At 41.1% G+C, this 473,120-nt stretch overlaps 8 protein-coding genes across 13 annotated transcripts; 3 read left to right on the top strand and 5 right to left on the bottom strand.

Annotated features, from left to right (window-relative positions):
• The first annotated feature begins 72,724 nt into the window (after positions 1-72,724).
• Positions 72,725-77,033, top strand: osr2 (odd-skipped related transciption factor 2). 4 transcript variants are annotated; one of them, XM_026185932.2, is made up of 4 exons: positions 72,725-73,023; positions 75,078-75,761; positions 76,112-76,211; positions 76,593-77,033. In XM_026185932.2, exons 2-4 carry the CDS (start codon positions 75,115-75,117, stop codon positions 76,665-76,667), a joined length of 822 nt encoding a protein of 273 aa, XP_026041717.1. In that variant the 5' UTR covers positions 72,725-73,023; positions 75,078-75,114; the 3' UTR covers positions 76,668-77,033. The 4 variants fall into 4 exon arrangements, with proteins under 4 accessions (XP_026041717.1, XP_026041713.1, XP_080164353.1 ...); XM_026185928.2 differs by having other exon boundaries at positions 72,764-73,023; positions 76,511-77,033; XM_080308227.1 differs by lacking the exon at positions 72,725-73,023 and adding an exon at positions 73,299-73,489.
• Positions 77,034-80,801: 3,768 nt separating this feature from the next.
• On the top strand, positions 80,802-382,176 carry vps13b (vacuolar protein sorting 13 homolog B). 2 transcript variants are annotated; one of them, XM_026183458.2, is made up of 68 exons: positions 80,802-80,955; positions 81,904-82,062; positions 83,209-83,352; positions 101,542-101,659; positions 112,417-112,584; positions 113,456-113,637; positions 114,243-114,417; positions 119,037-119,296; positions 123,012-123,107; positions 124,489-124,611; positions 125,095-125,232; positions 132,503-132,590; positions 134,491-134,676; positions 136,590-136,759; positions 137,756-137,950; positions 141,119-141,240; positions 155,165-155,349; positions 167,848-167,982; positions 168,779-168,958; positions 206,792-206,901; positions 208,929-209,061; positions 220,994-221,127; positions 236,186-236,420; positions 238,805-239,022; positions 242,850-243,053; positions 247,911-248,082; positions 250,416-250,530; positions 254,409-254,550; positions 255,401-255,673; positions 255,972-256,128; positions 256,408-256,519; positions 275,257-275,460; positions 280,305-280,431; positions 281,759-281,902; positions 296,448-296,789; positions 297,431-297,851; positions 298,071-298,208; positions 304,357-304,752; positions 316,932-317,134; positions 318,354-318,570; positions 320,097-320,281; positions 329,715-329,908; positions 331,522-331,703; positions 332,060-332,280; positions 332,364-332,495; positions 337,919-338,080; positions 352,276-352,431; positions 355,337-355,603; positions 358,877-358,960; positions 359,158-359,333; positions 362,040-362,210; positions 365,175-365,382; positions 366,465-366,653; positions 367,651-367,797; positions 369,015-369,301; positions 370,151-370,278; positions 370,397-370,593; positions 371,436-371,554; positions 372,167-372,617; positions 372,866-373,024; positions 373,200-373,428; positions 375,135-375,311; positions 376,455-376,625; positions 377,911-378,087; positions 379,162-379,264; positions 380,647-380,815; positions 380,925-381,005; positions 381,232-382,176. In XM_026183458.2, exons 2-68 carry the CDS (start codon positions 81,916-81,918, stop codon positions 381,478-381,480), a joined length of 12,180 nt encoding a protein of 4,059 aa, XP_026039243.2. In that variant the 5' UTR covers positions 80,802-80,955; positions 81,904-81,915; the 3' UTR covers positions 381,481-382,176. The 2 variants fall into 2 exon arrangements, with proteins under 2 accessions (XP_026039243.2, XP_026039245.2); XM_026183460.2 differs by lacking the exon at positions 254,409-254,550 and adding an exon at positions 253,555-253,621.
• rgs22 (regulator of G protein signaling 22) lies at positions 381,860-396,108 on the bottom strand. Its single transcript, XM_026183462.2, has 24 exons — positions 396,010-396,108; positions 395,892-395,920; positions 395,732-395,794; positions 395,470-395,652; positions 395,281-395,366; positions 394,473-394,588; positions 393,626-394,352; positions 393,358-393,519; positions 392,966-393,143; positions 391,759-391,881; positions 391,228-391,329; positions 390,093-390,287; positions 389,509-389,601; positions 388,842-389,011; positions 388,581-388,743; positions 386,963-387,127; positions 385,278-385,349; positions 384,596-384,754; positions 383,988-384,167; positions 383,714-383,902; positions 383,469-383,633; positions 383,114-383,213; positions 382,459-382,566; positions 381,860-382,362 (listed from the first exon to the last, which is right to left on the bottom strand). The coding sequence occupies exons 1-24, from the start codon at positions 396,029-396,031 to the stop codon at positions 382,346-382,348; spliced, it is 3,567 nt and encodes a 1,188-aa protein (XP_026039247.2). The 5' UTR covers positions 396,032-396,108; the 3' UTR covers positions 381,860-382,345.
• Positions 396,109-396,484: 376 nt separating this feature from the next.
• fbxo43 (F-box protein 43) lies at positions 396,485-401,403 on the bottom strand. Of its 2 annotated transcripts, none has more exons than XM_026185731.2 (6): positions 401,246-401,403; positions 399,362-400,206; positions 398,528-399,283; positions 398,084-398,186; positions 397,220-397,414; positions 396,485-397,105 (listed from the first exon to the last, which is right to left on the bottom strand). In XM_026185731.2, exons 2-6 carry the CDS (start codon positions 400,147-400,149, stop codon positions 396,860-396,862), a joined length of 2,088 nt encoding a protein of 695 aa, XP_026041516.1. In that variant the 5' UTR covers positions 400,150-400,206; positions 401,246-401,403; the 3' UTR covers positions 396,485-396,859. The 2 variants fall into 2 exon arrangements, with proteins under 2 accessions (XP_026041516.1, XP_026041517.1); XM_026185732.2 differs by lacking the exon at positions 401,246-401,403 and adding an exon at positions 400,350-401,193.
• On the top strand, positions 401,354-414,251 carry spag1b (sperm associated antigen 1b). The gene is made up of 19 exons (XM_026185728.2): positions 401,354-401,492; positions 401,758-401,905; positions 402,296-402,455; positions 402,549-402,671; positions 402,761-402,831; positions 403,032-403,144; positions 403,260-403,365; positions 403,554-403,684; positions 403,838-403,944; positions 404,353-404,488; positions 405,407-405,850; positions 408,133-408,232; positions 408,699-408,851; positions 409,471-409,628; positions 410,350-410,491; positions 411,203-411,329; positions 411,470-411,628; positions 412,401-412,724; positions 412,828-414,251. Exons 2-19 carry the CDS (start codon positions 401,760-401,762, stop codon positions 412,954-412,956), a joined length of 2,829 nt encoding a protein of 942 aa, XP_026041513.2. The 5' UTR covers positions 401,354-401,492; positions 401,758-401,759; the 3' UTR covers positions 412,957-414,251.
• A 424-nt stretch (positions 414,252-414,675) lies between these two features.
• rnf19a (ring finger protein 19A, RBR E3 ubiquitin protein ligase) lies at positions 414,676-450,290 on the bottom strand. Its single transcript, XM_026185730.2, has 10 exons — positions 450,066-450,290; positions 430,728-431,735; positions 421,257-421,465; positions 420,966-421,110; positions 420,491-420,653; positions 419,264-419,378; positions 418,803-418,964; positions 418,028-418,241; positions 417,796-417,939; positions 414,676-417,420 (listed from the first exon to the last, which is right to left on the bottom strand). The coding sequence occupies exons 2-10, from the start codon at positions 431,438-431,440 to the stop codon at positions 416,613-416,615; spliced, it is 2,673 nt and encodes an 890-aa protein (XP_026041515.2). The 5' UTR covers positions 431,441-431,735; positions 450,066-450,290; the 3' UTR covers positions 414,676-416,612.
• Positions 450,291-452,609: 2,319 nt separating this feature from the next.
• LOC113031426 (polyadenylate-binding protein 1A) lies at positions 452,610-458,155 on the bottom strand. Its single transcript, XM_026183493.2, has 16 exons — positions 457,488-458,155; positions 456,947-457,173; positions 456,552-456,745; positions 456,273-456,388; positions 455,754-455,893; positions 455,561-455,655; positions 455,298-455,435; positions 455,004-455,099; positions 454,643-454,915; positions 454,429-454,519; positions 454,203-454,325; positions 453,949-454,091; positions 453,563-453,647; positions 453,338-453,468; positions 453,106-453,196; positions 452,610-452,993 (listed from the first exon to the last, which is right to left on the bottom strand). Exons 2-15 carry the CDS (start codon positions 457,137-457,139, stop codon positions 453,107-453,109), a joined length of 1,908 nt encoding a protein of 635 aa, XP_026039278.1. The 5' UTR covers positions 457,140-457,173; positions 457,488-458,155; the 3' UTR covers positions 452,610-452,993; position 453,106.
• A 574-nt stretch (positions 458,156-458,729) lies between these two features.
• LOC113031427 (14-3-3 protein zeta/delta-like) lies at positions 458,730-471,013 on the bottom strand. Its single transcript, XM_026183494.2, has 6 exons — positions 470,890-471,013; positions 468,631-468,942; positions 461,320-461,443; positions 460,361-460,524; positions 460,056-460,151; positions 458,730-459,808 (listed from the first exon to the last, which is right to left on the bottom strand). The coding sequence occupies exons 2-6, from the start codon at positions 468,931-468,933 to the stop codon at positions 459,755-459,757; spliced, it is 741 nt and encodes a 246-aa protein (XP_026039279.1). The 5' UTR covers positions 468,934-468,942; positions 470,890-471,013; the 3' UTR covers positions 458,730-459,754.
• Between the last annotated feature and the right edge of the window lie 2,107 nt (positions 471,014-473,120).

Here is a 473,120-nt window from a genome sequence, read left to right as displayed (position 1 = left end):
GCCAATCGAACACCCGGGGAGTGTTACCTTTTACCAAAGACTGTTATGAAAATCAATTCCCACATTTTTATTGGAGCCTCATGTCTTGTCTTGTTTAAAGAGCTTGAAAGGACTGTAAATGCAGTTTTGTTCTCCGCAGCCAAGAAGGGTAATGGTGTACCTTGGCAGGTTTGCCAGGATGGCACAGAGGCAGCACTGAGAGGAAAACACTTTAATTATAACATGCTGTTTATTTCAGGACTTTTCAAGAGCAAATCTGACATTTGAGAGATTTCACAGAGCCAAACGGAAAAATATGGCTTCTAGCGGTGCTGTAGTTTTTGTTTATTATTATATCCATTCCTGGATATTTCCAGAAACTTTTCATTTATATGACCATCTGCGCACATCCCTACTTTTCCAGCCAGGCCATGGATTCTTCTACTAGAGCTACAGCACACTGAACATCATTTTTCATATGCTGCAGATTCCCTGGAAGGCAGCTCTGTGTAATTACCCCAAAGGCCTTTGAGAACCACAGTAATAGACTGCACACACCTATGATATCATGCATGAAATTATCCAGGTCTAAAAAGAGGTCTTGGAAAAACAGACACACATATATGCATGTACACACAGGCACACAGACAATGCCTTAATTTCTGTTGACTCATAATTCACACATGTCACTACACTTCTCTCTGCCTGTAGTGCCACACTGCATTTCAGTAGCAGTGTGGCTAAATCAGTGGCCCTGGTAGTGAGAAACCCAATAAAGCGATGGCTAACACAAAAAAGCTCAGCGTGAGATGGCATCTCTGTATGCAGGCACCGTCTCCCAATGGCTATTGATGAGGGAAGACAATGAATATTCTCATTAACACATAGAAACGGAAAGTCTCCTAACATGCAGAAATGCAAGAACATTAATGTCAATACACATACACAGCTCAAGGTAAATTAAACTACAGCTGTTCCTCAGGCACAGCAACTCCCGTAGGTGACAGAGTTAGATTGAACCCATTATTACAGGTGGATCTGGGAGACAAGGGGTCCAGTCAAAAAGACAGACTCAATCGGACTTTTTCAAAGTTCAAAGTCAGAGGAGATACATATAGATTACTTTTCTGTCTGTGTCTCTTTATGTGCTTGTGTGGCCACGTATTTTTTCAAGTATGTGCAGAGTTAGTGTGTGTTTGTGTGCGTGCATGCGTGTGCCACTTCTTCCTTCCATAATCAATTTCCTCAGGGACGTGCCAAGGACATGGGTGTAGACAGTTTGATTTGTAAAGCTTGAACAGGAGGGTGTCTGAGAGCCTGGGTGCCAGTCCACCTGAGCCCAACAGGATGACGTCAGTAACACCTTGAGAAAACCTTGACATCTCATGTGTGCACTTTTAGAAAAAACAAAAACAAAACAATTATGTGGAAAATGTTGCATCAATAACATAGAAAATGTGAATGAATGTGCATGGCTACTGAGATTTCTTCAACCACAGGCTTTTGACAGCGTGGTGAAAACTATCTGTAAGATGCATAGAGGCACTAAAGCTATTCTTCACTTTAAATAAAGACAAAGAAATGGTGGAATGACTTACGTCAGTCAGGGCCACAGGCACAAGGAAATATGTGTTTTGACTCAACGAGAGGAGACGAAGAAAAAAAGACACGAATACAGATCACGGACAAAAAGAAAATTTCAGCTGTTGGTGGAATGTGTCATCAGAGCAGTTGTCAAGAGACAACACACACAACATGCGAGGAGTGCGACATGAAAACTGATTTCCTGAAAATAACAGGGGCTGTGATAGCATATTGTGAGACATGATGTGAATATAATAGCATAATGAGTCTATTTCTGTTCACAAGTATGGCAGCCCTTTTCTCTTTTTAAATCCGCTTTTGCTCCATCTATCTTACTGGATCATCAACTTGCTAAATACTAAGGGCTACATTCATCCCACCATCATGTTAGGGAATGGTGATAATTGCCAGATTTGTTATAAATGCAGTGATGTAACTTGTCTGGTGTGCTTAATTGCCTTTGAAATCCACCTGTGTTAGAATTATACTGTGCTGCAGCTGCTCTGTGGGGACCGCGCTGGCTAAATGAGACTGATTATAGAAACAAACTGAGCTTTGGCCTGCCTCTCTGCGTTTGGTGGAGTGGCTGTATACTTTTCATTTTAACTAATCTCAGGTTAGCTACTAGTGTAGGTGGTTTGTGTGCCAAGGTAAATGTAGAGGTGCCCTATGATTCTTTATGTCCAATAAATGTTAGTCACAGCTGGCAATTGTTGGTCAAAAGGTTTCTGTGTTGTTTATTTTTTTTAAAAGACAGCTTGTTGCCATTTTAAACCTTCATTTATCAAATAAACACTGTCCTCTTTATCCCAAGGCAATGAATGTGTTTAATTTAAGTTAATATGAACATTAGCGGATGCTAGCAGTTATTTGCTGTCCCAAAACTGAATGTCACTGACTTCAAATAGACAGCTGAAAAGTTATTTCCCAGTAAATTAGATGTAATGGAAAATGATAGTATTGGAATGACAGTGATATATCTGGAAATTAGAGTGTAATATGCAAGTATAGTCACTCTTACAAAGTTGTTATAATTTATTATTGCTGAATAATATAAATCATTTTCATAATTGGTGATTAAATTATTCTGCATATGGATTTAAATGATGTTTTTAGCTCTGAGGGGTAGTGCGACAAACATTTATATTGTAAATTACAACGGCAAATATGTCAACGTTTTTTTACACAACCATCTATCTATCTATCTATCTATCTATCTATCTATCTATCTATCTATCTATCTATCTATCTATCTATCTATCTATCTATCTATCTATCTATCTATCTATCTATCTATCTATCTATCTATCTATCTATCTATCTATCTAGTGACAAGTGGAGGACATACAGACTCAACAAACAAGGGATATAATGAGTGTGAGAAGGTTTTGTTACAGTGGATGTGGGTGATTCAGCAACCTATGATGAAAGAGGGACCAGCTGGGAGATGCTGCTTCGTGTTCGTTGCAATCCCACTGGAGGCAACAGGGGTGTGAATATGAGAAAACAGCTGAAGAATACAGATGGATAGCTTCCCATTATGGATCATTATAGCTTCCTATGAGCCAAATACTGTAACTGCTAATGTGAGTGTGGAATAGTATATGCATATATATATATTTTATTGTGCTTTTAGAATTTTTTTATGGAGGTTGTAACAGTATAAAAGTTGTTAAAGTGGTTTTACGAGCTGCTTCATAAACATTATCTTGACTTAAAATCAACATAAACCATATGCTACAAATCATAATGAACTGATGTGTCATAGAGAGTGTGCAGCCAAATAAAAGGGGCAAAAGTCCCTTTATTTAACTGCAAAATAATGTCCTTGGCACTGCAGACACAGTCACACAGTCAAGTTCAAAATCCAAACTTCCAAGCTCTGTCACATCAAATAGGCTCACTGGTGGGGAAGAAAAGGGAGCAATGGAGAGAAAGAGACAGAGAGATTTGCTCACCCAGGCCCTTCTAATCTATTAGTCTGGGCTGCATGTCAACTCCATTTGAGCAAACACACCTAAGTAAGCTCGATCCCACAGAGACCGCCGCTGTTCAGCTGGTGTGTCCACTGCAACATTTCTAAATATGCTGGTTCTGGTTCTGGATTAGCTTTCCTCCATAACACTGTTGTATTCTGTATTCCAGCCACATCTCTGTGTGCAGCGACGCACTGAGTACCCATAGCCCAGCCTGTGTCGAGGCTTAAGGAGAGTGCAGTGGAGTGAAGACACAACAACAGGACCTCTGCAGTCCTTTAAGCAACCCACCTTCTGGGAGACTGTCGTGATGCTCTCACCAGCGCTCTTGGGACCACAGGTGGGAGCAATGCTGTCTGTTTGAAACAGATGGTGGCGATTGCTTTCTGCTGAAATGTCACACCAATATTCCTTGCGTAAAAGATTGGATTACTCTGTATCTCAGAGCCACTGGGGACTGATGCATCATTTGGAGGAGCTCATTATTCTTTCATGGACACTTTTTAGTACTTAAAATGCACGCATGCACACACACACACACACACACACACACACACACACACACACACACACACACACACACACACGCATGCACACACACACACACACACGCACACACGCACACACGCACACACACCTTTTCCCAGTCAGACCCAGGAGAGGACTCTCATGCATTCACTCATAAGGTCACCATTAATTTAGCTTCTCAGACTTGTGGAGATGGTGATGGATGGCTGATATTTCCTCAGAAAGCACACTTTGTTGTGGATGCCAGGAAAAGGCTTTACTCCATCAGTCAGCTAGGAATCAGATTTTCTTTCATCCAGGGGCATGAATCTATTTGCTTCTGTCTGGTGGTGCCACTGGGCTCAAAACACAACAAAGAGAATGACATCTGAGTGGGTGTGGAGTTAATGACATTCTGTCACGGCTGATATGGTGTAGACTCCGCTAAGGACTCATCCCCTCCTTCAGACGTGATGGGAGGAAGCAAAGACAGAAAGGATCTAAAGTATATTCCCCCATCACTGCAATTGTGCTTTCTTCTTTTCAAAAACGCTGTTCTCACTCATTGTCACACACTTAGCCATAAAATCACTTGTATTGCTCTTAATTCCTCTTCTTTTTCATATTTTTCAGAACGTTTTGTTATTTTCCTTCCCATTTCACTATTTTTTTTTAACACTTAAGTTATAGGTTTCAAATCTTTAGTAGGTGTGTACTCATTTCAGGAAACCTCAGCCAATGCTTTCAAAAACCTTTTAAAAAGAGAACACATCATCTTGAACAGCTGCATCTTGAACTGTAAAGGTTTCTAGACACACCCTCACCATGAACCTAATTACCCATCCATTCAGTCTAATGTCATTTTTTTTCTGTCATCTTTTCCTTGTCGCACTGAAAAAGGAAAAACTTCAGGCAGGCAGGGAGTTCCTGTGGAGAAATATAGCAGTCTTTTCACAACAACTCACTATTTCTGCTGTAAGTCAAGTTGATGTGCGTCTTCTGATAAATGTAAGGTATGGCAGTTGGTAGTGGCAGGTTGTAACCACTATATGTGTGGATCAGGGGGTACAGACATAGAAGTAGAAGTACAAATAAGAGTGTTTAAAAATACTCCAGTGAACGCTGAAGTACTGATTCATGAAATGTACTCAAAGTAAGAAAGTAAAAAGTAGCTCTTCGGAGGACGTGCTTCTATTCAATTCAATTCATTTCAGTTCAATTACTTATATAGCACCAAATCACAACAACAGTTGTCTCAAGGTGCCAGCTATTTTTGTTATATTAATGTAATGATAAATAATATAATACATGGGAATACAAATTTTATTTTAGCCTAAATTTTAATTCTAAGTAGTGAAAAAAAAAAAATCTCTATTTTCTGTTTCCTGCATTGTCGCGGGTGACTTTGACTCTAAACAGGAAAATGAGTAGCCTAAAAAAATACCTCAAATCGGTTGAAATGGCTCATCGTGGAGAAAAGAATCACAACTCACAATAATTTTGATTGAGTGGTCCAACTGCAACTTATGGACACCTGCGGTTGTTGCGGTGTTGTGCCAAAAAAATAAATAAAACAAAATAAAAGCAGCCCACTATAACCCTTGACTATTGTACAAGGTTTTGCCTCTTTCATCTCTTTTTTTGTGACATCCTCTGGTGATTAATACACAAACAGGATTGCATTGCACGCGTTACTGCTAAGGTTCAAATCGGTTTGATGTTTGAAGGCTCGCAGTGGTGTGAAGTAATAACTCGCCTCAAATATGTCAAGCCAAAAGTAACTTGTTTTGAAAGTGTAACTCCAGGACAAACAATCTGGTCACCTTTCATCTGTGACGAGTGTAGGCTGTCAGTCAGCAGTTTACCTCAGCTATACATATATATCAGCAATACAGTATGTGACCATATTTTCAGCTGAAAGTATCGATACAAGGTGATTTAAGTCAGTGAAGGTCACTTCTGTTTGATGCCATCGATACGGAGACGGGTTGTTTAGGATGTCCTAAACGTCGATGTCAGTAAGCACTGCTGTTTTAGCCACTGTTAGCTACTGTTAGCCACTGTTAGCTACTGTTAGCCACTGTTAGCTACTGTTAGCTACTGTTAGCCAGCATTAATAAAACTTTGAACAAACAAACAAACTCTCATAGAATCACACTATTTATTAAAGGGAAAGTTTGATTTTTAGGAGACTTGAGCCTAACAAAACTTATAATCAGATGGTATTTTTGGTTAGCTGACTCCAAGAAAGCTGGTTCTTTTCATCTGGACTTTGCATTTTCCAGCTGAAAATGGGATTTCTGGAATTTCCTTACCTGGAAGATTGAGACGGACATGGGAGTGTTGCATATCTAAGCTGCTGCCAATAAAAAATTGCGACAATATCGGGGTTAAAATAACTTATTTATGCTTTTATATTATATTTATTTATGTTTTTGTGTGCTACAAGCATACTACAAATTTTCAATATTTAGCCACATACATAAAACCCAATTAGGCAGAACAGTGCCGTCCATCTCACCCATTGTATTCAAGATAGCGTCGCAACAGTGTCTTCCACAAACCAGCGCCCTCATCTGTGTATTTTTAATGGATAAATTCTAAGTTCATGAGAATGCATCAATTTGTCTGAAGAAGTAATTACACTCTAATCAATGTTTATGAGTAAAAATAATTTTTTTTTTCAATTTATTAAACTTTTAACTAGGCCATAACACAGTATCATGCAAATTCTGTAATAACCAGATGAAAAATGAGTGAAGTTGCTAAAGTAAATAAATGCATATCCCATGCCATAATACTTAATACTTACATAAAACTAAAACAATGTAAAAGCAGACTAAAAGTATATAGCCGTTAAATGCTCAACAACAGGCCTTTGTTTTTATGTCATCTGACTTTCTTCACTCTTTTCTATTCATTTACAAGGCAATATTGTTACTACTTAATTTATCAAGTTTTTATTCCAAGACTTCCCTTTCATTTCTACTGTCCAATAACAATCCTAGTAATAATTAAAATGCTTATAAAATATGAAGTCTTTTACAGTGTAGTCCATTTTGCTTCAGAAAAGTGTTTTCGAGTATGCAGCTGCAACCAAGCTTTAAAATCTTTTGGAGCTGATAATATTGTCTTTGAATGACAAGTTTTTCACAACAATGAGCTCAACTAGCAAAGCTAATTTAGCTCAGTGTAATTAAAATGTAAGAGTTGCAATTAGTAACAACAAATATGTTCTCATAAATAGAGCCGCAATTAAGCTGTAGAAGTTCTGGATGTTGTGCACAGCATTCCCAAACACCGTCGTATCACTGTCAAATTAAATGTGACACCTTTGTAGAATAATTACACAAACCAATGAGAGGATGACACTCATGTCCGTGGTACTGCTTTCAGTGGCATTTGCAGAAGACGCTGCTTCAGGGTTTATAGCAGCATGCTCTGGAGATTATCCTGACAGCTTTTCTCTTCAGCCACTACCTAAGCTTGCATTTTAAATTTTTTACATGTAATTGTAGGGTTGAAGGCATACATTCGAAGGCACACAATTTTGAGCTATAAAAGCCGTTGAGGTCAATTCCTTGCTACTTTATAATACTGTGCTATTAGCTTAATGTTTCATTGCCTGATCACAATAACATGAGATGTTTTCTGCATATTTTGAAGATTTCTTAAGTAGAACACTGGGAAGAATTGACACAAAGTAGCATTGGCTTTATCAGTTCATAAGGGTTGCAGTGATTCTCATTGTGAGGTTGTTTGAATATAATCTGGAAGTGTGTGACTAATTTGTGATAACCAGACACAAAGCCAACCTTAATGGTCAAAGAGTTGCTTTTAGAAAAAATCAAACAGCGTTAGAAATATGCTCAGCTGTGGGGTTACCCACAAGGTGTAATTCAGGGCGCTGCTACAAAATAGCACTAGTCAACTCATTCTGGATGAATAAATAGATGAATACGGCACACAACCTGTACACTCTTCCAAGACAGTGCAGTCATTACGAGTTGAAGTTACTGTAGTCACAGTGTCAGTGCTAATTTTCAGCTCAAGGCTGCTGGGAATAATTAGAATCCTATCATGCAAGACAGACACAACATGCTATAATCAATACAGACAATTACAAACTACACTATTCACTTTGCATGGAGGAATGGAAAGAGTAAAGAACAGATCCAAGTCAACCGGGCAAAAAGGTCAGAGGATTAAAGCATGCGGTGTATCAGAGGGTAAAATTCTATAATGAGTTTTTAAAAAGTCAATGTCTTGAGTTGGTGAAAAGTCATACATTTACAAATTTGATCAGGGTCTCTGAGGGGTTGTAGGGGTCGTACTCGTTGTACTGCAGAAGGTGAAGTCCACTGAATGGGGTCAACCATTCCATCACTTAATTCTTTGTGAATCATAAAATCCACATTTTATGATCAGTGACACACTTTTTGTAAGCGAATTGGTCTGGTGACTTTTTGAATTGCATGTCAAATCTAGAGTGTCAGATCATTTTTTTAATGTTATAGATAATTCACAGACAGTTATGTAGAGACAATTTGAGATGTTTGTTTTGGAAAACCTGGTTTAAAAGGAGAGACAGCCTGAATCCCACCTACGTGAGCTCTGACAACACGGAGGCAGACTTGCATTCTCTAAAGCTGCTTCCTTACACACTGTGTCTGCTCCCCATTCACCTAAGCTAGAGAGGTCATTCATATGAACATAATGAAAATGAATACCACTACTTAAAGTGAAGCTGTTAAATGGGACAATTAAATGAGAATAATTCATATTGGCTAACCTGTCAGTGTTAATGAAGAAATTGTAAATATACTGGGTGAACCTAAAGTGTTGCAGATGCTGACAGCATTTTATTACATAACAGTTAATGCCCACCTGAAAATGCACCAACCACATTTAAATTAATAGAATCTATTGGTATTAACTTTACAAAGGCCAATACAACGGAGGGCAGCTGTGTTGACTTAACTCCCACATAAGTTGATATTGTTTATTATGCTGCAGGCTAACTGCTGCCTCTCTGAAAAAGGTCATGATTCAGGGAGGCTCCTGTAGCTCTTTGCACCAATTCACAAAAAAAGTTTTCCATGAAAACAAAAGTCACTCAGAGCTTGTGACTTCCACCAAGTTCTGTACTAAGACCGGTGCTTTTTTAACCTTGTGCATGCTTCCATTACACAATACTTTTAAGAAGTATTGCAAATTTTAAATTATTATCAATACAGATAACTTTCTTAAACATAAAATGCACTGGACTATACTGTATAAAAATAAAGAAGATATACGGCTAGCACACTGAGCTCCTTGAACTTTTTTGCTCCACAACAAACTATGTAACATAGAATTTAGGCTTACAAGACAAATAATTAGACCGTGTGAAGAGTTATGATTATTTTATTTTCCAACACAGGTGGGACAGCCAGTCCACCTCTGCTCCCTCACCTTCCATAAACTCACTAAGCTAATACTCCCAGAATATCAAATAAACTGAGTAAAGAATCACCAAACAATAAATGTGTGTATACTTAGCTTCCAGTATCAGTCATTGATGAACTAGTAAAAATGTAGGTTAATGGAATCCCTATTCTCCATTACAAGCACTATTAGGCCATTAATGAAAGCAAACTGTAAACATGACTGAATATTAGTTAGTAATCTGTTTTCTGTTTTATGCCATATCCTGCTGATATGTTTTGAATCTCCAGTGAAAGGCCACATCAGGTGAACTCTGAACATTATGCTGCTGTAATAAACTCTGCTTCTTAGAAAGTTGTTGTGTTGTTTGAAGAACAGATTTCTGTGTGCAAATGCTGCATGAATAAATATCAAGCGCTATATTAAAATGATCAAAGTGAATTCAAGGTTTACCATAATTTAGTATGTATTAGTTATTTCCCCAGTTTGAGCTTTGCTGTATTGCCAGCCTTTAGGATTATCACTGATTAATTTGACTTCAATCACAAATGTTAAAAGCCATAGTCTTACACCGGATCATCACTCCAGCTAGAAGAGAAAGTGTGAGGGGCTAATCTCAGTGTGACAAGGATTTAATTTAACCTTACAGGCTGTATATTACTTTTTTATTTAACTTTAAGCCTAATGAAGTGGGTTTTTGCTTTCTTTTATGCTTTTATACGACCCGCATGGAACAACCCAATGCGAACACATGAGGTGAGGAAGCCTAAGATGCACTTTTTGTAGTCCATCTTCAAAAAATTGCATTGTTTCAATGCTGTAAAGTCATGTCATCAACAACATCAACTGATAAATTATTAAAGAGCCTATTGCAAGTGCAGTCTGATTTTCTGAGTACTACGTTTCTCTTTACTTGAGAACTCCTTCACATCTTTCCACATGATATTTTTGATTTAAGTCAAATCATTAGAAAAAGGTAATTTATTTTTATTTTGGTATTTAGAAACAACTTATGTGAACAGGAATTGATTAGAAGGGCTTTGAGCACCAATACAAGTCAGAATGCATATTACTAATATCACACACACACACACACACAATGACTGACTGACTCATTAGAGGAGAAATGTGGAGCATTTTATCACAGGGAGTTCATGCAGATCTAGAGCATTATCGACCTAAAAATGGCACAGCCTGTCACTGCTTTGTCACAGCTATCGACATGCTGTCTAGAGCTGGACGGATCTCTGTTCCATGGCTTTAATTGGCTGCTCTGATATCCACAGAGATTGATCAGTTGTTTCACAGCTTACAGATGAACCACACAGGAATCCACAGGATCAGCCAATGGTTGTTCAACAACCTCTCCATAAACCTGGACAAGAATTTCACTCTTCTCAGAGAGCACCACTATTCCATCCATTCATTCTCCCCCGCTTATCCTTTTCAGGGTCGTGGGGGAGGCCTGGAGCCTATCCCAGCTGTCTTAGGGCGAGAGGCAGGGTACACCCTGGACAGGTCGCCCGTCTGTCGCAGGGCTAACACACAGACAACCATTCGCACTCACATTCACACCTATGGGCAATTTAGTGTTATCAATTAACCTATCCCCACTAAATGCATGTCTTTGGACTCTGAGAGGAAGCCGGAGTACCCACAGAGAAGCCACACAAAAACGGGGAGAACATGCAAACTCCACACAGAAACACCTCAGCCAGCACCACTATTATTTTAACAAAAATCACTTATTATTCCTTAACCTCCTGAGACCCAAACTCTTCCACGGCATGCATTTTTTATTTCTCTTTGATATTGGGACCCGATGAATGTAAAAACAAGGAATTACCAGATTTTTTTTACCTGATTTTTGTTTCTTTTTTTTTTTTTTTCTTTCTGCCTGTCCTGTTTGGATCTTTAGCCATCAGAATTGTTGCCTGAAGGGCAAGAAAGATGCCAAGCAGATTTACTTTACCAAGTGGATTATCATGGCCTTGCCATATTGATCCATTTGATTGACCTTTATTATAATTATGTATTTATTTGATTTGATTTTCTGTTGTTACAGACGGGACAGACATGACTGGGGGATAGGACAGGGAGAAAGAATGAAAGAAAGAGAGGGAGAGAAAGAAAAATAGAGAACGGAGGAAGGGGGGAAGAAAAAAAGAAAAAAGAAAAACAAACAAAACACCTGGATCACCTGCATGGAGATAAGAAAAAACAGAAGAGAAAACAAACAAAAAAGAGCAACATAATAAATACAACACCATCTCAATAAACTAGCTAACAGTAGATAACAGTAGATACTAAATATTATATGTTATTGTGCAGTATGCAAGATCGACAGCGCACAAGGTGCTTTGAGGTAGCAGCCAAGAAAGGTGTAGTCCGCGTCTGTGAACACCCGTGTGCACACCTGTGTGCATCAGCACGCTTGTATTCAAAAGGTTTCTCCATGTAACGATCTGCTAGGGAGTGTGGGGAGCCATAGCCCCGTCCCCCAGGGCATGAAGCAGGTATGGAGGAGATTCAGGCCCCAGACATCCAGAGGCCCCAGAATACGAGGACCCAAGGAGGACCACCAGGGGGGCAATCGTGCCACCCTCCTGGGAAGAGCTGAGGAGAACCCCAAATGAGAGGTCACCCAGCAGCCACGGAGCAGAAGCCAGAGAGGGTTGCAGTGACGTGCAAGCGGGCTCTGCCGGCAGCCAGCTGTGCCAGAGAGGACCGGGCCCCAGGCCCAGAGGTCAGAGGCCTGAGGTCACCCTACCCCCCGGAAGGGGCCCAGCCGGGCCACAGGCGCCAGGCCCCACCAATCGGCCACCAGGAGTGAGTCGGTACATACATGAGCGCCCAGCCCCAGACACAAAGAACCATCAACGTCTGAGGGCATCAGTTGGGGCTGGGGGGCTGGGAGGAGGTGCTGGCCGTCGGATTGGGGTCTGGGATGCGGGTCCTCCCTGCTACTGCAGATAAGGAGGTGGTCTGCTTTCCTCCACCCCAGAGAGAAGGGTTACATCTCCTGGGTCCGAGTACAGTTTGCCGATCTGGGGGCAGGGGTACCCAGACCTGGGATATAGAGTATGTTTGGGGAGTGTGAATGTGTGCACAGTGTCTATTTGTGTCTGTCTCCGCGTCGAGTGAGTGCTGAGTATTTGTTTGTGTATATGGGGGTGGGAACGCACGTTTGTGTCTGCGTGCGCCTGTTCGTCTGTGTCTATATGTCAGCTTGGGTCTTAGACTCCACCTCTCTGGGTACATCTCAGGCTCTCCGAGGTATGGAGGCCTATCTCCCCTCACCACACTCCCTGCCAGTGGCTGATTTTTGTTTCTAAGAAAAATGAGAGCCACATATGAGAATATTCGTTTAAATTTCGATAGAACAGTAGCAGTATAATGTCCTCGTAAGTGGATATCAGGCCCTTGTAGAGCAAAATTGAGTATTTTGGTCTAAATAACCCAAAATGTGATGTCCACATATGTGGACGCCAGGTCCTAGGAGGTGAACAGGTGAAACAAGCTTGAAAATGACTTGAATGGCAATATCAGCCACCACTTTGTGTAACACATACTTCATTTTTTAACAGAATACAATGATGAAACTGATACATTGTATGTTTAAATGTCTAATCTAACATGTGAGCCAAAAATGCTGAATTCACGGTTATATATTCATATAAAAGAAGGTGTAAAATGACTGATACAAACTAGTGAACTAAATTACTGAAGAAATTAAATACATCTACAGAAGTATTTAAATATTTGTTACTAGCTCTAACTGGCCTCTCCCTCAGAGATATGGTGAGAAGTTCAGCCATTCGGGAAGGGTTCAGAGTAAAGCTGCTGCTCCTCCACATCGAAAGGAGTCAGTTGAGGTGGTTCAGGCATCTGACAAGGATGTCTCCTGGGCGCCTCCGGGGTGAGGTTTTCCAGGCATGTCCCACAGGGAGGAGGCAGGCACGGGACACACTGGAGAGATTATATCTCTCGGCTGGCCTGGGAACGCCTTGGTGTTCCTCTGGACAAGCTGGAGGAGGTGGCTGGGGAGAGGGAGGTCTGGGCTTCTCTGCTTGGGCTGCTGCCCCTGCGACCCGGCCCCAGATAAGCAGAAGAAAATGGATGGATGGATGAATATAATCATTTGTCATTTTGTTGCCATTAATATGTTGTATGGCATTGTTTAAATCTGCATGCAAGTATGAATGTCAGCAGAAGCATATGAGAAAGCAGGGTTGCCAAACTCATTTTAGTTTAATCTTAAGTGAGCCTGATCAGTCAAGCTCTGCTTTCTGTCAGTGAAAAGAAGTTTAGCTATACATTTAAATCTTAATAAGAGAAAGAGAAGTGCAACAGTCTGTCTCCGTTTTTCCTTATGATAATGAAATTCTGCTGTAGTACATGAAAGAAATCTTTCAGCATGACTCTTTGGGTTTAAACTGTAAGAAATAAATCTGTAAAATTACAGAAAAATAATCCTATATCATCAAGTTTTTGTTAATTTACAAGAAAGGTCCTTCTTTTTTGGACACATTATTAAAAGAACAACAACATGAATTTCTATAGTTTGCAGTGAAGAAAAGTGTTATTTAATTGTGTATCTGTTACTCAATTACTTTGGTGTAGAATGACTAGCCGTGGAGGTGGTCATAGAATCAAACCAGACGAGCATAGGCCAGCAGGTCTAAATATATGCATATATAAAGTATGCAGTGTGCACTTCAAGAATGCAGCACATGCAATTCGTACGTGTGCTTGGCAGCAGTTAGGGCAGAAAGACAGTTAATCAGCCACCTCTCTTTTTTCATAGTTTTTCCAAAGGGACGTGCCAAGAAGGCAACCGCTGAGAGTGAAAGACAGTATCTTGATTACATTTTTCATCAAAACAATAGGCCCTCTCCAAGACTAGCAACCGGCAGCAGCCCAACCATATAATTGAGAAGATTTAATATTGCTAGGTAGGGAAGCCTCTTTCCCTGTGGGTTAGAGAAGCATGCAGATACCAGGAATGAGAGCATGAAAGGACATTTTTGGCACAAAGGACATGGGCCTATAATATTGATTTTTACAAAAAAAGAATTTGTGGTGACATAATACTACTTTTTTTTTTTTTTAGCAAAAGGGCATTTGCAAGGAATCATAGCTGGATTGTTCGTGCCTGAGATACAGTTATTCTGATAAATATTGATCATGACAACATGAAATATGACATGCGGCTTGAGCTGTTAGCATGTTGTACAGTTTAACTAGACAGAGAACTGAAATGAATAGAAAATGATGATCAAGGATGAATTAAGGGGTGGTGGTTCTCTGCTCCCAGACAGAGAACGCTGTATGTTTTGATGAGTCACTTTCTGATCCCTCGTTTCCAAACAAATTAGGCAGAACACAAGCACCGGAGGAGAGCAGCTTGATGAGGTCTGCAAAATCAATATGCTATTAAAATCTATCTTTGCCCGCCTCTGCCCATCTGTGCCCTCTGGCTGGAATAACTTAGTGTGTCCTGACCAGTCCTGGCTGACTGAGGGGCTGGCAGAACCTGCTGTACTTGTACGGAGACACACGGATATTTTCTTCAGCTCTGTGATTAAACAGTCACAGTCAACTATTTCACAACATTGAAGACCATAAAGAACAATAACATTGGCTAAACACACTTCTTCAAAGGTGTATCCGAATCTGTAACCAGTACCAAAACCTGCAGGTGAGAGCAGAACGACGTACATCAGTTTTACCCAAGTAAGATTATCCTGAAACCAGCGCTAATTTGATTTCTTCCACCAAATTCTCATCCCACCATTTATACTGCACTCTTCTAAGATGCTAATCTAGCGGAAATGGAGGGACCACTAAACAGTTTTAAGCCAGTAAAAAGATACATTGCTATAGCCGGTGGCAATGCTAACTAGCAAACCATTTTTTCACTCACTGACGACATTTTTTGTGGTGCTATTTGGTGTTTATGCTGGTTAAATTGTTTCTTCATTGCAGTGAAGTCACTAATATGTGTCGTCAGAGGATCATTGTGTTGCATATAGAGATGGCACGATACCACTTTTTTATGTCCGGTACCGATATCATAAATTTGGATATCTGCAGATACCGATATGAATCCGATATAGTGTGTTTTTTAGTCAATAAAACTGTTTTTTTAATATCTTGCTGCATTTTGTATAAGTTCATACTCAAGTTTAAATAAACAACAACACTAAAGCTATTCTGTTATACCTGTATGTAAAAAAATACACTGCACCCAAAATATTTCATAGTTCAGCAATACTGATCAATCTAATAAACTTAAACCTACTCCATCCTTCCTATTCTGGTATTTTAAAGAGTACGCAACCTAACTAATAGGGTTGCAAACTCCCAGCAAAAAAAAAAAAAAAAAAAAGGGAACCACCCCCCACCCTCTGCCCCATGATGCTTAATCTACGTAATCAACTTTAATTTGATGCAGTGTGGAAAAAAAATGCACAGAAATAAATTATTTTTCAAGAATAATTAAATAGATTCAACATCTTTCTTCAACAGAATTGCAGACTGCAAAGATGGTACCTTCCCAAAGGAAAAAGTACTATAGCTTACTAGGGTATATTAGACTTAACAGTTACTATATACAGTAATGGACTTCTATATATTTTACATCAGATTAAAACTTTGGGTGTAAGATTCAGATAATTATTTATTAAAAGCTAGACATTTTAAATGAGAATAAGAAAGAAAAGTATGTCTTTGAGCCCCCTTTTCCCTGTTCATGCCCTATCGGCCCCCCTGGCTAAACTTTGCTAGATCCGCCCCTGCACATTTACCAGCCGTCAGCTACTAGAAAAAGATCCTGGAGTAGAAAGTAATATTAAATAAATTCTAACAACAGCTCATCAAGGTTAAACGTGCTGCTGTTGTTGAGCCGCTGGTTTCCTCGTTCTGGTGCAAAGTGGACCAAAAACAAACAAGAGAGATGGACTCGCGACAGAAAAGCCGATCAGCTGATCATTGATTGAAGTAGCAGCAGGAGAGGGAGGGAGACAGAGGCACTCGCTCCATATATCGGTTGTTAAGCTTAACGTGGGAATGCTTTACAAACATTCAGAGATAAACTTGCACACTTGCTTTACTTCTCTCTGGGATCACTTCCTCGGAGATGAAATGCTGGTTTGGTAGCGAGGCTACAAATACACACAGCCGCTCTATCACTGTGACAAGTACTGCTGCAACGTGCTACAGTTATGAGCCGAGTTACGCCCTGTCGCAAATTTTGTGAGGTGCTTTTTTTGATATTTAATGGATCGATTACATTTTTTTTTCTCTCTGATATCCGATCCAGTAATTTACGTCAGTATCAGACCGATACCGATACGTAATATCGGATCGGTCCATCTCTAGTTGCATATATTCCAAAAATGTGGTGGATAGCACGAATAGTAGCTTTCAAGCTTTGCAACAACATTTCTGGCAAGTTGAGGGCAACATTGCCCTGTCAAAAATATACTGCACACTTATGTGTACGTAGAGTTGTTCTTTGGGCTTTTGGGTCTTAGCCCCATCCTCCACTAACAACTACCCATCAGTAGATCTCCACAGGCATTCCAGTTCAGTGGTCATTCATTCATTTAAAAATAGGATGTCAGCACCTCTTTCAGTTCATGAGTCAGTCAGTTCATCACTGCAGCTGCATACATTCAACCATCCCACAATACACAGAAAGAAAAGTCTTGTAATCTGACGTGTTCCCTAGGAAACTGCTTCCCACTCCATCGCTAGCTGGAGTGACTTTTTTAAGCTCTTTGCTTGGATAAAACAAATATTGATCAGGTCTGTCATCACCTATTTCCTGTATATCTGATAACATAAAAACATGTCATATTACACTTAGCAGAGAACAGAAGAGAGCTGTGGAAAGACAAACAGACACTTGGAGTAAAAGATTCTCTTATGGTTCCTAAAGCACATAGATATTTCTCTTGAGTGTTCATCTCCAGTCTGTGACCTCTCGATTGGTTAACTTCCAATTTAGAATGATTCAGCACTCAAATGAAGTATAGAAAGCGTGGCTTTGGCTACACGCCACATGAAAGTAGACAGGTGGGACTGGATTCTGCACTGCATGCTCTGTTTAGCTCACTCTTTAGTTTTGTCTAGACTCACTGCTTACTATTTGTTGATCTTATCGTCTGGTTTGATTCTATAGCACCTAAGATGTTATGTGTGCCGAGCTCATCCAAATGGAATTGGGATTTTCTCTCAATAGCTATGAGACAGCGCATAAGACCTGATAAGGACTGGATACTTTTTTATTATGTCTTGATATGTGAAACTTTAAAACTGACAGAGGTATAATTTCTTTCTATCATGACTGTATAAATTTAAAATTAGAGTCAACATCAGTTTCTGTTTGTGTCATTCAGCATGAAATAACAAGGGAACAGGCGTCAGCTGCCCGTAAAACAGACTTACTATATATGTATAGTACTATACAGTGCTATATATGATTAAAAAAGTTAAAAGGTTAAACATCACACAAACTAATGAGAAAGCAACAATAACGTTACTAATGATTAGAAACATTATCTAAATTAAAAACTTTGCAGTTTTTATACATGGATTAATGGTGTTAATGGAAATGCACCTCGTAGCACTGATGTACTGATGATTAATGTGCACATGTTTTTCTGTTACTCAGCAGGATAAGGGGCCTAAAAAAGTATCTGAGCTCGGATGAAGTCTAAGATGACACGGTCAGCTGCTGTATTTCATATCTGCCAAAATCTTCACCGATATTTCATCACAGTTCCAGCTGACTAATGATCTGTGGCTATTATTCACTACAACTCACACAGGTCTTATTTTTGAACAATGAACAGTGAGCAGGATGTCCTCTATGTTATGAATCATACGGAGAATGCTGAGCATAGAAGCTTCAAATAGCCCCTGCAAATTCAGCAAACATTTGTGAGGGAAAAAAAAGCAGAGTATATATATATATTTATGTATATATATATACAGAGAGAGAGAGAGAGAGAGAGAGAGAATATATACAGATATATACAATATAAATGTAAATATAATATAAAATATATACAGAAATAAACTCACTTTAGTTGTGAAGATTAGGGGAATTTGTTACATGATTAGAGTTTATATGATTCTCAGGCGGTCTGTGCTGAGGAGCTGACAGAGAAGGGTGTAATGAACAAAATGAACACTGATCACAGCTGTTGTGGAGGCAGCAACACCTTTTTGCTGTGACCTCTGAATCCTGACTCTAACTTGAACCGTTTGATACTGTACATATACAATGAAATATAATATTTCTATGTCACTCACCCAGTTCTCTATATAAAGTGACTGCAGAAAAGTGAAATACTGCATGTTATCTTTTAAAACGAATCCCCCCAGTTTTACGACATCATTGTTATCCATATCAAATGATGGCACTTTTGATGGGATCAATTTTCTTCCTTTTGTATTTGTTTTATTTTTTCACGGTGTTTATTTTCCTCTTTTGTACTGAGGAACTCTTGCAAATTGTGGATTTTAACTATCTGTATTGACAATAGGTATAAATACCTGGATACATTTTATAGTAGCGATCATGATGTTACAGTAGTTCCATCACACCCTACCAACACAAGACCAATCTTTATCATTTTCTTCCCACAGTCACAGATGTTACATGCAACATTCATGCTGGCTGTTCCAATTAGCACAACGAGCTTCAAAAGGAAGGACGAGGCAGAGAATAACGTGAAACTGAATTATTCCCAGATCTAGTTAATTATACACCTGCTGTATAATGAAGTGTCTCAAACCAACAATGCATCCATAATGGTTTCATATTTAAAGAAAATTCTGCAATTTCCTTGTGTTTCATCAGATATTGAAGTCTTTAAAAATGCAAAAACACAATTCATGTCCTTAGAAGAGAGTGCAGACCAACATTAAACTGTCCTGTCAACCAAAGCCCAGGACGCCTTGCACGCCTGAGCTTGAAAGAAGAGGATATCTCCAAGTAAAATCCCCACAATACCATAAGACCACTCTTTGATAGTGCTCATGCAGCCTGGCCTTGCCTACCCACCCACAGAACTGTTGTATAACGGCTGAGAGTGAACTCTGGGTCACCCACATCTCAGTCTCACACTTCTCTAAAACATTTGGGAGTAGTAGTAATGTGCTCTGTGTGTTCAACAGTTCAACAAAGAGTTAAGATGCTCTTAGGTGAGTGCAGAGCGTGGCTGTACACAGAGTGGATGCAGTTAAGGGTCCTATGTGGTTATATAGGCCTAATGCAACAAAACAACTGTTATTAGAGGGATCCATTTGTTACACCTACACTTTACATTCTGCATGAGATCTCAGTCTAGATTTAGGTGTGTGCACTTTATGACGTATTAGTAGTTTGATAAACTGGCCCCCTACAACTAAGATTTGAAACATAAGATCTATAAGGAAGGACAGCTCGGTGGCACAGTGGTTAGCACTATTGACTCACAGCAAGAAGGCTCTGGTTTTGAACCCACCATCTAGCCAGGGTCTACCCTGCCTCTCGCTTTAAAATAGCTGGGATAATCTCCATCCCCCTGCAACCCCGAATTGGATAAGGGGAAGAAGATGGATGGATGGAGATCTCTAACTTTGGATTGAGGTTAAATACTGTATAAGGACATGACTTGCTTTTATCCTGCTACACCTGCTCATCTATACTGATTCAGTTACAAAATCACTCCTCCGCTGCATGCATCACTTAATTCATTCACTTCTAACGTCACAGGCAATAAAGCAGATAATGTTTGTAAACTGTTTAGGCTCTTCCATTCATCTGTCTTCATTCAGGTGCTCACAAATGGAAGTCTGTACTTGTGTGCCCCTCTCAGCATCTGTAATTATAACGAATGACCCCCTCAACAGCCTCGCTGTAGGCTTTTAGCTGCGATGGCTGCTGGGAATCCTTGTCCACTGATTGCGAAAGAGAATTCACTGCTTTGGACTATTAGTCTGACATGAAAAGATGTAAAGTTTCAGAGTGAATTAAACGTATAAGTGTGTAGAGCTGCATGTCTCTGTAGTGTAAATCAAAGCTGCAGCATCTTTTAACACCCAAGCAGATAGGAAAGTGGGTGGCACAGCAAATAAATGACAGCATCGATTGTCAGCTGTCTCACGAACTGTCCTTTGTGGCTCTTTTCTTTTGCAGCTCTTTTCACAGAATTTCTCTAGTTTAATTACTGCGTGGTTGAGCCCATTCCTTGTTTTCGCTCGCTCATTTGCTTTTTGACCATGCTCTCACTTTATTCGTACCACGTGGGCCTGCTCACTTTGTTGCAGGTTCCAGTCCTCCTCTTTTTCTCATATGTTGCTATTTACCTCTTTCTTAAAGATAAAATGATAGTCCTGGTAATTACCCTGTAAGAGGTGTAAAAAGCTGTGTGGGCAGAGGGAATAAGAGAGTATACAACAGGGTAAAAATAATAAGAGAGGAGAGGATTAGAGACATTGTTTAAAAGGAAACTAATTACTTGGAAGTACTTTACCACAGTGTGATATGTCCCAGCACACACACTGTTCTTCTTTATTTGGCAAGTAATCTAACAGCTTTTAAAAGTCCTGTTTAGGTCATTTGTTCCATTTGCCGCTTGTGACTGTTCAATCCTGATTTTGTGTCATCTCAGCTACTATGAATGAAAAGCATGTTGAAAAAACTAAAACTGGAAAAAAAAAAAAAGGGGGTTGCCTTCTGGCTCATAGTCTGTTTTCAGTTTCCAGACCACAGTTACCACTTAGTACATGAATCTTCATAGAAGGTTATTGTTCAAAATGCTTTAAAAAATGTGATATAGTGAGTTTAATCTTATAGAAGATTACGGAAAATAGCACAAGTCATATTTTCTTGTTTATACTTAATAAATGATAAGTCACTTATAAAAAATGTTGCCAGTTAATTTTCTGCAAATCAGTGATCAGTTTATCTCTTCATGCACTAATTTCATTTGTAGAGTATCACAGTGCCAACAGTCGATAGTCACTGTGCGCTGCATGTGCACTTCTCCTGTGTATTCATCTCCATCGGTGCAGGACTGGCCCAAGTGTTGAAGATGGAAACATTACCTCATGGCTTTGATATTCAATTAGGTTCTCAATCAGTGTCCACAAACAATTAGATCACTCTAATAAATTATAGATGCAGTATAATTCATGAAACTCATTCATTTCTTTCCCCTATAGTTACCAGGGAAACTCCGAGTGCATCAAAGGATTCACGGCTTATGAGGTTGATCTCAAAGAATACTTTCAGTAGCATCAGGTGGGTGTTTAGTGACTCACTGCTGCAGATGATGTCTCCATTCTGCTTAATGAACATATACTGCAAAGCAGAGGAAATTGGCATCACCGCATTTCTTATCTCCAGTTAAGTAAATTTCACTGAATGAAAAGTCCATCGATTTGTTTCTCGTCCCACCCTTACACGCAGACATACTATGAGATGCAGATCAGGTAGGCGCCCGATCTGTTTTTTAATGTTTGCACATTCTTATCAGTTTAATTTAAACATCAGACACTGAGGCTGTGGCCCCAAAAACCACTGAAGCTCTTTCAACTATTCCAGACACTCCGTATAGCACATCCTACATACACATGCACATACACACAGCAGAATGAAGGGCTTAGCTGAAGGCTATCACGGCAGAGATGGACTTTTTTCTCAGCGGGAAGCAGAAATACAAAGGCTAACAGGCAACAGATTTAAACCATACACCCCCCACCCTCTCTCACACGCGCGCGCACACACACACACACACACACACACACACACACACACACACACACACACACACACAGAGAGAGAGAGAGAGAGAGAGAGAGAGAGAGAGAGAGGAGGAGGCCACAGCAGTAAGAAGCTCCTCTAAAGGAACAAAAGCAACGAGGACCTCTAATGTTTCAAATTAGCAACAGTATCACTCCATGCACTGTAGCCTCCAAAGACTGATATCCGTCTTCACTCCGACTCCAGACTCCACTGCCTTCCTACAGAGCCCGGTCAGCAGTTTCCAGTCTTTGCCACATGCCACGTTCCATGCTGCACTGAATATTCCAGTTTTGAGTTGGAAAAGTTGTTGTTCAAAGCGCTGTGACGTGAAAGCTCCCATATTTCAAATGTTTTTGTTAATGCACTCTCAAAGCAACGCAATGACATTTTCAATACAGTATAACCATCTGAGATAAAATTCGCCTGAGAGGGCGTTATTATGAACAGATCATGATGAGAGGCAATCATGCTCAACACTAGCAGTGCTGAGGTTATTTTATTAAGCCTTCATTCTGCCTACATATACAGGAGCATTAGCAGAACTACTGCCCACCAAAACCCACACACATTTCCTGCTGCATACTGCCCACTCACTACAAAACAACAGGCTAGAGATGGTGAGTATTCAGGACACAAGAGCCAAAGACAAGAGAAATTCAGTATGGCATTTAAATATTAAATATTATTGTGCACAATGCCTTGGTAGTCCATGTAAAATATAATTTTTTTTATGTTTTGGAAACATGAAACTATCTGCATTTCACAGGACACTTTGTGAAAACACACTATTACGGGCACACTGTATGGACTGAACAACAGGCCTCCGAGTGTTCAGTCTAGTATTCTTATGCAGAGCAATCCACACAAGACTATTTTCTATGTTTTAATAATAATAATAATAATAATAATAATAATAATACATTTTATTTATGAGCGCCTTTCAAGTCACCCAAGGACACTTTACAATAGGATAAAACACTTAGTAAAACAATGGCAGAATAAGAACAATAAAATAAAAGCACAAGATAAAATTAACAAACAGTGGATTCACAGTGAATATGCAGATTTGAACAGATGAGTTTTGAGTTGGGATTTAAACTGTGGGAGAGAACCAGTGTTTCTTATTTCTGGGGGCAGAGAGTTCCACAGCCTGGGAGCAGAGCAGCTGAAAGCTCTGCTTCCCATGGTGGTGAGGCGGAAGGAAGGTACAGTAAGCTGGATAGAAGAAGAAGAACGAAGTGAACGGGCAGAACAGGTGGTGGTTAACAGGTCAGAAGATGTGAGAACACATTCACCTGAAATAACAGAAGTTGCGGACAAGCGTTGCAAATCAATCCCTGGCAGAGATCAATCTGGTCCTGAGTGTGAATAGGAACATTCACACTCAAATCTGAATCCAAATAATCCAATTAATCCAAATAAATCCAAATAATCGAAAAATGTACCGGTGAGTAGCGGCAGCCAGACGCGCCAGCGTTCACTCAAGCCGGAAATCTTGATGAACAGCATGAGCAGTCCATCGTCTTATAACATGTTTTATCGTCTTTAATTAATGTAATGGGGAAATGTCATGGTACTGTGTCTTTGACCCTGTGTTTTGTGTTTGTGGGTTAATTTATATCCTTTGATTATTGTTATTCATGGTTTTGGTTCTCTTCATTGTTTTCTTTTTGTGTTTATTCTCAGTTCCTAGGATTTAGCTTTCTGTTACTTTGCCTTCCCCTGTTCCTTGTCTAGTCACTCTAGTTCTGTCTCCCCAGTCAGTCATGTCTCTATGTCTCAGTGTCAAGTCTGTGTCTTTGCGATTGCCTCCTGTTTCCTGTTTTACTTTGATAGTCCTTTTCTTCCCCTTGTCTCATAATGTCTGATTAGTCCCAGCTTTGTTTCCCTCCTGTTTCCCATTCCCTCGTCGTTCCCTTGTGTAAGCCCTGTATTTTCGGTTGCATTTTCTCATTTAATGGTAAAAAAAGCTTCCAGTCTTTTAAGCAAATCTAAACAACTCACCATGGGCACATATCACCCACCTGCCTCAATCATTTCAACGTGGGTATTTTTTTCTGAAAAGAGGTCTGACAGTGAAAACTAGCTTTACAAGCTAACAGCCTCACACTCTTGCTCTTTACTGTCAGTTATAATATTATCCTAATAAACTCATTTAAATGGGTAGAGAAATTATCTGTGGGTTACGTGGGCCTGCTGCAGAAGCATACATTGACAGGAAAAGATTACACTTTGAGGGCACATTTAATGTAAATATCTAGAAAAAGTGTAAATTAATAGAGTTTATAGTGCATACAGGCAAGTTTAAGAGATTCCGTTTTACTGTAACTCTTCAAGAGGAATACACTTTCGTGATAACTGATTACGTGTGTTTATCTCATCTGATTTTCAAGCACAACACAAAGGAAAACTGTGAGATAAACAAAAGCAGTGCAACAGAGGTCTATATGAGGTCAGGAGAAAATTTTGAAAACAAACAATCTTGCTATTACTCACAGGTGGGCATCAAATTATGCAAACAACAACTCCAACACCAGAATTTATCAGGCCTTCACAGCATTGTCAGCAGGGAACAGCCGAGGATATGTGATCATAAAACATCAGTAATCTGTTTCGTGTGCCTTGTAGATCCTTGCCAAATAAAACCTTCTGTGTAAATATGATGCTAGAAGTAGTTCTTAAACAGAATTTCTTCCTCTGAGAAATTTGACATCGTGGATCGGTTGGTGTCAGTAAAATTATGCCTTCTTTCTCATGTCCAATTATAAAACGACTTCAAAGTGCCTCAGAGCACGCCTGGATAACATGCAAGCAGCAGGTTCAGATTTAGTCAAGGAAATAGAAAGTATGTAATGCAGTCTCCTACTCCACCTCCCACGTTATGCCTACTGTTTGACCCGATTTTGAAGTCTAGCTGTTTTTGTTATCATCCATCTTTGGTCTGCAGTGTGCTGGTTACTGTATATATGAGGCAGCTGTGTATTTTTTGCAACAGAGGAGGTTAGAAGAGGGATGTAATGACTCACCTGCTTCTACCTTAAACCCAGCACCACCCATGGCCTACTTTACGGTCTATTCTTCCCCACAAATGGCTCCTTTCAACATCTATTCTTCTACCACTCTCCCATGATCCCTCTCACTCATGTGCTCCCTCTGTTCTCATGTCTCCTCTCCCTATTTAAATCTCGCTTGCCCACCTACCTCCTCTCAGTCTCCACTACTCCCTCTTTATTTGACTTGATTTGTCTGGAGTCCCATTTCCTTCCAGTCAGAAACTTTTAGTCTCACTTGCCACAACACCTCCCAAAAGGCCTCAAGAAAAGAGAAACTGATGATTGAAGTGAAGAGTAAAGTCAGTGTTAATGTTTATGTATAAGGAAAAAATGAAATATGTCTTTTCTGCTCTGTCAGGTAAAAATTGTGTATCTCCTCTTCTTTGTTCTTGTATAGAAAATATAGAAAATGTTAAAACGCCCTGGGCCTGTGAACACCTTGCACACCTCATTATAGAAAGCTAGAAATGGATAGTTGTCAATATTAAAACAAAGAAACTTCTTTTCCTGGAAAAGTGACATTTAGGTAATACGTGCAGGATTTCCCCCCAGCTTCTCAGTGTGTCACAGAGTGAAAAATGGACTTGAATGTCACACTTTCTAAGACTCTTCCAGCACAGACGGAAACGTGACTCTGCAAAGGGCTAAGACCACAGCTATACCTGTAGATTCCCATCTGTGCCTATCTATATCGAGGTGAAACAAATTCGTTTCATCGAATTCAAATTCATCGGAAATCTCTGATGTCTTGATCTGAAGTTTTTCAGGCTCTAGGAACACATACTGATGGTTTTCAATGGAGCAGCTGGCAGGAATCGTGTGTCTAATCCTGTATCAGGGTGGTAAGAAGTCTATTTATTCATGCCCAGTTATTTGCAAATCAATGCATTACATAATGTTTGTGTAATCAAAGTAAACCTCCTTATCTGATTGCACTACAAACCTCTTAAAGTACATTTAAAAAGAAGAAGGAAAAGAAAGTGACAATAGAAGAGTCAAAAAATACAATACTATTACTTCCAAAGTAAGGTTTGTGCTCTCTAAGTGCTTCTTTTTTTCATCAGTTACAGCAAGTCCTCCAGGTCCTAAACAAACAAAGCAGCCCCAGACCGTCATACTACCACCACCACGTTTGACTCTTGGTATTTTATGCCAAATGTAACAGGACACAAATCTTCCAAAAAGGCTAACATTTTTCACAAATATGGCACGAGCCTTTGTGTTCTTTCTGTTCAGCACTGATGCCATTTTTTTCCAGTCTCTGTCTTAGTGTTGAATCATGAACTCTAACCTTAACTGAGGCAATGAGGCCTGCAGTTCTTTACATGTTGTTCTGGGTTCTCTTATGACCTCTTGGATGTGTCGTCAATGCACTCTTGGAGTCATTTTGATAGGAAGGTTCACAGCTGTTCCAGGTTTTCTCCATTTGTGGACAATGGCTCGCCCCATGGTTCACCTGAGTCCCAAAGCCTTAGTCTTCTTTGTATTCTTTTCCAGACTAATAGATGTCAATGACTTTGTTTCTCAGCTGGCATGATTTGTTGCTTTTTGAGCTCTTTTAGCCTACTCCACTTTGTCAGACATTTAAGTGATTCCTTTATTCGAGAAATCTGGTGTGGCAGTAATCGGGCCTGGCTGTGGATAGTGAAATTCAACCAATTATTGTAACAATAAAAATGGTTTTTAATCACAGTTAATTCATGATTTAATATATGATTTACGAATTCAGGAATGGGGCAAAAAAAATTTCATTGTACTTTAATTACACATAATGGAATAAGATTATGTGTAACATAATGGAATAAAATGTATTGGGGGTAATCGTGGCTCAAGAGTTGGGAGTTCGGAAGGTTGCCGGTTCGAGGCCCGGCTTGGACAGTCTCAGTCGTTGTGTTCTTGGGCAAGACACTTCACCTGTTGCCTACTGGTGGTGGTCAGAGGGCCCGGTGGCGCCAGTGTCCGGCAGCCTCGCTTCTGTCAGTGCCCCAGGGTGGCTGTGGCTATAATGTAGCTTGAATGGGTGGATGACAGGTTGTGTAAAGCGCTTTGGGGTCCTTAGGGACTAGAAAAGCGCTATACAAATACAGGCCATTTAGCTTTGAAGATAGGTTTGTTAAGCTAGACCTAAGTCCTCAAATAAATAACAATGAATAATAAATATTCTGTTTCTCTTTCTTGCCCAGCAGCTTTAAAGAACCATTCTTCATCCAGACTGCCCTTGACCTTGGCTTTTAAATCAGTGCTGGAGAGCAGCTCAAAAGGTGCTTTTCCTAAACCCATCTGGCACTTTTATTCAAATCATACACTTAGACAAGAGTTTGAAATGAATTCTTCCTTCTTTTTTTAACTTGTGACTTTGCGATAGCTTGGTTAAATCGTATAGACATACACACTCACTGGGCATTTTATTAGCTACACCTTGCTAGCACTGGGTTTCAGAGCCGTCTAAATTCTTCATGGAAAACATTCAACAAAGTGCTAGAAATGTTCCACAGAGTTTGGTCCATGTTGACATGATGCAGATTTGTCGGATGCACATCCATGATGCAAATCAATATATCTTTGCCCCGCTGGATTGAGATCTGGTGACTGTGGAGAAAATTTGAGTACAGGGAAATCTTTTTCATGTTCAAGAAACTAGTTTAATATGATATGAGCAGCCATCAGGTGATGGTTTCACCGAGGTGGTAAAGGGAAGGACAGCAAGAATACTCGGGTAGACTGTGCCATGTAAACAAATGTACACCAATTGTGCCAAGAAAATAGCCTAAAATTACACCATCTCCAGCAGTTTGAACTGTTGACACAAGGCAGCATGGATCCATGATTTCATGATGTTTAATCCAAATTCTGACACTGAATGTCACACCAGAAATCATCAGTCTTTCCTCCATCTCATACTGTACAATTTTGATGAAGCCATGTGAAATGTAGCCCCATTGTCCTTTTCTTATCTGACAGGACAGACACTCCGTGTGGTCCTTTTTTTTCTGCGGCCAATCTGCTTCAAGGTTTGAGCCTTATGCTTTAAAAGATGCTCTTCTGCATACCTTGGTTTTGACGAGTGGCTATTTGAGTTACTGTTGCCTTCTGATCAGCTTGAGCCAATGTTTCCTCTGACCTCTGCCATCAACAATGCATTTTTCACCCTGAGAACTGCCACTCACTGGATAATTTCTTTTTTTGCCCATCCTTCTTAAATTCTAGAGGTTGTTAAATTCTAAAGACTAAGAACAGCACCAACAACCAAATTTAAAGTCACCTAAACAACATTTCTTCCAAATTCACACTCGAGCCTTGAAGTTGAGGTGGTTGTCATGATCACGTCTGCTTCCCTAAATGATTTAAGTTGCTAACATGTGTCTGGCTGGATAGTTGCATTAATGAGCAGTTGGACACATGTGCCTAATGAAGCAGCCAGTGACGGTATCATTAATGTGATAGAGGTAACACTGGTATGTGGTAAAATTCTGCTGATAGCTGGGAAATGGATTGGGGGTATGTGACGTAATCGGGGCTGGATCAACTCCACAGTGAAGGTGTTAGCTGGCCTGGGCACCAAATCTCTCTAGAGGGAACATCAACATTATTTCCACAGCCGTTTGGCATGAGCACCTCAAATGATGACTCAGACTCACAAGGGCAGAGGCTCCGCAAATCTGATGATTCTTCAGCAAGAGCATAAATGAACACGCAGCTGTATTCACACACATAAAGCAAAGGAAAGAGAAACTGTGCACAACCACACTGACTTACACACACAGCGTGTGCATCCACAGATGCCATCTCATTCACACTAACGGATGCAGAATGAAAAACACTCTCACCAGCATCTCTCCAGGGAGTCTTGTAAATAAGATTTCAATAATCCAAAAAAAGGGAAAATTAAAAATGATCGTATGTATTTGCAGCACGGTCAGCAACACGAACACATTTCCACAGTAATTTTGCTCTCTCACTTGGGTACAGTCTAATTTTACCCTCAACACATAAACCTTCTCTTCCAGTAACTTGTAAACCGCACTCTCCAAATGCGCTTCACATTGCTGGAACATAAACAGCGATACTTGAAATAAAACAAAGGAATACAACACAAATTAAACAGCTCCACCATAACCCAAACTATCTGCCATAAAACTGGATCTTCTTTCTCTTCGCCATCTGTGTGTGAAAATCCCATAACCATAAACAGCCCAGCTGGTAATCCATTCAGGGGCCCCAGAGTTTTAGCATATGTCAGCGGAGCGCAGAGCTGAGTGGCTTTAACAGGTCCTAGGGCGATTATGAAGGTCTGAGATTCCCTCACCTGGATGTAATGGGCCCACAGTCCCAGAAACACCCTCCTCTCCCAAAGGATAGACTCAGAAAGGGGCTGGGCAGATACAGACTGACATGTGCTGGGCAGATGTACCTGACTAAAGGGACTGAGGATCACAGCAGGTACACTGGCCTAATGTGATGTTACTCATGAATGATTCATCCTCTTTCAAAGACTATTTTTACAAAAGTGATGATGAATTGCAGCTTTTTTTCTACCAATTGTGGTGTTTTCAGAGGGTGTGGGTCCAAGTCTATTGTTAAGTCTGCCAGTATAATCTATACTGAAATGTCTTAAAAATAATTAGATCAAATTGGATTACATGTCATGAAAACGTAGATAGAAAGAACAGATATGTCAATTTATGGATCTAGAAGATTCATCAGGATAACTTTGGTGATTCGCCTAATCCTTTCTCCAGTGAGTGAAATGTATGTCACTGAATTTGCTGTACTCTAATACAGCATCAAAGTTTCACTGAATTTGATGACTGCTGTCTGCAGCAGCTGCTGTCTCTGGTGCTTTTTGCTTAAACGATGAACAAGAATGGTGAACATGGTAAACACTTTATCTACTTGATGGCATGCTGCACATGGCTGTCCACTTATAAATTTGTTTTACTGCAATCAGTGGTTAAAGACACTTTTTTTTTGTTGCTGCAATCAAAATTACAGCATTTCACAAGCCAAAATAATCAGATAAGGGTAAGGCTGTGTGCACATTCCTCCGCATGATACATAGTCTGCATGAGGCATTTTCACAGGCTACCACTGAGCTCATCTTGCATGCCGCTACACAGTCTGGAAAATTATTTTCCCTGAAGCATAATTGCATGATTAATACTTGCATTAGGCTATCTCTACCAAGTAATCAGTCTCTCCGGACCTTGCCAAATCCAGGTGAATAGCTGTTGTCCAATTAATAAACACTGCCTGCACTTTTGGAATGCAGAAGAATGATCCTCCATCACATCGTCAACACTCCAGCAGTTTGTCAATGTCCATTTTTTCACAAACTGATAACGCTGCTGTCCAAGGGCCAGTTTCATATCAGGCAGGGTAGACTGACTGCTTGATGAATAAGTCATCCAGCTGTTTCTAACAACCTCAACACACCAAAATCTTTCAAATTCTTCTGTTCCTTGTCATGTTGTCTCTCATCATCTAGCATTAGTCCCCAATCAAACGGGACAATTAAGTCATTGTGTTGTGTGTGTTGCAAATCATACAGCTTCATTATGTGGGCTAGTAGAGTGGTTGTGGGTGGCATTTCTGAAACATGAGGTAACTTTTGTTTTCCTAAATGAGAGGTGGCGAGTGAAGTCGTGTTCTTGCAGCTATCCAATCCTTACGAGGATACACTGATTGCTTAAATGGGTCATTTACACCTGGCGCTAACAAACACGCTCTACTTCCTATTTAACATTTAATAGAGCCTCCTAACACATGTCAGGTCAGCACTGTCAGGAAACGCCTACAGCGCTAGCAGCTGTGGGCCAACAGACAAGAACAAAGGAAGAGTAACATGACGATGTGATGACAGATGAAATGTGTCCCAGCTTTGTTCTTACTCACTGTTTTCCTTCTTGTTCCATTTCCCTTATGATCCTCTACTAATTGTTATCCTCCTTCAATATAACCTTCATTTCTGTCTGTTTTCCTCCCTAAAATCCTCCTTACTCTGTTTTCCAGCTGTAAGGCTGCTTTAATCACAACACCCACAAACTGCTGTTTAACACTGATTCTGCATAACGTAGTCGGGAAGGGGCAATCACAGTCAAAATGTGAAACTCACTTCACCTCAAATTAGGCAGAAGAAACATTATTGGGTGGGGTGGGGGTAATAGAAACAGCTGGTGCAACACTTACATCTAGTGGCGTAAGGTGAAATTGCACCTGGATAATCCATGTATAGACCAACACCAGCTCCCATGCATATGCCGCTGAACCACGAGCAAGAAATGACTGAGCCTCCTAGTTTTCCATCCAGAATCTCAGCTGCTGTGAGCACCCATGTGTCCAGAACAAGATGATGACTTCAACAGGAATAAAGCAGCTATTTAGCATCACTTCATCATAAGCCCAATGGGCCGTGGAAAGGCAGCAGTGACTTTTCCATGACTCCTCATGTTAACTGTGCCTGCCTGTCCTGACTCCTGGCTCTCCTTTGGCAGGGTCTTCCAAAACAAGTTCATAACAAGGCTGTTTCCTTCATGTATCTATGCTGACTTGCAAAGTTCTTCAAGGTAAACTTTCCTTTAAGTCATCATCTTTAGCTGCTGTCACCAGACTCTGTCTCATCCAAGTAGCAACTGCTTGTCCACTCTGACTCAGTGCTGCTTCATCAACTTTTCCTCACTTGCTGGCTTTCTGGATTTGTTATCTTGCTATTACTATATGTGTTTTTGTGAGCTACAAATTCATATGGATGAGGATTTATTTCTCACATGACAAATGCAACAAGGAAGCATTGGTGACTTACAGGACTTTCCTTGCCTTTTCTATTCTCTCCGACAATTTAGTGCAACCAAGTCCATTCAGTCCATTCTGAATCAGTCATGCCACATGTCTTTTTCTTGTCCACTGCCTTGCTTTTCTCAACTTCCTTCCTATCAATCAAGCCCCAACCAAATCCCACACACACACATAAATACACACACAAATGTTTTGGCGATTTCAGCACAGATTTAAAGCCTGTCCTAATCCAGTAAACTGTGGTCAGACATGACCATCATTCTCTGTGCTTAGCAAAATTCACACTGGTCTTTGCTGTCTCCCGTATCTCATATGGCAGCCACAAGCCTCAATCACAATGTCCTCTCTGGATAGTAGGGGGATTTTTGCTCCCCTGACTAGATGCAACAACAAGGTTGTGCTGACAGCTGTTTGAAGTTGTTCTGAGGCACGGACTACTGCTGCTGTGTTTAGGAAAAAACATTTAAAGGACATTAGGCGGCTTGGATCCGACTTCAAATGGAAACTCAATCAGGGTGTGAAAACACTCTGACTGTGCAGCAGCTCGCACTATTCACTGAGTCTGTTGGAGAGTGACAGGCAGTAAAAGTAATTATAGATGTGAAGATCTGCCTTGTAAACATAATTTGTGGTTGAGGCAGGGATCGGGAGATAGTTTGCTGTTGGTTGAGTTTGTTTGTCCAAGATCAAGACAGTAAACCTGACCTGGAATTTGATATATGATCAGGATTTGAGGCTGAGCTTCATTTAAAAAAAATGCACAAAGAAAGATCCTGGGTTAATGAGTTGGTATTTTTTTTGACTGGGTGACAGAGGTAAAGTGATTTTGTTTGTTTTGGGCTGAGAAGACTTTAGCTGAATAATCTGGCCAGAGCTGCGCTGAGTCGACAGAAAAGGTTCTAACTGTAAATGGCTGAGTCGAAATAAAGTGGTGCAGAGTGAGCTACAGCCTTTCAGGTTTGGGATGGACTGGGGTAACGCTAGCTAGGTTGCACGCAGCTGGGTTGATGTGATTCACAAAAGAAGTTCATTTCACCTCTTAAGGGATGACAGAACAGGCCTGATGATGTCATCGTCATAGAAACAGCAGTCACTGTTTGAGGCTACATATTTGAGCCTTGCACTGGTTACAGGAAGCTGCAGAAATCCGTCAAAACTCTAAATTCCTTATTATAATACCTTTGAGAATGATAAAAATCCTACACCTCCCATGCATTCACCCCCCCCACCCACCCATTAAAACAGCTGTGGCTACTCCACGGGCCTCTGATGTGCCCATGTGTATGTACACACACAGGCTTGTGCTTCTGTTAGATCACACATGCATCAGTGTGCGTGTCATGACTGTGTGTGTAAGTGTAAGAGATCTGGAAGGGGGAGATTCGCCTCATTGCCTGCGCCACCAGCCGACTTCACCCGGTGCTGGGCTCAAAGCCGAGGAGCCGCTTTGGGCTCAGGGACCACAGCTCTGACTGGACGACGGTCTGAACAGATGCCTGCCACGTCGTTAGAATCAGGGACAGGATACGAAACCTCATTTCTCTTGCCACCTGAGTTTCCTCACATTCGCACACACACACACACACACACACACACACACACACACACACACACACACACACACACACACACACACACACACACACACACACATCTGTCTTAAAGCTCACACAAAGTTGTGCAAAGGCTGACATACTGAACAATTTGATATGTGCAAGGTGTGCAGACTGTTGAACCATGTATGTTCAACCGTGAACTATGAATGTTTTCAATAACGTGATTTTTCAGAAAAACTGACATTTTAAATATAAATATGCAACCCAATCCTGTATGCTTGCTGGTTTTCAGTTTTGGTTTTGCAGCATAAGAGATTTTTGGGTCTATTATTACTATTATTATGATTATTATTATACATCTTATTCTCTTAAAAACAAGTTTGGTCCCAAATTCAATATTGCGCATTTTGACCACAACTTTATTTGGACGACAGGTACCTCTCTGTACTTCCTAAAGGGAAGAAGGAATGTTTTTGAAAAGAAACTTTGGAACTGAAATCACATCCGAGGAAGATCAGTGCAGCCTCAACTGAATGTGTGGTCACTAAAGATTTGTTCAGGCACACAACCCATTGCCAATGGCCAAGGGGGAGCAGTAATCAATTAGGCTCACATGGTATTGCAGTAATTATGTACTCCAATTTACTCCTGGAGGGGGGAGAGGGGGGAGTTGGGGCTGCAGAGAGAGAAAGAGAGGAAAGCAGAGAAGCCCGGGGAACCATTTCATGCTACTCCAAACCACTTCCATTCATGTATCTCTCAGATCGTATCACATTATAGCACCAGCACACCGATTCAAACTGGCACGGAGGAAACCAGGTCCATATTACTCCCTAATTGGTCATTTCCAGGGGAAGCCTTGGTTTGCAAAACCTCCTTCCAGGATGGGGCTTTCTTAAACAAGCAGGGGTTTAAGGCAGAGGCTACATCTGGGCGGCAGGCAAGCCAACAGGCAGGCATTGATTGGGTCCGTCCCAGTAGTAAGGGAGCTGATTGCAGAGTAGGCAACACGTTACATCAGCTTTTGGTTTCCTATTTACCTTATGTCAGAGGAGAAAGGTATATACTGTAGGAACTTCAAAGTAAGCGGGCAGGGAGACGGACTGAAAGCATTTCAATTACAGTGTCCTTGACTGTGAAACTACACACAGTCACTGATGCTACTGATTATAGTCCTTGGGCCCCTTAATGTAAAGTCTGGACGGAATAGCTCCTCTGTATTGGGTATTTTGTAATGGGGGAACTTTGTATAACCGCAGTTTACTTGTGTGTATAACTATCTGTTGATTGCAGGCATATACAACAGGTATACAGAATCTTACACACACAAATGAAGTGGGGGAACCTGGAAATACTTTACCCGCACATTCAGCACCTCATGAGTGTGGATGTTTAACCTTAAACTTGATTCATTTCTTTGTTTTGCACTCGTGGAGGGCTTGATTAAAAATGCAGCTTTCTCTTTCACACCTTTTGCTCAGTCTCTTGACATTTCGTGCACGAGACCTTAAAAGTTTTAATACTTATCACAGATACATCCACTGCAGAACATGTGCAAAAGTATACACCCATACACATCTCTGTTGGGCAGCTTGGGACCAGGCTGCTAAGTGCTGCCAGATTTCAATCAAATGACTGGCTATTGGATTTCTAGCTGCAGGTTACTGGTGATGAGCCGATTCATATCTAATGGATGCAAATGGATGCGGTAATCCTGGTGTGACTCCCAGTGTGCATGTGTGTGTCTCTTCTGTGTGTGCACACACACCGCCATGTGGACGTTTCTAACAAGCCTACAGGTTCACATTTCTGAGCATTCGTATTTAACCGTCTGTGTGTTTGTGTTTGCTTTAGTGTATTTGTGTGTGTGTGGGTGACTACAGCGAGATTTGGTGATGATTATAATTAAATCAGTGAACAGGAGGTGCCCATGGATCTCATTTTCTGTCATATTTTACTGGCACAGGGGCATGTTGAGCACTGGGGGGCAGTGTATTGTAGGGCTGAATCAACCCACAAGGCCCATCAAGCTCTACATGGGTGAGCGGGTCCAACAATAGACTGACTGTTACAGTGTAAGAGCCAGAGCTCTCCTCACCTCCACCAGCGGAAATCACCAACGGAATTTCTACAACTGGCAAAGTGTTGAGTGAGGCAGCCTCAGCACGCCTTTAAAATAAAATCCATCCACTTCACACAGCTACAGTGGTGCATGAAAAATTAAAAGGTTAACCAAACATATGTGAGCCCGGACTGTCTGTCACACTCCACACAGGCCTTAATGAATATCATAAAATGGCTCTGTAATTTAATTACAGCATGAAGACACAATAAGCCAAGATTGGGCATAGGTTTTGGTGATTTATTACAAACATGAAGACAAGCACATAAACAACTCTCCAAAGCGGCCAAGAGTGTGTGCATGCATGCGCGTGTGTGTGTGTGTGTGTGTGTGTGTGCATGCATGCACCCGCTTGTTCGCCTGGGTGCCTCTCTACTGTAATAACATCGGCAGGTGGCCCAACCAGCCCCATCCTCTCTGCCTTCCCCCACTGTTCCACCGCAATGGAAAGCAGGTGTCCGACCCTGGTCTGGGGACAGAATTGAATTAATGTGCAAAAACAAATGACTCCATCAGCAGTGTCTACAAGGGCCACGGTGACAGGCCTGCAGCCTTGTACAGCCCAATGCTGAGCCCGCTGTCACCCGACACTGGCCAGCCAGACTAATATCCATACCTATTACACGAGGATTCATGGAAAAACAGCCTGGGCTAAAGGTGAAGATGGGAAGAGAGGGAAATGAGAAGAATGGACGTTAGGCAGGACAAAGCTGTATTCCTGAAATCACCTAGAGATCTCATTTAGCTGGTTAAGGTCTGTTTGTCTGTATTGAACATCCAAAAAATGAAGCGTGTTAGTCCTCTCGATCTGCAAGGCTTTGAGGAAATGTTTTGTCTAATTGGAAGCGACGGTAGTCAATACACAGGCGGGATCCCGCCATAGAATGACATGCCCAACTCTAATATTGTCTCCAATTTCAGGATTACCCTGATAATAACTGAGGCAGCCATTTCCAACATACACACATGCACATTCGACAGGCACACAATACACACAGGCAGGTCTGGCATTGACATTGTGTAGCAGGGCACACAGAGTAAATGTCTCAAATCATTAACTGCATTGCCTCCAATGAGGCTCTCTTGGCAGGGTGCTCATGAGAACCATCTAGAGGAGCTGTAAAAATGACAAAGTCAATATTGAAGATGACTGCAATTACAGGCTTTCAGGGGACCAAGGAGTCATTGGTCTTCCTGGGAAGTGTGGTCACATTTATGCCATGAACTCTTCTCTTTATTTTGAGTTATAGGGGCTTAACCAGTACTTTGTGCTTGCCTTAAAATTTATCTAAAGTATTTTAAATCACCCTAAATTACGTGCCTAGTGTCACCTTTGCAGTTCCTTATTGTCAACTGTCTTGTCATTCTACAGTCACACGGTTAAAGTTTGTGCTCCACACAGTGAATACCATTCACATAAATAGTCAGCTATCAGCGGTAAGATCTAGAATGCAGGATGGCTATATTTACATATGTTTCCCTTCTGTTTCCAGGCAACCAAGGGCTTTCCCCCATGACGAACGCAAGTTTCAAGTGCCCCAGCAGTCACCCATCCTTGCTCCTTTTCAGCCCCACCACTACCACAACTACCACTAACCCCTGGTAATCTTATCATGTCCCATCATTATACCCCTCTCCCCCGGAAAAAAGCAGCCAGCCAGGACTGACGTCCCTGAGACTGCCTTGCCCTTAACTCGCCCTCTCAAAACTCTTTTCAATCATTTGGTGATTTGTAACAACTCTAGGAAGTCCCCGTACACCCACCCCTCACGGCTGCCGGAGTTTAGACTCAACTTTCTGTCACTTCATACCAGCCAGAGGGAGCAGATGGGTTTGGATGGAGGCCACGGAATCCGACAATGCCCGAGCCAACAGCCAGACTTTGATATTAGGGATTAAGCTCCCGTCGGGATGGCACAACATGGCGAGTCAAAGTGAGGCGAGGCGGCCCCATAATTTCAGCCCCCTAATTTGTGAAAAAATTTGTGGAATGACATCAGCAGCTATCAAAACAAGAGTGTGTGGGGGGTGGGGTGGGGTGGGGTGGGGAGGGGGGGTGTATACTGGGGAATCTCGCTGGCTGATTGAGTTGGGGCGTGGTGGTGGTGAAGTGCTTTAATGTTGGGGTCTATCGATGCTGCAGTCTGGCCAGTGCAGACAGACATGGGAGCTAAAGGATAGATGGGGATCAAATGGGCTGGGGTGGGGTGGGGACACCTCTTTCTCCTTCACCCCAGTGAATACCAGTGGCCCACTACGTGGGGGATGCCAGAGTTTCAAAGTGAGGAGGGGCTCAGGGGCATTATCAGCTCTGATAACATTATCTGGGAGCAAAGAGGGAACACGCTGGGTTGTGATTTATAGAGGCTGGAAAGGGTGGACCGTGGTGTTGGCCACTGTGTTACGTACACAGACCCGTCTGCATTTCCAGACTCTCACACTGTCCAAATATATCAGCATTCTCAAATACACATCAGACAGGCAAATTGTTCATCATACACCCTCGGCCCAGTGAGTTCATCTGTTGAGTTCAGCCATAGATCCAGCGGGATCTGTTGACAGGACATCAGCAAGCCAGTTTTGAAGGTGCCATTTACTTTGAGCCACTAAGCAGTTAATCAGCACAAATTTTGTTAGCAGTAAAGTTTCATTTGTTTATAATAAAATATACTAATATATTGTAGTTTTTTGCAGTAAAATTTGAAGTTTTAATTATAAATATAAAACAGTTACAAGGGAAGAAATCCAATGTGGAAATTCTGAGCTTTTTCTTAAAATGAGTTTCTCACTGTGGAGTACTTTTAATAGTATTGGCAAAAAGAAATGTTTACAAAAGCGAGGGTTTGATGGATTACTGAGCTACCATGCTTTCATTTCTCTGAGTTACCCCTACTATCTCTCATCGCTAAATTTATGACCTCCCTAAGAGGTCGCACATTTGGCATTCCCAGCAATGAAGAAGTAGAAGGAATGAGAGACAGAGAGAAAAAAAGAGTGAATAGTAGGTAAGGGAGTGCGGAAGAATGAGGGAGAGGGAGAGATAACAAGTGGGGGAGAAGTGCTGATGGCTATAGGTCAAATGCCTGAAAGCAGCAGTCAATAAAATGATAAGAAATTGCCCTAAGTGTGCGCTATATATCACAGCACTAGTCCTTGTCTAAGTGCCATGTTTTGACCATTGATGGAGGTTGTCTACTTAGAGGGCAGGTGTTTTTCAGTGTGAGTGAATAAAGTTGCTTTCGTTCCACAAAATGCTGCGATTGTTCTGGTTCTGCTTTTCACCTAAACTAAGGATCTCATATCAATCTAACCAAAGAAGAATCAGCTCTGTCTGACTCACTTCTGCTGAAAGAGAAATGAGGGCTGCAGTGAAATCCAGTCGGAGTCTAATGTAAATAACAGAGCAATCTATTTAAAAAACAGAGAGATTTATTAGTGCATTTAAACTGCAGCGTAGAAAAAGAAAAAAAAAAACCTGCCGGGAAATGCTCTTTCCCTAAACCCCAACATCCATACATACCTACAGAAGGAGCAGGGGCACAACTGTTTGGCTTTCATTTCAAAACACTCTCAAAGCCCTCAAAGCCTTCTAATCACTGACTTACATCAAACATTCATCAGTCTGGCTTAATTACCCCAAATCAACTGGGGCTAAACTACATTTCTGCGCTGTGCACGGTGGAATTCACTTTCCAGATTGGGGCAAAGTACTTTAAATATCAACAAAACACCACACAAACTGTCAGACCAAATTAGCTTCTTAGCTCACTCTTTGTTTGGGCTTGTTCCAATATTTAATGTTCATCAAAAACACCACAATTAATTTCTTCAGTCTAATCATCCTCATCAGCAAATACTCAGAGCTGTATTCTGTTGGTGAAACCATTCCCACAGCACAAACAAAGGCATTTCAGCGGGAGTGTTTTGAGAGGAGGACTACACTACGCTTACCGCTACCGTGACTTACACAAACCCCATGGTTGCTGCCTTAAGCACACCAGATCTACATGTGATTTCATTAAAAAGCTTTTTTTCAATGACACAATATGGTTATTTTAAGCTCCCAGCACTGGACGGGGTTAGCTGTGCTGTGTGTCGGCCCTCAACTTGAAACTGCACAGTAATTTTAGATAAAGAGAGAGAGAGAGAGAGCACCCTGAGGGGTAATGGATATCTCAATGTGGTATCAGTTGTTTTTATGTGGCCAACTACATCACAGTTTAACAGATGTTCACCTCTTAGTTAGTTGATGTTCTGTAGGATGTGTCCAGGCTACAAAGGAAGAACTGGGACTCTGAGGTATGTCAGCTGCACACATCATTAATAAACATGATTGATGATCCAGTCACTAGGTCCTAAAGTGAATTAATTTATTACTGTCATCTCGACCAACCACTCAACCCTCAGCTGAGCCACCCACACGTAGCCAGACCTCACTTGAGCATACACCTCCTCCCACACACACACACACACATACACACTTGAGTTTGCAAAAGCCGAGCATCAATTTATTTTTCACCAGGACCTTTCTTCAACAACTTTACACCAAATTTGTCAGCCTGCAGCTCCAGCATCTTGAAGATCCACCAAGGGACTGTGAGAATCTTGAAGACGGGCAGCCAAAAAGAAAAATACAGATGACACTGGGGCTTGGGAGAAACACACACATGCCCTGCAAGAGACAAGGAGAAGACAGAAAAAAAGCCCAGGAAAAATATGAACCCTTGGTGCCTGAGGTCCCAGGCAAATAAACACTTTCCAGTTCGATCCCTCTGCCTCCATCGTACTGTAAATCTGGTGAAGAAATTTAAAAGGGTGGGGTATGTGTGAGTTTGACGGTGTGTGTGTGTGTGTGTGCTTGTGTGTCTAATATTTCTACCGTGACTGAGATCCAGGAAACTGCTCCATCTGCTCCCAATGTAACCACTTCCATTAAATTTCCTCCCACAAAAGGGCATCACAGAGAGCCCATCACTTCTGAGTCTTTATCTTTGGCCTGCTTAAAGGTTCTCTGGAGGCGGGCCCCCACCTCCACCTAGCTGCACTCGCCAACATGTACCTCCATCAATCAGATAAAAACCTATTTATGCTGTGCACAAACACTAGGTTCAGCAGAGCACCATGTGTCAGGGAACACACTTGTGAGCAAGCACTCAACACACACACACACACGCACACTGACTCAATGAACAAGAAAAACACTCCAGAGAGACCTGGGACATAGTAATAAGATAAGGTTCTCTGCTACTTGTAATGCTGAAAAATTAACCTCAGATTGCTACATACTGGATTCATCAATTTTAGGACTCTTGTCAGTGGATACTGGAAACCTTGAGGGTGCTAATACACATTGTACAAGGGCCAAAGAAGCATCTGTAGACCGCTACACCATTTTTAAAAACAGGGTCACAGCCTTGACTTCAGACCAAACCACCCTCACTGCAATTTTCTAATTTCAAAAAATAGATTTTCATCTTGAAGACCTGAGCTCTAATCCAAACCCACTTTGTTGCTGACACATCTGATTCTGCTGTGTTAAAGGGGAACACTGGGTGAGCGATGACAAATAAACACCACTCACGATCACAGACCCAGACTGAAGAGGCCATGACAGGCCCTCCTTCCTGCCCCTCTCAAATGTATTCGCCTCCCCATTGGAAAGAAAAACAGGCTGAGGGTGAGGTCCGGCTGGTGTCGGTGGCCTCAGGAGGTCTAGCTAGCGTTAGAGTTAGAAGGGAAAGTGAACTGGAAGGAAGTGGGAACACAATGTGAAACGGGAGAGAACAGACGAGATGAGATTTGATTAAGATCATATATTGAGGATTAATTTGTTAATGTAGAATAAATAGATACAATAAAACATAATAGCACAAACGGAACAAATAAACATTAGGCTTAAACTCCCTTTGGCCTTGTCATAGCCTCTGACTGTAGTGCAGACACCTCTGAAGAATGTCATCCATGTGCGAGGGTGGGTGAGCGAGGCAAGGCCAGGCCGGGATGGAGAGACGACTGAGCAGCGGAGACTGAAATAGAAGAGGCATTTAAACAAGTTAACTAATCAGCGCTCATTATAGATGATGTCTAGCCAGAACACAAACAGAGGCTCAACGAAGGCTCAGGGTGAACTGACTCCACGACAACTGAGCGACAGAGGTTGTTAGCTGAGCTGAGCTCAAGCTTCACCCTGTAAAAACGGTGAGGAAAAATGCTGTGTAATGCAGAATGATTTAAGTGCTTGCCCAATGCATGCAGGCCTCCTTAAAATATAATGGCAAAATAAAATATTTTTGTAAAATCCCGTCTCAAAGGTCAAATATGCAGCAATTTTCTTTAAAAAAAATGCTAGCAGAAAAGAAAACCAATCTGCATTATATGCCAGAAGCAGCGGTACATCTATCTTCAGAGGCCCCTGGGCTTCGGCACGTATTTTCATATTTTTCTTCTTATTTCGCTGTGTTCAGGATGTGGGCAGAGCTGTGGGCATGTTTCTGTTTTACAACACAACCGCTGCAAAACAATTCCAAAATAAATGAGAAATAAAAAAAGATTTTCTTTGTTCTTGCTAATATCCTTTCATGTCCTAATTCTATGCATAATTCACTCAAGCACCACTGCTGTTAATGAGCCAGAGACCAAGGTCCAATTTTGTGTTGGTAAGCATTAATCAACAATTGCTGCATATTTTGCCTTCAACTCGCTGTTGTATTTCATGCTCTTGAACGAGTGATGTTTTAGTCTGCCCTTCAGTTATTGACTTAGGATCGGAGGATAGAGGTAGTTGGTAGTGCTTTGGTCATTTTTGAATTCATGATTTGCTTCTACTAGTACAATCAGGTTGACATTTTGATTTTTAGTTAAGAAATATCTATATATGTAGCACTTAAGATTCCTGTATGATCCAGAATAGATCCTAATGGTTAGTCATGCCCTGACTTTTATTCTTCCTCCCCTGTAAGAGGAGTAAAACATTTCTAGTTTCAAGTGAAATGAACCAATAACTAATCCATAGATGGTTGTCACATTTCATTTAAAATTGTTTATCATTTCTTCCCTACATTTTATTTTACTTTAGTTTGTGTGGCAAACTGCTGTATCTGTCCTATATCTAAATAAATAACATCGAACTAGTAAAAAGGAAATTCTTTATGTTTATTCTTTACAGGCACTGATGTTGTTAGCTAGTTAGAAATTGTCACCAATATGGTGAGAATGCTAATTATTACCCGCTAAACACACACATGTTAGTGCTTCCAGAAAAAAAAACTAAGGTGCCTAAAGATGTTGTCTTAAAACTATCTGACTTATGTGTTCCACATTATATATTATTTCCTGTACAGGGTGGGCCATTTATATGGATACACCGTAATAACATGGGAATGGTTGGTGATATTAAAGTCCTGTTTGTGGCACATTAGTATATGTGAGGGGGCAAACTCCTCAAGATGGGTGGTGACCATGGTGGCCATTTAGAAGTCGGCCATCTTGGATACAACTTTTGTTTTTTCAAAAGGAAGAGGGTCATGTGACACATCAAATTGGTAATGTCACAAGAAAAACAATGGTGTGTGTACCCTGTATAACTTAAATTATTTTGCCAAGACTGTCTTAGGATCACAGAAAAAATGATCTCCTGATACAGTTAGCAAAACAGTGGGGATTGTTGCGAATAATAGTCAATGAGCTCTGCTGCTAATACCCTTTGACCCCCACAGTGCTTGCTTCCTTATCACCAAAGATAGTTACCGATTTCCTAACAGCATTGGTAGCCAGCTATCAGGACCCTCAGATAGATAAAAAAAAAAATCACCAGTAATCCCTTCTTTTTTTCAACTTCCAGAAGATGGAGAATGGCACCAATAAACAGTTCACCTTTGTACTGTCAGTCAATGTGATGGTGGTGATGGCGCAGCAAAGATGAGAGAAGCAGAACATGCAACAAAGATCGATAAGGTGAACAGGGCAGAACTAGGCCCGTTCTAAAAGCGCATTTCTTTAAAGATTGATGGCGGAATAATAAATGAAAAATGGATGTGAAAGTCCACAGCAAAAAGGGAGAACGCCTTTGGTCATTGACTTACAAGGATTAGGGAGCGACTGTTTATTGACACAACAAGCCATCCTTATCATATCTCGATCGATATTATATCACTCCAGCTACATCTCAGAGTAGTTAAACAGGTGCACTTTACATTTTGAACCCTTTTGTGATCCGCTCGCACTTCCTGCAGGCCTCATTGCTCTAATGTACCTGTTAGATAATCCGTCATCAGCATCAGACCATCGGCCACTGAGAACACATAGTAGATGGTGACCGATACTCTGTCATCTATTATTGCTTTGGAGGCTGATGTGAAGGCCAGATAGCAGCCTTATCACTATCTTATCACAGGCATCTGCTGCACAGACGATCTGCTGCTCAGGGTTGCTGACAATCAGCTCATTTTTATGCTCCCAAAGCCTTTATGTTCTGAAAGGTTATGATGACCGCCATCATAACCAAGAGCTGAAGAGGTCATTGACCAATCATCTGAGAGAAAATGCACAAATCCATCTCTCTTGCAAACACAACAGCACGCATTTACCCATAAGCTCTACAAACGTGGCGCAGACGCTGGTACGTAAACTGCATTTCTCTTGCACATATGTCTCTCGTACGAGCGGAGAAGCACAAGAGGGGGTCAGACAGTCAAGGTAAATCGATGGCTCCAGTCTGGAACAGAAGCTGCTCGGATGTTATAAACTCCATCAACAGAAAAGTATACACGTAGAGCTGTTCTGTAGCAGGAAGTACACATACATTATGTTTTTAGTGACCCAGTAAAACAGCTGAAAGATGTGGAGAAGTACAAACATTTGTGGATTTGAACAAGACACTGAATAATCAAACTTTTTACAGAGACAGAAGGATGGATTTTTACAGAGTAAACACTATTTCACATACTTTATAGTCATGTATTTCCCTTTCACAATTAAATGCCTCAAAACAGTAAGAAAAAAAATTATACCATACCTAATTTAAATTTAAACATTGCTCTAAAGACCAAATTATTACCTATATGTAAGTCCTTAGATAGTGTTATAATTGAACATTTCTTTATAATACTATCCAGTCAGGTTGGTAAATAATAAACTCCTGTTGAGCGCCAATGAACTGCTTTTTGTGTGTCCAGGAACCGTACGACTACTTTTCTTTTAGTGGCGCTAATCTTATGACACTTATAAAAGAAACAGGCTGCAGTGAAGCAGCCCTTATTTTGGAGATATGGATGGACTCAAAGCCCCCTAATCAGGAAGCCAGAGTGAAAAAGAGGTTCAAAGTCACTTCAAGAAATCAATGGACAGTAGCTCTGATAACACTTCACTACTTTGTGTCTATCTGGTTTGTGGCCTATCGACCATTAGATGGCACCACTGATGTTTTCCCCAATAAACCTTAAAGGCTGATATGCAGCAGAAAATGATAAAGACATGGGACAAAGTCTATCCAGTCCAACAACAAATGTTGTGTTGTTGGACAATAAAAAAAGCAATGTCTTTGTGTACATCCATGTGCCGTTTCACAAGGCAGTCAGCTGATAAGGCTGACAACACTGACACTCGTATATTGCCTAATATTGCTTCTGAACATGTAGATACATTGTTACTATCTACTTGAACTCTGCTTGAGGACAACGAGAGCAAGATGTTTGATAAAATGTGAGATATGATTAGTAACTACTATGCTGACGGTGCTGTATAGACTGAAAAGCATACAGGAATTTTTTTTTTATTGCATCTGCTCACAGCTGTAACACGTCTTGATAAAATGCCACTATCGTTTTCTCCTCAGTGCATCCGCCACAGTCTGTGCTTCCAAACGGTTTGTGCAGCCACAGAACTTACAGGGTTGCTTGAGGTTAATAAAACTTTTTTTAGAAGACTTTTTCACATATTGGAACAATTTGGACTGCAAAGCCCAGATGGCGTTTAATTTTATTAAGCAAGATTAATTTTCCACTCACGAGCTGACTGGCTAGAAGGCCGTTCTTGGTCCAACTATGACAGGTTGCAGTGTGTTCAGCTGGATTAGCCCTGGCATTTCATGCCACTCGTCTGTGTCTTACATAAAGAGACACTGACACGGATTCGCTCTGACAAGTGCACATGTATAAAACAGAAATTTGTCTAAACCCATAAAAGATTTCCCTTTTTTGTGAATAGACAAGGACAAACGTAAGCTTAATTATTTATGTTTATTAATAGTAAAGAAAAAGAATTACTAGAGGTGAATTCCTTTGAAAGCCCTTTCTAATTTTCTGGAAGCAAAGATTAAAGTAAAATATGTTCAATATGTGTTTCCTTTTGCTATTAAAATTTTACTTATGTACTTACAGGACATTACAGGATACGTTACTATCAGTCTGTGCTGAATGAAGTTTCTGACCACATCATAGGGATTATTCTTGACGATCAATAAATACTGTAAGCGTGCAGCTATCGTTTTTGCTGGGGGTTTTAAAAGTACGCAAAAACTGGTATATTCTATTATCCAAAAACGAATAAATCAAACTTTAGAACGAAAGGGGGAAAAATTCCAGCATTTTGAGATAAGAGTAGCTGATGATGTGCAGAGCCCAAGAAGTCATTGGTGTCTTGTTTTTCTGCACCTATAACTCGCCTATCATTAGAGGCCTCGGATGAGCTCCAAATAAAACAATCTTCCCACTGCCTGGAACGCATCTTAGGCTTTATTGTGAGCAAAGGTCTGCAGCAGCTGGCACTGAGAGGTCCAGTGCTGAAATAATCTTATCTGCCATCAGCTATAAATATTTGACAGAGAAGGGAGAGCGGGAGAGATGAGGACAGAGGAAAGGAGGAGGATGGCCGGGGGCGGTGAGGCGGCAGTGGGGTGTGAGAGGTGTCTGAAGGACCTTTAGCGAGTCTGGTGACAACTGTGCCTTGGAGATTTTTTTTTTAACAATTAATTAATTAAAGGCCATTCTAAGCTGAGGATTTGCTGGTCTCTTTAAAGCAGAAACAGATTGAGATGCACTTTATGGGCATGCTTTTTGCTCTTGGCTGGCCATCTGAACTTGCACATGGCAGAGACCGTACTTCCTTTATACTATGTTCCTCATCACCATCACAGCCTCATTCTTCTTCTGTATGGAAACACAGGTGGTACCACAAATAAACACTATAAAACCGTCTGGACAGCTTTTATGTTTGTACAGCACTCCCATAACACTCCTAATCAAAGGAAACAAGCGCCAAAACACATTTCAGGTGGTCCAAGGGAATGTGTGTATGTGTATGTGTGAGCAGATTTTTGGTGGGGGTGGGGGTCATTCTATTCTTACATTCAACCACGTCAGATTTTTTTAAAAATTCATTCCATATTACCTACCGTCTTGCTCTGTTTCCCTCTCCAGCTCATGGTCCAAACCCTAACACAAAAGGAGAAGATTATAGGAAGAGTGGAAAAACAAAACTAATTACTTGAGGTATTTCAACCAGCCAATGCTGCTTAAAATGTAATTACATGGGTTTAGAGCTCTGGCTGTGGCTGGGGTGGCTGCAAATCTCACACTGGCAGACCTGTTGCCAGTGTAAAATCTGACTGGTGAGAGGAAGACCTTTGTGCACTCGGCGTCATCCACTTCAGAGACAGAGTCTGACATTCTGGCGGCGACTTGAGAAAATGGACCGCTCTGACCTGACCTAATAGATTTCAGAACATAACTCAAAGCCAGTTAGCAAATTTTAGTTAGATGATTTCTTTTAAAGTGAAAGTGCTTGCTTGGCCTCATTCAAAACTAATAAAATTCACTTATAAAACTGGCTAAACAACAGGAAATATCTAGTTTGTTTAATTACAGAAAAGCTAAAGTGTTAAAACAACACTTTACCATTTTACAGGACGTTCCATGGAGGACTGTTTTTAGGCTGAGACCTGTAACAACCTGGGGTCACCACATTAAAAAGAACTAAAAAGCCTCCTCAAAATGGAAGATGTTACACTTTTCCTTTTAATTAGCTGGTTTTAAAGGAGCTAGCAGGCTGATTATGTTACCACTGAGTTAGCTGTTTTCCCTGTTCCCACTCTCTGTGCTAAGCTAAGCTAACCATCAACTGACTGCTGCCTTTTAACAGACAGAAATAAAAGTGATACCAATTTAATAAAGTTAATTAGCTGATTTAAATAATTCTCAATTTCACTTTAGGTTTAAGTGCGTAATAATCTTGTGTTTACTGCTTTTTGAGGTCTAATATACTGTGACATCTGTTTTCATGCTTTTGTACAACTCCGTCATGCAGGTCTATAAAACCCTTAAAATAACCCAAAATTAGCTTGAAAAGCCAATGAAATTTTTCAAATCTTTAACAACCTTTTAAAAAATATATTTCTAAAATGTATAATGTAGATTTTTTTTTTTTTAAAAAACACCACAACACAGGTAGCGACATTTTACAAGGAAATCTAGTCGTTTAATCACCAATTAACTACTGTAAACTGTTATCTTTGGGTGGATGCACCTTTGAACACTATTACAGGTGAAGAGACGCACACAAAGGGTGGTAAAGCCATAAAATTAGGGAAGCTATTTGAAAAAAGACAGATACCAGTGTGTATAAGGCAGAGGTGAAGGCCTTGCACAGAGGGAGCTGATAAGAGCAGCTCATCTTTCTTCAGATCACTGACAGTTGGAGGGGGCCTCTTTCTAGGTTGTTATCTGTGGCAGCTTTACTGTTTTTCAACCCTAATGATCAAAATGTAGCAAATAGATGCTGAAAATCATGACCTTAATTTGTGCGTGCAGTCATTTGTTTCTGACAACCATGAAACACATGAAACAAGAGAACAATTCTGGGAAGTGGACTGAACCAATCCTCGTTCTATTTAGTCACCCTTCCTCTGATGAAAATGAAAAATATGTGGCGGTAAAAAAAGCCAACGAGGGATCTTGGAGTGGACTAATCCTTGCTGATGAGTGCCTCCTGAGCACCTTTAACCTACATTTATTTAATTAATGTTTAGGAGTAAAAGATCCAGACATCCACCGCAGCCCAAGCATAACCTCTTTTCTAAAAAGAGGTTATGCTTTTGCAACATGCAAGTAAATCCACAACCATAAACTACTGTTTATGTCCAGGCTGTAAAAGAAAGGTGTGTTTCCTCTGCCAGGTTTACTGCGTGTCCTTTGCTTTGCTTCCATCATTTCACAGGCTTTTATAAGACTGTCCGTAAAACGAATCAAATGCAAATGTTTGGAAATAAACGCAAACATGAGCCACTGTTCTTTCCATGAATGCAAAGTTAATTATGCTCTTAACCCTCTCAGGCTCAAATTAAACGTTTTGTTGCTAATGCACAACCAAGTCCTGCAGTGGTACTTCTGAGTAAAAAAACTCATAAAATATGTATGTGGGGTAATCAGGTTGTTAGTTTTTAACTGTTGCAAATCTGCAACGCCTGCCTGAAGAGGGTTAAACTGAGCATTTCATGCTAAAGACGTCATCGTATGTGACATGAATTTGCTCAAAACATGGGTTTCTTATGTGTGTCGGATCTGGATCAGTACTTGTTTTTAACTCTTAACACTCCCCAAATTCTACACTAGAATCATAAATGGAATATAGTGTCCACATTTACATAGAGTATCTTTCAGTAAATCATCTGCATCTCTTTTCTATTATTTTCTACTTGGCAACATGTGCGCAGGCTTAAATTAAACACGAGAAAAGAAAGAGGAAGTATGTTACCAGTTATTGGAAGTGACAAAGAAGCAAACCGCTCTTTTTCAGTCAGCTCCTGTCTCCACCGTAATGATGTATGCAGAGGGAAAATGCTCCAAAAGCAACAAAAATCAGTATTTAAAGTGTCACGGTTCTATTAGAATTGCATTAAAAACCTGTGTAAATATGCCAAGTCCCTCGACAGCCTCAGAAGTGCAGAACAGGACTTCCTCCTGGAGATTGTAGATGGAGTTTTGCAGGAGATGAAGCACACAGGCCGGGGGACTGGGAGGTGATTTAATACAGCTAGCATTTAGAACAACAAAGCACAGACAAAAGCAGACACTTGGACTGTGCTTCAAAGACTAGTGTGTTAAACACTTGCAGAAAGACATTCTTTGGACTCGTGATCATTCGAAATAGCGGGAAAAAAGAATTAGGGAGGAAGTTGAGTAGGAGTAAGGCAGAAAAGAAAAAGAAGAAGAAGAAGCCAAACACACAAAACTGTCAACCTGACGATTCCACAGCAACATGAAAGGGAGGGAGAATTTCATTGAGTTTGGCTTTAATCTGCAGAGGCCATCTTCTCATTCCATCGGCCCACAGATACACGCTCAACTGTTGCTTTTTGAATTAACGATAATTCAACGCAGGTCAGCTGGTGTCCTGTGGCTGCAAATGACCTGGTACGCAGAGATGATCCGCTGACTCAGCAGCAAGAAAGAGCCCATCTTTAGCCAGAACTCCATTCTGTCTCTCATCAGGTGGCTCAACTCAGTTCCTGTACCAGATCTAAAACTCTGGCAGCCCATTTATAGGCCTGCTGGATTGGGGCTACTGGCACCAAGATCTAAGAGCCTGTACACAATATAATGTGAAATAATAAACTTCCTCAAAGTATCAGTTCTGTAAGTCAGAGCCAGTTTTGCATGGGGTTTAAGGAGGCTTTTGTTTAAGAAATTAATGGCAGATTGTTGGGGACACGTCATTATTAAAAGCAGATCAAACATATCTGCAGTTCTATGTGTTTGAACTGTACTCGATTACAGTCGTACCTTGGGCAACAGAGGGCACCAGCTGCATTCCTTCTGACTGTGTTACACAAAGATGGGGAAACACCAAAATGTGCTATACAAAGAAACAAATTAGTGGTTTGAAAAGGTTTTCCTCAGTAGGGAAAAAAGAAACATAGCAAATAAAAAGACAATGACATTTTTTTGTCTCCTACAACAAATGATGATGATTTCTTTTGAAAAAGAATGAAAGTTTGTAGACTGAGCTGCCCTACAGCTCTCTCTGTCCAGGAGCTACAGAGGTATTGTATTTCTTTTCACAAAAATGTGATTTATTTGAATACGGAGGAATAAAAGGCATCTTACACGTCCTTCAGTAAATCAGCCTTGGTTCTAAATGCTACTGCAGCGAGCATGCAGTGTTTTTCCTTCTAATTATTTTACCAGTCCCACTTGCTTGCTTTCTGAGTGATTAATCAAAGTTACGAAAAGCCAACCATCAACTGGGGCATGTTTCGCATTTCCTCCTGCTCATGGAGGATCTGTCCAGGGCTGGGCTGCTTGGCCTTATTACAAGTTAATTGAAACCTTGTTTAGAAATACCAAGGTCAACATTTCCAGCCATGTTATCCCAATTAGTCTGCAATGAATCCTTTTAAACGAGGGGTATTGAGTGGCTGACCCGATGTGCTACTTGAATTCCCGATGGGACACCCACATTCAGAGCCTGGGAATGAGAGAGGGTGGCTGGAGGGAGTGACACCAGCGAGAGTGATTCAAGGCAAGGAGGGTGCTGGGTCCTGCTGCTGCCTTGCTTCTCTAGTTCCAGTATGACTTTACATGTGTTCCCTTTGAGTGTAATAGTTTTTGTAGCGCACATCTAGACAGATCTACACAGGTACTTTGATTGTACAACATTTTCTTACAAATTACAATCCACTATATGAAGGGATTTGGCTGCTGGGGGAACCCCAAGATCAAGAATAGCAGTGCAGCATAGGAAAAGGAATGATGGTATGTGAGCTATATGGCTGATTTCCTAAGACATTTATAAAGCTAGTATAAAAGTAGAATTGAGCAAGTGAATCGAATGTAATCAGTCCAACATAGTGCATCACTATAAACTTTATCAGACTGACCCATTTAGCCTGCCTTATACCACCTGGTATTTCCATGTAATCTATGAAAAACACAAAATTAGTATACTTCCATTTGTTTAATGAAACATTTCATGACAAACTGTACAGAAGCAGGTTGTGTGTTTGCTGATATTTGTTCAGTTGCTTGGAAAGTCAAATTTGATTTTCCAGGCACTTAAAAAAGTTACTTCCTTTATGCTCAATCCTTTTCTTTAGCTAGCTAGACCCAGAAGTATCACAACCTCAACTTTACATCTGCACCGTGAACGCATTACAGGGATGAGGGGAAAAAAGGGTTGTTGTGACTGCAAGTTATTGCTGTGTCTTTATTTATAGCTGCAATTAATGCCAGACTGCTGGACATGACAAATAAACTCATTCTGATTAACCTATCTACTGATTAACCTATCTATCAGATTTACAATACAATACAATACAACTTTATTTGTATAGCACGTTTAAAAGACCAGCGGTACACCAAAGTGCTTTACAATAAAATTCCAGATTATGCAGCGGACTCATACATGCAAGGACTGAGCTGACATGGGTATGATTTGATCTCAGTGAGTGCCAGCCCCCCCCCCCCCCCCCCCCCCCCCCACTTATTGGGTAAGTGGAAGAGAATGGATTTAATCACTCATTACCTGAAGGTGCCATTCCAGATTGTTCAGGCCTACCTTAACCCCTGACTGTAGACGCTCCATCTACCCATGCATCCTTCCATTCTCTTCCACTTACCCAATATTCCGGATCACAGTGGGATGGGTGGGGGGCTGGCACTCACTGAGATCAAATCATACCCATGTCAGCTCAGTCCTTGCATGTATGAGTCAGCTGCATAATCTGGAAAATCAATGTACAAAATAACCACTAAAATAACTGAAACAGTATTTGTTTACATGACAAAAGAGAACATAAGGCAATCGTGTGCCATAAAGGTTTTCATGCGGAGTTTTCTTCCAAGCAAAGGCAATATCGGCTGATTTCACTGATTAGAGAAGAGGAAAGAAGACAAAGTAATCATTGAAATCAGCTGTTCACAATGAAAAACAGCACCCTCGCAGGCTGCAGTGGCACATGATTGCACAACATTGTTACAGAGTGTGAAACAGGTTTCTGACATGTTAACCATATTCTTGTAACTAGAAACTTATCACATGAACTACAGGTCATGTCATACTGAATTTGTAGTGATTATGAGTTTATAATGCTATTTCCTTTACTCCTGAAAGCTCTGATTTCTCCCACTTGGGGCTTAAAAAATGGTAATGCCTGAAGAATTAAAAACGACAGATGCTTCACAACAGCTAACATCTACATATCAGTGTTATTAAAACAATACTTCATGGATATAGTGTTTTATAGTTGGCAAACTGTGATTTCTTTTATCAGAAACAACTTTGTGATAATGCAGCCATTAAAGTTAATGTTCAAAGTCAATATGAGAATCCTTCCCATTTCTGCTATCCATCCAATATGATGAAAAAAATCAATATTATTACAGTAAAACATGTGTAGATGTTTTTAAAAGCATCTTAAAAGCCGGGGGAAACGTAGAACGTAAATTTGATGCTGTCTGTGTCGTCTAATCAGTTCTGTGGATTCATCCTGTTAGGCAGATGACAGAAGAATGGCCAATCCACATGACTGTGGGCCCTTGAAGATCTTTTGTTTATGCTTGCTAGTTAACAGATGCACATACAAGGAAAATTTAAAAAAAATGTCTGCAGTCATCAAAGCCATCCATCCAAGAAAATTTGTGAGATCTAATTTGGTTTTCTTTAGGGGTAAATTCAAACTGCAGCATGATAACATACACTTCATTTACATATTTACAAATTACGATCAAACACATAATGCAACTGAAGCTGATCTCAAGTGAATACGTGGTGAGAAACTATTATGCTGCCAGAGGAAAAATCATTAACCTTCATCCCCTTGACAACGAGTTCATGCCATAAAGGAAACTCGTCAGATGGTTTCCACTGCACCAGGCTGTCAAATGTAAATTTGCTGTTTGATCATTCAGCATTATTTCAATTCCTTTTATCCATCCAATGTTGATCCATATGAGGTTTGATGGGTAGGGGTTACCAGTTAACCTAACCCCACTAACTGAATGAGGGAGATTCCATGCAGACACAGGGAAGACATGCAAACTCCACGCAGAAAGGCTGGAGGGTGAACTGGAGGCCAAAGCCTTCTTCCTGTTAGGCACCAGTGTTAACCACTCATATAATAAGATATATATTCATATTATGCATTTAATCATTGAGAAAATCCATATATGAAAAGGCAACACGGGGCAGCTGGACATGGAATCATATTCAAATGCCATGATGACATTATTTGTATTTACAAGCCTGAAGTGTTGAAGTGAAAGCTGAAATGTGCATTTCTAAAAGCCCTGTGAAGTCACATTCCATCATTGATGAACCCCACCAGAGTTTGCTTGCATGCTGCAAACACACAGAGCGCAAACACTCTGATGCCTGATTACATTTCTCAGAACAAGTTTTTGCATCTGGAAAGGAGGAACCCAGCCATTTCTTAAAAATATCAGCCAGATTCTGTTAGGCATTTTCATTTGATTGCACTCCAAGCAAGAGAAGCTGTTTGATATCATGAAGTACATTACTCAATGCTGCTAGAGTATCATGTAAGGGAGCAAAAGCGATTCTTACAACACAAACATGTGGCTGATTACCGCTTAAAATGTTCAGTAAATTCTGTGCATTTGGAAGGGCACAGAAGGCAGAACTTACCAGTGCTCATTTGTTTAACCGCAGTGATGTTTTGCAGGGATTACTCCCTCTGAATATAAAATCTAAGCAAAAAAAACAACATTTACCGCTTTTTAGGTATGACTTCATAGCTCATGTTTTAAAAATGAATTCTAAACAGGAAGGTGTCAAGAAAAATGAGGGTAAATGGGTACGAGCTCAATGAGCTATACCACTTCAGTGTTATTGATGTTAACTTCTTAAAGCAAAATATTTTTGCTGTAATTCTTCTTCAGTCGAGCGAAGCCAGAATCTTCCAACGCAGCCTAGACGCTACGGTGTGAGCAGAAACACCGCATGGAGGGCATTCCAGCAGCAATCAATATCTAAAAGACTCCTATGTGACTAATAGTTAGGAGTTATAATTACGCAGTTATGGGGAGCTCCCTGCTGTGGTTTCACAGCTTCCAAAAACACAAGCAGGCAGTGTCATTACCTCTCCTTTAAGCCAGCTATGTCGAACACCCCTGTTTCGCCTTTCACTGCATTTCCACTCCAAATACACAGATCACTGCACAAGGTTAAGAAAGCAGGGCCTGTGTATTTTGGCAGGTGGAATATATTCTGAAAGAGCAACAAATCTGCTATATTTAGTTTTTGATGGCTGAGGGAGCGATAGGAGCCAAGACATGCGACGGTAAACGACAGGACCAAAGGAAGGGCAGTGTGGCATGACACAAGGGACACAAGAGATACACGCCACATTCTTGCAAAGCTTAAAGCTTCTCTGAAAATTGCCGATCTGTCATTTATGTTGCTATTGAAGGGCGTGCAGCACATCCTCGAGAGCTGCCAGGTAGTGACAAAATCAGGGTTGACACCTCTTTTTCCTGCACAAAGCTCCACATTGCACCGGCCCGCTACAGTCGAGTGTTGAAGCAGCAGCTGGCTGTCCTGCGCGAGAGGGAGGCTAATCTTGTTTACATTCAATCTGCTATTTCCTGCCCTCTGAAACCTTCAGAGAGCAAAGTCATGTAATACTTGTATTAAAAATAAGTGTAGCAGAAATGGGCCTACTGGCAGCATGCAGCAAGAGGCTTTTGTGGCCTGGCCAAGAGGGCTTGCGGCACAAAAAAAAGCAATCGATACACCCAATATTCCAGCACGTACTCTCAAGTAACAATAACCCACATTTAGACCTACACCACAAGTCCTCGATGTGCTCCAGAGAAAATAAGGAAGCCTACTTTCTGTGTCCATGTCAATTCGAGCAGGGCCGGTGAATATGATGAAATGTAACATTTGCTTGGATATGTGTGTGTGTGTGTGTGTGTGTGTGTGTGTGTGTGTGTGTGTGTGTGTGTGTGTGTGTGTGTGTCTGTGAATGTCAGCGTGTGTATCCTAATGCCAGGTAGAGAAAATATAATAACATGATTGTTTCACATTGCACAGCACAAGCGTTACATTCAGCAGATCCATCACAATGCCTCAGAGTGACAACTTGTGATTTTTGTATTATGATGATTAGGAGCACTTGATGGTTATATTAAGAAAGACAGCAACGGTTAAACTCAGCTTGAATTAGACATAACAGGTTATGTTTTTTGTAAATCAGCGGGATACTGGGTTTAGTGTCATTACAACTTCCATGTTCTTTATAGTGCTCTTATATCAGAGTAGCTCTGCCTGGGGCCTTGTAAATGTAGTTTTCTTCTTCTTCGTTTTTTTAAGCTATATTTTTGTTTGGCTGACTGCTGCTTGTATCCCCCCCCTCCCCCTTTGCAACAGATGCAGGCTGTATTAGAGGAAAAAGCTCTGCCAGAAATTAAGGCCTTCAGGAAACCACCAGCCAAAACTGCAGCCATCAAGGCCCTCTGGTGTGTTCCAGGATGAAACAACTGAAAATTTCCTAAAAAGGTGAGAAACAGTTCAGTGCATAAGAGAAACTAACATCTCACCGTAAGACCAAGCAAGCGTGCGTGAAGTGCCCACAGCCCAGAGGACATGAAAGACGCAGAGAAAGAACAGCAGTGCTGCGGTGGTGTCAAACTCAGTTCCTCACCAGCTAGAGCTAACCATAAATGAAAACTATGGCTGGGAATACACCTCCCTCAGGTGCCATATGCCTTTGATTTTTCCAGAACTGCTTACTTTTGCCCAGAATCCCAAAGCTCTCCTCCCTCTATTCATGGAAGTTTGCTGGATTTATGGAAGGTCTGGTACCTTAGCAGCACTTTCCTAATGAAGGCCCAGACCCACACACACAGTACATGCACATGTGGACCGATGCACAAAAAAGTAGATGTCTGAAACCAGCTGCAGCCGCTACAGTTGCCATTCTTGCAATAACAAATAAAAAGGTAAGTTAAGGAAGAGTTCACAACATGTCAGTGATGATTTTGTATAAGTACCTTGAAAAAACCCCCACAAAACTGATAATGTAACCGTCAAAGGAAAGGAAATGGGGATGAAATAAGGCAAAAGCACAACGGAAAAGCGTGTTCTTTTTACGGAAACTAACTTTCAAACTGAAACCATGCAATCACCACATTAAAGGGCTCCCATTCTTTAGGCAACCACTGGTATGCAGTGTGGATGCCAGGGCAGTGTTTTCCATTAGATTTCTCTGTTTTTTCAGTTGATCTGGCAAATTAACTTACAACAGGCTGAACACAAGATGCAGCCTGGAAAGGAGCATAGCAGCAAATTGCATTTATCAAAAACACTCACTGGGACTGTTTACTTTATGTGATCTAATAAAAAAAATGCTCATGCTGAGAGTGTTTCAGTGATTGCACATGGATGTAAGAACAGTAAGTCCCAAGTACGCCCACCGAGACCACATGAAGAGGGGCTACATTTAAAGTTCATCACCTTCATTTATTTGCCACTTCGCTTATTCATGGTATCTCTGTGAGACATTTTTTCCCAGACTGGCTTGCCTGATGAGAATGCGATTGCTCAAGCTCATTGTTGCATTCTTTAAGGATAACGAGGCTTATAAAAGCCATATGTCATCTCCTCGCTGGTCATTAAACATTGCTAAATTTACACATACTATACCACTATTGATTCCACAAATTACATATTCTTTTGAAGGCTAACCACCAGTTTTATAGAGCCCTGTGAGTTCAGGAAGAGAAAAGACAACGTTTCAGGCAAGCATTCCCCGCCACCATTTAACCCTCCTTAAATATCATCAGAACTGCTTTAGATTCTTTTTTAAACTGGCTGCTTTAGCACAGTTTTCCTTCCAACAATGAAGATTTCTGTGTAAAAACAGAAAACACACCTACTTGAGATGTTAGGAATTCCTCAGTTTCTCTACGGCTGCCTCCAGAAACATATATGTACCACTGCTCGGGCTTTTGGATGCCATTTCTCTTAAGGAGCCAATATGACATCTTACAAAGAACAGCTCAGATGGATATTTTTTTCCCTTGTACTTCATAAGATGCTGTGTCTATTTTTCTGTATGAGAAAAAGGCCTCCAAATAGACCAGTGGAGCCTGGACAAGGACAACGATGACCCTGTAAAAGGCATCATCATTACACACTTATTATCCAGTCCTTCTGTCCTCCCTCACAGCCTTGACAGAGACGTGCATGATGAATTTTGCAGATTCGTTGCCTATAAGTGAAAAAAAAAATCTCCCAATGCACTTTTATTTTTAAATTATTTCTGTGTTGTATATGTTAAACCTGCGGTTTTAAATGGTTTATTGTACTTATATACATATATATATATATTCCAGCCATGCTAAATTGAAACCTGAACACCTTCCCTATAGCTATACTTTGTTCCCAGTGTCTTGGTCCAGCTCAGCTCTAGCCAGTACAGATTCTTAAGGGTCACAGTCCTGCAGTTTTTATGGATCTCTTTAAATCATCAAGTGCTTAGCAAAAATTGCTAAGTGTCCAAAAAGTAAAACAATGCAGCCAGGTAAGTAATGGGGCGCTTATGCTCTATAGACTAGAGACCACCCAGCAAGCGGCAGCCGACCCAGCCTATTTGCAGCTGTAGGTTTCTAAACCAGGGGAAGGATCCCCGAGCACTGGTCATCAGCTCTGGTTAGAAACATCCCCAGAGTCTTCAGAAGATGAACTGCCTTTAATTCAGCAAAAAGAAAGCTGATGAAGATTAAGTGAGTTGTGCTTTCTCTCTGTGTCATCTTCCTCTCCCATTATTTTTGCATCTAAAAATAATAATTTGACATTTTTACAGGTCCCTTAGGGGAAATTCCCTTATCTACTGGCCTTCTCCACAAGGAGGTCAAAGTTCAGGATCAGTCAGAGCAGCACTCCTGGAACTGGTAACGACTCCACATCTTGCTCAAGGACACTTCAGTAAGGTGGAAGCATGCCAGGGTGGAGCTTGAAGGATTCTGCTGCTGACTTCTCTGACCTCAGCAGTACTTGGACTATTTCAGTGCTTTGCTTTGTTTGGGCTTTTGTATCATTTGCATATTTTGCTCTCCTTTCTCATTAAAGTTGTTAAACCACAGTACTGTATATCTCCTGGCCACAGCAGCCACAATTCATCGTCCACAAAGAGTTCTCTACTAACCCCCCCACGGGGAGCTAAGAGTTGCTCTCTGACCCCCCTCAGAGGAACACTGGCCAATCGCTATGGAGAGACAAAAAGAAAAAGATGTGCATTGAAGATACGCCAGTGTGGGAAAAGGAAAATGTCCTCTGTAAGCAGCAAGCGCCCAAACCACAAACTTCTGTTGGAAACATGACGATGGCTCATAATGGGAATTAACTGCACAGCCTGAAGAGTCTAGCTTCTCGTCTTCTATCCTGAGCATAGTGTCCCTCTGGCAGCTCTACAGTGCTTTCTTAAGGTAAACCTAGATTCTGACAAGATTAAAGCTCATGAGGGGATGTAAAAGGTTTGCGAAAGCTGCATTCTTTGGATGTGAAATGTAAGCAAAAGCTGTGTGGAAATAAACACTTCCAAATTCTATTGCTCCCAGCTTTTTGTTTTCCATCAGAAAGGTTAATTCAATAGCAGTGAAACCACTGTGGACAGAAATTATTATCATATGCCATATTCTCCAAGGGAGACCTGATTTTATTATGTTGACTTTCAGAGAGTGGAAGGCCCAGTGGAATCAAAGCTCACCGTCAAATGTCCAGCCAGGCCAGGATCAGCCAGTTTCGCATGACCTTCCCTGTCACAGAGTATATTCCCAGCTTTCATCTCCCGGTGGATTTTCCTCATAAAATGCAGATAGCACAGGCCCTTTAAGGTTGATTTGAGGATGTAGACTATCTCATCCTCGCTGAGCTGTGCAACGAAAACACACAAGGATTATTTTTCCAGTGATTAGGAGGCTCCGAAATTTCAGATGGTGTGCGGCTCCTCCAGTTGGTGCAAATTAAGTTGCTTTGCAGTTACACGGCAACAGGTGCTGCTGCTGTTGCTCTGACGTCTGTCTTCATTTTAGACATTATAAAACATGTGGAAGGATGCAATCATGTTTGAAATCGTTCATCCAGCAGACTCTGATTTACTGTCACACTTCAAAGATTCACAAGAAATATACTCCTTAATGTGTACTGATGTTTAAGTGAACTGAAAATGCACCTTTGTTCTGGGGGGGTTTTTTTTCTTCTCACAGTCCACTCCTCAGTGTCACTCACTGTCACAGCCTCTAAACCTTTATCCCATTTTGAGCCACCCAGTCGTGCAATAAGTCAGCCCTTTAACAACTCAGGCAGCCAGTTGCACAGACAGTAAGCCAACCAGTCCAACAGTGGCAAACAAGTGTGAGAAGGTTTATGAATCAAACATCCCCTGGCCGCACAGGACATGAGTCACACACACCAGAGTGGCAGGGGCAGAAAGCGAGACAGGCAGAGATGCATGGAAGAAGGGGAAATTCCCATTAAGGGATAGCCAAGGAACCAGGCTCAGCCAGGCGCGCCGGCAGAATGTGCACTTCATTAGTGGGAAAGTGCCGGAGAGAACCAAGCTAGGCCAAGTTCTTTGAGGCTCGGGAAAAGCTAATAAAAGTCCAAGCCAAGGAACCATACAAGTACACTTGAACCCACAGATGGAGCAAGGCAGCAAAGGCTTCATCAGAAAATCAGTGGTCAGGTTTGTTGGTGTATGTGACATCATCCATGGGAGTCAACAGAAAGATGGGCCTTCAGGACTTCAGAGGAGCATATCACAAACAGCAGTCTTAAATTTGCTTGCTTTAGCAAAAAGAAAAAAAGAAAGAAAGAAAGAAAGGAATCACAGACTCCATGGAAAATTTTGGAGAAGCTGATGAGTCCCTTCATTCTCTACACTATCTAAAATCCAGCTTTTGCTTGCTTCCTATCTTTACAGCTGCACTGGAATCGCCTTGCTTGACTTACATCACTACAGTGCAGACCAGGACCCGTGAGCTATAGGCTAACACAGCCCCAGCAGCCACCCAGCTGTCTGAACTGGGAGAGCTCACATAAAACACAAGCTGTTTCATTGCCTTTACGCATACGGCTACACTTACACCACACATTGGTGCTCTGACTTATGTTAAGAAACTTTCTGTTGCAATACCGCAAAGACCTGTAGCGAGAGTGAGAATCATAAAGAGGAAGAAAAGGGAGCAGGGATATGAGGTGGAAGTTGAATATTTATGGAATTCAAAAGGAGCTGGAATGAGAAAGGCTTTCAAAAGGTGATTTCCGAAGACAGATGCCGAATTTGAGCATGTGATTCACCGCATCTTCTATTTCAAGAAAGAAAGCACACGCTATGATTCACAGATTCATGCAGACACACACTGAAAGGCCCAGAGAGATCAATAACAGTTGATGTTTTTGTTGCTGTGTACAAGAAAAAGAGAGGATGGCTGAATATTTATAGGCAGGATCCCCCTGTCCACCAGCGAGGCCGGGCCCAGGCTTGCAGCACCTGGACAGTTACAGATCCCCACAGTCCACTTCAACTTCTTGGACGCACCTTACACCACGGGAGCCTGCGTTACCTCTTCTCTCCCGCCAGCAAGAGTCCTCTGCTTCCATCTCCCTGCATGCACTTATCTAGTGTTTATTCTCTCAAATAGTAACAAAAGGACCGGCCGCAGAGAACTGTATCTTTTTACAATGTGGTGACATCACTTGTAAAAGTAGTGGGGTAAACACACAGAGCTTGGGCTCCTGGTTTTCCAGGTTTACAGTTCCCCTCCTGTCCATCTAGCGGGGCCCAGTGTAACCCCTGGTGATCCCTGTACTGCTGTCTGACTCCTGATTGGGGTCAGGAACATTGCTCACATTGGTTTCACAGCCCAATTAAATCACTCTGGTGGACACTGTTGTACAGTGCTGTTGATTCAGTCAGTGAGGAGGAGCTGGGAAAAACTTTTCTTCATTTTGCACCATAACACAAAGCATATGAGCATATGAACCTTTAGCACTTACAGGGTGAGTGAAAAGATAATTGAGATAATGAAAAATAATATCATCCAATTTATCACAAAGAAAACAGGGACCAGCTGGAGTCATAAAGGGAAAGGAAACAAACAAAATCCTTATGAGGGCCACGGAGAATATATGAATGGATAGTATTTTATGTTATTACTGAATGTGCAATAAAAGCCTCAAAGCTCAAGCTATCCATTGAAATGTCAACTGTACCATCTAAGTCAATTGAGTGTAAGCCAGCAGTTAAGCTTGTCACTTCAATATGAGCTCAGACATCTGAGCGTAACACCGCTATAACAGCGAATTTCTGGTTACCCACACTTGGCCTGAAAATACCAATTATGCTGCTCATATGGTTGTGTTTAATCAAATCTGTTGATATTTTCCTCCATCGCCTTATGTTTTCTCAGATGAACAATGTGACTGGACAGTTTCCAGACTGACAAGGAAATCCGCCCACCTCGGATGTGGTCTCTAACTCACTGTAAGCAAAATCCAAAGCTGGAGTGTTGGTTGTTGGAATGGTTGGATCTGGGATGAAAGTGAATGACAGGATGGGATTAATTTAGGTGAGCTGCAGCTCAGTCACTACATCAGTAAGATTGAGTGCTGCGTTGTGCATTTTACATTTAAATTGAGCATCCCTGTTGTATTTGTACTGCAATGGCTGCCACAACGTATCCCTGTTTAGCTGGAGCGAAGAAAAAGAGAATGGGTCTTGACTTTAAGTAAAACCAGGGAGGATCAGCTGATCTTCAGCTGTACAGTCAGAGACATGGAGCTGGTTTCTGCTAGTTACTGGGCCACTGCGCTGCAGTCAGCGCTGTAATGAGGAGCATTTGTCTCTGCTTCCTCGCTGCGGTCACTTTGACAGCATCTGTTGACTGTTGCTGCGCCCCCCTTTTCCACCAACCCCAACCAAAAGTCCCAGATACACAACAGCTAAATAAAAACACACAAATTAGCCATGTGGACCATGGTAAACATTTCCAGCTTCACAGTCCAGACCAGCTGCAGCTCCACAATGTTACATGCGCTGCTATACAGCACAAAGCCTACCTCGCAAGCTCCTCCAAGGGAAGACCTTTAACCTGAGTAGCCTCCATAGATTACAGAAAAGAGTGGTACCATGCTTACCATACCATGTTTTTAACCAGCAATGGCTACATCCAGTAAAGCTCAACATCTGGATTTGGAGATTTGCCTCTAGGGACATGGGGGAGAGAAAGTCCAATATTAAGTCTTGTTTCGCTCTTTGGTTTTGTTCTTCTGTATAAGATTCAGAGAGCTTCTTTGTCTGCTGCAGTGTCTGTTGATAAGCAGGTAGTATACAGCAAAAAGAGGGAAAAAAGCTGCAGATGCCATAGACCCAAGGTGAACCGCACAGGTCAGTGCTATATACATAAAAATTGAATTGAACTTAAGGTGCAAATACATTATAAACTTGGACGGCTCAAAAGTGTTTTCATATCTCAGCTGCATGTATTGTTACAATAGAGTAAAATTTTGTGCAACCTCCCTTTCAGTTTGCTTCAAACTGACCTGCACAGGTTACCTTGTACTACCAAATCTACTGTGCCAAATTCTATAAAAAATCTGTTGCCTTTATGGAATAATTTAGAATTACCAAGTGCAATATTACCAGAGGGGCAGCAATCAATTCCCATGTTTAAACCAGTAATGCATCCACCATAAGCGTTAACAAAGATTTATAAATCTAAAAAGTCAGAGTAATTGTGGATATGGACCTTTTATGGTATTTTTAACAGCTCCCAGTGCTGTGGAACCAGGCTCTGGATCCCCTAGAGCCTCTAACAGCAAGCCCTCCGTGAACATCCCGGGGACTGCATTCCCTTTTCCTTTTTCTGCTGGTAGTGCTACACCACATGTGAAATCAATACCACATCATTTATAGCCATTTCTCACTTGTGCCATCAAATCTGAAACTTATTGCCAAAAGTATTACTATTTTTAATACTCTCTCTTCAAAGATAAAACTCACTTTATGAAAAGCAAGAGGGAAAAAAAGAAAAAGATAAGAAACCATAGCTCCAAGGAACAAAATGACAGAATATTTAAAGGGTGTCAAAAAGTGCACTTTCGAATGTATCAATGCCTATTAATGCCGTTCCTGTTTCATTCTTAGTAGTAAATGAATTCTTGAGAAGCGTTTCAATTTCATGCCTAAACGGCAAGGGCGTGTGATGAGAGCGTCCAGAGCGTTAAGCTGGATATTCAGGGTCCTCCACCAGCTCTAGGCCCTCTCGTAGGTGTTTAATAATAAAGCCTCGGTTCATCCAGCTGAGCAATTTGACTGAGATTATGTGCTTCACAGACCAACCCCAGGGCCCTTTGACTTTCATAAAACATAATCCTGGAACACACTTACACCATCCATCATACTGACACCCCGTGCGTATGCAAAGACACATTTTTTTGTTTTACAGTGACAGGTGAAATTCAAGGCTTTTAGCAAATATTAAATCTGTGAAAACATACAGACAGTTTTCTTCACCTGTCTCATTCAGGACGGTGCAGCAACAAGCATGGCACGGCTGAGCATTTGCTAAAGTCTGAATGCGAACCTCCACTTATGTGAGAAATCTGTGATTTTTGAGCCGTTTTAACGTGAGCTCACACCTCTCTCTGCAAGCCCCTCAACGTCCAATTACAACATTCAAACGCCGGCGACAAGAACCTGTTTCCATCCAAAAGAGTAAGAGGGGAATGTAGTTCTCTTTCCTCTGTGGTATTGGGAGTATTTTACCAGAACCTGGGCACCGCTCAAAAGTCTATGTAAGGACACAGTTGCTGGTTTTTCTGCGCATTTCCACTCCCATCAGACACAGCAGCACACAACACTCACTCGATCTTGCCACAGGAGGACTTTTTCCATCAACTTCAAACAAATACTCAAGTTGTGACTCGACTTCCCCCTGGTTTTACGACAAAGCACCAGTGTTGGTATAAAACAGGTCATTGGGACCTCCCCAGGACTAGTTTGGTGGAGTCGTGCAACCTGCCAATATCCACAGCCGCCCAGGAGCCCCCCTCCCAACCCCCCACACCCCCACCTGACCAATAACTCCACTCTCACCCATATGTCGTAAACAGCTTAAAACCCTATTAAAAGCACAAATACATTTCAGAAACTAAGTGGACATTTATAAAACAATATTTCCTGTCTGTGAGTTGACTGCATGACTGTGGTGACTGTGTGACTGTATGGATGCAGAAGCTTATAATGTATTCCTAGTGGTGGTCAAACTTTTCCCTGGCTACAAGTTGTGAACATGCATCCTATAAATGCATCAGTAAAAGACGGTGATTTACTGGGCTGGAAGGGAAGTGATTACGAGTGACTGATGAGAGAGCAAAAGCAACCTCCCTAAAGACTGCACCTGTGTATATTAACATTTACTTAGCGTGTGTGTACGTGTGCGAGTTCGTACGAGTGTGCGCCGACGTAATAATGCCTGAGAGCGTTTTTGTGTGCTTGTGCGTATGCGTGTGTGGGTCCTCACGCTAAATGCAACCATACAGGCATCCGAGCTATTAATGCAAACCACAGAGGAGCAGAAATCCATCAATAACACAAGAGTCCATTCAAAAAAAAAAAAAGATGTTATTTTAGTTCAAAGAGTAGGCGGGAAATCACAGGGGGAGAAGCAACAAGGCTGGACTCCAGCCAGAAAGGATATTTTTAGTCAAAGAAAAACAATTCCCCTTTTCTATCTTTTATGATAGTAATGTCTTGGTGAGTCCCTGGCAGAAAAATGATAACACACTGAAGAAATATTGCTCCTTGTGGGTACATTTAATTAGATAGTCTTATGCTCATATGAAAATCTGAGAGAAGTGCCTCTGTCCCAAAGGTACTTCACAGCCAAAGGTCCTTTTTGTAACAGTGTCAAGATCTGCTCTCATTCTTTTCTTTTTCTTTTTTTTTTTTAAGTGGAAAGCCATTTCCTGACTCTCTTTGTAATGCACATAAGTCTGGCACATCACAAAGGGAGAGAAAGGCAAGGGAATAAAGAAATTATATGAAATCACACAGGATGAATGTTATTGTTGTTGCTGTTGATGTGGGAAAATGACTTGGTCTATTGCATTATTCATTCCTCTTCCAACAACTTCACAGAGATTTTTTCGAGGAGGCTTGATTTCACCAAAATCACGACTAGTAGTCTTGATCAACAGTTTTTTAAATCCATTCCTCCGTTTCTCCATTCCTCAGTTCGGCCCTTTTCACTGGCCCATTTCTCCATCTGCTTCTTCAAACATTTGCAGCCCCTTCCATTCTGCAATTCCTCCATTCCTTCATCTTCCTATCCATCAAACCTCTCTTTTCTTTGTCCACCCAAGCTCTGTTAAATCTCCCCGTGCTTTAATCACTCAATCTTTGCTCCATTTCCATCTTTCCATCTCACCGCAGGTAAAGGACTGACTGAGCGGTCGCTGGGACCTTTTAAAAATGTCACTTCTGACAGACTGGATGAGACACTGCACCGCTGTGTTGATTTATCCTTCCAGCGTGCTGCAGTAACTTTGTTAACGTCTCTCATCAGCCTATTAACAACACTTGAGCACGGCCAGGAAACAGGTGCTGGGAGAGTTTTACTGTCCATCACCTCACCAGCAGGAGCTGATCAGCAGAAAAGGAGTGCAGGCATAGTTACATCAGAGGAGCCAGTGCTTTGAGCCCACAAAGACACAACTTCAATAAAAAGCAGTAGAATGTGCGTTGCTTGTTTTAGTGGAAATCAGCGTGTGAGAGAAACCGTGACAGAAAGGAGACTGAAAGCAAAGTTAGAAGTTGCATAAAGTTGTGTGAATGGCTGTGTTTGTGGGCTGTTTGCTGAGATTTTGCTCTTTTCAAAGAGAAGCGCACATTTCCTTTGTGTTTCATTAAGCTTTAACCGTCGTCGCCAATATGAACTTTTGTTCCATTAAATACATTTTTGATTTGTGGCAGATTTTGACCAAGAAAGGCCTGAAAGATGAGGTGCCAATCAGTCCCTGTTCAGTCAGAGAAGTGGTAAAGCAGCAATGATGCAATGGTTGAAGGGCAACAAGGCATAACAAGCTTTTCTTTTTTTCTTTTTTTTTAAAGCACCACAGCCCTTACACCAGCAGAGCAGCTGAATCCAGAAATCCCCACCCGGCAACAAAAAGGTCATGGCTTTCACAGCTCAGCCATGAAGAGCTTCAGAACGTTCTATGAGAAAATACCATTTTCATGACGAGAGTGTACAACAATGCAAAAATGCAGTGACCTTGCAGCGGGGAGAATATGCTCGAGACAGTTTGATATGACCCTCTCTGCCTATATTGTAGTGGTGGAGGAAGCGGAGCCCAGAGCCTGCAGGGTAATGTTCACCTAAACCAGCTCTCCTGCTGGCTTTTTACACACATATACCAACACAGCTGTGATGAGGTGGGGAGTGGTGTGGCTTGCACAAATCATCATTTTTGTCTTAGTTTCCTTAATTTCAGTCTCCAGTTTTTCCATGTTTCTGTGGAAATCTTTCCATTCCAGCATTTTGTAACACTCCTCCTGCCCTTCTATCATTTAATCCTTAGGCTGTCAGTTAGTGCTTCAATTTTTCTGCTTCTAGACAGGTACCAAAGAGATACAGGCATTATAATTTGCTCACAGTCAGTTAAAAGTCTCAGTTAAGTGTTAAATGGACCTTTAATGAATACTGACAAATATAAAGACTGACATAGTGCTGTTTTTTAAGCTTCCGGGCTATCAGTCAAACCTGTTGAGTTGACAAAGATCAGATGATCTATCAGACATTTTTGAGGCACATTTATGATCATATACAGATCCCTCTCCTCCTCACTTCCCTGCTTGCCATCACAGCAGACAACAAATAACTGAAAATGTCATCTTCATGGCAGAGAGCTCCACAGAAGCACCCGGCCAAGCGGAGGAGCAGACAAGCCGAGGAAGCTATTTGCTGACAAATGGGATTTGGTGTTGGGCTTGAGCAGCTTTAACTGGTGGGTTTTATTGGTTGATGGAGCACAATATCATGGCGGTTTTCTTCTCTATGCCTCTCTGGTAGCGTGGATAACATTGCAGGGAGTAAAGGCATTTGGTCACGCAAAGGTGCTGTTAAACAGATGGCAGGAGACCAGTGAAGAGAGTGGCACTGGACAGCAGATGGAGAAAACATCACGCGGAGACCAGAAGAATGCAACACATATATATCTGAGACTCTGCCAGCATATGATCCTCCTCTAGTTTTTAACAAGTATAATGTTTTCAGTGAGGTTTCAGACTGTGCCCTAAATGAAAAAAAAGGAAAGAAAAAAAAATACTTAGATACTTAGATAATTATTTTTTCATGGCCAGTGGTGATTTCATAAATGACATTTAAGCCCCCAGTTCTAAAAGTGACAGTCATGCACTCGTCACTGAATCATACGGCCTATGATGATAGATCATAAAATGTTTCAGTATTTTGAGGTTAATCCAACAGGGGGCAATCTTGTACAATAAAGCAGGAGCAAAAGCTTTCTGCTGTCACAGCTGCACTACAATATGCGTTGCAGTGTGCAGGATGTTTTTCTCCTCGGATTCTCCAACCAGTCTGGGACAGTATTTTCTTTTTTTTTTAGCTGCTACTTATTTTTTTATTTTCATTTGATAAACATGGGTTTTTAATCACCATTCTCTGTATATCCTGTCAGACTTAAACTAACTTTCTGAACTTGGTCTCACATAATAGCTTCCAGTGATATTAGTTAACTGGAAACTTCAAAAGACAGTTAAAATTAGTATCTTGTGTCTAAAAAGTCACAATAGCTCAGATGGATAGCTTGTTCTAACAAGTCCACACTAACTGTATTTACCTTTGTTGAGTGGATAATTTTCTTAAATGTCATGAAAAAGACCTGTTTTAAATTTCAGAAATTCAGAAGAAGGTTTATAAAGCATGGCAGCCACTACAGAGGGAAGTGTTAAAACAAAAGAAAAGAAAGAGAAAAGGCCAAGCCCATGCTGTAAAAGACAACACCAAACACTAATAACAGCATACCAATGTTATTGTAAAACAGATATGTCTTTGTACCTATGAATTATATACTTAATAGTTTGTGTATCTTTTAGTTTTATTTCTAGAAGAAAATATATTTACAATACACTGTACCAACTTCATTACACGCTGACATAAAACAGAAAGTCTTAGTAAAATTCCATTTCGTTCTCAAATAACAACAATCAAGAACCCATGAGGTAAGAGAAGCATAACCCCCCGTTTTTCTAGAAATGTACAATTTCAGGTAAAAGGGTGTGATGTGGAGGAAAATGTGACTTTGGGGGTCTTTGAATCAAAAACACCCCATACTCAGAGCTGCTGCTGGGACAGGATGAGTGCGAGTGTAGGTGGGGATGTGGGGGGTTTGAAACCACAGCAGGCAGGTAACAGTGACAGGTTTACCTCCCCCTGCTCTTATACTATGGACCTGACATCCTGTCTGCCAATATACACAGAGACACATCAACACGGAGAGACAAACAGGCCCAGTCAGCCTCCAGAACAGGCCAACAGCTCCACGTTTTCAGTCAAGGGCTCCACATGTGGGTACGGCAGAGGTAAGACGCAGCATGTGAATGTGAGGCGACGCTATTTGACAGGATATTAAAGGTCAAATACAGACATGTTGAAACTATTTTGTGTTATCTCAAGAGCTCGCTCACATCTCCAGAGCTGGGACAGTGAATCTCTAAAATAAGAGCTGTATGGCAGGAGTGGGCCATGACAGCATTTTAGTCACTCTGTTATAGAGGATAGGCATAAAAAGGTTTAACACCATTTCTATAAAATAAAGGGGAAAAAACTACATTTATCTTAAAAGTGATGTACATGACTGGCACGCCACAATTATTGTAAGCAAATAGTTTGGTTGGAAATATATTGCAAAACCCAAAAATGTCACACATGGCGTCAATAGCATTTGTATGTATTTATCTTCTACATTTCTAGATACATTCCTGTGCACACTTGTGTTTGACAAGTCCAAAACTCCTTTCTGTATCCAAACCTGTTCCTTTAAATTTGGGAGAGCTTCATGGTTCCTGTTAGTCCTCTCTGCTGTCACTCAGTGTTACTGGAAGAGGAGTGTCGGCCATTACAGGCTTGGCAGCTGCACTGAGCTGCAACACTGATACTCTGTGGGAGTCTATCACAGAGAATGATGGCGGCTGCAGGGGACTTAGGGCAGGGCCAAAGGGCAAGACACTAACTTTCTGGCTCTGACATTACCCGAACTATAAAGACTACAGTAATCCTATAGCATAGATTAGTGCAACTGTAAAATCCAAACTGTAAAATAGAGGCCAAAATGTCCTGTCATGCGAGATAAAATTCCGACGCAGTAAACTTAATATTTATACTTAGGACATATTAGTATAGCGGTGAAATCATAGGATAATCAAAAAGAATTGAAAACATTGAGCTACATTATGTTCACCTCCGGAACTGAATTAATATTCGTGTTAGTTTTGGATATTATTGATTTGAAGTAGTTATGTGTAGCATTTTTTTAATACCACAAAAAAACAAATCCGTCTCATACATGAAGCAGTAAATTTTGCCGATAATAAGACGACTGTCTCACTGAAGAGTTTAACTTTTAACCTCACAAAAAAACTCCCACAGGAAGTCGGTATTCTCCTAGCAGAATTTTTGTGTGTATATTTCACGAGATTTTAATGAATTCAGACTGTTTAAATTATACTGGCAAATTCCAATTTTATTAATAGTGAATGTATATCTCTTACACAAGCACAAGATATACTTGAAAAAAAAGTACTATTTATTTTAATCGGATTTTTTTTTCAAGAACCAAAAAAAAAAGCATAATTTTCATTTTTCCAATTTTCCAGGGTGAACTGGATACGTTGAGAAAATGCCATTATTTGTAATGTTAAAATGCATGGTTCTGTGTGTATTCTATTCTGTCTGTAGCTGTTGGGGTTTTTGACAGTGAAGATAGGAGGCTGGGGTGATATGAAACCGAACGAAAAACCACAAGCATGTTGTGTGCAGACGATGTTCTGCAGCTCTAAGAAAACGAAAATTAGGCTACATGAGCTCGTGGATAGACTTAACGTCTTAGACAAGCACTTTACTTGTTATCTCTACTATAACAGAATAAAATCTCTCGTTCTGTTTTTCTGTCTTATGTGGTTATTAAAGGCGCACATTAATAGATCTAAAAGAATGCACTGCACAAATGAAATTATTTTCCCTCTTGTGGGTTTAAAGTCTGCCTTTCTTTTGATATAAACATATATATACAGAAAAAGAGAATTTATTCCGATCTGTGCACTTCAAGAATATCAGTTCGTTTTAAATTACGAGCTCATCCTGTGCACACCGGGTCCATTCACAGTGAAGCGCTTCTCTGCGATGTGAACAGAAAATGTAAAGTTGTTCTGTGAGACAGTGTTCTGTCAGAGCCGCGAATGCTTGAGAAAAGAGGGGAGTTTGCTGTTGTAGCTATGCTACAATAGGCGGCGCTGCAGACCTGCATTCTGCAAAGTGTCTACAGCAAAGGAGGACCGCAACCAACTCCAAACCTCTGTCAGTCCTGCTGCACACCAACACCTCATATGTATCAGGCATATAGGAGAAAAATAACACTTCGAGAGATCGCAGAAATATATGTATATATAGAGATAGATAGATTGAGTACCTTTGATGGATTTGGGCATCTCATTAGAAAAAAAAAGTATGTCAGGATGACTTTATGATTTTATTTAAAAACAAACTCAATCACAGTTTTATTAAGACGCCTCTCGATTTAAAAAAATAAATTTTAAACTTTTTTTATTTTATATATGAACTTCTTCAAGTACAATCTGCTCATGTGCCTGAAGTCACGTCTCTTTCTATGCAGCACAAAAGGCGTACACTCTTTAGCTTCTGGTTGAGGCTGTCAAAAAAAGTCTTCATTACTTTGCATCATAATCTGCGGCCAGAAACCAACCTCAATGTAATTAAAGGCCAGTGTGATTAATCTCATATAGTCTGTCACTGCACATAAATTCAATTTTTAAAAAAACCCGTCTGAATAATAATAATGATGCAAGAATGAGACTAAATTAAAACAACCAGCTCTGCTTAATGCTTATCTGAACACACACATGCACAGTTTTCCCTTCATTTTATCGTATGCCATTTGTTAAGTATAGCTAGATGTTTATTTGTTGTGCTGGATGGGGGGACACCTGGGCTGATCAGCGTTGAAATGGGCATATAAAGGTTTTTAAAAAGGCAGGCAACAATTCCTGTGGTGTTTTTGCAACAGTGTAATAACCGTAATAAGCACCCTTGTACAGGTGTTTTAACGCAAGTTACCAAAAAATAAGAAAAACAAATCAGCTGTCTTGAGAATGCGAATTCTTTCTCTTTATTTTATCTCCTCTTTTTCTATCAAAAACCTTTCTCATTTTTTAACATTATTATTATTATTATTATTATTATTATTATTATTATTATTATTATTACCACAGTGAATTAAACCATTTAATGTTGTGGTTCTTGCATATGCCCTCCATTTCGCAAATGGGATCTATGGTTTCAAAAAGAAGGAGGAAAAAAAATCTTGTAAGCTCCTCAAGTATCCAAAAGCACGTTTTCAAAATCGTGGAACTGTGAGGTGGGGGGAAACGTTCAGGGTTTCCTCCCGTGCTTCCAAACATGCCTCCAAAAGAAGCTATCAGCCTTGGCTGGATGGTATATGAGAGGTGTCAGAGGAGGCAGGTCGAACTGAGCACGCTCCTCTACTATGGTCTGGAGCCTTAGTTGCTATCCAAACACAAATAAACAGAGGGGAACATTGGAGTTAATGATAGAGGAGGGGGTGGAGGCGTGTCGGGGGGCGGGCTGAGCGCTCGAGTCCTGGAGCACTAAAAAGTGAAGAACCGCACACTTCCAGCCCCAGCTCCGGACGGGACTCACACGCTGCTGCTGTCTCTCCTCCAAACTTTGCCTCTTTCCACATTTTTTCACAACTTGTCACATCTCTGCAAAAGTCCGAGACATCAGACTTGGCTGCATGGCTACATGAAAGTTTCATGGACTTGGATCTTGGAAAACTTTTAGCGACGCTTTATTGGAGCTCGTCGCCTCTATAGTTACTGTGGATTACTGACATACCGCAGGACCTTTGGCAGCTATTTATTGGGGTAAGATTCTGTTTGGCAGGGTAGGATTTATGTCTGAGGAAGGAGAACCAAACCAACATATTAGAAGTTGTTATCTTAAAAAAAAGAAAAGAAAAAGTTTAGTGTCTAGGCTTTAAAGCAAAGACTCAAAGACTCTTAGAAAGTGATCAGCTTTTAATGACCAAACATTTCTTCTTTTTTTTTTTTAAAGTGTTCTAGAGAGGAGTGTTGTTTCGTCATATTACTAACTAACTTGAGGTCACAGTTCACTCACGCTTTGACATTGCTTGGCCTCCGTCCACGGCGCGCAGCATTACTAAAACAAACAGTGATCTTCGCGTTTGTAAAGACTTGTCACGACTGATAGAAATGTAAAGCCTTCTGCCAAAAATAAACACATGAAAAGCTTTAAAAAATGAACCTTACAAGGACTCGAAGAACAAGACCGGACACTTGGCTGCTCCCGAAGTGTAAGCGCAGTCCAAAGGTGAGAACAAGAACAAGCTGAACGAACTCCCTGGGCAAAGAACAGCAAGTGCCTTCGCGGTGTTTCACGCTGCACCTGTGCGAAATTATATTTAACCCCTCACCATCGGTGAGAGGGAAAGCGAGGCAGAAAGAGCTGAAGGCAACGACCTGACCGAAACAAGCGACCGGTAGCTACCCTGACTACCGTGTGCGCAAGACTCACAGTCTGCAAGTGTGGATAATGGCTTAATCTCCGAGGCAGTTTCAGGACAGGCTGACTTCTGACATATTGTGTTAAAATATGATTTGGCTTGATCTGTCACAAAAGAAAAAGTGTAGATACCTAAATGATGTATTTTACTATCTAAACACAGCTCGCTTTTCTTCTTTTTCTTGATCATATCTAAAGGTCAGCACAACTGGCCTATTGCCAGTCCCGCGTTCACCATCTGGAGCCTTGAACTTCTACGGTGGATCTTCTTTTTTCTGTGTGGGAAAACATAACTTGTCATCCCCACAAACTCAGACACAAGCCAATTTTTATACTGTCAGCTCACCTCATTTGTCCTAAACAGCGGAGGGAGCTCGCTTCTGCTTTTGTTTAAGGGAAACATTATTCTTTTGAAATGTAGGTTAAATGCACAGGGGTCATTTGCTGCCATGTTGCCTTGCCCAGGGGAAGGGGGGGGGGGAACTTCATATGGAAAAAATAAATAAATAGATAAATATTACATTAAAAAACCTTAAAAGGAAAAAAGTGCCTATAAAATTAACTCTTCCAAAATAAAAATGAAAAGCACATGCATTTCCATCAGAGACAGACAGCGTGTATGTTTTGCTCCTTCAATTAATAGTATATTTCATCTCTTCTGTCTAAATTTCAGACTTGTACAAATCCGGGCTGCTTACGTTTGTTTTGTTTGGTTTTTTTATTGCGAAATACTAACTGCAACTTTAAAACACACACCAAGCTGTGCTTTCTAATTACCTCGTGTGAGATTTAGTGCTTCATTCAGAGTGATCTGAAATTGCAATTTGCAGTGTTAATCGATGCCACATGAGTTGTTTTACACCCACTTGATTTAATTATACTTTCGGTGACTGATTTGTTTCCTAAATTTTGATTTGAAGCGCATCTCCGTGTCGGGGGGGGGGGGGGGGGGGGCGACTGTGTTTTTACATTTCCTCAGTGGTTTCGCTTATGCAAAACAGAGGTTTAGATATTATAAGCAGGCCGGGACAGGCTAATATAGGGCAATCCTTCTGCGCGTTAACCTGAGCGTTTTATTCATCAGCTTCCTCGCGTTGAACCAGGTGCAAAAAATAAACTAAGCTAATTCATTATATATATGCCTAAATTAGGTTTAAAGGGGAGAGGGGGTGGCTGGGTATTTTCACCTTTGCGAAAAACATAGTTATATCAGTTTAATACAATAATGAAAAGTTACAATTTCAAAAAATAAAATCTTTTTAAACAGGTGGATTTAAGTAGTCTACCATAACCGGTAACTGAGACGTCACATTTTCTCTGTTCTTCTTTCCACACAATAACCAGTTCTTGGGATTAACACACAACGCTTATTGTTCGGTGTGTTCTGCATTCTCAGGGTTATCACCGCGTCTTCTGCAGAGGTCTGAGCCGAGATGGGGAGCAAAGCCCTGCACGCTCCGATCCCCCTGCACCCAGCCCTGCAGCTCACAAACTACTCCTTCCTGCAGGCCGTCAACACTTTCCCCGCTGACCAGCTGCAGGGACTGTACGGCCTCAGCGCCGTGCAAACCATGCACATGAACCACTGGACTCTTGGCTACCCACACATGCAGGGACTGAGGTCGACGATCACGGCAGCCGCCCAGGGTCTGGTCGACCCACGGATTCCCTTCCCAGCTTTGCCCTTCACCGCCGCGGCGCAGTTATTCCATCCAAAGCAAGCCACCGTCGCGCACGGCATCCCCTCGCTGCAAAAGGACAGGCCGAGATTTGACTTCGCGAACCTGGCCCTCGCTGCCACGCAGGAGGACCCACCGAAAGCTGCGGACCTGGCAAAGCTGGCATCGGGACTAGGGGGAACCATCTCCGAGCTGAGCAAGCTGTCCCCGGACAGAAAACCCACCAGGGGCAGGCTACCATCCAAGACTAAAAAGGAATTTATTTGTAAGTTCTGCGGCAGGCATTTTACCAAGTCCTACAACCTCTTAATCCACGAGAGGACCCACACAGATGAGAGGCCCTATACTTGTGACATTTGCCACAAGGCTTTCAGAAGACAAGACCATCTCAGAGACCACAGGTAAGACGGATTTATGGGATATTATGCGCACTGGGTTAGGACGAGGGGGTCAGCAATTTCCAGCAGCAATGGTGATTTGTGATTTTAAGTCTCAGATATCTCGATTTAAGTTAATAGCCTCTCCAGAACCGGCCATTAAAATTATATTCCTTAATTTGTGCTATAAAATGCAAGCAGGCCTGTTCCCTAAAACTTCTCCACGAGGGCGCTAAAGCACTTTTCAGCATTAAGTTGGACATTCATAACTTGCACAGTGGAGATTTTCGGCTCTGTGACTGTGGGCTCTGTAACATTTACAAGTAACTTCGTGCATGAGCGGACATTGATTAAGTGTCATTTCTGTTTTACAGATACATCCACTCCAAGGAAAAACCGTTCAAATGTCAAGAATGTGGGAAGGGATTCTGTCAGTCTCGAACTCTAGCCGTCCATAAAACCTTACACATGCAGGTAAGCTCAGAATCTTAACGCGACCTTTAACGTGTGATACTCTCTGATCATAATTCACCTGTCTACTGCATGCATGGGGGTGGAAAAAGAAAGCCTCACAAAACCTATCACTAAATTTAAAAAAAAAATGTGAGTCAGAGATCCACAGAAAATAATACAATAAAAATAAAAAATAATATGCAAACAAGTAAATTAGATCTGACACGACAGTGGATTTATCAGATTATTGAAAGATTGAACTGATAGACCTTCTATCCAATTAAAGGCAATAATCCTTTGCTTGCTTTAAATCTAAACAGGAATCTCCACACAAATGCCCCACATGCGGAAGAACCTTTAATCAAAGAAGTAACCTGAAAACTCACCTTCTCACCCATACAGACATCAAGCCCTACAGCTGTGGCCGCTGCGGAAAGGTGTTTCGGCGCAACTGTGACTTGCGACGGCACAGTTTGACGCACAGCCCACATCAGGACTACTAGCCTGGAGAAACAAAAATAACAATGGACAAAACGCAGAAAGACAAATCAGCGACATTTTTCTTTTGGATCAAGGACAATCTCCAAGTGAGGACATGTTTACTTCAGCACGTTTTAGAGTGGGATTTGGTTGCACCTCAAGCGGAACAACAGCGGAGCCAGTGCCATGTCCAACTTTCACACCACCTGTAAATATCAAATGTACATAATGTTGTTGCTCATGTTGTTGTTGTTGTGTTTTTAATGTTCTTTTTCTGACCTTGAAATGGTAAAGTTGTCAAAAAAACAGTCATAAATTTAAAGTATGTTAAATTGTATTTTAGAAATAAATATTTCCATGATACATTTGGATTTCCCCCCGTTTTTATTTCTCATTTTCACTGCCACGAAACAGAGGACACAGTGTTACAGCCCAAAAAGCAATATTTAGGTGAAATCTTTTACCATGGTCATCAAGTTAATAGTCTGTATGTTTACAGCCGGCGGGCAGTGAGAGCTTATGTGGCGGACGTGTTGGGCTTTTTAGCAGGGAGTTAGCAGGAAACACCACATGACAGAAAGCCCCGAGGACGTCTTTAGCTCCTGGAAAAGAGCATAACTTCATAAGCACAATCCTGTGTGCCATCGCGGGTGATAATTGATCATAAAGTTTACAATGATTTTTCTTCGAATAAAAGTTACGACCATGTAACGGTCAGTCATTACGCACTGTCTGCCAACCACCTCTCAGTGTCTGTACGTCTCAGAATTATTAGCCTCTATTATTATCTTAGGCTACATGTCCTCTACAGAGGCTGATCAGTATTATATTAGCCGCATTAGCGGCCATATCACATGTCTTTATCTAGATCACCTCTGACATCATAAGTGACCTGCAAAACGGCAGAAGGAACCATCAGCGCTAAGAAGGCATTTTCACGCAGCCGTGTGTCTGCGTCTGTCCTCAGATGGTGGTTCAGAAATGTTTTTAAGAACCTGCTGTGTTACCGAGCCATATTCGAAATGTAAAACACCTGTACCACTCAGCTGCTGACGTCTAATGGGCCTGACGTGAGTCTCCTAGTTTAATTTTTGGACCTATATGCGCCATAGACTAATTTTATGAATTAAAAAATATATATACAAAGATTATTTCTCAGGTCCTTATGATTCAATTCAATTTTATTTATATAGCGCCAAATCACAACAAAAGTCGGCTCAAGGCGCTTCATAGATACAGAGGCAAATAGCCACAAATAGCCTCAAGCAAAAATGGAGAGCGTTTTGTAAGAACTCATTTACACTGTGGTTTAAATTTTGCGTAGATACACAGAAAAACCCACCAAGATCTGGATTTCATCCAACTAAACTTTGACCGACCACTGATTAACCACCAAGCCTGCTGCCTGTGACCGGACGAGCTCGTCTATAATGTGTTGGGTGTTTTTTTTTGTTTTTTTTTTATCATTTGGTGAAGTCAAAGCGAGATTCTCTCCTCTGACTCTCTCCTCATCTCTGTGTCTCTCGGTGTTATCTGGCCTTCGGGCCCTTTGTGTCCCCGTTTCAAGAGCCAGCGGTGGCTACTGAAACTTGATTTTCACCTTACGGTGCAATTAATTGCACGAAAAAGTAGCATTTATTTCTAATGGGCTCGAAAATAGGGTCTGGAACAAGTGGTTACAATAACATCAGGAGATTTAAAAGTGCGTTCATTGCTGCTGAAAGGCCATTAACTAAGGCCCGTTTTATTGCGCACTGCGGGCTAGGATTTTCCTAATTATTTTCTAAAAGGAAAGACAACAAAGTGCGACGTCTCCAGCGAGCTCATAAAAAAAATTAAAAAAGAAGGAGGAAAGTATTTGAGCTGTTTGACAATCACATAAAAACATAATTCATTAGTAAAACATAAAAAAATTCAATCTGAAAACTATATAATATGAAAAAAACACACACAAAAAGGTCATGTAATAATAATAATAATAATGTTTGATATATATATATATATACATACATACATATACACATATATATATGTTTAGAATATATTTGAACATAATTTGTTTGAATTTGTAATAAACGTTTATGAAACAAATTGTTATCCATTTTAATAAACAAGAAAAAAACAAATGAAAAAAGAAACATTTTGACGCCTCGACAACAGATGTAACATAATGCAGGAACCGACTAATAAGAATAAATGCAAAATATCTGTTACAATATGCAGTTTAATTTGAAAGTAAATTTCTGCCATTCTTGTCCTCCTCAGTGGAAATATACATTTTTATATGTGCTTGAACAAAGCCGTTTAGCCTTTCTAAAGAAGTATTTATTTAATACTGTTTAATTAATTGTTTAGTTAATCCATGTATTGCTGTAAGTATTTAGCAAAAAACCCTTTATTTTTAACCCGAAATAAATCTTTGATAGCCTCAACTGAAATGCTGTAGTGGAAAACCACTAATTTAGGCAGTTTACGTGGAACATATCATTCGTGGAGAATAACAACAGAAGATTCCTAATTTATCTCTGGCTTTAAAGACTTGGATTGTGGCACAGTACGCTGGTTTCCTTTGGATTCCAGATTCAACCTGCTGGTCTAAGAAGTGAGATAACTTGATATCAGATATTTTTCTGTATTAATTTAAAGCATCCTGGCCAGAAAGGACTTCAGAATAGTAACATTAACTGTGGGTGACCACTTGACTCTGACACACTTACGCATAGTTGGCAAAGCGTGGCCGGTCACAGGGCGATCGTCATCCTTGACCGACTTATGTGGACTGTATCCTCATGAAGCTTTACAGCAGACGAGAGCCGGTCCGGACTACAGGCCACTACAGGCCAGACCTCATATCTGCAGTGCTTCTGACCCTATGTGCGGCCTGCGGAAGACACTTTTTTAAAGGTTTCATCACGAAAAAAAAGACAGATGATGGTCTGATCTCAAAGATAGGTGATTAAATAAATAAATCAAACAAACAAACATGCAAACATGAAGACGTGAAATATACTGACGGCAGGGTGAAGTTGGATTTTTGTTGTTTATTAAGCTATAAAACTGCTATAATTTGCATTTTTTCCTTGTATGTTATGACTGCTGTTCACTTTAAATATGACAAGATTGCTTACTTAACCACTGGAGCAACATAACTCAACATTACGACTAAAAAAATTATAAAAGAAATATTTTATCTGTCAACGAACTCCTTGGACGCACAAATTAGCAAGATCATTTCTCAGCAAAGGTGTTCAAGTGACAGTGCGATAAAGGTTGAGTCTAACCCGTTCTTTTATGCAATTCATACAGTTGTCCGTTGACATTATTACGTTTCATGTCTGAAAAATAACCAGTGACCCTAAAAAAAACCGAGATCCGTGAAAGACAGAAATGGTTTACATTTTAGAATATTTTCGTTGCCCTCAGTATATTCTTCTTCATTTTAAATTCCAGTATGTAAGATATTTATCATGTCACAGTGTGTCTGCGTTGGTAAATTTCACCTAACCTCCAGATATAGGCCTGTGTTACTCTGGCAGTTGAGATATATTTAGAGTTGAGATAAATGATGAGATGCTTAAAATCCGCACAGTTTCCCTGTGTGAAATGCAAACCTAATTTTCTTATCGTCTCCACTATTCACTTTCATTGACTTCTGCAATGACAGGTCCCAGAAGGTTGAAATTGAAACTCTTATGGACTAAGATGGTAAATAAGAACATTTTGTTACATTATAACAAAAAAAATAAAAATTATAGAAAATTATAATCAAGAATACACATTCACTATGCTGAGCACTGTGAGGTTCACGCGATCGCTCTTTCGGCAAAGGTGAGCTTCCGCTGCCATAAAAAGGGTAGGGGCGTGCTTAAGCGATGACGATTATTATGCGAAGAGATCCCTTCCTGTACTTGTTAGAGAGTCCGGATTTGTAGACACTCGTTCGTTTTAATAGGAACAAAGGTATTTGTTATATCAAAACCTGACGGTATGGAAACATCCGGAGTTGCTGTAACCGAAGAAGATAATGCCTGTTAACTGATCAAATCACAAATGAAATTTCTCTTGAGTTACTTATGTTTATACGTTGTGTATGTAAATCTACCTTCGAAACGCAAATTTCCTACTGAAAAACGCAACACCAAGCATACGGAAGCCGCGTTGGTGTTTACCGATGACGTTTCGACTCTTGCAGTTCGGCGTTATGGCTAACGTTAGATAACGGGATGAACATCTTTTATTAAACGTAGAATTAAACAAAAACCAACAGGATACAAGTGGGAGTCAGGTAAATAGAGTCTTTTCTCTATTTGACTTGTGGCTAGCCAGTTTAGCCAGCTGAAACGAAGTTATAGCGACTTCTTCTAATCACTTAGCCTAGCTTCTTTGCTTCGCTGCTGTTGTGTATCACTTAAATGACAGGAGGAAAGAGCTAGCCTCCCTGGCTAAGTGCTCCACAGTAAGTTAAATGTATTACTATAAGATACGACATAGCGTCGCTGTTGAAGTTATTTTTAGTTACATTGGAATTAATTTGCAAATGCAGTACATAATTGCTCCTGGGCTTCCCCGTTATGTGGAATGAAGGCACTTTAGCAAGGAAGCTAGACATTCCGGTGAATTTCATTTAAGGTTAAAATTTGCGTTGATGAGAAGTCAGCGTAATTAGAACTGTCTTTACATCTAATTAAGTTTATTAACCAAAACCTGTACAACCTTTCTATAAATTACACACAGTTGGATTAGTTATTGGATGCCAATATGGTATTTATGCCATTAGGAGTGCCAGTTCATTCTGACATCAGTTTGTTGAACTGTAACAAAAAACAGCTTGAGGTTTGTGTGAAACGGCCAGTACTTCCACAGTTTGCAAGTTGGATAAGAGGTTATAATGTTGTGTTTGGACCTGTCATAAAAAGAAATGTTCAAGCATAGCCAATATCTTAAATTATGGCTTTATACATATAATAAATATGATATTATTATATATATTTTTATGACATATTCCACTTAGCTAACATGCACACTACTTCTGCTTTAGCAATGACAATTATTAATTAGAGCTGTGCTTTTAGGCTATGACATCAAAATAACACTCTTAAGAAATACATATTCTTTGTAATTAGTTTAGAACGAGCACCATTAGTTTAGTGACCGAGATATATAATGGCAAAAGGATGTTAACACAGTCAAATGATATTACCATGTTTTTTTGTTTTGTTCATTGTGTACACAGAACAAGGACAAGATGTTGGAGTCTTATGTCACACCGCTCCTGATGAGCTATGTAAACAAGTACATCAAGAATCTGAAGCCATCTGACCTGCAGCTCTCTCTGTGGGGCGGTGATGTGGTGCTGAGCAAGCTGGACTTGAAGTTGGATGTACTGGAGCAGGTACTAAAAGTTAAATCTAGCTTTTGCTTTGAACCTTTCTTTATAAAACTGACGTGAGGTTAAAATGATGGGAATATTTAAAATATAAATGCCCACTTCCTACATATATATTCAGAATGTAGTTTTGTATTTTACTTACTATAAACAAATTGTAGAGTTTCGTTTATAAACCTTGGTTATGCAGGCACATACACCCTACAAAAAAGTTGCCATATTATGTCTGCAGCTATTCTCCATTGTATTGCCTTGACTAGAGTGAAAGAAAACGCTACAGTGCTGTTTAGTCAGGCACTAACAGCATCTTCTTGCTGTCATTTCAGAAGAATTTTACCAGATTTACTTTGATATTTTGCTCTGCAGTGTTATTTTGACAGTGTTCTCTTTTACTCATGTCATGTCTGGATTAGATCAATCTGCCACCAGTTAAAAGGATTTTCTTTTCTTTTGAGTGGGTTCTGACTGCTGCTGAAGAGCAGACCAAAACACTGCGTAACCCAAAGAGATTGTGATGAAAGTTCTTATTGGAAGCAGCTTCAAGCTATCCGACAGTGGGAATTGTGTTAGGATTGAGATTTGTCTGTAATGCTGTGTCAAAACTTTGGAAATTGTCCTACCTTTGCATTTATTTTATTCCATTTCATTTGGACAGTACCTCCTCTCAAATGTGCAATCTGAGATCATCTTAATATAATATTTGGTGAAACATTGTGGGGGTTATAAAGCAGACATACTGTAAATCCATGACAGCTTTTCCCTCAGAAAAATGTTTGGCTATTAATTTTTTGGCTCAGACTTGCACAGAAAGCATGTGAAGCCTGTGTGTAGGCAGTCTGGTTTCATGGGACTCATTCTCACACAGAGTAGTTCAAGATGCAGAACAGTGATTTGCCTGCCTCTGAAAATATCTGACTTATATTGTTAGAAGCGTGACCAGTATGTAATCTGTAGCTATTGTTTTTACTATCTACTCGTCTACAAATATTAGCTTCAAAGTGCTGTTTGAAAAATGGATGGATGAAGATTCAAAATGTTCTCGAAGCCTCTACCTCGTATTGGCACCTTTATCCATATTATTCTAGTGTTGTTTATTTCTAGCTGGCTGTTGTTTTTTTCCTTTCTTTCTTGTAACTCCTTTTATATCCACAGGAGTTGAAACTGCCTTTTACATTCATGAGTGGTCATATCCATGAGCTACGTATCCATGTACCTTGGACCAAGCTGGGCTCAGAGCCTGTAGTTATCACCATCAACACCATGGAGTGCATCCTGAAGCTAAGGGATGGTGCCCAGGTTAGTTTTTTTCTTTTCATTTTCTTTTTTTGGTATGAGAAAGATGTTATTCTTGATTCTATACACAGCCAAAACAGGGCTAGCCAGATCTTCCTGTTATTTATGTGAGAGTCCTCCTCATGCCAAAGTTAAGCTTTCCCATTCCCTTTCTCCATGTGTTTCCAAGAAATTTCGTAATGGCCTTTGTTTAAAAACATGCTGACATTTTTAGTGCAGCAGGCTTTACTCTGCTGTACAATTAAAGCCATCTTCTTTAATTCTGACTTTGTGTAAAATCGAATGTTAATTTGACACAGCTAAGCAGCAGTTGCGTTTTTCCTTTTCCTACTCATGTTTATTTACTCTAATGAAAAATGCATTGAAAAAAAAAAAGCAAACCAAGAAACCAGAAGCAAACAAACTGATGCCTCACTGACGCAAAATATGTTTGCTATTCAAAACAATGATGTAAAATGCTTTTGGGGAATAAATTGGCAACACTCTTTACTGTGTTGCCAGCTTGGGAGTGGTGCCATTGTGTGCCATTGCAATATAAACCAAGAAAATGATGAAATAATCCATGAATTTGGAGAAATAACCCATTGTTTGGTCGTGCTTGAGATTGTTAGGAAACAGCTTATTCATAGCAGGACAACTCAGCATATTCCTTTACTGAAAGTATGATAAGTATTACTAAAGATCCCAAAGCCCAGAGTGGGTCTCAAGCTCAATGTATGTGCAACCAGACTAAGCAGCCAGATCTTAATTTTGTTCACTGGTTAAATAAAGTAGAGGTGAGCTGGATTTCTGCTGGATTGTTAGCATCTTTGTGGAAACACATAAACATGTAACACAAAAGTGATTTAGTCATCGCTGTTTATATTGCTTCATAAAGTGAGTCAATAAGTAATGTAAGTTTTTTTTGTACGTCAATAAATTTTTATACATATATAAAACTTTTATTGGTTTTAGTTGAAACAACACACTTCACAATCTTGGGACTGCAGGTGTATTTTCATCCAAACTACCACAATTAGGGATGCACCGATGTGTGAGGCTTTGGGATAGTCGATGCCAGGAAAGCAAAGAAGTTATCGTTTTAAATAAGCGAATACATTTCTGCTGTTTATCACACTATTACACATTCAGTCATACAATTTAATAAAGTTTTGATGGGATACAACACATAGGAATCAGTAACTGCCATTGCTGAATATCAGCCTATCTGCTGGTATTTCAATGGCAGTAAGCAAGGCAAATATTGGCCAGTACAGTCCAGATCAGTGCATCCCTAATTCCATCATAAAGTATCGACTAGTAATTGCTTCGAGGAATTTTTTTTCATGATTTTTCCCTGACACAAGCACAGCTATCTCACTCAGTATGATTTTTCTTAAAAAAGAGAGAGATGGTTCATTGACCACTGACCTGAAGAATTCAAGGAACTCAAAATTAAGAGGCAACTTTCTTTAACTTGACCAGTGCTATTTACTACTTGGCTGCCTCCATTTTTAGCATGTCCTGTTTTTGTTTTCAAACAATTTCTCGTGACACTTAGAAGACTTGGAATCACATTCAGAAAAAGCTGATAGTCTTTTGCATCTCTGTCAGATTGATTGCACAATAATAGCCTTTGTAACTGTTTGGTTTTGTCCTTGTAGTCAATATAATATAAAATCTGTAAGAAAGGAAGTGTGACTTGAAGCTCTGTCCTACATCATTGTGGATATAAATCTAAGGAGAATTATCTTAAGGGGAATATTTTTCTATTGCTTTGTTTGGTTTAGTTACAAATATTTAAATTTTTTAAAGAATGTTTTATGAGAGGTATTTTTGAAATTTATTTTTACAGCAAAGTCTGGCTCTAAATTTGCCACCCATGCAGCTTTAAAAATCGAAAGTGTAGCTCAGTGCGGCCCTTTATGGGAAGGTTGAAGTTTCAAGGCCAGATGTCCCAGAAGAAACACATTTCAAGGGAAGTCAATTACAGCTAATTATATAGACTGCAGCAAAAAGATTTGTAACACATGAGCTTGAGCTGCCTAGAACTAATGGTAAATATCATAGTATGCAGGTGGCTACTGCTCATGCGATCAGGTTTCTAGTTCAGTGGAAATTTAAACTTTGTCTTTATGCTTCGTACACAGCTTAAGGTCATGTACCAGTACCGGTACTGGTGTAATGCTTATGGTCTCAAAACAAGTATTTGTTACAGATGTTTTCTAAAAGCTTCCAGTGAAGAAAAGATTTTTGGGGAATTGCAAATGACATTTGGACAAATTATTCAGTGGTATGTACACCCAAGAGACATAATTTGGAGTAAAGCCAGACTTACAGCAGAAATCCTTCTAGTATGTGGAATTTAAATGAGCCACTGCAGTTTTCTCCTATACTGGCGGGAGGCAGGAGGCTGACTACTGTGTTCTTAAGCCAAGAAAATGAAGCCAGCTTCCTTTTCATGTTTTACATTTATATTGCTTAAAAATAATAATAGTAGTAGTTGTTGTTGTTGTTGTTATTATTGTACTTTCCTTTGTTTTATCTTTATTACAACTTAAACATCAGTAGACTGACAGCAACACTGGTCTCACAGAAATACGTGTTTAATCCTTTAGCAAATACTCTAGATCTCATGTTAATTCACATCTTAGACCTTGGCTAGGTTGTAGCAGGCTTGCAGGGACTTTGACATAGGCCATAACCATTCTCACTGAAACTCTTATGTAATTTGGGTGATGGTCCACAGGATTTTTGAAAAGAAATGAATAAAGTAGATCTGTGTATGGAAATTATAATATTTTAACTGTAGTCCAGTAGAGACAGAAACATTATGGTGGGCCTCATGCGGCCAAAGTGTGGAAATGATAAATGATATCATTAATATGGTTTGTTTTCATAATTACTGTTAAAGCCTGAGTCCCGGCCTGTAAAAACATCCGCACATCTTTTGAAGTTCATTAAGGCCGGTGTAATTTGACCGGAATTATTTGGACCTTTTTAATGTTCGTGTTTCCCCTTGAGAGGAACTGGGTAATATTAGGGATGTTCAGATTGCTCAATAGGACCCATCTGCAAAGCACTAAGAGCAGCTCACAATTATAGTTTCCAGCAAATGTGGAAATTTTGGCGTTTAGCAGCAGTTGGAGATTACAGCTCCTGCTGACAGTGTAATTGCTTAAAATAAGCTGTAATGAGGACTTGTAGAGCAGAAAGTATGGTAATAGAAAAAATGTTGTCAACTTGTTTTTGACATTCATTTTACAAACTAGAGGTCGTTTACAAACACAATGCATTTAGTTCTATATATAAATGTTATTGTTCACTGCAATCACATCTTGAAGTTTGCATAGAAATCCACTTCCTTTCTTTAGTACGTGTCTTTATTTTTAGATTATTACCATCTTTGTTTAGTTTACATTAATTTTAGCGAGTTCTACTTATCTCAGTTTTTTTTTAAATTTCAGTTTAAGTGCAAAAGTTGAAATGGTTGTACTTGGTATGAGTTGAATTATTAGAGCGGACTTTTTCAAGTGAAATTACACTAAACCGTGGTTTATACCAAAAAGCTCAAAAGATGTGACAAGATATTGTTTTGGGTATAAAGGGGTATTTTTGAAAGTCAGTTTTACTTTCTTTGTTCTTGAACAAAGATCCACTTAGTGTGGCCTAATGAGTTAGTTTATATGAGTGAACTGATTGATGGTAGCCCATTCCAGATTAAAACTAATGTAAAAATGTCAAGAGGTGCAAAGTGGAATACAGTGATCATAGTATCTATCCCTCTATATACAGTGTGGATAGGGACAGATTAGTGTCTTATGTCATGTTTGTTTAAAAGAAATAGAGTAGAAGGAACTAATAGTGGATTACTGTTCCAGGGCATTTTCTCTGTGCTTGTCATTAGGTAGTGTTGTCAATCTAAGGACTTCAGCTCTTATATGGTGGATTGGAATGGGTTTTGTCTGATGGAGAGCATTTAGTTCATTTTACTTTTGATAAACCACAAGTTCAGTAGGAGGTATCATTTAATGTGCACTTTTTGTTTTTGTTTGTATATTTTTAAGTAATATTTTTAACATTGACTTAATGTTGGAAAATTATAAATAGAATTTTCTTCTTGACAATTTGGTAAACTGCTCCAGATGTTAAAGATGAGGTGTGATCAGCAAAGACAGAGAGGAACTGGCTGGACAGCAGTTACAGTGGATCATAATATTCTCAGACACTCTTTATTTTTTATGAGACAAAGATAAGGGCTTGGGTTTACTGAGGAGAGCCTTTCTGGTTTTGGCTGAGCTCACTGCTTGATCTGGGAGTTTTATGGCCGCTGAGTGCATTTGCCACTGATGTGGAGGTTCTGATTGATGCATTGCCTCAAGATGATTTGGGGAGGTGCCTCTGAGACTTGTTGGTTTGGCATACTAGGCCCTTTTTTCTGTTAAATTCCTTCCAAACTATTTTTAGGGTTTTCACAACCAAATCTCTTTTCTCCTAAATAATGGGTAATACATGTGAATAAGGAAACCCCTCTTTAAAGACTTCTTAAATCCCCAAGTTGGTATTTCATAATCTAAATCTGATATCTACTCAGCTAAGGCATGCTACTTTGAGTTTTGAATATTTAAGAGACAGGCATAGATGTGATACCTGATCTTTGAGTGTGAAAATATGTTTTAAAGTGGTGTGACCTGTAGAGGAGTTTTGCTTTCCGTGTGTGTGGTCTTGCCACCCAGGGGTTGAATGCAGAAAACTCTTAAGTAGAAAATTTGGGATGTATAGTCTACAAAACTTCTTTTTGTAGCCTTAATTCTGCTGTGGCACAGCCAGGACCAGCCCAATCCTGGGCTTCAGATCCATGGAGCATACTGAGTGCCAAACCATAGGCTCAGATGAGCTCCACTCCCTAGTGAATGGAGCCCTGGACCACGATTTGAAAGCAAACAAACTAAGAAGAAAATATCCTAATTCCATTCTACGGTCTCAGGACATCCAGCCAGCCAACAAATTTAGCATCTGATATGAACAGGACTTTCCTCTATTAAGGAGAAGCATCAAGTGGGGCGATCGTGGCTCAAGAGTTGGGAGTTCGCCTTGTAATCGGAAGGTTGCCGGTTCGAGCCCCGGCTTGGACAGTCTTGGTCGTTGTGTCCTTGGGCAAGACACTTCACCTATTGCCTACTGGTGGTGGTCTGAGGGCCCGGTGGCGCCAGTGTCCGGCAGCCTCGCCTCTGTCAGTGCGCCCCAGGGTGGCTGTGGCTACAATGTAGCTTGCCATCACCAGTGTGTGAATGGGTGGATGACTGGATATGTAAAGCGCTTTGGGGTCCTTAGAGACTAGTAAAGCGCTATATAAATACAGGCCATTTACCATTTATTTATTTTTAAGTCTCCATCAGAGAGCACTGGATCAGGTGCTTGAAGAAAACCTGCATCTTTATCTTGATTTGCCTTGGCTTCTCCACGGCTTCCAGCACCACCTTGCACTTCATCCACATCCATTGTTCCATGACATTGCAGCCAACCAGCAAGAAACATTTTAATTATGAAAATCATAAAGACAGAAAAATATAACTGTATCAAAGGAGCAAAACAATTAAATAGTTAGATGGTTAAATGGTTAGAGTAGAGTGAATACAATAGTGTCAATGAATCAACACCTTTAGGATTTTTATCTGATTTAATACTCAGTTCAGCATTAAAATAAATCTAATGGGTGATTTTAATATTCATCTGGATGTTGAAAATAACAGACCTTACACTGTATTTTATTTAATATTAGGCTAGGTAGCATTTATCAAAATGCAAATGGAGTATTTAATGAACTGTTTCCTTCTCGGTTTTCATGTAAATGCAAAGTACAAGTTTGTCATGGACAGTGTTGGGCAAGTTACTTTGAAAAAGTAATTAATTATAGTTACAGGTACTAATTCAAAAAGTAACTGAGTTAATAACTGAGTTACAATATTCTAAAAGTAATTAATTACTTGAAAAGTAACTATTGCGTTACTTTAAAAAAAAAAAGTTTAACCCTCTGGGGTCCAGGGTATAATTGACCATTTTTAACTACTTTTGATTTTCCCTCCACATTTTACCTTTAAAAACTATTTACTTAACTAGATGGGTGGTGACCATGGTGGCCATTTAGAAGTCGGCCATCATGGATACATCTTTTGTTTTTTCAATAGGAAGAGGGCCATGTGACACATCAAACTTATTGGTAATTTCACAAGAAAAACAATGGTGTGCTTGGTTTCAACGTAACTTTATTCTTTCATGAGTTATTTACAAGTTTCTGACCACTTATAAAATGTGTTCAATGTGCTGCCCATTGTGTTGGATTGTCAATGCAACCCTCTTCTCCCAAAAAAGTCTAAGGGGGTCAGATCGGGAGACCTTGGGGGCCATTCAACTGGCCCACGACGACCAATCCACTTTCCAGGAAACTGTTCATCTCTAGGAATGCTCGGACCTGGCACCCATAATGTGGTGGTGCACCATCTTGCTGGAAAAACTCAGGGAACATGCCAACTTCAGTGCATAAAGAGGGAAACACATCATCATGTAGCAATTTCAAATATCCAGTGGCATTGAGGTTTCCAACTATCGTTGTACCCCATATACCACACCAAACCATCACTTTTGTTGTTCCAACAGTCTTGGAGGGATCCATCCAATGTGGGTTAGTGTCAGACCAATAGCGGTGGTTTTGTTTGTTAACTTCACCATTCACATAAACGTTTGCCTCATCACTGAACAAAATCTTCTGCGTGAACCGAGGATCCTGTTCCAGTTTTTGTTTTGTCCATTCTGCAAATTCTGTGCGCCAATCTGGGTTATCCTCGTTGAGATGCTGCAGTAGCTGGAGTTTGTAAGGGTGCCATTTGTGAGTAGCTAATATCCGCCCAAGGGATGTTTGACTAATGCCACTCTCCAGTGACATGCGGCGAGTGCTACGCTGTGGGCTCTTGCTGAATGAAGCTAGGACAGCCACTGATGTTTCTTCATTGGTGACAGTTTTCTTGCGTCCACATTTTGGCAAATCCAACACTGAACCAGTTTCACGAAACTTAGCAAGCAGTTTGCTAACTGTGGCATGGGAGATGGGTGGTCTCGTAGGGTGTCTTGCATTGAAATCTGCTGCAATGACCCGGTTACTGCGTTCACCAGATATCAACACAATTTCGATCCGCTCCTCACATGTTAACCTCTTCGACATGTCGATGGCTGTGAACAAAGAGAAACTTGTAAATAACTCATGAAAGAATAAAGTTACGTTGAAACCAAGCACACCATTGTTTTCCTTGTGAAATTACCAATACGTTTGATGTGTCACATGGCCCTCTTCCTATTGAAAAGACAAAAGTTGTATCCAAGATGGCCAACTTCTAAATGGCCACCATGGTCACCACCCATCTTGAGGAGTTTGCCCCCTCACATATACTAATGTGCCACAAACAGGACTTTAATATCGCCAACCATTCCCATTTTATTACGGTGTATCCATATAAATGGTCCACCCCGTACTTTACTTTTTGGGTGGATAGACTGTGAACTTCCTATAAAGTGATTAATAAAAACATTATGACCACTCACAGAAGAAGAAAATACTGCTATCTTGTAACAAGGTGTGATAATGGTTGGTTGATTAGTACAGAGGAGCTTTATGTAGCCATTGTGTACGGTGCTGGAGAAATGGGAAGGGGTAAAAACAGATAAAAAATAAAATAAAAATTGATCAACTTTGAGCACAACCAAACTTGTGACTGACTCAGTGATGACTGTGTCAGATCATATCTGAAATGACAAGGCTTGTGAATTGCTTGCCATCAGCTGTGAACAAAGAATTTCCAAACTGCAACCTACTGACAGGGAATTGGGGGATGTGCTGGATCAAGTTTGATCCATACCCCCTTCACATCACAACTTACACCACTTAAAGGATCTACTGATTATATTGAATTCATAAATAAAACTTAAAACATTTGATCCAATGTAGTTTTTCCTTAAGTGTACATACTGCATGGTCTCTGACAGAATGAAACCTAGTGAGTATGTGGTCATTGAACTTAAATTTCACAAGTCAGAAGATGCAAAGGAAAAGTTGAAAGAAGTAAAAGGAAACAGCTTGTGGAAGTTTGCAATCAGATAGCACAAACTGAGTAATCTCTGTTCCAATGCCATCCGGAAATCTTGCCTTTGATTCTCTGCTAGCAGGAGCAAATGGCTTTCAGAGATTGCACCGTAAATCCATCTGATCATCAGCTCAGTGGGGCCTTGTCTTCAGGACTGAGGAGACAGAGGACAAAAACACAGAGCTTTGGAGAATCTATTTTCCTTGAATCTAACCCCCTATAGCAGTAACAAAACCCATCCATGACTGTAAATAATAAAAAGATGGAGTAATGTTGGCACACTGTTGACTCCTTAGGCAGGTTGGAAGCTGCAGCATGCATTCTGATGAGAGAAAAGGAGAACTACTGAAGGACAGAAGAATAGCCAAGTGCATGTGCTTGGGATTAGTTAAAAAGAATCTCTGTTTGTTTTGTCATTCAAAATGACAGTATATATGACAGTACAGTAATGGCAATCAAGACAAATCGTTAGGCTGTTATGTGAGCTCTGCCTGAAAACTTACATACAATAAATCCGCTTTCTGCAAACTTGTGTTTATTGATTTTTCTCTTGTAGTTGAAGATAGATTTAACAATGAAGTATTGATGATTTGTACTAAAAATTTGAAATACTGCAGGAGACACTGGGTCTGTTGACAATAAGTAGAACTACTTGTTCAGAGTTGAGTGGGGTTTTTTTTGTATTCTGCATGTTGGCAGGCCAACAGCTGTTGAACGGTTTGTTTCACGTGCAGCTTTAATGTTTACATATGCTGAAATTTTGTTGTCAGTAGGTCTGTATTTAATGGTGAGCTAAATATGTGTTAGTAATCATACACTGTCTCACTACTAGTCTGTCCCCTTTCTCTAGTCTCTAATGGAGAGTGACCCATTGCACTGATCTCTGTTCAGCATTCCAAAGTGATTCAAAGCATCTGTAGATGGCAGTGCAGAAGTGTGTCATTCCAGAAAAAGAGACCTTACCCTCTGCCACCATTGCTTGTGAGTCAGCCAAAGCTGAATTACCCATAGCTTTGTCTTTGAGGTCTGTGTTCCTGGTGGGATGAGGTTACTTCTGCTCCACAGACAAACCTCAGACACAGGAAAGCAGTTGGGGGGAAACATTAAAGCCAGTGGCTTTGTGATTCCAGTGAATCAAGTGGTGATCAATACACACTGGCCAGGATGCTGCTACTCTACAGTTTAATCCCTGCTCTCAGGCCATCCGGGCTAGAGCAATCCCTCAATGCAGCTTGTTATTTGCTGCGTGCTCCCACTGATATTGTAGTTTGGGAAATGATTACCATGCAATTAAGACTAATGTTCACTCCATTAGTCCTGTCCTCTTAGAAAAACTCTAGGATGATATTGTATTGCACTTTGGAACGGTGTTTGCTTTATAAGCCTTAAAATGTAGAAAGGACTGTAAGACGTGATTGCAATTTAGAGAAGAAATGTACCCTTTCATTTAGATCTTTAGATCATTATTTTTTTGTTGTGTGTCTTTTTGTCTTTATGCAATCTACTAAGATGGGTATTTTTTCACTTTCAGGGAGAAAAAGTTACTAAAAGCAGTAACCCTCGTGTTTGTGTGTACTTCTATATTGCACAAACTGTGCTCTGTTTCAGGATGAGTGCATGCTCAGTTTAGTAGACCCTTACTCAATATTCAAATGATGATCCCATTAATGACATGGCATTTTAACCACTAAAATCACATATGCAACCTATTTAGTAGAAAACCTTTTCTAATCATGTGTTCAGTTTTTTACTAAGTGAATTCTTTCTGTATAGCTAGCCTCTACCTTGGCAAGTTCAGCCCCCTATCATGTGTGGGCAAGAGAAGAGAAATGCAGCATGAATAATGACCCAGCATTACACTTTCCATGGTGTATGTTGCAGATATAGATAAAACTGTGATACTTGGTTATAATTTCCTGACAAAACATATCTTGCACCAATATTGTGATGTGAGGTGGTTAACATGTAACCTTACAGAGACAGTACGCAGTATGAAGTAAAGTAGTTTAAAGTTTAAAGCAAGGTTTGAAAATAAAAATCTACAATAAATTGATGAGCTGTGATAGTTGCTTACTTTTTCTTAATGTACAGAGTGCTTTGAGGTTTCAGCTTTATTTAACCTAACCCTTACAGAAAATAAAACTCTTTCAGAACTGTACAGTTTAAAACCAATCTCAGAATAATCTATTAAAAATGTAGATCCTCTATTATTCTTATTATAGAATTTTTCAATTTAGCTTTTTTTTTTTTATATATATCTCACAAAACAGGTGAACGTTTTTTGGCCAGGGCCAGGACCTGTACTTTACTTTGCTACGGAAAACAGTAGGAGACCTGAGATCTATGGATAAGGACTAGCTTAGGATTCCAACATGTTTCATTGATGCAATTGAAATGATTTGTTTTTTATGTAAGGCTGACAGTTTTCCATCTCTCAACCAATGTGATGAATGCTGACACCACCTCAGTTGCTTTTGGACCCCAGTGTATAAAAGCTATGCAAACATAATGCCGGCTGCATTCCGCTTGCGTGCCTAAACCTCCTGCAGTAAGGCTTTGGTATTTCTCAACATTGACGGAAAGTCCTCTCCCATTTTGCTCTGTTTGATTTATTCTATCTTTCTGGTTTCAGAACATTGATGCTCTCCAAGAACACTTAGGCCTCTATAGTTTGTGCCTTCCAGCTGCACCTCACATGTGCAATTAAGTTGTCAGAGTAGCCTGAGCCGCTGCTTGCGTTGTTCTTGGAGACTGGTGCTTACATTGTTTAAGGTGTGCTTATGTTTTGTATAATGAACTTTTATTTGTGTATGAAAAAATCGGAAGGTCCAGAGATTGCATGGTTATGATTTGACAGTTGGTGTTAAAATCAGGTCTTGACCACTAGTTAGCAGCAATTTTCCAAAATGCTGATATAAAGATAAATAAGATATATAAAGAAATGTATATCAGGATCTTATAGACTAATAATTGTGAAGTAAAAAAGATGTGATTGGCAGTAATTACATAATAAATAATTGGAAAATAACTGGGCACTGCTGATTATTCTGAGTTAGAGCTATTCCTGTGTTTGGGAATTCCCCGTGTGTGTCGTAATTGACTTGTCTAAGATGTGTTGGGTTTTTTTTGGTTTTTTTTGCACATGCCTGTGTGTGAGTGCGTATGTCAGGGATCTGTGTGGAGTGTTTTATTGTAGCTAACACATTGCAGTTATTAGCATTAGGGGGTAGCTGTGCCAGCGTAAGCAGAATGCCTCACATGCTCAGCCTGGGCTTGTGGTTAGCTGATGGAGACATCTGAAGGACCAGAGCCTCTCAGATCTAAATCAGGAACAATTTCTCCCTCTTTCCGATTCTCCCTCGATGTGTCTTTCTCTTTTGATATTCCTGCCTCCACTTTACTGTTGTCACAGTCCTGTTTTTCTTCTTTTTTTGACATGGCTTCTGGCTCTTTAATCTTTGATTCTCTCACTCTTTGCTTCGGTTGACTTTCTGTATTCTTCTATTTCCTTTCATGTTTTCTTCTTTTCCCTAACACTTGTTACTTGTGAACACTGAAGTTGAGGTCACTAGTAGGAGCATAAAGAATTTGAATGGGCTTCAATGGAAAGTGCAGTGGTTTGTTGTAATTATTTATCCAGGCTCCAAATTCCATCATGGCACCTATATTAGTTCAAGCCTGTTTGAATTCCTTGTTCCTGGATGTTAATCAAGTCTCAGAATTGGAGTTACTCAGACTCAGAGTCTTTTGTTTAAATAAAAAAAATGTGCTAAACATTGTTTGTGAGGATAAAAGAGGACTGACCTCAGCACCCCTATTACTTTTGCAGACCTGCTTACTATTGTGGAGAAATGACTGCAAAAAGCGATTTTGTAACAAAGAATCCAGTTTTCTGCATGAATACACAGGGCTTTGAGATTTATTAGATTAATGTAGAATTATGGACAGTTAAACTGGAACAACATCGGCTACTGTACCGTAAACACAAGATTGGTTTCTGCTGGTTTTACTTAAGACAAATAAAATGCACTGGGCTTTGAACTATTACCTGAAAGTGCAACAGAACAAGAGTAGAGCCAAAATCACCTAAATGTCAAATGTTTGAGGAGGGCACTTAACTTTTGGCCTTTGCCTTTTACATTTTAATTTTTACCATTTACACTTTAAGTTTATCTTGTTGTATGTTTACTGGAACTTGGTTAAAGAGCTATACTGAAACTGCAGCCAGAGGTGATCTGTCTGGTGAGAACAGCACAAGGACAATGCCTGAACAAATTAAATACTCAGAAGTCAGAAGACCTCTTGTAGCTCCCTATGGGTCTGCTCTGTAACTGGGATCCCCGTTTGTCTTTGTTATTGTAAGTATGTTGGAGGCAGATAATAAACATAGACAGTTTGACTTGGGTAGAGCAGAGGCACTCTTGGCAGAGACCTCCAACATGACATCACCGGTGTCGTTGTGATTCCTCCCCCTTCAGAGTCAAATTCTTTTGTAATTATGCATTCTTCTTTTGGCACATGCTTGGGAATCTTTTCTATGTCTTTGCTCCCCCTCCTTAATGAATACTTTATATTTTGGAGCTTCTGAAGGAAAGAAGGTGTTTGCTTTGTAGCAGTTTTGCTGGGATGGAATGTGCCTAGTAACACTTCAGGTATTACAGACCTATCACAGCTCCCCTCACACTTTAATAATCCAGAAATTCCCACGAGTATGTTTTTCTCTGTAGTGGTTATAGTAACAGCAAACTTGGTAAGTTGTGCATTTTCAGACTGCTGAAAAAGTTTAATTGTCAGATCTTATTCTGCCTTGTGCTTTATTGGTGCAGGAAATTTCATCTTATTGGCTACAGAACATTGTGTAGAGACTGTAATATTTAATTTGTGCAGTTAATCCACAGTAAATGGAGGTTTGTTTTTGTGTAGTGGATTCAGTTACTGAAACAGAGAGGGGGGGAATAGACCACATTTTTGTGATATGCTACTTTCATTGAGATAATTATTCAGAATGTCACACAATGTGATATTCATCTGGGTTACTTTCAGGCTCTAATCCCCCCAATCTTCTATGGATTCCAGCTGCATGGCTCTAGTCCTTAAGTATTGGTCTGTATAGTATTTTATATTGTGTGTGCGTGTACATTTGTGTTTTTTATGCACATATTTCTCTTTAAATATGCCTATGATGTCTGTGTATAAAATACGTAGCATAATTATAATATTAATACCCAACAGTTATTTGTGATGGAGACTGTGAAATTCTGTCCTCACTACTCCAGCTTCTGTAGTTCTCTTCTGTTTGAGGAGAAAATGAACCCTCTGTCTTTAATCATGGTAAAATAGCTTTCTTCATTTGTTACCGTTTCATTAAAAAGCCATTAGCAGCTAATTTTTAGCCGAGCTGATGGATGCGTTCGAAGCCAAGAGACGTTAAAGAAAAGGTAATCTGAGTCAACTGTGATGTTCTCTGTTCTTTTCAGCAAAAATTCCGGTGGGGTTGTCATCAATGGTTCAAACAGCTTAAGTGTAAAAGAAGTGGCTGCATACCATTTGACATTACTGGAACCATCCCAAACTGTGACATTATGTTTAAAACAGTGAGCCCCTTTTCATGTTTTTATTTCTCTCTGTGCCAGCTGGAAACCATTCTTATGAGAACCAGGGTCAACACTGTTAAAACAAGCTTCAGACTAGCTAATTATAGATGGGATGAGAAGCTCTAGAAGAAGTGGAAGGATGGAGACAATGTCAGATATAGGTAAAGAAGATGAAACATGAACAAAAGTGAAATGAATACTGTGATAGCAAAGAAGGCCTTTGATGAGGCAAGATGGTGAGAGAGGGGGGAGATGAGACCTAGGAGCACTAAAAAAACAGAAGCACATTTTTAGGACAAAAGAGTATGTGTATCTCTTTAGTAGTGTTTTTTTTTTCACTATTGTTCTGGAAAAACAGCCTGGAATGTCCCACATTCTCATTATATCCTTTGAGTATCATATGATTCACTGGTTACTTGGAGGTGTGAATGCTAGGCCTTAACATGTCGGGCAGAGGTTCTGTGTGTGTCTGTGTTTATATGAGTACGTGAGTGATTTACAGGAGAAGGGGTTCTGTGTGAGATAAGGAGCCTATTGGGTTTCCTTCATTTATTTTCTCACTCTGTAGGCGTTCGCCCTCCCCTGCCGTGCCTCCAGTATCCAGGCCTACTGCTTTGATGTCAGCATGAGTTCACCAGCAACCTGCAGAGGAAAAACAACAAAAACAGAGTGTGTTTATCTAGCAATGGTCTGCATGCTCCCATTAATGTGCTGAAACTGTGTGAAATTGACCAGTTTTAAAAATGTTTTGGTTTCAAAGATCAGGCGGTTGCAGAGAAGCGAGGTAGTCGGCTGCTGGTCCTTGCCAATTTTTTTTTTCCTTGTGTTAAACTGAAATTGGAAAATACTTAGCAATTTCTGAAAAGAAAAAATATAGTGCTTGTTTTTTTTGTCTAATATTTATTAAGAATGGGCAACAAAAACTCTGGTAATTTGCCTACTTTTCAGCCAGTCCAGGTCAGAGGAAGCCTCAAATCACAAGAAACTGTAGCAAGGGTGTTATTCTGCTCCCGCAAATACTTTATAAGTAGGTATTTGCGGGAGTATAATGAGTATTTTAAGACATATTTGTATTTTTTGAAGCTTTACTAGTTTACATATATGTCATTGTCACTAGCAGATATGATGTTACTGGTTTCTAGTGTCTGTGAGTTATAGCCAGATTATTTGTACAAGGAACTTGTGAGTTTCTTATCTACAGAGGTGCTGTTCCTAATAGCTGGAGGTGGTGGTGGTATTCAGCTAATGCGCTGAGCAGCTCATATGGGTTGACCCTCCAGACAGACTCAGCACACCGCCTTCTGCTCCCTGACTGAGTCAGACGATTACAGGAGGACAGGGGTCACGTCTGGCCTTCCTGTGCCCTAACCCTCTATGGGTGCCCACTTACCCTCTGAGTAGGGGGTCCCCCTCACCTGTCAGTCACACCACCAGCTTCATGTTTCTGTCCCTTTGTTCTGGTCTCATTATCATCAAGTCTCTTTCACTCTAGACGTCCCTCAGCTTTTCTTGGTTTTGCTGTCTCTCTTTTTTTTCCACTGTTTTTTCCCTCGCTTATCAATTGGTTTCATGTCTCTCTTTTCCTTTTTAACTACCATCATATTTGGTTAACAGCTGAGGTGACATGCCTGCAGGGGAAGCAGCCCTACTTTTTCCGGTCCTCGTGTCTATCTTTCCTTCTCCTTTTCTCCATCCTTCTTAGGCTCCCTGCCTGTGCTGTGCCCTGCTGTGGAATTGGAGAGATCGATTTACTTGGCAGCAGCTGAGGGCAGGCTTCATTTGTCCCAGGGCTTCCTTCTGAAAAGGCATTTTTCACCTCTGGAGAATTGCTCACTGCCCATGGTGACATTGAGCGCTTAATTGCGCTACTTCCAAATTTGGCAGTCTTGTTCTTCATAGTGGCAGTTCAAATTGTTGAACTCGATGTACTCTTGGCTTGCTGGGCTATGCATTCCTTTAGGTATAGATATGAGACTAAAGGGGGAAGGAGACTGTTTCTTACTCTAATGTGCTCAAGCAGGGTATTGTGATGTAAACTAAGAATTGGAGTGTGTATCTTAAACCTTCTTAATCAAATAACAATCCCTTTTCTATTGTAGCATGTTTAAATATTATAGGTGCAACTTTTCAAAGTGATGACAAATCTACAAAAGAAATGAGTAATGACCAGCAAATTTACACCTTATTATTCACAGATCTTTATTCGTTGTAACCTTGATGAAGTATTTATTATTTCTCCTTCTCTGTTTACCAATTCCCACCACTCTCTGATGAGGGAAAAACTGATTGCACAGTGGAGCTCTATTGGATAGGGCCTTAGTGAAGTAACATGTAAATATTTCTACCAGAGCCTCTCTCATCTCTTTTGAGCATTGAGTGTTTACTGCACTGGGGGATACTTCTGTCAGTGTGTCTGCAACTCAGATAATGCAAAGTATGTTTAAAACCAAATCATCATTACTCAACTACAACGAAAGGGTTCACTGTCATTAAATAGTGTTAGAACCAGGGATTGTCTGTTACATATGTAAGCTGCATGAATGTATTAAAATTTGCAACACACGACCTGCCTGCAAAGGCTGTCTGTCAGTTTAAACTGGATCGGTTCAGTATTTATAAATAAAGTGTGTGTGTGGAGTAGCCAAATATATTTGGTTTTGACACCTTCAGTGCTTACATGTGTCAGGATAAGGGGTGACTCCTGAGACGCTTTAATGCTAAACACATGTGATCTCCCTTTTCTTGTCCAAATTATCTGACTAACCTACCACCCAGGCTGATTGTGCAAAGGTTACAGTGCTGCAGTAACCTCTAATCAACGCCACACTGAGTTTTAACTCAGTGAAAAGGTGGAGAGATTACTAACTTCTCAGTTTTGCCTCTAATATATTGTTTCTTTGACACTGTATCTAATTTTTTTTTCCCATTTCTTCATCCCATCCACTGCTGCAGGCTTATGTCTACCATGAGTTTGAATATGAGGTATTTGCTATTATACATAGTAGCTGTTAGGAGTTCAACATTAGCTGCTGTAGTCATAGCATTTTTGTGCTCTGATAAGTTTTTCCCCCCTATTCTCCAAATTGATCATTTATGGTTAAATTCGTCTTTACAACAGGGCTCGATATATTCCAAGATGCACACACGTTTATCATGTGGATACAGTGACAGATCTGACAGATTTCCACCCATAGAATCTTATTATTATTTCCAATCTTAAACTGTGACTTAGCAAATCCCTCAATCCCTTAAAAAGTCACATTTATTAAATTTACAAACTCAACCTTATTGTTGCCCCTTCAGTAGCTTTAATAAAATGTGCTGTTTTTAAGCAAAAAAAGAAATAAAAATAAGCCAAGCAATATTAGTATTGCTAGTGGTGCATTATTTATGCACCACTAGCAACTAGCTTGCTATGGACCAAAACAAATCCTGTTTTCCTTGCTTTTTGACTTTGCTGTTGGAACACAAACAACAGTGACGTCACTCCCAGCTCTGACATCTGACTTCTGAGGCAGATGGAATGCAGCATAAGTCCTTGGCTGTCAGTAGTCTAAAACCACTATTTCTGACCCCTCCACTGTTGGTCCTCATGTCTCTGCTGTTTTATTTGTACAGAACACCCACAAGCCCGAGGCTCTCTATGAGCTACAACAATAAATAAGCTCCTTAGCTTGAATCTTGGGTCATTCTGTTTATCACCAAGCTCATCTCTAAATGGGGGGGTGATCATTTCATTTTCCTATATACACATTAATACATACATACACACATTTTGCACTTATGTTCCTGGGCTTGACAGGCCACCGGTGTCTCCAGTGTGGATGACATGTGCTGTCATGGACTAGAGACCTTCATCTTTCTCATTCAAGGACCAGAGTTTATTTGTAGAGGCCACAGGGATGGTTGTTAAATGGTGGGAGGAAGGTTATTCAGAAGGCTATTCAGAAGGTTTAGTGTAAGAAATAGTGGTGCATGGTAAACTTTCTTCTTATCACTGCCACCGGCAGTGATGCAGGAGAGCAGATTCTCAGTTTATATTCATTTCATTACTCTCAGTAACCAGATACACTGTAATATAAATTGTCCTTGGAAGTTAGCACAGTCAAAGGCCGCAAAGATCCTCTTTTCCACTGTCTGATAACAAAATTTATGTTGCTTGGACCTAAGTGGACCCTGGTGTAGTCGTGGACAAAGGCATTATAATTGTAACTTAAGCCATTATATATAAACAAATATATTCAATATTGTTACTCTAATTTCAATCTAAGAAACATGTTTTATGCATGAAAATTCACATATTCCATATCTAATTTAAACAAGAACTAGTTTGCACAATCTAGGATCACAACTACTATATGTTATATTATTACTTTACTTTAATGTGGTTATAACTGATAACTTATAACTACAGAGCTCTTGTAGAGGCCCTTTTGTCCAGCTTCTGTCATCACAGGCATTGTTGTTTGTTTTTGTTTTATCAGGATGACCACGAAAGTGGCTCTAGTTCTACCAGTCGCAGTGTCTCAGACAGCTCCAAGGCTGTGGCCAAGCCCCGTCGCCTACAGCAAGCTGCCCCGAGTGACCCAGACCTGCCTCCAGGTAAGTGATGTAAACTGGCTCAGTGAGGCTGTTCTGATTCCCTCACCTACCTACTTGACATCAACATGTTCCTTAAAAGTGGACTTTCTTAACTACATCAGTTCATATGATCTGATATGGGACTGTCAAAGTGACCACCTCTGGTTAGCTATGACTTCCCTGCTCAACATGCAAACAAACACACAACTTCAGTATACAAAGACCAGAACTCTGCATTGGTCCAATTTTGCAAACCTCCATTCAACTGCAGTTGCAGTTTCAGACTACCGGATTAACCTGTTACCTAAATAGGACCAACTACAAAGTGTGCTTAAAATAAATCTTTGGTGACACACTATGTATGTGCAATATTATAGTTATTATTGTTTTGGATTTGAGTTTTTATTTTTATTTCGTTTTTCGTTTTTGTTTTTGATTCTGTTTAGTTTCAGTTCATTTCCAGAGTGGGATTCTCCTGTGAGTTTATTATTATTATTTTCAGTCTTACATTTATTAATTATTATCTTAATAAATATTGTTATTGGAGGGCACATTCTGAGGCAAGAACTAGGAAAATTAATTCAGGTATTGCAATAAAAGCAGATAACTTTTTGAATGTGTTGTAGACTTCCAAAGCTTCAAAAACGTGTCCACTACTGCCCCATCAAGGAAGATGTTGTTGTTATTTTGTTGTTGTTTTTTACCAAAATAACCAACACTAAGACTGAGGATATATCTATATATTTAGTTGTTGTTTTTTTAATTAGTTTTTCAAGTTCACAAAATTGCTTCAGTTAGTTTTATTTTATCCAAGGACCAGAGGTTTTTTTTTCAAAAGTAGTTAACTAATATTTTTTTCATATTTTATAACTTTACATACTTTAGTATGTATGTATGTATCATCTCCCGTTTACCATATAAGAGTTTTTATTTTGGGATGAGCCACGTAGCGCTGTTTTTCACAAGTGTAAATCACCCAGAGTGAGCACGGGGAATGTGCCTGTTATAAATCATACGGTGATGGCTCTTATCAACAAAGTTCCTTGACCACATGCCTCCCACAGGGCCACGGATTCCATGCCTACCTTACTGCAGCACTCTAGTGCACCTCACAAAGAGCGGTTTTGTTTGAGAGTGGCTGAATAATAGAATTTAAAAAAAAAATTTATACAGACCTTTCACACCAGAACTTGTGAACACCAGGGCCCTAGTGTGACTGAATGCATTTTTTACCCTAATCTTTTATGTTGGCAGTTTTATTTTTAAAATGTATGGATGCAGTTATTTCAAATACCTCTGAACATATATACTTATGTAAGAAAATTTTCAAGTAGGTGTGCGACAACCTTTCAACCTTTAAGATCTATGAAAAATAATCTGTTTAGAGAGCACGAATGAAGGTAAAAACATAATCCAAGAGGCAGGGGTCATGAGCTGAGTTAGGTCAGCTTGAAAAAAAGCTTCACTTCCAAACCCTGGTGTGGTTGAATGTATGAACTTACACTCCTGGCTTGTTGTATCCTGGGAGGATCCATTTCCAGGCTTTACATTATGAGATAATATCTCTCCCCAGCTGTTAAAGCACGGTTCCTCACACCCAGGCATCTCCCTTTAGGGCTGCTTCCAACAGATCTCCCAGTAGAGTGTGTGTGTGTGTGTGTGTGTGTGTGCGCGCGCGCGCCATGATTTTAGTGTGTTCTTCTGTGTGCACACCCTTAACTTTTCTACTAGCGGACCTTATTTCAGCCCATTACAGACTGCAGAGACAACTTTGGGGTCAGAGGTTGCTGCACCTCGGTAATGGCAAGGAAGCAAATGAATGCCGTAATCCCAACCTACCTAATTAAAAGCTTGAGGTTAAAAGGTAGATGAGGTAAAACTAACCTGCTATGACTCAGACAGAGGATGTTTTCCCAAGAATAAGATACAAACCAAACCTGACAGGAGGCTTTAATGTAGTTGAAGTATGGTGGTTTTTTTTTCAGAGATGGGATGCTTAACATTAGTGCCTCCACAATCTGTTAAAGTGCTGAAATGTCTTTCAGAAAAAGATCATGTCCCTACTATATTACAGTTCCTTTGAGTTACAGAAATTCCTTCAAAAGCCATGGTATACATGTGCTTTTTTAATGTCATTTTATGTTTCTTTAAGTTATTGTAAGGGTAGTCGGCATTAATGATGCTAAAACATAGCTGGGAAGTGCAGCTTTGATGCAAAGACCATTCAGACTTTCAAATCTTGTGACAGAGATGACTCTGTCTCCATGTAAAAACCTAACATAAGTCATAAATAATACATTATCTTTGTAGAATGTGAACTGTTGTATGTACCGTATTGTAAGAAGATGTAATATATCAACAAGTAAAATGGATGCACAGTTGATACATCTCCATATGGATATGCTCTTCAGTGCTAGTACTGGCCAATATACTACCTCACGTGTCAAACTCAAGGCCCGTGGGCCAAATGTGGCCACATCATTTTATCTGTTTTTTGTTTTTTTTATATAACTACAAAACAAAAACATCCACAACAACAAAAAAAGGATAGCAGCTTTTTCTCTAACATGTAGAAAAACGGTTACATATGTAACTTCTTTACACTGACAGACAGGGGAGTTTCACTGGTCCGCAATATAAAATTAGTTTGACAACTCTGTACTGCATTAGGGCTGTTTGAAAAGCTGCACTGTGCTTTCTTTCCACACAACAGTGCATCTTAATCTTGCATTTGATGGTCTTTTAGTGTAAATGCATAACATATGTAATGTAAATACATTCTGTTCAGAATTGTGCACCATTTTTCACTGCATTTTAATTTTCTGTTATTTTTTATTTTAATTACTCAATGTTTTTTTTTTTTTAAATTTGGATTTTGCAGCAATTTGTGACTATATGTCTGTGTAAAGCACTTTATAAATAAACTGTACTTACTTACCTTTACCTATTATGATACATTATTACATACTTTCAGTCGCCATCATGCCATAAGCCAGTTTACAGCTTCCACACTGATACTTGTATTCTAATCCTACTACAGCTATTATGTCATACATCACTATTTTTTAGAATTTTAAAAGACTGGTGATTAACATCCTTTTTGTACTTTCTTGCTAAATATTTTAAGCTATGTCCTTTGTCAGTGTAAAGTTGGTTGTGCAAATAATTTTGTGTCAGAGGCAGTGATAGACAGGTATAATTTTAAGTAAATGGACGATACAAAAATGTGGCCATGGTTGTGTACTTGTTAGCCTTAAGGAAGATCTGTGTTAGATGTGAGACCCTCACAGCGCAAAGACCTGTTTAGATCTTTGTCAGTATCTGCGTTTAAAAACCACTTTGTTGCGTCTTATCCCTTTAACTCCCATCTCCTTCAAAACAACCAAAACTAAACATGGTGATACCAAAAGGCAGGCCCTTCACAATTATCCAGTTATTTAGCTCTGAGCTCTCACATGCTGAATGGATTTATCGTCCTCGTTCACTCTGTGGTGGAAAATAGTGATGTTAATTCATATGCCATGGGATTGGTAGCCACACAAAGACCAAAGACCAAGTGCTTCCACCTTGGGCGATTCTGTGAGTGATTATGTTTACTGCTGCTTGTGGGGGGACGAGTGGCCACCGTTTGTGAGAACCACATTTGCCTGTTCCAGGAGATTCCTGCTTTGGTTCTATTCACGCCGTTGAAAATGTGGTTTGTTTTATATGACTTCAAAGCGATTTAATAGTGGCAGTTCTCCCTTTGAATCTGTGCTAGCCATACTGAAACCTATGAATTTGGTGTATCAGAAGCTGCCCTCCAAATTTTCTGTTTCAAAGCGTGTAGTCCGCTTATAAGTCACAGCATGTTTTTGTGAGTGCAGTAGGATCTTCAGGATTTGGTTTTTTGTTTTTTGTTTTTTTACATTTTTTGATTGTGTGTCTAGTTGAAGGAAGCTAGTACACAACAAATATTCTTGACGTGCTTTCATGAGTACATAATTGAATTGTGTGCAGAGGGGATTATTGAGAATGAATAGTTATATCTATATATCTTCTGTTCCCTTAAGGAGAGGAACGAGGCTCAACACATAAGTATGGGAAATCACGCCCTCGCGTTTTTCTTTATTTTAATGACTATTTACATTGTAGATTTTTACTGAAGGAATCAAAACTATGAATGAACACATACAGAATTATGTGTAGTTATTGGTAGTATGTAGTTTCATGAGGTAGTCACCTGAAATGGTTTTCCAACAGTCTTGAAGGAGTTCCCAGAGATGCTGAGCACTTGTTGGCCCTTTTGCCTTCACTCTGCGGTCCAAGTCATCACAAACTATCTATTGATTATACTATTGATTGGGCTTAGGTCAGGTGGCTGTGGAGGCGCAGAACTCCATCACTCAATCACTGGAGAAGGTTTGGCAGCTTCGGCAAAGGTGTCTCTGATGCGCCTTTGCAAAGGCGCACCAGTGACAACCTGAACAGCAGCACCAGGTATTCGTAGACTATGCCCTCGAATGCATACCTGTGGTTCGGGTGTATAGCCACATGATTGTTGCAAACCAATCATCTGTATGCTCGAGTGGGATGGCCTTCGTTGTCCTCCAGGAGGTTTGATCACTGGTGCATCTTTATTTACAAGGCCCTGCTTGGACAAATGCCCACCTACATTTGCGATCTGCTCACACGGAGGAGTACTGTTTCTTATAGCCTGCGTTCAAGCGATCTTCTTCTGCTCAATGTTCCATTTGCCAGAACTGAACTGGGAAAGAGGGCTTTTACTTATGCTGCCCCTTTTACATGGAACATGATGCAAAAAGACTGGAAGATAGCAGATCTTATTTCATTAAATGCTTTTAAGTCCAAATTGAGAGAGCCAGAGAAAAATGTTTTTTAAAATGTAATTGTTACTTATAACATGTATGTAACTTTGTAATTTTAACATGTTGTCGCCTCTTGGCCAGGACTCCCTTGAAAAAGAGGTTTTTAATCTCATTGGGACTTTTCCTGGTAAAATAAAGGTTAATAATAATAAATAATCTGGGCCAGCTGCATTCAAAAGTTGTCTGAATGTTAGCGTCTTGAACTTGTTCATTCATAAATATTTGTTCATGACTCGGAGGTCAAGAATGGGATGAATAGTGTACTTATTTCCTCTCTGAGTATCACTGCTGGCTCCTTGCAAACAGTGGGTTTATAATTCTGAGGCGGTTGATCCGGAACTGCAACTGGTAACTGTGTGGTGAACAACCTGAAGTATGTGGAAGATGATATTGTGCTGTTAGTCAACATCACCTCAGTAGAGTGTACACCAGGGGTGGGCAATCTCAGTCCACGAGGGCCGGTATCCCTGCAGGTTTTAGATCTTTTAGATCTAGATCACCTTGGGTCAACACACCTGAATCACATGATTAGTTCGTTACCAGGCCTCTGGAGAACTTCAGGACATGTTGAGGAGCTAATTTAGCCATTTAAATCAGCTGTGTTGGTTCGAGGACACATCTAAAACCTGCAGGGACACCGGCCCACGTGGACTGAGATTGCCCACCTCTGGTGTACACAGTGGATGATAGCAACGGTTCGCACCACCCACGGATAGGGCGCTTAAGTGTGTCACTGAGGGAGGTGAGCAGCTTCCTGGGCATCGGGTCCTGCTGGGGGCCCAAAGGTGGACCTTTGCTCCAAGCCAACTGACTTAGAACTTGAACGGGAGGCTGCGCTCTCGCTGGAGGCTCACCCACCGCAACAGTGTGTTCTGCTTTCTTGTTGGTGCCTTGGCTTCCCAGGGTCCCACACACTGGGCTCTCCTGCTCATCCTCCAACAAACCATGAATGTCCAGGCCGATGTCCAGCACATCATTGTCTTCCTGCGGAGTGCTGGGCTGAAGCCGGTCAGTGCTCCTGCATAGTTCTGGCTTGTCTTCGGTTAACCCATCAATATATTCTATGGGGTCAGCCCAGATAATTGCGGGGACATCAACAGGATACTCCTCGTCTTTGCACTTGGAGAGGAGAGGGTCATGCCATGCGAGGACAGTTGTGAACAGAAGATTTCTGCTTTTCTTGTTTCAGTTTTGTGTCCGTTCCAAAATGCAAAGTAAAACACTACACAGGAAGACTCAAATTTAGCAGCGTGGGCAGTCTACACAACAACTGCATGGTGGAGGCTAACTCCAACAGGGGCAGTTAAGCTAACTTCAAGCTAGCAGACAATCGAGCTAACTAGCAGCAGCAAGTTAGTCCAGTTTAGCAAAGGTGTTCTTAGTTTTTATGCTCTTTACCTTTCTAAGGGATGACTGTGATAACAGGGGTAATGTGCGCAAGTAGGCCTGTGCATGTCATCACAGGTCATCCGCCTTAAAGGCTTGAATAGAGGTTTTAGCCAGGACACGTGGGGACGTGATATCCTGTACTTATGTGTTGTACCAAGTGAATTGACTGAAAGGAAACAATTTCTTCAGTTTTCACTGAGTGAAATTATATATCTAGCTGAATCACATTATATAGCGATCTTAGTGAGATCTTTTTTCATTTTCTTGTTGGAAACAACAATAAGAGACCTGATAAGAGTTTTCAGTCTACAGTTTTCAAACCAGTAAACAGCACTCATGTCATGAGCAAAACCAGAAGCAGAAAAAAAGGAAATGCACTAACTGTAGCTAAAAATAGCATTCTGTGATTTGATTTCATTAACAGTGATATAGAAACTAACCTGCATTTAATGCAAAGATTACAAATTGCAGCATCCTCTCATCATAAATATCAGCAAGAAAGAAAAAAAAATCCCATACTGGATTGCTGCGATACAGTTCACTAATTTACTAAGACCATCCCCTCACTCTTATTTTGAAAGTGTAGTTGCAGCTAACCAACTAGCCCAGCTGTCTCCACTGTCATTGACAGCAACTGGTGATAATAGTCCTTGTTCTGCTCCTGAGAGCCGCTGTGAGCTGGACAGCCAGTCTAACCAGAACCTGCAGTTTCAGACATAATTCATCTGACGTTCTATCTTGCACATCGAAGCAGCAACACAACAAGAACTAGCACTGCTAGCTGTTGAGAGTATTGGGACATTTACCCATAATGTAAATACAGAAGCTTTTGTAGTATTAGTGGAAACTGCTAACTAAGGAAACAAAATATCCCATACACACGAAGGCTGGTAATTTCTCCAGCTGAGCCGTTGTTCTGCGTTGGTGCCTTGCTGTACCATGCATGGTTGAGTTCCTTGAATCTCCCACTTTACTATAAGGGGCCCTAGAACTGAATAGTTAGCATAATTAGACAGCTTATATTGCTGCTTTAGTAAGAATCTAATCATATATTAATGTGTTTCCATAATACTGCTGGAAAGTTACCTCAGCGGAAGTGAGATCCTTTCACTGCTGTCTTTGCATTTTTTTACGTTACAAACTGAAAATCAATAGTGGCTTACTGTATTTTATTAAAGATGCTGCGTTCCACAACAGGAATTGTATTTATGCTTCTGGTTACATTGGCAATAGTGCTAATACCATTTTAAATAACACAGCAATACAACTTCACAGTATATTTAGTATCTTATGGACTTGTCTTTTTCTTTATGGCTAATAACTGTGGCAAAGCTGATAGTTGCTAATACTTTCCATATACAGGAAAATGGTGAGCATGTACAGTATAGTGTTTCTTTCCTGTATTGCACAGAAGAGACCACTTGGCCTGTTCTTAGATCACATAAAGGAGCTGGTTTTTCCAGCCATTTTATGGTTGAACAGTTTTAAGTGGGCTTCTTCCCTGTGGGCTGCAGCACAGGTGCTGCCTGTGTCAATTGTTTACAGAAGTTCAGAGCAGTGCAATGGCTCACAGGGAGATGGATTGGGGCCTTGGACTTGTTATAGGCAAGAAGAGGTATAACAAGTGTACAAGCATGCGAGAGAGAAAGAAAGGACACCCTGACATGTGTAAATTAGATCCAGAGAGGTAAATAGCAGGGGGTAAAGTGCTGGTTTTACTGCCCAGGCTGCAGGTGCAACATCGGCTTTCTGACTGACCCCAGAAACACACACACACACACACACACACACACACACACACACACACACACACACACACACACACACACACACACACACACACACACACACACACAGAGCCACATTCATGCATGTAAGGAAGTTGCCAGGCACACACTCAGCTCCACTCAAGACAAGCGCATGCATGCAAGGCCACGCACAAGTGTCATGAACACACATTAAGTATGAGTTGAGTTCATATTATGTCATCCTCTCTTCCTGCTGCTGTGTTTGGTCAGGCAGCAAACTCATGAGAATTTTGTCAATTGGATTATGCTAATACATAGTCGGGCCTGTGCACAAGTGGCAGAACAGTTAACCAATTCATATAAATATTTTCATCAACAGCACCATTTTGTTCTACTTAATTATTGGTTCTGTTATGCCCTGGGCCAGGCATGTAGATACAGGAAGAAAAACATTTGGTTTGGAAAATAAGGGAAAAGCATTAAAGCTTTATATATTTTAACTTGTAGTGACTGTGTTTAACAGTACTTGGGAGGAATGAATAATGCCATTGGTCCTGTGGTTAGGAGGATTTATTGCTGTATATTTTCATATTTTATGGTCGAAACTCCCCTGTCTGTAATATTTTAAGTTATTTCTTACTTTGTTGAGTAATGACCTTACCATGTATGTTTTTCCTGCAAAGCTTCTGTTTCTGGGCGTTACTGTGGCCATTAGGAGGTACTGGTAACACTGCAGGATGGCTCCCTCAGCTCTGTTGAAACCCAATCTGTCATGCTGCTTTTTCTCTTGTGCTTGCTCTAGGCTACTACATCCACCCACTTCCTCAACAGAAGGACTGTCACCCTCACCTCCCTCAGCCTTTAAAAAAGTTGAATTCTGTAATTTCTAGTTTTATGTATAATTGAGAATCCTTTCTCTTCATATCCTCAAAATGTGAAAGTCACACTCTCAAATGTTTTAAATTAATTAATGCATTACATTTCTAAAAGTTATGACCCAAGTTTTTCCAGTGTAAATTCACAGTGTACTAAATAGTTATTATGCAGGTCGCTCATTGGTTCTTTTTTTTGCTCTTTTTATTACTGGCAGATTTTGTCATGAGACATATTAATAAATACACTGCAACCCTGATCTTTTCTTGGTAATACCTACAGAACCTTTTTTTTTTTTTGAGAATTCTGCAAATGTCAGAATTAGTTGGACTGGACATTAAACAGTCATTATGCTACCAGCTCTCTGCTATAGAGTCTCTGTAATGTCTGATTGAACCCATGTGAGAAAACTGCAGGTAATTGTTTGGAGAATTCACATCAAGAAAGTGGGAATATGCAAGTCCTGCCCAGGTGCCACCCCTCACCAAGCAACCCATTTCCATTAGTGTCCTTTTACTTGTGAAAAGGGGAAAAGTTGGAAAAATGCCCAGCCCTGATTATCCTGACCTTTGAGGAGTTCATAAGTTCCTAAATAAATTGTTTTTTTTCCCTTCATATTATGGGATTCCTATGACAGGGATTTATTGTGCTTTTAATTGCACTATTCTGTGTATGTACAAAGACCCATATTTTTATGTATGAGTGTGTGTGAGTACTTATTCAGTGAAAGTTGCTTGTGTTTAAGTGGACACAAAGGTGCCTCAGTAGTTTAATGAGCTTGGAAGGGATATAGTTATTGCAATATGTGCATAATTTGGAGTTAAACAGGATTTTACATCTGAGAGAAAGTAGAGCCCTTCTTAATACACTGCGATTTAAAGAGCTGCAAATTTTGTTGAGGTTGATTTTTTTCTTCTTCTTTCCTTTTTTGGATAGAAGAATAACATGCCAGAATGATCTCTTATTTACAAGTCCATAAATAAACAAATAAATAAAATTTTATTTATATAGCACCTTTCAAGACAGAATCACAAAGTGCTGCACATAAGATCACAAGTCATAAAAAGATTTAAAAAGAGAAAATAAAACAGGCATAAAATTAACCAAAAGCAGTTTTAAAAAGGTAAGTTTTGAGTTGTTTTTTAAAAACAGCTACTGAGTCCACAGTTCTTAATGCTTGGGGGAGAGAGTTCCACAGTCTAGGGGCCACAGTGGCAAAAGCTCTATCACCCTTAGTCCTCCTCTTAGTGTTTTTTATAGCAAGTAAGCCCTGATCAGATGACCTCAAAGACCTGCTAGGGACATAGGGCTGTAGCAGATCAAAGTTGTAGGCAGGTACCAGTCCGTGCACAGCTCTGTAGGTCAAGACCAGGATCTTAAAATCAACTCTAAATTTAACAGGAAGCCAGTGTAACTGAGATAATAATGGTGTCACATGTGAGTACTTGGAGGATTTTGTCAAAAGCCTAGCTGCAGCGTTTTGCACAACCTGCAGACGATCCAGAGAACCTTTGCTTAGACACATAGACAGCGAATTACAATAATCCAAGCGTGACGAAATAAAAGCATGTATAGCAATCTCAAGTTCAGAGCGAGATAAAATCGGGCTTAGCTTAGCCACATTTCTTAAATGATAAAAACAAGACCGAACCAGAGATTTTACATGCCCGTCCAAGGATGGCAGGGGTCAGTGGTACTGAGTCTACACTACACACTATGGAATGTAGCTCTAGTTTTTACTCTTTATTGTGTCTCAACACAAATGTAATCTTTCATATATCTAATATGTCCTTGTCCATGCGTTTTTGGGTCCTGGTAATTAGGTTTATTGTCTTTGTGTCTTTGTGTCCATATTTTATGGGTTAATATGATTCTTATGTTTTAACCTGTGTGTTTGTAGGCTATGTCCAAAGTCTGATCAGACGTGTGGTGAACAACGTGAACATTGTGGTGAATAACCTGATCCTTAAGTATGTGGAAGATGATATTGTGCTGTCAGTCAACATCACCTCAGCAGAGTGCTACACAGTGGATGATTTATGGGAAAGAGCCTTCATGGACATTACTGGTGAGCAATAGCCTCTTAAATTCCTTGGTAATTAGATTAACTAGTAAACATACTGAGATAGTAGCCCCTATAGTAAACATTTTAATAATTAGTTTTAAAAAAGGACAAACAAATGTAAAGATGTCTCATTTTTAAAGCCAATACTTGAGAGAAGGATATAGTATGCAGATTGAGATATAGTATGCACATGTATGTACAATATATTTAAATGTAGCTTGTTTCCTTCAGGCCTTGTGCTCATATGCATTTACTCTATATGTTGTCTATTATATTATTATTATTATTGCAAATAGCACTGCCTTAAAAGACCGACAACAATGTTCAAATTTCTGGCACAGCAGCAGAGGGAGAGCTTTTCCCTTAAAGTACATCATTTGTTGTTTGGGTTTAGCACAGGTGATGTTAACAGGAATAAGCCCTATGTAAAGAGTGCTAGAATTGTGTCTAGAAAAATAATGGCTGCTAATGTGAATCGTCCAACATCAACTCAAGTGTCAATGAAGTTTCTGGAAGCTGCTGGGAAGAGGAAGTGTTCTTCACATACTTCTTGAAAGCAACTAGTGAGTACTGTAATGGTTACTGGCACTGTTTAGACAGTGAAATAATTCTGGGAATAGATCCTGTTATCATTCTGCCAAGGGTAAGTGAATCAGTGTCAAGTGAGAACCTGATGATGTGTGGCCAACCAAGACACACACACACAAACAAACTTTCTGAGCTAGCTCTCTATTTTAACTAAATCACTGATAATGAGAATTTGTTGTCAGGAGCTGCTCTCTGTTAGTGTGTGCATAATTTAACTTGTTTGTTTTTAATGATACCTAATTTTGTTTTAATCCTTTTTTCTTCTCTTGCTTTTTTCTTTGTGCAGCTCCAGAGTTGGTCCTAAGGAAACTGATCAACTTTGCTGACTGCACCGTGTGTTTGGACAAACGGAATGCTAGCGGCAAAATTGAGTTTTACCAGGACCCGCTCTTGTACAAATGCTCCTTCAGAACACGCCTCCATTTTACATATGACAACATCAACTCTAAGATCCCATCTGTCATAAAGGTGAGCCAGCCTGTGATTTTAGGAATAACTCTATAACTGCCATCATCTTAGCAAAGCTCAAGGAAATGTTAGGGGTTAATATAATTTCTTATATTTGCTGTTGTCTGAAGATTCCATATGATGGAAAAACTTACATTTCTATTAACAGTTTACAGATATCAAAGATTAATGTGGCTGACTTTTGTTTGGGCAGCTGTTCTCACATCAATAGCAGGATAATGACTAATATCAGTGAATTGTTGTCAACCAGTGACTTTAAATATATGTGGAAGACAGCTGCTTGTTTTGGGAAGATTTTACTTCCTTCATGAAAATCTAAGGTACCACTAGAAATGATCTGAGACACGACTGAAGTAAAATCGGTGTTAGAATTTTAAGTCAAGTGCTGTTAGTACATACTTTTTGGGGGTACTAATCCATTTTGTATAACTGCGAACACTTAGTTGGACAAAAGCTCTTCTACACTAAGATTTGTTTAGAACAAATATTTTAAAAGTACTGGAATTCTAAGAGAAGATGATAGATGCGTTCTGTATTTTTCATATAAATCTGTGCATTAATTGGATCAAATATCAAAATCTAATTTATAGCTAACTATTTTTCAGATCCATACCATGGTGGAGAGCCTGAAGTTGTCCATTACCGATCAGCAGCTACCCATGTTTATACGAATCTTGGAGCTAATCATTGCTCTTTACTATGGGGAAATCGGAGGACACAAAGAGGATGAGGGTGAAGAAGGCACTGGGCATGCAAGGGATTCTGGAGCAAGTTCACCTGGTGAGTGAGATTTCTTATGGAAAGCAACAGTAATTCTCTAACACTTTGATTGGTTTGTTAATGTTTTATGTTTAAAACAAGTTTTAAGACAGTCCACAAAAGTCCACAAAAATTCAGTATCATAATAGTAATTAATTATAATTCCGTATCATAATTGAATTTCAATTTTAGACTTAATCACTAACAACAGCTAAAGCATACGTATGTTTTGCTCTATGAACATTTCAGTGGCTAAGTATGCTTCTTATCACCATAGCATGTTTGAATCAAGTGACATACAAAGCAAAATAAATCAAATTTTGCATGGTCTTACTTCATGGTCATCCCATGACTCTGCATGTTGCCTTATTCCGATCAGGGGCTCTGTCTTTTTTATATGTTGCTGTTATTCCTAAATGGGACATTTAACATCGCTTTGACCATGGTGTGCACTCCTCCTGCTTTTTCCACAAACAAAATCTGGAGCGTATAACTCGATACAGACCATTGTCATCAGGCCTGATCACCTCCATGTGGTTGGAAGCAGGAGAAAGCAGGATAAGGAGAAGAAACTAGGTTGAATCAAACACAGGTCTACCTCTATCTTTCTAATTGGAGCACATGGTAAATCACACTGCTTATGTCCAGCTGTGAAGCAAAACGCATAGGTGCAGTTGTTTAAAGGCAGACACTGAGTTGTACAAAATTGAACACTCACAAAACTGCACTCATTGACATATATTTATACAGTATACTTTGAATAACTGTGGTTATTTAAAAAAAAAAAAAAGACATCCCTTTTCCCCTGAACACCCATCTCTTAAAATGCTCATGTATGAAGTATCATGTCCTTCTGGGCTAAATCAGCCTCTCTAGCACCAGGAGCAAATTATGGTGGAATAGAAGTAGTGGGCAAAGGGGAGCGTAGACAGCCCCACACACGGCCCTTTCCTCGCTCGCTCTAACTCCCTGCCTCTTGGCGTGGAACTTTCGTTGCCAGTTGGCGCAGCTTCCAGTTCAGTGTCCAATGCCAGATGTAAGAGTCGGTGTCATGCTACTGCTATGCGGAGCCTCTGAGAATGAATTAGTATCCCATCACAAAAATATACAAGAGGGGACCAGCTCTTGGAACCTGAGCACCCCCAGATCTTGTTATGCTGGAAGTAATCGTCAGAGTGAAGAAGCTGGAGGGGGCAGGGGGGCAATTGTGTGTATATGCACTGTAATAAGTAGGTGTGTGTGTGTTGAGAGGGCTCCAAACATATTCATAAACATGATTTTAAATGTGTGCATTTCAGATTTATGAAATAAAGCTGATTTTTTTCCCTCCTGGAAAAAAAATAAGAACAATAAAGCTAAAATGATTTATTCTTTTTAATGACAAAATATAATTTTCCAAACCAGGACAGACAGCCATACATTGAGTCGGAGCACTACACTTGTAGAGACTGAATTGGCTTTCATGCATATTTATTGTTCATGGGTTATAGTTTGTAGGAAACAGTCATTGTTACATGATTGCTGGAATATGATACCAACATTGTGCATAGTACTTCATAACATTCATTGATTTCCCATAGGCTACTTGAGTCTTGCTGCATATTCTGGTTCCACTGGCCTGTATGTGCGTTTCATTTATTTACTCTTGCTTTGAGTTGGCTTTTGTAACTGATACTGTTGCACTGATTGAATTTTCCTAGTGTTTCTTTGTTTGTTTGTTTTTTTTATAAAATGAGGTTTATTTGTGTGAGGGTGTATATATGTGGTCAAAAGATTGAGTTGAGAGTAAGGAATGAATTCTGTATCTACTGTGTAATGTATTAATAAGTCATGACTTAAGTGGTCTGTTTTTAAAAAAAATTTCAAAGGGAATATTAATTTTTCCCACATGTGAAGGTGTTTTTCTTTTTGCCAATTATTGAAGTGGAAAAAGCCTTGTAATGTGTTTATGTGCCCATGATTCACTGTGGCCGCATGTTGTTTGTTTGAATCGTTTCCTTTTAGGTAAGAGCCAATGTCTCATTAATGAATAGGCTTGTTAGGTGAAGATTGTGCGATATTTGTGTGTCACTAACCAAAACAACCCTTCGGTTAGGATTACATGGCTAGTTTTCTTACTGTCTGAAATTCAGTGAAGTCTGAGAAAAACACTAAAGAATTAAGTGGTTGGAAACATAGATGACTAACATGCTTGGATGGACCAGCTGGTCACAGCAGTGAAAGTTGTATGGTTTCAAGAAGTATGTGAAGAATTATGAACTGAGGACAGTGGCTGCTGAAGTGTGGCAGGGTGTGTGCATCTCTGTGTAACATACATGAGCCCTTATACTTGTTACTTTTCTCCAATATCATATGTGCATGTGGATGGGACTTGGTGTTTAGTGTTTGCTTTGTAGGAGGGCTTAGCCTCCATGTCCCTTGAAGTGTGCTGAATGGAAAGGACCTTCACACAGGAATCAACCAGAAACCACAGGCTGTGTCAGTGTTACTAACCTCAAGTAGCTCCCTAGTGATAATACATTGGTATGACAGGACATTGTTTCTTTTTTTGTAGTGTTACTGTGAACATGGGATGACCATTGAATTGAGTGGTTTAGTGGTTTCTGCTATTAGAGTTAAAATTGCTTTTACGGTAGTATGATGTTAATGTCATGCTGGTAGCAAAAATGCTGTAAGTAAGTTCAGTCATGAAAAAAAAACGTCGTTATGAATGCATTGCACTATGGTATGTGTTTTTTGCATCAGTGGTTATCTGTTAAGCTTAGATTGAGTCTTAACATGTATGCATGTCTACACAAACACCTGCACTATCAGTAGATAGGAGTAGCCTTCACTGAACGGTCAGGTAACAGTCCACCTCTCCCTCTATAAACATGGAGGGACATCTACTGGCCTGTGAGAGCACTGCCTCTTTTTACTACTTCCCACTCACTTTCTGTGTCACTGTCTCTTACACCGAATCCTTTCCTAGCTTAGGCCTACCCTGCTGCTTGAAGACTCTGGACTAAGAGAAACCGTACATGACGCTGACTGTCATGCAGTTCTTCTGAGCTCTACTTAAGGATATATGGACAGATGTTCATAGAGTGCTGCAATACATACATTGTTAGTTGGCAGACACTGATTGTACTCCCAGAGCAGGGATACTTCACACCTGTGTGGTCATAGTGCTCAACGCCAAGGCAGCATACATTCTGGCCAGACTACATCATCGTTTGGGAATTTTTCACTCACTTCTAAGGCTTAATACTTCAAAATGTCCTTAAGCTGCTCTGTTTTGATCACTTGATTGGTGATTGTGCTTTTATTTTGATTGCCTTGTAATTCAAATGTAGACTTCGTCAGGCTGTGATGTGAAATGAAAGAGCATAACTTGTTAAACTGACACCTCAAAGGCTTCCTTGAGTAAAAACAAAAAAAAAAGGAATGAGCGATGGAATCAGACAGGGAGATTGGGATGGAAAGACAGATAAAAAAGCCATAACATGGGATTTCCAGCTGCCAATTCACAAAGTGAAAGATTTAATTAAAATATGTCATAATTTTCACCGCCTTACCCTCTGGGATTCCTAAGTTGTGACCTCACGGACAATATTGTTTTCTCGTAGAGGACGTGAGGCCACAAGGAATGGAATTACACATTCTTATGTATTGACATCAGCTTCCTCTATCCCAATGTGTATGGAAACATACATGATGGGACCAGTTCAGGGGTCAGGATCAGGAATGGATGGGTGCATGGTGGTTTTTTGACTGCTCAAATGGTAATTGGAGAAAAAGTGAAGACTTTTGGTTGTTTTTGTAAACCTACCCCGACAACTTGCCACTCTGTGGATTTTCTACAAAGTAGCCAGTGCTTTAGTCAGCTCCACCCCATCTTCCCAAACTTATAGTTAACACTATTGCTAAGTTTTACCTACGCTCCTAGCCAAGCAGTGTTTATGTTAGTGGCTCATAGTTACCTGGACTCCTGCATGGCCTCCATTTTAGTAGTTGGCTTCTTACCAAACATGTGATTTGACCACACGCATAACTGAAATTGGCCTGTGCTGTTGGGTCCAGCACAGACTGCCTTGACCACTGGGTCCAGTCAAAGCCCTCCTCTGTCAGGATGCTGGCTGACAGCCTTTGCCCTCTGGCCTCTGCTGGAATGAACTTCCTCTTGCTCTGTGGAATTCATGCAGCAATGAGTTCATGTAACCCACAAATACTTCCACACCTGCCTGCTGGAGCATTGGCAGAAACTACTGTGAAACTTCCTTGTTCTCTGCTGTTTTTGTGTGTTCTGTTGACAGCTGAAACAACTTGCTAGAATTAAAATGCCCCGAAGGAAAGGGTAAATTAATTTAGTGTGCCGCCCTGCATACAGACACTTCCATTATCTGCAAGTTTCCCCTCTCTTTAACCAGGTTGTATTCAGAAACTGCCACTTTAAATGCATTTACCTGTTGGGGTAAAAGTGTGCTAGAAAGGAATTATGTCACTGTTTTGTTTTGTTTGTTTGTTTTTTGTGTGTGTGTGTGTAGGGGGGGGGGTTGCTGATATATAGATTTTTCTCTTTTACTGCAGCTAATTCAGCAGCAGTAAAATCCTAAGTTTATGTTTAAATGATATCTAATTAAGACTTTTATCTCCTTCAGGAATGGATGTAGATACGGAAAGGCGACCTAGCCAAGACCTCTACATACAGTCTGGTAATCCTGATGAAGCAAACCAAGGTTGGGTGTCCTGGGCTTGGTCCTTCGTTCCAGCCATTGTAAGCACAGAGGAAGAAGGAGAGGATGGTCTCTACCAGCAGCGAGAGACGGGAAGCATCCCCAACAGCTCCCAACTCCACACACCCAAAGACCCCATTGTTTCCATAGGCTTCTACTGCACCAAAGCTTCTGTTACCTTCAAGGTAAATAAGATGTTTGATAAAATAAAATAAAATAAACACATCACCATCTTAACTTAAATACAAAATTATGTTTCGATATAAAATAAATGTCCATTTCCACAGCAGTGGATTGAGCATTCATTGGACTTGTGTTAAGCCTGTGACGCTGCTGCTGTTTGTAATATAGCAAGAGTTCATTTATCATTTAGAACAAAGGATTTAACTAAATACTAGCAAATTCTGGAAGTAACCGTCAAGCTGAATGTTTTGGAATGGCCTTCAGTCCTCCCAACAAAATATCAATCAAAATAATACAGAACTGGAAGCATTTGAAACAAGAATAAGAGAAAATCCCATAAACAAGAAATGAAAGACTCCTCACAACTACAAAAAGTATTTACAAGCTAGGATATTTTCCTAGAGGAGGTTTTACTAAGTACTGACCATGAAGGGTCATGGACTATATGTAACCCATTGGCTTCTGTAGTCTCAATTTTAAAGCCTCAGTTTAAGCTGTTTTGGCTCTTTTGGAGCCAAAGTAACCATATTTCGATGTTGGATTCATAAATTGTATGGGTGCAATGCACAGACCCGGATACTGGCTAGTTAGCGCTGAGTATAGTCAAGTAAAATACTAGAATTTCACTTGGCAGAAATGAAACACAAACTCCTTTATGATCCGTGCCACACAGGAACCTATATATTTTTCCAGATAAATGCTCCAAACTGCACCAACATCGCGAGCAGGGTCGAGAGGTTTATTTTAGTCACTCGAAATATTGAAGGTGAGGCCTATCAGACAGCTGCCTGTGGCTACAGCTGCCTGTGGCACACCTGTCAATAAAGCAACCACAATCCTTACTTTCAGCCTTATCAGTATCTGCATCTCTGTTTTTTCCCCCCCTACATCACAGTTGTTACAAAGAGAGAAAATATGCACCGAGCTCAAAACCATACTCCTTACCCTTGAATAATCCTTTTACTTCTGTTAACTTATTTTAACATTGAAAGCTTTCACTGGGGGGGACTTGCTTTTCGTACATTTCGGATATGAGGTAATTTTTTTTTACCACTCTGCCAGTGTAAAAGAACCAATCTGTCAAGAATCTGTTATGATTTCTACATTTAGGATGCCTTTAAATTAGAATTTTTTTGTCTTCAGTGCATTATTGTCACTCTCACTGGCCACCACACAGTTGCATATTTTAATTTAATGGTCAGTTTCATCTCAAGTCTCAAAAACTGCTTGATCCTCAGGAAGCCCTAATCCTCTTTGTGTTTCTGTGTGCGGTATAGGGGAGGGCAGTATAACCGCTAACTAGCGTCTCGGGTCACATTAATGTTTTAAACATTATACATGGTATGATGACTATTCAGAAATGGACCCCAAGCTTTAATCCTGCCTGCTCACTCAGAATAGTTGGAATTCATCTGTGTTTCCTGTCAGATTCAGGCACTTTAGATCACATTACTGGTCGTGTGTGTGTGTGTGTGTGTGTGTGTGTGTGTGTGTGTGTGTGTGTGTGTGTGTGTGTGTGTGTGTGTGTGTGTGTGTGTGTGTGTGTGTGTGTGTGCGTGCATGCGTTTGTGTGCGAGAGCGTATATTACTTGACGGTGTGTGATCAGTAAAGGGGAGGTTTGTCTCAGGCCAAACAGACTTTGGTGTTTTTCTAATAATGTTTAAATTGTTCCTGTATTGTTTGAGTTCTTTTAATCAATTAATTGCCTCTCGTCTGCAATAATTGCACACAGCTGAAAGGATGGTTTTTAAAGCGTTCTTGTCTCTTTCCTACAAGGAAGTATTTAGTATGAAGGAATTTTCATGTCTTTGAACAGCCACTGCTTCAACCTGAGTTTGACATGAATGTGAAATCAGAGAGGTATTTTTAGATTGCTGACGCATTACTCCTCAGATCTCTTTGATTAGAAACATTGGCAGTGTAATTTAATGACTTTTACTCACATAATGCATAGTTTAGCACTGACCATTTGTTCCCCTCTTTTACTTTTGCATACTTGCCAAACTCTCATTACATGCCAGACCTCGTGCCATTTTTCATTTGAAGAAACATTGTTTCTTTAGATTGTTTCTCTTAATTATAGAGCCAATAGTCGAATTCAGTTGCTTCCACAGTTGGTTTTAAAACCAAACCAGTGATCGATCCATGTTACAAGGACAGTGTTTACTGTTTTTACATTTTAAAGATACCTCATAGAGAATAATTTGATTGCATTCTACTCTAAATTATAATAAATGGGACTTTATAGGAAAGATATTGGCAGCCGCAGCTTTGTGTATTTGTGCTACTAACCCGTCTTCTGTCAGCTGTGTCATTTCAGACTTGGGTACAGTCAGAAATGCCCCAACAGACTAGATTGAGAACTTCTATATTCTTATTGGATGTACATTCATAAGGTTTGTCTGCTAATTTGCAGTGATTTACTGTCAGTGCCACTGTACGCTGATCTGGGCAGACAGATCTTGCCATTACTCACTGGGACTCTCAGGTTGGAGTCAGGTGGCCCCTGCACGTGATTAAACCATCAAAATTGAAAAAAGGGGAAGGGAATGAGGGCGAGAGAGTCTGCTCCATCAGTATGGATAATAGGGCACAGCTGCTTTTCCCTCTACACCTGCTTCCTGTTGAATGGGTTAGGGTCTGCACATTCTGCACTACACCCACTGTTTTGAAAGTAGCCAACCTCAGAAGCATTGCGTTGAACCCTTCTCACCCTGGCCGACTAGTCTTGACCAGGTGCTCTCTCTGTCTGCTGGCTGTCATGCAATTCTTCTCAGCTCTACTTAAAGATATATGGAGATATGTTCATGAGCTTGTGTGGTGCAATACATATATTCTTAGCTGGCAGACATTGATTGTATTCACAGAGTGGGGATATTTCACACCTGTGTGATCATAGTGCTCAACTCCAAAACAGCATACATACTGGCCAGGCTACATCACTGTTTGAATTATTAAGCCAAAGAAGTGAGTGAGAAATTCCCCAGTGGCCCTTAAGCCTGGTCTGTTTTGACCAGGTGCTCAGTTTCTCTCTTCCTCTCTACTTCCACTATTACTCAACAACCAAAATTAATATTCTGCTGAACCATTCCCCTTTTATAGTCAGTTTACAAATACAATAAATTGCACATTTCATTTTCCCCTTGGTATGTGAATCGCTTTAGTCATAGTTTTATAGTCATCCCACTAAGGCCAGAGTCTCCTCCAAAAGCAAGGAGGGGATGTCCTGTGGGTTGATGAATGTTCTTGGAATCCAAACAGTACTACAGCTAGCATCTAGTCTCTAATCTAAGAAAATCTTGTTTGGATGCCGTTGTTGGTGGTTTTAACCATTATTTTTCTCTAGTTCTTCACATCGGACACTTCCAAAACCTTTGCTTATTTTTCAAATCATGCATTTGTTTTAACTGTCGGTGAAACCGTTAATGTCCTCGGCTAACATTTTGAATAAACTGGCCTTTCTCTCATCTAATTTTATTATTTCAAGTTTATTGCTGCAGTTCTTTTTTGATCCTGCCAAATCACGGCAGGTGAACTATTTAAGACATCAGTATTCATCATCCAATACTTTCATTTTTTGGGGACACCAAGTATATTACTGTTTAATTAAAAAAAAAAAAAGAAGATGGAAAAAAATTAATTATTATTCTTTTCTTGTACTTTTCATGTTTATGTATAAATTATATTTAGTCTTTTTATTTTTATTTTTCTCTTAGTTGACAGAGACCCAGTCAGAGAGTAGCTACTATAGTCCTCAAAAGGTCAAATCCAAGGAAGTCCTGTGTCTAGAGCAAGAGGGAATCACGATTGAGGTAAGTTTATAGTTTCCCCTATCATTTGTGATGTAGTGCATTGTTGTGGGGCTGAACGGAGATAGATATGAATTTTACTATACTCAGTTACACTAAACTGTTACAATTTTTAGCTAATCAGTTATCTCCATATTGTAATTTTTAATTGATGTTGTCATTGTAGAAATGAGAGAAAAGAAAGTAAATGCTATGCATTTATTCTTAAGGAAAATGTGACGTTTTTATCCTGATGTAGATTTCAGCCCCCACCATGAATTGTTCCACAACAGTGGCATTTACTATTATCCACTCTGAACTTTGTTATCTATCACGGCATGGGAAGATCAGTAAAGATACTATTTAGTTACTTACTCATTAGTCACAGTTTGGCTGAAGTTCCTGTTAAATCTCTCCATGAGTACATGAACGAAGCCTTGTCAACTCACTAATCTTTAGCTTCTTGTACACACACCGGAGTCTGAATCAAGCTCACATCTGATCATTTACCCATTTTCCTTCATAGAGAATAGTTTTAAACCCTTTTCTCTGATTACCTGGTTGGAGTAAGAAAGGGGTTTTGTGCCCCTGAGATTTCTACCAGGTGTGAAAAACAGAGTTTTCCAGTTCCAATTTTTATAATTTATGCCTAGTCTCAACGAGAGAAGTCGAGCAGCTTGAACTAGAACTAAATATGAGTGTTGAAAGGAAAGGGGGCGTCTGGCAAAAAAGGGGAAACTAGGCCTTATAATAATTGTATGGGGAAACATAAAATGTTTTATTAGATTCTCTGTTTAGCTATCTGCTGGGTAAAGCAAAGACACAGAGAGAAAAGAGGGAAAACCACACCTTTGTGGTTGTAGTAGCTGCTGGACTGCTACTGCACTGAAATATGCATCACTCTCAGTCGAAAAGAGAAGCTGCCTTGCTTTTTTTTTTTTTTTTTTTTTTAAATCATGACAAAATGAGCCCGCAACCTCAATATAACCACAAACCAGTATAGCATGACAAGTCTTGGTATCCACTATTTTGTCAACACTACATTATACATTTAAAATCTATAATAATTTAGTAGTTAAGTTGGTCAAAGAACATCTGTGAATTATTGAAGTCTTCTGTTGTTTATTCCCATTGGTGTCAGTGGATTGTTTTAAGGCCCATAGATGCCTGGTGTTCTCTTGGTAGAGACTTCTGCAGATTAACAAATAAATTCCCTCATCATTTAGTAAAGTTATTATTGTTGATTATAATCAATTATTCTATTAAAAGACAAAGACACACACACACACACACACACACACACACACACACACACACACACACACACACACACAATATGCACACTGTGTCCACTGTGTTCTTGGTGTTAAATCTGAGCTGAGTCTTTCTTTGGGTTTTATTTCAGGTGCTCATGATGGGGGAGCCCTTCTTTGATTGCCAAATCGGTTTTGTGGGATGTCGGGCACTTTGCCTGAAAAGCATCATGGGTGTACGAGATTTTGAGGAAAACATGAACCGCCGTGAAGAGGTGAACAAAGTATTTGTAAAAGATCACATTAATATTAACTGAGAGTTAAAATTCTAGGAACTTTGAGAAATATTAAAAGAATTTAAAAAGCCCCAAACACTCAAGCAATGTCCCAGCAGCCTCCAGTGTCAGGAAGAGGTTAAAATCTTGTGATGAACTTTACTAAAAAACAAATTCAAGGTCCCCTTTAAAAAAAATATAGAACGGAATATAATATAATATGTTATAATATATATATTAACAAAATTAGCATTTTTGCTATATTAAATCAATAATGGGGTCAACTGAGCTTTTTCCCTTTTTTATGAATATGAAATAAATTATCAGATTTTGCTTTTTAGGTGTTTGATGAGTATATAAACATTTTATTTTAAAAGATCTTTCTGAATTTTGTTTGTTGTATGGATTGTATTGTTTCTTCAGCCTGAAACGTGTCCTCTTTGCTATTCACATTTGTCTTTGAATTTGTCATTTTGTGTACAGGATGCAGTGTTCTTCAGCTGTGGGGACAGTCTCAGTAGTAAAGGAATGACGTATCTCACCAACTCTCTTTTTGACTATCGGAGCCCAGAGAACAATGGAGTCAGGGCTGAGTTTATCTTGGATGCTGCTAATCACAAGGTCACAATAACCAGAAGCCTGTGCTATTTTACCCAAAAATATTAGCCCCCCCCCCAACAGAAAAAAGACCAAAGTGGAAATTACTGCCTTTTTCTGGGATAGATGGACAAAATGCAGTAATTGATCTATTAAAAAATAGTAATACTAATTTAGTGTAGTAGAGGAATCTTTTGGTTGTCTAAGTAGTGCTGCTGAAGCCATCATTCTGATAGCTCTCAGCTCACTTCATCAGCCTTTGCAGCTCAAGTGTTGACTCTACTTTGAAATATTCATGACCCTCGATGATGCAATTGTTTGGAAATCCAGCCATCCATCTCTTCATGCATAAAGCCTACAACTCAGAGGTTTCAATGTTTATTCATTAGTGGTTTTGAAACCAGCATGGCTTTGATCCATAAGAATGCAAGAGCTATTAGGGACCTCCTAATAAATATTACTCATTAACCTGCCAGTCTGATAAGGCTAGTCTGAAATCTCTGTTTAGAGAAACTGTGGGCAAGTTTGGGGTGGGGTGTTAAATGTGTAAAGGGGGCCTGTGTAATTCTTTCTCTCAATTTCCTGCTTGCTCACTCATTCTGACTGTTTATCAGTGGTTTAGTGTGGTGTAGAAATATAAAAATACTGTGGAAGACAAGGTCAGTTGTTCTTGACCTGCAGACTAATGATGATGAGCCGTGACCGATACACTAACTCCCAGGTAGTTAAAATGAGATAAATTGGATGTTTTTATCCTATATCTCATTTTCATTTGTAAATAATGACCTAAAATAAATAGCATGGCTATGTAAGAATGCTTTAGTAGTTAGCTTTGTCACTCAGGTGATGCCTTGATGTGACCAGCTGGGATTTTTCTCAGTGGGGTGTATATGTCTTTATGTGTCCACTATGTTCTTCTTTGCATGGACTGTAGGCCCTGTGTGGTCAAAAAAACAAAACTGATGAGGTCTTCCTCTAATTTTTTTAATAGTTTTTTTTAAAACATTAAATCAATTGTTGTGTAACTTAGTTACAAACGGTTAGTTATGTCTATAACTTCTGTTCCCTTTCAGTCGATTCACTCGGTACAACACATAAGTATGGGATATCACGCCCTCGCGTGTCCTGGCTGAAGAAACCTTTATTCACGCCTTTACGGCAGATGACGTGTGATGACACGCGCAAGGCCCCGCCCGCACATATAGCCGCTGCCATCACCGTCATCCCTCAGTTCGATAGCCGCTCTTCACCGAGCCAACTGCTCAGTGGGGCCACCCTGTGTTGTACCTCGTTCCTCTCCTTCAGGGAACAGAAGTTATAGACATAACTAACCGTTCCCTTTCAGTCGATTCACTCGGTACAACACATAAGTATGGGACCTATATACACGCCCCGCAGAGCAGCCACCGAACCGGAACGGGACCACCACATCCTTAGTGAGTGGTAGACCCAGCAGAAAGGACAGCATGAGCCACCGAAGGGGCTGTAACGTCCAACCGATAAAACCGCACAAAAGTGTGCGGCGACGCCCAATTAGCCGCTGCACAAATATCAGCCACAGGCACCCCTCTAAAAAGAGCCCATGAGGTCGCCATCCCCCTGGTGGAATGAGCTCCCACCCCGTGGGGCAACGCAAAACCTCCGGTGCTGTATGCCAGCGAGATAGCTTCTACAATCCAGTGGGACAGCCTCTGTCTGGACAGAGCTCTACCTCTATTCGGATTAGCGAAGCAGACAAACAACTGGTCACACAAACGCACATCCCGAGTGCGCTCAATGTAGGTGCGTAGCGCACGCACCGGACAAAGAGAATGCACCCTCCTCTGCTCCTCAGATTCAAAAGGAGGGGAGCAAAAGCTCAGCAACTCAAACTCCATTGAACTATAAGATGCAGGCATGACCTTGGGAAGATAGGCGGCATTCGGACGCAATACGACCTTGCGGCCATCAGGAGAAAACTGTGTGCAGGCAGGATGCACAGACAGCGCATGAAGGTCCCCCACTCGCTTCGCCGAGGCCAAAGCGAGAAGTAATGCGGTCTTATACGAAAGAAGTTTCATATCTACCGACTCAACGGGTTCAAACGGAGGGCCACAAAGGGCCTCCAGCACCAAAGACAAGTCCCAAGCAGGGACACTGGACTTAAGCACGGGCCTCAGCCGGCGAACCCCTTTCAGAAAACGCACGGCGAGGGGATGCGCACCTGGTGTCACCCCGTCAAAACCGATATGACAAGCAGATATAGCCGCTAAATAAACCTTGATCGTCGAAAACGAAAGGCCTTTATCCAACAGCTCCTGCAGGAATGTCAAAACATCCACAATAGAGCACTGAAATGGGAGAGTGTGGCGGTCCCGGCACCACCGCTCGAAGGCTCGCCATTTGTAAGCGTACAAGCCTCTAGTAGACGAGGCCCTGGCGCTCTGAATCGTCGCTACCACACTAGGTGGCAGACCCTTAGCAACCAAGTTTAACCTCTCAGCAGGTAAGCATGAAGGTGCCACAGATCCGGGCGCGGATGAAACACTTCCCCCCCCCGCCTGAGAGAGGAGATCCCTGCGGAGAGGAAGCTGCCAAGGACTTGCTGCAAGCAGGCTGATTATTTCTGCATACCACGACTTCGCGGGCCACCAAGGGGCCACCAGGATCAGAGAGAGGGAATGCCGACGCACCCTCTCCAGAATTGGAGATATCATTTCCACTGGGGGAAATGCATACAGGAGCACGTCTGGCCATTGGTGCGCTAGCGCGTCCAAGCCCAAGGGTGCATCGTGGTCGATTATGGAGAAGTACAGGGGGCAGTGAGCATTCACCCTGGAAGCAAAAAGATCTATTTGCGCCTCGCCAAATAGATCCCAAATCTGAGCCACTATTGAAGGGTGTAACCTCCATTCTCTCACCAGAGGACCCCCCCTGGAGAGAAGGTCCGGCCCCAGGTTCAGGTGGCCCGGGACATGGGTGGCTCTTAGAGTCAGAAAATGAACACTGCACCATAACAGCAGAGAGCGAGACAGCTGCAACAGGGGAAGAGAGCGTGTTCCTCCCTGCCTGTTTATATAAGACACCACTGTTGAATTGTCCGTCCTGACTAAGACATGCTGGCCCTGCAGGACTGGACGGAAACGCTTTAGAGCTAAGAACACTGCTAACAGCTCTAAGTGGTTGATGTGCAGCTGGCGCTGAGCCGCGGACCAGATCCCTCTCACTGACGCACCCTCGCACAGCGCTCCCCACCCACTTAGGGAAGCATCTGTGGACACCACCTTGCGAAACAACACCCTCCCAATCCGAGAGCCCTGGTGCAGTAGCCCGGGCTCCCTCCAAGGACGGAGAGCTAGCATGCAAGACGCAGTTACCGGCAGCCTCCTCCGGAGGTGACGCGAAGCACACAAACGGTGAGAGAGAGTCCAGCGTTGAAACGCTCTCATTTTCAACAGCCCAAGCGGCACTACGGCGATCATAGATGCCATCATGCCCAACAAGCGCAATATCGTCTGGAAACGCAGTCTGCGTCCCAGCTGAAATTGAGCGAGGCAGCAATGAAACGCGGCCACTCTGTGCTCTGACAACCGTGCGCGGCTGGAAAGAGAGCATATTTCCAGACCGAGAAAAGCGATCTGTTGACCTGGGATTAGCGAGCTCTTCTGAAAGTTCACAGAGAACCCCAGTGTCTGAATGTGTGACAGAACCCGCGACAGCTGCGTCTCCGCCTGTTCTCTGGAGCAAGCCACGAGAGCCCAGTCGTCCAGGTAGGCCAAGATGCGGATGCCCCTCTTCCTGAGGGGCGCTAGCGCTGCCTCGGCACATTTCGTAAAGGTGCGGGGAGCGAGCGACAGCCCGAACGGCAGCACTAGGTATTCGTAGGCTACGCCCTCGAATGCAAACCTCAGAAACTGCCTGTGTTTCGGGTGTATAGCGACATGAAAATAAGCATCTGTTAGATCGATTGTCGCAAACCAATCTCCCGGGCCGACTGCACTCAGGAGCTGTCTGAGTGTTAGCATCTTGAACCTGTACGTTCGCAGGTACGTGTTCAAGACTCGCAGGTCGAGGATGGGACGAAGCCCTCCCCCTTTCTTCGGAATGACAAAATAACGGCTGTACCAACCTTTGTCCGTCTCCGAAGCGGGGACCACCCGTATTGCTTTCTTCTGTAATAGCGCCTGTATTTCCTCTCTGAGTACCAAGGCTGCCTCGGGGTTGACAATCGTGTTCACGACTCTTTGGAAACGAGGCGGCTTGACCCGGAACTGCAACCGGTAACCCATGGCAACGGTTTGCAGCACCCACGGAGAGGGGGCGCAAGCGCGCCACTGAGGGAAGTGAGTAGCCAGCCGGCTGGCCTGCAGCACTGACGGCGGGGCGCCGTCGCCCCCCAGTGTGTCTGCAGGGGACTGCATCCCCTGCCTGACCTGGCTCATTTCGCCTGCAGGTTGAGCATTTGAGATTGTTTGAGAGTAAACAACACTCTTTATTGATTGCAACATGGGAACATGTACATTTATACATTTTGTTGGGTGCACCTTTTCCGGGGCATAACAATGAAAAACAGCGGGAACACTCGATGTGGTCGCTTGAACATTCAACACATCTGAACCGTGTGCAGGGGTTATGTGCTTGGGAGACCGCGATAGGGAAGTGCAGCGCCTTCTGGGGCTGACAACCTGAACAGAACTTAAGCGGCACCTCTTGTGCGGCAACAGAGGGGTAAGAGCAGCGTCTCCCTGCTGCCGGATCCCTTCCCCACTCGCAATCACAGCTAGGAGGGCTGAGGCTTCTTCCTCCTGGGCGTCGGGTCCCGTCGGGGGCCCGGGGGAGGGCCTTTGCCCCAGGCCGACTGGCGTGGAGCTCGGGCCGGAGTACGTGCTCTCGCCGGCGGCCCTCCCACTCCAGCAGTGGGCGCCGGTCTCTTGCCAGCTGTCAGAGGAGCGGCGGGCCTGTGAGAGCTAGCAGTGGGCTGGGGCTGGCGTCTGGGGATGATGTCGCGCAGAGCTTCCGTCTGCTTCTTCCTCAGATCGAATCTAGCCTGAATGGCTTCAAGTGAATGTCCGAATAACCCAGCCGCAGACACTGGTGCGTCCAGATACACAGCTCTGTCTCTATCAGGGACGTCGGAGAGGGTCAGCCACAGGTGCCTCTGCGCCACCACTGTCGAAGCCATCCCTCTGCCCAGGGAGAGCGCTGCACAGCGAGACGCACGGAGGATGTAATCCGTGGTGACTCTAACCTCGTTAAGAAGAGGTGACAGCGGGCTGTCCTCCGGAACCAGCGATCCAAGCTCCGCCAGGCACATTGCTTGGTACGTCTGGAGCATGGTGACGGAGCTCATGGCTCGAGCGGTGCCGGCCTGAGCCCGATAAATCTTCTCCAGCTGCGAGGCCGAGAATCTGCAGTGCTTGGACGGCAGAGTTGCGGGGCCACCGACACCATGGTTATGGGACGGGGCCAGATAAGCAGCCAGAGACGGCTCCATAGGGGGTGGGTTAGCTAAACCAGCTCCCTCGGCGCCGTCCAATTCCATGTACTGTCCATAGCCGGGCACAGTGACGCGGGTAGACAGAGGTTTGTCCCATGACGCTGTTAGCTCGCAGAGAAAGTCTGGGAACATGGGGAGGCAGTTTTTGGCCGTTGCGGGCTCCGGTGGAAGGAAAAAACCCGCAAACCGCGACGGCTTCCGAGCTGGTGGAGGAGAGGGCCAGTCCACCTGCAGCTTCTCAGCGGCACGGCGAAACAGGGAGAAAAGAGAGGTGTCATCGTGGCCGACCGGCGCAGCAGCGGCGGCATATTGGGTCGACAATGAGCTCTCCTGCTCATCCTCCGACAAACCATGGATGTCCAGGCCGATGTCCAGGCCGATGTCCAGCACGTCATCGTCTTCCTGGGGAGCGCTGGCGGGCTTCAACCCAGGCTGAAGCCCGTCAGCGCTCCTGCATGGTTCCGGTCCGTCATCGGCTAACCCGTCAACGTATTCCATGTGGTCAGCCCAGCTAATCGCGGGGACATCGACCTGAAAATTTTCGTCTTCGGACTCGGACGAAGCCGGGGCTCCAGACTCGGAAAGAAGAGGGTCATGCCGTGCGACAGCCGAGCGTCCCAGCACTCTTTCCACAAACGTCACCCGTCTTTCCAGGGTCGAGCGTCGGAGCTGGCGACAAAACGCACAAGCTTCGGGCTCCGTCAACGCTCTCCTAGCGTGGACGATCCCCAGGCAGACAGGGCAGGCATCGTGCTGGTCGCTGTCGTGCAAAGAGAAACCACATCCCTGAGGACAGGGGCGAACAGAAGATTTCTGCTTTGCTCGCTTCGGTTTGGAGTCCATTCCCAAAACGCAAAGCGAAACGCTGCACAAGAAAAACTTGAAAATAGCGCTCCGCGGGCAGCCTACGCACCAGCTGGGCGGTGGAGGCTAACACCAACAGGGGCAGTTAAGCTAGGTTCAAGTTGGCAGACAACGGAGCTAACTAGCAGTAGCTAGCTAGCCCAACTCAGCAGAGGTGTTCTCAGCGAGGTGAAGAGCGTAAGAACTGAGGGATGACGGTGATGGCAGCGGCTATATGTGCGGGCGGGGCCTTGCGCGTGTCATCACACGTCATCTGCCGTAAAGGCGTGAATAAAGGTTTCTTCAGCCAGGACACGCGAGGGCGTGATATCCCATACTTATGTGTTGTACCGAGTGAATCGACTGAAAGGGAACTCATTGTTATTATGAATAACTCATTATGTTCTGCAGACTTTTTGCTTACGGGTTCATTGTGTGCTATTAATAGCTTGTACAATAAATTATGAATAACATTTCACAATTTTCATAATGACCACATCAACCGTAATCACAGTCATACAGCTTTGATTTGTTAGGAAAAAGTCTTATCATTAAGTAGATAAGATATATATTTCCTTTGGCATATATCCAGCTGAATGAGGAAACTTTCAATTTCTTTTATCAGTAGCCTTTTACTCAATAAATAATAGACTTGGTATCTGGTCAATTCCTTATTTAAGCGTCGTTATTATGACTGAACGTACTGCTTTTTGCACGAAAAAAATCAGTCAAAGAAACCAGACTAAGTTAGCACTTTTTAATACAGGTAATATTACGGACTTCCCTAAAACAAACAAATAAACAAAAGACCCTCTAAATATCCAGCTAAGTGGATCAGTGCTTAGTAACTCTTTATCTCTAATTTGACCCCCACCACCATATCTCCCTTGACCCCAGTCATTGCCACTCTTTAAGGCTATCTGCTTGTTTGCTCCCTTACTGCGATATTTACCCAGCTCTACTTTTGTTTGACAGGAGACCTATACAGAGATAGCGGGCATGCACCGTTTCGGTGCTTTCTACATGGATTATCTCTACACAATGGAGGACAGCAGTGGCAAAGGTATTGTTCTAGTTCATTCTCTCTTGCAGAGCTTGTTTGGTCACCTTGCCACCTCTTCTCTCTTTTTCTTTTTATCTGTCATGTTCCCATTTTCTCTGCCTGGTTCACCCTTTCTTTCTTTCGCTCTTTCGCTCTTTCCATCTCTTTTCGTCTCTCCTCCCTGTCAAACAAGCCCCATGGAGACTTGAAGAAAGAGCTTGTCTTGTTTCAGTCACAGCCACCTGGTCCTTGACCCTTTCTGTCCTCACTCTCACCCTAAACTTACCTGGAGGGCAACTGTCAGAAGTGTTTAGTCTGTGTTGACACATATTTGAGTTTCTCTCTCCCTGGTGCTTGTTGAAACACTGTTTTCCCTCTGTCTCTTTACCTGTAAGCTCTTGAGAAAGTGAATAGACCTCTCTTGCCTAATTAGATGTCACTCTTCCTGGCAGAAGCCTTAAGACAGACAGCGTTCCTCATTCTTTAGTTGCAACTTTAAGTGTTGTTTTTCCAAGTTAGGAATTTCTGACAATCACATTGAGAGATAAATAATGCTTCCTTCAGTCCAAAATGCTAACTTCTTAATTAAAATGTGGAAAAATATAATAGCTCAGTTTTATTGGCCGTGATTGATATGCAAATGCTATTAGGTTATCATGCTTTATAAAGTAGAAATGACTGGCTTTGGTTAAACAAACTCAATAACTCAAAAGGTATTTATTTATTCATATGGAGTATGTCACCTGTGTTGTTCTACGTACCTCCCTCTTTTTTGTGTTTCATTTTAGCTTTTCATGACTTGGCTATTGTTTCCTCAGCTGCTGTCATCTACAGATAATAATCTAAATTAAAAAAAACATTGATACTGTCATTCTGAGCTGTCAAAGTCATTTCTGACGGCAGGATAAGTGTCAGTCTCTTTGGGATGGCTGTGGTTACCCTTGCCAGTTGGAATGCTTCTTTTCTGTTAGTGTTTCTGTTCTTCACGGATACGGACCAGATCCAGTGTCAACTAAACAAATTAGTCTGCATTGCCACAGGTCTAACATAAACTCTGAGTCAACTGAAATAGTAACCGACCCAGGTCACTCTTACCATTGACTTCACATTAGAGTCACGCTGCAGATTAAAAACATTTTTTTATAATCTTTGGAAATTGAGACACTTTTAAATAGTCTAAATCCTCCTAATTTCAGCCTCCTCGTCATTCCAATGAGCGTTCTAACTGCAGCCATATGGTCGATATTAGGCTTAATCCATTGCAACCAAATCTCACAGAAGGGAAGGGGAAGTGGCATTGCCTGTTGCTCTTTTTAAATTTCCAAAATTTAGTGGAAGTTACACCCTCATTGCTTTGAAATAAAAATTAAAAAAAGAGTTACATTCGCATTGTTGACTCTGAGCTGTACTAATGTTCAGCACAGTGGTGGAATGTAAATGGAATAAAGCCAGTTGTGACCCTTTGTCCTTTTCCTCCCTCACTGCCATTCATCCACCCCCTTCCTTTATTTTTAATTTCTGCCTTTTTATTGCGAGAGAGTTGAGTCTTTTAAGTGGACCTCTGGAACAGGGGCCTGCGATGAATGAAGGGACAGCTGTTGGAGGGAAGTGGACATTTGGAATATTCATCATTTCTGTGGGTCACAGCTATGTGAGCTGCCTCCTGCTGCTGCATTACACTACATCTATCTTTTTTGGGTTTATGCCACATGACAATAGTCTATATTTATACTTCATTAAGAAATGAGATATGGGAAAATGTTTCTGGCTAAATATTAATGTAAAACAAACAGACCTTATATGTATGAAAGCTGAAAATATGTTTTAATTTTGTTGACTGAGACAAGAGTCCTTAAGTTTATAAGTACATACATTATATATTTTAATCAGGTTATGTATATATGTGTATTTCCACTTGTAGGCTCTCAGGATTTCTCTGGGATGAGCATGGAAGAGATAGTGCCTGCAGTTCAAGAGACCTCCATCAAGAGGCTGGTGGTAGGACCTTTAGACATCAGGTTGCATAGCAGCGCCATCCATCGCATTCTCAAGATGGTCACCTGTGCCATGGACCACGAGTATGAACCCTACTGCAAAGCGCAGCGAGGTCAGAGATCAAAATTATACAAATATATAATTAAAAAATATACCTTCTCTGGTCTGGTATTTTACTCACATCTCTTGTCATACTTTTCAGTGACCAGAAACTGTAACAGTTTTCACTTTATAATATTCTCATCGCATTGTTATTTCCTTGCACAACCCATTCTTCAACACACAGCTGTACATGAAAGTAGTGACCTTTTGAACCACATAAGGGAGGTTAAGCCAAACACCTTTTGTTAGTGATCATCCCTGCACAGCTATTGATGAGCTCATCCCTGGGATGTTGTGAAAGAACATGGAATGTGTGTCTGTATGTAATATCTGTAGCAATAACTCTTTTGCAAAAGATTTTTGTGAAATGATAACATCCGTAGGTTTCGGTTGTTTCAGCATCTGTGATAGATAATAGACGATGGTGTAATTACTGTAGCAGTTTTTGTCTGAAGCGGAGTAGGTCAGCGTGTTCCTTCCTGTTTCTATAAGTGTTTGTACTCTCAAGGGTCAGTATAGTTGGAGCCTCTGGGGGGGGGGGGGGGGGGGATTGAGAGTAGATAAGAGGAAGTCAAGGTTGCTATTACAGAAGGATTTATAGCAACCATTCATCATTTTGATACGATAAATTATAATTTAGCTATGCAGAACCTAACAGTTTAAACAGTTTGGTACCTTAAATAAAAGCTCTTTCTCTGTGTTTCTCTGTCAGAAACATTAGATCTAGTATGTATTATTGATTGGAGAAAGTTTGCATCTATAGCATCTTATCCTGTCCTTTTTCTCTGTTCTCCTTTTTATATTCATTGCCAAGAACTAAAAAAAAAAAGCTTTCCTTCCCAAACTAGCTATGGATGCTGAATTGGCTTCATGTTGCCCTGTTGAGAAGATAAACTACATTTAGTTTGCTCATTTGGATAAAAGTTCTTTACATGGTCTAAAAACAATAAATGAACAATAAAAGTAACAGGACTTTGAGAACTAGAGCTAGAACAGGATATTTCTAAACAACAATATACTTATGTTATGTTATGTTTTCTTTTCCCATTATTTTTAGCATCCATAGTCATGTTTCTGTGTATCATGGGAGTTCCATCTGTGTTGTAAATTAAATTTTCACTGTGGGTATTGACTTGAGCCCTGGCATATGAATTGATTGGACATAGCAGTACTAGATCAAGCTGAATGTTGTAGCTTTAGGACAAAGATCAAAGCAGCTTTGAGATCAAATTCCGAGCCCACCTTGTAGTTGGAAATGTAGCCCAACAGAACCTCCACAGAGCTGACACTGACCCATACGTGGGACCAGACCCAAGGCCATAGGGTTCAGGTTTGGTCTGCCTTTGACCCTGGTGTAGTGGATCACTGTGCTGGTCAGTCCTTACTGTGAGTATGGATCTTAGTAGCCTCTGGTTCACGTTGACTTATTTCGCTTTTTTTCTTGGCTCTTTGGGTATTTCTTTGGTTATTGACAGAATGAGTGGTTTTATGAAATAGTTCAAAAAGAATGCTACTGGGAAACAGCCATTGTAATGAATAGCACATGTAGATGCCAGCACTTTTATAGTCCACGTCTCTTTTATTTAGTGTTTGAGTTGGTGGTTTTTGTTGGAAAAGACCTTTTCGTTGTTTTAATGCTATGAGAGGAGCACAGTGGCTGGAGAGGAACGGCACCCACTCAAAGAAATTGGTGTGCTTTACAGCTAACCCTTTCCACTGTAAAACGGTTTTGGTCTCGAATCCAAATATCTTTGGCTTATCCCACTCCCTTACTATTATTTCATGTAATGCACTACAGGTTGCATTCTTATGGTTAGAAAAACAGCTGTTTTAGTATTAATATTTAGAATGTTATCTCTACATTATATTAAGTTTTTTTTTTAAGCTAACATGTTTCTTGTTATTGTGGCATTATTTCTCCAGAAATGACTGAAGAGAACAGTGGTCCAGCTACTCCAGAAGAGATCTCACATTTGGAGGAATTCATCCCAACTCGACTCACTTGTCTCACTCTGTTCCAAGTCTCAGTCACTGTTTCAATGGCAGAGTTCAACCTCCTACATACACTAATGCCTGTCATCATGGGACACAAGGTAGTGCTAACAGTGAATTCAATTCACACCACACCAGATCAAGTCAGAAGACCTACGATGGCATATGCACAGCCCCACCTGATCATGTACAATCCTCACAGTCATTCCTTAGTTCGATAGCCCTCAGTTCACCTTGTCCAGCTGCATGACAGGGCAACCTGCTGTCATACCTCGTTCCTCTCCTTGAGAGAACAGAAGTTATAGACACAACACTTCCCTTTCAGTCAGTTCACTTGGTCGAACACATATAGTGTTGGACATAGATGCACACCCTGAAATGATGAAAAGGGCCAGTGATGTTGCCATTCCCCTGGTAGAATGTGCTTTCACACAGGGAAGCAAAGGGTATGGTGCTGTATACCAGGGAGATAGCTTCCATAAGATAATGTGAGAGCATCTGTTTAGCTCGATATCAAAAACCTGGTCACATAAATGCACATGCAGAATGTGGTAAATATAGGTACGTAGGATTGACTAACCTAGCCTGCTCAGCATACTATAGCTGGGTACAGAGCCATAAGTAGACATTGCTTTGATCATGGCATGGCTAGCTTGGGGACAAAATCTAAGAATAAGGGCAGGTGGCTTTTGACTGTCGTTTTCTCCAAACTAAGGAAAAGCTCTGTGAACTCTGATTGCTTCTGAGCTGGTAGAGGACTGGGCCAGTCCACCTGCAGCTGCACCACTTTAAGACAAAACACACAGGGACAGCCGCTGCATCATTCTAGGCTAATGACAAGTCTCCTTACTGAGAATCCAAGTTTGAAATTAAGAAAAGGTGGAAGGAGATGAACAGGAGTTGTTAAGTGTAAAGCTGATGTTACTGTTCTGAAAAGAAAACTGTAGTATTGAAATTAATGCAAAGTAGAAGTATTTTTGCTCGGGTGTTGGTGTTGTTTGGTTGGTTTTGACTTGGACAACAGTATGTTCAATATGTGTCATGTTTGTTGTCACTGACAATAATTGTTAAACCTTTCTATATTTTCAACTGTCCAGGTGGCACCATGTCTGGTCTCTGTGGCAGAATTTCAGCCAGTGCGCCCACTACCTTCAGTACAGTTCCAAGTGGAAAAGGTGAATTTTGAACACTCTGTGCCAATGTATGCCCCAGAGCTGGTAACCACTGTCAGCAGTCTCAGCCAGCCTTCTGACAACCTGCTACATCACTGCTATGCACACCTCTACCTCAAGGCAAGTATGAGAATATTCTGCACTCTATAGTATTCTTTCTCCTCACTCCCAAACCAGTAGTGGCACATGGGTGCCCCTCCCTGAGCCTGGTTCTGGAATTTTCTTCCTGTTAAAAGGGTGTTTTTCTTTCCTACTGTCACCAAGTGTTTCAACACAGGAGGTCATCTGATTGTTGTGATTTGGTGCTATATAAGGGAAATTGAATTTGATTCAGATTAAGATCATTCTTGTTGCCATTAAGGACACAGTTGATGCTAAGTTAAAGGCAATCAGGCTCATTAACAATATATGAAAACTAAGCAAATGTCAGTTGCTATCAAAACCCCCCCAAAAACTATAGTTGAATAAAACAGTTTTAAATTGCACACTTGTTCTCTTGTTTGTCTCATGATTTTAAATATGGAAACCAGTACTGTGCCAGGACTCATTTGGTTTGATTCTGTTGGTATTTTCATTTTATTTTATTATACATTTGTCTTTCTGTTTATTATGTTTCAGTTTGAACAAAACGATGCATCTACTATTTATTAGAGTATGATTTTTGTGCACAATAGCATGCTAATTGGTCAGTCACAGTTGTGATCTTATCTTCCCTTTGAAATGATCGGGCCAACCTCTTTAATGACCTTGATGACCCTTTTCACCTGGTCATAAAAATCTCAGCACTCAGTTTCCTGATGAGCACCAGTACATTTCTGGTCTGCTTCATCTGCCAACTAATAGGGTGCAAGAGACTTGTATTAAGCAGCTGTGACATTCCCCTGTTACTATAAAGGTTTTACAATTTTAGCTGCTAGTTTGAAGATGAAAATATAACATTCACTGTCACTGAAATTTAAAGTTGGTAGTACTATAATTTGAAGTTGGGACCAAAAGACAAAAGCTTCATTTTCTTAATCGTTTTAAACCACGGGACAAGATTATTTGTCAGCCAAGCTTTTATCATGTTGCCTAGCATCATAAGATGAGCAATAAACAACTGCATATAACATTCCAGAAAATAGTAGTTTTCTACCTAAGTGTGACTTCTTAACCTGTATACTAGAATTATCCATGTCCAGTAATCTATGGCTAAAGTAAAATAAATTTAAACACTTTGTTTTAGGTTTGTTTTCAGGTTGTAACCTCTGATTTTTAGTTTACCTGAAGTCCTTAGTCTGTCATTGAGTACACATTTCCAAAAGAAAATAAAGAAAGGATTTTGCTAAAGAATCCAATCAACTTTTTAGGGAGTTTGGATAATAGATTGGGTGTAATTTGTCATCTTTTCATTCTGGCCTGGTATTGCTTCAGTGTGTTTTTAAGGCAGGATGTTTACTGTACGTCATGCTGGTAGTCCTTATCACAGGGTCACTGCAGGGTTAACAGTCATCTGGTCAGTGGCCAAGGATCATTGTGACCAATCAGCCAATCGTTGTCTGTAACCATTAAGGTTCTCAGTCTCCATCTGGGTTTTTGCACTGGGATCATGACAGGGTGGAGGTCATTCTAGCTACAATTCACCCAATTCAGGAAGTGATTTGAAAAGGGTATAAACTAAGGCTTATCTAAATCTGTGTTTTATTGACGCTGGCTGTCAGAGCTTAGGTATCTGTGTTGAGGGTAGTGTTAGCCATTGTCCTACTTTTACATGATTGCAGGCAAAAGCTTTAAGTCAGTCTGGTTGCTTAACAAGAGACCACAGAAGTTAATGGTCATGTTAAAGTTTGGTTTATTTGAATCGGGACTGAAACTGCTGAATAGCGATCAGAAATCTAGTTTCCAATAGAAAGCTGAGTGTTTTGTGTGGGCAATTGAATTTAAATGTGACTTTTTTATGTCTACATCTTTATCTAGTAATTGATATATTAGAGCCATAGGCCATTTGTCCTATTATAAATAAATTATTGTTTTCCAGCATGTTGTCTGCTGGCTTGTTGATCTACACAGAAAAATGATCTAGTACACCATTACAGCAGCTGGATGCTGGACAGCTAGGCCCAGCCATCATCTCTTACCTCCAATATTAAACAGGACTTTACCACCATGTGCTATCAACAGTATGTAAACACTGGGCTGGGAGTATATTATATGTGGCTTCCAGGAGCTTAGATAATGAGAATGAGATTGTGAGACCCACGCCTGCTATGACAAACAGCAGAGTTAGACAGTGGTTTATTTTTCTAAGTACTGTTGCTGTCTTTATCATTTTTTATCTTTTTTATAAAACATTACTTTGTACATTCATATATTTGTTACTGTAGCCAGATAAAAAGTGATAAAGACTCATTATTAACCCTATCCCCATTAACTGTGACAGGTCAAGTACAGGCTAAAAAGTTAAATTGGGTTTAATGCAAATTCAAGAGAGTAAACCTTTTTATAATTTTTATTTTGTAAAACCAGCTGTTGTTGTGAGAGGAGTACTGTGGCTGGTATACAGTTCCATATGGACAGATTATGTTCAGTGGGATAGTGCTGCAATGTCCAAGATTGTCTCAAAATTGTGTAGTAAGGGTCAAAGGAAATGAAAGTTGGGGTGTTAAATATGCTAAATACTGTATATTAAATGTGTTCTCATTAAAGAGTGTCTGGATTGTATTGGGGGCCATAAGTCCACCAAACTGGACATTTAAAAAAAAGAAATTCCAGCCAAGATAGTATATCTGGTGCTGGTAAAACTGTCATAACCTCCTCCTAGAGACACCCTCTGCCACCTACTTTAGAAGTACTTTTTCCATAATTTAATAATTATGAAATCATGCAGCATCTTATTTAAATCTTATAATTAGGGGAAAAAAGACAAACCAAAACTTTCTCCATGCTGGAAAAATGTGGGCTATTTGGCTGACTGAATATAGATTTAATCAGTGCAAATTTTGTGGAGAAGCCTACTGTAACAAGGACTACCACACATGTGCTTTTGAGTACCTTGACACATTTTTATAGGTCTGTCTATGGAGACTTGTCGATGAAATAATGTCACAAATATTTAAGGTCAAAATGAAGGCCAAGGTTGACTGTGGGTTTGGTCTGCATGTTATGGGTCTGGTGTGTGCTGGTGTGATGCTATCACATGATCATCTTCTTTTTTTCTCCCAATGTATTTGTGAATTCCTCAGTGTTTTTTCAGCGTGTTAGTTCCCCTCTGTCTTCTCCCTTCATTTCTTTGCCTTTATGTCTTTGCAGGTGTTTGGGTTCCAGGCAGGGTTGACATGCCAGGATAAAGGATCTTTTTTACCTCTCATCCCCATCATCCCTTCGTTTAGTACTGCACTCTATGGAAAACTGATTCAGTTGCCTGCATTGTGGTGAGTTTTTAGCAGTTATATAACTGATTAAGTCTGCAAATTGCTAAAAGCCCAGTGTACATGCAGGGCATATTTCAAGTTATAATGAAAATAGAAATGTTATTGTTTCACCGGCCAGTGCCTGTAACAATTGTGTGAGGCACAAAAAAATTAACATAATAATGATAGCATCATTTCTGTATTGTGTGATCATGGAGGCAAAACATATAGGAAATGTTTACACACACACACACATATATGGCTATATATATAAAGATGTGCAATCTCTTGTGGGCTGTGGATATGAGGGTATTTAAAGTGATGGATGAGGCAGTTTTTCAGCAGTCATGTGGGAAAACAGAACGACCGTCAGTGTGGAATAACTGCAACAGTTTCCTTACTTTGAAACACAAGAAGAAGAAAGACAGTGTTGTCTAGGGACATGAAAAAGTTGCTCCCCTTTTTTTTCTTTTTCTTTTTTTTTGGTTGTTTACCAGACAGATGACTCATTGGAGATGTCTCTTAGCGGGAGGAAGAGACTTCAGAAGTTAAAGAAAAGGGATGAAGGAAAAGGAGACAATGTTTAGAGTTTGAGGATGGAACAGTTGGACACATTTGGATTTGAGCGGTGAGAGTAGTAAAGATGGAAAGGAAGAGGAACTGTTGGTACAGCATTAAACACTCTATTTGGAGACTGTAGACAGAATTGGGGGAATAATTTACAGTTCTTAGTTTTTCTGTGTTTAAGGTAAATAAACAGTTTTTTAACTACAACTCTATTAACGCTATTAGTCATGAGGTTCAGTCATAAAGCTCCTCAGCTCTGCTGATAAAAAACAAAATCATTGCCTTGTTTAAAGGTAGTTACTATCTCCTAAATGGCTGAAAGGTATCCTTATGCAGTAGTACTTGACCTGTAGCACTCCTGCTGATGTTAGATGACTTCCTGGAAGTCCTGCTACTTCCTCATACATATTTAATTTTCATGAAGTTCAAACTTGCAAAAAGGACAATTATCAACTTGTGTCAAACTAACCCAAGCTTCAAGTTGAGCTGATGAGAGTTGAATCTCTGGCTGTAATCCAGAAACCAAACAGATTTTTTTTTTCTGTACACTGAAAATTTACAATTGTATAGCTGAAATAAAGATGAAGATGAGCACCAGAACAGTAGGCTTTTCCAGGTCATAAATGCAGCCAGGAGCATCCCTGTCACTTTTTCATCAATCATGTTGGACACCGTGAATTGATCCCCCAGGATTACTAACAGTGTTCTGAGGGCAAACCTTTGGTGCAGTTGACCTGAACTGTGGTACATGTCATCATATATGCTGTGGCAGTGCATTAAAAATCAGGGTTTTTTTTGCCTCACACAATTGTCAGTCACTATAAATATTTCCCGGTTTGGGCTTCCAGTGACATCGTGAATTTGAAGATACATAGTGCTTTGTATTTCATTTCTAATTTTGTTGCATATTGGTCATGCGTTTCAGATTATCAAATTTTAATTCTAGATTAAGATAACTTTAGTAAATACAAAATGCAGTTTTTAACTGATGATTTTCTTAATTAAAATTAAGAGTCCTATCCAATATCACCTGGCCCTTTCCTTAGATATTAATAAAATATTCTGATTATGATTCAGTTTCACTTCCCACACTGAAGCCTAATTACTGCTAGATTCGATGAATCAAGGAATCACTTAAATAGAACCTGTCTGGCAAAGTGAAGCAGGCGAAAGGCAGTACATCATGCTATGATCTAAAGAAACAAAGTCTTGACCTGATTCTAACCACAATTCTAAAACCAAGCCTTAACCCACACAAGCTCGCATGGGTTAGAGTAGAGTCAGGTTAAAGTCCCCACCAAGATATACTGTTCATGCAACACTTGTCTACGCAAATTAATTGTTTATAGTAGGAAATCTGTGCAAGAACACAAGCTTAGAAGCCGATTTACCCCAATTAGTTGAGATCTAAACCTGTCGGAGCTGCAGATGGTTTTGACTTTTACTAACCTCGTTTCCAGGCACTTCAGTATATCTGCTACCAAACAACTTTCACTTTTTTTTTCTCTCTTTTTTTTTAACAGTTGTCTATTTTACTGTCACTCACTGTATTTTAGATGGGCTGGATTTGCTGCTTAGTGTTGTTAGTTTTGTCATTTCAGAGGTAATGTGACTTCTATTTGACCCTGTTCGTCTAAGCAAGAGGCAAGAAAGCCTGCCTCTTGACCTGTGTATTGCAAGTCAGAAACTAATAAACACAATGTGATAGTTTGCTCCTAGAAGAATGATGAAGAACAGGTTTGACAGAGTGCAGACAGTAGTTAGAAGAGATATATGCGAGTGGTTGTTTAACTGCTCACAGTTGGAATGTTTGAATAGTCAAAAAATGAATTAATGTTTCCATTTCTTTCTTTTTTTTCTGTCGCTTTCATAATGTTAAATACTCGTTTATGGGTCAGAATGAAAAGATAGAAATGGTCACTGACTGAGAGTTGGTCTTAATTTCATTTGACCTCTGGCCTCAGAGTGTTTAAACTCTTGCCCCATCTCAAATTAAAACTCATACAACTTGTAACGGCAAAGTTGTGTTATAGATTGTATGCATTCATGGAAACCTGAAAAGCTTGAGGTTTCCCTTTACAACAGAAAAAGCTGAGCCCAAGAGTGATACACTGGGTCAGTATGGCACCCAGAAGATGCACTCCACCAGGTGGTAGTGTTTAAATTAACTTCGCTGGTATTTGTTTTGGGAGGGCTTGTCGTAGCTGATGCAACTTTAACAATATCCCTTTCCAAGATGTTCTCGTCTCTGACCAGACACTGAGCAGAGCTATACATGCTTCTGAAGTTTAAAATAACAGAAAGTGTGGAGCATTGTCTGTGAGTAGGAGACACACACACATACACACCCTCAGGTGCCAGTAGGCAGCCAGCTCTTGCTTAAGTATGTATGACTGCCAGGTAATCATGGGAGATTTGAGGGACACTGAGTGTCTATGAAGACCACGCACGTCTGCTGATGAGCTGGCCGATGAGTGCATAGCTCAGATTTCCTTCAGTCTCACCACAAAGGCTCCCACTTCTCACAGTTGGTAACAAGGGGCTTTTACTGGGGAAATTACACTGCCTTGACATGTTCTCCCCGTCTGCCTTGGATTTCGTTGGGCATGGGGTTATATGTATGCAAGACCTCTGGGACTTTGTCTCTGCAGTTTTTAAATACAATGAAATTTTAGGAAAGTATAATTGCTCTGCAGCAGACTCTGACCTTGTAGTTTTCCATGCTGAAATCACCTAACATGAAGGCAGCCAAATGTCTTCTTGTTTTGTTGGTTGAAACGTCCAAGAAGTATCCAGGTGGTTGGTACAACCTTTCTTGTCAGCATTACTTAGGATGGGCACTCACTTGTGTTGTTTTAGCCTTGTACACTTGGCTTAATGCTATGGAGGAATTTTTGTTGTGTTAGTGTAGAAATGTTGGATTGAACTGAATAGGTTGAAAACTGCACAAAAAAACTGGTCTGTTGGTTTTCCTAACATTGACAAAGTGTGTTTAGACACCATTAATGAGTAATATATAACTACTTGTGAATGCTGTCTTATTGGTAAACATTAAGCTTAGGTCTACTTGATCACTGTCACTTGATTTCAGGCTGAGGTGTAGAGCTAAATTCTTACAGTACGTGCTGGCTGAAACACTGAGATAATGTCTTTAAAGATGGCACCACAAACTTTACCCACCTGAAGAGAATACAAATAGAAAGCTTTTGCATATATAGCATGTGTCACTCATTAAGGTTGATCTCCTACCATATACATTGGTCCACTTCATATGATTAAATCAGCTGTTTCTTCCGGTCCACTTTAAGAAATTAAAATCTCTGCTGCATCGTCATAGTTAATACTAATACTTTGTAATACTTTGCCCTTGACAAATAATTATAATTATAGACACTACAACTAATATCAATAAAAGGTAAACTAACTCAAAATTAAGAAATAAGAGCTAATTAGAAAATGCAAACTGTAATAAGGGTTAGGTGTTGTGTTTTCAGCACAGCTGAACATAGCTGAGAAGAAGAGCATCCAAAGGTCAAGTCACATTAGTTTTTTCTAAACTTTTTTGTTAAACTTTGCAATCTATCAAACTCATGCAAAGAACTGTGGAACACGTCTCTCTTCTTAATATGGTAAATGGTAAATAGACTGGTATATAGCTCTTTTCTACTCAATCTGAGCACTCAAAGTGCTTTACACAACTTGTACTTTCACTCAATCACACCCATTCGCACAAGCACTTTTTTCTACACTGTTTCTAAGTGCTTTCTATCTAAAGTTCATGCTCATGAATATACACTAGCATGAACTAATCAAATTAAAATCATTAGATTTCCAAAAGCCAAAAACCCTCTAAAATGCACTTTTAGTCCTGGTAAATTAAGGAGCAGCCGAGAGGCGTCGGGTTGTTCAGTGAAAGCCAATATATTGGCCCCCAACTTCACAAGGACTCTGCAGCATGTCTCAATTGGTTTGGCTGTTAAAGCTGTTATTCAAGATAGAAAAAGAGTGGGAGGAGGAAGGGAATGTTAGAAGTGCCACCTGCATCGATCTCTCCAAAACCTAACCTAACTCAGACACATGAGCACACATACACACACACACTTGAGCTCACACCATATAATATTGCTTATGCAGGGCCACCTGACTGCAGCAACATATGGAGACAGGCCAAGGCCGGGGCCCACCAACCAACCAAGCAACAAACCAGCAGCAGCTTAGTGTGGTTCGTCGCATTGCAGGCCATAATTCAAGCCCATGCCAGCTTTTATGTGGCATTTTTAGCAGCCCCTGTTACTCGTTCAGCTATTTCTTAGGGGATAATTTCCTAAAGTATGTGACATTACAGGTGCATGTTATATAGCCACAGAAAGCTGAGTTACTTTGCAAACGGTTCAGAATAGAAAAGAATGTTGGTTTTCCCTTGATATCTAATTATTGGTCCAAGTCTATTACACTGTCAATAGTTAGTTCAGCTTTTAACACTACCAGTAGGGTTTTTATGTGAAGTTGAGAAGTACATACTACTATGTCTGGACCAGTAGTCTAGACTCTAGATTAGCTCATGTTGTGATTTATGAAGGCTGCTTGAGGCATCTGAGGCATGAGGCTTCTGGTGTGATTGTAATGCCTCATTACTCCTGTTCATAGTTAGTCATAGCAAGCTGCTCCTGGTCTGTGTCTCCAAGCACAGCCAAGAACAGGAGGACAAATGCTTTCTGTGTCCTTGAGTAGAGATCCAACTCAAATTTAGCAAATATACATGAACAGCATTTACTGCTGAGAACATTGACTGTGGCTGTTATATTTGTCCAACAGCCATTTTGGCAGACAATATCATTAAGAAGTTGAACTGGTTAATCATTTTGGCTAAAGAAGACTGATTTGGGAGTTGCTGCTGGTTGGGGAAAAACACATTTGCGTGCTCTGAGTATACATTTTAATTACAAATTATAATGATTTTTGTATGATGTCATACATGCAGCTACTGCATCAACCATTGTGTTGTTCCACTAACCTTTGAGAAGCGTTGATTTCCTAATCAAGGAATCACTAAAAGGGCCTCAGTTAAGACCTTGCTCATCAAGGTTTTTGTGTGGGCAGGGTTAATGTTATAGTGAGCTGTCACTGTATGGTGTAGGATAATTGAATGACCTCAAATCAGCATGTGGTTCCTGTGGTCATGCTCAGCTTTGAGTTGTAGTTCGGAGGCCACGGGAGCAGTGGGGAATTCATTTGGCTCAACAAGGCAACACATGCTCCCTGTTCTTGCAGAAACATGGAAATGTTTTCCGAACATTTTCACATGTTGAAGTCGAATGGACGTGGGCATAAACTGCAACAAAGTAGTCTTTATGTATTAACAGGTGTGCATTAAAAGCCTGGAATGACATATGATGTAATATTGTTCCACTTTTAACTCTGAAGCATCTGACTGTAAAGGATTGTGAGCTGCAGGGTCAAACATCATATTTCTTGTGGCACAGTCTATAAACTTCTTTGGCCAACTTTGTGGTAAGGATTTTTTCTCCTCTGCATCTGCTTTCAGATGCTTTTATTTGGTTTTCTAGCTGACGGAGATCAGTGGATGTATTCAAGAACGTTGTATTAAGGGTATGGTATTGGCAAATGCAAGACTTGTGCTCGTAGTCATTGATATCCCTATTCTTATGGAGACTTCTGTGCCGGTCTTGACAGTCAAACTGGTCCGTCGTAGTATAATCATATTCACTATATACTTACCCCTGTGATTGCAAGTGTCATTTGGTGGCTTAAATCAACATGGGTTTAGAACCAGCGCTAAAGGACATGTTATGCTTTCAAGAAACAATAATTTGCAGTCCAAGAATGTCTGTTGAATTTAAACTTAACCACAAACTTTATTTGTATATATAGATGAGGTCTAAGATGGTGGATTCAGGAGCAGCTGTAGATGTTTTCAGTTGACTGAGAGATTCTATTAATTCCTGAATTAGTCATCTGAGGAACTGAAGCTTGAGGGAGGGAAAACAGTGGGAAATGGGGAAGGATACATGGATTATCAGCTCTGAGTGGATTATCATCTACTGTGGTGTGCATTCCACTGTCCTTTCCTCCTCACCAGCCCATAATACTGATCCACTGCTTCCTAGAAAGAAGCTCGTTCACTTTTTACTGCACGAGAAGAAAACTACAAGTAGTAATAAGGCTTGGAGTAATGAATGGTGTCGCCATAATAAAGTCTAAGCTTTATTTAGCTAAGAAGCGTGGAGTTAAAAAAAATGCATAATAAAAACTGGTATTCCTTCTTGTCATGCGCATGAAGGTCAAAGACAATGGAGGAGAGGAGGTGGTCCATTCACTTGGGTTACAAAAGGATTGTGAGAGGAAAAGCAGTGCTTTATTGACTGCTGCAGATGTTACAATAAAAGGACAGTCCAAAGCAGAATCTGTATAGCATAAATATGCTATTAGGTTTGCAGTCTGTAGGTTGAGATTCTCTTATCTCTATCTATCTGTGTCCTTGACAAAAACCGCATGTCTACCACAGCTGGACAGAGGCAGGAAGCTATACACACACACACACACACACACACACACACACACACACACACACACACACACACACACACACACACACACACACACACACCCCATTATGCAAACACATACACAGGCCTCTTGATATGTTTTCCTTTAACGCCTGATGAACCACGTCATTGCCATTTTCTCGCCTTGCGGTCTGCAGCTGTCTGCACAACTTGATTAAAACATTTCTTTTAGTAATCCCTGTGTAATGAAGCCCTCTCCTGAGAATGGATCTCAGTGCATGTATTCATGTGTGTCCATGTGAGGTTGTGTGCATACGTGTGTGATTTGGGTCAGGGGTGCTCCAGATGGGAGGAACGGGAGGGCTGCGTCTGTGTCTATGTGTGAGAGACGAAAGAGAGTGTTGGGTTCTGTGAAGAGTTTCGACTGTTCAGGACCAGTGACTGAGAAATGCACACACTGAACACCTTTGACCCAAAGGAACTGCAAAACTTTGAGCCGTGGCTACACGTACAGTCCACGTCTACCGCTAACTCATTCGCTGACCCTCTGCATAGCTGTTAAAGACGCTGGCTATGTTACAGAATGCTGATTGTTACAAATCAACATAAGACAGACTTGAAAATACCTTGAATATGGTGCAAAGGAAGGTGAAGGCAATGCAACACCAGAACTTTAAAAGAAATTCCTCGTCACGCATAATGTGTAACCTCACTATATGATGGAGAGATTATTTAATTTAAAATATTTCCTTACACTAACTATATATCTGCACAACTGAGGAATCCAGAGCCCAGTTTAAATCAAAATTCAAGTCATAATCATACATGAATTTTAAGGGACATAAAATTTTTCCAATTATATCACCAAGTTGTAAGTTGGACCTCGTTTTGCTAAAAATATAATTTAGGTTTTCTTTCTACATGAGGCTTAGCTGCAGCTGCAGCTACATTTCTCATAAGAACAATGACATAGACCATGTACGGTCAATAAAATGAATTGCTGGAAAGAATTATGAGAGTTAACGGTACCTTTAAATGAGTTTCTTGTCTATCATTTTTCAAGAGGTTTATTTATTCACGTTTGACTGGATCACTTTTCTGTAGTAGTGTTTTTTCAGTCTCTTTAGATGCTAGCCATTTAACCCAATTGACCTCCGGGTGGCAAAATGATAAAAAGTTTCCCCCTCCTCCCCAGTTGGTCACTTAGGTGTTTTTGTTCAGTGTGAAGTGCTTACATGATTTATAATCTTCGTTTGGAGGCTTTGCAAGACACTGTAGTGTGTCTTTTGTAGTATGATAAAAGAGGGGACTTTAGAGCAGCCCATAAGTCACTCTGGTTATTTTCAAGAGGGGGTCAGTGACCTTGGCTCGGAGAGATTGGGAATTCTCCAGTACTTTAGATCAGTCTGAAAAAAGGACAAAAGGTACAAGCTGTCAGTCTTCCCTTCCCTCCACCTGGAGTCTAAATCCCTCCATAGAAGCTCTGGAAATAGTAGTAGAGGATTTTGTCAACTAGTTGAGTTGGGAAATGTTTGTATTGGTTAATTAAGGTGAGGTGTGGCAGTGAATGATTTGAAGAAACTTTAGATAACTGGTCTCAGGACAGTGGCTATCTGTTGTATCTATCAGACAAATATGTCAGCCCGTAATGGATTGCATTGGTGTTACTGTGGACTTTGAAAATAGGTTCAGATAAGTTAAAGTCAAGAGAAAGTCTCACATTGTCAGCCTTGTGGAAAGTTAATTGATGGTCCTATTTGCATTTTTTTTAAACTGCCTTTAATTTAACATTCATCATGTTGCACTTTTAACAGCTTATATTGGTGAAGGTTTTTATGAGTAATTTCCCATTTAGCCCCCTTGGAGAAAAAAAAATGCCTTTGTGCCAGGGATGGGTCTCTGTGCGAGTGTGCCTTTTTCTTTTTCTGTGGTCTATGGAGAGACCAGACACCTTGCTCCACATTTACTGCTGATGTCCCAGAACCCACAGCTGTCTATGTTGTTGTGTTTTGGAAAGAGTGAGGCAACTGATTTTTGGTACTGTACAGGATATGAGTAATAAGAAAATGTAGGTTCTGGAAACTGTGCGCAGGTTCCAAGCTTGTATTTTGGGACACTATGTAAACCATTAGGACCAGCTGCACCTGGTAATAGTCCTTCAATCTCACAAGATGCTGATCTTTAAAAAATGAATTTTCTTGTAACATGAGGACTTGCTTTTTTGTATTTCTCACTTATTGTCTTTTTCGAAACATCTTCACCAATGCCAACATATCAGGATTGGAACCAATTACTGAACATTTATGCAACACAAACCAGCTTTCTTTAATTATGCTACCTTCATTTATTTCTGTAAAAGTACAAAGCAACAACATATCAGTTACATAATCTATTCCTGCTTGAGTTTGTACTGGAGCTTTTCCACATACTTCCTTTAATGAGACTCCCATTTAATGTATTATTTTACCTGGAGAATAACATAGACTTGCAAGTCTGTATTCTTATGCTACATATGCTTGTTGTTTTCCCCTTGTTCTTTTTTGTGTTCTCTGCATGGCTTAATCGTGTTTTTCTTGTTCTTTTTCTCTTTTCCCCTTGTTTCGCTCTGGTTGAAGAACATGCTTCCTTTCAGTATTATAGATGCTTAGCATAGTGCATCTTTTCAGCCTTAAGTGTTGGCACCTAATTTTATAACTGCTCCAGTTGCAGGTTGTTAGAGCAGCAGCCCTTGTCAGCTGTAGCCTCATTACTCCTGCTCATTATGCTCTGGCCCACTAACCTGCTCGTACTGGTTTATAGTGTTACAGAGCTTGTGTTTCACCATGTGTTTGCATGCAGATGTATGTGCACTTTTGCCAACATTATTTATTTGTGTCTGGACAGGTATATGCATTTTTGTGGTTATGTGTGGCCTAAAGCAGCAGTTAAAGCTCGATAGCTATAACCCCAGCTGTACTTGTCTAAATATAGCTGTGACCACAGTCATATTGAACCAGGATGCTGATTAGCACCATTAAGACCACTGGCCTAAATGAATGCCAACTATGATTATGTGAAATATTTATTGTGAGTTTCCAAAAAAAAACCCAAAATAATTTAAGGATACTAACCAAAGTATTTGGTTATCATGTTATTTTCTTTCTAGCTTCTATGATGTTTCAATAATTCTTTTATTGGCTAAAATATACATTTTAATCTGTTCCTGCTTCGTGTCAAGATTTGGTCCTGTGCACAGAGGAAACAAGCTAGGCAAACAGTACCACAGCTGGTGTGGTACTTTTAGCTCTGACTCATGCTTCAGCCCAACTTCATGCCCTGTTTGCTTGATTTGGACTGAGACTCCAGCCAGTCAACTAGTTGTTCACCAGAAAGGTCAGGATGTGTTAGTCCTGGTCTAGTTCTGACTCCAACAGGGAACAGATGGGAAATATGGCCTAATGTTTCTCAAATACATTTGAGCTTTTTCTCTGAAATACATCAAAGGACAGCTGAAATTGAAATACCAAATTTTCTCCTTTTCCTGACTAATTTTAATTTTCTTTTAACACATTCCTGGTGGCCTCTGCATTTTAATGAAAAAGTTATTGACTTAAAGAACCACTGTGAGGTCAGAGACAGGCTATTCAATGAGGCACTGAAGTTAACGCCAAGAGCCTGAGTTAGGACCTAAAGTGGGTTGTGGGCACCCTTCTGGTAGGTCTCCACATTATAGTATAGATATTCTCTAATGAGTTTTGCTCCCCAAGCTACAGACTAATAGGCTTTCTGCACTATAACAGTAAAATACATGTTAGTTATTGTTAGTTCCATTGTGCATAGCTAATGTATGTTTCAAGGCAAATATTTTAATGTTGTTTGTTACTGCAGGTGATGCTGCAGGTGTTATTTTGAATCTTTTTGAGGTTTTTTTCCCACAAAGCTTGCGGCAACAGTGAAACACTGCCTGCCAGAAAGCTGTTTACCATGTTGCAGCAAGAAACACTGACCGTGCCAGCTACTTAATGAAATCCGATGAGTGCCTGGCTGTCTTCGCATACAGCATTCCCAAAACACCCTAATGAGAGTTTCTGTTTCTCATTTGAATCCAAGATCCAAGTTGCTGTTCGCAAAGAATTGGGCATAATATAATAAAAACAGGTGCATAATTAAAGTTTTAGGGGACCACATGCACATGACAGCTCCCCTTAAATGCTATAAACACTCAAATAAGGCAACAAACTTTCATCCCTTGCCAGTCCTCTCATTGAAGTGGCTTTGCAGGCACATTTGCTCTGCATGTGGGGACATTGTTGTTGCCGGCTTCCCTTCACTTTCTTTTGTTCAGCTGCAGTATCTTGCTATGTGCACACTGTGTGTGCACATATTTGAACGCACAAAAGCACACGAGAAACTCTTTGATTGATGTCTTGTTGTATAGCATACAACAGTAGTGACTTTTACTAGCAGAAAAGCATGACATGGCATGGTTTCCTATGTTGCCAAATCCACCACATGTAGGCACAGAATTTTAAACATATATGTGTGCCGTCAAGGTAAACTCATTGACCCAATCAGGTTTGAATTTTCTTTCTTCCTTTCTTCCTGTGTTTTTCCTGTAGCCTCTTTATCAAACGCGCTCTCACTTTCTGTCTCGTAGAAGACACAGCAGATGCTTCAGAAATCTGGGTCTGCCTGTGTGCAGCTAACTGCTCATGTCACCCTGCCGAACCACCCAGGAGCAGAAGAAAGGGAAAGATAAAGAGACTTGAAGAAAGACAGGGAGGGAAGCAGAGAAGTTAAATGATTGCAGAGCTGCTGAGCGCAGAGAAAGGCCTTGTGACATGTCCCACACTCAGAACTGGGACCAGACCAAAATGGGTGCGTGATTAAATGAACTGTGATGCTCGCTCCTGACACGCTGCAGCCATCGTTTGAATTAGTCACAGTTCTATTTTCAATGAAACCTCCACTCGTAGGGCAGATTCTATTACAATAAGTACTCAAGTGAACACACATGCAATACATAGATGGGTATCTGTGCTGGGGGCACTGCCAGTCCTCAAAATCCTAGACCAAGAAACTTTAGTTCCACTCCTATTTTCCTGCCTTGAGAACATGAGAGGAAAACAGGAGTGGAACTAAAGAGACTTGTTTGACTGTGCTTAGTTCAGCCTGCCTAGCCTCAGGCTTTGCTATAAGTAGTAAAAAGAAAAGCACAACGACAACATTTCTGATGTTTCTGATATTAAAATAATTTCTAAAAAGAAAAGTGCAAAACACCCGACAGAACATCACAACCAATTATTGCAAAGTTTAGGTTAGGCTGTGATTTGGTGTTTAAATAAAGCATCCCTAAAGGAATTTCCGATGTAAAGGTTTCTTCACCTTATCCAATGACATATTTATAAATGTAAAATCACAAATAATGAACATCTGTGCTACACGATATCATTAAAAGATTAAGATAATCTGGAAAAATGTCTGTACGCAAAGGACCAAGGCCGAACTCATTATTGAATGGCAATGATCTTTGATCAATGCAGACATTTTGTTCTGAGAAATTCATTGGCAATGGATTTCTAAGGGGTTAGACCAAATTTATTGCTTCATCTGCAAGTGGAAATTAAAGCTCTACCATGCAAAGAAAAAAAAAAAAAGTCAAAAGCCAGACCTAGAAACATCACCAACTACTTTGGGACACAGTTTGTTTGAGGTGGAGTGAAGCTGCTCTCTGATCTGTTTGGAAAGCATGGATGCTGTGGTTTTGGGGGGGGGGGGAGCTATCCAGCTTCTTATCAGCACAGAGTTTAAAGCCGGCAACTATAATGCTATAGTGGTAGATATGGCTATGGTTATCTTGCAATGGTTTTATTCATGCTGAAAGACACAAACAGAAACAACATACTTGCTGCCCCTGCTCATGATGTCAAAGGGTTGGCTTTAAGGTCCAAAGCAGCTGTTCTTAACTCCCTCACGCTTTTGTTAAATGAAGAGTTGATGCAACATCATTGTGACACATGCCTCTGTACCAAGTGCTTGCAACATAAAAAAACCCCACATTTCTCATTTAAATCATTGTTTTTCTTTTTAGTTCTGCTGCAAAAATAAACACTTGTAATTAACTCTGGATTAAAAACAAGTCATGAAACAAAATCTGTTTTGATTATTTTGTTTAGCTGGGTTTTTTTTGTTTTTTTTTACATTTTACACAGCATGCTAACTTTTTTGAAGACTGGGTTGTAAATGAAAAAAAATGAAAAAAGCAAGTGTGTGTGTGTGTGTGTGTGTGTGTGTGTGTGTGTGTGTGTGTGTGTGTGTGTGTGTGTGTGTGTGTGTGTGTGTGTGTGTGTGTGTCAGATGAGAAATGAGAGCATGCTCCGCTGAATTTCTGATGGACAGAGGCCTGGAGAACTCCATCGGACTGTGGTGTTACCTCATCCCCCTGAACGCTCAACTCATCAGCTCGTCATACGCGCAGACTCACACAAACTCGCTCCCCCCACACTCTTGGAGACAGATGAAATATTAAAGGCGTAGAGATTCTTTTCAGGGTCGGGTTTCTGGGCTGTACATCTTTTCACATAAATCATCATCACAGTTTTGACGGAGGGGAGGGAAGGGTCGACAAACTAAACCTACCTGCCAAGTAACTAAGGAAAGCTTGGCTCACACTTGGTACTTCTTCAATTTACTATTGGAATGTAGTTCTACTTATTTGGCCCTTGGTGCTATCAATGAGCTGTTTTATATTGTGATGTGATATTGATGGATTTGTGGAAGCTGTGAACCATTTGTTTCCACCAGTGTCTGTTTCATTTAGAGCGTATTGGCATTTATGTGTATCTGACTCTGTCTTGTCCCTTTTCTTGCAGGAGCAAAAGGTCTTCAGTCCCCACCACAGAGTTTATTTTTGAACTTCCCCACTTCACTATACAGGCCACAAGGGCCCAGACACTTTTGCTCCAAACAATCTGTCAGAGCTGGACCCACAGCATGGTCAACGGAGCGCCAGTGACACTTAATGAAAGTCTGCTTACTGAAGTGTACAAGGCTCCAGGTGAGTAACACGAGACAATACAAAGCTTGCCTTGCCTTTGCTAATAGCAAAACCACTTAACACAGAAATCCAGATTCATTCTTTTCTTGCCCCTGACCAAGCTCATAAGAATAGTAGTCTTTTTCTACTGCTCTTTGATCTGCTTACACTGTAGTGATTGTAGGTTGAGGCCTGTCTACAGAGAGGAGACAGAGTAGGACACTGAAAATCACCTCTAGTTGGATTTTTGTGTGTGATGAATTTGCTTCTATTTCTTATTTGTGCATGTGTATCTTACACTGACACTAGTTGTACAGTGACTTCTTCTTTCTGTGAAGAGTTATCAGAGTGGAAAAGACATGTTTATAATTGCTCACCAGGGGAACGCTCTGTTTTTTAGTTGTTATAATATGTTACTGTAAGGTAGCAATATTTCTGCAATGGCAGCTAAGTCGCTTGATTTATTATATCCTTTCAATGGCTCAGTAGTGATGGAACAAAGAACAAACATACTCATCTGGTCTCTTTTAGACCAGAGTATTAGATGTTAAGGCATTCATTGTTGTTCTTGATTTATTGAACATTTTTTGAGGATAACTCTCGTTTATCCTCGCAAACTTTATTTATCGTCCTTTGTTTACTTGTACCAGTAAATTGTCAGGAAAGATATATTGAACTGGCTAATATTAAAAGTGATTTGACTTTCTTATGAAAACCTTTCCAGTTATTTCTGAGGGCACAGTACATTTGTCAGACTGTCACTGATGGGAAAACAAGCCAACTCGATAGCATTGAACTCTGGGCAAATTGGCATGCACGTATCCAGAACTGAAGTTCTCCAAGTATACACGAGTTCACGCGAGACACTTGAAGATCAACTTGTCTTATTGGGGCCCAATATGGGCTGCTGGACCTGCAGCTGAGACCAAATTAACTCTGAAATGCTTCATGTCACCTAGGGTGTCTTAATGGTCAAATAATAAATTTTGTCCCTTGTTAAAGAAAGGTAGGGGAGTCTGAATTCAATAAAACAGTAGCGTTTCTCATGACGGTAGCATCTGGACAGTCCTCTGGAGGGCCTGGGATTTTCCAACTCATTAGGATCATGTTGTTTGGTATGCCGTCAACATTCTCCCCCAGCCAAGCCAGCCAAGCTACCTTTTTCACCGTTGTGTAGCCGCCAAAATTTATGAAGCTGGTCTCCCGTGGAGTGAAGTCAAATATTCCTCTCCCCTCATTTTGCCTTTCTCTTGGAACGGGGTTTGAATAGCGACATGGAGAAACATTTGCACATCTGGTCCATGTGCTGGCAGGCTAGAAAAGGAGCAGTGGGGGCTTAGAAGAAAAGAAAGTTTGAGCTTAAAAGGCATGAGACTTGAGGAGAATAGGTGGTGTGCTGGGTAAGTATATGTAGGGAAAATACTCAGCAATAATTCCTATGATATAACCAAAAATGTCTAGTACTGTATCTGCTTTTGCAATTTCGGGAACACTCATACCTTAAGGGAGATGTGTGCTGTGCGGTTGGTAAGAAAATAAAGTTTGCCACGGCGACACCAGCCGCTATTTTTCCGTAAGTGTGACTTACTGGCTCACTGGCTGCAGATATTTGTGGTAAAGGTGGCAGATCTAATGCAACACAAGATTTGGGTTTAAACCATGAGATTGTTCTCGTGTCCCCAACTGCTGTAGCACTCATCAAGGTATTGCCAGCACACAACTGATACACGCTGAAGCTAAAAACTGAAGACGGCAAACAAACGCTGTTCACTTTGAACATATGCTTTTTCATTCTTTTAGGAATTTGTCCTCCCTTCTCTCTTTTGATGTTGCAAAGTTTTTCAATAGGGGAAGGTGTTTCATATTGAAGTCTAGCTGATAACACAGATGGTCAGTGTCCTTCGCGGGAGGGAAACGTTTAGGTATGAGAATTAATTCACTGTCCAAAAGAAATTCCACATTTCAGCATTTCACGGGCAAACTCAACAGCTTCAGTTTTAATCTCAAGGCACTGACAGACTGTAAAATATTCAAAAATATTAAGAGCAACATTCAGAGACTAAAATTCATTGCAGCTGACTGGAACACAGCCGCTAGGACTTGTAATACTTTGAGTTACTGTGGTGCTCAGTGGCAACTACAGGAATAACACAGCGCACAGCACATCCAGTGTAATCTGTGTTTCACAAGACCAGATATGAGTAAAATAAGAAAACATACCGTAAAATTATATTTTCCTTGTCACTCGATTGCATGTCTGCATGGTTTATCACACAGCTGTGTGGGACTGTTGATTCTCCTTTGCATTCCAGTGAAGTCCACACTAGTGTTGTATTTTATTGGTGAGCTATGCAGCAAACAGTATGTCATTATTGGTATCTCTAGCTGAAAATGGACAGGTGTGTGCCCATATGTGCTTGCGTCAGTGCATGTACGCTTGGACTATGTGCCTTTGTGCTCAGAAGGTTAGCATCAGCTGTGTTGGTTTGGCTCTACTTTACTTCACTCCTCATTCATAACTTATATTTTGTTTTAGAACATAGTATTTTTCCCTTTTAAGCTTCATCTCAGTTTATATATGTCTTTTTCTTATGCTTTTAAGTCTTCTCTGTTGACAACTTTTATTTTGTTCCCAATTCTTTTTGGATTTGTTACTAGGTCCTCTTTTGTATTCTCCTCTTTTTTTGTAATTGTCAGAATTCCCGGTTCTATGTTATATGCGTGTTCTAATGTTTATACATTATGCATGTTATTGTGGTTTTTAGTAGCAGCAGCAGTAATAGTAGTAGCCAGTAATTCCTGTCTACCAATACTTTTACCCACTGCTAACCTCAGATTCGGCAACACACTGACCACAGTGACCTCCCACATCTTACTCAACTCTATGCAGTTCTGTGTGAGTGTAAAATACACCGTGCGTAAGAATTGTGTTTATGTGTCTAATTTTGGTAGTGAAAAAGTTTAATCCACCCAGATTCTTTTTGTCATTGCTAATTACTGACCACATTAGGCTCTCACATGTATTTCTACTGACATCTCAAGGATATATTATTGAAAGCAGTCTCATTAAATGTCTGAATGAATAACCAGTTTACACTCAGCACTGGTACAAAGCCTGATTAGAAAAAGATGATAATTATGAATAAACCTTGTGCCCTTTCCTGCTTTCATTCAAGTCTGTGTGTGTAGTTAAGTATTTCTGTCTTTGTCACATCTGTGACAGAGCAACAATTCCATATACCGCAAGTGCACACCCTTTGAGCAGCTCATTTACATTTTATACAATGGATGTTTTTGTTTTTTTTCTTTTTTGCCTGCACCTCTTTTAAACATGAGCGGTGTTTAAAACGCTCAAAAGTAATTTTTTTAACTTGTCTTATTTGAGTTATAAGTGAGCGGTATAAACTTTCTACTGTCCAGACTTTTGCCCTTGACTGTAACTTTGGTTCTCACTTCCTTATTTTACTCTACAAGGCTATATTTGAAAGATAAAAGATCAAAGCAATTTAAATTAGCATAAAATTGGCATTTCCACCATTGATGGATTGAACTTTAATGTAGCTACCACAGCTGGTTTTCCGGCCTTGGAGCTCTGTGGTGGTCTGGACTGCGACAAAAAGAGGGAGGTCTGGTAAAAGTTGGTTGGTGGTGGTCACCAGTCATGCTTTAGATGATTGCTGGGTGATATACGAGCTGTGACATAGCTTTAGCGTGACAGACATGAGGGGAAAAGAACAGAGGACGAGAGAGTGAATGATATAATGAGCAAGATGAAAAATGAAAGAAAAAGGAACATAAAGGTTGAAGGGAAAAGTGACAGAATGAAATAAAGAGGGTGAGAGTGTGGGGCCAACTGTGCCCAGAAATACAACTGGTCATTGGCTTGCTTTATTAATCCCAGGTCTGGCACCTAATTGCGTGTCAGTTTAGGCACACAGGCAGAGAATCGTGCATATTTGCAAATGCAATGTATTCCTACCTCCATCTTAAATGGATCATATATATATATATATATATAGCTAGCTTCTGAACATATGATCCCATTTAAGGCAAATAATCAAGACTATGTTCTCACTGCATAGCAACTACAGGCATGTTGTTAATGTTAGTAAGGGACGTATGCTCTCACTCATTTAACCGTATCATTATTAAAACAAGCCCTTTGTTTTTAGTTCTCCCTACACTTACCATGGTGAGGTGAGGAGGGGGGGGTTAAGAAAAAGCTGGAGAAACGATTGGGGGAAAAAAACCTGCCAAGTCCATTCAGGGTCACATTAGTGAGACTTACTTATGCTTTTCTTCACACTGATATCTCCCGTTGCTTGGAAACAAACATGATCTTTGAGACACATCAACAATAGTTTTACGCATTTTTGCACTGCATGAAAAAGGCTGCTCTTGTCATGGCCAGCAGTTTATATCCCTGTGATCTAACTGCCTGTGATGCTGTAGCACAATAAATATCGGTAATAGCTCATTGTTATAAGAGGGGGGAAAACTTTTCAAATCGTCCTGTCACCTGTGTAATCTGATGCCTCGTATGTTTTAGATTTTATGTTTTCTGGTCCCAGAATTTGCCCATCTGTCTTTGCTACCTCCTCCTTCCTCTGTTTTTTTTCTCTTGTGCGCCACTAATAATGCAGCTGTTGGTAGCATGCTTCTGGCTATAAGACTGAACACAGGAGGTTGCACTCTCTCAGTTTTTCATTGTTTTCCTGTGTAGATTTTGGCTGACACAGGCTTATTACTCACAACCTTAATGTTTCTCATCTATTAATCAAGACAAGTCAGAGGAACATGCAGCTTTGCCCCGTCATCTAATGAGCCCATACACTTAGCTCATGGAGATTGTTTTGATAGTTCTTTTGATTGTTCTCCTGTGAAGAAAGGAAGGACAACAGCCCTTTTTATGGTCTGCGGTTGTCACAAATGTCAGTAAAGGGTTGAGAAGCTTAATGAAAACCCTGAGATGTCTGTTTCAGCGTGGCCTGGCCTCTCACTCAAGTATCCATATTTCTTTGAAGAGGTAACTTATTGGTTTGAGAGAAATTTCTGCCTGTCGACTTGTCTTCTTCACGGATTGACATCAGGACAGGAAGAAAGCAGGAGGAAAAGAAAGAAAGAAGGATTTTTTTCATCCGTACGCAACCTTACATAAAAAACACGTCGTGTCAGCATCAGAGAATTGATAAATAAATCTTGGCTGGAACTTGAGACGGTTCTTGTCAATGAAAACTTCAATGAGCTACAGACGGGCTCGCTCCACTCCTGGCAGATTGTGATGATGTTTTAAGTCAGTCCAGACTTCCCTGCTTTTCTTGTGTCTTCATGAAGAATTCTGCTCTTTCTCTGTTGTTCACTTTAGTCCTGAGCTAATCAGAGAGGCCAGCGGAGTCGATGCAAAGCAGAAGTTTGCTGTGTAGTCCCACAATTAAACATTGGATTACGCGAAAATTTATACGTTTAATGGGATGAGAGCGCCAGGAAGTGCCTGAGGTCTGGTTGCAATAACATATCAAGCGTAACTTTCACTAAACTGCTTTTCACATGTATGCACAGATGCAAAATATCTATACGCATACGCATTTCCACATCAAAGTTGGTTTGGTGAGCTTAAGCATTCATAGGGGGACATCATGCTTGTCTTTTCTCACCATGGTTGTCCATTTATCATGCCTCTTTTCCTCATACCGTCCACAGAAGTTAGCTGAAATTCCGCCAAGTAGTTTCTTCCCCTTGTTTGTTTGATTGTAGCTCACTTTTTCTATCATGGGAAATGAGATGTGATTCCAGGCATGTTGAAGAACATGGACGGTCCCAGTGCAGAATGTGGAATTCTGAGTTTTGACTTATTTCTTCCTTCTCTGATATGAATGTTGGATGGTGTAATTTACTTGAACACTAAATCCAACTGAGCATTGACACGCACTATAGTACTTGAATTAGTGCTTAATTTAAAGAACTACTACACTTTTTAGAAGCCTGATTACTGCCAAGCATGCCACACATGGGATAAGAACATTTTCTACAGATTTAAGCTTTTGCCCATTAGAGTTGGGATAATGAGCTCATCTCTCCCTGAAGTGTTAAACTGAAATATGATATGAAAATCCCACATAGACTCCCTTTTGGCCTCTAAAATATGTCACCTACAGATGATGTAATAAACAGAGCCCAAAGTGTGAACAGTTTTTTGAAAGTATAGATTATTTAAAGACTGTTGTGTTGTGTGTGTATAATAATATGGATACTGTACTGATTGTAAACATTAAAGCTATTAGAGCCTTTGATGAAGAATAAAAATCAAAAGAGAGACATTGCACATATTTCAGCATAATGTTTCGATAACAGAGATAGGTAATTCTTAATAAAAACTAAATACAAGCGCACACACTAAAGGGAAGAACATCTCTGAGACTTTAAATGAAACACACTAAAAGACTAATAGACTTTAAAGCTCTTGCAGCAGACTCTCTGAATGTTACCAATCAATGACAGCCTCAAATAAATCTGTTTGTATTTATGTCATCTGGTAGTGTCTGCAGAGCTGGCTCCCTGCTGTGAGCCAACCGCCCCATCTGAGGGTAGTGACTAGTGCCGACTGAGCACATAGCTCCACGTCACAGAGCCATAAATTTCCACTGTAACTCCCATTGAAGTGTCTCAGCAGCACCAAAACCCCAGTCACGTCTTGGCTACCACCACACACAGACACAGTCAGCCTCTGCAAAGCTCAGACATAAATATTGATCTCGTTGGATTATTGATAAACAAGAATGCTCTGCTCGTTTTCTCTTTAATTCTCCCCTCATAAGGGAAGTGGAGTGAGGAGGGAAAAGCTTGTGAAAGAGGACAAGAATAAGCTATAGAGATGCAGAGATCTAGAGAGTGTGAGAGAGAACGGATAGTAATCCAGAGTTGGATTTCAGCAATAGAGGGGACTGGTTTAGCGTCATTAGCTGTGGTCTGTAGTTTCGAGCATCTCTCATGGTGAAACCACACTGGTATTCCATCCTGGCATCTGCTTCAAAGCTAGAATGCCCCTGTTTCTTATGCTAACCAAATTTGTCAGAGCAGCATTAGGCTGGGGATATGGGAGATTGAGAGGCAGACCTTCTCAACCAGAACTGTGTTTTAATGACCTATCTTACCACCGACTAATTATTTCCTTACAAGTGGCAATGGGGGAATCCTCTATGTCACGGCACATGTTTGTCTATCACATTTAGCACATCTGTCGCCCCCTTTTCTCTCACACTCTCTCTCTTTCCCTCATCTTACTTCTTTTATAACTCTCCCTTCAGTTTTGCTCTTGATCCCCTTCCTCCCAACCCCCCCACCACCCCAACCCCATCCAACCACTGTCTTCCAAACCTCACTGCCTAGGCACATTAGTATTGGCCAAATTGCTTCCGCATGAAGACTCCTTAATTGTGGTAATTCAGTGGCAGAGAGAACCACAGTTTGAATGTGTGGAGAACATGTGTCACTGCTTCAGTGGGCCGACAGAAAAGCCAGCAGCACCTGGAGGGGATGGAAATCAAGAAAATTAGACCCCCAGCTTCTGCTACCACCGGCACTTATACCCCATCATTGTCTTTATACCATGACGGTTATAGGGAGCGAGTACCGCTTGCACACACCAGTACCGCTGTAACCTTCATTCAGTGAGGTAGGAGCAGCTTGACTGGGATTTTGTCATATGTGTAAGGAAACCCATTATTTTTGTTCACAGACACTTGCTGGATTGCTTTTCTGTTTTCTGTCTCACCACCCAACTTTAAAAAAAAAAACAAAACAAAAAGCAATTCTTCCTAATATGCAAAGCCCCCCTCAAAAAACAACCCAAACTCTGGCAGCAATTACTGGTTATATAAACTGCCCAGCTCCTTCATCTATCTACAAACAGCTGTTGTTGTTGTTTACATCTGTTTGAAATCAAACATGCATATTCTTCCTGTGTGCAGATATTCTTACAGCTTTAACCTGTGCTAAATAGTAGTTGTGATATTTTTTTTTCTAACTGCAATCCCTTCAAATATCAATTATGATTTAGCTCAGCTCAGTTTATTTTTATTTATGTTGTGTTAAATCACAACACGTGTCATATCAACGCAATTTCATAAGAAAGATTCTCTGATGGAACCATAATGAACTTTTAATGCATCCCCCAAAAGTACCTCAATGTCATTTTTACTATCATAAAAATCAGTTCTTGTTATCGTAGTAACTCGATGTTTTTCTTTCTGTAATGCAGACCTTTGTTTGAGTAACAAAGCTGCTCTCCTTTTAGTTTTAACTGCATAACAAACCACTACTGGTTCACCTTGTCTGTTTTCCTGTCCCACTCTCTCAGCATGTGTCTGCATTTTTGCTGTGTGTCAGTTCTGGGCAAGATGCCAGCAGACCTGCTCCTACTTACTGCTTCTACTGCTTCCCTCCTGACTTAGGAGAGACAGTTATTGTTTCTGCATCAGCACTTAATGGCTCAGCTGGCTGCTTTCAGGCTACCCAACTTGTCTATGTCTACCTCTTTTTCTGTCAGCCCCCTAGCTGCTGTGGGCCCGTTGCCAACCTTGGAGGTTTTAATACTTTAGGTTCTTTCCCCTTCTTTGTCTGTCTTTGTCTTTTCACCTGCCCTTTATGGTTTTGAGATAATTTACATCCTTTTTTAAACTTGTTTCCATCACACATAAAGCTGGTCATTAATGCATGGAGTATGTAGCTGCAAAGAGGGAGGGTAATCAAAACACAGCTTTTAATAGTTGTTCTAGCACAAGTCCTATAGCTTGGTTTTTACTGTATTTTGTATCGTTATCTCTTTTTTTGTCTGTCTTGGGATTTTTTTCAGACTTGTTATATGGTGTAGTATTTGAAGAACAGGAAAAATAAACCTTTTTTTATATAGCATCATAAATGAAAGTAAAACTATTTCTGGGTTTTGTGAATATAGACTAAAAGAAATGGTTCGCATCTTGAGGTAGAATATTGCCTGGTCCACCATTGTAGGCAGACAACTTTCCCATAGCCTTCCCCAAAGCTGTGAGAGCAGGACATGTTGGAATGTGTAAAGCATGGCTTTCAAGCCTGCAGATGTGCTGCACATATATACTGAACCATGGACACGCCAACTATTGAGGTATGCAGAAAGTAAAGAAAGTACCCTCCACCTCCCATACGGTGCATGTGTTAGTGTGTGCATTCTGCTTTTTTGCATCAGCTCTTTCTACCCCTCTTTATTGACTTTCAGGCCCCCTTCCCTTCATCTTCTCCGCACTTTCTCATTGGTGTTTTCTATGGCAAATCCAGCTGCCCACAGTTGCGCCCTTAGTGTTTGATGGAGTGCCATACTCTCTGGCCCCTAGCTGTGTGTTTATGTACTTCTTGCACCTGCCTTTGCTTGACGAGTAACAGTACCACACACATTCACTCACTCAGTCAGTCACACTGACACACTCTATACACACTCTAACCCAACATACACACATGAATCACACGGGATACTGCTGTTTAAGCCAACAAACTACCTACCCTTGTGTTTTTACTCTTTCTGTGTACCCCACATTTTATAGTCCTAACAGCTGGACAAAACATTGCTTAGAGCTCCCCCATGCAACAACCACCAACCCAGCAGGTGCACAGTGCCCTTAGGACATCTATGTGGGCAAGGGGATATGTTATAGTGATACCTCTAGTGCCATTTATCAAAGAGAACACAGAGTAGAAGAAAAGGCCCCTGTCATATTACAGATTGGCTTGCACTTTTAACATCTTCGTCTTGTCCAAGCTCTGGGGAACAGTCGGGGCAACTCATCATTGTTGATGTCATTTTTCTTTTAGTGCTGTGTTGAAAAAGGCCAAATGGTCACTGAGTCTGGTTATTCATTCTCCATGAATAGGCTACTCTTTCAGGGTAGATGGGTCATGTGTTTTTAGGTTTACTCAGATACACTCAGTGATAAAGCCAAATGTCTTGGGCAATGTTTTTATGACAAATACATATTATACTATACTATATTGTTTCTAGTGGGAGAAGTGAACCTAACTTTATGTAGTACATATATCACTTTTAGTCATTCCCTCTGGTCCTTGGCCACATGAACTAATCTAGAAATCAGTGTTTCATGTATATACACGCGTATCCATATGAACATAAATCTATGGGAATTTTCACATACATTCTTTGAAGACCAAAGTTGCTTCCCTGGTTTAAAAAAACATATAGAAAGATAGAAGATAAGATTACTGAAATTGTGTACTTGGGACACCCCCTTGGTTGTGTGGAGCACAGACTCACTGATTAGTGTTTGGTTGATAATTAAGGTGCCGACTCTGCAGCTCTGCTGATTCTTAGGTTAAAATTAGGAGTGGGAAAGAAACCGTATAAAGAGCAAAATCACGCTCATCATTTGGATGCCATTAGTTTGCAATAGAGCATGCTGAAGATTTTGAGAGTGGTGTTGTTTTATTTTACAAGGTTTACATTGGGCATTACCATCTACTTAAAAGAACTATATACACTGTACTGCAGTGTAAATAGAAAGTGGCTCCAAGACAAAGATATATATTACTGGTTGCCAGTATTACAGCCTCAGCCTAAACAGAATAAGGCAGCTAAATGCACAGAGTGGTTGTACAGCACTGCTCTGTTTGACCTGCAGATATATTAAGTGGGAGACAGAGAGACAGAAGGAGGGTTATTAACATAACCATCTTCCATCTGGTCTCACGGAGGGCCTCTTAGACAGCAGGTGAAGAGGTTGATGGGCAATTTGTCTGAGAGAGAGAGAGGAGGGAAGTCAGTGGTTAGAGTTTTTTAGCAATTTTCAATAATTCCCCGGTTAAGTGTGCTATGTGTGTGACTACTCAAACATGCCCTACTTCACACTGCTGATTTACGGTGAAACTACATTTGAATTTTTAGTTGATCAGAAAAATACTGTGTGCTATGTTGGTGTAAAGCCCATCCAATTTAGCACTGGTTATACAGTGTTTAGATTTTTCAATCACCTGTGTAAGAAGGAAATTTGTTATATAATATCTGTGTGTATACAAAAGAGTTTGAGAGGATAAAACTAGTAGAGTGGCTCAGGAAGTAGAGCTCGTCCTACACTTATCTAAGGTTGTATTCATCCTGGGCTGAGTAAGTGACCAAATCTAGACATAAGTTTGCATATTTGCAAAGGGATGATTCAGTGGAGGCAAGTTACCAAACCTCGAGTTGCCCTTCAAGCATCCATTGGTGTGAGTGAACATTAAGTTAAAAGTGCTTTTGCATAGAATGAAGCACTTGTATGTACGTGTGTGTGTGTGTGTGTGTGAGATTTGCAGTAGAAAGTGTTTTGTATGCTAAACTTGAGTTTATTTATGTTGATATTGAACCTTTTTTGCCGTTTGCTCAGTGACTTTGCCGTCCCTTGGCCAACACACGACAGAAAAAGCCCCAGTAAGTTGTAAACTCGACTGAAAAAGTGCTGTGGACACTTGTAGGAAATAAAGCACAATCGCTGTATGAGAGGATTATTTGAGAAGGAAAGCCTTATTGGAACAGGTGATGCAAGAATTAAATGTGATTCCCTTGGACAGTTCCAGCTTACTGGAAGAATGTAGCATGTGATGAATGGATCCTCCTCTCCTCTCTCAACAGGCGGTTTGGCACATAACTTCCTTAACTCCACAGTATCTTTTAGTCATCCAGCTACGTCTCCCTGCTTCTCCTGTTATGTGTTTGAAATAGCCTCTCACCATAGAAATAACACTGACATATAATAGAGAATATGTAATTCCTTGTCACATTGCAAACAGTTTCATTTTGGAAAGATGGAAGACAGGAGGTTCTTCCACACTAGGCTGCCATTAAGAGAAGTAATCATAGAGTGAGGAACACTTGAGGCTCCTGTGATGTAATGCTGGTGTGAAGTGAGCTGTACTTGACACTAAGCTGAATACAAGCGTGACTACATGGAATATTGTTTTGGAAATAAACGATTACTCACAACAAGTTAATTAGATCTCTTTTTATCATGATTTTTAGGCGTAGCAGTGTGGGTGTGATTTCAGACTGTCTTGTATCCAAAATGATCTAAAAGTTTTCACAGGAAACAAAAATTGCAATAATAAACAAAGATAACCTCTATAAATTTTCAGACCCTGTCCGCTTGTACTCAGAAGAAGATATAACATTAAAGAAAATAATAACTTTAAGTATGGACTGGTGTAAACTTTAAAACTGAGAAGGTGCATCATGTATTTTAGAAAAATTGCCCAGTGTCGTTTGTCGTGGTTTATAGCTGACCTTAATATGCAAATGTATTTTAATTCAGATTATATGTCAAAGACATGCGCTATCAGTAATACTGTTGAAAACAGAGGACACCTTTTCTTGATTTCTTTGTTTAAGAGCAACTAGCTGGTCAAGAACAATTAAAGGCCAATCAGGTGTTTAACTAAGTCACAGAAGCGGTGCTTAAATCTGCCGGACTGCAGTTCATTTTCACTTTTTTTCACTTTTTTTATTAGGTGTGAAATATCCAGGCCCGTCACCGACTCTCGAAGGCTCGGTCCAAAACCTGGAGCTGAAGTTCTGCAGCCGTGCGACGGTGAAATGTGCCTCAGGAACCGTGGGAGCTGTAAAAGTGTGCGCCAGGACCCCAGGTGTGTGCAGCTGTGCCCTGTTAAAACTTTACTGCCTGTGTAGGAGGGAAAGAGTGAGACAGACTAGACTCTTCTTTTACTTTCTTTAACTTATGCTTTTACACACTCTACTCTGTCTTGCTCCCTCTCGTTTTCCTGCTCAGTCTTTATGTTGATTTCTATCCAGCTATGTGATTCAGTTGCTGTTTTCTCCTGGGGCGCTGTCATTGGGCTGTGGCCATGTCTTTGATGGCAAGGATGTTATTGGAGCTAGTGTCATAGCACAGAGTTCACAAGGTCAAGCTGCACATGATGTGGGTCAGATTAGTAGATCTATTGCAGCTGTCAATATAGAAATACAAGCAAACCATGTGCAGTTAATGCCCTTATTTTAAAATGACCATTTATTGTAGAGTCACACAAATATGTGCACATAAGGAGTGAAAATGACGATGGAGGGCAAAGTTGTTCTTTTGGACTATGAGCTCTTCAACTAAAGTGAAAAATTAACAAAACATGGCTTTACTGGTGCATAGGAGTGGTCATAATAATAATAATTCATAATTCGTTATTAGGCCTTTTGCCTTCTGTATAGCAACCAAATAGTGCTGTTGCAGTTACTTCAAGGTGAATCACAAGGAAGTTCAAATAAAGGGCTGTTTTTAATACATGAAACATTTACAAATGTTTTATTTTATGTGTACATTTGGTCATTCCTATTTCAGAAATGCTTTCCAATTTATGGGAGTCATTATAGCTTGATTTGGAGAAGTGGAGAGTTTGTAAAATATTACAAACTATTACTCTTGTCTTTCAGGTTCAGGAGAGGGAGTGAAGGAGAAGCTGGTTCCTCTGATTCAGGGTCCATCTGACACTAAAGAACTACATATGAGCCGCTGGCTTAATGAGATTCGCAAGCCTGAATCTTTGCTGGCCCCTGACCTGCTGGCATTTTCTATTCAGGTCCCTCAGCAAGGAGATGATTGCAGGAACTCAGGTATAAGTGTTTTAAATGTATGGATTACCCTCTTTTCTCCTCTCCGCTCCTCTCCACCCCACCCCACCCTTCATTTATAAATCAGGTTTTAGTTCATTTTCTGGTTGTGGTTTTGGTGTTTGGGTTTGTTACAGGCACTGATTATATCTGCACTATTGGTGATCTAATTCAGGAGTCTCCATTTGTTTAGGTTGTCATATTTTCCTTCCTCTCATAATGTCATGTAGTGCCCCCTTTCAGTTATTTGTTTAGTAAAGCCGATAAGTGTTTCCCACTCTGCTGTCCTTGAAGCAGGGTTGGCAGCCCTGCATCTCTTTTCAGGCAGTGTGATTTCTCTAAACAGCAGTTAGTCTCTGTCAGCACTGGGCTGAGCTGGCTAACAACAGCTAACCACTTGAGGATTGCTGTTGACGGCTGCTCTGATGTCAGGTTGCAGTTTTGATTGCATCCCTAGACCACAGATTATGTTTCCTGTGTCATTGTGAGGGTGTGTGGGTGCATGCATGTGCCTTTTGAGAGAGGGAGTGGGATTATTCAGTAGCCTTTCCAAAGAGCTAAAAATGCAAACCAATTCCAAAATTTAAAGTGCTGCAGTGCTTGATTTAGTAAGTAGGATATTAATCATCACATCTGTACATGTCGCCAAGGATGCCCTCATTTTTCTGTATGAGCTTCTAGAAATAGATATGACCACGGATATTAGTGTGTTATTAATATTCTTCATACCGTCAACTTAAAAAAAACGTTCTTCCCGAGAAAAACTGATACCTCTCGAAGTATGGGACAGTCTCTACTATGTCATGGCCTTTAGCCACTCCCAAGTTTCTAAAAGCCCACAGTAGGGGCCTTAAAGTACATTCTGGGCTGTTTTCCTGCAACCCTCTCCCAAGATCAGATCCCAAGATCAGATACAGGAGAAGCCTGGGGTGACAAGGTAAAACAATACAGCTCCATTTGTTTTCAGAGTTGTCTTCAGAGTCACAGTTGTACATTCCTTTTAATACCGGACTACAGAGATTCATTGTGTAGCCTTGATTTGTGCAAACCGCCAACTCCTGAATCATATCAGGGCTCAGGCCTTAAACATGTCAGCTCTGAGGTGTGTATAGAGCTCTCCTCAGGTAGTTTAAACTGTGAGAAGAAGATGCAGTTGTACCTAAGGGTGCAGGAAAGTAAGAAGAAAACTATTGTTTAGAGACAGTAGATTTTGGAGGTCATCCCTAACCAGGCACTGTATTGCTCTTTAAATTTCACTCTATCATTTACTGTCCCATTTCTAGTAAACCAAGTGCCAGGACACTGCTGTAAATTGCAAATAAAAGGCAGGCTGACATTTCTTAGAGAGGTAATGGTTTGATAAATGTGAGGACAGTCATTGAATACATTTCCTGAATGTTACAGTGACAGAAAGGCAGATTTTTAAAATCAGTGTTTCCGACGAGATGTTCTTCCATCGATTACGTACATGATCACTCAGACATGTAGTAGATAGATACTTTTAGGAGCTCTGGTAAACTCTGTTTAGTCCACGGCCTCAAACCATTACTGTGATTTAGAGACCATATTATTTCAGTAAAGCATGGCTCATAAAGGCAGTACATATTTTTGAATATTAAAACCTGATCTGAACACAAACCAGAAGACCAAAAGGAAGCAAAGAGAGTGGGAGAGCGAAAGGAGATGAAGGTAAAAGGAGGTGGGGGGGCTGACTCCCAGAAGAACTGAATATATCTCCAGCAGATGTGGAGCAGTGCAGGTCTGTGCTACTTCTCATCACTGCCTCTCTTCTTTTTCCCCCCCCCCCCCGTCTTTTGAGTTCAGATCGCTCTTTTTTTTTTTTTTTTTCTCTCACTGTCTGAACGTCTCTATTGTCTCTTTTCGGACATACGATATTTAACAGTGTGGGATTCATCAGTCAGTTAACTGGCTGCCATTCAGACTTGGGGCATGTTTACCTTCATATTACTTATATAAATATGTGTCACTCACATGTGTCTAAATGACGGAGAAAAGCCACAAATCAGCTGTGATATGTGCCATATTTGCAAATAGCTTTCACCCCTTTGATAATGAGAATCACAAACATTGTGTGTGTGTGTGTGCTACCAAAGATAGAGCTGTATTTCGCCCCTTGTGCATTTCAGTCTCAGATCAATCACTTTTGTTTTTGGAATATTGAAACGATTAATGCCCTAGACATCTAATTGATCTAATAATCAAATGTGTAGTGAAAGCTGGGGGTCAGCAGCGTGTGACTGTAAGGTAACAACTTTACCACACGTGGAACGTTTTTCTCATTCTCTGTATTTTTCCTAACATGCTGCTGAGGATAACACTTGTGTGTGTACACAGGGTTTTGGGGTGTCTCTTAAAGCTCTGTGTTTTGTATGGTGGTCAGGCTTACATCAAAGCCTTTGGTTAGCCCACATGTCCCATGTCCCTGCTGTCATCCAGAGGGTGACTAGGAGCCTGTTATAGCAATGTTAATAGAATGATGGATGCAACGCCTCATTCAGCAAGAGATGAAAGGTGGTGTGGCACTGCTCTAAATAGCCTGGACACTTTGCTCCCACAGGGCTAGCTCAGAGGTTCAACATTTTGTGATCATGACATTCCTCAGTTGTTGGAGCACTTGGTCTTGGCATCAAACACACTTTATTCTTCCCATGTGGTTCTGCTGAGTCCATTTACCAAATTCCTAAAGTGTGATCATTATACACTGAGTATACGACCGGGGTAGGGAGAAAAGCTGACTCCTGACAGTAGGATGCAGTGGAAAACACAGCAGAGTTATGAGCGATTTCTGCCCAGTTCTCAAAGCATAACGGGGGAGGGGGGGAATGGGGGTAATTGCCATTAAGCTACCAGTGTGTAGTCAGTGAAGTGTTTAAATATATATACATTCATATACCTTTATTTGATTGACTGCAGTTGATTATAAGTCAAGAGAAGTCTTGCTTTTTCGTATTTTGCCTCTGCCCCTTTATGTATGAGTGATCTCTGCATTGTCTCATTTCTTAGAGCTTTTGACAGGCTCTGAAAATCAACAGCACTTTCCTTATAGATCCTTTAATTCATCCCAGAAGCCATTTCCTCAATGCCATGCACCTTCTAATTTCTCAAGGCTCGGAAAGGCTCATATCTCCAGGGGGGATGTTGGGAAATGTTCATTTTCAGTGTTAAAGTAAAGATAAATTGGTTGTTTTGATATATTGTTTTATTTGAATTATTTGTAGTCCAGTATTTTAATGAAAGCTTTGACACGTTTAATTGTCTCATTCTTTCTCTCACTCCTTATAACTCTTTTATACAAAGTTAATCTAAGGAGATGAGTAGCTTTTAAATATGGCCAGTGACATCTGTTTTCTGTCTAATTGTTTACCAGTGAACTAAAACAAAATTCCAATTTACTTAGAAAATGAAGAGGGTGGGTTGGGTGGCTATGGTCGGCGGTTGGAGGGAGTCCCTGTACACTTGTAGAACTCCTGCAGATCGGGAATAATGTGTTTTTATTTAACAGAGCTGAGGTTGGAACATTCTAATAAATTAAACACAATTAAAGGCGTGGGTTTTTACGCAGAAGAACTAAGCAGCTCTGCTTTGAAGTGTCCTCTTTTATGGATCCAAAAGGGTCGAGTAATTTTATTTCTCGCCATTAACCCTTTAGATTACAACATGACGGTCCCACAGGCTTTCTCCAAGTTGATTAGTCGACCCAGATAGCCACAATATCCTTTTCATGCTCTTTTCTTCTGAAATAACAAAACTTTAAAAGCATTATGAGACATGAATAATAAAATATATCAGCGCCACTTTTTAATTAAATAAATAAAAGATAAACTATTGTAATAAATCAACAATGGAAACATGCAAGTCTGCAGGGCAAGTCTGCAAGTGAGGTAGCTGCTTTTAAGTCACAGCAGACAGCAATCCAGGTTCAGGATCAGAAGGGCATAGGTTTTTCTTCCACATGGGCCTAGTTGAGAGCCAGGGACATGTCATCATTCACCAGCATGCATTGGAATGGATGCCTCTGGTATTAGATCTATAAATTATTTTTGAATTTAATAAGAGTAGAGCAGTGCCTTTAGTGACTGGGACCAGAAATCCTTGGCCATGTCATTCACAGTGACCTCTAGTGCTACTTTGAGTGTAAATTATCACTGGTACTCAAGAGACAGTTTGATCATTTTGATCCCTGGACAGTGGCTGGCTGGCTGGCTGACTATGTGCTTTTGGCTCAGTCTTGGGTCTGTCATCACTGATGGATGGGAAGGACTAAGGGGCCTTGGATGGGGCTAGTGTGCAAGAGTAAAGGGCTAGAGGGCGTGTGAGGAGCTGGGGTTTATGCTCAACCGTGGGGCAAGCAGCAGCCTGCAGGTGTTCCCCACCCCAAACACACACTCACTTTACCATTGTGATTTCAGCAGAGGAGGGAGGGACCAATGGCTCGAGTGAGTTTTATGATTGTAGAAGAGAGAGGGAGAGTGTGAGTCTGTGAGGGATAGCATGTGTTTTCCCTAGGCACGGCAGCAGCTGCGAGACAATGATTTATGCTTTTCTCAGAACTCTGGGATCTCAAAATGTTACATTTAATCAAGCACACTGAGAGCAGAGCAAATGTTAAAGATGTTCCCTATAAAGCCCTTCAGTTTTGATCTCTTTACCATACCATGGGAGCAGGGAGAATAGAGGAACAAAGTGATCTTTAATCTCAATTTTAACATATTGAAGGGAATAATGAAAGCTACATGGAATTAATCCTGTGCAAATTCCCAAAGTGCTGTAATACTGAACACACTTAGTTCCCTAATAGTTATTAAAGCTGTTTTCTTCTCAATTACTGCTTTAAAATTAGACAAATGGGGGGAAGAAACTGCTTCAGAGTTTATTCTGAATTAAGTCTAAACATATTTATTATAGGAGAGCAGATACTACGTATATGTTGCATGCATTATAGTGACATTTCATGCAAACCTATATATAAGTGTTGGTGTGTATTTGTGCCCATTTATGTAAGTGTCCTGAGAGGCCTGTCCACAGCAGTCAGAAACAGGTGGGGTTCTACAGTACCTCGAGTCTGCAGACCCAAAGACTAATGAGAGCAGGTGGCACTGAAGCACCACCTGACTTTGATCTGACCGTTCGACTTGAGCACATGAATGCATTCCATTATACTCACTGGTCAGTGCATGCACGTGCAAATGCAGAGAAATTGCTACACATGCTATGTTTGCCTCTTTACTGAAATGATAGCCTTTGAATGGGTTGCACTGACACTGTAGATGGGGTGTGAACTGAAGTGGGATCTCCCTTGGTAGCCTCCTCCATTACAATCTTTCAAAGGACTGCCGTACTTTCATATGTCCATCTATCATGCTCTTTTCCCCTCCTTTGCATGTGTTCACTCACTCCATAGAGTGTTAAATCAACAGTCTGGCTTGGTTTCAGGCAGAAACTTGATGGCTTTAAGCTGCTGCCTGAACTTTTTCTGGCTGATAGATCTACAGTAGACAAAATGGTACTAAAAATACATTTATTGTACATGCTTGGGAGAAACCTCAGAAAGCAATTTACCAGGGAAATGTCATAAATGAAGTGACCAGCTCTTCAGCTGTTGGGACCTGATCAAAATTTCACAAGAGATGACTGTGAATAAATGAAGAGACAAGTAGCTACTTCAGATAATGTCTGGGAGTGTGCATTCATACAATTCTAAGGAGTATGAGAATTTAACAGGACTTACTCATTGGGCTTTGCCTCATGCAAATTAAAATGAGTCTTGCCATTCAATTTTAGAATCAAGGGCATGAAACTCGACCAAAACACGTTATCCCAAGTGTTTGTTTGTTTAAGCACCCAGTGACTTCCACAATAGTGTGTTTAATCACCAAGGCAGCTACTCTCATCATGTTTTGTGTATGTATGTAGCAAGGCAGGTAATCTGGAGATCAGACCCCAGAGAATCCTCTCAGAGATGGCTGTCGAGGTCAATCACAGCCCATTACTGGAGCTGTTCATCTGTGAAGTGTTCGGCTATTTAGGCCAGTCTCACAGTTCTTAAAGCCTGAGGCAGAGGGACGAACATACAGATTGGGCAAAAAGAGATGAGGGCTAAGGCTAGAGATGGGGTGGGGTTGGAGTGTGACTCAGGCTAAAGATAGTGATGCTAGTCCTCACTCTAATGATATCACAGCTCCAATGCGAGTATTTTATATCTTCCCTTCAGGATTCAATATGAACAGAAGATGGGATTGTGTTTACACCACGTAGTAAATGAGTGCAAATGACACACTCAGGAAACTTCTGTTATAATAACAGTGAAGTAACAGAATTGAAATAAAAGATTATAGAATAAAAGGAGAAATATAACATTTTGGAAAGATGAGATGTAGCACTGCTACCGTTACACAAATAACATTAATCAGTCATAATAATGGTTAGTTATTCTCTGCCTAGTTAAGGGGTTGAAGCTGTAGAAGATTTAGTCTCTAAGTGTGAAAAGAGGTCATTGTGGGTCACTGCTATTTTACCTCTGAAGGTTGTTGTCTAGGTAAGGTAGAGTCAAAGGGAAGGAGATAAGCAATTAGCCTTTCTCACCATGTGAAAGTGGAGAGAATATTACCTAATCAGTCTCATTAGCGTGATCTCTGGAAAGGCGTAATGACTGCTTGTAATGGCTGTGAAAGGATCTCGTATCACATTAGTGTGAATGTCACTTCCAGATGAAAAGTCTATAGCACTTAGAAATAACATGGGCACAAGGCAGAAGTCTAAAGTGTAGTAATGTTTCTGTACTAGTTTGAACTCAACTTTATGTTTGGTGTGTTTCCTTGTGACTACCTGTGTGTTTGGGGCTACATAATAAATGTGGATCCTCCTTGAAGTCACAAATCTTAAATGTCTAAAGGTTTTACAATATAGATGTGAGCGTTTTACGTTTTGTATGTCTTCATTCAGATTGTTAGGTGAACTTTGGCAATCCACACTGAAATAGCAAAAAAAAGGGAAGTAAATCTCCTCTGTAAAGCACATGAACAGCATTCCAGTGACACTGCATGGATTTTGATAATGCCTACTTTTAGAAGCATTTAGTGCTGAGCTTTATGTTCTATTAAGTTAAGTCAGTACATGAAGAAATTAAATTTCCCACATTTTTCTGATGATGCTTTCTGCTCCACAGCTGCAACATGGTGATTTAGCTTGTCAGCTACTGGGTGTAATGTAATTCCCGGGGCTCCCTGACTCATTTTACCACTAAGGTACATTTATTTTTAAGGTCTGTCAGTGACACACGCTTTCTTATTATTGAGTTATTACAACAAGTAATTCCAAGTTAAGCTCCTTAGAGGCAGATAGGGAGAGACTCTCCAGTGATCACTGCAGGAAAGGCGAAGGAGTTTTGTTTTGCTGTTTATAAAGGCAGAACAACACTACAACGCGTTAACAGGGCACACTCACTGTAAACTCTGGTTCATTGTGTTGCATACAAGCTGTTTACACTTTATCCAGCTCTGGATTGAGTAGCTGGGATGGAGGAGGTCAATTTACTTAACCTTATCTAATTGAATGTTGTCACTGGATCAAAGGTCGCCACATTCCACACAGTCAGATCAAACATCACACAGTACAGTCACAACAATTGGCTACCCTGGATCACTTAATCAGGGGCTTGAAGTTTTATTCTCACAAATTAGAGGGGATAATGTCCAGACGGACTGTGGAGGGCCTGAACACTGTCTTCAGTTATGCACATTTGGATTAGTTAGCTTTAATCATACTGGTACTAAGAGGGTTTCCTCAACTTTCAAGCAATTTACAATTTACTTTATACATTTCTGTGCATAAAATTTGTTGCATAATCCTTGCCAAAGCTGCCAAAGATATCTTTTAATTTATGTTAAAGCTTAAACCTTGTGATACTTCATGATAAAATATACACATGTGCTGATGTGAGAGGCTGTAGTTTAGTAGATGCCCCATAATGGAGAATTTCTTTCTCTTTGCTGACAGAGACAAACATCAATTTGCGGTGGCTCCCTGTTCATCACGCCACTCAGTTTATCAGTGTCACTGTCTGTCTGTGAGCCATACTTCTGTCTTTCATCTCTCATTATTGCTGTTCCAGCAAGTGAGATCAACCACTACCTCCTCACATTATTAGAGGCTGGTTACTGATTCATACTCTGCCAGTCCTAAAGTCATATACAGGCTAACCAGAGTTCAGACAGATGCTGAATAGGCAGAGCAGAGCAGTACTGAAGCGAGCTGGCTGGAGTTCTGTGTCAGTAGCCAAACCAATATGTGTCTCGCCGCTTGAGTGCCCATCAGAAAACACGTGGTGGTCGTGGGAAGGGGATGAGAGCCCATTAGCTTCTACACAGCTGAGCTGCCGCGGCGCGTCTCCTCCCTCGTACCAAGCCCTCTCCTCACCTCTTCTCTCATTCCCCCAACACGGCACTCCTCCGCCTCCACTCCCCTATTTTATGTGCTCCGCACAAACTTTCCCAGGCTATGCTGTTGCCCAAATGAGTCTGTGTGCGCACAGTGCGCAAAGCTTAACCACACAGAACCACAGCAGTATCAGCTCTTCCAAAGAATACAAGGGAAATTAAAAATTAGTGCAGAAGGTACATTCTCACATCAGGCAGCAGTGATGATAAAAAAGGAGTTGAAAGGAAAGTGGTGTATAGGGTTAAGAAGGGGTAGGAGCTGATGTTCTTTGAAATCTCTTTGATGCTGATGTGGACATTATTACTGGAGAAGTACGTTAGATGTAAGTAATTAAGCTAATAGTTGTTGTAGGGTTCTGGGTGGGACAGCGGTGGCGGTGAGAGGCATTTCTCACAGCTCTCTCAGAATAAAAAAGGCAAAGTAATTAATAGAATCAGTCGGTAGGAACCAGACCAGGGGGGTGGGTTGAGTGAGGCTCAGTCAGGAATGGAATGTGACACACACCAGCTTCACTAATGTTGAATTCTCCCATACAACTGGCTTATGCTCACACACACACACACACACACACACACACTCACACTTATTCACACAAACAGAACACTCTCAATAGTACCAATTACAAGGATGGGTTTTTTTAGGCTGGCTTTTGTTCATAAATGCTCCTGGCAAAGAGCACTTTTCAGCATCATCTGTTAGAGAGCAATAGAAGGAAGTTGAAAATTGGACTCTGCAAGGTTTTGTTTGCCACATATCCTGGTCTTCTGTTGTTCAAAGCATATTTCTTTCTGTCACTGAAAACCATTGTGATTTGTTCCAGTGACAGACAGACTGAAAAATGGATTCTCAGAGTCTTTATTGTATCGTCACGTATTTATCTCCTAAGAGTTCTGTAATTCTTCTTGTTTTGTATGTAGAGCTCTCATTTGTCTTCAAAGTCCCCCCACAGACCACACAGGAACATCACTGGCGTCATTTCCCATAAAAGAACCAACAGTCATGCTGCGATGACTAAGTATATGCAGGTTTGACCAGCAGAATGATTGGCAGCTGAAATTATTTAAAGATTTAAAGCTGCAGTCGGTAATGTTCTGCACCTTTCAACTGCATAAAAGATGACAAGAGCATGTTTTAGTGTTTGTACTAGTGATCCTCCACTGACCAGCTGTCTGTGGGTGTGTGTGTCACCAGAGTTTTCTTTGCCAGTAGCTTTTCCTAGAGACTAGTGGTGATTTTTAATACACCTCACTGGGCAGAACTAGTGTAGAGGCCATCAGTAAGTAACAAAAACAGAGTTTCTTTTTTTTTTTTATGGGGCATCTGTGCCAAAAGGTTCTTTGCTTTTTTTTTAAACCGAGGCAGGTGTACATTTTTAGTCCTTTTTGTAATGCAAGTGTCACATTTTTACAAGAAAGAAATGCCAGCAGCATTAAGAGATGCTGAGCAGCCTGCTGTGCACTGATGCTTTCTTTTTTTTTTCTTGTCACTATTACATTTATTTAGCCAGCTGGAGAAAGGGTAGGATATACACTACACCAGCCACATCCTAACATTAATGGATAGTTTAGTTTATCAAGTTCCCTGTTAGCTGCAGGAATGCAGCAGCTATTCTTGCTGCAGCAGAAGTTAATGCCTCAGCTCTGTGAGTATTTATAAGTGTGTCAAACTAGCACAATATTGATATGAAACTAATACTTGGAGGAACATTTTGCTCGCTGTGGGTCCACTAGTTAAGCAGAAGTAAGTTAGACTCTTGTACGTCCAGCACATCTCTTTTGTGTATATTTTGTGTCATAGCAACCACAGTGTCATAATAAATAGCTAATAAAAACCACTGCACTCCCAAAGAGTTCTCAAATGTTCTCAGGTGGCTCTTTTGAAGGGTGTCTGGTTTTTTCAGCTGGCAAAACATGATTTAATGCACACGCCCCTTTAATGATGGGCAAACGCCTTGTAACTGTTTCACAGTACACTATGCTATAATGGCTAGAGGCAGCATGCACAAAGTATGGTTTATATCAACTTGACCCATGCTGTCTACCTCTGACCTGGGACGGGAGGGTCAGCCACTGATTGATCTGTGCCTTTTCTTTTCTCATTTTTGTGCAGGTTTCTTCTATTTCATTTCATATTTCACTTATACATACAAGACATATGACCTTAAATGCTTAGGCCAATTCCTTGGAAACTGTTGTGAGAATGTATGCTTTAGGTTTGAACTCTTTTCAGTTGCTTTTATTCATTTGTTCATGAATGTCAGTCTGGAAAAAACAGTTTTAACTTTTATTTCCATGGTTAATCAACACCATATCAGAATCAGAATCAGAAAGGGTTTTATTGCCAAATGTTGAGCGGGTTTACAACATTAGGAAATTGCTGCGGTGCTTCAGTGCAAACATACATATCTTCCCTGCACTTTATGTTGTTAAGTTTAACACTTCAACTTTGAGTGTGGCTTTTGGGATCAGGTATAAACATTTCGAAATTGGTTGAACGGCATTATGTAGAAACTAGTTCTGACAGAGCCTAAATAAGCACCTATTCAGAACTTTACACACAAATACAAAGCAGTTCCAGATCCCTTCCCTGTTGTAGTTTTTTTTTTCCACTCTGTACCCTCCCCGTCTCCGTCACTATCTCTGATCTTTACCCTCCCTCACTTTGTGGCTTTTTCCTCTTTTTCTGTCCAAAGTCTATGCTCTGCTCTGTCCCACTTACCCTTTGTTCAATTGCCTGCCAGGCTGGGCAGGAATGTTAATGGAAGCTGTCAGTGGGACCTGATTTAAAAGGTTACTGGGAGCTCCAACCAGAGCAGCATCCAGTGACAGAGGCTCTGGCCCAGTGAGAGTTATGGTGTTGTGGGTGAAGAGAGCATCCTCCTCCCTTTGCCCCTCAGCCTCTCCTGGTAACTTGAGCCTTATTGTTTCTGAAGGCCAGGCAAGGCCTTGTGACTGGTCATCTCCAGCTCAACTAAACTTTTATTGCCAGTTGTCATTTTGACTCTGAGCACCTATTAATTTTATCTTCTGTGCCCGTTTTTACCATTGTTATTACATAATATAGTTTAGAGACAGGCCCAAACATGTCCAGTCACGACCTTAATTTAGTCACTTGTATGCTGATGACAGCTGATTTTTTTTCCATGAAATGGCTTTCCATTTTGTAGCCTCTTAACTATATTTCAAACACATGTGTCAGTCTTTGTCATTCATTCTCACCATCAGCATTTTTAATGGCCATTACAGCTCTCTTATTTCAGGGTGAAATAATAAAGGCTTAATTAGAGCCACCTAAAATCAAATGGTTATCATTTATTATGACCCATCGACACTGTTTTGCTTTCTAGACCTATGTGAGAGGAAAAATAAGAGTGAGAGACAGAGAGAAATGCAGACATACCATCCTGGTAACAGACTCTTTACCAAAATTAATAATGAAAACTATTTACCATGAAATATGATGCCGTGTTTTGAAAGCTGTGACTAATGTGAGTCTGTACCCACAGTGTGTAGTATCAGCATAAACTGTGTGGGCTGAGATTGAGGCCTGACACCCAACCTACAGGCTACATCTTTGCTTCTGTGTGGCTGAACTATACAGCCAAGGTGGAGACTTTGCTCCAGGGCTTTAGGCCTCTGTCAGTTCCATGGTTGACAGCACTATTAAGCCCTTACTTCTCTGGTATTTCTGGGGGAAAACAGACCAGACCTTTGACACTGGCGTCATACAATCTGAGTGTGAAACTGGTTTCATGTATATATGTATATGTTCACCTAAATATAAGCATGTCAGTGTCCTGTGTATTAGCTGTGTAACTTCCCAGTTACTAAAGGGCAGCAAATTTATCTAACTGGGGACATTTTGAATGCAGTGAGTTATATATAACCCACTCCTGTGGTCTGTTTTTGCCTGTGTATGCATGTAGTGTATAGATGTTTGTAAGTTTACTGGGTCTCCCTCATTATAGGTGTAGGCTTATTACCACGTGATATTTTTACATGATATTTTCTGCTTTGCTGTAGAGTTTTTCATGAAATTTAAGATATTTTTTAAGATAAACATACGTGTTGTCTGAGATTTTGAAGCTGATGGAAAATCTCATCTCATGAATCCACAGCCTCCTGAAATGTTGACGCAACGCTAGTGATATCAAAACAGTAGAGAGAGCTAGAATGATAACGGATGAGTGTATTTAAGCAGAGAAGGGGGAGAGGGGGTTGTGACAGATAACATGAGCAGAGGAAGTGAAGACTGCTGATTGACTGCTGAATGAGTCTGCTCTGTTTTAAAGTGTCACTGCGAGGCCTGGATTTTGGACAAGCAGAAGATCCCTGTCCAGGTGCAGACACTAAATTCAGCCGGCTTCTCCACACACGGAGAGATGGATGACTTGGCTGCATGTGTGGTGCGCTGCATGCAGTAGGCCGGAATTCATGGAGGCCTGTTACCTCGTACTGAAAATTGGATATGACTGTGTGCTTATTAAAGACAGGAAATAAAAGCAGGTGTTTTTTTCAGTAAGTAATATCTAAGAGATATCTTGGAAACTGTAAATCATTATTTCTGATAAACAAATCATTGGTTTGTTGAAAGTAATAGAATCTCTGCAAGCTTGCCGTTGTTCACACTGTATCGCATCGACTTTTAAGATAAGATAAGATAAGATAACCTTTATTAGTCCCACACGTGGGAAATTTGTTTTGTCACAGCAGGAAGTGGACAGTGCAAAAGTTATGAGGCAAAAATTAGAATACAATAAGAATAAATACAGTACACAACTGTACAGAATAGAATAAAATGAAATACTATATACAGTAGAATAAAATAAAATAAATATACAATAAGATAAAAATAGAATACAAATACAAATACTATATACAACTGAGTAAAAATACAACGATGACAGAAAGGATTATTGCACTTAGTGTTATTGCATATGTATGGATGTGTGTGCTTGATCAGTTAAAGTCTTTATTATGGAGTCTGACAGCAGTGGGGAGGAAAGACCTGCGAAATCTCTCCGTCCCACACCGTGGGTGCCGCAGTCTCCCACTGAAGGAGCTGCTCAGTGCTGTCACAGTCTGCTGCATGGGGTGGGAGATGTTGTCCATCAGGGATGACAGCTTAGCCGCCGTTCTCCTGTCACTCACCACCTCCACTGGGTCCAGAGGGCATCCTAGAACAGAGCTGGCCCTTCGGATCACCCTGTTCAGTCTCTTCCTGTCCCCAGCAGAGATGCTGCCGCCCCAGCAGACCACGCCATAAAAGATAGCAGAAGCCACAACAGAGTCATAGAAGGTCTTCAGGAGTGGGCCCTCCACTCCAAACGACCTGAGTCTCCGCAGCAGGTACAGCCTGCTCTGCCCTTTCCTGTAGAGGGCGTCTGAGTTATGAGTCCAGTCCAGTCTATTGTTCAGATGAACACCAAGGTACCTGTAGCTGTCCACAGCCTCAATGTCCATACCTTGGATGTTCAGTGGTTGCAGTGGAGAATGCTTGTGCCTGCGGAAGTCTACCACCAGTTCCTTGGTTTTACTGGCGTTGATCTGGAGGTAGTTCAGCTGGCACCAGTCCACAAAGTCTTGGGTCAGACCTCTGTACTCCTTGTCGTCCCCATCAGTGAGTCATCAGAGAACTTCTGCAGGAAGCACTGGGTGGAATTGTGGGAGAAGTCTGCAGTGTAGTTGGTGGAGAGGAACGGAGCCAGAACCGTTCCCTGTGGGGCCCCCGTACTGCAGACGACCCTGTCCGACACACAGCCCTGAGCCCTCACATACTGTGGTCGGTCGGTGAGGTAGTCCAAAATCCAGGTAGTGAGGTGATGGTCCACTCCAGAGTTCTCCAGCTTGTCCTTTAGAACCGAGGGAAGAATAGTGTTGAAGGCACTGGAGAAATCAAAGAACATGATTCTCACAGTGCTTCCAGCGGTCTCCAGGTGAGCGAGGGAACGATGTAGGAGGTGAATGACGGCATCATCCGCTCCAATGCCAGGCTGGTAGGCAAACTGAAGTGGGTCCAGTGATGAGCTTATTAGGCGCCGAAGCTGAGCCAGGACCAACCGCTCCAGGGTCTTCATCAGGTGGGATGTCAGAGCCACCGGCCTGTAGCTGTTGAGGTCCTTGGGGCGTGAAGTCTTTGGCACTGGTACAACACAGGAGGTTTTCCAGAGCTGTGGGACTCTTCCCAACCTCAGGCTCAGGTTGAAGAGGTGCTCCATCACCCCACACAGTTGGTCCGCGCAGGACCTGACGACCCTCGAGCTGATGCCATCTGGACCCGCTGCCTTCTTGCCATTAATCCTCCTCAGTTCCCTCCTAACCTGGGTGGTTGAGAGAGACAGGCTGGAGCCTTGTGTTGAGTGTGTATTGGATGCTGTTGTTGGGGGTGGGGGGGAGTGAGCAGGGTGAATAGAGGAGGTGTGAAGTGTCTGAGGTGGAACAGCAGCAGTGGGGGTGGGTGAGTCTGCAGCCGATGTTGCAGACTGCCTCATGGCTGAGTCAAATCTGTTGAAGAAATGATTCAGTTCATTTGCCCATCTCACATCCCTCCCAGGCAGAGAGTTCTGCTGTTTGTGGCCCGAGATGGTTCTGAGGCCTCTCCAGACTTCACCAACGTTGTTTTGTTGAAGCTGGTTCTCCATCTTCTGCCTGTAGCTCTCCTTCCCATTCCTTATCAGTCCCCTCAGCTCTCTCTGCACCCTTTTCAACTCCTCTTTGTCTCTGGATTTGAAGGCCCTCCTCTTCTGCTTGAGGACGGTTTTAATTTCTGGGGTAATCCAAGGTTTGTTGTTGGAGAAACACCGTACAGTCCTGGTAGGTACAGTGTTATCCACACAGAAGTTTATATAGTCAGTAATGCATGTAGTAAGGCTGTCGATGTCCTCACCGTGGTCATCACAAATCACCTCCCACACAGTCGACTCAAAACAATCCTTAAGAGCCTCCTCGCTCTCCTCTGACCATCTCTGTACTGTGCGGGTGGCTGGTGGCTCCCTGCGCACTAAGGGCTCATACACAGGGACAAGGTGCACCAGGTTGTGATCAGATCTGCCCAGGGGAGGGAGAGGTGATGAACTGTATGCCTCTTCTGCATTGGCATACAGTAAGTCCAGTGTTTTATTGACTCTGGTTGGGGAGGTCACATACTGGGTGAAGGTGGGCAGTGTGGAGTCCAGTGAGGCATGATTGAAGTCCCCTGATATTATGAGAAGGGCTCTCGGTGATTTATACAGTTTCAAGTTCTGGGCATTTCTTCAAATAGAGATTGGGTGACCTCCTCCTTTATGCAAAGCAGGCTTTTATAAGAGGAGAGCCTTTATTTCAAATGTTGCTTGATAAATAAACTAGTTCCTGAGCACGATCTCTCGACAGAGACCAGCTAGATTGTTTGAATCTGTGTTAGCTGGTCTTTGTTTAAAGGGGGAGAGCACCATTATAAATGCATCTATACATACTAACAGAGGGTCTGTGATCAGCGGAGCATTAATGTTGTCACAGCTTGTAATGTGGAGGTAAAAAACACATATTTAGCAACTGACTGTACATGACATAAAAACAACTCATAACATGCATTTCATTTTAGCTAATATTTTTAAGATTTGTTACTTCAAAGCCGAACCCTAACACACTACAGTACAAATTCAACACTTCATCCAGCAATTTGAAATCAAAAGCCCTCAAAGAAACAATGTATTTGTGAGGATGGCATTGTTTTATAGCAGAGATTTGACACAAAAGGTGGATGGGGGTGTTTTTTCCCTGGCCTGTATCTGGGGACAAAACTTATTTGCTATTTTTATTTTCAGAAAAGCAGCACCGTTTCAAGATTTTAAGAGAAAGGTAACTTCTTGTGGATTTGTTGTAAATCCCTTAGGTGGCCTAACCGTTAGTTGACCCGAGGCTTGGTCACTATTACGCTCTAACATGAATCAGAAATATTACCCTCTTTCAGAATAAGTTATAGACTTTTTCTCCTTTATTCTAGCTATATCAACACATTGATCTAATTCTCATTTTCCCTCTGATTAATTGCCATGCTTTGTGACTGCACCATTGTCCTCCTGGTGCACTTTGCATATTTTTCACATGCTGTCACTTTACCGCTTGTTACAAATCATTAAAATTCAAAAGGAAAAGTCTTTTATCTGCGTGGACATGTGCAAATACTGAGCGCTGTGGTGAAAATCTGCACAAAACCATTGTGCTTTGGTGAGTGTGTCTCTGTGTTTTTTCTTACGCAAGTGGGTGTACAGATTTGTGATGTTTTTTGTTATAGAGCTTTGGCGGCTTTGTTATGTTCTCCAACATTACAGGATCATTAAATCACTCTCACCCTTTCTCCTCCATCTGCGTCTGACTGACAGAGACCCTGCCTTTATTAGACAGGGCCTAAACGGACAAGGCAGGAAAGTGACGTGTGACAAACCTTAAAGGGTGGAAGATCCTTATAGTGAACTAATAAACCAGGCTAATCTGTAAACCCTGTAATGGCCAACACTCTCCCACCACCTCTGCAATCTCCAAAGTGTTGGCAACGATCTTTCAGAGCCGCTGCTTCTGGATCCCACTTAGCCTCTAAGCCAGCCAGCCAGTCGCCCTGTCAGTCCAATCTGTGCAGTGCGTCAGTTTTGTTTAAGAGTCTCTTTAATGCCCGTTGATTAAAGTGTCAGAGGTCATACCAGTCCACATTTTGTCTGTGTGTGTGCATGTGCGTGTGTCTGTGTGTGTGTGTGTTTGGGGGGGCAGTGTGATAAGTAGCAGATGGGGGGGGTTCAGCAAAGGGACCTTATCAAGTCACATGGTGGATTTTTGATTAAGTAGAATTGCATGAAGTGTTGCATCAGGCCCTAGACATGTTTTTCGATCGTAGTCTTTTAGTACTTTAGTGAATGTACTACACCTATCCCAGCCATAAAAAAGCTCTATCTAGTTATAAAACTGTATACCAAGTGTGCTGTTTGTGATTGGTGGATGTGCTTTTGTTGAATAATAAACTCCTTCATTCTATATTCAGTATATCCAGCTGTGACTGGCAACTTTATATGTGTAGAAATCATTGATGTGGGCTACCGTATTGTCTTTAAGTATGCTAATTTTTGCAATGCTCTTTTCGTAACAGTAACAGTTGATCCACTGCACATGCAATTCAGCTCATTTCTGGCACGGCACAGTTCTGTTATGTCCACTTCTCTTGTCTTGTAACCCTCTAACCTCTGACGGTCAATCATTCCAACCCCCTGCGATGGCTTGCTTACACTGCTGTTCACACCTCTCTTATCAGCCACCAGTGCTTTTCTGCTATCACAAACCTTCACTGGAGCTTCCTCTGCAGCCAAAGGGAAACCAAAACAGCCAGAAAGACTAAGCCAGTGTTCAAGAAAGACACTATTTCAAAATGAGATTCATATTTGGTCTCCGTACATTACATGGTGCCCATTAGTTCTTAGGTGGTCTCTCATTTCAGAATTTTAAGGCTTCCATAATCTGTCTTCTTACCTAAATCCAGTGTAATTTAATGTAATCTAATGTAATCTAGGGATTTGGGGTGAAATGACCTTGTTAAAAAGAAGATGCCTTATCCTGACAATCAACAGATCCACTGAGCTGGTGCCTTCACAATAGGTGGTAGGATGAACCTGTGGACACAAAGTAGTCTGACAGAGAGCTACTGGGGTGTCAGAGATGTAGAGGGGCATTTCAGAGGCATGGATGAGTCCCCCTGCACTTATCTTGGTGTGAACACGGGGTCATCCTTGCCAGGGGAGGGAAGGAGCAGTGGGGTGCTGGAGACGGTTGTCGGACAGACAGTGGTTAGATAGTCTCGCTCCATTACCACTGCTTCATTGCATACTACATATTTAAACCTTCTTCTAGGCTCATCTGTAGTAGGTCCATCTGTGTCAAAAGTCCAGCAGTGAGTTTCAGATTTACTTGGTGAATATGGACCAAATACCGTAACTGATCCTGAATCCTTTAAATAGATCCAGAGTGAATTATGACAAACCTGTTGTGTGATTTATTATGAATCATGCTAAACGTTACTCTGAGCTCTGTATACAAATGATAAACAGAGATCACAGAAAGATGACTAATGTGAAACCACTGCAGCAGACCGTCACAGAGTTAAAATTATACACTTTATGGACAGTGAACATTTGGTCCTGAAACATCAGCTTAATAAACACCACTTGGAACTTGAAAACAGTGCAGCATCACGGCCGTTTGTGGTCTCCAGTTTAATCCATGTGAGTAATTACTAGCAGCTTTTGAGGTGAACACACAAAAATGTCACAGAAAAACCAATTACTGTGTGAGGGTATAGACAAGCTCTAACGCGCTTTTTTTTTTCGTCCAAAGATTTTTACACTTTTGTGTGTTTGCGTGACTGTACTATACTGAACTGTTTATTGGCCATGCTTTGTCAGAATGACACAGCACTGGGTGGGGTGAGTGTGAGTTTAGTTCAAATTGGCTGCATTTTGGTTGCGAGTTCTTCAGAAATACTAGACTTTCATGTTTGTGTGTGTTTTTGCATTGCCACATGTGTTACATTGGTCATCAGGCTCTTCATCCTTGTGACTTGCCCTCTGCAAGCTCCCATAGCCAGTATGAGTATGAGGCAGAGACTGTGGAGTTCAGTATGGGCAGACAGGCGGGCCAGCGTGTGTACATATGTGCTGGAAGATTATTGTACACACATAAAATGGGAATATGATCCAAAATGTGTGATGTAAAAGTAAATGATATTGTTACTATGAAATGTGTAATTAGATTTCATGTGTCCTGTTAGCAAAGTATATGCTCTGACTCAGTCTTGTTATTTGTTGTCTTTTTATGTACAGTGGTAAATGAAGTGCTAAGGGGGCAACTAACCAAACAAATCTACACAACTGTGAGTTAACCACAGACGAAATGTTGTCGTCGGCAGGTCAAACCAACGATTGTGTGGAAAGCAATAGCCCAGAAGTCTTGTTCTGCAGTGATTTCCTGACAAATATCTTCTTTAGTAAAAATATCTCCAAGTAAGTTTAAAGAATGGGTCACTTAAAAGATACCGGAGCGCCTCCCTCTGGGATCTGTGGTTTTAGTGGGGCAGCTCTCTGGGAGGCCAATAGTTCTCATTTGAGTGTGTTTCACATCTGTGTTTATCTGCATCACTATTCAAAGAGTGGTGGCAGACAGATATATTTAGTAAACTGTCCAGATAAAGGTTTTTTTTTTCTAGTTTAGTTTCCTGAACTGAAGTGTTTGTTAAAAAGTGGAAAAGTCATGTGTGTAGTATTTAAACGAGTGTGTAAATGAATCCCAAGCATTTTTAGCTTACGTGTGATTGATATCAGGGACGTCTTTGACCGTTTTTCTCTTTTTTGAGCAGCTTGCTTTTGTTTGTCACTCCGTGGCCTTAATCTTATGTGTTATTTCCTCCTGTCTTAATATTTGTATATATGCCATAGAGGTCCTTTGTACTTTGTCCATTCTTCATATTTTTTTCTCCTTCATCTTTCTTTTCTTTTTTTTTTCTTATTTGATAACTTGACTTTGCTCTTGCCGTTTCTTTTTTTCCCTCATTCATCTCTCCGACCCAAACTTTATTCCTTTCCCTTCAGTTATCACCCCCCGTGTTCCCTGTTCTGCTCTCCCTGCTCTCACTGTTGTTCATGAGAAACTCTTTCTGACCTTTTCCACGTCCTTGTTACATCACTGCCCCCTTGTGGTGTTTTGTCTCGCTTGAGAGCTCCCCACTGTCAGTTTGATGATACGCTACAGTCAGCGAGTTGAATGTCTTGAGGCCGACTGTTCAGCCTGATTAAAATAAAGCTGAAGTGGTATTTAATGGGGCCAAGTGTGGATAACATAGGCAAGTCTGTGAAGCGTTAAGGGGTTTAATAAAGACTTACTTATGGGTAATTAAATAATTTCTTTAAAACCCGTAAAATTATTTTAAGGGTAATCAAATAGTCATTGCAATGAAATGTTTTTGATATAAAGAGAAAATGCTGACAAATAAGTAGGCAAGAAGACCAAATTACTGGTAATGTCAAAAAAAAAAAATTGATAATAATTTACATACAAAAAGCTGTGTTATTCAGGCATAACATGAAAATCACTGATGCATTAAGTGCACAAAACCAATCTCATCTCATTCCAATCCAGTGCAAGCTAGCAAACCTTTGGTCCTCATATTATTGTGGATATTACTTTGGCTCACACCTCTAACTTTGCAGTAGTTTAAACAAGAGGTAGTAGACACAATCATGCAGATAACCTTTGCATGATTATGTCTGACATTATGTGTGACTTTCACTGAAACCATACGGCACCTTATAAATGTGCTACGTGGAAACGCACTCAAACATATCTTGTGTTTGCTGTGTATATTTGTGTGTGTGTGGCTGGCTGCATGCTCATGCAAAAATGTGTAAATGCACAAAGCAGAAGGAATGTAGCCATTCAGAATTCTTCTCCTCTACAAATAAATATTTGGTGATGACAGTATTGGAGATTTGTTAAACACGAGTAGGGTAATTTTCTAGTCAAATAAACCTCAGCAGTAGTGGTGGTGGAGATGTGGGGTTGGGAGGGGGGGAGACCAGATGTCTGATGGCAAAAAAATAGAGAATGATAGAGTGGTATATGCTTATGAAGTGGAGAGAACAATAATAATTATGAGTGAATATTATTGAGTCTGAAATAATAATGACAATGTTTGTGGCGCTTTTAGTTGGCCTAATACCTTTTCTTACTCTGTCACCCGTTTGTAATATGATTTTAGCAAAAAGTACATTAGCCAATGTTGCAGGTGTTGTCAACAGTTCTCGCTAGGATCTTTGACTTTTGAATAAATATAACAGTTTTTGTTTCTTGTCAACTGAGGCGTTTGTACAACTTTTATTTCATAAAATTATTTTTGCTGTAAGGTTACTTGTTCACTTGTTCTTTCACAATAAATTTTGAAACAGTGTCCACATTAAGTTAATTTAATAGCTTCGAGCATCTCTTTCATAAGTTTGGTCTTGTTTTATTTACAAAGCCATGTTTTTTTTTTAATAATCATAAATATTCCTCAGTGAAATTATCACTACTTGAGATCACTGGCTAGAGTTCAAAGTGATATTACTGTAGTATTTTATGAAATCTGAACCAGACATGACTTGAAAGTCTGGTACAGAAATTGAACTTTTTGAACTCCAAACTGCTTCTCAGGCAAAACGTCATTTAAATGTTAGTTAACTTTTTAATGTAAATTAAAAAAAAAAAAACTTTCTTTTTTGCCCAACTGTAATTTATATTAGTCTTTTATATCATTAGAAACAAGATGTTAAATTCAGCTTTTGTCCTAAGGTTTTTGATTGAACTGAGTAAATGGACTTTTTTCTTAAGGAGTCCTCGCACTCATTGTCACATAATATTTTCAATATGTTGTTGTAGCAAGAAACGTGCAGCACAGCTTAGGAGTTTTCTTGTATAATGACATCCAAGTTCAAAAGTTATTGAGTGTATGAACTGTATAAATTCACTGAATCATAGAGCAAGTTTGAGTTTTTATCAGGCTCTTGCAATTAACCTGCTTCATTCACGTTGTTCAACTCGTTGTAGGTGAGCAATATAACTTTGCTTAAAATTGTCATATGTTTCTATGTCTCTATGAATCTTTTTAAAGCTTTGGAGTTTCTCTAAAATCTCACTAAAGGTTTTTAAGTTCTCTTTTTGCTTTAGACTTTGTGGTTTCCTTTGTGGCTTCCCTGTACGATATGCTAAACCAAGTGGCGACTGGGCCGCACACTGCACCCGGTGTGAAAGCAGTTTTACCCCAACACTTCCCAAAGAATCCTCAAGACTTGAAGGTTAGGCAAGACAAGAAATGAATCTAGAATGACTGAGACTGCCCTATTGGTGTCCAGGCTACATCATCTGGTTCAGCTCAGCACAAAGGTGTGGTGGCTGTAAGTGCAAGTTCTCAGTGGACTTTGTATTTTGTGGTGTAGAGGAGGAGAGCCACCCAGCAGAGAAGTGTTGTTTACTTTGCTTGTCTTTTGAATGAATGGCATGAAGTAAAGGTTGACTGGCAATTTGAGAATTGTTTGTTGTTCGGTACCCTTTTACCACAGTTGCACATTACCTTGCAAGATACATAATGTGTTATGTGCGTGCCCCTGTCACAGCTCCTTTGTGGTTGACAGCAATAGATGTAATCAGATGAACTAAAGTATTTGAAGCAGGTCATATTGGGGTGAGCCAGCAGTTTCACAGATTATGTCCACACTCCCTAACTTTATGATGGGTTGGAATGAGAAGAAACCTAAGAGGGCTGGACAGAGGTGAGGGCAGGCTTTGCATCTGAAAACCCTAAACATGAAAAGTTTATCTGGAGATGTGATCAAAGTTAGCTGCGTGTGTGATCTTTTCACATTTAAAAATGTACATCTGTACCAGCATTTATCTTTATTTATCAGCATTTATATAAGCTTTTGCGTTTTAATCTGTGGGCATCCATGGAACTTTAAGGCATACACAGTATATAAGTCTGTCTACCAAGAACACGCCATTGCCAGACCTCACATTATAACTGGGTGTATGCAGCTGTGTAATATAATGTAATGAAGCATTTTTGAAAATGTTTAGCTCATTATACCCAAAGGCACATAAGTAATCAGTTCTGTAATGCCGACTCTTAGCCTCATAATGCCCGTTGGTTATGACTCAGCAGCGAATGAGTAAACATTTAAATGTGTTTAAGAAAAGGTTTTTTATTCACAGTGAATGAGCACCACTCGTGTCCTGTCCAGATGTTCTGTACCCCAGCAGAAGACCAACAATGCGCTGGCCCTCACATACACTGGTATGGTCCGTAGTGTGAGGCAGAGAGATCTGTCACATGGCACGATAGCCTGCGTGCCTGAGGAGATGCCAGGGTTTATTTAAATAGCAATTCTAGTTAACGTTTTTGAAAGTGAGAGTAGCGATTTATTGTTTAGCTGTGAGTCTGTCAGTGAGATTCTTATTTCATGACTTGTCTGATAAGTCCAAGAAAAATAAACCTGCACCTGAGCTGGGTTTATAGGGCTGCCTGACGTCAGGTCCATTATCCACAGCATTGACTGCATATTTTTTATTCCACTACATTCTGGAGTGTGCGTGTCCATGTGTGGTGATACCTAATGTCTGGTGTAGTGTAAGTGATATTTTACCCCTCCAACAAGATACATAAAGTAGATGTGTTCAGTAACTGCCAAGCATGTTCCTGATAAAGGATACAGCATTTAAAACTACATGTAATACTACTGACTACATGTAGTTACTCGAGTAATCTGGAATGATATTTCGAAAAATGAGTTTAAAGCTGAGAAAGAAGCTCCACAAAATGAAACCATAAATCAAATCCACTATTTTAGGACGTACTAGGTAAATATGGCTTTTATATTAACTCTAAAGCCCTGTCTGAAAAAAATGTTATGCATTTTGCAATGCTTGTGTAAATTATGATTATAGTTTGTGTTCCTCATTGTTCCTGACTCGGAGCTTGAGCCAGGTATGTGACATCATGAGGGTAAGGTTCATGTCTCGCATGCTTTGCTTCAGCAAAGCTCCTATTTTGCAACAGTATCTTCTGTTTGATCTAACATTGTTTCAGCGTCCTGACCTCACAGCAACCAAAACACAAGTTGAACAGAATCTTTTAAAGTTAGGTAATGCACTGAGGACCCTTGTTGACCATCCCTTGGGCTTTGAAAGAGAGATCAGTTCATTTGAGCCTGTTGTCTGGTCTTTATTACTCCGCTCCTCTGGAGCTCAAAGAGTTGACTAGCTGCACCCAGCTCAGGGGTGGGATTCCCAAAAGCACATCATCACCAGATTCATATTAGCCCGTCTTCTTACAGTGAAAGTAAGACAGTCTTAACACTCAGATAATGTTTCCCCTCGCTTCTGGGGAGGGTTAGGTAGATAAGTTGCCAGCGAATGAGAACAGGATTGCAAAGACTGTTTAATGTAACATAATGCTCTTAATTTATAACACAGTTACTTGTTTTAAAGAAAACAAAATGAATCAAAGTCATTCCAAAATGACATACTGCAAAAAAAAGAAAGAAAGAAAAGTTATTCTGGCATTGAGACCACCTGCAAATACATGAAGTGGAAAGAGGGTTAGAGTACTTCCTGGAAATCAGCATGGTCTTTCATAATTATTATTTCACAATAACTCCTAAGCTACCTGAGGTTATAGAGCCTGCCTGCAGGTGAATGTATGATTACTGGCAGTCAAACATCACTGCAATTATTTTTTTCTGCTTTATATCACAATTAGCAAAAGTGAAGGCTGCATTTGGCATTGTTTTAGCACTATTGCAATATAAGCAAATTTTTGTGTTATTATATGTTCTTTACCTTACAATCTAAAGCACCTTGACTTGATTGTTGTTGTAATTTGGCACTATATAATTGAAGGTGAATCTAATTTAATTTAATTGAAAAGTAGCTGACCTGTGTCAGTTTTTTGAACCATCTCTTCTCTTGTGTGACATCAGCATCCACAACATTTCCATGATGCTGACGAGTAAAATCCTAGTACCCTCTTTCACACATTTTCCATACTAAAGTCTTTATGCAGCAAAAAACAAAAAGAAGCAAAGAAGTGGAAACATGAAACTAATGACTTGCTCCCACTGCTAGACCCTTTTAAAACTTTAGGTACTACACCCACAGATTATATTGTAATAGTAAATCTGACATTTATCTCAGAGTCATCATCATATTCATCAATTCATCTGCATCTTGACTTGTTTTTGGAAGAATTTTCTTTACACCAAAAACTGAATTTGAATCATTTGCAACCTAAGCTGATTTTAATTTTATCAAAATATGAAATCTCGAAATTGACATTAACTGCTGACTTCTCTCAGCGGTCAGCTGGAAACTCAATGTATGTTGTGTATTCCCCATGGCAAAAAGATTGGATGCTGTAATTTGTCTGTGGCCGTTGTACATCATCTAAGCCTCACCAAAACAATACTTCAAGTCATTAAAAGTATAGCATGAACTTGCCATTAATGCATAGATAGTATAAATAGGATGAGATTGTTGTGAGGCTCCTGCTATCTGTCTGTGTTTTCCTGTTTATAGTAAAAGTCTTTAAAGAAGTGCAGAACAAAGAGAAGTAGTCAGAAGAGTAAAGGAAGACATGAGTAATATCAGTTTGTGGTCAGCTTGTATTTAGCAAATCTCCCCTCACTTCCCATCCTATGTGAGTGATGCTTGGAGTTGAGGGAGGACTTGTACACTCAGGGGATAACGGTTGATAATCATGTTCAACCAGTGGAACTCCTTTGATGTGGATTGTGTTTTTATCCTCTGAGGCTCTCTGCCTGGACTCATCCCCTCCAGCAGCTGTGCACTGGGCAGCCAGCTGTCCAGGGTGAGACAAAAAGGGCGAGTGAGTGAGTGTCCTAAGGTGCACACACACTCTGCTGGCCGTGTGTGTGTGTAAACAATACTTGCTTATGACAATAAATGAATATGAATGAATGTTACATACTGTTGAGATACCAAAAATGTACACTTGCATGCCCACCATCCAACACTAATGTCCTATTTCACGTTCACATACAGAGTATGCACACAGACAAGGTTTAGCAGTACAAGGTGCAGGTGCCTTCTAGCACCATCGACCACTGTTATTGTAATGGGCAGCTCCCCACACAGCTTAGATAGAATGTGTAGACATAACAGTAAAGATGAAAGCAGGATGAAAGAGAGATGGTATGACCTTGCACAGCATGACAGTAGATTAAAAGGAAGGTATGCCGTTGCCAAACTTTATGGTTCGCCTTTTAGCCATACAATTCGTTAACCTCGACAGGTAACGGCACCCTGGACAGAGTACAGTCTGGGATGGATGGTCCTGTATCACAATACCAGGTCGATCATTTACAATTTATTGTTCTACAAGATGTTTTTGACCCTTTCTCTTTGTGAAATGAGAGCAAATTTAAACTTCTTCTTTAGCGTACTCTCAATCTTTTTTTTCTCTCGTAAACCTTCTCTTTTTCTCTCTCACTGCCCCCTCTCATTTCGTTCTACTGCCTCAGGCAGTTGTGTTCATTAACCTTGGATGTAATTATTTTTGTTTTAGTCTCATATTGCTGACATTTCAACTCAGGGGCTCCTCAATCAGGATTAACCCAAACCGCAAGAAATCACACTTCACAGCCTTTTCTTACAGCAGTGCTTGTTGCCTCCAATTTCAGTCAAATTAAAGGTTTATTTTATCTAGCCGTTTTTTTGTAATTTTTTTTCCACTCAGCCCCTGTACCGTGAGAAAACAAACCAGACTGCTTGCCTTTGATTTGCTGGTTGCTAGCGACTTTCTAACTATCCCCAACTCTCTTTTTCCCTTTGTAAGGACAAAGCAGTCCTCTGTACAAGTGCCGGTACTAAAGATTGAGATCACGCAGGTGGCAGTAGTATAACAAGCTGCTATGGAAGAAACTTCCCTCATATATTTACTTACAGTGCAGCATTAAACTTGTAGTCTGATGCTGGTGATTAAGGTTACTGCTTTCTGAATTTTACACAGTAAACACATTATTTTTTCCCCTGTGTGTTTGAATTTGTGGTTTTCATATGATTAAATAATGCATCTGGTCCTGCACAGCTGGTATGTGAATATGCGCTGTAAGTTATGCATGTGTTTCAGTGCACTATAATGTGTGTGTGATATAAAGCAAAAATATTGTATACATACTTGGCCCCCTCAGAGCAGTGCTTTCCTCACTTTGCCTTGGGGGCCTTTAGGTCCACAGGAACCCTCAACTCATCTTCCTGCCCCTGGGGCTCTTAGTCTCAACACAGTAGTAATAAACTATCATCACTCTGAGTCAAGTGTGCGTGTGTCAGCCAGACTGTTACTACAAATGTGTGTGTGCAGCAGTAGTCATAGACCAAGCAGTAGTTGTATAATCTCATCACTTTGAGTGGTCCTCTGGGGGTCCCAGGCTCCTCTCGCTGTGTGTGGTTTGACCTCTCATGGCCTTCCAGCCCCCCACATGCCCATTAGATAAACAGGCAGTAAACACAGCCAGCCCCGGCACTGCTCTCTTCCCTTCACAGCATATACAAGACCTGCAGATGAAAGGACTCGTTCCCGACACTAATAGCCACTAGACATTAGCTCCCATCAACCTCCTCTGGCTCATAATCAAAAGTTGAGCCACCATATTCATAGGGTTTCTAATAATAGTAGACATCTTGAACTCTGAACTTGAAATGTAAAATTGTTACTCCCTCAGGTATGACCCCCTCCCCCTGGATGTCTACTAAACTAACAGCACAGAAGTTTAAAAAAAGCTAAGTGAGTCCTGGTCAGTTTGCATAAATTATACAAGTGAAGGCTGTGTGAATAGGAACAATTTATATATAAATGATACGTTTTATTATAAATGCAGGCCCTGGGTACACTGGCATGTTGAAGTTGGGGGTAAAGTTGTTTTCGTTAGCTTATCAGGCTTGCAACTGTATCTGGAAAAGAGCAGGTTGATGTAAGGCCACAAGATTTATGAAGGTGTGAATTGCGCAATAACATGGTATCACAAGAAAATATATCACAACCTATTTTCTTGGCAATCTTGGTGTGAGCAGTAAATGTGTGGTGTGGATTCTATCCAAATAATCCAAATCTTGGTCTATATTAAGTTTGCTTTAGCTAATGCTATCATAGCATGTAATACTGAACAGCTATGGCTTAGAGGTAGTTTTCTTGTTGTATTATCACAGTTATTTTAACATTAATGTTATAATAAATGATCTGAGTATTTCAGAAACGTCTGAAACTGGAATTTTCTCATGCAGTTGTCTCTAGGGAGGGGTCTAAAAAAGAGAAACTATGCAGTGAACATCAGTTCTTTGGATGAAAATGGTTTGTGCTGATAAAAACTGAAATGGCCTTATGTTCTACTGCATGAGGTATGCAGAAGAGCATCGCTGAATGCACAACATATCAAACCTAGAGCAGCAGAAGATAACATTATAAACTATATTTTCCACATGCTCAACAAATTGAAAAATTTGAAGATTTGATAAAACAATATTGCCTGTATGAGGAGTCTGGATTTCTCCTGCAACATCCAGATGGTAGGATCAGAGTTTGGCATAACCAGCGTGAAAGCATGGAGTCATCCTGCCTTTTATCAACAGTTCAGGCTGCTGCTGCTGCTGGTGTGATGGGTTGAGGGATATTTTCTTTGGACACTTTGGGCCCTTTATTAGTACCAAGTGAGCATTGTTTAAGCGCCCCATTCCCACCTGAGTACTCTTGCTCACCATGTCCATGCCTTCCTGACCACAGTGTCCTCATCTTTTCATGGTTGCTTCCTGCAAGATAACAAATCATTTCACAATACTTAAATGATCCAAAAATCATCAGGTCGCAAGCCAGCACAGAATCTTTGGGTAGAACGGGGAGATTTGAATCACGGATGTGCAGGTGCCAAATCTGCAGCAACTGTGTGACGCTATCATATTAATATGGACCAAAGTCTCTGAGGGATATTTCCAGCACCTTGTTGAATCTATGCACACAGTGAAATAAGACAAAAGGAGGATAACTCATGGCCAGAGAGAGTATTTTATCCCTTCTGTTTTTATCAGCTGAAAAACAAATAGAACAAGGGAAATGAGTTGTCACCATAGCATGGTTATGTGTTCATAGACATAAACCAGGATCTTAGTCAAATTGAGTATGTGTCCTTTCAACTCAGAAGGTGTCTGTGTCCTTTGCAGCTTTGAGGCTGAAGGATAAAAGCAGCCTATTTTGCAATTGCTGCTGCTACTTTTTTACCTTTAAAGACTTGTCTCAGTTATCTCATCTGAGTTCCCTCCCTTTGTCATTTCACTCCCACCATCTCCTTTCTTTGTCCCCTTTTCTCACCCTCATCTTCTTCATTGCTACCCCCCCCCCCCCCCCTAATCTTTCTGCCCTCCCTATTTTCCCACTGGTCTGCAAGAAGCTGATCTGAAGAGCATTTCAAATGTGTTTAGAGTAGCTGATTCATCGCTGCTTTTGTGCCATGGTTTGTTAATGTAGGGCAGCTGATTGTAGTTTGGAAGTCCTGTGTCGCAGGTGGCTTAAGCATCCTTTATTTATGCATGTGTGCAAAAGTACATGCCTGTCTGCATGTGTGATGTCTGACTGTATTTAATAGGGCTCTGGTGGGTATAAACACTTCTTCTTTTTCATCAGTGTGTGTGTGTGTGCAGACAGGAGTGACATCCTCCAACAACAAAACACACACTTGGCCTTTACTTTCCTGTTGGTGCTGAGTGTTCAAATCATGGCTTCATTCAGCAGTGGCTAATAACAGGCCAAAGGTGATTTCTCTGATGCTCCAGGAAACACGCACTCAAAACTACATGTCTTTACTGTCATCTAGATGTCTTTTCATGCAAGGGTGAAGGTTTGGGGTTTACCTTATATGCCAGTGAGAGAATATTAGTCAGTATGTCTGTCATAATCAACCAAAAAGATTCCCAGTATACCACATTAGCCACAAGCTTACTGTTCGAAAACATCATCATGTGTCTAAAACAGCCGTATAGAATTTTTCTTCACTTTAATGTCGTGTCTTGGAATATTTTTCAACATCTGCTCGCTTCTAATTGTTCAGTTGCAATCATCGTATCTCTGCTTGAGCTCATCCCTCATAGCGTTGACACTGCAGTGACCCCCTCCTGGATAAGGAAATGCAGCCAATCAGAACTAGCATTTCAATATACTGTACACCCATTCATCCCCCTATCCATTCAACCCTGCATAGCAGCAAAAATAGCTCATCCTGAAACCATTAGACCAAATTGCTAAATGGTTCAAATGTGCAACCACTTAAGACTATGTCTTTAAGAGTAGTAATCTTCAATCTACTGTGGCAAGCAAGAAGAGGATGGGGTGGATAGTCAGATGGGGAACTAAGAGGAGCAGAAGATGAAACTAATGAAAGAGAGTGAAGAAGGGGTTAAGAGATATTAACTGTTCTGTATAAACAACTCTCCAATCCCCGTGTTTCTCTTTATATTCCTCTATCCAGCTTTTGTATTCATCATTCAGCTGTAGGTGTGGAGTGAAAGTATAAGATTGGACTAATGGGAAGCACTGGGGTTAAGAACAGAGCAAAACACACTTGAGTATACATCTTTTATGTCACTGATTCCAAGTAGATAAAAGTGAATGATGATAAGTTAAAAGCACATATTTTCATATAAAGACTGTATTCAGAATAAGTGATAAATTATCAATTTCATAATTTTAACACAAAGTGTTACACTGATTGCTTGGCAGCTGTGAAGAAGAACTGAGACTAACTTTAACTGCTTGTTGTAAAGCCCCGATCCACTGGCAAACATGCTGATTTGTTCTCTGTAAAAACACATGTTTAGTAAATTAATAGTCATATAATTGACTTGAGTGAACTTATTTGTCTCCACTAAAGAAAATCCCAGTTTTCTCTCTGTGTGCTAAAGGATTTTACGTTGTATTTTGTACAATTTACCAGGAAGAAATCCTCCAACCCCCCAACAATTTCTGGCAGCAGCTGTGCAGATTTCTTTGGAATACAGTAGCAACATGAGCAGTAACCAACTGAGCATCCATGGAAAACACTTTTTAATGCTTGCTGCGTTCTCTTATTATTCTCTAAGGAGTGTAATGTAAAAATGTCTCATCAGTGACTCTTATCACCTCAAGTGCTGCCAAAATGAAAGAGTATTTCAAAGGCACTAAATTTCATTCATGGAGTAAATAGACAAATTGCTTGACAGAAATATTCAGACTAGCTGAGTGGATGACAGCCATACCAACATACAGAAGATCGTCTACATATTACTGTGCTAATCTCAGTTTCTGAAAAGCAGCATTCCCAGCTTCCCAAGCGACGCAGATCTTAGGCAGAAGACTTTGATCTGTCACTGAGATCATTACTTAGTCTACTGAACTGACAAGAGGCCAAGCTGAGAGACTGGGGGAAACTAAGCTGCAGAGAGTTGGAAAGGCTTGAAAGTAGTAAAGGCAACATTTTGTCCCTTATTTTCATGCTCTTAAGAAGGCTGAGAGCTGTGAAGTGAGCTGAAGGGGAATAACTGGAGAAGATGGGGCTGAGTGTTTGTCATCTGGATGTTTGTTCCAAATCCAAAACATAGTTGGATTATAAAGCGGGTCAGTTTCTGTACAGAGAGACAAAAAGGCCATCCCACTGCCAGATAACTGATACATACACGCACACACCCACACCCATAGGATAGATGGTGGACTGAAGGTGACCTGCACATTCCTTGGGAAATGACTTTCTTGTTGTTGCTGTTTGTTGTACATATACAAGCTATTTAGTTCTTCTGCTCTGTGTTACATATTGCTTTCAGCTTCACGCTTACTTTGATTTGTGAGCATCATTAGGAGTTGCTGTGTTTTTGACATGGAGGCTGTTTCCAATTTTTTTCCCCCCGGGTTGTTACTATTTGTATGAAGACTGGCCTACATCATTACTTGGCAATATGCTTCCTTTTTATGGACATTATTAGCCTCGAGAGTATAACATAATTGCAATTTCACGTAAACTTAACATTTTGCCATTTGCAAATAGCCTTTTCAATTTGTTAGTGTAATTCATATAAAATAGTTGGAAGCAACCCCACCTAATGGCAGACATTAACATGCTTTACTCCCCCATTCCTCATGACAAACTGAAAGAACTCGGCTTGAACTGCAGAGAAAGCCCATGAGCCAACTAAATGATAGCAGTGATAAGGACTTTTCAAGGTAAGTATGCAAAACTCAGGCTTTCTGTGGGAAAGCAGCAGCAGAAGCAGAAGTCTGTTTATTTTAATGAGCTCAGAAGTGTCTCTCCTGTTCCCCTTACATTATACTGGGGCTCATTTAGAGTTCACACAGTGCACTGTATGTCCATGATGGATATGGTAATGATACATTAATGCAATCAGGACCAAGTCTGTTTTGTCTCTCATTAAGAAAGCTAGCTATCTTGCTGACAAGGGCCAGGTCACATTTGGTCGTGACTATAAGTATTTTCTATTGGTGAGAGAGACCAGGAAAAGAGACAACAGCTGGAATACTCCAAATCAGGGCTGGTTAGGTTTCACTAGTGATATAGGCACCAATTGTGCTGTGTCTGGTTGTCTTTTCAACACATTGAAGTGGATTTATGAAGGCTAGGAGTCGAGTAGAAGTGGGAAATGTATGACTATAGAGCTTCTTATCAACATCTGGAGCTTTACAGAGCTGCTGTTTTTCTCTTGCTTCAACCCCCTCATCTGACCTCTACACCATATCATGCTGATCTACAACATGCCCTATAGATGTGCAAATGTCAGCTGTTTACTGTGTGGTCTGTTTTATATTTAAGGCACCCAACAGAAGATCTTTCTAAATTGTAGATAAAAAAACAAGTGGTGGCCTTGATCACAGTTTACATGCACTTGCGTTCACTTGTTGAAATGCACCTTTATTTGCTTCAGATCCTCCTGACTCTGAAGAACAATTAGAAATTACTCTTTTGTGTCTAGATGCAAATAAAATGTATGCATGTTAACACTGAAGCATACACATGCATGCACAGGGACAGTGTGCTACTGTTGACTAAGGCACCACCCAGAAGTGTCCTGACAACAGAGCTACAGCATGCTCCGTTTTCTGGAACAAACCAGCTGGCCTGAGAAATGTTGGGTTTATAACTAAAAACAATGACTCACCAAAACACAGTGGATGGGATAGAAGGAGCCTCTGGTGGGAACGGGGATTGACCTCTCTCTCTGAATGAGCCCTGTACTCACTACATGACTGCATGATTATTCACGTACTTGTTGAGAGACACAGTGTCCTAATGTAGAGACACACATATGCATTTTATAAATGTCTGCATATTAGAGTTTTCAATTCTATAGCGAATCAGTAGTTTTGTACATAAACTTTTTACTTCTTATCCTGACTTATATGTATATCTTACATCCAGTTTACAGAACTTTGCTTGTATGGAGACGCACTTCAGTGATTCCATAAATCATACTGAATAACGAGTAGGCACACTGACCGACTCTCACTGAGACACTCACTTATCATAAAGATTAGGAAACTAGCTTCTTTACATTTTACTCTTTTATCACCTACACGTTTTCATTATTCTGCTGATGTTCTGCATCTCAGTATCTATTCAGTCTCCCTTTTTCTGTCTTTTGATTCCTTTGAATGTGCGTCTTTCTTTTAGTTCATTTTTAAGACTTATTTCTGCCTCTGTTCACCTTTTTCTTTCTGACTTCTCCTGATTTTCTTGCTGGCTTAGTCACTTTACAAGTTTCTTCCTCCCTATTACCGTTACTGTACCCACAGCTATAGTCAACCTTTACGAGGTGGGTCTAGCCTGTCAGCTACAAGCTACTGCAATTGGGCCACTTAGGGTTGTAGCCTTATATATTCTATTAAAAGCACGCACGCACACGCACATACTGTATATACCACCTTCCAGTCCCGGGCTGAATTGGCGCAGAGTGAGAGCAGGCTTTCCGTAGAGCAGGGTCTGTTTCCAGTCAAACTTGCCTGTGTCCTTCCTGAGCCCCTGGGCTCCTGTGGCGGCATTGCCCTGGGCTGCTGGGTCGGAGCTCAGCAGGGGAACTGCAGAAAAGTCCGTGTGTGTGAGAGAGCTAAATAGTGTGTGGTTACAGGGGATGTTCACTGTTGGACAGCTCGTTTGAAATGGATCCAAACAGAAACACTTGTGTTCATAAGGAGGCACACACAATCACATGTTGCAAACAGTGTTCCTTGCACCCACCCACACACAGCTGAGTCCCTTTTCATTGGTGTCAGCAGCTCCAACTCTCTTTTTCTCTCTCTCTGACACACACACCAGTAGAACACCTGTCGGACTGCACGGCTCACTCCAGGACACCTTCGAGTCATGAGCTCATCGGAAAAGCAATTAAAGGCAGTGTAGGCCCCGCACGCTGGCGTAATGTTTTGTTTTGCTACTTGGCTTCGAAATTAACCAAACCTGTCAGAAGTCATCTGGCTGATGCGGGCTGGGCTATATTTATTTATTTTCTGTTGGAGAAGCTGGACGCAGGGTCCCTGCACTGCCTCCCGTCCAACAATGAAGTGATTCTGAGGGGGCGATTAGCTGGCTGAGACATGAATCCTCCCCCCACTGTCTACCTGGGGGGGTGATTGGAGAGCACCTCCCACCTTGCCTGTCTGTTACTCTGATGTTGGGGGTCATTGCCCTGTAGTTGAGAGGCTGTGCCCTCTGCAACCCCCAATCAGGGCTTTGGTCTCCATTGTGGGACTTGGTTTTGAACTTGCACTGACCTAACCACTCCCTGTTGATTAAATTTCATGGTTGCAGTGACTGAACAAAAGCAGATTTTATATTCAGAGAAGTCAATGTATAAACTATGTGGACTGATTTAAAAAAAAAAACTATGAAGATGTAAAAATGCGTGGCTGAAGGTTTAGTGGGATTTTAGATCCATAAATACAGACTGACAAGAACATAGATGGGGCTTAAACATTAAAGGCCTTCTCTCAGTCAGGGCTACTTAAATGTAGCTTCAGGCTGTGTGAGGCCTGATGCTAGGCAGCAGTAAGACAACACCAACAACCTTATGCTGACTTTTAACTCAACTGGTCTTAAGCCACTGAAGAAAAAAAACACTTTTGACATTAATAGGCCCACTGTGGTTTAGTCAAGGTAAGTGTGTCTTCACAGACGTCTGCGTGTACATTTTGCGGTTGTATGTATTTTCAGAATCTAGGCCACTGAGGAGTTTTGAGGTGTTTTCTTGAAGATTCATTTGGGAAGTAAGAAAAACACTTTTGTAATCATTGTCATCACTTTTTGTAATTACCCTTATGCCACCCTGTTAGAGTGGAGAAAAACAACAGTTAGCCTGCTGCCGAGGTCACCCTCTAAGCACCCCGGGCCGTTTCATGGTCCTGCATGCTTCAAAGAAGGTGCCACTCTCTGGTAGTTATGTCAACACAATGATGAAACAAGAACACCGTGTGTATTGTAAAGCCTTGGTCTTCAAAGCCTCAGCAGCAAGGTCAACACATATTTTACTTCTGTGTCACCATCAAACTGGCAGGTGGGGGGGAAGTATTGTTTGCTCTGTTAGTCTTAAAAAGAGAGGTTTTTGAGTGGTGCTGTGATGTATGGACATGGTCATGGCTGTCCTGAACAGATGCCAAGCAGACATCACGCACAGCCACAGTAAGATTACAGCTGCTGACGTAACACTGAAAACGCTGTGGAATTCACAGCAGGTATTTAAGCAGCCAAACTGGAAAACTGGAGCTGACAACCGAGTTCATCTGATAAGTAATGAAAACTTATTTGTGTTTATTTCTGCTTTTTCTACTGAATCTGGCATTGGGTGAAATCCTGGTTCCTCTGGCTCACAGGCATTTTTATGAAAATTCAGTTGTGTCAAGTGATCGCTTTAAAATGAATCTATGGGTGCAGTCTTTTTTTAAATTTATCCTTTTAATGTTACAAACATAATTAATTTGCTGTGTTAGATGACGTATGCAGTCATGAATGATTTCAGCTAAATGTGCTAGTCCATCTTATAGACCATGATTTAGGGCCTTAAGTACATCTTCACTATTCATCTCGCTCCCAGCCTTCTGGGTCCTATACAGCTCATGCTGTTCTGAGCTGCAGCAAAACCACTTGAAGTTGGGCCCCAGAACTACAGCCACAGCCAGAGCCTATTAAGAAGCCACAGTGTGGTATAGAAGTTCAAGCCACAGGACTGAGGTTATGATTCCTCATCAGGAGGGGGAGAGAGGTCGGTGAGGAAACAGTGAAAACACTGGGATGGAGTTGATGGAAGATGGATGCATAGATGAAGCAATAGAGGAAGAACTCTGAGTCAGTTTGACTTTATCCAAGGAGAATGTTTCCCCTTTGCCCAGAAAGGATTGTATACTAGTAATAAATCATGGTTGAGGAATAAAATTGCACCCAGTGAATAATAATTATACGCACAAAGCCTAGTATTGACTTGTGCATACACTATAAAATACTATATTGTGGATGTACGTTTTAAAGCTTTCACACCTTGCATACACACACGGCCACATATTTGACAGTATGAACACAAAGACATTTCACATTGCTCTCATGCACTTTTACTTTGCACTGCAAACACACGCACACATACACAAGTTCACAGGCTATAAATCACTAAATGTTGTAAAAGTGCAGCAAATTAGAACAGTTTTATTTGTATTGTTCACAGGAATAATGGAAGAGGGAGTTGTTTCTGCCAAGCTGCAAAGTTAGTGTAACAAAAATGTGTCCGTGTGTGTGTGTGTGTGTGTGTGTGTGTGTGTGTGTGTGTGTGTGTGTGTGAGCACATAAATGCTGGGGAATGGGTGGTTCTAATTCAGCTTTGTTCATGCTTTGGAGACACTAAAATGTTAGGCAAAGCAGCAGGTAATCAAGCTTTGTTGGAGGTGAAATATAAACATACACACACACACACACACACACACACACACTCACAAACACGCAACCTTGCCTCAGGGCCTGAAACAGAAGACTCGGGTCTTGTCCAAAGCTCTCTTAAACTGCTGAAAGTCCTTCTAGAGCTGAAACATCCTCCCATCGTCATGCTGGGACGTTTGACGGCACGCCAGAGACCTTATGCTAATCCTGCCGGCATGGGAATCATTATTGATAGGATCCTAATGCATTACCTCAGGGTCCGCTTATTGTTGGTAAAGATTATTATTTAAGAGTAAACCAAAACCCAGAGAAAGTCTTGAGTTTCATAGAAATTTATCAAAAGAAAATGTTATTCTTGGCTTAGCTTGATACCACTTTGAACAGCGCAATTGAAACAAACTGTCCTCCTCGCTGCACTCCAGCAAGCGGGCTCGATACCCACCAGCAGTTCATTTGGACTGTATTATGTACATCAGTGGAGGAACCTGACACTCAATGTGAGAAGATTCACTTCAAGCCACTTTACCTTGCTGATTATATTTTCTTACACTGATTGCACATCAGTATTCCTTTTACTTTGCAGAAGTTTGCAGTATCAGAACTTTGTCCATGTTCGCATAGTCTCCACATTAGTCTGGATTCTGTTGACTAGGTCATATTGATTGCTGAAGTCAAACATCTTCAAAAAATGGCTTGAGTGCTGTCAAACAACTGGTCTCCAGCAGATTTCATTTTGTAAAAGCAAACAGATGTAGACGATATACTTTGCTGTCATTTATTTTATTTTTTTTGGAACATAGCAATTTATCATTGGTTTGATTTTCTTTGTCTTCTGTGTTATATTACTAAAACTCTGATTCTGTATGTGTTTTTTCCAGGTGCAGTCCTGCTGGTCAGTGTCCAGGGAATAGCTATCAATGTGGACCCAATCTTCTGCACATGGCTTTTGTATCAACCTCACAGAGCGAGCAGCAGACAACAGCAACAGGTACTTGATCTCTTCTCAGACAGGCTGTCAGTTTCTCTTCCAGGCCTAATGTCAGTTTAGCCATCTATTTTCTGCTGCTTATCTGAAGTCACAACAAGATCACAGCCTAGTAATGCTGGGAAACACAGGTCTCTGTTGTAAATGAGACATTGAATCTTAATTGGACTACCTGTATAAATAAAAGTTAAGTAAGATATAATAAAATAATTAGAGCAGCAATGTTTTGGAACTCCTTGAGTTGGATCCCGAGGTATTCTTGGGCAGGAGAGGATATAGAATCTGTCTGCCATAATCTGAGCATTATTGGGGTTGTTACTCAAAAATGTGAACAGCTACAAACACCACTTGTAGCTCTACTTTATCTTGAAATGTTATTTCTATGTCCATTTGGTGGACAAATACATAGTTGGTGCCATTGTAATCTGAGTTCTGCACAGATTACAGTCACTGTAACCAAAGTAAGTAAGTAAACTACCATCCTCATAAGGAGCTCCACCTTTATACAGGCATTTGTAATGTGCATTTGTAAACTGCTGGCACTCACACACTTAGTTTAGTTAATCGACTGAAGTGAACTGAAGTCTGTAGTTCTTCCTCCTTCAGACTTGCCTTCTCTTTCCCAGCTACCTTTTTCCATGTGTTCTGCTCCCTGTCTTCCATCCAGTCTCTCTCTGTTTATTTGACAGGGGTCGTAGTGATGGTTATGGACATTGAATGTTCTGTGCACACATTTCATGCACACTTATAGACATTCTTGGTGTGATTGCCTGGGATATAGCACAGCTTCACCCCATAAAGCCACATAAATATATATTGTCAATGAATATATTATGCTATTTTTCCCCCCATTGAGTTGCTCTGTTTTATGCCCCTTGCAGTTTTTGAAAGATGTAAGTCTGTATTCAACAAAGAGCAGGAGTTAACTGCACCGGCTCCCTGTGCTAGAGGTTGTTACTGTAAGGGGGTAAACACATGTTATGAGTTGAACTACAGCCAATGTGAAGGATACACAACATGGGCTGGTGTGTGTCTATGTAGACATGCTGCAGCCAGTGTGTGTGTGTTTCTGTGAATGTCTACCTCAGCTGCCTGTCAGGGCCACTTCTCAAGGCCTTGCTGGATTAGACAAGGCCTGTATCTGAAGGCCAGTCAACAGCATGTGAAGGGCAGTGGAAAGGACACTGACTGGTTTGGGTCGAGATGACAGGAAATGCTGGAAAATAAGGAAATCAGGACTAGCAGGGGGGCATTTTGAGTTATGGACAAAGAGAGAAGGAAGTTCATTTTGTGTGACAGGTGTGCGAGTAGAACTTTTGACTTCATAGAGAAAGCCAAAGTGGAAGTAAGGCTGATGAGAGGACAAATGAGAGTATTGAAGAAATGATTAGCATTAACAGTGGAGGAGGCGCATGGGGGGTGTCTTTGAGACACAGTGAAGAGATATGGAATGAAAAGCAGCTCTGTGTGTGTGTGTGTGTGTGTGTGTGTGTGTGTGTGTGTGTGTGTGTGTGTGTGTGTGTGTGTGTGTGTGTGTGTGTGTGTGCGTGCGTGCGTGCGTGCGTGCGTGCGTGCATGTTTACACAGGCTGCAGTACGTGTTTGGCCTGAGGCCTTGTGCAGCTGCATCATAGCCGACTGGTATTGCTGGCCGATGCTAATGGGGTTTCCTTATTTCAGAACAACCTTCCACTCCTCTGTCTTTCAGTCATCTCACTGACAGCAGTGTGTGAGCGTGTGTGTTTGGCCTGCATGGGAGACTGCTTAAAAAAAGCAGGGAGCTGTCACTAGTCCTTGTTGGTCTTGGAGTCCGGTTTTGTGTTCCACTGCATTTTTCTTTTTCTCTCTCTGCCTGTATCTCTGTCTTTAGTTGCATTATTTATTGTTTCTCCTGATTAACAGAGATCTTGAGATCTGACTAAATCTGAGTCTCAATTGTTCCCTTCAAGAAGTGAATAACTTTGTACTTTACATTCGCAGCATTTTCCTGTCCATGGCCGTATATGTGCTCATGCTTTGATGTCCTTGCAGAATCCTGGTGCAGTTCCTTTGGCCAAGAGGAGAGAGGACGAGGTGTCAGTAGGGAGCACACCACTGGTCAAACAATCTTCCAATCAGGCCTCAGACTATGCCAGCAGCCCAGTCAAAACTAAGACTGTGACAGGTAGGTTTACCAATTCTAGTATGTGCTTTTTTATATAATGAATGATTGCACTGGCAAATGCATATCATACATGATTTTAAGTCATGCACGTAACGGAAACAGGCTATGCCACATGTCACTAAATTCAGTGTTTTAATTTAGCTGTTTCTCATTGGTATATTAATAGTAGTAATGTTGTTTGTATGTACTGAATTTAAGCTGCGATGTTGTTACATAACATGCTACAATGTGCTGACACCTGAGTGAACCCGTTTCTCAGGACACCACATCTCCAGACATGTCATCCTCTGTTTTTCTCTTCTGGTAGTACTACTGTGGCTCTTCATGCCCAGAAGAGATGAGTGGCTTGGCTATGTGTAGCCTCCCTCTATGCCAGTTTTCCACTTTCCAGGACCCCCTTTTCAGAAAAAAACATATTTGCTGCACATACATAAGTCTGCAGAGTACATGGATTTGTCAGTACACACAAATGAATGCCTTAAGTCTACACACACACACACACACACACACACACACACACACACACACACACACACACACACACACACACACAAGGAGTGAGTGTGTGTGTGTGTGCATGATTCTTCCATTATCCATAAAGCTGTTGTCCTAAGCAGGTACCTCTGAAACTTTTGGTAAAAGATGCATAGATGGGACAGACAGAAAGGAATATGAATCTTTTCTTGAAAATGCCTACTGGGTTTATTATAGAACAAGTGGTGTTTTTATCATTTTTTAAATAATTTTATATTAACATGAGCACAAGACAGAGGAAGACACCCTACAATGAGTTGAAACATGAACTAAACATATTATTATTGATTTTAATATTTTATTTGGTTTTCATATGTACCTATTTTCAGTAATATCAACCTTAATAGCAGGAAATTAACTAGGGATATAATAATTTTCTTTTTCTTTTTTGTCATTTTTCAAGTAACACATATTTAACAACAGCATAATAAAACTGGAAATTCTGTTTTTAGTGTGCCACCCCAGTAACTAACTAACTAACTAACTAACTATCTATCTATCTATCTATCTATCTATCTATCTATCTATCTATCTATCTATCTATCTATCTATCTATCTATCTATCTATCTATCTATCTATCTATCTATCTATCTATCTATCTATCTATCTATCTATCTATCTATCTATCTATCTATCTATCTATCTATCTATCTATCTATCTATCTATCTATCTATCTATCTATCTATCTATCTATCTATCTATCTATCTATCTATCTATCTATCTATCTATCTATCTATCTATCTATCTATCTATCTATCTATCTATCTATCTATCTATCTATCTATCTATCTATCTATCTGGGGTGCAACGATACACAAAATTCACGGTTCGGTTCGATACTTTGGTGTCACGGTTCGATATTTTTTTCCATACAAAAAAATGTTCAGGCTTTTTTAATTCGTCATTTATTAAAATTCTAAATATATTTTTTAACTCAAAAGAACAGTTTTTAAATTTAATGTTGCTGAAACAACAAAATAATAAAAAATAAATAAATAAATCTGATCGAGAAATCCCTCATCTTTGGAAAAGAGAGTTTATTACAGAGAAATGTCTCTTTCCAAAATAAAAGCTATACTATACGCTTCTTCTGGGCTATATTCTCAGCAGCATATTAAACATATCAGGTCCCCATAAGGAGAATCATGTGCTAATGACTCGGGTAAAGTTTGTAGCATGCGTGCTTGTTGTTTTTGTCTGCTTCCACTTGTCTTTGCACTAGGATGATGTCAGAGTAAATGTGCAGTCATATTCATTGTGTTCCCACTAGTGCTGTCAGCGTTAATCTGAAATGACGTTAACGCCATAACGCGGCAAAGTTACCGCGGATTGTCCCGTGCGTGGTGCTGGACGGCGTCAACACGTTAACGAGCTAACTGCGCTAATGCAGTAGTTCCCACCAATTGAGCTTTGCGTGGCACATCCGACATACTGTTTTACTTTTGTCCATGACGCGCTTACCATCAGGGTCATACTTCACATGAAAACCAAGACAGTTCCAAAGACCAGATCTGAATGAGGGTGGGGGAGGTTCAATTTCGGGTAGCGTTGAGGCAGTTGCCATGTTGCAACGAGCTTAGCTTCTGTCTTGCTAGCTTGCGCTGCGTTCAGTGGATCTGCACTCGACAGTGCAGCCTAGGCGGATCAGTCGAACGCAGATCCACTGATCGCTCAACACAGACAGCATCGTCAGAAGAAAAGTTGATAAAAGAAATAAAAAAATTTGTATTGTTCGATACATATGCGTACCGAACCGAAAGCACTGTATCGAACGGTTCAATATCAATATGAGTATTGTTGCACCCCTAATATCTATCTGTCCGTCCGTCCGTCCTAATTAATATGAAAAACTCTTTATAGTCTGTACTTTGTTGACTCTCACTGTGTTTAGGCTCCTTTAAACACTGTAAGATTTTCTACTAAAGCATCACAGTGATGAGTCAGGGGAAATAAGCAGGTCGTTCAACGTTTTTCTTTCTTTCTTTCTTTCTTTTTTTAAGTCCCTGGGAAACGTTTTCCCAGCAGGAGTGATAAGTCTCTGTTTTGGGTGAAGTCATCTCTGTAGCTGCAAAAAGCTTTGGATGTGTATAACTTTCTCCCATGTCAAGTGTTTAGATAGAAAAAAATGCTCCTTTGACATTTCAGAGTTTAAACAAAGGCCATGAGGTTTGTCTCCTAGCTTGTTTAAAGAGCTCACAGCTGAAAGGTCATGCCGCCGTTTCCTCCTGATTTCCCCTCTAGTCCATGTTTTTTGCAAACTAGACTAATGGCTTTTCCATAAAGAAGCATCTTTGCTTACTCACATTCCAAAAGTATATTGTCTCATTAGAGGATTGTCAGTAAATAATCAGCTTGGCTCCAACACTCCATACTAAGTAACATCAGACTGTAGTTTGTCAGCAACACTCGCTGACTGGAGTAAACTGTCCGTCAGTGTGTTTTCTGTCTCTTTGACTGGTCCTCTCTCTTTCTATCTAAGTTTTTGTTTTTCTGTCTGTGAAGTTATTTTTCACCGGGTGACTTTATTTCTGTTTTTTTCTCTTTTTTGTAATTGTTTTTCCTTTGTTCATCTTTTCTGTCTTGTTTTTGACATCCCGTCCACCATCAGGTTTTTGAAAATAGTCGATAAAAGACCAGATTTTAGAACTGACAACACTCAAACGCTGATGCTTTCACACGTAGTATTTTGGTTGTTATGAAATGTTAAGTGGATTGGAAATCTGGCCACAAATTCTGCATGTGGGTGTGTTTACTGTTAGACACACAACATTTGTATATGGCATCTAATTGTTGGGCTCCATTAGTTATTCAAACATATACTTTTTAGACTCATGCTCTTTCCTATCCAAATATTTCTCTTGTGAAGTGAAAACAAGACATTAGTAACCAGGTGCTCATACTGCATTTTATTAAAATGTACCCCTCGGTGCCCCCGCTCCAGTTCTCCACGCTGGAGTGGAGCTTGTAAGCAAATGAATAGCATCTTTTCTGGAAATTGCTGTGGTGTTACAGGAGAAGATGTAATGAAAAGTTACAAATTGTTTCCGCAACCAATCAGAAGAAGAAAATGGCCGAGTCATTTCGCCCTTGTGGTTTCAATCATGGTGAAATAATACGCTTCCCTACGGTTATAAGATCTTGATAGACCACAGCTCAGCACTGGAGACTTACAGCACAGCAGGTACTCTGCTGATTTCATCCCACGACTCCACTTGTACCTAGTTACACAATAATGCCTTCTTTCCACATTTTACAGTTTTGTTTCTGTGTATGTAGAAAAAAAATGACTGGACGCCATGGCCGCGTAAAGACAGATGTGAACTCCTGACATCCTGTTGGATTGTGGTGAAACTTGATGCACATAGGTTCATAAACTAAGACTGTGTTCTGCCTCGTTTCTCTTGATTAGTTGTTCCTGGGATTCATTTGGGGGCTGATAAATGAGATGTTAATTTCTAATATTCCTTGGCTGATGATCATGGGGTAAATACCTGCTGCAGATACCTGATCTGTAAACAGATCTGCACTGATATTTAGTCCTGCTTAGACTAATGTTTTTTTAATGCTGAAATCTTGTGGAAAGTCCTGTTTGTTGGGACATTAGTTAAAATCCACCCCAAAATAGAACTGACGTGCGTTAACCCTGTAACTGTACACAGCTGAACTAAATGAACCGTAGTTTGTATTTTTCTGCGTAAAGCTTTCTTACCAGGGCTTCTTCCCCATCAGAGCTGTCGACATCTAGCATGTTGTGGTTGGAATTTGGTTCTCTAAAGATGATTTATGAATTGTTTTACCATGCATGGAGAGCACTAAGAAGGACCGGGATATTTAAGCAGCTCCCTCTGGTCTAGCTCTCACATTTGTTTGTTTTTTAGGCAAAGAAACAAACAAACAATCACTGTTCATGGTTAGTCCTTCAGTCCTATTAGTTTAGCATGTTTGCGTGCGGTGTTTATACCAAGTTGACTTTAAGCTGGACATAAAACTGTCTTCTTTTCCGTGTCAGCATGATGCATTTCATGTCTAAAGCCATTCAGCCTTATTGAATGTTGCGATGCATTTTTTTTTTCTTTCAGAATGTATTTGTAATTGCTGCGTGTTTACCCCACGACATCCAGTCCAGCTGTTTAGCTTGGATTGACTCAATAAGCCATAATGATTTGCTGAAGGATAGAGCTGATTCGAATATAGTTGTAGAGAAATGACTGTTGTTGATTGATATTGATTGAACTTAATTTCATCAGTTACGACAGAGCAAGGATTTCAGGCAAATTAATAAATGTGCTGAGAAATAGCGTTTAGAAGAAATGAATTGAAATGGTCCAAGTTATCCCCCCGCCCTTTTTTTAATTTTATTTTTTAAACAACAGACAGACATTTAATTCCATCTTTTTACTAAATTATCATTTGCCATTTTACTTGATTGTTCAAATGTCCTTGTTTCAACCTGATTCCAAGTAAATGTCTGACTATGTGACAAGGTCCAATTTAGTTGCTGGCATATATTTTCTCAGGGGACTCAGGGTCATTTGTTTAGGTAAACAGAGGAAAGATGGGTGAGGTTTTTTTCCGAGTGGGAGTGTTTGAATCTTATGTGTACTGCTAAATCCTGGGTACTTCTTTCAGGTTTCCCTCGAGTCTTGAGCTCCAGGTTCCTCGACGCTGCTGTTTTACACCTTATTGAAACACAGTGGGAAAAACAAGATGATTCGTTTCCAGAAAGCATCTGTAGAAGCTGCAAATGTAATGCAAAGAAGATTTTCTGTGAAATTGTGCTTCCCGACCCCTGCTGGGCTGCCTCTCTGAGACCTTAGAAAGCCCACAGTGTGTGTGCTAACCTTGCGTTCAAGTGGTCATTTTGAACATATAAGCTAATAGCTTGCATGTCAAAAGTGTGCTAGATTGAAATATTATCACAGGATTAAATGACCCAGAGTGCTGGATATATGGAATACTGAGATGGAGCCTTGTTTTGTTCCGCCTGATCATAAATTGGCAAGTGGAGTCTATGTCTGTGCCTATTGATTATCATAGTTTTCCACTGGAGCTATTGATTTTCCCACAAAATCACCTTAGGGAATTAAAAAGAATAAATCATAATCCACTAAAAGAAAATCATTTTTAGAGCTTTTAGCAGTTCAAAGCCTCCTCAGAACAATTGTACTAGCTAGATGTCCCTGCTTCCAATTGGTTATTTGAATGCATGCCTGGCACTTTTATGATTTAAAGAGAGTGTTATGTTGTTTTGTTACCACACTGAGCCTAGCTACAGTTTCATAGTAATCAAGGGGGACTTTCCTGCCGGCTTTTGGAAGGTGCCTGTTAATGTGTAGGCAAATGTACAGAGACACACAGAACCAGTTCTCTGCAGATCATTTCCCCCGAAGCACTGAGGGCAAGGTGATATCATACTGGGACCGGGGCTGCCCGGCTTGAAACTCATAACCCATAGGCACTCAGCTCTATCTGGCAACACAATATTTCAACCGTTCTCTCTTCCTCTCTGGTTTTGGTCATTACACATGTTAAATATACAGGGCACGTGTTATAAGACACCGCTGACTTTCACAACCAGTTCAGGCTCAGTTGGACTGAGGCCACTTTCTGGTGGATGACAGAGACTTGGATTTAAAGCCTGTGTCTCGGTGAAAGAAAATCACATCGTCTCAAAATCTCTTTATACGATGAAACTTTAAACTAGTTTAACTTTATGAATGGCTGTTTGTTTGTTGTTGTTGTTTTGTTTTTTACAGTTATATGGTTGGCTTTTCTGTCAGTCAGCACGTTTTTTGTTTTTTTGTTTCATTTTGTTACTGGTTACATTATATGGCCCAACAAAATATTCTGGTCAATTCACATCACAGGTTTGTTTGAATGTTGCTTAGTAACATCATCACAGAAGTGTTAACAGTTGTTTTTGTGCGATTAGCCGACAAGAAAGGCCGTGGAAAGACGATTTTGAAAACAAGTCATTTCTCCACAGTTTGAGGTCGATTTCTGTCTGCCCGCACAATTACACCACAAATTGGTTCACATAAAACTAGCCTCTAAGTATTTTCTTTATTTGTCCCTAATGAATGTTCTTGTTGGCAGCAGCACCGTGTTTCTGATCATGAGCCTCCCAAGTCCCGAGCTTCTTATTGTTCTCTAACATCTACCAGAGTAATGATCTCACTGGCTTTTTTTTTTTTTTTTTTTTTTTGCTTCAATCCTAAAATTAGCTGTTGGCACTCTGAGAACATACTTCATTTGCTGAGAAACCTTTCCTATCTGGCTGTGCTTCCTAAAGGTTGGAATGAGAACTGTTGTCTTTGTTCCTGTCTGCTTGTGGTCTGCATGATGGGATTAAATGTAATTTTCTTGTTTACTGGAAGGACAAAAAAAGAGACAAAATGGAAACATTTGCACTTGCTGTTAATCTGCAAGGTAGGACAAATATCAGGTTATGGTCAGGGTTGTGCTGCTCACAAAAACATTCTAGCACTGATGGCTTTTCTGTGATCTCAACCGTAGAGCATCGACAAAAAGGGAGGTTTGGACAAATGGCTTAGAAATATATATTATGGAAAGACGTATATGAATATATTTTAGAGAGAAACTAATATACACATGCATACACAAATCTATAAGAGCTAGAGGAAACTGATGCGAAGACTTCAGGCAGAACTACGCAGTCATACATTACTATAATCCAAGCCCAAGTAGCCTGATGGAAGTCAGGCGGGTTTTTATTGGCTGCTGTTTGCTTTTCAGAAGGGGATAATATTTTCATTGTGGAGTTATTTATATAGTTTAATTTTTCTCGTAAAGTCAATAATTTATCAAGGTAATGATGGTTGGAGTGGGGAAAGAAAACAAGGAGGAGGAGGAATAATGAGATAGAAACCCCCACCTCTCTTAGAAGAATGGTCGAAGTCTTGAGGGGACTGGAACGTCTTTTGCCTCCACACACTGATGAGCCCATACAAGCCTCTCCCCAGCTTCCATGACAGACAGAATGGTCTGTGGGGAATATATGTGTCCTTATGTATCCCTTTGCTGCTTTCATGAATGATAAGGGTATTATGCACTGTGGATGTTGGCCGTGGGACCTGAGGTTGAAGTGAGAGGAGCGAAGAGGGAAGTTGGGGTTGAGCTGTGTTTCATCAGATGTAGTGTGGATTAGTTGAGGGGCTAGAGGGGGTTTAGTGACAGAGGATGAGAGAGGAATGGGAGGAGGTTGGGCACTGAGCTGAGATGGGTTGTTTTGCTTTTTACATGAGATGTTTCAAGGGTTCCTGATGTCACCGAGAGAACATGTGCTGTTGCAATTCTTTATGTGCTTTTATCATGGTCGGTCTGGCACAAGTCTTCAGCTCTTTTTACCGAATAAAGTGAAAATTGGTTTGCATTACTGTGTCATTATCACTTATGTAGCGAAATTTGTTATTCTCTTCTTGCTTTACATGTTGCCAGAGGCATCAGAGTCTGACTGAGCTTTCCTCCTGTTAGAGGTCTTCTTAAAGCACATCTGGAAGAAAGCGCAACCATGCAGTTTGTAGCGTTAGAGGAGTATGTGTAGAAATAAAAGGGTGATTTTTTTGTGTCTTCTTGCCACCACTTACACATTCCTTACCCCTTCAAGTGAGCCTGGCCACAGCAGCGCTTTTTCAATAATGCTGTAACAAATGGAGTCACGTAAATATTTAAATAAACACTGACTTGCATCCAAAACAAATAGGCGGGCAGGTTTATTAAAGAGCCCTATTGCTGCCTCTGCACGCAGCTGTAGCAGAATATACAACACTTCAACTCACTGTAAACCATTTGTAATAGGGAACATACCAGAAAGATAGCAGGCGGCATGAGGAAATGCCGGGATCCCGCAATGAGGCTGTTTTTATGGTTGAGTTACTCAACCACCCGGGAAAGATATGGATGCTTTGCGCCTTTGTTGTTGTGAAGTCTGTTAAATGTGTAGTGGAAAGTTCACTGGCACTGATATGATGTTAGTGTTTCTGTGTGACTGTGGGTGTGCCAGTGCCTTTGTGTGCATTTAAACACGCGTTCAGTTGCGACTGCGAATCGCACGTTTGAATGATGTGCGATTTACACTCACCACACCACACACCCTCACACATTTTACAGCTACGTTACTGCGCCGTGGCAGTGTTGCGACCTGCATCGTGATGTGAGGCAACGCTGATTTGTTTCTCGCCCTGAAGTCAAAGTACTGTAACGGGGTTCTGGTCTTTTCTTTTTTTCTCCGAGCATTTGACACTGCAGCTGTGGGCTGCAAAGACAGTCGCCTTCCATTTGCTGTGAGATTTAACGGAGCTGTTAAAGAGGATGAATAACCACCATCAGAACACTAGAATGTTTATAAGGGACTGGACTGGCAGCTCCACAAACCAGTTGAGAGAGAGAGACAAGAGGGAGTGGTTGGAGAGAGAATGAAACAAAGGAGAGAAGGTAAGAGAGAGGGTGTATGGCCAGAGTATGGCCAATAACATATTAGCCTAATGGCCTAAGAGAGGGTGAAAATGAGGACATGGCTGAGATGGCACGAGGCAGGGGGAATAACCCCACTTTAAAGGGACTCCTAGGACTTGTTAGGCCTGGGCAGGTTTAAGAGGTTTGGGCTCTCCTGTCATGTTTCTCCTTCATTTGAATTTAGGCTTGCCGCTCTCTCTCTCTCTCTCTCTCTTTCTCTCGCTCCCTCTCAATCCCCTCCCTGCAGGAATGGCAGGCGCCAAGTCACTATAACAAGATATGGCAGTTTCATTCCAAATAATGACCCTAGGATTAACAAACAGAGACCTGGAATGGTATTTAAAACCAAGCACAAGGCTTCATCCATTGTTACTGCCTATGCTGCACTTCAGCACACTTTCTGATTGGGCTAACAGACTCACTCTGGGGAAGAACATTCACTGTCTGGCCTACCCCCAAAGTAAAAACGACAAAAAAAAAGGCTTTCAAAAATAGATGATCAGAAATCCACTCATTCATCGGGCTTTCTCACGGCAAAGTTAGCAAGGATTAGGACAGTCTCTTTGCCAAAAAAGGAATAATTTTAAGAAATGATGGGCTCGTTGAGAACAATGACTCAGAATAATATTTTTGAGTATTATCGATTTAGGTCAGAAGAGTCCAGATGATGCTCATGGCTGCCTTTATTCACAGATTTTTGGAATCTGTAGTGACATACAGTGTGTGTGTGTGCGCGTGCGTGTGTGCGTGCGTGCGTGCGTGCGTGCGTGCGCGTGCGTGCGTGCGTGCATTATGGAATTAATTATGCAGGGTTTATCTTGCATGCTGTGTTTCATTGTCTCATAAGCTCCTCTGCAGACATGCTTACAGTTAGCTAGTCCTCAGTTTCTTGTCATGCAAAGTCCGCTCCACCCTCAAGTAACTTTCTCTTATTTTTGTAAATTGGAAGGAGATGGTACAACTGTGTATGAGTTTCTGTTTTTGGAGCTCAGAAGGGTGGCCTGTATTTACTTTAACATTTCATGAGTGATGATTCGTGAGGGTGTGAGCTCTTTATGGGTTCTATTTCAGTGTACGGTTTTTATGTTTGTCAAGATTGTGTGTGTTTATATGTGCTTGTGTTTGTGGTATATGCTTTTATTGTATTTTCTAATGTGGTAAAATGTTGTTTAGATAGTATAGGATGTATACCGTGAGATAACCAGGGCACTAACCAAAATTGGAAGAAACTTGCACACATACATGTACATAGACAGGGAAAGCCCAGTTCTTAGGGTAATGTCTCCTTAGTCTAGACAGCTGCATGACTTACAGTGGTAGCTACACACCCCTGTCTTGTCTACATCGATCCCCTGCAAAGTATGAGATACTTTTCTAATGCCATGTAACAGGAAAACTCCAACGTATGCACAGCCCTTCACAATAAAACTCTATTGACAACTCAATGATATCACAGCAGTTTATGCAGCACTCTATTCATATTACTCAATGAAAAGTCAGCCCATGAAACACAATCTGACCTGTCAAAGTCAATTTTTGCCATCTTTCACTTTGTGGGCATCTAGTAGGACAACACTGGAAGCATTACAAGGATAGAAAAAAAACTGACGAATAAGAGTGAGGAAGGTAGACTGGAAATTGCCAAATGTAAAAATAATGTCAAGTGCAACACTGACTGGGGACCATTTCATAGTCCCCAAGTGCCAGAGGCAGCCTGAGTGTGAGAAAATACTGTTCAAGAGTCCAGACCCATTATCAGTTTTGTTCTCTTCCACTTGTGCACATGTGCTCGAGCACACACACACACACACACACACACACACACACACAGAGCTCAGCATCCATATACCTGTGGCCCAAGTCTCCCAGTGATATGCACACATACCTTGACCAACAAAAGTGGATCAAGGTATGTGGGTCAATGGTTAGTTAACCACCTTTTTTGTCATTTTCCCCACCAACATGCTGTTATTGCCATGCCAATGCATTTGGAGATATCTGGGAACATGATGTCTGAGGGCACACTGTACAGCTGTGACATCACTGCTGTTTCTTGAAAACTGTGGGATAGGGCTGCTGAGCAAGGCAGACCTTTAAATCATGGAATATGTCTTAATGTGTCTTTAGAGAGACCCCCCACCCCCCCTTCCCTAACCTCTGACGCCCTGATGGCTTTAACATCCACAGACCTCGGGTTAACCTGCTAGAATGCCCTCGTGCCTTTGTCTCGTTCACCGTATCTATGTATATTTCTCACACTCTGTCTCAAGCTTCCTGTCGTCTTCTTATCGATAACTGGTTCTCTTCCAGTGAAGGTGTGCTTTAGTTCATATAGTTAGTAGAATGGATAATTGAATATGCTTATTACTGTGTGATTTTTGTGCTTGACTGTTGCCATGAGTGTCAGCACAGACAATCAGCCCTCGTCTGGACCACAGCAGGCACACCAGAACATGTCATGTCTAGAAGTTTGTGTGCGTGTGTTCTCGTGTGTGTGTGGGTGTGTGTGTGTCCCCGTGTGTGTGTGCGTGCGTGCGTATTCTCTCGGTTTCATAGTTCCCTCTCCTGCTGTAGGAGACAAGAAACCTGAGTGCCAACATTACATCATCTCAATGAAGTGTCAGTTAAACATCATATAACATGATACTTTACAGTAAATGAAAATAACAGTGAATTATGAAGAGAGTGAAATAAAGGATAAATGCAGGGCAAATTTTTCTCATGTTAATAAATAAAACCCAGTTTTTATTTAAGACTTTACAAGGTGCCGCTTCACTTCTGTGGTAGCGGTTCCTTCAGGAGTCAGCTAAATGTTTCAGCAAGTCTATCAGCAGTACAAGTACACACTATGAGAAATGATGGCGCTGATTGTTTAAAAGCTTCATTACAATGTCATGCCTATCACTTTTTTCTTTCCCAGAATCACGTCCACTGTCCATCCCAATGAGGGTGATGCCTGACACCACAGCTGCGGAGTCATGGACGACCTCAGAGGAACAAATGAAGGAGCTCATCGCCCACGCCTGGGATGCTGTTAAACGGCTCACTCTGCAGGTACCAAACTGTCTTTATGTACTGGAACAGGTATATAAGACATTTCTACTACTCCACTGAGCTTGGATGAAAGTTCATTGATCTTGTCCATTAAGATTATTTACAGTTTTTTAGTCACTCAGTGTTACGTTTGGTCTTCACATTCCAAAGGATCAAGCGTACGAACGCATACCCGGATAAAAGTTTGTACGCCTTCTGGGACCAGCAATGCTTTTCCCTGACCACCTATTTCTCTCCTATTTCTATGGTATAATATATTAAAATTTAGCTCATCCCAGCCCAGCTTTGTGCTCTCTGTTGTGAAGCCATATGGCATCCAGGGACTTCTGTTAGTTGTTAACTGATTACCCTCTTTTACATACAGATGCATATACAGTGTCTCATGTCCCATTGTGGCAAGCCGAGTTTCCGTTTGGCCTGCTGGCTGTCTTGGATGTTCCTGTCTGTCTAAGTGTCTAACTGGGAAGTTAAATGCTCTCATCGATTGTCTGTTCGCTGCATCTTGACTGGACTAGTTAGTAGAGACCACATCACAACCAACCCCATCTGAAGCACATCAGGAAGTGCTGACAACTCTCTAGCAGGCCTCCTCTTGATGCAAGAGCTGGACATCATGGTGTGTGCACATATGGGCTTCCCTGCGCATAGTAATCATGCGGGGTACATTACTGCATGGTACATATGGATATCTTTCAGTTCAGTAATGTGTTAGGCTCAGTTTTGGCAGATTAACTACAGTGTGCGAGTATTACTCCGAAAATGCTGGCCACATGTGTCCAAAGTTTTAATCTTGTGTTTTCTTTTTGTTTGTTCATCAATTATTAGGGTATTAAGCCAACCACAGAAAACAACAATAACTAATTTCAAGTATTGCAGCTACAGTGGGGCAAAAAAGTATTTAGTCAGCCACCGATTGTGCAAGTTCCCCCACCTAACATGATGACAGAGGTCAGTAATTTGCACCAGAGGTACACTTCAACTGTGAGAGACAGAATGTGAAAAAAAAATCCATGAATCCACATGGTAGGATTTGTAAAGAATTTATTCGTAAATCAGGGTGGAAAATAAGTATTTGGTCAATAACAAAAATACAACTCAATACTTTGTAACATAACCTTTGTTGGCAATAACAGAGGTCAAACGTTTACTATAGGTCTTTACCAGGTTTGCACACACAGTAGCTGGTATTTTGGCCCATTCCTCCATGCAGATCTTCTCGAGAGCAGTGATGTTTTGGGGCTGTCGCCGAGCAACACGGACTTTCAACTCCCGCCACAGATTTTCTATGGGGTTGAGGTCTGGAGACTGGCTAGGCCACTCCAGGACTTTCAAATGCTTCTTACGGAGCCACTCCTTTGTTGCCCGGGCGGTGTGTTTTGGATCATTGTCATGTTGGAAGACCCAGCCTCGTTTCATCTTCAAAGTTCTCACTGATGGAAGGAGGTTTTGGCTCAAAATCTCACGATACATGGCCCCATTCATTCTGTCCTTAACACGGATCAGTCGTCCTGTCCCCTTGGCAGAAAAACAGCCCCATAGCATGATGTTTCCACCCCCATGCTTCACAGTAGGTATGGTGTTCTTGGGATGCATCTCAGTATTCTTCTTCCTCCAAACACGACGAGTTGAGTTTATACCAAAAAGTTCTACTTTGGTTTCATCTGACCACATGACATTCTCCCAATCCTCTGCTGTATCATCCATGTGCTCTCTGGCAAACTTCAGACGGGCCTGGACATGCACTGGCTTCAGCAGCGGAACACGTCTGGCACTGCGGGATTTGATTCCCTGCCGTTGTAGTGTGTTACTGATGGTGACCTTTGTTACTTTGGTCCCAGCTCTCTGCAGGTCATTCACCAGGTCCCCCCGTGTGGTTCTGGGATCTTTGCTCACCGTTCTCATGATCATTTTGACCCCACGGGATGAGATCTTGCGTGGAGCCCCAGATCGAGGGAGATTATCAGTGGTCTTGTATGTCTTCCATTTTCTGATGATTGCTCCCACAGTTGATTTTTTCACACCAAGCTGCTTGCCTATTGTAGATTCACTCTTCCCAGTCTGGTGCAGGTCTACAATACTTTTCCTGGTGTCCTTCGAAAGCTCTTTGGTCTTGGCCATGGCGGAGTTTGGAGTCTGACTGTTTGAGGCTGTGGACAGGTGTCTTTTATACAGATGATGAGTTCAAACAGGTGCCATTCATACAGGTAACGAGTGGGGGACAGAAAAGCTTCTTACAGAAGACGTTACAGGTCTGTGAGAGCCAGAGATTTTCCTTGTTTGAGGTGACCAAATACTTATTTTCCACCCTAATTTACGAATAAATTCTTTACAAATCCTACCATGTGGATTCATGGATTTTTTTTTCACATTCTGTCTCTCACAGTTGAAGTGTACCTCTGGTGCAAATTACTGACCTCTGTCATCATTTTAGGTGGGGGAACTTGCACAATCGGTGGCTGACTAAATACTTTTTTGCCCCACTGTACATTACTGTTAAAAGATTAGTGTTTCCTCTTACTAGCTCTCAAAGTTATGGTTACATTTAACTGTCAGCAAGCATATGTCACAACGGGCATCATAAATGAACAAGATTCAATTTTTGCATGTAGTAATAGTTATACTGTTGTGAGTGCATGTAAGTCATCACAGGTGCAGCAGGGTTTTCTGTCAGTGGGCTTATTCATTGTGGGCAATGTGGCTATTTAGTTTCAGGGTTTAGTCACAGCTGAATCATTCCTTAAATTGAGTAGGGCTTTAAGGTGAGTTTCTATGAGCATGTAAACAATAACTATTGAGGCATAAATGAAACAACCCTTCTCAAATTATTTTAATTCCTATTGCTTGGACCACACAATCTGATGTCATTCAGACAGAAAGAGAGCATGTGAATTGAAATAATTCTCCAGAACCGGCGTCCCATGTCAGTACATTGAGCTGTTTACAGTACTTTCACAAGAGTTAACTCAACCCACTAATAGTTTGCTGAGCCCGTCATTGCCTCCACTTTCCTCTGTCCCCTTCGGCTGTGTGACTGGGACCACACCACATACTGCAGCAGTAATTAGGAAACACTCTGTCCTGTTGACATGGGAGTGGAAGTGAACCAAACCGAAAACCCCAACAGCTGGTACCCCAGGTCTTGGATATCCCCAAACTTGAACCACTCCATTTATTTTAGTGTGGTGTAAACAGAATACCTAATGGCTCACACTTCTGCTGCACATGTGCCCAATTTAACATGCAGGGCTTTCTTTCTGACTTTTACAGAAGAGAGAGGAGCAGGAAGGACAGAAAAAAGGTTGGGTTAATGAGACTGGGGGATACAAAGTTACCAAAGTATTTATTATTCCTTAGCTTCTGAGACCACTTAAGACTGTTTAAACAGAACATAAAGATGTGATAGCTAGTGATAGTGTAAACCACTCTTTTTTTTTTTTTATCCATAGCACTTGTCTGAAATGTGGTGATGATGCTTTGTTGCTGTGGCATTATTTTTCATCTTACAAATGCACAGCGACTGACTGGAAGTGTTTTCATTTTAATAGGAATGAGATTCAAAAATATTGATGCATAAAGTGAAAATGTCTGGAGATGCCATCAGTACAGTAATTAATCATTATTAATCAATCATTATGCTCTAAAGTCACTCTTTTCACCATATTTGCCTTTTTTAACAGGACCAACAAACTATGTTAACATACATTCCTAAACACAGCTTATCTGAATCCGAGCCCTCATATTGCCACACTCTAACCTGTGATATCTCTTCGATTTAAATTATGTGCAGTCCTAGCTATCTCAGTTTGTAAGAGTCTTACCTGTTTAGGAATAATAGATGACACATACAATGAAAATATCCAAGTCATTATTCATAAATAATTAAAGCACCATCAAAAAAGTAAAGAGACTGTCCGTGACAAAGTCAGGCAGCTGATATTGAAAACAGAAAAGCTTGCTGGCTCGTAGACAAATGGAGTTTACACATTACCTATGCTAATTACCTCTTGGATGAACAGAGGTCTCAGTCTTTCACTCGCTTAGAGCAACAGAGCCAGTGTCCACTGCAACATGCATGATGGACTCAGAGTGTTCTGTCCAGCGCACATCATCCTAATTGTGCATGCTTTGTTTTTTGGTAATGTAATATGTTTTTCTATTATTTTTTTAAATAGTCATTTGACATTGGGCGCTGTTGTAAATGTTACGTAGGCTGGAGCAATGTGAAATGTCTACGAGTGGCTCCTGCACTCATCCTTGGAGCTTTCACCCACAGCTTTTCTTTCTTCTTGTGCTTCTGGTCATTGCTATTTACCACATCTCCCGAGCTCTGTTTACTCTCCCTCTTGTTTTCTACTCTTCTCCCCCACTGCTCAGCCGTAGCACTTTTCATCCAGCCATCTCCCCTTCTCCACCCTATTCTCCTGAGGACACCCGTGTTCTTTTTTGGCTCTGATAATAATTGCAAGTGATCAGGATGGTGATTCTATTTCAGGAATTTTAAAATGATTCCTTCTATTTAACACATGAATGTGTTCAGCACTGGCAACAGAGCACGTTGTTACCAAAACTGAAATGGGATCTGCTGAAACAGAGAGACCGTTGCCATGGAAAAATGAAGTAACACTGCTCCCTGCAGCTGCCATGCATTAATGAGTAGGATACTTTTTGAGAAAGAAAAAGAGGGAAAAAAGCAGTGGGGTAAAAAAGGTAAAGCCGTGGAAAGGAGAGGGAGGTGTAGGAAGCTGGGAAGAATACTGGATAAAAATGGGAAGAAGCTGAGGTTGAAGGCAGGAGGAAAGTGAGAGATATACAGAAAGGAGAATCATGTGCACTGGATTTGGTGTGGCTCAGATTAAGCTGGCCAGATGGTTTCCATGAACAGGATCTGACCCCCGGATTGAGTGCTTTGTGCAGGCACATTACTTCATCCTCTGCCCCCTCCCTTCATCCTATCATCCTTCCATTCAACACCTCATCCTCCCTGTCTGTCAGAACCCACAATTTCCAAGTGATTTGTAATTACAGCTTTAATTTTGGGCCACTTTAAACACCATGTTTCTTTCAGTATTGGGGAGATAAATTGTTAGCTTTTAAACTTGACAGTCATCTTACAAATCCTGAGAGATGCTGGCTCATCTTAATCATAAGCAATTTGGTAGATATGGCATACTAAAAAATAATTCAGGCTTCTATTATACAGTAAGTCTAAATCCATATACTAACATTTAGCATGATAAATCTGAGTGCAAAAAATAAATGTTATAGTTTTGCAATGAGATTGTTTAAAACGGATGTGCTTAAAAAAACAAAGCAAAAAAGAAACAATTTAACTAACCTGTTATCACCTCACACACGAAACCTACCCACACACTCCTTAGAGTATTTGGTGTCAAACAATATGATAATATGTCAAATAATATATTTCACATTTATTAGCATTTAAATAATACGTGCACACATTATGAATGAGGTACACATATTTTACATATGAGAGTCCGCGATGTAATAGAAAATGAATTGGTGTGTTTCAGCATATGAACAGCATATGAAAATGAATAGCCTGCTATAATTGCTTGCAGTTCCTGATTGTTTAAGTGCTGATTGGCTGAGTGCAAACAGAGAGGGAGGTTAATGCTAAGGACAGAAGGGGTCTCTTCTAACATTAAGTCTCCGCAAGACTGTTCAGCGATTTGAGGATGACAGCAAAAGAATAAAGAACGAGAGAAGGACGGAAAGCGGCACAGGGTGAGGTAGTTAGTGAATATGTAAGAAATACAAAAAGAAAGTATCGCCTGATCTAAATCAAGAGCCCACAATGCAAAAGTAGATGTCATTGGCTGTTTACCCAGTGAGAACACTGTGCGTGGGTGTATGTATGCACACGTTCACATCTTGACGAGTGTGTGTTAATGTGCATGTGTGGCCAGAATCCCATTCCATCATCTGCCGCTGTGTCAATACACTAATGACCTCAGAGCCATTATAGACGCACTCACATATTTGACCCTCTCACCGGACTGTACTGGAAAAGCGCTTACTGAGATTCTCCTGTGTTTTTAGCCTCTTGAATCTCAGCAGTTTAGAGACTTGGAACTGATTTTGATTGAAAAAACCCTCCTGATACACTACAGCGAGTACAGATTTGCCACAGGAGCTGCAATTGCTGACAGAATTGGGATGTTTTAAAATTGTCATAGAAAAATGATGTGCAGTTTATGCCCTGATCTTCTGAATGTGTCTTGGAAAGCTAGTTTGGACGGGAATCGGGTTAAATTGATGGAGCACACATCCACCCTTTGTCTTGGGACAATGAAGGAAGCCGTGCCAAACACAGGTCGAATCAGATCAGTTGGGGTTTAGAACAGCCCGGTTTGGCCTGCTTCACTGGGTCACACTGTATAAATCAGTAGTGGTGAAAATCTGCCAGAGTTAGCCGTTGAATCCTCTTTTCATCTGCAGTCCATCACCATTTGATCCAACTTGGCCTGTATTACATACTGCATAACATTATCACAGCCACCTTGACTCTCTTCAGTTAGCCAAAGGCAAAATTGTCTGGCTACACCATCACCACTATAGATAAACCAAGCCAAGCTTGCTTTTGGCCAAACTTTAGTCAACCCGTGTTTATATCTGAGGACTTTGCTCTAAGCTGTCAGTTATTCCATGAATCTTGCATCACTTATACTTTAACCTTTAGGCAGTCTCTCTCACCTAGAACAATCTAGCCCATCCTTGGTGCTGCTCAGCCAAACATCAGCGATGTATTCAGACTTAATTTGACAGGGTCCCACTTATGCTTTTTTGGAGGTGCCACAGTTGTCCTTTTGTGTCGGTATTTCACTGCAGAAAATGGTTTTTAACCTACTGGGTCCATGCAGTACATGCGGGCCGGTTCTACCACATACTTTGGACACTGCCTCCATCTGGCAACAGATGCTTTCTGCAGGTAGATGGACTGTTTGTAGCTCCATGCAAACTGCTAGCATTCTGCCAATGGAGAACCATGTTCAGCCCCATCTGTACTGGCTCACCATGCTGAGGTGGTGGAGGGGTGATTGTTTGAGATTATGGGTGGGAGTAGGTGAGGCGAGCCAGGCCAGCCGCGCTCCTAAGGCCACTGTTGGATCAATAAACGCAGCGATCAAAGTCGCAATTAACCCACCGCGCTAACACAAACAGCTGAGCTAGCAGAAACAAACAAAGCCTTCATGTCACCTAAAGCGTTTATTTTTGCAGATTTCCACCTCGGCCAGGGAGACCTCCAGAGCTTGTCAGCTTCTGTAAGCAGTGTTGGAAGAGAGGAATGCAGGGCCACATAGATGGCTGGCTGCCTAGCCCGTTGTGCGGTGCCAGCCCACGATCTTATTGCTTGTGGTGGCATGTGGGTGAGACACAGCCTATCTGGTGTCAAAAGGAATCATGCTTAAATGTTTTTCTCAAGAAGATCAGGAAATAAATCTGCTCTCTGAGGTTTCCAACCAAAACTTCTATCTCTATCCATGTACCGCAAGATACATCTGCATAGTGGAATCTTCAGGTACACACATTAATCATGTTAAAATGTTAACGATACAGTTTGTATTATAACACCCACTTTTTGACTATTGTTTTGGGGTTTTGATTTGTTTGTTTGTTTTGGTTTATAGCAAACAGAAAATGCAGGAAGATGTGAAGAAGGAAGGGGAGCAGAAGGTTAAGAGTGGGTGGGTGGGGTAGTGGGCTCTGTGCTCTGAGGACCTTCTGTTCATCTGACCGGCCACTTAGGAAACACAGTGTCCCGTCTGGTGCAGGCACAGGAAGATTACATTTGGAGAGGTATCAGGTTTTTAAAACAAAGGGATGTGTTTTCCGTTTGCTGCCGATCCTTCCACTGAGATTTTTCTGCTCCAGAGTTGCAAATGTTTTCATTGGGGATGCTGAGAGGGTGTTTCTAATTTCCTCTCCTCTATCTCTGGGTGATTTCCTGTGTGTCGTGGCTTTATTATTGTGTGTAGAAAAATAGAGGGAAAAATCTGTCGGTACGTACGTGTTTAAATGTGCAAGTGTGTGCGCGTGCGGCCTTCACATGTTGTGGGTCTCTCTACAGAGGGGTGATCTTGACCTCCAAAGTCTGTGCTCTGCTAAGGTCTGTACAGAGTTAGGGCATCCAAGTTTCTCTTCCCTACAGTGATATGAAAACAATAAGCCTAAGAGCGGATTTGTACAGCGCCGCAGGACTGATATCACACGTATTTCATTGCCTGGGTCGAGTTAGGTGAGGGTGACAGTAATTGCTTGTAGTTCTTGCAAGTACTCTGTTGCATGACTGCTGTGCTGCATATGTGTAAAGATTCAGATTCAGATGTGATTCAGACAGCTAACCCATTCATACAATGGAGCAGTTCAGTTTTCTAACATCTTATCTCCATTTTTAAATACTGAGGGTAAACAGTAGCAATGTATTTTTGCTTTGTTTTGTCATGAGTGCTAAAATTTTGAATCCCTCTTTTGGACAAGGCCGATCTCTCGTTCCTATAATCTGTCAGTTCATGATTGAAACATAAAGCTGTGTCTATGAATGATTATTGGTGAGTAATATACTGTCTGCTGCACTTCTAAGTTGGTCTTAAGAGTAGACGGGCTGTCCTCAATCTAACTCACTGTTCTGTCATTTACTGGCGAGGCCCGGCAGATCCTAAGAGCCTCCTGTGGTTATATAGGCCATTTCCACATGGCCTCAGCCTTTTAAAGCTTGAGTGTGTTTGGCCCTCAGCTTCCTCTCTATTAGAACCTGCTCTGCTGGAACCAGATAAACCATCCTCACAAAGACTCAAGGGAGAAGTACGACACAAGACAGATCATGCACTCCCACTGCTGCTCAGAAGAGCATGAAGTCAGGGATGCTTTTCAGGGGTATTAAGACCCAAAGATTTGAAACAGGGTCGGCACATGTGGCTGTATTCTGAACCCTATCTGATGGTGCGGAGAAGTGATCGGGAATAAAACTGAGCAGAGCTTGACACACACAAACACACAACCCACGAAGAAGACCCCATTTTTAGAACTCTGTGATCTGGTGCCAGAGAAAAGAAACAAAGGGAAAAATGTATTTGGGCATCTTAAAATTTAATCAAAATAACCTCAAAATGGATATACTTCCCCTTTTTTAATGTTTTTAGCTTTTTGTCTTTTTTCTAGTAGTATTTACTCTTGACTGCATGTGGCCTCCCAGCCCAGAACCTACATTTAATTATGGTTGTGTATTGTAGATCAAAGTGTAAGCAGATCCTTGCTCATTTAGAGGGCTGAGAGGAAGGGCTCAGTACCTAAATCTATGGATAAGCGCTGGTCACCTAATAAATAACCAGGCTGTCACTCAAAGATTCAAACTCTCTGGGGCTTTTTTACTGAATCTTGTTTGTTGGCATCCATACTGAGACTTGAACAACCTTTAACTGCTAGTTTCATGAAGATCATTCAAGATGACACGTCCCCACATTATTTTCAGCTAGCTTTGTTCCCTGTCAACCCACTCAGTCTCATTACTGAATGGCAGAGAGCGAATTTTGTTGCATATCAGAGATGTGCTGAGACATGAGACAAATTCATCTGTGTGAGCACAAGTAACAAATGCAGTCTTTTTCTCTGTGTCAGATTCACAAAGCAGTGTCTGCGCTGGTGTACGTATGTAAAAAGAGGCAATCTTATGCACTATTTTTTGTGGAGAATTTACCATCAGGGCAAGCTTGCAAGGAGCAGCAGCCATTCTGGTGAACTGAACAGAAATATCATCTTTTCATTGGCTCCCTATTGAGCCCAGAGCTCAACTGATGACCGGGTCCATCCTGACAACTTCAGAGTATAATCTTATCCCAGTAGAGCACTTCCCTCTCATAAGCAGGCTTGCTTGGAGATTCCAGAAGTAGAATGGGAGGCATTCGCTGTAGCTAACAGGGCCCTCTCCTCTCGAACCAGCTCCCAGTTTGGGTCATGTCCTGTTTGTGGTCTCTCTATGCTCTCATTTTCTCTATTATTTTCCTGCTTGTGCCAGCAGTCTTTTCGTGTTCATTGCACCCCACCAAGTTTTTCCTTGTAGGTTTGATTGTTGGGGGTTTCACTTTAATATTGCAAGGTCTGAACCTTACAAAAATCAAACACCTTGAGCTGACTGCTGTTGTGAATTATCTTTTATTTTTGGCATTTTTTTTCTCTTAAACCGCTTTTCATTATGAATCTTTTCTTTAAGTAACTGCTGTCTGCAGCTAGCAGGGGGGATGTGATCTATGATTGTGTACGTGTTCAGTTTTGCAAGAGAACATGCAAGCACACAGTGTATGCTTCTGCAAATGTTTAAGTGTGTCATTTGAGCATGTTTTCACAGTAAAATCCCTGCACGTGCAGCCTCATAAGGAGTTGATTGGCTTCAGTCTCGTTTCTTGTTTAACTGAGATTTCCTGGTCGAAATTGAAAAGTGTTTTTTTCACATTAATAAAAAAAAGTTTATGAATGTGTTGCAAGTGATCCACGTGATCCGTGGCCCCTGAACACGCACACACAGATACTCAAATTGTCCGTCAGTGTTATTCTCCTGACTGAATCTGTTATTGGAGGCAGTAGGTAACTAAAGTATGGTCCCAGGTTGCTGAGCGTTAACTCCATTTGTTATGTTGAAAGATTTTGTTTCACTTTGACAGGACATGATGTCATTGGACAAAAGGAACGGATAATTATGCATCTTTGATTTCGCTTTTCCCCACTGAATCTTCTGTAATAATACAGATATTGTATGAAACCATCTGCCATTCTGAACTTTGGCCCAACTTGAATATGAATATGAATTTTAATCCCTTTCAAACACTGTCAGCCCTATTTATCCATGTAATAATGAGAAATAAATGTATAAACTACATGGCTGTTGAAGCATAGGTCATACACTTTATTATTTGTTGTGCCCGAGTCATTTCCAGGGGCTATCTGTCTTGTTTTTGCTGCAGTTTTATTCCACATTACCCTTAAACCCAGTAGGGTAAAGTTGTGTAACAGATATTCCACACTGCAATTATGCCTCTGGCTTTCACATATTATTTGTGCCCATTTCTATTTTTAAATTCATTTCAGAATTTTCCTTTAGCTGCATTTGGAAACACCGCCTTTCCACGGGTCTACACTAACAGAAAATAAATTTCCACTATCCTATTTAGGATAAAAATATAATTTAGTTTGCCGAGCCTTGTGACTGGCTGGTGAGTAGTGAAAATGTGGCCCGCTGCCACCCAAGCATGTGACGGAACATAATGAGTTTTAGGTCAGCCTGGTATTCCTGTCAGTTTCCTCCTGTCACAGGACATTGTGCAAGTCTCTCTCTCACACACACAAACATACATGAACTTGGCCTGGCCCTCAGCTCGTGGGAGGGGGACATTGTCGCACACACTAACTGCTTCCAGTGCTGTGTTTATTGGCCTGTTACAGAGCTGTTAAACACAATTGTGTGGAATACCAAACACGACCCTGCACAACCTCAACTGCACTTTTACACCTGAGGTTGAGACATAAAACACATACATGCTCTCACTTTCCACTTTGACCTGTGATTACGGGCAACATTTTTTGTGTGTCTGTTGCCGTGTCAACCATAACCATGAACACCACGATTCTCCTCTCACATCTCAACGCAGATTTTCCACCTTGAATCAATGCATGCTCAGCAGTGAGAGGGACAAAAGGACAGAGGCATGGGAGGTTGGGGTGATGGAGGGATAGAGGGCTGTAGAGTTGGTCAGAGGGAAGAGATGCTGTCAGTGGTTTTGGCAGTCATAAAAGCAATGATGCATATGGGACATTCTGACCTCAGACTATTTCTCTCTTGGATCTGTCAGCACTGCTCAGCAGTTCCAGTGCTCCCTTTTCTTGCCCTTTGTTGCCCCTGTCGTCTTTGTTTGGATACTGTATGTCTGTCTCCCTGTGTGTGTGTGTATGAGTCACAGCTCAAGCATTAGACCACAGATGGGGGGCTTTGGAAAGGTCTGCGAGGTGACCAGGGTGACCTGCTATTAACAGTAGCACAGAGAACTGGGTGGAGGATTGCCGTTCAGTTCTGAGTTCACGTTCCTAATAACGTGACACTGTCGTAACAGGATGGTGACAAGGACGGGCATTTACGATTCTTTTCCAATATGTTCGCTGACATTTTAAGGCCATTTCAGCAAAAATTGTTTGGCATCAAAGTTTGATATGCTAAAACAGTACCAAGTATTTTATATTATTAAAAAGAACAGATTTAGAGCAGCTTTAGCAGTTCTTGTTATATTTTGATCTTACTGGAGATGTTTGCCCAATTTGTCTTGGATGCAGATTGAACACCTGACAGCGCTGTGACCCAGAATAAGTGTGGATTATTAAAAGATTGTACTTGAACTCACAAGACATCTACCAACCAGTACAACTGTTTTCTTTTGGCATAGTAATATTTGCTCTTTTGTGCTGTCATCCACTTTCGGGCAACTGGGATTCCTCAACAAGTCCTCACTGGTCACCAGAGCATCAAATGCTCTTTAGATCCAAACCTCCTCCACTCATGAAAAAAAGCTATTTTGCTTTAATCACTGTCCCCCTATGGACTTGTACTGTTGTGTACTGTTGCCATTGGTAAATACAACATGTTTGTTTCTCTGTGTTTGTGGCTTTTAATAACTGTCATCAAAAGGGAATGAAAGGAGAAAAGAGCCAACCAAAGATTCGTTTTGTATCGCCCAGATTTAGGATTGTTGTGCCATTTTCTTTTCCATTACATACTCTGCTCCTTGAAACATTGTGTGCCTTTATGTATAAACATCTAGAAAGTCAATTGTCTGACTGCCCTCTGTCGTCATCTGTGAGATATTATCTGTTTATTGTTAGTATATTTCTGTGTAATGTGGCAAGACTATGACTGTCGTACACCTGACATCATCGTTGTGTTCCATCATAAGCACTTTAAAATCATGAGCAAACACCATTATAAGGTGCTGTGTTATTTGTTCACATTCACTGTAACAGATAGGTGCCTGTGTTTTCTACCCTGTAATAGTCACAACTACCCTTTTTAAATGAACAAAAATCACCTGCTTAATCATTTTTATTACATAAAATTCCCACAATTCTATACTAAAGAGGTTGATACAGATGTTTCCTCTCAAAAACACAAACAGATTTCCATTGGTTTTTAATTTCACTGAACCTATAATGATTTATGTTCATAATATTTTTCTCTGATTATGTGTAAAACTTTAATTCCTAGAAGGTGATATATGGTGACAGATTCGGTCACTCATCAGGCACAGCGTGGTTCTGTAATAGTTATTTACAGTCTGTGTCTAGATGGCAGTTTTAAAAAAGTAAATAATAAGTAAAATGTTTATATCGATAATTACTATGATATTGTACTATTGTGTACTTACTCAGAAATATGATATACAAAATCCCTTTGAATTATAATTGAGCTTCGTTTTACATTAAATTAGCCCTGAGATCATCCAGGTGCTTAATCAAACTGTCACATGATGTGAACTCAGTGATTTCATTTTTTCTATCACACGGTGATTAAAACAAACTCATTCTCTGGATTCTAGTTATTATAATAAACTTTGCTGTAATGCTTTTTTGTTTACATTACAGTATAGGTAACTGAAGCCATTGCTCTTATTTTTTCTGTTTCCTCGTGTTCCTTATACCAACACACCCATCAGCCAGTACCGTTGTTCTGACGATATTTGATGGTTGAGGACTTTGGCACATATCTGTTTATATATATATATATATATATATATTCAAGATGTCCAGCAGGATAGCATTAGCCTCAGGCACCGTCGTCAAAGTGCAGGCCCGAGTCATGGTATTAAAGCCGGCACTTTCCGTATGTCAGCCTGCTTTACAGCTTAACCCTGCTTAGATCTGCAACAGCCCAGGCAGTGTCGGTGATTTTTTTTTTCTCTGCGTGCCAGCTCTTAAAAAGGCCAAAGCTTATGTGTCACTGTGCAAAAGCGTTCCCATTTCAAACCACCCTTTAAAGAATAATCAAAAGAGGAAGCAGAGTATGATGAAAGTGTAACCATATCTGTACTTCTCGCTCTTTCTCAGTGTCTCACTCTCCTCCTCTTGATCCTGCTTTCAAAGTCTTTTTCTCTGTCTCGCCTTCTCTTTCACTTCCCATGAAAACTTGGAGATGGTTTCCAGGCCCGTGCAGTTATAGCCAAAGATCATACAAGTGCATATGCAAATTTTGATGGTGTGTGTCTTAATGTGTGCGTAACGTGTTAAGATATGCCAAACATATCTTACAGTATAACTTGCTCATGAAACCAGAGGGCTCATAGAGTATCCACCTCTCTAATAAGTGAGACTAAAAATAAGTAGAAGTAGTCTCTCTGACAGAAGTGAGCACACATCCACACACAAGTATCTGGCAACACCTGCTGTCTGCCCCCTGGACCCTGCACCCCTTTGCTTTTCATTAACTAGGCTAGTAAATGGAAAAACACAAAGCAATATTGTTGCTCAAAGTTGTTGCTTGCACTCTTGCCGGCTACTGCTTACTCATCTAAAGGCTTTTGATTTTTATTTGATTTGTTTATTTATTTATTTATGTATTATTTGGGACATTGTACAGCTGGGACTGATCTCCAGTGCTTTTTAAAAAGACTTTAGTATTTAACTGACGAAACCTCAAAGTTTTTTGTTTTTCTGTTTCAGAAAATCACAGTGGTTTTAAATGGATGCTCAGAAATATGTAATGTAATGTATGTAATGTGCATTTTGTAAGACGGTTTAGTGTGTGTGACCAAATGTAGGGTTTTTTTCTTTTTTAAACCAAGGAAAGTATTGTTCACCATGTTCAGGCTTTTCCAGCAACACCCGGAATGTTGCACAATTTTTTTTCTTCTATTCTTTCCATCACAGTCCAAGTTCTGTAATACTGGCAAAAAAACTGAACTTTTGTGCACTTGGATGGCATAAGACAGGTGCTTGTTTACTGATGGGTGAGGCTGAATTGGCTAACATGATTAATGTTCCCCTCTTTTTTCTGCCTTTTTTCAAGTTGGAGCTGCAGCCCTGCTGTGTATTCCTCCCCAATGACAGCCTCCCTTCTCCGAGCACTATCATCTGTGGCGACATTCCCGGCACTGTGCGTAGCTGGTACCACAACCAGACCAACATGCCTGGGACTCTGGTAGTTTGCCTGCCTCAGATTAGTATCCTCAGTGCTGGGCATAAGTACATGGAACCACTACAGGAGCTCCCCTTTGTGGTCTCAAAGCCCATCTTGGAAGAAGGTAGGTTTTCATACCACATCTAATGAAATCTAAACTTTCATTAGAATTATTGAAATACTCTGGGACATACACCCAGATACACAGTGATGTCAAAAAGAGTGATTTCAAAGCTGAAATTAGAAACACTGGTGGTGATAGATGCATAAGCTAAAATTGGAAATCTTGGGAATTTAATCCCACTTAGTGAGAAAGAAAATATGACTTAATAACTCATTTAATTTTTATTAATAATTAAAATGTATGATTTCACAATAGTAATAGCATATATAATGTCAATTCATCATCATTAGAGTCTTTTCAACACTGAGCAAACCTTTGACCCACTGCTACTCATTTACCATGACAAAAGACAAACAAACTTAAGTAGCGCGACTTTGAGAGATAGATCGTGCACATGTGGTGTGCACACCTGGTGGAGTTGACACAAGCAACACTTAGATGGTTGAGCAATGTTTTCTCTTCAGGAGGAGAAAAAAGGGGGGCACACTTCTTTTCTCCAAACTTTTTAATGACATCAGCATTGGGCATGCAGTTGTAAAAAAACAGAGGAGAAAGAAAAACGACAGCAAAAACAGTGACATCAGCTGCCTTGTCAATGTTGCAGTGAAAATTAACAACCCATGCTTTTAGTAATTCATTCCTACTCTTTGAAATGGTCTTCATCCCTCATATTCAATGCTCGGGATCAAAGCAGCCTGCCAAGGGCGTATTGGTAAAAGTGCTCTTTGTGGCCCTGTGATAATGAACCTGTTCCTCATCCCTGTAAGATGGTACTTCCAGGGTCAGCAAGTTCATTGGTTCAAGCACTCCCAGTGCTGCATGCTGTTTCAGACTCACAGATTTAATATTAGGCCTCAATTTACGCTGTGTTTGTGTATCTGGTTAATGGATGTGGCGTAATCAATTATAGATGAAATAACTATTCAGTATTCCTTTTCTCAGGTTTTCCATTTCACAATAGTAAAAGGTTATGTAATGTCCAAGTTTTTTTTCATGTGCTGGAAAAATGTTTTTACTCAAGCCACACCACTGTCTATTTTGTGGATCCCATATATGGTGGACAATTTAAATAATTGGGTTCCTAAAGGTATCTTAGAATCAGACTCTGTCAAGATCTGGCAAAGCTGCCCTCGCTGGATTTTAACAAAAAGGAAGAAAAATGAGAAGAAGGCCCCCACGTTCCAGGTACTTCAGAACTTGGGAATGACATCACTCCTGAGTAAGCTTGTTCCAAGAAAAGCGAGGAAAAACAGGATTTGTTTTGGTTCTTTGCAAGGTAGAGCGATTCATACATCACTAGCTATACAATATAATACTCGATTATGGGTCCTTAAAAACAGTGCTGCATTCAAAGATAAAGCCCGGTCAGTGCTCTGCTTATTTAGTTGAGTCACAAATACAGTTTACAGTTTTACCTCTTTTTACTTTTACTGCCACCATCTTGGATTGTTAACTCGGGATGGGTGTGGGTGCTCCGACTTTCTGAGTGTGAAATCCAAGTTTAGGGGTTCTGGATTCAAATTCTGACTGAGAATTTGGAAATACCATTCGTTATACCGTGGCGTAAACTGCAAATAATAAAATAATACAAGCTTCTCATTTTTGTTATATATATTTATGCTGTTACCAATCCACAGCATTCCACATGCAAAGTTTAAGTGGCACGATATACCAGGTGATGACCTCGTGGTGAAGTGGTTTACACATTTATTTGGCAAAGTTGCTGGTTCAATTCCAGCTGGAGCCATAAATCATTTTTAGGGTTGTGTCAGGAAGAGCGTACAGCAAAAAATCACTCTGCCAAATGAAACATACGGAGCTACCCGCTGTGGTGAGCCCTCGTGACCAGGGAACAGCAAAAAGTAGCTGCTTCTTCCTGTAAGAAGTCCAAGCTAGACCTTAGCTCATAGCTTATGATTCATACTAGTTTTAAACTATACAAATATTGAAAATAGACGTGGTTAGACTGAAGAAACATTAGCAAATTTATATTCAGCGAATAAATCTAAGTGACAGATTCTCTCAAAAAGGGAACACAGCACAATCCTTCTTACCTCTAGAGACCAAAATATGCCGAATTCTGTGCTATGGTGTGACACGTGTATATTGGATAAAACTGTTGCCTTTCATATGGCATAAACAATATGGCAGATTTGTAGAAAGATGGTCTATTCGTGTCTTATGGAGAACAATATGTACAAATCAGAAACACCTAGGTTAAATGGGATAACACAGAATCACATATTTTTCCTGAGACCATAGTGAGTGTTTATCTCTTTGCCCTCACGTCACATAATGTCTGTCATCCTTGCATCTCTTTGCCATTTGCAATATACGTACTTGTTTTCATATATCATTTGCTTTTTCTTTATGTCTAACTCCAGGTGATGCCTTCCCATGGACGATCAGCCTGAGTCAGTTCAGCATATACACATTGTTGGGGCAGCAGCAAAGCCTGAGCCTGTTGGAGCCGATGGGCTGCACTTCCACACTAGCTGTCACATCCCATAAGCTGCAGAGCTCTGCTGAAGCAAGGCACTCCTTTGTAGTGTGCCTCCATGTTGATCTACAGCCCGTCCACGTCAAGTGCTCCAACCCTCAGGTCAGTCAGACAGTCTTTGCAGTCACAAAGTAGTCATTAGAATTACATGTATATTTATACAAATCATCCCCTTGTAAACTTTCCTGAAATATGAACGCACGAACCCTGGCAAGAAGATCCTGCCTCCGCATGATTTTCTGATATAGATTGAGTCCAGTAAACAAACTGCCTCATCTTCTGAACTCGTATAATTTTCATGAAAATGGAAGTGTAAACATGAGAGTGTTGCCTTGTTTGTTTTGGTAAAACATTTTGAGGTCTCAGTCAAGAAGAGTAAGGGATTGCAGTACTCACCATCATTGTTTTACAGCATGTTATTATGTTTTAGTGAGACTGTGATGAATACGGACGTACTGCAAACGGAACATGTTTGTCTCCCAGTTAGGTCCCTGTGTTGTTTTTCATTTCTCTCGTAGAATCACATCTACATGTACCATTACACATGTTTTGTTTTTTCACAATTGAATTAGCTGTATTGAATTAAGTTCCTCTGTAAACACTTAATTGGGTCAACCTTTAGAGCGGTCACACTGTTAAATGTCTTCGACCACAGTGATGAGCCATGGTGATATTGAGGGGAATTGGTACCAGAAACGAATTAAAGGCCTTAATCTGCTTGCGGTGAAAAGTTTCCCAGAGATGAGAAGAACTTTACTGAGGGAAAGTTTCTTTTCTTGCTTCTCTGGTCTCCCCGTCAAGTATGCTGCTGGTGTCTGGCAAAGCCGGGGAGGCTTATTGTGATTATATGATGAGTCATTATTAGTTTTTGGATGCCATTATAATAAAAAAAAAATCGTAATTCCTTTGCTCTGTTGTCCCATCTGCTCACCTCCCTCTTCTGTGCAAAATTTCTGACTTGAGGGGGGTAATAAGCTAATGCAGTTTCAAGTCTCACTGCAGCTTTTTAAGAACTGCTGCCAGAGCAACCCCACCCTCGCTAGAACAAAAGAGACCTCACACTACTTGATCGTCTTTCTAATTAGCGTTGCCATCTGGGGGAATATATATGGAGTTGTCAGAATGCTGCACAGTTACTGTACAATAAGTACAATGATTGTTGGATTTTGGGGGTAAAATTACATCTGCCGTTTCAAAACAAATAAATTATCACAGCGCTGATTTTGAGATATTAATACATTTAAAGTAAACAAATAGAAGCAACAAATTTGGCCCCTTAAATTTCCCCACGGCTACTCGGCTGCATGTTTGTCACATTAAGTCAGATTTTCCATTTCCATTACATGATGGATTACTTCATAGCACTAACAAAAGTATTTTTAGACAGTGTGGTGAAACAGTCGAGCCTTCAAGCAAACACCGTGGTGCGTTTTCACAGGTAGCAACTAGTATCGTAGTCGTATTTTGTATTTTTATCTGTGACTGTGACAGTACACGTGAAGATGCAAATTTCCTAATGAATTTTGGATTGTGCAGGTATATAGATTCAACCACGTCCGCAAAAGTGTGAGCAATGAGAAACCAATGCAGTCCATATGACACTTGTATGCCTTTTAGTCTGGACAGGAGGAGTTAAACGTCTCCATATTACTTCAACAAACTGACTGACTGGCTGTCTGAAAGTTGGGGTTACTAGTTGTGCTTTAACATTATCAGGACCACCTTGGAACGAGCGTACACACAGCAACTGTTTGCTTTAACCTTTGGCACATAACTGTACAGCATTTCAATGAACAGATATGCACACATACACACACCTGTTCCCGTGTACACAAGAGTTACCACACATACTCAACAATATGTCATTTTTGTGAAGTTTCTCTGTAAACTGCTCCTAGATAAAAGGATACAAACACTCGCCATCTGCATGCTGTCCTGTCCCTCTCCATCTGTGTGTTTTTATGAATGACTGTTGGAAGCCTCTGTTCAGTCTCCAGTTTGTAGTACTGCACCCTAACAGGCCTCCTGATCTGCAGATGACAGGCCTTTGGAGAATCCAGGCCTCCAAATGTTCCCCAACTCATGAAATGTTGCATCTGTATTATAAGCTCATGTAAGCGTGTGTGTGTGTGCATGTTTTTCATGGCCCAACCTACCCTAATAGCAGTAGCTGAGCTAAACTGTCTAACCCTGCTAAGCAGAAGTATCAGCAGCAGCAAATTGACATAGGACAGGGTAAATAACAGAGGGAAGGTAGGAGATGAAGAATGAAGATCAATGATGAAAGGGTGGATGGAAAGGAGTTCAAGCTCTGCTTAGGTTTCATCGTAAAATTAAGGACAAGTCTTTATCCCAGATGCTAATACAGAGGTCACGTAACAACCCTGTCATTCATTTTCGTGTTGATCTCACTGTGCACACATTTTCCCTTTTTTTTCCCCCTTTGCTCAGCAGTCTTCAGTCTTTTCTTCCACATCTGCTACTGAGTGCAGTAGGCCTTGTTGTGCTTGATTGGAGTTCCAGGCCCCAACTCTCAGAGAAGGGAGCACGGTGCCGTACCTCCCCTGCCGGCAGTGCAGTTTGGTTGGGTATGGCAAACAGCTGTTGGCCCTGTCCCTGGACAGCGGCTGAATCGGCGTAGCAGCTCTTCCTGGACATGTTTGAAATGGTGCAGCTGTAATGTATTGTGGTGCTTCTAATTTGATTTATGATTATTTGTGGAAGACCTCCCTGCAATGTGTGCGCTAACAGGAGAGCATGTGTGCGAGCGAGACTCTGAGAGTAAAAATGTGCTCAGAGTCTATTTCGTATGTGTGCTCATGTGCCTGTGCACCTTTAAGTTTAAGGGACCCTCAGTGGTGGGGGCTGCGGGCTTAGCTGGCTGCAGAAGCGAAGCATTTGAAATCCAGAAATTAGCTCACTGTGAAAGCGTGTTGCTTTTCTCCCTTCTTTCCTCCTAAAAAGCACCAAGTGAATGCATGAATAACCGAAAGCATCACATCACATTCCCCTGCTTTCGTCTCATGTTTTCCACTCTTTTTTTTTTTTTTTTTTGGCTTTGTTGTTGTTTAAAGCTAAGGCTCTTTTCAATGCGAACACATGATAAATAGCTGAGAACACTTGACGCAGAGCCTTCAGTTTTTCCTAATCGTGGTGAGTTTTTAGCAGGAAATTGATGACAGAATTTAACTTTCCTCTGAGGGTGTTTCTTTGGAAGTTTTGTTGTTATGGATAACAAATTGCACAGTGAAGCACGTGTGTAAGCATGCTGCACCTCGCAAAGTGTGACCCATCGAACAGAAACACCAACGCATAGGTTTTACATCATTTTTGAGAAACGAGGCCTCTCTGAGTGACAAGTACAGAAGTATGTTAAGTCAGAGAGTGAAAGAATGAGAATGATAGAAGTCCATTTCTGGCTAATATTTCCTCTTTCTCCCTTTCCTTCTCTCTCAGCTTTTACTAGGTTTAGTGTCACATAACAACAAAGCTGCCAAGCCAAATCATGGTAATGGCCTCAGAAGTCAGAACTACATGAGAACTCCCCAGTGCAGCTGTTTGAGTCAGACCTTGGCAAAAAAAAATATACATTTGAATTTGGTTTTGACTACTTGTGGTGTGTTAGGGTTATCTTTTGAGGCACTCAGTTGGCACAGAATACTTTTCAGAGTATAGAAGCTAATTGGGAAAACTGAATGATACGTGTTTAATATGTTCTCAGTTTCCAAACAAGTGCTGTTAAACAAGCGGATGATGCAACATAGTGATAAACAGTCCTCACTTCCCATTCAAAATGAGTGTTTTTTCCCCCCAAACAGAGAAACCAAAAATTGTTTCGCTGGTAGACTGTCTTTATAATTGTTTTCAACCATAATTACAAAATACAAAACTAACGTTCTCTGTTTATCTCTGCTTGGTTCACCCTCCAGGTTCAGTTGTTGTATGAGCTCTTCCTCAGCTGGAGCTCAACGTGGGCTCGTCTCCAGAGGCATGGCATTTTGCGTCAGACGTCCAACATCCCAGATCCGCCTGCCGGTGCCGCTCCATCCTCCCCTGTACGCAGCAGCGCTGGCACCGCCCTGCCTGACACCAGCACCTGCAGTCCTTCTGCAGACTTTGGCTCCCCCACTGAGGTTGGAGTTTCTCACAGTTACACTTTTTATTATGTCAATTCAGAGTTTATATGAGTTATGGGAATCATCTGCTCATCTACACTGTTTTTGGTTTTTTTTTTCATCCAGACAAACCTCTTTTCATAATCGGGGGGAAAAAACACATGAAATGGTCCATTATTTCATTCACTCATTCATTCAGTTGAATGTCTGTCCATACATAGCACTGGCTTAGTCACTTATGAACTTTGCCTTTGTCAGAATCAGTGTTCCAGCTTTAATGTTGTGTTACTTTTTTAATATGCGACCTAATGACAGCCTGCCAGCACCCATCTTTTCTCAGCTAGCTGCTGTGAGTCATGCAGTAACAAATGCCATTTAAGCCATTGTTGTATACATAATTCTGGTGCTGATTTACAATTTTAAGTGCAAATATTGTTATTTTATTGTTATGAGTAGCTGAGTCAGTCTTAACACACGTGACAAAAAATGTTTTGTTTCTGGAAAAATTTTAGAGGTGGAAAAGTATAAATCACTGCTTGTGTTTCTTACATGATTTTTTCTTACTCAGTGAGGTTTTATACTCCAGGCTAGGCAGAGAGTGCTGTTTGATTCGTTTAAGCTCAGCCTTGATTGAGGATAAACTTGCCTCTTAACTGGGGGAAAATAGTTACCTGTTGTTACATTTTTTTACTCAGATTAAAAATCAAACCCAGACATAAGTTTGAAATGTAGCAGTGCATATGCATGTGCAATAACGAAGGCTATTAAAGTCATATTTTCTTAGGGAGTAGCCTCAAATATAATTTTTTTCCCTTTTGTCTCTAGATGGTTGTGGCAGTTATCCCAGCTTTAGTTAATGTGGCAGGAGTTTTTCCTGCTGTGTAATACTCTTGCAGCAGCAATCAGTGCTGGGGATCCATGGCCTTGGGGCCACCAGGACACTGGATAATATGTCTATGTGTGTTTTTGTGAAGCATAAATATAGCATTTATAAAAATGATAGTGAGTGCGGGTCAGTGTTGGCATAGTGGAAACTAGTCTAGGCTATAATAGTGTTCGACCAGCAGCTGCCTGTCACCACTGTGGGGCCCCAGGGATCGCAATACAACCACCATACTGGCCTAAGAGGCAATAGCGTGTACATGCTTATGAAAAAAAGTGTTTCATATGTCAGTGTGCATCTGTGCCTACATTTGTTTCCTTGCTATCGACATGTGGGTGTTCTTGCGTCATTTGTGGAACTTGGAGAAGTGGCAGCAGTTCAGTAGAACTGGGAAGAACCTGGTATAGTGCCTCTATAGCAAGGCCACGGTGGCCCCTGACAGCCCACTTGTCACTGTTTACCTAAGTACAAACACTGGTAGAAGTGTTTAGTCCTCTGGGAGGCCGAGTGATTGAGCAAGAATGTAGGAGCTGTTTTGATAAGTCTCAGCAGTAGTGGCGGCAGTCTCCCCCCAACACCCCACCCTTTCTTTCTCTAGCTACATTCACATTACACCCACAAAAACCTCTGCCCTACTGTCCTCCCAGATATTTTCTTCCCCATTTGTGTAAAAATATAAAGCAATCTACTCATACTTCTGTATTTTGTAAACAAGTGTTCTACTAGTATTTATTAATTTACACAGCATAGTATTTAATAAACAGGCATTCCCCTTTCAGCCGTTTTATTGTTTCGCCACACTTTTCTGTTCATCGTACCTTTTAGCTCTCTTTCCTCTGATGATGATTTTAATCTGTTGAGATTTTTTTTACAACTTTTGTCGCCAACTTGTGTGGCTCGCCTGACCACCAGTAGTTTACCTGCACTATTAGGAGCGATGATTCTCTAATAATGACTCACTGCATTAAAGCGACAGTGTTAAAGTTTCCAAGGGGGTAACTTCTGCTAAGTTTTGCTGGAGTTGTTTGTTAGAAAGTAAATAGTTCCTGCATGAAACTGGTCACAACGAGGTTTAAAAGTTTAACCAATTAATGATTTCTGGAAACACTGCCACTGTGTTGTAAGCATTATTCGAGCACCATGAGGCAAAGAGAAAGCAGACATGTCTACCATTAGCAGTCAACGATCCAGATTCTCTTCTTTTGCTTTCTCCATGTCTGTAATTACTTGTCACCCTATTCTGTCTTTCCTCCATGTACCCCCAAGCATTCTGCTCTCCCTCTTCTTATTCTTCACTGCTTCTCTATCTAAAGTGGTATCAAGCAGCACTCTTATTTCTTTCTGTGCTATTTTCAGTCTGAAAGTTTCCTTTTCCTCTCCTTCAAATTATCCTTCCACCTGTGCCTGAGCCATTCTCTTTTTAATTCTTTTTTTTTTTTCAAAATCATCCTTTTCCTTCTTCCTTTGACACTTCCCAGCCTGCTGTTGTCTTCCAATGTTTGGGTCTCTCTGATGAGCAAAGACAAACTCTGCAGAGAAAATAAACCCGGATCCTCAGCCCGTTTATAGCACAGAGGCCCAGGAATTAAACTGTATACTTTACAACTTGGCTTGCGGAGGTGTGGGAAAATACTTCTAGAAAGTGTGTGATTGTTTGGGGCCCTGATCTGGCAGTTCAGGGACGTAGCAGAGCCCACCTTCACCAAAACCACACCAAGACCTCACTTTGATAAGACACTAAAAATAACTTTTACCCTGGCTTTTTTTGTTTGTCAGTTTAAAAAAAAAAAAGATATATCATTTTTATTTTTGAATTCCCCTTTTTCACCCTTAAAAATAAAGATGTTTTTAATATGTGTTGTATAGTTAAAGTCTAACTTATTTCCCCCTTGTTTAAAAATGACAGTACATGTACTAAATGTTTTATAATATATAGACAGTACTTTTTTCATGGAATTTGACATGGCAGAAAAGAATGACATTAAAATGCTCATAATTACTTGTTACTTGTGACTGTTGTGGTTTACACGAGGAGAAGCTTTCTAAAGATGGCAGCAGTAGTTCTGGCCTGGAAGCTTTAAGCAGTCGAGTGTCCAATGCTCGCACACAACCACGCTGCAGTACATGGTGGTTGGTTCCCACAGCGCCAGCAACTGGCTCCTGTTTCCACACATGATGTTACAGAGACTAATCCTACCAAATGGTTAGAACTGTAAACTAAACAATCCCAACCACACACACACACACACACACACACACACACACACAGAGAGCCATATTTTGACTTCATCTCAACAATAATTAGTCCCCAAATGGCAGTTGACACCAGAATATCTCTCATTGAGACTGACTGAACACCATTACTGCTAGTCTCATATTACTCACTGCCAATCAGCGATATTACACACTCAGAAAGACGGACACACATTCACATATGTGCTTGACAGATTAGTTTGATGAAGACACTTAATGATACTTTTAGAGTCATTATTTAAGTAAATTAAACACAAAGAGATTTAGTGTAGTTAGCACTGTGGCATTTATGCAATAATAATGGTATTTAAGTTCCCGATTTTCAGTGGGTTTGATTGTTTTTTTTTAGTTACATAAGTGTATGTATAGCTATTTTATCAAAGGTAGGAATTAAATCCTCATCTTCTTAGATTAGTTCACGCCTGTGTTTTGTTGCTTTCCTTTTCTTACAGTGTGAACTAGTGTGTGAAGCACATGCTTCTCATCAGATCCTAGTGGTCCCCATACACTGTGACGTTGCATCTATTTTTGAATCGACATAATCCTTAATTTATTTATATTATTGTCATCCGTTCTTATCATGCTCTGCTGTCAACCAGCCTTAACTGTGTGATTAAATTAAATTTGCAAATTAGTTTCGCGCCCTCATCCCTCCCCCCAGCTGTGGAAAGAGGACATAGTTTCCTCATCTGGATCCTCTTTACAACACTGTAATCAGCATAGCAGCTGTGGGGTTTCTAATTGAGATGGTTGATAACCTCCTCACCAAACAGAGCCACGGTTGATAACCATGACACAATCTGTCATTACCACACTGCGATGGGAGAAGCTGCGGAAAAAATGAAACTCCTAATTGCAATATTGTTTGTTTGTAGGCTTTTCACTTTCCAAGCGAGCCGCACAGATACTGTACACGTTTGGAAAACATATTTACCAGGAAGAGACTGAGAAATAAAAATGTCCCCAGTGCTGTCATCTTCGTTGAATTGCCAAATCCCCAGTAAGGAGTTGAGAGCTCACAGAAGGCATCCTGCTCCACCGCATCCTGCTTGCTTTTCAGCTTCACTCTCCCCCCCCACACACCATTCCCGCCCCCACCTCCGGTCTTCACTTCCCATTCTCTCCCAGGCTGCAAGACGTGTGTGTCCTGGCGCACTTGAGTGAAAGGAGGCCATGTGGGTGCTGGTGGCTTACTTTGGGGTTAACACCGGTGACAGCTTTGCACAATGCACCCCCCCACCCACCTCCCGACATACACACGTTTCTCTGTTCTGCGTGGGGTTCTGCTCACCAGACACTGATGTCATCTATGCACTAAAAGGCTCAATATTTGGTGGTTGCTTTGTTATGGCTACATGCACAGCGACAACACTTTCAAACATACACATTCACCAAACACATGGACAAACACATGCACTCAAGCAGACAGTCCTCGATGATGATGGGAAACAAACAGGAATTTTAAGTCAAATGCTCTTTGAGTTTTTTCTTCTTCTTATTTGGTTGTGTTTAGTTGTTATATCTTTTAGCAAATTATGTAGTATATTGGCTGAAATGTGCTTTGTAATTGGCTAATTGACATTTTAAGTGACAGGAATTTCTCTCCTTATCTGTACTAGATTTATTGGACAAACATCAGAATTCAATATTAATGTGTGAATTACATTATGGTCCTCAAGCTTGCTGGCTGGTTACCATTTTATTCTGTCCAACAAAACAGTTCTGCTTTGGCTCTCTAGGGCGACTCGGTGACTGCAGGAGATGACGGTCCGTTTGCAGACACGGTGACACTGGAGCAGAAAACTAGCAGCATTGGTGGAACCAGTGGGAAGGTCAGCCTTTGGATGCAGTGGATGTTGCCCAAGGTCACAGTTAAACTGTTTGCTCCTGATCCCACTGCCAAAAAGACAGGTAACTGACCTTAACATCAATTCTCTGCTGAATGTTGCAAACTTTAGGTGTTAAGTTAATGACTTTCTGCTCTAAACACATGATATGTGTTAGATGTCTGTCTGTGTGTGTTAAATAGCTGAAAAAGAAGCAGGGGAGCATTAGCATTAACAGCACCACATCCGACTACACAAAAACATGTTTAGTAACTGTTATTAAAAATGTCTGTGAAGGTTCTCAATCATCCAGCTCATCGTAGTCTAAGGAGCTTTGAAAGAAGAAAGAAAAGCGTCTTGACTTCTTTAATTTTCTTGAAGACGTTTCACCTCTCAGCCGAGAAGCTTCTTCAGTTCATCCCAAATACCAAATTAATAACGTAGTGTATGCTGTACAGTGTAGCGAGGAATGCTCAGACCTCTACACTGGAGAGATCAAACAGCCATTTCATAAACGCACAACAGATGACTCACCTCGACAAGACTCGGCTGTTCATCTACATCTAAAGGACAAAGGACATCCTCTTTTGAGGATGCCAATGTTCACATTTTGGACAGATGGTTTGAAAGGGGAGTGAAAGAAGCCATCTATGTCCACTGTAGACGACCATCTTTGAACAGAGGCGGTGGTTTACAACACCAACTGTCTGCCATCTATAATCCAGTTTTGCGATCCCTTTTCAGATGCCTTAATGCCCACTCACATCGTGGGCCATTTGACCTCAGAAAGTCACATGATAGTCACATGATAGTCATATGTTAAGCTCTAAGAAGGGAAAGGCAGCTGGAGAGGAGGGGGGTGGAGGGGAAAGATAAATAAATAAATGGGTGATGAATCCCAAGCGAACTGCCTCTTTGTCCCTTTAAATTTACTGGGGCGATGAAAGGCTAGATTCACCTTTAATTGGTGGCTGTAATATTTAGCATCTGCCAACCAGATCACCCAGCTTAAGGTCTTTAATAGTGGAAATGGAATGTTTTTGAGGACCTCACAGAGATGGTTTGATTTAAAGACATCCTAAATAGGCATTACTTTGGATTTTGGCTTAATATGTGCCATCTGAGTTGCAAAATGATCTTACCCGTGGATTTTCTGTGTGCAGCACATTAAGTATTTAATTGAAAGCAACAATTGTGCACATGCAGTTTTTTGGTTTTTTTTAGACGCTTGTTATCACAAATGCATTCTTGGAGATAAACCACATATAAGACTGCGAAAAACTGTTATGATGTAATGTTTTTCAGCTGCAAAGGAAATCACATTCTTGTCTTTCCAGAGAAATGGAAAAATAGCCGTTCCAGACGTATTGGTTTTCCGGTATAATGTTATGCTTTTATGTGCTGGAAGTTTAGAGGTAGAAATTGAAGCGTGAGTGTTTAGAGGCTTTTGCTGAAGGCACAAATCAGTGGTACACTTTCTGCCTTTCAAGATGAGCCATTCTAAGATGAAGGGACTAAGGGTTTCCAGTACTCTCACAGGGTGGGTTTAGAAAACTCATATATCAATATCAGCACTGTGTTGGAGACTATGACTTTTTGAGTATCAAACAACTTGGGAGAGGCTTTTTTTCCACGCGGTATCCACAATAAAGCTGACAAGCCTTGTGTTTCAATATTAATAAGCTATTAGGAACATCTACATTTCTCAGAATTACCACAAGGCAACAGTACAACAGCAACCATAGTTTCAGATGTACAATGTCCAATTTCCCAAGCTAGTCTGTGATTGTGGGACTTTCTCAGTGGAAACAATGAGAGCGACTCAACAGTTAAGCTCACAAGCTCGGTTCAGTACAAAGTTAATCAGTCCTTCTATGAACCTTACTCACTTTGCCTGCAGTCCACAGGCTTTTCAATATTGTGTAAATACACATTCACCCTCTCTTTCCTCATTAAGACAGATTGAGGGTTCTGGGGCCAGTTGGATATCGTGTTAAACTGAGAAGATGCTTTGCCTTCTGAAATACAAACAGAGCACTGAAACACAGCCAGGCATACCAATACAAATGCTGCATGCGTTTGCACATTTTTCTGGGTGTGTGTGTGTATATCTGTGTGGCTTCAGTCTTGATCAGCAACACTGGTCTAGCTTCAAAAACACACTGAGCATCCACTGTGCAGGAACTGACCACAGCAGGATTATGGCCAAAGGCAAGACCTGGATAGGCTAATGAAATTCACTCGCACAGATTAAACTTCCTCTCATGCAGTCCAAGTTCAGCTGTAATGCCTGTTTGTGAAGTGCTAGGCTGGCCACAGAATATTGCAAACTAAGAGTTGATACAAATTTGAGCTTCTTGGTAAATGTATGTCTTTATTATTATATTATATTCTCTTTTGTTTTTGTCTTTCTGCCAGAGATCTGCGTCATCAGTGAACTAGAAGACCTGAGTGCCTCTGTGGATGTCCAAGATGTCTATACAAAGATCAAATGTAAAGTTGGCAGCTTCAACATCGACCACTACATATGCAGGTACGAAGGGATCTACACCATGTAAAGAGACAGAGCAAATTAAAGGAAAAGCCTGAACCCCCGGCACCTTACAGCAAGGATATCTGATGTTCTGTTCTGTTGTTGACATCTTACTAAGGAGCTTTGTTGATTTTTCCCTGGATAGGTCTGTATAGGTTTTTCCCCCCCACAAATTTTTAGCCTGCAAGCTTTTGTAGTAAATGTTGTAAGTAATTTATGTAGACTCAACTGCAGTAAAACCTGGGATCCCACATTTATCCACCAGGACACCATGCAGCCCCCTTACGCTTGTGCTTTTGCAATCCCACACACACTTTTACCACCAGTACTGCCACTTTGGTCTGTTCCCACTTCTGCTCATATAATTTTCTGGATTATCGCCTCAACGTCCTTGTCTTTCCAGACAGCTGTTGTGGTGTTGACCACAGACTAACAGACAGATGGACCGACTGACTAGATAGACGCGCGGAATGGATTCTGGGCCGGCCCAACTCTGACTCACAGAGCGGTAGTTCAGTCAGTCCGTCAGTCATTTTCTTTCTGTCTGCGGTGTCTGAATTGATTCACAGAAACATTAACACGTTGTTAGGGGAGGAAAACCACTGGGCGACGTTCCACTGCATCTTTATGGTAATCTCTCCCCATGTCAAGTTACAGTCACAATGGGCTAATTTAGCTCTGGGTTCTGAAATGATGAAAGAAAATACTGTAGCATAGAGCAGCTTGAAATGAAAGTACAGATTTTTTCCCATGCCCCACATACATGTGTCTCCCATTAATTGAAGAGGGACGTTATTTTCAGTGTCTAAATCCTTAGTTTTCTCTCTCCGTGCTACGATCTCATACCTCGGCGATAAACTCAGCAGTTCCAAAGGCATGTTTTGTACGTGCCTGAAGTCTTGTTCTGTTGGGAAGAGACCGCTTAGCAGGAGGCAATTCCCCCCGTCTCTGTCTGAGGAGATAATGAAACAGCGATCTGCTGCATGTTGCATCCAGCGGGCAGACTATTTTTGTGTGTATTTTGCAGTGTGTGTTCATAAGTGTCGGTGTAGATACACCCCTGTAAGTGTCTTATGCTCTGATCGAGCCAGACAGCAAAAGAGAGATTGATCTTCATGGGCCCTGAGCCTGTACTGGACCCCATCATTAGCAATCAACGGTCTCACCATCGATATGATAATAGCTATCGATGCTGATTTGCCAGATTTTAAAATCATCTTATCTGGATCTTGGGCATGTCACTACAGGTCAAAGAGGGACTGAGTTGATTGCCTTGGCTGTGAACCTGACTGTCTAACAGGCGTCTCACAGACCTCCCTGTTTTGCTGTAGCTGGTTAATTTATATTCCGTCAGGCCACATGTGTTCTGTACAGTATTGAGTAACAGTTTAAGCCAGGACCAAGTCAGCGGTTAGACATTTTTAGAGAGTGAAGGTGCTTTGGGTCATTATATCGTGCGGTTCTGCTCTCCACAGGTGTGTGTCTAATTGCTTCTGAGGCAGCGCCAAGCCTAATCTTTTTACTAGACCTCTATGCCTTCCTAAGTAGATAATAAGTCAATTTTCTCATTTCTAGGTTATTTCAGTTTAATGTGAATTAAACAACATGGTCCCAACACACTTTCACTGAACAATGTTCTGGCAGGCAGAAGCACTTCATTATCCAAGCCAGGTTACAGTCATGGCTGTTTAGGACACAGTGGAGGACCTCTGGGCTGCGGGCCCAATCTAATCCCCGTCATCCACAAATACAAGAGAGCCCACATCCAGTGGAGTCCCTATTAATCATTCTGAACAGATAATTGTTTGGTATTTCATCACCCAACCCAGGTTATTTGTGTGCAGTGGGTTAGATTAGATCAAGCTTGACAGAGAAAATGCCTCATCTGGCCTTAGCTATCTCACTGCTGGAAAATGAATGGAAAGTTAGATAGGGCAAGTAAATATGGGAGGTAAATATATAACTGAATTCGTGATTGTATCAAAATTGGAGTTAGACAGAAAAAGTGAGCAGGAGGGAAAGAAAATGACAGAAGTAGTCTGTAGGGAGGACAAATTAGGTGGGTGTTGCACCTCATCGGTACTGGGCTCACTTATTATAAAGCTGAGGAGGGAAACTGAAGTGAGATGAAGGCAAAAAGGCGGCAGAGTGGTAGACTCTGTAAGGCTATTTGCCATGTTGTCGGAAAGACGTACATTTAACTGTTGCACAGAGATGCTCCCGAGATACAGTGCACCCTTATTCACTCTGTTGAGCATCTCACGCAAATTGGAGCTGATGTCTTCCAGCTGTTCTACAAATAGGAGGCAGCGAAGGATGACTGGATGGAAGCTTAGAGGGAGAAAAGAGAGACGAGGAGCTGTGGGGGGTCCGTGTGTCGATTAGTTACTCTCACAAGTGAGAGAGCAGATTACAAAGATATATTCGCACAAGTGTGCAAAGAAAGAACATGCACACTATGTAACAATGCAGGGAACACACAGAAACACACTCACCGCTGGGACCATTCCTCTCTCGCTGAACTCTCAGTATACTAATGGGGTGTAATGAAGTGAGAGGTGGGCAAGGTGAGTGAGAGGGTTACTAAAAGGAAAGATGCTGATGGTATTGAACCATTTCCACTGTGCGAAGCATTTTGCCATAATGTATTGTGCACCATTTGATACTGTTTGTGTGTGTTTCACATTCTCCAGATTTGGGGTAGTTTTTTATGTTTGTTTGTTTTTTTTGTGGTACTGCAAATTGAGAATGGTAATTGTTGTGTTGTTATGTCTGCGTTCATGTTATTTGTGGTTTCTGCTTCTTATGTATGGCTATAGTAATAAATGAAAAGATCAAATATTCTTAGTATATAAAATTTATAGGGGTGTGTAACTCTAGTATCTCAAAGGTTGATAAAAATGTTAGCATCGGCCTGTGGTTCACTTTTGTATTTTGCCATTGATGAGACATTTTCAGGCCCTGGCACAGCAACACGAGTAATCGCAGGTACTGTTTTAAGATGGGCCTTGTGTCTCTCTCCAGGCCAGGGCAGGTCTGGCACTGTGGCACCTATGAAGGACTCATTCTGCAGTGCAAGGAGACATCTGTGGTGAGGCCTCTGCCTATCTCAGAACAGCTATGGCAGCCTTAGGTCTCTTTATACTGCGCCTCGCCATCTTATTGCTCCTAATCAAGGTCACTTATCTCTTCTCGTGCTGGAGAGACAGGAAACTAAAGGAAGATAAATGACAAAATATTGTGTTTGGCTATGATGAACACATTAATAACATCAAAACAGGTGGAAATATAATCACAGAATTAAATTTTGCTCATGGTGTAACACTCACCTGTCTCTCCAGTGATTCTGACTAGCTGAATAATCAAACCAATGAAAAATATTGAGAGCCTTTCTTCTCTGTGTCTGCTGGAGGAGACTAAAACATGGGCATTCCCTTTTCTTGTTGACAAATTTCATTCTGGTGATGGTCTTATACTGGCAAGCAAATGAAAATGTGTCAGTTAGCACAGATTTGACCATAATTATGCAGTTTAGTCAGATGATAATGAATAGAAACTGAAATTATTAAACGTTAAAGCAAAGAAAACTTTTGAATCTTCATTTTTTTAAAGTGCTTTGGGTACCTTGTGTACTTTTCATTCAAAACACAACTTAAACAGTTGCTTCAACATCTTTATTGCTGGATAGTATAAGACCATGACAATGTAATACTTCAGTTGGTTCAAGCTGGAGCAGCTTCCTGTGGGTTTAATCAGTTTATTCTATATTTAATTATCTTCTTCTAGTTATAGCTTTTTTTCCTCATCTTTTCTGCCCTCTCTGTGTGACGACTTCTCCTCTGTTCTTTTCTGCATCTCCTTTCTCTCCTTCCCTCCAGTATGGAGGAGGGTGTTCGGAGCTCGGGCGGCTGTGGAGGAGTGGTCCTTTCTTGCACTGACAAGCTGAACAGACGCACTGTGTTGGTTCGACCCGTCAGCAAGCAAGAGTCTTTCAGCCACTTCTCTGGCTTTTTCTCTCCTGTAAGAATCCCGCTCTTCTTTTTTTTCCTCCATCAACAGTGGCTTAATAGAGTTCTGTATGTTCCTCAGAGGTGTTTCAGAATCGAAGGCTTCTGATGTAAATCAATTTTAAATATGCTTTTAAACCAGCACAGTACAAAACTGACGTTCTATGAACAACAACAGATAAAAAAACAGTTTAAGTAATTAAAATAACTACAAAAAGTCACATACAGCACTTTGTCTCTGAGGAATAGATCAGGTAGATAGTCTGAACATCACTATTTGGGTCTCTTTGTATTTATTTAGGTTTAATAGGAAGTCTCCTAAAAGGGTGTAGAACTTAGAAAATGATCAGTTAATGAATCCTTTTGTCAGCAGCTATTTAATCCACTGTTACTGGATGTTGTAGCACTTTACCTTGATGCCTATAATCAATCAGCTTGTCTTTTAATCATTAAACATTTAGAATGAAACTTCTTTTTTCAGAGGTACTCTGTATTTAATTGTTTTCACCCCATAATTGTTTTTCAAATAAGTAATAAAATGGAAGCTTTGCATGCTTTTTGAGCTATATCTGAAAAAGTGATGTCAGGTTTTTCAGAAATTGAAAGGGAAAGTGTAAATCTAATCCTCTAAACTAAATAGATCATTGATTCCAATGTGATTCTCTTGAATTTTTTTGGTAAAAAATATTTCAAATTAAAATGCGATCTGAGAAAAATAGCTCAAGAAGTTATTCATTTATTTTTATTCTGGTTTAACCTTTACCTACAAAATTAGTCAAAACAATAAACAATGAATTTTATTTGCGTGTGACTCCTGTGTGATATCGCTCATGTGTGATTTGTCCTGTCTTACCGCTGGCCAGACGGCAGCTAAAGTCCTGGAGGGCTCTCACCAGCAGCACGGCTTTCTGTCAATCACCTACACGCAAGCTATCACCAAAAATGTCCGTCATAAACTCACCACTCGGCCTGAGCGGCCAGCCCGCAGCAGTGCTACCATTGTCAATCAGCAGGTGACCACTGATCCTCTGGCAGACAGCTCGCCGCTGTACCTGAGAGAAATCCTGCTGACAGCCCAGCCGTTTGATGTGGTTCTGTCCTGTCCCTTACTGGCCACTGTAGCAGGAGTGTTCCAGGTAGTAAAAAATGTCTGTCAGTTCTAATAACTGTGAAGTTTGTTAACGCTGGGCCCATATGGGAAATAAACAGCATAACAAATGTCTTTTCATTTAAGTAGCCTTTTGTAATATAGTTATAAAAAGTATTGGGCACAGGAATTGAAATCCTGATGATTTTTAATCAGTTTTAACATTAATAGATGAAATATATTGGAAAAAAATAAGCCAATTCAAATAATTTGATGCAGTTTAAGAGGCCAGCTAACCTTGATCTTCTGAATACATCACCTGTACTTTTGGCTTCATAAATTTTCAGGCGAAGGTACCAAGACGCTACAGAGAGCGTGGGAAATCAGCAGGTCAGCCAATGAGAAGCCACACGTTGACCTCTCGATGTCTTCCTCTCATCTACATCAACACAAGTGTGATCAGGGTCTTCTGCCCTGGGACACAAGACAAACAGCTTGGGTCAGGTTAGAGAATTACTTTGTTTAAAGACATTATAGAGCCTCCACAACGGAATGCAAAGATACATGAGACAGAATAGTACAGTATATATAATGAGGTCTGATTAAAACCTTTATTACTGTAAAAATAATAACACTAATGAATTCTGCCAGTAACAATTATCATATGCTTTGACTTCATTTGTTTTTATAAATCAGCAATATATATTTTTCTGCATCAAACCATTTCTTCTCCTTTGTAAGTGGTTAATTTTGTGTTCTGTGTATTTGTATGTGTCCTGGTAGATTCCCACATGAAGAAGGAAGACACCTTGGTGTTGAAGCTAGGCTCCCTCAGTATGGCTCCTCAGGCTGATAACCCGCTGACCCGCACTGTGCTGCGAAAAGACATCTACCAGTAAGCCAATCTCTTGCCACCAAGTCTCCTTTATAATTTATGATCCATTTATCTTTTTTGAAATATTTATTTATTTCATTTTTTATTATTTTGTTAGTTAAGTGCTACACAATCACTCTAAAACAGCAGCTATGAGGATGTTTGTATCTGATTCTCCTTCTTTTTATAATTCAGTCAGTTTCTTGTCACTGGAATTTCTTCTCCCCTTCTTTTATTAGGCAAATATTTCCCACTTCCTTCCTGTCATTAAATTTAATAATTTAGATTACATTAACATGTAATACTTTTAAAGCGCACATACGACTTCAGCATTAAACCTCCTGGAACTACATGCTTGGTAGCCATGTACATATATATGGGTGCTCACCTGTCTCTCAGGATGCTGGCTACCTTGGAGGGGGGGAGGGAGGGGGGGGGATTGAGGATGTGGTGGGTAACAGCACCTCTAAGTGGTAAAGCTGTCCCTGAAATTAATTCAATGACATCTTGGCGGTCTGCCGTGCCTCCAGCTGAAACAGAAGACTGTTGACACAAGCCCCTCGTGCCATGTGGATCAAAGCTGCAACGCAGGGAAAATCTGGACTTGGTAGGGAAAGAGCTCCGCACAAAGCACATTTCCCTGCTATAGGCAGCTAAAAGAATCTGGATTGTGTCATAGCTGCCTGAAAACCACAGCCCTGCAGCACGTATGTGTGTGAAAGAGAGAGGGAGAGCAGTTGTGCGAATGGGCAGATATGGAGCTGGCAAACACATGTAATGAGGGAGATAAAAGTGGTGCCTAATGCTTTGTGCAGCTGCGAGTGCAATGTGAGTTGATTTGAAATGAGGAAAAAGTTAGGCGGTTAAAAAAAGGAGAAGAGAGGCCATTTTAGGCTTCATTGCCACTTTCGCTTGGAGTACGTGTCACAAGTAGGTTGATTGCAAAAAGCACAGAGTCTCAGAGGGCCTAGCCCTAAAGATACCCAAAGCACAAATGTACAAAATCCTGCACTCTGTCCTACACTGTGCACATTTCACCCAAAGTTTCCAAACTGTCTCCCTCACAGTCTCACTTTTGTATTTGAGCTAATGGAGCAAGAACGATATCGATCACCAGCATAATGAGATTCACACAGTGTGCAGTGCTGAAATGTTTGCTGTTTGTTTTGGTACAAGTTAGTACAGCTAATGGGATGTATCTGCTCAGTTTCCGTGGCAACTTTGCATAGATTTATTTTGTTGACATGTTGGCTATGTTGTTATCTTGTCAGATGATAAATGATGTCTTTGTGGGCATGGAAAATAATCTGGAGTTTTTCTCTGTTTTTCACCCGAAAAACCATTTAGACCAGCCATGCAATTTCAGCCCATACTGGCCAGTAATGTTTTACCTCTAGTAGTTAGAGGACTGGTGGCTCTGTGGCTGCAGTGCCCACATTTGCTCACAGACACCAGATTCCATCGCACGATGCTCCACCCTAACCCAGGCAGACATGGACACACACACACAGACGTGGACATACTGCATGCTGTCAAAGGGGGGGCACATACAGTCACAGAGGCGATCACCTTCTGCATGACTTCCCACCCAGATGTGCAGGGTACACAAATATATAGGCATACTATGTGACAAACACTAGCAGCAGGCATGGTATGTTTGTATGCTGCAAACACACCCACATCCAGTTGTCTTCTAACTTCTGCAGACAGAAGCCAAGAGCCACCACTTCCCTCTCTTCAGCAAAACCCAGGAATTACATTCCTAACCAGGCATTATCTTCACCACCTTCACTGTTCACATCTGCCCTCCAATTTAGAATGATCACACTTATGAGTCACATGATTGATAACCCTGAGATCAAAGACTTGTTGACATAATATTGCGATTTATCTGTGCCGAATCCTACTGCGTGTGCTCCCCCAGGTTGCATAGAGAAAGTCATAGGGAGAGTCTATAATCATGCAAACCAAAGTGTGTTTACAATCTCTAACAAACTGTGGCTATAGGAAGAAATATGTCTGTGAGTCCCAGTAGCCATTTGCTGCAATTCTGTTTAAAGTCTACCACTAATCACATCTGTTGTCACAATTGAATGACTGATCTAAGTAGCTATGCTGTTATTGTCTACTGTACTTGAAATGATTGCCTCACAATGTCTAAAACCAAGATTTACTGTAATGCCACCCTAGGAGACGAGACGTGAGAAGAGAGAAGAGTGCGAGCTAAAATAGTGAAACTGTGTAAACATCTTGATGGAGCTTATCTTGATGTTTTACTTAAGCTCCAACACACTTCAGTGCCTTTCAGCTTCTCCGCGTTCACAGCACGGTGTGCATTTAGCATTTACGCAGAGATGGAAAAACAAACGCGTTTGACTGGAATGCTGTTAAGCTAAGTTGATAGCCACCACCAGGCTGATTTGGCAGCAATTAACACCATTTAATTTGATCGTGTGATGTTTTTCTCCCCCCCCCCGAAGGAGTCGACCCCCAGCAGTTTGTAGACCAAGCTGGAGTTATGACGGGGCTGCAGGCTTCCCGTCTTTCGCCCTCTTCATCTTTAGCTACAAGGCCGCTGTCAATTTACACAGCTGTAATCATTTTCCTGTCTTGAAAAGGCCGTCTTTTTCCAAGTACGAGCACCAGCCCGGGGAATGTCCAGCACACTTTCAACCCTCACTTTGTTGTGGTTTGTGTCTCTGTAAAATTTCATATCTTTCACTCCCTGCTCCCATTTTTCTCTCTTTCTATCTTTCACTCCCCTTTTTCCACTGAGATGTTTTTTAGAACTCAGGGAACATAGTATTGAAAGGTTCTTCTATGCTGGGGAACAGCTTTGAAATACCAAGATAATTTGTCTTTTAACATAATATTAAATTAAAAAAACAAATTAAGTATATTCATATTTTAAATTATATACATTTTTGATAAAGCCATTAAACATGCATGGCACTCATTATCCTTTGTTGTAGATGAAAACAAAAATGAAAAACATACATGATTATTTGGCAAATCTGAAAGGGCAACCAGACATCCCTGACTGAAAGAGGGCTAATCTTTAAAGTCTCACTATGGCTACACATGGCTTTCATTTGTGTTTTTATGACTCATTTTTTACTTTGAGAATATAGAAAGAGACAAAGAAGCTCTCCTCATTTATCAGTGACAGGAAAACGCTTAATATTTGCTCCTTGTTGTTGTTAAATGAAACTTTTAAAATTTTGCACCGAAGCAATTTAAATATTATTTGCCTTCTCCATTTGTGTGTCTGCACATCTCATGTGTTTGAGACTTAAAATATCCTGCGTATTTCCCACCACCCCCACATCTCGAGGACACAGCTCTAGATTCCATCACATATTCATTTACCTCATGCTCTTTCCAAAGGAGAGTTATGAAGCATCCAGCTGCCACATTTTTTTTTGTTTGTTTGTTTTGATCTGTGCAGACGCTCGTGTTTCTACAGTAACGGCAGGGAAAGCTGTGCGTGAGCGGTGATACAGAATCTAGTTAGCATGATGTGGCTGTATCAATGGACATGATGTACTCCTGTCTCTTTTTCTTCCACACGGAGTTTCCAGAACATGACATTTCTTCATGCTACCGTCTTCTGCTGAATGTCTCTCTTTTCCCTTGTGTTTCTATGTGTATTTGTTATTTCCTTCCTGTCTTCCGTTTTCTCTCGGTTGCTTCGGTGTTGGTTAAAATGGTCCCACTCCCAGTCACTTGTGGTCAGTAACCCAGCTCCTTATTGCTGTTGAATGGCTGCCTGGTTAAAGCCACATATATGTCCTAATAAGTGGTTGTGATGGGGATCTCCCCTCCACAGATAAACTCAGCCCAGTGAAGCCAGGATGTTGCCTGTTACTAATAAAATTCCCTGGCAGAACATTATATGCACCCATCTCCCACAGTAGCATCCTTTCCATGGATGGGAGTGTGTGAATAAAGTGATAAAGGAATACAAGTTGCCAAAGAGGGAAAAAAAGGTTTTACAATTCCAAGATATTTTGTGTATGTCCTATAATAAAGAGCGATTTCACTCACTGCTCTGGATATTTGTTCACTCAGTTGTAGAAGCAGAAGTAGCGATTCTGTTTCTCCTTGGAGGTGTAAAAATGTAGCGTATGAGTATATGACCGCTTATAGGCCTTCAGTACAACAGCTCTGTTCAAAGGTGCAAACCTGTCACAGCGTCAGCAGCCACCTCAGTAAATTCAGCGAGGTTCATATGCTGCTGGTGCTGCGCTAGCAGAAGGATTATTTTTATGTATTCTAATCTCGTCCTCACGTTGGGTTAAAACATTGACCGATCTTCTCAGGTGTCTCCATGACAGCTGCAGCTCACCAACTTTCTTTTCTTTTCATAAAAAAGTAATTCTTTTTCGATGCTCTCAGCTGGTCTCCTTCTTTCTTGTCTTCCTCCTCATCTGTCTTTTGCTCATAAAACCCAACATTCCCAGTAAATGATTCATTAGATGCTTCAGCGCACACTTGCCTCATCACTCACTTTAGTCGGCTGCCAAGTGCCCCATTTCCCCGTTTGTTTACACCAGCGAAAAGTGCTCCAGCTTTGCTTCGCTGCTGCAGCGGAGAGGAGCTTCTCAGGCCACACACAGTGACACCCAGGACCTACTCTTATATACACTAAGTTCATTTAAAAACTCCCTGGCTGCTGCGGAGGTTTAATGATGAACTCTGTTCAGAAGCTACGATGGCAGTAATCGTAATATCTCGCCAGAATAAGAGGACTCTTTATCATGATTCTTTTAGACACCTCCATTGACCTACCTAAACAATCAGGTGCTTTCATAAGAGGCGACCTTTTATGCACCTAAATTCTGTTGCTGTTTAAGGAAGCTTAGGTATAATTAGTCCCTGCTGTTAAAGTTTATCTCTACACAGAGCACGATTTTAGAATGTAAAAACGGTGTCTGGGGATTGCCCAGCCAGACGTGACCATGTGAATCAAAGTTCTCTTTGATCTATTTTCATCTTTAGTTTTAGGATTTAAAAATATACTGGATCATCTTTTCCTAGTATACACTCTTCACTCCTATTTTTTTTTTTTTGAAAAATTTCAGTATGTTATTAACACTAAACTGTGGGCAAAAGCCAAACCAACTCACTAAATCTCTTTAATTGCACTGGTCTTTTTTTTGGGCTAAGTAGCTGTTTTGATGTTTTAGTTAGTTCATGTGTGTATATTGATGTCATTGCTGCTTCTTTTATGACTGGTTTAAATACATGTTTTTATACCAATTCCTTTTGATACTCCGTGATTATCTGCATTCTGTTATAATGCATTAAATGCGGACGATCAATCATTATGGTGTACTTCAGTAATCAATAGTGGTCAGTCTAGGCTGTTATCGACGTAAAAGGGAAATGCCACTGATCCGTGTGAGCATGCTGAACTGCAGCCAACCAACAGAAGATTCTTACAGCAGATCCACCCTGCAGGCAAACGTATGTGAAGTGGCTGATGGTGTGAAACAACAGCACTGGTGTTCTGTTTGGGCCTTAAAGGCAGAGGAATGAGACAGTGTAATTGAAATTGTTAGACATGAAACTTTCTTGGTTAACGCTAAATCATGTAGCTCCATTTTGTTCTTTGATCTCTTTTCTGCACTCTTACTTCAGATATACATCTATTCGCTCTCTTTCTCTCTTCTCAAGAAAAAAAAAAGATAAAATAAGCGGGGATTGGAGGGTCAGCCAGAATAAACATTTTTTTTGTCATTCCGGCAAATGAAACACCTGGTGCTGGTAAATGCAGAGGACATATTTCACATTGCCTTGACGTTTAGAATTAATGCAGCATCAAATTGTTTTAAAAATGGGGACAGACACTACCTAGAGTAAATCATACGCCCCCTTTTATTAAAGTTCGCCTCAGAATTTATGCTTTGAATCTGACAGGATAGCCTGCATAGAGTCGACAAATGAGACTTGGGAGTAGGATGAGGGTCTCACGCCGAAACAGTTCTCAGACAACATGTTGTAATGTGAACAGGAAGTTTAGATTCAGCCACTGAAGCTGCAGCTTTTTCTCGATTATTTCCCCCCATTTTCTTTTTTGCTTTTAGATAATTATTTCTCAGTATTTGCTGTTGCAACTGGGGTCATGGAAGAATTTCTCTAACTCTCAGACGCTATCACAAACACATCAGATACACATAGTTGATATGATGAAAAGGAAGAAAATTCTGTTTGCCTGTAAAACTGTAAATGAGATGGGAAGATTTGCTTTGTGTTTGCAGAGCTGATGTTTTGAACGTAGAGCAGAGGACACTAGATTTGACGCACTGGGTTTGATTCTTGATCTGTGATTCAGAGTAGCTGATCACTGTGTTCAAGCATCAAACTATGATGGTGATCGTTGACTTAAGGGTTTACTCCACAGTGTCACAGCTGACGACCAGAAATCCTTTTTCTGTCCAACAATAGGCGATTGAACAGATTATTGCAAAGAAAAGTAATGTAAATGCTTATTAAAGTACAGGATTTTTAACCTATATACCTCTTTCTGTCCCCGCAGATCTATTGACTATGTCATTGATAAGCTTTTGACGACAGCATTGCACTTTGTTTAGCTGGCAGCGTCTTGCCTATGAGCAGGGAGCTGTATACAGCATCTTGTGTGCTGTGTTGTGGTGTCTGCTGACTTCTGTGTACAGCCTGTGGTTCATTCCATAAATATCTGTGGCCTCTGTGATGTTATTCTCAGGCCCTCCACTCTGTGAGAAGATTGTACCACAACACTTGTATTCGTCGGCCTGCAGTTAGAGGTTTAGGGAGATTAGGAGGGAGAAAACCCCAGCCTGGGCCCAGCTATACATTTTTTATGGCCATTTATGCATATGACTCCAATGTAGTGTGCAAAAAAGGGGAGAAGATAGAGAGAAGGGAGTATTAGGACTCACCACAAGGGAATCAAACAAGTAAACCACAACTTATTTTCCTCCTCTTTTTTGGCACAGTGAGATAGTGATGCTGGCCCGTTTGCCTTAGGAACAAACGGGCCAACACTTTGGTCTTAATAAAGTTTGAACAGCTATCCAGTCAATTTGTTGTAGAATTGTTCCAATGGGATACATTGTTATTATTTTGGGTAAAGTTGCCAAAACTGTCCCTTTAGTCTATAATCCATGTATTTGTTTCCTGAACTGCTTATGCATCTTATTCAGATTAAGCTAATTTTAAACATGTTACTTTTTAAATCAAAGGGTTCAGCATTTACCAGAAACAAAATCTCAACTCTGGGAACAAGATATCTGAGGATAAGTAAGATGTGTTTCTGCAGGGTTTGAATTAAACAAAAAAGAATATAATATAAACTCCTTAGAAAGAGTAAATGCTAAAAGTGTGCAGTGTATGTCACTGTACTTCCCCAAACACCCAAAATGAGCTCATTAAACCCTTCCATTTTATTTTTCATTTTAAAGCTGAAATAGCCATACAGATACAGCGCGGATCATTTTTTCCTCTCATCTGTCTGCATCTTTGTGTTGGAAGCAACATGGATTTCTGCATGCTTTGTTCAGTGGCACTGAAGGTGACAGACCTTAATGCAGAGCTTCCCGGAAACTGTTCATGTGTTTTGGCATATTGCTGTCAGTCAGCTCGGGATGCATGCTGACAGAGGCAAGAGGGATCATGCCTCAGCTGTCCTTCACTCATAAAGGGCCTGATCCAGGGGTTGACCGCATGACCACAGGGATCCAACCTCAGTGATTGTGTGTGTGTGTGTGTGCGAATGGCTCATCCTGAAGCAGGATATTAGGGTTCTAAGAATACACCCTGCCTCGGAAGCTCTGTGCTCAACTGCAGCGTGCGATATACACATTCTAGCTCTGGTGTGTGTGTGTGTGCCTGAAAATGTGCATTTGCAGTCAAACCCCAGCCTTGTGCATAATTGTGTTTTAGTTCCTTTTCTGCCTGCTCATGACATGTTGATGTTCTAGCATCCTGCGTGGTTGGTTTGAAGCTGTCATTTTAATGACAATGAGACTCAGACTGGCCAGTCACACAGCAGTAGCAGGGGCCAGGTGGACTATCAGGGGAATAGAAATACAGTATTGACAGTCAGTGTGTCTCTACTTTGTCTAGTTTCTTTTTCCTCCATAAAATTAACACAGAAATAGCTGAACTTGAGCCATGTGTCGAGATACACAAAGAGGTTTCACAAAGTGCATTTGGAGGACGAGTTATAGCCCCTTTTTTCTTATAGCAGTGAAGCTACATGTAGCTGTAGTGTTGTTACAATTATCAGTAGTTTACTTCCATAATAGAATAGTTTCTGAAATCCACTTTTATAATTGTGGTGCTCATTAGGTTTACAACATAATGTGGCCACCAGATTGTAAACATTTACACACATTTGCTTTTTTCTAATGATTCACCCATGTATATCTGCACACGTGTATGTGTGTGGTCAGTAGTCTCCCGCCAAAGTTATCAATGGGCTACATAGTCGAACATCACACCAGAGCAGAACTAACTGAAGTACAACAGAGGGGAAAAAAAGAAGTCGACCTCGAGAAGGAAGGAATGTGCAGATGCTTTCAAATGTCCATGTGTGAAGCCACAAGCTCTGCTGCGGCTCTGGGAAGCCAGTAAGAAACCAGTGGCATAATTGCCTAATGCTTGTGTAACAAGAGGCACATTACAACCCCAGGAGGCCCAGCTAGACTTGAAAGAACAAGAAGCTGGCACTAAAGTGGGCTTAGATTTGTCTTCCTCCTCCCAGTCTTTACCAGTTTTTAAAGTCCTTACTGCTTGGAATAGTTTATTTTAATGTATATAATGTAAACTAATGTGTTTAATTACTCCCCCTACAACTCTATTTTCACTTTGATTTTAGAAGGAGAACATTTCTTTTTAAATAAACAAATTCAGTGTTTTATGTGGTCCTGAGTTATGTTCATGTGTGCATGTGTGTATATATCTATATCTCTCTCTATATATAGATATAGATATATTCCCAGCATATGAACACAGGTCTTTAGCTTAACGATCTGTTTCACTTAGAGAGGCCATTGAGTTATTATGAATGTTTACATACATCAGTTGTGTTCTGCATGAATCAGATATCAGACACAGTAGATTAGATTCCCGAGGCTGTCGTGGACACTTTGCTGTGCGTATTTGGTTGAACTCGCCCCAGAATTTGTTCATGGGATCAAAATGGGCCAGTTTTACAGCTAGTTGCGTTGTGTGTGAGAACGTCAGTCATGTTACTTTAGCTGCAGGTTTGAAGGAAATGTGAAGCCACATTATAGACAACTTTGGTGTGTGGTCCCCTGTCTTCCCTCTATAACTTACCACACACCCGTGTACACACACACACATGCACAACAGCCCTCCAATCAGCACCCCACCCATGTCAATTTATCATCGCACTGCTCTTGTTACGCACATGTTACCGGGGCAAAAATTATTAACTGAAGCAAATATGCTTTGCTCCATATTTTTATGCTGAAATGAAATGTCCAACTGTTGGCAAAGCCTCCCTTTCATTCCTCTGTAATGAAGATGAGCCAGTGTTTAAAGCAATCTTGTCCTCCCTTGATTTGTATTCCATCTCCTCTTCTTAAATCTAAGCAGGGATTTTAAGAGTGGTTTTTTGTTTTGTTTTTTTGTTTTTTTCAGGTCTCGCATTATCTGCAGTCAGTAATGGGCTGGTATTGTTAGTTTTTAAAAGCTGCAAAATAGTTTTTAAGCAGAAGAAGGTTTTTTTTGAAGGATGATATCAGCTGGAGATATTCAGCTATACATATGTATCTGTATCTACACAGACACACACATATTTGAAACACAAAAACATCCAATACACAAATTTGCCAAGTCATCTCAAATAGCATTTATTGAAGCTTTTCCTTCTTCTCCTTAGTCTCTCCTTTTCCTCTGCACTGTTCTTGCTGCAGCATTCCATATATCCTCCCCCTTCCCCATTATTTCTTCCCATGTGCTTCTCTCTCCTCTAATCTCCCACTTCTCTGCAGGATGTTGTTGAACATTTTCTACATTTGCCCTCGTCTGTTCCTCACTTTCCACTTTACTTCTTGTTGCGCCCTCTCGTCTGTCTCTTTCTGGTCAGCTCACAGGATGCTTTAGAGCATTTCCTGCCACCAGGGCGACAGGAAAGAGGCACAGTGAACCTCTGTTTGATGTGCCATCTCCTTTAATTCTTTACACCTGGACTTCTTTTCTGCACAGATTTTCTGCTCAACAGAAGCACTACTTGTTCCACTCCTTCCTTCCTTCCTTCCTAAACCATCTCTCACTCCATTTTTTCATTCTCTCCCCGCAGCCTCTGACTGCACAGCATGCTATTTGTCCAATATGTTTTTCAGATATCCATGGAGTCACAGGGGGCTGTTGTGTTAGCATCAGATCTTTTTCATCTCTCAATTCCCCGTTTTTTTGTTGTTGTTTTTTTAAAAAAAGCAGCCCTGTCCAGTTACTAGCTTGACTCAGACACTGCTTAAGATCTACTTTGCATGTTTTTGATTGTAATCTCCCCCTCTCTGCTACTTTTTTTATTATTACTATGTGTTTCTTTTCCCGTTGTTTTTTTCCCCCCTATTCAACGTTCTCTGTGCCTGCAGCTGTTTAGGATGTCGGCATGGCAGTCAGAAGCTTTGGCATTGTGTTGTTTGAATGCCATATTTTCACAGCACTGCCTGTTTAGAGTTGTGGTTTGTCAGGAGCCTGGCCTGCAGGGGCCACTTCCTTCTCACTGTTCTGGAGTCACTGTACCAAAACACTGACTGGCAAGAGAGGAGAGGGGAGAGTGAAGGAGGCTATTAAAAGACAAAAAAGTGACTTTGTTGGGAACTGTGTAAAGAAAACATGTGAAACATGTTTTCAAACAAGAAGAACTGAAAGACTGAACAGAGATGAGATGTTGCAGGTTTTTCTATTCATTCTGTGCTTGTATGAGTTAAATATTTCTACTCAGTCTGTTTATCACACAACAGTTTCATCTTTTTTTCCCATCCTTTTGGGTTTTTTTCCCCCATTTTGTGTTTCTCACGTCGTGCGTGTTCTTCGTCCTGGAACAAGGTCTTTGCCACCAAACAGACAGAAACGACTCATCTCGTGCTGATTCTTAGAGAACACTGTCACTGCACATGTACAGTATGGTGGGTCCAGATGCGAATGATTGAACACAGCCTTTATTATAGTTCTGTGGAACGCTATTTCAGCACTCTGTTAGTTGATACAGGGGATCCCAGCAATACTTAACCTAGTAACACCTTGACTTTCCCTACACTGACAACTCAAAATGACTCAAAAAGTCCAGGAGTACTCTCCCCTTGTGTGATTCCCTCAGTTAGCGAGGGAAAAGGGGAAATCTCCCATATAGAAATGTCACTTTGTGTAAATACTCTTGGAGGTCTGGATGAATTTGAGATCCGCTTCAGAATTATAAACATTGGCTCCACAGTCATTCGCAGAGGAGGAAGAATTAGCTGATGTAGGAAGCATGTGTGCCCCAGATTATTGTAATTATTTTATGCTGTTTTTCCTTGCTGACATAAAAGTATTTGGATACTATCTCACGAGAAAGCAGTTGCAGTGTTGCAGTCCTGGGCAGCACCAGAGGCTTTTAAGCTGCTCTCGTATTCTCAAAGTCCGAGCCGTCTCTCCTTTAAGCTTGCGATTTAGACATACGTTTTTAATTCCTTTATGTGTGGCGCTTCCAGCAGCAAGTTGTTGTATTTTGTTTCATTCTGTCTTTTGTTTGCTGGAAAGAAATTTGAATTAGAACAAAATGTTGTTTAAGGTCGAGGCAAACGTCAGTGAGAAGGACCTACTGTTTTAGTTATCCAATTACATGTTTGTTCAGCCTGTCTGCTTAACCTGTAGCATACGTTAACCTAATCAAATATGGCCATCATTTCCCTGACTTTGTTTAGGAAAGTTTTTGCTCTTTGTCTGAAGAAGGATAGGGCCTTGATATGTAATCTGGCTGCTTTAAACATTTGTCAGAATTCAATAATTGCTGTAAACACAGTGTAATCAACTTCAAAGGCTCTGCCAGAGAGACTCGTTTTCACAGATAAAAATGAGCATCTTCAAAAATACACACAACACAACTGTTTCTGTACTAATGTGAACCAGCTTGGCAATACTGAACCACTTAATCAATATCAAGTGGAAAAAAACAGTAGTGGTTCATGCAGTTGGATCCATAAAATGAGCTTAATTTTACAGCTCCATAAAACACTCTTTTTGCCGGAGCACGACTTCTTTATGTGCAGGAGTAAACTTCGATTTTGGATGCTTATCGTGTGCCTATGTGTCTGAGCGCTGTGCTGTGTAACATTCGTACAGTTTTGTGAGAGACTCCTTGGTTTTCTGTTTCTTGTCTGTGTTGATGGTGTGTGCAGTGGCTGTATGCATACTGAGTATTTCTACTAAGTATGCATCACTGCTTCACCTATTTTACTTACAACTGCACTGGCTTGGGTCCCGAGTCATTCTAAATCCTTTATATATCAAAGGGGTTTCAGACACTTCAGGCTTTGTCAGTCAGACCTACTGAACACACAGGGGTTGCCAGAGACCTGTAGCAAGCTTTGGATCAGGAATCTTCCTCCTTCCGAGTTTTCCAATAATTGGTGTAAAAGTAACACCGAGGTGTGGGCCTGTTTTTCTTTAACTTGATGAAGATGATTGCACGTAAGGCTAAGCCAGATTCTTAACCACCCCTGCCATGTTCTCTGCTGCATCCAGTTATGAATAATCTATTCCGTGCATGTGTTTAGCGATTAATTAGAGATAAGGCCTCTCAAATTAAAATGGTTGTGGGATTACGTCACTTTGAAAATTGCTTGGTGGGGACACAAATCTGGTTTCAATCTGAGTTCTGAGGAAGTAAGCATTCCCTTCACACCTCGGCACCAGGGACCCACTGCTGAAACTCATCCTGACATGTTTTATAAAAGCAGTATTATGTCCATTTTCAGAGCAGAGAGGAAGCATATCAAATCTGTTACTGCTAAGAGAGGAAGTGATTTCACAAGCACTGGCCCATTCAGATTTGTGGGAGAAATCGTAGGGTTGTCCCTTTGTGACACGTAGACTCTCAAACACACACAAATGCAATTATTACCAGCGTCAGCTTCGAGCGTGTATTGCTGGAAAGGATCTGAGATGGACTAATATGCACACAGGTCTGCAGGTTCAGTTGTTGAGGATCCAAGGACCCTTTTCAACTAGATCCTTTGCAGATGTACCTGCTGTAGGATGCAATCCAATAAGAAGTCATTGCCCTTAAAAAGTCACTGAATTACTGTCCCTGTTACCCAGGAATGCTCCGTGCTTGGAGCTAGCAGCAGAAGCGACAGAGGAGCAGAGTTAAAGCTAAACAGACCAGGCAAGCTATGTGTCTGTTTGTGTGTGTGCATGTGTGCATGCGTCCATGCATGCGTGCGTGCAGCCATAACTAAGGCGAAGCAGAACAGGAGCAGTGGGGTTGAGGACGACATCTGTGCATTTCAATAAATGGCCCTTGCAGTGCTATTAGCCAGGACAAACTGCAGAGTACTTTAGACTGAAAGTTTGGAGGTGCATCAAAGTTCTGACTGATGTGTAGCCAAGGATATGCAATAAGTACGTCTTTAAAAAGACTTTTGATATAATGTGTTAATAAATGAGTCAGTATCCACCATGTGACTGTAAAAAACGTATTGAGCTGTATAGTAAATCTTAGAATATAACAAAAGATTAGCAGTTTCATCTGTGCAGTCAGTGAATGTGTGTGTGAATTCCATGAAATGCACATCTGCTGAAGCCAAAAGAAATATCTGTTCAGTCTTAAGGCATGGCTTGTTTTTTGTTTTGTTTTTTCTGCAACATGGAGATCTGATGCAAGAATCCGATTATGAATTACGAGCGTGATGAGCCTATAAATTACACCGGCCAGACTGTCATGTTTAACATGCCATCGTGGAGAGCACATGTTATCCAGTGACTTTTACGCCTAACGCAGACTGTTTATAACATTATAACTTCTCTGACATGTAAACTGCATGGGAGATAAATGACTTCTGTAATTATGATATGTTGAAATCAAAGTGCAAACACTGACTTTTAGTATACACCATGTCATTGTAAACAGAGGCCCGTCTTCAGTAGTGCTTTCTCTTAACGTCTTACCATCGCGTACCGCTGTCATGAGGGTGGTTTGAGCTCGAACTAAGCCCAGCTTGTATTGTATATAGAAGTAATAGTTTCCTCCTAAGATCTTGTGTAAATATGATATAATTGGTCGAGTATGAGTGTCTTTAAAGTGCAATCAACGTAATGAATAACATGCTTCTGTTGGGAGTAGCAGGGGAGATGAGTAATGCTGCTGGGCTAAAATAAAAAAGAATAGATTGAGTTTTTGTCATGGAAGTTTGTCAGTACATCAAAGCCAATACACAATTCAGGAAAGCAGCAATTTCTGTTTATTGTGTACTGTGCCAGTGAGAAAAAAAATCAATCAACTAAAGATTGGATTTGTTGTACTTGGCTAAAAAGTAAGTATTTTGTTATTGCCAACTGTGACAAATTAGGTGCATTGTTTTGGTTTTGTTGTCTTGGATATTTTGTTTCTCGCGACTGTGTTCGACTCCTTTTGAAAAAGCTCCAGTCATCAAAAATCATTTTAGTAGCAGTGTCATTAAAGTCCTTCGGTGACTGCGTCTTAGATTCTGCTGACTTGCTTTATTCCACAACATCATTTTCCCCTCGTGCTCTGAGAGCTACTCGGCATTCTTGTTCGGAGCCTTAATTACTATAATTGGTAGATGCAAATTAAGAGCAATTGGACTTGACTGGGGTCATAAATCCACACCTCAGAAGTTGCCGAATTTCTGGCAATTCAGAGCAGACCACCGTAGGCAGGGGTGCTTAACTTACTAAGTAATTGCTGGTTTCATGAATCATAATGCTTATGAATTCCCCCTCGGCACACACACAAGCCCAGTGGGACTCCGCTTAAAGCCGATGGGAGTCGTGGCAAGCTGATTGTGGAGCTCGGCAGCTCTCCACGACAGAAATACCACGGAGGAGCTGCTGGGTGCTAATGGTGTTTGACCGATAACATTTGGAGGCAGGGAGAGAGATGATCAAAACCTCAACTGAACACTTGCCTTTTTTTTAATAATTCATGGATGAGTGATAGTATTCGTGCTGGTGTCAGAAAAACAGTTTGCCTCTTGGATGTTACTTTAGCGTTTGGAAGAGTGGTTAAGCCCAAGTGAAAAAACACACCGAAGCATGCAGTGTTTCTATTTCATGTGTAGCATGTGTTCCTTCACTTTAAATATACTGCTCAAAACCTAGTACTTGGAAAACTTGTGAACATCTGTTTACAAGCCTAATTTAGCTTGACTTTGCCGAATTAAGCTTGAGATCTCAATGAAATTTCTACTCAGTATGTATGTTTTATCAGGAGAGCAGAAGCAGGGCCCCATCTCTCTCAGCACACACACCCATATTCCTATTTACATATAAACCTGCCTCTGTTGAGCATGGAAGTAGACATGTATTGCATGTGATTGTTGGGGAAATGGAGTGAAACACAGGTCTGGGGTTGAGGGTTCAGATTGCGGGTTTCAGAGTGACGAGATCCAGAAGCCAGTGACGCTTGGTATTACCCCGGTGCTTCCTGGCCCTCTGGCCCTGGGCCAGGGATGGGAATTGGGAATCTGTAGCTAGGGGTTGAGAGAGGAAGGTGAGAGACCGTTCAAAGCCATGGGCCACGATGCACCCTGCCCCAAAGGATCCTGGGCAAGAGGCTTCAGCGCAGCCCACAGCTCCCAAATTCCTAGCATTGGGCCATGAGCCTGAACCAGATCCCACTGTGGTTTGTTTTACAACCTTGAACCACAGCTGGCCTTCAAGCCCTCACTATGGTAATTCTACTTTTGCTCTTTTTCAGCAATCTTTTTACTTATTCACCCCTTTGCTTAACGATTCTTCATCCCTATAGCACTATATGTATGTATTTTACTTTTTTTCTTACAACCCACTTTCTCGTCTCGTGCAAGCTTACATCAAAGTCATCAAAGTTTATCAGTATATACGTTACATAACGTGCATAATAACCGTTTTTATATAGTTGCCGGTAAAATTATTTCATGAATCCCATTGCCAAATCTGCTTCACGTTAAGCACTCTGTCCTCCCACACGTCCACTTAACACAAATCATGACCGATGTTCCGCCCAGCACATGCATAGACCCAAAGAATGCTAAACAGAGGAACAGAAAATGCACTTAATCGCCCATTTTTATTAATTTATCCGAGTATCTCCTGTAAAAAGCATTTGGAACATCGTTTTCTTCTTCTTCTCAGTGATGAAGTATCAGTGAACATCTTATTCCAAGTCCTGCATTTTGGATACTAAACACTGCCATGGCTTTGCTATTTTGTCTGCTGTTTCCCACTGAAGGGCTTGCATTGGGTGGAGGGTTTGATTTTGGGCCATAATAAAGTTGGACCGGGGCCTTCATATTTCAGCTCTGATGCAAAATCGGCCCAGTGGCTTTTTGGACTCAAATTGGGTTTAAATAGTGTCAGAAGAGGGAGAGATGTTTTTTAAAATAATAGCCATGAACGCTGTGAAACAGAACATGCTTATTGCAGAGCTTTTGATCCATTTTTATAAATAGCAGAATTTTGTCGTAAAAAATAATGTTTCTGTGGTCTTTTCCTGCAATTAAAATAAGGTTGGCCGAGGAACAAGGGCAAAACTAAGTACTTGTGCTTGAGAAAAATGCCCCTCCCCTCCATGCCTTCCTCCCTCTCTCTTCCCTGCCCTCCTCATCTGTGAAAGCATGTCATTTATGACTTGTTATTTTCATTTTCCTCTAGATTTTCTGTGTGGTAGTGGCAAGCAGATGTCTGATAATGGGATGTGAGACAGAGCAGAAGGGTGTGTTCCACCTGCCTCTCTCTGCACGCTTTCAGTCGGTCCGTTATACTGTGGGCAGAGTGAATGTCATGCTTTCCCAAAGCATTCCCCGACTCCTCTTGGCCAAGCAGTGTGGTCTTCACATTACCAATCAAATATGTCAAACCACCAGTGTTTTCCCCCCACATGTACAACAAGAAAATCTGGCTTCAATTATTATTGCACCCCAAGGGGAACTTCCAAAATTCCTCCCCTCCTCATTTGTCAGAAATGAAGCTCTCTCGTTTCCTGCGATTTGCTGAAATATGTCTTTTGATATTAAATCACACCGGTTTCCACTGGCTGCATGACCAAGACAAATGTTTATCATATTTATTTATGTCACTGAAGATGACCCTGCAGCTCGGCGATGTAGAGGCTTGGCTGCAGACGCTCATGTTATGTTGATTATGAGTAAGAGTCTCCTAAATAAGCTAACGTTAGGAGATAATTTGGAAAGCATATGAGGTAACTGTGGTTTTCTTTAATGTGAAAAATACAGTTTAGGCACGGGGAGGGTGATGGAGGTACTGTTACAAAAACCCTAATGAATCTAGACTGACACATCCCACCCAAATGTTACAGAGCCCTTGGTTTGATTTATATTATACTTTGTTGATAAATGTGGTTCCAAATGTTGATTAAGGATCTGTTTCACTTGTTTGTATGTCAACAAATCCAAGTAAATCCAGTTATACACCTCTGATCTCCCATTGCCATTGTTTTTGTACTTGGTGCTTATTGTCATAACATCACGCTCTGGTAGAGACCTTTCCAGAGCCGCTAAGCAGGGGAAACGCTATATGAAAATTGCCATTGACGTTGCCGAAACAAATAAAACTACTCATGCTGCTGCTACATCTGTAGCCATTTTAAGCTCTTATTTATACCATTTAAGCTCTCATTTGAATTCACCAGCACAAATAAACATATCATAATGAACCAAAAGCCCTGATGTCATATACAGATGTTGAATTTTGATTATTCCTTTTGCCTCATGAATTCGTCAGGATCTTGTCTCTCAAAGGCAAAATAGATGACATCACTTTTTCTTGGCGCTGACGGGACAGTCTTTGCTCACTTGACTGTAGCAGTTTGACTACAAACACAGCGCTGCCCACTCCTGACATATCTCTACATCTCCTCTACCACATTACAGTTGGTGTACACTGTACAAGCCTGTGTTTCTGGAGACGGAAACAGCAGGCCAAAGGCAGTAAGAGCCACTCTCCAGACTACCGTGCTGTCCAGCCAGGGTTTAAACAATGTTTACTGCCAGCGATAAGCTGGCATAAATCAAAACTTTATAAAAGGCAAGTGATTTCACCTGAGGCCTGCAGAGGTTTTTTTTTATCTGAGGTCTGGCTGCACAATTCCTTGGTCTTACATTTAGTCATAAATCATCCCGTAAGAAAAATGTGCTACTAAACCACTGAAAAAGCAGAAAGAAGCAGTCAGTAGTGGTTAGGGCCTAGAGCCAGAACATCTTTACTGGTTCACTACAACAGACTACCTGGTGTACCCCTAGGCTCACGTACTTTATCATAACCAAGCATATAAAGTACAGCCTGACACAACCGAACCTCTATAATAATAACTAAAGTCATATTTTTTGCATTTAGTCTATTTGGCATCGGCACCTGCTTGTTGAATCTAATGCAAAGTATATTGCACAAGTGAAATTAAACTTAATTGCATTTAATGTGTCTTACTCTTTCCTTCTTACATGATGACTTACTGAACATCCAAACCTCAAAGTAGCCCTAATATAAAAACTGACTCAAACTTTTTTTTCATTCAGTCGTGCATTGAACCTTGGCATCCTTCGTGACCCGGGCTCAGAGGTGGAGGATCGTCAATACCAGATCGATCTTCAGTCTATCAACATTGGGACTGCTCAGTGGGAACAGCTTAAACCAGAAAAGGAGGGAATCAAAGGAACTACATCAGCAGAGAGTGAGAGGAGCTCCCAGAACCCTGCGCTGGAGTGGAACATGGCTAGCAGGTCAGGAGCCACTTGGATGTTTCATGAGTTGCTGTGGCGAATTTAATTCTGTCTTGTATGTGTATCACAGGTAGATGTCTCTGTACCAATTACTTTTTTTAATTGACTGATCACACTTCTCACATTTTTGATCCAGAGGTGATCACTCCTATATCCCTTTGTAATCCCACTAGGAGGAAATTAATCTATGTTTTATTGATAGTATAAAACTATCAATAAGTAGTTACCCATCAAGGGCTTGACCTCTACTGCATGAACAACCATGATGACAAAATTATAGATGGTTGGTAAACATGGGAAGAATATATATGCATAGGTCAAGTCTGATGAAGTTGCCTACAAATGTGTGGCTTTTAAAAAAAATAATGTTTTACTAGTGTTTCTGATCTTTGTTTTTTTACTATTTTCATTTCTGGTTTGAATCTTACTGGTTTTAAATTTCATATTTCCACCCCAGTCAGGTAGGTGCATGTGTGGGTGTATGTGTTTAATCTGCTAAGAAAGTCTTGTAATTTATATCATTCGTAGTTATTGAGTTAGCTCCCTATCATGCAGCCTCTCCATGCACGCTCATAATTACAAGTCCTGTCACTTTTTTCTTAGACTCGGGAGCTAAAACAAGCATGAGTCTAACAGCCTGTTTGGCCCCACATCCTTTTTTCTGCTCATGTTTTGAGAGGGAACAGGACCAAAAATCACAAAATCATAGGCAAAGGTTCCAGATTTGTTCCCTGTCAACTAAAAATAAGCCTCATGGAAGAATGCAGTGCAAAATCAACACGGGCCTGATTGAGACCGAGTAGTCTCAGGTCATTGGGACTTGCTGGCTGAGATACTCACACCTTTCACACATAGATGGGCACACTTTCCAATGCAAACAATACAATACAAGCAAACAGTCATACATACTCATTAGGAATATTTTTTTTTCTTTATTGTATTTCTTACACACAGAGACAGTATGATTGTCTTGGAAGAAGACTTTTCCAAGACAATCATACTGTCTTGGAAAACATGATAGTGATGCTCAGCCCTCAGCTCTCAGACCTCCAATAAGACCTTTTTATTGTGACAGCCAGACTTATTTCATGGGAGCTCTGTTCTTTCAGTTTCTTCCTGAAAGGCATCTTGCTGCACTTTCTCATAAAAGCAAGCACTGCTTGATTTTATGTGCTTCCTTTGTAGGGCTGTTCGATATAACGATATATATCGGATGACGATATAAAAACGTCTATCGTTTCATTTTACGCTATCGTTTGTTTCGTGGTGTCGCAAAATAAACTGTTTACGGCAATATTTTTTCATCGTCACTGTAGTGGCTATATTAATTTCTTAAAGTTCTCTATTTCTCATATATTTAATATAACCACACTACAGACGGACAAGCAACTGTTTTTATGCGTTGTGGTTAGCAACAACAGCATCGCGTGTTCGCTTGTTTATGTTCCACATAAACCTTTCACAATAAAGCTCAAGATCCTGTTGAGACTTTTCAAAATAAACTGAATCACGTGAAAGATGCAGATTATTTACGGATGAGAAGTAAAAAAGAGCCGCCAGGTGCTAAAAAATAAACCTTAGACTCAAACGTTAGAACAGTCTTTTCCCCGCAGCACGCCGTGTAATAAATACTCACAAAGAAAACTGCGGCCGTTACAACTTATGTCTAGAAATGTATAGTTTCATGCATCTGTTAAAACACTCAATTCCAGCTACATGACGCGCAGCTGGAAACACTTCCCGCAGGTCGAGCTGCCCGAGATTCACAGAATTTACAGAAAATGTTACATTTTTGTGATTTATGTCGTTATTCGGACGATAGAATTCTTATATCGGGATATGAGATTTTGGTCATATCGCAAAGCCCTGTTCCTTTGGTTTGTGCTTTTCAGTATATTATTACTACTTCTACACCCCCATGCTACAGTGTTGTTTGGCCTGTTTGTGCTGTTGGCAAACAGATATACTAAATCACAATGGCAAAGTAAAAATAATGGGGTAAATGTTGTTTATATCTTAAAAATGGGTCATTTTAGCCTTTTGCTGGGTGACAACTAAGTAATGTGATTTATCATAATATATTATGCATTATTTAACTTTGGTGGATATAAGTGAAATGTTAATGTGAAATTAAAGCAATGGATTATAAGGTATTATAGCAGTATAAATAGTCGGTCAATATGTGGTTGCTAGATAACATGTCATATAATCTGATATACATAAAAACCATCAAGTACCTAAGATATATCTGTGTATCTGTTTGGTGGCTCAACTCTATAAAGAGATCATGGACACAGAAACAAACACACAGAGATTCTTTGTATTATAGTAAGAACTTCCTCTGTTTCTTGTTGGATTGTGAAAAGATAAAAATTCTTAAACCGTTGTGTTCCCTTTCCAAGAAGACAATGGAGTTTAATATGCATGGGATGTTATCTCTAAACTCTACCTTGATGTTTTTCTGTTGTCTGTGCACCAGTTTTTATTCGCTTGTCTCTAATCCTCCAATCCTGGCCAGGTCAGCTGTAAAATAGCTCTTTTAGGTAGTGGACTTGGGCCTATATTTGTCTTACATTCTTACTACTGTGTCAGAGACGCTCACAAGAGCAAGGGGCTTCTGATCTTTAATCCAGTCACTTTCTTTCTTTCTTTCACTCAATATGTTTCTCTGCAATGGGCCTAGTGCCAAGTCCACATTGTCTGAAAGGGCAATGAGGTGACATTCTGGGCTCTCACTTTGGGCTCCAGAAGATGCTAAAAATCTTTAGCATAGATTTAGCTGTCGTAAGACATACTAGAGTGGGTCTGGATTTCTGTTTCAAACTTGATGATTGTATGACCTAATATGTAACAGTTCTTTTTGCACTCAAGAGGATTGACACCCACTTTTATGGAGTAAAGGTCACTAAAGTTTGACTCCTGTTTATAATCAGAAGCTCCTAGCTCTTTATCACTGGATTGTCATTCTTCTTTAGCGTATATTTCTTTTCTGATGTTTCCTCTTTTTCCATTTAACTCCGTAAGATATCGTTTACACAATTAAGGTATACATTTATAGGCAGGTGTGTCTCTATGGTCATACTGATAAGGTCAAAGCCAGTAGTGGTGTTGGGGTCTCGTCCCAGCTCTTCCATTTAACCTTAAAGCAATGCGACTCCCCTCGCTGTAGCAGAAACAGCACTAGAAGCTCGGCAGGGCTTTGGTGCACTGCAGTGTGCTGCGCCTCAGCTACCAACACTACCAAGTCATAGCTGAATGTGTGAGAAAATTCCAGGACACTGAGGAGAGGGGAGCCAAGTTCACAGCTTTACTTGTCTGCTGCAATCATTAACAGAAATACACCACCTTGGTTGCAACAAGTTTTGACACACACCACTTCTAAAGTTCACACCTTTTCCTTTTTCTTTACATTGATACCCTCTCTCTCCCCCCAGCCTTAGACTCACGGTATGTTGATTCTGCTGCTTTTTGGATTTAATTCCAGTAGCGGCTGATCTGCAGTGGCCTCAGTTTGCTTCCTGAGGTTTTGTGAGGAAATTCCAGCACTGTGGATCCACTGACAGGATCTGTCCTCATCACAGTTTGTAGTTGCTGGCTAGGAAAGACCTTGTGTCACAGAGCTGCGAACTCTTCCCATCGCCCCTCCTATCAGTCGCCCAGTGCAGGCTTCCCTTTTGTTCATGCCACTGATATTCCAATTTACTGATTATTCTGCGTCCCACTGAATGAAACAAAAGTCAATCTTTCCATATTTTGTTTTTGTAATGACCCCATTGAAAGGCACGCGCACATACACAGAACCACAGGATTCTCCAGCCCACTCAGAGACTTCCATAATACTGGTAAACTGAGCTTCGGGGCTCCTAGCCTTGCTGGTGAATGATAGCACCTGTCCCCTGCAACGAGACACTCATTGTTTCAATCCCCGTCTGAAGGGAGATTAGCCAACACCAATTGGCCTCACAGATCATTTCACCTCTGAATTAGTCCTCCCTCGAACTCCCCACTCAAAGAAATGTGTCAGAAAATAATCCCTTAAGGGCACTGGTAATGCACATTTGTGTAGCAGAAGTGAATATGATATTGTTTCTGGTTAAGAACTGTACTCAAGGCCACCTAGAAACTGGGCCTTTTATAATCCCAGCCAACTATAAATATTGGAAGCTGTACTGCTTGATTGTTTTAATAGCAGCAGATGTGGCAATTAACACCACCTTATAAAGCCCACTTGTATATTTGTTTTACTGCTAACAAATGTTCCCACAAATATGACTTGATTGTGGGAATGAACATTAGTGAAATGGAGAGTTGATATGAGAAGGTTTCAGCTCGTTCGTGTGTATACAATTAAGAGCTGTTCCCAAATGAGACTTGTCTCACTCAGTCTCTGTTCAAGCTTGCAACTAAAATGCGTAAAAGAAGAAATGTAAAAAATCTCAGTGATGGCAAAAACCTTACAGATCGTTTATACGAGGGGAAGATCAATTTTGAAGTCTCTGTTGTCAAGTTTAGCTTTTCCTCTAATGCTTTGAATCTTAAAACCTAGAACAGCCTTGAAATGCATGTTTGCCTGTCAGCACGACAATAAAACTCTGTTGTGAAGACTTTTTGTGGTTTCAACTGTGTGGTGTTGACGTGCCATCCCCAGGCAGATGGGACGGTCTCACAAAGATTTTTTAAGTACTAACCATGAAAAGATATTAGTAAACAAAAGAGGGGAGTTTTAGTGAAGATAAAAAGTCCTTTAGGTTTCTATAAGGTATACAAAAGCTTGAATACATTTTTCATGGTTGAGAACAACAGTAGCAAAATAGTAGTTGATGAGGTGTCTGATCTCTGTACAGCATCCGGAGACACCAGGAGCGCCGGGCCATCCTCACGCCGATCCTGACTGACTTCTCTGTCCGGGTCACTGCTGCTCCAGCTATCATCTTCAGCAAGAACCTGTCCCCTGACAGTGGACAGACAGAGGTGAGCATCCACTCAGCGCTACATGAAATACTGCGCATGAATTATTTCTGTAGAGAGCATTCAGATTTTCTGAATGAAAATGTCTCTGCACTGTAGAAAAGTTAAAATCCCCCGGAACTAGGGAAAATTATATCGAAACGTCAAAGTTTAAGTCTGAGAATAGACAAAGATTCTTCTTGTGCCCTTTGACCGCGACCTGTTACAACTACGACTGCAGCCATTACTCTCACAATCCGTTGCTCATATGAAAATAGACATTGATTATGTGAGATGTCAAAAGTATTTACATTTTCCTCCTAACGTACAGTAACTTACTCATTAGGAATCGGCCGTCCACCATGTAATGGGAGGTTTTTGACCCCGAGAGTTCAAACCTTTCTGCTTATACAGCTGATGTTTTCTGGCACCGCTCTCTGAGACTTCCTGCCTCTTTGATGCCTCATCCGACCACGCTAACGTGCCCCTTGACAATGCATAACAGCTAATCCATAGTTTGTGCTTAGACACACACACACACACACACACACACACACACACACACACACACACACACACACACACACACTCTCTCTCTCTCTCTCAATGTGATTTGTGTAACTCCCTCAGATATGGAAACTCAGAGCCAGGAACAACAAAACACAACTTTGAACTAAGTCGTGTAGAACAATTTCTATAATAAAAATCATATTCATTTTGTCTAACCGCTAACTACTGTTAGCAGATTTATGCATGGTTCCCACACAAATGTAAAAGCTATTGCTAATGAATCATTAATGTATTGAATGTATTATAGCAGTATGTGGTTCCTCGCCAGGCTATTCTGTAACTGTTATTGTAACCTTAACATGTTCGACCAGTCACTTTGACCGCTAACAGAACTACTAATATTTATAATGTTAATGCACTTCTTATGTTACTATAAATCTAAATGAGAAAAAAGACAGTAGTGACTTTAATTTAAAGCTCAGAATTGACAAAATAAAATTTAAAAACAGTGGCAATACCCTTTGTGGGTTATTGCGCTAGGTCTGCCATGTGTGCGTGTGTGTGGTTCAGTCCACAGTGTTGGTGAGTAATATCCTTTTAGATGTAACCTCCAGCCTGAGTTTTGAACTGCTGGCTGTGGGTGGGACCCCAGAGAGCACAGAGGGAAGAGCGGAAGAAGAGACAGACTTAAGTAAAGATACAAAGATAGTGAGGAGATGGAAAGTAAATAGAAGCGTATACAAGTTACAAAAGATGTTTTCAATGCATTTCCTGTTCTCTCCTCCTACTTCTTCTGTTCATTTTGTCCCCCCCCTTTTTTTTAACTCCCTTTTTTCTCTAGGAGGTGGTGGTGTGTGGCCACTCTCTGGAGGTTAATGTGACTAGCAGTCTGGATTTCTACCTCAGTATTGCTCAGGTCCACCTCCTTCATCAGCTTCTCAGAGACAACATGGTGGGGATGGACGCTCCAGAGAAAGGCTTTGAGGTACATTATAGTGACGTTCCAGCACTACATACAAAATCAAAACCACCCCCTGTTTAAACTTAAAGATGTTTAAACAGTCAGCCTGTGCAGCAATACACAGTTCTCAGTGCTTCTGTCTACCTGAAAGTCCTGTGTCTGTAAGCATAATCTCACACTGCTTGCGATTCTGGATCTCCTCCATTTTGGTTTCAATTTAACTTAGAGGAGTCAAATCTAGTGAGTGGCTTCAGGTGGTTTGCACTGAATCCTCTCCCCGAGATGTCTGAGGACAGCACATGTCAGCACTGGAGGACAGATTTGCAGTGATCCCTCATACCCATGAATATTAAAGAATGAGCATGCACTTGGTTGGGCTCCTGATCCTGGCCTGGCTCCTTTGGTCCTGTAGACTGTGGGTGAAATCACACCAACTAGTGCTCACATAAACATATGCAACACAGGTCACAGTGACATCAGGTGGAATTTTGACTCACACATTCATGCACAACACAAACGTCTTGGTCCATATGGGCACTTACATACTGACAAACAAAGCTACATACATACATAGTATGGACATTTTAGCTGGAGTAAGGTTATTTGAGTAGTTTAACTATGGTTTCTGTAATACTAAAGCTTTGTTTCTTCGGTGTAACAAACCTGAAGTCATGTGTGACTAACAACTCTTTTTATTTCAGGAACTTTTCCTGTAGATATGTGCTGTGCTGACATTAGCTGGATACTGTACATCTGCCAAAAGATCACTTTGTTGATACAATTATGGCTTATTAATTTTTACCCACTAGTCTGCCACAAGTTCACATGAAGCCAATTACTAATCATTGAGCAGCGCAATGCTTGTTTGCTCAAAAATCTATCATTATTATTTCCCAATACTGTGCTCTTAACTATTAGCCGTGACTATTTTGGGTGAATCCAACACATTTAAATATTTACTCACTCAGAGCAAGGCTGTTCTCTAATGTGGGCTTAGTTTACTGCGCTCTGCTCAGCTGCAGCTTTCAGGGCCCTTCCTATTGTTTACAGGACAGGGAGCTCCCAGGCGCCATTTGCCCCGTCTGACCGCTTAATGAAGCTTTCTAATGGAACACAATATAAAAATATTTACCAGCTGTGGTGAGGATGGGAGTTGTAGATGAGGGAAGGGGACAGGGGAAAGAAGAACGGGGGTAATGGGATGAAGTGAAGTGAGTTGATAGTGATTTTACTGTTATCTCCTCTTAACATTCTTTATGGGACGATGTGTGCTTAAGTGCAATGACTGCGTCAGATGACGCAGATAAAGGCCTCTGTAACCTGAGGTAGGCTTTCTCAGGCAAAGTAACAAGTTAAACTTTGTAATCATGTAATCACTGTACAATCTAAAATGGATTAGGACAACTTGGACTAATACAACCGTGTAGAAATGGATAAGAGAAAGGCGCAGTGTGAAGTTTCCTTATTTCTTTTTTGTTCTTCATTTGTTACTTGCACGGTAAGACCATGGGAGGTGCCTGCTGTGCATCTGGTCTTGATTTGGGTGATCTCTGAGCCCTCACCCTTGACTTGTAATGATTCATGGCTTGATTCTGTTGAGGGGCAGCTAACGGCTACAGAGGGTTCATCCAGGTTCAAGGCAGGATGAGAAATTTAAGCAGCTATTCTGGGAGGACTATTGGCAACTGTTTGAAAACTGCAATATGTTATCCACCCCCCCAAAAAAAAAAAATTGTTAGGGTTCACCCTTCAAGAAGGGTGATTTAAATTGGATTGATCACGGTTTATTTTTTCCATTAATCTCTAAAAGCAATGAAATGTAATGCAACGTAATGTATGATGTAGCATCAGTTTTGCTCAGCTTTGCAACACCTTGGCTCACAGTGCAGTCCTGACATGCACCCGAAACATTCCTCTGTGAATTTGGTTTTCTTGTTGAGCTTCTCCAGCTGGAGGAGATGAGATTCCAAATAATGTTAAGGACACTGTGACAGTAGCCGCTGTGTTTATGTTTTTACCCCCAGGCTTTTTCCTAGTTTATACAAGTTTAGGAGCTGTCAATTTTTTGTGCAAAAATATGCATCCGACTGTTTTTATTACTTCTCTTTTTTCATCTGGATTAGGTGAAGTAGAAATTACCCACAAGGTCCAGAATGATGTAATATCAATCACTGCTTTTTGAGAAGTTAGATGTATTTGTGATGGTTCAGCTTTCATGTTTTTTTCATGTATTTCCACACATGCATTTTTAAATTCTTTTGGTCACAGTTATTAACAAGGGGAGGCTATTATGACTTTTCTGCTTTTACCTTATTTATGTCATATGCATGATACAGTGTGCCTTACTGTTTTATAGCAGTGACATTACACAGCATAACAGTATCATTAACAGTGAGCTCAGTCAGTGTGTCTTCACCTCTGTGCAGCTGCAGAGCTCGGAGGTTATACTGAATAAATGTGGTCTGGCTTTGACTTTTTTGGACATTCTGTAAAACTATTTGTACCTCCATCTATCTCAGTGTCGTAAGTCTTTTGGCAGCTGAGTCTGTCCGGCTGCTTGGCCCTTCAACAGGGAGGTTAGTATGACTTAGACATGATCAGGTCTGGTGTGTACGGATCTACAAAAACCCATTTCACAAGCTGCAGAGCCCTCTAGTGGTGTTTTGAACTAAGGCATTTAGGCCCCACTCCCACCCCCTGCTAACACATTTCACCCACTGTCATCATAGAATATCAGAAGTACATACCCTGACAGTGTTCAGAGTGTGGGTTAAGAACAGGTAGAGTCAACAATCTTCAGATTTCATGTAATAAAGTTCAGATGTCTTTCCATTTGTAATTTCCACAGTATTAGAAACTGGATTTGGAATGTCTTTTTTTAATTCAATCCCAGCTTCAGTAATGATATTTATAGAATTTGGCATTTTTTGTTTGTTCTTATTTTATACAACCTGTTCAAAAGATTAAATTAAAACCAGGTCCCAGAACTCAAGCATCTGGTACAGGGGAGTTGTTTTTGTTGTGCTCCAACAAACCATCTCCGTTCTCACAGTCAGCACTGTCCCCAGCTAGAGTTTAAATTAAACACTGCTCTTTACTCACTCTCTCTTATTTCCAAATCCTTTCCTCTGATTTTTTTTTTCTTTTTTCTTAGCATGCTGTTTGTCTTGAACAGATTCTCCACAATCCCAGGCACTCATTTCAAACGGTTCCATTGCCCCTCACAGCTGTGTTTTATTGTCTTGGTTAATGAATTTGTTTTGTAGGGGCTTTTGGGTTCCCTGGCAGTGGTGAGGCAAGACACTCGTTCAGGCAGCGCATTCAAGTGTTGTGTGTGATTTCAGTCATTTCTAGACACTGTGCTGTGTTCAAAGGAGTCTGTCCACACATACACATTGTAATGGCCTTTCCATGCATACATACAGATGTTAGATTTTTATTTTCTCATAATCTCTTTCATACCCTCTTATTGTGCTTTATCGACAGTTACCAGTTTCCACTTAAAATGATTGAGATGCAAAACATGTGCTTCTTTATGACCGAACAGCTGATTTCTAAGCACTAGATAAGCAGATGTGTTGCTCCTTGAATCACTTCATCGTAGGGATGTTTATTGCAGCATTATGATCCATCATTTTTTGTGCTCGATGTTAATGATGATAGAGTGAGGCTGAGTTCAGTTTAAGCAGCAGGAGGACCCTCAGCCAGGGAGCTATGAATAGATGATGGAGCAGTTTGTGGTACTTATCTCACTGCTATGTCATCAGCTGTGTCACCAAGCAACACAGAAATGCAGACCCATACCACGCACGCACACACACACACACACACACACACACACACTCTGTCATACACATTGTTTCCACATTCTCAACATGGTAACTGTATTCTGCTTTTATTTGGGAGCCAGGACTCTTAATGGTCCTTTATGACTGAACAGCTGACCCGTGTGTGTGTGTGTGTGTGTGTGTGTGTGTGTGTGTGTGTGTGTGTGTGTGTGTGTGTGTGTGTGTGTGTGTGTGTGTGTGTGTGTGTGTGTGTCAGCTCTGCTATGACGTTATTTGTTCTCTAGAAGACAGAGTAAAAGATTTAGATGACAGTGTGTGAAAGTGTGCAAGTTTGTTCCTGACAGTCTTTCAGTTATTCTGTATCATTTTCTGATTTTACTGTGTGCCTTTTATACGCTTGCTACAGTAATAAGCAAACATATTATTTTAGCAGTGATAATAATACTTTTTTATTTTTATCACTCTCTTTCACACACACACAGACACACATAGTAAAAAAAGCACATACAGAGGCAGCCTGGGTCAGCCATGTGCTCGTACCACAGTGTTAGAGGAAAATACCCTCTGGTGCAGGGGAAGTCCCGGTCGGCTTCATCTTCCACCTCATCCTGGGATGATTACACGCATGGGAAACGGGGATTTAGACTTCCTCCAACACTCATGTACACACACACACACACAAACAAACACACATATATCCCCACTGATGCCAGTGCACACACAAACATGTAAAGGGTTGTATACAGGTTTACAAGATGTTATCAGGTTGGACTGTCTGAAGTATAAATCCTAGAAAATACATCAAGTTCCCAGTCACCCATTATTGCCTTCTCTCTCTTTACCTTGTCCAACTTTCTTTCCCACACTGTCTATCCCATTCAATCTTTTCTCCATCGTGGAACTGGCACGTCTGCTTGCTGGAAGAGTGTTGGCTCTTCCATAGCTAGCTAGTTACTGGACTAAATGGCTGCTATTGGGCAGGGTTCCTCCTCTGGAGACAATAATACTGTGCTGTTACATCTGTTTAGTCTTAAATGTCTACCCTTAAGGAGGCATAGTGGCTTTTTTTTCCTGAAATAATTGTCCACACAGCCACACTCAACTACACTTACTAGATTTAAAAACTGTCCCTTATAAAAAAAAAATGAGTTTAGTGTGTTTTATGGTTTAAAATAAAATGTCATAGTGTCATGTATACTGATGTGCCATACTGTTTCATGATGGGGCCTCCTCAGAGCTCCCATTAGTCTGGGATTACATGAGCAAACAGAATACAGTTCTGTGACAGGTCATCCTTTCAAATATCTTGAGAATTTTGCATAATGTTAAGTATAATAACCAAATAAAAGTAACTCACTCTTACCAAATACTGCTAAATGTTACTGTGGGAGCGTGGAAGCTTGATGGCCTGTATATAGCTCTCTTTCACGTAGGAGTGTTAGCTGGATGTCAAAAGCACGTAGGACAGCTTATCTTAGCCACGGTGCTGTTGACAAGCTTGGCTCAGCGAGCGACCTGCGGCCGAATCCTCGTCTGTATATGTTTAAAGTAAACCGTTTCCCAAGCCACTCCTCTTTGTGATGAGTGTTTCATATTGTCTTGTAGCTGTTGAGCTTTGAGAACTCGAGTATCTTTCTTGACCTCTGATCTTTCCAGGACAGTAAGGTGTCAGAGGATCTTTTCAGTGCTCTGCTGGCCAACAGAAATAAGGAGACATGAAATGAGGGTAAAAATCTAAAGCATGGAAAAGTAACAGAGCAGACAGTGGAGACAGCTTGAGAGAGGTTTGCCAAATGAGAGAAGAAGGAAGAGAGTAAGGAAGAAATGTTCAAAGATGAGTACAGCGTCTGAATGTGGTGTTTGCTTTGATTCCTGTCTCCGTCCAAAGAATTTGTCTGTAAAGCTGGGAGCTGATGTTCCTGAGAGGTCAGCTCTTAACCAGTCAACCTGGCTATTAACCCTCTCTGAGGGCCAGATTCCTTTCACCCTGACCTTTTCCCATCCTGCTTAGCACTATTTTCATTCGCCCGGTTGCTGCTGAGAGGAATAATAAATAAAGCTCCTTGTGCAGCTGTCTCCTTTTCCATTTTGGCTGCCTTAGATCTGTAAAGTAAGTGTCGTCTCAGCTTATCTTAAACATACATATTTTCATAGCCAATGTTCATCTTGCTGCCCTTCTTTTGTTATGAAACCATATCTTTTTCTTTTTTTCCCTGTGTCTAACTGACCCTTCTGTGTGAATCAACTGCTAATTGACAGCCAGTCATAACAGCTCACCTTCCCTGTTCAGCCTCTGCACTCCAACCAACCTTCTTCTCAGAGCATAACCGTGGCACATTCTTAAATTGGCCCCTTGGAAACTCAATCTATTTGAGATCAGTAGCAGCTGAATTTGCTCTCTCCTCAATCGGTTTTGGCAAAATTGGCGTGAAAACTCCAGATAAAATCACAAAGCTCGGAATTCTGTTAGAGCAGGGAAACAAATGGTGCCTTTGAGGAAAGGCAGGAGGCCCCCGCCGTGAACCCAGAGATCGAGTGACAACTCAGGTGAGCAGGAGTGCCCTCTCTCTCTGCCTGCAAGGGAAACAGGGTCATAAACCCAGGGGACTAGTAAAAGCAATGTGCAGGCCAGCTAGCAGACACTATGGTAGATTTTGTTCAGTGTAAAAACACAGAATTTTTGTCCAGTGAAGTGAAAAGAGGAAATAGTTGTGGGGGTATTTTTTCTTCCATCCACCTGTAAAAGCAAGATTCCACCTAGAAAAACAGGTGATGGGGAAGATTAAGTAACTCGAACATTGCAATAAAAGTGTGAGTGTGTAGTGTCTTTGTTATTCTCCTTTTTCTTTCTTGTCTTTTTGCGTTATGTTCTGCAGAAGCATTGAGTTCTGCTAAAACAAAATGCGACATCCTTAATTCAGTTAATTGAAAGATTCACAAGAGGTCATTCAGCGACGAGAGTAGTTGTAATGTGTACTGCATTATGGCGTGAGTTATTGTGCCACATGTGTTCTTAATGTTAGTGATGGAGGAACCGAGCATTATTCCATGTATACAAGAACTGTTATCTATCAGTACATTTGTGAACTGAATATGTTTAAGTTTGCGACTGGAACCGAAACCTGATAGCAGCGTGTAAAACCCACATGAAGTCAAGGTAATGACAGATATGCACGGGTAAGTTCCATGTAGTCACCGGAGACACAACTGAAAAACGTAGCTCAGATGGTTTAAATAATCAGGACGTGGGCTTGATTTTGTACTTCACCTGCTTCAGTTTGTCTTCTTGGATGAGCTCCAGTGTACATGTCAAAAATGAATCACCAGATGCCCCCTCACACAGGTGTTTCCTTCCATGTAAGCTGCTTCTGAATCCCCCCAGCCATCCATGCAGTCAGTTTATCATTACTTTGAACATGTGAAATTGTTTGTTCTCCTAAAATGAGCCTTTGAGCTACGTTCATGTTCATTTTTCTGTCTGCAGATCATTTTTTTTGTTAGTTTAGCCTTGTCCTCTACAGTATGTTTCCATTATCAGGGTCCTTCTTGGTCAGCCAAGTCAGGGGATAGGGGGTCTTACATAATTCTCCTTTGAGAGCCTAACATGCAGAACCCGAGAGCTTTTGTCTCACTCGACCCTCGTAGCTAATCCAGGCACAAATTACAGGAAGATTACTTCAATCCTCCTGCTGTAAATAGACAGAGAGCCAGGATTGTTTTTGTCTTCATGCCACTTTTGAGTTTTCAGTGCAGTCTTAAGTGCATATTTGTGTGTGTCTCCTCACTTATGAAGCAGTGCGCTCTTACTGTGTCTCTTTTCGAAATTGTGAGCGTGTATGTGCGGGCTTCCTGGAGCGTGAGCTGATCACAGCAGCATCGCTCCCAATCTTGTATAAGACCACCTGGTGAGCATCTGCCTCCTACACCTCCCACCCTGTCCTGCTCCAAACAGCCTCACATCACCTCAGGACTCTGTTGTTTTCCCCTGCTGTTATTCTCTGCTCACAAACTTGTAACTAAAGCAGAGAATACAGAGATGGCTGGCAGGCAGCACAAGTTTCAGAAGAACACTCCACGACTTAATGAAAGGCATTTCTGCAGCTTTTTGAAGTCTCTTAGACATTTGCTTTCTTGAACCGCCAAGGTCATGCTGAAGACAATGCAGTTTGAGGTTTCTTTTGTTGTTTGTTTGTTGAAAACATAGCGCCAAAGCTAATGATGTATGGCCAAAACCTCGGATGAGAAATCTTAAGGTACTTTGCTGCTTTATTCTTTATTGTGAGACCATGAGCGACGGTGCGTGTCACACTTTGCTTTGCCAGTGAAAATGTAACGAGCGATGAGATGTGTCAAGAACGCAAAATCGCTGCCAGTGTCTTCACAGAGACACCACTGGTCTAACATCTAAAGTCAAGCTCCGAGATGTCTCACAGTAGCTCAGCGAAAGGGACTTTTATGCCCACTTTCAGAAACAACTTTGACCACCGTTAATCTCACCTCACTCAGGGACTTTTGGTATATACTGGAGCCTGTATTTTAGATTAGAAAATTGCTCCCACACAGATCTCAAAAATAAACAGGGATGGTGAGGGCTAACGAGAGCCAGTTGTGCTCTGCTCCATCCCTGTGGAAAAACAGAAGAAAAGTACGTCTGATGAATATTCTGCTGCTGTGGGGGCTAGGATCATAGCGGCTCAGAGAAAAGACAGACCCCAGGGTGCTTCTGTCTCACTGTGACTTCTCATCATGGTTTTTTCCCCCTCATCTGGCCTTCAAGTTATTGTAAACAGGTACCCTGTAAAATGTTACGAGCCTGGGTGCAGTTGTTTAGGTATATCGGACGGGAGTCGGTATGTTTTCATATTAAGTGCATAAAGGCCATCAGGCGACATTTATCAGCGGTGTTCGAGCTGCCAAGTCCTCCATTTAGCTTTAAAATTTCACTTTTGTAACTCTGCTTATTTAGTTTATCTTGTATCATGTTCATTATTAATGATGGAAGCATTTGGTGATAAAGTCTGTTCAGCAGTGTCTGATTGCAGCCAAGAGATTATGTCGGATGAGCAGAGAGAGTCTGTGTATCATTTCTGAATACTTGCATCATGACGGTCGGGCCGCTTTCCCTCCTTTGTTTGTTTTCACTAACACACTTGTGTTGTTAATCTAGAAATTGTCTTGTGCCGTCTTTTGAACGCTTCCTTCGGCGAGTTAGGCAACTGCATTGCATCCTGATTATATAAAGAGCTTGTGCTATTGTTGCGATATGGGGTAATTCCTGCACGTCCTCACAGTCACCCCTAACCTAAGCAGTAGATTTGATTGGTGCGACATAATTGTGAGGATTTGGGTTTAGATGGTGGATCTGACGGGGGTGACTGAAGCAATACATCTCCTGTTGAGCTTTAAGGGTGGTGTCTGTCAAACTTTTTAAATCATTCTTGATTGCCAGAGATTTGGAGCGGGGCACGGTGGGTTTGGCGAGCTTCTCCAAGGGCCTGGAGTCACACTGGGAAGGCCTCGGGCTTAAACTCAACGTGTTGAGCACACTACTGTAGCCTGCGTAATGTCAGCGCTCTGGATGCTGCTCTGATGTACTAAGCAATGGCAATCTGCATTCTATTTGTAGCAAAATATTTGTAAGCAAGCTAATGTCGTGAGCAGGCATGAGAGAAAAACGTTTTTGAAGTTCAATTACAAAACAGAGGCTTTGGTCGCCACATCTTCCAGAGCCAGGTCTTTGTTGAGAAGCAAACTGTAGTTCCCCAGATGGACTACATTAACTCGCTCTCTTTACAGTTGTTCTTTCCATTCTCCCGCCTTTATCATTTCGCATCTTTGTTTCTGGGCCAGAGCTTTTCCAAACTATAGGGCAGCTGGAAACCAAAGAACATCATCTCTGTATTCATGTTCTTGTCGGTTCATCTTTCCTTTGTTTTTTCAGTTAGGTGTTTCACAAGCCCCTCTCTCATGCTCCTCTGTTTAGACCAGCCATCTCCTCGCTTCTGCCCCAGTCGGTCTTTCCGGATGAAAAGTGTTCCAACTGACCCAGTGCTTTAGGAATGTCAACATGCATAAATTATTACTGTCACCGCAGTGTTTGCTTTCCCCCTGTGAGTCACGTGGCATCAAAGGAGCGAGAGATTCTCTGACATGGTAAGCAAAATATTCCCACATTGTTATTCCTTTGGTCCACACCAATAGATGGAGAAATGGAGTAAGGAGAGATATCTGGGGACCTGGAGCGTGGAAGGAAAAAACAAAATGGTTCGGATATTGTCTCTCGTGTTCCTTTGAGAAACATGTTGCTAAACCCTGGTGGAGTAAACCCACCCACCAGCATTACTGGGTGGAGGGAGCTTGTTAAAATGGCCCCACTTGGCGCCCTGAGCTTTGGAGTACACTGTTTAAAGTACAGTCGACAGTCACGCCGAAGCACTCGGCATCCATTTGCGAGCTCTGGGGTCACGACCTTCCTTTACCTCTTTGTTGTGGTTCAGTTAAAGTGCATAGCAGGTTGCCTTTGTTATTGAAACAAAGTTTAGTGTGCTAAATGACTGCCTTTGATGCCCTTTCTTGTTCTGCATTATGGCATACAAAGCAGTGACTTCATATTATAAATGTCTTCCCTCCTCTGTTTTCCTCAAGAAAATAAGCAAGTGAGTTGTGGTTTCTAATGGCATGTGGTAAAGTATTATTGTTATTTTGATTAAGATGAGGTATTGCTGCATTGAAGTTTTCCTTCATTGGCACAATAACACAGAGGCCTGCTATCAGCTTTATGCTTCTGGTAAACAAAAGTGGGTAGCACAGCAGGGGCTTAACATATAAACTTTGATGTAGTCAAGATACAGAAGTTAATTTCAATGTAGGCATTTTGCAAGCAAGTAGCTGAACTGAATAGTGCTGTCAGAAAGATTTAATAATGACTTCCCGTGTTTTTCAATGGGAATTCTACTGGAGTTACAAGAGAACATGGGAAAAATGTGATAAACCATTTTTCTGCTAAAAATGCATGAAAAGTGGCTCAGTTCCCTAAGCTGACCTCACCTGGCTGCTATGGCTACTGCAACAGCCTGTCATTCACTGGAGGAATTCAAGCTGAAGCATTTCACTAATAAATCAAGAAATCTCTGTATGCCTCTCTGTGTGCTCTACACATATCTCATCAACCATTCATCCAGTCTGCTTCAAACGTGGCCAGTGTATTGCTTGGGGATAAAGGAATTTTAGTCTCATTTAGTGCTATTTTTGTGGGTTTTTATCCTGTTGCACCATTTCAGTCTGGGAACTTTTGGGAATCCTTGTATTATAAGAACCTGAATGTAGTCGGACTACAGTTTGGATATGTGGCTATTAAATGGGCCGTCTTGAAAGGAATAATAGTCACCTTTGTTACTTGGATCGTATTTATTTTATTCTTTCCTGTCGACTACCATGGACTTCCCTACCATCTTAAAAATCCAGATTTTCATGTTCTCTGATCCCTGATCCCGAATGGCAACTTTCTTTTCATTCATCTGGAAAGCATCAACTGCATATGTGATATTCAAATGTAAAAAGTATGCTGTCATATTTGACTAGCCAGCCAGCACTGTGAACGGGTGGCATTTGGATGATGTGACACTTGCTTCCGAGTCTTAGCCTTTCTTTAGCAAGCTGTTCTGAGTTACACTGATAGAAATGGGGTCAGGAGTCACACAGATGCACTGTGATATGATTGGCACTCAGGAGACTCATGGTTTCACACTTTGGGGATTATCCTTCATTTTCCAGAATGCTCTGCCTGGAGACTCTGATGGGATGACCTCACGATTGGCTGGTGGGGGTTCGGGTGTGGAGGGATGTGTATGTGTGCGTAGTTGCACGTTCATGATCACGATCACCTAAGTCCAGAGGAAGATTGCATTGGGATCTGGAAAGAGCGTTTCCAGTGAAGCCATTATATAATATAATAGAAAGTAATAGCTGGAAAAGGGGATTCCAGCTGGGACTGGTCCTGTAGTTACAGTCAATGTTTGTATTTTAAATTTATTGCCCTCAATAATTGAATAAATTGGTATAAAGTTAATGCATATAGAGGTATATGTTTTCTTTGTATACATGCTGTTTTTTTCCAGTTAGTAGGTACAATAGGGATCTAACTAAGCTGCAAGAAGAAGAAGCAGCAAGTTAAAGTGATTGAATAGCCACTGACTTCATGTGTGTTTCTGCGTACATGTTTGTGAATACACTGATTGAATGCACGAACTTATGAACACTGTGCATTTGGCACGTTTTTTCATTGTCTCTCTTCCTGCGTGGCTCTGATTGTGTTCCCCATCATCCCTTATTCCACTTGTAAGCACATCTAAATATAGACCAAAAATTTGCTTAGGGGGCACTCTGCTAGTAGTGGTGGTTAAAGAGAAGATGGGGTATTTGCTGTAATTGTAAATGCATGTGTACAGCCTACGTTTGGGAAGGGAGAAAAGCATAAAGAGCGTCTGGCAGGTTCTGCTGGCTCGCTCTTTCCCAGCTGCTATGCAGCTTATTTGTCCCTTCCAATGTCGGGTGCTCCTCGGAGGGGATGTTTTGCCTTTGCTGAATACCTTTTCAAATACCTCCTTACCTCAATGCAAGTTTCACTCGCTTAACTTAACACACATGGAGACAAGTCCAGGCCCTTTCTGCCTTCTCTCTCCTCCTCATTGCTTGGAAAGTCTGACATTTCTACAGAAAAGAAATGCACACATCCTGTCCTCATTATGGCAGAGAAAGGAAGGGGATCTGGCTAGGCCAATCCTATGGAAGCCCCACACATGAGCCCAGTTGAACAGAACAGGCAGGCAGGCATGCTGCTGCGTTTTATATGGCTCTTGTTCTTAGCCTTTGATGACACTGTTTAGAATAGGAAATATCTAATAAGTCAAGTATTCTGTCTAATGTGCTGCCAGTGGGTTTAGTGTTTGCCTGGAGGTCTTGAAACACTATCTCCGCCACAGCAATAATATACATTTAAAATTCTCATTGGAGTGTGTGGAAGGGAGTGATGCAGAGAAAGAGAGGGGGCAGCTGAGAGTACATGCTGTAATAGCAACCATGTGCAGACTGGAGCAGATGAGGGTGGGAGAGAATGGGACACACCTTGGGTCTGTCTCCTGTGTTTTACAATTCATCATGTTTCAAAAGACAGCAGTAGCTAATCGAAACTGACGTTGTTCCTGTTTACATGGATGGGAAACACTGGGGATAGGCCTCAGTCATGGTGTAACTGTGGTGTTGGAACTGGTGAGTAACTGACTACTCATGCTGCGTCTAACAAACCTGTAGAGTATAAGAGGAGGGATTTTTTTGATGTGAAGTAGTGGTCAAACACACCAGACCCACCTTATATGCTTACATGAGACCTGTTTGCATTCTTTCATTTTTTCCTTTTTTCTTACGTCAGCCTCTGCTCCACTTTAACAAAGTGCTTCTGTGTGTTGTGATCAAAACAGTTTTTCTTAGCATCTAGAAATGTTTCCACACATTTGGGAATTTTTTCAAAAAGTCAAATCATTTGGATATTCCAGCTATATATGTCAGTTCTGGAAACATGTCCAGCAAGTGATTTGGTAGGTAGCTAATGGCAGCTTCTTTGTAGCCTTGGAAGATGGCATTCTTTGGTAGCAGAATAAAGATGCCTGTTTTCATTGTCACTTGAAATCCAGCAACAGATTTATATCATCTGTCACTGCAAGCTTTTTATTGCCACAACGGCTGGAACCCTCCCGACATCCGTTAGCTGGAGCCAAGCATAAAATCTCAGCTGCTTCATACACAATACCACAGTAACTACACAAAACATTTTGATTTTCTGGGGTGAGGCTCTTTTTTTGTAGACATTTCCAATATTGTAAGAAGTGCAAAATGATTTTTAGACCACAGTAAAAAGTCCCAGAGCATGCCTTTAATGTCTCTGTGGCTGTACGATGCTTCCCTTCTTTGGTCAATTTGTCCATGGATTCAATCAAATGAGTTATTTGATTTGTGTTCTCTCATAAAGCCAGGACCAACACAAGAAACTGATTTATAGATTAAAAAAAACAAAACAGCAAATGTTCTCCAGTTTCATTTGCTTCCCTTATCTCCATGGTGATGCTAACACACCAGCTTGCTTTGGTTTGAGATAAGGTCATGTCTTTTATTGCAAACAGACTTCTCTTTTTTAAACCATAATTTTTTATCATAAAGTGGTAATTATTATTGTGTATTTACACTCTTTACCTTATAATTTCATGGCTTGCACAGGTTAGTAGCCATACTGCTTACGTTAGCTGCTGGTAGCTGTTATCAATTTACAAAAAGCAAACATGATAAAGCTAAGATACATTACCTAGACTTTTATGGTTTTCTTTCTTTGCATGTCAGTGAACAACAGGTCCGCCCTTACAAGGGTGGGGGTACTAGTACATCCATTAATCCATCCATCCTCCTCTGCTTATCCAGTTCAGTTGGTTTGCATTCATTCTAGTGATGGATTTTACACTTTTGAAAAATAGCATTTTGGTCTTTTTCAACAGTTTTTTAGGAAGTGCATCAGTGATGGTGCACTGCTGTTTTACTAATCTTTTAATCGCCTTAATTTTCTGCAAACCTTGTTGTGCTTTGGTCAGAAACACAAAACACAAAAGCTTTTTTTCCTTTCTTTTTCCCTCCTATTCTCGTCCTGCTAATGCTAATAACCTTTGCACTTTTTTTTTTTGCCAAGAATATATGCATCTGTGTCAACATGGCTTTCCCTTCAATGTTTTTATATACAGCTGCGTCGGCATGAGCAGACGCGAGGTGGTCGAGACCCCGTAGCGGGCGCTGACTCTTCATCGCGGCACAGTGGGACTGGACAGGACAGCGGCTTCGGCAGCGACAGCGCTCGCATCCGTATTGTGCAAATAGAGCAACAAAGCGGGGCCAGTCACCACTGCATTGCCAGACCCTCCCACAAGTCCACCATTACCAAGAACCTAAGCTTTATCCCCTTTGACATCTTTCTCACCGCTAGTAGGCTGTCTGTGATGACCTATGCTTGCTCCAGCCCTCCAAAGGCAATTCCCTCTCTGTCGGATACTCCTGGCACACCGGAAAAGATGCAGCCTGCGGATAAGGTAAATAATAAAAGCTTGTCACATGGAAGCTCTTGCACGCATCAGTTTCTGGATCTCTTTGTTATCCACGTGTCTAGAATTATAATAGAAAACATGTACAATAGCATGCAGTATTATTATGTTATTATAAGAGTTATCATGTTTGAGTTTTACAGCAGGTTGATTTTGTACAGTTGTCTAATTGAAAATAGAATTTGTAATTATTTTGTGTGTCTGATAAAAGTAGTTTCATACAGTCTAAATGATAACAATTCAATTTCATATACTCAATTTAATATAGTGCAACATGGACCATCAGTGCTCATCTATCCACATAATAACATTAATATACTGTGTGTGTATTTATGCTGATAAATCATTCCCACAGTCTAAGCAGATGTGGAACTCAAAGACATCTGGGCACCAGTTCAACATAAGCCCACTCGAGATAGAAAAGCAAACAAATAACCGTGTTGTGCATTTGGAGCTGATTAAACTTGCTCACATCTACACAAAGTGCACATTATGTTTTTTGGTTCAAGTTTTTATAAGCAGCACCAAACAGCCCAATTTGATATGTATAAGGTCAACAGACCCAAAGTAAGATCCTCAAATTCCAGTGATTTCATAGAGATAGATAGATTCCTTTTTATCTGATTCAGGTTGGAAAGAGTGCCCTCAACCAGCCTGAGACCAGCCTCCAGTCTGAGTCACATTCAGCCTCGGCATCCCCAACTCCAGATCTGCCTCCAGCTACCCAGAGTTCACTTGCTGGCTTGACTGCTGAGGACATCCTCAACAGCAACACCTCCCAGCCGGCCTCTCCACTGCTGAGAGGCAGCCTGCTCTCCCTGGATGGCCTGCCTACTCCGACACGCTCCTCAGCCCGTCAAGCACTTGGTGTAACCATAGTTAGGCAGCCTGGGAGAAGAGGGGCTGGTGACCAGGTGTTGGAACCCCTCTTGTACCTACAGGTGATGCAACCTTCTGCCCTTCTCAGCTGTCACCACCGCAAACAGAGGATGGAGCTGTCTGTGTTTGATGTGTCCTTAAGAGGAGTAGCTGCTGACTACAAGTGTCTAGGTGAGAGAGATAAATATGTTCCTGGGGATGGCTGGGGATACTTTTAAAGGGTAAATGGATTTGAATTTTGTTATTAAACTGTAGATCCTGGACAAATTGACTTCCATCTCCTCCCATGAGTCATATTCACTCAAACTAATAAATGTGAAACTTCCTGATGTTGACATGTATGACCTTTTATTTTTCTATTCAAGTTTTTATGTGCCTCGTTTTGTTCAGACCCGGGAAAGACTCTACCAGAATCTCTGGACTACAATGTGTTTTGGCTGCAGACAGTAGCAGGAGAGGTGGACAGTAAAACGGGGATTCCTCCCCCTCTGCTCTGCCTCCAGATTAAAGATTTCTTAAATGGACCAGGTGGGAATCGTGCACACACGCACACACTTTTGTATACTCATGCAAAAAAGGCGGGTGGGATTTAACAAAAGGGGGCAGTTTTTGGGGGGGGTTTTTACACTGGTCCCGGTAGGTTTGGATGGCTTCTTTCCCTCAATATATGCAATCATCATTCTGTATTTACTTGGATTTAAATTTGTTTGATGATCCCAAACATTTAAGTGGGACAAATATACAAAAATCAGGGGCTAAATACTTTGTCACAGCGCTGTATTTTAGTTAAAACAACAACATGCTTCATTTTTAGCACTGACTTGCACAACATCCTCTGGTGTATAATACCATCCAAAAATCCAGTTTCAGCTCTGGGTTCATTTTAGTCACTTTACCTTTATCCATAAGTTCTTGTTTTTCTTTCTGTGTTTAGTCTTATAACAGCAGTTCAAACAGCAATTTCACAGCCAGTTTTCTATATACTGCACACGAGTAAACACACATGTGAGCACATGATGAGAAAATTATAAGTAACCTTATGGATGTTTGCTTCAGAAAGCCACTGATATCGCAGGTGTCCGTTTCTTTGAACAGTACAATACAATCCCCTGTGGGTTTAAGCGTGTAGTCTCATGCTTCTTTGAATTTGCCTGTCACTGTGTTTGGTTCTCTATTTTTAGGTTGATATGATATCCATATGAGTAGCTTTAAGCTAAGGTTTTTGACCTAAGGGTGTGGTTGACATTCTACACAAATACAAGAGCAATAAATAAAAGTGTGAGTGGGCCTTTGAGTCTCAGTGTGCACAACCTTTTTATCCCTGTGAGCGTGTGTAGGCGCAGAACATCATCCAGAGTTCAGCTCCCTGAACCCAGGCCAGATGTTGCAGATGCATACTCACTGACACCGTCTTTCTTCCACATGCATACAATCATGAACATATACTGTGTGTGTATACAGGGAGCACAGGATGGACTGGAGGTGTTATTGATAATAGTTTAGCAAAGCATATCACTCCCTTGCTCCCACACACTTTACTTCCTGCTGTCAGCTGAAAGCCCTTAGCTGCTCTGTCCACCTGGAGGCCCACAACACAATACAATGCAGCTCTATGTACACCCCAACAATCACACAGTACAAGCAAACACAACCAGATCCATCAGTGACACCACTAACCAATGAGTGAGACCTTTGCACTAGTCCAGATTGCATAACTGTTTTAACAGATTTTAAGGTATATGGTAATAAATGATACTTCACAGTATGTACATTAAGGAGTGGAAAGAGAGTGTCCTACAACATTGTTATGCTTTAATCTGCCTGTGGAAAAGGGTAAGGAAGAGGAGCAGTTATCGCTCAGGTGCATGGTGGATTAAATAGATTCAGTTTATTTGGTTATTAAAAAGTGTATATGGCTCAGTGTTGATTTATTTATAGAAGCCCTGTCCTTTTCACTGAACAGAGTTATATCTCTAATGATAATTATACTGTAGTTATATCTGATGCCTGAGTGCAGCTGAAGTGGAGATGCCAATAATGTGAAATTACAGTCAGGTGTTTCCCTTGAACTAATAAAGAGATGAGCTATCTCTCTCTCTCAGTAGGATTAGCTGCATCACAATCACTCACATTCATTCTCTTTACACACACACACACACACACACACACACACACACACAAAACCATACCACATGACTCAGACAGGATCCAGGCTCAGTGTGAGGTTGCTCCGGGTCAGGCTCTGCTGGAAATTTCGAGAATTGACCACACATGCTACTGGTTCTTCCTCACCCCTTCAACCACATAGTCACACACTCCGACACATGCATCCATACACACACTTTCAGCTTTGTGTTGTTTAGTTGGATAACTCTCTGGGGAAGATAATTATCGTCTTCAAGGTCGGGAGAGAAAAGGAAGAAGTTACACAGAGCAGAAGAATCCCAATACCGGAGGTTGTTTTTCTAGAAGACCCTTATTCACAAAATATTTGGACGGGACGCTGACAAATTATTTTCTAATTCATAAATGAATCACTAAGTAGTTCAAGAAATGCCTTGACTTGGATTGACTAGCTGAAAACTGGATTATGAAGAACAAACGCATTTAGCATTTTATTCATTTGTCCTTCTGTTGTTTTTACACGTGATTTATTTGTGTGTAAGTCTCTGTAACTATGTGGGTGCTGCTATGTGTATCATGTTTGGCGGCCCCTACTTTAATTTGACAGTTCTTCACATTTAATTTATCTCAGCCCAGCACAGACGGAGAGAAGACAGCCGTGAGGCCACATCTTGCTGTGTGTTTACAGCAATATGCTCGCAATTTCAGCAGCATTTATTCAGCAAGACCAATCAAAGCGGCCCTCCCAAGGATGCTGAGTGGGAAACACTTGTAACATGTGTACTGTAAACTGGATGGTGTTTCAGCATTGACCCCCACTCAGCAGCTGCTCATCAAATACATGCGCACGCTCACATAAACATAACTAATGCCGATGCTTACAGAACGTCAGCCTTTTCAGAACTACTTGAGTTCAAGGCTTGACCAGCGGAGACATAGACGATAAAGTCCTGAGTGGATCGGGGTTTTTTTTTCCAACACGAGCAGCAACCAGTGAGCACACAAATACGCATACTTTCCCTCCCTGCTCATTTTTTGTTAGTCATGTCCAGAATCGTAACTGCTACCACTCGAAGTCGAGATCCGCCTTTCCTCTGTAAAGAAGGAGCAGGTGATAGATTAGCTTGAACAAATTGGAAACACTGCTCTCTGTCCCTGGTTTCTGTCAAACCAGAGTTCGTAGAAATGTTGTCATTTACTGTATACAAGGGTGTGCCCCTCCGAACCACCCAGACCCTCTCTGATTCAAGTCATCTGAGTGACTTTTTTGTAATGTTGGGAAGCAACAGGTACCCCCCAAAATATTGTTTGCACTTTCGAACCCAGAAAGAAACACATGCCCTTCACATACAGGTCCCGCGTAATTTGACACATTGCCACCTGTGTCGGACACAGGCTTTCCACTGTCAAGTGTCAAGCATGAAAGTCAGCTAGAGAATTCAGAGGGGAGGGGGTGGGAATGAAAACAATGTTTCTGGTAGTTACGCATAATCACATATACCAACGCCAGGTTCAAAGTGGGGACAGCATCACACGTGACCTCGCCAAAAAGCCACAGTAACCTGGGTAGTAAAACGTATTTGATCTCCCACACTACTTTGCAGAGGGGTGTGTGTGTTTGTGCCTGTGTGTATACCTCTGTTAGACCTTGATCTTCCACTTTCTCCAGTGCTAATAGAGGCTGACACCTGAGAAGGGCCAGTCTGTGAGTCCCTGCAGCCTGTTCACATTAAGGCCTGTTATTTAAAAGTATGCGAGCACCACCTTTCAGCCTTCAGGCTGGACGTTTGCTCTTTGCACAAGCCTTCTACTGACAGTCGCCAGTTTAAAATATTTGTTACATTCAGGGCAAACATCAGTGTTTTCAGCTAAATCATTCGTATATGTGAATCTCATTGCTGTTAATGTACTTTTTTTCACCACATTTCTTTCAATATTTATATTTCTTGCCTTAAAAAAAAAATCCCAGTCACCCATGGCCCCTGCTGGCACGCTGCTGGCAGTTTAAAATAAGAGTGACATTTATGTTTTTCCTTCACTTTACAGTATATATGGTTGAGGGAAGGCTTTATCGGATGTCACATCTTAATCCATAAATACAGAATTTACACTTCAGTCTGTAAAACCTAAAAGCCTTTCTTTCCCTCTTGAGGTTAAAGTTTCCTCTTTTTATGTCATCTTTGCCTAGTGAAATCACATGTTCCTACATCTGTCTCTGTTTCTCACAGATGATCAGCTCTAGAAAAGAAAAAAAAACACGTTTTGTTCGATATGTGGAAATTTGATAAACATCTGCAAAAAAACACTGGAGGCTGTACAGATGCTGTGGCTGACTCTTCACAGTACTAAACCCCGATAGACAGCAGTGGCCTGTAATCATTTCACACTATAAAAAGGAGGAAACTTACTCTTTTTCCCACTATTCCTTAAGGAATACTTAAATATAGAAATGGACATTTAATATTTAACAATAAATATTCATACATTATGACATCCTGGTTACGAGCAGGAGGGAATTTATTCACTCTTCTTTAAAATCTAACTTTTCTTTAAAAGTATATACAGTTAATGCACAGTTTAGTGGAATATTTTATTGATCATCGTTATTTAAAAGGTTAGTACCTTATTTCAGACATGGGCCTTACATGCAAGAGGATAACTATAACCATGAGTTCCAGTCTAAAAAGTCTGGGTTATAGTTAGCCGTATCGACTTGCACTACTCAGTTTGATTTGGTGAGTTTCAGATTAGTGAAAAAAATAGAAATACCTTGCCATCACTTCAGATCTGCCGTTGGTGGGGGGATAGGACCGGTAGGGTGTAGAAAGGAACTTTGGAGTGAGTACAATGATAATGAGTACCAGGTCTCCATGTGCCGGGAGCCAGGCCATGGCACTAGCTCTGGCTGGTTGATCAGGGACATCTTTACTTGATTACAGGGATGGGTTGATTAGGTTGTGGGTGGAGGAAGAGTAAAAGATAGAAATGACTGAGCAAGAGAGAAGAAGCAGAAAGATGGCTTACATGAAACAGACGGGGAGAAAATGGATTGGTGAAGTAACATGGGAAGGGGAACAGAGGAACCTGGATGAACAGCTGCATACAGCTATTTATTTCACCACTGTAAAGTTTCCTGGTGATAAGTCAAGTGGAAATGATAAGCTACATTGCACAGCAAATTCCACCTATCCTTCCTCCAGCTCGTCTCTGCAGTTATCCTTCCATTTGACCATGTGCTTTACTTCCGCTGAATTAAAAGAGAAAGTATCCCGAAGGCAGATTCAGTCTGTGTGTGTGTGTTTTGGCCTTTCACTCTTGGCAGTGTTCCCGCTCATGTCATTTAGTGCTCTTACCTGGAGAGGAGGTAGACAGGGGGCCTAAAACCCTTAAGAGGCTGTAAACACTGGGCTCTTGATGAGACCATGAAAAACAGCTGCACTAGTTTTGGTTTGGGGTTTTTTTTGTGGGGGGGGGGGGGGGGTTGCTTCCCTCTCCCATCATCATGAGCAAGTGGAAAAATGGGATAATGGAAGTGGTGTAAAACGGCATTGAGTTAATTCATGTGTCTCTGTATATTCCAGTCAAGTGTTTGAAGGCTGCAGAGCACCAGAGAGTGAGAGAGAGATTGAACAGGAGAGAGTGGTCTCAGATTTACGCGGCTGGCACGAAGAAAACATTCTCTTCTGCTATTCCGCAGTGTCACATTAGGATGTTACAACGAGACAATCAGGAATTTGTGCGTGCATATGTGTCCATCTAAGATGAGGAGAAGAAAGAGATTGAGACTGGACCCAGCTGTCCTTTTAACAGTTTGCATGCAAAGTTGAGTGATTAGAAGAAGAGAGAAGTTTGATTTATGAGACACAGCACCATTTAGTATCCCATGGGTCGGTCAGATAGCTGAAAATCTGCTCAGTGGGACATTGATGAAGCCTGCCTTGTCTTAAAGCCCCCAAATGGATTTTATCCCATTTATGTTTTTCCAAATTTCAACAGCAGGTTTTAAAGACCAAAGACCACAGCCAACAGTGAATTTATTCAATTTTAGTTCCCATTTTGACATAGTTTAAGAGGCCCTGCTCTACAATTGGATAATTCTAAATTGTTACTATATTATAAATATATATATATATATATATATATATATATATATAAACACATATACATATGTGTGTGTGTGTGTGTGTGTGTGTGTGTGTGTGTGTGTGTGTGTGTGTGTGTGTGTGTGTGTGTGTGTCTATATGCAAACAAAACAGATTCCCATAGAGATCTAGTTAGTCTGTTTCCATCAGGATGTATTTTTGTTTTTTCTGACTAATAAGTTGTGTTTTTATTACCTGCTCAAACACTTTGCTCTCTCTGCTTCCAGCCCAGTTTTCTGTATCACTCAGCACTTCATAAATATAAGTCAGGATGTGCACAAGCACATGTCCACAGAGGGCATTGTTGTTTGTAAAGTTTGCTAACAGCACAGATTGACTAACACTCTTTAATTTTGTTTTGTTTTTTTTGCTTTGTTTTCTGTCATCTGCTTTTTTTTTTCTCTCCACAGCTGAACTGAACATGGAGCTATCACGTCCCTTGAAAATCAGTCCCACTTTGGCAAAGCTGGAGCAGGCCAAAGCTTACCAGAATAAAATCCTACCAAACTATACATGGGACAGCTCAAGTAAACCACCGTCTGCTTCCTCCACCCCTCATTCTTCCCCTGCAAAGACACTTCACAGGGCCTTTCCTCCTCGTGCAGACAAACAGCATCAGGCCTCAGCCCTGGGTAAAGCCAGCAGTGTTGGGGCGCTGGCACTCACCTTTCACAAGGTTTCTCTTCGGACTGCCCAGATTTTAGTGGTTATGGAGACTGACACTCATCCAATGAGGCCCAGCATGACAGTATCAGTGTCTGCCATGGCAGGAAGTCTGAACATGAAGCCAGGGTCTAGGATAGAAGGTGAGTAAACCTGTTTTATTGGGGGGGGATTATTACAGGTCAACTTAACAGGGACCAGCAGTGAATGTACATGTAATGTTTTCTCTAATATCCAAGCAAGGTATCTTATGATGGGAAGCGCATTTCAACATGACCATGAAAGCTTCACTAAGTTGTCTAAGGCGGACTAATGACTTCTAGGATTTTGAAAAATCTTTCAAAGTGATTTTTTGTTTTGAACCACACACCTCTCTCTCTGAACTGATCCCACAAACTGTTGAAGGGAGGTGAATAAACAGGAAACAATGAGGGAACTTGTGCTGTTCCTTGAATATGAATGGGGAATACATTGTTAGCTGTTACACAGCTCAGACTAGAACGAAGCATCTTCCTCACGCTGCTTCTTTGGGGGAGGAAGGAACAATAAACAATCCATCGAGTGCTCAGGGCACGGATCTCCATGAGTGCTGCCTGCTGTGCTTCTGGCAGCAACCACAGTTCATATATTGTGTGTCATTTGTTTCCCTCCAGAGGAAGGGATGATGGCTTGATGCAGCAGCAGGGGTGGTGACAATGCCAGTGAAAGATGTTTAACTGTAATACTCTTGTGTCTGTGGCCAGTAGGACACTTGCTCCTCAGGGGACTGGACACTACTTTCCAGCCCCCTGAAGCCTACATTGTTGAAATCTACATTGCACTCTGTCGTTGTGAAGACCGGGAAGGCCGGCAGTGGTTCTTACAGTGGGACTTTGTGGGGAAGGCAAAGGTCAAAAGCATCACCGTGCTTCTTCCTCAAGTCACTACCCTGCACAGTGGTTACTGCCTCTCCTAAACTACTCCTTAGCACGTGAAAGCTCATATGGGGAATCCATATTGACTTGCTTGTCAAGCAGGCTGGAGAGATTGAACTACAGTGATTTCTCTCCTACTATGGCCAGGCCTATGATACAGCCATAGTCCTACATTGAAACCCAGAAACCTAGAGAATAAGCTCAATAACAACACATATCTTCTCCCAAGTTGTAGTCATCCAGTGGGAGGCTTATGTCCTGAAACAATTCAACCTAATAAGCTGGGATCAGGGTGACCATATTAGTACATGGAGGCTTTCAAACATGCCATTTTACTTGGGAAGGATGGCTCCTTGATGTGAATGTGAATTGATGGTTTAAGTGGTGATGATGTTAAGGTGATAGATCACTGGGCAGAGGGAGAATAGAATCCTCCTCATCCTCGTCGCTATTGTCTCTGAGGGGATCAATCAACAAGCTCAACTTCTTCTCTGCGTTCCTCTCTGGAGTCGAGGAGCTGTTTGGAAAGACAAAGAAATTTGGCCTCTGCGTCTTCGAACATGTCCACCCAGCTAGTGTCAGCTGAGTTTGGTTTGTCACTGGGCTTTGCCACAGTACTGGAAAAGCAGCAATTTGCTTTTGAGGCTACCGACACTTGCAAACAGCGCTACAGGGTTCTTCCTATCATTACATGGTAATGCTCACAAGAGATGGAATCTGTTAGCGATGGTGCATATTTGACACCCATACAGGCGATGTAGAGGTGACGGGAACTTTTCCCTAAGATGGTCAACCCGCGTGAAGTCCCTAACCTTAGTGAGAGTGGCTTTTCCCTGAGAGGATCTACCAGTAGTCAGAAGCACTACTGCTCAACTTTGACAGCTAGCGAAACAGCTACACAAACATAAGCTCACCGGATGTACTACCTGCAACAATTCAAGAAGCAAATTTATTTTTGTAAGGAAAATATAATTACAGCATAAAAAAAACAAATCCTGAAGCCAAAAAACCCACAATTAGGGACTAGATTGACAGTAGCGCCTGTGAACAGTTAAATTAATAATCCTTGTCCAAGACTGCTGAGGAGCTCTAGTGATCTTACAGGAAGAAAACAAGAATGTCTGGTTTGGGGCCAGAGGCTATTAGAAAGGGAGTTGGCGAATCCTGTGTCCTTGAAGTGATTGGTCTGTTTCAGACAGACTTGATGGTAATGGAGCTTCTGTGATTGATGACACTATAAGGTGCTTCTCTTAGTGGGATAGCGATTGATGTTTGAAGGAAAGCTAATGGATAACAGTTTAATGGTATTGCCTAAGAACAGTTTACATTGTGAACATGGAAGTTAAGTAGGAAAACAGAACCGTGAGTCATTATTTTGCAGATTGCTAAAAATGGGCTTGGACCTTAAATGACTCATTGTTACATGTTCTTTTTGTGAAAACTGAAAAACATCAAACTCGTGATGTGATCCATTTCATTCTGCTATATTTCAAGATATGGCTACTTGCTTCAAGGAAATTCTTGAAACAGGTGGAGCTATGTTGGAAACATCTGTCATGACTTCACCCTGTTTGGCAGAAGTAACCAAAATTTAAGACTCTGTAATACTCTGTACTAAATGTACATGCTTTTCTGTGGCGTGTCATTTGTCTAGTACCCGAACTCAGCATTTGGGCCAAGAGAGCAATGAATCCAGGCACCTTGAAAATACAGTACTGTTGCAAAGTGCTCCAGATATCCTATACAAAATGTAGTATAGAACAGATTGTTCATTCATGTGCTCACCTCGATTACATTTTTTTATTCCTTCAAATTAAAAAATATGCCTGAAATGCAATATGTTTACTCTGCAATATGTTTAATTCAACAGCAAAAGCCTAAACCATTGTTTTGGTGAGTGTGTGCCTCTTTATGAGTTGTAGCTTCTGTATATCTATTGATCACTATGTCACTGCATACCAATAGTGAAAGTATTTTCTTTCCATGCTTGTTGTATGATGTCTTTGCCTGTTTGGAAGGTTTTACATTCAGTCATTTACTCCCAGTGATGAACACTGGGAATCAGATCGCACTGTTGCTTCTATTATTATTTGGAATATTGTTGTTTTTTACATGTGCTAGCAAAGTCCTCATCTGCCAACAACAGGGTTTGACAGTAAACTGTGAAGTGAGATGTTTGTGTTAGTCTTGGGTCTAAAGTTGTAGGACTGGGTGTATTTGATTACGTGGGTATGTGTGCATTTGGACATGAGAGAGACAGTTTTTTTCACGCAGTTATGTATGAATGTGTTTGAGGGCAAGATGTTTGTTTTTGTGCTAGAACCAAACCCTGCCTTCATCAACACTGACTATTATCCAGGAGGCTTCACAGTGTTTCCATTATGACAATCAGAACCGCTAATGCTAATGTAAATTAAAGAGCTTCCAATTTCTTTGTGCAGCTGGGTGTGAGCCGGCGCACTATAACAGATGATGAGGGATTTTTAGTTTGTTTTTCACTTTTGCTGTTTCTTGGCACGTCTTCTAAATTGGACAGTAGATGGAAACAGAAGGATAAAATAGGTGGTGGTGGGGAGGGATTAGGGGGGAGGAGATGGCATGCGACGTGCTGGAGATGAGGAGGAAGACTTTCTCATTATCATTCAGGTAGATGTTTTTTTACCTCTGTGCCCTGAGCGGCACGTCCTCTGTTTACTGGGGCTGCAGAAGAACGAGGACAAGCTGAAACAAGGCTCCCTAAGTGCCTGCATCTGTTTTACAGATGTTGTTATATAGGGTTACTTCAGATAAAATGATTGTCAAAAATGTTAATTAAAACCTCAAACAATTTGCACTTTGTTTACTCGAATCTGCATAACTGCACGGTGACACAATACTCAGCAGTGCTGCCCTGAACTGATTTTCACCAGCTTTCAGCTTTCATCCATCTTTGATGTGTTGACTTTGATAAACACAGTTGAAACTGTGTGTGCAAGGCAGTGGGAAAAAAAGCAGTTTAGAGACAATAGCGCTAGTATGAAAGCTAATCCCGTCCCACTCACTGTGCTTTTGAATGACTCTACTATTTATAGTTATTACTCTTTCTTTTGCACTCAGTAATACGTTTCAAGAGATCCGTTCATAATAGTTCTTTGATTTGTTTACTGTAAACACAGGAAGTACAGATTGATTTGCCGTGAACTGACTTTTCATGGGTATTGTTTTCTCCACAATTACCAGCACACTGAAAGCAAGCCATTAGAGCCTGACTTGATGCAAATAAAAAATATGGGGATCAGGACCACTGGTGTTTATTGACATCCACTGGGTTATTCATCCTCAGTTTGGCTCTAAAGGTCTTGAAATACTGGTTGTTGTTACGCCTCGAAAAACATAACCTCATGCGCGTCTGTTCCGAACAAGACATTATAACAACTGCCATAAAACTAATGCTGTCATCATGTATGGCAGACGTTTTACTCAACTCCTCTTACATCATATCTGAGTGCTTTGTGAAATACCTGAGACATCTTAGATCCTCTGTACAGATCTCATTAAAGACTGATATTTCATTTCAGCGCCTTTTCTCAGAGCACATGCTGAGCCATGATTTGAGTAAGACTTGGGAAGTTTACGTGGCACTAAATGCTTGTAAAGAGCCTCTTGTTTATATGGGGTAAGACATTAAAGCAAACTGAATAACATGTTTATCTCACCCCGTTGCATGCGGATTTTTCTTTTTGTTTACTTGACAACTTAAGCACACTTATAGATCACAACACACACGGCTTTTTTCCCCATGGGTTTCTTCACATAGCGTTTCCAGATTTGTTGCCACTGAAAGGAGACAAACTGTCTCCAATTACACAGACTGATCACTAGTGACATTAGATGTATCTGCTGACTTTTAGCCTTAGCTGCACTGCCTCCATCACTCACCACTCTGGCCTACTCTGTGCCTTGGAAAGCGAATACCTTGGAATTTTCCAAAGATAAAGGTTGGGATTCCCATTCTGTAAGGTTGAGCCTTTGAGCTGCCACAATAAGTCAGCAGGAATGACCCCCCTGGGAGTAGCTGAACATGAGAGATGTAAGACAGGAGAATGTAGTGCGACTGCTTCTACAGTATGTATTACTACTGTTGCTGCTGTTGTTGCTGTGCTGGTCCTCAGTGGCAGGCTAAGACTGATGGAGCAAATCCTGAGCAGACCTCACGTTGAGGCCTGTGTGTGTAAGGAGAAACGGGAGAGGGAGGAAGTGGGAGGGAGAAGTTGTGAAAGAAGAGAAGCAAGGGGTGTGGAAGATAAAGTAATAGAGGGAGAATAAAGTTAAAGCAGATTAATTAAATCAGGAACAAGGGAGTTGAGAAAAGAGCTTGTTGGAAATGGATTGTGACTGGGAAAAGGAGAAATACTCGCTGAGAAGATAGGTGGCACATAAGGCCATAAGAGAGAGGCATAAGGCACATGTAGACATATATAAGAGAGGACAGGGAGGCCACACTGTGTCCAGTGCAAGATCTCCCCAATATTTGTCATTGCGCTCACCTTATCCTACCCTGTCTTCATCATCCATGCAACATCTGGGGCTCTGTACCTGGTCTTGGCAACCCCCTCTCTGCCAGGGGACAAGATGGAGAGAGAGGGGATTAGGTTGACAGTGAGGTGTGTTACCAGATCCTGTGTTAATGAAAAGCAAGTGGAAGCCCCGCATTCCTCCCTCCATCCACGAATCACCACTCCCCAAGGTAGGGGGGCATTTGTAGTTCAATGAAAGAAAGAAAGGAGGTGTGCAAAAGAGAGAGAACAGATGTCTTGGGGTCCATGAAACAAGACCCTCCCTAATCTCTCAGCTCTCTGACTGCTCATAGAGTGCCCCTGATTTCCTAAGAATGCACACACCCACACGTCCATAGACCCTGTTCCTATAGCGTGCTTTATTTTTGCGCATACAGGCTAAGTTTTGCTCTCAATCCCTTTCTTGTGTGGACCTCCAGCTTCTTCTTCCCTGTGTTTTACTCCAGCGCACTTGCAAATGAAAAATTCTTATTGTGAAACAAAGCGAAAGCTACCCTTTGTTTTTTTATGTCCTGTCTTTATCTTTCAGTTCAAGTTTTATTTTGTTTCTTTGGCCAATCTTTGAATTATGATCATGTCAGTTTGTTTACTCTGCTGAAAGAAAGCCACTCTCTTCCATCTATCACATTATTTCTGCTTCAGTGGTCAGGAAAGAGCAGCTGAGTTAAGCCAAGCCAAGAAAAGATTTATATTTATCTGCTGTGATTTGGCACGCTCGCTATACTAATAAATTATTTTCAGCACATTAATAACAGAAATACTATGTCACAGAGAAGACGTGAGGAAGAGGGGTCCGGTCTGTTCAGGTATTTACCTCACATTTCTGCCTGATGCTGATCTTACATTGTTATTGACATTAAATGTAAAAGGTCGATATTTAGGTGATATGAGTTTAATAAGACTCAGTCATCATTAAAACCATGATTTCTGAGTCCACCGGCTTATCATCTAATGTGCCTGCTTTTGTACACACTTGTTGATACTTGCACTTTTCTACAGGTAAAAGTATTTTACAACCATCAAAACTTTGAAATCTTCCAACAGGGACTGTACAAAATGTTTGGTTCAAAACAAGCTCCTCTAGCTTTCTAGAGAGAAAAAGTACTTTCCTAATAAATCCTAGTAAGAAAGTACCGTTACTCTCTTAAAAAGCTCTTTTGTAGTACTTTCTAGGAGTGGTTTTTTTTTATGTATACTCTGTCAAAACAGTGCCCAGCTGTTAGTACATTTTACATTTTTCGATTATAGAGAAAGATAGACTAAGTGACTGTAAGAGAAACCAAGTGCACATCTTCATGAATAAGGTAAATTACTATTCATACAGTTGTTGCTTTATATCTTTTATTACTCGCCATTAGTTTGCCACACAACTCTTTTTTTTTTTTAATTGTTCTACTTTTGTTCATATCCAACCAACACACACACACACACACACACACACACACACACACACATGGATACATACCATTGGAGTAGCCAAAGAAAAAGAGGCATTTCTTATTGAGTTACATTTGAAAGCATCCATACGGAGCCCGAAGCTGTTTGAAAAAGATTTCTCAAAGTCAGCTTAAAACCTGATAATTTGTCAGAACCCAGCCTTAGGCTGGCTAAAAGAATATCATGTAATAAAAATTCCACTTTTAGGGGAAAAAAACATTCTGTGTAGCACATAGACTTAGCTTCATATGTAGCGTTCATATGAGAAATTACATTTAGTGTTGGAATAAATGCATATCTTGCATACACGATCTGCTTACGCCTTGCAGCTCTCATTGAACCCATATTTACTCTATTTGTAATGGCTTGGCTGACGTGCAGCTTTTTGCACTGAGCTATTTTGGCCGATAGCATCCCCTGCTACAAAACCAGTTTCCTCTAGTGTCCTATAGTGGTCTTGTGGTGAGTGAGTAGTGTATTTCTGTGGTGAGTGACAGTATATTACTCCTATTACTCTTACCATCCCAGAAGGTCTTCAGGGGCCTCTCCTGGTTATGTAATGACTCCTTTAGGTTTCTTCTAATTGATACCAGCACGTCGCTGAGTATAAATCAGCCAGGCAGTGGTCAGATAACGGCTGCCAGGGAGAAACCAACATGGTAAATCAGTCTCCGATCCTATCTAATCTATCTAATGTTTGCCAGAGATGTATTTCACTTCAGGAAGATTTCTACCCAACCTTTTCCCCACCACCCACTTGGTTCCTCAAGTGTCAGAGGTTGTGCATTTGCCTGCAGTAGATATGTGTGTGTGTGTGTGTGTGTGTGTGTGTGTAAGGTACAGAAATCCAAATTAATTCTCAATGGGCTTTGTTTATTATCTTGACTCCATTCTAATAATTTAACACAATTACACAGTTATTCATGCACATGCATCCATGGACTATAGCTGTGTATTTGTTCCTCACTTGTTACAGCTGTTTTACAGCTCTGGTGTTTCTAGCAGTCACCTAAGGGGATATATAAAAACCAGTGCTATGTGTATAGTTAATTAGGGCTCAATGGTTTATTTATTCAAAATTAATAAATAACCAGATGGCATATTATTTTAGATGTGAAGGAAAAAAGTATTACTCAACTTCTTAATTTGTTTTCCCCTATTTGTAACCACGATGTACTGTATGTGTACATCGGGCAGAGGTGATTCACTGACATCTGTCCACTGGCCTTATTGATCACCTCTCTTACCAGCCCTGTCTTAGATCAAGACAGTCCAAACAGCTGCCTGTGCACCTATATTTACTTCCTTATTAATCAAGTTCTTACTTCTCTCTTCTCCTCTTGGTCTTTTTCTTTGCCCAATGTGTCACTGTTTGGTTTTGTCTGTGTTTGATACTCATCATTTATAAATATATTGCATATATGCTATACAAAGCCCATATTTCAAATCATCTCACCAGTATTGAAAGATGTTACCTCCGTCTTATGGCAGAATTTCACAGTCCGGCTGCGTAATGTCTTTGGGCTGTCTGCTGTCTCTGGAGACAAACCTACATAGTGGTAATATGGTCATAAAGAGCAAAGGCAAGGATGGGAACAGGCTGAAGAAATGTGCTTCTGACTATTATTCAGCATGAAAGCAAGAACAGAGTTAGCGATGGAGAAAGAAAGGGATTCCCCCTCATTAAAACCACTCCCAATTAGGCTGATTATTGAAAGTGTTGGCTGCTGCTGCTGCTGGCTTTAACATCAGGATGCTGCGGTCAACCGGGCTGTAAATGACGCATGGTGAGACGGGAGGAAATGCTTTGCTACACACTCTGTGCGTGCGACTATGTGCATGTGTGTGTATTTATTTCCACTTGTTCACCTGGCTGTGCATGGTAAACGTCTGGATTTACATCTGTATGGATGTAGGCATTCGGCTCTACTTTGCTAAATGTGCCTATGTGTGACTGCACTTAACCTAAATGTGCTTTTATACATAAGTGTTCATGAAAGATTTTCATCTTAACAACCCAGTTTGGGAGTTCCCTTGAACTGTGTAATAAATCGTAGCCATGAAAATAAACCCATTGTCCACAGTTGAGTAAGTAATAGCCAAGCTCTGTCTGTGCTACGGCACCAGGAGATATTACCAGGTAAGCTGCCAACTTGTATCAACAATGTCTTTCCTGAAAGAAATGAGTCATCCCAGTTTAACTTTTACCCCAGATTGTCTTATGCAATAGAAGTTGTCTTTCTTTGGAACCCCATGTTGTGTTATTGCACTTTAATGTTGAATAAGATGTTCCTTAGTCAGTTGACCAAGCCTGGAAAGATTTGAGTATCCTTGTGTGTCATATCTTCATCACATCATAGCTCACTTTCTCTCTCATATCCTCTGTTCTCGTCTCCACACTCTTTCCCACCATCCGTGTCTATATCTATTCATCTCCTCATTTGTCACCTCCTTCCCCAGTCCCCCAATTCATATGCCTTTCCATCTCTCCTTCAACCCCCATTTATTTTTTGCTTTACCCCAAGTGAACCGCAAGCTCCAAGTAGGCTGTCTTTACCTAAAGCTTTCAAATATAAGGAATAAAAAGTTTTATTTTTGGTGTGGTTTTTATGGAAAAGTATCGATAGTGTAGCCTGCCAATCCAAACACTGTGTAATTTGCCATCTGCTCCATACACATCATGTCATGCACAGTGCGTTTTTTTTCTACATACTTATGCTGATGTTATTTCTGGGTGCTAATTCTGAGTTAACAAAGGGTTTACCATGTTTTAAACAGCTTGTATTATCAAAGAGGTAAATCCTGAATGTTTGACCATACATTGCCTCTGTTATGCTGTTGGCAGCTTTTTGCTGCATGTCTACTTGTTTCCTTAAAAAGAGGTATCACTGCAGTTCAATGCACAGTTGTTCTGACTGCCTTTATGTTATGTTGAGACTTAATGGGATTGCTGTCTTCCATGATAACGGTGTCCCTGTTCACGGGACCTCAGGGCTCACTGAACTGTTTGAGTGTGAAAATGATATGAATCATATTTCTTTTGCTGTTCCCAGATCTTATCCTACATTGGCACCTATGGCCAGTTTTGAACCACTGAGTTCTGGGTTGAATTCCGTATTGCTGAAATGTAAAATATCTTGAAGCATGAAGACTTGCTTTCAATTTCTTTCATAACTGCAGCTAAACCTTTCTCCCGATCAGTCCTGAACACCGCTTTGAGCAACATTAGCCACATCTAATGTGCAAAACATCATTGTTTTTTTTCTCCCATGAACTGTTGGATTAAGGTCAGAACTTTGACTTTGCTTTTCCAAGGCATCATTTTCATCTTTTTTAACTATTTTGTTGCTAAGCATCACATCGCTGCATGAACCACTTTCTTCTGAGAAATAATTGCTCCTTCAATGATGGTGAGCCATCCTGGCCCAGATCCAGTAAACAGGCCCAAATCAAACCCCATCCCTCTTTGTTTCACAGATAGAATAAGGTTGTTGTGCTGCAGTGCGGTGTTTCCTTTTTACCAAACCTGAGGCTTCTCATTTAAACCAAAAATGCTATCTTTTATACAGGACAGCCTTCTGGGGTGTCTTAATTATCATTAGTGAATTGCAAGTAGGGAGCAGTGTTGTGTTTGGAGAGCTTTGGTTTCCTCATTGGTTTGTCTTCCTCATTGATGCTGCATTGATGACCTCTTGCAAGAGAGACTTTTAGCAACTTAGAAGCCACCAGGGATTTCTGTATGATCTCCCACATCACTCTTGGCATGGTTGATCATGCCTGTGAAGGGTAACGATGCCCTGGAATTCCCTTCATTTGTACACATGTTGTCTGACTGCCGATCAGTGGATTCCACACTCTTCAGAGAACGTTGTGTAACCTTTTCCATCCTGGCGAACCATTGACAATTTTTTTTTTCCTGAAGTCCTTAGCGATCTCCTGTGTTTGTGCTATGATTCAACTTCCTCAAAGCCCAGTTCATTCACCATAGCGCCCACTCCCACCTGACTGTTCTCCCACCAATTAAAAATTCCCATCTACCGTAAAATTGAATGCTAAAACTAGAGTTTCTTATACTTTTCCACAGAGATGTGTAATACTGGGTCATTTTCCTTAACAGATAAATGACTGAGTAATATTTTTATGTCATTTCATTAATTGTATTCCTTCTTTCTTTGGCTTTTAGGTGTTGTGTGAAAAAACGATGATGTTTTCGGTCACATTTATGAAGAAATATAAAACGGTCTGACAAAGTTCAAAAACTGTTTTGCCTGCTAGACGCAGAAACAGGTGTTGCTTTCTTTGACTTTCCCAGACTAACAGCCAAGTCAGCTGGAGTGAGAATGTCTCGAGTTAAAAGACATGTTTGAAGAACCACTTCTCAGGGCATTATTAGTCATCCAGTGTTGAGGTTTCCAAATGGGCTGCCACTGCTGTAGCTATAACTGACCTGATCAGCCCTCCCACATCAACAGCTTGTTGTCATGTATAGTGAGTTATGGCAGCAAAACTACAAGTTCAGGAGAGCTTGTGACCACAATGATGCGTCTCAGTTTTAATGGAAAGGACAGATGATGTTTCAAGCTTTCCTTATTAAGCTGGGGCTTTTGCTACCTTTGGGGCTTACAGGGTGAGTGGGTGTTTGGCTTTTCTCTCATTGTAACGTGCCTGCTAAACCTTTTACTTTAGCAATTTACAATATAAAGACAAAGATATGCAGTTTCAGATTAGTTTGACTGTTTCAAATACCCCAGTGTGCCTCTGTCCATGAAATGAACTCATGGAGCCCCATTATATTAACTAATGTTTCTGTGTTGTAAATTTTACACCCAGATGTTGTCTAATCCCAGTGTTTCTGGTGGCTTAACACTGAATATAGTTTAGCTAGTTATCTGCACACAGAACACGAGGTCCAAGGCATTTACATATGCCTGTTCCGAGCCAAGAGTAATGTTGTTTCCGTCCCCAGAGAGCCAAGTATTTATGCCATTAACATCAGGCGAGCACAATATCCAGGAGGATGTGGTTGGTGTAACTGCACTGTATGTTTTGCTGCTCTGTTATCACAGTGCCAGACTGTTGTAATTGACCAGTGCAAAAACATAGAGGCAAGCATTTGTGCAGCTGATATTTGAGGTTCGGTTGTTTGTGTCTTTTAATTTCGTCTGGCCCAGTTGCAAATGAACAGTGTTAGTTTTTATACATCGTTAGAGGTATCGATATTTCACTTTGAAACCAGGATTGATTTTCGACTTTTCCCCATTTGTCTGAACCTTTGTCCTTTTTTCCATTGTAGAATTACTGAGCGCCTGCTTCTACTTTACCCACAAACCATTTATCCTTTACCTTCTGTTTTCTCTCTTTAGTTCTGCCCTGTGCTGTGCATGACATTTATTGCTACTTCTTTTGTGTTCCAAGATGCCATTCAGGCCGCCTCTGTGCTGCTCGAGGTAAAAGATGTGTTGGTGAGAACTGGACTAAAGGATCGGAGCCGTGTACTGTTGGGACCATTTTCCTGCAGCAGTTCCTTAGAGGCTCGTTGGTGTCGCCACAGTGGCAGCCCTGGACCCGAGCCCGGCCCCCCCAAACTGCTACTAGACCTGAAGGGAGGCCTCCTGCAGGTTTGTATAGGTTTAATTATCAGGCACAGCGATAGTTGATGGAAATGAGTCTCTCTGAAGAATGCTTTGTAAATGTTTTAATGAGCTTCTTCCTGCTCAACACCAGTCTTAATCTCAAGGTAGACCTACCACCCACTAAAACATCCGCTTAACTGTCATTGGTTTCCAAATTAAACCATACAGCATTTATATGCTGACACCCACTCACATCATAGCTTCTCACAATCTGAACACTCCTCTTGAATCTGATATTCCTTTTTAATTCACCATGGCTTCTGTCCTCTTTGGAGTGAAGCGATGACAGTAGAAATTACATGCTGTAATTTCACTGTACATTTGAGTCATATCTACTGGTTAAGTGGTGGAATATTAAAAAGCTATTAATAGAGGCTGGGAAGTGGGGGAGAATATGTGTGGCTTTTTTCCTGTCACAAGTTACATAATGCCCACACTGAAAAGTCCCTCTTCAATGTGACTGACTGAGCACATTATTACAAGTGTATTATTCCACATTACTCGCTCAGGGGGAACCCCCTGACCCCTTTTATTCAATGATTCTCTAATGCTCTTATTGCGTGCCCACAAACAGAAACATCACTCGCAACTCAACACTTAATACGTAATCATACATTTCCCTCTGCAAATATTGGCATTTGTGGTGTTTTAATCAAGTGCTGTACGAAAACCACCGGAATTCCCTCAGATTCCTTCTTTTCGTGCTCTCTTTCCGAAAACTTTTGGGGGAAAAAAAATCCCCAAATTTTCCTGTTTTTAAGAGTTTAGTCATAACCCACCCTTGCAAAGCTAGTGAGCGGCGGCCGAGCAGTCGGGCAGCTCCATGTGTGCAGAGTTTTTGACTCAGAGATTCCTGGTCCTTGGTCCAAACCCCAGGCAGACTTGCTTTGATGGAACAGGGGAAGGGGAATGCCGCGGATAAGTGGGGAAGACGTAAGGTTGTGTTGGGTAATGTTGGTAAGGTTGTGAATGGGTTATGATGAGGGTAATCCTGACTCCTTCTCTTCCTGTTTTGGAAAAGAAAGTGTTGATGCAGCTTTTCAAGGAAGAGCCAGAAGTCTGTAACATGTAGCCTTATCCTCATGCCCATCTGTTATTTAACTTCTTTCGACTTTTCCCTATTTGGAGCTCCTTATACTCCCCTTTTACTCTTTTAATCCTTTCTCCCAGTCATCTCACCTTTTTTGTTCTGTCCCAACAACAGGTCTTTTGGGGCCAGGAACACCTGAACTGCCTGAAGCTGATAGAGGAGCACCTCCGTGCCTACTTCCACCTGCAGAAAGGGGATTCAGCTGAAAGCTGTGCTAAAGGCAAGGCCTGCCACACCCAGCCACCTCCGTCTCCAGGCTCTCCCTCTCCTCGGACAGAGCACAGCTCAGATGACTTACGCACAGGACGTTTCCAGTATATCCAGGACTCAGGTGAATGTCAATGTGCTGTATGTTGATCTGATGTAGAGATGATGTGCGGCTCATAGAACAGAGATTGAAATGTAATAATAATAGTAGTAATTGTTTCTTGATAACTTTCGGTCCATAGGATAAACAGTAACAATGGCTGTTTATTCATATATTCGTGTAAGTGAGTTGGACAAACTAAAAAAAAGAGCTTTTGTGACAAAGTGAGATGTCACTTAAGATACACATCGACTTAAATCAAAGTCAGATCAAAGCCCTGTGTGAAAAGAAGTTTCATCAGACATGTCTGCCTGTTTCCACTCTGAGTAACATGGTGTTTATTCCCTCTCTTTGTGCTTTGTGTGCGCTGTCCTGTAGACACACACAGCAACATTATACACAGAGGATCAAACTTCTCTCTGGCTGTAGACCAACCGTCCACTCTGTCAGCTGTGGTTGAGTCTTTGTTTGTTGCACTGTTCAACTGGTCTTTGATGCATTTAATATTCTGGCTGAAGCAGAAAAAAAAAGTACAGTAGTGAACTAGAACCAAGAGGACAATCTGTCTGCAACATGTTGTCCAACTGGGCCCCAGAGCAAAGAGACCAGGAAGTGCCGCTCCCCAGGTCTGACAGGGATAGATGGGGTAGATGGACAGGAAGAGTAAATGAAAGCTTGGTGGAAACGAGGGCAGAATGAGTCTCTAACCCACTTTCTCTCAGTTGAAAGCAAAACCTCATGAATGTATCTGCCTGTTCTTTCATCTGCCCTTTTTGTTGGAGAACAATATGCTGTCCACCTCTAAGAGAGCACAGACAAGAAATGGTTTTATACAAAACCAAAAGTTTCAACTTGTGAAGCCCTGGAACCAAACAAAGCAGAAATTCTCTGCTTGACTGTTTTTTTTTAAATAAACATTTTTCCAAAGGACTTGAATCCCAAGCAGCAGCCACAAAGTGAGTCAAAACACCACTCAGAGGTTTAGATCCAGCGTTCTCCAGCTTTTGCAGGTGCTTGGCGTGGTTCAATCAATGGCCGTTTACTCAATAGCAAAAATGTTTACTTAGCCACTATGTTTATGAAGGGCTCCTTATGCATATAAACACTCAGAAAGCATGGAAACATCCACAGCAATTTCTGAGGCAAAATTGTTTTGGTAGTTTCAGATACCATAGTACAAATAACCATGCAAACATTGCTACACAAAACATGGATGCAAGTTAAATATAGTCCCTTTGAACCAAAAGGAGAAAAAGTGCAAAGAATGCTTTTTTTAACCTATATCTCAGGGGGGAAAGAGGCCACTCTTATAATTAAACCGGATTTCTGTTCAGTTCAGTGTATCAGCGGGTTTTTGCCCCAGAATCAATTTCTGCCCTTTGTTTACTTTTTGCTGTTTTAGTTCTGCCACTTTTTTTCTGTTACTCGTCATGTGTTTTCTCTTTTTAGTCTGTAAGTCTTGCTCTGAAGTATAACCACAACAGAAAATCACTGACAAATTAAATAAAATCCTGTTTTGTTTTGTTTTCTTTTGTTTTCTTTCCTCGCAGCTTCACAGAGACTGCCAGGTCCACATGAGGTGGTGTTTTACAGCGAGACAGACGATACCCCAGGGGTGATGTTGTGGAGATACCCAGAACCTCGTGTCCTTACCTTTGTCAGGATAACACCTGTTCCCTTCAACACCACAGAAGACCCTGAGATCAGCACTGCAGACCTGGGAGATGTCTTGCAGGTAGAAAATGACGTCCGGGGTCTGAAAACAGATCTGACGAGTAACGTTCTCAAACAAAAAGATAGCCTTTTGCGTAATACTTAGAATAACCAAAGTTTTCAAAATAGGCATCCAATGAGCCCACAAACCCACCAGGAAAGGTTTTTCACAGAGGTCGGTGCAAGTGACATTTTCCTAGAGACTTCTACAGGACCAGAAATATTTTTTCAACTACAGGCTTTACCCCCTGGTGGCCATTAGAGAGAATGCGGGTATAAGGCACTTAGTATTTGCATTCTCTTTTCATAGCCGTTCATCTTATGTTATGTTATATTATGTCCCTTCCATAGTATATAGAGAGTATATGTCTTATATGTCTGCCTTTACTCCAAAACTCCAAAAAAGCAAAGAACAGTAATGCATTAACCAATCCATGGTCCAGCTCATTGTGCAGATGCTATAGTCACATACAAAGATGCAAGATTAGGAGAGAATCCACACACCTCTGCCAGTAGTCTTTGCTTAACATCACCTGCACTAAAAGGGAAATAAAGCGTCGTAGAGCTGGACCGGGGGGGGGGGGGGGCGTTGTAATTCCCTTGACATGAGTCATGAGAACTCCTATACACTGCATGTTATTGAATGACAGAGACCCCTGCTGTCTTTCCAAACATGTAATACATGGTCAGACAGCTGTGGAAGTCATCGTGCATGCTCTGGTGTGAATAGCCAGGTGTCTCAAAGCACAGATGAGGTTATATTTTGGCAGGGTGCAGTAGCTACCGAGCCTTCGGGGCCTCAGTGGGGGACAGGACATCCCACTTTTCCTCCTATCACTCATTTCCCCATCCTCTCTTTCCCCATCCTCTTTTTCCAACTTTTCATTCTTAAAGAAAAGAGTCATCCCAAATTGTGGTCTTTTGCATCCTCCTCCATATTCTCTTTTTTTTTTCTTGAAACAGAAATATGACATTTGTTAGTGCCTGATAGTGTCATTGCAACAGTCGGTTGGATTTATATTTTTGACCATTCCTTTAGGAATAGAATTTGTGGGAACAGAACATGCAAAACATGTTTTGTCACCCTCTCTTCTTAGCCCAGTCAAAGCCATCTGTGTTTGGTCTGATTTTATTTGAATGGCCTTGTTATTGTGGTTTTAAATTCAATTGTGTGACTGAGAAGCAGCTGTATAGCGACTGATAAATGATCTACCACTAGATTCTCAAAATATGATGCAAGGATGGGTCAAGTACATAAATACAGACAGCCGATCAAAGATTACATTATTGTAACAACAGTTTAGCATTAGTTCTTGATGGCTATAACATTGTAAGTGTACAAAGTTTTACTATGACAAAATAATTCCCAACTGGCTTTTAGCTTTTTTATTCAGTTTGAAGCTTTGGGCTTGGATGCCCTCGTCTTTTCCTTCTCCTATTTTTCTCCGGCTGCAGCATAGGTTTCTCATCTCCCCATCTCCTCTCTTTATCTTTCACATTCTTTCCTGAACTCCCATAGCCATTTCACCTACAGTACCGATTCTGTCTGTTTATGTGTGCTGGCCCAGGAGAGGAAAGATTTTGGAAGGTGCTGCAGATGTCAGACTTTCAGCGAGGCCCCACAGCTGTAAAGTCTGTAATGAGCAAAACTCCTGAGCAAACCCTCGAGCTGATTGGCCACATATTGAGTTACAGTAGAGAATTAGAGGGAGCTGATGTGTGTAGAGGAGAGAGAGTTGGAGGAAGATGTGATGATAGAGTTGGGATTGGGGGGAGGGGTTATTGTGGGTGGAGGAATAGGAAATAATATTGAGTGAAAGGGGGTTAAAGAAATATATATATATATGACCATAGAGGGGGTGGTGTCTTCTGCAGTTCTGATAATGCCTACAGAAGCCTCAGTGTGAGAGGATCTGTGTGACAATGCTACACTTTCTCTACTCCAAAGAAGAGGATGTTGATTATTTAGCAGCTGCTGGAAATGACAGGCAGGCAAAAATGAACTGTACGTCCTTCCTGATGTATACTCTGCAATATAATGCGTGTTACTATTACACATATGTGTCCTGTGCACAGAAAATGCATGATGTCAATAAGAAGCATGCATTTACGTCTGCATTACTACATATGCCTGTGCCAGTACGTAAAAGATAATGCCTGTGACTACAGACATGTGTATTAGAGTTGTGTGTATTACACAGCAGGAGTTATGGAACCAGTGGTTGATGAACATATGGTTTCCACATCTTCCACTCTGCTCCTCTTCCCCTGTCATGTGGCATGGTCCTATCTCTTCTGACAAGTCTGTTAAAAGGAATCAGGTGTTGAGGCTACTGCAGGGATAGTGGTGAAAAGAGGAGGCCCCAAGCACACAACTGTTGTTAAAACTCCTTCATGTGGGGATTTGATGCAGCATCTGCAGAGAAAAGCAATGGAAGCCATTGCTTTTGACAAGTTAGAGAAATCTATAAAGCACATTGTGCAACATTAGTTGTCTTCTATTAGAAAGGACTAGAACTTGTAAAACTGCTGAGCCAGCTGTAAAGGATCAAAAAGTAAGCAATGAGTCTCTCTGCTGTTTTTGTGTCATCCATGTAAACTATGCTGCAGCATGTTCATAGAGCAATGGGTCTGGCTGCTGGTAGTAGTACAAATGTAGGACATAACACACAATGTGTTTGTTTGTTTAAACTGATTTAAATTCGGTGTTAAACGCTATTCCTGTACGTTTTTGAACACTGCTAAATATGTTGTTGCTAAACTAGACGTGAAAGTAATTCTAAGATATTGGATATCTGTTTACAGATAAATTACATTTACGGTTATTATTTTAACTGAAGTTCTTGGTCATCAGCCAAAGTTATTGCAGTCCCAGGTTTGATTGATTGTAGCCCCAGTGACATAATGGTAACGCGTTGCCTTTTAGGAAACATCAGCAGTCTCGTTTAATTCGCTTTTTTAATTCCTCCCAGGACCAGAAAGAAAGTCCAGCTGAGGGGAACGGAAATGCAGCCATAAAACTCCAAAACACAGTAATGGCTTAGTTTGTATTCCAAAGGAATTTCATTTACTTTACATCAAGACTGAGGAGAGAGAAAGAGAGAGGGAGAAGGCAGTCATAATTTCTCAGGCCTCTAAAATTACCATGTGGCTATGCAGAGATGGAGGCTGATAGATTTTGAGAAATGGAAAGTGAGAGGCATAGGGAAAGAAAAGAAACAAGTAGTTAAGGGCGAGTGATAGTCAGCATTAAGCTGTGTTCATTCCTCCCTGTCATTTATGAAGTAATTCTTTTTTTTAAACATAGCAGGTGGACAGAGGACTGCATGTAAACAAAATAAAAATAGGTTTTCTGATCGGTTTTTCTCACTACCCCCCCCCCCCCCCTTTTGTCACACTCCCCCCTTGCTCCTTTCCTTTAGTCCTTCCCCACTTTCCCCTGCACTTCAGAATAAATGAAGGGTTGTACTGGCGGGGGGGGGGGGCTCCTGCTCTGAGCCTTGCTGCTCGCTTGTCCCCAGAGCAGATCATATTAACATTTTATAAAATCAAGATTTCCTGCATTTAAATAGTTGTGGTTTCCCAACTGGTTCCAGTATCTCAGAGGGGGAATTCAAACCTCCTTCCATTACTCAAAGTCAAATTGCTGCCTGAGCTGTTTTTACGTACGGTTGAAGGGGAGCAATGTCAGAATTTGGTGGTTGGTTGGGGGGGGACTCTTGCCGCTGAAAAGCATCTGATCCCTAATGGAGCATCCACAGGTTCCCACCTGTAGAGTGCCGAAGCAATGAACCGATGATAAGAGAGAAAGGTGACTCATTGTCACCTTCTTGTTACATGCAGTCAGTTCTCTGAATCATAAGCAGGTGTTCGTCTTGCTCTCTTTTCTGTCCATCCTGTTCGTGTTCCCCTCCTCCTGCTTCTGTGGGGCCTGGGAACCATGGAGCAAACACAGGAGCTATGATTCAGCTTGACCCCAGCTCAGGGGAGCTGGAGGAGATGGAGCGTGTTAAAGCAGAGAATAAAAGTTTGAGTTCAGACACAGCATCCAGTAAAGTAAATGTAACAGAGTCTTGTCTCATTCAATTGCCTTTTGTCCATGCCGACTTTTCACAATATGCAATTGTGTTACTGTGATCATCCACTCTCTGTTGAAGGAAGTTGCCCAAATTACTCTGACTTTATTAAAAAAATCACACCATCTGCTCCCCTGCTGTTTGCGTGCATGGCGTTGTGGGGATAGCCTTTCATGTCCCAGCAGGCCTCCGTTATGCCATCGTGGCCCCTCTGGCCTGCGAGCGGTATCATAAAAACACTGCAGCCTGAGTTGAGCCACCAACCTTCAGCCATAACTTGTTTTTGTTAATGTTATATGAAACACAGGTCCACCATCAGCTTCACATCTGTGACACGCCCTTTCCGCCGATGCACTCGTTCTCTCCGATGAATAGAAATGTTGGAAGGTAAACCAGGGTACTCAACTGGGTATTTTACTTCAGAGCGACACATTTACCCAGAAATAGCGAGGTGGAATTTTAGCCAAGATAACTATTATTGTAGCAGGACAGTGCTCAAGCGGACCTGCATTAGTCACAGCTAATGCACTATAAAAATAAAAGACTGTCCATGTGGTTAATTTGATCTGGAGTTTTTGCACCTCATCCACTAAAATCTCCAGTCCCCCTATAAGAGTTTGGCAGAATAGAGTAAAAACACAAAAAAAGAGTGAGCATGAAGATCTCTGCATGGGCTTATTCCTGATTTTCCACACTGATTAATGTTAACATATATCAGCCCACCTGAGACAGCATAGCAGGAGTCATTTTCATTACAATTTTTATTACATCTCTTGAATAAACATTTGTTCAAGCTGATGTCAATTCAATTTGTCTGCTGGCTGATAAGAGGTAGCAAGCAGTGGAATTTTTAGACATATAGGCATCAGTGAAATAACAGAAGACCTAATAGCTCTGTTGATATTGTTAATAAAAGTAATGGCAGACATGGCTGTGGATGTCAGCAGCCACGGCCCCAGAGCGAGCTGAGGGAGTCTTCAGTTGCACAGACATACTTGAGAATTTGTAGCAATCACACCTGGGTTGGTGATGGAAATTGACTTAATTTCTGCATGTTGTGTATTTGCTTTAGTTTGGCTGCCTTTAGTTAACCTTTAGAGAAATTGTGGTTGTGCAGTCAGACTGAGAGAAGTACAATCATGTGGAGAACAGTCCTGAGTTCTCAGAAACAAAGGTGAATTATATGAATGGAAATATCATCCATACATGCACAATGCTGCCAGCACTTCTGAATATAACATTTGTAAATAGTTTTTAAAAAGTGCTTAACATGTAGTGTTGTGCTTTTGCACAACACTACATGTTAAGCACTACATGTTAAGTCTTGAGTCACGTTTCTTTCTTTTTAGCCAAGAAAATCTGAAATGGTTGCAGTGACTTATTGAAACATCTGCAGACATACATGGAAATACAGCACTTTTTTGTATAAGGCAAAAGCAGAGTTTATACAGGTCTAACAAGCTTGAAAGTCAATATTTGGTATGAGCATGTTTATTGTTTCACACAGTCTGAACTCTCTGAGGCAGTTTTCTTGTCATTTCTTTAAGCAGTCTTCAGGAATAGTTCTCCAGGCTTCACAAAGGATATTTAGAGGTCTTCTTTGGATGTTGGCGGCCTTTTGTTCCATTCTCTATCAACATGATCCCACACTGCTTCAATAATATTGGGCTCCAGGCTCTAGGGAGGCCAGCCCATGACTAATAGGGTTTCACTGTGTGTTGTTCTGTCCAGGTATGCTTTTACTCCATTGGCAGTGTGAAACCGATGCCAATCAGAGTACGTTCCAGTAACATCAAAATCAGATGATACTTTTCCATTAATTTTAACACAACCTTCAACATCCCCCACCTGTGTTTTACAGATGGCTGTAGACACTCACAGTTGTACCTCTCGCCTGACCACCTCCTTACATACTGACAATGATTTGACTCAGAAATTTCAAATTTGGATTCATCACTCCATCAGACCTGTTGCCACTGATTTTCAGTGCAGTTCTCTTGTGTATTGTGGCATACCTTAGCATTTTCTCACTGGATTTGCACCCTTCCACTGAGACCATTACTGATGAGATTTTGGCAAACAGTCGATGGATCAACTGAAAATCCAGACGCATCTCTCAGGTCCTGTTTCAGATCTTTGCTAGATTTTTTTCCCTATTTCTTAACAAGAAAATGTTTAGATACAGTTCATCTGCTGTAGATAGTGTCTTAGGCCTGGCTCTTCTTTTTTTCTTATCCTCTATTTCTTCAGTTTCCTCAGATGTTTTAAGGACATACTGCACACCATGTGCCATGAATATGTACCAAGTTTCCAGCTACCAACACTCATCTTATTGGTGGTATTATTTTATTTCTGTCAAACTTTGTTATCTTTAGAATATTTCATAGATTGAACTAAAGAAATGCAAACAAATTGTGTGTTTTTGCAATAAAAAAAACCAAGTGCCTAAATAGAATTTAAAATGGTCTTGTTAAGTTTTCTGTTACTGATTCATCATTTGAGTCAGTTGCCTTTTTCTTTTAATAATTAGGTGATTCATGGGTCAATCTTAAATGTCTCAACCCAAAATAAAAGGTCAGGTACTGCATAAGGACTGGACTAAAAATGATTTAAAAAGCAGAAAATGGACAAACTTTGCAGGTCTCTCAGAAAGACTAGAGAACCATTTCTCAAGATCATCTTAAATAACTACAAGAAAGTGCGGTTTCTAGGAAGCAAAATATAAAGAAATGAGGGGTGACTCAAGACTTTTGCACAGTACCGTAGCTTCTCACGGATTTAAAGCAAACCCAAAATGGAACATTAAGTTGGAATTTAGGATAGCAGATCGTTTTTTGGCGTATGTTTTGCCCGCGGTCGTGGTGCCAGGCCTACTCTGTCGAGTTCTTGTGGAAAACACAATCTCGACCCATGCAGCCAAGGGAATGTCAGCTATTCAGGGTTACATGTTGTTTATCAGATAAGATACACACACAATCAGGCAGCGGAAACTGACACTGCCCAGACTGTATGATACGCTCACATACAAACGCACACCTGTGTATACACATACGTATACATGCATATTCTCTTTCATATGTACAATTATACATCGTTTTCTTCTTGAACACATATACACAATCCACTTGAATTATACATAGGTGCCTTCTCCTCCTGAAAGCAAGTGCCAGATGTTCAACTTACACATTAAGAAAACTCCTTTTTTCCTCTTTCCGTCATTCTGACATTTTTGGATTTGGTTATCGATTTCATCTCGACGTTCCTCCAAAGTTGCACCGCAAGTGAAGGGGAACATGACGTACATTCAACCATTCAAATGTATTCTACTGTACCATATATATACACCTCATATATCCCTTTCTGCATGCCGTCATGTGTATAAAATATCACAGGTGAAAAAAAAGCACGCCTGGTGTTTTAGCAATGCATTTCAGGGAATTCTCAGTGGAGATTCAGCGAGTTTCCGCTCCAGTGGCTCAGCGTTGGGGGTTGCGGGTGCACAACTCTGTCAGGTGCAATTATGAGAAGTTGATTCCAGGAAAACCTGTGTGACATTGATTATATGATGTAAGCTACAGTTACCTCATCCATTCCTCTGTAACAGTACAGCCCTGCACATGAATATATGGATGCATGCACACATTTTGTGAGCACAAGGTTTCTGACACACACAAACTTGCTGACAGTTCCAGGAGTTTGGTAATTGTCTCAGGAGTTTCATGCCTCCGGTAAACAAGTGGACTGTCTTATGTGACATATGCACACCGACAGTACTAATGCACCCAAAGCATACACACGCATTCCTCAGTTGTGTTCACGTTCAGTGCGCTGCCACTACTGATCCATCAGTAGCCAATATCTGCAGGTGCTTGGTTTCGCTGAGGGTACCAGACACCTTTATGTTAATTTTGGTACAGTGTGAGAGGAATGAATGGAGCCCTACCAGTCATCACATCAATGATACTCAATGTGAAAACACTCAAAAACTGATTGTTATTCAGTGTGAGAAACGGCTCCAGGACTTCAATGCTAATGGCCGTCTTGCAGCATGCTGTTGCTGGGTGTTTAGTTATGCTGTGGTCATGAAATGTTGTTATGGAGATGAGTTGTCAGCTTGCTGTGTTGGTGGTCTGTGGTCAAAGCGCTGTCATTTTTTCCAACTAGACGAGAGATTAAAGATCGGTTGTGTCTGAAGTGAGTAAAATTCAAGGTTGAAATGCACATGCCATAAAAAAAAATCACTTGCTCATTTGTTCTCTGAGATGGGGATTCCCCATGTCTTTTAAGGGTCAGTAAAGAATCAATGGTTAATGATTAGCAGACTACCGTAGCTTAATGCGCAGCTAGGGGATCCACAGAACAGAAATGTTACCTGTTATCTCACAGCAAATGATTAATTAGTTTAAGTCTGGGCGTGGCTGTATCTATTGGGACCGCTTAACCCAGCAATGTACATTTCATTCACCTATAGTTCATTCCATACTCTATTATAGTACATAACTAAATCAAGGATGTTTTATCCTAAATTCCAACTGTTCTGTTCCATAATAGCAGACTAAACTTTCCCAAAAGTATGAAAAACAGCTAGTGTGTGTAGGGATTTAGGAGCCAACTGTGTAATGCTTAACAAATACCAAGAGATTAAACTGTTAACCCTCAGTCATAATCTCTGGGTCTCGTCCACAGCATGTCTTTTGTCCCGTCTTCCTTCTCTCACCCCAACTGGTCCTGGCAGATGGCCCCGCCCCTCCCTGAGCCTGGTTCTGCCAGAAGTTTCTTCCTGTTGAAAGGGAGTTTTTCCCTTCCCACTGTCACCAAAGTGCTTGCTCATAGGGGGTCATATGACTGTTTTTTTCTGTATGTATTATTGAAGGGTCTACCTTACAATATAAAGCACCTTGAGGCGACTGTTATTGTGATCTGGCACTGTATAAATAAACACCCATTCATCTGCAATGGAAAAAAGTATATATAGCAAGGTCTCACTTGATTGTGTGCCCAAATTCAATAGCCACAATAAGAAATTAAGTTAGTATTTTTAACAGAAAATTGCTTAGTATAACTGTAATGCTATAAGGAAACCCAGAGGGTTTCGAAAAAGCCTTGTTGGTTATATAGGTCCTCATGATGTCATTGTGAAATGTGTTTCCTCACAGTTTTGTCAAAGCTCTGAACTACCTGCGATAGTTTTAATTTGTGAGTAGTACATGCAGGCTGGCTGTATGGGGGCAACAGGAAGCAAAGAATGATTAAAGAGTCCAGAAAGTTCCAGAAATCTCAATTTCTACAAGCGCTACGATACACACACACACACACACACACATATATATATATATAATTACATATATTTACTATATTTTTTACTTACTTTGCTTTCAGGTACCATGCAGTCTAGAGTACTGGGATGAGCTCCAGCAAACCTTTGTTCCATATCGGGAGTTCAGCCTATCAGAGAGCTGTGCCTGCCAGCTGCAGTTGCCCAGCCTCAGCCTCACCAACCAGCAGAAGGAGCTGGTGGCCTCAGACCTGTGGAGGATAGTACTCAATCATAATGGAGATGGAGATGAACAGAGGTGAGGAAATTTTGCTTTAACTGTCCATATGAGAGCGTGTTTATGTCTACACACTGGTATGTGTGTGAACCTACAGACCGTGTGCCGTCCTGTTTGAGAAAAAACAGAAGGAGAGTGCACCCAGGCTGCTGAGCACAAAGAAGTAGAATGTATCCCTCGCCCCACATCTGGTGTGCAGGAGCAGGGAGCGGGCTTGGAAGGCGTTCAGATCGGCCTAATGAGATTTCCCAGCACACCAAGTGCCTGTCAGGGCCCATCCGGATTCCTTCCTGCTTACCTTGAGTGTATCTAATCGAGGGGAAGCTCACGGGAAGCGAGAGTAGTCAGGCCCCCTTTGGCTCATAAGTTCTTAGGCCTGGCCTGGCCTGGCCTGGGCTGGGCAGGGTTGAGCTAGGATGGGATGAGTTGGACGAGGCTTGCAAGATACTATAGCACCCCAAAGAGCGTGCTTTTACTCCCTGCCACTGCTTCCTCTTTTCATTACTGTTACATCTTCCGACCTTCATCGATTTTTCTTTTTGTTCTTTTTTCTTTCCTTCTTTCTTTTAATCTTTTTTTCTTTTTCTCTCCCCTTATTTACTTCCATCTGGGATTTAGGGAACTTTTAGCGGAAGAGCGTTGCCGAGCCCACATTCTGTGTGGCTTAGAGAGCTCGAGCAAAACAGAGAGCAAGGAATAAGAAAACATGTAAGAAAAGCAACAGAAAAAATCTTCAGGACCAGATACTGTGTAAAGCAAAATATACATCTGTATTTCATTACAATCATATTCCGAACACTACATTTCCTTTATGTTTAAATTATTTGTCTTTTTTGATCAAAATTGATCCCCCTTTCCTTACTCCCTCGTTTCATCTGCCTTACTTTAGTTTCCACCAGAAAAATAACTTGGCTGCCCTGCCAACTGGAAGTAATGAAAATTGTCAACATATGATGCTTATCTTTTTAAGGAGTGCTCTGCTTGCACCAGCATTTTTCAGGTCTTGAGCGTTTCCTGCTGGAGTTTTTATGGTGGATCATGGTAGCAGCAAATTACAGAGCAAATGGTCATTCACTTCAATTACCTTCCATTCAACATCATCAACCATGACATGCAATTAATGTCCACGGAGGGCTTCTCCTGGAAACTGCATGTGTAATAATGTTCCTAACAGCGAGGAAGATCTTTCACATTTCACCTTATTTCATTTCTTTTTTTTGAATTCTCAGTAACTGTATGGCTGGTCTCAGTGTGCTTCCTGAGATGGATGTCACACAATTTGTACACAAACACAAAAGCATTCCACTCTTAATAAGAATCAGATTATTTTAATAAGTCCATTGATTTTCCTTTTTTTTTCTTTTTTTTTTGTGACCATTATTTCACAGCTGGGCCATTGCTTTTGTTATTTAAAAAAACAAAGTTTGATAGAAAATCATTTACTGTTTTCTTTAAAACTGTCAAGTACTGAATCCCAGTCATATATTAGGATATTTTTCTCGATATTATTTCCGTATGGAATCATTTTATATTCACAGGGCGCTGTCAGTTTAAAATTTTCCTCATTTATTGCAGTCTCTTTAATGATCGTTTGTAAATATTGTCGGCTTTCTCTATCAACATTTCCCTTCCAGTTCGGATAGTGAGTGTGGGTCCCAGTTACCCTGCGATCAGCTGGTCTCTCCGATTGCACTGGCAGCCTGTACCCGAGTGGACTCGTGTTTTGCACCCTGGTTCGTCCCGTCCCTGGGTGTGTGCCTGCAACTAGCACACCTGGAAGTTCACCTCTGTCATCACCTAGAACAGCTGGGTACAGGTAAGATTTGTAATATATCAAAACAAAATCTCTTCCAAGTCTGAAGTATATTGGGTTTAGTAAGAGGGATTACCTAGGTGTTCGAGAAGTTGACTTCCAAAAAACTCTACCTTTTCTTGTTCTGTGTTTGATCTCTCATGGTAGCAGTAAAGTACACTCAGATATCATCTGTTAGCAGCCCTCTGTTTGATTGACAGCTTAAGTGTCCTTTTGCTTAATGGAATTAATTGACCTCTTGTTTAAAACTCACATCTGTTCACATGTGGATTTGATTTATATTAATCCATTTTATGTTTAATCTTTGTTACTTGTTTCAGTATATTAAGTAAAAAAAATTATGTTTCTCATTCCTCCAGCTCCATCTCGACAGCTTCATCCCTTCCTGCCAGACCGGAAGTTACCTCAAGAGCAAGAGTTCATGGGGATAGGTGCTCGGCAGCCACGAGTCTTCTTGCGACAGTGGAGCTACGGACCACGTCATTGTCAGGAGTTCAGTTTTTCCTCTCAGCTAGATTGCAAGCTGTTGGAGTACCGAAACTTAACACACCTTCAGCTTCTACAGCCGTGTCTATTACAGGTTGAGCTCAGCTTTTTACATAGTTCTTCCGTCTTTACAAAAGTTTTTTTTTCCCCAAACGTTGATATTCATTTGTATTTCAGGCCCAGGCTACAGCAACCTGTTGCCCCCAAAACACCTCTTTTGATGTGAATGTGTTTGTGGATCCAGTGGCACTTAATGTCAGCCAGTATGCCATCCACACTGTAGACACTGCCCTGCAAAGCTGGCAACAGGTAACTGCAACACTCCTCATATACTACACCAGATATTTCAGCTGCATAACAGACATATTCCAAAGAATAAAATAAGAATCAATTAAAAAGTCAGCTAAATTGTCGATTATAGATTATTGATATTGCTTTTGGTGATTAAAAATATTGTGTAATTCTGAGGGTTCTTAAAGCAGAAGTTATCATTCAGTGTCTCGTCTAATGTACTTAAAGCTAATGTTGAAAGCAAAAGAGGTTACATTTTCTTTTTATAGCCAAAATTTCACCACTGCAAGAGGAAGTGGCTGCGACCAAAGGATTAGTGTTACGTCCCCACTTAAAAGTCTAGGCGATGAGGGTGGGGGACAGTAACAGTTAGATCCAGGTGGAATGAAAAGAACGCCAGGCAGAGGTATTTAACATAAAATAGATCTTTATTGTAGGCAAACACCTCAATAATCATACAAATGGCAAGAACAAAAGGAGACAGCACCGCTGCTTTAATGAGAAATCAGGGAGGTCAACCCAAAGTGGTAATGACCACTTCAACAAAGAAAGCAACAATAAGGCTTCAACAGAAAGAGACAGCAACGCTGCTAGCAAACAATATCCAGGCAGGCCACACAAACTAATGAAGGCCGCCGTCACTCATGGGCAATCACTGCTCAGTTAAACACTACTCACAAAGAGCCACACACCAGACGGCTGGCCACACGCAGCAGGCTGTCCTACACCTAAGCCAGTAGCACACTCTGACCAGCACAGAGGAAATCCACCAGAAACCTCTCCCTTCTCCTCCACACTGCTCTTCTCCAGCTTATATCACCCCTGAGGGTAATTGGTTGTAACGAGAGCAGATGAGCAGCAGGTGTGACCTAAAGGAGAAGGCAGGGGCAGAGGGAGGGGCCAGAACGAAGGAGGAGGAGAGGGAGAAGACAACACCACGCCCACACACTCCCACAGCCTACCAGGATGTAACATTTAGTGATACGATGGCTTTGGTTAGAACATGTTGGAGGATGATTTTTTCACTTGTGTATTTAAGCAGTTTGGTGCATTCAGACATTTACATTAACAAGGGATTTCCCCTGATGTTTGATTCTAACATTAGCCTAGGGTTATTTGATTTAGAGCCAGGGACTAGTCAGTCTGTAGAGGAAATTCTAGAAAATGCATGTACATTTAGAAACTATGCCTTTGTCCCAGATGGAGTATCAGCTAAACAAACTAATAACGAAGTAGATTTCATGAGAATGGTTTTGGTTGGATGCCAGTGGTAATAAAATTTGCAGGATGGAACTGCCTTTCTGTTTGCTGTAAACTCTGACTAAGTGTGTCTGTTCTTGGGCTTCTAGTGCTTCTATGGTCCTCGTCATCTCTCAGTTCCCAGCTCTCAGCACTGCCTCTGGTAGCCAGGATATTTGTGTGTGAAGTGATGCCCATTAAAACATGGTAAAACTTGAGTGGTGACACCTGCCAAGACTTCATCTGGCCCTAGTCCTCCACCCACTTGTCTATTCCACACGCACACAAACCCACACACACACATGCTGGTTTCCCTGGCTTTGTATGTTCTATCATTGCTCTGCTCAGCTTCGCTGTGCTGACTCATATACTGGTCTCTGGAGACATGAGGCACTCTCATAGTTTTACATGCATGCAAAAACTCACTGCCAGGTGAAAGAAATAATAGTTCTTGTTTTCCTAGGAACAGCTGTGGTTTTTTTTACCTGCATAAAATAAAATTAGGCATGCTATATAGGAAACATAATATTAAATGATTGTTCTGTGTAGCAGCTTTAATACCTTTGTTTTCACTCAGGGGCATCACTGACTCATCGAAAGCGCTTAACCGACTGTGTTAGGTTATTGGTCATATTTGACCCATGGCTTCATGATCGCATCATTTAACACAAGCTAGTTAATGTTCCCTATTTCTGCTGAGTATTTTAGTCATAAATAAGACTTGAGAGCATTAGTCTTATTAGAATGAAAGGTCATATTGCAGCTTTACTGGAGTGTTACAGACATGTTGGTATCCGTGCTGGGCTTTACCCAACATGCCAAGCGTGATTACTTGGGTTATTAGTTGGTCTTATGATCTCAGGCGCACCTCATTTGATACTGACTGTGTGAATGCTATCTTGGCTCAGCGACTTAAACCCCCAAACCGAGCTTTACAATGCATACTCACATAAATGTTGGCTTTAAAGATTGACTTTGTCAAATACAAATACTGAACTCTGCATCTACACGTTCATTCTTAAATGATTAAGTTTGCTGTGCTGTCTTTATTGGTCTACACAGCAGCAGCCTTGTAACTTCTACAGAACCTTTTAACTACCTCTAGCCTTCACCACTTTGCTGAACACAAGGGAAAAACACTGTAATTATAAGGCAAATGTGCTGCATGTGGCTACAGTAGTTCTGGAGTAAGGGGGTAAACAGAGGTCAAGTTTGAAAGGCAGATTCTTGGAAAAAAAAAAGTTCTTGTCCACTTCAGTAGATTTGAAAACTTCCTTGATAATGGAGCATTGTTTCCATTTTTGGGGTTTCCAGTGAAAGAAAGTCTTGTATTTGATGACAGAACCACTTATGGGTGCAATTAACCCTCTGACTGGTGAAATCCTGCACTGTAGGGAAAGATTCTTTAAGATAACATAAGATTTGATTTGATAGAAATTCTCTTTGCCCATATTGTCCATGTATGGAAAAACGTGAGCCAAGCTAAAGTGTAATCAGGAAGAGTCAGAAATATTAAGAGTGTCTGACCTTCTACAGCAGAAGGAGGTATCCTAATGTGTGTAATTGTTTCAGTGATTTTCATGTTTCCTTGTGTCAAGGCTGGCAGACAGGCCTGTTGTGATGTGGCCTGCAGGGTTAGCATCGAAACATAGAGAAGATTCTTCAGCTACAATTGAAACCTCATAACCCAGACGTGGTCATAGGAGACCACCGCAACCAGAACAGCTGGAGTACTTCCAGATGCATAGCACTCGAGTGTAGTATATGTTTGTGATTTTCACTCATTTAGCAATAGTCGGTAATAATACACAGTTGTAGTCATGGTAAATGAAGTGCTCTTGTTTCCATAATAACATCACAAAGGATTTCTGGCAATCGCAAGTCCACAGGCCAAATAGCGTCTCATTAATATCAACATGAATGTATGTTATGGCTGTTGCAAAATACTGCATGTCCCCAAGTAAGCAGGCTTACTTTCGCCCCCCACCCCCAACCGAGCTGCTGTTGGCTCTAACATCCGTTGAGCCTTCACTGAGTTTTGTCTTAATATAAAAGAGATAAGAGACTGAGGTGTACTGGAGTCTTTTGGTTGCTTGGAACCAAAGATGAGGAAAACATGATTTTTTTTTATTATCTTTCTTCATATTTCTGCCTCTTGTCTTTGCACTCAGTAGTCCCATGTGCCCCAAACCTCAGCACCCCACCACTCTAACCTCAGGCCCCATGGCCCTCTATTTTCAATTCTCAGCCCCCAGCTCCACCATGAGACTTTGCTCTGCCCTAACCCTCAGACCCTAACCCCAGGGAAGTGGCTTTGGTGGAAAGCCACACAAAAGCCCAGTAGTATTTACACACTCTGCTTTCTCACAGAACATTCACAGACTGTTACATGTGGAATTGAGACAACAACAGGAATTTTCCCCCTGTTCATTTTTTGGGGGGGGTTCTTCCCATATTTGAACGATTCTCTTCTTGTCTTTGTAGCCGGAAAGAAAACGATTCAGAGATCATGTTACTGGTTCTTAGGCTCTGGTCATGTGTACAGAAATATATTGGTGATTTTAGAACTGATAAGTGTTTCATTATGTTCATTTTACAGGTTTCATTATCACCTCAAAGGTGTCTTGTTTCATGAGTGTTTCTTTTAAATGGGTGTCGTTATTTACAATCTGTTTTCCAGACATTTTATTGTTACCTTGTTATTTATATGTAAGCCATTGTGCAGTGCAGATCCGGGTTAGGCTCTGCGAAAGCTAGGTCATTGTATCTGGGTGGATTATGGAAACTGGATCCTTTGATACTGTCGACGATGTTTGAAAAAGCTGTCATCTTGTGCTTTTTAACAAGATATACGTGTTGACTGTTTAAATATCTTTGTCTTTATATTTGTCCGTTTAACTCGGAGACAGTCAGCGAGTGAATATGATTACCGGAGGAAGCTTTTCTGATGTCTGTATCGCGTTGCCTTGTGAATCAGAGGAGAAAGACGATACCTTCAAAGAGCGGGCTTAGCAATGGCATCTTAAGATGGCAGCAGGAAGTTTGTAAATCGCAGTGTCACATTGGAAAGGGAGCACAGATAGTGTTCCACTATAAAACTGGAAATGGATTTAAAGCCACTGCTGCAGCTGTCCCATCTATATTTTGCTCTCTCTACCTCTCTCACACACACATCTATCATCAAGTGTTCTTTTAATGGTGTAAACTTTCCCATCCGTTTTCAATAGCATCAACAACCCCAGGACCCTGAACGTGCTTGGCAGTGAAACTCTGAGATTTTACTGCCAGCCTCTTTTAACCATCAACCATCACTCTCCCCCCCACCCACCCCCAAGCCATTTAAAAGTATACAGCAGGCTGAGGTCCCTCTTTGTTGGGGTACTTGAGGAGTTATTGAGAAGTTGTCTGAACTACATTCATGTGCGTCAAGAATCAAGGAGGAGTGTGCAGAAGAGATCCCATCAGAGCCCTAAGAGCCTTTGGAAAGAACTCAAGTAAAGCTTACCCTTGCACCCAAGCGTTCCCTATCCAGCTCAGAGCCATAGTTTGTGCTGTTTTGAATGTGCTTGAATTCCTGAATGCAGGAGAAACACCCCACTCTCTCTCTCTCTCTTGGTTAAACTATTGTTTTCAATAGCAGACAGTGAGCTCTCCCTTCTTGCATGCAAGGTGACGTATGAGTGGACAGCATCCCTGTATGACTCGCAAGAATTTCTGTGCGGTTCAGTGTTGTAGGTGGGCCAGACTCCATCATATTGTTTCCTCCAACACACACACAGTATAGGGATGATACTTACTAACAGGAATGCCTACACAGCAGCCCACTTAGTTTCCAGGAGGTGCAAACTGGCAGCATTTAGCTGTTCAAAAAAGGATTTTTAAAAATTTAAGGGATTGATAAAGTGACGGGCCTCCTGGAGAGGTCAGAGGTCAGATTGGTCCAGCTGGAATACCTGTCAGGCTATGATGAACCACTCCCCATTTAAAATGTTGTTGTCTCCTCTGATAATATCACTAATTTCCTTCTTCATTGTTAAGTCTATAAATGCATGCATTGTTGACACATGTATATGTGTTTTGACACCCACAACAAATGCAAACTTCCAAAATAAATGCATTTTTTTAAATGTCCTTCCTCTTCCTTCTCCTTTCTTCTTTGTCTTCCCACCTCATCCGCTCATCTCTCTCTTTTTTTCTGCCAGAATGGAAACGCAGAGGCTGAGGAGCTGCTCTACAGCCACTATGTTATTTGTAATGATACGCATGAGACACTGCGCTTTGGTCAGGTGGACACTGATGAGAACGTGCTCCTGGCCAGCCTCCATAGCCACCAGTACAGCTGGAGATCCCACAAATCCCCTCAGGTAACATGCGCACACGCACACCCGAGCAAGCATACATAGCCCATACTTAATGAAATGTCTGATGACCGACAGACTTGTTTTGGTTGATTTTGAATAGAGCCATGCACACATGCATGCTCCTGCACACAAATCTTTTGGACATCAGCGGTCGTCATAAAAGACAGGAACACATGATTAAGATATTTACTTTGGAACGCAGAGCGTTAACATTGTGCAGAATTATGGAAACAGTGAGCACACACACTCTGAACCTTATATAAATGGACACCTGAATACACACATACTGCATACATACGTACAGTACATATGTGTAAAAAGAATGGCTCACACACAATTTCTGTGCAAAAGTTGTAAGAGGTGTGTATACACACACACCAGACACATCATTGTGCAGCGGGTATCTGTGTGTTTCTGTCAGTGTTCTCAGACAGTGCCCTGACAGCATTGTTAAAGAAGATTGATTATATTTAACCCTTTGTGGTTTTGAGGTTGAGTGGAGGGTGGGCTGGCGATCTGTGGCATATGTGTGTGTTTGGTGCACACATGTTTCAGGACCCCCATGCGTTCCACAGCGAGTGTGAGAAAGTCAAGCTTGAGAAAAGACATGGCCATAATTGCTCGCAGTAAGTCAGTAAGTCAAGTTGTATTAATCATCGACCATGGTTAATCTGTGCTCTTACCTCACTCTTGCTTACAGACGCACGCACACACATGCAGTGCGTGAGTGGCAATCTGGCATATCAGCACAGTGAACACCACATTTAATTCCTGCAGTGAGTCAAAATGACCTCGGTATTTTCAAGGATATTTTGGATGAAAAATTGTCCGAATGGGCCAAATGTCATCATAGTTGAAGAATGCGATTCCAAGATAGTTCTGTCATGTGTTATTCCATCATGTGTTTGTGGTATATGAAATATGTGTTCTCAAGATGAACATGATTTGTGAAACTAGATAAATAAGAAATAGTGCAGCTTTGCCAAAAACACTCAGCTAACTTTGAGCTTGACGATTAAAAGCTTGCCAATGTGTCCGCCTCAGCAAATTGTAGCAAACACTCCTAATTACATTTTGGGGTTATAATAATAGTGACACTGATAAGGAAAAGGGTTGTATTTCTTTAATGGTTACTTGGAAGTGGGTTTTATTTCACTATTACAAATCAGTTTCCAGGCTGAGATGTAAGTGGTTTTGCTGTTTTGCTTAAGTCCCACGATGCCGTGGAGCATCTAAAACGACTCTGACCATCACAAACCATCATCTTCTAGTTTTCCTCTATCTGTCAGTCTGCTCGTGACTTCAACTCAAGATCTTCTGTCCTCTTGTCTGCGTATCCCATTTAACTGTGTCCAGTTTTACTGTTATACATATACAATGTGGAAATTGTTTAGCTATAACATCCTACCACCAAATCCTCTCTCATTCATCCCCTAACCCTCCCCCACGCTGACAAATACTCTAACCCTGCTCAGCATTGAGGCACGGCGTATCACTTTGATTTAACGTTAAATAACCACGCTATACATCAGTTCCACTCCACTTTTTCATGCGCTGTCATCACCATGTTCTGTTGCTGTAACTTTTCAAATTATATCCATTAGCACTTTGCAGCTTGGGAGCCACGGTACAATTACCTCACTCATACTGGTTATACTTTAATGCTATGCATAGTTCTGTGTCTCTTCTTTCCATGCTCTGGAAGGACCCACCAAACACAACCCAAAATCCATTCCAGGCCTCACACCCTGAGCCATAGGTTAGCAATCATTCCCTTGTTGCTGGCTCAGTCCTGGTCTCTCTTTATTCCTATATGAGATCAGTATACCTGCACAGTCTCTGGCTCCTACACTGTTTGTAGGTCTCACTTAGACATTGTGCCGTTCTCATCCCAAATGCACAACTAGTACTTGTCCCTTTCCTTTTCTCCTGAAGTTAGTCATCTGTTCTGATGTTCACATCCATACTGGCTAAGCTCGTTGGTCCTGGTGCTGACTCCCTGTCTGTCCTGTGTCTGGCTAGAAGGCAACTTTGTCCTTTTAGTTTCCATCTCATCCCAGTAGGTGTTGTCGATATGGTTGATTCTGGAAGGGAACTACTCATGAAGGCTTGGCACTTTTCAGTTTTGTGGCTGTTCCACTTCCTTTCTATTTGGTCCATACAGTTGCTTTTGTGTTCCACTCAGTTTGCTGACATTATCCATGGTCACATCTTTCTGTCTAATTTGACTCTGTCCAGTCTCCTAACAATATCATTGCGCCCTTACTTAGTTTTACAGTCCAGTGTATCAACCCTCAAACTACTATCCCAGTTTTTATGTATCTGTACATGCAGTATTGTGTTTCCTGGGAGGCCAGGGGAATGTCGGTGAGCAAGGCCATTGACCTGTCCTCATGGTTTTGGTATGATGTGTGTGTCCCAGTTGAATTGTCCCCCAGGCAGTCACACACTCATAAGCCACAGCTTCTAATATGCTTTTGTAAAGTAATCTATGCCTGTTCCTCTCTCGAGCTCCCCTGAGAACACACGAGACATGACGTCTTCTTGAATAGAGGAGGATGGGTAGAGAAAAAGATTGTGGAAGTGATCACCTGGGAAATATGAAAAATTCAAAAAGAGAGTAGCACAGAGTTGTCAGAGGGGATATTGCACAGCACTACTTGAGAAAAACAAGAGGACATGGAAAAATGGAAGCAGGGGCAAAAGATGAGCCATGCTCTCAACACTCCTCTACAATGGCAGCACCGCCAGAAACATGTCTGCTCACTATCTGTTCTGTTCCTCCCACCTTTCCCATTTCTCTTTCGCTTTTCTGTCTGTTGATGATGCACAAGCAACCCTATTTATCATGAGTGCATTGCTGCACCTGAAGTCTTCCCTTCCTGTCTCCAGTTCATACATATAGAAAGAGTCAGAGATGGAATAAGGCCATTTATATGATTAGACAGGCTGTTGTTTCAGCTTGAACTCAGACAGCGAGGCATATTTAAAGTGCCGCAATCTCCTTTATATTGTTCCTGTACGAACGAGAGGTGTTTAATGTGTGTAATCTTGAGCCATCTAACCAATGTACACTTCATACGGTGTTGTCATACCTTCGAGTATCTCGCTTTTCTCCGAAGAACACTAAAGTAGTGTGTTTTCGTAGTGAAACATGAACCTAAGCTCAGGTCAGACTCCCTCTCACTGCTCCTCTGTTTCTCTCCCTTCCACTTTCTCTACCACCCCATCTCTCCTGTCATTCATAACCATGAGACTTATTAAAAGGGTCGATTGAGGCAGTCACGTCCTTAGAGCCCGCTCTCGCCAAACACTTGAGCAAATTCATACCCATGTGTGGACACTCAGACTCACACATACATACACACTGTAATAAAATGTTTCCTAAGGCCTGGAGTCTGTCAGGCTTCTCAGTATAGTCTCTCCCTTTCAAGCTTAGCATGCCTTCACACCCCAGCATTTCCCGGCCAATGCGAAAATGTTTATAAACACATAATTTCCCTAATTTTTATATGCAGTGTACCATTATGTTCTGCGTGTCATGTAATAGAGAGAGAAACGGATAAAGGAACACATACGGTTAAATTAATACATCTGTTAAAAACCTTCAGGATGGTCATGCATACAACTACACGATCTTTCTCTAATTACGTACAGTTTATATTTCGCACAAACACACTCACCATCCCCACCCTGCTGTTTTTCAAGGCTCTGGCGTGTGGTGTGGATGGTTGAAATATCTGGCTGCTCGTTACAGGATACAGCCTGGCTGATGGAAATCCCTGTGGTTAGTGTGGTTAGCAGGGAGAGGGGCGTAAAAAGCCCCCTGGATTTGAGAAGGACTTTTTAAGTGCCTACAAGGAATATTCCCTATTTGAATAAATTGTGATTTACTCCATGAGCAGGCTTCTACAGTAGAGTGTCTCTGAATGCATGTCTTTGCGTGTTGGTGTGTCTGTGTATGTCTGTGATGTATGGTGTTGCTCCATGTGTTAGTGTTTGTGTGGAAGTGTCAGTGTTGTGTTGGCCGTGCGTGCGTGCGGTTCCCAGGGGTAATGTGCGGAAGATAGCAGCCCAGGACTATTAGTTTGCGGCGAGATTGGCCGTGTTTTTGGAAGCAGGCATGACAGGGTGGTATTTTGGGTGAGAGTGTGTGTGAAAGAGAGGCAGAGGAGATTGAGAGAGCAGTGTTACATCAGTGGAAGCTGTGTGTGAACATGTATATATGAATAGTTGTCTGTGTGTGAACCCTGTTGCTCATGTGTCGCAGTTTTGTACAAGTGTTTTAAGTTTTCAGAAGGGTTCATTGTTTGCTGTTCGTCATTCAAAAGAAACAAATCTCGTCCTTAAAATGTGTCTGGTGTTTTGCTGGAATCTATCAAGACTCAATGATTAAGAAACACTGCCCTCAAGTGAAGTGGTTTAGTCATGCTGTTCATCCAACATTGCCACTTTAACTGCAGTTGACCCTGAGGGGTTATCTCAGCTCCGCTCAGGTTCACCCACTTGCAGACTGAGCGTGAGGAAGCTAAAAGAAAAGGGAGTGCTCTCCGTCTTAATCCCTGAAGACAACCCTGACTCTTTGTCTATCCTTAGATCTGTGTTTGGTAATCTTTTCACACTGACTTTTGCTTGTAGCCATTACCTTAAAATATAAATAGGAGAAGAAAATAAAAAGTTGGAGATGAACACTGAATTATGAGAAAAGGTTTATCCATTTAGTAACACTGAGTTACACAAGAAGAGATGTTGCAGCACATTGCTAAACATTCCTCTGTCTAAAACAATAATACTTTTTTAGTCCACCTTTATTTGTGATGGTAGATTTGAAATTCCTCCCCAGGGTGCTTTAAACATTTGTGTGTTTGAAACCAGTGTCATGCTGTAACATTTCTTCTTCAGGCTGGAAGTTATCCTTTTAACTTGTATGCTTGGATATACAGATACTGTTTCTTACATGTATTCATGTGCGTCCATGTCAGCTCACTAACACTATCAGGTTTCATGATGATCAGCTTGTGCATACTCTGTGGTAGTCCTGGCCAGGTCCACACTGAACATGACACTATGCGAGCCAAACTCACGCACTTTCCCAGTTTGTATGTTTATTTATTGCAAGGGTTTTTTTGTCTCGCTATTGCTGTAACGTCTTGTAATTTCTCTGTATGGATGGCATCCATACTCGTGAATATAATGATGCATATATACACTTTGCTCATTTCATCAGCAATTCACTGTTGCGTCCTTTAAGGCAGCTTAACACAGTTCTTTGGGGATTTACTTGTATCTAGATGCCACAAGGAATTACATCTACACTAATCACTACACCTAAAGGTCAAAGGTGATTAGTAATCTCATGTTCCCTGAATGGTTAAAAAATTTCCTTCCAGACCACAAATCTTACACTTTACCTCCAAGTTTCCTTTGCCTTTTCATCCCACCAGCAGTTTCTTCTACAGTTGGACCTCCAGTGTTCAAGTCTAATAATTCTCAAAGGTATATCAGTTTACTGTGCGTATTAGTGCTCTATGCCTCAGCATCCAGTAGGCCCATATACATATCTCCTCTAACCCATTTCCCTTCTTGCTCCTTTTTAAACTCTCAGGCAGGACAAGAAGCCTTTTTTATGTTGAGAAAGTTTTGCTTTTGTTAGTGTTTGTTTTAAGGAAATGTCACTGGAGGGATGAAACATTTATCCCCAGCACTGTTTGTTGGGAGCACACTTGATTAGTGATTAAAGTGGTATGTCTCAAGAAGTTGAACCTCAACCTCAGCCCCTGTTACATTGCACAGACAAAGAAAAATGTTTCTGCAATCAGTGGTTGCCAGTAATTTTTTGAAATCACTTACTTTGAATATATTCTGGGGAATCATTATCAGCTTTCTGCAACCCACCTTTTGGTCTCCGTTCAACTTGAAAAAAAGTACTACATTCATCAGCTCTACACCACGGCTGCCAAAGTCAAGATTTTCATGAGAAATACAGTGAAGACGGACTTCTCCTTCACCACATGTTTTCTTTTTGTCTTTGTATATGTCATTCCTGTTCTTCCTTCCAAATTCAAGCAAGGATTTAGGGGAGTCTGTTTTTGCATTCTTACTGACACTCTTGGAGTTTTTTATTATGATTCCACTCATGTAGACTAATGTCTCTCATGACACTCTTTGTGTATAGACTGTATATTTGTATAATTCTACTGCCTGTGTAGTCTGTCCCAAAGGAAGCTTTTCCTCTGATATTAAGACATTAATTTAATTACCATGTTGATGAGCACTGTGCTGCTGGAATCTCTGTTGTAAATCTTTTTTAACATTCCAATGTGTTAGCAGTTTACAAATTATATCAATTATATCATCCTCTACATCAAATCCTGGGCCTTGAAATGACAACAAAGGCTCTTAAGCAATGGCGTGCAACCCTTTTCTGTGCAGCAGAACCGTTACTGACTGATCATCACATGAAAAACGCATTGGTATGTTTCGATTACCTTGGGCCACATGTTGATGACAGAGTTTTTTCACTTGGGATCCCAGTTTTAACAAATATACCAGCCGCCATTGTGCTGTGATTTCAGGTACAGAATAGGGTTCCTCACCACAGCTGATGTTTTTATAAGGTGTGGAAAGGATACAAGACAGTGGAGTTAAACACTGATAAAGAATATAAACCATTAAAAATGTTGACAGTGTATCAAAAGCCTTTTGATCTTTGATCTACACTAAAATGCTGTTTAAAGCATTACAGAAGCGTTAAATCCTTCTCTTAAACAAAAAGGTAATTAGTATTACACTCAAAACACCAAATGAAACCTCCTCACTCAAGTCCCAGTTCGTTTTTCTTTTTCACTAGAGAAATGGAACATTTTGGATGCAGTAATTGTGCAAAATGGCACTAAAACTAAGTTTTGTTATTTTGATCAGCTCCTTGGTTGAATGCACTTGTACGACTAACAGTATTGGTTTTATGTGGCCTCTATGGTAGGACGTCATCCAATTAATATGCTCTTCAATCCTGAGGACATCACTCCAGACAGGTTAGCTGTCCTAAAAGAGTTGACCTCAGTTAGCCCCTCTTTCTGTGCTTAATGCTCCTGAACCAGCCTTCTTCTTGATTCTCTACTAAAGCAGACCATAGGGGAGGTGCAGGTGAAGACTGTGATTATTAAGGTCCCTCTGGTGCTGCTCTGGGTTCAGCACCATGGACAGCACCTGGTGCTTTATGGCTAGTCCCACAGGAGCACCACTGGGTTGCGTGGCTGTTTTATCCAAGTGGCCTCACACACATCACTCAAGACCCTGAGACTCGGAAAGGCCTCTTTTCACCCAGAGAACCGTCGCTCACTGGATGTTTTCTCTTTTTGGATCCTTCTCTGTAAACCCAAGAATTGGTTGTGTGGGAAAATCGCAGTAGACCAGCAGGTTGGCCTCACCATGTTTACATGACTAAATGCTTTGAGTTGCTGTCACATGATTGGCTGATAAGATGTTTATCATAATGGGCAGTTTTAAGTAATAAGGTGGCCAGTGAGTGTATATAGACACTGAGGTTTATGTCCTGCTGATGGGTTTTTAAACGTTGACTTACATATCCCAGTGCTGTGCGGTTTTTATCCTCCTCTCAGACAGAGCTCCTTTTGTCAGTTCTCTTCATTTGGTTCAAGCACTTGCCGTGTCTGCATCTCCTGGAGACTTGAGGCCCTGCATGTCTAAGATGCCTTAGTAAAAAACCAAGGGAAAACTATTGAAGTATGTTAGTCAAGCATAAATCTCTTAATGTCCCTTCTGTCAACCACGGACCCACACAGTGTCTTTTCTCTGAAGCTTCTTCGAGCTCTCAAACCGCTTCTTAGACTTGCAAATCTGAGCTTTGATGTTGTGCTGCTTTGCTTCTTTTGTCAGAAAGAGGGAGCCAAGGAGGAGAGAAGCATTACAGACAGCTGTGTAGCCACCATAATTTCCTCATGTTACATGGGTTAGCCCTCACTGCCCTGGCATGGATGCTGTTGTGTCTTTCGCTGTCGTAATTCTCTTTTAATACATATTCTTTTTTTAAAGGGCAAAGTAATACGTATTCTTTTGTTTTGTTGTCTGGATAGAAACCTGTTTCTCATTTGTTAGGTGGCCAGCTAGCTCCCTGGTCCCAAAGTAATTTCCCCAGACAAGATGGGCCTCTGTTCCACATCCCTCTTTTTTCATCTCTGTCTGTATTATATTAAATAAGATAGGCACTACAGAGACTTGTCAAGCTATTTTTAAACTTTTGTCACATGACATTGAATTCACATGATTTTAATCAGCCATCTAAGACATGCCGCAGCTTCCTCAGGCCTTTTATAGAACCTTGTGTGCAAAGCTACTGGTGTTGATACCTCTGCTCCACATGTCTCAAATCTCCTATTATAGTCTGAGAGAGATGAAATAAAGGAATGGCATTAATGGGGAGACAACCATTGACCACTGCAGCTTTGTCAGCCTGTCTGTGTAGCATCGAAGAATGCCAATTGCATCTCCGCTGCAGACATAGACTTAATTTGTATTGTGTGCACCCAAGCACATTCCTGTTGAGGACAATAGACAGATAGGGGTTATAGTGGCAAGAGTGAGTCATTCTGTCTAGAGTAGCGCATGGGTCATAGGGTATATGGTGTTTTTGTGTGCACATTCATGTGAATGTCTCTCTAAAAATCTCTCTCAGAGAGAGTGATTTTATGTATGTTTTACCGTTTGTGTTTGCCATTGATTCCTATGTTGGTCCTGACACCCACATTATCAAAGCAGACACTTGAGTGTTTGCCATATGAAGTACGCAATGAGTCTGTGTTTACCAGGGAGTTAACAGTCAGTCCTTTGGCTGTGACTGACAGATCTGTTACTGTCTTTTACAGGAAAGTTTGTTGGTAATGATTTTCTCCTGGGAAAAGATTAAGCGATGAACTGGGCAGTAGACATGACATCGTTCCCATTAGGGAGGCTGATGGTTTGATTGACTCATTGAGTATAATTTACAGTTTAGCAAGTTGGGGGTGGTAATTCTCAGAAGTTAACACCACTAAATGTGTTGGTCATATGTTTGGCTTCTGCATCTAGTTTCCATGGTAATCTAAAATGTGGATGATGTGATTTCAAAACGTTTACATGGTGTTGATCTTGTATTAAGACCATACTTGGTCTCAGTGATATTATGTGTGGTTTTTAATTTCATCCTTCTGTCCACTCTCTCTGTTACTTGCAGATTAGTCATAATTTCACCAAACTCTTTGTTTTGAAAACATATGTCAAAGCACCGTTATTAAGTTTAGTGGGTGCACAGTGCCTGTGAAGACCTGTTGTTTTAAAGTTTTTGAAGCCTTTTTTATGCAGGCCATCTGTGGCATTAAAACAGAAAAGGAACTTGCACTGACTTAGCATTAGGGAATTTACTTCAACGCAAGATATTTGCTAATGTTACCATACTCATCTGGTTCACTATAAAACCAAATTCAGCTTGAATTCATTAATTAATTCAAATGTCTAAAAAATTTACTGATATTTTACATATCATCCCCCAGTAAATGAATAGAACAGATGAACTGAGGTCATTTTAAAAATAAGGATTGGATTTAATACTGTGGTTTGTGACTGCCTGAAGTCTGTCAACCATGGATATGGTGGGATGTTTCCACCCTTGAGATGCTTGGATAGGCCTTCAGTTAGGCAACCTTCACTTCCTGCCTGTTTGTTGGTCTCTTTGTCTTTAGCTCTTCAGTACGTAAAATCTTGCTCTACTGGACTGAGATTGAGTGACTGACTTGGCCATTGAAAAATACTCAATTTCCCTGCCTTTAGAAACTTTTGAGTCTTTTTTGCAGTTTTGGGTCATTATCCATTTGCACTGTGAAGAGCTGTCTGATCAGTTTTGCAGCATTTGGATGAATCTGAGCACAGAATATGGCCCTGTACACTTAACAGTTGATCCTGACACTTTTATCAGACGTCTAGTAGCGTTATACCTCTGGAAGTCATACAAGCCCATATCAGTCTCTGTGTCTCCAGGTGTCTCTAGATTGTAGACTTTGACAATGACGGTGATTTTAAATGTTTTTAAATTTCAACGGACAAGCACTCCTGCCTTGCTTGCCCTGGTAGAACATCACTGGACCTCACTGTATATTTACTTTGGTTGAATCCTGTGTAGATTTAACCCGAAAGTCCGGTTCAGTGTAGAGGCACTGGCACTTCTCATTGTGGATTTTTTGGATGGAATGTATTGCTTTATCTTCGTTTTTGTTTTGTTTTGTTTTCTTGAATGTGGTAAAGTAAGTAAACAGTGGTGAGGTGATCATTTATAAACCATATAAAACTTCAGCTTTAATATATGGGGAAACAGTGACATCCCACACAGCAAGTAGCCAGTCTGTCACTGAAGTTTCCAAAAAAGGCAGAAAAGAAAACACCGAACAGAAGATGGTCAGATTGTCATGTCCCAAAAATGCTTCACCAAGCCTGACCGTTTCAGTCTTCCCAAAAATCGTAAGACATCACCAAATAGTGTGGTCATTTTGGAAAAATCCAGAACACCCATATTTGACCAGTACAACTCAGTTACAAAAACATTTAAGCGGCATGATCGAAGATGTCAGAGTAAAAAACAGAGTTAATGTAGTTCAAGCAAGAGTGACTGAACCTATTTTAATATCTGTCAGATGAGTCATCACCATGGAGCCGAGCTGAATAATCGGTTGCTAAGTTATATTAGCATATTTGGACAAACATGTCACTCATCATTTTGATATAACTGGGATGTACTGTCAGACCTAAAGACACATGACTAACTTACAGTAATTTCCAAACAGTCAACACAGGTAATTGTTTGATTATTTTAATGACTAGAAAATATGTTTACTTAAAGTGTTTTATTTATCTATCAGGTCAAATAAAATTTGAGGAATTTGGATAATTGCTTGTATTTTGATTATGTTGTGACTTGAAGCCAGAGTTATTATTGGAAACTAAAAAAAAAACCAAGACATTACCTTGGTTAAAATCTACGCACCATAAGTGACACATGGCAGAATATTTAGAGTACATCAAAGTGCTGTCAGAAAATAGCAATAGTTTGTTAACATCCACAAACTTTCAATTATTCCCATGAAGATCACTCTTTTAGCATAGTTGGAGCCTTCCAATGTGCTGGAGTGAAGCAGTGTCCATCATCAGCCATAATCACACTCTCCCCCTGAGGATTAAAGGGAAATGAAGTGAGGGTGAGATTTCAATTTCACATTTCTTTCACACTCAATACCCATCTTGGGGAATTATCACAATATAATAAATGGGTCTTCAGTTGTTTTTGGACAAAAAAAAAATCTTCTGCTTCGGGCCAGCTGCTGAAAGTGAGTGTTGGAGTTTCTTGTTAAAATATTTATTTCTAGATGAGATTCATATTTAACTGCAGGCTACAGCACAACCTCTGGTTTTTGTGTGATATTTTGTAGAGTTGACATAGATATAAGAGACAGTTACATGTCGGGGGGGGGGGGGGGGGGGGGTTAACAATGACCCTTTAACTTTTACTCAGTTGTCAGTTTATTTCACCTTGGCATACCGGCCTTGTCTTGTCAGTTTGCATCACTGGGCTTTTCTCTCATTTCGAGCCCTGGGGTGTATGTCATCATTTTGTTTCGTGAGGTCAGAGATCTTCAAAGTATAAAGCAGTTGTTATGGTTTGTCAACATGCCTAGGGTTGCCACAACTCATATGAAAAAAAAGTATAAAAGATGAGCTCTTTCTCTATTTAGGGTCATCTCCACGTGTTACAGTCGTCTTTTGCTTTTATTTTGCACCTTGCTCCCTACAGTATGTGTACCAATAAAATTCTATATAAAACGATACATAAAGTAAATCAAATTATTAAGCTAAGTTGACTAATTAAAGAACGGTGTGATTAATAAAAAAATTTTTTTGCCTTAAATAAAATCTTTTTTTCCCCATAAATGCTGAGTCTCTATTCAGTTGAACACTGTTGGTGTAAGGCGAGGCTTAATCCGTGTGTATAAATCGGTCACATGTGGCTGGCTGGGTTTTCTGTGTCACAACAGTTGAATACGTCACAGAGAGGCAAAACAACTTCTTATTTTTCATTCTTGTTGTCCTTACACATCCAGTTCATATGTGTCACTGCTGTTTTTTTTTTCTTCTACTGCTTGAGTCAGAGACATGATGAATTAAAACAAAAGCAGCAGTAACTGTTTGAAGTCTGAGGAGAAATGTTATTATGACTTCTTCTTTAAAGGTCAAGTTGAGCCACAGGCATGATAGAGTGCACAGAGACCGGGGGAGGAAGGGACAGAGAAGGTAAAGCAGAGAGAAGTGTTGAAATTGCAAATCCATCCTCACACATGGTGCTGACGCACGGCAGAGGTCTCCAGTGGCTTCACCATCACAAGATTTGCAAGGTTTGGGCCGTTATTGTCACCAGTCTACTCTAATGAAAGTATTATAATATAAATACTGAGTTCTAATCTGTAGGACCTGAGGTGAGCTTTGAAGTGAAAAGGTATCAGTATTAAGTCATGGGAGTAGAATGCCAAACACATTACAGTTCATTTCTCAATTTTCCTCTGATCACAATATTCTTAGCTGGGCTTGATTATGAAATTGTGTGTAATGTAGTAAAGGCTTGGTTCGGTAATATAGTTCTCCACCTTAAGGCTTAAACTTAACCTCTGCCACCTGGCTGTTAAGACCCCTCTGAGTACGTGCACCAAGTAGGAGATCTCAGAAATGTAACTCATTTCCACGCAGCTGACAGCGAGGATGACAGATCTTGTAGAGAGTGAATTCAGGGTTTGATTAAGAATGTTATTGTAAAGAAATCTGTCTTCAAACACTAAGAAAAGACTGCAGTGCTGAGAAGCACATAAGGTCTTGACCAAGGTCCCCCCGTGCCCTTTGACCTCAGGAGTAATTTGTTTTTCTTTAAACACATTGAGTAAATGTTCAGCATGTTGAAGCAACTACCCAAAGTGTAAATGTTCAAATTTTCAGTGTTTCAGTCTGGTCGCTACTCCTCTGGGGGATCACTGACCCCGAATCTCACTCTGCTGCTTGCCCCCGCCCCATCTGTCTTGATAGTCCCATGACATGCTTTGTCTTTCTCATGTTTTCTCCCCTTCCTTTTCAACTGTTGCTAGTTTGATGTTGTGCTGGCAGCAGGGTTGACACAGAGTTTCGGTGCTGTAGAAAGTCAGCCCCCTTGCCTCGGGAAGGGGAGAAGGCTTTAGATCTCCTTCTGTATTTATGATTCTGCTCCTGTATTATGACCAAAATCTCATGAGAAGAATCATACTGTTTGACAAAGGAGTTTCCTTATCATGCAGCTTTGAGCAACTTCAGATAAGAAGTGGACAGATGGTCTGTGAATAACCTCACTGCAGCACAGGTGTGATGGGCATTTGGCCAGACCACTTGGTTTTTGTACTGAATGTTTGTGGATTTAGGTGGAGGCAGCACCCAGTAAATGCTGCATCACTGCATCATGCATTAATTAAAACCCAGTCAGCTAATTGCAGTGTGTATTTTGTGTATCGGTGAAAGCAAAACAGCACTGTTCGGGCTGCCTCTTTACATATTTTTAGCCCTGCTACCATGTCGAGGCACACAGTTTAAGGAATTATGGGGAAAATGGTTGGGGGGAAATTGTCACCACTCTAAAGTTGTTTGACTGTCAAAAGAAAGGAAAGCATCTGTTTATTACTGTTATCCTGAGCCTGTGTGTTTATACCAACCACACACATGGATGTGCTCCACACTGAAGTGATGGATATGCAGCTCAAATGGTTGGGGGCCAAAATATGTGCCTCTTATTTAGATGTGTGGAGAAAAGAGTCTTCCACATTCAACCGCACAAGTACACACGCACAAACAATCTGGTCACTACACACACTGCTGTAATAATCTTCCACATCAGCTGTTTTCCACCAGCCAGTTTATTGTGTGCGACCTTCCATTTGTGCTTCCAGCAGCAGCAGGCCTGTTCGGCAACAGTAAACAGGAACTTTGTTGTTCTTTTCCCCCCCTACCAGAATTTCCCAAACAGAGTCCTGTTGTTTACTTGCCTTTTGATCGGGGTAAATAAAGGGCAAGAAGGCTAACCTCTGATGTCTGCTAACTTCTGTCTCTGTTTTTGTGTGTATGTTCTGCTCTGTGCTGTCCTCCAGCTGCTGCACATCTGCATCGAAGGATGGGGGAACTGGCGCTGGTCAGAGGCCTTCAGCGTGGACAACGTAGGGACTCTGCTTAGGACCATTCAGTACAAAGGACGCACCGCCTCTCTCATCATCAAGGTCATACAGCTCAATGGTGTCCAGAAACAGGTACTGTCACTTTTTAGTAATTACTCCTTTACTGACTTCTTTGTTTGTAAAGATTGAAATAAAAGAAATATTACTCATTGGCCATGTAGTTGTTATGGCGGGTATTTTCCGATGAAGGTCAAAGGCTTCCAGAAAGTTAAACATCTTACTTTTCTTGTCGTTGGATCAGAGTTAATGTGAATAGATTTTAGCAGATCTTTATAATTAACTGCAGCGATAAAAGGAAAGATGGTGAACAGCATTACCAACCCCCAGATTTAATTTGTAGAAGATTCCAGACGCAAGACTCTTTATAATTGACAAGCAATGATTTATGGCCCAGATACACCGCAGTAACAAAACAGGACCAGAGTTCTCAACATAATCAAGAATATAGGGATCCTGCAGATTATCTTGCTGCTAACCTGTTAAACATTTACACTGAAAGCAGGAACATGTTTGCTGCATTACGCCTGTTGATTTCTTCTATGTGACACAAAAGCCTGGCTTTTTTCCCAGCACTCATTTCAGGATGAGTGCTTTTTAATCTCCTTTTTTTCCCCTGCTTTTGTATGTTATGATTTAGTAGTTGCTTAGCTAACAACAGACTGTCTTTGTCAGTTTTTGTAATCTGTTTTAGAGCAATAAAACAAAAGCTTATGAACTTTAAGCCATCCAAAAACACAATGTGTCCCATCAATCCACAGAGAAGATCACAGCAAATCATAAACCAGCATAAACCAAATACATACACCAACTGTCTTTTTTTTTTTTCGCTCTAAGAAAAGGAATGAATCATGCTGGAATTTTTCCACAAATAAAAAGCAGAGTCTTCATATTCCTGAAAATGCAGAGATGCCATCAGATTGTAGCTGTGACACTTTGTTATGTAAACAGTGTCAAGTGTCACACACATCTCCCACTCATCCTCCAGACAAAACAGACTCGGCTTCTCACATTCCTTCTACCATCTGTCCCAAACTTTGATTACATCTTGTTTCCATTGGATGCAGTGATAGAGTATGAACATTGGTCATATCCAATTCACAACAAAACCCCCAGAACGGGACGGCAGCTGCCACTACAGAGAAACGCATGAGTATACCTCAGTCTGGGTTTTCTTTTGGGAGGGTGGGGTTCGTCCTCAGTGCCACACCATGTCCTCTCTGTTACCCTCTTTCTTGCTTCTCTATGGTCTTTCATTGTCACCTTTTTAGTGTTCATATTGGCACCTATTGTTAAAAAAGTTTATAAAGTGCAGTTTATATTAATCTCCCTCATACAAGCCCATGCGCACATGCGTCTGCACATGGATGCGTGATTGGGAGAACACTTGTAAAAGCACGTGCATTAGGCCTGCTACTGAAAATTACTGTCAGGATCACTTAAGCCATTGATTATTTTTTGATCAGTGGTTCATCTTTAACATGGAAACAGTGAGTAAAGCTTCATGTTGTTTCCATTACAGTGTGTTCAAAAAGAGAGGTGAAACAAAAACAAAATTTCTATGTATGAAACCAGCTTTCTCTCATTTTTGGTATGTGCTGATATGATAGTCTGTAGTTAAATGGAAAAGAGAGTTTTTCACAGGACTTACGAGCCATGTGCTGTTAATTAAATGGTCTTGTTTAACTGATCATTGGCAGCGCCGAAGCATTCATTGCCGCAATCCTCCCAGAAGCAGACATCCCAGCAAATTCACCGAGTGCAGTGGTTGAAGAACTACAAAAAACCTTCAAAAGCTGTATCTCAAACTCTACGGACATCAATTAGCATGTTAAAGGTTAAAGTTCGTGACAGCACAATTAGAAAAATACTGAACACGTATGGTTTGTTTGTTAGGGTTGCTTGGAGAAAGCCTCTTCTTTTCTGCTCTTCTCTCTGAAAAAGAACATGGTAGCAAAGTTACTATGTTTCAATTGCATTTGAACACACTGCAGTACTTCTGGAGTCGTGTCCTTTAGACGGAGAAGACCAATGTTGAGATGTCTGGTCCCAATGCCCAGGATGACACATTTGGTTGTGTTTGATTTACCATCTGTCAAGCACAGTGGTGGAGGGGTGATGATTTGGGCTTATTTTGTGGACACAGGACCTGGGTACCTTACAGTCAGTGAGCTGTGAGGTCATCTGTCCAACAGCTAAAGCTTGGCCCAAATTGGGTCATGAAACAGGTCAATCTACAGACGGAGTGAAACAGAACAGAATCGCTGGTCCAGTCAGAACTCAACCGGATTGAGGTTTTTTTTTTTAAACTCACTGATTTTTATTTTTTTTAATTGGGAGTCCAGATTTTCCATGCACATGCATATACTACAAGTTTTTTTTAAAAGCACAATAAGATGTTCCACACTCAGAGTACAGTATGTGTGTGTGTGTGCGCGTGCACATATGTGTTTACATTGATTCACACATAAGTCATTTCCGTTCCGTTCAGTAGAGATTGTCTGATGTAAGGGTGTGTGTCTGTGTGTCACCTTTGAGATGTGGAATAAAATGCAAATTAAGATGTGAATGCAATGGTTTACACATCATTTAAAGTAAAAATACTGCAAGAAAGAGAAAGTTTTTTAACACACCTCTTAACTTCTCTGTTTTGACGTTATCATTACATTCTTTTTTTATTCCTGTTTAGTACAACATCCAAAAACTTGTAAAAATGGGGGATGTATATGAATTGTTAGTGATCTTAAACTGTAAGGCAATGAGGAAAGTTACCCTTTATAAAACAGCTGGGAATCGGAAATTATTCAGGTAGAAGTCAAAGCTGATCTTAGTTGGAAGGCGTCTTTTTGAAAACCGTGACTTTCCTACATTCCCAGTGACATGTTGTAAAACTTATCTCATAATTATAGAAGTTAATTATAAGGCACTAAACATCTTTATTTCTAATTTGGACAATTCTGTCATACAACCCTCTCCCCAGGTAATAATCTGTGGGCGGCAGGTCATGTGCAGCTACCTGACTCAAGACATTGAGCTGCGAGTGGTGCAGCACTACGTGGGGCCCGATAGCCAGACGGTAGTCAGGGAATACTGCGACTGCCTGGAAGCAGGAGCCAAGCTGCCATCCTATGTGCTGGAGGATGCAGAGATGACAGAGCTGTGTGTAAGGGCTCGAGGAGACGATGAGTGGTCACAGGATGTTCAGCTGGAACGGAGGGATAAGAGCAGCAGCAGCTTTGTTGTACAGGTAACACAAGTAGAACTTTAAGTAAGCCTTCCACATGTCCAGTAAAGCTTCCCACTTAGTTTCCCAGAGTCTTGTCTGTACATGTCTTTACGATCAGAAGCTACATCAGTTACAATTTGTTGCGTGTGCATACTAGCAGATTAAAATGCACACGCGTGCTCCACTGTGCCTGGAGCACGCGTGTGTGTCCAAATGCAAGCTGTTGAATGTGCTAGCCATGCACACAAAGTTTCTCTCACACATTGCTCACACCACTACTTCTGACTGGCTCTCCATCCACACAACATGTTTGGAGCCAGTGACTGGACCACCAACTGTGACCGGATCCTCTTCTCCTGGGTGGCCACAGTGGCAGCGCTTCCATGCTGCTACTCACTGTTAGAGAACAGATTGAGATCTTCCCCTCAGATAGGCTTACAAAGACCCTGCAACCCATAACCCAGCCATGTTGAGAGGTAGAAAATACTGTTTATGCTCTCTCATAACAACGTTAACCATAGACAGGAAACACTAGCTGATATGTGGGCACAGGGAAAGGCTTTGAAGGCACTTTCACACCACTGGATAAGCGCCAGCTCCATCCCTGCTGTTCTTGCGCTTGCTCTTTATTTTTCTTGTGCTTTTTTCCCTGCTGTTCTTGTATTTGCTCTTTATTTTTGTTGAACTGTCTTTCTTTGTCTGCCTCTCTCTTTTTTATTTATAAGCCTCACGCTGTTAACAGCTAGCCATCTACCACTCCAGCTCCTGTGTATGTGTGTGTGTTTTGGAAAAGGGGGTCTGAACATCTCTGACTGCACTCCAGCATGCACTGTTATCTTTTTTCGTAGGATCAGCGATTCATTGCACATCTGGATGGCTGGCTCCAAATGAGAGAGCTGCCTGAACTAGTAGCTGGGTTCTTAGATCTCTCTATCTGTGCCTGTCTCCTGCTATTTCACTCGCATGTTTCCTCCCTGCCTTTTACCTTCTCGCCCACACACTGGCTCACTCATCTATCTTCTAGTTAACTCCTTTCTTTACTTCATCGTCTGGCATCAAGCCTGTCCACCTGTCCTGCATCCCTCCATTTTCAGTGTTTGTCTTCTTTTTTTTTTTTTTTTTATCTGCCTGATGATTCCCTGTATCAGTAATCCATCTGAGGTATCTCCTTTTTCATATCTCATCTTCCTTATCCTTAAATCTTATTTTCAACGTTTTTTAAACGTGAGCTTTAGAGAAAGCACAGAAGGTCATCGCGACTTTATCCCAGTGGTGAGCATTTTTTACTTGATCACTGTAGAGCATCTGTTTGCCAAAGTTTTACTCCCTCATCCAAATAAGTCTATTTTGCAAGGGTCTGTATATTAAAACTGAATGTTCACCCTGTCTCTTTGCTCTGCTCTGCTGACCCTACCAGTAAATGAAGTCCCCAGGCTGTCATAAACGAAACCGCTTGTAATGTGACTTGGCATCCCAAGACTTTAATGAGGAGTGAAGAGTAAATGGGACAAACACCAGTGACACATTAAGAGTGCTTAGTGTTTGGTGGGCACATTCTCAGCCTTTAAATCTTGCAAAGATTTAACTGACTGTAATGGGCCACTATCTGGCACTAACAGTTGTCAGTCCTCACAGCCATAGTATTGTGTTGCAGGGCTTTAGGGAGACTTAACATTTAACTGCTGAAAGAAGCCAAGAAACAAAGATTTTTAGGACAAAACATCATTGATGGAGGCAGTAAATATCATGCCAGGGGGTAAAAAGGAGCAAAAGCATTAAAGTTTATCCAGTTTATTCATATTTTACATCTTAACCACCCGTGTAAATTTTAAATACAAGCATGTGCCATTATTAGAAAAAAGATTATTATTAAAAAAGTATTAAAATAAAGGTCATTTTGAATTTGATGGCTGCAACAGGTTTCAAAAATGTTGGACTAGGGTAGCTTCTCCTTTTCCTTTAACAACAGTCTGTAAAGGTCTGGGAACTGAATAGATCAGTTGCTGGACTTCTGGGTCGTATTTTTCATTTCGTGGTGCGTCAAATGTTGTCAACTGGAGAAAGATCTGGAGCACCGGCAGGCAGCCGGACTTTTTTACTGTGAAAGCATGCTGTTGTAATAGATGCATATGCAGTTTAGCATTGTCTTGCTGAAATACACAAGGCCTTCCCTGAAATAGAGGTTATATGGATGGAAGCATAAGTTACTCTAAAACCTTCTAGCATTCATGTTGCCCTTCCAGATGTGCAAGGTACCAATTCTATAGGTAATAATGCACCCACATACCATCAGATTCATCCGACCACAGAGCAGTTTTGCCTCAGTCCATTTTAAATGAGCTTTGGCCCAAAGAAGACACTGGCATTACTGGCTCATGTTCACATATGGCTTCTTCTGTGCGTGATAGAGTTTTAACCTGTGTTTGTGGATGGCACGATAAACTGTGTTCACAGAAAATGAATCTGGAAGTGTTCCTGAGCTCCTGCAGTGATTTCCATGACAGAATCACTCCTTTTTTTACTCCTGAGGGCCTAACCAACACAGGCATCTATTATTGATTTTCAACCTTTTGCCTTGCTCCCTGAGATTTCTCACGATTCTCTAATTCTTTTGATGATACTGCATGAAATATTCATAATCTTCATAATTTTACATTGAGCAACATTATTCTGAAATTGTTACACAATTTATCGATGCATTTTTTTGCAGATTGCATAACGAAGCCCATCTTTTCTTCTGAGAAATCCTGCATTTTTGTATCCACTCACATTACGGCCCTGTTGCCAGTTAACCTAATTAGTGCAAAATGTTCCTGCAGCTGTTTCTTTTTAGTACCAATTAGTTTTCCGGTCTTTTGTTGCCCTCTCCTAACTTTTTTGGGACATGTTGTAGCCATTAAATTCCAAAAGAGCCAATATTTTTCTTAAAATGGTGCATTTTCTCAGTTTAAGCATTTAATGTTTTCAGTGTTCTGTTGTGAATAAAATATGAGATTATGAGATTTCTTAATTATTGCTTTGTATTTCATTTGCATTTTACACAGCGTTGCAACTTCCCATCAGTCATAAAAGGCTCAGGGGGTAGTGTCATCATCCCACTGGGTGGCATGAACACCCAACACATAGATCAAGAATGAGGCGACATAGAATTTTCAAATTCATATCATAGGAAATGCTCAATCTAGTTCAAATATGACCAAATATCAAAGTCAAGGTCAGAGGTCAAGTTTGTTGAAAATCCTTCAGGCTTCTTTGGTATTGATATCTTCTAACAGCTAGTTTGTTTCCTTTCAGGTGCCTTGTTCTAATGGCTCATTGCTTTATGTTCTGTGCACGCTCATCACAATCGAACCCAACTCTCATATGCAGCAAAGAGTGGTGAGCATCTGTTACAATATTTACCGTTACAGAATATTTTAAACCTTTTTGTTTTGATCTCTGGGAACTAAGTAATTATCCAACACTTAAGATTAAGAACTTTACATTTTTGGTGTAATCATTATTTTTCCTGATTTAGTTTTCCTCTCATCAGTTTGTCTTTTCATTGATTGTTCTGTATGAAAACCATGTTCCAGGTGGTTTTCAGTCCACTGTTTGTCATGAGGAGCCACCTGCCGGACTCTCTAATCGTGCATATAGAGAAGAGGAGCCTCGGACTGCGAGAAAGCCAGCTAATACGTGGACAGGGTCACCAGGAGCCCCTGCTAAACACGGAAGCTGACCTCACCCACCATCTCACTTTCCAAGCCAGGTAAAAAAAAATAAAATGCATTGGTCCAAAAAAGGACATAGTAGTTCAAGTAATGTCTAATACCTTTTCATGCTTAAGATCTATGAAACACTATATAACACACCTCAGCTTCACAAACATGTTACATGTTACAATTTCTGCACATCTGACATCACTCCTAATGATGGTGGTACGATGCAGTTTAACCTCATATTCTTGTCATTTGGTCTTAACCAAAACTATTCTCTTCCAGCAGACATTTTCAGTGGCCAATTTAGTTGTTGTAGTCCTTTTGCACTGCCTTTATTGTGCACTGCCTAGACAAAAAAAACCTCACCACATGGCAAATAGGTGAGCACCTTCCAGTGGTTTTTAGGTGTAGGTTTAGCAACTTTATGTGCCTAAAAATACTGAATGACAGGATTTTTCAGTGTATTTTTCTTTCTCATGACAGTTTGTCAAGCTCAAATTGTGAAAGAGTGGTTCAGGGAGCATGACATATAATTTTCACACATAGCCTGGGAACGCACACAGAACCAACACACAGAGGAAGCCACCTTGGCTGACACATAGCTTCAATTCTGACATTTTAGGCGGGGCCATCATTACACCTCATTTAGATAAAGCCCCAGCAAAGCAGGTTTTTTTTCCAGTAGTTTGTTTGTGTAGAAATAATACTTTTTTATGTCTATGTTTGCATGAGGTTAAAAAAATGTATGCGCACTAGCCCGGTGTCTGTGTGTGGTCCGTGCCTGTCATTGTCTTGGTTAGAAATGTGCCAGTGTAAGTGTGACAGATGCCACTTCATCATGGGCAGAGGCTGTCACATACATCATTGCTACGCCTATTACTTGCCCCAGTTTGTCCTTATGTGTTTGCACATATTTCCCATAGCCTCTGTGTAAGAAACCAATAACTGTACAATTTATCATTGTAGCCAAGTCCATCAAAGAAATGCTAAGAAATTCATTTGTATTTTATCTGTTTTATCTAGCATCACCACTACACCTCATTTCATGTCATATATATATGTACATGGCATGTGTTTTGGCGCATGGTGTCGTTCAGTAACAGAAGTGTTTATGCTTCAGTGTGTGTGGCCCCAAGGGAAATGGCTACCACATGCACATATTGTTTTGTTGTTGCTTCTACTATATTTGTTATCTTTCCAAATGTAATTTAAGTTGTTTTATGCAAATACATAAGGGGGGGGGGTGCTGGGTGGGGGTGGGGGGGGTCAACCTTTTGGTAGCAAGTGGTGGTGATCTGAATAAACAGAGTAAACGTTGAGTGTAATTGACTCTCCCTGAGAGATTTTTTTTTTTTTTTTTGCTGTAACTGTTGTGTTTAGATATCTGGTCACAAAGTTTGTTTTGATTTCAGCTGCCATAAAGGAACCGCAGTGGCTGTACAGTGACTGGGAATGTATTTGGCCCCTGCTGTTGAAGATAAATCCTTTTCAGTTGTACAAAAAGCAAGCTCAGAAAGAACTAAGTGTCTTGTCTTTCTAGATTGCAACCACAATGCTCCTCGTGTTTACGATCCGTCCGCTGCCTAAACTGTTTCAAACCGCACAAACTTGCATACTCTCCTCTCCTGTCCCCCGCAGCTCAATCCATCCCTCATCCCTCTCCATTCTCATAAGCACACACTACAAGCCACAATTGTAAACATACACACATTTTGTACAGATGCACACAAGGCCCCCCTTCCCCCCGACCCCAAACCCCTAGGACAGATCCAGTCTGTTCGCTGGTCAACAGCTCATCTTTCCTTCCTGTAATTACGCATAGTTGTGGGCTTTAATGGACGAGGTAGAGAACAGAGCTGTGGTCTCCGCACAAGAGACACAGACAAGTCTTAACCAGAACTCTTATGTCCTGCTCTCCTTGTTCTGGCCACCACATTAGAAGATCAAGAGCTACAATCAGAAGCCTCTTCCAGTTTTCCCCCTCAGGAACTGCTCTGGATGAGAAGCTTCCCGTCAACACCTTGTCCCTCTCGTCTGTCTTGCCCCAGATCCATAAGCAATAGCCCCTGTGTTCCCTTTATAGCACAATGGGCTCTATTAATAAACTACTGCTCTGGGGTAAGGGGCTGCTTTGCTTTGGCCAAGTGGAACTGGATGCCGCCCAGATAAAGAGAAGAGGTTATTAAACTGTTGGATTTTTTTTCTCTTGTTGTTGCAAAGCCATAATTGACCAGTGTCTGGGACCTAGGTATTCAGTGGGGTTATTTACTGCCATTTAGCTTTTTTTCTCTGATCCTTATGAGTTAGTGTTTGTAAGACAAGACTGCGTGTCATGAAGAGGAGTCCATAACAAAAGGCAGATTGAACCCGCTTCAAGGTTTCAGGGCAAAAGTGGAGTGTAGCTAGGGGTCACTTTAATTGCATCGAAAAGAACAATGGGAATAGTCAGATGTTGTCAAAGGATGTCTTGTTTTATAGTGAAATAAAGTATATTTGAATTGTTTCTGGTGTAAAATAACATACTGCCAAGCCAGATTTGCTGGTAAAAAATGATTTTGTGTCACAGGCAGTGCCTTTATTTGTTTACTTTTATCACACTTTCACTGAACTTGATATCTCCTAATCTTTGAGTTAAATCAGCTGTCTCTTGTGTCTTATCAAATCTAGGGTGTCTACTTTCTCCATGAACACACGTCACAGTCACACGCTGTTTGAGGAAATTGCAATGATTTTATGTTTGTGCTTTCTCTCTTTAGGGAAGATGAAGATGCTTCGCACTGCGCTGTGCCCATCTCCACCAGCCTAATCAAGCAGATACTGAATAAGACTGGACACGAGGACAATCCAGAAAACATCTTGGCTGATTTCTATGGTCCAAAGAGAAGCAATGAGCCTCCATGGCCGTATGTCATCAAAGACGCTGGCAGGTACTCTTTGCATTGCACTGGCTGGTAGATTTGATGTGGGATATATGTTTGCAAGGGTACAAAGTGCTGTGAATATTTCTTTACTGGCAGATGTTTGTTTTTTTTCCATTCTTTACTTAAAAACAGTTTTCTTTCTGTTCATTAAGACACCTCGTGATCTTTTTAATAAGTAGCATCAATAACTCTTTTTCATCCCTGTCATGGCTCTTTTGTGGCTAGCATTAAATTTAAAGTTTCATAATACGCAGCCCACCAGTGTGTTATTTTTCTAATGCTTAGCTTCTTACAGCATTCCTCCTCAAAGCAGAGAGTTGTGCAAGCGAGCCTTGATTGAAAGAAGCTTCTTTTTATTGCTCACTCTTTGTTCTCATAATAAAACGGTTAACTGCAAAGACAATGCAGAGCCATGCATCAGACATTAGCAGCAATACCACTGCTGTCCCCACAGACCGGAGATTAAGGCTGTCATCCTGTCACAGTCCCACTTTCTCACACAAGTGAGAGGGTCTTGCATTTGGTTATGGCTTGGCCCATCTCTGCAGAGCATGCATCGTATATACACTTGTATGTGTATGCCTGCACTTGTGTAAATGTGGCCCGTGGATGAGTTTACGTATAGTGTCAGGCAGAACACACATGGGAATCTGTCTACAAATGTCATTCTGGGAATCATCTTGATAGCAGCAGTAGGAGACGCAGCCACATGCTCTCCCACAGGCTCCAAGTTACAAAGAGTCCCAGCGGATCTGCTGGACATATGGGCCATATGTCTGCTTGTGGTTGCCTTGGTTTCCCTACACTTGATACATATGCAAACACACACACAGATTGTTGCTATGCACATGTGTGTATACACACTTATACCATTGTGTTGCACTTACACCACCGTACACATCGCTCACCTTTAAATGTCACACACTGCGTCTGTGTGGAGGGCTGGTATCGGGTGTTAGGTTTCTCTTTGAATCGGGCCTCTCTATTTTTCCTGAGAGACAAAGTCCAAGGCCAAAGCTCACTTCCCATCATAGAAAGCGGCAGTTTGTCTAATCTGTGAAGTTGCTGCTCCGAAGGAGCATCGGGAAAAATGTTGAGGGAAAAGGGGGATGTCATTAGGATTAATAGCTCTGATTGCTGTCTTTAAACACACTCAAAACTTGGACAGAAAGCTAAAGCCACAGTTTAATTTGTATATTATTCTTTAATGCTGATAATAGTGATAGAGTTTGCTGTTTGGAAATAGTACTCTGTCTTCCTGGCACAGTCAAGAAACCAGACCAACACCAAGCAAGCTCCTTGGCAGGCAGTGTGTAAATATTGTGCCTTAAAAGGGCAAAGGAAGTTTGAAGTGGTAAATGTTTTTTTTAATTCTCTTTGTTGGGTTTTTAAAGGCAGTGGGGCACCTCCATAATCATTTAAAAAAAACACCTTCTTTTTGTGGTGTACTCGAGCTGCTATGTGTACGGGTTTTGAGAGCAGCAGCCTCTCAAAATTCACACTTTTAAAACCCTAATCTCCAGAATCACTGGGGTTAGACTAAAGCTGCTGAGCACATTATTTTCCATTACAGTTTTGTGATCTCTCCAGTATGATTTATGAGCCCTGCACTTTTTTGTCTCCATCCACAAGGTCAGTGGTGCATTTAACCACACACACACTACCATAAACACCAGTAAATGGTAAAGAAAAGCTGTTCCCAGTGTTTTTGGTCCCATTTCACTGCAGTCAGTCTTTGGGTTTGTGACAAGTTTGAGCTGACAGGTTGGTAGGTTGAGCAGAGTCCAGGCGGCCTTGTGGGAGAGAGAAGACTGGTTTGCCTTTGATGGCTTTGAACTTCAGAGTAAGTCTGAGTTTGTTTGGTTCTCTTCTGGCACTCAGCACTGTTTAGGGCTCACAAGATGATGATTACCATGAAATGAGTGCCGTGTCAGTGAATTAGTGGAAAAATGAGTCTGTCTGTCTGCCTGTTTGTCTGTGTCTCAACATGCCCATGTGTGATCCCAAATGTCTTGTCAACTGTTCTCTGGATCTGTTTGTATTGCATAACTTGTTTGCAGACCACTTCTGTCTGTGTATTTGTTTAGCTTGTGTGACTGCTGTCAGTACATTATTGGTCAGCACGAGGTGTGATCAAAAAGTTCTGAGAACAAGAACAAAAAAAATCAAAAGCCTTTCAAGATTTCAATTTGGCGTATCTCACGTTCGAGGTCAGTGACTCATTACACCACTGGACTGTTTTCAGCAAAGCTGCTATTTTTAGATCTCTCAGTGGAACTGAGAGGAATGTCTCTCAGCACTTGAGCAGCTGCAGTGGGTGCTGGTACTCCTTCCATGTCTCAAAATGGCGATCCTGCAGCTTAACGTTCATCTGAGCTGCCACTCCGAGTCCAGATCATTTTCTCTGAACGTTCTTCCTCAGACACTTCAGTGCGCTACAGCTCTGCATCGATAGTCTCAGCCAGGGGTCGAATTCATAATACACAACCCGATCAACGCTGGGGAAAAATGACGAGCTTGCTCTCTGTATCGCTCCTCACCTCACACCTTAACCCTTCACACAAATGTTGGACCTGTTTGTTTGTTCTCTGCTCAAATTTGAGATCTATGGTGACATCACAGTCAGTGCACACAATCACTGATTATAAGCACAGTTGAAGTGGTTAGAATGAGACAACCAAGAAACTGTCTAAAAATATCAGGAGCCTTGGAAGCTGCCCAATCTGATATGTCAGATTTGCCAAATTTAAACCATGTAAGGTTTCCATTTTTATGGAGTGTTTTGATAAAGTTGGTCATTAAGACTGAAAGGGTGAGACATTTAGTTCTTATACGGTGCAGCAGTGCTTAAAATACTTTAGTGTAAAATGATGCAAACCTTCGACTCAAGTGACCATTTTCCTCAAATCAACTTCTCCATACTGGGATTCTGCTGGAGTGATTTATCCAAGAAGTGTTCTCTTCCAACAGGTCAGTGCTCGAGCCTCTTGCACAATGGGACAGTCCTATGCAGGTGAAGCTCTCCTGCTGGAAACCTGGTCTAAACACACTCCTGGTGGAGCTGCTCCCCTGGGCCTTACTGGCCAATGATTCCCAATGGGATCTCTGGCTTTTTGAGGGAGAGACCATCGTACTGCAGATACCAGCCGGCAAGGTCATTGTACCGCCCAACTTCAAGGTAGAGTGCGACAAGATCTTTGTATGCATATGGGAGTATGTAAATGTATATGGGAGTTGTTTAAACACTCAAAGCTACAAAAGATAAAAATGGCCCAAGTCCCTAAAATCTCCTTATATTCCACAGATTCTGTATCATAGCCTTAAAGATCAGTAAGAGTCCAAAACAAAGTGTCAAACTTTCATTTATTACTTATTTTTCTTCAGCAGAAGTACATTTCCAGTAAAACTCATTCTTATTTTGAAAGACATTAATAGACTGTATTGTACTTGCCAACGTCTTTGTGACATCATGACAATAGTCGTAATAATTCAGCAAATATATATTTTGACATCAGGACATGGATGTCTTTTTGTGGCATTAAAGCCATTATTATGGAACCAGCTCTTTTCTCACTTCAGTCTCGACTAATAAGCACAAAACCTGAGATCATTCACCAGAGCTGCATTACAACAATATTCCCTGCCTAAGTCTTTAACTGCGGCCAAGCTCTGTCACCGTATACTGCAGGCATGCATTCTCACTGGCTTCTGAGATCAGAAAGAACAGCCTGCAGATGGTTTTCCCCCTTTGGAACGTAACACACACACACATACGCACATTTCTCTGTCAGAAACCCAGCGCTAGGCGGGAAGGCAGTGTATCAAAGAACAAGACCTAATATGGTTCAGCACGAGGAAACAAAATAAAAAGTTGTAAATGTGTAATAGCCTGTGAAATAGAAACAAATACATCGTTGTTTCCATAGCAACCTCCTATTTATCATGGAGCGACACGTCGAGAGAAGACAGTTGCAGCTGCAACTCTCACACCGGATTGGTTTAATAGGAGAAGGCTGGTGTTTTGATCATCAGTATGCTCCAGAGCCAGATGAACAATCAGTGTGGAGCACTGAGGTTACTAGTAATGAATTCATACAGTACTTTGCGAGGACTGTATGAATTGATATACAGGAGCACTTAGTTGAGCTTTTTGGAGAGAAGTCACAGCTTCAAATTTGATAGTAAATTTTTTGATGCTTCCTTCATTCTCTGTCTCTTGTTGTCATTCTCTAACCTGAACTCCTGTTCATTGCAATCCAGGAAGCATTCCAGATTGGTATCTACTGGGCCCAAACTAACACTGTCCACAAGTCTACAGCCCTGAAACTAGTTCATGACCTAACTTCTCCTCGGTGGAAGGAGGGATCAAGCTCAGAGGTGGTCACTCTGGATGAGGAGGGATATGTTGAAGCTGACATCACACTGGGAGCCTTCCCTGGTAAACAGAAGGTGAAGGAAACTTCAAAGCTTTTTTTAATATACAGTCGCTCACTGGGAAAGTGAAATAGTTTGTTAAAACTGAAGTGAAGTTTAGGCATATTTGTCAAGAAATGTTTTTAATTTGGGGGTTTTGTCCATATATCTTAGGTTTATTTATTTTCTGCCAGTTATTGAATTACATTGTGGTTTTTCTTTCTTTTTTCTTTTCTTTCTTTTTTTACAAAGCCATAATGTGGTTTGAATCAAAAAGTTCTGATGAATTATTAGGGAGGCAAGTGGAAAAGAATACATAATTCTTGAAGAAATAATTGTAATATATTTCCCAAATCAACAGAGCTCCTACCAGCATGAGAACTCACCGGCTAATTCGATAGATACACATGTTTAAATGCTTTTTGAAACAAATGTCTAATCAGCCAATCACATAGCAGAAATTCACTGTGCTCAGGCATGTAGACACGGTCAAGTGGATCTGCTGAAGTTGAAACCAAGCATCAGAGTCTAGAAGACAGGTCATTTAAGTGACTTAGAATTGATGCCAAGTGAACTGGTTTTTCAGAAACTGCTGATGCACTTGGATTTCCTCAAACAGCCACCAGTGGGTTTACAGAGAATTATGTGAAAAAGAAAAAGCAGCCAGTGTTTAGCAATATCCTGGGAAAAAATAACAAAGTTGGAGGCAATGGTGAAATTAGAAAGGCAAAAAACATGTGCATCTCTGAACACACCTCCTTGACATTGGAAGCAGGTACCACACGCAGTGCCGCTCCATCCTGAGAACTGTAAAATAAGGCTACGTTTAAACACGTTTCCCTGTCTGATGAGTCTCAATCTCTGCATAGGGACAGAATATGGAGCGTTGACAGCATGGATCCATCCTGCCATCTATTCACCATTTGTCGTCCTCGTGACCACATGATGACTTACAGATCTCACAAGAAGCAACGTTGTTACTTTCTTTAATCATTTATCGCTGACAGCTTATTGCCTGTTCTTTCCTCCGTAGCTGTGTCAGTTCTGTGTGTCATCTGTGGTGAGACATGGCATCCAGATCTTGCAGATAGAGGACAGGACAATTCTTGTCAACAACACTCCTTACACTATACACTACAGGCCCCTGCTGAGTGACCACGCACTGGCAGCTGATGACCAGGTAATTTGAATGCATGCTTTTTCCTGTCATAGGGAGGGAATGAAGGTTTCTCTGAATTCGGTTTATCATCTTTGACTTAATGAGCTGAGAATTTTGGCAAATGTTAAAATGTGAAACACAGCAATGCAGGTTCAGTATATTTTTAGTATGTTTCAGACTAGACAAGGACAATTCATCATACATCACAACACCTGACCACATCCTCAACTGTTAGCTCTTACTCTAAAACGGTGTAAATGTTTGGCCCAGAGTTTCATTTCACAATGCTACTTTCTATCCTTGTGGCATTTGTGTGTGCTTATGGTCCTGCGTCATGTCTCTCCTGTCTGCCTGCTCAAGTTCCTGAAGCTTCAAACATACATTTTATTCCCCATGCACATTGCAAACGCAGTGTGTCTACCCCAGCACACATACCCTGGGATGTTGCAAGCCGTTTTCCATCAGATCATGTCCCAAACCTTCCCCCAGCCCCCTCTCTCCCTCTGCCGTTCTCACCATGTGGCAATGGCACTTCATAGGGACATTAGACAAACACCCAGAATTGGATGCAGGTTTCCTTCCTGCTTTCATCTGCTGCTTGTCCCTAAAGAGGGCAACAATGTTGTGATGTCATTTAACAAGCTTTCAGATCCCCTTATGGAAGGATGGCAAAGCTTGCCAGTTGCCACTAATTGACTGAAAAACCTTTTTAAAAAAAGAGCTTAAGAAACTAAAGAGCGGGCGATGGGCTTAACAATAACAGACCGCAAACAAGGCTAGGAATGCCTTTCTAGTTTGTCTATTCATCATGCTTAGAGCCTAATCCCTGTAGTCCTATACTACACACTGCTCACTGGCTGTTAAGCCAGCACAGCAGGGCTTCTCTGCTACCAATTTAGCTCTAAGCTCAGTGGGAGAAAGAATAGAGTAGAATAACAATGTGGTTTTACCATGTATCTTTTGTTGTAATCACTTGCATCTTCTTTGCTCTCTGGCTTTCTTTTCTTCTTGGCCTTCGTGTCCCATCTTATATCCTGTTTTCTGATCAGATGTTTGACCATTTCTCCTCTTTATTCTCATTTGCTCATGTCACCTTGCCCTCTTCTTTTTGTCTCTTTCGTTTTCTATTTTTTTCCCCCTTCATCTATCATTTATTTATATTCTTACCATGATTTATTTTCCTTTTTCTCTCCTCTCAACTGCCTTTTTATAATATTTATATTATGTACTCTTCCCAGATCTGTGAGATACCAGAGACGGCCACGTTCACACTCCTTCCCCCTGAGAATTCATCCCAAGCCAAACCGTGCTCAGTGCCATGCTGGGACCTCCTCCAAACCAGCATCCAGGGAATGGTGGAGTTCCCTTTGCCACTCAGACACATGCTCTTCAGCTTGTGTCCAAGGCCTGACGCCGGTGTTGGATCTGCAGCATGGAGCCTTCCCGCTCCCATCCGGCAAGACTTCCCCAGGCAGAGTTTATCTGTTCCCAGGGAACCAGACTCAGGGGGTGGCCTGAGCAGCAGGTGGGTGAAGCAGAACATTTGCGGTTTGCTGGCCGTGACAGTCCATTTAGAGCTGGGCACCGAACCCCAGCTGGCACTAGACATAAAGAGAGGAGACACTGTAGCTAGTCACACTTTGTTACACACTGATGATGAAGCAGGAGGAGAAATCCCCTCAACATTTCCACTGTCAGTTTATCAGCTGCTCTTGTGCAATTCATCCATCTGAATTTCGTGTTGTTTTTCTCTTCTTTTAATCTAGTGTAGCCCATTTAGATAGCTGGTTGGATGGCTTTCAGGGACTGAACACACAGTGATATATACACTTGGTGATAAATAGCTCATAAATGGACAATTTCGTTTTTTACGGATACACCCGTATGATATGGTGATAAAACTGGCCAGCTTTAGTTCATTTTCTTCATTTGTGCATAATTGTATGTGTAGTCAGACACACAGATATAAACACAAATACAAACATGGACACACACACACACACACAGTGATGATGCATTGCCTGGGTTCAGTTAGGGCTCTGCCCCTAGATGCATTTAGAGATTTGCAAATGGACATTGCAATAATGTGACGTTTGACGTGTTGACGGGTGTGTGACTGCTTATCTGTGTGTGGTTAGAAAGGGCTGGGATGTGAGCTGTCTGCAGACAGTTTATTTATGGGTTTATTGCCCTGTTATGGCCAGAGCTGAGGTGGAGGTACATCATAGATGTGATTTGTCGGTCTGTCCATTTGTCTGTCAGCAAGATTTCCCAGAAAAGGATGACTTCATGAAACTTGTATTCAGTTTTGGGCCGATGCAAACAATTTCTTCAAATTGCCCTTTTACCTTATTCATGTTATTTTTTCATGCAGAGCAATAGTCCTGACCTATCAGGAGCACCTTGGAGTGACATACATCACCCTTAATGAAGACCCTTGTCCCCGCATGCTAATCCACAACAAGTGTCCTATCCCACTGCTTTTAAAGGAAAATGTCAAAGGTAAGCAGGGCACCTTCTGGCTACACTGGAAACCTCTACTCTGTGTTTTAATAAGCCTTGTGGTTAAACTCAAAATTTTTCTCTTGCACGTTTTTTTTTCCTCTCTTTTGTTTCACAGAAACTCCAAGGACTGAGGTGTACTGTCGTGCTCTGCCTGCTAACTGTTCCCTGCACCATGAACTCTATTACCACTTTTCCAGTTTCCCAGAGTGCAAGCAGAAAGAGATGCTGCCCACATTGCTGCTGAAAAACACCTCGGACCACAGCACCACCGACTGGACAGACCCCATAGATATCAACTGCCCTGGCACTCAGGTTAAAGAGTAGTAATTGAAGAAATGTACCACTTAAGTCATTCCTCCTCCTAGTGATAGACCAATCTGAACTTTTGACCTAAACACACAGAAACACCTTTCCTAACACCACAGATGTCAGTGATAACAAAACCTCAGGAGCAGCTAGATGGAGCCAGAGTTCATTATGTTTTGCTGGTAATGAAGATTAGCCCCGTCACAGTCTTGTGACTGATGATGATAATAAAATACAAGCACCCAGGTTTTCACTTATTTTTCTTTTAAATTAGCTTCGCATTAGAAAAACAAGTTAACAATTAAGCTTGGTTTGTGTGGCTGATCCATTACAAATGAAAATCAGGTTTTAGAGGTATGTCGGAACCTTCTTCACGCAACATTAGTTTTTCGTTTTGTGCGTGTTCTGGGGTTAAATGGTGATCCAGGGTAAGAATGTTCGGTCTGGTCTGGGGTAGTAATGTAGGGTTAGCAAAATGTTAAGGAGCAGTATGTGTAATGTTTACTGTTGTGTCTAGGCAGCTGTGGGTTGGCGGGGGTGGGGTGGTTGAGGCTCTGTATCTCTGGTTACCGTGAAGTCTGAATTTGACCTGTGTGGTAGGGGTGAGAAGTCAAAGGCTAGACTTGTTATGACTGCTTAGCCAAGCGTTCAGCAGTGATCTACTTCCTTTCTTCACATGACTGTGTGATGACTCTGAACCTAGAGTGGCATAGGTTAAAGTCAGACACGTGTAACTTCTGAAACACACACATACACACACTGACCTGAGCTAGAACTGTGTAAAAGTTCTTCTTCAAAGTATCATGTGACAAATAATGTCTAGTCATTAGTTTTCTGCTGCTGTTCAGGTGGTGTTCCTGCCAGGCTTTGGCTGTCTCTACATAGACGTGGCCTATGAGAAAGGCACCCTGGTTCTGTCTCTGGCACCAGAGGGCAGCGTGGACACTGTAATCAACCAACACAGCAGGTATGCGTGCACAGGCAGTGGTTTTATTGTTGTCGATTTATGTTCCCCACATAATTGAGCCACGAGAAATCAAGCATGCATGTTGTTGTTCCTAACCTCAAGCTATCTACCCCTGTGCCTATTACTGTGTTCACTTCCATTTGCTTTATGATTACTGTTAACAGCTATGTTTTCATGCAGTACTCAAAACATGAAGAAACAGGCATCATTTTCACCACAGGAGGGCAATAAAACCTTCTAGTGTTGTCATGAGCGTGGTTAGTTGTACAGTAGAACATAGTATTACAGCTTTATTCCATTACATCAACACATGCAAGCTGCTTTGTCATTTTGGCAAAACAGGATATTAATATAATCACATGTTAGGTAAATGTAAACAAATTACCTCAGACAATGATCTTTGTTAAAGTGCTCTGGTAGATGGTCCCTTATTATCCTTTACAAATAATCAGAGCCTGGAAAGGTTTCCTGACTGTACCCAAAAAATGACAAATAATTTTATGGCTACTTTAACTGTTGCTATATTTTCATTTGTAAATACCATTTATTTTTAATCGTTTCTGTTCTTCCCACTGTAGATCTTTTTGGTTAATATTTCTGTTTTGTTTTCAGGTCTTCCACACTGTCTGTTTGCATCCTCCTGAGTGAGGCCAGCATGGTGCTAAGTGATGATATCACCAGTCCCACCAGTTCGGTGGAGCTCCTGAGACTCACATTAACCAAGCTACTCCTAAGCCTGGCTCCCACGCCTATCTCCCTGCCCCCGGAGCTAGCCGTTGACCCCTCTGTGGGTACAGCAGCCATCCCAGCTCTGCTGTGTGACTCATCTCTCATCGAGGTGTGGTGCTCCAGTCTGCAATTGGACAACCAGTTGTATAACCGGGCAAGTTTCCACTTCCCTGTGCTGCTGTGCCAAGATCAGAGAGGGGGAGTTGAACCTGGGAGTCTGTGGAGCTGTGATGCCAACCCCACTGAGTCCCCTGAAGCAATGAATGAGTTCAAACGCGCCTGTTTTCTGCAGATGAGGCTGACGCTGGCTGGGGACAGATGCACGGTGGAGGAGGTTCGATTAGTTCCCATCTCTTGATGTGCATTTTTGTTTGCTAACCGCACTCTCCCTTCCAACACATTGTCATAACTTACCTGACGTATGATTTCATTTTTACTGGAGGCAAAACAAAATCACGCTTAAAAGCATTTCAGCAGCTGTCACAGCTTGTAAGAGATCAGCATAATCTCTGTCCAAATGACTTTACTTTCTCTCAAACAATTGTGAAGAAGCAATTCTCAGAATAGGTTCTTTTTCTTCAGCTCTCCTTCCAGCTCCAGCCTGCCAGAGTCTACCTCGAAGACACTTTTGTTTACTACATCAAGACTTTGTTCCACACCTACATCCCCACCCATGCTTTTGCCTCTGCAGAGACCCGGTGCAGCAAAGAACTTGGAGCAACCTCCACCCTCCCTGAGCAGGTGCGATATTCATGACACGATCGTTTTATTTCTGCTTTTAGTTGCTACATTCTGACAATCTTTATAACTACAATGGAACCTTATGTTACTGACAGGAAGCAGCATCCAACCTCATAATGATATGTGGAATATGTCTGAGAATTATTTCTTTTGATAACTGTGATGTGTGATCTAGGTTCTCCAGTCAGCGCAGGCATTGGTCCACCCCGTGCAGCTGCAGAAGCTGACCATCCAACCTGTCAACCTGCTAGTTAGTATCCATGCCTCTCTGAAGCTGTACATTGCTTCAGACCACACTCCTCTGTCCTTCTCCCTCTTTGAGAGAGGGCCATTCTGCACTACAGCCAGACAGCTCGTCCATGCTCTGGCCATGCACTATGCTGCGGGAGCCCTCTTCCGAGCAGGTAGGTAGCAGACAGGACTTATAAAGCTTCTCTTACCCTCAAACACCTGTATTCGCACTAGATGATGCACTTTTTTCCTACATTCTCTTTATGATGGGCTTGGTGTCACAATTTGTGGTGTCGGTTGCCAAATGAAATGTGAATTCAGCATGAAGTAAGAAAATTCTGCCATTTCTTCTCAGCACAGCTACAGTTGATCTTTCAAATGATACACCCCGGGGCTGCTGGAAAACTGTTGAGCTCCAGGAAGCAAAACCTGAATCACCAGTGGCCTGAGAACGACTTATGTTCTGTCATTGTCATTATTCAGTGGTGTATCATAAGTTTTGACCAATAACTCACGGTTCACACCCAGTTTGTTGGCAGTATGTTTTGGTTAATCCTTTAGCGGTCACCGTGTCTAAGTCTGACTTATCAGGCCCTGTAAGAGCTCCATACCGCTCTCCTGTGCTGTCCTCCTGTCTAGTCAAAGCCTCCACACATGGTCTGATTTAAGCCAGTCATTTCCACATCAGAAATCACCATTCTGGCCAGACGCTTCCTTCCCGCTGTCTCTCGTTAGAACCTTCATTTCTGCTCGTATTTCAACACGTCACCCTACCGCCTTCTCCTCTTCCTGAGTCATCATAAAGACCCGGGCTCCAGGAAACATTGCATTCTGGGACTGATTAACATGAGGATCTGCAGCGCTATGATCAGACATGCGCCCACATGTGTAAATCCGTGCACATACAAAGCCTTATGGACAATAGACACACTATCTTTGCATACACTCTAGCACGTGTGTGTGTTTAAAGGCATGACTCAGGCCTGTAAACATCAGCTCCTGTCAGGACTTTATGCTTTACCAAAACCACAACTGGGAAACCATATAAAGCCGAATCAACCACGAGGCCCCACTAGAGTAGGTTTCCTACCATTAGAGTCCATCATTCAAGTGCAAATTGACAGAGAATAAGAGCCGAGCGGGGCCCGGCGTCCTGAGAAATGACTATTTGATTTTTGTGATGGAGTTGTCACTGCATAAATATCAATGAGCCGTGCCATCTGAAGGGGACTCTATGGTTTAATGAGAGAGGTGAGATAGTAGGAGGCTGTAAATCCTGTGCTGTGTCACACGTGTGATTTCATGCAAGACTTTGCGTGCATGCGTGTGTGTCTCTGTGTGTGTATTACTGAGATAAGAACTCTTAAAAATCTAATCATGATGTGAAATACTTTGTAAGTTACTCCGTGACTTGTTGTGATTGAGAGAGCCTCCCACTCTAAATTGCTTTTGGCAAACACAGGACACTTTATCCACAGCGCACGTGTGAAGAATGTTCCTCCTAAGAGCGAGTGTCTAAAATGTTTTTAATATCTGTTGAATACAAAACTTCTTTTAATTGTATCGTGCATGAAAATATAAAATATGTTCATTCTGAGTAATGAGACTCACTCCAGAAATAACACAGTTAAAGTTTAGTTTATTTAAGCGTTTGCTTTCAGTCCAGGCTTTTCTGGATGAAGGTGGTTTGTGACTGTTTGCTAAAATGTTTCATAGCCTTGAGGAAGTGGAGTTTTTGTGACTTCTCAGAATGCAGTGCAAAGAGTACGACCCATGAGAATATGGATAAATATCCTGTTTTAGTTCAGATCGTCACAGTGCAGTACTGTAGTGTTGCTCTACACAAATGTAACCATGCAGCACACTGTGTCTGTCTCAGGCTGGGTTGTGGGGTCTCTGGAGATCCTGGGCAGTCCTGCCAGCTTGGTGCGGAGCATCGGTAACGGCGTATCCGACTTTTTCCGCCTCCCATATGAGGGTTTGACACGTGGGCCTGGAGCCTTTGTCAGTGGAGTGTCCAGAGGGACCACCTCCTTCGTCAAACATATTTCGAAAGGTAACATAAATGCTCAGTCTTTGTTCTATGTCTTTATTTTATTTGTGGACTCAAAGATGGAAGAGTTTCCATGTGAGTCTCACACAAGACTTACAACACAACAAATATAGACTATAGAGCATCAGATTAAGTTATCTCATGGAGTTATGGCATTTCTCCCGTGTGATAAATGAAATGACTCAAATAACATTTACAAACACAAGTTACACAAAATGATGTGTTTCACTTTTGTTTTGTGGCAGACATGGTTAAAAGCACAAGTCAACATTTAGTGTCCACCTCAACATTAAGCTGGGCATACACTGCGATTTTTTTCAGTCGCGTTATTCAGCTCCCGCTCAAACTGCACGATTGACTCGCAGGGGTTAGAAGTTCGTCGCTCACGATCAGGGTCTCACACTATACGGCCCGATGCTCTGATGCAAGTGCTCACACTGTGCGTCCATAAAATGAAGGTTATAACGGAAATTCTGTCGCTCGCTCTCCCTCTTTGTCTTTCACTCACACAGACACGCACGCCACCACCATCAACTTTGCTAAATTGCTAATGAAAAACATTGATCAGTCAGCTGTGATTGAGCAGCAGTGTAGATCCAACTATTTTCACGGTTGTTGTGGTCGTGATAATTTTGTGAGGCCACATCGAAAAGGTTTGGATGAGCTTTCCAAAGTTCTACAAGTGCCTCCATCGCTTGTGTTCAGCTCATACGCTGCACTGCCGTGCTACTCCGTCTTTTTCACCGACGTTTATGTGTTTGCGCGTGCGCAGTGTGAGCAGCTGCGGTGACACCCTCACGACAGTCGTGAGGGTTTGAAATCCTCACGACCAATCGATTGATGATCGGGAGCTGGTCGTGAGGTGTTAATCGCTTCTCGTTTTCCCACGTCTACTACACGATCCACGACGCACGATAAAGGCCAAAATCGGGCCGAGACGACTCAAAAATCATCTCAAAATGGGCCAAAAATCGCACAGTGTAAGCCCAGCTTTAGTCAGTCTTCTCAGCAGATCAGTGTGAAGGACACTTTTGGAAATCATGTTCTCATTTGAAGTTTTTAAATCTGTGATTTAATTCATAAAAGTACTTCTACCTTGCCACTAGAGACACTGAGAAAACATAAGAATTTCTCATTTCTGTTTAGGCACCCTAACCTCCATCACCAACTTAGCCACAAGCCTGGCAAGGAACATGGACCGTCTGTCTCTGGATGAGGAGCACTACACCAGGCAGGAGGAGTGGAGACGGCAGCTGCCAGAGAGCCTCGGGGACGGACTGAGACAGGGACTGTCACGACTCGGCATTAGCTTGTTAGGTATATGAGAAGGAACACCAAACTTCAAACAAGTCAGTTAGCTGTCTTATTAAGTAATAAATGAACCCCCAAAATATAGTTATGTTTGAAATGAGCAATATATGTGTGTGTACAATCCATTCTCTTCCGCTTATCCTTGTCAGGTTGGGGTGGTCTATCCCAGCTGTCTTAGGGCGAGAGGCAGGGAACACCCTGGACAGGTTGTCAGTCTGTTGCAGGGTTTATTTGGCAAACATAACCCGAATAAATACAAAATTTAGTTTTTAAATGATGATTTCATTTATTAGGTGAAAAGGCCTCTGAGCCTACCCAGAACAACATCTAAAGAACTGCAGGCCTCACTTGCCTCAGTTAAGGTCAGAGTTCATTATTAAACGATAAGAAATAGACTGGACAAAAACGGCATCTGTGGGAGATGCACACATTGCATCTCAGACACCAACAGTCAAGCATGGTAGCGTAGAGTAATGGTCTGGGGCTGCTTTGCTGCTTCAGGACCTGGAGTGTCCTAGTCGAAGTGTGGACTGTTAATGCTCAGAAACCCTCCAATGTGTCTGAATTAAAAATTTCAAAGAAGTGTGAACCAGATTACAGCAATATGAAAGACTCATTGCCAGTTATCACAAATGCTCGATTGCGGTTCTTGCTGCTACAACCACGTATTGGATTTAGGAAGCAATTAGTTTTTCACATGAGGTCAGGTAGGTTTGGATTGCTTCTTTCTCCTTAATATTTACTCTGGTTGTCTTTGTCAAACATTTGTTTGATCTGAAACATTTTAGTGTGACAAAAAGATTTCATGGGAAAAAAGAAATCAAGAAGGGGGCCAAATACTTTCTTCTCACCACTGTTCATATGCATAACACATTCTGCCTACGCACATTTCATCTGCTGCACACTGGCACATTCTCAAAGAGGTGCTCACACTGTGGTGAGAGCTGTGACACAGAGTGGTGGAGACAGCACAGTAGGGACACAATAAACACTCAGAGGGCAATAAAACTCAAGTCTGTCTCAAATCAGACTCCTATATGTATTATATACTGACTGGAACCAAACAGCTGCCCACATGTCTGCATCACAGTGGATGCACTGTAAATCTATCACAGTGGATGGTCTATAGGTTAAAAGCATGTCTGAATACCTGTGTCATTTATATTTACTGGTTTAATACCAATTTATCAATAATCTAGAGAGGTGTTTTGAACTCACTGAGCGTTTTGTATTTTGTTAAAGTTTTCTTTTGGTGAGTTTAAGAAAGAGACTTTTTCCTTTTCTCTGTCAGGAGCAATAGCCGGCATCGTGGACCAGCCCATGCAGAACTTCCAAAGGAACTGGGAGATGCAGAGCTCAGCTGGTAGCAAAGCCAAAGGGGTGATTTCTGGAGTGGGGAAAGGCATAGTGGGGGTTTTTACCAAGCCCATTGGAGGAGCAGCAGAACTGGTTTCCCAGACTGGATACGGTAACTTCAGCACGGTCAAAGATAACAGCATTCGTAATAAATTCATGAATGTTTCCTTATTTTGTTTCTGAAGACCAGCCAATGATTTAAGAACTTTTTGGACAGAAAAAAGTTGATAGCTTTATTTACAAATGGATTTGTCAGCCCATCATATCCTGCAGTGAGCTCTTTGATCTATTGAGATATAACTAGCACAGACTGTGTGTTAAGTCTTTATTCCAAGGAGCTCTCAGCAACAATGAACACATGTGTGGATTAGAGTTAGTTTGTCAGAGCATGGGCGATCTCGCGCCTCTCAGCTTCAGGCAGGAGCTAAGGGTTAATAAGCCAGGAACCAGAAGAGAGCAGCTGAAACACACAGTGCAGGCCTGCCTACATATGCTACTACTTCTACATACAGCCAGTTTAATCCTGTGGAGTTAATGTTTGTTTGTTTTTTATATTGGAGATAGAAGATTGAGGTGCGTGCTGGCAGTTTTTGGCTACAGCACATAAACTGCCAATAAGATGAGGAGCTCCATAAAAGAGCGCTACCTCCCCAGGGCCTGGCTCTGATCTACCTGAAACCTCTGAGCTCCGCAGACACACAAACTTAATCATCAGCAGAAAGACACACACACACACACTAACATACCCACTGGCACTCGCTCCGACAATATATTCAGTAAAAAAAAATCCAATCATCTGGTTACACATGCAGATCAAGTTCACTGATTTGTGCTCTGTTATGAATCACATGGATCCACAAACACCCACTCAGAGCTGCGCAGCATTGCCGAGTACCACTGCAGTGACATCATTAATGGAGCTCATTGGATTCTTTATTGCTTTGTTTTAACTACTTGATGACTTCACTGGCTCGCTGCTGCCATCGCTCTGCTGACAGCTAGAGAGGGTTGAAAGAAAACTGACCACACGCACTGGGGTTATGAACTCACAATGGCATAAATACGCGCACGCAAAATCATCCTAATCAGTGTTTGTTTTTACCAGTATATGAAACACAGACGCAGAGCATGTGTATAATCCACAGTTTTGTCAAAACTCAGCTGTCAACTGTCCTGATTTCTGCAGGGATCCTTCATGGAGCAGGACTGTGGCAGCTTCCCAAACAGCTCTACCTGCCTACAGAAGAAAAGTCTGCTCTAGCCCCAAACAGCCATCTTAAATATGTCTGGTATGACCTGCAGCCGCTCTTTATTCCCGCCAACTCCTCCTTTACCTTTGCCCAGCTCTTCTTCAAAAGTGGGACATGTGTTCTCGCCTCTGCTTCTTTGCTTTTGTTGGATTCTCACCAGGATCTGCTGTTCTTTTCCTCCCCATTACCTCTCATCATTTTGCTGTTTTGTTTAAAAAAAAAAACCTTGGAGAGTTCATTACCTACCCCCCCACCTACCCCCTCCAAACAAGCCTGCAAAGATGTTTGACCTTGATCCCACACATGGTAGCCAGCTTGCCCTCCCTTGTTCTCATCGAGCCATGTTAAAAGGTTTTTATAAGCACTCTGCCAAAGCCGCCAGCTAGAAATTGTTCTTGTTGTTTAACTCTGAGTCTATCCAGAAATGTTTCCCAGTACCTTCACATGGAGGGGGAACACCTTTCTTTGCATGCCTGGGTAGTTTGGAGAGACTCGGTTTACAAAGGTTGCATGTGCTTGCCAAGCAGGTTACCTTTGGCTCCGAGGAGCTGTATATACAGCGTCAGATCTCAGTGTTTCAAAGATTCCAGTATGTTCTCACTGGAACTCTTAATGTAATCATAAAGATTTATGAGAGGCCTCTGTATCCAGGAGGTTATCGGGAGCTGCAGAAAAAGCATTTATGGCATTTTCTGAAGAATTATTCTCATTTAGTTTGGTTTCCATAGCTATCAAACATTTGCTTGTAATAGCAGTCAGTGTCGACTGTCATCTGCCTTCAGGAAGAATTCCAAATTTGACATTCCACTTGAGTTTTCATCACTCAAGGGCCTTTTTTTCTGCTAATGTTAGAGGAAGATTAAAGAAATCTATATCCTGATATAAAATACACAAATGTTGAGATAATGCTCCCCTGTGTTGCAGAGAAGTCAAACTGGTTTCCATCAGGCGTCCATCAATTATTTTTACTACAACAGGTAGCCCAGACACTTGAGGGGTCAGCCTGTTTGAGCAAAGTAACACTGAGCAGACCCAAACTGTCCCTACTGTGTTTGCCTCAACATCTGCTCCGCAATCCGAACACCTGCCTTCCAAAGTAAACACACTGTCAGAGAAACATGACTGAACACTTCAGTTCCTGCTCACATATTTCCCCGTTGAGTATGTGTGTAATAGGAACCACACTGAGAACAAGCAGAAATGTAAATTACAGGATGTACGCAGACACATTTGGTCTCGTGTTTATAGACAAAGTGTATATCTGATGTTAGCAGGCTGAATGGAGGCTTTCATTGTGCGTGTGTACATGTACACAAATGTCATGCAGGAGGAGTTGTGTCTATAGTTCTAAATTATAGGGTAATATAAAGATTCCAGCTGGTTTCATAGCGTCTACTCGTCCCTGCTTTCTCTGACTGCAGGAAAATGCTGCAGTCTCTGGGGCGTCCAGAGCTCCACATGTCCCTGGATGTGACCATCGTAAGCGGGTCAGGTCAGGAGCACGCCGGCTGTCTGCTGCTCACGTCTGAGGTGCTCTTTGTCGTCAGCCTCAGCGAGGACACCCAGCAGCAGGCCTTTCCCATCACAGAGGTAACTCACAGACACAAAGAATTAAAGAGTCTGATGACATTTCTCAGAGAACAACTCGTGGGCCTTTTATAGATAATGACGTGAATGTTAAACCACTTGCCGCCTCCAGGTGGAGTGTCAGCAGGAACCAGGACAGCAGGGCGAGCTCACACTCACGTTACAGCAGCAGACAGTTACTAGTGATGCTGAGGTGAGGCTGTAAAAGTAATGAAGCTGTGCAGCGATCACACAGTCGGAGTCTCTAACTCCTGCACTGATGTTAATGGCATCACGTGCCGCAGTTAATTAAGACCAGACTAATTTCTTCCAGCAGTGTGCACAAGCATTCCTAAACCTTGATGTATGATTTAGTTAGCTCTGCTGCAGCTGGCAGGTGCAGCAGCAGTGTAACCGTGTGTGTGTGTTCTCTCTCTCAGGGCGACGGTGTTCGTGAGCGTCTGTCCGAGCAGCAGTATCGGAGGCTGGTGGATTACGTGATGCGTGCCTCTCAGTTTCTTTCCCCCTCTGCAGCTTCCCTCCAGCTGCAGCCCCCAGTGACGCTCACAGAGCCCCCGCCCTCGGTCACCAAGTGTTATCGCTACCTGGTGGACCCCGCTTTTGCAAAAGTGTTTGTCAGCAAGTTCACCATGGTGAAGAACAAAGCCTTACGCATTGGATTCCACTGATTCGTGAAAACTCACGTGTGGCTTTCAGCTTCAGAAACAATTTTTTCAATTTAATGTAAAATGTGAAAAAAACAAGTATCTTGTACTTTGACTCTTCTCATTTATGCAAAACATACATTTTGGTGTAAAAACGAGGGGGTTTTATATCGAAATGTGTTCACCTGGTCGACCATGCCTTAGACGTGTCTAGAATTCCTAGAAATTGCCTTTGAAAGATATTTTCTGATAAAGAAAAGTCACCACATAGTCACAAAGAACATTAGTGGGATCAGTTTTAATTGTGGAAAAACAAAAACAGTGGACACTAAATCCAATCAGAGCTCTGTCGCCGTTACAGATACAAATGTGCAGGCCGCAGCAGTCGGAGCCTTTCCTAACTAACCCATCTGGAAGAGTTCACTCTGCACGAGCAGCTCTGTGTGTTTACATTCTGCTTATGAGTCGGTGTCTCATGCCAATGTGAAGTGCAATATTATATATTTGTTGATGGATGTTAGATGCTAAACCAAAATGTTTTTTAAAGATGATAATGTAACACTTGTTTGACAGTAACACTGTTTTCTTTGTCGATGCCAATCCCTCACGATGCAAACATGTTAATGTTCCCTTTTGTATTGTTTCACCACTGAGCTCTACGGAAGATTTAAATCTATAATATATTAATGGAGAAACTTTTTATTAAACAAATGAAATGATCTCAAGTGTCAGAGATTTGCGTTTCACAGCGTGGTGTTTGTCACACACTCTGACATCAGTAGCCTCTGAGCTCTCGGTTTTCAGCGCTGGCGCTCCGATGACGGCGTCGGTCACCTTCCCCTGTTAAAGTCACGCTGCATGGAGTCACTCCTCACACTCTGGTTTCACTTCAGGCTCTAACACCTCCTGCAGTTTAAAAAATAATAATAAAATAAAGCCCAGCCTGTCCTGTCTAAGACAAAACGGCTGCTGAGAGAGTGTTTCTACAATATGTCCACTCACGGTTGTATCTGTTACACTGTTTGCTGTTTGTTCTGGAGGAGCGCTGTGAGGGCTGCCGGTAGCTCTGCTCGCTGCTCGCTGACTTAATGCTACGGTTAGAAGAGGACTCTGGCAGGGGGAGGAAGACGCGGTAAAAACAGCAGTCATTAAGAATAAGAAGGGCTATTTATCTGTTAAAGACATTATGTTTAGCACTCGTGTGGACTCTGTCACACGTGTAGCTGCCGCAGACATCAGTGATGATCTCCATCTGTGATCCTAACAGCATCGCTCCTCTATACCATCCCATTAAAACACCATTTGCACTATGCTTCATTTCCATGTATCCTCATTCATTATGGCCTGGAACTGACTCGTTCACAGAACATTGATAATTAATGGATGGGCTGAAGTGGCTGTTTTGGCTGAACTTTTGCCCAATGAGACAGTTCAGACATGTGGAGCAGGTCAGTTTGACAGTACTTTGGCTTCAACTGCCGCGTAATATCAAAGCCTTGGAAAATGTAGCCTGGATTTTACTGTGGGAAAAAGGCAAAATGTCATTTCATTGTTATGGTTTCCTGCATTTAATCTGAATAGTAGCAGTCAAAAACCGTGGATATGGGAGCCTAGCTGAGCTCAGAGAAAAAAGCGGTGTGTGCGCGCGCGCAAGTACCTGAGGCCGTGGAGAAGGTGGTTTCCAGCTGACTCCGTCTCCTCAGCAGCACCTCCTCTCTTTTCAGACCTGCCATATACTTGGAGTAGGACCACGACAGCTGAAGACAAATGCCCAGAAATCAAGTTGCATCAAACATGATTAGAAAAACGGTTCAATTAGAGCATCGAGTTTCTCCGTTATGGTCTGTGGTCGAGACTGACGAGGCCTTGTTTGGACTTTGTGTTGTCAGGGGGTTTTATTTTAGCATCTTGTGCTCCCACATAGAAGGATATCGTTGATTTTGGTTTAAATTCATTTTTTTGAAACACATTTTCAGCTTTACCCGCACGACAAACACATGGCAGCTCCTCACCGTCTGTGTGGGTGTGAACAACACTCTGCTCCGTGTGCTCGACTGCTTTTTCTCACTTCTTTCTTCTGGTTCATTTGCTTCATCTCGATCATCATCATCCCCCTCCTCCTCATCATCTTCGTCATCCTCTTCTGTAACACTGGTCTCTTGACTCTCCATGTCTTCCTGAACAAAGAGTTAGATTTTTGATTAAGTTTTTTTTTCCCCTCACAGATTTTTATGTTGTGTCGCTGTCATTTCCTCACCTGGGCTCTCCTCCTTCCTTTGTTTTTCTCTTCCTCCTCCTCTTCCTCCCTCCTTCTCTGTCTCCTTACTCTGGCTCTGTGCTTGACTCGTTTCTCCTGCAGCAGAGGAATAAGTTGCTCCTCTTGGATGCTGCTGATAAGCTCCTGAAACTCGGGCCAAAACTTCAGTAATTCATCAAACACTGACATCTACGGGCAGAGAAGAATAGCTTGAAGCACACATACAAGAGAAAAAAGTCTGTAAATGTTCGACCCGCACATGCGACGCGAGTACCTGAGCCTCTCGAAAGATGTAAGGGCCCAGCTCGTGGCGTTTCTCCAGAATGTGCTGAGCCTGCTGGGGAGGAATGTCTATCTGCAGGGCCGGGGGCATGGAAGAGTTGATGAAACAGCTGATGATTGTGGAGACTTTTTGCTGGATGGTGGCATCATCACTGTGGGAATGACAGAGGTCCTGCATTCAAAAGCAAAGAGGGAAAAGGAGGAATGAAAAGTAACATGGGAACAATTCTGTGTTCCCACTGTTCCACAAATGTTTGCAATCATTGAGGAATTTTTGTACCGAGATAGGAAAACTAGGGCTAGCTTCTTTTTTTGTTCCATATTCAAACTGCACATCAAGCATTTCTTACATTATTTTTGACTTGCTTTTAGAGTTGGACTCACAAATCATAGATATTGGCTCAGATGTACAGTAACACAAGTAGGTTTGGCTAATAAAGACTTCTAAGCAGAGAGGGCAAAGTGTTCATTTAGAAACAGCAGTCAAATTTTAACAGACATTTCAAAGATCCACCGGTGCCTGGTTCTGGTTTACAGCTGAGGGAGACGAGAAAAGACTGAGAAAGCATTTGTTCTTATAGATATTACAAGATATTTTACCTTGTACCTCTGCACCTCTAACCAAAAGAGCACATCATTCTCCAGGAAGCCTCCCTTCGAGTAGACGAAGTCCTGGAACTGCTGGCAGGTGACAGGGTTGAGCAGGGTTTGTCGGAACAGCAGGATCTCTTTGGTGGAACTCATCCACAAGCCCTCGGCCTGCAGGGACACATGACGCAGGATTCCTTGGGTTATCTGTGACACGCCGTCCGCCATCACCTACCCCGATACAGTTCAGGGTTCTCCTGTACAGCGGCTGACCTCTGAGTTCCACTCTTAGCTCACAGATACTGAGATAATGATACTCGTTATTTGCCAGTGATGACATCATGATCATAAACGTGATGGTCACAATCATGTATGAAAACGTCTTCCTGTAATCATCCTGCTCCCAATGTGAAATGTACATGTTTTATATCTGTGTCCTGCGATGAGAGGACGGGAACAGAGCTGTGTGGAAATCACTCCAAAAACTATTAAAGGAAGGTTAGTAATGATGCTTTAATCTTATTTATTCTGGATCCAATTTGAGAAAACTAACCCCAAGGCCAAAATGGTGTCTGACAAAGCCAGTGCTTAAAGCCAAGTCATGAACTAAATCGCACATGCTTTCAGGCCAGGAAATGCCTTATTTTTATCCATTTAAAAAATATCCAGCTTCCCCTGGAGGATTTCTCCTTACCTTCCAGGCTTCTTTTCTTGCTCTGCGTTGACGGTGGACGTGCTGTGAGAGCCTGCCCGCCACCTCTTGTGGCTGCCACACACACAAACACAAACACAAGCAAACAGGTCCAACGTCAGAAAGGGAGTATAACTAGGAACACTTCTCAGACCTCTCTACTGCTCCCTGTTGCTGGCTGTAACCAAAGCTCTGCCTGCACTTCTTTTTTTTCTTTTTTTTTAGACCTTTAACCTGCCCCACGTCTGCATTTCCTTCTATCTCCTCCTAGCGAGCTCTTTAGTTCCCTGATGTCATCCGTCTCAGACGACCTCGCCGTCTTCCTCGTCACCTCTTAACCAGCTTTTCCACCTTCCGCTCGTCTCCTCCTGCACGGTGTAATGCTAAACTGTGTCTGCCTCTCATTACCTAATGAGAGGATCAGTGTGACTAAACTTGATAACATAATGAAGCAGAATCCCAGGTTTATGGGTTTCCACCTGATGAGGCAACCTGAGAGAGTGACTGCAGGGTAATTGCGCATAATGGTTGCTCACGTAACATTAATGTGCGCCTGACTTCCTATATCAGTTTGCTCTCAGCACCATTACACTCCAGGAATCAAACACGTGCACGTGGTACAGCTGAAGCAGAAGATCAAAGGGGGTCAAAATCACTTCTACTCTTTTTAATCATTCAGTGTCTTAAATCTCCTGACCTTTGTTAAAGAGGATTCTCTGCAGCATCGTTAATCTCAGTGTGCTCTGCTGACTTCGGTGACATCATGAAAGCGTATTAGAAGGCTGGATGTGTGCAAATAAACACAAGACAACTAGGAAATGTTGTAAGCTTTGCAATAAGTGATATTACAACAAATATTCAGCAAAACGGAAGAACAGTTCTCACTCAAGTGTAGGCTTCAGGAGAACAGTTTGCATTTACTTTACGACAGATATTATATATCATGACGGAGTTTATGTACAACTAAACTCTCATTAGGCCAGAGGTCTCTTTAAGAGAATTTTCCAGGTGTTTTACTCGAAACTGCAAATATCAACATGCTGAGGTCGCTGAAGTCCAAAGGATACTTCCCTATGGAATGTTTTTACAGCCGATCCAGTATTCAAACTTTGTCCTGCTGTTCAGGGAATCACCAAAATCTGTATACTTCACTCTGGAGATTATTTTGTATTAAAGGCACTTAAAGTTTAAAACCTTTTTAAAGTTAACTAAAGCTATCAGCAGCACGTGCACAAACTGCCATGACTGTGCAGTTTGCTGAATAGATGCCAGGTGAAGCTGAGCGACAAACGGGCCATGCTTTTGTAAAATACCTATTTTTACTACAACACGTACCAGGAATGAATGTAACCTATAACTACATCATTAAGAACATGTTCTGTTACAACAGCGGCCTGTGAAAGGCAAAAAGGAAAAGAAATAAGGCTAAAAATATCTTTCAAATGCCTTCAGAGGTCACAGCAGCCAACCTGAGAAATTCCAGTTAGAATAGAAAAATATGTCCTTAGCTTATGATTGATGTAATCACAGTACTTAACTTTCGCCCTTGCACTCACAGTGTGTATAAATTCCACTGTTACTAACCATTGTTTTTCTCAAGTAATGGACCTTCAGTATAACCTGCATGAGTCAAATAGCTGATGATTCACTGGCGTCTTTTGTAAAGGAAAGTGTGAGAGTATGTCCACCTCTGGTCTGCGTTTCTGCCGTTCGATGAACTCTGTTGTGGACAGAAACAGAGGCAGCCATGTTTTCTCGATGTGATTCCTCACGACGTCCTGGATCTCCACGACGACTGGGTTTGAGAGGCACTCCAACTTCAGACGCTCAATTCCACCTGCCAAATGCAAAATCTGCACACAGACACACAGGAAAGAACACGGGGGAGTGCCGGCTCATGGCTGCACGTGTTTGAAGCAGACTGAACGGACACGTCTATAGATTTCTATACGAGGAACACATGATGGTCGAGGTGGACGGGAGAAAGAAAAACTGCCCACAGTGGGGAAACCCCACTGACAGCACCTCTCCTTTGTGCTTCCTGCTGTGCTCTTCTTCATTCCCACAAACCCACTGCTCTCTTCATCTCCCCTCTTTCTGCTTTCTGTCTTCATGCATCGATTTGGCCGTGTCTCTCTTTTTATATCTCCTTTATAGTTTCTCTCATCTCATTCTGCACGCACACAGGCACGCGTGCACGCATACACTCGCTTCAGAAATGAGAACCAGTCATGGCACCGCGGTGGGAGTGAGCAGATGAAAGGGGGCCAATCTGTGACTGGATGACTGAGTGACTGAAGAATGAAGGGCCAAAGCAGTAAAGCTGTCAGTCTCTCTACATTGCTCACGCAGACAAGAACCAACACTGAGATGCAAGAACGGCAGCCAGGCCCGATCCTTCCACTGGAATTGGCTTTCTAATTCAAATCCTCAGTTCAAATATTTATTCTGATGGTATTTATGAGATGAGGATGACTAAAGAAAAAAAAATCAGACAAAAGATTCATGCCAACAAGTGCGCTGCATGCCTATCTGAACCCAAGAACAACATCAGACTATTGTTTAACTGCAACCGCTGTATGTATGCAGCAACCCAGGGATGAGACAAATGAATAGAAAAAAGATAAAATAGTGGCAAAAATATCTAACATCAACCTTTTTGCGTGGCAGTTGTACAAATTTCACTAATAGATTCTCTCATTACAGCTAAAAAAAATCACATCAGAACCAGCGTCCTGTGACACGTAAGAAAAACAAGCATCTCTGTGGGCCCAAAGAGAAAACCACGCCAACCGCTGCATGTCCCATCTACTCATCCTGACTACGCACCACACCCTCGTGGAGTAATCTTAGAACCCAGAAACCTCATCTCCCACTATAAACGTCAGGACAGATTTCATCCTACTGTCCTCGTTGCTGGAGCTGATCATCTCTGTCTTCTTGGATCCAAACATTCTCCTCTTCTTCTCCTTTTAATTCCAACCATGTTCTCTCATCTCCCGCTCGCTGCCAACACCCCGCTGTCAGAGCTGTCAGCGTCAAGTCTGCAGGAGTCCCGAGGAGGGAGATGGGGGAATTGTGTGAGAGCTGCAGCAGCCTCTGTTTATCAAATCTGGATGCTGATCCTCAGCTGGAGCTCAAATCCCATCTTGGAATAGTCATGTCACGGGCGGCCTGTTCCTACTTCCTCTGTCTCTGTGAGGCTTTACCAGGAAGTTGACAATAACTCATATTCTTTGGAGTTGCTACTGAGCCAACATGGGTACGTTTAACATGGTTTTAAAATATTTAGATGGGCTGACTTACATCATTCTGTTGTTCTGTCATGGCAGGGCTGTCAGGGCCAAAGAAGTACTTCCTGTTGAGGTATCTGGCAGCAATCCATGCTGATCTCTCCTGCCTGATAGCCTTGTGCTGCCGAGGAGTCCTCCTATACTGCTCCAGATCCAGCCAGCACATCAGATGGATACTAAACAAAAGCAAATCCATTGGATGGTGTTTCCATATATATTTCATATTATAACTGTTTATGAATATTACAGGTAAAGTCTAAAATCTGCAGTTCACCTGGCGTTCTGATTTTGTAGGAAAGACATGAAGTGCCCGATCTCATGGCGGTGACGAAGTAAGGAGCCTAAACGGTAACCACGGTAATTTGGAGACACTCTGGACCAAGAGTCAGAAGTGTGTGTAGGTGTAATAGATGAAGCAGATAGCATGGAGCTGCACTGCTCCCCCTGCAGGACAGATGCAGCGAGAGGAGAGGAAGATGGAAACAGTGGGACGGATAGTGTCGAATCTAACTGACCACTTAAAGCACTTTAGACAACCAGACATTTTCACCCATTCACACAAAGATTCATCCAGCACTTCATCACTGAAGGTCCAGTTTTAAAATGCAAGCTGAGGACAAATCCTCAGTAAAATAAAGCTTTAAAGCTAAATGATGTTTCTCCTGCAAACCATGCTACATCCTGCCTCCTAGATGTTCGAAAGTCACCCTAAAGACCATTTGTTTTTGTTTTTTTTACCAGCGGTATGACATCATTGCAAATAATGCATCTGTGCCAAGTAAAGCAGTCTCATAGCAGTAGATAATCAACATTGTTACTAGGCAATACATTTTCACATTTATGTTTACACAGCCGTTTCACGCTCGCAGGTGTGTTTACTGCCTAATAACTCTCAGTGCGAGCATTTTATAGATCTTATTACTGCTGGATGCTGATCTGACCTGCTCCAGTCGCAGCTGTGATTCCTCGTACAGGCTGCACAGTTCTCTGTACTCCCAGCTGTCAATGGAGCGCACCTCCTCCTGCACAGCTACCTGCACACACACACACACACACAAAAACTAAGCATTAAATATTTTCACGACTGATTTATCATTTAAATAATTTTTACAGTCAGAAACATCTGAGTGTCCATATTTCAAGGTTCTGAAATGTGAGAATTCGCTGCATTTCTTCGTCTTTTATGCTTTTAAATTAAAGTGGACAGTGTGATGGACACTTTCTGAGTTGCAACTATCTAAATCCAATCCGCAAGGCTCTTTAGGAAACCTTACCCTCAAACTAACAAGCCTGATCGGTTTGATCTTTCTGGATTTCTAAACACAGCAACATAAACACTAGCACACACATGGGAAAGTCACTTTCTTGCTTGTCAAAAACCAGATGCTTATCCATGTTTAAAGCAATCTCTCCTTTAATTAGGCCTCAGTGTAATCAAACCTTCAGAAATACTCAAGGAAGCCTAGTTTCTCCACATAAACTGAAGTTTATGAAGCAGCGTGTGCTAATGCAGCGCTGCGGTTACCTGCTGGAAAGACTCTGTGTCCCTGTTGACCATCGTGGTCCACGCCTCCACCAGGATGTTCAGTGCGTGTTCCTCGACCCTGTCAAACAGCTCCTCAAACGGGGGCATCAGTCTGTCATACACCTCCCTTCTCAACTTCTCATCAACACCAAAGCGCCTCCTGGCAGAGCTGAAAAGATATGTGGAGTAAAGGAACTGAGGAGAAGAGAGGAGACAAGAGGCGAGGAAAGAAGGAGTCATAAAACTGTATTAAGGTCAGAAACGTTTCTCTTCACCACCGCTGCGCTCTCTCGCACACAGTCTTCACTATCGCTCATCACTGCTGCCCTCACACCACATAAATGTCAGTCAGTTACCCCGCTTGGCCTCAGAATTATGGAAAGATCATCTAAATGTCACTGCTCTGGTGAACTAAAGGTTAACTGAAGGAAAATAGGTTTCACTGTGAGGTATTCTGGACCAGAACTGCCTGCTTTCCTCCCTGGGCCAGCTGCAGTCAGGCTGGGTGGTTCTGGGTGACTGGACTGGCGCAAAGCTGGGGGGGTCTGACTCACTTGTTTTTATGGGAGTTTAAATCTCTCCGCTTAGTGTGAGGGGGTGAAGAGGGCTGAAAGAGAAGCAGAGAGGAGAATGGGAGTGGCAAGCTAACAGATCACGTACACAAGGGCAGGTGAGTGTGTGTGAGTGTGTGTGTGTGTGAGTGTGTGAGTGTGTGTGCGTGCGTGCGTGCGTGCGTGCGTGCGTATGCGTAAAAGGGAGAATAATAGAAAATCTAATACACAACCTCTGTTTTATTGCCTTTTAACTACTGGCTGCTTATTTAAGACATCTGATCTCCTCAGCTTTACCTTATTATAACTGGTGATTTTTTCCTGGCATCCTCTCTAATTGAGCTCTCTTTATCTCTCTCAATATTTTATTATTCTTTTATTAGAGGCATATAACCAAATACACCTAAATATACAGACCCAAGATTTCATATTTCATGCAAAAACACTGCATGTGCTTCTTGTTTCCTGCAGTAACTGTACTAAAAAGCCAACATTAGCATCAAACTGAATGAATTAGTGTCATATCTTTGTGTGGTGCATACACACTGACAGTGATAACAGCTTGTGTGTTTGTGTGTGCTGACCTGTGCCTCTCTCTGCACTCTGTAAGGGTCCAGACCATCCTGGTAGAAGAGCTCACGGTAATACTGCAGGTCAGTCCAGAAGTAAAGTGCATTCACCCACAGCTGGGACAGGAAAACAGTGTTGAACATGTCAAAAACCCTGTCAGCTGACTTATATTTACATGTACTTCAATCCATTAATGTGAATTTATAACGGTTAGAGCACAAGTTAGTGGTTGGGTCAAGCTTTAAAAAGAAACAGTTTCCATACATGAGCCCAGATTCTTAATCTATGTGGCACAGGGTAAAACATAAGCTACACATAATTGTATGAAGGAGAATGACAGCAATGCATTTCACAAACAAATAGCACAAAGCACAAAGCAACCTGCCATCATCTACAGCAGCACAGCACTGTGGAGAACTGCAAACAATAGTCTTAGCTGCTCAGCTGAAGAAACTCTTTGGCACCACTTTTAAATTACCTCGAGCTTCTTTTTTTCTGCCTCATGTTCTCTAAAACAGTTCGTTAACATCTGCAGCTGTTTGTACCTGGTTTCCAGATTGTTCGCAGAAGTGTGTGAAGTATGAGCCAGCACGAGACTCAGCACAAAGAGCCTGCAGCATCTTTTCCATCATTGTGGTGCACTGTAGTTGACTTCTGCTGGACATCACCTGATGAAATACAATACAAAAACTTTAAATGCAATATAGCGTTTATATAAAATAACTAGGTAAAGCTGGAGTGAAAACTAGTTGATTTTCATTTGTTTTGGCTTTAAAATTATTTTCCCACAGTACATTGTTTAGTCACTACAAAAATCTATCAAAACAGGTGAATCCTTAGCGTGCAAAGACACAGCTTGAATAGTTTTCCCGTTTGTCTCTGTTTTGTATGTTTTTAGACTGCAAAAGATGTTTGATAAATCACTTCCTGCAGTGGTTCACAAATCAGGAGATGGCAGTGGGAGAGGACCCCAGCAGGGTGTAGAGTGCATGCAGGAGGAGCATGGATGACTAGAGGGAGAAACTACCAAGTTGAACAATTTATACAAGTATAAACAAGATGTGGCCATCGGCACAGAACGCTCGTAAAGACCGTGTTTTGTGGTTTACCGACACTATTTTATCCCTGTATGCACTTTCTCAACCTGCACTGATATGAGTTAAAGATGTGAACACTCTGCAGATGCTCATCAAAGGTCTCAGTATGTTTCAAATGAATCACGCATATGAGGCGGCACGGTGGTTAGCACTGTTGCCGCACAGCAAGAAGGTCTTGAGTTCAATTCCACCATCAGGCCGGGGTCTTTCTGTGTGGAGTTTGCATGTTCTCCCCGTGTTTGCGTGGGTTCTCTCCGGGTACTCCGGCTTCCTCCCACCGTCCAAAGACATGCAGCTTGTGGGGATAGGTTAATTGGATAATCCAAATTGCCACTAGGTGTGAATGTGCGAGTGAATGTGAGTGTGAATGGTTGTCTGTCCCTGTGTGTTGGCCCTGCGACAGACTGGCGACCTGTCCAGGGTGTACCCTGCCTCTCGCCCTATGACTGCTGGGATAGGCTCCAGCGCCCCCCGCGACCCTGAAAAGGATAAGCGGAAGCGAATGGATGGATGGATGGATAAAATCTATCTTTTAATCCTTTTTTACTGCTGACTGATAAAAACTCTGGGTTGTTTATTCATGATGCTTTTGTGGGCTTGATTTCCTGCCATAAAGCTTATAAGCACATAGTAACATATATCTCAATACACCTACCTGTGTACGGACAGTATGGGAAGACTGGGGCGAGCTGCTGTCAGTTCGTAAGAACGTTGAGCAACAGCGAGGCTGTGAGCCCAAAGAAGAGCTGTAACACCACCCTGTCCTCAGCTCCACATCAGAGGAGTTACTATGGTCTTCCTGATGGCACAGAGATGTCCAGAACCGAGGAACCCTGCAGAAAAGAGAGGGGGCATAATTTCATTAGAAGATTTAGACACATGCAAAATTATAACATATGAAAACCCAGTTTATACAGAACACAATCAACAATTATACAAGACAACAAAATAATAAATGTAATACAGGAGTAAATGTAAAGGTCATTTTTATGGATGCATTCTAGACACAGTCACTGACATTTAGAAGATAAACACTGCAAATCTCACCAGTAGTGGAGCAGAGGCTCAGTGAGGCAGGTCTGAACTGAGCGCAGTTTGTCCTCTGTCCAGCAGGGGGAGGTAGTCAGTCCCAGTCTGGAGAGCAGCTCCGCATTCAGACTGAACTGACTGCTGCTCAGCAGGTAGCAGCTTCTCATGAGAACCAAATACCTGAAACAATACCACATTGAAAATTTATTTCACTTAACAAAAGACAATAAATTCTGCTTGAATATTTAGAACTTTTCGAGCTGCAGAATAAGACAGGTGTGTTTACCTGTGCTTCCGCTCTTTGTCCCGTGCAGCCTTCAGTCTCTCTATATCCATCCAGAGATTAAGGAGCTTCTCTCCTGACGTTCCTTGTAAAAACTCCCTAAACTTATCCAAGCTTCCATAGAAACCTGTATCATTGCAACAAGTATAAGGGACATCTTCCTGGTTTGTGGCTCTGCTCCCCTCTTCCTGATCCTTCTTATCCCATCCACACCCCCTCTTGCCACGTTGACTTCTCTCTTTCTCCCCCTCCAGTCTTCCTCTGTTGAGATGTCGGTTAAGGTCACATTTACAGGATCTGTCTGTGCTGCTACAGTTTGCCTGATCTCCTGACTTGCTGAAGCACTCCCAAGTGTCTGCCTGGTTCGGACCATCCGTTACATTCATTGTGTCTTTAAGCACCTGTTCAGTCACTTGGACAGCCAGGTACTCCAAGTGTTGTTCGGGAGAATGAGATGCCAGGCTACTGATCTCTTTTAGGTGTTTCTCTTTACTAACAGATGATAGCCCAGAGCAGACACCCAGCTCTGTTTGTGAGCTCTTAAGTTCCTGAGGTTTCCCACTTTGAAGGTGAGCAGAGGAGAAACCTGATGAGGACAAAGGGGGAAAGGAACACAGGCTTTCTGGCTCAGACCAGCTGGAGTAACATCTGGTTGAGTCACTGCTTTTTGGAATAAGTTGTTCCTTTTGCAGAGATGTTAGACATGTAAGATTGCGTGTGCTCATAAACCCTGAGATGTGAGGAAATAAAAACATGGGACACACATAGTTCTTATTTTTATACTCACAGGATACAAACACATTTTGTTTTGCTGCACTGCGGGACAAGACATTTACTACATTAGTATTACCCGTGTTTAATTTTAAGGAACGCAGTTGAGGGGCTGACAGGGTGGTCCGAACTGAACTGCTTTTCCTTCTGTGAATACACAAGTTTGGGTCCCACTGAAGCAGAAGCTTGGCTAGTCTGGGGAAAATCACAGAGAGAGGAGGCACTGCCAGTTGGAAAATACACAAGCAAGATTTCTTAAAAACATTCTTTTTTTTTAATTCAGTTGAATTCAGTTTTATTTAAATACAATATCAGTTGTCTCAAGGCCCTTTTTATTGTAAGAAAAAGACCCTACAATAATACAGAGAAAACCCCACAATCAGATGAGAAAGTGCTTGGCAGCAGTAGAAAGGAAAAACTCCCTTATAACAGGTAGAAACCTCTCAGGTAGGCACAGCCATGTGCCACAGCTGGTGAGGCAGAGAGACGAGACAAAAGATTCAAAAGAATGGCCTGTAAATGGCTGCTGTTGTATTGCTTCTTCTATGTGCAGCCTATAAGTTAGCATGGCTCTCTCTGCAGAGATTCTTGAAGCCTTTAGGCTTCTTAAAAGACGGAGAAGAGATTAGTCTCAGATCTGAAAGTAGCAATCTTAAATCGATACTTCTTTTAGAAGTTAAAACACTTGCAAACTAAACTAAAAAGAGACCCAGACTTTACTTGTTCATCATAAAATAAGGAGACAGCAAAGTCAGCATCAACTGTCTGGATACTGCAAAGAAATCACATTTCATAGGTAAAGAGAAAATGTAGGTAAAAATGAGATGAAACTTGCCTGCAAAACAAATGCATTAAAACATTTGTTTCAACAGGATTTAACACTTTACCTGTATTCATGATAACAATCACTTTGAAGGAAAAAGGGGAATCTTTCCTTTTTGATCCACTGCATTCCTCGCTCTCTGTCCAGGCACTGTGAATGTCAGGGACAAGTTCTTCAATCCAGTATAGAGATTTCTACCCCTCCATACAAACACACACAAACACACACAAACATTTTGCTAGCAGCTACTTACACAGACAGCGTAATGATTGTCTATTGGGGGCATTTTGGTGAGCAGTGACGGGTCAACAGCAAGAAGCTGTGATTTTCTGTTGTAAAGGGCTGATCGGATTCTTGTGGAGACAAACTCTACCGCTCTACTCGCCATCTCAAACAGCCCCGTCTCCCGGTTGTACCGCAAAGCCTCTGGGAAAGACTGGCAAAAACATGCGAAGGTAAGAAAACTGCTTTGAGCCATGTCAAAGTTCTGCATATCTATGTCAGGCCTACATTACCGGCGCACTTAGGAAATCATTGAAGAAGTGAGCCAGTACAGCATCAGAGGCCAGAGAGCTCTCCTGTGTGAAGATCAACATTAAAACGCTTAAAAAACAAACATTCTGTCCGAGCTGTAACAGACTGGGGAAAATATGAGGAATCTAAACTTTTACTCACAAAACTGTCCACAGTAAGGCGGAGAAACTCTTGCAAAGAGAAAGAAAAACTCAAATTTCCAACACGCTAGTTGTAAAAACATGAGTAAACTGAGATGTGTTTAAAGTGCTGCTCTTACCTGTTGAAATGAATCCACACATGCCTTTCCTTAAAAATAAAAATGGCAGACAGTACTTTCAGACGGGCTTACTCAGAAAGTCAAACTCAATCACTGTGAGTCCAGGTTGCTATGGAAGTGGACGCATTTTCAAAACACGGGGGGGCAGTAAAAGTTTAACCAGACAGGACCAGAGAAATTAATGCAATTTAGAGTTTCTTCCTTAATACCCCAGGATCGATTTATTCGAGATAATTCAGAGATTACTTTAAAGTTCTAAGTATCTAAGGTGTGTATGTGTATGTGTATATATATATTTTTTTTTTTTGGGGGGGGGGGGGGGGGGGGTTAAAATAAAACTCCTTTCGCAGTGAAAGTGTCAAACCACTAGGTGGCACCAAAGACTGATTTGTACATGTTACAGCGACATACACAATCCTCACAAATGTGACGCAGCACACGGGTAGGGGAAGAAAAGAAGAAGAAAAAAAAAAGGTTTTACTATATATCAAGTTTATTTTAAAACCGATCTAGAAAACATGTTTGTAAAAGCTGAAAATCTCAATAGCTCCAAAACAAAAAACCCAACATGCTGTACAGTCAGTGCATAGAAAAATACAACAGTAAAATGAAATCCTTTTATCTGCTGGTAAAACCTCCTTCAGTGCATAATTTAAAAAAAATATACAAGTAAGAACTATATCAAAAAAGGAAAGGGGTAGGATGGGATAAGTAAAGAAATACAAACAAACATTGAAGAGTACAGACACCGCACGTACTACACATCTGTTTCCTCGCTGCTTATTGCCATCTATAAACTTGCAAAAAATAGATATTATTAAAGTGACTTCATGAAGCAGGAATAATTTGTTCATAGTCTTTTAACATTGCGCTTGCTTTGAGCGCTTCCGGGAAGTATGTCCTTTCTGCGACGGCCTGCAGAGTGACTACCGCACTCTCTAGAGCCGTGAGAAGTACACAAGCATGACATGCAAAACTGGAATCCACAGTCAGCTCTGCTGCACACTCCCTCTCTTTTGCCTGAATGGCATCTTGCGGGATGCTGACATCTCGGACAAGGCTTGAGGCACTCATCATTGAAGAGGGTTTTAGCAACCTGAGAGGAAAAAGAAGTTATTAAAATAACTTTGATAAATGTTTGATGAGAAATGCCTCAAAGCATGACTGTACCATGTTCAAGAAAATGCAGTTTAATGGATTTGTAACTTACCTCCAGAAATTTATCCCGTTTGCTGCTGCTGTCTGAATGCAAGGCGCTGAGCTGCAGTGGCGTTAAAGCCCTGCTTCCTGACTGTGGAGTGCAGTAGCTGGAGGTCCTAGACTGGGCCTGAACTGTCTTCAGAGCTGATCGCTTAAGCAACATGGCTCTGGTCTCTGCATCAGCGACATGGACAGCAGCACCAAGCTATAAGACGACAGCAAATAAGTTCAGAGTCATTTCAGTGACAGTGATGGAGATTGTGATAACGCCGACTCATTTTGATGTACGTATGCACTGATGACCACAGAGCAAAGACTGTGATAACAGAGATGTTGTGTTTAACTGAAAACACAGAAAGCTAAATGCTACAGAGCTGAACAAACACTCTTATAAGCAGGGGTGCACATAAGTGGTCCGCAGGTGCGCATTCGCTGTCAAAATAGGAAGCGAATAAGATAAGAGGCTGAAATGGGCGTTTGCATACATATAAAAAGGCACAGTTTTTGTCCGCTAGAGTGGGATTTTCACGGCATATTCTGCACCACATCTCTGTGCGTTCATCATTTGTTTGAAGCCAGCTCACCTCCTGCAACCACTTTTCCGAGAATACGCGCTTCTTTTGCTGTTCGGACTCCTGACATTTCTTTGGAGGTGGAGGAACACCAAAGCAATTTCTTAAAGGAGTTTGCTTCTTCAACATTTTTAAGAGTTCTAAACAAATGTGTGTCCTCCTCCAGAAAATCTTATGTACGCAAACGCGCGTTGCAACTTCTTATCTGGTGCACGTCTTTTATTTTGACAGCAAATGCACACCTGCGGACCACTTATGTGCAGCCCTGCTTATAAGACCTTTAGCCATAGCCTGGCTCTTACCTCAAGAGCAGCCTCCACTTGACTCAGGTGGCTTCTTCTCATTGTGCTAGCTAGCTTGTCTTGCTGGAGAATTTGATTCCAGCTTTTGCAAACACAGCTGCACCTGTGAAAAACAACAAAGTATGAGAGAAATATTTTCAGCTCACTAAACTTTTTAGACAACACAAGTTTGTAATGCAAGCTAAACTCCACTGATTTTACTAATAATTGCATCGTTTATACAACAAACACTGTTATAACAACATGTATGTTTCAGCTCAGCGTCAATCACCTTGCGATCATTCTACAGGACTCTGAATTATTCTTTACTCCATTAAAAATGTAGTCATGATTTTATTAATCAGTGACCAAATGGGAAAGGAGCTGCAACCTGTGGCAAGTAAGCATGGATGATATGCGCTGTAAAACATTGTGTGAATAAAAATGTATATTTGGAAACATCACCTATAGACACTCTCAGAGTCCATCTGGCAAAGTATAACAGCCAGGATGTGCCTGAGGTTCCTCTTCATCAGCTCTGTGAGTATGTCCACCTTCTCCAGGCCCATCTTCCTGCCAATCAGCCCTGCCAATGGCATAGTGGTCCGAAGAGTGCTTGGGGTCTTGGTCAGTGCTGCTGCAGACTTCAGCTGCTCTTTCAGGCTTGGACTTTGACCAGCCAACATCTGGGCATGGTGCTGACACATAGCTTGAACCAGCTGCAGCGCTGGAGTCAGAGAGAGGTTAACTGGAGTCATCCTGAGTGGTGTGATATCTGGATTGCCAAAATCTGTAGAACAAGGGGTCATGTCTTGTGCCTTGGTTTTAGTCACTCTTTGTGGGGTGGTATAATCTTTTTTTGCTGAGCCCAAGCGATCAGAGCTCACGGCATTACCACATTTAACAGAGAGGACACTGCGAGGGGTGATATCCCCAGCAAAAACCTCATCCTCTTTAGAATGGCTGTAACATTGATAAGGATGTTGATGCTTTCTGTCCATTGGGTCTTCCTCAGACTGAGAGCCACCTTCTTTAAGCGTAGAGAGCCTGTGCTGACGCTGCAAACGGGAGCGGCGCCTTCCCTCTGTTGGATTTGGAGTTTCAGAGTTTCCTTTGGAGGCAGACAGCAGCAGCTCCTGGAACGAGCCATCATGGTCCACTGTGGAGTCTTGCGATTTATCAAGAGTCACTGAGCTGAAACCGCTGTCCTCACTCAACGACCTGTTTAAAAGTCAGAAAGGAGTTAATCTGTGTTTAAATATTTTAAAGTTTTATTTTCTTCGTCAATAAAACACATACCTGATATAGCTGGGTGTATGTGCAGATGATGGTGTGCACAAGACACTTGAGCCATTATATAGATTATCTGTCATGCTGCCCAGTGGTGACTGAGAGTTTTCTTTAGAGATGGGCAGGAATTCGTTGAAGCCTGGAGTCTTGACATTACATTGACCAGATGCAAAAATGTGTTCACTCATGTCTAGATCTGTGAGTGAGGCTTCTTTCTCAAAACTGGGAAGGTGACAACAGTTATGCTTGCCATCTTCAAGAGTTGAGGTCCTCACCTGTGTGAACAGAACACGGCGCTTCCTGCCTGATAGTGGCAGGTCCTGGTCCACTTTTAAAGTGCTTGATGCCCCCATCTCAGTGTCTACAGAGTCAAATGATGTATTCAAATAGGGTTCAGACCCACTGACAGGGGATTCAATCCCTCTGGTGCACGGTGATCTTGTGTTGTCATTTTTGACATCTACAGTGGGTTTACACAGTAGAAGTCTCTGTCGCAGCGAGGTATTCCTTTTGCATATTTTAGGAGTTTCACACCAGCTTACAGCTGAAACCTTCCTGGAGTCTCTGCCCAAAAATCTGACTTGTTCTCGGATCTTCTTTGGCGTGACAGAAACCCGGAGGTTCTCTTTGGGCGTTTCATCCAGTTCCACCGGAGACAAAGACCTACATGAATCAGCTCCACTGGTGCTGTGTGGGCTCTGGAAAAAACCTGAGTATCCACTGTCAGAGCAGTCATCGTAGCAGTGCTGCCCTTTAGAGCCATCAAGATAAAGACTAGATTCAGGAGTGCACTGCATCTTCCTCCTGAGTGCGCCAACAAACCTTAGCCTGGCCTCCAGGGGATTACAAGTCACCTGGAGTGAAACAGAATATAATAAACAGAACTACTTCAGCACAGCAAATATGAACTTAAAGAGACCGTAAACACATACAACGCTAGCTTAAATACTTTTAAAAACTATATTTTTAAAAGGCGTCTCATGCTGGACTGACTTACAGTAAAATAAAAGTTATCTCCCGAATCTTACGGTGGTTTTCAGTGTATAAAAGTAGCAGTTTGTATATCAGAAAGCAACAGACAGCTGATTTATCTCTGATCCTTCTCAGCTGTTTCATCCGCGTTGCTATGAGAGCGCGTGCTGCTGCCGATTTAAATCCCCCCGTCTCGTGCCCTCTCTGATGCCGCTTTAAAGAGCTCCATAACCGCCAAAAGACACCGACAGAGCCCGACTGACAGTATACACCACCTTTAACATCATTTTACTCCTCGTTATTTTCACACTTAATTCCGTCTGAAGAAATATGACAAGGCAAAATTATTTGGTAAACACACGCAAAACTGATATTAGTAAAATTCATCCAAAAGCAAAACAAAACAAAAACCCGACGACGTTTCGTGCGTGCGCATTTTACAGTGTAATTTCACCCTCTATGCTAGTTCAGAGGGTCAGAGCAGCCATTTTAACAAGACATGACAGGATAAAAACCGGTTCCAGAATTAAAAGCAGTGATGCTCCGTCAAAGCTGAAATAGCCTCCTGTTAATGTGACTGAAGGGGACCCGGAATGGCACAGTGAATGACTAATCAGTTACACCTGTGTTAAGCCTGAAATGCCATGCAAAAATGATTGCCATTAAAAAACAAACAAACAAACAAAAAAAAAAACTGTGGGCCTCGTAAAACACCTGTCAAACACCGAGTTATAATTAAAGAAAAAAAAATGTAGCTGACATTTTTGTCTGCCATCCACGTTTACTAACATAACGTTGTTAGCCTCCTGAAACTAGAACCAGTACGAGGTAATGTCGGTGAATTCCACGCACCTGTACCTTAAGCTCGACAAAATAATCTTCTTCGGGAATAAACGCGCTTAATATTTAACAAATACCTACCTGAAGTTAAAACGGGGCTATTCCAAAAAGCCGTGGCCTCTGTAGGCGATGTTGTTTCCTCAGGCCTCAGCTGTCCCCCCGCTGTTGTTCCTGTTTTCTCATGTTCACCAGCCACGTTTTCAAATTTGGAGCCCTCTGTTGGCTGTGTCACGTGCTTCCTCTCGGCGCTACCGGCCTTCCGTCCGTGTGTGGTTACCATAGCAATACACACCACATTGTCGATGAGCGTTCAGCCAAACGGGAGCAGGTAAACTAGTTTTGCTTAACATTATTAACATTAATGTGATCTTGCATTAATTACTCAAGAGACACTTAAGAGATAAGTCTGCCTTTCCCGAATGTTACATCCCTAATTATAGAACCTAGCTGTTTCTGACGAACTATTAAAATTACCAGTAAAGTTAAGGTAGCTAGCTAAAAAGCTGGTAAGTTATACAAATATAATGCAGAACTGCCATGTCTCCCTTTTATGGAACACTTTTTGACACATTGACTGTGTAAATTCTTTCCAGAAATGAGTGAAGACGCAGTTTTATCCCTTCAGAGTCACTCCACCACTGTGGACTACAGGGGCAAGGTTCCTGTGGAGCACCTGGACTACGATTACATTGAAAAATGTAAAGATGTGAGATACCTCGAGAAGATCCTGAGAACACTGAGGTAACTGTCTGTTGAGCGATATAGTGTTGTTGGAGGAAACTCACTGTCCCTTTTCTTCCTTTACCTGTGTTCAATGGACTTTTGCTGCTTTTTTTAATCGTATTTATATTTACATGCTCAAAATAAAGCAATCAGTCAGTCCAGTCCCTTTATAGTGTTGGTGAGGTTTTTCTTTATGAAGGTTATAAACTCATCATCATGTCAAGTTTCACTCACTCTCCACTGAGATGGTAAGATGTATGTGCTATATTGCAAATAGATTACGTAACACTTGTCATCAGTTGCAGAGGGATAATAGTGCATGTCATAACAAAATACAGGCTGGCAAATGTGAATGAAAAATATTGCAAAAAAAGCTATTCCTTATTTTTCTTTTTTGTTTGGTTAAAGGTCTGGCGAAGAGGGCATTTATCCTCACCTGATCAAGTTCTGTGAGAGTCACCTGGAGAAACTGGACCCTAAGAGCCGAGCTCTTAGGAAGGAAATGCCTGTAGCCACAGCAGCCAGCCTCTCTAAAGATGAGTGGAACCAAATTGAGGATGAATTGAAAGTATGGTACACATTTTTTTCTTTCTTTTAAAAAAATAAATAAATCCTGTTTACTTTGTTCTCACATGGCTGTTTCTCTAAATACTTTGCTCAGAGATGGCAAGAAGAAACCAAAAAGACTGAAACAACCCTGAAACACCAGTCAGTATTTGATGATCTAGTGAAAGAAAATATGCCACCTGTAAGAGGTTTCAATTGCTTCGTTCCTCTGAGCCAGGTAAAAAAAATCAAGGCATATACAGTACATAACCAGTTACATATATGTATAGAAGACAAATATTCAAACAGAGTTTTTTCTCATGATAGAAAACAGTTCCACAAGAAAGAAAGAAACCCTCAAAATGCGCCCTACCACGTGATTACCGAGAATGGGACAAGTGAGTCATGCTGTCTCCACATTTGTCTATTATATTCAGAAGAAAGACCCCACTGTTGCAGCAGCTGAATTCTCTGTGCATAAAAGCTTCCCAAGTCTTTTTACTTTGTAAAAGGGCTTTAAAGCTAAACTGCTTCCATTACAGTGATCCACAGTTTAAAAACTTGACCTTTAAGTGTATATTTTACACCTTCTTTCCAGGTTCGATGTGGAAAAAGAATGTGAGAAAATAGAGGAGGATGTGGACAAAACTGATCCACCTGCAATTATAAACTCAGGACATCCTAAAATCAAGACTCAAGTGGACACTTCATGTAATCTATTGTGGATAGAAAGTGTTCTTTTGCAGTAATTATTAAGCATACAACGTACATCAGGTGTGTTGGCATTTTTGTGTAACATGTAAGGTTTCCCCTGTGATCCATCCAGTGCTGTCACAACAGGAGAAGCTCTTCCTGGCAAATCGTGAAAAGGACAAAGGCAATGAAGCTTTTAGAGCAAAGGATTATGAGGAGGCGGTCACATACTATTCCAGGTCAGGTTCTTTAAACAACTCATTCATTGCAGAAAGCACTTAGCACCTCTTAAAGGGCTTTTTATCATTTTGCTTGGTATATATTGTAAGTAGTAGACTGTCATCTTTCATTGTAGCTGTAGTAGTAAGTGTTTGTGCAATAATCTCACTGTAAATAGAGGTTTGCTTTATTGTTTATTCCATTACAGGAGCCTTTCCATTATAACAACTGTGGCTGCATACAACAACAGAGCCCAGGCAGAGATCAAGCTCGAGCACTGGCACAATGCCCTGAAAGACTGCCTGAGTGTGCTCGAGCTAGAACCGGGCAATCTGAAAGGTGTGTTAATGTTATTTCTATAATTTCTAACACAATAATGCTTCCAGAATAAATACACCTGCACTTTTAGATGTATTTATATGATGTGGTATACTTTAGCTACAGCAGCATTAGTGTATGTGCTACATATTGTAATGCACTTCTTTCCGTTAGCCCTGCTTCGTCGTGCTGTTGTTTATAATCATATGGGCAACTTCCACATGGCCACTGAAGACCTGAGGACGGTGCTCAGGGAAGAGCCACAGAACACCCCTGCAACTGTAGGTGATGGTACTGAGGCATGTTCATCATGCGCCAGTCTACCTTTCATCCACTAGGTGTCACTGTATTTGTGAAAGTTGAGTGATTTAGTGAGTCTATCACTGGAAGTCTTTCATGTATTTATGTCATTACCATAAATAGAGGATGATGTGGCTTTTTTAACAGATCTGTATCAGTGGAACAGCTCAGGATGTGCTGTGTTTACCCGTCCCCTTTAATTGCATTGTTTAACTTCTGTTTCTATTTATTTGAGTATAATTTAGGTGTAAATGGGAAGAAAATGTTCCTTTTTGTAGTTATACATACACCAGTCACTACAACTAAGTAATCTAGCATAGATTGTGATATGAATAGTTGTGACAAACAAAACATGAGATGTTCTAATGGATGAATTGTTTGTGTTTTAGCAACTTTTGTCTCAAATTGAGAAGAAGATGGAGGAATGCCAACAAGAGAAGCAACGCAAGGGCAAAAAAATCCTCATCCAAGAGATAGAAGAGGCGGATAACCAGACTGACAGTGACAACAAAGCTCATAAAACTGGTGATTGTTTGAACTACTAAAAACAATCAATATCCTTAAACACAGACATAGAGACTATAACGGCGCTAATGGCCATTTATGATAACCATTTGCATCCAAAAATCAATCAAACCGCAACTGATTTAAATGTTGCTTACTCTCTATTTAACATGCAGTGAAATCGTTTTTCAGTTATAGTCAAGCTTAGGTAAGTTATGAGTTCAGAGGAAACTTAGATTTTTGTTAAAAGTGTGCATTGATCCTTTATTTGACATGTTTTTATTTCACTGTTGATTTCATATTAGCTAGCAAGACTAGCAGGAAGTGAATGAGGTAAACCAGTAGACTGTGGTACACATTTCCCAGATGAGAGTTTTCCCTTACTGGAGATATATTTTTATCTATATTCTCATTTAATGAAAAGTAACAAGTTAAGTCATTCCACTGACTTAACTGGACTCAAATCTATTGCTACTCTAATTTATGTAACTTGAATGAGGTGTTAAATTTTAACTTTATAGCAGAAAGTTTTTTGTGTCTTTATAGCTGTGCTGGATTTAGAAGTTGAAGGATTTGCCCTCTAATACAGTCACGATTTATACAGAGCATGTTAGGAAGCTCCAACATTGCCGGTAATAGTAGTGCTTTAGTCACATCCCCTTCTGTCTGCTGTCCTATAGATAGAGGAAATTCCCCTCTTGTCTCTCTGGGTGAAGGAACAGTGCATGCATGTGTTTTCTGCCCTACCCCCACACAGCCCTTTCATAAGTCACTGTTTGGTATCTCTACTTCCTGGAACTCCCTGTTTGAAGTGGCTCCGTGTCATGTGCTCCTCTCCTCCCACACTATGATGTAACTGCTGACTCTTTCCTGTGGGTGTGACTTCCCCTTCTCTGTCTCTCTCCCTCTGCTTCTCCCCTCCCTCCCTCTCCCTTCCAGCTTGTCTGGTTCAACCTAGCCAGCCCGTGGGAGGGGAGGAGAGATCAGCTACTCCTGTCGAAAGGGGAGACATGGGAAACGCTCATAAAAAGCCCCACGGCAGAGGGGACGGGGGTCCACACGCCGAGTCCAACAGCTCCCACCATGAACACAGGAGGAACAGAGGCAGCTCAGACAAGTACAAAGTCCCGCAGGAAAAGATAGCCAATGGATCAAGCAAGAGAGGCTCGACAGCTTCGGTTCAGGGTGATCAGAGCGGCAGCGGTAAGGCAACTCCAGTTGGAGGAAATGCTGGAGAAACTGTCAACCTTGATGCCCCATGTGGGGCCCTGCCCCCACCCCTGGCCCGGCTAAAGAACGAAGGAAACCTGCTGTTTAGAAATGGACAGTTTGCCGATGCACTGGAGAAATACTCACAAGCCATTCAGGGCTATACAGATTCAGGTAAGCCTCAGGGGCACTCACTGTTGATCGTGTTTGTAATATTTTAGAATATTAAGAAAAAACTATTTAATTAGTTTTATACAGTGAGGTTGCTGGTTAGAAGTTACCTGTGTGCCACCGTGTCACTAATCATAACATTTTTACTCATATCAGTGTGTTATGAGCTGACAAATGAATCAGAACTGATCGACTGTTTTCTCAGCTGTTTATTCATCATCATATTTTAATAACAGCTTTCTATGGTGTCATACTTTAATTTAACTTTAAATCAAAGGTCATAGGGTCGTAGCTATAATGTCAGTGCTTGTCTTTATTTTTGTCACTTTAACACACTGCAGAGACTTACACATGAAAACAGGATAGCAATACAAATCATTTTCCCTATGGAAATAATTCCTCATAAACAATTTCAAATTCTCAGTCTCAGACTTCACATTTTTGTGTGAACAGTTTATTTGCAGTATTCAAAATTTTAGTAAGATCCATTACGATGTTAATATTTAGTGACTTATCCCTGGGATGATGGACTGTGGCTGTACGCAGACAGTGTTGCTGTTTTAGTCTGGTGCTAAGCCTCTCAGCTCAGGTCTGTCCAAGTCACATGACCTCTAACCACTCACTGTGAAATTGAATTTGTAGGACTGCAGCAATAATTCTCACAGAGAGTGAGACGACGAGCAGTTGATGGAGGAAGAGAAACCTCTGCTCACTCTCCATTAAATATATGGCCTTGTGTCTCTTTCTGTGGACAGCCATAATATACTCAGTTAAGACTGTGAAAGTCGCTGGGCATCATCTATCTGGATTACTGTGGGAAGCACAACAGATGTGACCTAATCTACACATGCAGAATTTTTTCCAATCTGTGAAAAAGGTTCTTTTCAGTAGAAATGAAACTGAACGAGACATTCAAGATACTTTGACAGGTCTCGTAGTTGTGGTATGCACACAGTTGCTGTAGTTTATATGATCTACTGTCACAATAACCTCGCTAAGTGCTCTCAGTTGCTAAGACATCATCATCACTGCCACGCTGTGTCATCATCCATAATCTGTTTTCATCTGATGAGGCAGCACACTGACATGAATGTGTTTAGTGTAGCAGGATAATGTTGCTGTGTTTGAAACATGCACCGTAGACCTGTGTGATTTGCTTAACTCTGTGATAGTGAAGAAAACACTGTTAAGTTAAGGCAGGTGGAGAGAAACAGCGTGCGGACTTTGCACGAGTCAGTTGTCAAAATCTCAAAGGGAAATGTCTATATATATATATATATATATATATATATATATATATATATATATATATATATATATATATATATATATATATATATATATATATATATATATATATACACACACACACACACCCAGCACGCCCCTGCGGGCGGTTTATCCTTCAAGCTCGGGTCCTCTACCAGAGGCCTGGGAGCTTGAGGGTCCTGCGCAGTATCTTAGCTGTTCCCAGGACTGCGCTCTTCTGGACAGAGATCTCCGATGTTTTTCCCGGGATCTGCTGGAGCCACTCGCCTAGCTTGGGAGTCACCGCACCTAGTGCTCCGATTACCACGGGGACCACCATTACCTTCACCCTCCACATCCTCTCGAGCTCTTCTCTGAGCCCTTGGTATTTCTCCAGCTTCTCGTGTTCCTTCTTCCTGATGTTGCTGTCATTCGGAACCGCTACATCGATCACTACGGCCGTCTTCTTCTGTTTGTCTACCACCACTATGTCCGGTTGGTTAGCCACCACCATTTTGTCCGTCTGTATCTGGAAGTCCCACAGGATCTTAGCTCGGTCATTCTCCACCACCCTTGGGGGCATCTCCCATTTTGACCCATATATATATATATATATATATATATATATATATATATATATATATATATATATATATATATTACACATATTACACATATACTAGCTTTTAACCTGCAGATAAAAGCTAGTAAAACATTTAACATGTGTGTGTATGCGTGTCTGTCACTTTGTATTCATAAATCTGAAAGAAAAGAAATGATAGCTCAGTATCTTCCAATAACTGAAGTTTCTTTATTTCATCATGACAGGAGCTCTGTACGTTCTACAGCGCTTCTATAGCTGCTCAGAGAGCACATTAAACAGTCTGTTTTAGACAATAAGTACACGATTCAAACTTTGAGTTCATGATGTCTTTGCAGATATTCTGTATTCCACCCCCAAGATAACTGCAGAACTATGCGTGCTATTTCCAAGCTGTGTATTACATTTCTGATATTGGTCTCTATTTTCTATGCAGGGATTGATAGTCCAGAAGATCTCTGTATTCTATATTCCAACAGAGCAGCTTGCTACCTGAAAGATGGCAACAGTCAAGACTGCATACAAGATTGCACAAGGTGAGAGAACTGATAAAACTCTACCAGTGTTCAGCAAGATATGTGAAAAGCTGTGGAAGGCAAATGTACGCTTGTCCTTGTGCTTCATCTTAAAGATCAAACTGCTACAAATTTCTGCAGACAGCGTCATCATATACCAGTCTCAGCAGAGGATCTCAGATCATTTATGAGTGGGAGGGGATTTGCACTTGGGTGTGTCGTAAGGGATTGTAATTAATCTCTTTAGAAGTGGTTTATAAGCAGCAGACTGGGCTAACTTAAGGGAGCCTCCCATATGAAAGCCTTTAAATATACTTGATGTGTTTGCAGAAAGATGGGGTTATAGAAAACTTGAATCACACCTTTAGACTTGTTCACTACCTCAGAAACAACATGTACAGACACATCCTTTGCCCTAGCATCGACAGCAGGGGCACCAGACTCGATCCTTTGCTCTTGTCTCATTGCATCTATTTATTCCAATCAGAGCCCTGGAGCTGCAACCATTCTCCCTCAAGCCCCTCCTCCGCCGTGCCATGGCTTATGAGTCCCTGGAGCGTTACCGAAAGGCCTACGTGGATTACAAAACTGTGCTGCAGATAGACGTGAGCGTGCAGGCAGCTCACGACAGTGTCAACAGGTATAATGTCCACCTCTCACCTCAGCTAACAGACTCATTAACATTTGGCATCTCAAAAGCAAGTATTGAATTTTACAGCACCCATGTCTATGGCAGTGCATTTCTCATCTATTTTAAACAAGGTGGACACAGACTATCTTTAGCTGTTACAGCAAAGGAAATAAAAAGACAGATGAGACATGGAGATTTTCTTACTCTATCTACCTGCTGTATTTTCCAAATTTGAAAATGTTCTATAATTGAAATCCAGAAATGGAATTATAGCATATTTAGAAGACTAAATCAAAACAAATCATGGTAACCATTACACACAGGCTTATTAGAGACTAACAGATTTAGCTGGTCAAAAGTAGCTCCGGCTAGAGGCTAATCATGTCTCTCAGACTGTGTGTCCCTTCTCTGTTACGCAATACTCACCTGGCTGGTTTGTGTTCAGGAGTACCAGAGGGTCAAAGATATCATTCATCCCCACATTTATCTACAAAGTTACACAATAAGACATAAACTCCCTAAACTGTGGAACAGGGTGGATTAGATGCATCTTTAACACGCTATGTAAGCCTTATCAATGTCTCTCATCTGTGTGCTGTAACAATGACTGAATCACGTCCTCCTCTAGGATCACCCGGCTGCTCATCGAGCAAGACGGGCCAGAGTGGAGAGAGAAACTTCCCGAGATCCCTCTGGTGCCTCTGTCGGCTCAGCAGCACCGCAGAGAGGAGCCACCCAGCGCTGAGGTCCTCCAAGCTCGAGCAGAGAAGGCTGCTAGGGATGCAGGTCTGTTGTTTTTAGAGTCACGATGCTTAATTAATGTTTGTCCCCAGAAACACAGAGTTAGTCAGGGTCAGAAGTGTTGATCGCTGAGCTGGGACAATGAGGAGAGTAGCTGGGACATTTATACATACAGCGGTTATGATGACTGAATAAAATCTAATGTTGACTACATCCAGCATTAACAAACATTTTCTCGAGCAGCTCTTTCTTCTGACATTATAGCTACCTTTGTTCGGTTTTTGAACCATTCTTCTGCTTGATACAGCGATGGAGGAACAAAAGTCTTCCTGTTGTGACTGGAGGAAAATTTGAAAGGCCTATTTTTTATATAAGTGGACGTGTCACCTCTGACCATGCAGTTTCTCTGCTCCCAGGGCTTTTCTACCTATGCTATTTTTAGACTCTAATGAAAGAATAGCACTGCTGGCATAATTTTACCTCCCTGAAGACGCTCTGCAGACACTCTGCAGCAGATTGATTAGCCCTCGGTCCACACCGGGACTGATTGCTGACTTAACTCTCGTGGCTCATGTCCAGCTAGCACAGCATTAATTTCAAGTGCTTAAACCCTCCAGCTGTGTAGCACAGGCTTATAAAAGCGAGGTCAGTTAAAATGTATTGCAAGTGTCAGTGTGGATATATGAAGTCAAAATGGAGGAGAATGGACCTCGTGTCTGTGTGAGTAAGCGATGTTTAGCAATCACCACTTTGTTTTGTTTTCTAGAAAGGAAAGCCGAAGTCCGTTTTTCAGCTTTGAAACAAGAAGGGAACGATTTTGTGAAGAAGAGCCAATACCAGGATGCTCTGGGAAAGTACACAGAATGCCTTAAGCTAAAGTCAGAGGAATGCACTATCTACACCAACAGGTTAGTCATTTAATTCTCACCTTAATATGAACAGACATGTTCCTGCGGTCTCGTTTCCCCTCTGTTCATCACATCTTCTGCCACTGGTTCACTTTGATGTGGGAAAACAGCCTGAAAATCCCCAAAATTTGTTCAACTGAATTTAAAAAAGGCCGATTAACGACGGCCAGCTGTCATTTGTCAGCCGTGCTTTCAGCTCTGTTTTTAATCCTATCCAGTCGTGCCACCTGTCACTGCTGCCAAATTAGTGTGTATTGGTGGTAAATTGGTGCACAACACAATAGTACATAGATGGTGTTGATCAGGTCACAGAAGAAACTGATGACGTGAATGTTTTCCTATTGTGTGTTGGTGTTTGCATGTGCATGTGGAGCCCTGCTGTGAGAACAGATTGTATGTACAGCCACACCAGAGCAAACATCCATACGCCATTGGTGCACAGCTGCTGAGAGCCATTTGAAAAAATTAAAAACATGAAGATTCATTTAGAAAAGGGGCTCCAGAAGCACATCTCTGAGGTGTAAATCGTAAATCTCATCATCATAGGAAAATGTTCTGTTCTGTTAATGCTGATGGCATGGCTTCAGCTGTTATTATAAAACCTGATTTGCAGTGAGTCACAAATTCATGATACTTCTGAGTCACGTGTCAAATGTGATTAGGTGCCAGTGACAAAAATAAAAATCACAATTGACGTGTGTGTGTTTATAGAGCTCTGTGCTACTTGAAGCTGGAGAGGTTCGCTGAGGCCAAGCAGGACTGTGATGCAGCACTGAAACTGGAGCCAACCAATAAGAAGGCCTTCTACAGACGAGCCATGGCTAATAAAGGTCTCAAGGTGAATAGAGCTGGACTTTAATGGCTAATGCCATAAGGGAGTGATTTCTTTTTATTGGGTGGCTAAGGAGTAAAATATCCCTTTCACATATTTCATACATAAAGCTCTCTTTGTATGTTTTCGGTGTCTCCCTCCATCAGGACTACCTGGCTTGCAGCTCGGACCTGCAGGAAGTGCTGCAGCAAGATCCCAACGTGCAGGAGGCTGAGAAGGAGCTGGAGGAGGTCACCAAGCTGCTCAGACAGAGTCTGGCCAGCACTTCACCAAACAAACCCAGGAAGACAGTCCCCATCACAGAGGTGAGTACAGTTTATTCACTTTCATTGAAAATAAATATTTTCCCCTTATTGCATCCAACAGACATATCCACTTTTGACTTTAGAGAGTCTACACGTGTGGTTAGGAAGAAGAGGCATTATAATGATGGGGACTGAAGAATCATGACTTATGGTCAACAAGTGTCCTTTGAATAGTTGTGTGTTTTTAGCTGATTACTCCTGACACCTGCTGGGATACCGTGTGAAATCTGATCAGCTCTGGTTTTATTCTAGCCTAGCACAGATCATAAAGTGCAGCGCTCCCAGCTGTTGTGTACCGTTCGTCTTTGTGCTCCATCCTCATTTACTATTAATGATCTAATGAAGAATAAAAGCACCAAATTAAAGCTTGAGTGGGGCTAGATGTACCATTTTCAGTTTATTGTTAAAAGACAAAAGAGAACACGGAGAAAGCTAAAGTGTAAAATTGTATCCATGCATCTTATGCTGCTTATCTGGGTCTCAAAACTCAGTCTCAGTTTCAGGGGAACACCAGAGTGAAAAGTGGCTGTGCTCCAAGTTTAAAAGGCTACAGATTGTTATGAAGCTCTTGTTTTCCTTTTCTTCAGGTTCAGCACACCAGTAGGTAAAGATGGAAGCTTATAGATCCAATCACTGCATCCCAGACAAATTATTCCTAATTAAGGCAATAGGTGGTGCAGATTTCCCAGATTGTGACTCACTGACAGAGACCGGCTTTCCATTTTTGTCTTTCCTGTTTAAATGTTTCACCCATGTCCGTCTCCCTCCTCAGGTTGAGGATGACGAGAATGTGACCGCTGTCCCTAACTCCAAAAACAGCTGCAAAGGAGAAGACATCAGCATCAACCTCCAGCCGGCCAGCGCCTATGAATTCGGCCAATCCCTGAATGCGGCTCGTAGCTCTGGAAACACAGTGGCCTGCGCGGAACTACTGGCCTCAACGGCCCCAGAGATGCTTCCCCAGTTCCTGAGCACCCAGCTTGATGGACACACCATCAGCTTCATCATGCAGGCCCTGCACTCACACCTACTGGAGAAAGACCCTTATCTGGTCTACCAACACCTCAACCATCTGCACACTGCTGACAGGTTCTCGGTAAGATTAGCATGCAAATATGGTCTGAAAAGCTAAAGTTTGTTTGTAAGATTTTGCAATCAAGCGGTCTGTGTGGTGATAAACGCTGACGCACTGTTTGCAGGTTGTACTAATGCTGCTGGAGAAGGAAGAGCGTCACCACATGACTCAGCTGTTTGAGGATCTCTCAGCCGTGCAGAGCACACAGTTCACTAAGAACGATGTTCAGAACCTGGCCAACAAATATATCTGACCCTCCCCTCTCTGCATCAGCTGCTCCACCACTGCTCTTGGATCTATGCAAAACACTGCACAAGAACTGAGTACACAAAGGCAGGAAGCTGCAGAATGAGCAATACAATGGAACCGAGTTGATTCACTCTACTGGTCTGTAATGTCTGTGACGATATAAAAAAAAAAAATCTATTTTTCTCTCCAGAACATTTTGCTATGCAGTTTTACTTTTGTACACACCATGCACCATTTGCATTGTACAACAGTGGGACTCAGTGGACCTTTCACCGTAGTGTATTAATAAACGAGGTCCAATGTGCTGTTGTGTAACACAGCAGGCAGGTGTTTCCTCACTCCAGGCAGTAGCTTTTGCTTAGGACAGGCTTCATCGAGCTGATCTGCTCTTTGAGCCCAGTCGCTTTCTGAAATCATTTTATAAAAGACCAGCTGTCACATACCAAAAACTATTCAGTGCATGTTAAATATAAACAAACAAAAAGCTAATTTCCTTCCAAGTTTAAAAGTGCGTCTTTGCTGCATCTTAAGTAACTATTTTAATATGACCACATGTATGGTGTTATCTTAATGGGTGAAAGAGACCTGCATGTCTCACTGCTGTTCATGTGAGTGTAACAGAACTTACAATGTTGTAGCAAAAAAAAATTCTTGCTCTCCTTTAAGTCATCTATGCAAATTTGTAGCTCTGTGTTCCTGTATTGATTCCATTCATAAAAGGCAAGTCTCTGTCTTCACCATGTGAAATGACATTGTGCCGTTGAGCCTGTTTACCTGCACCATCAGCTTCACAGCAGATGGCAGCACACTGGAGAGAAGCAGCATCTTTATAAGATGTGTGCCTTGGATTTCAGTCTAGGGGTCGACTTAGTGTGGTGAGCATATCGGTACTCGTAAAGAAAAAGTCTATTTATATCATTCTGTAGCTTTAATAAATTTCTTTAATGACTTGGATTTATCACACACATATATTCACTTGGCTCCAAACGCAGAACTGTTTTAAATGTGTAATTTATTTGCTATTTAAAGTCATTCTGTCCATGTTATAAGTAATAAATATCAATCTTTCTGTATTGTGAATCTAAAGACTGCCTGAATCCAAACTTTTTGTTTTCTCATGTTTCATTAAATCTACATGAATGTAAAATTTAGCATAAGGATGTAAATTTGGGGGAAGGAGGGAATAATTCTGCATTTTCCACAGCTTCTCTTAACAGTGGCTTTTAACATTGTGTCAGTAGATTTGTAAAAATTGTGTATTCTATTCACAGAGGGCTATTCAATAAACTGGGAAACATGGTTTTTTTCCTTCTTTAGCTCATAACAAGTAACGGAAAGTTTCAGAAGAGACACTAAAGATGGAGTGACATGATGTTTTTGTGTCTTACATACGTTGTAATAATGGTGTTTGCCATAGCAAGGCCCAATATAACAGCTAAGGATTATTGGGTGGCTGTGGCTACAATGTAGCTTGCCATTGCTAGTGTGTGAATGTGTGTGTGAATGGGTGGATGACTGGTTGTGTAAAGCGCTTTGGGGTCCTTAGGGACTAGTAAAGCGCTATACAAATACAGGCCATTTATTCATTTTGAACAGTGAATAATGCAAAACTTCTCTTAACAGAGTCTAATAGTAAAAATATGAAGTTTTAAATGATCATAATAGGTCCACTTTGTGTATTTACAGTACTTTTGTTAACTTAAAAATTTGGAAACCGTAAACATTTCATATATAGTTGTTTTTATTTTTTTGATATGCATTTACACGCATATAGTAAAGCAAATTACCAAACAAATATACAAATACCTTATGCAATTCTGCACAAATTACAAATTATATCTGGCACTAGTGTTCAATTTAGGATTGAGAAACTGGAATTTGGGTGAAGAATGAGAAACCGAACTAAGGGGGAAGAACAAAACTGCTTTTCTGTAATGCAGGGAAGGAGTGCAGCAGAAGCCGAATCCACCGAACCAAAGAGTTCATTCTGTAACAGACCTGGGTCAGGATACCACTCAATGGTTGAGGTTCACCTGAGCTGACTCGGTGGCCCCCAGTAAAGCAGACCACGGAGCGGTAAACACAGGCTTAAGCAAACACTCTGAAATAAAGAAGAACTTAACTTCAAGTCTGCTCAGCAGCACCGATTGGCAACACAAACAGGAACTCACAGGACAAATCAATAAGGAAGGTAACCATTAACCAACCTCTGCATCCCCATTAACCTTTGTGCATTGCAAAACATCAATGTCATAGGAAATACAGGTAACAGTGCAGGTGCCTCGGGCCGTTGTACAGCCCTGGTTATTTGCGTAGCATTTGTGAAGCATGTACAAAAACAGCAGTCTGTGTGTCTGTATAATTTCGGATCATATCATTCATCCCTGTGGTTTCAAAAGGATGCACAATACTGCATCTACAGCTGACAAGTCAAAGGTTTAAGATTTAACAAGAGCCTGAGTGCTGTCTTTGGTAGGCAATTGAAAAGTCTTCATTTACCAGATCTATCATAGGAGCATCCCTCCTACACAGTCAGACATTCTGCAATGAGTTGTTGTGGTTGTTGGTTGGAATCTAGAAGACACGGTGGAGATAAACGGAACACAAACAGCTTCTTGAAGGCACCATGAGTTAACAAAGAAAGATATCAAAGCTCTCTCTTACTCAGTGAGGCGAAACCATCAGCCTGAATAAATCACCTTTCAACAGGACAAAAAGTTTCTTTGTACAATTTCACAGAATTGACCAACCCATTGGTTAATGTTATTATAATGACTTTAAGCATTATCTCAACATCTACGGCCTTCCAGAGACCTTTTGTCAAATCAAGAAATAGCCCCCACCCACACCCTCAACATATATCATTACAAACTTTCCACAGAGCAAGATGAGGCCCAGGCTTCCTGAGTCACCTTAGTGCTAGAACATGCACTGAATTTGGCTACAGGTCTCAAATCGTTTCTTAGCGAGCTGCTAAAAAACCATAAAGCACCATCGCCCACAATGGGACAATAGCTGTGTGTGCATCCATTTAAAAACAATCTCAGTTGTTTTTAAGTCAGCTTTAGAGCTAAAATGATTCAGGACATTGAGCCCAGGCCTTGGTCTTCTACAATTTAATTTCAAACACAGATCCATGACAAAAAACAACCAGTCTAATAATAAATACAGATGAGAACTCCCAGGTTCCCTCTGTTAACTAATACGTGTTGGGGAAAATAAAAATAAGTTGTATTGCCTTGTCCCTGCTTGGTTAACTTCTCTTATTGTGTTGCATCCAGACAGTACGGCCAAAATCAAATACTAGCAAAACTGGCACAGTGGTTTTACTTTAGTCTACACAGATAAATCTGACACACCCGAGTCAGTGGGTTGCCTTCTGTTACAGGTGGCCAGCGAGTGACAAAAATGTGTCAGCACAGGGAGAAACATCAGCATTCATAACCTTAAAATTTCTCACGCGGCTGCACTGCAGAAGCCTTTTTTAATACTTCACTCAGTGGCTGCTTTTCAACAGAGGATGTCCAATCCAAAAGTAACATGTCCCCTTTACAAGGGAATAACAGAAAATGCAGGTTAAACTTTAAGCTAGGATTGTTATGTTAGTGGAGGAAAAGGATGTTGAAACAATGTGTGTGCAGCACTTATGGTATTGAGATTTTAAATATCAGTCTGTATACAGGAGTTCTTGGGCTGATGCTGCGTCTGGGCTGGCTGTTGTGGTTGATGATGCTGGGTGTTGTTGTTGTTGGTTTCCTTCAACATCTCTCCGGTGTTGCTGTGAGAGTCCGGCTCAGTGGGGCACACCAGGTTGACATTCTCCTCTGCTATGAAGCAGAGAGGGGGGAGCTCTGTGCTGTGACCCAGGGAGGACGTGGTGGAGGTGGGGGAGTTGGGGGTGGCCACAGCACTCTGTCCCTGGGAGGAGGATGAAGAAGTGGGGCAGGTCTCCAGGCGGTCGTTCTCCACTTCAGGCAGGGGGCTGACTGTGGCAAAGCGCGTGTGGTAGTCGCCACCGCTGGAGCCGTGGCTACACGAGGTCTTCATGCTCTCCAGGTCGGAGCAGCTGAACTCAGAGAAGTGGCTGGAGTGGGAGTCGGCCACTGATGGCAGGCTGCCGCTCAGCGAAGGAGAGTCGAACTCTGAGGAGTTGGTGCTGCGCTGCTCCAGCAGCTGAGCATCCATGTCCTCCCGTGTCTCATTGATCTTTGTGCCTCCTCCCCCTTTCTTCCGCAGCTTGCCTTTGCTCTTCTTGCCCCCCGAGCTGGAGGAGGAGGAGCAGGAGGCCTCTTTGGCCCACTTAGTGGAGGTTCCTTTGCCCTCTGCAGAGGTGCAGCCATTAGAGGGACAGGTCCAGCCGCAGCGACCAACGTGGCTGCCGTCATCAATGCTGCTGCTGCCGCTGTGATGCCGTAGTTTGCCAGGTTTGGATTCAATGTCAACCTGCACCTCCATACTGTTCCCATCTCTGGAAGAAGAGAGGACACAGGAAACATGAGTTGCATGTAGTTTGTGTTCAGCACAATTAAGCATCCAGAGGGCTGTTATTCATAACATATAGTGACTATAGACTCTAGATGACCATTTTATCTTTGAATAGCACTAGCCTAATTTGTTACCAACTAGTACAATAGGTTAGAAATTAGGCTAGGTTCAAAACATGATGATATAAACAATAATACTTTGTGTTCAGTTGACGTGAGCACAGGTTTACAATAATACAGGTATTATTCACTAATCCGCTGCATCTGTTTCACACTATGAAGCTACAAAGAACTGGACTAAACATGCTAATGAACAGAAGATCATGCTTTCTCGACTTATCCAAACCTATGATGCTCACCTGTCAAGAGGCATGTAGGCATTAAGAATGGATCCAGCCATTGCTTTGGTGCTAGCATTGTCGCTGACTGTTCCCAGGCTCACTGTGCCGGACTCGCCACTAAGACTGCAGCGCTCCTTCTGCACATCAGCCTGCACCTCCAGCCTGACAACAGAGAGAGAGAGAAAATAAGACAATGCAGGAGAGCACACTGACGTCACAACCACATTTAAATATTGCAGCACACATTTACCTGTTCAGATAATTGACCATGGCGCTGCCAGACAGGCTGCCGGTGATGCTGGCTCCAGCCAGGGCCATGGTGGAGGCCGTCTCACTCAGGTTGTCCCTAATGGCCCCCAGACGGTCCATGTGGCTGCCGCTTGCACTCAGGCTGCCTGTCAACCCACCGACACTGCCTTCACCTATACTGGGGTTGTTCCTGGCGTCTGCGACTGATGTAGTATCTACACAGAACATGAAACAAAACAAAATATATCAGCGTGGAATTTAAAAAAACAAACAAAAAAACATATCAGTTTGTTCATCCGTCTGTTCTTTGCTTATCTTGACAGGTTTTCACTGAAGATTCTCTTCAGTCTTAGTTTGTGTATTATAAGTGCAGTGCCAAGTATGAGGATGTGGCTCTGTATGTGGGTGAAGGGGCAGTCAGGCACATTTGTATGGCTCTCTTTAACTTAACTCTTTAACTTAAACCATCACAAGTTACTGTCTAACCCTAACCCTTACCTAAAACTAGCATTTTAATCCTCAAACACACCTTTGAAGTGTGAAAAGAGGAAAAATGTAAAATAAACGTATACTGCCAAGTACACTTTTCAAAGCAACTGTAGGCCTGGAAAAGTGAAGAGGCAGAGGAAGTACAGTTTACTGTGGAAGGAAAGAGTACTTGCCATGAGTGAAGCAAGCAAAAGATCTTATTTACAAATAATGTCGATTGGCATAACACACCCTCTTGGTTTTGGGTGGTGGGCTAGTTCAGATCGGGACTGGAAATCGAACCTTACCAGCGGCAGCTGCCCCGCTCCCAACGTTCATGTCATTTTCATCATCAAACTCGATGCGAACTCCCTTCCCGTTCCCAGCGGAGACACCACACCCACCACTACGGCACAGAGAGATGGGTACCACGCCGTAGACATATGCAAGCATGATAGGAACTCCAATGCCTAAGAGGTGAAAGAGTCGAGAGACATAGACACACCAGGGTCAAATAAGGTCAGAGCACTAAAAAAATAAAAATAAAAAACATAACAGACCATCCCTCTTTGATTTTTCCCATGTTTACAAAATAGCTAATGAGAAATGATGAGTGAAAATAAACTTTTGTATAATCTGAACTTGAACATTAAACATAAGAAATTCCTGATTCCAACAAAGTCAAACACAGGCACAGCATGTCATTAAAGATCTCCAGTGAGAAGAGAACTAGAGAGTTGGGAGGGTGCAGGTTAGAGCACAGACTGACCGACAGTGACTGCAGCCACTACTGGAGACACGATGACAGACAGAGTCACCCCACCAGCGATCACCAGGTTCCTCTTGTGGTTGGAAATATCTTTGCCTTCGTAGCGGTTATGGATCTGACAGAGAAAAGTGGCACAAATGTGAGAGACACATTTAGAGGAGAGTGAACTTGCACTTAACGTATGAGCTGAGTCCTCAAAGACACCACTGAAAAAGTATGATTAACAGTGTTGTTGTGGAGCAGATTTCTACAATAAAAATGCTTATTGTTTACCTTTTACCTGCTCCTCAGAAATTATTTTAGAGGCACTGGCAATACTATGACAACTTTACTGAGCTACTGTTGCAGGAGACAGAACTCTTGTCTGCCTCTCTGTCTTTCGGTGTAAATTTTTACTACCATCAACTTCCTCTTTAAGAAACCACAAATGAGACAACTCTTTGATGAATGCTGTTTCTTTAGGTTGGCTGACATTTTCTTTGTTGCATTCTGTTCTTTTGCACTGCCCGCATTTCATTGCAGAAACAATACAAATGTGGTAGTGCTAGTGGCAAAAAGCCCCTATAAAACACCTGGGACAATGGTTCAAAGATAACTATATTGACTTTGGTGCTTGTGGAGTGTAAGTGATTCATGTTCAGATGTTTCGTGTATGTTGTGATCACTTCTGAATGTGCGCTGGACGTTTGCAGAGAAGAAAAGTCAGTTGGCTCAAGATTCTTGCTGGCAGCCTTTCGTGGGGAATTTTGGAGACCAACTGGTTTCATTTTATTGTAATGTGAAGTTCTTATTCTAAACAGATCCCGACTTGTGAGTAACACAAAACAAGTGCACATATACACAGACACACAGGTTAGTAACACATGACTGTTGCTGGCTCGGATCAACTCCAGAGTTTGGGAAAATGAGATGACTGAGGGTACATTGGCCGCTCAGTAGAACTAGCTGGTTACTGATTGTTGCAGTGATTGTTTCTGGCTACTCGCCATGTTTACTTTGATTGCTGACAGCAGTGACATGAATAAAGTTATGCAACAAGCATGTGGACATTCTGAAAGGATTAAAGGGTACATGCAACACTAAGAATGAATTATGACTTTATAATACTATAAATCTACATAGAGACACATCCCAATAATAAACAAAATCCGTGTAGTAAAAACTATGAGCAGGAAAACTGAAATATATCCCAATCTACTGTGTAGGTATGTGTGCGCAAGGCCTTACCTTCCTTCCCACATATACAGGAATACCAATAATCATGGCAGGGATAGCTATGCCTGCAATGAGTGCAATGCCAACAGGGGCACCCACGAGTGTTCCCAGTTGCCAAAGAATCTTCTTCTTTCTGCTCCACGGCTTCTTTCCCCAGAAAGTACAGCCTGATGGACTGAGAGAGGTAAAGACGAGCAGAAACAGTGAGAAATGTTCACAGGAAGAGCAAGCGCTGGATAGCCTTCTAATCTCAGGTACCAATCTGGAAACAAAAGTTAACCAGCAAATAAACGGTGGAACAACTACTAGCTATGTGCTGTAGTTACAGGGTGTCACATGACCAACAGATTTTCATCACAGCAGGATCTTTTTTTTTTTTTTTTAAATTGCTAAATTCTTAAAATACTTGTAGTGAAACCATTGGTCCAACAGCATGTACTTTATGTCTATTAGTATATACTGTATATGTATGTGTTAAGATGCTTACCTCAGGTAGTGCAAGTCTGAGATCTCTTTCATGCAGAGCCAACAGAACTCGCAGCCACAGACAGCGCACGTCATGTGGTTACAGCTGCCATCATTCATCTTGATGATGTAAGCAGCACAGCGTGGACACGGCTTGATGTCATCAGCTAGAAGTAACAACAGAGTATGATTTACAACAGTGAAATATGGGTTAGGGATTGCTCATTGAGGACTGATGATCAGCGTTGTCTTCTTTTGTTTTTTTTCCCTTCTCCTAATAAGCGTGTTGTGTAAAATCGTTAAGTCAGCCCACCTGCAGCTCCACTCTCTTGACTGTAGTTGAGGGAGGATGAGCGCACCGTTCTGAGGCGGAGGCTCTGGGCTCTTTGCTGGCGCGCTGCGTCACAGGTCTGGTTGGGATGCCACAGCTGCTTACAGTGGTAACAGAACTCTGTGCCGCAGCCCTCCCTCCCACAGGTGAGCTTCGGACAGCTGGCACACCCGAAGGCAATAACTGCATACCTGCCAGGGGACGCACAAAAAAAGTCATAAGGCAAAACACTACACCATGGTGCCCGCAAAGAATCTGAATTTAAGTCACATGAAAAGTCGATACATGCCAAATGTTGAGGCTTCTGGTTCTAGAAGGATTTTACTATGAAGGAAAACAACTGCATCATGCAGAAGCAGCAAAATGTTTCTAACCAGAATTTTAGACAAAAATTAAAGTGATGAAAATGAAGATGCTGAAAATTAAGCTGACATTAGAGAAAAGGTCAAGAGAAATGGTGTTCATTTTTTTTTTTTTTTTTTTTTTTTTAAACTCTAACTCTGCAGCAGGAAGTCCTATGATGGCTTAAAAAAAAAAGAAAAAAAAAAAAAGTATGTTCCTGTATCTACTCCATTGTCTCACAAGTACATTTTTCTGAGAGGAATTATGCTTTAGCCATCTTCAATAACTCTCTTGAATATCTGTGACTGTTTGGTTTCCTTACAACAGTTGTTGCCACTCCCAAGGAAAGCCACTAAGATTGTAATAAAAATATTTTAACCAATTTTCTTAAATTGATGTTTCATTTACTCATAGACTTTTAAACAGCCAGATATAAAACAGAAAAACACTTCTATTGACTAACTGATGTAGTTACCTCCAGGGCTAAAAAAAAAGAAACTAGGTGCCAAAAACTGCAGTTTATCTAATAAAAACTTAAGTCTAGGTCAAAAAGTGAATCAACGACTATAACTTGAACTGACAGATGTCCCACTACAGGCAGCTGGATACGATGTCTCACCTTTATAGCTGTTGTCTGCCTTATCTGGTTTCTTTACTAACCTTTTCTCCAACAATGCATGTCAGACACAGTAACAGCAGAAGTGAAATAATGCATGTTTTAACACAACAGTCTTGAGCCCTTGCAAAGAGATGACGGTAAAAACTAAGAAAGTAAAAAGCTTAAAGATGACAGCTGCAAAATACCAGCTAGCCAATTTCTTGGGGAAACCCAAGAGTGTGTGACATGGTTATATCCGAGCGTAGCAGAAGTCTCCCAGACCCTCTGGGACTGACCCAAGGATCAAGTTTCAATCACAGAGAGCCTGGGAGACTTCCTCTACTGGGGATCGGTGTACTCTGTTGAGAACTGTGTTTACAATGCAGACAGAATCACAGCGACATGCATGTCTCATTTAAAATGATATGCACTTAGCACTATTCAGCCTAAGTACTGTAGAGATAGCACAGCAAATGGCCTCAAACTCCCTGTCATGCAACTAATCTCACCATTGTTGAGACTGCTAAATCAGCCACAGGAACAACATGAAAAGTTGCATTCACTTAAACATTATCAAAATCAATGGATCTGTTAAGCATCTACATCTCCACTTCTTCTGAAAATGCAGAAGCAGTGTCCATAACCTCTAACCTGCAGGAGGGGAAAGGGCCAGAGCATAGAAAAGCAGCAGGAAAAGGGGAACATGAAAATAGATGGAAACTGGAGATTCCTCTGAACCAAAATGAGGGGGAAAATATCCAAGCCCCATAAATATCTAAGCCTACAAGAATGAAACATTTCTTTTCTACAAACATGGAAAAAAAATGAATAAGTGGCTAACGACAATAAAACACCTTTAGTGATCACACACTACACTACAGAATTAATAGCAAGGCAACCAGATGGCCACTATAAGCTGTAAAGTAATCTGCATAAAGGTTGCAGCTCCTGATAAATGTCATTCTGATTTGATTTATAATTTCCTGCCCATTGGTCTTCTGTTCTGAAAGGAAAAGAAAGAATAAACTTTGTTCTAATGACTGACAAAAAAAGAGACATTAGCTGAAGACACAGCTGATGACAGTAAAACACCAGCAATAGCAAATAAATCACACACTAATGTAAAAGGGATATCTATATGGCAAAAGCTATACGGTATCACATGTCCAGCTGCACATATTTCTAAGCAGGAAAATTACTCCAAGATTAAAGTCTACTTGCTTAGCTGAGGTGAATGGAAAAAACAATAAAAAAAAAAAAAAGAACAAAACAAAAACAAACACGTCATGCCACCTTTAACTCCTACATTGAAACTGGTATTATGGCCAAGTTTACAAAACAGGACATCCAAGGGAAGAAAACACACATACCAAGCTTTGAAGGTTACTAGGGATTCAGAACAAAGTACAAACAGTACTTTAAGAAAGTCTGAAGGGATGAATTCTTTTTTTTTTTTTTCCAGACCGCAAACAATTCCTGGAAGAAAAGGAAATGGCTGAGAGAGAGCAAGAGTCTTTCACCATGACAGAGAGAAACCTGCTTATGGAAAATGATTTTCCTAAATAGGTGAGTAGTTAAAACAACTTCTGTTGCGTTGCTTCTTAATATACAAAAAAGGGAAAAAATGAACTGCATTTCAAAATTCCACGTCACATATTTGGCGTTGCGAGGAAATTAACATTTCAGTCATTTTTCCATAAATGTCAAATATGGATTTCTGAACTGTCTGCAGTTAAGAAATTGTAGATAGATGTCCACTCAGAACCATATTAATGAGCTGTTGATTTGATATGTCAGTGAGTGAGAGTCACTGACCCTGCAGGGCCTCTACAAAGTGACAACGCAGTGACAGTTGGGGGGGGGGGGCTGGGTGGAAGCAGGCCAATGAGCAGTCACTCAGGAAGAGAGGATTAAACAGGAAAAACAGTCCAGCACCACTGGATTACTGGAGAAGGGACAAGGAGCGAGTCACAGAGATAGAGCTGAAGTAAATACGTTCAGACAGAAAGACGGGGGGGTTAATAATGACTGACCATAGCAAATCAAAATGAATGGAGTATTAAATACAAAATGAGTCAAGTCAATGATCAGTTTCCACCATGACCTCTTAATGAACAGAATATCCTCTTGATGAAAATGATTTCCTGCCAGAGAGGACCACAGTATTATTATTACAGTTTTATTAAAATCTCTCCATTTATGCAACAATACTTATTTCCTCGAAGTTAATTTTATTTAATTCTTTCATTGCTAGATATATGTATTTGAACAATCAAAAACTTCAATGCTTCTGTACACTTGAAAAGGATCGATTAAGATTAAGCTGACACAATAATATACAAAATCGGACTTAGCTTTTTTGGCCCAATTTTTCAATTTTCTTGGACACCTTTCATTTAAGTGTTTTTTTTATATTAATCTAGAGTTACCCGATCAGTCTTCACCTGCTGTAAAGCCAGTCCTAAAAGTAAACATGAAACATGTATTAATTCTAATTCTAAAAGTCTAATTTATACTCAGAAACTGCCACAGATTTACCCCTGTCTGTGAAGCTGGATTTATAACATGAAAACAAATCCTGCTATGTTACACTCTCCTTCACCTACATTTTCCTCACTTCTGGTAGTAGTAGCAATCCACTCTGTGAGATAATATGAGATAAGAATTTCTAAACAAGAAAATTAGGGCTCCAAAAAGTATAGCATCTCTTCCTCCGAGGCCCAAGTGTTTTATTTTAATTTTTTAATCTATTCCCATATGAATATACTGATGGAGGTCAGGATTCCCGATTGTGCTTCAGTAAGAAAGCTTTGTTATGTTTGTGGTGTGATGCACATGTAATAGTTATGTTGCAAACTGTTTGAATGTGCTTGGAAAAACAAAGACTAATTTAATGCACTGACATCTTGCTTTGCCAGATAACTGCAGTGCTCAATGCTGGTCTGGTCAACCACTGGTGTACTTGACTCTAACAGGCTTTCCTCAATACTGACCTCATTCATAGAGTCCTCTACAAACCCTAGCATTAGAGCTAATAGGTGGATTTTTCCGTTTCTCTTCAGCTAGCCGAATAACGATTAACTACTTACTGCTTAAGCAACACAGCATGAACTTGTTTTTTAACACGACAAAAGTGATCCCCTTGTACTGCTTTTTAGTTTTAGCTTCCTTGTTTTCAACCGAGTTACCAGTTCTGTACTGAGAAAATGGCGCTAGACGTGGTCTAAAAACTTTAAATGCTTTTCTTCATAAATCCAGCTTCACAGACAGTGTTAAATCTATGACAGTGTAAATTACCCTTAGTATGATTTGATTGATTGATTTGATTTGATTTATTAGCATTCAAATATCTCAATGAATACAGAACAAAGATCTACCACAAAGCAAGAAAGCATGAGACAAGTCTAATTAAAAGGTATTGGCTGAAGCATTTGCTTATTACGCCAACCCTTTTAACAAAACATCTTTTTGCATGCAGCTCCTGTACACAGGGCTCGAAGCAAAGAATAAAACAAAGCAAAAACAGACAAACTTCAATTCAATTCAATTTTATTTATATAGCGCCAAATCACAACAAAAGTCACCTCAAACAATCAAAAAAAAAAAAAAAACAAAAAAAAAACTTTCCACCTTAGATAAGTAACTACATCAAAGCAAAACAATCAAGAGTTTCAGTATTATTATTTTTGCTCTTTTCATTCTTGATTTATATATTTTTCTAATACTCTATTTTTAAACATGTTTTTAAACAAGGAAAATGAACCACACCTTTTTAAATCACTGTCATAACTATTCCACAGGTTAACTCCTCTAACAGAAACACATCTCTGCTTTATATTTGTCCTTATCTTGTTTTGTTTTTTTAAAGAAATCTGTTCCCCTTAAGTCATATTGACTCTCTCTGACTTTGAACAGCTTCTGAGTACTGGGGCAAAGCAAGTTATTTTGTGCTTTATACATTATCTGTGCCATTTTATATTCAACTAAATCATAAAATTTCAGGGTATTCAGATTAATAAACAAAATGTTAGTTGGTTCTATATAGTTTGATTGGTTTATAATTCTTATAGCTCTTTTTTGTAATTTGAAAATAGGAAGAGTGTTTGTTTTATATGCATTACCCCATATCTCCAGACAATAAGTCATATATGGAAGCAACAGAGTACAATAAAGTGTGTTTAATGATTTTTTTGTTCAGGACATGCTTTGTTTTATAGAGAATAGCAATGGTTTTTGACATTTTTGTTTTCACATGGTTTATATGAGACTTCCAACTCAGCTTATCATCAATCATCACTCCAAGAAATTTATTTTCGTACACTCTTTCAATTTCAATTCCATTAACCCTGATTTTAGATACATTTTTCATTTGTCTAGTGCCAAAAATAATCAATTTTGTTTTCTTTATATTTAACGATAACTTATTTACATCAAACCAGTTTTTTAATATATTTAACTCCTTTTCCGCTGTAGTCATAAGCTGTTCTAGGTTTTTACCTGAGCAGTACAGAGTGGTGTCATCAGCAAACAATACACATTTTAACAGTTTGGAAACATTACATATGTCATTTATATATAATATTAATAATTTAGGGCCCAGCGCAGAGCCCTGAGGAACACCACAAGTTACCTTCAACTGCTTAGATTTTACATTATTGATTTCGACATATTGATATCTGTCATCCAGGTAACTTTTCATCCACTTGTATGCTATCCCTCTTATGCCATATCTCTCTAGTTTATTCATTAATATAGAATGATCAATTGTATCAAACGCCTTTTTTAAGTCTATAAATACACCCACAGTATATTCCTTATTATCTATATCATTAGATATCCCTTCTACAAGTTCCATCACTGCCATCGAAGTGGACCTTTTCACTCTAAAGCCATATTGGTTATCGCTTAGGAGATTATGCTTCTCAATATATTTATCAAGTCTATTAACAAAAAACTTTTCTAAAATTTTTGAGAACTGTGGGAGTAGTGATATTGGCCTGTAATTGGTAAACTGACATCTCTCTCCGTTTTTATGGATTGGAATAACTTTTGCTATTTTCATTTGTGAGGGAAACACACCAGTTCGAAAGGACAGATTACAAATGTATGCGAAAGGTTGCACTATATATATTCTATAATACTTTTAACTAATATCATGTCAATACCAAAACAGTCAGTGGACTTTTTATTTTTAAATGCCTTCACAATGTTAATTATTTCTCTATGAGTTACAGCACCAATAAACATGGAGGACACATTCTGAGTAATATGTTTATTTAAGTCATTATTATTTCTTGACTCTGGAATTTCTTTTGCTAAATTAAAGCCAACATTTACAAAGAAATCATTAAATTCATTTGCAATGTCTTTCGTTTTATCAAGCACAATATCTTTATCTTTTTTGAAATAGTCTGGATAATTCTTATTTTTTGAGCCCTTTTTGATTATACTATTTAATATCTTCCATGTTTCTTGTGTGTTACTTCTACTTTGCTCCAATAATTTGTGGTAATATTCTTTCTTACTTGTTCTTATAATATTTACTAATCTATTTTCATATAACTTGTACTTTATTTCAGCATCTTTTGTCCTCGGTTTTATGACTCTCTTATATAGATTATTTTTCTTTTTACATGCATCTTCTATCCCCTTTGTGATCCATGGCTTATTTGATCTGTGATGCTTTCTAGTGATTTTCATTAAAGGACAATGTTTTTCATATAGTGAAATTACAGTTGATAGGGATGCATCATATGCACTATTTGAATCTTCATTTGCAAAAACCTCATTCCTATTGTGTTCCTTTAAGTCCACCTGGAGGGCAGTAATGGCTCTTGTTGTTCTATGTCGTATCATATCAAATGTTTGATTCTTTTGTTTAGTTTTAATCCCAAAATAATTTTAGAAAATTGCAAAAACAGGAAGATGATCGCTTATATCAGTTATAAGAAGTCCACCTACTATTTCATGGTCAATTTTATTTGTGAATATATAATCTATCAATGTAGCTGTATCAATTGTTATTCTACTTGGTTTTATAATTACAGGGAAAAGGGAGTTACTATACATTGTATTGATGAAATCTGTTGTTTTCTGATGTCCATTTGGGTTTAGCAAATCTATATTAAAATCACCACAAATTATTTGCACTTTTTTATCATTTAGGTTGCTAAACATAGCAAGTTTTTCATTGAATGTCTCAATGATCCTGGTGTCCTATAGATGCAACTTATAATTATATTACTAGCTTTTTCAACATGGATTTCAATAGTAACACATTCCAATACGTTATCTATGGTGCTTGACATACATTCAATCAGACTACATTTCAAAACTTTATCTACATATAAAGCAACACCACCTCCTTTTTTATTCACCCTGTTCATTGTAAATAATTCGTATCCTTCCAGTCCCATTTCACTAACTTTCTCATTATTGAGCCATGTTTCTGATATTGCAATTATATTAAACTTTTTTTAACTTACTTAAACATTCTGTAATTTTAGAAATATTTTATACAGGCTTCTACTATTGAAATGTATGACCGACAATGCATTTGCCATTTTAATATTCATATTGAATTGGTCATCTGTATAGTACTCACAAGTACTATTGTTGTTATTGTAGAAGTGGTTATCTGGGTCAATGTTACTTTCAGGGTCATGCATGTTGTGTTCAGCATAATTAAACGTTTTGAAGTTCGATTTCTCAGTGTGTGTGGCAAAATAACCACCTTGACAGTCCTTTTCATACTCAAATTCTTCCTCTTCAATATCTCTGAATGGAAACCTATAATCTGTGTCCAAACTTGTCATTTATGTGTTTTTTGTTTTTGTTGTTGTTTTTTCCATTGTTTTTTGAGCCATAAGGCCAGAAACACTTTCCATACCCATTGCTCATTATCCAATCGTCACTTTTCCAATAGTTTCCATAGCAGATTCCTGATTATTTATATTGCTCTAAGTCTTTGAGTTCTCTTATCATCACAACTTTCGCTTCTTCGGGATTGCCATTTAGTCTTATCATTACTTTGCTGTTCCTCGTCCATGTTGCTTGTATCTTATTTTGTTTTGTCAGGCTGCGTGCCTATCTTGCAATTTCAGCAGTCTTTTTCGTTAAATGTTCATTTAAATATACACCGGTCCGTTTTAGCTTCTTACCCTGTTTCAGTAACTCAATCTTTGTTTTGCGACTCACAAGCCGAAGAATAATTGCTGCCTTTGTTTTACTGTCTTTACTGGGGAGTGTGTGGCATGCTACAATATGATGGCTCTGAATACTTACATTCTTCGTTTGAAGGAATTTTTATCACTTGCTGTTCAAGCGTTTGCAGCTCCTCTACCGGAGCATCTTCACCATCTTTACCTCCGCCAGCTGTTACTCTGGCGTAGGTTCGGTGTTGCGTCTCCAGTCCACTTATGACTAAATCATCCATTCTTGTGTATTGTTCAAGGTCCTCGATTTGCCGTTCCAAGTCGTCTATTTTCTTGTCCTTGTCCTTTATGAGGTTTTTTAGTTGTTTTATTTCATCCATTAGGTCATGTAGCATACCTTGTTGTTTAGCCACTTTACTCAGTTCATCAGACATGAAATTAAGCGATTTCCTAATCTCTTCCAACTCCTCTTCAACTCCTGGGTTTGCTTTTTTAGGCGGCATTTTGAAAATGATGAGATTGGTATTACCTTGTGATGGCCCGTTGAAGTCTGTCGATTTACTTGTTGGTGCCTTGCTAGAGGAGCCTGGGCACAGTGGCTGCTGGAGGATCCTGGGCCTGTGTGATTGTTTTTGTCCTCCACGAAGATGTCAGGTTGAGAAATTCATCATTCCCGTCAGTTGACAGTGAGACAGAAACACCATAGCTTAATGCGCCGTACCACTTGATATGAGTTCATTCTTACAACAGCCGAGGTCAAACGCGCTATGTCGCTTTTCTTTCACTCACTTCCACCGCTCGAGGTTTTGGAGTTGTGTCTCTCCGCCGTGTCAGTCAGTATATGTGGTGTTTCACATGTACTTCAAGCAGTATCCACACAGGAAGTGACTTGATGACCAGAGACCACAGAAAGTGAACGACATTCTGTGACTTCAAGCAACTATGCTTAAGGCGGGACCCAAGATAAGCTTTCTCAATCTCAAGGTGAGCAATTTGAGACACTATGAAAAGAAGTTAATATTCCAACTATTCCAATATTTATTTATTTGATCATTATTAAGTTCTCAATTTTTGGATTTGGATAACTTTTTTATTTTTTAAAAAGTAGAACTATTTACCATTTAGGTACCCCCATGAGCAAGCAGCGAACTGAGACTCAGCTGAAACTGCACAACTAGCTTGTTGATAAATTTAAGTAATTTCCAATTAGAAACAAGTCTCACACTCAGCAGCCGACTTGGGAACACACGAACACACACACACACACACACTGGACATTTGTTTGCCTTCATTGAGGTGGTAACAAACTTTAAATTTCCATGGTCCACTAAATCCCAAGTATTTTAATTAACTACTTACCCACAGTCTGGTGCAGGACACCAGCGGCAGTCTGGATCAGCTACCAGCCACCTCCTCAGCATGAATTCCTCATATTTCTCCATCAGTGCGTGGTCTCCCAGGATCATACGGATGTCGTGTGGGTTGAAGCGCTCTGAACACTCAGGGCAGCTAATGTTGACACGGGACTCTGAGATTTCAATGCGTAGGTACTGGCGCAGGCAATCAATGCAGGAGCGGTGGTGACAGGTCATGATGTCAGGGAAGCTCTCCCTGGAGTGACGCAAAAGGCACAGCGGGCACTCCAGTAGCTCTGCCCCAACCCCACCCCCTACCTTGGAGGATGAGGAGGTAGAGGAACAAGGCCCCGAGGCAGATGAGGTGGAGGCAGCAGCAGCAGCAGCAGACGAGGCAGCTCCGGTCCCAGCCACAGCAAAGAAGGCAGAGTTCTTATCATTACACATCTCAGAGTGGATACTCTCAATACTGGCGATGCCATCCACCCCTCCTAGCCCTCCGGGTCCAGAGTGCTGCAGGTCTCGGGACCTTTGGCGGCCTGATTTAGACTCTCGTCCTCGTCGCCTAAAAAGCGAGGCTAGGGAGAGACGCCTCTTTTTGGGGGCCTTCTTCACAGAGGGCAGAGAGATGGAGGAAGCAGTGGACTGCAGGTCCCGATCAGAACCCATTACCCCACCACTTCCTCGCCCCAGCTGCTGGTGCTTTTGCAAGCTCATCTCTCCGGTGGGAGGGGAGGGATGCGCCAGTGGGGAGCCAGGGTTGGGTAGCCTGTCTCTCACATGGGCAGAAAGGTCTGGGATTTGGATGGGGCTTGGAGAGGGGGTAAGGTGGTGCACGAGGGAGGGAGAGGGGGAGGGGGATGGCGGGCCATGGTGGGGCGATAGGGCTCCAGAGGGCCCTTCTGTGTTTAAGACATGATGGCTTCTCCTGATCAACCTCGTGGTCACATCTAATAGCCGGATTTTGGCGGAGGGGTGGGGGCCAACTGGTGTGAAACCGATGCAACAGAACCTAGAGAAAGCAAAAACAACACAGTATACTACAGTTTAGAAAAGATAAAGAGTCAAAGGATAAACAGTCTTGCTGGATGTAAGTTCAAATTCTAAGAATTGAAAATATTTTTAATATCATTTAACTTCCTCTAAAATCTGCTCTTTTGAGCTGTAGTATTCCTGTCCAGCTGCTACCTGTTGACATTTTGCTTATTCAGTATAACAGCTGCTAAAGTGTTTTTCATAGCATAGTCTAAGCAATATGTTACTCTCATAATTGTTGAAATACAAAGGGTCACCTTAGCCAACACAAAGATGGTTCTCTCATTATAAAAAGTAATGACTCATGTGACCTCTGAGTGCGTTTATGCTTTTAGTCATTTAGATGGCTTCTGACCTAATCTAATAGATGTTTTGTCGACTTAAAGGACCCATTATGGTCACTACAGTAGTCATGTCACTCACAGTGACAACAGTGATCACCATAACCCATAACCATTTATACAAGGGCATGGGTATCTGAAAGCAGTATTATCCAAAACAGTGGGTGTTACCACTCAGACAAAACCTCCACATCAGGAATAAAAGCAGCACAGACATCTCAAGTATTTTTCAGTTTTCTTCAGAAAGTCCACTTATTTAAAACTTTGTATCTAGGAATCATTGAATTTTTCCAGTGATGTAGCATTAAAATGGGGGGGAAAAACTGACACAATCACAAGTCATGTTTCCAAATTAGCTGCAGCAACCAGAGTGTGGCTTGGCCAGTGGCTGTGACATCACTTTTGGCACATAGTGCAGTTTACGAGGGCGAGAATGGCAAGTATAATAGGCCTTAAGAATTTGGCATGTTTAGAAGGTGTGAGTGAAACACAGCCAAAAGAGAGGGTGACTGAGAGACATTATGTAAAGAGATGCTAAGGCAAAAGAAGCTGCAACCAAAATGAGCTTTTTGGGAGTTGGGTTTTGATACAACGTGCACTTGCTTGACGTTGCCTCGATAAATGTACTAAAGAATAAAAATTTTTAAAAAAGAAGCAGTATGGTTTCTAGTTGTTGAATAACAGATGTAAGTGAAAGCATGTTTCCTCATTTGTAATGCTACACACAGCTGTAATCAACTGTAATTATGCAAGCACTTTCCTTTTTCAATAGCTAACAATATAAGCCCTCTGTTCAACTGTTCAAAAGAGGCTCTCCATTAAACTGTGCATTCGTACAGCTTGTGGAGAAATAAATGTCCTGATTTATAATTAACATCTTAAATTGCTAGGAAAAAAAGTGTCTATTTTGAGAGATTTATCCAGGGAGAAGCTGGAAAAATGTTCAAGGAGAGAAAATGCATGTCATATGTTTTGAGTAGTAGGGCCAAACGTCATCAAAACTGTAAGACAAGCAAGAAAAGGGCAACCATTATAAATTGCATAGGTGCAATTTTTTTACCCGATAGTTTTGTATCGCAGTTCAAAACAGCAGAACACCAGTTATCCATACTGATTCTGCGTGTGTTATGCCATGTGTTTCTGGGAGTGTTGATGACAAAGATAGATAAAGGATGTCTGTTATTTTCAGAGAGTGTTGCTACGGAGCTACAATTTGCTTGCTGTGTGTCGATCCCTGAATGTGTATTTGTTTATCTGTGTCTTTGGTTACACCTTGGCGATGAACTATGCAGAGGAATGGAAACACATGCAGAGTATTGCCAGGGGATATACACATACCCCTAAAACTACCCCCACACAGTAGTTGTGTAGTAAGAATTTAAACAGTAAAGAGGGCTGCTAAGTATGTTTTCTCACCCACTGTATCCATGTGCATACTTCATAAGAGCTGAAACTATAGTACACAAATCTCTACCACCATCACTACACCCCAACATCAAAAGCAGCACTCAGTACTATGCACAACAGCTGCACAGCTGCAACCAAACCACTGGCACTACCAGCACCAACATCTTGCTGCTCTCAAACATAAGCAGTTCATTCTCTCCACAATTTCATCCTTTTTATCTTCTCCCTGTTCCTCAAGTCTGACTCCTCTAGCTGTGAGTTGGGACAGAAAACAGGAAATCTTGATGTGGCAGGCAGAACTGGCTGTGTTTTTTTTGTTTTGTTTTTTTTTTAAGAGGAAGTCTAGGGCTGCAGTGACACATCAGTTAGAAAGAAATGGGACTGGATGAAGATTTGTTTTATTTCTCTCAACTTGGTATGACAAACATATATGTTATGCTAAGTATATTGCTTTGCTTCATGCTGGAGATTAAGTAAAACTTCCCGGTGTTTCAACTAATGTATAAAAAGCCCAGTAGCCAATGAGGTAAAAGACGACCTCCCACCAGAATTTATTTAAAGACAAAAGGGATAACTGTAAATTAGCCTACTGTTCCTTTTACACCTGAAAGAGCATGAAAATTTTAAAGAGTTTAGAAAGTTATTACAGAACCAGACAAATGTTAGGAATTATAACCATTTTACCTCCTTAGCCGATATTCAAACATTTCTGTCTATTAATAAAAGGTAGGCTAAACCATTCAGTGCTTTTAAATATGGTTTCGATTTATTTACAAAGTTAAATCATATTTGCTGTCACATATGTGCACATAACATTCTTTTCACACTCAGGCACAGATCGACTTCACCACGTCTCCTACCTGCACAGAATATCAAGATTTGCTATTCTGTCACACACATGGAATTAGCATTATAGCAACACAGTTCTACTGTAGCAGCTTAAACATCAGCTGGCTGCAACCCTGCTTTCTACCATTGTAAGACCAATGAAAGACTGTTAAAACAGTTACATATGCTGTGACTCTAAAATATGTTGCAAACAACAAACTCCCATACTACTACTGCTACATGTAGGTGCACTGTATTGTGAGCAGAAATGAAAGCAGAAAGAAATGAGGGTACAGTGTGAAGTGCACTGGATGACAAAGGCTAATAACTTTCATTCACCCATGAAAAGGAAAATGTACGGCAGGTGCTTTATCCTGACCTTGGTGTCTGTCACAAAGCTACCACCGCATCTAAATCAGCCAAGGAGTGAATGACTGGGCTTATCGCTGCTGAGCAGATAGCTGTGTGTGCATGTGTGTGATGAGAGGACTGATGATGTAGCTAGACTTGCCCAGCAGTCTCATCTCAAGACCCTGGGTAAGACACTCACAAAATCAAACACCTATGTCGGCTTCTTGGCCCCAAACTGTGGTCAGCAGTTAAAGCGTTTCTCTGTGTGTCAGTTTACTGTATTTTCCGCACTATAACGCGCACTGGATTATAAGGCGCACTGTTGAAGACTGGGTCTGTTTTCATACATACAGTTGTGCACCATACAACTGTATGTGCACCATATTATAAGGTGCATTAAGACAAACAAAACAGTCAGATAACTCGACCTTTATTAAGCTCATTCACAGTAACTCTTTCCAGTACATTCAACTTCCACAATTCCATCAAATTCTTCACGGTTACGGTAAACAGCTGCGCAATTTCGGCATCAAGCATGCCTGGATCCTTCTCACGCTGGATTAAAAGGCGTTTAAAATGCATTCAGCAAAATAAAACAATCAGATGAGTTAAACTTTAAACAACTCATTCACAGTAACTATTAACATTGTTAAGCTGTAAAAAATCAAATATTGAACAATACACTTACGTTTTCAGTTCATTCAACTTCCACAAATCCATCAACCTCTTCACCTTCAGTGTCTGAGTTAAACAGCTGGGCAATTTCAGCATCAAGCATGCCCGGATCCCTCTCATCATTATCTGAATCAGTCTTGTTGCTGTTACTTAGCTGTTCAGTGATTATTCCAGCCTTCATGAAAGCTCGGACGACACTTGAGACTAGGGATGGGTACCGGTGTCCGGTGCCATGATGGCACCGGTTATGACATAAACGGTAGTAACCAGACCGAAAAGCAGCGCACATTTCGGTGCTTTATTTCGGTGCTTTTTTTTCCTGAGCTGTGATACACTTTAGATTCTAGCCAATCATTTTACGTTTCCGAGGATAGTAGGCGGGGCCAGGTACGTACGTTCTGTTAGAGCAGAGCTACAGATTAAAAATGTCCAAGGCGAAGCGGTCAAAAGTCTGGCTGTACTTCACAGCAAAAGACGCAAACTCAGCAGCCTGCAACAAGTGCTTTAAGCTGATACTGTGATACTGTCAAAGGAGGTAACACCTCAAATCCGATGAAACACCTGGCGACGCATAGCGGGTTTTTTTTAAAAGCCCAGAAATGCGCTGTATTTGATAGCTTGCTGCGAGACCTCACACCGAGCACCTCTACTGCGGGTGGGTTGCCTGTTATGCAACATCCCCCAAAAACACGAAGAGGAGAGTCCTGGCCCCTAGCCCTGCCAGTGTAGCAGAAATGATGACAGATGATGGTGGCAGCAGCCGTTCTTCTCTGCGTGAGTAGCTAATTTACGTTGAGTAGGCTAACCACGTTATTACATTAATGCAGGTAAGATGAACTATCAAACATCATCATAGCTACATGCGGCTGTCCTCTTGTTTGATGGCAGATACTCCCTTCACCCTGGCTAAAAAGGCTAAAATGACCAAAGAAAAAGTGGAAAACAGTTAAACATGAGAGGTTTAGGACAAAGTTTGTGTTTTTTCCATTGTTTAAGCACTGCTTCCAGCCAAGAGTAATACCATATATGCCCCATAGCTGCAGAAAAGGCTAACATTGTTATCTTTTTACAAAAAACAGCTGAACATGAGGTTTTTGGACCAATTTTGTGTTCTCCATTCTTTAAGCACCGGTTTGAGCACCGGCACCGTTTCAAAAGTACCGATTTGGCACCGGTATCGGATAAAACCTAAACGATATCCATCCCTACTTGAGACTGATACCTTAGCCCAAGCATCCACGATCCATTGGCAGATAGTGGCGTAACTCGCTCAGCGTTGCCTCCCTGTCTTGGTGAATGTGTGTTCACCTTCTGTCATTCAATGCTCCCACGCAGCTCGTAATTTAACTTTGAACGACCTGTTGACACCAATAGTTCTTTGGTTAATCCACCTGGAATGACGGCAAGCTCCGAATTAGTATGCTTTACTTGGGTTTTGACAGCCTTGATTGGCGCGCATGGAGTCGTAGATCAAAAGAGACGGAGATTTGTGGAAAAAGCCATCCGGTCTCTTGACATAAACTTCCCTCAGCCACTCGCTCATCTTCTCCTTGTCCATCCAGCCCTTTGAGTTAGCCTTGACGATGACGCCGGCTGGAAACTTTTCTTTTGGCAAAGTCTTCCTCTTGAAAATGACCATGGGTGTTTCTGGCCATTAGCTTAGCAGCCCAGAACTACAGTGAAGGATGACTTCTTGTTCCCTGTGGTGCATATAGATACCATACTGGTAGCGGTTTTCTCGACAGTACGGTTCAATGGCCAACTTTTCTTTGTAATCGTTTGGCAGTTGCTGTGAGACAGTAGTTCTTGTGCAGATTGAGAGATTATGCCTTTTCATAAAACTGAAACACCAAAAAGGTCCCCCTCAAAGTCGTTAATCTGCATGTCACGTGCTACCACTGTTGCCTTGAGTCGAATAGAGACAGTAGAGACACTTCTACCTGCTGTTCTCTGTTCAATAACCCACTGTTCAATTTTGTCCTTGTTCCCTCGGAAACTCCTTTTGGTCTTCTTTACTTGTTTTAGGTCATCTTCTTGCTTCCTCCACTTGTGCACCATGGACTCATTAATGCCAAATTGTCTCGCAGCTGCTCCATTTCCATTTTCTACTGCACAACTGATTGCTCGGAGTTTAAAATCCGCTTTGTAAGAGTGTCTCTTTGCAGGCGCCATTTTGAAGTCGTTATACACACACACACACACACACACACACAACACGGTAATATTGTGTTGAAGCACAGTACGTATTACTCCGTGAGGCTCCTTGCAACAGTAACTGTAATGCTCCGAAAAGTGGCACAAAAAAAATTTTGACAGATTTTTGAGCATCGTGTACCACATAAAATTGGTTTGCGGTAAGCACAAACCAAAATTCATACATAAGGCTAACTAGATTATAAGGCGCACTGTCGATTTTTGTGAAGATTTAAGGATTTTATGTGCGCCTTATCGTGCGGTAAATACATTAACACAGTCCAAACTACCAATGAATCTCATCACCTAAAAAGAGAGCCGTTTTGTTTTTTAATTTATGTGCAAACTAAATTTATATGCACTTTCATTTCAGCGTATTTTTAGCCTGAGGGTTTGTTTTTTGTTTTTATTAACAAGCTGGCTTCTCTCCACCCCAGAGAAACAAAAAGTAAAAATAAAGCAAAAGCCTATTTAAGATAATTTCATCCATGAATTTCAGATAATATCAGAAAAAATAAGATTATTTTCCACCATTTCCTTTCTCACATGGTCCGTCTCGAAAATATTTGCAATACTGAAAAAAATCTGTGGTTTAGGTGAGGGAGTTGCCTGATAGAGCATGGAGGACGAAGCACATATGACACCCACTCACCAGCAGTGAACACAGAATACTGGCTGTGCTGTTCACACATCAGTGGAATTCAGCATCACACCGACTTTGCAGCGAGCTGGCTCAGTAATGACTTGGACCATTCTCATAGGCTCAGAACAGACATCTATTCTCTATCAGTTCAAGCTCACCAACTTCTCAATTTGCTGTTATCTGTTCTCAGATTGTTGTTGATGTGTGTTTGGTTGTTGGTCTTTAATCTCTATTTTATGTTTCATTACTTTCTGTGTGTGTGTGTGTGAGAGTGTGTGTTCCATCCATACAATGAAACACACCCGTGTGTGGGATGTTTTTCTGCGAAATCCAGGAGAGATAGGGGAAAGAACTGACGCAGAAAAAATATGGAGTAATTCTTAGTCCAGGCCTTTTCTGTTATAGATAGGTATGGGAATCAAGAACTTGTAGAGAACCGGTTCCCAGTAGTTCAGTTCCTTGGAATTGTTAGTCTGCTTGCCAATCCGCTTATCGATTTCACTTGCACTACAATCACCTGATTTCAGTTTGTGTGCTGGAGGAAAATAGTGGTGCAGTCTACAGTGTGGACTTGGACAATAATTTTATCTATATTAAGGATGGGATGGTTGAGATATGTGCAATGGTAAAGTGCAAAATGCATCCAGGACAGAAACAACTGCATTATGCTGCTAACAGAACTTGAGCTCTTTGCAAGGCTCTACACAGACAACATGCTAACACTAAGCTAGTCAAAAACCCAGAGTGATTTTTAAACATAAGTGTATGCTGAACTCAGCCATGCAGCCAGACCATGAACACAAAAAACAAAAAGCCGGGAGCCTCCAACCTTGTTTGTTGACAGCAGTTCAAATTGGAAAAATCTAACCTTGCTACACAAGGAGATTACTTCTTATTGGATCACTGCCTCCCATTTCACTACACAACTTAATTCTGATTGGATCTAGTCATCTTGTTTTCACAGGTAATTGATGAAAACTAATAGGCAAAAAAGTTAAAACTGATTCTTACATCTTCACAAGCTCATTTCATTTTCCACACAGGTTCTGCAGCCTTGATCCTTTCTCAGACTTAAGAAAAACGGATTTGTAAAATATATTTAAACACATTTGGAATAAAGGTTATTCACACCCCATGAAATGCAGAAAAAAAAAAGGTATGGAGAGAATCTAGTCTCAAGCTCATCACAGATGCATTTTATGTGATGTATAAATAAAAACCTAACTTGCAAACAAATATATCTTCCACAAACAAATGCTAAACAAAGTGGACACCTGAGCCTTTACATGTTGGGTGTCCTGAATCTGGACGTGGCCAACAAGAGAAGCTCTGACTGTAAAACCAAGACATTGCATATTTGCATTTATGTGTTGTGCTCACAAGATAAGCACATATGTGCAGCTTTAGTCTCCTTTATGACTCCTATCAGGACCAAAATCTACAAAACTATTATTAAGATTATTAAAACTAGAAGCTCATCAAGAAAGTGTTGAAGTTAAAGCGCAAAGGGCCATTTTCACCATAGACCTTTGTTTTTTTCAGCAACAACAAGAGTTGCCTCCTGTTCGTACTTCTGCACTGGTTCCACTTTAAAGACTCAGAAGCATTCAGACAACATTCACAAAGACAAATTATCTTGTTTACACTCCCATAGTGAACGAACAGTTGCATAAACCGAGCTGGTTTCTGCTTATAACATTAGTTGCTACAATCATTATCATTTAGTTTGTTAAAATTTAACTTTACAGGGAGTGCAGAATTATTAGGCAAATGAGTATTTTGTCCACATCATCCTCTTCATGCATGTTGTCTTACTCCAAGCTGTATAGGCTCGAAAGCCTACTACCAATTAAGCATATTAGGTGATGTGCATCTCTGTAATGAGAAGGGGTGTGGTCTAATGACATCAACACCCTATATCAGGTGTGCATAATTATTATGCAACGTCCTTTCCTTTGGCAAAATGGGTCAAAAGAAGGACTTGACAGGCTCAGAAAAGTCAAAAATAGTGAGATATCTTGCAGAGGGATGCAGCAGTCTCAAAATTGCAAAGCTTCTGAAGCGTGATCATCGAACAATCAAGCGTTTCATTCAAAATAGTCAACAGGGTCGCAAGAACCGCAGCAATTTCCTAATGTTGTAAACCTGCTCAACATTTGGCAATAAACCCCTTTCTGATTCTGATTCTGAAGAAGCGTGTGGAAAAACCAAGGCGCAAAATAACTGCCCATGAACTGAGAAAAGTCAAGCGTGCAGCTGCCAAGATGCCACTTGCCACCAGTTTGGCCATATTTCAGAGCTGCAACATCACTGGAGTGCCCAAAAGCACAAGGTGTGCAATACTCAGAGACATGGCCAAGGTAAGAAAGGCTGAAAGACGACCACCACTGAACAAGACACACAAGCTGAAACGTCAAGACTGGGCCAAGAAATATCTCAAGACTGGTTTTTCTAAGGTTTTATGGACTGATGAAATGAGAGTGAGTCTTGATGGGCCAGATGGATGGGCCCGTGGCTGGATTGGTAAAGGGCAGAGAGCTCCAGTCCGACTCAGACGCCAGCAAGGTGGAGGTGGAGTACTGGTTTGGGCTGGTATCATCAAAGATGAGCTTGTGGGGCCTTCTCGGGTTGAGGATGGAGTAAAGCTCAACTCCCAGTCCTACTGCCAGTTTCTGGAAGACACCTTCTTCAAGCAGTGGTACAGGAAGAAGTCTGCATCCTTCAAGAAAAACATGAGGCTACCCCTCTGTCCCCTTCTGGCTGCCTCTGCCTCAATTTTATCCCACAACTTAGACATTCACATTACTCACACTCTCATTACACATACATATAGGATCTTGGGGGTGGGCACGATACACGGAACCCAAAGTACCGTCAGGGTGTACACCCCACCCCTGGCGTCGTTGCCCACCTCTCAATTTTAAATACACGTAGACATTGAGGGCTAGCAGGAGGGACCATGCGCTTACCTGCTGCTCTCTGGCAGGTAGCTCCATGCCCTCCTGGGTTTTAAATGCACCTTAGAACACACATGCATCAACACTACAATGAGCGGGTGGAGGGAGGTTTGGAGTCTTCTCTCACCCCCATTCTCTGCGACCTGCTGGAGCGGGGGGGCTAGGAGGAGGAGTTGGCCGTCCGACTGCGGTCTGGAGTGTGGGGCCTTCCTGCTGCTGCGGAGTCGGGGCGGTCTGCCTCCCCCCACCGCAGGGAAAAGGGTAACACCACCTGGGTCTGGGTGCAGTTCCCCCCTCCAGGGGCAAGGGTACCTAGACCCGGTTTGTAGAGTACGCTTGGGGAGTGTGATCGTGTGTACAGCGTCTCTTCATGTCTGTCTCCACGTTGGTTGAGTGTGGAGTAAGTGCATATGAGAGCATGAGGGTGGGAATGGATGTTTGTGTCTGTGTGTGCCTGTATTTCTGTGTCTATATGTCAGGTTGGGTGTCAGGCGCCACCTCTCTGGGGACATCTTAGGCCCTCCAAGGTTTGGAGGCCTATCTCCCCCTACCACCACTTCCCCTGCCAGTGGCGGACTCCCTCAGACATTGGTGCGTTGGTGGTTCTTTGTGTCTGGGGATGGGCGTCCAGGTACACACCGGCTCACTCCTTGGCGGCCGCTTATCGGGGCCTGGAGCCTGGGGCTTGCTCGGGCCACTTCGGAGGTGGGGTGCCCCCGGCCTCTCGGCCTGGGGCTCGGTCACTCAGGCGCGGCTGGCTGCTGGCGGAGCTCACGGGCGCGTCACTGCAACTCCCCCTGGCTTCTGCTCCGCGGCTGCTGAGTGAGCCCTCATCTGGGACTCTCCTCAGCTCTTTCTGGGACAGTGGCGCGGCTGCCCCTCTGTTGGTCTTCCTTGGTCTCTTGTGTTCTGGGGGCCTCTGGATGTCTGGAGTTTTGATCTCCTCCATACCTGCTTCATGCCCTGGAGGACGGGGCAGTGGCCCCCCCACACCCTCTAGCAGATTATTACATGAAGGAACCTTTTAAAAAACAAAAAACAAGCGCGTCCATGCTCACAGGTGTACACACGGGTGATCACACCCACAAACTACACCCTTTTTGGCTCCTACCTCAAAGCACACTGTGTTCTGTTGATCTTATGTGCTGCACAATAATGTTTAATATTTAGTATTTACTGTCATATTCCCATATATCATTGTGATGTTGTTTATTCTATTACTCTTGTTCTCTTCTGCTTGTTTTCTTTTTTCTTTCTCAGCAGGTGACCCAGGTGATTGATATATGCATTTTTTTTTTCTCTGCCCGTTCTGTTGGTTTTTGGTTTTTGCCCTTCTCCCCCGTCCCTCTTCTCAGCTGTTTCTCTTTCCCTCTTTCTTTCTCCCCTTCTTTCCCCCAGTCAAGTCTGTCCCGTATTCAGTAAGTGAAAATAAAATAAACAATAAAAGGTGAATCAAATGGACCATTACGGCAAGGCTGGGATGGTCAGTTTGGTAAAGTAAATCCGTTGGGCATCTTTCTTTGCCTTTAGACAACAATTCTGATGGCAAAAGAGCCAAACGGGACAGGCAAAAAAAGAAAAAAGAAAAACATGATTTTCATGCAGGACAATGCTCCATCACACGCGTCCAAGTACTCCACAGCGTGGCTGGCAAGAAAGGGTATAAAAGAAGAAAAACTAATGACATGGCCACCTTGTTCACCTGATCTGAACCCCATTGAGAACCTGTGGTCCATCATCAAATGTGAGATTTACAAGGAGGGAAAACAGTACACCTCTCTGAACAGTGTCTGGGAGGCTGTGGTTGCTGCTGCACGCAATGTTGATGGTGAACAGATCAAAACACTGACAGAATCCATGGATGGCAGGCTTTTGAGTGTCCTTGCAAAGAAAGGTGGCTATATTGGTCGCTGATTTGTTTTTGTTTTGTTTTTGAATGTCAGAAATGTATATTTGTGAATGTGGAGATGTTATATTGGTGTCACTGGTAAAAATAAATAATTGAAATGGGTATATATTTGTTTTTTGTTAAGTTGCCTAATAATTATGCACAGTAATAGTCACCTGCACACACAGATATCCCCCTAAAATAGCTAAAACTAAAAACAAACTAAAAACTACTTCCAAAAACATTCAGCTTTGATATTAATGAGTTTTTTGGGTTCATTGAGAACATGGTTGTTGTTCAATAATAAAATTATTCCTCAAAAATACAACTTGCCTAATAATTCTGCACTCCCTGTATTGTTACACCTGTTAGCAACAAAACACAGTAAGAGGCAATGCAAGTTAAGTAGAAAAATCTTTTAGTTAATGTAATGTCGACATCCCTGATTAAGTACAAAAAAAAAAAAAAAAGTGACAGCACAGAAAGATGAGGGATAGTGGATGTACCACAGATTTCTCTGGTGACTGAGTTTATTTGGCATTCCAGAGAGAGAGAGAGACACACACACAGACACACACACAAAAAGAGAGAGAGAGAGAGACCAGATCCAGTACTGACCTCAACTGACCTGTTGCAGCCTGGGAGAGTACGCCTCACACTAAATACATGCTGAGAACCATGGGTACAATAAACTCAACAACAGCACAGATTTCCTGTGGCAGTGATTCATGTTTTCCCATATACTTAAAATCTCTTACATGTATGTGCAAAAATATCCCGATACAGTCACCCAAAAGGCATTAACAAGAATCTATTACATATCTAGGCATTGTTTAATGTACCTAAAAAGTTCACTAAAAACTGTGTTAAAGTTCCTTTCATGCTTGAGAGATTTAACCATCTCCAGACATATGACTTTGATGACAGTTCCATGTAATCATCATCATTATTTCACAGACATACCGTCTCATTGTGTACCATATGATTTAAGAATTTCCAAATTGTTTGCACATACTTCAATGACTAAACTCCACATATTTAAGATTTATAAGACGGGTGCAGCATTTGCTTATATTTGTAACCTCTAACCTATGCCATAAAAGAATGACATTGAATTCTTGATATGAAAAGCACAAGCATCACAAGATACATACACAACTAAACAATGACAAAATATTTGAAAGGTCCCAATGTGTTTTTTTTTTCCTCCTCCGATGTTGACATTCTGGTTAAACATAAGCTCAGTCAGAATGAGTGAAAGGAAAATTATGAAGGGGAAACCTCTTCATGTTCAAGCATTAAGGCCATGGAGGTTAAAGCACCTTCTTTTGATGCAACAGAAAGGACAGGACAACTCTGTGTGCACCGCAGAAGAATGCTAATCTTTCCACATCTGGAATTCTCTACCAAGTAAAAAACTTTACCCGTTGAAGTTAACTAGTGAGATGGTTTTGTTTTTTTTAATAACTGACAAGCAGGGTATGAAGGACTAATATGAAAGGGCAAGGAAAACCACACACAAAAAGTATGTGGACTCACGGATTGGCACACGGTATACTGAGAATTGTAGATAAACAAAGAGACAGAAATATACAACAGACAAGTGAAGACAGAAGATTTAAAGACGAATGGATGAAAAGGTATATTGAGATATAGCTATGTCAACTAGCAGTGATGACAGGAAAGAAACTGACATCACACAGCTGAGCCAGTGTAGTCAGTCAGTCTCACTGCAGCTGCATTCCTGGCCTGCCGGTCTCATGTGTAATGTTGCCTCTATGCACATTCCTGGGCTTCTATGGGCTTGGGGACAGTCAATGCAGAACTAAGAGTTCCACTGCATCATGAACAGACACCGAGCAACATCCTGGCAGACAAGCTGAACCACTACTGAGTGATGTGGGATGAAAGTCAAACAGAGTTCCACCCTTTACGCCACAGTGTGGAGCAAGCTGAAGTCTGGAGGTGTGTGTATTGAGCTGGTAGATTTAACTGTACTAATTTGAACAGAGAAGACATTTAAAACATGCCAGCATGATTATTTGACTATCTTCCTATGTAGCATAAAATGATATGCAAGATTGTATGTAATATACGCCACCTAAAAAGACGAAGGAAAAATAAGACTTATGAGGTGTACAACATCAAAAACTCAATGGATTGTGTTCAGATTGTGACTAAGCAATACAAAGAATTTAAAAAAAGTGCAAAGAACAATCACAACAGCAGTGTGAACAGGAAAGGCATTGTTTAATGTACAAAGAGAGGCTAGCAGGCAGACAGGGAGAAGAAAGGGAAAAGTTTCCAACCCCAACAAAGCCAGTACAGTCTCCAGCTGCCTGCCTATTACCCCCACCCCCACCCCCCAAACCTCTCAGACTTCCCTCAAAAGGAGGGGAGCAGGATGAGGTAAGCATCCTGGCATTTCTGCTCAGCTGACAGGGCTAACAGCTCAGGAAGAGGGTGGGAAATGGAGAGAAATTAATGAGTAAATTGCAAGTATGCAACACAAAAGAATCCAAAATTATAGTGGAAGTAGGGAAATAGTTCTATTATACTGTGCAGGGTGAAAATAATAATTTAAAATCCATGCCAGAGAGGTGCAAGAAAAACCTCTGATATCAGCGACTCTTCTAAAACGATGTAAATCTGTCTTTCACAGCAGTCCAAGAGTTGGCCTACATGTTAATTGTGACTGCACTGCATACATGTTTAGATCAAAAAGCAATATGTAGAGCATCCAAATACGAGTCCGACTTCAATAACCTCCTTCACTACATTTTCATTTATCATGAATAGCAATCAGCCACTCATAGCTAGCAAACACAAATGTCTACAGCAGGCCTGCTGAGTAATAGATTACTCAATATGTTAAAGTAATGTGCTGGAGGAACGAGTAGCAGCACTACTCAAAATATAGATATTGCAGTATTTACTGTCTCCCAAAATTTTCCGTTTCTGTAGCTTTGTCATAACAAAGGATTATGCGTATGTAACCATTGCACTGATGCTTACATACACTCCAAAACATTGACGGGTCGCTGCCTGATAGCAACAATGCTAGGTGTAGGCAGAAAGCTAATTGTCTGAACAGGAAAGAGAAAGAAAATGGAGTTCATTACAAAGAGAAGGAAGGTGAAAAAAAAAGTTTTTTTAAAATTAAAAATCAAAGAGGCAAAAAAGATTAGTCCACAACATAGCATGTTTCACTTTTCTTTTTTTGACGCTGCCATATGGTGACAGAAAAGTGCAACTACAAGAGGATAGTGGTTTGCAAGTGTTGTGAAGAATCGACCAAACCATGCAGGGCACTTTAAGAAGATGGTCTAGTAGAGAATCCCTGCATTTTGTGCGTGATGAGGTGTAGCATGCGACCGGACAGTATTTTATGGGATTAACAAGAACCGATTATGACTGCAATGTTCACCAAGTGCTTACCAGTCTTTCATGTTATTATTGCAGTTAATGTCCATCTATAAGGCCTGTTATTGGAAAGTGAAATACATTTTAAAATACCGGCTGTTATGGATGAATGTGCTGCTGGTTGTTCAAGTATTAATGTTAGCAAAAACAGCAAGAAAGCAAGGTTATATTTATGTCCTAAACAGTCCTGTAATACGGAGCGAAGCAATGTTCCAAAAACAAATGTTATTCTCAACCATATGGTGCCCAAAATTGCACTGATATACTCCTTCAAATTGACCATTCAATGCTTTTTTTTCCTACTTTGAATACAAAAAAATCTGAATAATTTGAAGTGTTTTGTTTTAACCATTTTCTAACCATTGCACACAGAGGTTTTTCACAAATGACTATGTCGCAGTCTGTCTCTTGAATTCTTACATCAAGCAAGAATTCATGACACAAAATAAAACAATTTAAATTAAAAAGTTGCTCTTTTGTACTTATATTTAAAAAAAATGTAGCAATGACTATAAAAATGACTCACCAAGAACAGTCACAGGTATCACAACAGGTTTATTTAATCTTATTTTCTTTGGTGTGTGGGGAGACGTTGACATGCGGAGTTTAAAACAGTCTTCATTTTGCAGAGTATGACTTTTCAGCTGGTGGAATAAATTCTTAGCAATAGTTTTATGCCATGTTTTGCAAATTACCGCATTTTATTCGACACCCTCCTTGTGAAATCCAAATGACAGCAAGTCTCGTTTCCTTGCTCGTCTGGAACTCCGGCTGTCGCCATTTCCCCCCCCCTATCTGGTAGTATATAAACATGCATGCTCAATGCATTGGGCCAGGTAGAAAATTTTCCGGTTGGGAGGGGGAAATTAATGACACATCGCGGCGTGTGGGAAACAAAACTCACAGTAAATTAAATGCATTCGGCTTAATATTTCCATGGCAATTTATTCTTGATGATCACGATAAAGACATTTTAACCATCGCAAATGGAAAAACTCCAGATACATCGAGTATATTCAATATATCGCCCAAGACTACTTCAAAGCATTAAAAAAAAAAAAAATGTATGCAGGATCAGATCAGTTGCATAGATATAGGTCGTAATAGAAGCCCTCTAATGCACTGACCAGACCAGAACATCACCTAACCTTGCAGCTGTGTTTACCATTGAGTGGTGGTGGTGGTGGTGGTGGTGGTGGTGGTGGGGGGGGGGGGGGGGGGGATTGTGGGGGTCATGGGGTCCTGACATATACACACAGAAAATAAAGGTCCAGATCATCATGGTGGGCTAATGACCTTTCTTTGGAAGAACACACAGGTCTAGGCAACATGCTGCCAAGTTCATAGTGGCCTCTCACACCCAAACACTGATGACTCCAGAGAGCAGACTCTAGTGCTTATTAAGCACAATAAAAGTATTAACCTCAAAATGATCTCATCTGGAGGACTTTCCAGTAGAAAGCTTTCCCATTGAGCGACGAAGCAAAGACAATTTTCTATGTATATTATGAAATTATATTAAATTTTCATTTAACTATAGAAGTAATTTGTGATTCTCTAAATGCACCACTCAAATGTCTGATTAAAAATTAATGTAACAAAACCAGAAAAGATAGAAGAGGCAGAAATATAAATATATATTTATATTTCTTTATATATGAAATATAACATAAAATGATGTAACCAAAGGAGTAAACAAGCATAAATCAATGATGAAAAACAAGATGCTTGATCTCTGCAAATTATATCAAAGAAGCATCCCAGATAAGATGGATAATGCAAAACATGTGCTAAATGATTAACACAACACACACAAACCAGAACCACAAGGGCATCCAATTTAAAGGACCTAGTTCTTGATACAAGCTCTACTTTTCACAGTTTGATTATCTTTGGAGTCATTTATCTGGCAGGTATGCCAACAATATGATACCAACAGTAGGCGACAGTGGGCAGTGAAGCCGTCATAAAACAAAAATGATTCACTTCTCAACAGAGCAACTTCCACTATCAATAATGTGATCAGAGCTATCCTAGATCAAGAAGTACTAATGAAATTTGAAGATGTACTTTTTTTGGAACACTTTGAAACATCTGTTACAACTTTTTTTTTTTTTGTTTTAATTTAGAGATATTATCCAACTCTCAAGGTGTACATGTTCAACTTTATCTCTAATTCTTCTGATTTGACTACTGTTTTTCCCCCATAGTTTGTTTACTTTGTGGTGACAGCTGTAATGCTATGAGTGGGTGAGCTCCTAGCATCTGAACAACTGTCATCAACTTCAAGTTGCAGATTTTTCAGTTTGACTTCGAGAATTCTTGGTTTAACATCTTTCCATCTTCAAGTTTAGACAGTTTAGCCAATTGGCAGAAAGATTTTATTACACTTAAATTTACACAGTAACACGTTTTGCAATTATCACTGTTTGTTTTTTCCCCTCAAACACAGAGCCGAACTGATGAAACGGGGAACAGAAGAAGAATGACCTTTTCTTTCATTTTGTACTAAATCAATGAAGCTGTTCCAAACATGAATATATTTCAAAGCACACATAGGTGTCATAAAACATAACAAAATCGTGCTGTGGAGTGAAATAAGTTTTGGATGGCTCCTAGGTGTTTCTCTCAATAATCCCTCATACTTTTTGTATAGTGTCACCAGTCCAAATCAGCAGTGACTGAGCAAGTGCAATGCATTAAGCAAATCATGTTATGTTAACTATCAAAACGGATAACAGTTGGGGGAAGTGGGACATTAAATTTTTTGTACATACAATGAATACATTTACTACAACATCATAGCTCACGGTGGCATATTAAATAAATTGGAATAGCAAATTAAGAAATGCTAAGGACTAGGAAAAGTAAGTGAGCCAAAAATGTTTTTATTTTACTTGTATATGTGAGAGCCCAACATACCAACTTATAAGATTTAGTTTGATGCTACCAAGGTTTACCTAACGACAGTTATTTTCTCTTTCTGCTACTACTACTGAAAAGTGCTTTAATCGCTTACTAATTCACAGCCTCCGTAAAGTAGTATGTTTAGCTGTCAGTGCCTAAGAGCTGAAATTTATCTCTGACACAGATCTGTGGTTTACATTTTAGTAAACTCTCTCTGTGACGGACAAAACCTTAGAAAATTCTGAAACCACGATTTTTATCTTCGTACTTGACGTCGATTAAAGGAAGTCCAACGCCTTTAATGGGCTAAACAGAAAGTATTGCAATCGTATAGTTCTTGGTAGCTATTTTGAGTAAACAAAAAAACAAAAACGCAGTGATAATACCACGAGTCGGTGTAACGTACTAAACTTCTCAATGACATCAGATTCACAGCTCGGTTAGCTGCATTGTGCACTGTGTTTAAGGACAGTTTACGTTATTCTTACAATTATCACCATATTTTACACGTGTCCAAACGTAAAGCAGGGCACGTGATGTTAACAAAACAAAGCTAAGAGCCACAAGAAATTTTCTATAGCTTGTCTAGCTGACGGTTACCAGAAAGCAAGTCAGCTAACTAAGTACAAAACACAGCGAACGGTAGCAATTGGCTACCAGTTAGCCAGGTTAGCTAGAAACGATGAGAACGTACCGTCTGTTGCTAGTGACACTTGTTCCGGAGACAGCAGGAAAGAAGAAACGCTCTCTTTTTCAGAAAACGTTTCAGTTCTTTAATCCCTGGTCTCACTGCAGTGCCGTCAGTTACTTGCCAACTTATTTTTCCTCTGTCTTCGGTCCCACCTATCCTTTCCGTTTCGAACGACAACAGCTCCTACAGAGCTCGCTCTGTTGTTCACAGTTCTCGTTCTGGCTCGGAAATTCAAATCATATCGCGAGATTTAGAGGAAAGCGGGTCCACAGGACCAGAAAATCTTGTATACAGTTATTGGACAACTGAACTTGACTGCATAGGACTAATTGGTTTCTATTACCATGGCTTACTTACTCATTGTTTAACATGGAAATTGGCCACTACTACTCTTAAATTATTATTATTATTATTATTATTATTATACCAGAACAGGTTTCTTACAGCACATGAAAGATCTTGCAGACAGGTCAGCTGTAAACATACAAACCTAATCCATGCAAGAGAGGATTACACTGTACATCATAGGTGCACACACAAGACGAAGTGACAAGTGAGTGGATAACAATTTTACACTTCTGATTATTAAATTAACTTTCACCCTCAACGCCATATTAAAACAAACCAAAACCAAAATGTCTATATTTGAAGCTAGGATTCCTTATAGACAATTATAGATAATTAATAGGACAGTTTGCCAAAAAGTCTGAATAAGACTGAAAATCATGTGGCAGCTGGAATCTAGGGTAAGCTGGAGGCTTTTAAATCAATAGATGCAGGTCAGTGTAAGCACAAAGTCCCTGTTTATGCTGTACATTGTATAGCTGCCTACACAGGACTAATCAGGCTACACAAGAACTTAATCCTTATACCCCAAAAGAAAACCACAACCATAGTTAACACAAAGATCCCTCTGAGAACTGAAGGCACATATAGCACCAATGGTGATTTACATGTATCTCTCAGTGAGGATGAAATGTATTTAATGAAAATCCTTCCTCTGTGAACCATAAACTGATATGAACACACACCATAAGCAGCAAAGCTGGATAATCCTATGAAATCCCAGTGGAACATTGTTTTGGGTCACCCATGTACTGGATTGGGTTTTGAAATATGTCCCACAGCTTAAAGCAAGGACTAAATCAGGCAAGTGTGAGGGGAGATGCAGAAAGAACCTAGAGCATCTATAAAGCCAGAAGCTGGGGTTATGTATAAAAGATATTTTAGTCCACTAGAGCAATCAGGCAGTAATCACCATGGTCCTGATAAAAACACAGATTCTAGGTAAAAAGGAATGTGTGAGGAGGTGAGATTAAAGCACTGTTCCAAAATTTTAGGAAAAATAAGCATTTGACTCACAACTACATCCAAAAGTGCACAAAAATGGAACATTGGATTGATAAAATGTTTTGTAGACATTCGAAGAAACAGGAACTCTTTTCTTACTGCTGCCTCATCTTCGTATATACGAAATCATACAAAAACCCTCTGCTGTGGTTGGAAAGTGTCAATGAGTAAGACAGAAGATGGGAAGATGGGATACTACTATTAATAATTTTAACAGTTCACTAATTTGTAGTGTAGGAACATGAACACAGATTGTGAGGTAAGAAGAACTGTAGAAACTTCAAGACAGGATACAATAAACAGATGACAGCACACATACCCACTCAGGGGTTCAGCACTCTTCATCAGAATACCTATGGTGTCCCTGAAAGGTCAAATGCACTGCATTTAAAGGAAACACCACCAAATAGAAAAAACAAAAGTGACAAGCCAAAAGTGAACGGCTAATAGCAAACATGTACTAGAGTATAATATAAATCATGCGATTACAGCACACATTGCTGTGCACTTTTTCCTCTTTCACAAGTGTTCTCCGCTTCAGTGCAATGCTTCCCGTTTTGGTTCAGTCACATTGACGTCCCCCCAAACACACTTCTGTTTTGTGTTTTTACAGCGTTTTTCCATTTGCTGATGCTTCATTAAGCTGACCTTTCAAGGGCAACAAAATACACAGCAATTGGCTTCCACACATTACAAAACAAATAAGAGTACAACTGTTTGCTTTAAACTCTTATCCAACTCAATTGTTAAGAGCTGATGAGACACTTCCTCAAGCCTGCCCCACTATCAACCTTCAATGTTAATTTCATATTTTTTTTTTTTTAAATCAGTATTATCAGAATCTTAAAAGTGAAACATTTTTTTATTCCAGGAAAAAGTTTCTATGGAACAAAACAGGATCCAATCAGTCTGGATACTAATCAATTCAACACACTGTTTGTCCTTTTATTTAATAGTCAATTTTTCTGCATGTAGTCCAGCAGGCCCTTTTTTTTAGCGAAACAAGCATGAGATCAAATGTATGATGACATAGTTCACAGAAAAGTGTGTAATCTGGAAACTGCTGCCTGAGAGCGACACCTGGTGGAGGAAAGCTGGCTGTGCTTTAAAATAGAACCAATACATTAAATCAACTCTTGACAGCAAATAATTATGTATGACCTGTAGCTGTTGACAACTGCAGTAATTTACTAAACAGAGAGCCCAAATTATTTATTGAGTTTATTACAGCCAGTAGTTTACGATACAAATCACCTTTCAAGATGCCCAGCTGCCACCTTCCTAAAGTGGGTGGATATTCTGAGCACTGACACAGTAAAATGACATAAAACAGAGGAATGCATTCAAATTTAATTATCTCAATTTTCTCTATTTTGCTATTTTTTTTTTCAACAAATTTTTGTTTATGATCAAGGTCTAGTCAAACCATCCCTAGACCTGGCAGAGTCAATCGTTTTCTTTTTTTTTTTTTTTTTTAAGAAATAATTTATCATTTTGCGATGTTTTCAGAGTTTTAGGTTTTTCAATGTTTAAGTTTTTTTTTCTTTTTCCATCGGTGAAGCAGGTTTCAAAATGCTCGATCTGCAAGAGAGAAAAACACAGGGCTCAAATACACATTTGCTTCTTCTCTTTAATATGATTTGCACACCAACAATTTATGAATGAACCTAAAATGTCTCTCCTGAGAACACACCTTAGACGCTGGGAACACCAGCAGGGGTGGAGGACTTCTGAGCAGCCTCCTTGGCCTGGTGGGCCTGGAGCACAGCAACAGCCTCATCCACCTGCAAAAGCATTACATTTATGAAACCAATTTATATGTTGCACTTCCCATTAAACATCAGTTATGAGGTGCATAGGCCATCTGTAGCAATTTAATCCTTTACGAAATACCACATTTATTAGAAATTACTTGTTTCACTAACCTTTGAGCGCAACGACTCAGGTGACTCAAGCATGTGAAGCAGCTCTGAGTTGTCAATCTCCAGCAGCATACCAGTGATCTTGCCAGCCAGGCTGGGGTGCATGTTCTGGATCAGAGGGAACAGACGCTCACCTAAAGGGGAGGACGAAGTCAACAATTAAATACCGAGTATAACGTGCCATGAGCATTTACACTTATTTCCTTATAATCTGAACTAATTATTTACCCAGCATCTGCTTCTGTTCCTGAGGTGGGGCTGCAGCCAGCATGGAGGCAGTTAGAGGCTCCTGTCCTTGGACATGGACTGCCGGCTGAAGGAGGAGGGGGGGGGGTTAATGACTACACAACCACACTTTTACCACTTGAAGCAGACCGTGAATTACAATGACCCATATTAGTCATGAATACTTGTATTACTTTTTGCTTATTAAGCAGCACATAACTGTGCCAGGTTCTAAAGTCTGAACCCCACTTGGGGAGAGGGGAAATAAAATTAATAATTATAAAAAAAATTAATCAGTACAACTGCATTTAATGTTGAATATCCTGAAGGTGTACATTTAGAAAATTTGCAGCAATTATATTTATGAATTACATCCACTGATATCTTACCTGCTGCATGGTGACCTGTGGCTGGGAGGCCATGTGCTGCTGAGGGTTGCGCACACCAGCAGCATATTTGTACTGGGGCATGGCACGCACTGGGGCTGCGGCGGCTGAAGCATTGGCAGGGCGCTGGTTGAGCGCCTGTGTGGCTGCAATGACAACAGCAAGAGGAGCCTGATCAAAACTGCATCAACTCATCATCGGCTCGTGAGGAGACTAAATGCATCTGATTCCTGTCAAGTCAAAGATAAAATACTTACGCATACGCTGAGAAGCCATCATGCGTGGGACCTGGGTGTTGGTGGTGGCAGTTGCACGGATGGTGTTTAAGGCCTGAGGCCTGGGTGCTGTTGGGCGCATAGCATTGGGCATGTTCTGGAAGTCTAAAAGAAGGAAAGGGGGGATGGGGGGGAAGCAAACAGTCATTAGACTTTAGCTCTTTTTAAGTAAAGGCTGCATACGTATAATCTACATGTAATCACTTACGCTGAGGACGCACTCCTTGAGTAGCCCAACGGGGGCTGGGGCGCAGCTGGGCCAGCTGGTTGGCAGAGTAGTATGCAGCACGGTTCTGAGCCTGAGAAGAATCAAGCCATGTCATTAGTTACTGCTACTCCAAAAAACACAGCACACTGGTACAGTTGACCAAAACAGAGTATTATGTCATGGAAAAGTACTAAATAGGGTGTTGTTGACTCACCTGAGGGATAGCCGCCATGAAATATCCTGAAGGTGGAGCAGGCTGGTATGGGTTAAGGACAGGGTTGGGCACAGCTCGAACAGTGGCCATCCTTTGCATGTACTGGTTGGTTAGATGAGCCTGACGCTCCTCTTTCCGCTGGGCAAGGGCCACATACAGTGGCTTTGTAGCCACAATACGCCCATTCATCTCTGTTACAGCTTTAGTGGCCTCTTCTGGAGAAGAGAAGCACACAAAGCCAAAGCCTTTGCTCCGTCCACCCTCCATCATCACCTAGGGAAACAAAAAAATAGGTTAGCATTTTGTCTAATTATTGCCTTGTTAATTTCACGATCACAAATAAACCCCTCAAAGCTTTTACCTTAGCACTTGTTATGGTGCCAAATGGGGAGAATTCTTTGCGCAGACGCTCGTCATCAAGGCCATCATCCAGGTTCTTCACATACAGATTGACACCCTGGTACATGGAAAATCACAATGAAACTGTTGGACGGTAGTTCAGCATTCCTGCTACTGTCCTTCAGGTTATGCTCCAACATCACAGCAATGAAATTAAATATTGCACCAATCAGACGCAAGATAGCTTTCCTTAAATTGTTCTTGTGACACAATGTGGTGCATGAAAGTGCTCTAACCAAGAAATGGGCCAACAAACCTGATATCTGGTCATGCGATCCTGTTTCATCTGCTCAAATTTGCGTTTGAGCTCATTCTGCCGCTCCCCTTTCTTCTGTGCACGGCCCACATAGACTTGCCTGCCATTCAGTTCTTTACCGTTCATTTCATCTACAGCCTACAACAAAACAAAAGTCATGATTAGGTGTGGATTCAAAGAATAAACTACAGCAAGTGCCTTTTTCAAAGCCTCTGGAGATACCAAAAGTCCCCCGCCGCCCAAGAAAGAACAAAGCTGTTAACCTTCTGGGCATCTTCATGCCTCTCGAAGCTGACAAAGCCAAATCCCTTGGATTTGCCACTTTCATCAGTCATAACCCGGATGCTGAGGGCAGGCCCTACAAAACACAAGAGCTAATCAACACATAACACAGCAAATCATACCAACAGCATTTGTGATTATTAAAAGTGTGTCTCTGAAATCTTGCCATCTTACCATATTTGCTAAACAACTCCTTCAGCTTCTCATCATCCATGTCCTCGCCAAAGTTCTTGATATAAACGTTAGTGAACTCTCTGGCTCGTGCTCCAAGCTCAGCTTCCCTCTCTTTACGCGATTTGAATCGTCCAACAAATCTGTTAATAACATGACATACAAAATTTATTTTCTAACTTCATCAAAATATATTCTGATAAAGTTTAAATCAAATACAATGGGGTGAAAGTCCTCCTATGTTGGTAAAATGAGCGTCAGACATTGAAGAGAGCATTTTGGGAAAACAACATACAGCTTATGTAATAAGGAGTGATAACTCTAGAGCTACTGCGATATGTGAACTTCACTGCTTCAAACCAAAATGTAATAAATCCTATCAGCTCAGTTCCCTCACGATTTAAAACTAAGCTCTATAACAACAAAGTACATTAGGCAAAACAGGAGAACAAGATGCAGTCACACACAAACTTTGATCACACTCCTTCAAACACAGACTTGTACAACAGTAGGCACACTTACACTTTTCTGTCATTGAGCAACATGCCGTTCATTTTCTCAATGGCCCGTTCAGCAGCTTCATGGGTCTCAAAGTGCACAAAGCCGTAACCCTTTGAGCCATTTTCATCACAAACCACCTTGGAGAAGGAAGATTTTAGGAGGTCAAAACCATTCACAAACAACGTGCATTCCACACAATTGAAACTCTACAGGCTTTAAACGGTCCAATCATTAGTCATGCTAATTAGTTGATTTCATATACAAAACACAGCCAGAAGAAATGGCACCACAGGATGATACCTTGCAGGACAGGATGTTTCCAAATGCAGAGAATGTATCATACAAGGCCTTGTTATCGATGGATTTGTCCAGATTCTTGATGAAGATGTTTCCCACCCCACTCTTCCTCAGTGAGGGGTCACGCTGAGACCACATGATACGGAGAGGCCTGCCTTTTATTACATCAAAGTTCATGGTGTCCAAAGCTCTTTCGGCTAAAACAAATAAACAAATATGTTGCACTTACTTCCATTTTCTTCGTGATTTAATTATTCTAGTAGTATGGCATGTTGATAATTTAATAAAGCACATGTTTAAAATTAAAGATAAAACGAGGTAGCACGGTACATGTTCAAAATGGAGTCTGTCAGTACCACATTTCCTTACATGCTCTACATAGATCGCGGTAAACTTACCGTCAGCTGGCTGTTGGAAGTTCACATAGGCATAGCCTAGGGAGCGACGGGTGATCATGTCTCTGCATACTCTAATGGAGAGGATGGGTCCAGCCGGGCTGAATTTCTCGTATAGCATGGCTTCGGTAACGTCTGGGTGCAGGTCTCCCACATACAGGGAGGCCATCGGGTAGCTAGGCGCGCTGGGATTCATGGCTGGCGAAGCGTGTTCTCAGGCTACGTCTCAACTGCAAGTTCGATATTTTGAGGACAATCGTCAACCAAAATTAGCCTTTTAAGATTTGAGAGATTATTTATATCCGTCTCTACACCAATGCAGGCAGTTATCGCTTAACCGTTAACAACGTGGGCTAGTTAGCGTGATTAGCAAAATGTCGGAGCGTGGCCTAACCGATGTGACTGGCCCAAATTGAAATTTCAATTTTCGCAATCACTTACAGCACTCAAATTTCGGTAGCTTGCAAAACAAATGTTATAATTAACACGTATGCCTGAAAGGACAACTGACTTCAACGTAAAAAACAAGTAGTTAACAATATACCTGGCTAAAGTTAATCGCCCACGCTTTCAACAATGAGGCTAACAGCTTAGCTTGCTAACGTTCTTCTCGTTCCGTCTTTCTTTCTTATCCGTTGGCAGCGTCTTCTTCGCGTTGCTTGAGTTGGCAAATCAAATCCTGCTTCACCGATTTTTGTTTTTCTTATAAAAATATGTCTGCGTGTGCTCTCTAGCTTTTGGTTTGTTTCATAATAAAATGTGTGCCGAGACTAGCCCCAGAGCACACCCTACGCAGACGGATTACAGGATTGAAAGAAAGGTCGGCGGAGGTTGTTTCCCTGTTCCACTCGAAACCACGGCGCGTTTGCTACCAATGCTTGACGTCACACATCTCGCGATATTTGAACTCTATGTTTAATTTACAATTAAAAATCTGACGCATAATCTGTCTCATAAACGTTTAAGATTTACTGTTTTCTACACCTTACGAGGCTTATATGTTCAGTTATGTCTTCAACATTGTATTCTAATTGGCGTGTATTCACGAATTTCTTGTGATTATTCGCCTATAAAAGCGAGGGGAAAAGGAACAACAAGGGCACACTTGTGGTGGCAAAGCACAGACCACGGACGCTTGGGGCAGAGACTACCTGGTGTCCTAAACAACGCTACTTCCATCACGTTTCGGTCAGCCATTGCCTTTTCTGATTACTGGGACGAAGTCCTGGAAAACTAAAGACATTATCTAAAATATAAAGCGTTATCCTTCACATGCAGTGAACATGTAACCTTTGTCACACTACAAGGAAGATAAGCTGAGGGAAACGTCTGCAGGAACACTCCCGTGTCATTTATTGCACTCGTGTTCACTGGAGGGTTGGTTCTGAAAGATGCGGCAGCAACTCAGCATTTCTCTGACATGGCTGTGCTCTGGGCGCTCACAGCTAAGGTAGTGAAGCAGCAGACACACCCAAGGAGCCGAGCAGCACAAATTTTTCGTTTTTCCTTTTTCTAGATTTTCAAGTATTTTCAGCTAAACAACACGTGTACTTCTAAATCCCATCAAATAGCTTTCAGATGTGTATAAGGCGTTTTAGTGTTTGAATTTCTCCATCTCCAATTTCCAGATGTGGTCTGTGTTGTAGAGTAGTTATTTACCGGTATTTGTAACTAATCCATTATATTAGATTCTGCATGTGGTTTATATTGCTGCGTGGAAAAAAAAGGTGGGTATAGTGGTAACTTGTAACACAAATCCCACCAATGTAGCAATGAAATGGACACATTAAACTTAATTATTTTTTTTATTCCACTTACATGAAATTACACATTTCCCCCAAAAATTACAGTTATGCTTGGGTGTCCTGTAAGAAAATTCCAAAGACAGACAAAGCTAACCAGCCCAACAACAACCTTCTTTACTCCTCCAAAAACTACTTCTTACCACCATGCAGTTCAGGCAAGTACTGAGAAAAAGGAAAAAACAAAACAAAATGTCTTAATTTGAAAAAGCATTAATTAGATACGCAGATGGATCTTTTTCTTTTTTTTCCTTTTTTCTTTTTTTTTTTTTTTAAACTGCCGTGCCAATACAAAACAAAAACAATACAAGCTTGTGTGCTCGTGCTCTTTTGTTCTTCAAAGTTTTCTATACCTCATAACTGATGCATAAAAATACAAGAGCAGTCTACTAAAAACAAACAAAAAAGATAGTAAGAGTAGAAAGTTGAGCAACAGTATGTAGAATGTAACCTTGTCTTCCAACTAAATCTTGGCTTCCTTCTCCCAATCACATCTTCACTGTCTTTACCTCTGCTGTTATTCCCCTTGCCATGTACAAACTCAGTTGTTGTCACCTCAAATATAAGGAGGCAGCTCCTGTTTTTGTCAAGCACAAATGTGTCATCAAAGGATGGTCAAAAACAGCACCGTTAATGAGTAGTACAGCACATACAGCTTAAATATTTTCTTACTTCTACAAACTTAACCTGCTGCATGTTTCATGAGTTTAAGAAACTGCCCTTTCACCCAGCACCTTAATAATGCAACACCCAAAAACATCTAAACCCAAACACTTTTACCCTCCCACCACACCACTTGAATTCCCCTCCCCTTTCCCCACAGTTACTACAAAAAGAAGGAATAGTAAACCGATGGGAATGAGATGAGTACTGAGAGACCTTAGATAGAAAAAAAGATGGAAAGAGTTGGATGACAATGATCAAAATTAGGTGGTCTCAGTGTTGATGATCATGATGAAGATGAGCCAGGACAATGGCAGGACAACAGGGATGACTACGGGGGTCTGGCTCAATCTCTTGGCTCTGAATCCTCGCCTTCAACCTGGTTGTCCGAGGTCCACAGCTGTGGAAAGAGAAGGAGCAGTAAGTGGGAAGAAAGGAATTAATGACCCGGCAGAGGAGAGGCAAACATGCAAGGACAGCAAAAATCATTAACATCTAATCTTAAAGGAATGTTAAAATACAGACCTATGTTAAATAACTTATTTGGGACTACCAGAGCTGACCACAAAGTTTTAGTCTGAGTCAGGTAAATCATTTTGTGAAGAAAAATGTCATTTCAGTAGTAAGATTTAAGAAATGTAACTTACCGTCAAGTTATCTCTCAATAGCTGCATGATTAGTGTGCTGTCTTTGTATGAGTCTTCACTCAGGGTGTCAAGCTCTGCAATGGCGTCGTCAAAGGCCTACAGGGTTCAAAAACACAGTTCGGTGAGATTTCGATAGCCTAAAACAAGCTGTTGTGTTTGTGTACACAGGTTTTAGCTGTCATTTGTATTTAACAGCAAATTTACACTTGAGTCCTCAAAGATTGATAGCAGAGAAATAACATTACAGTTAGCACTTTAAAATCTTCAGAAATGTAAACAGAAGCTATGTGGAGTAATGAGTTTACCTGCTTGGCGAGCTTGCAGGCTTCTTCAGGTATGTTGAGGATCTCATAGTAGAAAACGGAGAAGTTAAGGGCAAGACCAAGACGGATTGGGTGTGTGGGCTGCATTTCACTTTTGCTGATATCAAAGGCGGCTTGGTAGGCTTCCTGTGAATTTGAAATGATGCCTGAAAGAGAAAGGAAAGGGCAGTGGAGCTGCGTTTTCAAACTATTTACCACAGATGTCCTGTCCTGTTCACACACATATCTGACTGGTCTAACCCATGGGGACCTGCACAGACTTCCATTATGCATTTTAAAAAGAACAGAACTTAATATAAAACTAGACTGTATAAAAGTATAAAATACAATTTTCAGCCATGTTCCCAGTATTAGTAGAGTTTAGTAACTTTAAAGAGACCATCAAAGAGGGAATGCATCGGTCTCATTTGTAGACACTGGCATGCTTTCTTTCCCCCAACCATCTGGGTCAAAAAAAAAAAAAAAAAGTAGGAAATCCCTGAAAGGACCATAATGATTTGATCCCAAGAAAAATATTCAAGTAATCCAAGCTGGTCACTGTAGACCAAATAAAAGGTATCGTATGTAAAAAAAAATAAAAAAACCTATGCTTCAATGTAATCTTTTTCAAAGTTTTCTAAAAACTGACAGCAACTACCAAAGATCTTTTAGCCCTTAGTACATTCATCCTACCTCTTACTCAAGGAGGACATTTTGACACTTCAGAATTAGAATCTCTATTGTCATTGTAACAAGTCAACAAAATAAAGTGCAGTCCCTGTGGTGTTAAGAGAAAAAGGTTTAAATATAATTACAAAAGAATAGTATAAAGAAAAGAGCACAGTCATTCAGTACACTCCGATACTTTCACAAGTTAACTGATATCTTATCTAATATGTATATTTCAGTTTATCTCAGTCAGCCAAAGATCTAAACCATCACCATACTGAAATGGAGCTTACCTTTCTTGGTGTCTCCTGTAGCCACCTCCGCTAGGTAGCGATAGTAATCGCCTTTCATTTTCAAGTAAAAGACTTTACTCTCTGCTGCTGTAGCGTTTGGAATAAGATACTTGTCCAAGAGACCCTGTTTGAAAACAAAAACAGACAGCAAAGTTTTAGAAAACAATGGACTAAGATATTTAATATAATAGGCAAGGCAAGTTTATTTATATAGCACAATTCAACAACAAGGTGATTCAAAGTGCATATAAAACATGTTCTCTAATATATGTAAGTAGGGCTGTTCGATATAACGATATATATCGGACGACGATATAAAACGTCTATTGTTTCATTTTCCGCTATCGTTTGTTTCGTGGTGTCGCAAAATAATCTGTTTACGGCAATATTTTTTCATCGTTTTGATGGTCACTGTAGTGGCTATATTAATTTCTTAAAGTTCTCTCTTTCTCTTATGTTTAATATAACCACAATACGGACGGACAAGCAACTGTTTTTATGCGTTGTCGTTAGCAACAACGACGGTAAAACCATCAGGTGGCGCCGCCGTCCGTTTGTTTATTTTCCACAAACCTTTCACAATAAAGCTCAAGATCCTGTTGAGACTTTTCAAAATAAATTGAATCACGTGAAACAGTATGCAGTGTTTACAGATGAGAAGCAAAGAAAGAGCCATCAGGTGCCAAAAAATAAACCTTAGACTCAAATGTTAGAACAGGCTTTTCCCCGCAGCACGCCGTGTAATAAATACTCAAAGAAAATTGCGGCCATTACAACTTATGTCTAAAAATGTATAGTTTCACGCATCGGTTGAAACACTTGACTCCAGGTACACAACGCCCAGCTGAAAACACTTCACGCAAGTCGAGCTGCCCGAGATTCACAGAATTTACAGAAAATGTTACATTTTTGTCATTTATATCGTTGTCAGGACGATAGACATCTTATACCGGGATATGACATTTTGGTCATATTGCACAGCCCTATATGCAAGCACGTTTTACAACATTGAAGCCAAAACGGCAGCAGTCATCTGTGACCTTTATTGTAAATGTATGCATAATGCATTGACAAAAAACGGTATTCTTACATCACGTGCTGTTAATATTCAATTTCTACTCATCACTTGTTTCCTGAGCCTACAGGAGAAGCTAAAGGTATTTCTGCCTAGTCCAATTAAAAACAAAAACGTGGACAGGCTGAATGGACAAGTGTGGACTAAAGATGGTTGAGATGGGAAATTTGTGGCAGAGGAAAAAAAGAGGGCGTGGATGAAAAGCAACAGGGGTGAAGGAAGAGGAGAAAGCCAGGCTGCTGAACTCCTGATGAGCTTTTGCTTAGAAGTAGGTCACTCAGAACCCAGCTCGGCTCTTCACCACACAAGGATGCACCACTTGGTACCCTAGTTCTGAGGGTAACATGAATACTAGCAGGCAGGGAACAGAATACCGTATTTCCCGGACTACAAAGCGCACCTAAATATTAGCCGCACAAGCTAAAATCAGGGGAAAATCCTGTTTTGTACATACATTAGCCGCACCTGACCAAAAGCCGCAGGTGTTTCAATGTTGACTTATCATATGTAAGAGAATATGCACAAAGGGAATTGTCAGGAAAGAGATGGCTGTTTGGAGACATCACTTTTATTAATATTTTGAAAAACAAGTTATGGGTACATATTTGCACATGTAGTACATAACAGTAGCCTACAGCACACCAGAAAAATAGATTCAGACTACCTTTTAGGCTCAGGTGCAGTGACACAGCTTTAACAAGAAGAAAAGTCAGTCATTCACCACCATCTTTCTCTTCTTCCTGCGCACTAAAACCACCAAAGTCCTCTTCTCCAGTGTCGGATACAAACAGGCTCAGGATGGCTTCGTCATCCACTCTTCTTCTCTCCTTCGTTGTCACTTTCAAAACCAAAGAAATCCTCATTGTCAGTGTCAGAGTCGAACACCCTCAGAAGGGCCGTGGCGGTGTCCTCCTCTCCATCATGCAGCAGTCCAGCCCTTCGAAATCCGTTGGTGATCGTGGATGTTTTCACACTTTTCCACGCTGTCAGAATCCACCGGTGGAGTTGGGCATAACTTGCTTTTTGGGCATAACTTGCAAGTTTATCGCCGCTCATCATCCACGCCTCCCGCTGAATGCGTAGCGCTACTTTGAAGTTTGTTTTTCGCGCTACTTCGTACGGCACTACGTTGCCTGGCGGACGGACATGTGACTAACATACCACTCTTGAACCCCGATCCTTCCGCCAGGCAACGTAGTGCCGTACAACAGCGGAACACACAAAACAAATCGTCTTACGATATGACAAAAATCACGGACAATCCATAGAAAAGCCGCACCTGACTAAAAGCCGCAGGGTTCAAAGCTTGTGCAAAAAGTAGCGGCTTATAGCCCGACATTTACGGTACCTTTCTTTAGTGGGAGTGTGCCTTGGTAATGTGCTATATTAAAGAGCAATGAAACGATATCAAACATTAACGGTAAATGGACTGATTCTTATATAGCACTTTTCTACTCTCCCGGAGTACTCAAAGCGCCTGTATACAACGATGAATGAATACTTTAATTTTAATGTAGTTCCCATCTGGCCATTTGCACTTCTCACAAGAGCTGTGCAATAAAGAGATTACAGATGGCAAAGCAGAATTGTTCCTTGTAGCATTGGTGACCAAATGTTAAACCTCCATTAAAATAACATCTTGATTTGTATGTTTTCACAGGTCTTAAATATGACCTCCAAAAACATGATGAGCTGAGTTTTGTTCCTTAGGAAAAATAAATGTTGCAAGATGGAAATACATTACAAAAATGGTCTAAAAGCATTTTGTGAGTGCTGTTACACTGATGTGACTGAACAGAGAAGCCCTCTGGGATGTCAATGTAGGTCTGGGCCACTGGCAAGGCTAAAATCAAAACTACAACCATGGCATGATGGGGAGTAAATAAAACAAACAAACAAACCCAATAACAACGTAGCAGCAACTCTGCTTTCATTACATTTTTATCTTAAGTTCTATCCCCAAGTTAAGAACAGAGAGTTATTACTAAAATATGGAATAACTTAATATTTCTAAACATGACAGTAATGCACAAACTATGTCTGCATGGAGATTCCTTCCAGTTAACACGTGGTTCCTCATCTTATTCATGCCAGTGAGAGTGAGCATCAGGGTGTGTGCACACGTGTTTGTGCAGGCACCATGAGGCAGGAGCACTCACTGCTACAATTATATTATGTAACAAGTACTAACATCACATTGCTTAAAACCAACCTTAAAAGAAGAAATTAAGTGAAATATTTTGCATCCTCAGTAATGTTTGCACTGTCTGTGACAACAGCTTTTTTTGTCCTGCTACTAAGAACAGGAATAAACATGTCTTTAGACTGGGCCAGATGAAAGCTCACACAAACTAGTCCACTTAAAGTACGCACTGCTGGTGCACTTGTCCCACACCCCTTATGTGCCCATTTGGCTCTCTCTTTCAGTCCCCATAAGGCTTTTTGGCGGAAGTGGAGAGCAGTGAGCCAGAACATTTGTAGCTCAGCCTCTGTCATTATAGGATTAGGGCTCAATGAGTCACCGGGCAGATAATGCGCAGGGAAAGGGATGAACAGAAGCAGAGCTCCGACAGATGGATAGAGTACTTAATATGTTTGCAAAAATTATAAAAATAGTTAACACAAAAACAAGTGGCTAAGATCAGTAGAAAAAGTAAACTATTAGTGGAGTTAACAAATGCATCTTTTTCAAAAATACAAATACTTCATCTGGTAACAGAATGTAGATGCAGCAAGCTGATCAAGCCAAAAGAAAGATGAGGGCTTTGTAACCCTCCAAACAGATAACCATGTGTGCATTTATATTCCCAGTAGGGACATGCACAATTAGTCAACTAATCATTAGCGTTTTTCAAGCATTCATGCTACTGTGAATGCATTCACAGTATTGTTCTTCTAATCTTTATTATTATTTTAAAATTTTATTATCTATTCCGTATGTTTTTTAGACTCCTGGTAGAGTGGGAGGAGGGGGGAAATTTATCTTAAAATCTTTTCTTAAAACTGCTGCTGTGTCCACAGCGTTTGCTCTACAGATATGATTTTACACTCAAAACGTAGCCATCGCTGCCCTCTTTCATCCAATGTGTTTATTATTGTAATAGGTGTTATGGTTCTTTCATAAATGTCACCAATGCACAGCCTCTTCCCTCCAACTCTTTCAGGGTCAGAATTTTGTCAATACGACTTGTACTTTTCATTTGGGAAGGATTTGTTTCGGGCTGACTTTTCTGTTTATTTTAAGCAGCAGAAGTGAGGCGCATGTCTGTGTGCGTGTGTATGGAGCCATTGGGTGCAGTCACTATAGCAACCAGGCTCACACCTGCCTGCTTAACTAGCTCTGTCTCTCACTCTGCCAAGATTCATCTTAAACACTTCTCTTTCAACTGCTGCTGTGTCCACAGTGTTTGCTCTACAGCCATCATTTTACCCTCAAAATGTAGCCATTGTTGTTCTCTTTCCAACAGCGTGTCTTTCAAAGCTCAGAGTTGTAAACTTTTTAAACTGTGTGGAGCCAAGTGGAGGGATCACATTTTAGTCATTCAGTGATTCAAAGAATATGAACTTTTAATATTCATTCAGATGTTTTCGGACTCTAAATTTTATTTTGTTATTACTCATCTTTTTCTAATTTACATTTTAAACATGTTCAGCTATTTTCCAACTTCTTCTGTCTGAACATCAGCTTTCGAAAGTTTTGCACTTTTGTTTTCAGGTTAAAAATTCTGTATTTTCCAGCTCATTCAACATTTTTAACTTAACATTCAGCAATTAATTCATTTCAGTGGATACATTCAGATTTCAGCATTCACACTGCAGTTTCTTCAGAAAATGCACTTTCTAGTTACTATTGTCACTAGCTGGTACCAGATGTAATAGTTGTTTAATCTAATTGTCTTACATTTTACTTTCTAACCACTGCCGGTGAATAGCGTGTCCTAATGTTATGCAAACATCTGTCACCAGATCAAGCGTAGTTGGTAAGAAACGCCAAAAAAAACATTTATCTTGGCCTGATTTTTTTGTTAACACCATTACTGTTAGTTCTTTTAAAGACAAAAAAAAAAAAAAAAGATCAGAGAGACAAGCAGCATAACTGAGCGTTATTTGAGAGGTGGATGTGCTTTCCCTTCTTTATAGGATGAGGAGTTCAGTCACTCGGGAGGGGCTCAGAAGAGAGCCATTCCTCCTCCACATCGAAAGGAGCTAGCTGAGGTGGACAGGTGCTGTCCTACCCAAAGGAGCCCCCAGGGTACATGAGTGCATGATTGCAAGGTGCCTCACAGTTGGGCAGCATGACTCATTACTGAAGAATGTGACTAACGTTTTAAAAAAGCCTTTGCTTGGAGTTTTTTTTGTAGTTGAACGGTTCTTAAATTTAACCTGAAATCTGAGTGTTTTTGTTTTTAAATAGCCAGTTACTTGATTTTTTTTTTTGCCTCATTTAGTTGACAAAGAAATTAGTCGCCAGGAACATCCCTAATTCCCAGCATGCTAAACTTGGAATCTCGAGTTTACTTCAACTGGACAGTCCAAAGTAGAGACTCAAGTTGTCCCTGGTAACTAAAGATAAAGGGCCTTTCTCAATATGCGTACTTGCCTTCTCGTGTACTTGTGATACGTCATCAGTCGGAGACCAAGTACTGTTCCAATTCGAAGTACGCATCAAGCCGAGAACGCGAAAAAGTCCCGGATGTGTTCTCGCTCCGCCCGTTTTATCGAGCATGCATCGGTGGTGACTTGTGTGGACTTGGTACAGCTAAATATCCCAGAATGCATTTCGTCCAAAACTCAAACGCGGCAATGGCGGACAAGCGGGGCTAAAAACTTTTAAATATTACTCTTTCTGGGTCACAAAATAAACTATTAAGTTCTTTTCAAGCAAGAATGTAGCTGTGTAAACTTCAAATATATGCTCGATTTATCAAGATATCATATATTTCCAAACGCGCTCCGACGTTTTCGGAGACGTCTGTGACCCGCCAGCTCCATAGCAGACAGCGAGGTCGAGGATTATTACAGCCGGCAAGAACAGCGGACTCCCGGCACATCGTTTTCAACCCCCTCGCGGTCTTTTCGCTACTCAGGTTTAACAAACCCCAAGTAGCTGTCTATTGTATTGAGTGTCCACTAAAATAAAAATAAAAGCGTTCTAACATCTCACCTGCTTGTTTTTATTAAGGTATGTACACGTATGTACATGTACACTATTTTTATTAAGATGTGGCTGTGGCTCAGGAGGTAGAGTGGGTCTTCCACCAATTGAAATGATCAGTGGCTTGATCACTGGCTCCTCTGTTCTGCATATCAAAGTATCCTTGGGTAAGACCCTGAACCCCAAGTTTTCCCTTATGCATCCATTGGAGTGTTAATGCTAGAAGGCGCTTTAGTGTATAAAAATGTACTTGTATGTGTGTAAATGTGTAAGTGATTTGGTGAAGTTTGTAATAGAAAGTGCTTTCATTAATCAATTAAAAAAATGGAGAGAAGTGTGCTGTATAAGTACTAGTCTTAAAGATACGCGCTCTTTCCATTACAATCTTTGTAATATTTACAGAATACTTCTGTAATCATATTTTTGGGCATCAAGATAAACACCCTTTCCACAATGGTACAAAAGTAAAAATACAGCAAAGCTGACTTTGCCAAGAGGACAAGTAAAGTATGTTAGGATATTCAAATGAGAAGATGCTGATAGACTCATTACATACATCAGTAAGGTCAAATGCAAACCACTATTGCCGAGATGATCTTTAACAATAACTCAATTATGTTCTAGCATTGAGGTCACAGCAAGGATGGTGTACTGTTAGACTGAATTATTTCTATTACACACCCCCCCCCCCCCAACCTGGGGAACACAGTTCATGCTAATCTTTAAGCAAATTCCCATTATTTTTCCTGTGCCTTTGGTGGAATATTTCTGTGGAAAATCACCACAGCCTCAACAACTTTAAAGATTTCAGCAACATATTAAAAGTATATGTGTAACAAATTTTCATGACTTTGAGTTTATCATTTCAAAGGTTCTCTTGACCCTCTGCATCTCCTCCATCCATTAGTCTGTTGTGAGGCCTTTCTGCTCATCACTACTAGCTTCAGCTTCAATAGCCCATTTCCTAGTACCACACCATCCACCATCCCTCCACTGCAAATGTCCAAACAATCTCAGCCATGTCTCTTAACCCCCCCAATCTAAAAGAAAAAATAATGAATTAATAATAAATGAATCTCACCAGGACATCATGGCAGATTTCTTTCAGCTCAGTCTCAATCTTCTCCCGGTAGTCCTTGGCTAAGGCTACCTTCTTTTCAGAGCCCTCGGTCTTCTGCTCAATGCTGGAGACCACGCGCCACGAGGACCGACGGGCACCCACCACATTCTTGTATGCCACTGACAACAGGTTGCGCTCCTCGTTTGACAGCTCCAGGCCTTCCTCTGTCACAGACTTCATCAGAGCAGCCATGTCATCATAACGCTCAGCCTGCTCGGCCAGCTTGGCCTTTTGCACCAGTTCCTTCTGAGGTGCCTCAGACATGACTGTTCACTGGAGAATGGGGAACATAGAAAAGGTTGAAATCAGTTAAGTTAAAAAGTAGTATGACAACTCTTCTGTTCCACCAGCAGATACAATTTTTCATTTCAGGGTCATTTAATGCGTCAAAGTGGAAATACAATAATGAATGTGGGTCCTAAAAAAAACAAAACTGCACACATCACCTAACACGTTTAATTGAGTTTCCCCCCCGTCTTTCAGTACCTTTACAAGGAACAACAATGATGCATACCGTGGAAGTTTTTCCTGTCATTTGAAGGATTTATTTATAGTCATAAAGAAAGACTGTGACCGACTGAAAAAAACAGATATTTCTGTTTAAGGGATATCTGTGCTTAAATAAGACCAGTAAACAAAGCTGTAGATCTATTTAATTAATATGCCAACAAAGCCTGCACAGCAACACTACAAGTAGCCACCTAAGCATCTTGTACAGTATTAGCCCTGCAAGTTACAGGGCAATGTGAGATCCTGTAGACTTGTAACAGAAGAACTGTGGAATACCAGCTAGAGTTTACAGCCTAAAGCACTATGTAGACTATGCACACATCAACACATAGGAATTGTCATTACTATGTCAATAGCTTACATCCGATTGACCTATCAAAAACAGCCAGTGGGTTTACACAAAAATCAATCCCTTTTTTCCATTCCAGTACATGTAGTGTAGTGTGTTGTGTTCAGATCCATCCTAACATACAGAAAATAATGCATTTCTTTTTTCAGTTCCAATCTTTGGCCAAATAAGCTAGGAAATTTTAAAAGTTATTGTAACCGTCATGTTATCCGTAAGTAAACAACTTCTTATAACCGTAAGAGCACAAGTGTGTGAACAAGGAAGTCGATCTTTGCCCGTCAGTGTACCCCTCGCCTAGGAGCAGAATGCACCATGTTAATATGCATCGACTTTAATCAGCAAATAGATGTGCAGAAGGGATGATAAGAATAATATAATGCCAAGAGAATTTAGTGGACACCGTACGGACAAAAATAAGAACTCAATCCTGTATTGCTGGCTCGCCTCTGATGCGCCTCTCTGTTCCTCCGGTACACACACCACACCCTTCCCTGTACCTGTGGCTTGCCCAAAAAGCGGAAGCTAAAGTGCGCAAAGTAAAGCGTGCTTGGACACATTATACTGGCATTAAAGTCACTATTGTAGTCGATACTGACCCAAAAGCGCTTCTCGCAAACTCAAACACACAATCTCACCGTAGAAACGCAATTCAGTGAATGAAAAAAACAACCGCTACATTCAGGCCCGCGTGACTCGTTTCAAGTATGGCCCCGTCTATTTCCTGAAAGAGTAACGCCAAGCAAAAGTCTTGCATAAACGTGACTACTTCATAGGTAGCCCGTCATGCTCACAATTTCAAATAAAATATCTACACACAATGTTAACTACAAGAATACAAGGAAAAACAGGAGACAGCTGAGTAGGCGCGACGCCTTTAAAAAGGTGTGTATCGCAGTTGAACTAAGCTAGCTGCTCGCCTGGTGGCACACAAGAAAATACATTTCAATTAACCTCGTTTTTCCTTTCAACACTAGGCACCTAATTGTAAAAACTTTCAATTTAAGATGACAAGCATCATACCGCTTAATTAATAAATCGCTAAATACCCTCGTTTTAAACAAAATGTGCCGTTTGTATGAGTGCCAAAATTTCAGAGCTTCAATTATTCGACAGACACGCCTTCTCCGTCTGCCATTTCCTTTTGAAACCAGACATTAGCCATATCCCACAATGTAACGTTAGCTAAGCTAGCCATGCCATTGTTCTTTAGATTGATGAGCGTCGCCGGAAGACGCAACCCTGCTACCAACTGGAGACAATGAATCTCTATAGCTAGTCTGATTAATGAAAAGTCAGAAGACCTTAAGATGATACATACGAGTTTCAAAATGCACTTTAAAAAGCTGCAAGTCATTTCATACCTGAGTATTGGCAGATGTCAGTGTTACCAAGCCACAGCTGATTCTCTCAGCCGCCCGACTGAATGCAGTCCACGGGGTTTCCTTCCAATCACATCAGTCCAAGGCACTGCCGGAGAAAAGGAGGGCTGACGTCAAACGTTACCATGACAACCAAAGCAAAGTAACATGGAAGTTGTAGTTCACCATTACTTCTCCAGTCTTTGTGAGGCAAATGAGTGCATATAATGTAGTCGACAAAAGCACCCTTTGAAGATTTTGCAGTTCATTATTTTACCGCTATGATACAGGCACTTGTGATTAAGCTTATTTTACTGCCTCCAGCAAGCGGAGAATTCCTCTTAATAAGACAGTTAACATCAGTGATATATCCAACATACAGATCTTTGTCTTACTGTATATCATCATTTTGTATAAGAGTAGAGACTGCAGACACCAAACACTAAGAGGAAATGTCAGTCACTGAATGACACTCAAGTAGCTATATACATATATATATATGTACAGATCAATTTTTATTAGAAGAACCATGTCCCTCACTCAAATGCCTCTGTGATATTTCCACAAAATAAAATATTTTCAATAAGATTATTTGCTAAGGATGCTGAGGGCATCACAAACTAGAACACAGGACACGGTTACAGTATATCTTGCTTAACAGAAACTACTATTTCTGCATTCTGGTTGGTTTCCAAGGGGAGAGAGTAAAGCTATTTTTGCCCTGTCACATGTTTTCCCCTTGGGCCAAGATTTCAAGCTTGTAACCTATTTAAGAGCAGAGCACATAGTACTGGGTGTAGAAAATCATAGGCATAAATGCAAAGAAGAAAAAAGATCTTCACACTTGTCAGTTTGTGGTCCAGGAAGGGCGTAGCACCAAACCAGAGTCATTTCGCAGAAAGGGAAAAAAAATAAGATTAAGCTGAGTGATTGCTTACATGTAACCGGTTGGGTGAGTTCTCATTCAGTCCATCAACCTTATCCACAGAACTTGAATGCACATGCACACACATGCACAAGATGAATGGGTACACTGCAAAAAGTCAGTTGTCACAGGGTCACTCAGCTTATGTAACATCTCTGATTGAAACCTTAAAGTGCTACAATAGAGTCTGATTGGTGTAATTAAGCAATAAAAACAGAACTAAACTAGACAATTAATAAAGGGATTAAAAAAAAAAAAACAACTAAATTTTGATCTTGGATCTACATGTCTTATTAAAGGTAGGTACTCCTAAAAATCCTGCAGGGTATTTAGATTTCATAATGCTGACGTGGTCCTTGGTGAGTGATGTATCAAGAGTTTGTTATTTGCAGGATAATTTATCAATGAATAAATTATAAATAATGGCAAAAAAAACTCAAATGATCATTAAAGACAAATTAAATGAAAATAATCCGTTTAAAGTGAAAAATACAGACTAACATTTAAGTATGTAGATTGGACAATGTGTAATATAAATCTGGAGGTGAAGTCACATACACCTGTAGTAGAGTACAGTTTCACGTGGAGTTTTATACGCCTGTAACTTTGAAATTATATTTAACAAACTCTAACTTATATCACTTTAATGGCATTTCTACACATGTAGGAATGGCTATATTTTCTTCAATCAAAATGTGCTAACCTATGCATGAGCAATTGTGATATCATTGTGTAAAAAATTTATATCATACTATGAAATAACCCCAACATAAAATCAAGTCTTTTGCAGTCTCACATCTTGTATATGGTCTTTCGTGGTTGTAGTCAGGGAAGAGACAATGAGAAAAGCTGTTTTAAGGCCTTCTTCACAAAACCTGTTGGTCCAGCAGAACACCACTCTGACCCCACTATTTACTGTGCACCAGTCACAAGATAAGCTCCAGGCTTCCTCATCGGTGTATACAGAGCCAGAGGTTGCCTGAAACAATTCACTCTGTAGATGTTACACTACAGTAAATCAATAAATAACCACTCTTAGAGGAAGCAAAGAGTGTGAACTATAATAGCCTTTTCAATTTTATAGCTCTAATATTCTGCTGACATTTTCCACCCTAATTACCAACAGGATGTGTGCAGTAGTATGAATACAAAAAAAACAAACAAACAAAAAAGCCCACCTGTGTACCAATTTATGTAACATTCCCATTAAGCAAGGAACTCATTATGCTTGTGCTACATTTCTGGTTCATAAATATAGAGATTTTACCATCAACAGTGCAGCTGAGCAGAAGATCTTTGACTCATAATG

Source organism: Astatotilapia calliptera, chromosome 11 (genome assembly GCF_964374335.1).
Source record: "Astatotilapia calliptera chromosome 11, fAstCal68.1, whole genome shotgun sequence".
NCBI classification, from domain to species: domain Eukaryota; kingdom Metazoa; phylum Chordata; class Actinopteri; order Cichliformes; family Cichlidae; genus Astatotilapia; species Astatotilapia calliptera.
Note: the sequence above shows the minus strand (reverse complement) of the source record. Positions and strands in the feature narration are given on the sequence as shown.

Excerpts from the sequence above, each read along its gene's own strand:
- osr2 (XM_026185928.2), top strand. The coding sequence starts at position 75,115 with ATGGGGAGCAAAGCCCTGCACGCTCCGATCCCCCTGCACCCAGCCCTG. Across the intron at positions 75,762-76,111 it reads GACCATCTCAGAGACCACAG|ATACATCCACTCCAAGGAAA; the intron begins GTAAGACGGATT and ends TCTGTTTTACAG. Across the intron at positions 76,212-76,510 it reads ATAAAACCTTACACATGCAG|GAATCTCCACACAAATGCCC; the intron begins GTAAGCTCAGAA and ends AAATCTAAACAG.
- vps13b (XM_026183458.2), top strand. The coding sequence starts at position 81,916 with ATGTTGGAGTCTTATGTCACACCGCTCCTGATGAGCTATGTAAACAAG. Across the intron at positions 296,790-297,430 it reads AGATGCAGCCTGCGGATAAG|GTTGGAAAGAGTGCCCTCAA; the intron begins GTAAATAATAAA and ends TATCTGATTCAG. Across the intron at positions 358,961-359,157 it reads CTCATATGCAGCAAAGAGTG|GTGGTTTTCAGTCCACTGTT; the intron begins GTGAGCATCTGT and ends ACCATGTTCCAG.
- rgs22 (XM_026183462.2), bottom strand. The coding sequence starts at position 396,031 with ATGTGTGGATTCATTTCAACAG. Across the intron at positions 393,144-393,357 it reads GAGCCTCTGCTCCACTACTG|GGTTCCTCGGTTCTGGACAT; the intron begins GTGAGATTTGCA and ends TCTTTTCTGCAG. Across the intron at positions 383,634-383,713 it reads AAGGAAGGAGGAGAGCCCAG|GAAGACATGGAGAGTCAAGA; the intron begins GTGAGGAAATGA and ends CTCTTTGTTCAG.
- fbxo43 (XM_026185731.2), bottom strand. The coding sequence starts at position 400,149 with ATGCAGTGCACTCCTGAATCTAGTCTTTATCTTGATGGCTCTAAAGGG. Across the intron at positions 397,415-398,083 it reads AAGTGGAGGCTGCTCTTGAG|CTTGGTGCTGCTGTCCATGT; the intron begins GTAAGAGCCAGG and ends GTCGTCTTATAG. Across the intron at positions 397,106-397,219 it reads AACGGGATAAATTTCTGGAG|GTTGCTAAAACCCTCTTCAA; the intron begins GTAAGTTACAAA and ends TTTTCCTCTCAG.
- spag1b (XM_026185728.2), top strand. The coding sequence starts at position 401,760 with ATGAGTGAAGACGCAGTTTTATCCCTTCAGAGTCACTCCACCACTGTG. Across the intron at positions 402,456-402,548 it reads AAATTGAGGATGAATTGAAA|AGATGGCAAGAAGAAACCAA; the intron begins GTATGGTACACA and ends TACTTTGCTCAG. Across the intron at positions 403,945-404,352 it reads CACAGAACACCCCTGCAACT|CAACTTTTGTCTCAAATTGA; the intron begins GTAGGTGATGGT and ends TTTGTGTTTTAG.
- rnf19a (XM_026185730.2), bottom strand. The coding sequence starts at position 431,440 with ATGAGCTTGCAAAAGCACCAGCAGCTGGGGCGAGGAAGTGGTGGGGTA. Across the intron at positions 421,111-421,256 it reads TCAAGAGAGTGGAGCTGCAG|CTGATGACATCAAGCCGTGT; the intron begins GTGGGCTGACTT and ends TGTTACTTCTAG. Across the intron at positions 418,965-419,263 it reads AGTGGCTGCAGTCACTGTCG|GCATTGGAGTTCCTATCATG; the intron begins GTCAGTCTGTGC and ends TTCACCTCTTAG.
- LOC113031426 (XM_026183493.2), bottom strand. The coding sequence starts at position 457,139 with ATGAATCCCAGCGCGCCTAGCTACCCGATGGCCTCCCTGTATGTGGGA. Across the intron at positions 454,916-455,003 it reads GCACCATAACAAGTGCTAAG|GTGATGATGGAGGGTGGACG; the intron begins GTAAAAGCTTTG and ends TTGTTTCCCTAG. Across the intron at positions 454,092-454,202 it reads GATGGCTTCTCAGCGTATGC|CCACACAGGCGCTCAACCAG; the intron begins GTAAGTATTTTA and ends TTGTCATTGCAG.
- LOC113031427 (XM_026183494.2), bottom strand. The coding sequence starts at position 468,933 with ATGTCTGAGGCACCTCAGAAGGAACTGGTGCAAAAGGCCAAGCTGGCC. Across the intron at positions 461,444-468,630 it reads AAATCTGCCATGATGTCCTG|GGTCTCTTGGACAAGTATCT; the intron begins GTGAGATTCATT and ends GTTTTCAAACAG. Across the intron at positions 459,809-460,055 it reads TATTGAGAGATAACTTGACG|CTGTGGACCTCGGACAACCA; the intron begins GTAAGTTACATT and ends CTCTTTCCACAG.